The sequence below is a fragment of the Zophobas morio genome, unplaced genomic scaffold (genome assembly GCF_036711695.1).
Source record: "Zophobas morio isolate AGI-343-1 ecotype UQ-CSIRO unplaced genomic scaffold, CSIRO_AGI_Zmor_V1 ptg000011l, whole genome shotgun sequence".
NCBI lineage: Eukaryota > Metazoa > Arthropoda > Insecta > Coleoptera > Tenebrionidae > Zophobas > Zophobas morio.
In genome coordinates, this window is record NW_026972116.1 from 16,312,061 (window position 1) to 16,799,181 (window position 487,121).

At 35.0% G+C, this 487,121-nt stretch overlaps 10 protein-coding genes and 1 long non-coding RNA gene across 23 annotated transcripts; 6 read left to right on the forward strand and 5 right to left on the reverse strand.

Moving 5' to 3' along the window:
* Positions 1–478: 478 nt before the first annotated feature.
* LOC135126534 (uncharacterized) lies at positions 479–1,600 on the reverse strand. 2 transcript variants are annotated; one of them, XR_010280058.1, is made up of 4 exons: positions 1,495–1,600; positions 1,149–1,416; positions 803–1,083; positions 479–749 (listed from the first exon to the last, which is right to left on the reverse strand). It is a non-coding gene; the product is annotated as an uncharacterized LOC135126534 (long non-coding RNA). The 2 variants fall into 2 exon arrangements; XR_010280057.1 differs by having other exon boundaries at positions 803–1,416.
* Positions 1,601–1,844: 244 nt separating this feature from the next.
* Positions 1,845–17,400, forward strand: LOC135127046 (XK-related protein 6-like). 2 transcript variants are annotated; one of them, XM_064053344.1, is made up of 2 exons: positions 1,845–2,600; positions 16,346–17,400. In XM_064053344.1, the coding sequence occupies exons 1-2, from the start codon at positions 1,970–1,972 to the stop codon at positions 17,005–17,007; spliced, it is 1,293 nt and encodes a 430-aa protein (XP_063909414.1). In that variant the 5' UTR covers positions 1,845–1,969; the 3' UTR covers positions 17,008–17,400. The 2 variants fall into 2 exon arrangements, with proteins under 2 accessions (XP_063909414.1, XP_063909413.1); XM_064053343.1 differs by lacking the exon at positions 16,346–17,400 and adding an exon at positions 2,983–4,181 and having other exon boundaries at positions 1,848–2,600.
* LOC135127045 (uncharacterized) lies at positions 8,333–12,851 on the forward strand. 2 transcript variants are annotated; one of them, XM_064053342.1, is made up of 6 exons: positions 8,333–8,777; positions 8,840–8,911; positions 8,999–9,170; positions 9,260–9,328; positions 9,384–10,740; positions 10,864–12,851. In XM_064053342.1, the coding sequence occupies exons 1-6, from the start codon at positions 8,767–8,769 to the stop codon at positions 11,991–11,993; spliced, it is 2,811 nt and encodes a 936-aa protein (XP_063909412.1). In that variant the 5' UTR covers positions 8,333–8,766; the 3' UTR covers positions 11,994–12,851. The 2 variants fall into 2 exon arrangements, with proteins under 2 accessions (XP_063909412.1, XP_063909411.1); XM_064053341.1 differs by having other exon boundaries at positions 8,333–8,911.
* Positions 13,362–15,078, forward strand: LOC135126535 (XK-related protein 5-like). The gene is made up of 2 exons (XM_064052560.1): positions 13,362–14,347; positions 14,396–15,078. Exons 1-2 carry the CDS (start codon positions 13,468–13,470, stop codon positions 14,980–14,982), a joined length of 1,467 nt encoding a protein of 488 aa, XP_063908630.1. The 5' UTR covers positions 13,362–13,467; the 3' UTR covers positions 14,983–15,078.
* Positions 17,401–17,976: 576 nt separating the features above from the next.
* Positions 17,977–139,951, reverse strand: LOC135127047 (leucine zipper putative tumor suppressor 2 homolog). 3 transcript variants are annotated; one of them, XM_064053345.1, is made up of 6 exons: positions 139,547–139,951; positions 62,203–62,399; positions 29,345–29,480; positions 29,089–29,287; positions 23,413–23,890; positions 17,977–18,915 (listed from the first exon to the last, which is right to left on the reverse strand). In XM_064053345.1, the coding sequence occupies exons 2-6, from the start codon at positions 62,380–62,382 to the stop codon at positions 18,286–18,288; spliced, it is 1,623 nt and encodes a 540-aa protein (XP_063909415.1). In that variant the 5' UTR covers positions 62,383–62,399; positions 139,547–139,951; the 3' UTR covers positions 17,977–18,285. The 3 variants fall into 3 exon arrangements, with proteins under 3 accessions (XP_063909415.1, XP_063909417.1, XP_063909416.1); XM_064053347.1 differs by lacking the exons at positions 62,203–62,399; positions 139,547–139,951 and adding an exon at positions 61,400–61,447; XM_064053346.1 differs by lacking the exons at positions 62,203–62,399; positions 139,547–139,951 and adding an exon at positions 52,241–52,605.
* LOC135127049 (COP9 signalosome complex subunit 2-like) lies at positions 43,750–139,289 on the forward strand. Its single transcript, XM_064053348.1, has 3 exons — positions 43,750–43,776; positions 43,827–43,936; positions 137,712–139,289. Exon 3 carries the CDS (start codon positions 137,827–137,829, stop codon positions 139,135–139,137), a length of 1,311 nt encoding a protein of 436 aa, XP_063909418.1. The 5' UTR covers positions 43,750–43,776; positions 43,827–43,936; positions 137,712–137,826; the 3' UTR covers positions 139,138–139,289.
* Positions 139,952–145,033: 5,082 nt separating the features above from the next.
* LOC135127050 (uncharacterized) lies at positions 145,034–161,897 on the reverse strand. 2 transcript variants are annotated; one of them, XM_064053349.1, is made up of 6 exons: positions 161,765–161,897; positions 160,974–161,237; positions 157,762–157,947; positions 157,583–157,714; positions 152,814–154,466; positions 145,034–148,043 (listed from the first exon to the last, which is right to left on the reverse strand). In XM_064053349.1, the coding sequence occupies exons 3-6, from the start codon at positions 157,939–157,941 to the stop codon at positions 147,732–147,734; spliced, it is 2,277 nt and encodes a 758-aa protein (XP_063909419.1). In that variant the 5' UTR covers positions 157,942–157,947; positions 160,974–161,237; positions 161,765–161,897; the 3' UTR covers positions 145,034–147,731. The 2 variants fall into 2 exon arrangements, with proteins under 2 accessions (XP_063909419.1, XP_063909421.1); XM_064053351.1 differs by having other exon boundaries at positions 157,762–158,016.
* Positions 161,898–168,456: 6,559 nt separating this feature from the next.
* Positions 168,457–172,244, forward strand: LOC135127051 (mitochondrial proton/calcium exchanger protein-like). The gene is made up of 3 exons (XM_064053352.1): positions 168,457–168,721; positions 168,790–169,557; positions 170,493–172,244. The coding sequence occupies exons 1-3, from the start codon at positions 168,667–168,669 to the stop codon at positions 171,965–171,967; spliced, it is 2,298 nt and encodes a 765-aa protein (XP_063909422.1). The 5' UTR covers positions 168,457–168,666; the 3' UTR covers positions 171,968–172,244.
* Positions 172,245–174,141: 1,897 nt separating this feature from the next.
* Positions 174,142–464,210, reverse strand: LOC135127052 (lysine-specific demethylase 3A). Its single transcript, XM_064053353.1, has 15 exons — positions 463,803–464,210; positions 355,670–355,834; positions 342,957–343,070; positions 305,658–305,861; positions 278,741–278,825; positions 271,491–271,582; positions 233,239–233,371; positions 183,385–184,576; positions 183,129–183,324; positions 181,792–181,953; positions 179,129–181,735; positions 178,926–179,076; positions 177,287–177,417; positions 176,393–177,232; positions 174,142–176,165 (listed from the first exon to the last, which is right to left on the reverse strand). Exons 1-15 carry the CDS (start codon positions 463,956–463,958, stop codon positions 175,020–175,022), a joined length of 7,374 nt encoding a protein of 2,457 aa, XP_063909423.1. The 5' UTR covers positions 463,959–464,210; the 3' UTR covers positions 174,142–175,019.
* On the reverse strand, positions 423,982–475,845 carry LOC135127053 (uncharacterized). 2 transcript variants are annotated; one of them, XM_064053354.1, is made up of 3 exons: positions 475,633–475,845; positions 425,006–425,088; positions 423,982–424,853 (listed from the first exon to the last, which is right to left on the reverse strand). In XM_064053354.1, exons 2-3 carry the CDS (start codon positions 425,023–425,025, stop codon positions 424,568–424,570), a joined length of 306 nt encoding a protein of 101 aa, XP_063909424.1. In that variant the 5' UTR covers positions 425,026–425,088; positions 475,633–475,845; the 3' UTR covers positions 423,982–424,567. The 2 variants fall into 2 exon arrangements, with proteins under 2 accessions (XP_063909424.1, XP_063909425.1); XM_064053355.1 differs by lacking the exon at positions 475,633–475,845 and adding an exon at positions 460,941–460,994.
* A 575-nt stretch (positions 475,846–476,420) lies between these two features.
* Positions 476,421–481,763, forward strand: LOC135127054 (receptor expression-enhancing protein 2-like). 6 transcript variants are annotated; one of them, XM_064053356.1, is made up of 7 exons: positions 476,421–476,795; positions 478,518–478,590; positions 478,711–478,908; positions 478,966–479,067; positions 479,768–480,163; positions 480,237–481,085; positions 481,369–481,763. In XM_064053356.1, exons 1-6 carry the CDS (start codon positions 476,764–476,766, stop codon positions 481,071–481,073), a joined length of 1,638 nt encoding a protein of 545 aa, XP_063909426.1. In that variant the 5' UTR covers positions 476,421–476,763; the 3' UTR covers positions 481,074–481,085; positions 481,369–481,763. The 6 variants fall into 6 exon arrangements, with proteins under 6 accessions (XP_063909426.1, XP_063909430.1, XP_063909431.1 ...); XM_064053360.1 differs by having other exon boundaries at positions 476,423–476,795; positions 480,237–480,720; XM_064053361.1 differs by having other exon boundaries at positions 476,426–476,795; positions 480,237–480,453.
* Positions 481,764–487,121: the final 5,358 nt, after the last annotated feature.

Below are 487,121 nucleotides of genomic sequence, written 5' to 3' on the forward strand. Positions count from 1 at the left end.
ATCGAATGAATCGAAATAATCGTTTAAAATAATCGAATGATCACTCGAAAATTCGATTATTATCCAGTGCGCATGACTTAACGAAATTTGAATCGAACATTGAATTACGATTTATTTATCGATTGAAAATATTTTATTAAAATGTCAGTGGTCCGTATTCTTTTCCCTTAATTAATATTTAGAGATGTTCGTTATTTTTTTTTCTCTTTAGTATATGCTTTTATCGTATTCTTTTCTCACTAATTCTAATCAAAATTTTAGAAACCGAATGGCTTAACAAAAAGAAAATCAGACGAGCCAATTATGTTTGTAAATTACACTGCTTTTCAAAAAAATTGCAACATTTACCACGCCCTGCATATTCGTAAAATTGTCAAGCATTTCGACCGATTCTTCTTGCAGCAATTTCGCGGTACGACAAACCAGCCTCTCGCATAGCCACAATTCTGCCTGTGTCAAAGGCGCCAATTTGTTCAAATTTAACATTTCTTCACATCGGTGGCATTTTATTGCATAAAGTGATACAACTGACAGACACCCATAAAAATAAAATGTAAAATTTGTTAAAAAAAATGATAAAATTTTTAACTTCTTCACCAAGAAAAACATGAAAAATATTCCAAAGCGTGCGTTGTTTTCCACCATATTTTCATCATCTTTTCCGGAGAACATGGTGCTTTGATGGGTACATATAAGTCATGATGCTTAATGCAGGTGAATGGCTAATAGTGGAAGACTCTATACAGATCCTAAAAATTTTGGATTTAATGACAACAGCATTGTCTGGAGAAAAATTTATTACATTGTCATCAATAATTCCACTTGTGCAAGGAGTTCAGCATTCCATTAATTTAATAGATTGCAAAACAACTGTCGGCATGGAATTAAAAACTGACATGCTTTCTGTGCTTTCTCGACGTCTGGGAAATTATGAGAAAGACAAAATATCGGCAGAAGCCACTTTCTTGGATCCTCGTTATAAAAAAATTGGATTTGGAACCCAAGAAAATGCAGAAAACGCAGAGAAATGGATTTTAGAAGAACTTGAGAATCTCATTGCTGGTTCACTTTCCGCTTCCCCACCTGTGCCAGAGACCAAAAACAAGCCTGATGACTCTTCTGTTAATGTTGATATGTTATGGAATTACCTTGATGACAAAATTGCCCGATCCACAAATGTATTAGCTGTTTCACCAAAAGCAAAAGCTATTGTAATGATAAAGCAATATTTATCAATGCCAAACATAGCCCGAACATGCAATCCTTTGAGCTTTTGGATGGACAATAAAAATTTGTTTCCCGAATTATTCAAGCTCCATGAAAAATATCTTTGTGCACCAGCCACTTCCGTACCGTCAGAAAGAATATTTTCGAAAACTGGTCTCATAACCAATTTGCGAAGAAACCGACTTGCACCTAAAAATTTAGATTATATTGTTTTTTTAAACACAAATTTGCAAATGTAACAATTAAATAAATTTTTATATTCCTAACCTTTCGTTATTGACATGTTCATCTTCAAAATGACATTTCGCATTCGCAGTGACACTTGTAACACACTACCACCAACCTAACAAATGAAATTTACTAACGATTTCGATTATTTTCTACGGTTAGTTGCCTGAACCCGAATGAATTATTTCGAAATCTCGAATCGTAATCGGTTCGTGTACTCGTGCGCAATCGGAACGAAAACCGAAACGAATAATCGAATAAACGAATGATTTCTAAACGATAATCGAATGATCGATTATTCGAGTATAATCGAGATATCTCGATTATATCATTCGTAATCGCCCAACACTACTAATAAACAGAAGAACATAGCGTGGGCGAAGTTACCAGAAAAATTTAACGCTATTTCTGGAACTGTTCCACGTTATCTAGATAAGATATCATAGATTCCTATAAAAAGTCGTTTGAAGCGTAATGTTACTAAACTTACCAAACTGACTGTCTCGAGAACATCATGTTTTACTACTCCTTCGATAAGAAAATACAATCTCGAGACCCCATTGAACTACGTCAGGTATGTTACTGGAAACTGCTGCAACTATTTTTGACGGATCTTTTCCAACTGCTCAACATATTTTTTGTCCAATACAAACTGTTTCATCTGGATATTGAAAATGAAATTGCCTACAATGCAACATTTGTGATTTCTTTCTTGTCGGGGGTAATTACCTTGATTTTGAGCATACGGATTCATAACATAAACCGCAAGAACCCAGCTACAGTTATGTCAATCGTAATTCTCTCACTCTTGGCCCTAAAATACATCATCGACCCTTGGTTTGGCCCACCGAGAATTCTTTGCTGTGGACCGTATGGAAAAATCGTGACGGAGCTAGTGACATCAGTTTTTGTGTTGTTTCAAGTGCCCAACTATTTTCGACAAATTGTTGTCACGATCTATGCTGTTAGGTGTAAATTTTCAAAAACCGAAGAAGACAGAATTACATTTTATCATGAAATTGTCGATGCTGAAGCCGACGCCGGGCTGCTAGGAATACTGGACTGCTATCTAAGGGGGGCGCCCCAGCTGATTGTCCAGATTGCTGCCATTTTCGTCAAATACGATGACTTTACACAAATTTCGTGTAAGTACCTGAAGTTAGGTGATAATTTGCGCAGTTTGTCTGTTTTTCACAATTGCACAATTTGTAAGATTTTTCGTCATTGCATCATTTCAATTCGAGCTTCGTCGATCGTTTCTCATTCAACTTTTCTGTTTTTGAAAAAACATAAAAGTGTGAATTTTGTTTCTTTTCCAACATGAAAGAAATTCCTTTATGCTTCATAAAAGTCAAATCAAAACTTTTTTATTATTTTCTATTAGAACGCTTAATAAAATGAAAGTAGAACAACGTTTCCTGAAATCGAAAACTCTTGCATTGGCCCCTTTAGAAGTTTGCTGTAAAAAAACGGGCAAAACGACTGAAAACAACAGGTTGTCAATCTTTTGACAATTTTTTTTTTCAGGGCTTGAACAACTTTCTATTGCTGCTGCTTTGGGTGTGGTGCTACCATGGACTGCAACCTCCTACCATAATTTGCTAAGAATCCAGAAGAACGACAATTTCTCATTTCCAACCGCGATTGTGTTTTTTATGTGGAATGCATGCCTTCTAGCAGCAAGAATTCTTAGTATTAGTGTAGTTCTAGCATTTTGGCCTGTGTATACGGGTGTAGCAGTTCTAGTCCATTGGCTGGTGGCAACACTTTTGTTGTATTATATTTTTCCGCCAGGTGATTTTTATAAGAAGGACAAAAACTGGCATTTTATGTTCTGCTCAATTTTTGGAATTGTTTATATTTTTAATGCTATTAATATGACCAAAGAAAAAAAGTTTTGGCATTACATATGCTTCTATGGGATTGTATTTTTGCAAAATACAGTTTCACTCATCCTGTGGTGTACATATGAATATACTAAGACTGTGATATATAGAGTTAGTTTTGTTATTGTGAGTGAGATTTTGTTTGTAGGTGGCATTCTTATTATGATTTTGTATTATGTAAAATTCCATCCACGTAACGAGGATAGATCTTATGAAAATGATCAGTCTGTTGAAAATATTCCATTGGAGATATTTAATATAAATCAGTGTGAAAACAATGAATCTGTGGATATTCCACCTGTATAAGATAAGATCCAAATTAATTTGTTTATAGATAGGTTTTAAACAAGATATTATAAGACTCGCGAAGTTTAATTTTATAAGAATAAATAAGTGTTCCGTTTTCAGTAATTTTGTTTGTACTGATTAGCATAAATCTTATAAACATACTCTGGTAGTCAGGGATATTTCTGTACAGCCATGTCATATGTATTAAAATATAAGTTATTTAAAACTTAATCCTGAATATCTCTAATTCCAGAGTAAAATATGACGCTTCTAGAGTATATTTTATTGTTACTTTATATTTAGTATTTAGTATTTAATATTTATTCATAATTTATTTGTCTGTTCAGTGATATAGTGTTACGTAATAATTCCAAGTTAACGTATCCAGCGTTAAGGTAACCGCTTTGTAAAACAACACTTCAATTCAAATATTTATTAAATTAAATTCTTAATAGGTTTTAAAATTTCTTGCAAATTTTTGTTCAACCTAAGTTGTCTACGTTTGCGTATATCATGTGATTAATAAGTAATACTGTTGTTTTTTTTAATAAATACTTGCTTTTTTTTCATTTTTTATTGAAAACCCATTTAAGAATACTTTACGAAAGGCGTCATTTTAAAAAACAACATTCACTAAACATATCTTGTTGTACAAAATGTATTATTATACTTCTTGAGCCGAAGCTAGAAAACCATTGTAATAGGATTTGGTGAAGGGCTAATTTTGTGTTGTTTCGACGTTTCATAACTTTTAAAATATGATAAAGTAGGTCCTTATCTCCCTCACTCTGTTGTCTGTTAATGATTGTATTGGACAGGCACCCCAAAATGACTAATTCTTGTGAAATTTAGGCATAATAATGGTATTCCTGTAGCTTAAAAAAAAACAAATTTTAGATAGTTTTGAATAGTCAGAAATGTGATACATATTGTGGTGACCGAATTTAAATCAAACTTTTCGCGCTGAAATTAATTAACAGCGGCGCGAAATCGCATTTGAATAATTTGAATTTGAAAAAAAAAAAAAAGTTCAATCACGAAAAGGAACTCCTTAAACATAGGCAACCAAATATGCATGGATGGTCTCTTGCACGTAGCGCTTAGGGATTAGTTCGCATGATCTTTGAGTAGATGGCAGCACGTAGCGCTAGGGTAATTTCAGTTAGAGGGTTGGTAGAAAAACCGCATGGTAGAGTCATTACGATAGTGGCTGTGTGTGTGTAACCACGTGGTAAGAACTAGTTTTAAATTAATTGCTTTGGTAGTTAATAAAACGGGAGGAAGCCTTTGTTTAACGACGATCAAACGTATTTTTCATAATGATACAGTTGTCCCCAACCCGCGCGGTAAATTCTTGCGCCCTTTTAATCGAAAATTGCAGACTTCCGGTCGGACGCGAACACGTGTTGTGAATCTGTTTCTTTGTTTGTAAATTCACCAATCAAGCTAGTTTTTCTTAATAATCAGCTAGTGCAAACACAATTTAACAATCAGGATTATTTAAATTAACCATTTGCTAGAGGATTTCATGAAATTCACTTAGTCAGGAAAAACACCTTGTGTTTAATTACGAATAGGTCTCTGGATGCATATACGTAAGTGTTACACTATAACACTTCTAAATTCTTCACACAAGATTGCTAATAGTTCATTTACGGCAGTTAAACAAGTTCATTATACTGCGAACTGGCTGGAGGGGTTTAAAATGTTTTCTTCCCTTAGGCGCTTACCATGGTTATCATGATTAATCCATCGGGGCATGCCATCACAACGCCACAGATTGATTAATTTATCAAGGCATGCCTCACGACGCTACAGATTGATTACATTACCGAGACGCTTTTTCCTCGCAACGATTTTGGAATTTACATCCCCGAGACGCTTTTTCCTCGGAGCGATGATTGGATATTTTTCTGTTTGTTTATTATGTGTCTTGTTGGGGTAACCAGTTCGTAGTATTTTAAACTCTCAAAGTAAATTATTTTTGAAGTAACCAACCATTTAGATCATGATATAATTTGGCATAATGTAAACTCTTTGTTTGAACCGTTGATAAAGTGTGGCAAATATTAATCTCCTGTAAATTTTGGTAACTCTGCAATCTTCCACCTCATACAATATTTCTTTAATCTCACAATTTTAACCTCAGTAATCTTATTTGTTGTATAAATTTAATTGAACGTAAATTTCATGTTCTACAGTTTTAACTTCACATGATACTCGTATTTCTATTTGTACAAGTTTATTTCACACCAGATCTTTTGTTGCATAAATCCTTGCTAAGTTTTGTTTTGTAAATACTTTGTTGATGAATGTTTCTATGATATAAATTAATTGATGTCCAACTTTAATCTCACATAAGAATTATTTGTTGTTTAAAATTTCACAAGATTGTATGGCGAATTTAAATGTTGTGTATTGCTCTTTGTTGAAACTTTAACACTTGTTCGGTTGTCATTTAATATTAGAGTCATAGAGTTTGAAAATTTAAATAGAATTGAAGGTAAATAACACAATATCACGTAGTGTCTGCGATGGGCGCGGTTCCTAGTTGAGGTAGCGGAATGTATCGCGCTGTCTGCACAAGATGTGCAGACTTTGAATCAGATTTCAGTGGGAACGGTCTTGACGACGAGGTAGTAGTTGACCAGACTTCACCGCTAGTTTTAGGCCGAAACGGCCTGCTTGGACGGCATGTTCGTAATGGAGGGGTGCTGTCTGGCAGGCTTGGTGTAGATAGAATCACCGTCGCGGGGGAAACCAGCCCAGACCGGGAGCTCAAAACTTCGCTCACGCTACGACGCCCCCTCTGGGTATTTTGTTGTGCTCCTGTTAACTGCCGTAACTTAAAAAAAAAAAGGAAAAGGAGATCGGCCGCCACACGCCTGTAATAACTTGTGTATTTGCATCCAGTTACTTGATTCAGCTTTTGCTTTGTTTTATTAAATTTGTGATATTCAAATATTTGCATTGATTCCAAACAGATGTACAGAATTTCCGTTTGTTCGTTTTTCGTATGTGTATGTCTGTCAATTCGCGAGTGTTTTTCTTTCACATATCTTAAGGTGTTTGAAATGTAATATGTCGTCCGGGAATAAAAAACCAAAGGGGGTTTTTGCGCTGAGGAGTAAATCTTCGAAGCGTCTTTCCCCCTGTGAGGGGTGCCGTACTCCCCCTCCAAACCAATTTTTGTCTATTATTTCTTGCGCTCTCGACAGTGTATGCACTTGTATGAAAGAACGTCTTCCCGCCATTTTTCAAAAACAAAAAAAAAACACACAACGTAGGTTCTCATTTGTTAGACGATCACAGCCAAGGCCAAACTTTGAATTTTTAAATTTTTCGCGGGCCTTTCAAACTGTTTCAAGGTCAAATTTTGAGGCGGGAAGATTGGGTTATTACAATATGTACAAAATCTTTACACTTGTTTCTAAGTAAAAATTTACACAATTTTACTTTTTCATTTTTTTATTTCTTGAAATATTGTGTTTTCTTTTTAAAAATTTCGTTACTATTTCCATCGTTCTTCATTCTCTTTGTACATATTTTTTGTATATAATCTTTATGTATATTCTTTTTTCAGCAGACTAATTCTTGATAATTTAGCAAAAAATGAAAATCAAACATCGTTTTAAAGTAACGGTTAATTGTTTATATATTAAAGTCAATGTTAAATATTAGAATCTATGGTCAATTATGTAAAAGGAAAACGGTGGAATTAATACTTATTTACGATGGTTAGGTAATAATAATAAATAATGAAAAAAATCACATGTAACCTGTTTTGTTATCTCTAAATGAATCGAGATCAACGAAATTAAGAATCTCTAGAATTACACAAAGTACTTTTAACTCATACTGTAAACTACTACGTCGGTCTACGCGAGAAAAAATACTGCACAAATCAATATAATTCAATAGTTTGTGTTAAATCAGATGCCGGTAATTGGTAATTGTTTTTTGACGCCAGTTTTGTCAAGCTCTAACTCGATGGTCAGACTCTTCATTTCCACCTGTTTTCCTATTATTATTCATCTGTAGGTACGTAATTCGCCTGCAGGTGCCTCTAGGGCCAGAACACTTTCTTTTTGGGTCCAAGTTACCCTCTAGTTCTAAAAATCCTTTGTTTTCACTTCTATCTCTTCTCAGGTCTCTGAGTTTTTCTAGTTCTGGACAAAAACTTTCTGTACCATTCGGCCTTATATATATTTGGGTATAGTGACATAAATTACATATTTTATTTTTTATTACCTAAATCATTATAAAAAAACTAAGACATTAGAAACAGCGTTACCTATTAGTAATAAAATGATCGCAACTGATAGTGCTTACTGCTGATAATGAAGCTAATAGTGTCAAATACTAATGCGTTTTCTGTAACCACAATCATATGCAGGGAAATAAAGAAACGGTTACTTTAGGTTGGCAGAACTGGGGCCTTGGTATTAAATATTTTATAATGGCCAAATTCAAACCGTTTCAGCGAAAACTTACAAACATAATATACTTAAAAATAGTCTTTTTTAAGCCACAAACACGACCGTCACAAACGAACGAAAAGTGTAAAGAGGTTGGCAACCATGACAAAAACTTCGGCTTGACCGCTTCTCTCCGGTTTCAACCGGTAAAAACGAAACGCCGCACTATCTTTCACAAAAGCGCGGGAAAACTTTACGTCATCGTTCACAAGGAGGGGCAGGGCCTGCCAAGTTGAGTGGGAAAATTTGAGCCGGTTTATCTATACCACTTCAATGCACTACAGACCCATAAGTCTCTCTTCGTTTCTATATCTCTCTCGTGTTATCATATTGGGCGTACATAAACCTATCCTTATGCTACAACTAAATCTCAAGGCAGATGGCTCTGCAGTCGCAAAATTTCTGTCAACTTGTAACACATTTGAAAATTGAAAGAATACAACTGCCGGACGCCATCCGCCATTACAGATACCCCTACTTCTAACGGTGTTCTGACGTATATGTGTGACGCACGCACAGGTGTGACGCGCTGCAGCACATGAGCAATAACGGTTATAAATTTGCGCGAATTTGAATTTGAATAATTTAAGTGTGTGAGTGCGAATACGTGGCGAATACCAAAAAGTAAATATCTACCGAAAATTATTTGAAGGAACGCCATGACGAGAAGGTAAAAAATTTTAGCTTTTTATTGCAAATTTAAATAAAACAAATAATGTATTATTGTTGTAGATATTGTATTATTTGTGGTAACAACACAGAAAATGCGAAGGCACTGCATTGTTTTCCTCGATCGCTTGCTAGGTGAGTTTACAAACATCGAAGTATATTTAATTTTTAAGTAAGAAAAAAAAGAAGAAAAATTTAATGCAAAATCATTTTATTTTTTAGATTACGTGAATGGGGAGAAGCACTGAAAATTGAGAATGTAGAAAAAAAAGTGAAAGCACACTGGAGAATTTGCAGTGAACACTTTTCCGCAAATTCTTACGCTAACAATTGGTCAGCAACTTTAAATCGCAATGCAGTACCTTCGCAATACATCCAAACTTCCAAGACTGAGGTAATAATTATTAAAGAAAAGGAAATAACTATTGTGTGAAATTTGCTTCGTTTTGTTTTTTGTAGGTATTAAATATTCATGTTTTTTAGATCATTGAAGAGAATGCGCTGCAGCCACCAACTGTGACACCCCCAGGTCTTCCGGTCGAACCGTTAATGGTACAAACTTATAGTGTCTTTGTATGCAATAATTATTAATTGATCTTTGTTTCAGGTTACAAATGAAGACATACATTTTTCAACACCAATTAAAGTTCCCTCCACTCATCCTGTTCCATCGACATCAAAAGGAAGTGCTTCTCTGATGTATGATACTTCTATGCTCTCTTCTTTGCATGAAACGCCTACTTCTTCTTGTGCTTCTATTAATTTTCGTCAAAATGCGACTATTTTTTCTACTAACGAGTCCAAAGCACCATCGATTAGTAGATCTTTGTTTAAGAAATGTGATCTCAATTTCTCGTGTACTCCACGCGAAAAGAAATTGAGATCTATACTTAAACAAAGAGAAAAGCAGCTTCAGGCAGTTAAAAAATTATGCAAACAACGTGGAAAAGAATTGCGACAAGTACATCAAATTAAAAATTTGGATAAAAATCCATTAGTAAATAATCTGTTTGAAGGTTTATCTCCCGTTGTTGCTAATTTTTTAGTTGCCCAAGTTCGCTGGTCTAAACAACCAACTCGTGCTCGTCGATGGTCTTTGGAGGACAAACTCTTCGCTCTTCTTTTGTTCAAACGTAGCCCTAGTTGTTATGCTCTTATGCGCCGCTTTCTTGCTTTACCTAGTCGCAGTACCCTAACTGCCCTTCTTTCACATTTTCCATTAAAGCCGGGGATTAATCTTAATTTATTCCAACACCTGCAATCAGTTCTCGCAGGCCGTCCCCCAAAAGATTCGTTCTGTACTCTAATGTTCGACGAAATGAGTATTCTCGAACATTTAGAGTACAATCGAACTGGCGACTGTTTTGTGGGACTGGAGAACTTAGGACACCATGGCAGCTCTGCAAAAATTGCAAATCATGCCCTGGTGTTCATGGTTCAAGGTGTTGGAGGTAAATGGAAACAACCTCTGGCTTTTTATTTTTCACATGGTCCTGTTTCTTCGGATAAATTGCAACTCATACTGTTAGACGTTCTTGACACTTGCAGTAACCATGGTTTGAATGTGGTAACCTGCATTTCATACATGGGTACTAATAACGTCAAGACGTTTAAAAGTATGGGTGCAACGGAATCCCAACCTTTTTTCGTGCATAAAGGGAAACGCATCTTTTGCATGTTCGATCCTCCCCACCTTATTAAGTGCCTCCGCAACAATTTCCTCAAACACCCCATCCAAGTCCCAGTTTTAATTGGTGAGGAAAATGTATCCTTCACGGCACGGTGGGATCACTTGTTGGAGGCTAAGGCCATTGATGATAGGAGCCCTGTGGACTACCGCACTTTGAAGAAGCTGACAGATGCCCATTTTCACCCCTCTGTGCAACAAACCATGAAGGTGAAGTTGGCAGCTCAGATTTTTAGCCATTCTTTTGCTGCCTATATTCACAGCTTAATTTCAACGAGTAAGTATATAGTTAGTTATATTTTATGTTAATATACATATTTCACAATATTATGTAATTTTTCTAAAAACCAAATATTTTGAATGAAAGATGAGATATAATGTTTTTTATCTTTTTTTACAGACAGTGTGTCCAATGATAGACTTGGCACAGCGCAGCTGTTGAAAGATGGCAACAAGTTGTTTGACAGCCTAAATGGGTTTGCACAGGGGGCAGAAAATGGTAAGGAGGTACACTGTGTTGTCACTTGGGAATCAAAGCACTGGTCTTTCTGGGAGGAGATGCTGGAAATGATTCCCAAGTGGCAATTCCTTCGTGACAACAATACTGTTTGTTCGCCACCCAGTCAAACAGGGTGGCAACTGACAGTAAAGTCATTCACGATGATTTGTACCGAGCTTCTTCAAAGTGGGGAGTTCACAAGTGTGCGCCCTCGGTCGTTTAATCAGGATCCACTCGAGAATTTGTTTGGGGCCATTCGTTCTTCGTGCGGAGCCAATGATACTCCTACAGCAGCACAATTCATAAGCGCTCTAAAGACGCAAGTTGTCTGTGGCCTCTCTAAGGGTCACCTGAAGGGAGGCAACTGCGAGGCAGACAACGCGAAACTTTTGAGCGACTTCCGTCATTTGTTTGAGGGATTGAATCAGCAACTTGACCAACCGAGAATGGCTGAAAGATGCAGTGTAATCGTTAACATTAGTAGTGTGATAGATGTACCAACACTTGCAGATGAAATAGAATTAGCTGTTTTGTCTGGAAGTCCTGGCATTTTTTCCACAGCTTATGTTAGCGGCTACATTGCTAAGAAGCTCTTAGAAAAGTCAAGTTGCGATATTTGCAAGAGCGTGTTAATTACTGAGCCTTCAGCACAAGACAACTTCAATATTTATATTTCAAACAAAGAATTTAGTACCGATAAACACAGGCTAATTTATCCATCCGAGAAATTAGTCAAAAACGTGGGCATTATAACGAACGTAATGGAAGCAATCGTTCCCCAGTTAATGAATGATGCACGGGATGTTCAGCATAGAATTGCAACTTCAATTTTCTCTAGTTCAAATACAGAAAATCTTTTTGAATGGATTTCCTGTGATCCTCATAGGATATCAATCGCACAATGTATTGTTGCTGCTGTGGGCCGAGTATATCTTCGATGGTATGCCACTGGCTTTAATCGTAAGCGAAAGTCCCAAAGAAAAGCTCGAACTGTTCGCAAAAAATTGAAAAAATTGGGACATCCGTCATAACGGTTTGTAGATATTCCATGTGAGGGATGTCCTTTTTTTTTAATTTTTTATAGTTACAAAAATTAGATTATTCGTTCTTTGTAATAATTAAGTATTATGTAAGACAAAAGCCCAGCTTATAAAAACACAATGAACAAATGTTTAATTAGCTATTAAAATAATTTCATTTTAATTATATTGTTAAACTATTTTCAAATTACATTATTTTATAAACTGGTCCTTTGAACAGGTGAAATTTTGTAATTTCATTTATTAAAATGAGTATGCATTGGATGCCATAAATAACGTTTTAATAATTAATTGTTTTCAGTTGTATCAACAATATTTGTTCAATTTTTGGCCAACAGTTTCAGATTTTTTTTGGGACTGTTGCTTACGATTGAACCTAGTCGCATACCATCGAAGATATACTCTGCCAGTCTATCAACAGCAGCAACATTGCATTCTACTATTGATATCTTATGGGGATCACAGGAAATCCATTCAAAAAGATTTTCTGTATTTGAGCTGGAGAAAATTGAAGTTGCAATTCTATGCTGAACATCTCCTGCATCATTCATTAACTTGGAAACGACTGCTTCCATTACGTTCGTTATAATGCTCACGTTTTTGACCCATTTCTCTGACAAATAAATAAGCCTGGCTCAGTAGTTAACACGCTCTTGCAAGATAAGATATCAATTGAAGAATGTATTGTCGTGGCTGTAGGCAGAATATATCTTCGGTGGTAGCCACTGGATTGAATCGTAAGCGAAAATCCCAAAGAAAGGCTCCAACTATTTTCAAAAAATTGAACAAAGTTATCTTCTTGTTGATTTCTAGTTTCTGTTTTATTATTAAATAAAAATTATTGTGATATCCTCGCAGTTTCAATAATTCTTATTTAATATAAAGCAAGAGAATTAGAAGATTCCTTATTTATAATAATTTGTATGTCATCTCATTTTAATCATATTGTTAAGCTATTGTACATATAATAATTATATCAACAATACCACTGCTGTTAGATACCATTATATGTTTGCTATTAAATTTACTAATGACAAAAATTACGTGTGTTTTTATTACTTTTTTTTAAGTAGTAAAAACATATTTTGTATCATCATAACTTCTTAATTAAATTATTTTATTAACTTATAATAATTATGCATTATACGTTAGTAAAATAATTTAATTACGAAGTTATGATATACAAAATATGTTTGTACAAAATTTTTAGAATGACTTTGAATCTCCCGCCAAATGCGCCTACTCAACAAAATTTCAAATTTCCCACAGTTTCCCCTACTATCTTTCGTCTGGCCCTCTATATTTGTTACCTTCTACTAGTTTAAATTTTTACACGGGACTTGGCAGTCTGGAGGGGGTAGTCTGTGTTCACAAGTGTCAGCCACCATCAGTCTTCAGTCACCTGTTGCCGAGTGCGAAGGCAGGAGATCAAAGCTCCTTTACATGAACCAAAAAGGGTAAAAAAATGGAACCTTCACCTGACTGTAGCACAAACTGTGTGAGCAACGGAACTACAGACAATTTGTACGTCGGCGATTCTGCCGAAAGTGATGAAACTGTCGAGGAGTACGATCCCTCCATTTGTAATGGAGTGACGCAACCAAGTGAATCTCTGGGCATCACCTACAAAATTAGTGAAAGAGGGGATTTAGACCCGAACAACTCCGCCAGTACGAATAGGACGATTAATCCGATGGCTGGACAGGACGAAGATCCGTTGTGTCACGAAAATAATTGTGAGGAAGCCACGGAAAAACATACCACGAAACTTGAGGTTTTCCTGAAGTTGGGTGCCACATTTCTTTATGTTTTTAATGTGACAAAGTTTTATGACACTATTATTTACCAAAGCTACGACAATTTTTCGGTTTATAGTTTGACGAGCATAATTTATTTAATATCAGCATTTGTGACAACATGTTTTAGTTGGAATATAAATCAATTTAAGCCAGAACAAAAGGAATATAATTTTTATACACGTGGAATTTTAATCGCTGCATTTGCATCTTTCGAAATCTACCATATTTACTTTAGAATTATTTCTGGGCCACAAAGCTATGGCCAGATTTCTTTAACTATTCTTTGGCATCTGTTTACGACGATAACACTTTTTATTATCTTCCAGCTATTTACTTTGGAAATATATGTACTGATGTCCGTTTATGCTATTAAATCTCTAAGCAAAAGTCGGGAAGGACAGCAGGATTATTATTACCTGCTGACGAAAACTCAGGCCGACGTTGGACTTCTTGGTCTATTGGATGGAGCTTTCAGAACAATACCACACCAGATTTTGCAGATATACAATTTTTTCAAATTTGGGTTCAACTTGGGAACTTTTTGGTGTGAGTAATCTGAATAATGAACTTCTTTTAGTACCTATTTATTTTCAGATTTTGACCAGATTGCAGTACTTTTCTCATTTTTCGCCATAGCTTGGTGTTCAACATCTTACCAGTCCTCACTCAGGGTGCATCTCCCAAACAAATATGACATGAACCTAAAGACTAAGTGCTGGTATTATACTTGGAGTTTTTTTATCTGTATTTCAAGAATATTGTGTATTGGCGCTATAGCAGCCCTTTGGCCCGTTGCTGTTGTAATTTTGTCATTTGGGCATTGTGCAGGATGGGCTTTTTGGTTGTGGTGGAACCATCCATCACTTGATTTTACCCGTAATAGTAAATATTGGCACATACTCTTTTGCTGTGTGATTGGTGTCGTCTATTTTACGTTTCCAATTAACTTAGACGATAAACCGACAAAAAAGAAATATTGTGTATTTTATGGTTTAATGTTGTTGAAGAATTGTGTAGGGATACTAATTTGGTACTTTAATGAAGACGCATCATGGGGTTACTTTGTACTAATTCTAGCAATAGGTAGTACTGGTCTTGGAATGATATTTCAGATATTATACTACGCTTACTATCATCCCACTAAAGTGTATGACAAAAATATAGCAGTACCAGTTCAATAGCATCCATATGGTATAATTATTTATTATATTTATTATTTTTATTATTACTTTTTTGTATGATGTTTTTTTAATTAGTAAATAACTATATTATTTGCATTTTTTTTATTTTTTTACACACAGTTAGTACGTTCAGTGCGTTGGTATGCCATCTATTTCTTCTTTATTAAAAGTTACCATAGATTCCTGTATCGGTAGTTTGAAGCATAATGCGCATGTGTTACTGAACTTACGAGCCATATTGGCTCAGTTAATCCTTAAACGCCGTGGAAGGTAGACAGTTGTTTTCATTCTCTCCGGCCGGTAAAAAGAAAATCATGGTTTACTACTCCTTCGACAAGAAAATACAATCTCGAGACCCCATTGAACTCAAGGGTAGAATACGTCAGGTATCTTACTGGAAACTGCTGCGACTATTTTTGACGGATTTTCTCCAACTATTCAACATATTTTTTGTCCAATACAAACTGTTTCATCTGGATATTGAAAATGAAATCGGCTACATTGCAACACTTGTGATTTCCTTGTTGTCGGGGGTAGTTACCTTGATTTTTAGTATACGGATTGATAAAATAAACCGCAAGAACCCAGCTACAGTTATGTCAATCGTAATTCTCTCACTCTTGGCCCTAAAATACATCATCGACTCGTGGTTTGCCCCACCGAGAATTCTTTGCTGTGGATGGTATGGAAAAATCGTGACGGAGCTAATAACTTCAATTTTTGTGCTGTTCCAAGTACCAAACTGTTTTCGACAAATTGTTGTCACGATTTGTGCTACTAGGTGTAAATTTTCGAAAACCGAAGAAAACAGAATTAAATTTTATCATGAAATGGTCGATGCTGAAGCCGACGCCGGGCTGCTAGGAATACTAGAGTGCCATCTAAGGGGGGCGCCTCAGCTGATCGTCCAGATTGCTCTCGTTTTCTTCAGGCACGATGACTTTACACAAATTTCCTGTAAGTACCTGAAGTTAAGTGATAATTTGAGCACTTTGTCAAAATGGCGGCGGGCTGTAACAGGTTTCAACACGAAAAAAGACTTTTCGTCATTACATCATCTCACTTCGAGATTCATGGATCGTTTCTCACTCAACTTTTCTGCTTTTGCAAAAACACAAAAGTGCGAATTTTGTTTATTTTCCAACATAAGAGAAATTACTTTGTGTTTCATAAAAGTCAAATTAAAAATTAGTAGACGATTTTTTATTATTTTTTATTAGAACGCTTAATAAAATGAAAGTAGAATAATGTTTCCTGAAATCGAAAACTCTTGCATTGGCCCCTTTAGAAGTTTGCTGTAAAAAAACGGGCAAAACGACTGAAAACAACAGGTTGTCAATCTTTTGACAATTTTTTTTTTCAGGGCTTGAACAAGTTTCTATTGCTGCTGCTTTGGGTGTGGTGCTACCATGGACTGCAACCTCCTACCATAATTCGCTAAGAACCCAGAAGAATGACCATTTTCCATTTTCAACAGTGGTGGTGTTTTTTATATGGAATGCATTCCTCCTAGCAGCAAGAATTCTTGCTATTAGTGTAGTTCTAGCGTTTTGGCCTGTGCATACGGGTGTAACAGTTCTAGTCCATTGGCTGGTGGCAACACTTTTGTTGTATTATAATTTTCCACCAGTTGATTTTTATAAGAAGGACAAGATCTGGCATTTTATGTTCTGCTCAATTTTTGGAATTGTTTATATTTTTAATGCAATTAATATGACCAAAGAAAAAAAGTTTTGGCATTACATATGCTTCTATGGGATTGTATTTTTGGAAAATACAGTTTCACTTATCCTGTGGTGTACAAATGAATATACTGTGATATATAGAATTAGTTTTGTTATTGTGAGTGAGATTTTGTTTATAGGTGGCATTCTTATTATGATTTTGTATTATGTAAAATTCCATCCACATAACGAGAAGGATAGATCTTGTGAAAATGATCAGTCCGGTGAAAACATTCCATTGAAGATATTTAATATAAATCATTGTGAAAACAATGAATCTGTGGATATTCCATCTGTATAAACTCATTCTGGTAGTTAGGGATATTTCTTCACAAACATGTCATATGTATATGAAATATAAGTTATTTAAGACTTAAGCCTGAATATCTCTAGTTACAGAGTAAAACATGACGCTTTTAGAGTATATTTTATTGTTATTTTATATAAAGTATTTATTCGTAATTTATTGGCGGTTCAATGACATAATGTGACTTAATAATTTACGTATCCAGTGTTAAGGTAAACGCTTTCGTAAAACAACACGTAGATCTATATAAACATATAAATTTAATTAAATACTTAATATTTTTTCAAATTCCTTGGAAATTGTTGTTCAATATAAGTTGTTTACGTTTGCGTATATCATGTGAGTTTGATTTCCTCAGTAAGTAGTTGTAATTAGTTTTTTTTTTTAATAAATGCATGTTCTTTTTCTATTTTTTAATGAAAATCCTTTTAAGAAGACTGCACGAAAGTCCTCATTTTAAAAAGCAACATTCGCTAAGCACAATTTGTAATACAAAATTAATTCTAGAAAAAAAAAGCTAGAAAACCATTGCAATAAGGTTTAATGATTGGCTAGCTTTGTGTTGTCTCGACGTTTCATAACTTTTAAAATATTGTTGTATGTTAACGCTTGTAAATAGACAGGCAGTCCAAAATGATTGGACTAATTGTTGTGAAATTTAGGAATAATAATTGTATTTTTGTAGGTTTAAAAAAATCAAAATTAGATGGTTTTAAATAGTAACAAATGTGATAACATATGTACAAAATATTTACACACATTTTTTTTTAAGTAAAAGTTTGTTTTTTTTATATAATTTTATAACTACCTACTCGGAATATTAAAATACGTTGGTTTTGTTTTTTAAATTTTTTCAAGTCGATTGTCACAGAATCAAATTAAATTATTGCAAATCTACAAAAATTAATAGTAGTTTCAACCGACTAATCCTTTGTAATTTAGCAAACAACTAAATATCAACCATCGTTTTAAAGTAACGTTTATTTGTTTATATACAAAAATAACAATGTTAAATACTAGAATCTATAGGAATAATGGTAAATTATGTAAAAGGAAAACGGTGGTGAATAATACTTATTTACAATGGATAGGTAATAAATAATGAAAAAAATCACATGTGACCTCTACAGTATCAAATATGGTTTTGTTATCTCTAAACGAATCGAGATCAACGAAATCCAGAGTCTCTAGAATTGAACAAAGCACTTTTAACTCATACTGTAAACTACGTCGGTCTACACGAGAAAAAATACCCCACAAATTCGTCGATCATTATAATTCAATAGTTTGTGTCAAATCAGATGCCGGTAATTGTTTTTTGACGCCAGTTTTGTCAAGCTCCAACTCGATGGTCAGACTCTCCACTTCTGCCTCCAACGCCCGTGTTCTCCTATACATCTGCACGTAATTCATCTGCAGTTGCCTCTGGTACCGCAACACTTTCTCCTTCTCTTGGGCCCAGACCACCCTCTCGTTCTCAAAATCCTTCGTCTTCATTTCGATCTCCTCTCTGAGTTTTTCTAGTTCTGGACAGGAACATTCGGTACCATTCAGCCTTTGGATTTCGATGTCTTCTTCCGAGAGTGGCGTTCTTTGGGATCGGCCCGGCTCCGTTCCTTCGTATTCGGTTAAGGACATGTCGGACAGTTCTTCCCTCAGTTCTCTTATTTCTGCTTTCAGTCTCTCTGTTTCTGAAAGACTGTCGGAACACGATACGTCAGACTGAGATTTAGAATGCAACCTGGCTAGTTCTTGTTTTAAGTTTTGTATTTCGTTGTCTTTTTCTTCAGACTGTTTTCTTATTTCGGTGATTTCCGTGTCTCGGAGGTCTAATTGTTCGCGAAATTCGCGTTGTTCGTTACGTAGTTGGAGGAGTTCTTGGCATTTTGAGGTTTGCTCGTTCTGAAATCAAAGGAAATATGAAATGACGTATAATAACATGAGAAATATAAATTGACGTGGAATGGAACTAGGAAAATTTCATAAATGGTAATGGTTTAAAAGCTTTTACAACGGTTTTCAGTTGAATTATTCTACCAGCAAAATTGGTGAAAGTAAAACATCACAACTATAATTCACTTTTTACCTTTCTTTTTGATATGATGAGTGATGAATTTAAATCACGAACATTACAGGAATTTACCGGTTGTAGGATGTTTCAGGGCCACTAGAATGTATAAGTAATTTTCTGATTTTGGAAAAATAAAGTAACTGTAATTCTCTGGCTACCTAGATATTAAATTTATAATATTCTCAACTAAATCTCTTATTGTTGTTCTGTTCTTATTAAAATAATAATAACAATAATGAGGATTGCAAGGAATTTAAAAATTTTTAAGTTTTCGTTGAAGGTTTAACGAAGTTTTAAATATTAAACCACATTCGGTCATCCAAAACAAGAAATCTACATACATTACTCAAATTTCGCTACCAAGTTATTGTAATCTCTTTGAATATTTTTAGCAACGTAAGAATTTACAAAAAAATCACAGCGGGATTACTTTTATAATCTGTGTTACAATATTTTATGGAAATCTAAATAGGGATATGTACTTTGCGTTGGTATCAATTAAATTAAATTTGGTTATACAGAGTGTTTATAAAAAATTCCAACCTTTATTCTGTTTTTTCAAATAGATAACACGTATTTTATTACTGCATCTTACTCTATTTTTTGTTCTCCTACCTTCGATGTGCCGGTGTTTCTCCTAAAAAAGTGAAAAATTGCAGAAACTATTAATTTTAGATGGAAAAGATACTTAACAAAAAAGAAAGAGAATAATAATAAAGTGAAATATCGTAAATGTTTGAAAATTGTAATAATTTAAGATTTTTTATAAACACTCTGTATATTAACACTCAATTTAATTTACACCATAACAGACTGGGTATCTTTGTTTATTTTTCCCCAACATATTGTAACCCAAATTTTAAAAATAACCCTACTGCAATTTTTCCTACCTTGATAAAAGTTTCAAGAAGAAGTTAATGAGAATATGTTAAAATATATAGGGTGTTCTTCTTAAAAAAGCCAAGTTGTGTCTTATATCTCTAAAAAAACGCTACTCAAAGAACGGGATAACTTTAATCTTTAACTTCTACTTTTATTTTCCTTTAATTAATGAGAAATCAGGGAACTAGTAAATAATACAGTTAATTCAGCATGAGATCGTGAAGTTTGGGTAAGAGTGAGTGTAAAACTGACTTTTCACTTTTCAGCACTATGGATGTTACTATTCGGTCGCCATCTTGAAAATCAGGGTACAATAAGTTTTTTGGTTTATCTCCGTAATCTTCTGTCTGACAAAAAAAATTAAGGATCATTTTTGTAGAAGATATACTTATCTACAACTTTTATTAATAACTTTTTGGTGTAATATTAATAATAAAATGGGTCGAAGGCTATTTCGACAGAAATACAGCTCTTTCAAAAAAAAAATAAAATTTGGTTTTACGATTTTAGTTTTGAAATAACTGCTATAAAGTAAAAGCCAGAGGCATAAATAACGCCCCCGCAGCCCCTGCGTCGTAAAAATATATTTAAAGCAATTAACTAACGGGATAAAATGTCCTTCAGCACTAGGTAATAATAACAATCTGAAGCTCAAGTGTTTATTTATGTTTATACATCGAAAGAATGTCACGTAGAAATTCGTTTGATTTGGATGAGTTTGTCTTCTCAAAACAGAGGACTAAAATTATTAATTAAACCACAATCGAACAAAATAAGAATATTATAATTCTTATTTTATCATTATTATATAAAGACGTTCATATTCTTAAATTTTCGGGAAAATGGGGTGATTCGTTGTTAATTTGACCAAGAAAAACTTTGTAATGACGTCATAAACATATATAATACAAAATTCGAGAAAAAAAGCGAAAAAAAAAGAAAAACACAAAGACTCAAGCTTGGAACCACTAGACCACGACCGGGATGCCTTACGTTAATGGTAGTAATGATACTATTATATCGGGCTTTATATTTTTGCAAAAATTTGGACAGTTAGGGAAAAACTCAAAGAGGATTCGTACACCACACTTAAAGGAGAATATAGTGTTGCATAACAGTTAAATCAAATAAACATATAATTCTTTAAAATGACGTCATCAAATTGTTGGACCGGAATGATTAGCAAAATTTTGGTTAACCATCTACATGATTTTTCTAATATACAGGGTGTTATTGAAAGGTACGTACAAAATAAAATCGTCAATTCGTCTCGAAGTATGAGTGCTAAAAGTAAAAAAAGTTCAGGTAAAAGTGTTCTCCTTTTAGAGATAAAAATTATCAAAATTTATGTCCAAATTTGTTGTACGCCTCTGATAAAAAGATCATCTCTCGTTTCTATAGCAACATTTATTTTAGGATTTACTAAAATAAATTAATTTTACCTATTTATCTTTCAGTAGCGTCTAAAAAAGTTGGATAAGGGTTAATTTTCCCCTTATAATTTTGATAACACAAAATAAGTTTTTCAGACTTCTTAGACTTCGCGAAGAACTGTCAATTTTGTTGTACGTACCTTTCAATAACACCCTGTATATCTAGAGATTACGTGTCTAATAAAAATGGATACAGACACCAGACAGACAGGTAGACAGACAGACAGACGGAAACGGGAGACTACCTTATTCGTGTTGTAGGGGTCATGAAATTTCGAGAAAACATAAAAGTGGCCATTCGTTCGATGGACTCGATTACTACACTTCCTTAGCTTACGCTCGGGAAGAAAAAAAGTTATAAACCGAAAAATTGAAAAACTAGAGGTCGGAAAACTTCAAGGTGAGATGACTTTGGCATTTTCAATCTTACAAAAAGAAAACGGATTCATTGGATTTCACACTTATGTTATAAACCACATGAAAAACAAAATACAAGAAATCTTTCTTTATTTTCTAGTCAAGTCAGGGTTTTTAATAATTTTTCATAAGATTAACACACACATTTTTGAAATTTTTGTCTTGGCAATCCTGTATTATCGGCAGCTACATAGCATGAGTGTCGATAATACAGGATTGCCAACACAAAAATGTCAGTTCACAATTGTCAATTTTGACATGAGCCCGCCTAACAAACCTGTTATTGGTTGAGACGACGACTTGATGTCATAAAATGACAATCAGGTATGCCATCATAACGTTTAAGTATGTTGCCAACCCGATAAAATACATCACAAATATTAATAGTCGTTCGGTACTAGATTTGTTTTACCCCGAAAGTTTGTTATAGAAATTTTAAACATTCCCATCACATTGTTTTCATCCACATTTTCCAAATACAATGTTCTAAAGCACATGATTCATGAGTTATTTGGTATAATTTTTTTTCTAATTTTTCATTTTTAATTTTAAAATTAATTTGCGACTGTAAAAATGTGTCAAATGAATACCAACAGGTTATTAAATTTGAAAAACGCTATAATGAAACAAAACTGACCTAATTAAACACAAATTTACAAAAAATCCTAACAAATGCTCAACGTGACCTTCTCCGTAAGCAGTGTGTAAATAGTGCAGGGCCAAATAATTCGTAAGACTCCGGTATCCGATTCTGTTCAAGCATATTATTAAATAAATTACAAAAACTTCTATACTTTTGATTTTTTTTTTAATTTGGACGTTTCGGGTAAAAACTCAATACGGAGTCATAAACTACATGTGTAGGACTATGTTATTTCATACAACTTAAAACTCATTTACATTTACTATGTATAATTTTGAAGTGACGTCATCACATTATTGGTGGGGATGACTAGACAAATTTTGGTTAGCGTTTTACCATCTACATGATATTGTTAATATAAATACAAAATTTGGCAACAATCGGCTCAGCACTTGCGGAGTTATCTGTCTAATAAAAATCCGGGACCACCGACAAACGGACAGACAGACTGAAACTAGAGACCTATTTCTTCGTACTCTAGGGGTCATGAAAGGTCTAGGAAACGTAACAGTAGAGTGTCGGCCAATGGACTTTATTGAAATCCAGAAATTACTGTAACCAGTATTTTGGGTTGCCGCTCTAAAACGCTCAGATGGGTCATCTTATTTCGCTGAAGAACCCTGTATATACAAAAATTCTTTTCAGAAAGTTTTCTTCAGACTCACGGTTAAGCCGTTTAATAAAAAACAATTACAACCTTATCTTTAAGATGGCGAAAGAATGACAACACTCCCAGTCTCGAAAACTCAGTTTTACACTCAGGATAAATAGAGTTACCAACATCTTCATGTTGTAACAATGTTCAGCCTTGTCAAGGCTCTGAACCATGACTGGTAAAGAAAACATTAAAATCTGAATAATTGTGTTCTTGTGTTCCATTGATGGAATACTTAAAGTAGTCAGTCAAAAGACTATATGAAAACGCTAAACATTACCTTTTTTCTGCTACTTACTTGATAGTCCTTCAGTTGTGACTTCAGCAACGAAATCTCCCCCGTTTTCTGGCACAGTCCCCATTCCGTCTCCTCCAGCCGCCCCCTCAGCGCGCTCACTTCCTGCCGGAGCCGTTCGCTCTGACAATTGGCCCTCTGCGTCTCTGCACAAAGCCTCTTCTTGTCCTGCTGCAGCTGGTAAGTTTGCATCATCAGCATCTGCTCCAGTTTGAGGGCTTTCTGCGCGCTGGCCCTCAGTCGGTTCTCGTGGACGCTCTTCAGCCTCCTCAGCTCGCGCTCCCAGACCTTCTCCTTCTCCTGGTAGACCCGGAATATGACCTGTTCGTTGTGCTCCATCGTCTGTCGGAGGTAGGCGAGCTCGGAGTCGCGGTCGCGCAACGCCGCCTCCAGCTCAGACACTCCCGAATCGGACGGTGACGGCGTCAGATCTAGCAGACTTCCGCCGCCCGCGCCCGACAGCCGATACGACGTTTTGTTCCTACACACGCCAACAAACAACTATTGTATCACTTGCATAACGACACAAAAAGCAAGCGAAAGTCGGCAGATATACGAGATTTCTGTGCGAGTACATCCGTTATGAATTCATTGCGTGTTGGTTCTTGCGGGATCTTTCCTCACCGGAACGGTTCCGATTGCACAATTGCGCAGATTTCGTACGACGGGCGAAAATCGTGGGTTTTTACTGTGCAATGCACTGTGGGCGACTGCGGCGTACTTTTTTCGAGTAGGGGTTTAGGTTTCAAGAGTTTGTGGAAAGATTCAAGGTTCGATTACTATGTGTGTCTCGGGTAACGATAATCCGAGTAACGCGGAGTTCCCTTCCGCATTTACTTTGGCGGTCGAAGAGTGCTTTGTTTGTTTGACAATGACCTCTTGAGGAATGAAGCTTGGTAATGAGGAATGAGGGCCCATAACCCACTAAGTGATGAATAAATTGGCCGTTGTAACTAAATGCTTGACTTGTTTATCAACAAAAGCAGCTATATGTAATTTTGTAACGGATCATAAACCCGAATATTTACATACAAGGGAAAAGTTATCGATGTTGAAAAACTTAATAGTCTATTAACTTGGAATATGACCGGCAAAAATCGAAAGCGTTAAAAGAATTCTAGACCATCTTCACCTTTCGTCGATATTCATATTCATTATTCACAATCCATATGTTAAAATTACTTGCGATCGCTCCGGCGTAACAAATAAAAGACATTTTGAAAGCTTGAATAAATTCAAAGATGACTCATTTTCCAAAGACGTTAAAAGATGAACAGTAACGAACCCCGTTTTTGTGTACCTCATCTGAACCATACTTGGTACTTAGTGGTAATTCAAGTATGTAATTCAAAAAAGAGTGAAGGTTCGCTTTCACATGTATAGCAAAAAATGAAAGGCAGTAAATACCGGTTTTTGTGTGGAATCCTAGGCTGTAAAATTTTGGTTTAATGTACATATATATTTTGCAGTTATGCAACCAATTATACAATGTAGCCATTTCTACCGGTTATACGCTAGCCATAAAAGTGGATGAATAATGTTATCTTGTGTGACACCTTTAGTTAATAGATTCATGCATCATGTAGGAAGTGGTACTTCATAAAATAATAAAGCACTGTTTCATTACAGTCCACAAATCACAGATGTCTGTGAATTTTCACACTTTAATAATCTGACAATTTTATAGTTTCAACCTTTACCCTTTTATCGCAACTATGTGTTTACTTTATTTATTTGTCAATATAATTACCACGCACTCCAAAATACTCACAAAATTAATTTCAAATACTACGAAAGGAAATTTAAAATGTGATAATTCGCAGTGATAATAACTTAATCAAAAACACTTTTAATTTTAGTACGTCACTTTTTTATGCTTATATCGCAAACGAACTGTAACAGATGTTCAATTGAAAAAGTCATCAAGCTGGCGTTGTTTTTTGATAGAAGAAACCCCAGCGAAAAACGCATGTGCTTTATTAATCCATACAATTGTGTAATTATAAATGACATTTAATAGAATTCTTGAAAAGTGTGAATTTTATTATTCCAAAAAATGAGGTTATTGCAGACATACTTCATATTATTTAAAAAAATAGCGCCAATTTGATGAATTTCACAATATAACTTTCGTTTTTTTTTTCTCAGCGTTTTGCTGGTTTGGTACATAAAAATACCATATTGTTATAAACGTTTCTCCATCTCAAAGCGCTGTTTAATTTTGCGCTTGATGCTGACGATGGACAAGTTTGTCAAATTTTTTGTCGTCTCAAATTCTACATTTCAAAAAGATGTTAAAGTGTCACAGGCAACTTGATAAACAAACATTTATTATCGTTTTATAATTAATTTTACTCAAAATGATTAATAGTTTTAATCTTTTATTCATTATACAAACGCAAGACAAAATCGATTTAAAAGACATCGTTTTAGTTTGACTGCTAACTCTGTACCTAATTAATAGCATTCTGGTCGAAAAAAGTTGTCAAGTGTGCTTTAGAATTTATTAAAAAAAAATATGTTGCCAGTATTTTCACTAACGTTATATAAATCTGTCAATTTGACATGTTTTGTCATTCTGTATACAGAATGAGTTAGAAAATGACAGAAATCCCGGGATCCCTAATTCTGGCAATACAATTAGAAAAAAACCCAAAGCACACTTGAATTTTTTTTCGATCATATATTTTTTATTTAAAAAAATAAAGGTCAAATAACAATATGGCGTCTGCAAGATGGACCAAAATGCGACATTTTGTGTTACCGAAATCTAGTGATTTAAGTGGAACATTTATGTGTTCTTCAAGTTCATCACGCCATGTAACACAGGAGCACCGAAAAAAAGTAACGAGTGTTGACTGTAATTTTAAAACGACATTATTAACATGTCTCAAGGTCAGCGTTATTTGTCTAAATACATGTGTCTGTGAAAATTACATCCATTATTTCTCCATCAATAAAATGAAACGAAAAGTGTAGCAAATAACTCTTGATTTTTCCAGCAGAAATCTGTCTGGTATAATTAGGTAAGTATGTATATGCGGCCTGACTATTAATGTTTGTGATGTTTTTTTTTCAGATTGGCAACGTATTTAAAATTGTGCCACCTTCTTATTGGTTTTTAGATGCATTCATGTCAAAATTGACAATTTCAACTGAAATGAAAAAATTCAAACAACACTAGAAAAGCGAAAATTTCTGTTGTCATTGTTTGTAATTTGGTATACTGACAGATTGTCAAGTTCAATTTGAAATTTGACGTTTGATGTCAAAGTCGGGTGTTGCTATTCTGTAGATATATGTTGTTTTTCACATAAAGTTGTGTACAAATGTTTCACTTTTCTATTTGACATATGACGCATTAAAATTTTAGGTTAAATAGTGGGCAATGATGTACCAACTGATTTTAAAAATTTATAGTCTACTAGATATCAAACATTAATGAAAACCCTATAGAAAATAAATATCTATGAGCGTTTTAACTCCGTATTACTTGTAAATTTACGAAAAGTGACAAAAATGCATTTTTTTGTTCAACAACTTAATTTCACCTAATTAAAAAAGAACAAACACTGATTTTACTTTTACATATGGTATTGTTTGATTTAAGTAGTTAAATGAAAGACATTTCTTGTGTAACAGAGAATAAAAGTGGGCGCTTTTTATTGTCACTTTCGAGAACTAGTGAAATTGGTTCTTGTAATAATACATAGGCTTAGATAAGGTTCTTAAGTATTTTTGCACGTTTATGCGGCCTTTGCGATTTCATTTTTGTTTTCGCGTCTGTCGGTTCCTTGCTTCTATTTCTCAAAAAGCGTAAAACATCTAAATAAAAGGTTTTTACCAACAGATTCTACCGCTCAATCTAGGGTACCATGGTCTATTTTAATTTTTTTCTACAAAGTACGTCACCAAGTCATAGACACAAAACTTAGTTTATTTTAAGTGAAACATCCTATATATTTTTACATATTTTGATTGACCTCTTCTTAGGCTTTACAACCACAATTTACTTTTGAAATTCCGATTCGACTTTGCTACGTTATTCCCATTTTCTTGATTTTTTGGCGATGGAAGGTTCAGAAAAAACTCACAATAGAGTTATTTTTAAAATCTGTCATAATATTTTGTGGAAGAATAAATAAAAATACGCGTTTTCTTGCGTTATCAACTAAATTAAATTTTAACATCCAAAGTCTTTATAAACAATCTAAAACTTTACAATTTTCAAATATCAATATTTCAGTTTTTCAAACGGAACACCTGTATTTTATTATTGTATGTTACTCTATTTTTTACCTTTATTCTTCTAATATGTAGATGGGTCTCTTAAAAAAGTAAAAAATCGTAGTAACTATTAACTTTAAATGTAGAACATACTTAACCAAAAAGAAAGAGAACAAAAAATAGGAGAATAACATGAAGTATTGGGGCGTTCTATTTGAAAAAACTGAAATATTGATATTCAAAAATTATAATAATTAAAAGATTGTGATAAACACGCTGTATATGAAAATTTAACGTCATTTATACCAACAAAGCTCACATCTCTCTTTATGTCTCCAGAAAATATTGTAAGACAAACCTACTGTCATTTTTTTATGAACGCTTTCATTGTTGAGTTTCAAGAAAATTAGAATAACTTGGCAACGTCGCATCACAATTTTAAAAGTAAACTGTGTCTGTAAAGCCTAAGAGGAGGTTAATCAAAATATGTATAGGTGTTGCATTTAAATGGACTATGTTGCTTGTAACGCCTTAAAAACAAAATACTCTGTATAGTTGAAAATAATTTTAGAGTATAGTCCTCAAATTTTTAATTTAAAACTTCCTTCAAAATATTCTTTCTTGATGTAGAAATATGTAAACATAAAATTTTAAGCAGTACATAATTTTCAGTAATACAAAACTTGTATGGTAAAAGCAAAGTTTAATGACAAATTAAGTAGTTTATCCAATAAACTCAAAAATGTTACCGCGGTTTCTAGTCCACTTGTCAAAAGTAAAAAAGTAAAAGGTGGCACAGTATTCTATATAAAATTACAACTGTTTATTACAGCTTTCAAAAAAAAGGAAGTATGTATTGTATTTAAAACATGAACGTGGTGACGTCAGCCCGGGGACGATAACTGCTATGACAGTATTACTCTCGACTTGTCATTAGCTCTACCGCATACCTTCATATCAACCATGATAATTTAGAAGAGTTTTTGTGTGAGTTATCCTAAAATGTATACTTTTAATGTGGAGGGATTGAACCTCAGACTGTTACAACAAATGATGATGATAGCGTCATATTATCATAATGGAGTTGTCCGCAATTTTCATACCCACAAGAACCCTTTAGTATCAATATTACCATACGGAACACATTCGGATAATGGTTAGCACTGTATTGCCACATCACATTTTATCCGGTCGACCGATAGGTCCGATATGTGTTGTCGAACAAATTAACCACAAACGGGAAACCATCAATCTAAGACTTTGAAACCGTACCATCAGGATATACATTTTTGGAATATTTCACAAAAGTATATCCTGTTCTAGCTCTTCATCTCTCGTAACTGCCGACCTTCGCATTGTAGGCGCCGTAGCGATTATTGTTAAACAAACATTAAGCCCACCATATAAAAACCAAACAAAAATCGCTATCCTTCGAATTAAATATATACTTACATCATAGACCCATCAACCGTAGACACCGGCGACTTCCTCACGCTCTCCAAACTATCGTAGTTGACGAGTTTGTGCGGAAGCGACGTTAACGAGCTCATCGCCAAAGGTGGTGAAGAGGACGCGGAAGGACACGAAGAGCGCAGTTTTCGGTCCAGAGAATAGTTGGAACTGCTGCTGGGCTGTCGCAGATCATTGGTGCCTACAACCAAAAAGAAGCAAGCCGAGCATTTAGCGACGGCAAAGACCATATACTCACTTCCATACAACGTCAGGCGTGAACCTGGTCTCGTGAGGATAGGCGTTGATCCGTATCGTTCTCCTGCTAAACCGAATCTTGCCGCAGGTGTCATGGCTGCAGGTTTAAAAGCGATCGGCCGAATCACTACCTTACCCTGAAATAAAATAAAACCGTAAAACGATATGGTGATGCGTTTTGTTGGTCGCTTTGCGACGGTGTGGTGGCGATCCGCTCCTCTTCGATCTCCTCGGGCACGAGTACGATAAAAACAGGCGTTCGAGGCCACTTAAAATTCGCCTGTTTAGCAGTAATTATCGCCTACTTACTCGAAATTGCGGAGAATCAGTGCAAAGTTGTCGTGGGTAACGAATTTATCGAGCGTGAACAGTTTTTGCATGAGCTTTCGCTCTCGACATTGAAATCAAGCGTTTTGTGGAGGGCGAGAATTATTCGCGCGACGAAGTAATTATTGTTCTCGCGCCAAATTGGGTCACAAGAACGAGAAAATTGTACAAAGCACGGCTAAAGTTTTTTCGTCCAATAAAAATAGCCAAAGATTTTTTTTTAATGCCTTGGTAAGGTCCTCAGTAAATCTCCAAAATTATTATTCACATCAAGCAGGATTAACCGAAACAAAGTGAAAGAAAACCTAGAATTTCAAAATTTCTGGAACTTCTGCAAACATTAAGTGCAGCTGGACACTTCATTCGCGAAAAACAATGGCACCCAATATATATTTACTTATTCCAGATGATTCGTTTCATCCATCTTAGGATTTCTGTAAAACCCTTGCCGTAAGTTGTCCAAGATTTCAAACATTTCGAATGAAAAGTTTGTGGTGTCCCAATTTGAATTTAAATTTCGCGCTGAAAAATCAAAAAACAACTCCGCGAAACCGCATTTGAATGATTTGAATTTGAAAAACAAATTAAGAGAATCGTTAAACATAGACAAACATGTACTGCGTCAATAATTAAGATAGTAATGCTTGGGAAAGCAGACTCCTTTTGGTTTTGACGCATCACTTCTGGTCAACCTGGGTTAAGTTTAGTTTGTAGTTTAATTAACTACCCATTGTTTAAACGAAAATTAATCGTACCGACGGCAACGGCACAGTTTCTCCACAAGCGTAATTTATTAATAGTTTTCTAGTGTGACATGTTGTGAAGTTTCGCCGATGTCAACACATGGTGTCAATTTTTGTATACTATTTGTAAATTCGCAGTTCATGTTAATATTTTTAACTGTTCCTGATTCTAAGAGGAAATTCACTTATTCAGGCTTCACTCTTTTGTTTATCAAGTTATAACTAAAGTTTCTACATGTTTTTACTTAAATATTACGTTATAACACACTTCCTAATGTTTCACTCAAGATTGCCAATAGTTAGTTCACTCTAAACGTTTACCCATTTTGAAAGAAAGCACTTGGCTCCGAAAAACAGGAGGGGTTTAATATTTTCTTACAGGTTTAATAGTCTGAATTAGGTCTTTTTATTATTCTCTTGGAGGTCTAATGAAATTTTGGCGGCTTGAATCTAACATTTATTCCCTATGGCGCCGCTCTACGCGTAGTGTTTCCGAGACCAGCCGATTTTAATTTTGATCGTATTGAGCAATGTGTTTTTTTTTTTTTGTTTGTATGTGATGTGGTGGTTTGAATACAATTTAATATAATTAACAAATTGAAAGAACGCACAATTTAACATCATCTAAATTCTTTGTTGGTTGAAATTCTTTAGTGTGGTGTCATTAATTTAAGTAATAGTTTTTAAAGTTAAAAGTTTGTGGTTTTGTCATTGCTCAAATAAACGTTGAAGTCGAAACTTCATGGGGAGACTTGTATCCATATTCAAAATAACTTGTATACCTATTTGCAGTTATTTTAATTCAATTTTTCTCTTTTCCTTGTGTTTTTAAACTTATGATGTTAAAATGTTTATATTCATTCGTGTTTATATTAAATTTCATTGCTAAAGGCGAGAGAGGATTTTGCAATTATTGAATAGTGAATCCATCTACTTCAAGTTGGGTTTATTTCACAATTATTTTTACTTGTCCAAAATGCAGGAATAAAAGAGTTTTGTGTCCTCCAAATTTTGTGTTTGATTTAGGGGCGTTTTTCCAACTATGGGGTTCACCACCTTGCATTTTAACTCGTTCAACCATAAAAAATTGGTCCAAGGTTACTTTAACAGAACTTCTTATTATAAGTGTACATGCTTAACTTCAACTGCTTATGTTTATACATCGAAAGAATGTCACGTAGAAATTTGTTTAATTTAAATCAATTATCTCCTCAAAACAGAAGACTAAACTTATGAATTAAGCCACAATAGAACAAAATGTTTTGAATATGATATTAATATTATTATTATTATTTTATAATTATTAGATAAAGACGTGGGAATTCTCACATTTTCTAAAAAATGAGGTTCTTAATTTGATCAATAAAAAATTAGTTGAAGGCTGTAAGTATAATCCGACAAATCGAGCTCTTTAAAGAAAATTATAAAATTTGATTTTACAATTATCGTTCTGTGATAACCTCTGCAGCCCTTGCGTCGTACGGACAATGTAAATAGTATATTATAGTAGCGATTTTCATAAGACAAATTTTAATATTGAGGCACAAATCCAAGTTCATAGAACGAGCGGCGAAGCCGCGAGTTATATAAAGGATGAGTGCCACAATGGCCTTAGGAACGAGTAATTTATACTATTTTTTCTACCGCGCACGTTTTTTCGCAAAATTTAATTGAAATTTGCCTTTTCTTAAATCTGGGGAATTTTGTCGTGGTTGGTGATAGGTTGGTCTGACACTAACCACGAAATATTTGAGGTTTGAATTTTCACAACAACAACTGTAATTCGAATCAATTCGAGTTTTTGTAAGTTAAAATTGGTTAAAATGTCTTGTGAAGTAGTTAGTGAAGTCTTTACGCCTCCGGAAATACGGGAAATTTTAATTTGACATTTGTCACTGACAGTCACCTGACATTTCTCGTCATGGCTACCAATCTTACCGATCTAAATTACACCAGATCTATTAAAGAACTCCTTTCGGCTATTAAGGAACTGATGTGACATCATTAGCTCTATTAGAAAACCAAAAAACGTGCGCGGTAGAAAAAGTTTATGTATGTTTATAGGTACATCGAAAGAATGTCATGTAGAAATTAGTTTCATTTGAATGAATATTCCATCAACTTCTTAACATAAATTGGACATTTTTGAAATTAATATAAATCTAGTTGTTTAGAAAAAACAATATAAATAATACTAGTTGCAGTGCAAGAAACTTGTAGAGCTTATTTTTCTGTATTCTTTAATATAATTTATTAATCACCCATACTCCGCCATTGCCTGTAATTCGAATGCATTGGTTTACGAAAACACACTCTGTTGAGTTTATATTTGGTCTGGCGCGGAGTGTCAGTTTGTACTTCTCCACCGAGGATAACAATTGCTCCAAAAATATGAACGTGTTTCTAGGAAGTTTTCCCATTCGAAAATGTTCCGAGCAATATTTCAGCAAAGATTTGTATGTCAATTCCGACACGTGTAGTGTAATATTAGGTGACTTTTTTTTAATTTCTGATCTAGTTACCCAGGAGTTGGGTGATAAAACAAATTCGGCCAAAAATTAGGTCGTTAACTTGACGCGCGAAAATGAGAACAAAGCACAACTTAGGGTACTACATTAAGACGCGAGATTGTATCTCACAAGTTGTATATTCTAAGAGACCACTTACGTAATTTGGTGACGTAATAGGCAACGGAAATTAGATTAGAAATTAAAAAAAAATGACTCGATAGTAATTGAAGAACTTAAATGTTCCATCTTGCCTTATCAACATACTTTTATTAAAAAAAAATCGAGTCTAAACAATTTGGCATGATTCAGTCAATATGTAACTGAAGCTTAATAATAATACAAGTCATGTAATGTTACATATGTGTATCGATTTCTGAAGTCTTTAACCAGATTAATCATTTTATATTTTAAAATAATTTCTCTTTCAACACCTATTAATAATCTGTTCAGATCTTATTTGCTCGATAAAGAATGGTGTTTCAGATATATAAATTACGTTTCTCGCCCACATAGTCCTTATCCGGCGCACCACAAGGCTGCAATCTTGTACCACTGTTGTTTTCACTATTTATAAATGACATAATGGATGCTAAAACATGTCAAAACTTTATTTGTTGATGATTAGAAAATGTCACTTTAAAAGTCTTGATGATATTTTAAAACGGTGCCACGTTAATTAATGATTTTTAAATAAACTTAAATGGTGTATTGTATCATATAATCGAAAAGTAAGCATTATTTCTTTTCCTTATATAGATAGCAGTGTATTAAATAGGCAGCTGAATTTTTCGCTAATAAGGCCACTTCTGGAATATGCAGCAGTTGTTTGAAACTCCACATGCATATAACTTTATTTTTTTATTTATATCTTATGTGGTAGATGATGTTTACAGTGCTAGAAATCATGAAGAACTATTATTTAGGTTTAATTATAATTCACTGGAAATACATTGGCCTTTTATAATAGTAAAATTCTGCTTTAATTTTTAAATACAAAATATAATATAGTTATCGTTCCCTAATAAGTCTAATTAATTTAATTAAGTAATTGAATATAAAAGTTGCTAAAAAAAACAAGACTACCTCACCCCTTTCCACTCGAGGGACATAAAATTAAATTAACGTCTAACGTAGTTGGTTTAGTCACGTATACCATAAACAGCAAAAATTTTAACGAATACCAGGAAAACGTTTGTTCTGGTACAGTAACAGCTCGTATGGTCTAGTACCGTATAACTGCTTGAAAATACATACATGACGAGTCCGGGTAACCCATCTTATCCCAGTATTTTATCTCGCCCCACCTTTCCTTAGAGGTCATTTATTACGAACTGCACTTGTTTACCCGTTCGAAGTTTATCGCCCGTTTGATTACTGTGGTATGATTCGTTCTTTCTTCAGGATGATGAAGGCAGGGACACTCCCAAAATTTTGCGACATAAATCAAAAATTGCATCGAATTTGTGTGCTCCCGCCAGTTGCTTCACAAAATCGCTGTAGTGCGCATGCTCACATGAGCATACAGCGGGAAATTTGAGCCGCTAAATTTAGTAGGGGATTAGATGCGAGTTGAACGTGTTATGTTACGGTTATTTTTAACGCGTTGGCGATAAACAGTGTGAACAATATGTTAAATAGGAAACTAAACTGCGAACTGTGGCTGTAAATTAAAAAATTAGAGCCTTCTAACCCAAACTGGACGTAACTAAATCACATATTACAGGAGTAAGACACGAGTCGCCACTGCTTTTGTCTATAACAAATTCTTCACGCTCGTGAAATCAAATAAACAACAAAAACAAAAACATACGACCACAGAAATTTTATTTCACCGGTCGTGGAAAAAATCGTGCGATGGTTCCTGGAAGTGTTTTCTTTGAATCGTGATTTTCGACACCTTAATATTCAAATGAACTCGACTTGTATAATAATATCGTTGAGGTGTACACTTTCACTTACATCAATGTATTATGGATTCTCATTTTTTTTTCTCGAGACCGTATTCGAATAAATTTTTGTACAGGTTATTAATATAGCTAAAAGTACTACTTCGTTTTAACTGAGTTCGATTTCTCAAAAAATTATCTCACGGTACAACAAGTCAGTCATCTTTTGAACCAGTGAGTTATTGTTCAGGGATCCATTAAAGAAATTTTAAATGCGTTTTAAATTAAATAAATCAACTTTAATCTGCAGTATTTTTAACAAGAAAAGACTATTAAAACGAAAATGGATTCTTGGAACACGTCTGCACGTGCAACCGTTACGTTTGAGCATTTAATTATGACCCTAAAGATGCAACTTGCTTAAGAATTTTATTCTGTTTTTAATACTACCATATAAATATTCTTCTTAATTAATTCAAGTAGCTTATATTACTTGATTGCGTAGTCACAGATCAGTTAGAAAGCGTTAAAGGATTGCATGCATGCCATTTTTTATTGAAACATCCTGTATAAGCAGTTTTTAAAAATAAAATAATATTAGCGAAGCACGAGCAATGTCGCATCTGAAAGCAAGTTTTTCACTATTTATTTAATAATTTAATATATATTCTGCACCACTTACGTCACATACTTTGCGTGTAGTAAGCCCATCAAAATTTTTCTCCATCGTCTAAAACTGCATGGTGGTCATCTTGATCTTGATTTTGCGCTTCCTTGGTCATTTATTATTATGTTTGTTTTTCTATAGTGACTAGTATTTTAGTAATTTCATGAAGACGATATTTCTTCATCACATTTGGTATAAGCCAACAACACGGTAAAATTTATCGACCAATTGACCCTAATTTGAGAGAGCTTGGACATGTTAAACTAATCGCTCCACTTCAATTTCTTAGAAGTCATATTCTTTGCTACGTTGTTGTCAGTGAAGAAATTAACATCAAAATAAACATGCAAGTATGTATTTACTGGAATAAATGTCTAACCACCGAAGTCGAAAATTACACACATACATACGTATAATTTTCTGATTTTTGCAATGATTGTGCATGAACCTAAACACTATATTTTTTACTACCTGCAAACTTACTCTACACACTACAAAAAAATGAACTGTTATTTGGAGGTTGATGTTCTCGAACAGAAATGGTTCAAATGCGTCTGCTTGCGGTACACCACAATTCATTCTCTATTAATAACACATGTTTGATTTTTAGGTTTTTTCCTTATTGAATTTATTGACGTTCTCTCACCTCCTCCTTTGTCTATTTGATCTTTTTTTTTAATGAACGGCTCTCGACAACTATCCATAATAAATAACATAATGACGGTATTGTAAATTTGTGAAGAGGACCGCCCCAAAATCTGATGAGAAGCTAACAGCGTTAAAGAACCTATTATTACATTATAGAACAACAAAACCAGATGTGCAAAACGTGAGGTGAACAAGAATGAACAAGTGGCCCACTTATCATGACACAATGGAATATGTAAAAGCAGAAGATTTTTTGCATAGTTGCTTCTTGAAAGTTTTTATTGTTAACGAAGAGGAAAGAAGTCGTGGATTCGCGTGCAGATTCACCGACACCTCATTAAAATTTATGATACATGGTCGAACGGACGCAAGAAAGGCTCCATCAGGTTGGCAGGTTTCATTGTGTTAATGGGATTGCAAATTACATGCAGATCTATAATATTTGCGCGCCATATTGCGAAGAAACGTAACGAGTGCAATTAGCCTCTTTCCATGGCTCCAAGTGTGTCAGACGGGCGGAGGCTGTGCCCCAGGCTTGACCCCTCGGCACAAGGTTAACCGTCCCGATCATCGTCGATCGAAGATGTGCGTTTTATTAAAAAAGCCGCCTTGGAGTCGACTCAGCACGCTTTAGAAGGGAGAAATGCACAGAACGATTAATTTTCCTGTTAATTGTTGGAAACAGAAAGGCAAATACTAGCATAAATCAATAAATTATTAACAAGTTTAAATACCACAATTATTCCAAGAATTACTGTTTCTAATAGAATAATTGTGTAAATAACTTGCACGACGACGTTAAATAAATCACTTCAAATATTACTACAAAAAAAAAACACATTGATGATGATGCGTTTCCGCCCGAAACGTCCGATTAGTTTAGCGGGCGTGATCCAGAGGGCGGAATTAATTATGAGAGAGTGGAGTTATGACACTTGTTCGGTTACCTGTAATGGCCACGTCGTCATGTAACGAAGAACTTCGGAATGCCGCAGGTAGTGTAATAGGACATAATAATATAGCGATACGTTTTTAATTTTCGAATAGTATACTACTATCTTATACTATCCATTATAGCCGTTCTGTTATTATAAACATTGTGGTCCGGCTTGCAGAACACACTATAATTTCCCCCCAAGCTGTGTTTTATAAACATTAGGTTCTAGATGGGCTGTATGGTTTTGTTCCCTTTTTGTCATAAATTCATTTGAGAGGTGTTTGAGCGGAGCTGCGTCTATTGTTTAAAGCCGTAGATGTAATCAAGAGGTGCCAATATCGATTAAAGGAACCACAGAGGTCGGACAAACCCAACGAGAGTTTCATTTTACATCGTTGACCTCTTCCTCCACACAAATTTTGCACAAGCAGAAACATTTTCTTATTGAAATAAGGAATGCATTTCTAGATTTAAATATTGAAAAATGCAAACGTGCAACAGATAAGACAACCTTGCTACCGGCATCACTTCTAACATTTATAGAAACCTCGCCTCTGACTGATCAGTTCAAGGTTGTTATAATGCCGAAGCTGCGTCTCGGTACGAACGACATTGACGTCAGCGGTGTCGGTTAGCATTCAGAGGCAGCGACGATTATAAATAATGTAATCGATTTCATGTAAATTTATGAGTGGAAGTACAAAAAAAAAACACATTACTCAAAACTATAATCGTTTTAATAGCCGCGATCTGGTGACAGACTCGGGTTTCCCGATTACGTGCCAAAGGGCGTTTGAGGAATTGTGGACCTTAAATTCGAATCCTAGATAAAAAAATTAACTGTATCTCTAAAAATTATGAATTTATTTAACGAACAAAATAAGCTTAGTTGGAAAAAGAGAGCTCGGGTATCAAGTACAGATCTTCTTTTGTTACATACTAAAAAAATTGGTCTAAAGAGTTTAGACAGTACTTCCCTCGCTGTCGGAAACTTGACGACTGCATGCCTATTATGTTTTTTTTTCTCATTACATTTTTGTAGTGGGAATTTAAAAAAAAATTGTGATGACGTCATCAACATTTTTGCAAGGACACGTAAATCAGTTGGGATAGATGTAGTGTAATACTAAGAATAAAATTATTGTGTTCCCAAATTTTCGGGAAAATGAATTGGGTCGTTTTGAATATTGATTTCTTATAATCAATAAAATAACGAAACAATTTACTCACGTATACGGCGCCGGTGTGTAATATCTAGAGAGCGGATTTCTGTCGGGCTAGGCAAGGCCAAACTCGGTACGGCTCGCACGGGATGCGAATTCATTGCCGTTGCGGACTGCACTTCGTTTATTTGAGATTAGAATAACGTTGTTTCGTTGCACTCTGCTGTTAATTCCCGTTCTCATTTACTTAGCCGTTTGATTAATAAATCTGAACTTCATTACTATTTAGATGAGAGGGGCTTAATCTTTGGAATTATGAATTAAGAAAAAAAGGCAAAATATAAACCCCGCCCACCCGCCCCATCTCAATTGTAATGATTTTTTTATTCTTAGAAACTTAAAAAACGTGAAAAATAGTGAATGTTTGTAAGGAAATATGGATTTTGCAATTAGGCTCCGCCCTCTTGGCTCACGATGCATACAAAAATCATCACAATTGGGATAGGGCGGGTGGGCGGGGCACATATTTTACCTTTTTTTCTTAATATACATAGCCATCTTTTTACAACAAGAAATTTAGTACGTGGTTAAAATGGTACATTTTTGCATCGATATTTCCTTATACAAATTTTCCATTTTAAACATGTTTTAAGTTTCATTTTGTGGAAAGAAGTCTACACATATACTTGTTTCTGTACAGGAAATTGAAAACATGTTTTTGAGGATTGTGTTGTTCAAAGAGTACTATGTATATTAAGAAAAAAACAAGGTAAAATATAAACCCCGCCCACCCACCCCATCTCATGTGTAATGATTTTTTTTCTTCTTAGAAACTTAAAAAACGTTCAAAAGTGTAAATTTTTCTAAGGAAATATGAATTTTGGAATTATGCTCCGCCTCTAGGTCTGGCGACGTATGAAAACTTCATTACTATTTAGATGAGAGGGGCTTAATCTTTGGAATTATGAATTAATTAAAAAAGAAAACCAAAAGAGAAGCCTCACCCATAAAATATGAGGGTTTCGGCGAACAAGTGATTAATTGGCTTAATATAGGTACGTGGAACTCATTATCTCTATCAAAATTTGATTTTCGTGGAATTAGTGCTGTCAACCAGAAAAATGTCCCCCTTACTTCAGGGGATTTTCCTTCAAGTTGGCAGCACTGCACTACCGCAATTTGATTGGTTGAAAACCCAACGTCAACGGTACGTTAGTCATCTCGAACGTCATCTCGAACGGCGTGCAAACTTTCAACGGCAACGTCAACGGATGATACAAACGACGCATACTTTCGCTGCGTATATTTTACAACGGCAACGTCAACGGCGAACAGCAACGTCAGCTGCAAGTTTATTAATCGACCTTAATAGTTGGCTAGTTTGTGAAGACCGGCGCATAATATGCGGAAGGTTTTTGGGCATAGAAATATGGAGTGTGTGTTATACCTGTCAACAGAATAAAATCATCGAAGAGGAGTGACAGACTACGACGAAGAACTTAATTTCTGCTCTCGTTACAATGTCCGCTGTAGCCCGCTTGCTGATTTCTCCACTACCATTATTTAAATTTGCTGCCACACCATCGTAATAACTTATGGACTGGGTTTCACTTTTGTCGACGATCACAGTTCAAGACCAAAATGAAATTCCCGTCAATCAAATTAATATTTCCTTGTGGACTCGAAAAACGGAATGATTTTTTTCGATATGAATTTGAACATTTATTCTCGATGGCGCCGCTTTAGAGCGCAGCGTTTCCGAGACCAGCTTGTTGTGATTTTGATCGTATTGAATATGTGTTTTTTGTATGTGATGTGGGGGCTTCGTCCACGAAGGAAATCTGGGAATGCATTTTGATTTATTCAGTAACTGAAATTGACTTTTAATTTAATCTCACGTAAACAAACTCTTTGTTGGTTAAAATTCTTGACAGAGTGTTGTGTAACTAAATGTCGCTTGCTTCATTTCTTGTAATTCTAATGCTCATTCAGTCATCATTATAAATTGGAGGGAGACAGAATTTGATATTAATTGAAATAACAGGACACAAGTTCGCGTAGCCAAAGCAAAACACACGAATTAAGACTTCATGGGAAGACCAGCTCCTGCGTGAAAAGTGCGGCTTGGTTTAATAGCTGACTGTTTCACTAAGAGTAGGTAAAGAGTATAATATGCGACAGGTTTTTCGTGATATTCAAATATCTGCATTGATAAAACATGGTGGTTAATCATATCTAACCCCCAGATTAATGTTGTTATTGTACCGTATGATCCAGAACTTTTCAGATAAAGGAAGACTGTGATGAGCGCACACATTTAATCACAGCCACCCTGTCTGTGAAAATTTTAGATTATATGGTGTTAAAATTTCCAATAATATAGTAAACTTCTAAACTTTAGAAGCAAGAATCATCTGATATAATTATGTGGTGCGATAGTTATGTGTTAATGAGTTATGAGTACTTAATAAACTAAATATGTCTACAATTATCGCGTTAAACTTCGAATTCATAAATTATCTGAAGTATTACATACGTACTTATATATTACTTTCTCTCCATTTGAATTAGTTACCATATCTACATTATGTTGCAATTCGACTAAAATAGCATTTTGTCTAGCATTTTATTGTCTGGAACAACTACAACTTACAAATTAAGGTCTGACTGTATAATAAAAGATAATGCAGCAATAATTATTTAATGTTTTAATTATAAAAAAAGTCATAAAAATTGCATAATGCTTAGCGAAGGCGTTAATGTGGGAGTCTCTATGATAAATAACCTCTAGAGTATTTCAACAAAAACATTTTTACTGCTCTCTTTTATCAATTATTATTATCATATAGTTCACACTCGCTGATCAAGTGATCACCATTATTATTGTTGTAAAGTACGTCGATTTCATTCACATTTCTTTAATAATTGGAACAGACATAAACAAACCATGAGACTAGTTAGATCGTTCATTTCTTCTGCCTAGACGGTAATTAAAGACCAGAATTATTTAAGACAAGTATAAGAAAACCTGCCTCTGTACACGCAGATATTTTAATTACTTTAACGGAATGAGCAATCAGCACGTCTAAAATTTTGTACCTGTTAGATTTTTTTTTATTTAGACGGTCAAGAAGATAAAACATTTGTTGGATTACAGCAGCAGAATTCTGCTAACCAAATATTTGCGCCTTCATAAAAGTCATCTACGTATGCCTATTATATTATTTTTTGTCAAACCAAAAACTATCGCATTTCCTGGAACAAAATTCGCACCGTGCAAACGAAGAGAAACAGTTTCTTTAACACTTCTTCAACTTTCTTATTAGCTTCTGACAAGCGACCGACAGCGCCTCAAAAAAGCAGAGCTAATCGCACTTGACGATTTCGTCGATTCCTCGTTCTTCGAATTTTGGTCAATCCAAATTATAGCTACACACATTCCGAACTAAGTGGGCTATGAATTCCACACACCTTGCATTCCAGAAGTGAACAAGTTCATCAACAATTATACAACTTCTCTGGTACATTTGACCAGAAGTAGGTAATTTATGAAGTCAATTAACCATATCGGATAGCACTCGAGAATTGACACCTTTCTTCATTTTTGCGTCGGCGGCTGCACATCCACGCGACCATTTTTTTCGCACTTATTTTAGAACGCGGATTTTCTTGAAAAATAACCAGAGTGCGCACATCATTTTATAACCCGGAATATAAATGAGCCCGCCAAATAGCCGGGCGCGAGTACCGCTAACTGTGATGGTTGTTTATAGCTTGCGGCCGACGATGAAAACCCAAATTGTAAGTAGTCTGCCTAAAAACAGCGGCGGCGATAAGAATCGCGAAGTGTTTACTTTTGCGAGGCGAAGTATAATTTGTTGCAAAAGAAGTGACCACCGCAAGGTCACAGCGGTGCATAGCCGGGTGTACATTTTTCGGCGGTTTTAATTGGGTCAAGGTTTAGTGAACAATACTTAGAACAAATCGAATTGTCGTGGGCAATATAAAAAACATATGCGATTTCTTCGTTTCTTCTTGCATTTTATTGAATTATCCAAGTACAAAAGCTTTTCAATTAGCGCCCGCGCCTACAAGAAACCTTCCAGTAGCGCCTCTGTGTCAAATTCAGCTGTGTCACGACTAAAGTAGGAAAAAATTTTTGAATCGGTAATATCCAAGGTAAAACTCAAAGAACGTGTCAGCCAGAGGCGTTCGCGACCTATTTCTACATTCTCTTTTTTCTCTCTCGCAGATAATTGTTTAAGAGAATTGTAAACAAACAGGTTGATGAACTTGTCGTTAGATGATTGTGGACTTTGTATAATTTTAAATTAAAGAAAGGTTAGCAACAAATTTGCATTATTCATTACGCGGGTTATAAAATGTCGTATATGTGGAAAATCATTAGGACTTTAACCCAATTCCTTGTCGTTATTAAATGTCATGTGGTTTTCTTTAAATAATTTCCATTTTAAGTAATAATTATTATTGACAATAATTTGCTGCATATTTTGCTGGTGTGTAAATTAACTGGTAAGTATTATTGCGGTTAACGTTGGTGTTGCAAGTTGGCTCTGATTTTTTTTTTGGAAAATATTAGAGTCAGACGGGCAATTAAAATGTGATAACGCTGGTTGATCAAATTCATTAAAAAGTCACTTATCAGTGACGCACGGATTGGGACCAAATTAAAAAAAACTAATACACCAAGTGAAACCCAATCTATCATTCGATATCAAAAAATAAAAAAAAACAGCCATTTAGATATTTAATTGAATAGAATAAATGACTATATTTGCATCAAGCTAATTCATTAGTCTTTTTTGAAGATCATTTAAAATACCTAACATACTATTGACTGAAAGAATTAATTTTATATTCTACACAGTTCTTGTTACAAATTAAAAATGGTAAATAATAAAAATAAGCAAATTGCTAAATCTGTCGTGTGTTTAAGTTTGTTCACTAATTTATAATTTTCTTAACTGTACTAGTTGCCAGATAATTTTTTTCGTACTATATACTAAATCTAGTTATTTGGATAAAAGTACGTTTGAGATTATTTTTGTGTTTACATCCCGAAGTCAAATTAAATTTTGCCACCCGGCAAGGGTTGTCAATAACTGTCATTACATTGCTGCCACTACATATTTTTTAAATCGCTATTAATTTTTCACAATTTATAGCCTTAATCATGGCCTTAATGAACAATCTTTGTGAGTCTAATTAATACTACTATTTTTTTCTCTTTTAAAAAAGCAACAAATTAAAATGCAACATTTCGTGACTTTTATTACTATGGCGTGTAATACTGGCTTCATATACTCTTCACAGGTACAATGAAATATTTTCAGCAATTTAGTCAATATGCTACTGCATTGAAGTTAGCTTCAGATTTGAATTTATATTTTTTCACTTAAATATATTCTTTACGTGGTGACGCTTTAACTGCAAACTGACTTGAATAATTTAAACCATAAAAAAACTATATTTAAATCCCATTTGCAGCTAACTTCAGCGATATTGCTGCCTTTACGTCAATTCAGAAACAGGTGAATTAATTTTACTGCGTGGTTTACCGGTTTAATGATTCTGGTTGCAGTTGGCTACGATTTGATCAGATTTGGCTAATTAGTAACTGTCACAAGAAGAACTGTCAATCTTTGTACACATCTTCGGATATTTGTGAAACGCTGCAGTTGCTGTATGGGGGTAAGTAGTTAATATTCGTTTATGAAAAAGACAACAAAAATCACACAATTTGCAAACTGGTTACCTATGTTGGTGGAAATTTATTTTGACAAACTGTGACAGTTTTTGATGTGTTTTGTGAGTGTAATGTCATATTCAAATAAATCAAGTGGTGTTCAGTTAGTCATCAAGTTGGCAGTATTTTTTTTTAAGAAAACGTAGCGAAAAACGTTGTATGTTATTAATCCATACTGTTGCGTAAAACTGACATTTGACAGAGTTGTTGAAAAATGTTAATTTTATTATTCGAAAAAGTGAGGTTAGGTTGTGCCATTTTGCAAAGAATAGAGGAGGTAGAATGATAAAACCCCAACAAAACACAGTACGAGGATTTGACCCCTAAGTAAAGAAAACTCTGAATATTTCGTATAGTTTATTCCACAATCAAAAATCCACCAGCTGTGTCAGTTAAAAAAAAAACAGTATAAATACCTAGTTTAATTTTTCTAAGACTGACACTACAAAATTCTTATCTTTCCTCGCCCCTGTCAAACAAATCCCACTTCTTTAAAAATTATAAAACGTTATTTTTTCTGATAACCTCAATAAATTAAAAAAAATGGTCTAAAGTTATTTAGACAGAACTTCCCTCGCCCCTGAAATACACAGACGAATAAATACAGATATTTCGAAAAATTGTAAAATTTCATTTTGCAAATTCAATTTTTGTATGATAACCCCTATAAGTTAAAATAAAGATATATATGGACTGTTATAGTATGTATAGGTAAAGGAGCATTCTGTGCGTATGTTACAAGTGAGTTTTCCATAAGACAATTTTGTGGTGACTCCATCAACACTTTATTAAACACTTATATCAATTTGAATAGGTGCAATGTAATACCAATAATAACAGTAAAGTGTACTCGAATTTTTGAGAAAATTGGGTTTTTTTGAATCACGCTGTAAATATAATTTTAAAATGCATTCATAAACCACAAATATAGATTCATAATATTTTATATACCACGTGACTATTAATGATTGAAGCAGATTTTTATGTTCACATGCGTTGATTGGTTGAGACGATGGCAGCTGTCATAAATATAAACTTGGCAATTTGGTCTGCCATCATAAAATTTTAAATAGTTAATACTCACCCGGTATTTTAGATAGGATTTATTCGGCAAAATTTTTAGATGACATCATCATTTTTTGGGAGGGATAAACGGATAAATTTCGATTAACGATTTACAATGCTTACAAGTTTTCATGACATTCGGTTTAAAACTTTGAAAGTTAAATTGCAAAATATCGTTATAAAATTTTGATTATTTCCCACAAATCTGGATATTTAGGGAAAAACTAGACGGATTCATAAACCACTAGTGCAAAAATATATAAAGTTTAAAAGAACATTCATTATTGTAAATTTTTGAGATGAGACATCGAAAAAACGTGAAAGTAGCCAACGTTTATGCTCAGTAAGTAAGAATATAGATCATAGTAATCATACTTTAAGCGTTACAAATCGGAGATCTTATTCGCTGTCTCATTCAGTATTTTTATAGTAAAAAATAATATAAAACTTGTATTTTTTTGCGAAAATTTGAATGGTTAAAGTAAAAACTCAAGGCGAATTCATAAGTCACAAATACAAGAATATGTTGTTTCAAAACAAATTACTACTTACTAAAAAAAATTGAGGGAACGTCATCAAATTGTTTGTGGTGATTGGACAATTGCTTTGGCAGTTTCTGAGGTTATTTGTCTAATAAAAATCACCAGACAGGCGACAGACAGACGGAAATGCGAGACCTACTGTTGGAAATTCCCATTACCAATCACCTTAAGCAGGTACCTGGGGTTGTAAGAGGTGGGGGTGTGTCCCACCCACCCCATTTTAGTCGGTACCGGTACACACAATTATGTAGCAAGAGTTCTGGAATAAATCCCAACTAAAACGGTCGCAGTGTTCACTTTGGTCCTTCGAAGTAATTCTAATAATCACAAACATTTTTGGTCAATTCGAGCCGAATATCCGAACCAGTGCCCGAATAGCGGTATAACAAATAAGTGAATAAGTGCGGCAAATCGATATTCAAAGCGGATCCAGAACTCCACGAAATCATAAATCAAGACACATGCCCAACATCCCAGAAGCGGATCATCATCAAGAGATTGCAGCAGCCAACATCCCAGAAGCGGATCATCATCGAGAGGTTGCAGCAGATCAAATCATCAAAAGGTCGGCTGATTTTATCCCAGAAGCGGATCATCATCGAAAGGTTGCAGCAGATCAAATCATCAAAAGGTCGGCTGATTTTATCCCAGAAGCGGATCATCATCGAGAGGTTGCAGCAGCCAACATCCCAGAAGCGGATCATCATCGAGAGGTTGCAGCAGATCAAATCATTAAAAGGTCGGCTGATTTTATCCCAGAAGCGGATCATCATCGAGAGGTGCAGCAGATCAAATCATCAAAAGGTCAGATCTTTCCTTTTTCTATCCTTCTAAATCATACGGTTCTAAATTCTTATACGTATCAATCGCCCTGTGCTTAAGTTTTACCTTTGTCGTTGCGCGTCCGTACTCTTCCGAAATGACCGAACTTACGAAGTTAAAAAATCAGCGTAAAATAATAAAGGCTGCAATAACGCGTATACAAAATAATGTAAAAGACGACGATAGTGTACCGGAATTAGATGCAAGGTTGTTAGATTTGACAGAAAGGTTAAAGGACTACAATAATATTCAAAATCAAATAGAGTCACTTCAGATAGTAGACGCGGAACATAATGAATCGTATTGGGAATCAGAAAATGATAAGGAACGTACCTCGGTTGAAAACCAATATTATAAAACTTTAGGTAAAATAAAAGGCATAATTATTAAGAACAGTCCGGCGACGTTGAACCCGTCGCTAACCCCTAACTCTACAACTATTAACATACGTAATGATGGTAATAAACTCGAAGCCAATGAACATAGCGTAATTTTGAAACCTTTACCACTGCCTACCTTTGATGGCAAACATAGCGAATGGTTCTCGTTTTTTGATCTATTTAAATCATTAGTACACAATGACGGGAACATATCAAATATCTGCAAATTCCACTACTTGCGTAGTTGTTTAAAAGATGAGGCGTTGCGGTCCATCGAATCATTGGCGGTCCGCAACGAAAACTACAGCAAGGCAATCGAAACTTTACAAAAAAGGTTTGAAAATAAAAGATTAATTGTTCAGGAACATATCACAAACATTTTAAACATACCCAGCTTGTTAAAATCATCGCACAAGGAATTACGGGAAATTATCGACACAGTTTCCAATAATGTCGCGGCCTTACAGGTGTTAAATTTACCGGTCGATCAGTGGGACGCAATTTTGGTCCAAATTGTATTCGAAAAATTAGATTATGCCTCTAAAAAGGAATGGCAGTCAACACTAGACAAGGCAGTACCTACTTTCCTGCAATTTTCCGAATTTCTAGAAAAAAGGTGTGAAATATTGGAAGCGATGGATAAGTTAAAAACCAATAATTTACCAGCCAATAAGTCCAAATCAATAATTTCTAGTCCTAAACAATTAAATACAAGATCGCAAAACTTTATTCAAAAAAGGTTTAATAATTCTAACGTAGTTTCCAAATTTAATTGCCTTTTGTGCAAAAATTCACACGCTCTGTATCAATGCAATGAATTTCTAAGCAAATCCGTTCTAGACAGAAACATTGTATCTCAAAATTTAAAACTTTGTGCAAACTGCCTAAGAAATAATCACAAAACTGAAGATTGTAAATCAACATTTTCATGTAAGGAATGTAATCAAAGACACCACACATTGCTACATAGCAATGAAATTGTACCATCCGCTAACACTTTGCAAAGGCAAGCCTGTAGCCAGGTTCTTTTATCAACCGCAACAGTTTTTATTTTAGATAAAAGAGGAGATTTTAAAACATGTAGAGTGCTTTTGGACGGCGGCTCCCAAGCACATGTAATCACTAAGGGTTTATGTAATAAATTAGGTCTCACACCAACAACTGGAACCAAATTTATTTCTGGTATCAGTACCTGCAATAATCGAACACAAGGAAATGTGAACGTAACTATAAAATCGCGAGTCAGCGAATTTGCAGCAAATTTCGATTGTGTTGTTCTTTCCAAAATTACTCTGCCGATTCCTAGCGTAACATTTCCTAAAGAAATAATTAATTTGCCACCAAATGTAACATTAGCAGATCCTAATTATAATGTTACTCAAAATGTCGATTTGTTAATTGGAGCCCAATTATTCTGGAAATTATTATTAGACGGACCTATTTTATTAGGTAAAAATCTACCATATTTACAAAATACAAAACTAGGTCACATTTTGTCGGGCGAATTAATTACAACCATTCCCGCTCCAAGCGTATCATGTAACTTGGTAAATTGTAAACCCATTTTTAATTATGTATTCCATCAGGACGAATATAAGACCAATCACTTAGAATGTGAAAAACATTCCGTAGAAAACGCAACAAGGATGTCGTCAGAACAATTCGTGGTAAAATTACCTGTTAAAGGCCTTCGCTTGGGTGAGTCACCCCCAAGGGCTGTAAAACAATTTTTAAATTTGGAAAACAGACCGGACAAGGACCATAAACTAAAATCCGCCAACAAAGAGTTTATGGTAGAATATCGCGGCTTAAACCAGACGGAGCTCGTTCCTTTTAATACTTTGGAGTTCCCAAATAGTTATTGCCTACCCCATCGTACTGTATTTGAACAAGCAGATTATGTAAATGTTTTAGGTTTTTATTGCAGTTGTGTTGGTGACCAACTGAAATATCAAATAAATCTTTCGCCAATTAGTTGTCCTCAAACTGTTACAAAACGCTACATGTTATCCATGGTCGCAAAAATCTTTGACCCTCTTGGTGCAATAAATCCAATTATCGATAAGGCAAAAATTCTCTTGCGAAACCTTTGGTCGCATAAATTGAGTTCGGATGAACCTATACCAGTCGAAATTCGCAACACTTTCATCAAATTTATTAAAACCCTTCAGAAATTGTCCAATTCCGAAATCCCGTGAAAAGTTCAAAATAAAATATTGCAGTACTCCGCATTCGTAGGTACGAAATTTCATTTCATACCCAGTAAGTCGGCTGATTTTGGGGGATTGTGGGGGCGTGCCGTACGAAGCGTGAAACATCACTTACACAGGGTGATCGATAATGCATCCTTAATTTACGAGGAGTTTTATACTTTATTAAACCGCATCGAATCTTGTCTATACTTCCGCCACCTGACATCTTTATCCCAAGATCCAAATGACCTCGAAGCTCTGACACCAGGAGATTTTTTGATCGGCGAGCCCTTAACAACGCCAGTGGAACAGGACCTAAAGGAGATCCCTGTAAATCGTTTATCTCGATGGCAACGCGTGCAGCAATTGCAGCAACATTTTTGGAGCAGATGGACCAAAGAGTACTTGGCCCAACTTCATTTCCGTCCCAAGGGTCACCAAATGACGCAACCCAACGTCGACGTCGGAACTTTGGTAGTTCTAGTGGAGGATGGACTGCCCCCGCTACGGTGGAGGTTAGGACGAGTCGCCGAAGTTCACCCAGGTCACTACGGAATTGTGCGGGTTGTATCCGTAAAAACTAGTACGGGAATGGTGAAACGCGCGGTGACAAAGGTGCGCATTATCCCTAGCGAATGACGATTTTTGTGTTGCCGGCTGTGCTCCGCGAATTAGATTCGTGTGATTATTATAAGTATTTTATATTTTTATGCTCTTCTGAATTTACAATAGCATGTATCATTATTCAGATGCCCCCCTCCAATTGTTTTGAAGTTAAACCTTCAACGGGGCCGGCATGTTGGAAATTCCCATTACCAATCACCTTAAGCAGGTACCTGGGGTTGTAAGAGGTGGGGGTGTGTCCCACCCACCCCATTTTAGTCGGTACCGGTACACACAATTATGTAGCAAGAGTTCTGGAATAAATCCCAACTAAAACGGTCGCAGTGTTCACTTTGGTCCTTCGAAGTAATTCTAATAATCACAAACACCTACTTTGCCGCACTGTAGGGGTCATGAAACGTCGAGAAAATCTGAAATGATCCATTTCCCGGATGGACCCTACTGCAATATGTATTCCTTAGCTTACGCTCGGGAAGTAACAATGAAATTATACATAACTTTAACTTAATTCACACTAGAATAAATCACTAAAACTCAAACTGGTAACGTTGGTTCTATTTTCGAAGAAATTGCAGTGTTGACAGATTTTTTATTTTGAACTTAATATGTAGTTGTATTGTAATCCATGTAGACTCAAGTCACATTGATAATTAAATTAGTTTTCAGTTATACTGTATATCAATTTTATTTTACAGTGTAATTCCAGTCGATGATGATTCAAGGAGAACTAGGGTGGAATATTAACATCGTTTCTAAACCCTTAGTTTACGGACAATATAAAATATAAATTAAAAACACATAACTAACGGGATAAAATGTCCTTCAGCACTAGGTAAGAGCAACCTAGTGCTTATTTTTGCTTATTCATCGGAAGAATGTCACGTAGAAATTAGTTTGATTTGAATGAGTTTGTCTTCTTAAAACACAGAACTGAAATTACTAATTAAGCCACATTCGAACAAAATGTTCTGAATATTATATAATAATATATTATATATTGTTATAATAAAGACGTGGGTATTCCAACATTTTGGGAAAAATGGGGTGACTCGTTCTTAATTTTACGAATAAAAAAATTGTGATGACGTTATCAACATGGATAATACTAGCGGTATAACACAAATGAAAAGTAGTCACAATGTAAGAAAAAAAGAGGGCCAACTTCGAAATCGAACCCACAACCCGCAGGTTGCCGCTTATCTGGAAACCCATTACGCTACGGGCTTGTGTCTGATGCAGGTAATATAACGTTGTTATACCATGCAAATGTTTTTGTGAAAATTTGAATTGAAAGGGGATTCGTGCACTGCAAATATAGGACAACATTAAAATTATTTTAAAATACAATTCATTGAGATGACGTCATCAAATTGTTAATGAGGATGATTAGCCAAAATTTGGTTAGCACTTTACTAACCATCTTCATGATATTTCCAATATACATACAAACTTTGCAACAATCAGTCCAGCAGTTTCGGAGATTACGTGTCCAACAAAAATGGGTTCAGACACCAAACTGACAGACAGACAGACGGAAACGGAAGATTATCTTGTTCGTACTGTAGGGGTCATGAAACGTCGAGAAAACATAAAAGTAGCCATTCGTCTGATAAACTCGCTCGGAAAGTAAAAGTAACTTAACTGATAAGTATAGTATATGGTTGTACGTAACATATAATTGAAAAAAAGTCTTACAGTAAGCCATGAAATTTATTTTTAACACATTATGTTGGCAACACCAACGCGTTCCTTGTTTAGTTTGACAGTTACGGTAAAATAAATGTCAAAGTGTCAAACAGGTGCAATACCAACATCATTATTTTAAAAATAAAATTCATGGCCCACTAGAAGACTTTTCTTTAGATCACATAATGGCATATAGGTCAGCACATGAGTTATCCAAAGAAACATTGCATAATATTTTTAAAAACTAAATTTTATTACAACTTCGTTATTTAATGCATTTAGGGCGACGTTCGAATAAACCACCTCCAGTCATTATCCTCATTTGAAATTTAAATCCCACTTTTGTTGAAATATGTAGTTACTTATTTGTTCTAGACGAAAATGGCGATTCTACGTTATAATAGTTCATTTTAGTTTTAATATGAACTGTACGGGGACAATGTTAACCATCGTCATCACTTGACTTTTGACCTACTTACGACGATCCAACCTACCAGCCACCAAAACAAAACTGATTTTACATATCAAGTTGCAACTTCAAGAGAATTACACATTAATACTCATTAAAATTTAATGAAGCGACCATTACTGATGCAATGCGAGATATATCTTGGAATATAAAATACAAAGTACCTTTTATAAAGCACTTAACTTTCTTTCCGAAACAAAAAAGCTACACAGATATTATAATGAGCGAAATAATCGTTCTTATCGTTACTAAAAACGTGTGTAAACAGATACTTACGAAACTTGTAACGAAGTTTCTATTCATTTCTGCCTACAACGTAGATACCTGATGATATTTTTGATAGCTTTTTCGATCTTAACCCTTAATTTCTGTGGGTCGACCAAACCACGCTAATTTACAAGCCGAGGCAGTCCCGTGTCGCGGGAAAAAGTCTCGTCTCGAAATTTTTGTCATTTACATAAAATATTACCGTTTTGCTTTGTTTATGTGCCGCCAAAGTTCTGTTTGACTCCTTTTGTTTTGATCTGTTTTATGGCGAAGATGCAAAACAGTTCGCGTTCTCACGGTCGCCGACCAATATCCTGGGGCAGTGACGGGCGGGTCTGCGCACGAGCCATCTCGCGTCTTTCATTCTGATGTCATTACTGACCAGAACCACGGTCGTAATCATTCTTGAAGCACCCCTGCCCAAGATTAATGATTCACCGAATGATGAATGCAGCTGGCAATTAGTTGCAGGAGAAAAAAGTCGAGGGATTCAGCTCCCATTACCATCTTTAGGTCAAGTGGTCAATATCAAGGTTCTTGGTCCAGCTGGAGCTGGATGAGGGACCATTCGTACCGAGTCTGTCTGTCTGGAGTCAGGTTTGACCAAGGTACCGGTAGCAAAACGCGCTCGACTGTTGACATCGTTCTTCAGCCGAAACGCTAAAAAAACAGTTTCCGTCCAAACGCCAAAGTCGATATTTGCACTGATATCAATACGCAAACACGGTGAAGATCCTGAGCAAATTCGGCTAAGCAAACGTTTGAATAACTGTCGACGGCTTGTGGTTCCCGGCGAAACCCGCGCACCGCAGGACGCACTCGGAGGCCCGATCCTTTCGCGTCGATTTTGCGCGCGCGATCCCGTTTCATCTTCCCAGGAGTACCGGCCGTGACGAATGGTGAATCCAGAGCCGGCTTGCACTTTACACCTCAATCAAGCACTTTATCAGATAAGATGAGACCCGGAACGGATCGTTTCACACACTCACAATAGTAACTCGATATCGTGCCGTCACAGCACATTATGTATGCGCAGCGGTTGCGGATACGATCATTACAAGCGAGGATTGCATCGAGCAAGAATTTCAAAAAAATTAAAACTTGGCGAGGTACCGGTCGGTACTTTAATCTGTGTGTGGACACGTGACCAATCTGCGTTGTACATGAGGCCGGCAGTGGAATAATCTTGAATTATTTAAGTTGACCATTAATAATGCGAAGTTGGGTCGTGTTCACGTCAAAATCGTTGGACCATTATACAGCTGTACAGTTCAATGAGCGAAAGGAAATGATCTTTGCTTAACGTGACATTGTCAATGGCATACTTGCCGTCGGGTCTACACGGAACATGTGTGTCGCGAATTACCGTAGTGGGCATGAAAAAAGTCGAAGTAACTGAACAAGCCGGGCTCTGAATTTTAATTTGAAATTATTTCTTAGTGGAAATGTCTTTCTTGCGAGTTCGGTGCCTTGGGGTGTTTTACGCTTTCCGTAAAAAAGTGATCAGCATAATTACGTAAGTTAGTGTGTCCATGTTCTGGCGATTTAATTACCCGGATCACATTTTTATCTTAATTTTACTGAATAGTCAAGTTCAAGAGTCGGACAAAAAACTGCTTATTTTGCAGAAGAGCTATCTATATTGTATTAATAGCGGCGGTTCTTATCAACGCGAAGATTACAACATCTTTGCGTGAGAACGCATAGAACTGAAATTTGGCCTTTTAGACTCGAGCATTTTTTTCTAAAACACATCTTCAGTTTGGCTAGCTAAAAAAACTAGTGATTTTTAACGTAGTCGCCTTCCGAATGCATATGAATCCGCGAACTTTACACGTAATGTTGACTTCATTGTGTGGTTATTTACCTTCTGTGCAACCGACCTTGAAAAATTTGACCAACGTAACATGAAATCTTTAGTTGATCACTCGATGCACGAACCCCAAGGCGTGACGCGCAGTCACGACATCGAAAAAATTGAACACAAACGACGACGCGTTTCGCCAACTATTTGGCTTCTTTTCGTTACGAAAGGGGAAAGAGAAGTAAACACCAGTCACAAATCGTGAACGAACTTTGTCATACTCGAACTTCAGTACCGTTGTCCTAAAATTATATCGTTCGCCAAAAATTGGCAAACTTGGTGCAATAAATCTACATGCACCACTTACAAGTTGTTTACCCACAATTTTAATAAGGTATCAGCTATTAATTTGAATGAAAGTTCTGTTCTTCTAAGTCTCAATTCCATAAACCTTAATCTCCCCTGGAATAGCAGATCATTTGGGAATCGCGTAACGGATGTATCTTCAAATACAATATTTTTCACTTCAACGGGCAATTTTTCCCACAGCAGTAGCGTGAAAAAATGGGTCCAAGATGATTTCGACAGAACTTCCCTCGCCCCAATAAATTCCGCTGTTTTGAAAAATTATTAAAAAAAATTGGGATTTTTGTTTGCTGATAACCTCTATAACCATCAGTGGCGTAAATAAGACTTCCGCAGCTTTTTGACCTGAATTTTTCAATTCAGTTTAACATTTTTTAAGTTTTCAATTTTTAATTTTTCAATTTTTCGATTCTTTAATTTTTCAATTCTACAGATTTTCGATTCGAAATTTTTGATTGCGGTGTTATATTTTCTTTATTTTTACAATTTTTCGGTTTTTCAATGTGCAGATTTAATAATTATTTGTTCAATTTAAATTTTTTCAATTTTTCGTTTTTTTGGTTCTGCAATTTTACGTTTTCATTTTTAAATTGTTCAATTTTTCGATGTTACAACATTTAGATGTTTCAGTTTTTAGATTTAGCATTTTTTCGTTGCAATTTCAGGAGTTTTAAATATTCAATTTTTCGACTTCTCAATTTTTCATTTCTTCAATTTTTCGTTTCGGTTTTTAATTTTCTTTGTTTTTTCAATTTTTTGGTTTACAATTTTTCGGGTTTTTACATTTGAAATTTTTTTATTTTTCGTTTGTTCAATTTTTGATTTGCAATTTTTCTAGTTTTGATTTTAAATGTATAATAATAATTATAATTTAAAAAAAAATTTCATTTCTTCAATTTTACAAGTCTCCGATCTTCCAATGTTCTTTACTCAATTTAAATTTTTTCAATTTTTCATTTTTTTGGTTCTTCAATTTTACGATGTTTTCATTTTTAAATTTTTCAGTTTTTCGATGTTACAACATTTATATGTTTCAGTTTTTAGATTTAGCATTTTCTAGCTTTCATTTTAAATGTGCAGTAATAATTAGGAGTATTATAACTTTAAAAAAATGTCATTTCTTCAATTTTACAATTTTTCGATCTTTCAGTGTGCAGATTTTATAGTTATTTGTTCAATTTAAATTTTTTCAATTTTTCATTTCTTCAATTTTTCGTTTCGGTTTTTAATTTTCTTTGTTTTTTCAATTTTTTCGTTTCCAATTTTTTGTTTATCAATTTTTCGGTTTTTTACCTTTTAAATTTTTTTTATTTTTCGTTCCTTGAATTTTTGATTTGCAATTTTTGTAGTTTTGATTTTAAATGTGTAATAATAATTATAATTTAAAAAAAATTTCATTTCTTCAATTTTACAAGTCTCGTCTCCGATCTTTCAGTGTGTAGATTTTATAGTTTTTTTTCATCTTTAAATTGTTCAGTTTTTCGATTTTACAACTTTTGGACGTTTCAGTTTTTAGATTTTGCAATTTTTCGATTTTTCAGATTTCATTTCTCCAATTTTCCGTTTCAGTTTTTAATTTTCTTTGTTTTTTCAATTTTTTAGTTTCCAATTTTTCAGTTTTTCAACTTTTAAATTTTTTAATTTTTCGTTTCTTCAATTTTTGATTTGCAATTTTTCTAATTTTCATTTTAGATGTGTAATAATAATTATGATTAAAAAAAGTACTTTTAAATGTGTAATACTAATTATAATTTTGAAAAATTTTCATTTTTTCCATTTCCATTTTAGAATTTTTACATTTTTGATTACTAGATTTTAAAACTTGTTCATTTATTCGATTTTCCAAATTGACAATTTTTACTTTTTCGAGTTTTACTTTTTAGATGTTTAATTTTTGAATTTCTCGATATTTAATTTTTTTGATTCGTTTTTTCTTCTTTCTAGTTTTTCGTTTTATTAATTTTTTCGATTTTCAAGTTTCTCGATTTTCAATGCTTCAGTGCTTCGATTCTTCAGTTCTTCGATTTGCAATTTTTCGATTTTTAATTTTTCAATTTTTCGACCAATAACATGAAAGTTACAGTTTTTCGACTTTACAGTTTTGACAATTCTATAATTTTTCGGTTTTATAATTTTTGGGTCTACCCATTTTTCGATTTTTAAATTACTGGATTTTTAGTTTTTCAATGATTCAATTTTTTGTTCCTTCTCTTCTTCTATTTGCAATTTTTCGATTTCCCATTTTTCCATTTTGCAATTTCTCGTTTGTTCAGTTTTTCGATTTTTCGATTTTTAAATTTTGCGATTGTTCAACTTTTCGAATCAAAAAAATGGAAAAAAATCTAAATGGTAAAATTGAAAAATCAAAAATTAAATTACGAAAAAATTTCTAACAAAACCTTTAAAAAATTTAAAAATTTGAAATCAGGAACTTCAAAAATGGAAAGATTAGATTGAGAAACTTCAAAATCGAAAAAACAAAATACATATTGTTAAATCGAAATATTGAAAAGTAAGGCAATAGGAGAATTGCATAATTGAAAAATGTAAAAACTGCAGAATTGAAAATTTTTTAAAATTGGGAATTAAAAATTTGAAAAATTAAATAAGCGAAAAATTATAAAATAAAAAGAAATTTAAAAAAAACAAAGTAAATAAAAACCAAAAATTGTGATATAAAATCGGTAATAAATAATAGTTTAAAAAACTAAAAAAACACGCTTTTATTGCTAATCGAACTAAAAACTAGAAAATAATTTTTAATGACAGAGTTTAATATTACAGTAGTAGAAGATCAAACAATCAATCATAATAAATCACCTCAAATTAAAATTATAATAAAATTTAAGTTATTAACAGAATAATTCAATTCAGAGTAAAAAGCGTGGGGTGCATTTTACTGCGGTTCATAACTATCCTCTCATAGATAGTTGCCAATAGAATGATTGTAATATTTAAAATATCAAGCACCCCACGCTTTTTACTCTGAATTGAATTATTCTGTTAATAACTTAAATTTTATTATAATTTTAATTTGAGGTGATTTATTATGATTGATTGTTTGATCTTCTACTACTGTAAAATTAAACTCTGTCATTAAAAATTATTTTCTAGTTTTTAGTTCGATTAGCAATAAAAGCGTGTTTTTTTAGTTTTTTAAACTATTATTTATTTTTCATTTTTTAGTCTGCGACAAATTCATAAATTGGGGAATTAATTACTTATTTAGATTTTTCTAGAAAGAACCACTCAGTGGTCTCCGTATGATCGATCAACGGGAATTAGTTCGAAATCAATCGCCCTCACGGACCAACGGGACACAATTCATCATTGTGGTTAGTTTTACCCCCCAAATAGTTAATTTTCCTCCATGTTTGTATTTCTGAATCAAAATTTGTTATCTTTATTTAAGTTGGTGAGAATTCATGATTAGATATGTTTTAATTATAATTAATTCCTTCTTTACCGACTGTAAAACCAAAGCTATGCAGAAATTGTCCTTGAAACAGAAATAATCGGTATAGATCGGTATAATCGACACGGAGAGAGATAACCGTGGTATATACTGACACAATTAAGATGCGATCAGCCATTTTATTTGCACACGTTTAGTTAATTAAAAGTCCGTTCTTGTTTTTTTCATTTAATATCCGTTATTTGTATTTTAATCAAGACTATAATTATTACAACGAAGAGTAAACCAGATACTACAGGCATGCGCAGATCGCGCGCTAGCTTTATCTCTTTTACTCCACTACACAGGATCCATAAAAGAATTTATAAATCCTGGCGGTCCTAATAAGGATAATGGGAAACTGTTATCAAATTATTGCATTGTCATCGATCCTTGAGACGTGTGCAAAGTTTCAAGATGATCAGACTTTTAGAAACCGATGAAAATTAAGCTCAAAGATTCCGTTACATACATACATACAACCCAAGCTAATAAAAGCGTGATAAAATGAACAATAAAAATCAAGAACTTGAAAATTGAGGAAACGAAAAATAGAGAAATCGAAAAAATTATATATATATATATATATATATATTTTTTCGATATAATAATATCGAGAAATTGAAAAATTGAAATATGTATTGCAAATCGGAAAATTGAAACAAAAAATGGAAAATTTAGAAGTTGAGAAATTGAAAAACCGAAAAAATCAAAGTTGAAAAACATTGACAAATGGAATGCTCTCAAAAAATTGTAAAATCTAAGAAAAAATAAAAACGAAAAATTGTGATCCCAAAAAATTGTTGAAGGTAAATAAATTCAGATTTTTCGAAAAATTATAAGATTTCATTTTCGAATTTTATTTTCTTATGATAAATCTTATAAGTTAAAATAAGGACATGTACGTGATATTAAAGTAAATGTAAAGAGGCATGCGACGCGTTTGTTTTAAATGAGCTTTGTTTCCATTACAAAATTTTGTGATGACGTCATCAACATTTTTAGCAAGGACGCGTATATCAATTTTAAAATAGATACAGTATAGTACTGATAATAACAGTTCTGTAATTTTCTGGAAAATGGAGTAAGTTGTTGATGAATGGAATAAATTGCCTCATTTATTAATTTATTTATTTGAGTCACCCTGTATAAGTAATTCTAAAATCAATGAGTGCATTTATAAGCCACAATTACAGTCGTAATAAGTATTTTGATTATTTGAAAAAGCATATTCGGTAAAATTTTGAGATGACGTCATAAATTTTTTGAAAGGGGATAAATGAACAAGTTTTGATGAACGATTTACCATGATTACGATAACCTTAAAATGTTTTCAAGATTTCACAGCATTCGGTTTTGCAGTTTCAAAATTCAATTCCAAAATCTGGTTGTCTAGGGTAAAAATTGAACACGGATTGATAAACCGCATGTGAAAGATTATTGATTTTATGGAATTGAAGTAATATTTACCAATATAAATTTTGAATATGACGTCATCTTGTTGTTGGTGGGGATATTTATCCAAATTTTGGTTAGCGTTGGACCATCTACACGATATTCCTAATACATACTCATATAAAATTCGAAAACGATCGGTCCAGTAGTTTCGGAGATTATCTGCTAATAAAAATCCGGACACGGGAGACAGTCAGACAGACAGACAGAAACGGACACCTATTTTTTTGTACTCTTACATGATTGGAAAGATTTTCCAAAATTTAGTTGCAGATATTAGAAATAATAGGTTAGAATTCAAGGTATTCTCAGAAGAGACCAATTCATAACCGACACGTTTTCGACATATCAGCTACCAAAAGTGATGAAAGAAAAAATTTTCAGAAAACTTGTAAGAAAGTCTTTTACATTTGACGATAGGACCTCTAACGTATCAAGTTACCAAACTGATATAATAAGTATAAAATATATTTAAATTTTTCCCAGGTTTTGAAAGTACTAAAATATTCCATCTTCAACTCCCGACACTCAACGCATTTGACAAAACCCACCTAGACGGCTCCATTGACGACCCACCGTCACATGCTTCGTTACATAATTATATGCAACCGTCAAAAACTCTTCACTTGAATTCCAGTTCGTAAACTAACTCAGCGCGTTTTTCGGCAGCGTATCTACGACGACGTCTTGCACGAACCTCCCATTTTCCAAGGCTATCGAGCAAAGGCTCACAAAAGCCTCGCTCGAATTCACTTTCATGCATCAAAAATTTTTTGCCACGTTTTTTGTACACACCTTCGTCAAAATTAATTATTTGGCGAAAAAGGTTTTCGGTATGGGGTCTGCGGGCCGCAGGGCAGCCAAGCCGCCCGTCCTTCTAGAATTGCTCGTGTTAACGTTCTTGGTCGTCCGGCCGCTTTTATTTACGACACCTGATACCAGAGCTCGTATTCAGTCGAAACCGAAATCGAATAAATCGAAACCAGTTTTTGCAAAAATAAAAGTAAACATTTCATTTCTGCTGCGCAACAGAAACCATTAAAATTCGTACGAGGATGTCCATAGCATAATAGAGGAGAATGATACGAGGTTTTAATGAAGGAATAAAACTTACCAAAGAGTTAAGTAAGCAAAAGATTGTTTAGTTACTGATACAGGACTTTTTCGGTTTCCGATTTTGGGGCATCGATTGTGGTTCGGTGGAGGCGATCACGTAGGTGATCAGTACCCACGTAGTACCGAATTATGAACACTAAGGGTGGCCAACGAAAGGTCAACTCCATAAAAATATCTGTTGCACCATTTGAAGAAATGTAGTACCTTGAGTACTATATAGTTCTGACATTTTCACTACGAGTTAATCTAATGCAACACAATGCGTGTTGCTTTGTTTTACAACGCCTTCCGCAATGCCAAATTTGCTTACTCAGGTTGTAAATTCAGGTTCATTATGGCAGTGCTAGTAATACTCCAAAGTGCCTACAGCGTCGATCTGCTAAATCCTGCCCTGTAGGTTTTTAGTTTTATTACAAGTGCAAGCGGCCGGCAATTAAAGTTTTTATGTGCTGGTGCGAGTACAATTAATGACACGGGTGTGGGATTAAGTTGAAAGTTTATGTACTCCTAATAAAGAAAGCAAGATTCGAAAGTTTTTAATTCCGGATGCAGTCCGGTAGAAGATTTTCGCTGCACCGAATCGATTCGTTCGGTACTAATCGACACAATTGCATTTCGTTTCTGCCATTTGCTCATTTTAATTGCCCTCATTAAAAATATTTTATTCTTGAAGACCATTATGAAGTCGTAAGTCACGATTACACGTTTCAATGGAAGAGATAATTAACGATCTTGAGTGTAGGAAAAGCATACGGAGCTATAGCTAATCAAATCTATTATTTGTTATTATCATTATTATCTGTAGACCGTGTTAATTCTCGTTCATTCATATCTTAAGTATCTAACTTGTAAGGTAATGTAATTGACATTAATTACATTGTGCTGAGTGATTAATGGATATTAAATTCTCTAATTAAATTCGTATTAATTTCTTCTCTGTACTTTTACACCTAAGAGTTATTTACGGTTGTATAAAAACTAGTAGTTTCGCAATCAACAACATACCGTTTTTTCCTTTCATATTTGCTGCAATACTGAGACGTAAGAAACTGATATCACTTCGCTATTATCACAAACGAGTTTGCTAAGAGATAAATTTCACTAATAATATTTTGAATTAATAATCACTAATTTATCAGGTAATAAATAAAAGGAAGCTTTCTTACTTTTCTGCACACTGAGACTGGTTATGGGTACTTTTTCCGATTCACGGTTTTCAACAAACTGATAAAATTACACAAGGAAGTAATGATTGCTTTGGGTTAAAAAAAACAATAAAATTTGTCTTATCGGATGTTAGCCGAGTGCGATAAAACGTGTGAATTCCAATAAGTATGACTTTTAAGACTAAATATCACAATGACCTGTACACATAGTTTATCACAACCATTCGATTTTATTTACTTATTCATAGCCATCATTGTTTGAACCCATCTGTGATTTTTAAATATAAAGATATTTGAACAAAGAAACTTCGCCAAATCGAGAATAAAAATTAAATATAACTTGAACCACCATAGAAGTCGTGCCTTGTGTATTCTTGACCGCTATAAGTAACGTTTTTTTCGAGCTTTTATAACCAAACTCTGTCACCCCAAAACGTAAAATTGGTGTTTAACAATGTACCGCGAAGAGCCGGGTTAAAGGCCGCCGTGTTCGAAGTAAATTATCGCAATTCACTTTTGAGGTTAATGTGACTTAAGCCATTTAGAGTAAATTACCATTTTTAACTTACGGCGTCCACGTTTACGACAGCGCTGCAGTGGGGCGTTTAGCCTGAATTACCCGTCAGATTAATCCTTTGTTGGTGAACGACAATAAAGTTATAAACATTGTAACAATTTACATGTGGAAAATAACGGCATTGCGTGCGCTTATATGGTAATCTCACCTTCATAATTTAAACATTCAATCGTCGGATTTACGACGTGGGAATTGGAAATTTATTAAGAAAAGCAATTTTTAATACCTTTTCCAGTACGCCGCTAAATGGCTGGATATTCGGAGGTGCGAGTCTGTTGACCTCCGAACAGTTATCCTCGAATTGTCCTTCGGCGTCGTCTCCATAGCAAACGCTCGGTGAGCCCACCAGCTCGCACGAAGAGTCGTCGGAAAAGAGCGTCTCCGTTCCGCTGTCGATAGTGCCCATGATTCACATATTTACACCTGCAACAAAGCTAGAATTAATACAAGGGTCAATTTAAACCTAGTAACAAAGTTACTACTGTGGGTGTTATTAATCATTTCGCACTAGTTGGGGTGGTAGCCGTAGGAAATGAACTCATTACAAAACAGTCTACATGGTACTTCGTCATCTTTGGTAGGCGTTTCATGACTCCGAGAGTATGAAAAAACATATTTTCAGTTTCAGAGTTAGCGAAAGAAGAAAATACAGACAACAAAGATGCTATTAAATATGAAATGCCAGGAAAATGTGGATCGGAATAAAAACGCAGGTGAAGAAAAGGGAAAAACCTACAACTATGACCCCCGAGAAGGTTTCACATTAAAAAAAGACATTTGAGGCCCCCCAGAGGGTTTGACATTTTTAAAAAAGACAATTGGGACCCCCGAGAAGGTTTCACATAAAAAAAGTCATTTGGCACCCCGGAAAGCTTTTAGATATTTAAAAAAGACAATGGGGACCCTCCAGAATGTTTCTTATTAAAAAAAACATTTGGTGCCCTCGAGAAAGTTTTACATTTTTAAAAAAAGACGATTGGGACCCCCGAGAAGGTTTTACATTAAAAAGAAAAAAACAATTAGGACCCCGGGAAGGTTTCATATCAAAAACGACATTTGACACCCCCGAGAAGGTTTTACATTTTTAACAAAGACAATTGGGACCCCCGTGAAGGTTTCACATTCTTAAAAAAATACATTTGGGGCCCCAGAGAAGGTTTTACATTTTAAAAAAAGAGAGCTGGGACATGCGAGAAAGTCTCATATAAAAAAAATATTTAGTGCCCCCGAGAAGATTTCATATAAAAAAAAAAAGATATTTGGCACCCCAGAGAAGTTTTTATATTTTTAAAAAGACAGTTGAGACCCTCGAAAAGGTTTCATATTAAAAAAAAAACATCTAGGTGCCCTCGAGAAGGTTTTACATTTTTAACAAAGACGATTGGGACTTCCGGGAAGATTTCACATTAAAAAAAAGACATTTGAGGTGCCGGAGGAGGTTTTACATTTTTGAAAAAGACATTTAGGACCCTCAAGAAGGTTTCATATTCTAAAAAAGACATTTGGTGCCCCCGAGAAGGTTTTAGATCTTTAACAAAGACGATTGGGAACCCCAGTGAAAGTTTCACATTTTTAAAAAAGACAATTAGGACCCCCGGGAAGGTTTCATATAAAAAAATGCCATTTGACGTCGCCGAGAAGGTTTTACATTTTTAACAAAGACAATTAGGACCCCCGAGAAGGTTTCATATTCTAAAAGAAACATTTGGTGCCCCCAAGAAGGTTTTACATTTTTAAAAAGGACAATTGGGACTCCCGAGAAGGTTTCACATTTTTAAAAAAGACAATTGGGACCCCCGGGAAGATTTCATATAAAAAAAGCCATTTGACGCCGCCAAGAAGGTTTTACATTTTTAACAAAGACAATTGGGACCCCCGAGAAGGTTTCATATTCTAAAAAAACATTTGGTGCCCCCGAGAAGGTTTTACATTTTTAAAAAAAGACAATTGGGACCCCCGAGAAGATTTCACATTCTTAAAAAAATACATTTGGGGCCCCAGAGAAGGTTATACATTTTTAAAAAAGACAAGTGGGACCTGCGAGAAAGTCTCATATTAAAAAAAAAATGTTTGGTGCCCTCGAGAAGGTTTCATATAAAAAAAAGATATTTGGCACCCCGGAGAATGTCTTATTATATTTTTAAAAAGACAGTTGAGACCCTCGACAAGGTTTCATATTAAAAAAAAAAAGATCTAGGTTCCTTCGAGAAGGTTTTACATTTTTAAAAAAGACGATTGGGACCTCCGAGAAGGTTTTACATTTTTAACAAAGACAATTAGGACCCCCGAGAAGATTTCATATTCTAAAAGAAACGTTTGGTGCCTCCGAGAAGGTTTCACATTTTTAAAAAAGGCAATTGGAACCCCCGGGAAGGTTTCATATAAAAAAAAGCCATTTGACGCCGCCAAGAAGATTTTACATTTTTAACAAAGACAATTGGGACCCCCGAGAAGATTTCATATTCTGAAAAAAACATTTGGTGCCCCCGAGAAGGTTTTACATTTGTAAAAAAGACAATTGGGACCCCCGAGAAGGTTTCATATTCTAAAAAAATATATTTGGGGCCCTAGAGAAGGTTTTACATTTTTAAATAAAGAAGAGCGTATTCTCACCCTTTCGAGAAGGTGGGGTAATTTCATCAATAAAAAAATTGTTATGACGTCATAAACATAGAGGGTACACAATGCGACCGAAAAAGAGAAAAATAAAGTGACCATTCGTCCGATGGACTTGATTACAAGATTACAAGAAGAAAAAAACGAAAGGCCAAGTTTGGAATCGAACGCCCACATCCGAGACAACAAAGATTCTATCAAATATGAAATGCCAGGAAAACGTGGAACGGAATAAGGATACAGGTGAAGAAAAGGAAAAATCATAGACAGTGCTACGTTGCATTTGGAATGAAGAGGAACAAGATTTACACTTATAACAAAGCTAGAATTACTACAGGAGTTCAAACATCTATTTTTTTAAACCTGGTAGCAAAGTATCCCATTATTGTGAATGTTATTAATGCACTATCATCATTTCGCATGAGTCGGGACGAGAACGATAGGAAATGAGCTCGTTACAAAACAATCTACACGATACTTAGTCATGTTTCTAAGCGTTTTATGACTCCGAGAGTACGAAGAAATAGATCTTCAGCTTCTGGGTTAGCAAAAGAAGAAAGTGTAGACAACAATGACACTATTAAATATGAAATACCAAGAAAATGTGGAACGGAATAGAAACCTAGACCTTGTGGAAGTCCTACGTTGCTGTTGGAATGAAAAGGATAAATATTTACACCTATAACAAAGCTAAGTAGAATTACTGCAAAAGTTCAAATAACTATTTTTTTCACTAGCAGCCATGACGCTTGCAAATGTCGACTCATTTAGAGGTAGCAAATTCAACTTTTGCGACCACCGGTTCAAAAAGAAAAGTTGAGGTTATGTACGCAATGTTTGATGTGATTATTTCTTAAAAAATGAACAAATGTGTGCTACAAACATTACTTGAGTATACGGATGGTAGTTGGTAGACGGTAGAAGATAAAATGATTAACTCAGCGACAAGTATAAACGGTTTTCTTTGTGTTGAAGATTTAGATATAAGTTTGATTAGAAATTAAAACAAAATCATGTTGCGTCAAAAAATTGAACGTTTATTTTTTCAGTTTATTGTCTTATGGTTTCTACTAGTGAAAAAAATAGTATATTAACCACGGTTGCAAAGCCACTTCTAGACCTCGCGCTTCAGAGCCCTCGACGCTGCGCGTCTCGGGTTCTAATTTGCGCTCGGTCTAGAATGCTTGGCTCTGCAACCTTGGCTAATAATATACTATTTTAAACCTAGTAGCAAGGTATCCCATTATTGTTGATGTTATTAACGCACTATCATCATTTCGCATGAGTTGGGACGATAACCATAGGAAATGAGCTCATTACGTAAAAGTCTACACGCTACTTTCTCATGTTTTTGGGCGTTTCATGACTCCGAGAGTACGAAAAAATAGATCTTCAGTTTCTGGGTTAGCAAAAGAAGAAAATGTAGACAACAAAGACACTATTAAATATGATATACCAAAAAAATGTGGAATGGAATAAGAATATAGGTGAAGAAAAGGAAAAAACCTAGACATTATGGAAGTCCTACGTTGCAGTTTACATCTATAACAAAGCTATAATTACTGTAAGAATCCCAACAATATTTTTTAAACCTAGTAGCAAAGTATCCCATTATTGTGAATCTTATTAATGCACTATCATCATTTCGCACTAGTTGGGACGATAACCATAGGAAATTACGAAATAATCTACACGGTACTTCGTCACATTTTCTGGAACGTTCGTGACTTCGAGAGTATTTAAAAATATGTATTTAAATAGATCTTCTGGGTTAGCAAAAGAAGAAAATATAGACAGTAAAAACACAAAATCTAAATATCAGGAAAACGTAGAACGAAATAAGAATGCAGTGAAGAAAAGGAAAAAACTTTCGCGTTGCAGTTGGAATGAAGAGGATCAAATGGGTTTAGTCAGTAGTTGCAGTTAACCCTTTTGTGTCAAATAAGCAAACTTATCGTCCCATAAAAACCCGCAAAGTTCAAAAACCAGAGTTCAACTAACCTGTGGGAAAAGCTGGGACGAGCAGCAATTACTCGTATTTTTACCGGCGCCAGTCCATATAGCGCCTGTAAAACATGCCAAAGGAGCAATCAAACTCGTACAGTTAACGCATTTAAGTTAATTTTTAAAGCGGCCACAACTCGTTACAAAACAAGCGGACCATTATGTGCAATAATAAAAAGGTAATAAAAATTGTCACACTCGCGCCTCTCACACACTTATCAATCGCACATTGTTTATCGGAGATCGAGCGGTATTTACTGGCCCAATTACTAGCCGGGCTAGGAAATAAGGCTGTAAGGCGAAATTATAATTGGCAATGTTAAGGTTAGCTTGGTGCCGAAGGCTTTTTTCGGCCTACAATTACGCGTTGCCGTAGCGGTTGTACTTGATTTATTCGTACCCGAGTTGTGTGATGAGCAACTAGGATGCAGAATCTTGCAAAATATGTTATTTTAATGCTAATAAGAAACAAGCCGCGAAAATTCTTCACACAGTGTTAACTCTAATGCGGTACGTGCGGTACTTGCAGAAAAACGCACTTCCTCTTTTTTGCTCTTGAAGCGAAACAGAGCAGAAACGTGACATATTTCATAATCTATCTAAGATATAGTATGAATGTTGCGAATTATTTTCGCAACAACCTCACCTATCCGGAAACTACGCGCAACCGGATATTCCAGACACTGGTACTTTTGGATTTATGTTGTTCGGAGTTATCCCCACGTCATTGGGTTACCTTGGCAATGAATTAAGTCATTCATTTGGATCATAAATACTACAAACGTGAGTCGTATACAAAGGCGAACCAAATTAATTGGTTATCGAAATAGCTCGATCTATTGTGGCTAATGAATGGAGCGTTATTTAAATATACAAGGTTCAAGTTTGCACAATTTCTTTTTATTTTAAGAGAAAGTATTCCTCGGATTAGTGCAAGTACCACAATAAAGTTTGGCATTAATGGAGACGTTGGGTGTCCTCGAGAGGAGATTACGCGGTAGGCGACCATTACCGCCAAAGCGGATAATGCTATAAAGTCTTTAAAAGTTTAATTATCTAACTAGATTTAAAGATTATTTTTACAACTTGTGGGTTCCGTTTTGTGGCTGAAGCGCCCGAGCGTGGCGGTACTCACGACAAACACATACTAATTGAAATTTCAATTCTGTTCTCCATCACGAAAGCTCCACTAATACCGAGTTACAAAGTAGTGGAGTTACGACATATAAATCCACAAATACGAGAACTTGTTTGTCTGCAATTGTGATTTAACGGTACCACATAAATCTCTTAAAGAGCAATCTCATATTTTATGACATTGCTATTATTACCGGTAATAGTTAAAGAGGACAATGTTAATTAACCTCTAACCTCTCATATTTATATATTATCCGAGCAAAAGAGTCGAGCTTTTCCCGGTTCCGTTATGTCACGAAAACGTACTTGAACATCTGATAAGTGGAGATACAATGCTGATTAGATGGCCGATAAGGAGTACAGATCATGTGCGGTTGTGGCCGTTATTCGCAACCGTACCCAACGGTCGCATGGGTGCCAAATTCGCCATACGTCTTTGTTGCATTTAAAAATTACGTTGTATGGAAACGCTAAACTGATAAGTCTGATTAAGGATTTAATCTGATCTACCGCTTCTATATTTGGTTTTGGTAGGTATTCAAAGGTTTTTTCGATGGTATCGAAAGTTTCGCGGCAGACAGTTCAAGGCGATGAGCTGGCTCGATACGCATCCTACGCTCCTGAAAATGCCAATCCGTTTAGTGTGGAGCGGATCTGGGAGCTTTAGCTGAACACCAAGAAAACTACACTACGGTACTGCCATATTCCTTGAGTGGATTCGACAACGTGTTAGTACTATTTATTGTACCGACACTTCCTTTATAATTTGGCGTCAGTATCATCCACGTTACATAATTAAGTTGTATTTTGTTGGTAATTTGATGAGTTCCACGGTTCCGCGTTGTGGTACTAAATCTACCAGTACTAAAGCGAGAACATTTCTCTTGCAGCGTAATCTCGTAAACTGTTTTTGCTGGAAGGCGGCATTGGCTTCGCTAGGTGTACTGCGTCCCATTAATCTATGTGCAGTAGATATGAACACGTGTATTTACCGACAATACGCACGAATTATGGGTTGAGCAGACGGCCGCGATCTTAGATGTTCTTTCAACAATAATTTCTGACAACACAAAGGAATTATTGATGGGGCGATTGCTTCGGACAATAAATGAAATTCTGCACAAAGATTGACCATTGCGATTTCGCATGATACCGGCGGTAATCATCGCTAGTTTCAGTTTTTCTGCCGAATCACTCGGGTTTAGTTCCAATATGCATATGTAGTGAAAATGGTTTGGTGAAGTTTCATGGTCAGTTAAAGGTCGTTCACATGTTTTTTGTTCGTTTTTACAGTGACAGGCTCTAATTGTTAACAGAAACCTTTGCACAGAATTTATTGTTCTACCTACACAGATAAACTTTTTCTATTTTCGTCTTGTTTATAACGCGACCTCAATTTTTGTCCATTCATAACTTATGAAAAGAAAGAAATTAACACGTTGTAGGTGGCGGAGAAATTATTATAGCTTCAAAGCATTATGGTGTAATAATTTGGAAAGAAAAAATTGGTCGAAAGTAATTTCGACAGAACTTATTTCTCTTGCTCCTGAAGTACAGCCCAACATATCTCACTTCTTTGAAAAATTATCAAATTTTTTTGCGATTTTTGTTTTCTGGTAACCTCTATAAGGTACAAACCAGTGGCGTAAATAACACTGCCGCTGCTTTTTTGATATGGCTTTTTCAATTCTCCAATATTCATATTTTTCGTGTTTTCAAGTTTAAATTTTTCAGTTTTTCAATTTTCCAACTTTTGAACTTGCCAGTTTTTAGATTTTGCAACGTTTCGATTTGTTTCTCAAGTATTCAATTTTTAATTTTTCACGTTTTCAATTTGCTATTTTTCGTATCGGTTTTTTATTTTCTTTAGTTTTTTCAATCGTTTTTCAATGTTTCGACTTTATAATTTTTTGGTTTTTCAATTTCTCATTTTCTTGTTTCTTTAATTCGTAGATTTTGCAATTTTTCGATTCAAAATTTCTCGAGTTTCCAATTTTCAATTTTTTGATTCTTTATTTTTCCATTTCTTCAAATTTTTTATTTACAATTTTTCGATCCTTTAATTTTCCATTTCTTCAAATTTTTGATTTGCCGTTTTTCATTAAAGTTTTTTATTTTCTTGATTTATACAATTTATCGACTTTTCAATATTCTGATTTTATAATTATTTCTTTTTTTAATTTCAATTTTTTTCAAACTTTCGTTTCTTCAATTTTTCGATTTGCAATTTTTCAGTTATTCATTGTTTTCGCTTCAATTTTACTTTAACTTTTTTTAACTCTTTAAATCTTCGAGTTTTCACCTTTAAATTTTTAAATTTTTCATTTTTTCGATTTTACAACTTCTGCATTTTCCAATTTTTAGATTTTACAATTTTTCAATTTGCAATTTCACGAGTTTCAATGTTTAATTATTCAATTTTTCGATTTTTCAATTTTCCATTTTTTCAATTTCGCGATTTGGTTTTTATTTTCCTTATTTTTTCAATGTGCAGTTTGAAATTCTTGAATTTTTCAATTTTTCGATTGCAATTTTTCGGTTTTCAGTTTTATAATTTTTTGGTTTTTCAATTTCTCATTTTCCTGTTTCTTTCATTTCTAGATTTTGCAATTTTTCGATTCAAAATTTCTCGAGTTTTCAATTTTCAATTTTTTGATTCTTTATTTTTTCATTTCTTCAAATTTTTGATTTGCAATTTCCAATCCTTTAATTTTCCATTTCTTCAAATTTTTGATTTGCCGTTTTTCATTAAAGTTTTTTATTTTCTTTATTTATACAATTTATCGACTTTTCAATATTCCGATTTTATAATTATTTCTTTTTTTCATTTCAATTTTTTTCAAATTTTCGTTTCTCCAATTTTTCGATTTGCAATTTTTCAGTTATTCATTGTTTTCGCTTCAATTTTACTTTTACTTTTTTTAACTCTTTAAATCTTCGAGTTATCACTTTTAAATTTTTAAATATTTCATTTTTTCGTTTTACAACTTCTGGATGTTCCAATTTTTAGATTTTACAATTTTTCGATTTGCAATTTCACGAGTTTCAATTTTTAATTTTTCAATTTTTCAATTTTCCATTTTTTCAATTTCGCGATTTGGTTTTTATTATTCTTATTTTTTCAATTTTTCGATTTTATTTTATAGTTTTTCTTTTTTCAATGTGCATTTTGAAATTCTTGAATTATTCAATTTTTCTATTTGCAATTTGTCGGTTTTCAGTTTTATAATTTTATGATTTTTCAATTTCTCATTTTCTTGTTTCTTTAATTTCTAGATTTTGCAATATTTCGATTCAAAATTTCTCGAGTTTTCAATTTTCAATTTTTTGATTCTTTATTTTTCCATTTCTTCAAATTTTTGATTTGCAATTTTTCGATCCTTTAATTTTCCATTTCTTCAAATTTTTTATTTTCTTTATTTATACAATTTTTCGACTTTTCAATGTTCCAATTTTATAATTTTTTGTTTTTTTTTTGTTTTACTTTTTTTCAAATTTTCGTTTTTTCAATTTTTCGATTTGCAATTTTTCAGTTATTTTTTCTTTTTCTCTTCAATTTTACTTTAACTTTGTTTAGCTCTTTAAATTTTCTAGTTATAATTTTTAAATTTTTTATTTTTTCGATTTTACAACTTCTGGATGTTCCAATTTTTAGATTTTACATTTTGATTTGTAATTTTTGTAGGTTTCATTTTAATGTACTAATAATTATAGTTTTTAAAATATTTCCATTTTTCAATTATTGGATTTTCAAATTTTCATTTATTCCATTTTTCAGATTTTGGATTTTTAATTTTTCAATTTCTCAATATTTAATTATGTACTCAGTTTTTCGTTCTTTCAGTATTACAGTTTTTCAATTTTAAAATTTTAACGATTCTATTTTTTTTACAATTTTTGCGTTTTCAAATTTTTCGTTCAAGTTTTTTCTTCATTCCAATTTTTCAATTGATTAATTTTTTCAATTTTAAAGTTTCTGGATTTTTAGCTATTCAATCTTTCAATTTTTCGTTCAGTGCTTCAATTTTGCGATTTTTTGGTATTTTAGATCTATCAGATTTTTTAATTTTTGACGTTTCAATTTTTAATTTTTCAATTTTTCTATTTTTCAATTTTTCGGTTTTTCAATGTTCAGATTTTATATTTTTTCTTTTTTCGATATGGTTTTTCAATTTTTCAATTTCTGAATTTTTAGTTTTCAATTTTTCTATTTTTAACTTTTTTAGATTTTTTAATTTTTCGTTTTTTCAATTTTAAATATTTTAGTTTCAATTTTACGATATATATTTAATTTTTCCATGCTTCGATCTTTCAATGTTACAGTTTTTCTAGTTTACAATTTTAACGATTCTATAATTCTTTGATTTTACAATTTTTGAGTTTTCAAATTTTTCGTTTCAGTAATTTTTTTTCGATTTTAAAGTTTCTGGATTTTTAGTTTTTTAATTTTTCAGTTCGATTTTTCAATTTTTCTTTTTTTCAATGTGTAGTTTTTCAATTTTTCGATTTCCAATTTTTGGGATTTCAATTTTTCAATTGCTATTTTTCAACTTTTTTAGTTTTTTTAAATGTTTGTTTTTCGATTTTCGTTTCAATTTTTGTTTTGCAATTTTTCTAGTTTTCATTTTAATGTAATAATAATCATAATTTTAAAAAAATTATGATTTCAATTTTACAACTTTGGAACTTTTCACTTTTAAATTTTTCAATTTCTCGATATTAAATTTTTCAGTTTTTCGATCTTTCAGTGTTACAATTTTTCAACTTTACAATTTCAACGAATCTATAATTTTTTGATTTCGCAATTTTTGGGTTTTACAATTTTTCGATTCAATTCGGTTTTTTTTCTTTCCTGTTTTTCGATTCATGAATTTTTTTCGATTTTAAAATTTCTGATTTTTTTGTTTTTTCAATTTTTTGATTTTTAGTTAATTCCGATTTCTTAGTTTTTCGATTTTTTGAATAAAAGAATGCAAAATTGAAAAATTAGCAATGAAAAAACGAAAAAGTATAAAATGAAAACTTTGAAAAATCTTAAATGAGAAAATCGAAAAAACGAAATATTGAAAATTAAAGAAACCGGAAAATTGAGAAATCCAAAAATTGCAAAACTGAAAAATTGAAAAACCAAGGCATTCAAAAATCAAAAATTAAAAATTTGAAAAACTGAATGAATGAAAAATTATAAAATAGAAAGAAACAACATCGAAAAAATAGAAATTAAAAAAATCGAGAAAATGAAAAATAAAAATCAAGAACTTGATGAATTGGGGAAACGAAAAATTGAAAAATCGAAAAATTGCCAAATTGAAAAACTGCAAATCGAAAATTGAAGAAACGAAAAACTGAAAAATTTGAAAGTCGAGAAATTGAATTGAAAAAACGAAAAATTGTGAAACTGACACATTGCAATATCTAAAAATTGAAAAATGAAAAAACAAAAAATTGTGATATCCAAAAATTGATCCAAGATAAATAAGTCCAGATTTTTCGAAAAATTATAAGTACATCAATTTGTATAGATGCAATATAATACTAATAATAGTAATAATAACAGTTCTGTATTCCTAAATTTTCGGGAAAATGGAGTGAGTCGTCATTGATTTTTTTTCTCAATCACCCTGTATTAGTAATTTCAAAATCCACGAGTGCATTGATGAACCACAATTATTGAGTCATAATGTTTTGCATATTTCAGAGAGGATTTATTCGTCAAAATTTTGAGATGACGTCATCAATTTTTTGGTAGGGGATAAACGATGTTTAACGATTTACCATGACTACGATAACCTTAAAACGTTTGAAAGATTTCGTAGTATTCGGTTCTGCAGTTTTAAAGTTAAATTGCGAAACAATAAATTATATTATTAATTATTATACAATTTTGGTTTTTTTCCAAAAATCTGGATGTTTAGGGTGAAAACTCAACATGGATTCATACACCAGAAGCCAGAAATGTCTTATTTTATAAATATAAAAATAAAAACAGTCACTCCAGTAGTTTCGAAGATTTATTGAAAACCGTATAGACAGCAGATAAAACAGACACACAAAACGAAACAGGAGACCTATTTCTTCATACACTAGGGATCATGGAAAGTCCAGAAAACATAAGAGTAGAGACTTGGCCCATGGACTCGATTACAATACTTCCTTAGCGTATATTCCGGGAGTAAAAATTAACAGTTGAAAATATTAATATAAATAATATATATTATATAAATTAATACGAATAAAATTGGACAACAATCAGTCGGAGATTATCTAAAAAAAATCGACCCAGACGACAGACACACGGAAACGGGCAACCTATTTTTTCATACTCTAGGGGTCATGAAACGTAAGGAAAACGTGAAAGCCGGACAGACGGACCCTAGTGCAATAATACTTCCTTAGCTTTCGCTCGGATTGATTGAAAACATGTATGGCGATAAAAAATTGGAAGCATAAACGAATGGAATAGGCATGACTTAAGGAAGTAGAGTGCCAGATCTAAGCACGCTAAAAAGAAAAAGCTCGAAGAGTTTAATGAACCCAGTAAGGAAGCTAAATGAAAAACCATTTATGAACAAAAAGTGTAACAGACGAAGCAATAAACTCAGAAAATTGATCGCAATGTGAAAAAACCCATTGTTATCACTCCACTATCACATCCAATGGGGCCAACGGTGATTAAAATCCGTTCTTAAAATTCAGTGGCAGCGATATACATATATTCAGTTTACATACCAAATATGGGCACACTTTCCGCCGGCGAGTTCTAGAAGACCGATTCACATGAGCTCATCATCGACCATAATCGAAATTTCCCATCTCAGGACATGAAGCGCTCTATTGTAATACTAACCCACAGAAAAAGACGTGTCTTATTCGGAGGTTAAGAACTCTGACAGTGATTCACGCATTCAATAGAAACTAGAACCATTATAACGAGTTTATTGTACAATAAATGATTTATGAGATGATATCTACAACATTAGGCGTTGGTTGCTTGAAGTATGTCGACAGTATGAAATTTGTTGCGCAATTAATTATAAATCGCTAAGTAAAAAAAATTTTCCCACCCCCATCACTCCACGAGAACCGTTTACGTCCGAGCGCTTTTTCCAGACTTTGAACGTTAATGAACGAAATAACAATGTCTCTGTCACGTATCTGTTTGGTTTGTGTCGTTAAATCGGTAAAATATCTCTGTTTAATATGATAATTAGAAATAAATAAAGGCATTTCTGAGACAATTATTGCTGGTACGAACTGGACTCGTTCCATTTTTTTAATGGCACCGTATGTGGTACTATGTTTCGAAATGATCTAATCTTAAAAAATACGAGCCTTGTACACAAAAGTGAGCGGTATAAAAATTAGACGAGGTCATAATTTGAACTCTCACAGTCGACCGTGTTACCTATACGCATACCAGTTCGAATTTACCGGAAGATCCGGATCCAGCGAGCCGCTTTGATGTTCTCGCGAAATCGCGCTGGGAACACCGCAGGGGTCGCGAATGGGACCGGCAAATAGTAACGTTGAACTAAGTGACGTATTCGCGAAACGGATCAGAACTATCGTATTATTATAAATTTGTCGATAGTAATTTATTATTATTATTTTTTGTAATCACAATGTTTTGAATTAAAAAGTCATTAGTTATAATTAGAATTAATTATTATTCAGTTCTGCCTTCGTCGTGTCGTGCAATACAATTCTAAAAAATCAAGGCGGATTCATAAGTCACAAGTACAGGAGTATGTTATTTAAAAATAAATTTTATTTTTTCACTACCAATGCCTCAACAATGTCGCATGTAAATATATTATAGGTAATGTTTTGTAATTTTTAAAACAATGATAATTTGACTAAATTGTCGCAAAAGTCAGTTATGCAATATTTAGGGTGAACAATGAAATCTTGGAGTCCAAGTTGTTTCAACAACCCATTCAAATAACAATCAAGATAGACAACAAATCACTTTGTTCTACAGTGGAATGTACTTAATAATATCTGAGATAACGTCATCGACTTTTTGCGGAGAATGAATACACAATTTTTAATTAGGGTTTTACCACTTTCACTATAATCTTAAAACACACCTATAATTTTAGAGCAATGGGCTCGGTAATTTCAGCGATTATCACCATAAGATCAAACAGGAAATCTGCATTTTCATATTCTATGAGCTGTTAAACGCGAAGGAAACATGAACTTAAACTCTAATTAAAATAATAATACTGCGCCCAAGAAGTAAAAATGACGAACAGAGGAAAATAAATGTTTCCTTTTGAAACGAGAGAACTCTTTTTCAGTATGTAAGCAGAAAGTTAAAATAGAAATTACGAAACTCGTTCCTAGAATTTAGTACGCATTTCTCGCATACAATATAATACATCATATGTTAAACACCAAAGAAATATAATTATGAAGTACATTTCTAGAATTTAGTAAAGAATTCTGATACATAATTTTCTAAAACATAGAGATGATTTTTGTGTCTAGTGACTTTTTAAATTCAAAATTGGTCAAATGTTATGTCCCTGAAGCTCAGTCAAACAAATCCAGTTTTTTTTTAGAAAACAAATTGTCGAAAGTTTAAAGCTTTTCGAAAAATCAAAATATTGAGAAATCGAACAATCCAAAAATTGAATTGTCGGAATATCAGTAAATCTAGAAATTGAGAAAAGTCGAAAAATTAAAACATCGAAAAATTGAAAAATCCAAAAGAAGAAAAGTTCCCAAAATTGGACAATTGAAAAATCCAAAAACTGAGAAATGAAAAATCAGAAAGTTAAAAATTGAAAAATTTCGAAAAAAAATAGATAAATAAAAAAATTGAAAAATTGAAAAATCCGAAAATGTAAAATGTAAAATTGTAGTATCGAGAAATCGAAACATCAAAAAACTGAAAAATCGAAAAATATCAATCGTAACACGTACTAGCCCCAAACCCTCTCTTTTTTTAAAGGGTATCTAATTTGTCAAAATCAGTCTCGTTTTAGGAGCTATTAACCCCGCCCATCCACCCTCTCTCTTGTTAGAGGGTATCTCATTTGCCAAAATCGGTCTTGTTTTAGCGGTTCTAGCCCCGCCCACCCACCCTTTCTTCTCTTAGAAGGTATGTAATTTGCCGAATCAGTTTTATCTTAGCAGGTCCAATTTTGATTTTGTTTCAAAAATCTCGGTATTTTAGATAAAAATTCAAGATGAAACTACAAGTTCAGGGCTATGTTACTTTTTAATATTTAATTAATATTTATGAACGAATAAATTTTGATTAACGATTTACCATGCTTCAAATAACTTTAAAGTATCCGATTTTGCAAATTTTAGAGTTATATTGTAAAATGTTATACAATTTTGATTTTTTTCGGAAAATCTGGATGTCTAAGGTACAAATTTAACAAGGTGTCATAAACCACAAATAGATCAGTACGTTAATTATAACATTTAAAAACATTTACTATTTTAAAATTGTACAAAATCGAACAATTGAAAAATCAAGAAATTGAAAAATTCGAAAATTGAAATGACAAAAAATTGGAAAATAGAAAAATCGAAAACTGAGGAATCGACGAAATAAGCCAAAATTGAAAAATCGGAAAGTTAAATATTGAAAAATTTTGAATTAAAAAAAAATAGATAAATCGAAAAATCCAAGGATCGTGAAAGCGAAACATCAAAAAATTCGAAAATCAAAAATTTTAAATTTCGAAAAATTGAAAATTTTAAATACATATCGAGGAATTGAGAAATCTGAAATTTAAAAAAAAGTCGAAAAACCGAGAAATCGAAAATCCAAAATTTTAAAAATCAAACAATTGAAAATCAAGAAATTGAAAATTTTAAAAATTGAAATAACAAAAAATTGGACAATTGAAAAATCCAAAAACTGAGAAATCGAAATAAGCCAAAATTGAAAAATCAGAAAGTTAAATATTGAAAAATTTGAAATTAAAAAATATATAGATAAATCGAAAAATTGAAAAATGTAAAACCGAGAAGTCGAAAAATCCAAGTATAGAGAAATCGAAACATCAAAAGACTGAAAAATCGAAAATTTAAAATTCCAAAAAATTTAAAAATAGAAGTATCGAAGAAGTGAAAAATCGAAAATTGAAAAATTATCTTAAAAATTGGAAAATTAAAATATTGAAAAATCGAGAAATCGAAATATTGAGAAATCGAACAATCCAAAAATTGAAATGTCGGAATATCAATCAGTAAATTTAGAAATTGAGAAATCAAAAAATTTTAAAATTGAAAAATCCAGAAAAAGAAAAGTTCCCAAAATTGAAATATTGAAAAATTGAGACATCGAAAACTTGAAAAATCGAGAAATCTCAAAATCGAAAAATTTTAAAAATCGAAAGACCGAGACGCCAAGAAAACGAAATATCAAAAATTTGTAAAATCGAAAAACGTAATATTTAAAACTAGAAAAATTGAAAAATAGAAATATCAAAGAACTGAAAAATCGAAGAATCGCGTAATCTAAAACTCAAAAAATTAAAAATTGAGAAATCGAAACAGCAAAAAGTCGAAAAACCGGGAAATCGAAACTCCAAAGTTTTAAAAACTGAACCATTGATAAATGAAGAAATTGAAAAATTTGAAAATAAAATGACAAAAAATTGGAAAATAGAAAAATCGAAAAATTGAGAAATCGAAATATCAAAAAATTGTAAAATCGAAAAACGTAATATTTAAAACTAGAAAAATTGAAAAATAGAAACATCAAAGAACTGAAAAATCGAAGAATCGCGAAATCTAAAATTCAAAAAATTAAAAAATTAAAAATTGAAAAAATCGAAACAACAAAAAGTCGAAAAATCGAAAAAGCGGCAAATCAAAAATCCAAAATTTTAAAAACTGAACCACTGATAAATCAAGAAATTGAAAAATTTGAAAATAAAATGAGAAAAAATTGGAAAATAGAAAAATCGAAAAATTGAGAAATCGAACAATCCAAAAATTGTAATGTCGGAATATCTGTAAATGTAGAAATTGAGAAATCAAAAATTTTTAAAATCTAAAAATTGAGAAATCTAGAAAAAGAAAAGTTCCCAAAATTGAAATGTTGAAAAATTGAGACATCTAAAACTTGAAAAATCGAGAAAATTTTTAAAATCGAAAGACCGAGACGTCAAGAAATCGAAATATCAAAAATTTGTAAAATCGAAAAACGTAATATTTAAAACTAGAAAAATTGAAAAATAGAAATATCAAAGAACTGAAAAATCGAAGAATCGCGAAATCTAAAATTCAAAAAATTGAAAAATTAAAAATTGAGCAATCGAAACAGCAAAAAGTCGAAAAATCGAAAAACCGGGAAATCGAAAATCCAAAATTTTAAAAACCGACCCATTGTTTTTTTTTTTTTTAATAAAATGACAAAAAATTGGAAAATAGAAAAATCGAAAAATTGAGAAGTCAAAATAAGCCAAAATTAAAAAAGATTTATAAATAGAAAAATTGAAAAATCGAAAAACGTAAAACCGAGAAGTCGAAAAATCAAACGATCGCGAAATCGAAACAACCCAAAAATTAAAAAAATAACTCAAAAATTTGAAGAATTTAAATATCGCGGAACTGAAAAATCGAGGAATCGAGAAATCTAAAATTCAAAAAATTGAATAATTAAAAAAACGAAATATTAAAAATCGAAAAATCGAAAAACCGAGAAATCGAAAAACGAAGACATCGAAGTAAGCCAAAATTGACAAATCAGAAAATTAAATATTGAAAAATTTTAAATTAAAAAAAATGTAGATAAATCGCAAAATTTAAAACGAGAAGTCGAAAAATCGAAAGATTGACAAATCGGAACAACAAAAAACTGAAAAATCGAAAATTTAAAATTTCGAAAAATTGAAAAATAGAAATATGGAAGACTTAAAAATCTTGAAGAATAAAAAAACTGGAAAATCCCAAAACTAAAACGTTGAAAAACCGAGAAATCGAAAGTTGAAAAATCGACAAATCTAAAAGCCGAAAAATAAAAAATTCGAAAAATTCTATCATTTTGATTTTTTTTTTTCAAAAATCTCAATGTCAGACAAAAATTCAACATGAAACTGCAAGTTCAAGACCATGTTACTTTTTAATATTTAATTAACATTTATTCGACAAAATTGTAAGATGACATTAAATCTTGGGGGAGCATGAACGGATAAATTTTGATTAACGATTTACCATGCTTCGAATAACTTTGAAACGTTTGCAAGATTTCAAATCATCCGATTTTGCAATTTTACAGTTAAATTTGTAAAATGTTATACAATTTTGATTTTTTTCGGAAAATCTGGATGCCTAAGATATAAATTTAACAAGGTGTTATAAACCACAAATAGGGGAGTACGTTATTTTATAGAATTTAAAAACATTTACTATTTTATTTAGAAATGACCACACATACAAAATTTGACAACAATGGGTCTTGTAGTGTCGGAGATTATCTGTTTAATAAAAATTCGGACAGACGACAGACAGACAGACGGAAACGGGAGATCTATTTTTTCGTACTCTAGGAGTCATGCAACGTCAGAAGAAAAACCTAAAAGTTGCCAGTCGCCCGCTGGATTCGATTATAATATTTCCTTAGCTTCCGCTCGCGAAGTAAAAATAGGCAATACCAGTCACAGTGTAAGAAAAAAAAGTGGTCCACGAAGAGAGCAAACCTGCGACCTTTACGTTATTCGCACGTTGTTCTAACTAATTTTGAAATGACGTCATCAAACTAGTAGTGGGGATGACCCAACAATTTAGCGCTTTGCAATCTATACGATATTCCTGAAATACGTATATATATATTTGACAACAATCAGTGTGGTAGTTTCGGAGCTTATCTATCTAATAAACATCGACACAGACGAGAGACAGAAACGGTGACATGTTTTTTTTTACTTTAAGGGTCATGAAACTTCGGATGAACCCTATTACAATACTTCCTTAGCTTACGCTTGGGAAATAAAAAGAAATTAAATTTCAGACAATGCAGAAAAGCATTCATTGTGGAAAACATGGCAACGGCAAAAAATATATTCATGGGCAACTTTATTTCGAAGACTTCAAAAAATTGGTTATGATTTGTTTCTAGATTTCGTATTTATGTAGGTCGAGAACCCGCTTGACCGAAAATCTAATTTAATGAACAGGACGTTGTCAGTCCAACATTTTGAAAAGGATATATTTTTGCTCCCTTTTGTTTCCACACGTAAATGATTTGCATAGATGTAAATCTAGATTGCGAAATCGCGAGCATATTTACTGCAAGTACCAAGACCGTGAAGAAAATATATCGTATTTGCCAGTCATTCAGCCATAGGAAACGGCGCCGTGAAATCATAATCCCGCAGGTCACGTGAATGTGTTTTAAGCACGGCAATCAATCTATCTTATCCGAAATTATTCGAAAAACGCATTTCAACATCAACCGTTCAAATCCAGTGCCACACATGAGGACGACCAAGTGTGGGGTCCCTCGATTTTACATGTCCCAAGTGTTATTTATATCGCCTGGTCGTGGAGCGGCCGCATGACAAGGATCACAGTCGATGGGTTCAGCAAGACTCACCCTTCCGACTACACAAACTCCTCCGGATTCTGTTATGATGATTGGCGTTAATTAATTTTGCATATTTCGCATATTTAGCAGCGGCGATGCATATTTAAACATCTTTCTTGTGGTCAAGATATTCCTTTGAACTGCCTGCAAAACACTGCGGGAGACTTTGAAATTAAACAAAATGAGATATTTCATCGTCCTGTAACCGTTACATTTCTTACTGTATCATACGTAAAAAATGCAATTAACGCTCGCCAAGAGATTCATTTTTCTTCAAAAGTGAAATCTCATCCAATCTATAATGTGTAATGAGATTCTTAAAAGGAGCTGGTATTAATCTCGATGCGTATATGGAAAAGTGTCTAATGTTTCCGTGTTTAACTGTCACTTAAAAGTGCATACGGAAGCGTGGAAAAAATACTTAGGAAAGTGCAGGTGAAAGGCTTTCTTGTACTTGTTTTGCAAAAAAATGTCAACGGCGACTAAATCAAAATCAACCTTTGTTTCAAGCAATAAAGAGGAGCACCGAATTTATATGATCACGTCATCGGTTTTTTGAAGGATATACATAAAATGGTGCTAATGCTTGAGGTAACCCCTATATATCAAAATAAAATACAAGAAGTTTAAGTGAAATTTCACAGTAATCAATCGAAATTATCTATCTACAAAATCGCCAATTGACAAACAGACGACCGACGGAAACAGGAAACCGACATTTTCGTGTTCTGAAGCTGTCCTCAAAGTGACCTAGTACAATACGTTTTTAACTTATACGCTCAGGAAATACAAATAGTTCTCCTGAAATAAAATATGATGTCATATTGTCGCTATAACAATGTGTTTGTACTCAAGGTGTGTTATCTCAACTGATTCATCAACATTACATGTTGAAGAGATTTTATGACATCATAAGTCTGACCCGTAGAGCTTCCGGTTTCACTAGAAGTGAAGACAGCTAGAATTTTCGAACAAGATTTTTCATTTTCTTCAATTTTTTCAAAAAATTGGTCCGAATGTATTTAGTTGTTCGTGTTTTTGTGCTCTATCCGATTATCTATTGAGACGCGCTGTATAAGAAATTTACAAAAATATTAATATATTGATAAATCACAGGTGTAGACTCATAAGATTTTTCACATTTTAATTTTTTGAAAAACATAAACAGATACATTTTGAATAACATTTATTATGCTTATGACAACTTTGAAATGTGTACAAAATATCAGAGCAATCAGCTTCTAAGTTAGATTATAAAATGTAGTAATTCAGTTTTTTTTTTTTCAAAAATCTGTATAACGAAAAATACGAGCAAGTTAATGAACTACAACTATAGAAACATTTTATTATTATTTTTTACTTCCCGAGCGTAAGCGAAGGAAGTATTGTAATGGAGTCCGTCGGCCTACTCTCTACTTTTACGTTTTCTCGACCTTTCATGACCCCTACAATACGAAGAAATAGGTCTCCCGTTTCCGTCTGTCTGCCGTCTCGGATTTTTACTTCCCGAGCGTAAGCTAAGGAAGTATAGTAATCGAGGCCGAATTGCCACTTTCATAATTGTTTTCTCGACATGTCATGACCTCTAGAGTACGAAAAATGTGGTCTCCCGTTTCCGTCTGTCTGTCGCGTAATCTCCGAAACTGCTCGACTGATTGTTGTCAAATTTTGCACATATGTTAGAAATATCATGTTGATGATTAAGTACTAACCAAATTAGGCTAATTATCCGCACCAACAATTTGATGACGTCATCTCCAAAATTTATAATTAAAAGTTTTTTAAAGATACTCTTGTACTTGTGGTGTGTGAATCCGTTTCGAATGTTCAATCTAGACATCCAGAATTTTTAGAAAAAATTTAAAACTGAATTTATAACAAAAACTAAATATAACTTTCTTTGCCCCCTCTCTATTTTCTCAGAGGGTATGGCAGTTGACAAAATCAGTCTTATTTTAGCAAGTACTAGACCCGCCCACCCGCCCCTACTTTCTCAGAAGATGTCATTTGCCAAAATAAGACTTATCTGAGCAAGTACTACCCTCTGAGCAAATAAAGGGCGGTGGGCGGGGCTAGAACTTGGTAAGATAAGACTGATTTTGGCAAATGACATATCCTCTAAGAAAAGAGAGGTTGGGGCTAGTACTTGGTAAGATAAGACTGATTTTGGCAAATGACATCCTCGAAGAAAAGAAAGGGTAGGTGGGTGGGGCTAGTACTTGGTAAAATAAGAGTGATTTTGGCAAATAACATATCCTCTAAGAAAAGAGATGATGGGGGGGTGGGGCTAGTACTTGGTAATATAAGACTGATTTTGGCAAATGACATATCCTCTAAGAAAAGAGAGGGTGGGTGGGTGGGGCTAGTACTTGGTAAGATAAGACTGTTTTTGGCAAATGACATACCCTCTAAGAAAGTGAAGGACGGGTGGGAGGGCTAGTAATTGCTAAGGTCAGACCTAGTGGGCGGGTGGGCGTTCCTAGTACTTGTTAAGATAAAACTGATAAAGATGACATAATGAAATATAGTAATTCAATTTTATTGTTTTTTTTTTAATCTGGATATCTAAGGTAAAAAATATCCAAGGATTAATGCATCAGAGCCATTAAAACAACAAAGAGAAACACAGACAAATTTTCATTAACTATTTGCGATCATTTTGACAACCTTAAAATAATTTCAGAGCAATCAGAGTTATAATTTATAAGCTACATTAAAATATGTAGTAATTCAGTCTTGTTTTTTTTATTCGGATGTCTGAATTAAAGAATACGAGCGGATTCATGAACCACAAGTATTGAAACATGTTATTTTATAAAATTAAAATAGTATGTACTTTGTAAAATTTTGACATGACGTCATTAGTTTTTTGGACAGGATAAACAGACGAATTTTTATTATCGACTTACTATGCATGTGACAATCCTGAAATGTGTGCAAAATTTCAAAGCAATCGAATTTGTAGTTTCTAGTTTAAATTGTAAAATTTAATTCAATTTTGTTTTTTTTTTTTTTCAAAAATCTGAATGTCGAAGATACAAAATACGAGCGGTTTAATGAACCACAACTACAGAAACATGTTATTTTATAAAATTGAAATACGATTATGGTAACCTTAAAGTGTGTACAGGATTTCAGATCAATCGAGTTTGTAAATTCTCAGTTAAATTGTAAAATATGATAATTCAATTTTACTGTTGTTTTTTTTTTTTTCAAAAATCTGGATATCTATGGGAAAAAATACCCGAGGATTAATGCATCACAGCCATTAAAACATGTTATTTTATAAAATTGTAGTTAGCAAAATTTTGAGATGACCTCATAAAGTTTTAGGAGAAGACACAGATAAATTTTGATGAACTATTTACGATCCATTTGACAAACTTAAAATAATTTCAGAGCAATCAGATTTATAATTTATAAGTTACATTATAAAATGTAGTAATCCAGTCTTGTTTTTTTAATTCGGATGTCTAAACTAAAAAATACGAGCGGATCCATGAACCACAACTATTGAAACATGTTATTTTATAAAATTAAAATAGTATGTACAGTAGCGGCATATATCTAATAGTAGAGTGCTTTTCTCTAAAAGGTACATGGGCGGAGTCAGAGATCTGCGCGTAGAAGTTGGCGGGAATAGATGATACTATAGACAGTGGCGTATCTTTTGGATATTGAATCTGGGGGCAATGTTATGTGGTACTATCACAGCCAAAAAAATGGAAACACAAATTTATTTTGTGAAAATGTCTTTCCGATGTTATAAAATCATAGGCGTAACAATTTTTTCCCAAAAAATTTTACTACCAGTGTCAGTTCGTGAAAATGAACAAAAACAAATGCAGCTGTATTTCTAAAATTAAACCAACTTATTAGCAATAATAATAATAATTAAAAAAAATGGAACCAACATAATACGGTCGAAAAATTATTATGACGTATTAGACCTACGAAAAAAAATTAATTATGGAAATTAATAGTACAAGCTTGGTACGATGTTGATGAGAACTGTGTAAGGACCACGGTCTTGTCTAAGAATAGAAGATTACATGCTGCAATAAGGAAAAATGGAGCAGCAACAAAATATTAAATTTATTAATGGTGTTCGTCATTTCGTTCATTGTTCGACTAGGTATTTTCCAGTATTTATAGTTTCTGTAAAAGTAAATAGAATTTAATTAAAGACCATTAGCTGCCTCTTGTTTCATAAAATTCAGCACATTTCCAATCACCTCCATTGCCTGACTATTGAGTGGTCTTCCGGAAACTCCAACCTTTTGTTGTGAAGGCATTTTTAGCAACTAGTAACTAAAATATGCAGTAAAGCGTAAAATGTATACATAACCTCAAAATACGAAAAAATTAACTTACTGTAAGAACTTCTAGTTATTTACTGAGAACGATTTAACACACTTATAATTAAAAAAAACACGTCCAAAAACTTAAAATATCAAACTATACACTCACAATAAACCAAGAAAATTCTCCAAAGATTTCTCTAACGCCAGACGCCACTGAAGATGAATCACCACGTGCTGGATTCTTTCACCCCACAATGCCGAACCAAATTTCGTTTCTGCGCATGTTTATTGGTGTGTACCTTTTACAGAAAAACACTCTACTATATTGCTAGCTCTTCAGAAGTAACATAGAAACGGTGTTCACGGACAGAGAGAGACAGAAGATGTTGTTTTCTCTCTATAAGAGTACCGAGGGTCTGTGCGCATGTACACAAAATAGAAGCGAAAGTACGAAATGTCAAAACGCATCCAGTTACGCTATCCACTACAAATCAACCAAGTACGAGTGCATGCGCAGTACTGTTTGGTACGACAGAGAGGTCCGATATATTGCTCTACCGTTGTGTTTTCGGAATCTTTTGAGGCCAGTTAGCAATATAGTACTATTAGATATATGAGTAGCGGTCATTTCTACGGAACCACTCGATAAAAAGTCAAGTTGGTAGCCCTGTCACCTAGTACTTTACGCCGAACGCGGTTGGTAGCGGTAGTTGACATGGCAATCGAAACTAGCACAACACGAATGTTCCGGTTGCCCTCAGCTATGCCGCACTGTATCCCGTGCAGACTGTATGTTCTGTTCATCTATTTATTAAAATAAAATATCTACATTGACAATGGGGCCATCTAACCGGTTAAATTTTTGACACATGTTTTCCCCCAGAAACCCGTCAAGGTCACTTACACCAAACAAATTTTGAAAATTTACACTAGGGAGTGGTTCTATAGAAAAGATCGCGACTTTACATTGCAAAATTTTGAGATGACGTCATTAGTTTTTTGGATAGGATGAATAGACGAATTTTTATGATCGATTTACTATGCATATGACAATCCTGAAATGTGTGCAAAATTTCAAAGCAATCGAATTTGTAGTTTCTAATTTAAATTGTAAAATGTAATTCAATTTTGTTTTTTTTTTTCAAAATCTTATTGTCTAAAGTACAAACTACGAGCGGTAACCATAACTACAGAAACATGTTATTTTATACAACTGAAATAGAATGTACTTTGCAAAATTTTGGGGTTACGTCATCAAGTTTTTGGAGAAGATCAACAGATAAATTTTGTTTAACGATTTACTATGCTTATGGTAACCTTAAAATATGTGCAAAATTTCAGAACAATTGCATTTGTGATATTTAAGTTAAATTATAAAATGTAAAATTTTTAAATATACTCAGGATCACGAAGCAATGCGTACACGTCATGGATGACGTAGATCCGTTACCAACACTAAATCAAAAATACGCGCCGCAATACGTGGCAATACGGATCAAAATCGATCAATTTGGGGAAAATTATATTGGTACGATTGATAGCGAAACATATGCTAAGTTTTATCGATTTCGCAAGTGTCATTGGTGTCAACTTTGGTTATGTTGTGTTATTGTTTGATTTTTCGCGTTTTTCTACTTTTCTGCTCGTGTAATCGTATCAGTTCTTTTTAGAACTCCAAGTTAACTGTCCTGTACCGTGGTACGTGTCGCTTGCTTGAACGTAAACATTCCACCATGCCGAAGCCCTTGCACAATGATGTAAAGCAAATGGACGATAATTTAGTGGACTATTTTGCTAAAGAACGCGATAGCGGGGGACCTCTTTTACCACTAACAGCTGTTCAAGACGTAAGTAGGTGTATTTTATTACAATTAGTAATGCAGTCACATTGTACAGAGGGTTGCTGCTGCTCTGGGTGTATGTGTGCCAACAGTGAACTCCATGGTACAACAAATAAAAACCGGAGAAGGTGTACATTCTCCCAAGAAATAGAGACCCCCGAACAAAGCAAGTGTGTGATATTAGCACTTTGGAGCAGTGTGCTATTCGAGAATGCTTATATGGAATGGTTGAAAAAAGTATGCGCACGCCTTATAGATACTAACGATTATTTTACAGAAATAGGTACATGTTACACGATCGCCATTAATTGATTGCTTGAAGGAGAAACATATATTTGAGGGTTCTGTGAGCTCGTTAGGAAAAATTGTACATTCTCTATTGGGTTTCGTTATTCGCCAACCAGTGTACGGAAGCGTCTTATGGAATTACAACATGTTCATGCAAGAACCAAATTCTTACGTGAATACATGCACAATCAGCAGAACCCAACTCCTTTGCCATGTGTATATCTTGATGAAACATGGATATTTGAAAATGGTTGAGTAGTTAGGTCATTGCAAGACGATAGTGTCAAAAGTATCAGGATGTTCAAAATAGAAGGGAAAATTTAGTAATGTGTCAGTTTCACGTTAGTTATTTATTCTTCTCACTATATTTTAGGTATATTATATTACATGCAGGTACAAGCAATGGATTTATTGATGAAGCAGCGCTAGTATTTTCTTCTAATACCAAAAATCTAGACTATCATGGCGAATTGAATCAACAGAATTTTCTCAAGTGGTTTCAATTGCTCATGAATCTTGAAAAACCATCACTGATTATTATAGACAATGCAAGCTACCACAGTACCCTTGCAAACAAATGTCCCAGTGGTTCATGGAAAAAAGCAGAAATTGCTGCATTTGGTTGCACAGTAATGCATATACTATTCTCTATCGTTTCATTTAAATCATATAAATAAAAATGAACGTTCTTAAAGCCAGTCATTCACGTTCCAACGCCGGGGTATGATTGTATTGGATACAACTGCTGTACAATTCTGCTGACAAGCAGCAGTACACACACGTTACGACCTTGCAGTTAAAAATTTGCGATCGTGGTGGCAACATGTCCGAAGAAAATGGACTTTTATACCTGCTTTCACGGTTTGTATAACGTACACTGTCCACACGATCATATTTCCATCCAATACAACACGATTGTACTGCTGCAGACAGACTTGTTCACCAACCGTCCACATCCAACCGATTTGCTTGTCGCATACACAGACGTTCAAAAACACTTCAATTTCGTCATATCCTACACAATTGTACCGCGGCGTTGGAACGTGAGTGGCAGGCTTCAGTGACTAGGAACACGTGAAAAGGGTTACAGTCATGATCTTTCCTGTGCCTGAGTTTGTAATTCATAACGTCTATGCAGCCTGCAGCATGCCCTTGTGTGCTGAAACACTGCAAGTGTAGCTTATTTCTTAACTGTTGCTTCACACTAACGGTCTTCTCATGCTATAATCATAAATAGAACAAACCAAAACAATAACAAGCCGACAAGTTTGTTGACAGTTTTCAAACCGATTCATTTGTATGATAAACGTGGTAGACGCATGACGTCATACAGAGTCCGTGACGTGTACGCATTGCTTCGTGATCCTGACTATAGTATGTATGTACTTTGCAAAATTTTAGTTGACGTCATTAGTTTTTTGAGATGACGTGTTCAACTTTTGGACAAGATAAATAAATTTTGATTAACCATTTACCATGCTTGTAACAACTTTAAAATGCATGCCAAATTTCAGAGCAATCGACTTTGTAGTCTTTATGTTAAATTTTGATTTTTGTTTTTTCATAAATTTGGATATCTAAGGTAAAAAATACGAGCTGATTAATGAATCTATTGGAAAACAACTATTGGAACATGCTATTTTATAAAATTGTAATAAGATGTACTTTGCAAAATTTTGAGACAACGTCATCAGCTTTTTGGAGACGATAACTCTAAAATGTGCCCAAAATTTCAGAGAAATAAATGTGTAGTTTCAATCTTAAATGGTAAAATATCGCAATTCAATTTTTGTTAGCTTTTTTTCAACAATCTGGATGTTTAACGTAAAAAACAGGAACGGATTAATGAACTACAACTATAGTACTTTGCAAAGTTTTGTGATGACGTCATCAACTTTTTCGAGGAGGTAAACATATACTTTGAATAACGATTTACTATCCTTATGACAACCTTAAAATATGTGCAAAATTTCAGAACAATTGCATTTGTGATATTTAAGTTAAATTATAAAATGTAATTCCATTTTGCTTTTGTTTTTTTAAAAATCTAAATGTCCAAGGTAAAAAATGCGACAACCATGGGACCATGGTATTTTCTAATAACACCAATAAATTTTTGGTAGAAATGATTGGACAAATTTTAGTTAGCGCCTTACGATTACGACATTCCTAAAAGATATCTAAAATTTCACAAGACAGTGTAATAGTTTTGGAGATTATCTGCTTAAAAAATGGCCAGCACACGACAGACAGACGGAATCGGAAGACCTACTTTTTCATATTCTAGGGGTAATGAAACGTGGAAAAAACATGAAACCCATAACAATGCTTCCGTAGCTTGCGATAAAAATGTACAAATATTTAGGGAGATCTAAAATTTAAAGAACGTTTAAACTTGAAATCTAGTTCAGTCATTTCTTAGGTTTGAAACGAATATTAATTTAACACTTCACTTAGTTCTGGCGCTTTTTCCGCCTATTTAATTATTTGTCGTTCAAAATTCCTCCGCCGCTCGTCTGCCGATATTCAGACAGCAACACAATAACGCTAAAAGGATATTTTTTCTCGCTGAAAGATTATCTCTTTCTCGAAAATAGATTTTCAGTTGGCATGTTTGCGGCATCTTTTAATGGTTTTTGACCGGAACCACCGCAGAAATTACCACGGCTCAAAGTAGTTGATGAGGTTAGCGCGGCGGCTCTTTTTGCTGCGGTTACCGGATGATATTTGGAAATCGTAATTCTCAACGACCACAAAAACGATTAAGTACCAAGTGCTATTGTACCACCCACAATGTGCACTGAAATTACGCCCGGTGAATCATAACACGCGAAAATTATGAACCATGAAAATCAAATAATTCACTTTTCAATTAACTCGGAAAATGGCGACATGTTTTACTGTTTATTGGGTACTTAAACGTTAAGTCACCTGTAATTCTATATGTTCACTCGGAGAAATACAGTTGTAAGCTTATTAGAATGTGTCTCGAACGAGAGCATCCCGGAACTCCTGCAGCGCTTCTGAAATCGTCGTGAACCATATCTGAGTGACAAAATCAAAGAGGTGACGCCTCCATTTTGACCGAAAGAGCTAGTGCTTCGGGTCAGAACCCGATCTTGTAAGCTCCGCTCGACAAGATACGATCACTCCATTATTTTCAGTCATTAATTATAAAAAAATCTGGTCGTGATCCATTATTCTGGTATCCAGCAAACTCGCCTAATAGACTTTTGCTAGTGCCTTATGGAAACTGCAACCGCGTCAACGCAAAAATGTAATAGAGCTGTCACAATTTTGTTATTAAAAGAGTTCGCGTCTTTTTATGAATCCATCACTTTCGACGCTATCTGATAATAAAATAATAGTGAATTCGCACCGTCAAGCGTATCCTCCACTGCATGCCTGCTCTTGTTCTTTTATCCAAGATCTCGGTTAGCTTATGGGCGACAGCAGAGATAGCAATGACCGTGTATAGGTACCGTGTAACAGTGTTTTATGCAGATCTACGTTATAAATCACAAGATGCATTCAGCGTTCCACAAGAAAAATATCTGCGTAGTAAGTGATTTTCCGCCCAACTTGTCAAGCCCAAGACGAGTCGACGAGAAGACTGTCAGCAGAACGTATAACTTCTTGTGCAGAGGAAGTTTTAAACGTTAATTTTTAGTAGAGCAGAAGACGTGTCGGATTGACAATTACTAGAGCAGAATTTATTCGAAACTGGTATAGAAGGTACTAGTATGATTTTTAGGTGAGACGCTATTACCCACTAGTCTTGATTAGTGATCATTCATATTATTATAAGGATTCTTAGAAAACATCAGTTTTGAAATGTGAATATTGTTTTATCATTGGCCCGTTACGAACAGGTTTACCTTCTCTGAAAATGTCAGCATTGTAGATGGATTTTTTCTTAATACAAACTCCAACATTTTCCATTAGAACGTGAATCGGTCTTTGCGATCTATGCATTCCACGTGAATTTATTGAAAGATCCATTTTATTTCAAACTGACTGTTCATAAAGTAAACTAGACTGTCATAACACTCTCGACGTTTCATGGCCCCTAGAGTACGAAAAATAGGTCTCCCCTTTCACTTCTTTTTTCTGTCTGTTGTCTGTGACGATTTTTATTGGATAGATAATCTTCAACTACTGCTAACACTGTAATGACGTCACCTTAAAATTTTGCTTAGTAAACGCCTTTCAATTTTGTACTCCTGTACTTGTGCTTTATGAATCTGGCTGCAAGGCATAACCTTGCGCTATCGATGCATTCGTATTTTTGAAGCAATTGTTTGATTGTTCACCCGATTTCCCTGAAGCTATCGTAATTGAAGAAAGTTATTGGGATTCATTGTACAACAATGCTGTTATTATTAGTAGTATGCGAACTGACACTTTACACCCGACCAAATGTAAACAAGTCAACAGAGTGTGTTTTTGCAGCATAATGCGTTCGAATCAAAGGCAGTGGCGGAGTATTTATTATTCGGTAGAGATTTAAGATGACGTCATAATTTTTTGGGGACGGTATTAACGGATAAATTTTAATTAACGATTTATGGTGCCTCCTGTAACCCTAAAATCGGGATGCCTAGAGAAAAAATTCAACATGCTGCAGTATGTTATTCTATAAAATTGAAGGAATTCGACGAAATTATAAAATGACGTCATCGGTTTTGCAGTTTCAAAATTAAATTAAAAAACGTTCTACAATTTAGATTTTTTTACAAATCTAGGGTAGAAATTCAACACGGATTCATAAACTACATGTGCAGGTATCTTATTTTATAAAATTTAAATAGTATTTACTAACGTAATCAGTCATCGTCATCCTAGTGTTGGTGGGAATAATCAACCAAATTTTGGTTAGCATTTTACCATCTGCAAGATATTCCTAGTACACATAAAATTTGACATCAATGGATCAACTAGTTTTGGAAATTATCTGTCTTTAAAAATTCGGACAGACGGCTGACAGACAGACAAACAGACAGACAAATGGAGGGGACCTATTTTTTCGTACTGTAGGAGTCATGAAACGTCTACTAACCTACTTTATTAAAATGTCCAACACAGAAGAAACCAAGATGGGCATGGAGTCACGCTTCTAGAAATTTTTTAATGTGTTCACACAAAATTTCTCATCCCTGAAATACAACGAATAATTTTTATGAGGGCTTAACTAAAGACGCTTGTAAATTTCCCGCAGTCGAGATGGCTGGGAGAGGGTTTGTCGAGATGAACCTAATGAAAATTTCACTGCCATCTGTATTGCTCAAAATTAGTGGAAGTCAACAGACGCCTGAAGTAGACAAGAGTTCTGGTTAAAGTATACATTTCAAGGGAGATTTTTGTAGCAAATCATTACTGAATAATTTTTAAGATACAGGTCAACAGAGTGTGTTTTTGTAACATAATGCGTTCGAATTGAAGGCAGTGGCGGAATATGGTTGATTAAAGTTTGATTTATTAATGAATTCAACGAAATAAGCTCCAAAAAAATTTCTAAAAAAAATACAAACGATCATATTTTTACTTCCCGAGCGCAACCTACTTTATAATATCCCAGCACAGAAATGTTGTAAGAAAAAACCATGATAGACAATGTGGAGTCAGGATTCTGAGGGTGAGGGAAGTATTGTTTAAACTCTTTAGACCAAATTTTCGTTTTTACTTCCCGAGCGTAAGCAAAGGAAGTATTGTAACGACTCTCTACTTTTACGTTTTCTCGATCTTTCATGACCCCTAGAAGACGAAGAAATAGGTCTCCCATTTCCGTCTGTCTGTCCGTCTGTCCGTCCGTCTGTCCGTCTGTCCGTCCGTCTGTCCGTCTGTCCGTCTGTTGTCCCGGATTTTTATTAGACAGATAATCTCCGAAAGTACTCGACCGATTGTTGTGAAATTTTGTACTTATATTAAGAATATCATGTAGATGGTAAAACGCTAACCAAAATTTGTCTAATCATCCCCACCACTAATGCGATGACGTCACTTCAAAATTGTACATAGTAAATGGGTTTTCAATTGTATAAAATAACATAGTCCTACACATGTAGTTTACAACTCTGAATCGACTTTTCACCCGAAACGTCCAGATTTTTGGAAAAAAAATCAAAATTATAAAACAACATTTTGAAATTTAATTTTTAATCTGCTAACCAGAATGCTTTGAAATGTTGCAGATGTTTTAAGGCTATAAAGAGCATCATAAATCTTTAGTCAAAAAATATTTGCTTATCCCCTCCAAAAACTTGATGACGTCAGCTCAAAAGTTTGTGGAATAAATCATATCTAAAATGTACAAAATATGATGAGTCTGTACTTGTGATCTATCACTCCATTCATATTTTTTGGATTTGCATATACAGGGTGACTCAAAAAAATTAATGAATGCGTAAATATATTTTATTGATTTAATCAGGAACTACAAAACCGAATGCTCTGAAATCTTGCAGATGTTTTAAGGTCATAAAGAGCATAATAAATGTTTAGTCAAAATATATTTGCTTATCCCCTCCAAAAACTTGATGACGTCAGCTCGAAAGTTTGCCGAATAAATCATATCTAAAATGTACAAAATATGATGAGCCTGTACTTGTCATTTATCACTCCATTCATATTTTTTGGATTTGCATATACAGAGTGACTCAAAAAAATTAATGAATGCGTAAATTTATTTTATTGATTTAATCAGGAACTACAAAACCGAATGCTTTGAAATCTTGCAGATGTTTTAAGGTTATAAAGAGCATAATAAATTTTTAGTCAAAATATATTTGGTTATCTTCTACAAAAAACTGATGACGTCAGCTCAAAAGTTTTCCGAATAAATCGTATCTAAAATGTACAAAATATGATGAGTCTGTACTTGTGATTTATCATTCCATTCATATTTTTGGATTTGCATATGCAGGGTGACTCAAAAAAATTAATGAAGGCGTGAATTTATTTTATCGATTTAATCAGGAATTACAAAACCGAATGCTTTGAAATCTTGGGAATATTTTAAAGTTATTATAAGCATGGTAAACTTTTGTTCAAAATGTATTTGTTCATCTCTCCTAAAAAAATTGATGACGTCACCCTTAAATTTTGCTGAATAAATCCTATCTAAAATGCAAAAAATATGATGACTTTGTACTTGTGATTTATCATTCCATTCATATTTTTTAGATTTTCTTAAGAGGTGGTTCAAAAGAATTAATGAAGTCAATTTATTTTATTGATTAAATTAAAGGCAACACTTATTATTAGTATTACACCCCAACCAACCCAATTTGGTAGACACAAAATTTGTTAAAGGAAAAACTCGGTTGAAACATAAGGGTAGCACGCTTATTTACATCGACTTTAACATTACAGACCTGCATTTGTTTTATGCGTTCACTTGATTCCGCGAATGTGAAATAGACATGTTTATAATCAACCAATTGTGAATTTCACCGTCAAGAATTAAAATAAAACCCAATGTTTTATATAATAAGCGGAAGTCGAAGCAATAAAACCGACGGTCGTTTTGTTTACAGTTTCTGTGTTTGGCTCTCACGTATGCTGTTACGCCTGTCATCTTAAATTAACAATGTTTATACATACACGATTTTCAGTTGCCTCTGATACGTAGGTATACGTGAGTAAATTATTTCGTTATTTTATTGATTATTACAAATCAATATTCAAACGACCCAATTCATTTTCCCGAAAATTTGAGAATATAATAATTTTATTCTTAGTATTACACTACATCTATCCCAACTGATATACGTGTCCTTGCAAAAATGTTGATGACGTCATCGCAATTTTTTTTTAAATTCCCACTACAAAAATGTAATGAGAAAAAAAACACAATAGGCATGCAGTCGTCAAGTTTCCGACAGCGAGGGAAGTACTGTCTAAACTCTTTAGACCAATTTTTTTTTTTATGTGTTCAGACAAAATTTTCCTTGCCCCTAAAGTACAGCGAATGGCATATACATTTCAAGAGATATTATTGAAACAAATCATTATTGAATAATTTTGACGATGACGCCGTTAAATGTAAAAAGAAGACTGCTAAATAATTCTAACAAACCCTAAAACCTGGAAAATAAAGCCAATCCTCTCCTTTTCGCAAAATAAATCGAATCTGTATATGGCAAGTGCGTCAAAATGTTTATATAACCACAGTTCTGTTCAGTGGTGAGAATTACACGAAAGAGTCAATAGCTTCCTTGTTAATTAAAAGATGAGTATATAGTAAAAGCTCGGTTTAATGACAAGTTAAGTAGTATCGAAAAATTGTCAAATTGTTATTAGTGGAAATTTACGTAACAAAATTTTGAAATGACGTCATCAAATTTTGGAAAAGAAGAATAAATAAATTTTGCTTAGTCATTTACCATGCTTCTGATAACTTGAAAGCGCGGCCAAAATTTCAGAAGAATGGGCTTTGTAGTTTCTAAATTAAATCATAAAATTGTATTGTATAATTTTGAAAGAAGACTCATAGCAGGATCCCTGAAACGTCGAAATGACGTGAAATTAATTCGTTGAATGGGCCTTGTTGTTATACCGGGTGTCTGCCAAAATCGGTCTTATTTTAGCACGTACTAGCCCCGCACACCCGCCCTTTCTTTTCTTAGCAGGGTATACCATTTGCCAAAATTGGTTTTATCTTAGAAGGTAACTCATTTGCCAAAATCAGTCTTATCATAGCAGATACTAGCCCCGCCCACCCACCCTCTCTTTTCTTAGAGGGTATCTCATTTGTCAAAATCAGTTTTATCTTAGCAGGTACTAACCCCGCCCACCCGCCCTCTCTTTTCTTGGAATATCTTATTTGCCAAAATCACTGTTATCTTAGCAGGTACTAGCCCCGCCAACCCACCCTCTCTTTTCTTATAGGGTAAATTATTTGCCTAAATCGATCTTATTTTAGCAGGTACTAACCCCGCCCACCCGCCTTCTATTTTCTTAGAGGGATCTCATTTGCCAAAATCAGTCTTCTCTTAGAAGGTACTAGCCCCGCCCACCCACCTTCTCTTTTCTCAGAGTGTATGTCATTTGCCAAAATCAGTTTTATCTTAGAGGGTATCTCATTTGCCAAAATCAGTCTTATCTTCGCAGGCACTAGTCCCGCCCACCTACCCTCTCTATTCTTAGAGGGCATCTCATGTGCCAAAATTGATCTTATTTTAGCAGGTACTAGCTCCGCCCACTCATCTTCTCTTTTCTTAGGGAGTATTTCATTTGCCAAAATCAGTTTCATCTTAGCAGGTACTAGCCCCGCCCACCCGTCCTCTCTTTTGTTGAAGGATATCTCATTTGCCAAAATCACTCTTATCTTAGCAGGTACTAGGCCCACCCACCCTTTCATTTCTTATAAGGTATATTATTTGCCAAAATCGATCTTATTTTAGCAAGTACTAACTCCGCCCAGCCGCCCTTTATTTTCTTAGAGGGATCTCATTTGCAAAAATCACTCTTCTCTTAGCAGGTACCAGCCCCGCCCACCCACCCTGTCTTTTCTTATAGGGTATATTATTTACCAAAATCCATCTTATTTTAGCAGGTACTAACCTTGTCCACCCGCCCTCTATTTTTTTTGAGGGTATGTCATTTGCCAAAATCAGTCTTATCTTAGCAGGTACTATATACTATACTTTTTCGTAATCTACATCATAAAGAAATTTTATTATGTTTTTTGGGACTCCCGAAACCCCGTATATAACGTACTTAAGAGTTAATCCGCCATTTTCAAATTATAAACATGACGTAGAATGATGAAAAAGGTAATGGATGTAGCTTTTTATATACAGGGTGATCAAGAAATGAAGGATAAGCTTGATGGTACGTTGCTAAGAAGACTCTGAAAAACTCAAAAAAATGATTTAAAAAAATCCCTGCCACAGACCTTTGTAAATATTAAACTTCAAAATTGAAGAATTACCTTCGTAATTCTGATTTGTTTTAATGAACTTCGGATTTAATAGACAGTTAAATAAACTAGTTATTAATAATTTAATAATAATTTGCTAGAATACGATCCACAACATCATTTTTTACTGTTGACAAATATAAGTTTTGACAATTTTTATCAGAATTTTAGACTCTCAATTGAATTCACATTAAAACATATCAAAATTACGAAGTTAATTCTTCAACTTTAACTATTTTGCTCAAATTCTTTAGTCTTCTAATTCAACGTACATTGAGATTATTCATTCTTGGGAGTCTTGGAACACCCTGTATAACTACGGAAATGTTCAGTGGTGAGGCAATAACTTCTTTGTTAATTAATACCTGAGTTTGTAGTAAAAACTCGGTTTAATTACAAGTTGAGTAGTATCGAAAAATGGTCAAAATGTTATTGGCGGTTACCCTCCCCGTGCTACCGGGTTTTTGCATTTTAATGTCAAATATAATAGTCACGTATTTTTTGGATATGTTAAATATAATTTGCCGCAGTGAATAAATAAATGTTTAGTGCTTTTAAAAAATTATATGTATCGCGTGTCAGAAGCATTACGGTTTATATTTTTACTTCCCGAGCGTAAGCAAAGGAAGTATTGTAATCGAGTCCGTCGGCCGACTCTCTACTTTTACGTTTTCTCGATCTTTCATGACCCCTAGAAGACGAAGAAATAGGTCTCCCATTTCCGTCTGTCCGTCCGTCTGTCCGTCCGTCTGTCCGTCTGTTGTCCCGGATTTTATTAGACAGATAATCTCCGAAAGTACTCGACCGATTGTTGTGAAATTTTGTACTTATATTAAGAATGTCATGTAGATGGTAAAACGCTAACCAAAATTTGTCTAATCATCCCCACCACTAATGCGATGACGTCACTTCAAAATTGTACATAGTAAATGGGTTTTCAATTGTATAAAATAACATAGTCCTACACATGTAGTTTACAACTCTGAATCGACTTTTCACCCGAAACGTCCAGATTTTTGGAAAAAAAATCAAAATTATAAAACAACATTTTGAAATTTAATTTTTAATCTGCTAACCAGAATGCTTTGAAATGTTGCAGATGTTTTAAGGCTATAAAGAGCATCATAAATCTTTAGTCAAAAAATATTTGCTTATCCCCTCCAAAAACTTGATGACGTCAGCTCAAAAGTTTGTGGAATAAATCATATCTAAAATGTACAAAATATGATGAGCCTGTACTTGTGATCTATCACTCCATTCATATTTTTTGGATTTGCATATACAGGGTGACTCAAAAAAATTAATGAATGCGTAAATATATTTTATTGATTTAATCAGGAACTACAAAACCGAATGCTCTGAAATCTTGCAGATGTTTTAAGGTCATAAAGAGCATAATAAATGTTTAGTCAAAATATATTTGCTTATCCCCTCCAAAAACTTGATGACGTCAGCTCGAAAGTTTGCCGAATAAATCATATCTAAAATGTACAAAATATGATGAGCCTGTACTTGTCATTTATCACTCCATTCATATTTTTTGGATTTGCATATACAGAGTGACTCAAAAAAATTAATGAATGCGTAAATATATTTTATTGATTTAATCAGGAACTACAAAACCGAATGCTTCGAAATCTTGAAGATATTTTAAAATTATCATAAGCATGGTAAATTTTTGATCAAAACGTATTTGGTCGTCCCCCCTAAAAAATTTATTATGTCACCACAAAATTTTGCTGAAAAAATCCTATCTAAAATGTACAAAATATGGTGAGTCTCTTCTTGTGATTTATCATTCCATTCAAATTTTTTCGATTTGCATATACAGGGTGACTCAAAAAAATTAATGAATGCGTAAATTTATTTTATTGATTTAATCAGGAACTACAAAACCGAATGCTTTGAAATCTTGCAGATGTTTTAAGGTTATAAAGAGCATAATAAATTTTTAGTCAAAATATATTTGGTTATCTTCTACAAAAAACTGATGACGTCAGCTCAAAAGTTTGCCGAATAAATCGTATCTAAAATGTACAAAATATGATGAGTCTGTACTTGTGATTTATCATTCCATTCATATTTTTGGATTTGCATATGCAGGGTGACTCAAAAAAATTAATGAAAGCGTGAATTTATTTTATCGATTTAATCAGGAATTACAAAACCGAATGCTTTGAAATCTTGGGAATATTTTAAAGTTATTATAAGCATGGTAAACTTTTGTTCAAAATGTATTTGTTCATCCCTCCTAAAAAAATTGATGACGTCACCCTTAAATTTTGCTGAATAAATCCTATCTAAAATGCAAAAAATATGATGAGTTTGTACTTGTGATTTATCATTCCATTCATATTTTTTAGATTTTCTTAAGAGGTGGTTCAAAAAAATTAATGAAGTCAATTTATTTTATTGATTAAATTAAAGGCAACACTTATTATTAGTATTACACCCCAACCAACCCAATTTGGTAGACACAAAATTTGTTAAAGGAAAAACTCGGTTGAAACATAAGGGTAGCACGCTTATTTACATCGACTTTAACATTACAGACCTGCATTTGTTTTATGCGGTCACTTGGTTCCGCGAATGTGAAATAGACATGTTTATAATCAACCAATTGTGAATTTCACCGTCAAGAATTAAAATAAAACCCAATGTTTTATATAATAAGCGGAAGTCGAAGCAATAAAACCTATGATCGTTTTGTTTACAGTTTCTCTGTTTGACTCTCACGTATGTTGTTACGCCTGTCATCTTAAATTAAGAATGTTTATACATACACGATTTTCAGTTGCCTCTGATACGTAGGTATACGTGAGTAAATTGTTTCGTTATTTTATTGATTATTACAAATCAATATTCAAAACGACCCAATTCATTTTCCCGAAAATTTGAGAATATAATAATTTTATTCTTAGTATTACACTACATCTATCCCAACTGATATACGTGTCCTTGCAAAAATGTTGATGACGTCATCGCAATTTTTTTTTTAAATTCCCACTACAAAAATGTAATGAGAAAAAAAACACAATAGGCATGCAGTCGTCAAGTTTCCGACAGCGAGGGAAGTACTGTCTGAACTCTTTAGACCAATTTTTTTAAATCGATTTTTAGGTTAAATAAAAATATGGACATATTATTAAACCACAAATAAAGAAGCACTCGTAATTCAGATTTTAAGCGAGGTTTAAAAATTTGGAGATGGCGTCATATATTTTTTGAAAAGGATTAGCAAATAAAATTTAGATAAGGCATTTACCATACTCCACATAGCCCGAAATTTTGAACTAACGTCATCAATTTTTTTGTGAAAGCGAACAAATTTGGTTAGAATTTTACCGTCTACACAATATTGCAATACTTCCTTTGCTTACGCTCGGGAAGTAAAAAAGCTTATTAATAAATTCGAAGTACAATACATCTTCTGCGCAGACTCAAAAAAGTCGTGGGACTGTCATTCAACTTATAGAACTTGATTGCCTGATCGTGGCATTTAATTGACACTCCTACCGAATTCAAGATCGTGTAAATGGCAAAAAGGCACATATTTAGTAAAATTTGTACGGTACCATTCTGAGATTTCTGCAAGTTTCTCTTTCGCAAACCAAAACTTACAAAAAAAGGGAAAATCGAACTGTTAAATTGGTTTACGCAAATAGGCAGTAGTTAAGTGTCAATTATCAATATTACGCTTAATCAACTTATGTTGGTTTCAATTTGCAATTACTGTTTTACTGCCCGGAAATGCACGTGCATGCCGTAGCAATTTTTTTAATGGTTTTTACTTGTCATTGATATACCGGGTGTCTTAGCTTTGGTTCCCAACCTCAAATTAAAATAAATACATAGTTGAAAACAGAAAACTGAAGCAGCCTTAATGATTTTAGTTCTATTTTATGTAGGTACTACTCATCACTAAACTTTGCTTCTACCGCAAACAGTACTAATAAGCAACCCATGTGCAAATAAAAACAGATATAATATATAATTGGTAAAACTGTCAACTGCAGCGATGCGGCAATCACGTGCCACCTGCAGGAGCTCTCCGCGGAAAAGCCGTGGAAAATTGCCATAGCGGTACGCGAGCTCGAACACCTGGTGCGTTAATCGAAACAAGTTTCACACGATCACACACTTTGATGATGTTATTTTTGTTTATCGTAACGGTGTCGGCAAGTCCGTGTCCTAATCCTCCTAATCGGTTGTAGTCGTTACCGATTGAGAAAGTCTTTGCGAACGATGGAGGTCCTCATGATTAAGCTATTGTTGACTGTAATAACATAACGGTGAAGAGGAGAGCTCTTCTGGTCACTAGATACATATCAGTACGCGTGACGTGCATTTCCCAGATTGACATCCGAGATTCGCACACCTAAGCACATTTACGTCCAACCACCTGCACCAAGAAATGTGTAATTGTACAGGTGGCGATCGAAAATCACGCTTTGCTCCTCGCTGGTCACGGAGGTACCGACATAACCCAAAAAATAAATCAAGGCCTACACGAAATTCCGTCGAGAAGTCTTAATGAATGGACTTTAAATGTAATCATCACTGATTGTGACCTAATTATGTATTCACATCAGGTGGAGATACTATCTCGATCTGCTCGGTAGGAGGCCTAAGGAAATTTACTTCGAATAAGCGAGGTTTGTGGAACCTACGCCGAAAAGTACTGCAATTAATAATTTTGAGCCGGATTACCAAAGTGGAACACGGCTTCGACGAAAAACGGTATTGTTTTGCGCAAAGATAATACCTAGCCCAATTGTGCCTATACCTGGGAGATAAACACAATATTTATTACGCAATTTGCACTTTAATATTACGACACACAAGAATGAATTAGATGTGGGTCATTGTGTGATCGCGCTAAACAATTGTTGTGGATAAATTAGTAGACGTTACGTCTAGAGTAAGGATTATTTTTTAAATCTTCAACTATAGATGTGGTAATAGTTCAAAATCTTAGAATGTTTTTTTTTAATTAGCTAAAATGACAGCACTTTTAACTATCAGTGATTTTATTCGAGAAATTATTGTTGATGGGTATCAGACTTACATCATCAATACGAGCTTTTGAAAGTTTTGGCAAACTAGACCAAGGTGTTTCGATTCAAAAAAATCAATTAAATTTCTGTCATGTATTAATTAATTCAGCAAAGTGTTATCGTATTCTTTCGAAGCTTGTTAACACTTTGAATGCCTACCCTCACCACAGTCCGAATCAGACTAGAAGTTACACAGTGTACTGTTTTGGTTCCTTTTTTGTTTAATTATAATATATAATTTCATATTTCGTGACACCCGTTTAGGTCCTACTTAGTTTTACTCTATATTAATGATCGAATAACGTATTTTACACTATGAACACTGATAGATAGTTATTAGGCAATACGAATAAGTAAACTGTTTTTCTAAGATGTGCTACTTAACGATTTCGAACTATGACGTAGCACTTTTTGCTTGAAACGATATCAGTTTTTTGACATTCTTACTTTAGCGATGACTAAAGGAAACACTGCCAGCATGTTTGAAACGGTTGACCCGAGAGCGTGATAATCAGTTTGAGAAACGGAAGCACTCTAGAAATAGTGCTGTAAATACTACTGACTCAAGACTGGCACGAATCGAAGAAGAAAAGAGTCAAAATAGTTCAAGAAGTCCCTTTCTTACTCACTTGGAGTATCAGGTATTATTTAACAAAATTCATGTAAAACGTATGAATCACAAATTTGACGTGGATTTGACGAATTCGTAAAGTTGATTATATGGGATTTAAAAAAAACCTGCACATCTAGAGCGAAAAATTAAGACGGATTATTCATAAAACACAATTGTAGGAAAATCCTCTTTTATAAAATTTAAATATCCTCTTTTATAAAATTTAAATAACCTTAAACATGAGTTGGGTGATCAGACACATTGTAGTTAGCGTTTTACTATCTACACGATTTTCTTAAAATACACATAAAATTTCCAACAATCATCACAAACGACAGACAGACAACAGGCAGACGGAAACGGGAGACACATTTTTCACGCTCTTTAGATAGATAATGAATCGTCGAAAAAACATATAAGTAGTCATTCGCCATATTGATTCTTTTACAATAGGTACTTCCTAGCTTGCTCTCGGGGAGAACTACAATTAATGAAGCTATAAATAAGTATAGCCGGAATATAATCTAGAAAAGCGCATGTTCTAGAGAAATTCTGTTTGAAAAAGGACAGAGACAGACGAGATTGAAGAGAGGAGTTTGTTAGAAGATCCCAGAAAAAATCCTTTTTGAAAAAAAAAGAGAGAAACAAATTTCGACTTGAGATGTTTCAAGAAAGTTCCAAAGAATTCAACAGAGAAAGTCATCGCCGAAGTTTCGGAAAGATTTTAGAATAAATAGCGCAATAAAAGTTCTAAAACATTTAGAAATTTGTTTAACGTTGTGGAAGAATTCCATTTGACAACGAACAGAGTTAGATGTATTTTGGACCTGCTGTAAAATCAAAGTTTATAAAAAAAGTCAATTGAGGAAATTTTTAGAAATTTCACTTCGAACAAACTACCCTGGAAATTTCTATAGGGTAAATTATTTTTATTTTTTGACTTTTTTTCTTAACATAAACACCTTTCAACAACATGTTTCCTTTAAAAACATGTTTCATATGGTAGTTTCTTGTAGAAAAATAAGCATTTTGTAATTAAGCTCCGCCCTTCGGCCAACAACGAAACAACGAATAAAAAAGTTGTCACAACTGAGACGAGGGCGGGGGGCGGGATTTGTATTTCACGTTTTTTTTTTCCTTGGTAGATGTACTTAGTTTTCTTGTCACGACAATAAAATGAAAACATGTCCAAAACGGTAAACTTGTAAAGAAGTGTGGGGGCATACTTTACAACTTCAAACATATTTTCAGTTTCTTGTTGTGAAGAGAAAACTATGTATATTAAAAAGAAAAAAAATGCAAAACATAAGCCCCGCCCGCCCACCCTATCGCAGTTGTAACGATTTTTCCTTGTTCGTCGTGAGCCAGAGGGACGGCGCTTAACTGCAAAATCCGTATTTTTCCACAAAAATTACCATGCGAAACATGTTCTTCAGTGATCGTATTTCCTGTTTTAAACATGTTTTAAGTTTCTTGTTGTGAAAAGAAGACTACGTATATTAAGAAAAAGATTAGTCCAAGACATAACTTTCCTCGTTCTTGAAGTACAGTCCAACAAATCCCGCTTCTTTGAAAAATAATCCAAAATTTTTGTTTTCTGATAACCTTTATACAGTAAAAATCAATGGGGTAAATGATATCTCGAACCCCGTGCGCCGTGGGGGTGCAAATTCCAAGGGGGTGCCGTCCGCAGACATACAGACAATAGGAAATATATTCAAAGCAAATAACCAATGGAAAAAAGTGTATTATTATCGGTGAACATGGTTAACTTCGATTGTTTATGTTTATACATCGAAAGAATGTTACGTAGAAATTAGTTTGATTTGAATGAGTTTTTCTTCTCAAAACAGGGGACTAAATTCATTAATTAAATTACAATCGAACAAAATGAATATTATAATTCTTATTTGATCATTATTAGATATATAGACATGCGTATTCTCACATTTTCACGAAAATGGGGTGACTCGTTCTTAATTTAACCAATTATAAATTTGTGATGACGTCATCAACATGGATAATACTAGTCACAGCATAAAAGGAAAGTAGTCATAACGCGTTACAAATCCAAAAAAAAGGAAACCGCCAAGTTCGCAAAACTCAGAAATCCCAAAACTGAAACATCGAAGTCGAAAATCGAAAAACTGAAAAATCAAAAACCTGAAAATGGAAAAACTGAAGAATGGAAAAACTGAAAAGCTGAAACATTAGAAAATCGAGAAATCGTGACATGAAAAATCAAAAATCAATTAATGAAAAAATCCAGAAAAAATTGAAAAACACCAACATTTTCGAAGAAATTCTGGATCATTCGAGAACCAAAAATGCCATTCGGGGAAAATTCTAACGGAAATTATGAAAACGTAAGAAAATTGGGACTTCAAAGCGTGCATTTGATTTAAAAAGAAAAACTAGTTAATGAAGCAGCTAGAATTTCTTGGAAAAACAGTATCCTGATTTTACTTAGAAGAGTTTAATTTTGAAACAAAGACAAGGACTACATGGAAAATGTTCCACAAAGTTCTAGAAAACCACTGGAAAAAAGCTATCTTATATTATTAAACAGAACTTCGCTCGCGCTTGAAGTACATAAGAAATACTAGCCCCGCCCACCCGTCCTCTGTTTTCTTAGAGGGTATCTTATCTGCCATCATCAGTCTTATCTTGGCAAATACTAGTCCCGCCCACCCACCCTCAATTTTCTTGAAAGGTATGTCATTGGCCAAAATCAGTCTTATCGTAGTAAGTTCTAGCTCCGCTCATTCTTACGATTTTATTTCTGTTCAGTATGAATTCCAAACTTTCATTCGGGCTAAACAAAATGAATCACTGAAATGAAGGCGGGGTGGGTGGGCGGGGTTAAATATATGTTCTTTTGTCGAGTGAAAATGGGAATTAATAAAATGTAGGCTGTTACAACAAGTGCTAGTCGTAATTATTTGTTATAAGATTTATTTCTTACTTCAAAAGAAAAAACTGAAAGAACGGGTGGGTGGGCGGGGCTAAGTTTAACTTTTTCTTACAGGGTCTTTTATAAGCAAATAATAGCGCCGCCCACCCACCCCCTCTTCATTCTAGTGATCACTCTTAATATTGTTCAGTCATTTAATTTAATTTAAATTTTAAAATTTTGAAAATTCAAGCTTTTGCTAAACTTTACTAAAAACCCACAACAAATTCTCGGATATAGGTTGTATTGAAGAACTGATTCGAAAAACATAACATCTTGCTGTGCCCAGATCAAGATTTTTAATTTTTTAGTCATACGATTTGTTATAAGATCAATTTCTTATTTCAGAAGAAAAAGAAAACGGGCGGGTGGGCGGGGCCAAATTTAATGTTTTCGTAGAGTCTTTTATAAGCAAGCAATAGCTTCGCCCACTCACCCCCTCTTCATTACTATTTGCTATAAGAACAATTTCTTATTTCAGAAGAAAAAAAATGGCAGAACGGGTGGGTGCGCGGGGCTAATTTTAACTTTTTCCTAGAAAGTCTTTTATAAGTAAGCAATAAATAAATAAATCCAGTTGTTTAGAAAAAATAATATAGACAGTCCCAATCGCTGTGTAATAAAAAAGGCTGGTAGAACTTATTTTTCTGAATTTATTACATATTATACTCCGCCACTGTCTTTGACTCAAACGCATTATGTTACGAAAACATACTCTGTTGACTTGTTTATATTTGGTCTATGTCTATATTTCTATGCATTTTGCTATTGAAAAATGGTCAGATCAAAATTTCAACAAGGGTACGTATGTTAATTCCTACACGTGCCGTGTAATACTAACAGTAAAAAAAAATGGGTGTACCATTCTAATTTCTCTGATTGTCTCGGAGAGTATCTATCTAATAAAAATCGAGAACAGACGGAAACGCTAGACCTATTGCTTCGTGCTCTTGATATCATGAAACGTCCAAAAAACCTGAAAGTAGCCATTCGTCGGATGGACTCTATTACAACACTTTCTTAGCTTACAAACGCCCGGGAAGTAATAAAAAAGAAACAATAGTAAAAAAAATCTAGAAGGTTTTTGTAGCCGAAAACAAAACTGTGAATTTCTGGAGTTGCTATTTAGAAAAACGTTTGTTAGGAAATTTTTCTAGAACTTTCCATAATATTGTGCGTTTTAGTAGTAGGAAAAATTGAGCACCAACAACGGTATGACTTTCATAGGAGTGTCTTTCTGTCACTGAATTGCAAACTTGACAACAAAACTCTTTCGTGTGGTACAGAATAAACCTTAAAAAAATGGTCCCATTTATCAGACCATAAGAAAAAAAAAAGTGGTCTAAGGTGGGGATCGAGCCCGTGACCTCCGCGTTATTAGCATTACCATCTCATGTTACTCAATTTTGACTTTTTTGCGAACTTCTGGATGCGAACGGAAAACAATTACTGAGTGACGCAATTCCTTTGGCGACGAGCGATTTGCACAAAGAGGCGCAATTCACCATAACCCGAGCAACGTAATAGTCATAACTATATTAATAAACTCCTTGTACAATACCTACTAAAATCTAGTTTGCAAAGTCTAATTTTGAAGAAGCCATAGTCAGAACAGAAACATGTATCCACCAGTGAAACTGAAGAATAAGAAAATTATAGCAAAACGAGTGGTGTTTTTGTATTATGTTGAGCAAAATATATTGTACCAAACGGGTTATTTCGAAAAAGTTGATCATTTTTTATAGCAAGGAATCAAATCCTGCCGTGTCAAAAATACAGTTTTTTAAAATTAATAAAAACATATATGACCAAGGTATCCAGATGGTTAACCAACCAACGAATTTAATAATTTACCCTGGATTTCTGGATGAGCATTTTTCACTTTCACAAGTCATTGTAAACTTCCATGGCTGATCTTTTAGGTTCAATTGAAAAAATTTGATAACGAAACTAAAATTTTAAGTCTTTAGTTTCCTAACGTCGAGCATAGAAACTAGACCTTTGAGACAAAAATATAGGGCAAAAGAGAAGTGAATCGCTATACATTTCACGGACCACATGGCTCATCTTAAATTCGGCATATTTGAAAAACCAGATGTTGTTTAAAATTATTTGAGACAGTTAACAGTTTGTTCTAATGTCTAAACATCCTTGGAAATCTCGCTAAATAACATATTGTTAGGAATCTATTGACTTCACTCTTATCTCTCCGCTTTTGCAGTAGCAAAAGTAAAATGAATACAAGTTGATAATAGCAGTATAATCAGTGTTTTATGCCTCACTAAAAATTACGCATCGCAGGTTCGCCCCAAGGCACTGACACAGGCCTCATTTTGTTCTCGCTTTGGTCATGTCCAAAGTATGTCACCTTTTTAGGCGGCTCCTCGCTGTCCAGTCGGTTCATGGCAACCCCGTGCACATCGTTGCAGCTACAGCAATAAACCGAAGCAAAACATAAATTGCATTAACTTTGACCTCGACCAGATCAAAGCTACTTTAACCGGTACATTAAAGAAAACAGATTATACACAGTAAATATATTACAGGCAAATAGGCTATAAATCTCCCAACCGCAGAATAATCTCATAATACCTACACCGCACTTCAAAGCCGGAGACTACACATGCACAAAGAAATCATCGTTTCTTCCTCGGAAGAATCTGCAAGTTAGACAAGTAATTGTTTTGTAATTATTCGCGATTGAAATTCTCATCGCAGAGTAAATGCACTATGAATAATTCATCTAGGATGGCTTATGTGCGGCGGGATTAAAGTAACCCTGCCATCGATGGTGTTTCGTAAGGCTCCGTCCACGTACCGATGTTATTTATCAAACTGTGTCTCGTGCTGTAATTTACACGTGTAATCTTCACGCGTCCGGTGATAATTCAAATTTAAGTTTATTCCGTACTTGATTTATTTCAATATAAATGTCAATATAAAATTTACTTTACGTCCACCAGGCTTTCCCATCATCGGAATGATATATGGTCGTGGAGATTGTTACACTTGATGTCTCTATTAGCGTGAGTGATTTCTCGACAAACAGTTAAAATTCTATTGATATATTGTCTATTGTGCTCGAGTTTGGGCGTTGACCCTACATTTCCCTTCAAGTCACACAACCTATCCTCGCAGATTAATCTCAGATTGAATCTTCTAGTCTGGCCTTTGGGAAAATCTCAACGGAGTTTTATGGTTGCCCAGCTATGCATGAGTACACAAGCTAATTTATTCCCGAGTGGTTTCGATTCTTCTTTGCTGAAGATGAAAGTAATTGCCTCATAATTACATTGTTTAACCCATCTTTTTTGTATTCTTAGAAGATAATCTAATACGATGCTCAAAGTTGGCAAAAACGGAACTCGACAAATTGGATTTTCATATATTATTCATTAGCCACTCTGGTTGTAAATTATCTAAAGTGTGCCTCTCATCATCATTAATTGCCTATGTGCCTGTTCATAAATAATCGCTTTTCCATTGTATAGTTTTACGCAGAACAAACGACTCGCAGTACAGTTACAACAAACCTGTTTAATACGCACATAAAAAGATAATAAAATAAACTTGGCCAAATACGCCGTCAGATTACATTCTCAAATTTCAAACGTTAACTTTGCTCGATACATAAATTAAATGAAACTGGTGGATTTACGAAGCACCTGTTTTCAGAATGTGGATTCTTAACATTATACAGATGAAAGACGATGTTCCAAAGAACGTGCTAAAGCGTAGCAAAAATTTTTACAATGTCTTCACGATCCTAATCTCACTAATTGTCGTAGAAACGATTCAGAGATACCTAATGTGGTTCTTCTGATCATCGTATTAATGCAAAATACATACAGTGAGAGAAAAAAGGAAAAACCCGTGGTTTTATTATGCAAATGTGGAAGACATAAAAAATCAGGTGTTTCAACTTGCTGATTTACAATAACCACTTGCCATATAAACAGTGAGTTGAGTCGGAGCCCCCCATGAGTGCATAATACATGTAAAAAGTTCGATTCTGAGAAGTCATACAATATTCATTGTTACTTTAAATACTTCTGGAGAGCTTTATCGCTGGATCCAAACTCTACATACACCCATTGTTTACGACCGTCACTACTGGAATTTATCGACATTTTGTATTCAAATGGCTGCCAGACGGCCGTTTTGATTTATACAATGTGTTAACTCACAACAATAATAAAAAGCAAACATCCAACGTTCTAACTTTACTGATAACACGAGCTAGAAAAAAGTCAACTTAGACCATCTCTGGGTAACCATTTTTTGTTGTATAGTTTTGGTTCTGAAATAGTGAAAACATTTCTTTAGCGTTCACTATTTCAGAACCGAAACTATACAGCAGATTATTGCTGTAATAATGAGTTTTAAAATTGTTGGCTTGAAGTTAGCAGAAATAGGTAAGCTGTATCCAGTTGAGAGACTCTGCTTCCATTACCGGTAAGTTATTGCTCAGTAATGAAGTGTACAGTTTCAATTGAATAAATTAATTTCATGACTAATTTTACACGCATTCTAAAACGTTATTACGTCAAGTTAATTACAATTAACAAACCATACCATAAATAAGAGCAAATTAGACATTAACTTTATTCGCGAGTTGCTTCAGGTTGGAATTAGAGCATCCGGGAAAACTGTTCGTTTTTTAACCCTAAATCGCCAGTTGCAGATAATTACTATGTTCTGCGGCCACTACTGTCAACATTGCATTTTATTTGTGCAAATAATAATGATTTGAATAAATTAATTTCCACAACTTGCCATTTATGGACAATCAGAAAACATCGTGATTATGTAGTTGCAGGAAACGAAAATCATAATTACTTAACAACTTGTTTACAGCCGACAGGAGTTTTTCAGCGGTTTCTTTCACGCGAAGACGACTTTGTTAAGAGTTCTTTGAGCAGAAAATACATAATGCAGTCGTGTTTTTGCGAGGAATCTCGTTGAAATAGACTCCGTGTTCAGCATCGGTTTTGCTTTTTTGCAAAACGTTTCTTGTCTTTTCAATAATTTGCATTTAAAATGCCGACAAATAATTAGTGCGCTTGTTAATGCCAATTATGGTGAAATACATGCTATAATTTTGCTACATAATGATAGTCATAACAGAAGTCATTGCTGCAATTTGAATTCGATCAATTAAAAAATTATTCATTAAAGCACTATATTACCACCAGAGTGCTATAGGCAAGGCAAAACAAGGTCAAACTTGCGGCATATCTAAAAAGCTATGTGGTTATGTATCATGTAATAGTGCTATTGTTTTATAAAACGCTATGTCGAATGTGAAAACATTTATCATTGTAATTTCTGCAGTAGAGATTGTTACCCTGAAGAGAACAATCAATGTAAGAAAACTCCAAAATAATAGACAAAATCTAAAGGATATTTATTGACCACCGTCAATACCGGACGATCGGTAGCAACTGACTTCTCACTCCTGCCCTGCTTCCCGAGAGCAAAACCCTGACTCATACAATTCTATATATGGTTATATGATTCCTATTCGCAATTCCAACATAATAAACACGAGACATAATAAAAGTTCAGCATTAACACTCGACTTCTCGATTTTCGTACATCAATTGTCAATGTAGTCTTCTTAAGTTGGTGTAGCAAATGTGGTTCTAATCAAAAGGTTCAGTCTAATGGACGATAGTCAAAGTGTTTCATGCGCGTATGTGGATAAAAATAAAACTGTTAAAAATAATTTTTCCCAACCCATTTCGTGACTGAAAATTATCTAATAATAATAACTTTCAAATTGCCACGGATGTTTGAGTGACGCAAGATCCGTAATTGACACTTCACTTACACCGCTAAGTAAACAAATGTTACGTTAATTTTACTGAACTAGTTTTATTTAGTATTGACGGAAATTATCACTTTCTCATAGACAATGAAAACTTATGGCTCTCTAGAGACCATTTAGTTTCACAAAACGAGTAGGAAAACAGTCAATGGGTCAGTATTTTCAGAAATTTTTAGTGAAACGATTATTTTTTGTGTACTAAAATCTAGTTGTAATTTTTACACCTTCCATACACTGAGTGTGCTAGAATTTTATGGCTTTTTATGGCCCCGAACTTTGCACTATATTTTACTACTGGCTAATCAACAAGTACTACTTCAGTGACTTTTGCTTGAAATTCGTACATCTGTCACTCCATGTAACTTCCTGTTGTCAAAACTGACATAGGTGACAGTGACATTTAATTTACGCCAAAACTTGTTATTGATTATTTTAAAATGTCATAACCAAACTTTGTTAAGCACGTCAAAGGAATTGACAATAGCAGCGCAAAACATTTTTCTCAGAATTGGTTAATTCTATTACCAACTCCCACAGTATTTGTTGATAACGCTGTCTAAGGTAGTGCTTCTTTAATTTGGCAGCAGTTGTCAACAAACTGCTCATTTCGTCTATTTAATGAATGAATCTTTCAACAAAAAAAAATATTTTACGACGAAGTAGGACATGGTAAGCCATACCCGGAAATCATCTTTGCGGTGTAATTTAATGACACTTCATTGCTGCTTTCCCCAGACTTGGAGAAAAGGCTCTGCTCTGTATTTAATAACTTTCTACTTTTAGTTTTACATTGTAAACCGTTGCCGATCAAAAAATGTATGACAAATTTAAATTTTAATTGTGAAAAAACCTGTAATAAAATGTTCACCATCATGAAAATCTCTTGGTTATCATTATCACTAAACATCGATGTAGTTCGTTAAAATCTTTGTTGACCTTCAATTCAACGGGCAGTTTTTAGAACAGTATGAAGGAACATAATAATCAATTCATTGTCTGTCACAGCTGACTTTTTCACGAACGTTTTGAAAATGATTTGTATAAAAAGTGGAACATTTTCCGAAGAAGTAGTTGAGGTGGGATGAGAACATTTTTGCTGCCTTCTACACAAGTAAGTACATATACCTAATTTCAAGAATTTGGAGATACTTTAGACAATCAGTTAATGTCGATATTCTTCATGTACGAAAAAGAAAATGGTAAGAACCTACGGCTTTTCACATGGTTGTAGTCTGTCTGGTAGGTAATGTTAGGTTAGAATTTTGTGTACTCAAAGTCTTAATTAAGATTTAATTTTTTGATATGATAAATGGACTCACATTTTCTATAAATAAGTAGTTCAGGTCATTAAAATTGCAGTCACGTATAGTAAACTTACTTGACATACACCTAGTAAAACTCAAAAGTAAAAGTCAAACTGGCTATTGCAAGCGTTATGGACCCGAACCGCAAGGATTATTACTGTCCATTGTTGCTGCCATAATGGAGCTGTAAAGTTTTACTAGGTATATGTCAAGTGAGTTTAATATATAACCATTTTAACAAGTATTCTCAATAGAATTATTAAAAAGTTAATGAAAACTAAGTGATGGTGAATGCGTCTTCTCTCTTTCAAAGAAAAAATAAAGAGAGTTAGTCTCGTTACATGGTAGCACATGATACCATAACCTGTATGTACCTAACCTGTCTTAGGTGTTAGGGTCAATCCGGCGAACTCCTTTGATGTTTTCTCGACGTTTCATGACCCCTAATTTAGGAAAAATAGGTTTTTCGTTTCCGTATCTCTATCTATCATCTGTTTCCACTTTATTAAGCACATAATCTGAGAAATTACCGACTCCATCATTGTCAAAGTTTAGATGTATCTTCGAATGGTAAAATGCTCACCAAAATTTGTCTAATCATCCCCACCAACAATTTGATGACGTGACTTCAAAATTTTGCATCGTAAATGCTATTTCAATTTTCTGTACTTGTGGTTTATGAATCCGTCTGGAATTGAAGATTTAAAATAACGATATTTTCTTCAGCTTTTCGTAAGCGATCGAGAGCTCAAGTGGTGTGGAAAGAGAAGAAAAATGTCACGATCAAAGTGGAATTCGAACCCACGTCTCCTACTTGCCGCGTTATATTGTGTCGCCACAATGGTTAGGTATGTGTTAATAGCACGAAGATTGCGAGTTCTATCCCTTCATGGGCCACTTTTTTTACTTGTGGATTTTCTAAAAAAATTATTCAGGGGCGAGGAAAATTCTGTCGATATTTTGTGTCACGTTTGGCATTCCTCCCTATGTTATAAATACCCAGGGGCGGCTTGTCCTATTAGGCAGGTGAGGCAATGTCTCAGCAATGAATTTGCGCTATATTATTATTTTTATTATTTCTCATCGATACATTTTCGCTGAATAATTTTTCCTCTAATATTTTAAAAATAAATATGAAAAAATATTGTTATTCTTATCTTGATAGGTGGATGTTGGCTGTTTCGAAGAATCTAGAAGGAACTAGAAGAATCTGCAAGAGTCTACTAGTCTGGAAAAATTTAAAAGAATCTGAGAATTTCACAAAAATTTGAGAGATTTAAAGGAATGTGAGAGAATCCTAAAGAAATTGAGGGAGTTTGTAGGAATCTGAAAGAATTTGGAAGGGTCTGCAGGGATCTGAAAGAATTTGTAAGGGTATCAAACAATCTAAACAGAACTGAAAAATTTTAAAGAATCTTGAGGATTTCTATTCAAAGGTAATTTGAGGGAATCTGGAAGAATCTGAACAAGTTTGCAGGAATCTGAAGTGATCTGGAAAAATTTGAAAGGATCTGGAAGAACCCCAAACGATTTTAAAAGTGAAAGATTCTTAAGAAGACAGATTCGTAAAGAATTTGAATAAATTTGAGAGAATCTGAGACAAATTGGAAGATTCGAAAAAAAATTGAAAAAATCTGAGATAATTTGTGAGAATCTGAGAGAATTTTGAGGAATTTCGCAGAATTTTGGAAGAATCTATAGAGATCTGAAAAGATCTATAAGGATCTGAAACATTCTGAATGGAACTGAAAAATTTGAAAGAATCTTGAAGATTCCTGACGGTTTCAAAGAATCTGAAAAAATTCGAAGCATCGAAAAGCATCCGGAATAACCAAAAAGAATAAAAAAAATCGAAACAATCTGAAAGAGAGAATCAGAAAGAAAATGAAATAATCTGAAAGCATCTAAAAGAATCTGACGGAATTTAAGGGAATATAAGAGAATTTGATAGAAATTGGAAGATTCGGAAAAATCTAAGGGATTTTGAAAGAATCTGAGGGAATCTGACAGAAATTGGGAGACTCGGAAAAAATCTGAGAGATTCTGAGGGAACTTGCGAGAATCTAGAAGAATTTAAAAAAATCTGGAAGAATCTGAAAGGGATCTGAAAGAATTTGTAAGGGTTCAAAAATTTGAAGCGATGGGGAAAAATTTGAAAGGATCTGGAAGGATCCGAAACGATTTGAAAGGTGAAGAATTATTGAGAATCTGGGAGAATCGGAAAAAATGTGAAGGAATCTGAAAGACTCTGGAAGAATATGAGAAAATCGAGAGAATCTGAGAGATTCGTAAAGAATCTGAAGGAATTTGAGAAAATCTGAAGGAATATGAGAGAATCTGGGAGAATTTGCGAGCACCTGAGAGAAATTGGAAGATTCGAAAAAAATCTGAAGGAAATCTGAAAGAATCTGAAATAATTTGTGAGAATCTGAGAGAATTTTGAAGAATTTGTAAGAAGTTAGAAAAATCTAAGCAAGTCTGAAAGAAAACTGGAAGAATTTTGAAGAATCTACAGGAATCTGAAACGATCCTTAAGCATCTGAAACAATCTGGAAGTATCGAAAAGCATCCGGAATAACCAGAAAGAATAAAAAAAATCGAAAAGAGATAATCACAAAGAAAATGAAAGAATTTGAAAGCATCTAACATTCGGAAAAATTTAAAGGAATTTGAGAGAATCTGAAAGAAATTGCGAGATTCGGAAAGAATCTCAAAGATTCTGAGGGAACTTGCGAGAATCTAGCAGAATCTAAAAAAATCTGGAAGAATCTGGCAGAATCTGAAAGAATTTGGAAGAGTCTGCAGGGATTTGAAAGAATTTGTGTGGGTCTAAACAGAATTCAAAAATTTTAAAGAATTTTGGGGATTTCTATTCAAAAGAAATTTGGGCGAATCTGAAACAATCGGAACGAGTTTGCAGGAATCTGAAGTGATGTGGAAAAATTTTAAAGGATCTGGAAGGATCCGAAACGATTTGAAAGGTGAAAAATTCTTGACAATCTGAGAGAATTGGAAAAAAATGTGAAGGAATCTGAAAGACTCTGGGAGAATGTGAGAAAATCGAGAGAATCTGAGGAAATCTAAGACAATCTACGAGATTCGTAAAGAATCTGCCGAAATTTGAGAGGATCTGAAGGAATCTGAGGGAATTTGGGAGAATCTGCCAGCATCTGAGAGAAATTGGAAGATTCGAAAAAAATCTGAAGGAAATCTGAAAGAATCTGCGATAACTTGAGAGAATTTTGAGGAATTTCGAAGAAGTTAGAAAAATCCAAGAGAATCTGAAAAGAAATGGAAGAATTTGGAAACATTTTGAAGAATCCACAGGGATCTGAAAAGATCTGTAAGGGTCTGAAACAATCTGAATGGAACTGAAAAATTTGAAACAATCTTGAGGATTCCTGAAAGTGTCTTTTAAAGAATCTGAAAAAATTCGAAGGAATCTGAAACAATCCGGAAACATCGAAAAACATCCGGAATAATCAGAAAGAATAAAAAAATCGAAAGAATCTGAAGGGATTTGGGGGAGTATGAGAGAATTTGAGAAAAATTGGGAGATTCGGAAAAATATAAAAGAATTTAAGAGAATCTGGAAGAATCTAAAGGAATCTGAGAGAAATTGGGACACTCGGAAAGAATCTGAGGGAATCTGAGAGAAATTGGGGGGCTTGGAAAGAATTTGAGGGATTTTGAGGGAACTTGTGAGAATCTAGAAGAATCTAAAAAAAAACTGGAAGAACCTGGAACAGTCTGGAGGGATTTGAAAGGATCTAACGAGATCTGGAAAAATTTGATACGATCTGAAATGATCTGAAAAATTCTGAGGGAATCTTGATAGATTTTCTGGCATAGAAAAATTACACATTTTTGACATGCTTAATGTTTCTAAAATAGCAGATAATAGCAGTCAGTGTTCGAAAAAAAGGGGGCCCATGAGCGGATCGAACTCGCGACCTTCACATTATTACCACAACCTTTAACCGAGTCCGAGCCCAACGTTCCCTTTACATTTTAGTATAAAATGTGCAATTTTATTTTTTACGAAAATATAAATGGCCAAGATAAAAAATCAAAACGGATGCCGAAAGCACATGTTATTTTATAAATTTGGGTACAATAATTATAATGCCAAATTTTGAGGCGACAGCGTCAAATTGTTGATTATTCTTCTACCATGTGCACGATATTCCTAAAATATCACTCAAATTTGACAGTAGTCTAGGAGAGTATCTGTCTAATAAATATCGACACAGACGACAGACATAGACAAAAAAGGAATTACAATACTTCAGTAGCTTACGCGCCAAAAATAAACAATAAGTAATGATAAAATCTGCCGATATTTAAGTTTAAGCCAACTTTACAGAATTTGAATAAACCATTTCCGTACTTTCGAGCAATCAAGTATATTTATATTTATTATACCTAGAAACAGTATTATCTACAAAAAAATATATTAAACATTTCAGAAAGTGCAAAGTCCCATCTACATAAATTACTTATAGCTTTTCGTCAAGTTTCCTGAGTTTTTACAAAATTTGAAGATCACTAATTTTGAGTACAAAAAGTACAAAAAAAGTAATAAGTACAAATATCTGATCGCCTTAGTCCATATTTATTAAATATGACTAATCCAAATAGCAAAAAATAATTATTGCATTTGTCTTATTTTCACACTACGTTGAGTCATACATTAGAAACAGGCATACCTGAAGACTCCGACGAAGCGATGAATAAAAAACATGAACTTACTAAACACATAAGCTGATGAGAACAGGCAGTTTATCTTAAAATATGATGCCTATGTCTCACATGCTCTTTGATCTTCAACTTTCACTTTTCCCTCTTGCACTGTTAACGCTCTAATTACATCTATCGTTTAGATACTCCATCTTTTAGAAACGTGTACCAAAAAACCGACTTTCAAGTAACAGCACTATAAACATTTTTAGTACTATTCCCATTTCTCTTTTCTTCGTCTACTTATTCCATTCTCAATCCTCACCCGTTTACCAAGTACCTTTAACAACCATAATTAGAAACAGTTAAAACCTAAAAACACGACTCCGATTTTCCACATCACCTACTTCGGAAAGTAGTGAATTAAGACCCCAATCTTCGAAAAGAACAAAAGACCCTACTCTGCTCGGAGTGTCACCGGCGAGCCGACAGCAATCCATTACTCCACCGATTACAATGTTAAAAGCGTCCCGATTTTTATGGGCACGTTCACACAAATGAACTGTTATCTGAGTATTTCTCAAGCATTAGAAAGGTAATGGCTTAAACGAAATATATCACCGCAGATGACCATCGCCCATGAAGCTCCTAGAAGCCGAGTGGGGAAAGGGGTGCCGTTCGACGACGGTGTGCGATATAGTGAGCAACAGCGTGGGAAAGGTTCCGAGCTGACGCAGAACTGGGCGGGAATGGCTCGTGGCCTGGGGCCTTTAGCTGCCTGCTGAAACCGTGCGCTACCTCGGTCACTGGTGGAGGTGCCGGTGTCCGAGAGATCTCACGCAAATCTCTACTTCGATCTTTCTTTTTCGCCCGGTATAGACGCGATTTCATAAGAAAAACAAGTCGTTGTGTAATCTATTTTGACCAAATTCGCCACACTGCGAGTACTTTATTGGAGAAACATTATTTTAGTTGCATTTGTTAGTGGAGCAAAAAGTACCACAATCTGGATCAATGACTAGATATCCTATGACGTCATACACAGTTTATTTCGCAACTTTTTTTAATACGTAACCAATTCTATAACACACCTCCAAAGTTACTGAACCTGTTCTTTAAAATTAAAAGTGGGCCTTAACATTGTGAACGGGCTAAAATGATGGCCAAAATATGTTCATTAATTCTCGCTTTAACTGACTCATTCAACAAAATTAATTTGTGCACAGATTTTAGCAGGTCACTTCCGACACTAACGAAGCAATTACTGCAAAAATTAGTTCATTATACATTAAAAGCTCATCATAATATTGTACAATAATGCTAACCAAAATTCGTCTAACCATCCTCGCCACAATGTAATGACGTCAACTCAAATGTTTTCATAATAAATACATTTAAATTTTATGAAATATACTCTTGTATTTGTGGTTTAAAGTTTTAAAAAAAATAAAATTTTACAAATCAAATTCTACAATTTTTGAAGATTTGTGAAACTCTACTTGAGGAGCTAGGAAAGTTCTCTTTGAATAACCTCCGACCAAGTTTTTCTTGTAGTAACCCCTAAATAAATGAAAATTAAAATAGGCTTAATTATAAATCTAGGTATAGTTTAGGAAATATCGTTGTACCCTATAAAATTTTATTGACGATAACGAAGCGGACAGTAGTACAATGGTAAGAAAGATTCACACCAGACAACCCGAATTTTGTTCGTGAGTAACGATGGTCCCTGTCCAGACCTGGATTATTCTGATTTGTAACATCTGCGGATTACCGCCACGCGACAACTTTAAGTTGTAAAAATCTCTTGCTATTTTACAACTGTCCGTCTCGTTATTGTCAATAAAATGTTATAGAGTACAACGATATTTCCTAAACTATACAACTGAATGCGATTTTTGTAATAAAATTTTGTCATGACGTCATCAAATTTTTAGTAACGGCAAATATCCGAATGAGTCCAATGTAATCCTGTATAAACAATTGTAAAACATAGGAGTGTATGAAACAACTAACTATTTACTCGATATTAAACAAGATTGTTTTTGCAAAATGTTGAGATGACGTCATCAAATTGTGCCAAAGAATGAACAGGTAAACTCAGATTAATCCATTTTGTAGGGGTAGATTAATAAACTAAAGGTATAGAAGCATATTATTGTTGCGTTGAACGGGTATTTAAATCGGCGTGGGTAAAACTCAACAATTTTATTTCTCACTAACTCCAATTTACTCGACTAACTATACCTATACAGAGACTATGTACAGAATAATTCCGACTCGAGTGGAACGGATTTAACTAGACTTCTCCCAATGTCTGTACTACACTAACTGCCCGACGGTGGTTTCCCATTTAAACAGATTACATGATTTCTCTGGCCGGCGTCATTGACGATGAGTCATCACCGCCCATAGGCGTCGTACTGGGGTGGCGTATGGGTTTATTTCGTAATATTATTTTACATATTTTAACCAGGACTTGTTTAGTATAATTTAAAAAAAACGAAATTTTTGGCAGAGATGAGCAGACAAATTTTAGGTAGTTTTTTATCATTTATAAAATATTCGTAAAATTAAATAAAATTTTACAATCTATCCAGTATTTTCAGAGACTATTTAATAAAATTGTCAACAGACGTTAGACGGCAGACAAACTGAACCGGGAGACCTACTGTTCCATATTCTAGAAGCTTTGAAACCTCGAGAAACATGAAAGTAAGGTGTCACACCAAGATCCACCTTGAATCGTTTGTGATTTCTGTTATATAAATTAATGATGTCGTTGATATTTTCTTTAAAAAAAAAATGTCAATTTCAGTTAATATATAAGTGGGCAGTAACTCCTCGGATATCACGAATAATAATTATTACAACTTCAATTGTACCAAGAAGATTCAGGTTGCATCATTTTTATGTCCTGAGCGTGAGCAAAGAACGTATTGTAAAAGGGTTTTCTGGACTCCCGTTTCCGTCTGTCCGTCGTCTACTGTCTGTCCAGATTTTTGTTAGACAGATAATCTCCGATAATTCCAATTATTGTCAAATTTTAGATGAATGCAATAAATATCGTGTAGATGGTAAAACGCTAACCAAAATTGGTTTCATCATCCTCACTAACAAATTGATGACGTCATCTCAAAAGTTTGTACATTAATATTATTTTAATGTTATCCAATAATATACTTCTACAGTTGTGGTTTATGCGTCTACCTTGAATTTTCTCGTAGGGATCTAAATTTTCGCAAAAAGTCACAGTACCTTTTACAAGCATTGCGAAACACGGTGATTCAGTGGCGTACTGGTTAGAATGTAGTATTATCTATATTGTTTTTAGTTTATATAGGTTATCACCAAAAAAGTACTCTACTTCAGGGGGAAGGGAAGTTCTGTCGAATGACTTTCGATCAATCTTTATTTTCTGGGTGTAAACTAATGACTACTTCCATGTTTTCTCGACGTCTTGTTACCCCTAGTGTACGAAAAAGTAGATCCCGCGTTTCCGTCTATTGTCGTCAGTCTGTTTGCCTGTATCAATTTTTATTGAAAAACTACGGGACCGATTGTTGTCAAATTTTATATATATATGTTAGGAATATCGTGTAAATGATAAAACGCTAACCAAAATTTGTCCAACGACCTCCACCAACAATGAAATGACGTCATTACCAAAATTTACAGTAGTGAATGTTATTTAAATTCTACAAAATAAGGGACTGAATCCACCTTGAGTTTTTGCTGTAGACAGTCAGATTTTTGGAAAAAAAATCAAAACAACATTTTTAACTTTGAAATTATGAAGTCGAATGCTGTCGAGGTTATAGGATGCAAGGTAAATCGTTAATCAAAATTTATTCGTATGTGGCCTCTTACAATTTTGCCAAATAAATTTTCTTTAAATTTTATAAAATAACATACTCCTGCATGTGTGATTTATGAATCCGTGTCGAGTTTTTACCCTAGGCATTCAGATTTTTGGAAAAAAAATCAAAATTGTATAACATTTTACAATTTAACTTTGAAATTGCAAACAGAATCCTGAAAAATTTTCGAAACAGTTTAAAGTTATCGGAAGTATAGTAAATTTCTAATAAAATTTTGTTCGTTGATCCCTCCCCCCATCCCCCCATAATGAATGATGGCGTCATCTTACAAGTTTACCGAAAAAAAAAAATTAGAAGAATCCTGGGGGAACTCAAGTGTGATTTTTTTTAATCTCCAAGAATCTCGACGACTCTGAGTGTTTTTTTTTTTTCAATGTCAAATAGTCTCGGGGGGGAGCTAGTGTGACATTTTCTAAATACCAAATAATCTCGGGGAACCCCAGTGTTATTTTTTTAATGCCTAAGAATCTCGGGGATCCCAAGTATGATTTTTTAAATGCTCAAGAATCTAGGAGAACTCTCGGAAGCCCCAGATGGCTAGATAAAACAAGTATGCTTAATTAATTAGCCCTCTCCTCTATATTGAGGATACAAAGGCCCGGTTGTATAAAGCCTTTGTTAACTTTAACAAATTGTTAAACCAATGTTAAATTCGTTTGCTAATGTCAAGTGTTGTATAAAGCAGTTGACAATCGATTAACAACGTGTTAACTAACAATATGTCAAACCTGTGTTAACTCTGGATTTGGGTTGTATAAAGCTATCGTCAAAGTTAACATCATGTCAAACCTTAGTTAACTTTCTGTCAGCTAATCAGTCATCCGCCATCAATTAAGTTTCGATTTCGTGTTTGTATAAAGCTTCAAGGACAAGATTTCTTAGGTTTTTGAAATAAAGGAAACGTAATTGGGTAGTAATGGTTGTATTTACTATAATTGTTCATGCAAATCTTAGAAGATATCACTATGTAGTTCGTCTTCGATGAGTGAAAACAGTAATGAAGAAACTAGATTGCAAGCAGTAAGAATGCGCCATCCAAGACGTACTTTCATTCGTAAGAATCCATTTAAGCTGTATGATGATGTGGATTTTACGAAAAGGTGGATGATAAGAAAAACACCTTGATCCAGTTGCTCAATCTAATCTGTCATCAGCATCACCTAGAACCCGCATTAAAAAGAAATCACTTTATTTATGCAAAACTGCAACTTCTTCATACATTACGATTTCTGGGAAATGCATCTTTTCAGCAAGTTTTCGGGGACAATCGGACAATCTTGACATTCGTAAATCTTTGATGGGTAGAATCATTACCACGATCTGTTCTTTTTGTCGTAACAGATGACGTACCTTTATGTTCAATAATGGGTTTATCTTGCATGTTACCCACCAAAAACTACCACACCACACAATACAAGTCACAACAAAATCAAAAATTGAAGTTACGTTAGAGAAAACGTCAACAACGCGTGAACTCGTACCAACATCAATTAATAAACGATAAAATTTCTAGTATTCGAACGTGATCCTATGTTAACTCGTTGTCAAAGGTTTGTCAGTTAACTAGCGTCCGCAAATTGTTTATACAACGGTGTCACAAATAATCCAATGTTAACAAGCTGTTAAAGTTGACAGTGTGTTAGCTGACATCCAACTTGACAGGCTTTTATACAACCGGGCCAAAATCAATCAAATTTCATTTTCTTTTAGCCCAAATGCCGCCACTGATGCTTGAACGTGCTTCCGAAGCATAATCGTAAACAATCGAAGTTAAGCATGTAAAAATTGAAAATAGATTTTTCCCGTTCGTTATCTGCTTTAAATATATTGTCTACACTTGAGCATAGCCCACGACGTAGGGGCTGCTAGGGCATTCTTATACCACTAGTTATCACAAAACAAAAATCGCGAAATCAAATTTTATGATTTTTCAAAGAAACAGGACTTGTTGGACTGTACTTCAAAGGCGAAAAAAGTTCTATTGAAATAGCTTTCGACCAATTTTTGTTACATATAATTTATATTTTTGTTTTTGACAGTTGTCTTAAAAATATTATTAATTATTTAACAAATTATTAATTCTAAAGTCATGTTTTATTCAAGGATGCAATTTTTGATCCCTCGATTTTAATTTAATAGGAGTAATAAAATAATTTAAAATAATAATAATTTCTGGACCCATAACATATTAGTAAACAAATTCCTGATTATCGTATTCTGAGAAACGTTTTCAGGATTGTTTCAGTTCTCAAATCTCAGTGTTGCTTCCGATTTATTTATTACAATAGGCTCAAACAGGGATCCAGTCTGTGACCCTTTTATTTCCACTGCTTATGAAATGATGTAAAAAAATTGCATTCACGAATGATTTCTTACTTATGATTGCGAAACTCTTCCGTGTACGTGCTATTCTTAGTTGCTTTGGAAATCGTCTTTCTGTTATAAGTTGAAAGCTTTTGTCTCGTGTTTGTAGAGACAATCGATTATTACACAAGCTTATAACTATAGTTATAAGTAAGTATATGTTTAACACAGCTGATTCTTTCAAAAACCTGTATGTGTTCATGACATACCTATTGGTAAATCTTCAGTACTTATAGTTATGTTTACAGGATATGCAATGATCAAGATAATTTGCTTGTTTTTAAATCTTGAAGAAATCGAAACTTAATGAAAATATGTTTAAATATTATGTGGGAAAACTTACCAAATACATATGTTTACTGTACGCTCCAGTTTCACTTTCCGATGGGATGAACGTAACTGAGTCACTTTGATAGACTATTATTAATAATAGTCCAACAACTAAAAACGTATGTAAAGTGGTTTATTCAACTCAATATCCATTTCTGAATAAGGCACATTCTAGGATTTTTAAGAGCAACCAATTTAGTTTAACCGCCAGGCTTTTCGTGTTAATGCGATTATTTTAACTAAAACAAAAGCATATTCATTATACCTTATTATTGAACACAGTGTGCAATTTCTTTCACATTTTGAAACCACCCGGCACAAATTGCGTAAGAAAACTCAACAACATCATTGTTTTCGTCGTTTACAAGATTTACTACCTCATTTTCACGACAAGCCCAGAATAATACATCACAGAGTCACAAAGTTGCTAAAACAATTTGTGTAAATCGTGCGGTTGCGAAAAAGTATTTCAAAAGTGCACCCATTTGGTAATGTCCGAGATCTGGTGATGTATTGTGCGACACAAAGTTCAAGAGCAGTCTAACAACCCGAAAAGTAGAACGGAGAGCAAAACAAATTTCTGACATCGCCCAGTCTACCGTGTGAAACTCGATAATGTCGAAGTTGAAAAGTCATTCATTTACCGCCACCAGCACCTATAAATATTCAACGACCAATAAAATATATTTTCTTTGCAGGCTATGTGACATCACTGGCCGGTTTTCCCATGACTAAAAATAAAACAATTCTAATGAGTAATTGTGGCCTTAATACCATAATACCGAAGTCGTATTTATATGTAACGTGCGAACAGCGATAAGGTGGACGATTTATGTGTCAGGATAGCCAAATCGGTTCGTACTTTTTTTCGCAACGACCATATTCAAATTTTTCCTGTGGGCTACGATTGGAATACAATGATGTATTTCTTTATGTCTTATAACCATTTATTTTCCTAGCAGGTCCCATTTTTGGTGTCGCCATGTAAAACAAGTAGGCACAAAAATTCTAGTTGGATAATAAAATGAAATTCGATAATACGCGGTGGAACCATTACCGGTATCCATGTTTTCCTATCTAAAGACGTTGCCTTTTTTGAACTGGGGTCCCATATACATCGCTTATTTTTTAAAAAAGAAACATTATTTTATAGTCTTTTGTACAGTTTCTTTATCTGCGTCAACAAGACTTACAACTTTTAATATCTGTTGCATTTAAACAAACTAGACGATATTATCGGAAAAAAGCGGTCGAGTAGGCCATGAAAAGTTATATTGACACCCTACAACTAAACAACTGTAAACATAATTTAAAATAAGCTTTTATTAATGTTTAAGGTCCCAAAAACCGTCAAATATTTCATTGCAGCTAAATTGTTTTTTAAATCTGTAGATGTATCAAATTCTTCAATAAAGGAATTTTATTTGTAAAATTAAAATTCTGCGAGATTTAAGTAGGTTTTTTTTTTTGTATAAGAAATACTTTTATACATAAATACGACAATGTGAATAATATTAAACATATTCAGCTAAGAAATATATAAACCAGTTTTTTTGCAGACTAGTGTCATATGACAATTAAATCTGAAGTTTGGATTTGTTATTGTAATAACAGTCAGCTGTGACAAAGGCGCCGACAGAACAAATACTTCCCGTTTACTTGGTAGTTGCCATAATTTGCATATTTTCAGCTAGGTATAACCTTTCTTTGTCCATTAACATAAATTTGATATCCCATGATAATAAATTACCAGTCTGGGACCAGAAATTTTTTCCTATGATTTGTGTCACTGCAAAAAATTGCATACTCGGTCAAAAATTATTGAGATTCCATGTTGTGCATCAATGAATTCGAGCTGAAGCGATTTTAACACAAAGGTAGCAGCAGGTTGGAAAAAAAACTAAAATCAATGTTGAGCTGTCCACTCATTTGAAAAATAGAGTATAGGTATGGAATCAAGATTCTGATTGATGATAGACGCATGTATTATCTATGGAGCATTCAAAGTCATCTTCTAACACTTAAAAAGCTATGCAGTCATATACTTCAGGAGGTTGAGGAATTGCGTCACACGCCGTAATCCCGGCAGTGAAACTAATGCAATTCGTAAGCCCCCTATCCTCTCGGCTCGGGTGGAGTGGAATTGCGGCTCTCTGTGTGATCCACTCGTCGCATGGAGTTGTGTCAGACCAGCCAAGCGAAGCACTCCCCTCAAAAGGGCACCAGCGAAACGACCCGATATTGAGCGTATTTACGCTAAAAGTTTTTTTCTTGAAAAAATTAAAACATTTTTGGGTACCATATAACAGAAGAGACGAATATTAATTAAAAAACAAAACATTTTGCCCAAATTCTTACAATAATTGAACGAATCTCAAGATTCATTTAAAACCCCAGGGGCCCCTGAAAGTCTTTTAAATCCTGTCCATACAAAATACCAGGAGCCTTCAAGATTTTTTGAAAATCGACCAGAAAAGCACTCCAAGATTGTTTTAAAGAAAACATTGTATGACCTTGAAATTTTTACAGTTATATCAGAAAAACCTTACCGATCCTAACAGTCTTTAAGGTCTTTCTCAAATGAAACTCTATTTGACAAAAAAGTACCAGACTCTAAGATTCTTTAAAAATTCCCTGACATTCTTTGAACATTTTCCAGAAAAACAAAACATCGGAGGCCCCCAAGATTCCTTGAAAATGTGTCAGAAAAAAAAATGACCAATGTTTCCTCAAAATTTTTCTAAAATAAAACAGGACCCCTCAAAATTCTCCGATATTTTATAGATAGAAAAATACCGGCACTCCAAGATTTTTTTGAAAATCTTTAAAAAATAATACTAGGAGCCCTAAGGTTCTTTATAAATACCCTAACATACTTTGAACATCTTCCAGAAAAAGAGAATACCAAGGTCCTCAGTGTTTCTTCAGGTTCTTTCTGAAATACAAGCAGAGTTGCCAAGATTTTTTGAAAAGTCCCCCAACATTCTTTGAAAATTTTCCAAAAAAAAACACTAGATGATCCCAAGATGCCTTGAAAATCTTTCAGAAGAAAACACCCTGGTTCTTAATAATTTTTCACGTTTCTTCTAAAATTAAACACCAGGGAGCCCAAGATTTTTCGAAACTCTTTCAGAACGAAAAATTCTATAGGTCCATCGGGCGACTTGCATGGGCGCCGGCAGGATTATTTGCAGGGGGGTGCACCCATACATTATAGGATATAGTATATTTGCTCCATTTTCGAATTGAATCTGGGGATGAAATTTTAAAAAATCATTTAGAGTCAGGAGCAAGAAACTCTTTGTATGTATCGCATCAAATTCAAAATGAATTGATTGAAATTTGTTCTGACGTTCTGAAGAGCAAAATAATTGAGGAGGTGAATCAGGCATCCGTTTTTTAGATGTTGGCTGATGAGACTGCTAATATTAGTGGCACAGAACAATTATCGATTGGAGTTCGATATTTGCGTTGTGATCAAGACAATAAAAATCCAATTATTTGCGAAGAATTTTTAGGATATGTGCCGCTGCAAGAACTGAATGCGGAAGTGATTTCAAAAACTATTATCCACTTCCTAGGAGATTGCAATTTGGATTTAAATTAAAGTGTGTATTTTATACTAAGCCAGGGGGGTGCAAGTGCACCCCCTTGCACCCCCCTGCCGGCGCCCATGGCGACTTGGTACTTTCATATTTACTCACCTTTAGAGAGGGCCGTGTCTAGGGGGAGGTCAGGGAATACGGAGCCTCCCGTAGAGAAATGTTTACCTCCCTTAGACCTAGACAAGTTATAATTAACCAAATGTGAATTACAACATGGAAAATCAAAATAATATGCACGTTTTATTTAATAAGTGGAAGTAGGAGCAATAAAAAACTCTGGACCATCGGCATTGTGATCCGGTTAAGGCAATTCCTAGAAAATATCTTTTAGTTTATACAGAACGTTCTAAGGTTATCGTAATCATGGTAAATTGTTATTCAAAATTTATTCGCTTATCTCCTCCTAAAAAATTGATGAAGCCATGCCAAAATTTTTCCTAATAAATCTTCTCTGAAATATGCAAAACATTATGATTCTATACTTATGGTTTATCAAAGCACTCACAGATTTACAATTACATAACAAAAAGAACTCAAAAAAAAAAAAATTAATAATTAAATCAAGAAAGACTCACTCCATTTTTCCGAAAATTTGGTACCAAAATACTGTTATTATTAAAATTACACTGCATAAATTAATAAATTCACTTTCCTCTTGTTTTAACTTTCTTGTTGTGAAAAGAAGACTAGATATATTTAGAAAAAAAAAGGCAAAGTATAAACCTCACCAGCCCACCCTGTCTTAATTTCTCTCCTTTTTCGCAAAATGATATATTTTAAACAATATGATAATATTTAAAACATGTTTTGGTGAAAAATTCATCACAACTGAGAGAGGGGTGGGTGGGTGGTTGGAGTTTCTATTTGTTTGTTTTTTTTTTTGTTCTAAATATATCCAGGTTTCTTTCGACACCATTATTAAAAACATATTTTAGACGATAAGTTTTTGTAGAGAAATAAGGATTTTGCAATTAAACGCCGCCCCCCGGCACGTAAGGAATAATATCATTACAACTGAGATGGCGGTGGATAGGCGGGGTTTAAATTTTGCCTTTTTTCTAGATATATGTAATAATCTTTTTAAAATGCCAAATTTTTGTTTTGGGAAACATCGATTTGACAATTAAGCTCCGCCCCTCAGTCTGATAACGAATGAAAAATTCAACACATTTGAGATTCGGGTGGGTGGCGGGGCTTAATTTTTGATTTGTTTTTTTCTTGGCATATATATAGTTTTCTTTCAACAACATGATATTTAAAAACACATGGTAGCTGCACCACTCGGCTCACGACGAATAAAAACAGTTATCACAATTGAGAAAGGGGTTGGTAGGCGGGATTTGTATTATGCTTTTTTTTTAATATGTCCACATAGTTTTCTTATCACGACAATAAATTGAAAACATGTTTAAAAGGGTAAATCTCTAAAGAATTATGGGGAATAAAATTTACAATTTTAAACATGTTTCAAATTTTTGAAAAATTAAGAAAAAAAATTCAAAATATAGAATCTTTCAGATTATTTCATAAACAAGACACCAGAAACTTTCAGGATTTTTTAGAATCTTTAAAAAAAATTGCCAGGAGTCCCAAGATTATTTAAAACTTCCCCAATATTCTTTGAAAATCTAAAAAAACAAAGCATAAGAGCCCCCAAGATGTTTAAGAATCTTTCAGAAAAAAAAACAAGGTCTTCAACATTTCTTCAGGTTCTTTCTAAAATAAGACACCAGGAACCCCAAGATTCTTTAAAGTTCTTTCCCTTTCAGAAAAAAAAACGTGATTCTAACACTAGATGCACTGAAATTTTTAAAAGTCTTTCTGAAATAAGAAACCATCAGCGCCCAATATTTTTAGATATCTTCCAAAAAAAAATACCCCAAGACCCTAAGGTTTTTTTTTTTTAATAAAATTCTGGAGACTCCTGAGATTCTTCATTTCAGAAAAATAAAATACCAGTGGCCTCCAAAATTTTTTGAAAACCTTCTCAGAAAAAAAAGCTGTAGATCCCAAGATTCTTTACGGAACTTTCTAATACAAAAGAACTGGGACCACTAGATTCTTCAGGTTCTTTCTAAACTACGACACCAGTGACCCCAAGTCTGTCCTTTTTACAAAGTTTTTGATATTTGGGTTTGTCAGAAACTTAGATTAAATCCAAAATTATGAAGTATTATGAAATATTTTGAACTTTATGGGTTGCCAGTTCCAACCTCCAAAACAATAATTCTTATACTTGTATGCTCTAAAACTATTTTTATCTAATTTTTTTATGGTGACTAAAATTACTGTCAAGTATAAAACCATAATTCATAACTTTTACTAATTTACTTAACAAGATAATTGTGAACACTCTTTAAAGCAATCTCGGCACTTAGAAAAACTATATCTGTAGAAGCTATGATGAAACAAAACATTGCTGAGCATACACATTATATGCTGCTATATATAGTCTAGGTATATTAAGACACTTATTAAATTAGCAACCTACATTTTTCTGTAGCAATACATGTTTCCGAATCCTTATTTATTTTTTAGCAGACTAAAGCTAAGCTTAATCAACTATACTTAATTCTATGGAAATTCGACAACAACTGCGTGATCTGAATTCTGTGGTCTGAAAACCACAGACGTTAAAGGTTACTAGCACGTATTTTTCATTCAGTCACCGCACTTGTATGCGACACTGCAACTCCTCATTTGTAACATGCAACGATTGTAAATTATATACTAATTCTTTGACAGAAGTTGTTACCCAATTGGGATCGTTTTTGCGAAAATCTGGATGCCTTAGATAAAAATCAAGACGGATTCATAAACCACAAGTACAGGAGTATGTTATTTTATAAAATTTAGATTGCATTTACCATGCAAAACTTCGAGTTGACGTCATCACAGCGTTTTACCCCCTACACGATATTCCTAAAACAGATGTAATGTGACAGTTTTGGAGACTGTTTCTCTAATAAAATTGACAACAGAGGACAGACAGTAAACAGACAGGCGACAGATGTGCGAAAACCGGAGGCCTACTTTTTTATACTAGAAGCATTGAATCGTCGAAAAAAGATGAAATTTTAACCATTCGTCAAATAGATCCTGTTGTAAAGTAGATCTAATCGAAGTCCAGATTTCTACTCATTTCAAGTAATCAACGTCTATGTAAATTATTTAAAAAACTGAAATTTGTCTGCACAAAAATACATTTTAAAGTCCAACTAATCTAAAACACTCGGCGAAATTAAGCACTAAAGTTGACTTTGCTTTTAAAGAAGCAATAATCATTATTATTATTCTAACAAGTTACGTATATCTAACACACCGCGATGGTAATTACAGTCCGACCGTTATTCCAACAGTCACAAACAATCAAGAAACTTAGCACTTGCCAAATTTGTAACATGATAATAGAGTCATTAAAATTAACTGTACATAATAATATAATCGTAACTTTCTATTTCGGAGACCTACAAGCGGCGAAGGAAAGACAGAATGATACAAATATGTCATAACATTAAACTATTACAACTATATTGCACCTCTTGCTGGAACAATCAGAATTGCATAACGTACAATCAGTCCGTTTAGAATTATAGATATAGTTAAACCTGCAGCTTGTTTAATCAACTGTTACATGCTTTATTTGACTTTATTGAACCATTCAGATGTAGGTAACATTTTTCCACCGCGTAATCAATGGTTAACACAGATACGGCAGACCCAAATTGGAAAAGCTCCAACTGTCATTACCATAACATCGGCACAAAAAATACTCCGCATAGGTATCTTCAATAACTGTACTTGACGTCTTCTCACCTCCATCAATTATCATAATGCGAGGGAATGATTTTTAAAAAATACTTTTTGCGAACGGTTACCCGTTATTTAGCAACGCACGTTTTTAAAAGGCAAAACTTGATTTCAATGTACGCCACAATAACACCAAATCAGATATTTTATTGCAAAATAAAAGCACCGAAGATATACGGCTGCCGCGGGAAGTGTATAGCGTGCGAAATAATTTCAACTGCATGGTTATAACCAGCTGTTTATTATGCTTTATCTGCATATGAAACGGTGTTATTACACCCACCGAACTCGGGATGTTTCAGGAACTTTCAAGAACAGAAGGTGCGTTGATGACGTCACAATCGTGCTCTGTTTGATTTACGCTAATACCAAAGCTATGAAATTATAGATCAGACTTTGCGGATGATTTGTTAAACAGAAAACCGCGGTAATGTTGGATTGTTTTGCAATATTGATTTGTTACAGACTGTTTTACAGACGCAATCAGTACATTAAGTTCATTTCGCAATTTCTGATGGCATGACTTGCTCGCTGGTCGTAGTCTAACAATATCAAAGACCTTGCGTGAAGTGATGGATTGTTGTATAATTTCGATTGTGTACCGGGATGCGACCTTTCGGGTTCCAAGCGAACTTATTAGGTTTCTGGTAATTAAGGTCGACTTGCTACGAGTCGCATAGTTAGAACAAACAGGATTTCCAAAAATTTTGACTCATCAATCACCAAAGTGAGCAGGAAATGGGTTTTTGGCAGAGTTCATGGGCGAAGTGTTCCCCGAAATCTCAATCGCTGATAACACCGACGTTTGACAAGCCTTTAACAGTTCATTAGAAATAATACAGGTAGAAGAAATCATCGACAACACAATGGCACGACATGTAAGTGGTGTGCGCCAGCTCTAATCTCCTTTATGACAGTAGATTGTTGGTGGTATGCTAATGGACACGTTAGTCATCTCTTTGTCAATATGGCTAATGCGTGTTGTAGCGTTGCAGCGATAGAAAGCGGCCCTAATCAACGGCAATTTCGAACGTAACAAATCTTAAGGTGGGTGGGAAGGAGATATTAACCTTATTAAACCGTATGCATATGACTAGTGTTTCTCACGCAATTCCGATAGTTTCAGTTCCAGGATTTATTGCCGTATTTCTCCGTCGTACATGCCTCCACTTCCGTCATGGGATGCCGCTTTGATTGCGTATTTAATTCAATTTACCTTGGTGTGATTACGGGTTTTTTTCATGGCGAATCAATCACTGAGACACTAATGGTAGACGAAGTTCCGCCTTCCTAGAAAACTCTGTTTGCAAATACACCTGGATTTAAAAGAAGTCCTGCTCGAAAATGATGGCTTTATTGCTTGCAAAACAAGGTGAATGTGACTGGCTTTAAAAAAAGCGAAATTATTCATGCCTGGCGTTGGATGAGTGACGTCACTAGGTTTCAAGAAGTACTTGCGCAGATGTCAATGTCAACCAAGAGTACGAAAGAATATTTTGTCGTGAAAGGTTAAAACCGTGTGCAGATTGTGCAGATTACATTCGTATTTTTTCAGATTCATCAACAATGACCCATCTTCTTCAAGTTTATGATTAAACATTAAATTTTATTGCGGAATTTATTGGCGAAGCGACTGAAAACAGCAGGATTTCGTTATTACGAATGTCTACTTATTTCCTGATTAGTTTATCTTTAATCAGTGTGTTTTTCTATGACAATTGTCGCGCAGAAGTGTTTTCTCGACGTTTAATAGCTGGTAGAATAATGACAAAGTAGGTCCAGAGATAAGCTCTGATTGTGCTTTGGTAATATATTTTTATTTTCTGTGATTCTGATTTAATCGAAAACGAAATTCTTGAATCAAAACTAGCGTTAACTGCACAAAAAAAAAATCAAAAATAGTATAGTTATCCCCACCAAATTTTATGCAGAGAATATCACTTAAAATATACAAAATAACTTGCTCATTTAGTTTGGTTTAATAATTCACCTAAATATATTTCTATTTTAATGTACAAGTCCTAAAGAAATCAAACTTGTTGAATCAAATTTTACAATAAAAAGAGTAGTAAATTTATGATAGATCATTCATTTTTACTTAATAATAGTCAAAAAAAGCTAACAAATTATTATTTATTTACTTCCTCGTACATTTGATGACGTCAGCTCAAAAAATCAACAGATAAACGTTACACATCAAAATTTCGTATTTTTCCTTCCCGATTTTTTTTTCCCTATTTCCAAAATTTAGCTAATCATTCCCACCAACAATTTGGTAACGTCCCTTAGTTTTACCTTGGGGCTCCAGATTTTGGCAAAAAAATCAAATTTAAGGTTGTCATAATCATGGTAAATCGTTAATCAAAATTTATTCGTTTATTCCCTCCCAAAAAGTTGATGACGTCATCTCAAAATTTTGCTGCATAAATCCTATTTAAAACGTGGAAAATATGAATATATATTTGTGGTTTATGACACTGTGTACGACAATTGTTTACTAAATTCTAGGAACGCATTTTATAAATTTTATTTTTACTTTCAAGTTCTACACAGTGATTTCATTGAAAAAGAGTTCTCTCGTTTCAACTGGAAACATTTTTTTTGTTTGAAATGATTTTATTTATTCTAGATTATTTCAAGGTACTGGAACTTGTCATTTTTTCTTCTCGAGCGAAAGTGTTATGATTTTAATTACAGTTTAAGTTCTTGTTTCCTCCGCGTTTAACAGCTCATAGAATATGAAAATGCAGATTTCCTGTTTGCCTTTCTTACTGATTTTATTATGCTGATAAATCGCTGAAATTACCGAGCCCACTACTGTAAAATTATAGGTGTGTTTTAAGATTATAGTGAAGGTGGTAAAATCTTAATTAAAAGTTATTTATTCGTTCTTAGATATTATTAAATTATTTCCATTTTAAATGTTCTGTTTACGAAAGTGAATTCTTGTCTGTCTTGATTGATAATTTAAATAGGTTATGGAAACAAAATTTCATTGTTCACCCTAATTATTACATAACGAATTTTTTAAACACTGTACCAAAAATATATATTACAGAAGACATTTTTTAGGTATTGTATCATATTTTTATTTTAATTTTCCGAGCGTGAGTTAAGGAAGTATTGTAACAATAATAATGTAATAGGGATAAAACGATAACCAAAATCATCTAATCAAAATTTTGCATGGTAAATGCTATTAAAATTTTATAAAATAACATACTCCTGTACTTGTGGTTTATGCATTGGCCTTGAATTTTTAGAATTTTATTGTATATTTAAAATAGCAATCAGTAGTCATTAATCGTTAAATAAACCCAAAAAAAAAATAATAAGATATTTATAAATCATAGACAAAAACAACACCAACAAAAAAAAAATCCATTAAAGCATAACCAACTAAACACTAGAGAAGATGTTCAAAATTCCTGCCTTGTGCATAAAAGTAAGGTCGTAATGTTTCAAATTTTGATAGTTTTTTGTAAAAGTTAGTCATCAATACTTGCACAGTTAAGACTGATTTCGGCAAATGACATACCCTCTAAGAAAAAAGAGGGTGGGTGTGCGGGGCTAGTACCTGCTAAGACTGATTTTGGCAAATGAGATACCCTCTAAGAAAATAGAGGGTGGGTGGGCGGGCTTAGTACCTGCTACGATAAAACTGATTTTCGCAAATGACATCCTCTAACAAAAAAGAGGGTGGGTGAGCGGGGCTAATAACTGCTGCCGTCTAAGAAATTGTAGGCTAGAGGGTATATCATTTGGCAAAATCAGTCTTATTTTGGCAAGTACTAGCCCCACCCGCCCACTCTTTATTTTCTTCAAAGATATGTCATTTGGCAATACCAGTTTTATCTTAGCAAGTACTACCCCGCCCACCCGCTCTTTTTCAGTAATATTTCATCGTCTCATCCTTTCGATGTATAAAAATAAACAATCAAAGGGGTTGCAGGCTTATTTACTTGTATTTTTATTTTATCTAATAGGGGTTGTTATAAAAAAGATAACAAAACTCGCAAAATTATTTTTTTTTATTTTTCGACGTAACTGTATTTATTCGAATCGTATGTAGTACTTCAGGGACGGGGGAAAATCTGTCTCAATAACTTTAAACCATGATTTAATATTTTAATCATTCCAAAATACTTATCTGAATAAAACAAAAATTTTGAATTTTTTTCATATTTTATAACAAAATAGTGATGACATGACGCATTCCAAGAACGCGTAATTGTCTCCCTGACCTACTAGACTTCAGTATAATAACACTAACGTAATCTGTTATTTTCTTACACACACCATCTTTATATTTAAATTTCAGTGAAAAAGACGTGTTATCTTTTTAAATTACATCTTAACAGGTGTTTAACCGAAAAAGTCATCAAGGTGGCGTTGTTTTTTGTTTTAATAGAAGAAAACGTAGCGAAAACGTGATGTGCTTTATTAATCTTTATTGATGTTTATAATTGACATTTGACAAGTTAATTTTATTACACGAAAAAGTGAGGTTAAGTTGTATCATTCCTCGTTGTAGCCACACATCACAATGTTCACAAAAAACCACAGCCAACTTGATGACTTTTATAATCGAAGTTTTACTATTGCTTTTGCCATTTCTATTGAAACACCACCTGTTGATTTTGCTTAAAATTTAGCAATTGGTAAAAGCTTTCGGTTGATTGACAACGGCCTTTAGTTAGAAAATTGTCTGAATATGAACGTTGCCAAATTTACGATCAACAAGTGGTGTTTCAATAGAAATGGCAAAGACTATATGTGTTTATATTTATAAACCAACAGATAATATGGACTCACAGATTCGGAAAAAACTGAAATTAATTTTGAATTTTGATTTTGAATTTTTGACTAAAAATAATTTCAACTTCTATTAATATTTACTAAACATATGATCTTTGTTTGACATTTAAAGGTCAAAATTTTAAACATACCACCCTGAATGTGATTAAGTTTCTAAATAAATGATACGTCATGTTTTCAAAAATCTCAAAAATAAATCTGTAAGAGAAGGAATTTAATTCAACTAAAAAAAATTTCCCATATTTAACCCATATTTGGAATTCCGAGTGTGAGAAATGAAGAGATTCATCATTCAAAAATAATTAATTATTGTGCTCAGATATTGTATTATTTTCTTGTACACCACTGACTTGTATTGTAAATGCTCCTAATCACGTCTAGACAGATGGCCATGGCTGCTTCTCGAAATAACTTTTTCCACCGTTTAAGGTTGACTTGTTTGGACACATATTGTTTAAACGATTCCACAAAAATCAAGTGGAATAATATCTGGCAGTCTAGGTGGCTGTATAATAGAAATTAGAAAAAATTATAATTCAATTAATCTTCGTGATGTAAGATTTCTGAAATAATGACTGATAAAGTCAAATTACTTTTCAAACAAACAAAGAAGAACCTCCCATGACCATAACGAAAAACAGCAATTTCATTTGGTGTAGGTATGACGAAAGTTATAACTTGTCCTGTTATTTTATTTAACTTTTTTATTATCTTGACGTAAAAATTATTTATCGATTGTGAAATTATTCATTTGACTGTTTACATTTGATAAATAATTAACGATGGTTTTACGATAAAAAATGCAATATTTTAATTTCAGATTTGGCGCGAAATCTCATAATAGTACCTAATTATCACCGACACACCACACACTCGATCAGAACAAAATGTCACGCAATTCCTAGCGACAAAAATTCTGTCAACCCGACCCCGCAATGGAAGACGAAGAAATGCCTCTCGAAGAGAGCGATTACGAACTCGAGTATTCCGAAGACAGCACGTCTGAATCAGACGTCAATCTAGAAAACCAATACTATTGTGCAAAATCCTTAAAAGAAGAGGACGCCGGGGCATCCCTGGCGGCCTTCCAACACGTGTTGGAGCTCCAAGGCGACTCGAAATGCATTTGGGGCTTCAAGGCCCTGAAGCAAATGGTGAAAATCTATTTCCAGCTGAAAAACTACAAGGAAACCATGAACAAATACAAGGAACTTCTCACTTATGTTAATACGGCCGTGACAAAAAACCACGCGGAGAAATCGATCAACTCGATTTTAGATTTCACGTCGACGTCAGACGACATGGAAATGCTAAAGAATTTCTACGAGACGACTCTGGACGCGCTAAAAAACTCGAAAAACGACAGGCTGTGGTTCAAAACTAACACGAAACTAGGAAAAGTTTTCCTTGAGAGAGGCGAGTTTAATAAACTTTCATCCATCATCAGACAACTGAAACAGGCTTGCGGTTATTGCGATTCAGAGAGTGATTTGCATAAAGGTACACAACTTCTAGAAGTATACGCTCTTGAAATACAGATGTATACCGAGTTGAAGAACCACCAACACTTGAAGGAGTTGTACGAGCGGTCTTTGAGAGTGAGGTCGGCGATACCTCACCCCATTATCATGAGCATCATTAGGGAGTGCGGGGGGAAAATGTATCTGAGGTCGGGCGATTACGAGAAGGCCTACACCGATTTTTTTGAAGCTTTTAAGAACTACGACGAGTCGGGTAACCCACGACGGTTGGCGTGTTTGAAGTATATTTTGTTGACGAGCATGCTCATGAAGTCTGCTATTGACCCTTTTGACTCTCAGGAAGCCAAACCGTATAAGAATAAGCCGGAAATTAAAACCATGACGGATTTGATCGCGGCGTACCAGAATAACAACATGAAAGAGTTTGAGAAGATTTTTCAGGAGAACAAGGAGAGTTTGATGAAGGACCAGTTCATACAGGAGCACATCATCGACTTGTTGAAGAACTTCAGGACTAAAATTTTGTTGCTGTTGATAAAACCGTACAATAAAATAAAGATTTCGTTCATAGGACAGGAGTTGGGGATAAGCGAAGAGGAGACCGAGAATTTGATAGCTTCTTGTATTTTGGATAAGATCATCGCGGGAAGAATCGATCAGCTGAATAGGGTTCTGATCATGAACTCTAAACCCGAGCCTCAGATTTATAAGGCGATGGAGCTGCTATCAGATAGGATCCGCAGTTTAAGTCTATGTTTGGAGTAGTGCTTAATTGTGTTGTTAATGCCAAAAGTCGAAGCGCAAGTTTTTGAGAGGCCATTGCACCTCTAAATCTGCAGTGAGTCATTTTTCTTCCCTCGACTTTAATAGTTTTATCATAAACACATTTTATTTAAGTAATTGTGGAAAATTTGACCTCGAATAAACGTAGCCGATTCCAGTGTTTTCAAAAAAGTGTTGTCGTTTATTTTTCGGCGTCGGAACGGTGTCTGCACGATGCCGGTTAATTAAAGCTCATTGCAGAAATAATAATACAGTTTGCGCTTTTTTCCATGCGGTTGTAAATGCAGCAATTAGAGATATCTCGCTGACCGTGAACCTCAGCGGTATACCGGAACCAGGCAAATTACCGGTTTTCATTCAAAAATCGTCTGGATCAAAGCTCCACACCTACCTGTAAGCCGTCCAGAAAAATCCAGAAAGTCCGCACGGTCAATCACAGATCACTCTTGGGGCAAATATCCGCACAGCGACGTCCAAGTGACCCACTACAAGAACTCGAAGATTGGTACAGGTGAACACACGCGATTCGCTGGCCAAGAATATCTGTGCAAGACTAACTCAAGTCGCTTTTACCACCACTGACTTACTAACTGCTCTCTCAGTCAAGTGCTTAACCGCGGCAGGTTGAACCTAACCCACACACACACGTTCACAAGACATACACGTGAAGATTTTATGCCAATTCGCGGTTAACACACATTCGAAACGAAACGTAAACAATGGGTGATTTATCTTCGGGAACATGTTCAGGCTTTCCAAGAAACGGTTTCCTTTTTAACGGTGGTCGCGCTGCTGTCCGCGATGGCATAACGGACTGGCGACGATTTGACTAGCTTTGCGACATTTATCTCTTGTGGAAGATTTTCTGCGGTGCTATTCTAGAACGTAATAACTGATCAGGAACAACGGCATTATGCAGTATTATGAAAGACTGTTCTGATCGTTTAGTAGAGCGGCACACTATTGTTGTATTGTTTGATCATTTATTTCATGACATGCATGCAAGAGCTGGGTATCTCCCCAGCCGAGGTTAAATAATCCATTAAATTTTATATTTTTCCTGTACCGTTGATTGCACACAACTTCTGAGACGCTAGTCAGATTTCTGATGGAACGAATACCCAAATCTGGGTTGATTTTCTCTTAAAATACACTCGACCCTTTGACGAATACTTTCATTTGTTTGAATTAAAAATATCACACATTATGACTTGTCAGCATGACTTCTAATTCTCATAATTATTCTAGTCACATTTTTTACAATTATCGACTATAATTTACTCTTTTAATTGAATTGCTTTACAGTAATTAATAATAGTAGTTAACTTTTTCGAAACACTTTTTTCCTTTCTTACATTTATTACCGGGCAAATACTCAGGTAGAACATACCTGTGGTGACTGTCTGCAACTTATCAGTGAAATCTTAAGCGGATTAGAATAGATGAGGGTTAGGTGCTTAGGAAAGGTTTCCCTTATTGAAAGAACCAATGTTTTTTAAATTACATTTTAATTGCTTTTGAGATTTCAAAATAGATGAACAAAAAGAATATAAACGAAAAAGTTATTCAGTTTGGAAAGAAGGATAAACATAAAATCTTAAGACACAAATGACAGACATAATGTGGACTTTAACATTCACTTGACGTATAAGTGATATTTTACCACACTGACGAATTGTGGCTAAACCCACAGCTATGTATAGCTTATAATAAATAAATCTCTTGAAAATTTAATCTCCATGTGAGATATTGTTAAAAAATAATAATAATAATGGTTTAAAATGTGCGACTTTAGATTCATCGTTTTAAACTAGAAAACATTACCGGTGGATATGAGCATGAGATTGGTTGAAATTGATCACGTGCTCGATTAATTGCATGACCAAATTAATGCCATGATTAAGTGCTTCTGTAAACCGCGTCCATTTTTGACCTTAGTTGTTGTATTTAATAGGTTATTTTAATCACAGTAGTCTCGTTTGAATAAAGAATGAGTTGACTGTGTGCAAGAAGCCTAGGAAGATCGTTTATGTCTATTAGAAAGAGTAGTGCAGCTGAAACAGCACCTTGAGGTACGCCAAGCCTTAAAGATAATTTATTCGGATTGCTGCTATTGCATGTAACCTGGTTCAAAGAAATTCTTGGATTAATAATAGCGCATCTTCTTTGACGCAATAATGTTTTAATGTTTGCAATAAGATATCAGTCATATTTTTTTATTCGAAGTTCAGACACTTCGACGCAACCTACTTTTACTATACCTCATTTCCGACAAAAATTTATAGTTTTGTAAGCTGAAAACACTGATGAAAATTGCGTTCCGAAATTTTGACAAATAATTGAGATCTTGATTTTTAAATACATTGTAAAAATGCGTAAGAGCCAACGGTAGTAAGGTGTTGAAGTTGCCCTTTGGAGAACGATAAATACACAAAAATCCCGGATTTTTATATGAATTTAAGGTAAAAAAAAAGTGAGCTTAGCCAACAAAAAATCTTCACACCCAGGACCAAAAAATATGTATCAAAGAAGAGCTGCTTGTAAATCCAGAACGCGTTTCATGGTCGCCACTTGAATTATTCAATCTGTCCAACCACTGTATAAGAAATGAAATTGATTTCCATATATTTACTCTAATTTTCATCTCTTGCAAGTAGGTTTTTTAAATTCTCAGATTGGAAAACTTAAGGTTGAACAAAAAACTGAATAAAAATAACTAATAAGGACAGCTTTTTTTAAAAGTGTAAAAGAGTTGTTTTCACGAAACGCAACGAAAACCAGCACTTTTCAAAAATCATACACAATCATAAATCTGTCAGAACTAAGAAAAAACCAGTGAAACTATAAAAATTCGTCAAACTTCGCAGTCGATTTATCAAAAAGAATGTCGAATCGAAGAGTTATAAACCCAGGAAACTTTTATGACCAATGTGCTGTTTTCTCACGTATTTAGTCTCTAGAGAAAAGGGTAAAGAAATCGCATCGTTTAATTTTTGATAACAAGATTAAATTCCATTGTTTTCGCTGTCCGCCAAAGCGTTATTCAGTTGTGTTGGTTGTCGATTTAAATACCTGGGGTGGGATTTTGTTTCCATAACGATAAAATATCGCTACCGATAAAATGGGGTCGTCTTTTTCTTTCGCATCTGAAATTTATATTTTCGTCCTTGTCATTTATCGCTTCGTATTGTATCGGTAGAAACAAAATCCCACCCCTGGATACTGTATCAAATAACGATCATTCACAACCAATTAAGAATTAGAATTCTACCTACTCTAAAACGAGCGAAGGGAGCAACACTGAAGATAAATCACTTCTTGACAATAGAAGAGATTTACTGTCAATGTCGCTCTCTTCTCTCCCAAACTTTGCGTTCTTCTTTTTTTTTATTTTCTGAAGTTGGCCAGTGAGAAAGGGGGCGAAACGTCAAGACCCTTTTTTAAAACCAACACGTTCCAAGCCAGAAAAATATCTGTCTTTGACTCTTAACCGCGAAAATTGTCGCCAATAGACAAAAATGACTGTCATTTTTGTTTTCCAAGGAAGTATTGTTACTTCCTTGGAAAACAATTCAAAATGTATTGGTATACGAACTCCGTTGGTTCTGTCCTCTAGAAATACAAACTCAAAATCAAAGGAACCATTTGGCTCTAGAGAAAAAATTAAAATTAAAATTTTCAAGTCATACCACAGTGTAATCATGTAAAGAAAGATTTCAAGTTGACAATCTCAATCTCAGATTATTGATAGATATCACGTCATTTATTATACGTCATGTTTGCAACAAAATCCTCGAAATAGGGCTTATTATTGTTAGAAGTATAAACTTATGTTTATAAACATATAAATATTTTCGTTGCTACATTAGTTTGATACACGGATGCATTTTAAAAATATAAAATGAACTGGTTTTACATTGTCGTCGAGGAATACGCCATCTATGGTTAGATTAATGTTTTACATTTTACATGTCTTCAAGCAGCAATCGCTGCAACCAGATATTCAGGCCCGAATAGTAAAACTTGAGAAAATTAAAATTGCTGTAGTAATTCGTAGTAACTATAGTAAAAATAAATGATAGTATTTGGAGTTCCTGAAACTAGTCCTCGTACGTTTTTGCTTCCTACTATAATAAGATTAATAGAACCATTTTACCAAATGTCAAGTTTCGTTTAATGTTTCAGACCTCAGAAAAAATCCAGTTTTCTATTTGTTCGTCTACCTGCTAGCGACTTTGTAAATAAATAATCTTCGAAACTACCCCATTACTTTGCTATTTAAAAAAATTAACTTCTCAACCCTTCGAAAAATTGGTAAGGTCATTGTAAACGTTGTTCAATAAATTTATAAAAATTTCAAACTCGGCTGAAATTCTGCAGACACTAACAAACACGGAGTAAAGATTACGGAACATTAATTAAAATTAATAAATATCCTCCAAAAAAATAAAAAATTTTGACACGCAAAATTAAAATAATTTCAAGAAATTCTACCTACACTCGTCCGCATGAAAAACGGACCAGCTAATATTTTTCTGAGTACAATGGTTCGACGTTTTTACTACGCTTATTTTTGATATTGTTTCTTGACCAGCATATTAATTGAGTCCACCTGCACCCCACACTTTAGATGAGGTTCAGAATATGCTTTTAAAGGAATGAGAGAATATCCAACAAGAACAAATAAACAGTAAATAGAACTAATCCCACCCACAGCCGCTTTTGTGTTTTATTGGCTTATTTTATTTACTGCGAGATGAAGATCGAATTTTAATTTGTCAAGTGGTCCAACATTCGATTAAATATAATACAAAGTGACCCCACCCACCCACCCCGTTTTTCTTTGATCGCTCATTTCATTGGACGAAAAGTAGACTTTGTACTGATAAGCAGTGAAATATAGAAAAAAGAAAAGCAGGATCCACTTCTTGTTCTGAATTTCAATGGCTTATGTTATTTACTGTCAGATGAAGATTGAATTTTATTTATTTCGGCAAGTGGTAAAAAATGAAAAACTAACCCCACCCACATCCGCTGTTGTGTTTCATTGGCTTATTTTATTTACTGTGAGTTCAAGAGTGAATTTTAATTTGTCAAGTGGTGGCATTTTCGATTTAAAAAATATTTCAAAGTGGCCCCACCCACCCCATTTTTCTTTGATCGCCCATTTCATTGGACGAAAAGTGGATTGTGTATTGATAACAAAAAAGGTAGAATTAGCCACACCCACTTCTTGTTCTGCATTTCAGTTATTTTGTTTACTACCATATGAAGTATTTTATTTTGCCACGTGGTCGAATTTTCGATAAAAAAATACTTGTAAGTGACCCCGCCCACTCATTCCGTTTTCTTTTTGATTACTCATTTCATTCGAGGAAAAATCAAGAATCTAGACAAAAAATGTAAAACTAATCCCATCCGCATCCGCTTTTGTGTTCCATCGGGTTATTTTATTTCCTGCGAGATGAAGATTAAAATTTATTTTATCAAGTGGTCGCATTTTCGTTTAAAAAAATTTCAAAATGCCCCGCCCACCCACCCAATTTTTGTTAATCACTTATTTCATTGGAGGAAAAATGGATAGTATGTATATTGAATAGCGGAATCTCGACAAAAAAGGTAAAACTAACTCCACCCACATCCGCTTTTGTGTTTCATTGGCCCGTTGTATTTACTACGAGATGAAGATTCAATTTTTTTTTTTTTATTAACTCCGTTAAGAGTAAACAAAGTATATTCAAAATTTTGGTTTGTCAATTAAACTACAAAAATAAGGTTGAAACGAGTCTCAGTTAAGTCTTCACTGGCAAAGACGCTGAATATATCTGAAACTGTTCAAAAGAAGGAACAAGGCAAGGATATGAGTAAAAAAACAAAATGTTTTGTACTTGCTTTATTTAGTTTAATGTCAAACTTATTAAGTTTCCTGATTCAGGTTAGTATGTATTGGTTTATAAAATATGAAAACTAACAAACTGCTTAGCAAGTACACCAGTTTTATTTATATTTTTTTTAATTTAATGATTTTGATGACGATGAATTATTTTATTATGTCTTGATAAGTTTGTAAGTATTGTACACTGACCTAATAGAACTGAACAAAACATTTTCACATTTCTGTTTTTTAATTTTTTCAAGTTTTTTTCATTATAATAATAATTAAACTATGAATTAATTAAGCCACAAACTGCATTATTTCGTAATAATTGAGTCAATTGAATATGTTACATTGATGAAAATTTCTATGTAAACAACATACAAAGATGGTTACATGTAACGTTTGATAAGGCAAAAGGTCAAATTATACTAGTTTTAATAGGCACTAAAATAAAAGGTTATGCTACACACTAACATCTTCAGGTGCATACAGTGATTGGCAAATTTACTTTTTTTTTTAAATGATCAATGCCCGAAACTATTACACCAATCACTAATGCAGCTAAATAAAATAAAAGCACTACAATAATTAAAGTCGCCTTTAATTATTGCATTACTCCGTTATGAAATATTTTTAATAACAAGTTCACTTTATTACGTATGCACAATATAATTAATTCAATGGAAAGAAATCAAAGGAAAAATCAAACTAATGAAGTGAACGAGTTACGACGATACGTTTATATAAAATTATTGCAGTATTAATTACAACATACAATAAAAAATGATGGAAATACAATAAATTCAACAGCACCTTTCTTGAGGTTAGTTCCTAATTTAGCAGATGGCAAGACTGAAACTAATGGTGGAAACTTTTGCTGTGCTTCATTATGACTGATTTAGGTGCGATTGAATATACACTGATGAATGGAAAAGTTTCACATTTTAGAGCACAACAGAATTTTGATCAACTGAGACATCCGCACACGCACACGTCCAACACACACAGACACACAATTAAGTTTTGAAACGACCAAAGAAGCACTTCAAAAAATATAAACTGTATCAGATATGCGATGGTTTTCTCTCAAAAAATTATCTAAAACTAGACGCCCGTCGAAGAAAAGGCGTCAATTACCAGAACACAATTCTAAAAACTAACAGATTTCTCTTTTTTTGTTTTCTCTTATTATGTATATAATTGATAAGAAGAAATATTACATTCGGTTATATCGATTAGAGAGAGGCCCGAAAACAGGGACAGAGTAATATTACGATGCTACGATACTTTGGCTCCGAATGACTAACTTGCGGTGAGAATTTACGCCGCTCTCCCTAATCGTTCTACAGAAATATTTAAACAAAAACAAAAACTAAATATAAACCAGTAATGGTAGTACCCATTTCCAATATTTATAATAGTTACATATTTCGAAAAATACAGCTAGGGGAGACCGGCGCATTTTGGCGCCAAGGCACAAGATGCGCAGTCCCGAGCAACTACAGGTGTTCAATGCTGCACTTCAAGAGCTATACTAAAATGCCCTAAACATTATACATAGATACACATCTTCAACTATATTGTTGGGTTACAATATTAGCGAAAGAAAATGATGGGAAATAAAGATTTGCTGATCTGCATCGCGATGTGATCGGCTCCCAGTACGGATGTGTGCAGATCAAAATAACTTTTTTTTTTTTTTTGTTTTTCGATCACCGACTGCTCTTCCCAATTTACTACCCTCATTCCCTTATAAAATTTAACAACGAAAACAAATCAAAAAACAAAGACCGACAATCGGCGATTTTAGTCAAACAAAAATTAAAACACGTCCCCGGATTTTGAAAACAAAAGATTTCGTGCTTATTTGAAATCAAGGTAAGCGAGGAGGTAAGCCACCTATCGGTTATCCAGGAACGGAGATTCACGTCCCGACTTCCCCCTACAATGACATTTATCGCCCTGCGTTGCGAAGACAGGAGAGCTGCCTTTGCGCAAAATCTTGCTCGAAATCGTAGGCCTATGCACGATTGAACGCAACAAGAACAATAGAAATTTAAGCAATGTGATCCGGCAAGTACAAATGTCATGAGTGCTCTTAGGAAAATAGAACCTCTGTACATATTTAAGGTTAAAATGGGTACAAACGCAACCAATTCAAAGGTGAGCTACCGATAACCCCATCTTACCTGCCGAAATTTTTCATTTTAATCATACCAACGTAAGTTTAAAATGGTTTAGTTTTTGGTATGGTACACATTCAACAATTAAAAACAAACAATTCGCTAGAGGTGTAGGTTCAGCTATAAAAAATTGAACTAAAATAAAACTTCCCCTACGTAATATACTTATATAAATAACTGTATACAAATGGCGGTCCGCGCAAGACATGTCGCCCCACAACTCAAGCATCTTTAAAAAAAAACAACCAAAATAAACAAAACAACAAAAAGCATCACTGGTCTTGCGCGACCGCCCGCTATTCACAATTGATTTAATAATTTATTAACAATCGATAACACACGAGCGTCACATATTTGCCCGTCTCAAGAAAAGGGGAAAGATTTTTTAATGGACAGGGACAACATTTAAGACTGCACTGAAATTAATATGGCAGTACCACGTTTTGCGGTGACGTATGATCCTACGCCACTGATCGGCCGTGTGTTACCGAGAGATTTCGATTGACCTACCCCGTTTACAAGGTGACCGAACGCAACGTAGGTATCGTAGACATCTGTATGAGGCAATCTTCTTCTAGACGGGATGCGAAGCTCCACGAGTCGTCCATTTGCGTCGCCATCAACGAATGGCGACGCTTGCGTTCTTTGGGCAGAAGAAATTCACTGATGTCGCAAGTGAACTCGGTCACCGGTAGACTTTCTTGCATGTACGATTTCTGAATGGTGCTCAAGTCGGACAGGAGTTGATCGCCGTCTTGACTGATGTCTTCACGGAGTTTGCTATGCTGCAAAGTCGAAGGAGGTCGGCCTAAACATGCGTGGCACACCTGCAAAATAACAAAAAACTCATTCTAGAGGTGTTACAATTTTAGGTTTTTATACGATTATGATTAATTTGTACATGAAGAAGAGAAAACACCTCGGCTACGCCTCGGTCGTAAGCTATCTTAAATACACGAGGAATGACAGGTTTCACGGGTTGCACTTTAAAAATTGAGTTGCACATATCACTTTAAAAAAATTATGCTTAGCATTAACAAACTTGAGTCCCAATTTATATTCTATTTATATCATAATTTAATAAAGTCTCATTTGGAAATTGTAAAATAGTAATTTGCGGTATTCAAGATTTAGTTTTAAACATTGATGTGTTTGTTCTACGGCTTGAATTTTGAATTTTTATTCTCGCACACTCCTCTCACAGTGAAGTGTGTAATGAGCAACTGTTTCTGACCGTATTTAACACGCGTTTTTATTAATGTAATGGAGAATTATTTAACTTAACATGATGGAGATTCTCATCATTTTATCTTAGTTACTATGGTGTCACGAAATCTTAGTTACTTTATCGTTTTTTAATTTATATACTCCGACTAATAACTTCGGGAGTACAAATTTAGAGGAACACGGTCGGATGTACAGTGTAATTTTTCAACATTCCTTACGAACTGCGGTACCCGATAATTTTTTATTTTGTTTGTATTTAAACTTGTAACACACCGAGTAAGAATTTAGGCATTACCCAAAAAATTTTTTTGATTAACAGTTTTTTAGGTATTTGTTTTCAGTTCCGCCATTTTGAAAAATGAATAATAACTTACAACAAATTAAACAATTTATTGTATAGGGTGTTTTTAAAATGGAACACCGCTATTTTCTTAGAAAATATGTTATTTAAAGATCTGCCAAAATCAATCTTTTCTTAGTAAGTACTAGCCCCGCCCACCCGCCCACTTCTCATTGTAACGACAAATTTTATTTGATCACTGAAATGGAGGCGGGGTGGGTGGGCGTGGTTACTTTGTTAGTGGAAACTAATAGAACTTAGGTTGTACAAAAATGAAAAAAAAAGCGAAAAAAGCGTCAATCGTAACTTTTTTATTGTATTATTTGCTATAAAATTTATTTCTTATTTCAGAAGAAAAAAATGCAGAATTGATGGGTGGGAATGTCTAAGTTTAACTTTTTCTGAAGTTTTAAATTTAATTTCCTTACTTCGGCTGTGTGTATTATTAATTCATTTGAAATGTGTGCACACATTTTTCTCTGTTGAATGTTTAGTTTTGAATATTTAAATCATTGACATTCGTTTTATTTGTGTACAAAATTTTCTACAGATTTTCAAAATGGAGGATTGCAATTTTGCACACAATTTTTTAGTCACCTTGCCTTAATATTTTCTTAGAGAAAGTGTCATTTAAAGATCTGCCAAAATCAGTATTTTCTTAGTAAGTATTAGCCCCGCCCACCCGCCCTCTTCTAATTGTAACGACAAATTTTAATTCTGTTCAGTATAAGTTGCACCATTCATTCAGAGCAAATAAAATTGATCACTGGAATGGAGGCCGGGTGGGTGGGCGGGGTTAATTATATGTTCTTCTGTAGAGCGGGAGTGGGAACTAATAGAACCTAGGCTGTAAAAAAGTGAGAAAAAGTGAAAAAAGCGCCAATCGTAACTTTTTTGTTGTATTATTTGCTGTAAGATTTATTTCTTATTTCAGAAGAAAAAAAATTACAGAATTGATGGGTTGGGAATGTCTAAGTTCAAATTTTCCCTAAGTTTTAAATTTAATTTTCTTATTTCATCTGGGTGTTTTATTAATTCATTTGAAATGTGTGCAGACATTTTTCTCTGTTGCATATTTAGTTTTGAATATTTAAATCGTTGACATTCGTCACATTTTTGTACAAAATTTTCTACAGATTTTCATATTCCTGATCAATAAAAATATGTATTTCTTGACATTATTATACATTTGATTTATGCCTGCATGTCCTCCGGTGGGAAGCTTGTAAACATTGTTTAAAAATATTTGTCACATGTCTAGATTACCGATAATTTGAACATCATACAAATAAAAACATTTTTTTTTATTAACAGTTTTTTAGGTATTTGTTTTCAGTTCCGCCATTTTGAAAAATGGAGGATTGCAATTTTGCACATAATTTTTTAGTCACCTTGCCTTAATATTTTCTTAGAGAATATGTTATTGATAAAGATCTGCCAAAATCAGTCTTTTCTTAGTAAGTATTAGCCCCGCCCGCCCACCCTCTTCTCATTGTAACGACAAATTTTAATTCTGTTCAGTATAAGATACACCATTCAATTATATTTTCTACTGTAGAGCGGGAGTGGGAACTAATAGAACCTACGCTGTAACAAAGTGAGAAAAAGTGAAAAAAGCACCAATCGTAACTTTTTTGTTGTATTATTTGCTGTAAGATTTATTTCTTATTTCTGAAGAAAAAAAATACAGAATTGATGGGTGGGAATGTCTAAGTTTAAGTTTTCCCCAAGTTTTAAATTTAATTTTCTTACTTCTGGGTGTTTTATTAATTCATTTGAAATGTGTGCCGACATTTTTCTCTGTTGAATGTTTGGTTTTGAATATTTAAATCGTTGGCATTCGTCTCACTTCCGTACAGATTTTCTTATTCCTGACCAATAAGAATATTTCTTGACGTAATAACGTATAATAATACATTCGATTTATGTCTGCATGCCTTCCTGTCGGAAGCATGTAAAAATTATTTAAAAATATTTGTCGCATGTCTAAATTACCGATAATTTGAAAATCATACAAATAAAAACAAATTTTTTTGATTAAGTGTTTTAGGTATTTGTTTTTAGTTCCGCCATTTTGAAAAATGGAAGATAGCAATTTTGCACAAAATTTTTTAGTCACCTTGCCTTAATATTTTCTTAGAGAATATGTCATTTAAAGATCTGCCAAAATCAGTCTTTTCTTAGAAAGTATTAGCCCCGCCCACCCGCCCTCTTCTCATTGTAACGACAAATTTTATTTCTGTTCTAAGATGCAGCTTTCATTGAGACCAAATGAAATTGATCACTGAAATGGAGGCGGGGTGGGTGGGCGGGGTTAATTATATGTTCTTCTGTAGAATGGTAATGGAAACTAATATAACCTAGGCTGCAAAAGAATGGAAAAAAAGGTGAAAAAGCGTCAATCGTAACTTTTTTGTTGTATTATTTACTATAAAATTTCTTTCTTATTTCAGAAGAAAAAAAAATGCAGAATTAATGGGTGGGAATGTATAAGTTATATAACTTTCTATATATAAAATTAATTTCTTATTTCAGAAGAAAAAAAAAATACAGAATTGATGGGTGGGAATGTCTAAGTTTAACATTTTCCTAAGTTTTCGTCTGGGTGTTTCGTTAATTCACCTAAAATGTGTGCACAATTTTTTTCTGTTGAATGTTTAGTTTTGAATATTTAAATCGTTGACATTTGTCAGATTTGTATACTTAATTTTCTACAGATTTTCTTATTCCTGACCCATAAAAATATTTCTTGACGTTATTACACATTCGATTTATGCCCGCATGCCCTCCTGTTGGGAAATTTAAAAAAAATATCTGTCGCATGTCAACGATAATTTGAAAATCATACAAATAAAAACAATTTTATTGTACGGAAAATTTCTTTTCAACTTTCTGTGGCAATCAGATGTGATGTTTTATTGTATCTATAGTATACAATGTGCCCAAATTTACTACGAAATGTCAGATATGTAGAAAAGAACTAATGTGTAAGATATCATATTAATTAAAAGTCTACTTCCCATCTAAAATATACCCGTAAAAAATTTATTCCGGTTTTTTTTTAAGTTCATCTAGTATATGTACATTTTCTTATCAAGTTCTCGTTTCGAATTTACAGCTTTCAAACCAAGAAATTTTAGTTTTTGTCCACTTAATTCTATACACCAAAGTGTTTATGGGATTATGGAAACCCACAAAAAAAAGGCGGAGAAACCTAATACTTGTCTCAGCTGGGTTCCGTCAATACTTTCGTGTGCGATCCGATTCCGCAATTTAATTCGGGTCACTGATCATCATTTCAGTTATTGCAATAAATTATTGCTTGTTATATTTTTTATTCAATGGGTTTTAATTTTTTAAACTAAGCTTTGTGCGTAAACTTGGCATTTTTTTGGTTAAAAGATTTATCTCATTAGACAAAAATTTCATAAATATTCAGTATAACAATGAGATATCTCATCAAATGATAAAAAAAAAATCCACTTTTTGTTTCTATAGTATTTCCCCGCAATTTCTTGTTTTCTGTTCATTTTGAATGGTCACAAATTAAACCAAGTCAAACTACAATATACTGAAAAAGATTTTAAAAAAGTGCAAAATGTAGTAGAAAAATGTGAACTCCAAAATTCACTTCCCGTTACTTTATACTTAAATTACTTCGGATTTATAAATTACTGACATTTTACAGTAAAAATTTAAAAACATGCGTCCATTCCGTTCGAAGACTTAAAAATTTTGTTCCCTCCCTAGCCCCTGCTAATTAACTTTTTGCGGCGCATTTCATAGAAAACATAAGAATGAAACCGAAAACTCAGTTCCCTCCGTATTACAAACGGACAAAGACTGATATTTTGTCCCCCAATGTTTCCTACCCCTTTCTAATAAGCCCTTTACATTGCGTTTCATGGAAACTGGAAAGCAGAAACCGGAAACTGTTCCCTACCAATTAACGACCCACCCTTTGACCTCCAAGTCCCCTTCTAAGAAGCCCTTTTCATTGCCGACGGAAAATAAATGAAAGAAACCTTACCACTCCACCGCTCCAGATTTTGCTCATGGTCCCGAACTGCCAGCCCAATTCCTTTCTGTCGTTTTTCAAGCCATCCATGTTCCAAAACGACGAATTATTATTGCATTTGTCGCACGACTGTTGTTGCCACATGAATTCCGACAGACCCGCACTGTCCGGTCTATTAGGGTGTACAAGACAATCACCGAGAGAATGATCCGTGTTCGTGGCCAAGGTCCTGCAAGTACAGTTGTATGAAGCCGCTTTCTCCTCAGCGCGACGCTCATCTTTTAATTCACGATCCGAATTAATAGCCTCCACTTCGGCGTCCACATCTTCAGTCTGACAACCCTTATCGTTCTGGCACACCAGATATTTCAAAACGAACTCCATATTAGTCGGCCCGTTCTTCACCTTGTACTCGCAGTATTTCTTCCGCATACTATAGTCGTTCTCCATATACATCGCCCCACTCTCCGTCCTGCGATAGTTGATCTTATCCCAGCTGTTCGACACGACGAAAGTGGCGCCATCTGCGTACGCCCCTTGCAAGTAGCTATCGAGCTTCTCGTTTATTGGCCGAAAATGGCTGTGAACCGAAGTGAGTAAATCGTCTTTCTCTTTATCGAGATCGACGGTCTTCAACGAAGTGTCCCTGTGAATCCCCGAGCCGATCACCTTCGAGAAAGGATTGAAGTGGTGCGTGCGATTCTTCGGGATGATCTCTGCAAAAGCGCTGACTTCCTTGCTGTGGTTAAGTTTGACCAAACTTAAAGTGAAGTGGTTGAGAGCGTGGTCATCCTCGAAACAGCCGCTATCATCCGACCACCGTCCGCTGCTCGGTAAATCCCAGACGTTCCTCTTCGAGTTCTCGAAAAACGAATTGCATTCGTTGTCCCTCACGAAAGTGAAGTCGCTCGACCAGTCGGCCTTGTTATTGATCGTGATCGAGCTGAACTGCAGATCAAGCACCGAGTCGGAGCCGACGATGGCCGAGTTGTAGTTGTTGTCGAAGAGGGCGTTGTCCTCCCCCATGGCCGCCTCGTTCGTCCAAATGGAGCTAGTGATGTTGGTCCCGCACGGGATGAAACCCCTCCGTCCAGTGTCACGCATGTTCGCCAGGTTCATCATCTCCACAGTGACGTCGTGGCTGGTCGGCGAGTCGTCCAGTAGCTCCTTGATGTCCACCGGCAGGTCGTCGTACAGGTTGGCATCTTCGCTCATGTTCCAATCCGAGTTGGCGTCGTCCGGCTTCGGCACGGCTTCCGTGCGGGACTTCTTCGACATGCTCCAATCGCTGTCGCGGACTGCATCCTTCTTGTTATTGTTGCTGCGGCCGGAGAAGTACGTGCCGTAGCGTTGCTTGCCGGCGGTTCGATTCGCTTTCATCGTGTCTTCGTACGAACGATTGTTCTGTTTGCGGTTTGAGGCGGGTTTCTTTTTAGGCGACGGTATCCACTTGGGTATCAATGAAATCAATTTGGAGGGAGAGGCTGATGTGTTGCGGTTAAGCGGAGGGAAAGCGGCGTAGTAGCGTTTGGCCAACTCTTGGGGGGAAACCTGTTGAAGCTCTGGATTCGCTTTTTTTGTGGGCGGATCGACGTTGTGCACGTCACTCTTGATTTCGTTCAGCTTCTCGCATAACTCGTCGATGAGGGATTCTATACCACAAGTCTGGAACAAATAAAAAAAGACGCGTCAAGCAAAAGCTATCAAATACGTACTATAGTTGCGCCGCAGTCCTTTAACACTCGTTCTCATCGAGTGTTATTGCGCGGGGTAACAATTTAGGGTGATATTTTTGCGACACGCCCTACATCTCGGCAGCTTTGGGTCATGAAAATGTGCCATCAAAATGAAGCCAAATGGACCATCTTGAAGTGGCTCGTATAAACTTGGCACAAATGTATAACTTGCGATGGAAAATAAAACAAATTACAGTTGGCTCTGTGACCAATTGTATTGGTACGACTGCACAACTGACGTGCTGCAAAGACCCACGCTTTCATGTTGTGGCAACACTCAGCGACAAACTGATTGTTAAGCATCATGTTGGCGTAAATTTACAACAACCTGGACGCAGTAATACCACCTAAAGCTTGACAAGCCACGCCAACTTCAATTCATTTTATTTTCGATTGCACGATATACAACGATGCAAAAATAATTGTTTTTTTTAATTACGAAACCGTAATGTTCGTTTCGAATTCACAGTTAGAGAAGAATCGATAAACAAAACCTGCGCAAACCTGAGACGACAAAAAAGAGAGCCCTGCCAGATATTTTCATCAGTTGAAATGCAAACCGTAACAAATTAGCTTTAGAGGTTATGAACATTTTTTTATACCATTCTTTGGTCGTTTACACGAGGCTTTCTTAATATTTCGTACATCCAGTAACCTATGAAATTTACAAAAGTCGTAGATTTGCCACATTTCGTGATCATGGACACTTTTAATTTTGATTACTTGTAATTTTGATTAATATGTCATCTGTCAAAATAATTATGACATTTGATACGTCATTTCAGTCATCTTCGTCTAGGAATAAAATTGTTTCATCGTTGTTCAGTGGCATTAATCGATTACACAGCAGTTTTTTCCTAACTAAACTCGTTAGATTACGTTGATTAAAGAATAATTTGTGCGGTTGTAATTATGCAACCAGTTAAACACGTAGCACCAACAAATCAGGCAGTTACACGAAAGAGGCGGAACGATATGAATCATTTATTAAAGGTAACTAAAAAATCGTTTATCAAGTCGTTTTGATATTTCGTGAATTTGCCGCTTCGTTGTGATGCTTGACAATTGCTTGTCACAAATGTCAATCAGAACATAATCTTCAAGTTTTTTCAATGTATTTATCGCTTGGTGCGACCAATAATAATGTACATTAGCTACCTAACCCAATAAAGCGGCAAATTCTTATTAAAAAGCAGCGACATATTTTCCAAAACCAACTTGATGTATGGACTGATTTAAAAAATATAGGAAGAAATAATCAATCCAACGCTGAAGTATATAAAAGAAAAGGGCGACAACCGTTTGGTTGTAGCACTGAGTGCATTACCGTAAATTAACTACCTGCTGATATAGTAAACAAAAACATGGTGTGTAAAAACAAGAGTGACGCAGTGACCCATTCAAACTTGGTCGCGGCAGCTATGACAAAAACAAGTGGACAGTATTTGAACTATTGTCCCTCTCTCTCGCACACTATTATTGGTGGCATAGTTTTCTTATCTTAGACAAGCTTAAATATACAGTTAGCTTAAACGACAATAGGAAATTTTTAAATACTTAATTTTAACTTGGAATATTTGTTTAGGTTTAGAAGATACGTTACCATAACATTAACATGACTATGCACAATTAATTTATGTCATACATAACTTTTTTTACACTAAAAAAGATCAGGCTATTCAAGTTAATCCATCAGAATTTAATTTTATGCACTGTTTCATTTCCAAAAGCTGCCGATATAAAAATATCACCCGAAATTTATGATTTTATGTGCCATCCAGCACATAAAACAATAGCACAACAATAATCAACAAGAATAAGGCTTTAGCCGAAAACTCTCCCTGTTTACCGAAAGACTCTTCTGCCACTAGAATTTCTAACGGGTAGTGTTTAGTAGCTTTCGTAATTAACTTTGGCCCATCACAAATAATCACGACAAAAGAGCAGTTTTATGGTTTCAACAGAGTGATTAATGTTTCTTGGCGACTAAAGGGACCATGGCAGAACTACGTTAGTCGACAATATAATCTAAGAAAATATTTATTAAGGACTCACTAGATTTTTCCTCAGCAAAAATGAATAAATAAACGCAGAGTCTAATTATCCAAATTATTTTTTTCTCCATTTCTGTAAACGTAGATCAGAAAAATATGAATGTAAGACTATAAATTGTATGTCGTTGTTACTAAATGGAAATTATCTTTTAAAATCTCCACTCAACTCGTTCCAGTATCAAGTCATTTCTCGTCGGGTCTGCGAATAAACAATAATACACTGATTTCAAACACTACACATATACATAATTCAAGTGAGTCTTTAGAATAATCGTGAGTAATTACTGCACTATTGTACAGTTTAACACCGTAAGGCCAGTTTGTAACACAGTGATATCACGAAAATTCCACTTAAGGGTAAGAAACAACACGAACACAAATACAAATAGACAATTTCAAAAATTAGACTTTTTTTGTAGTTATATCGTTAAAATTATGAACATTGCTCAAACATTTTAAAAACAATTACAAAAAAAAATGAACTATAAAGAAGAAAATCCTTGAAAAGACACATTATTGTTGAGAAAAACAATAAAACGAACGTATTTTTTGTCTGATAGTAAGTTCACACGGCGCTACTTGCGAGCACCAATAAAGAGTAAGTAATATTGACATCATCATTATGTAACATGACAGACATTTCATTCACATTTCGTTCCCCATGACACTGGAAGTCACTATCAATTTCATGGTGTTGATAATTTTTTTTTTTTTTCATTTTCTATATATTTATTTACTTCATATTGTTCACTGAAAATGTGTTTAATCAAAGCTTAAATTCATACATGTTTTGTGATAATGAGCTTACTTTATCTAATCACTCTTATACTTCGCAAAAATGATTTAAATAACTATTTAAAATTTTATGTGTATTTAACACTCATGTATTTCATGTATGACATCACTCCTTTGCACAATAGACAAGTCCTAATTAAATTGAATTCAAGCAAGTCTTTGCTCAAAATTGATCAAAATAATAATAAAAACATACCTGTTCAGAAGCGGACATCAAACATTCTACAGCAGCAGATCGTTTGAGCTTTTCAGCATCAGCTTGTGCATACTTCCACCAGTCAGAGGAGCGACGAAAGCGCTTACGACTTCCACCCGATCGTCTCACTTCCTGCTCATACAAATCAGTATCTAATAATAAATCGTACGAATCCTTACCTTTTTCAAGTGAGAAAAATGTAGATCTTCATCAGAATAAATGACATCTACAGTATCGCTGTGTAAAAGACTTAGTATGTAACGAGTATATACTACAGCATCTATTCCACGAGCTTCCAACTGTTCCTCTAGCCAATCAGAAACTGCCGAGGGCATGGACACTAGTTGCGGATACTTCATAATATGCTGCACACAAACACATCATGGTGAAAATATGAACCAGACGTTCCCCCGGAGATGTCAACGCGGTACTGGCTAAGGAACGGATTAACTTTACTTCCAAAACAATATCGACGGCAAGAAATTATCGCTTTCGGTAAACACAAAAACACATTAGCGTTTGCAAAAACAAGACGGCACAAAACAGGCATAACAAATGAACCACGATTAGTGTGTAATGTTTAGAATAATAATAATTGCTTTAACATTTTTTCGGTTTTATTTTTCTCGGCGACGAACGTTCGGGGAAGTTTATATGAATTCGGTCTCGATGCTTACTGCCGTAATTTAATCAAATTTATTAGTCGTAAGTTATAGTAACACCAGTGGAATCACGTTACAATCTTTACGGTAATAAAAATGATATATCTATAATCGCCATCTATTCTGGTTATTGTTACGAGGATATCGACATGCTTTAAAATGTATTATCGATTGCGTAATTTTCCCGGAAAAATTTTCGCCTGATAAAGTTCAACAATTGTTTCTGCGTTTTTCCCCGAAAATAATCGTAGACGACATGTAGGCACAAGTCGCCATCACTGGTCGCGGAGATAATAACAGCTATCTATCGTAAACAATGGTTGTTTACGCTCATGCATAGCTTTTCAGTTATGCATCACTCTAATATCTACGTTATCAACATGTTGATGTACCAAACAAATTCTTTTCACCAAATTGCGGACTTTACAAAAGACGCCATTTTGTTCACTAATTGCAACGATTAGCGTGATGACCATGCATTTAAATTCTTCCTTCTAATCGTTTCCTTGAAAGAATTAAGTTCTTCAATCATTAGCATAGTTTAACTAAACCAAAATTATATAACAATTAGGAACAGAAATGTATATCACCGATTTATTACTTTCTTTATGTCCAGTGAAACTCATTTCACTTTTGATCTTTTGCCGCAAACTGTGTGTCTCGAACTTTGTCCAAGTTAATGGATCAACATTCTGTAATTTTTTACAATAATTTATAGTCAAATAGACGACACATTGGTGTCACGACACGATAGAAAATAAAGTCAAATTCAATATGATTATTGTACAAAAATTTGATTTCATTTCGAATTGAATTCATTGTTTAGGGAACTGCATTTCAAAGTTGGTAACCAACTGACACCTAACCTAAAAATCCATAAAAATTATTAATAACAAGTTTGGTTAAAAATAGGTGCTCACGCATTATTTACAATTACGTACGTTCAAACAGGTGTTTCATACAAGAATTTTACACTAAAAACAACCTCCTGATTGATTCACAGCTGGGAATAATAATCATTTTGACACTTCAATGTCACTTTGGCATTTGAAATCACGGCTACCACCTAATGTCACTTTCACGGCCTAGGCGTGAACCAGTTTGTTTCATTAACAATGTGACCCAACTGAAAACTTTTGAAAGTGGATGATGACACAAAAATGCATTATCATGTACTCAGGTCAGTAGTGGGACAATTTCAGCCATCTTTCAATTATGAAAATTCTTGAAAGATATTTGCATTTTTACGACCCTTCTTAGCGTTTTAATTGGAGTAAGCGATAGCAAATATCCTAGAAAGAGGCTCTGAAGTTTATTACTTGCGAACAACTATAAACTATAAAATTTGCGTACAGTGAATTATCATGTTTTGGAATAATAGAAACAAATTTACTTTGAAGTATTATCGAAATCATACCGACGCAGTCAGAATGTGATAAGTTTTCAAATATTAACCTAACCCAAACTTCTTTAAATCAACACGCACTCTGTACACAGATTTATGGAGATGGGAAGTCTAAACAAAGTGGAGTCATTAGGAAAACCCAATATCTTATCACGAAGTTACTGAATACCTAAAGGAAAAAACCATTAACTAAGGTATGTCTTCAAATAGAAATTTAATTTCCACCCATAACGAGCAACTGTGATCCTGAAGATCATCTGAAACGCCAAAAATATCGCAGTGCGTGTTTTAATACACTTAATAGAAATAGATTATAGAATAAGTTACATAACTTTCGCAATGGCGTCTTAAAACTTTTCTTCCGTTTGTAAACACATAAACTTGCGTTTTTTACCTTGAGTGCACTGTGGGTTGTCTACTAATTTAACCTTATTCAAAATAACTGATTTGTATTTCAGAATGGCAACAAACAACAAAGTTTTTCAATGATGATCATTTATACACACTTACTTTTTAATCCAATCATGAAGACATGATTGCAACATCCAAAATGAAAATTCATAAAAAATCGAGCCGCTATTCAACACTATTCAAACGCGAAACTTCTACTGGTTTATTTTAAAATTACCAGTCTGAAGCACTATCGTAAAAATTTAACGTTTTTTGTTTTTTTCATTTTTAAGAGAAAATCAATGTAGTGTTACCAAAAAGAATAGCTTTCATTATATTCAAATGGTTTAATCTAACAACCCATTATTTTCAGTTCATGACAATACACAATCACAACTTGAGTACAGAGCAAAAATCGGATATTGACGGTCATTATCAGCAAAATATGAAGGCTGACGGCTGACATCTACAAATCACTTATTCTTTAAAAATGACAGAAGGTTGAATTATTTAAAGGCAGAAATACCATACAGAGCACTAAAAATGAAATCAAAAACGTGCATTATTTGAACAATGCAGGAAATATTCACATTTATCGATTCAAGGTTACTCAAACGTGATAATCTGGCGAGATCCACGCGCAATGGAATGCAGGAAGGCCATCAAGTGTTCAAAATCCACCGCCTTTACAGTTTCCCATTCACGTGATGGATTAGATATTAATAACGCAGTAGGTGGCGCTACGATCAATGTCATGAACACGTTTTGACATTACCATGGTACATCACAAATTATTAAAATATTCCCCCTTTCCGACCGAATAAAAATAGAGTATCTACAAAAACGTAGGTCCTGTTTGTTACACCTGTAACTGATCAAAGCGCTTCCGTTCCTTCACACTCAAAATTTTTACCAAAACCGAAAAACTACTCACTTTATAAAAAATAATGATGATGAGCCATGCAGCAGTTGAGTGGTTCACGTGAGGTATGCGTCTCAACTTCTTTGGGGCGTACTAGAGTGCAACGCTCCTCCTTGGGACGCATCGTAAAATTATAAAGTGAAAACGGCAACAGAATCCATAACGAAATCAAAATCGAGAAAATGCGAAATAAGTCAACATCAAAAACAATCGTTAGTAACAGATTCTTCGTTGATTCACTGCAGAACTTGAGTTCTTGTGCCCCCCATTGTGAACCTGCAAAAGCCAAACATCAATTTCCCTCCAAACAATGTCACTTCGGCGGTTCAAAGACTCGGGTTAAAAATAGCCCGGACAAGGACAGCCCAAGTCTCGCCCAGATGATGGTGCATTTTCGCGTACCGAAATACGCTGGAGCTGTCAAAACACGTCAAAGGACACGTGCCCATCTCGCGAACGCGCCCGCGGGCAATTGCGATCAAGCCCAGCGGATCAAACCAGGGGCAATGATCACTTAATCAAACGCGAGATATTGACGCCTATCACGTTGGCTGGGCTTTAACCCGGCCATGACGGGGGCGAATTTGGCGCTGGGGGCCATCGCGTGGGATTGGTCCGGGCAGGGGCGAAGGCGGCGGGCCCCCCTGGAGGCGGCACGGGGCCTCTGAGCGCGAATTCGTGGAAATGCGCCATTGAATTGCACAACAAACGCTGCGATTTCGATGCGTGGAATTGGGACAAATGACTCGCGGAAATTTCTTTTGTGGCGGCGGCAGCGGGCGAGGAAATGCGCTTGGGCTTACCTTAGAGTACGGGGTTGATGTTTAAACGTGGAATTTCTTCAACACACCCCACAGTTTAACAAAACATGGCAGCCAGGCACAATGGCCAGTGCCAATCAGGACGAATCCCGCTCGAACTGCGCACGGGCAAATGTGGTGTAGAGGTGTGCGCGTGTGCGTTGAGAGTTAATTTTATTGACTTTCCTCCGGAACGTTTCAATATTTGATTTTAAAATTGTGCATTTCGATAAGAATGCATAGTTGGCGGTGTCATTATCTACATTGTTTGAATATTTTATGGACTTGAACACAACATGATCGCTGCAAGTACGATCGAATGTTCGTTATCGTGGCCACAGGCCAAAGTGTGTCACTTGTTTGAGGAAGCAGTTTACGTCTATAATTCTCACTTTTTCTTGCTAATTAGATACGGATCGGACACACATTGACTGATTTTATGCGAATTTTTAATATCTTTGACCTAAAAGCGACAAACTGCGTAAAACGACCTGGCCGGAGCGGGGAAACAAATGTTCGCGAATCGCTAATCAACAAATATTTTTCAAGGGAAGGTGACGCCCTGATGACTACAGATACGACTCCAAATTGTTTTGCTGATTAAGAATGAAAGCATTGCAATTACGCGTTTTCTGTTGAATGACATTGTGGCAATGTTTTGTATTATTGAGAACATCCGTATCTATATTTAACTCTGTTACACTATCATCCTTATCTACCATGAATACAACGTAAAAGATACAGTATTTTGATTTATGTGTGTGGGTAATTTCAACCAGCTCAAGATTATTCGCCCCGTTAGTACAAAAAATGCCTGGTTTCCAGACGAGTAGAGGGTTGCTGGACGACGCGAGCCGGGTTCAGCAACCCTCTACGCGTCCCGAAATTTTACGAGAAAAATTGTTCCTCTCTGTTAACTACCCTTACTAAACTCCGGGACTGCAGATTCGTACGAAAAAAACTACAATAACATTTAACCCTTTTACTTATATATGTATATACTAAAACCAACAGAAAAATGGAAAAAACTTTATCAAGGGTCTGAAACTTCTTTTTTTTTTTATTTAGTGTCGCCTAAATAATTAAATAACAAAAAGTAACAATCAGTCGAATTATTTTATCCCTTGTTCTGGAGTTCCGCGGAGCTCAAATCTAGGCCTCTGCTTTTTTTGTTATTTACAAATGATATATCAAACATCATTGACGCAACATATTGCGTTAAATGTAAAATTTTGAGTTTTACAAAAATAATGATCCGTTATTATTTTACTACAGTTTCATTTCAGGACTTCGGAGTTGATTTGATCAAAAAATATCATTAGCAAACATCACGGCTTCCTGTTTAAAAAGGACTGAATTTTTAATCAAAAATTTTTATATGCTCAAAATTCGAGTCTAATTTGGTACCCACATATATGTTTCCTTATTTCAAAACTTTTCACGTTTACCCTGAACGAAGGTATGATCACTGTTTTCTACTACAACATTTTGTCTGGAAGTACCCTGATAACAAAAAACGTTCAATGTTGTGGCCACCCTTATTTATCGCTTTTTAAAATACCAAGGATCAGTGTTGGGGACAGATACTTTTAAAATTATCTAGATAGATTGTATTCATTTTTTTCGAAATGTATCTAGATAATAGATACAAAAAACAGATACTTTTTGAAACTTTGGCCAAAATAAAACTACTGATAACAAGTTTTAACTTATTTTTAAGTAAATTTTTTTCGGTGTAAGAAATTGTCTTCCGCTGCTGCAGAAAAAGGAACTATTTTGTTAAGTTTAAAAAATTAGCATTTTACAGCAGTATTGATTCACATTCTATTACCAAATTAATTTGTACTAATTAAAAAAATTAATCATTATGTAATAAGCAATATTTTTTTTTTAGAAAATATATATTACACTGACCGGCAAAAAGAACCGGCCATCCTGAAAAATTTCACAAAACCTAACTTTAAAAATTATTAATTAGTGATCGTTATTTTATTAAAGAACCATTCACTATTGACACATGGTGTATATATAAATTAGCAAAAAAAGAAGACAAATAAAGGCAGAAATAAATTTAATTTAACAAAATAACAGAAACAGAACGACAATTTGAGAAACGTCTGTAAGAGTTAATGCATTGTTTTCGCGTGAAAACGTTTATTAACTGCCAAACTTACAATAAAACACTTTTTAGAACAACAGCCTCCTGTATTGTTTTAATTAAGAAAATATCGTACTTGATCTGTTTCTGTTATTTTGTTAAATTAAATTTAATTCTGCGTCTTCTTTTTTTGCTCATTTGTACAGCATGTGTCAACAGTGAATGGTTCTTTAATAAAATAACTATCACTAGTTAAATTAATAACTTTTAAAAGTAGTTTTGCGAAATTTTTTCAGGGTGGCCGATTTTTTGCCGGTCAGTGTACCTTTAAAGAAATTTTGATGAAAAATAATAGGATAACGTCCCTTCGACCCATAAAACATAACAATAATACACTTAAGTAACGAACAAAAATACTGGGAATGAACGGTATTTCCAAAAGTAATTAGGACCCGAATTTACCTGGAAGGATGGCTTAACACCCTGTGGTTTCTCCAAACGACCATAAAACCCAAACCTTTCCTAGTTATTTGAAGCTTAGAGGTAATCATAAAATTTCGTTTTTCTAGATAAATGCAGATAGAATGACAATCATGTTTTTTTCAAATTAGCACAAAAATATAAGAAGACAAATATATGCAAATATGCAATTTTTTTTATAGCTGTATTCATTTTTAATTAGCATGATTCGTTCATATACAAAATATCAAAACTTATATGCAAAAAATAACGGATATGCAAATTTCATAAAATCCGCTCTCTACTTATCTTATAACATATAACAGGGGTTTTTACCAAGTGGATGTTATAATAACAGACATGCCGTTTGTGTTAAATGAAATTCCAACGCTTTCTCTAAGTGATTTTTCAACTGAACACCCGTTTTCGTTACAACCAACTTCTTGCCTAAGCAGGTAAAATGAGTCCCGACAAGGGTTTATTGCAAAATTCAGTGAATAGTGAATTATGATTTATGGCATTTAAAATGCCATCTTAGAATTACGGGACCTCACATTTATTACCCTTCAGGATTATATTTCAAGATGGATAGGGCTACGGTATAGAAAATGGCTAAAATGATTAAATGAAGTATGAGTCATAGAACCACTGATGGAACTACCATCACCAACATGAAATTTCAAAATTAGTACTACAGTAACTAAACTACCAACTAATAAAAAAAAGTACAATAAAAAAGATGTATCTGTATCTTGGGCATTCATTTTGTATCTAGATACAGATATTTTGTGCTTAAATTTGATTTTATCTATATACAGATCATAGATACCCAAAAATGTATAGATAATGACCAACACTGCCAAGGATCTAGATGTAACTTCGTAACGTTTCGACTGTTGAAATACTACTTTTACAGAATTACTTGTGTATATAATGAGTTAAGCACGTTCAATTTTAACAATAACACAAAGCTATACAACAAAAATCTATTGAGCAAATAAGTTGTTATTACTGTTATTATATTTAAAAAAAATGGTTAGCGGTAAAAGTTACAATTCTCACAGTGTTGAATTGAGTGGAGAGCTAATTATTTTTTTACACCATGTATATACAGTCGGAACCAGAAAATTTTCCACTGTCACAAAATCTAAAACACCTGTAACACCATCTTTTTTTTAGTTTTGTCATTTTTGATGTTGAGGGCAAGCTGATACGTCGAAGTGGCAATAAGGCATAGACTACTTACATCCAAATTTTCGAAATTATCAAGATTTTCTGGTCACGACTGTATATAAATATTTAAAAATTGGTTAGAGGTTTCTATAGATATCATCATCAGAGTTAAGTAACAGGTGAATGTGAATTAGAATAAAAAAAATATATATTGATAAACTTACCAGAGGGAAAGAAACAAAAAACGTTAAAAAATTACATAATTTTGTAAATTTTGACTAACGAGTTGCTGCTAGCAGCAAACACAATTCACAAACGAGTAATGAGAAAAATAAAGAAAATGGACAAGTGGAGGGAACTAGACGTAGACACGTGACCAAAGCCAATGTAAAATAGCACCATCTGTTGGGTATGTGTAAAGAGTTAAATGGAATTTTGGCGGCCACTTCTCCGGCAGCAGGTGATAATTTATAGATGAACCAAACTAGTTTAGTCCTAATGCAGAAAGTGCGTCACTTTTTCCGTGTAAAAGGTGAAATGAAATTAGGAAAAAAACCAGAATCAGAAAATAAGTGGAAAATATACTGGTAGAATGAGCGGGAAATATATATAAATACTACAGCGTGATCAACAGGTGCTGTTTGAGTTGGCAATAGGATTAACCAATTTTGAAAGAATTCAAATGCTTGGCGCGAAGTCACTTTTAAGCATTAAAAAAACTTTGGTTATGGTTTTTGGCATTTTAATAACAATTGATGACAAATTTTGACGTAAATTGAATGTCACTGTCAATCATGTCAGTTTTGGCAACAGGAAATAAGTAAAGTGAAATCTGAAATAAGTGTTTTGTGCCTGAAACAGTACTTGTTGATCACGTTGTGTATTGTTGGTTGCCTATACAAGATAATTTTCTTTTGTAAAATTTAAATTCATAAAAATATTGCGAATAACAACTAATAATGAATGAATTATCACACTGGAGACAGATATGTATTTATTTATACACTATTGTCCACTATACAAACTTTTCCTGTTCTACAAAATATACGGTCCGTACTTTTTGCACAGTTCCTTATGATCCAATAATTTATAAACGTCCGTCTTTTTTTCAAAATAAATATTACTTTGCCTGAAATTTTTTTGAAACGACAATATAATGTCTTATTTCTGCATTTTTGCAGCTGAATAAAACAATTTTATTTTTATCAATAGGATTTTATTTTCATTAAAACTTACTAGTTCAAGTACTGCTTTAATGTTACCGTCAAAGCATAAAATAAATGTGAGAACGAACACACCTGACACGGTCTTTTATCACTATCAGTAGGTATTTACTATTAAGATAATAAAAATATAGGTCACTGGGTTACCATAGAATTTGCACCATTGTATAAACAGTAAAATACATATATTATTAACGTATAATATACGTTAGTTACATATTTCTACTGGTGTCTGCGGTCTCCAACTTGACAAGCATCTTTCTGAGCATCTAGTATTCTGCAATTTTCTTTCATTTTTCGTGTCTTGGAAAATACCGTGTTACTATTAATGTTTGTAATTTTTTTGTCACGTTGGCAATCTATTTAAAACTTTACTTTACTAACATGGATGCAAATAATTCAGAATTGCTAACACAAAAATTTGCCTCAATCATTAATAATCACTCGATATGTATTTATGTTTTATTTACCATAAATCCTAACAGTACGAAACTCACTGAAATACCCAAATCATGGTATTTAACTTTAACTTTTTTTCACATAAAAAAATAAATATTATCTATTAATATGTGTCCAATATTAAATTATAGCATGCTCGACGTATATATGTTTCAACTCTACATATATCGACTGGGGTAGGTATGCAAATACTAATAACGTATTCCTAAAATTTCGAGAAAATGGAGTGAGCTGTTCTTGATTTGATCAATAAAATGGATTGCTTCATTCATTCCTCTAAATATGAGCAGCTCTAAAAAAATATGAAGGCATCGATAAACCAAAAGTACAGACTCATAGTACTTATTTTGCACATTTAAAATAGAATTTATACACCAAAATTTATAATGTTATCATCAAGATTTTGAGAGGGGATTTACCATACTTACGGTAACCTTAAAACGTTTGCAAGATTTCAGAGTATTCGGTTTTGCAATTTCTAAGTTACATTTTAAAATGTTGTTATTTAGATTTTTTTCCAAATTTGAATGTCCAAGGTAGAAAATCAAAGCGGATTTATAAACGACAAGTATAGAAGTATGTTCTGTACGCGTCATCAAATTGTTGGTGGTGTAGTGTCCCAATTTGAAAATTAAATTTTGCGCTGAGAAAAAAAAAACAAGCCGCAAAACCGCATTTAAAAAAATTATAATTCCATTAACGCAGGCAATCAGCCATGCATGAGTAGGACGTTAGAGAATTAGAGGAGGTAGTTAGTGCTTGGCATGGAACAGCAGTTACAAAATTTGAGGCCACTTCACCTTTAAACATTTATTAACTTTAGCATTTAGTATTTCTTCTCGCTTTACTTTGGGATATTAAGCGCTTTATTCCAAACATGTTCGAATTTACATCATTCGAAAGTACTTTTTCAAACAGTTCCATGTGGCTGGAACTGACATTGACTTGTAGTAGCATATTATATGATCCTAAATTATTTGTTTAAACATTTTCATCGCTATTTGCACTGTAATTTAGCATTGTTTTGGTTTATTGATATTCAGAATAAATCTATTTATAAAAAATTGTATATTTTTTTTTGGAGAAAAAAAAGCGTTTTGGGATAGACCTTCCAACAGCATGACTTTTGAAGTGTCAAACAATGTAAACAAAAAAATATCCAAGAAATAAAGGCCGGCTCCCCTGTTTCTAGATACGCCACTGGTTATTAATCACCGCTTGCGCAAACTCGTGCAAATCTTTGAAAATCTAGGGACATCATTTTTGTTCGATTGGTAATCAAACGTCATTCGATGATGTCATTTTTTTTCTATTCGATACTTTACGTCTTGGAAAATTTTTATGTGACGATATCTGTTCATAGGTAAAGAACTGAAAAACACAAGCAACAGTAAATGATAACCATACAAACTGCAATTCATGGCTTTTAAGAATAAATAGGAACGGAATTAAAGCAAACCAAAAGTTAAAACCCACAAAGTAAAAAATACACAATGCACGTTTTCCTCCGGCCGCACACTGCAAAGGGATCCTACAGTCTTGTCAGAGGCAAGTAGTCATTGGAATATCATTAAATCCATCCCATTATGTAACATTGTCAATCAATTTGATTTTAGGGGTTTATGATGCAAACACCACTGCAAAGTGTGTGTGTGTCGGGAGTGATCGAATACGCAAACATAATTTTAAAGAACCAAGACGACACATTTCTACAAGTAATGCAAATTTGATCAAGAGATTTGAACAAGAACCATGGAGTATACCACTACTCCGTGCCCCTAGTAGATTCAATTTTCAAACACACCCTAGGAATTTTTCAATATCTGCTATTTATTTCGAGAAGGAGCCGCTAAAACCGTCATCTAAAGTTGAAGTGACAGTACAAGAACTAAAAAAGCAAAAGGAAACTTCTCCCACTGAACTAGCACCAAAACCTGTCGTTAAAAAAAGTATAAAACAAAAAATTATTGATGAGCTGATCCATTATTATCATGGATTTCGGTTACTTTTCATTGACGTGAAAATCTCCACAGTCTTGGTATGGCGAGTTCTGAATGGAAAAACGTTGTCAAGGAGAGAGTACCGTCTATTAAGAAGAACAGTGGGTGACATGTTTCGGCTTGTACCATTTTCAGTTTTTATTATCGTACCATTCATGGAATTGTTACTACCAGTGTTCATAAAACTCTTCCCTGGGATGTTACCATCAACTTTCCAGACTATAAAGGAGCGGGAAGATAAAATTAAACAAAATCTGAAGGTCAAATTGGAAATGGCAAAGTTCCTCCAAGAAACCCTGGATGATATGGCCCCCCAACATAAGGACCATAACTCAGCTCGCGCCAAAGAATTTTCAGAATGGTTCCACAAAATTCGAACATCAGGTATTTCCTTGCGTATCCTAACCTCAAAGTTGATCATGCCTAATCATCGCTTATAATTTTGCTTCCTATTGCGTAATAATCAGATTTTGTCAGTCAAGGCCTTTTACGTAAAAGGAGTGTTTTTTAGTTTTATTAAAAATAAAATAAGATTATTTCCTCATGTGATAGCAATACATGCCATGTGATTAAGTGTTATCACTTATCACGATTGTGCATGACTATGAGTGTAAAATTTTGCTAATATCTAAGTTTATCTAAATATCTTGTGACATGAACTTTGCCCTTCAGACAGGACATCTAGACTGTTGCCTTCTCAACAGATAATAATTTTAATGAGTCGGGAAGCGTATTTATTGATTAAAATTAAAATTTTAGGATAAGAAAATTGTATTTAAAAAATTTCTTTAAATTGACATTGCGTTAAGCTGCCTTTAGAGTTGTAGTAAACGTATGTGCATGCGTCAAGGTCAAGTTCAAAGTAATATCTAACCTTTGCATATCCGTACATTCCCGAATGTGTACGAACACGACACGTATACAGCCGAGAGTGGAATAAGGACGAGTTTCGCTTGTTTTTCCTTTGTTTATGTATGTAACAAACAAACAAGCATCGTGTGTCATCTAATAATAAAAGGTCTTTAATAATATTGATATACTTTAACATATTATATAACTGCAGTCCAACATAATTAATTTATAATGGCAAACATAGTTCGTTGTAAGTTTGTCATGGTAAGTAAACATAACAGCAATATAACTGTGTGAAATGTACCGACCTTACACTTTTGTTATATAGTTGTTATAATTTATAGAGAAGGTTATCATATATTCATATGTCATATACATATGTATTTAATGCCAAAATGCGTAAAATTGGATATATATTTTAATTTTTTTAAAGCTGTACTGTTGTGACCACAATTTCTTTATTTCAGGCGAGCAGGTATCAAACGAAGAAATAATGAAATTTTCGAAGCTCTTCGAAGACGAAATAACCCTCGACTCTCTTTCAAGAAGCCAGTTGATTGCCTTGTGCCGTGTCCTCGAAGTCCAAACACTGGGCACCAATAACTTCCTGCGCTTTCAGTTACGAATGAAATTGCGTTCGTTGGCAGCCGATGACAAAATGATACAAAAAGAAGGCGTCGATACCCTCACTCTAGGAGAAGTCCAACAAGCTTGTCGAGTGCGCGGAATGAGAGCTTACGGTGTCTCCGAAGAGCGACTTAGGTCACAATTAAACCAATGGCTCGACTTGAGCTTAAACGAAAGAGTGCCACCATCACTCTTGCTGTTGTCAAGAGCGCTGATGTTGCCTGAAACGATTCCGACCAGCGATAAGCTCAAAGCTACGATTTCGGCTCTTCCTGAAACGGTCATCACGTCAACGAAGGCCGCAATCGGAGAGAAAGAAGGCAAAATTGACAATAAAGTTCAACTGGAAGTGTTAAAGGAAGAAGAGCGCAAAGTCAAGGAAGAGAGGAAAGAACGAAGAGAAGAGAAGAAGCAGCTCGAGTTGGAGAAAGAGAAGGAGAAGGAGAAGGAATTGCTCATCGACAAAGCACCTGTGATCTCGGCTACTTCGACACCGATCCTTGAGGACACCGCCACGAGGATAAGTGTGGAGAAGCTGGAGAAGGTTGAAAAGAAGGAAGAGCCTTTGAGGTCGAAAGATTTCGAAATGCTCGAAGACGCGATCGAGTCGGTCGCCCAAAAGAAGAAGATCATGCTCGAGAAGAGCGAGATACAAGAATTGAAAGAACAGATGGCGGATTACAGGGAAGACGTGGAGGATTTCAACAAAGCGGTTGCCGAGCAGCCTAGACCTGAGATAAAAGAGAGCAAGGCGGCGCAGAGGCTGTTCAAGAGCGTGAATAGGATGATCGGCAAGTTGGATAACGTTTTGGTCGATTTAGAGAAGAAGGAGGAACAGCTCAAGAAAGATTTGGAAGTTGAAGCAACTGATAAACAGAAGACGCAAGAGGAATTGTTAAAGATCGATGATATTATAGCCGCGATCAGAAACATCAGAGGCGTTTCGGATGAATCCAGAATCGACCAGATCGTCAAAGTATTGAAGAAGATAGATGACGACCACGACGGGTCGATCAAGGTTGAAGACGTGTTACGAGTAGTTGAAATTATCGGCAAAGAAAATGTTAATTTGAGTGATAAACAGATGGATGAGTTGATGGAGTTGTTGGATAAGGAGGAAATTTTGGAGGTGGAGGATAAAATAGAAAAGGCCTTGCAAAAGGATAAAGACACTAAAATTGATGTGAAGAAAGAAGAAACGGTTAAGACCGCCGACACGCAAAAAACAAAATTTGAGGCGAAGTCGACGATAATCGCACCACCTGTTAACAGTATTGACAAACCTAAACCATCAGATAGTTCCAAAATGCTTTAGTTAATTCAAGTTTTGTAATAGGCAATTTTTGTTACCAGTTTTCTTTAAATTATTTTAATATACCTCTTTACTTATACAATAGTACTGGTGTAAACGAAATAAACTATTTAATTAACGACTCAGATTTGAATAATCGCAATCGCGTACTTTTATAACTTGCGCACCAGTGAAAGGACTCGTTCAACGTACGTACTACGAAGAATTATTTAAAAAATGTACAACGTTTGTAAATAATGTTTTGGGAAACGTTAATAATAAAGCACGTAAAACCCTGTAATTTTTTTTTTTTTTAATAATTGAACTGTTTTCTAGCTGAGATTACATTAAACAAAGTATGCGACGACTTCGTAAAAACAGGAAGTACCAACATATTTTAGTTGTCTATGGCGAAAATACGTAATTTGCTTGCTGGAAATGGCTCAAATGGCGTGATTTTTGTGATTCTAGGCAACTATATAAATATTCAAGGTCGCCGAAGTGTGAAAAAAAAAGAAAAACTACTTATGTAACGCATTGAAATTTCCCAGATGTATATATTTCAAATTCTTCGAACACTATTTTAATGTTAGGAACCACATTAGCTCCCACATTTCCAAAAATAGCGACTAAACTTTGGACCGTGCTCCTAACGTGTGCTTCACGTGTTCACTTCGAAATTAAAACGTACTTCCTTTAATTTTTGCGGTTTATATAAGACGCAAAATAAAAGCGATGAAGTTTTCGATCCATCTTCGGTGAGGGTTTCTATCATGAATTAGCTTTTTTAATAATATGAAGCTTCTACAAATTATTCGTATGTTGTGCCGCTTGTTTGTGATGAGGGCGGAACTATAAATAGCAACAAAAATTCAAATGCCACAATTATGTAATTAATGCCAACCATTAATAATTCTAGGTTTGTGACTAGGACTTTAATTTATATTATAAATTTTTGTAACTAGATCGTTCATTACTAAAGAACGGATTTATACGCACAAACACTTGTCACAATATGCGCATATATGGACAAAATTTCTTTGAAATATGTAGATTTTTTTTTTGCGGCGTTTAACCAAATACCTACCCCATCGGGCAATAACGGGTTCAGGTAGCAGTGGAGTAATTGGCCATTTTTCTCCAAGTATATTTTTGTACCCATAGAGACTTAACAATTTTTTTTTTTCCATTACTTAGGTATTAACGAATTTACTGTTGGAAATTGTTGCCTAATTTCCTTACCAACTTTGTTTAACCCGTGCGCCAAAAATGTAACGTGATTCAAATTAGGATACTTTAAGTTGTTGACTGGTCTTAACCACATTTATGCGTGTCAGAACATCAGGAAGAAAAGGGTTGCTGCCCCAGTGGGAATCCAACCACACCTCACCCGCTTGCCGGGCTAGTGCCTTGACCACTAGACTACAGAGCGGCTCATCTTTCTTCGATTAGCAATCTATTATTGTGATACCACAGTTTTTTTTTGTTTGCATGCAATTAAATAAGATTTACTAGACCCTCTATCACTTAGCAATATAACGGCCGCAAGCATTAGAAGTTTCGTCCACCACAAAATATATTAAATGTTTTTTTTACAATTTCTTTAATACTGAAAGTTGTTTTATTGTAAATATCGGCTGCATAATTTTTTCTCACATACTTTCGTCTGGTACAACATTTTTACAATAATTTTTCAAAAAACGTTTTTCAACTTTTTAATGGGGAGGATGTTGGCATCGCTTTACCTAAATCTGAATTACATACTTGCTGTTTATTTTTCTTTGAATTTGCGACAAGAGACTTTTTTATTTCAATTCAAAAACAAGTTGAAACAGTCGTATTAAAAAATACGCAATATAAATAAGAAAAAAAACACATCGTTTTCCCACATGCTTTGCACACAACATTTTCCAAGTTCAGGACAATCTTTTACCTATGAATTTATTAAATTTGTTTTCATTTTATGCATTTTCCACAAAATTTCCAATTTCAAAGAGATGTTCTTAGATTTTCGCCACACGGAAATCGTAACGAATTGATTTACACCAATAATAATTTAAAAAATGATAAATAATAAGATATGTTGTACATCACTCAGCCGTCTGTTAATTAGCACTGACGATTTCCATCACGTTTGACCTTCATCGGCTTTGATCAGCAAAGTTGGAAATTAGGGTTTAGGAGAAATGAAGTCAAGATTAATAAACATTTTCTTATTCAAACCTATGATCTTACATAATATACATAGTACAAAAAAAATCATGCCTCTGTTAGAGGCAAAGGAAACATATTCGTTACTGTACAAAAGTCTATTCTACTGTACAATCAATGACTGCAAAAGCAAAATAAATTATAATAATCTTTTACATCATATTGAAACAATTTACATATAGGACATTATAAAAATGAACATTTAAAATAAAATTTACATATTCAAAACCGTTCAGATTTTGATACCTACAGTAAGAAGTTAAGTGGGATAATTGTTATCATCGTTGTAAACACAAAATCGAGATCATTTGGTTCAGCTTTGCCTAAAATAATCGTAATTGGCACTTTGAATGAAATAGCACTTTTTTATAAAATTTTGTTTTTTTTTTCAAATCGATTTTAACACTTGAAAAGATGCGGCAATTATGAATCACTAATAAGTAACTATTCTGAACATTACAAACCCACAAAGAATACTGAATAGCGAGTTTTGAAAAAGTTTTGGTAGTTAAAAATACCTTTTTTTATCAACAGGCACAGTATACAAGTGACAAAAATAACCACTGGTACTTTGAAACAACATTGATATATAGTCCCTGGGGACGCCAAGTAGTCAACAAGTGAGTGTAATAGGCTAATTACAACCGGTGACTCTCGAGCCACTAGTCACTACTAACAGGAAGATAAACCGTGCATATTCAGCATTTCATCCAACTAAAGTCAATGTACATGTATGTACACAGAACAGCTCACGTGCATAGGGCATCGTTTATACACAGAAAAATGTGCCAACTGAAACACATTTCATATCACACAAGAAGTAATTTACAAGATTCGCGAATCATAAGCGTCTACTATCACAAGTTCAGGCGGTTTCGGACGCGTCCATCGCCGGACTCCGCTGTCCCTCGGCGCCACCGCCGTTCCGCTCCGACGTCTCCTCCTTTTTGCACAAGTGCCTGTTCAACACCGCACTGATACACGAGAGCGCGTCCTTGACCGCGTGATAGATAATGTTCTTAATCTGCAACTTGTCCTCATGGTTCGTGTGCGTGTCCGACAGGTCGCGGAACTCCTGCGTCAAATGGAAACAATGCGAAACGTTCTCCGGCGACACAAAGTCCTCGGCCACCTTGATGCAGTTGTGTAGGTTGCGCACCTGGTGCGGCGCGCCCGCCGGAATGAACACGGCGTCGCCCAGACACTGCACGATCGCGTACCCCTCGACGCCGTACTCCTTGTACAAGCGCTCGCGCAGCGGCCCGTCGAGGTAGCAACTCTGATCGTGGATGGGGTCGTGGTGCGGCTCCAGCCGCCCCCCCTTCTCCACCACCACCTTGTTCAGCAGGTCGCGGATCTTGTCGGCGTCGCGCGCGTTGTAGATGTGCCACAGCGCGCCCGGCAGCTCGCCCTTGTCCCGCACGCGCCGCCGCGTCAGGATGTCGCAGCCCGCCTCGTCGATGGCGCGGAAAGCCTCCTTGATGTGCTCGTCGGTGTCGCCGTCCTTCGGGATACCCACGTACACCATCACGTTGACGGCGTCGGAGATGTCGAGGTGCAGGTTGGTCGTGCCCTTGGACGGGTGCAGCGCCGACCCGTACGCGTTGTACATCTTCGGGCCCAGGTCGGGCCGCACGAAGCAGTCGGGCAGGCGGCTGGCGAGGTTCAGCCTCCCGGTCCGGTGGGTGTACTCGGACAGCGGCAGCACCTTCATCAGGTCGCTGAAGCGGCTAGGAAGCATCTCGGCGAAGTCCTCGCCCGGTGGCCAGTCTTTTAGTTTGAGCAGCATGGGGTTGCCCCGGTCGTCCTTCAGACGCTTGGAGAAGTGGTCGAAGCCCTCCCAGAACTTACGCATCGGTTGGTTAGGAACCAGGTTACCGGTCATACAGTTAATTAGGTCGTTCTTCTCGTCGCCGAAATCGCGAGCGAAGGAATCGGGGTTCCAGAGGTCCTTGGTCAGGTTCCGCGTCACGTCGGAGACGATCACGGGCTGGCCCCGCTTCCACTGATCCTGAAACAACAACAAACACCTCAATCTCTTCTAATCCCACGAGACTGAATCATACTGATTTTACGCTCACTTTTTTGGATTTGACAGTTAAGTTGTTATTAATTTTTTAATCAATTTTAGTATATAAATGCTAGCCATGCCCCATCAAATTGGTGTATTTGTTCTACCTTCAAATTCCCCAAATAAAATCTGTACAATGACGCGATTTTTGTTAATTAGAAACTGACCTGGAATATCTTGTAGTTTTCCTTATGCTGGGAATCGCTCAGTCTTAACAATTTTCCATCACACAGCCAACTGTGGGGGACGTCCGGGTACAGCATCTTGCTCTCCGTCAGCGTCATTATCCTGATGGGCAGCGGCGCGCGTCCCTTCGCCTGCCAATTATACCTCCTCAAGAAATGTTTAAGTTCGGGCTTGACATCCGCCGTAACTTCTGTGACTTTAGGAACGCTGTCTTCGATAACGCTCGATATAACTTCGTCCAAAGTGTCAATTTTCGCGTTTAATTTCTTGTTGTTCTTTTGAGTGGAAACGGGCGACCCCGCCCTACTCCCGTTGGGTTTATGCGACGGCCTAATCAGCAACTCCCGCAAAGTCGAGAAACTTCCCTCATCCGAGTCGCTCGTGCTGTTATCGTCGTTTTTCTTGTCCTCGTTAGATAACGCCACGTCGGCCAACCAAGACAAAGGCGAAGTTTTCTCATCCTTGACTACAACCCCGTTGGGTGCGCTTTTACCGTCGTTCTCCTCTTTGATTTCCTTCTTGATGCCGTTAACTTTGCTCTCCATCAGGATTTTCTTGACTATTTCTTTGTAATGGAGATTGTTGGGTTTCTGGACGACTTCTTTACTCGCGGGACAGGCGCAGTATTGTTCGATGTTCCACAATTCGCGCATTTCGTGGACCATTTTGCCGAGCTGAGAAAGGGAATCTCCGGCGATGATCTGAGTCAGCATCAACTTCTCTTGTTCGTGAGCCTGTCTATTCGTACACAAAAGCCACGAGTATTCGTCACGATCTTTGCCAGGTTCGCCCCAAACTTTTATAGAGCCGTTCTTGCGACTCTGTAAAGGAGACGGAGTTGGAAGAATGCACGATATCGGGTTGATGGAACTTACCTTGTAGCAATCAAGGCATACGACGAAACCGCACTTGCCGCACGCCCAATGGAAATTGAAGAGGGTGGTTTCGCAGACATCGCACATCTCACGCACTCCTTGCACGACACGTTTCCACGCTACTGTTTTATCTGCAAAGGGAAAGCAACTTATTGATTAAACTCCCTCAAATCATGACTAAAAATACTGTCTATTAAAACGATTCTGGTATCGATGGTGGCTCCGGAAATTCTTCTGTTCATTAACGATGTTAATATTGAGTAGTTGCATGCAAACTTGAGTTTATATCCAGACATTGAAGTTCAAGAAAAAGTGCTCATAACTCGTTAGTGATGTTAACAAAGGGAAGTCAAGAGGAAGGTCTTCAGCAACAAATTAAATCTCGCAGCTGTGTAATTTGTCCCACTTTTAAATAACACTCTTACTGGGGCAAGGTATATAGAAGAAATGTTGCAAACGTCGATTCAATTCGATGATGAAAAACTTCAGCTTGGTTATTTCCAACAAGATGGAGCCACAGTACATACTGAATTTTTTAGAAGAATTTTATACCAGTCGAATAATTTCCCAAAGATGTTATCCTGCATATCCTCCATGCTCTCCAAACTTAACAACATTAGTTTCTCCAGTGCCTTATTTTCAGCAGCACTAATAATTTAGAAGATCTCCAACAAGTAATGACAAGTGAAGTTATATTTAAAACAAAATGGTAGGATTTTCAGCAGCAAACTTATAAAATGGGAAACATTTTATTCAAATCTAATTTACATAATTATGTTACCGATTATAGAGTTGAATGATGGGGGATGACTAGCATATCGATTGCAAAAAGCTCGCAACCCAGTTTGTTTTTATTTCAAAGTCGCCCTTGATACCAGAATAATTTAAAGACACGTTCTATACGCCAATCACTTGCTGCCAGGCAATTGTAAAGGTACATCAAGTTGGCTTTGAAATTTCGTGATTTGTGCCGCCTCGTTGCAATGATTGATTACAAGTTGTCATCTGTCACAAATGTCAATCACTAGAAACTTTCTTAAAACTTTTCTTCAGTGTCTGTTGTTGATAAATAGGCAACCAATAATTCAGTTCAATCTCAAAGAAACAGCAAATTCGTAATAAAAACGCTACCAAAACCAACTTGATTTACGTCATTTTATTATAAATCACCTTGATAAACGTGACATTACACTTACGGTTTTTAAATATGAAAACGACTAAGGTCAGTTCATAACAAACGCCGAACAAAGGTTAGACTTAAAGAATCGTTAAATTGTTGCATAATAAAATAACCTTAACGAAGTTTAAAATATCTATTTAAAAACAAATCTGTAAAATTTAGCATTTGAATTCATCTATAAAGCGTGCTTTCGTCCGTGTTCCGTGTTACAATCCATTAAAGATGAAACTGACCTATCATATATTGACCTTGAGCCAACCACATAATTACTTAAATATTTAATACATATTGAACTTACAAGAATTTATTCAATGAAATACCAAACAGGAATTTCTAATGACTTTTTTTCTTCAATGAAGTGACTTTTATCAACAACCATTAAATAATCAGTAATCACACAAACAAAAGAGTCAAACCAAAGTTAAACTCTTTTAAAACATTGATCAAATTAGAACTCACCATCTGAAACGTATTCCGCGTGTGCCTCTTTCTCTTGCACAAATAGATCACAGAAATGGTCCCCGACTTGTTTCAAGATAAACCTGGACGTTTCCAGATCCAGGTCGGACGGTGGCGTTTCGGGGTTGGGCAGCCACAATTTCAAATCATCCTAGAAACCACCAATTACCCTCAAAACTCAACTCGCTCTCCCACCTACTTACTTCTAAGGCGTCTTTATGAGGGTCCGAGAAGCCAGCAATGGCCAGTTGTCCGTTCTTCGTGTACCTCAACCTCCTGAACGCGTAGAACCGGCAGAAGATGTTGGGCATATTTTTCGACCTCTGGTTCGGCGTCCATCTGCACTCTCTGCACTTGGCCAGCTTGGGCGCCACTTCGAAACACGGTCCATCTTGCAAGAAACTCTCGCCAGTCTTTTTCAGTTGCCCCACTGGAGGCTTGCGAAAGGGGTCGCGCTGGGGCACCGTCTCATCCTTGGACTTTTTGATGCGCGGCTCCTCGCCTTTATCGTTTTTTGACGACTTGGGTCTTCGTCCTCGCTTTCGCGGCTCTTTGCTCACCGAGTTGGATTTTTTCCCGGGAGCTAGGGTGGTGCTCGCCCCCGAGTCCGAGTCCTTCTCACTACCACTTTCCTTCTCACTGTCTGAACCACTCTCACTCACCACCACCGACTGGCTTCCGGGCTTGCGTTTCTTCTCTTCGGAGGTTTTCTTCGAAGAGCTGCCGCCTTTTTTCCGTTTCACTTTCGGCGGCTTGCGCTTGGGCGGCGACTTGCGGCCGCGGTCCTGGTCGGAGCTCGAGGAATCGTCGCCTTTGGCAGAGTCGTTCGGGTGTCCATTCAGAGTTTCTTTGTTGGGCGTCTTGCGATTGTTTGGCTTGTTGGAAAAATGCTTCGTTTTGCTGATGCTGTTGACGGCCATCGACCCGATGGAGTGGATCGAGTGGATGGGGTTCTCTTTGTTGTTCGACGCCATGCTGATTATGGGCAGAGTGACGCAACTGCCGGATCCAGTGACGCCGGTGTTGTCCTCGACGTCTTCGCCCGTGTGCCGCTGCAACCACGCTTTTTTCAGGTGTCTCACTGGGTAAGTGCTCGACTTCGTGGGCCCTGGACTGTTGGATTTCTCGGAGTCGACACAGCTAGGCGGGATCGTTAATTTGACAGGTGTGTTCGGCGCTTCTGTTTCCGACTGAGTCGAGGGAGGGTTCGGCGCCGGGCTACTGCTCAACTGCACACTGGTTTGCGTCGATTCGACGCTAGATGGCCGCACCGGATTCTCCGCACTCACAGCTGTCACACAAACGTCAGCTAAGCTGTCGGTGTTGGGGCTGCTTGAAGTTAACGAAGGGGTCCGATACGCGGCCGTGTTCACTACAGTCGTTATCGTGGCGGCGGCACTCACAATCAGGGGGCTCGGTTCACTGACACGTGCCAACTGGGGCTGCGCAGCCCCCACATAAATCGGCAAGGGCTGCTGCGGGGCCTCAATCCTCCGCTTCTTCGTCTCCAAGCACACGGGGCTCCCCGACGACACCGGCGTGGCCTTGCGCTTCGGCGAAACCGCGGGCTCGTACTTATTCGAAGACACCCCCAAATCCAGAGGCTGCGTCTGCACCGAAGGAGCCCCAGGCAAGCTTTGCACCGAGACGGTAACACCGGGCATGTACTGAGGATGAGATCTGGTGACGGCGAGCGGCGCGGACGCCGCCGTCGGCGGTGAGGTACCATGGTGCTGCACGGACGCTTTAACCGACAACCCCCCGGGGACGGACCCCACGGCGTACCTGTCATAGCGAGGGTCGGACGGCGTGATCCGGCTGTGAGCGGGGGGCGGCGGACAAGTCATCGTCGGCGTGGTCTGTGGATGCGGCGGATGGTACTGCGACACCTGCTGGTAAGGACTGGGCGAGACGGACGACGACAGCGGCGGCTTCGCAGTCAACTGAATGGGAGCGGCGGACTCGTGGCGAGTCACCGGAACTCCTGCCACGATTCCGGCTGACGGCTTCCCGTAGATGTGATGGGGGGCCGGGCTGCTCACTTTCGGCTTCGAGTTCGAAGTGTTGGTTGAAGACAGCGAGTACGCGGAAGTCGTGCTGGACAAAAACGCGTAGTTGCTCTTGCCCGTCGTCGGGTAAACCATGGCTTGTGAGTCGGAGGTGGTTCTGTAGCGCAGTTCGGGAGATGGGTGTTGTTGGGCGTGGGGATGGTGAGGGGACTGTCTCTGGTGGTGCGGACTGGGCAACTGGTTGCTTTGGCGGTGGTGTGCCGACTTGCCCAGATTCTGTGGTTCTAAATTGTGGTGCGGACTGGGAGCGTGGGAAAGGTGATGGGGAGATTGCGTGGGACTCCTGTATTCGTATAGATTGCTCTTTGGCTGACCAGTGGGCAAGTGGTACGTACTCAACATGTCTGATCTCATTTTCGGGCTAGGCGAGTGCGCCATCGACACTCTTGGTTCCAAGTGGTGCGTATTTTTCCCCGTGTCGTGTTTAACGATAACCGAACTCTTCATTTCGCTCATGAGCGGCGGGGGGTTTGGTAATACGTCTCGACTATCGATGGGTGTGCCACTCTTCGTTACGACTAAAGACGGCTGGGAAGATTTATGATGTTCGGGTTTACTCTTTGGTTCGTGTGTGAAATACGGCTGATACATGGGATAACCGAATACGTTGATGTCGCCCTTTGGTAACGCCGATGAATGCATGGTCGGCACTTTCTCCGAAGATTTACTCGTCGGTACGCGACTGTGTGCCGGAGGTGGGGGATATTCCGTTTTTGAAGGTACACTTGGAGGACGTTGACTCTGCAACAAGTCGGGAAATAAATCGATACGAAATTTACGTGCTTTTGTTGACTTACTGTTGTCGTGTAGTACGTTCTGTGATCTCGGTCTGATCTCACAGTCAGATGTCGGGCATCACCTCGCTGGTGAATTTCTTGTTCTACGCGTTTTCTTTCTTCGTCGGAGCTGGTCGGTCGCTGGGAAGGTCTACCGCTACTGATCGGGTTCCACTGCTCCCTCTGCAAGTGTTATGTAAATAGTATTTAATTAAGCAGTTAGTTAATTACTAATTAAATACTAGAATTTTCCAACATAAATGTGATTATCATTACTTATAATAATTTTGACATTTAGAACAATCTCTTTTAAATCTCTGTTAGATGTATATACAATCTATTTTCCGAAATATTGACAATATGGTCTTGTTTCTTAATAAAATATAACTTTTACCGAAAATTGGACCATCTTAACTTTGGGTCAACTTATTAGAGTAAGGAGATTGCGAAGTGTCAAAAATAGGGTCGGGACTTCGGTTCGAAAGCCATCATCGGTTTTCGTGTTTCTAAGTTGATAATTTCAACTTATATTTCTATGGTCACTAATAAGTCTAACCTGAACTCCGGGATCAGCAAAGATCTAGCTGACTCTGATTATTTAGTGCGGGAACACATTCAATTCATTTTGGTTTAGAAAGCAAAGTACCTTAAAAATTATTTTAATAATTGTTTCTTCGAAACATTAGCATTCATGGAGTTACAAAATTTGTTAAATGAGACACCTACAAAAAGTTTCAGTTTCTATTTGCATGGATTTTAAATTTGAAATTTAAAAAGGGACAGCGAAAATTTATGCAAAGTTTACAATAGGTGCTCTTATCAATTTGGCCCGGAGTTTAAGTGAGGGATTAAGGCACTCCAGGTACTGGTGTAAGGAAATATGACCTTTGACCGGAGTTGATCACCCAATATATCATCTTTGGTTAATACCAAATGCTTAAAATAGAGATATGTACCATAAAAATTCAATAAAGAAAACTGAAAGATCGCGACCCGTCTTTTTATTTATTCTTTCATCCTTCTCAAGTGTTTTGGTTTATCATTTCTTTAGATAGTTGGTTATATCAGAAACCAACACAATATAATATACACAAATTAGTTCAAATAATTAGAACGCAAACGTCTCTTTCGAAGACAGTTCATTAGAAAAGCACAGATTCTGTCATTTCCTCGTCCATATGTTGTTGCATGAATCGATCGATATACAGTGCTTTTACGACGAGCGCATATGTTAGACGCGATTACAGTGACATTCAAGTATGATGAAGACTTGAAACCCGAGGTGCGTTGACATCAATAAAAGTTACTATGGTATTTCTTGGTTTAACAAGAACGTCGCTATTAAATCGACCAAGTACCTTTTGCTGCGCTGCCCGCAACGATTTTTCAAAGTGATTATGGAGAGCTTGATCCTGCCTTTCCTTTTCAAGCTCGCGCTCCCGTTCTTGTTTTTCTCGGTCTCTCTCCATCTTTTCCCGTTCTTGTCTCTCTCGTTCCAAACGTTCCTTCTCTTTGTGTTTCTCTAACTCGCGGACTTCTTGATTCTGTCTCTCCCTGCAACAAAAAAATCCGTTATAGCGGGGCCGATCTGGCGCGAATGCGTAGAGTTCCCACCTGAGAAGCCGCTCCCTGTCCTGCATCCTGTCCTGCATCCTCTCCAGCATCTCCTCCGTGGGGTGCGCCCCCGGCTGCGTCAGCAAGTGCGCCGGCCCGACCGACAGCGGCTGGTACCTCTGCTGCTGCTTCCATATGATGTCGGTCAAATGGTGTGCGTGAGGGTAGAGCGCCGCCGGCGCCAGGTGGGGGTGGTGGGGCAGCGCATGGGGACTCATGAGCGTCGGCGGAGGCGCAACGGGCGGAAAAAGGGAGGCCGGGTGGGTGGCTGCTGCTGCGGAGGTGGGTGGTGGGCCCGATGCGGCCGGCGTGGATGGGTGCGACATGAGCAGCGACTGGTGCTGCACGCTGTGTATGTGGCGGACGTGCGGTTCCGACTCCAACAGCAAGTTGGGGTCCCTCCACACGCGCACCGGCTCGGTGGCGGCGACGGTCGCGTGGCCGCTGGCCGGGATGAAGAGCGGCGACCGGTTCGTCGGCTGGTTGTGGGAGTTATTCTGCGGCTCGTCGGACGAACTCAACGCACTCGAACGCGATCCGGAGCGTTCATCGCCGCTGCTAGAGCGCAGAGAGCTCACGCCCGAGTCGGACCGGTCATCTGGGAAGCGCAACGACGCGTTCGCGGCATCAGAGAGTTCCATCCTGCTGAAGGGCGAGGACGAGGACAGGGGTCCGTCATCGTCACCGCGACTAGAGCACTCGCGCCCCTCGGCTTTGGTTGTCCTCTGGGCCACTATCACACAGTCGTCCTCCTCACTGACTACGTCAGTTACCGCTCCAGACACCGGCATAGAATCGCGCACTTGCTCATCGTCGCGGACTTCCTCGACCGGCACTAGTTGCACGCTGCTGCCGTTGCTGGTGTCATCGAGAGTGCTGTCGTCGCACTCTGCGGACTTGGACTCGCCGACCTCTTCTTCGGACGACGATCGCCTGCAGATGGCGGAGAGTACGGCGGGTCGGGGCGAGACGGTCTGCAGGCAGTCCTCTACTCGGATCTCTACCTCCCGGAGCTTGCTGTTGGTCTTCTCCTCCAACACTTTCTTCTTGCTGCTGCCACGATTACACAGGTTCTTTTTCCGGTTTTGCTTATTCTCTAAATCTTCTTTTGTAGCACCAAAATTGTGACGGCCTTTCGCGGACGAACTTTCCGACTCGCTTGGTTTCCGTTTCCTTGTTTTACTTGCCGGGCCTGAAACAAAACAGACGAGTTACGATCGAACGGTCGGAGCCAAATATTCAACGTTTCACACTCATCACACAAATCGTGAGGCACTATAATTACTGGACTGACCCGCACCCTGACCTATCAGTTCTCTTTTCGCCTGCGTTTATACTTTATACACACTTTTAGGTGGAATTTAGTTCGGTTCAAATTTAAAAGAGAGCAACAACAAAAACGTTGATAGTAAAACTTCAAGCTATTGCATGGATACGTCGGTAAAATAGATACCATCCGCTTGGGTCGGGCCATTTGCGTTTACACCGTTATTTCCTCAGCTTAGTCCCTACAAGCTTTAGGTCAGTTCGCGCTTCCGAACTGGATTGTCTATCCTTGGTCCACTATTTCTGCGTTTACAACATGGGTACTAAACTTATTTAGGTGGAATTTGGTGTTTAAGTCGCGGACTAAACGCTCGCAGTAAACGTGGTCATTGACGCATAGTTTTAACATAAAATGGCTCAAACTGAACATAACTTCTTCATTACCAACAGAAATTAACGCAATTATGATAAATCTATTGTTACCCATTGAGTGTGCGGACAAAAATGTACACAGGCGACAAGTAACGTATCTTTCTCGCTCGCCAACAGTTTCCTAGCGATACTTTAAAGATCGACGGGTTATGAATATTTCAGGAAGAAAGCCATCTATAAATTAAGGTTCCCGAAAACGAAAATCGTGTTCGAGGGAACAATCACGCACGGCGATATCGTTTATAGTTGGTTTATTTTCAAAATGACATCGACCAGGAGGTAGCCCAGTATTATCCTTTCCATCGTAACCTGAGCGTGGAATTACGCGTCTGCACACAGCCGGAACCGATTAAAACATATTTAGCGGAACAGTCATGGTTTCACGTAAAACCGGAAGAAGATATTTTATAGCGATTAATTACATTTTTGGCACAACAAATTGTTGATCTACGTTAATGTTTACTTTTTTTAAATGGCACACGAACCACAAACACATTTACTCACGGCTAATAATAATAAGGTATTTACCTTGGTATTTATAAATCTGTATTTTGGACCAATTCGAACAGAGACTGAATAGAACTAACGAGGCACTTGCCCAACGTCGTGAATTCGAATTGAAAATGCTATTTTCAATTCGACCTAATGGAGGTCGGTTCCATTTTCGTCATGTGATGTATTATTTACGCATGGATAATTTCGTCCTGATATGAAAGTGACTAATGGAACATTATATATTCTGGATTATCATGCAAATTATTAAGAATGGACCTTGTCGATTGATTTGAGGTAATTAAGGCGACAAAATCCATGTACGGAACAATATTGAGGAACAATATAAAAAATGTATGCACCTTAAAATAAACAACGTAGGTTGGTTATATGGGTCGGTGTCACGTGTGGGCGCCGTTCACCAATCAAGTCACATTATGTCGAAAAAACGTCCAGGCCATTGTTAGCCGGCCGCGTGGGAAGCGGATCGTTACGGAGAAAAGTTTACATGGCTAGTGGGAATCTTTGATCATTATTACATAAACAACATTTCGCCAACTCCCACCACGAATATAGCCATCCGAAAATAATAAAAACAAAATCATGAACTTGTTAACCTTGACACGGAACTCGGCATAACGGAAGAAAGCTTTGTAATTTCGACGCGGAAGTGGGGCTAATTATTATTATCAACAAATGCGCTTGCCAAAACATTAGAACGGAGAAAGCCGGCACCACTTTCACTTTCATTGGAAATATCGACGTCCGCACCCGAAGCTTCGAGATGCGCCATAAACATTCCGAAAATGCACCGATATCCGGACGAAAGGAAGCAGAGCTTAGAAATCGATTTAACCGTAACGGTCCGATCAAACTACTTTCAAAACATTACACGGATCGTAAAAATTAGATTGGTTATTATAATAACGCCATGCCACCACTGCCTTTCATTACTACCGTTACACATTCGTGATTTGTGCCGCTGCGCAGACCGACAGATGTTGAGCGCCATGTAAATTAGCCCAATTATCCACACATCAATTGCAGCCATTAATCATCCATTCCGCACGAAAAAACTACATAAACTGGGGAAATTATCAGCGCAGTTATTGTGGTGACGGCACATAAAACGTTCGAGTTAGGGCATTTCAGACATAAAACTTTTCCATAAAACGATAGCGTCGATCCGCCATCCGCATGTCCCGTCAGAAATGATTTAGGAAGGCGCTTCGAAAGTCGCTGCTCGTAAAATCGAATTGGCAACTTGTAATCATTTTTATTACTTAATTATAACACTTCTTGCGGGAAATGTGCTCGACGTGCATATAAATCGGCTATTTAGGAAAAGCAACGGCACTTTTTTCTACAGATTACACACATGAAGAAATTTTATTAATCAGCTGCGGCCAGAGCGATATTCACGTCACAATTAAATTCTTTGGGTGACATGAACAAAGAAAACACGACGCTTTGACCAGTACCTGACAACTATTTACGTTTGAAAAAATTATTGATGTATTGTAATCGATAATCTCGAGCAATTAAAAAATAGTACTTTATCGTGAAACAAAGTATAAATAAACTGCTTGAATTTATGAATTTACGAACGTACAGATTCCGGTATGATTCCGCTTCATGACCACTGGAAACCGATCTAAAAATAACCATTACCGACCATTATTGTTACAATTAGTGCATGTAAATACGAGCGTTAACGTTTTCACTTTTCGCGACAGACATTACCAATTGGTTCAATTATGATTATTTATGACCTGTCTTGGCACAATTGACCCTTTTAATTGTAGATCTTTTCTCCGTAATCCGCCTATAACGGGTTCGTGGACACGAATTGCCAAATTGTATCATTGCGTTGACAAGCAAAGAAAACTTGAGGTCGTTTCCTCAAACCTCGGCTTTCGTGTCGGAAATAAATCGTGCCGATTACCGAGAACCGATAAGCGTCTACACAAAAAAGTAATTTATTCCATGTTATTAAAATTAAACAATAACAAACTACAATGAACCTGATACGCGGTATTTAGTAAACAAAGTGTCCATTACTGTAAACGTTATCTCGAACACTCCGAGACGCCGCCATTAAGCGTTAAAAAACGACTCGCCAATTTGGACGTAACGGAAGGGTGTGTCAGTTTTTTCAAATGCAAGAAATCGTCCGAACGTGACGCACCGAAACGTGACTCGAACGTAGGTCACGTCACGATTTGCAAGATCATCTCGCCGATATGACTCACGACATGAATAATCATTGATCGCCACGACGAACACATGCCACCAATTATGCCGATCAGAAACAAGTCGAAATTGCAGAACCTCGGCGTTAATTGTAGCGAGGCAGCGGTGGTGAATAATGGATGAGTCGAAAAGGCGAGTCCGACCGGTTCTTCACCCATATAACCGGTACTACTTGATCGGCTCGTTTAATTGCACCTTCCACCGATCCCGTCCGAGGGGTATTCCATTTTCACAGCGGCGGCCATTCAAAAAAATCGTTATTGAAGATGAGCAGGTAGTACCGTGAATGAATGGATGGAAGATTTCGTCGTTTCCTGCTTCGGCAGTCGTTGCGTAATCGTAATACATTCACTGAACTTTATCCTGAAAGTGGGTTCCGCTTCGAGCGATAATGGAAGACAAACAAAGAGTGAATAGCGCTGGCGAACGCACCTTTTTGCTTGCGAAGATGGCTCTAATGTCTTCCTGATTACTTATCGGATGCGCATTAGCGCGAAGAAACCATTTCGTATCGATAACACTCTCGAGCTCGGACTGGACTTTCTCCATTATGCCGCAATCAAAAGCGTTCTTTTCCGACGGATAACAATCCGGCGTCATGCGAACTTTGGCTTCGCGGAAAGGTCACGTTATTCGATCGTTTTTTTAATAGCGTATGCACACCACGCAATTAAATCGGCACGAACGGCGAAAATACGGAATTTTCCCATAGCGCAGCCGTCGAAATTACGTTTTGTGTGTAAACATTATGTAAATTATCGCTCGTTATCGTCGTCCGAACTGTGGCAATTAGACGAATACTTTCGCAGCGATGACGAAGCCAGAACAACTCTAATTAGAAATGATTGACGTAATTATGGTTGTTTGCGGTCGAACTGGAGTAAGACGGCGATTTCCGCCATACTTATCGATTTAAACAAAACAACGAAAGAATCTACAAGAGCATCGGCCGATGACACGCAGAACAATGGAGTGACCGTAACGAGATCCACAGATATGTAAGTAACCAGGTCACACATTAAACTTGCACAGAATAAGGAAAAAGGAGCTATTATGATGTGGTTATCTTGTCGGATTCGTTCCGCCACGACGACATACCAAGCGTAGAAAAGCACCACATTCTTCCCATCCCACACCATTGTTCTCGGATTCGTAATTCTTTACCGGAAAGAGGCAGAGTTACCAATTTTCCCACAGTTCAAGGTCGGCAGCGGTATTCGGTCTGCGTATGCTGTGCGTTCCAAGAACACTACATTGATTAATGCAAACCACGAAACAGATATACCATAACAATCGTAAGCGAGGAATGCGATCGACTGAAGGTGTTAAGGCCAGTTTCTTTACGCAACAACTCCGAGAAACACTCGGGTTATTGCTCATGCATTCTAGCTCCATCAGATTTCGGACAAAAAACCAGTCGAGAATTTCTAGGATTGCGAAACGCGGTCTTGTGGCTGCTGCAACTATGATTTCCTTGGGGAAGTCTGTCTACCGTACTACCGGGGAAGTACATGTGTTACAGAGTAGTACAACAATTACTCCATACACTACAACTTCGCCAAAATGTGTCGAAAGCTCATAAAACTGGCGCTTGGCTGCAGATTTGTTACGTCTAACTGTTCGTTTTAAGACCGAACTTCAAAACAGCAACTTTTCAAGACAGTCCCACCGGAACTAATCACATTTAATGCTGCTTTGCTACACCAGAGAGCTTTCTAAACTTTTAGAAAAAAGCTCGCGTTTCTTCAACAGGTTTAAAAAGTCTGGTTGTTTTTGTGTCCCTTGTTATTAGTAATTAGCTCTCGAGGTGCAGCTTTGACGAGAACAAGCAAGACGAGAGACTAGACATAGAGCACGCCAAGACTATACGTATTTACTACAATCACTAAGCAACTACGGAAATTAGGTCAGCTCGATTCCATTGTTTATAACGTCGTTCGTGAAGTCCTAAATCGAACGACCGTTTAGTTCAGGAATCTGAAATTACTTTTGTTTTTTACTCAAATTGGTTCACGCAGCAGGTGAGCCGTTGAACGTCGTTTAGTGGCCCGTATATAACTAGGGAACAGCGTTCACGCGTCTCGTGAATACGTAACAAGAAATCAATTCCTTTACCAAAGCGCCAATTACCACCATTTGGGTTTAATTAGTTGCTGCTACCGATTTTTCTCGGGGCGACTAAATTATGCCGTAAAAACGAATCCAGAACCGACTTTCTCCGTTACTAAATGCTAATTTACGCATAAATAATCAATGTTAAAACTCAACGAGTCAATTTACATTTATAATTAAGCAACGACACAGAGCGATCGTTCCGTTAATTAAAACTTCTTCCACATATTAATTCAAAACTCACGTTGATTTATATGTTAGAAGCGCAGCTTCTTCGCTCCATCCGCTTTTTTCCTTGTTTGTGCGTCTCAAAGTACTCAAACGACTCGATCGAGTGTCAAGGCTGGCGTCGTGTCGGGCCACGCAGAAAACGGCTGGATAATTGCGTTGTAAAAACCAATAAATTACTATTCCAATTTCCAATGTTTCCGCACGGAACACGTAGAGATTCACCGAGCGAGAGCAAATATAGCGACAGGAATACAATGAGGGTCGTATAGAATTTCAATTAACGACGGTGGAAGAATTTGCATAACGGGGGAATTCGCACAACGGCTCGAGTGAAACCGGTGGAATTTTTTATCGAAATCGTGTTTTGACGTGTTGTCAACATCGCGAACAAATCGAGGCATGAGACGAACAACTGCAGTCTGATTCAGCAACACACGGCGTCGCGGATGGCTGAGCGCGCTGGGGAGCGGGGGGAGGACCGATGCTGCAGTCACTGACCTCCATTGGCTGAGCCACATTGCGTGATACCGATGCGATTGTTAAATTCGACCAACCATCGAAAGAAGCCGGACGAAAACGTTTCGGAGCGGAGCTCATCAGTACCGATCGGGCTTTCCTGGCGTTTTTCGCTGCGCTACTTGATTGCGCTACATTACATTATTCACGCGATGTACTTTGTGCGACCTTCGTCTTGTTTGTTCGAGATAATGCCTGTGCGGTGCGTGGAAGAGCCGAAAGTCTTGTGAACGAACGTCCGACCTACAAATGACATTGGGCGAAACGTATATGCGCTAGGTAGGCGAGGAACAAAGCGAGAACGGCCAACCCTCACATTCTTGATGCGGGCACCCTGCCAGGTCAGAAATCTTCCAAGAATAAGCGCGTTCGATTGAGCCGCGGCTAAGAGTCGGTTCACACGCCACGCGACACTTTCCGATCGCCGCCAACAATGCAACGCACACCTCTGCATCAATCAAAGGAGAAATCGACGTACATAGGTGCAAGCTTGGCCTGGATCCGCACAACTGGGAAGCACTTTCACACGATCACATAGGAAATCGACACAACGATTGCGAAAATCTAACGGCACTCAACTGCTACTGTCGCGAGCCGGACACGTATCCACCACTTATCCAGAAAAGTAGTATACCTCACCACGACCAATGCTCACTTTCAAACCACTTACCAATTAAAAACACTTAAGGTACACTAGCGTACGCCCGAAACGCATTATCACAGGAAAAATTGTGTTTCGCGTTCGTGGACTCCGTCTGGTTCCAGCGGTGGCCTTGAAGTACAACGTAGACGCACGTCCTATCTCCACGCGCACTGATGGAGAACTGAAGCCGAAACGAAACCGAACTCCAACTCGTCGCCGACTTCGGCCGAACTCAATAGTCGCGACCACTAAAACCAGCAACAAGTGATATCCGTGGGGCTCCGGAGCGGCCAGGCGACTCGCCGCGAACCAGTTTTACTGCTTTTTAAAACGGCAATTTCGCAAACGCGGTCTGTGCGAACCCCCTTCGTTCCCACCCAAACAAACCCAGCCCGACCGACCCTTAATCGCCGAAAAACCGCCTCGGATTCCGCCGATCAGGAGATGAGGTAATTCCGCGTCCGTCTGCGTTGCTCCCTCCGAAAAGAAAGGGTACGCGCTCACTACAATCGATAATTAAGGAGGGGAAGGCCCCCCCGGTGGAGATAATAAATAGGTCGCAGTCTCCCCTGTCCGCGGCGAACAATAACGTGCAAAGGTCAACGTCCAGAATTGCCGGGAATCTGTTTTGAAACAATGGAACGGCACGTCGGTGTATATGGGGAAGAAGCGAGTCGGTTGACAGGTCTGGTTTGGGTTGGTTGTAGGGGGGCCGGGTGGTGCGTGTCTGTGCCACATTCCGACCCCGCGATTAATGAGGCGGCCGACTGGGTTCCAAGAAACATTTTGGAACTGGTCCAGTGAAAATACTTTCGTGCAGTTCTATTTGCAAGCGTGCGTATTTTTTCCGCTCATTAATCACGTGAAGGCGATTTTTCACGGTGCAACCGGACCACTTCGACTTTCCATTGTTTACGACGTAATCAATTAACATCAGTTATCTGGTCGTGAATTGATTGAGCAAAGTCGTCAGCACTTGACGGTGTACGTTGCCAAAGTAAATATTAGATCGTGACAGATATTTTATCTCGCGGAGATGGTGTTTCGACAACAAAGGGTTTATTGCATCGAGCACTGGCGTGAATAATCCAGAATTTATTGAGTCGTAAAATCCTCCAAGGTAATAAAAAACCATTAACAAAAAGTTTCATTACTTGGCAGACTCGTGTTGTTTCTCCTATTCTTTCCGTCGTCGTCTTTTATTTGGAATGGCAGGTGCAGTTCGACCGTAAAAGTCCGACAATGTAAACACCTACATTTTGACATACACAAAGCGTTACATAACCGCAACCTCATATTTGCATAGTGAATAACGAAATGGTTATCTCTAACAAAGAATTTTTTACGCGAGATCTTCGAGGGACGCATGGCCTTGACTCAATAACAAGATGCGGATGACGTCAAAGTAATGGTAGCGAACGATCAACAGTCATTTAGCGCCGATCCCAAGCAAAGAAAGAAACAGAAGAACACGTCCCAGAACCGTCTCGACCCGTCCGTGGAAGCGGCAAAAGATGTTTACATCACCGGTTTTTCGAAGCCACTTCCATATTTGTCTACGACCAAACGAGTTTCGTGTGACGAGGATGACAATTAGCGAGTTCCAACGAACTCGAAGCCTGGAGGCTCTCTCATTGAATATGTATATAAACGTATATATGATTAATTAGCGCGAATTTCCTTTCGACGTTGAGCAACTCGCATGTTGTATGTGCTTATGTGTAACTAACTGGGCAAACATCTGCGGGCGAATTGGCAAATGTATGCTCCTGCTGGCTCTTACTAGCTGCATCTGCGGCAATCAATATAATGACTGCGACCTCGGGGCCATACATGCGCCGCTTTCTGCTTGTTGCCGTGCATTATTTAACGCATAAAATGTCTCCCAGCAATCGCAAACATGCACGATTTCATAATCTCGAGATCTGCGACGACAGCTTGCACAACGAGCAAGGTCACCGACGACGAGAGAAAAATATGCACGACGTTGTCATCCGCACACTCTCATTCGAGGCTCGTAGGACGCATCGCTCTTTTCGGATCGACGCGCTCCAGAGCGCCTAATCCGCCGAAATGTTTACGTTCCAAATTTTCCACGAAAGAGCAAAAGCTCCCCGATTAGATAAGGAAACATGAGACACTTGTTTATTAACATCCATATTTAAAATTAATTACAAAAACATTGCAAAAGCCAAACAGATAAAAAACCGATAGCGCTCCGGCAATTTGGGCCAGCTCGCTCGGGGTGACCTTGGGAATCGATTATATCCTCGATTGTATCTCCTTTCGTCGTAATCGAATCGCTCGACCCCTATGTACACGCACGGAGATCACCAGGCGCCCTTTCATTCCCGTTTATCTGTTTGCGTTCGTAAAAAGGGACGGCGATAACGAACATCTGTACTCTGTTCTGTGTGTGTGTGCTGTGTATAAACGAACGAGTATATACTTGATATTTATTGGCGTGCAGCTGTCGCCGGTGCCACCCACCTTACGGCAAAAACTAGTCGTTTTTTATTTTTAACGAACGAGCCGAGTCGTTACAATGGCTGTTTGATTTCTTACGCGCGACCTTCGCGGAGAAATATTGTGCGCCCGAATTTATCAGACGTTTATTATTAAACGGAATGAGTTTGTTAACTGCAATTGCGACATTCGGGTCAGCTTACGAGAAAATTCATTGATTGGCAGATAACGAGCGGGTTTATCTCCGCAAGGTCAAACGGATTTGTGTTAAAAAATCACATCTATCAACACAACGACACAAAACGCACTGATAATAATAGAAACCGCTTACTTACCAAATGAGAGTAAATCAACCGAAAAAGAACGGTGGTCGGGTGCAACACTTCGAATACCGCTGCAATATCTAACCTCGACCGGTTACCACTTCCGTCGTTGAAAATTTGCCCGCCGGATTTATGATTCCGTGCGAGTTGCACGCTGACTAAAATATAAAGTGGCACCTTTGTTTTCATGCATCGTCTAACTAGATTTCGTAGAAGCAATTAGTGGCGCTTGGTGCTCGATGTCATAATCTCGTCGCTACCTGACCATCATCGACACAAATAATGCCAAATTCTTTGGCGCGAGCTTCAGCCACACTGTCTCGAACCGATTTAGCATACGTGCACGTTTCCAAAAATACCAAAGTTATAAAAAGAGCCACAGAACACATGATGAAACTCCTACTTTGTTTTGTTATTTTGTTTCACATTCAGACGGTAATTTAGTTCAACTTTCTCAAAACGCCCCCCGCGCAATTATCTAGAATTCCTCCATCTACTAACCAACCAGAATACTAAGCATACCGTAGATCCACTACTACGCGCCGAAGAGATAATAGGTCAGACAGTCAGAGTGGGCTCATGATGAGTCACTACCACACGTGTGGGACAGGTATAAAGCGACATAATGCCATAACTCAACCGTGAACATAATCTAATAAATCGCAAGACGACCTGGAGTGAACACACAAATGGAATTCGAGGGCGTGTTGCAATTCCGCCTGCAGTGGTAGCGAGAAGGACCCTTTGTATGCAAATCGCATTCGAAATGGCGCTTATCTGAACTTCCCTGTGCCGAATTCGGGGGAAATTGCCGGAACGCTGCCCCCCTTGCACAACGTACATAAATAAACCGAGCAAGTATGTGCAGTCGGGCACATTGCGTTATGGGCACGCGTTCGGGCATGAGCTGAATAAAGATGGGCAATTAATTTGGCGGAATACCAAATCTATGGGGGGAAAGCCGCTGGGAGGAATAAACTACCACTTATCGAGAGCTTTAATAGAAACACACTGGGAATAACTCAATCCTCCATTAAAACAGAGTCCAATTTTGGCTCAAAGCTGCACCATTATTAAATACAATTATTGCTGTAAGAGATCGATAGGAATGGAAGCAAACCTGGACTTCCGGTACCATTCACGCACACAATTGGCGAATCGCACTTCATTCGGCGTAAAATGCCAAGTTTACACTTTGTTATTTAAATAACAAAAACGTGTAGCGAATGTTTGTGGTTATTTTAGTGCACGACGTCTACTGTCTAAGGCGTAAAAATATATAGATATTGTTGTAATGTCTGTAGCGTTAGCATATCTCCGAAGGTCGCAATGTGAGTGAATAAAAGGCGAAACTTCGCATTAGGTCAAGTGAATTGCAGAATAAACAAAATCGGAATAATAATCCCGAGAGATATTATAATCATACCAATTAGGCATGTATATGCCAGAGTTTTCATAAAACCAGTTAATTAACAATTTTGTTGAAAAGTTATTCGGCGCTCCCCTACCCCATCTTCACCGCAATGTTTTTGTAATAAACTGCTATCTCTTCATATCATAAACCAACACAAACTGAAGTGGGTCTGAACAAATCCGCCTTTGTATTTACACAATTATTACGTATTGCACAAGCAAACAAACATTGTGGCAGATAACTTTCGTGAAAATTTAACTTTGTTGTCGTCATTTAATAGTCCCCAAGATTACCGCCGTGACGTGGATGGAAGCACAGTAATCCATTATTAATCCGCGCCATCGATCGCTTGTATATTTATAAACGAGGCGCTGATTTATTGAGCAGCACTTTTAGGGCTTTTCCACTGCTTTTTCATATTTCATGCCATCGTTAATTGGATTCCTTCCACCCACGTTCTTCCAGCAGAGACAACCATAAATTTCCACCCGGCGAAGAATGCCGGGCCTTTTATTAACCGAAATCTTATCCGATCTGCATCCGGCAACAATCCAACTTCCTCATGTAAATTCTAACGGAATTTCAACGTGTGGAATTGGGTGTTGTAAACAGTGCACGCTTGAGAGCTCGTCTGCTCATACAATGTCCTCTTGCATGTATCTAATATAATAGAAGACGTTGTTTCTGTGCGATGACAAAGGCGCGGCGGCGATTCGCCCGCCCCCGCTGCTGGATGCGTGTCCCACGATAGAGCTCGTGACTGCAATGCAAATGACAGTATTCGCACACACAATGAAAACTAATCCTTTCCTGCGCATCCTTTATATGAATCAATGCAAGTCGTGGAGTTGACGAGGCGTGGAACTGTATCTATTTAGGCTTGAACTTGGCGGCGTGTTAACTGCCTGCCGAACTTCAAATTAGTTTAGTGGAGTAATTTTACGCTAGTTGGTATTCTTCTAAGTCTGACCAAACGAGGAACGACGTCTCCCTACACCCTCAGTCCTTTATCAGTCAACTTCTGCCGACTCTTTCTCGGTATTTCGACATTTAAAATTGACGGTGTTTCAGACCGTGATAATTTGGTAATTGAGGATAATCTACTTCGGATGGAAGTCGGTGGGAGACGTCGGTTCTCGTTCGGTCAAAATCGATTTTAAAGACCGATTCCAAGAGAGTGTTTTCCGACGATTATTTTACTTCCTTTTTATTGCTTCCTCTTAATTTACGGAATCCTGGGGTAAATAAAGATAGTACAGTTGCATCTGTGTTCAGAAGTTAACCGTTTCTACTATATAGATACTGTAATCAAAACACTTGAGCAACGAACCCCGCTTCTGTTGGTTAGAGAGTACGTCTAGTGCTGTGGAGTTTGCACCTGATCGTAAGAGCTAAAAATAAAACCCAGGGCGGATGCAAAACGTCAATACGGGCACTCTCTATCAATGACAGATGCTGCTTACGACCTTGAACAAAGTACTATGGCGAGCTTCCAATTCTCAAATAAATTTATAGCAAACAAAGACAGTGAAAAAGTTATTGGTTTAATTAATCAGTTTGACTTGATTCGGAACTATACAAAAAAAACATCACACTTTGGAAACAAAAAGTGAAAATCGGAATTAGAACTTACATTGCGTTTCGACGGAGTCCAAAAATCTACGAAATCCTAAATAACTGTTGCCCAAAAGATAAACAAGGACGGGCCAACGTCAACACAGAAAATTATTTGACGACATTTTCATGAATGTAGATGACGTAAGTTCTGGCACAGTCACAAGATTTTCCAGACACACCAAAATGCCTTTCAGAAAGTAAAACGCGCATGGACTGATGGAAATTAAGATGATCCAACCAACTAGTGAAAGTGAGTTAAATAAAAATAAAAGTACAGGTTAGACGAAAGTAATTAATTTAAAAATCCACTGGTGCTCACTTTATAGAATGCACATTACCTGGTGGTAAAAAATGAGCACATTTGATAACTAAATTATTTAAGATTTGCTTCATGGCAAATCCATTACATCCAACATGCTCTTATCTGGTACATCCGTATTTTAAAGAAAAGCTAACAAGGTTGAAAAATAGCTACGATTCGTTGACTACCGACTTCATTACGGAGACACTAAGAACGGTGTTCCGCTAACTCAAGCTCTTACGTGGTTGCTCTGGACGCAAAAGTGACGCGTTACGCAACTGAAAGTTAATGCATTAGTTCCACTGAACTTTAGCAGTAAATCTCAATCTTTTCTAAACACTTGGACTTTCGCAGCTCGAATCAATCATTTTAATGTTAGAAGCAGCCTTCATTCGTGCTATATCAATACCCTTGTTTACAAGAATGGACCAATTTTGGGATAAACTACCCCGGATTCAAGGTTTTTTGAAAAGGCTTGAAAAATGAATCAAAGTCTAATATTTGAGTTGCCGAGTTCCTTATTTTCCGGAAACACTAACTAGCATTGGATAATTCTGGTATGGCACCCTGCCGTTTAGAAAAGGAGTCTTATAAACAAACTAGTGCTTATGACACAGTCCAGAACTTTCGCTTGGCAAATAATACCCTCGAATAATAGCCCCCCAATTGTGGCCAATTTACGACGGAATGTGGAACGGGAAGCGTCAATTTGTTCCATCTGAACCGGTCTTAAGATGGTATTTAATGTCGATATAAATTAGCGGATCTAAAAGAGCCATTTTGCAGGTTTAGGCCGGCGTTTGGTTGTTTCTACCGTCGGCAAAACCCCATGGAATGAATGACCGAGATTCGTCCATAAAAAAAGTATAAATACGCCGTATACCGGGAAAAGTACACAAACCGTCTCATTTGGCTATTTATTTACCAGCCGTGGCCATTAGCTCTGTGAATGAACCCTCCGGTTATTTTTGGCAAACTTTTGTTTATCAGCGTGTATCAGTGCAACACAAATATTTACGCTCGTTAAAAAATGAAGAGCCAATTTAATTTCCCTCCTCCCGTCCGACCTAGTTCAATTTAGTCCACAACAAATGCAACTTTTTCCGCTCGGTTCCACTTGTCCTGGTGCCAAATACCATTCCGATCCGCTCTTCCAGTTGGCCGCTGATGAAAATTCGCCTTCGCCAGTCTGCGCCGTTAAATAATAAAATAATTGAACTCTGGTTTTATTTCCCGTGAGGAACGAAGTTTGCGTGGTATGCGGCAGATGTTGGAGGCCTTTCATCGCTCACCGTCCACATGCATGCAAGCAGTAAATAGCCGTCCTGCGCGCTAAAAAAGCGATGCATACCGGTGAAAGGTGAACAGAACTGCAGGTAAATCGAGACCAACGATTCCCGAGCCGTTGAACGCAGTCGGATAAGTGGTGCACCGTTATCTGCTCCGACTGCAGGCGTACCATAATTGATGCTCCTGCGGACGGCGCGCAACAGCAGGAACTTTCACATCGGGGATTGATTTTGTGTGATGGCTAACGACGTGATTTTGATCTATGACCTCGAAGTAGCCAGGTATTCGCGATGCAGCGGACACGCCCAGGAGTGTTGGCGGCAGAGGCGAGGCGGTCGCCCGGGTTACTGACACAGCTTTGTTTGTGACTGCTCGTAAGTGTAGTTCGCCTTTAATGTGCGCCATATTCCTGCTGATCCTGCGTCATCGAAAACGTTCGCAGGCTCTGGAACGACGCCAAACGCCGCCTCGTATAAATAGATTAAATAAATAGCCGTTGACAGCGACGCACCGGGTAACATGAGCGTCTCAACAAACAGCTTTCACGCAAATACGCCGGCTGGGGCTTTATTAAACCTGCTATTTTTCACCGCGATCCGTTTTTGTCAAACTCGATTCGACGATGCAACGATTCCACATTCATACGTCAAGGACGATAAATCACATTCACGGGACCTACGTTCGGTGATTTCTCCAAGAACCGCGATTCCAAAAATTTCAATTGGAGAAATTGCACATTTCAAGGTTTTACTAGCTTAGTTCATCGTCACGATAATCCAACCATAACAACTTTGAAAATTAAGTTTATTCAAAAAGAAATAAACATCGTCGGCTGGTTGTGGAGTGAGTCAAGAAGCGGTGAAATAACTCCACAAAACAATGCGCAATTGGTGTTGTTAATACCTACATCAGATCCAATACAACACTGCGGTGTTATACATTAAACTTTAATCAAATATCAAGCTATAAAAAACACAATCCAACTTTGTAGAAGTTACTAGTGAAGGGGACATCTTGCAATTCAAAGTTACGTTAAAACTTACTTAATTTATTCTATTATAACTATGTACTTTATGCAATAACCATCCCTCGAGCTTCTACATTTTATTTAAAATCACAATTTAGAAGTAATTTTATCCGAAAGTTACAAGATTAAATTCAAAGTTTTACATGGATAATTTTGCAGTGTAACGAGATTAATTCATTGTTTTTTATTTTTCATTCGTTTGACAAGAGTAATTTAAAGCAAAATTAAGGTCGAGTGTAATTTGTATCACGAGAATAGAGGACAAGGCGATCAATAAGTTGAGGTTTTTTTATTTTAAGTTATAAATTTAATGTTGTGATGTCACTTGTTACTAATTTTATATATAATACCGGGTGACTATTTAAAATCTTATGATGGCCTACCTGATTGTCAAAGTGACATTTATGACCATCGTCTCAACCAATCAACACGTTTGTTAGGCGTACTCATGTCAAAATTGACACCTGTGAACTGAGGTACAAGCATTAATAACCACTAATGTATCACTAAAACCTACTAGTTACCACAATTGCTGAAACGACACGTGATATTTGGAGGAGGAGAGCGCCATTTTGCAGCCGAAACGAAATCGTATTTCATGAGGAAGGATATTTTATTACACAGATGGTGCTATAAAATTTAGAGCGGATTAATTCCTAGGGCGTACTTTCACCATACATTCTATTTGAATTACATAGCACATACATAAGGAACACAGGGTGTTTCATCTTTCATTTAACAAACGAACGATATATGATAAAAGCGTCGTCAATAAATTGTACTATTTAGTAATATTTACCAACCCTACTCTGCCGTTGTCTAACTTCCCTACGTACTACACGTCTACTTCCTGACTCATTTAGTTTGACGTTTGTTTTTATTTGCATGGATTTTAAAATTGGAATTTAAAAAAGGTCAGATAAAATTTATGCAAAGTTCACAATAGGTGCTCTGATTAGTTTGAACCAGAGTTAAGGCGAGGGATTAAGGCACTCCAGGTATCGGTGTACCGTGATATAACCTTGGAACGGAGTCAACCAAATGTTCCCCCACAACAGACAATTTTTTATCAACATATACTAATCATGTTGTGTGGGCTCTGTTCTGATTTTTAGTGTTTGTAAACAGAAAACAGAATATTACACGATTACACATTACAGCATTACTGATTAGGTTAGGTTTCGAGTAACACTATCTTGTGAGAACACATATTTGAAATTAAATAAAGCTTTGTGGGAAATGCTGAAAACATTTAAAGGCAACAATTTTGACTTTTACGTTTCATTATTTACCAAGTAATCCATACATGTTGAATAGATAACTGTCACTAAGCGCGAAGTTGATTAGGCTGTGTATATACCGACGACTCACCTTTGTTGTTGGTTGTTACAAAAAAATAAACTGTATTGTTCTGTGTCTTGGTACCTCCCAAACCAACGGCTTGATGATGTATATTTTAATATTTATTTAATTGGAGTGTATCTCTAATGAAACTTCCAACATTGCATTTTAAATTGTTACTACTTTGGTTTCTTTGCTTTGTGGAGAAAGTCACAATTATTATTAATTACAGAAGACGCAGGAAATTGGTCTAAAATTACTGCTTTGATTCTGTGTTGTGAAGATACTTATTTAAGAAAAATATAATCCACTTCCACACTTGTGTATGAGATGGATGACTATGACAGATCAATTCTAAATTAAAGAAAAGATTTCATATAGCACCAAAGTTCCAAAACGACTTCTTGTTGCTTTATCCTGTGTATTGACACGCAAATGTCCTTGTACATAATCCTTGTGTTTAACTTCGACTTCAGCACGCTCGATTTATTGATCAATTTACACTAAGCTTGAAAGAAAGTTGTTCTTGACTAATGGGCTAAATGGTAATCTGTGGGAAAGTGCTATTGTTAAACTCTAACTTACCCCCAGGGATGTCTATACCTGGCCTATTCTGTACAAAGGGTTTTTTCTTACAAACGAAGAAAGACACCCTGCAGATTAAGCCGTAACTTAACAATACGATTTTCACACCTCTTACTACTTGGTCAGAAAATTCCAAAGTGCCTATTGCAAGCTCCGAATAAACCGGGCGTGGTTCACCATTACAACCTAAAATGTTTTGAAACACACCTGATCCATAGAACCTTTGTTCTTTTCAAGTTCACTATTGGGCAGACCCTACTTTACATACACATTAGCCACTTATCACTTGGTAAACACGACACCTTTGTATTTTTGTTAAAGTAACCACAGCTTAAAAATGGATTTTTCAGTTGTTCCAGAATTTCAAAGGTGTTTGTTCGTTTTGAAAAAAATACTACAATTTGTAAGGCAACCAACGCCTTTTTTTCGTACTTACACCATATCAACGTAATATCTGTACACAACTCGACTCACGATTGCCCAAAACCGCCGCGTTAATTAACCCCCACTAAACACAGTTAATACACATTCCTTTCCGGCAATCACATTTCCGCCACCTCATTCACCACAACTCCACTCCTTCAACTTACTCGAACGCGCCACCCCCGACAGCCCTAAAGCAAAAATCGGCTCGGTCCAGTCTCGCCGCAAACACAAAACGCCCTTTCCCAATTTTGCCACGTCAGCACCTGATTTACGGAACCGTCCCTCACCGTACAGTCTAATTCGTGCGTCGCGCCCGGGGACGGCGGAATTCCCAGCTTCGCCCGGCGCGCAATTATGCAATTACTGGCGTTTGGGCAACATAAACATCCGACCGAATTGGCGGCGATCCGGGCGAACGCGGAGCGCCGTTGCCTGGCAACGCGAGGGGGCGGCGTTGTTCGGGGTGGAAGGAGCGCGTGGATGTGTGGGCCGCCGTTATATATATACGTATGACATTGACAGTTCCCATGGCAACCACCCCGCCGAAGCAGGACGCCGCGTAGATTGTTTGTGCGGCACAGACGTTGCAGCCCCCGCCGCCGTCGCCGCCGCCACCTCCGCCGCCCTTTGATGTCGTCGTCGCCGTTAATGTCGGAAATTTCAAAGCGGCATTCCGTGTGTGGAGGGCGAAGAAGAGGTCAGCGGCTAGTTTCTTAATGGCGGGCGATGCAAGGTCAACGATTTTTCGGGCGAAAATGCCTTCACTGGAGACGGGCGTACAATTATTTTCTAGTGGTGTCTGTTTTTTCTGCGAAAAGTTAAATTGCTATTTTTTGTGTGTTGACACAGAAATTGGCGTTTTCCAAATGTCACTGAAAAGGTAAAGTTCGTGGGTTTTAGAGCACGTGATGTAAAACTGATATTGAAAAAATCGTTATTAATGGGAATATATTATAAAAGGCTGCGCTTAAATCAATCTAAACGTCCGGGGTGTGACACACCCTTGCAAAGCCTGTTAAGGAATGTAAAAATTATGCATTAGGGGGCGCAAAGCTACTTGTTCAGTCTGGCGCTCGTACCAATCACATAGTTTTAAATATCGATTGGTTCGCGCTGTACGTTGTTAAACTGCTTCTCGTCACATTACTTCGCATTACGACGTTATGAGGTAAGAAATGAGGTTTATAAACAATTTATGACAAGACGGAAACGGAAGACCTATTGCTTCATACTCTAGAGGTCTTCAAAAAATTGTAACGGACTAAATTCATTTTTCACAACTACAGAGGAAATAGACAATTCAGGCTCAGATTATTTAGCGATTTAGCGATAGCTTTGGGGTTACCGCAGGCATTCGTACTGTCCCCGCTATTATTTCTTATTTTCATAAATGATCTTTCGTCTTACGTAAGCACTGACGTTGTGTTATTCGCGAATTATTCAACTGATTGACTATACTGTTTTTACTATTGTGAACACATTCCACCATTTTGTTTCGCAAGGAATTTGCATGAAATCGTGGTTCAACTGCTTAACGCCGGAAGGAATGAATAGCAAAATAAGAGGAAAGTGAAGAACTTGATATAATTCAATATGCAAAGCTGGGTTTTACGAGACAATTAATTTGCATTACTCAGCAAGTACTCGGTACACTACTGTGACTTGACATAAAATCCCAAAAACACTGCGATGTAGTAAGCACAAAATACGGACTTTTTGATTAATTGTTTTGCTGGTTCGATGTTTAAAATTTCAGTGATTAGTTCTAAACAAAGACGGACTGCGTTGTACTCTGTCGAAATCACCATGATGCATCGAGGCAACCTCGCTCTAGGTTGTGTGCATTTTGTGACATGTCCCAAATTAATGGCCAAGTTCCCCGGTATTATTAATGTTGGAGCCCCCCGTACAAGGCCACCTGGAAACACCGCTGGTTTAAGGCTAAATAGAATAACAAATTAGACTAGTTTGCACACATAAATAAATGATTACGAATCCGCCCGAGTCGACAGATGCTGTGTATAATCAAACTGGTTTCTGTCGGAGTTATTTTAATGTACGTGTGGAAATTTTGTTTTAATAGGCCGGTATTTCATCACGGTTGCGTTTCAAGGTTATCTAAGCAAGTGGACTCCTTCCCTCGTCGAGTCCGCTGTTTTTATCGCCGGAGCCACTTCCTGGCTAGTTGATTACCGTCGATGACGATAATAGCGTGCAATTTGTCGTCCGACATAAGCGTCTGTTTAATGTCGGCACGGAATGTGTCATCAGATATGTACGTTTCGAGTTTCTGCTCGCACAAGGGCGTCCCAGCATGTGGGTTTTCTAGTCGTCCGCGTTCTGGCCCGGTGCCAAGCCGCATCACCAGGAAATTACGAGCACCTCCTCAATCTCCTAAATTTAACAATAACGCAAGTCGCCAAAACTTTCTTCTATTGTGCTCGTCTGGCAGCAGGATCGCTTTAGGAATTTGCCATTGACATTAAATTGTGGCCGGACCTAACGTAACTGTAATGGATGGAAGCGGCGGTGCGGTTAATGTTATCTGGTCGTTGGTTATGCAAATCGATGGACTTGTGACATTTAAAAACTGGTTCTAATATGTTACTTTGTCGAGCTGATGGAGCAAAAAAACGCGTTAACATAAATTTCCATTAAAATATTTCTACGATATGCATTTTCAGCGCTATCGCAGAGGTCATACCCTGCGACGATTAAAAATACAGGCATGCGTAACGACCATCACATGTCTGTCGATTGAATCCAATCGCTGATGGCGCAATCGTCGCGGATGTCTATAAATAAAACCCGTGTCGAATGGACTTTCTTTTGTCTAGAAATGTCAATTACCTCAGACGGTTATGCAAAAACCGTGACTGAAACGGTGAAACCGACCCGACCCAGCGCCCTTCTTCGTCTTCGTCTTCGTCTTCCAGGGAAGTCCGCAATTAGCGCACTTCACATCGACGGGTGAAAAGCAATTTGAGCAATTACCGCCTATCCGGATGCTTGTTATTCAAGACTTTAACCTTCAATTTAAGAAAGCGCACAGTCAGCCTCTAACGATATGCCCACGAAAACTCCTCAACACGCCTGGCCAGTATGGTAATGCGGGTCTGATTTTTGCGGCTCTTCACCAATTCATGTTTCTCTTAATTTTATTCCACTCGCTTGATGGAGTTTGCTGAAGTTGCAAAACCGAACTCCCTCGACTTTACGATTCCTGCGACCTCATAAACTTGGGTATTCACTGAGTCTGCGTGGGAGACGAGATAGCGGCATCCAATGCATCGCAGACGGCGTTATTTATAGGCCAGTTACATGGGTGTCTGCGTCCATAAGCAAAATTTACGAGCCCTCTGCGACATTATAATAGAAGAGCCACGCCACTGTGTCATCGGAATTAGTCAACTTGAACCCTGCTCTATGAATCGCCAAATTCGTTTTTACAATGTCAATACCGTCTAAAATTCGTCACTCGTCTTGCTCTTGGTAGCAAGACAACACCCAGAAGCAGCTAATTGTTCACAAACGGATCACCCATCAAAAATACACAATTTCTCATGTTCAGCAACAAAATTGATCCACAATGAGAACTTTGCGGCACACCTTATTTAAGTATGAATGGATCAGAAAAAGGTGTAGATACCTGTGTTCGAGTATTTTTATTGGTGCAATTTTCGCTGGATTTTGGGCGTCCTATTTTCTCATGCGCGGCTCATTAATAAGGAAGCTAAATATGGAGGAAGGCTGTGCGGATCCTTGAGCGTCTCCGCGCCGCGTACGTTAACAATTGATGCTTTCATCTGCGATGCTCCGATCCGAGCGATGCGGCCGTTTTCCCGCTAAATAATTCAGTTTATGATCGGGCCGGAGTCAAGGTTATAAACGATTTGTTTTGCCGCCCCTAGCGCTCACAAAGAGCGTAGAAAAAAGTTCGTTGACTCGTCGAAATGGTAGGGTTCCAGTGAATTTTTCAACGTGTCTAGCTGAGAAGTCCCTGAATAATTCAGTCACCTGTCTGGTCGGTGGTTGCCCCTTGGATGTGCGCGGGCTGAAAGTCGCATTCCATCGCCACATGTTGCCCTTATGCCCCCTAAACCGGATTGAGAGCCATCACCTGCCGCACCTCAAGCTGCACGAACTTTTGCGTATGGATTAAACCGACAGCTGTTTCCGTGCACCCTCCTCCATGCCGATAGTGAATAGCGGAGGAGACAAACAACATCCTGGTGTGTCGGCCGAGACGTTGTCAGGCATTCAGAGTGTGCCTCGTCGGAGGTGAATATTATGGCACTTTAATATTGATGAGAGCTGATTCATTCAAATTCACGTATTCGACGGCGACTCCATTTGCATACGGGAACTGTGTTATTTTCGTGACGATCGAAAACACCGCAAGGTCACCCCAAGGGCACGGGCTCGGGGCGCTCCGTATTAATCCAGGAAAATGGAGAAATTGTTGCGACGTGACGCAACTTAATGCGGAATTTATAGGTGTCATTGCCGCCGAGAGGCAAACCTAATTAGCAACCATCAAAGTTGAAAACTGGGAGAAAAAGTTTCGCGCGACTTGCAGGCGAAGAAACTTTTATATCAGTTGAACACGACTTGGAAACTTTAATAGTAAAAGTTGGCGTGTTTATTTTTAATCCTCGGGCAAGAGGAAAAGCGACAATGGCACCGAAATAACCGGGGCTTTTTCTCCACGATTATGACGAGTGGATTAATTATTTATGAGGAATCACAGGCGGCGCGGCACACGCAAGCTGCGACTACAGACCGTTCGGCTTGACAAATAATACGCACGTGCAACTTGAGCTTTACAATAAATCAACTTCAACTCCAATCAAGTAGGTCGACCCTTTTTTCGGGCATCCCGCAAGGCTCGGTCCTGCGCCCTGTCTTATTTTCGTATAATGTACATTCCGATTTAATCCATATCGTTCACCTTGTATGCAGACGATTTCGTTAAAATGTTCAACGTTTCATGTGCAACTGCTCGAGGCTACGAATTTATGTTAAAATTGAAAGTGGTGTACGAACATATGTCTAAAATGACGTTTCAATCACCGCCGTCCATTTTTGGCGCGGTTAAAATTGACACATTTCGGGCGCTCTGGTTATGCTTTCACTTTAAAACTTTTTTTGTTTGATAACAACGCAGCAGCAGCTAGCTTTGTGTACGATTTGCGTGGAACCCTTTTATCCGAACGATTCGTTTGGCTAACGGTGTCCTTTGTGCGCCTGCCATGAAATTACCATCGATTCAGCTTCATTATTATCATTATTGCTATTGGGTCAGCCGTAATGACGAAGCTTTTTCTTTATGCGGGGCAATGTTCACCATAAATCTTCGTTGGAAGACGAAGGGACAACCGAGAATAATGACGGTTCCTTTCTTACCTGAATCCAGGCAATTTATTTTTTGTGAACCGAAACCATTTAAGTTAAGTGTTAAAATTTACAAGTTGGTGTCCGCACACAATGCGCCAAGAAACCGCAGGGGTTTCACCAAGATTAGAGCCAAGGTCGTGCACGCCAAATAAAAACCTAACCCAAATCAAACAACAATCAGAAAAGCGTCCAAGTGATTCAATTTATCCCAAGGCTGCTTTCCACGAAAATAATTTCGCCAAAGTTAATAAATTAACATGAACTTGACCTGATCTATGAACGGAAAAAGCCGGCCTTGTCAATAAAGTCTATTTTTAGTACGTAATTTATCTAAATGGAAACTTTGATAAGCGATTAGCGTTGGAACTGTTGCGTAACGGCGAGCAAAACAACAGAATTCACGTTAAATTAGCGCGCTGGAAACAATTTCGCAATCTCATTTCAGGAGAATAATTGGTACCTGTCGTTTCAAGGACGTAAAAAGTAATACCGAAATAAACTCTCTTGGCGATTCCCGCTGCGGGGGCTTGCGGACTTATTTAATTAAGTGGAGCCGCCCCCACCTCTTCGTTTTACGGATCAATTAACAGAACAATGGACTTCGCGGAAATAGCGCTGTACAACGTCCCGCCAAAATCGACCAATACGAAGGCGCGCTTTTTGCAATGTTCGAACTCGTTGCGAATGTTCGTGTTCTCACAGGTTTCAACCATCACGAAACCGAAAGTAGAATACAAGAGCGAGCACCGCCATAAATAATGCACAAGCGCGATTATCAAATGCATCCAGGGCAGCATAATTTAATAATTCATCAATTAATTAACAGGCGTAACGTCCACACTTTATGTGAAACTAAGAATTTTCATTATTCCAACGAAAAATGCTAATTGCGAAAATTTGCATTGTTAGTCAATTCTAATTAATTCTGAATACATGATTATCTAACACATTCCTGCCTGTGTATATGGATGCGGATTGTATAGCGATGAGAAACTCGTTTGAATAAAAGTCAAGGTGAAAAACTAAAATGTACATTACACATTATCATCCATCAACCTCAAACATCACTCATCTTTATCTGGAAATTATTCGGGGGGAAAACTCCGCCGCCGCGCTGGGAAACGTCTACACAGATTTTAATTATCCGATCGAAATTAATTAGAAATCTGCGTCATGAAAAGTACGTACTATTGCAGCTGCTCGACCAAGCTGCGATTTTATTGAGTAATTATAAAGTTTTTTATTTCTGTTCATAATTATCCTCGTGAAAGGAGTGTAATTGACGAGAGTTTGCTGAAGCGGATTTCCGTCGCAAAGAGAAGAACAAAATTCCCGATTTCATATACTCCCACTCGCGTTCATTAGACACAACAAGCTTGGTAGCTACAGAGTACAAATTTGACAAACAGATTTGTGCGTCCATTTGACAGTTCGACTTGATTTATAACCCTTATTTTGACGAGGCGGCAAAAATCAGCTGCCACTTCGAGGAGAGAGTGGTCATTATTACAGTGCATCAATTCAATTAAAATGAAGAATTACAACGGAAGAATTTATTATTGAAATGAAGAACTGTCTTCACAAGATGGAGGCATCATTATCGCCGGTGATTTTCACTTTATGTTGTTCGTAGGCAGCACCATAAATAATTAATAATAATAATTTTACTATTGCAGAAGCTACTGATAACGATGTACCATCAATAATTCTAGTTCAGACAGAGCATGTATGAATGTCATTTGAAGGTCACACGATATTTCATGGTAAAATCCGTCAAATTGCCACTCGAATGTTCTTCAATTTGGCATAGTTTTGCAGCTTGAGCTAGTAAGTTTCGATTTCCCCAACGTTCAAGCTAGTTAGAACTAATAAAATCACCAGCCATTACACACCATAAAATCATTGACGTGCACCTGCCTTATCTTAATTGCAATTATGGATCAAAAGATCACCAATCACCGATAAAACGACTTGACTCATAAAAACGCCAACGAGTTGCATCCACACATTCTGATCCAACTTTCTACAGTTCATTCATACCGCACTTTCGTCAGTCGGTAGTATGAAATAATAGCACCCATAACATAAATTTAACGTTCTAAAACCGGAACATTAAGGATAAAGAGGCTGTTTATTTGGATTTCAGCGCTCATAAATTTTTCATAATGAAACAAAGCACATTTCATTCAATCCAACTTAAAATTAGAACTTTGTTGTCGGTATTTCAAACTTTCTTGTTTATCCACTCTCAGTTTTATCCTGGTGTTAACTATTAAACATCGAGCTGTCACTGTAGCGCGTCATTAATCTTGCACATTGTTCTGGGGAAAATTTCGCAAATCATTTAACTTTAGTGCGGGAGGGACCGGCTCCTGCGTGTGTATGTTTATTGTGAATGTTCCGGAGAATTACAAAAAACCGGAACCGAAAACCTGGCCGGGAATATTTCCTTCATCCTTTTTATCTCAGTCATTAACTTTGTGTTTAATTTAATCCGTTCTGAAATACCGCACAGGCAAAATTTACGCCCGCAGGATACACCGAACAAAAGCTGTTTGGCAACTCGGGCCATTTAACGAAAGGGATACTGTTGTTACACCTACTTACATTATTTTTCGCAGTACTAAGTGACTAATCTCTGAAATGAGTTTGAAGTTCAAGCATGCTTGAAAAATTAATCAATTCTCGAAAGAAATCGGCACAATTACTGTAATACTGGTAAATCTCCGAGAACGAGGCTTCCAAACTTAATCCTCTCGAATTTATTTAGGTATAACCCCGAATGAAAAGGTTAACGAATTTTCGACGAGGTCGTGATGGTTTTTGTGCCTTTTCTGTGTCGGATTCTCTCTCCACCCCAGTCCCTCAACCCCCGCATTCCAGGTCCAATTATTGCAGAGTCGTGTGAGTCAGCGTGTGCACGGGTTGGTCGTCATGGCAACCCCCATCCCTCCCTGTTATCCGTAACTTTATAGATGTTCCCATTTATATATACGAGGGACTAACTGAACAATTCCAATCGGAATTCGATTAATTCGTGCTCAGGAGAGAGCATTTCAATTTATTTTTCACATGCTTTGCTTGATATCGCAAACAAGGTCGCATTGTTTTCCGCGTAATCGCATAATCGCTGTTTGCTCATGTTTATCATCTCGTTTGTATTTTTTCATTGTTTGCGCTGCTGGAGTATGACGCAATGGATAAATTGTTGTTATTGGTGGACTATCTAGGTCGGAAAGTTAGGGTCATTCGACTACGTTTCGTGCCACCTTAAGTCATTATCGTTAGCTAAACCTTAAGTTCAATGAAACACAGCGTCTCTAATTAACTATCTATATAGTTTTATTCCAAGTTGCGTAAGTGTAAACTAAGTCATAATAGCTATACTCCATCAAATTTATGACATGTCAATAACGGAATGTCGTAGAGTACGTTCTCTTTTCACTTAGAAATTAATATATGGGATTTTGCTTTTATTCGTGTGCACGCACGCAAGTCCAGGTCATGTTGTCAATGCGCGTAAATTCAGACGTGCTTTGAAAGAGTGCAAACTTGAGGACTAACCCGTTACAAATGCATATAATTATCGTGCGCAATCCGCATCGCTCACTTTCGATACACCACATGGAAACTGAGTATCAATTAAAATAAATTACCATGCTTGTGGCTCGCGGGTTTCCATTAACAACATGCAATGACAAATGCACGCCCGCACTGTTGCTATCTCAATCAAGACCGGCCAACGTGAATTGTATGTATGAAAATGAACGATTCACAAAGGAATTAATGTCATCACCGCTAGAGTGCGCCTCGACAAAACGGTATCGCGGATAAAACGGCAAAAGAGATCGCAACCCAGAATTTCTCTCAGCAAAGTTTAATACGTCGGTTGCATGCTCCACTGAAAGTTTCCAACCAACAACTGATACAGCGCACAATAACGAAACAAAACAATAAAGCGGCCGAATTTCAGAGCTACAGAGAAAATTATCATTCCGCTGTTAAAACACGTAAATTTAAGCGAATCAAGTTTCGCAAAGTGTTCGAATTTTGTTTGTTTGCTAAAACGTTCCGTTTGTTTTAAGTTAAACAAAGCTCGTCGGTAAGTCAACACAAATAGTGGGAAAAACGCATGCCTGCAGGCGGGTTCTATTAATACTCGCCTGATAATTGGAGCTCTTTATCCAAATATTCTCGCGCTGATTACGACGCCGATAACGGGCTAACCGTGGCGGTACTCACCTGAAACAGACAAAAAACAAACGGGTGAAATCCCACTCTTACATTTCGACTGGGTTTCGTCGGAAACGACTGGGCTAAATCGCGTTTTAATGGCACTTCGCCGACTCGCGAACCGTTAAAATTTATGCTTTCTACTGTCTGGGTTTTGAAACGTTTGTTTTTGCGTTAATTTATACAGCGGCTTAAAACAATAACCTTATTTAACGAACACAACAATGGGGAATATTTTCTCTGTTATTCATGGCATAACGTTGCTAACGTCACAGCTAATTAGATGGATCCACGTTTGATCGGAAATAAAAGCATCTCCTCTACCACAAGTACCGTTTCTGAAACGAAATTGAAGACGAAACAACAAGATGCAACTTTTCACTTGAACCTAGTTGTTCAGAAGATGTGGAAAAAACCGTTGGGAACTCATTTGGCCAAAATCTCAAGAACAACTTCTTTTCAAGATCTAGGACCGATTAGTGTGTTACCATGTATGTCTAAATTATTGGAAAAAATAATTGCCAGGAGATTACGTGCTGATCTCGATTGCAACAGCATCTTGTCCGAGATTCAATCTGGCTTCAAGACTAACCACAGTACCGCTAGAGCTTTACTTAATTTATGGGATAATGTGTCACACTCCATTGGTAATAGAAAAATAACCAATCTAGTTTCGTTAGACTACAAATTAAAGTAAGGATAAAAATACATATTATGCAGATCGACCTGTACATCACGGCGTTCCGCAAGGATGTATTGTCGGTCCTATTCTGTTTACCATTTTCACTATACAACTCCATGTCGATGATAGTCTGTTATAATATGAATATGAACTATTATGAATATTAATTTAAAGAATCTGTTTAGGTGGTCTGAAAATAATGGACTCACCATCAATGAGCAAAAGTCGGCGGCCTTGTGTGTAAGATATTTGACGGTGCCCAAAATTAATGAGGCTACAATTTCTGTAATAATAAATCACTGCGTTCTTCCTTTTCAAAACAACATGACCGAATAAATTTTGATTAGCGATTTAATATCCTTAGGATAACTTTAAATTTTATTTCAAAAATCTGGAAATCTAAGTGCAGTCCACAAGTGCAGGAGGATTTTATAAAATTCAAATAACATTTTCTAGTGTAAATTTTGGAGATAACATCATCCGATTGTTTGTGGGAATGATTAGCTAAATTTTGGTCAGCGTTTTACCATGTACACGATAATCCTAATACACATAAAATTTGACAACGATCGTTCCAGTATTTTCGGAGATTATCTGTTGAAAAATCCGGACAGAAGGAAGGCAAACAGACAGGCAGGCAGATAGGCGGAAACGAAAGACCCATTTTTTCGTACTCTAGAGGTCATGAAACCTCAAGAAAACATAAAAGTACGCTCGGGAAGTAAAAATCTTGACCTTACAATAGATAAACACCATGAACTTTGAGAAACCTGTTAGTGTTATAGCAGATGTGGTGTGTCCGATAGAAGTTAAAATATCTATATAAATTCAAATACATTTTGCCTAGTGAAGTAAAATAGAGATTAGTCACCTGCGTTATTTTTAGTAATATTGATTGTTTACTAACCTCATTTAACGAAAGCAAACTAAAAGAACATCCAAGTTCTGCGAAATACCTGATTTATATCAGCAGAAGTGACCTCCACTCCTGTTTAATTCGATGTTTACATTAAATGAATTTTCAATAGTGATTATTATTATCATGGCATGTGCCGCCTTCTCCAAGCGGTATACCGCATTAAATTTGCGAAAACGGAAAAAAATGCAAGCCCATTCCAAAAATAAACATTCCTCGGCGTTGACCTGGCCTACGTGAGGATTGTAAAACCAATTCAGAACAAAACCGCTGCGGTGGGGACTAATTAAAATTCGTTGTAAAATCGTTTCCCATTCGTAGCCACACATTGAGCTCGAGCCATTAATAATAACAATTACGCTCACACAATCAGAGACTTATGCGAAGTCGTAACAGCATTATTATACCAGCAGAAAGGTCCCCGGAGCGGCCATCTGCATTCCAGACACATATACGTGCCATCTCCGGCCCTGTATTATTATTATACATTCACAATCGACTGCGCGGTTCCACTGCTCCAACTCCTGCATATAAATTAAATTGTTGTGTTATGTTCTCTCTCCGGTTATTTGCTTTCGCTGGCCGACCTTTGCGAGCAACCTCAGGCTGTATTTACCATTATTCAGGTTACCACCGGGGAGGAGCGAGCAGCAGGTAAACGAAACCGGCCCTTGGGTCTCTAATCATCATCCAAGGTCGACAACCCCTCGACGCCAATAACTCAACTTCGGTGGAGTTTTGTTACGATTGATAGTGGAGGAGTGGGGATGAAGAGGCTTAACCTTCGAACGACCTCTACGAATCCGATTTTCGATCAGAAATGAGATCCGAACGAATCGATTGAGGTTGGGCAACGAGATGTCACAACTTGTTTGAAAGTGTCAAACGAGACGAAATTAAGTGGGATTTATGTAGTGTTCCTAGATTATAGAGAAATACGGGTGGAGCGGACGAAGGAATACATTCTTATTGGTGGATCGTTTTCCGAGGCCCATTTAATTTCAAAAATTTAATCCAATGCAGCCGTAATTCGTGCAATTTTTTTAAACTTTAAACTTCATTTGTTTTCAAAATGCAAGGCTAACTTGATTTTTTTTAATAATAGCACTACTCAAATCGTCATTTTTTTCCCTAAATCTTATCCACTTGTGACGCTACTGTTTTTTTTTTTTTGACATTTATTTGACGGATTTTGGATCATAAATTTCCGTCATGTGTCATCGTTCACCCTACCCTTGTTTTTATATTATCTAGGCACACTTGATTTATCTAAATCGCCAATTGATTTCCTGTGTGGGTAACTCCTCGAGCGATAAAACTAAATATAAAACAATTTGGGTTATCGCTAGCACAATATTCGTTATCGCTGAAAATCCTCGATATTTGCGGGAGACTTAGCACTTGCCGATTAAAACCCTCGACCGATAACTCTAATTCGGTGCGGAATTTCCCACGCGCAGTGACGCCCCGACTACACTGGTCATTATTTTCCACGTTATGCAAAACGAACCTTGAGCCGACGAACAAAAGTGGACATTTCTTGCGCTCGATACCGCTTTCTCAGCGACTATAATAAAATCACGAGATTGCTTCACTCGTAGTCCAGCAAGCGCACTCACTTTTTACGATTCTACGACAACTGGTCGCAAACAATTGATCGCGCGACAATTGATCGCAAGCAACTCGTCGCAGCACAATTGGTCGCACGCGACAATTGATCGCGGCGACAATTGATCGCAGCGACAATTGATTGCACGTAAATTGATCGCAGCGACAATAGATCGTACGTAAATTTATCGCAGCGTCAATTGATCGCAAGGTAAAATTCATCGGGAAGTATTTTCTTTTATTAAAACTAAATATTTTGTATTCTGAATTTTAAGTTGCAATAAATTTAGCAACCAGGTAAGGTGTAAATATCGAATTAAAAACAATTTGAATATAGATAAGTGACGAAGTTTGTAGTTGCACTTTAAAAATTAAAAAATACGAGCGTAAACACCTTGTTACATAAGATTTTTTATTAATAAATTGTCATTTTGGTTATTTTTTTTTAAGAGATTGTTTCTATTTATCTCGTTTCTTATTTTACCTATTATATTATAGAAACTAGCTTCATTATAATAAGTACTCAACATAAAAACAAGTGTTTATTGTTCTTAACTAGATTACAGTTATTTAAAAAATCATATTTTTAACAACCTTTAAATTTTAACACATTTTGATACAGAATAATAATAGTACATCTAGAGTATCCATATGCAGCGAATATAAATTCCACTGGACGGATATATAATACTTATTTGAATACCTTGTAAATTGCAACGGATCTTTTACAGGGTTTGAGAAAGGTTTACGTGTATTGTAAATATATATTGCAAAAACTTTTGTTAGAGCGTCAAGAATAATTTTGTGTTACCGGGAAATCTAAGAAATGTAGGTACTTATGCAACTAAAAACTTATTTTTTAATTATTATTATGTGACTAGTATTGTACTGAAGAAAAATTCAGTTGTACCATATGTGGGTGTAAAAAATACATATACAGGGTTAGTCACGAGAAAATTATTTCTGAAAATTATTTTTACGCAACCCAAAATACGAATACCATGTACCACTTGATACTAACAGAATTTAAAATAAAATGCTTAATTCATGATTGCTTTGAGTTTGGCAATGTCATTTTGACAATTCTGGAAAAGGAGGTTACGCGAGTGTCCATGGTGGTACCGCAGCCAATTGGAGATCTCCGCTGGCGCCGCTAATAAGTTTGTCAGGGCTTGCTTCGAGTGCCTCTTGATCTTTTGCAACCGATTAATGACGAGAAAATTATTTCTAAAAATTCCTTTTACGCAGCAAATTTATTAAAAAATATAGGTATATATTTAATTTTTTAAACTAACAAACGTAATGAAAATAATACTTTTTCACTTAAAACTGTAACGAGAGTTTTTTCACGATTTATCTATAACTTTTTAATTTGACAGTTGTAATAATTTTAAAACCATTTTTTATTAAAGAAAAATGACGTCCAACACGTTTTGAAAGCTATTTTTTTCACTCGTTTAATTGACAAACTTTAAACTTGTGAGAAGAAAAGCTTGAATCACTTACTTGAGCGTCTAATCAATAAGACGAATAATCCAAATGAACATTACAGTAGCATACCGACGAGATGTGTCAGCATTAAAAAAAATATTTTACAATATTTTCACTTTTTTGCACTTTGGTTTAGTCGGAAATGAGCCTAATAGTTACCGTTTTTATGGAACTCGTATGTATTTATTTTGACACTTTTTTTAGAAATAATGAAATTTTTGAGAATATAGCACATTAATTTATTTTCCTCATTCATAACAATTACTTATTTCTCTATAAACGCTATCATTTTTCGCCTGCGATCAATTGTCGCATGCGACCAGTTGTACTTGCGACGAATTGTGTTGCGATCAATTGTGACTGCGACCAGTTGTCGTTGCGACCAGTTGTCGCTGCGACCAATTGACGCTGCGATCAGTTGTTTGCGATCAATTGTCGCGCGACGAATTGTGCACGACGAATTGACGCGGTACCACTTTTTACCAGGAGAAACCCATTAACTCCGACGAAAAAAAAGCAACACGAAGCAGACTCGCCTAGAGTGATTTGCCACTGTTGATTCTAATAGCAGATTTGCATGCAATTTATTTCAATAATTCCCTGTTGACCGCGTCGCGCTGTGCTATTTATAAAGCAATCAAAAAATATCCACGCTGTACAAAAATGAAGCGGAAAATTGCCGTTCCATTAATCCTTCAACATCCTGCAATGGCTCCGTAGGAGTAATCCACAACCACAATGAAATGTACACGCTGCGGAGGAGGACTCATTGTTTCCAGCATTTTTGAAATTACCGTGTCACATAATGTAACCTAAAATGGAGATGGCGATGTTGGTATCACGCTAGCGTGAAATTAATTTGCCCGCTGTGGCGGCGCGCTTACGATCGACGTAAAACGGGTTACGTTTCCACTCGACGTTGCTTTACCTTTGCAGGATTATTGCCAGAATTAATCATGCTATAACAAGACCAAGGCAAACGTGGCATCGGATTCGTGCCCACTTCGGCCAAGTGCCATCAAAGCGTGACCTTGTACACAACCATCAATAAAATTAATCTCATTGTCTGATCAGATCGCTGCATTTTTAGTTCGGCGCTTATCGGGTGGACGATGAACCCGACTTTACTCAAAGATTATCGAGTCACTTTTTTCTAATTAGGAATTTAAATGTGTGTTACGAAAAAAGCATACACGTGATAACATGTTCGTTCTGGTGTAAACAAGTCAATGATAATTGCTTTACTCTTGCTTCTAGCTCCATTTTTGTGTACTACTCAACTTTACATTAAACTCAGCTTTGGGTCTCGGGAATAAAATCTAGGCCGTTTGTTTCATATTTCAAGTGACCCAGATTGTAACACAGGAAATTTGGTGCTCCTGGCCTATAAATTGGCGTTTTCTAATCCATTTGCCGTCTTTTATCGGTTGCGATGACCCTGATCTATATGAAATATCCATAACGGGTGAGTTCTGCGCGTGAATCATGGATGTCTATAATAGCGCATTGTGTAACACTAATGCACTAATTACCCAAAAAGCTTTGATCTTCACTGCACCATATCGTCTCGGTCTGTTAATCAGCTTAATGACAGCTCCAAGTTTTATTGTAACATTCAACAAATTAGCTTTTACTTTCCACCAAATCGTCCGCCATGCGTAAAATAAATCACTTTCGATTAGATTTTTCATCAATCTCGTAAAATTATCCGACTTCTCGTTTCTCAACATAATCGTTTGATAAATGGAAAATCAACGATGCATTTCGCCGACCGGAATTCCTCGAAATTACACTCGGAGCGGAATAATGCAACCGAAATTATACGGCGATAAGACAGGCCGATAATTACGTCGGGCCAACGATCCCGTCGAGCGAAATTACCATTTTTCCCCAATAAAAAATAGCGTTTTCGCGATATGTGCGACGCCTCTGAACCTGCAGCCTTCCATACCGGGCACGAAGAAGCACTAAATCAATAGCGCAATCTCGGTTCTGGGCGGACGGCACGGAGAATAGCTTAGCGGTACATAATGGCCCCCACGATGGGCGGTTTCCTCCGCTACGGCTCGACTCGGCTTTAATTAGGACTGCAATGCTGTTTGCACTCATCGGATTAGCGGCTAAAGCGTACATTTCCGTTAGTTCTGCGGCTCGCAAAAGACCTGATTTTAATCCCTCAACGCAATTATGGGAAATTCTGACGGAGAATTTTCTACAAGTTTTGTGTAAAGACCATTTTTTATCTGAGCTTACGTGGCTAAATAAGCTAAAGGATTATTTCCACGGGCACATGCGGCGTCCTATATTTAATGGCAGACTCCATTAGATACAGTTTTATGTTTGCTATATAATACAAAGTGGCTCTTGTATAGTGAGCGGCGGTCATAAATGGCGCATTTTTCCAGGCGCGAAACGAAGTCTAAGCCTTGTCTGTTCACGACATACTTCACTGAAGACTGCAAGGCTCAAATTTAATCCTACTTCTATTCTTCCTTTCACAAACGATGTTACTTTCTTGGCATTTTCAACTATTGTTAATTTGAACATCCACACAAGGCAAATTAAAAGAACAATATTAAGCTCTACTCCTAAAGCCATACGACTACCTGCGTTCCTTGACAGTCGCCATAAACTGAACAGTGTCGTATCTGATCCACTGTGTAATGAATTATAGTTTTGGAAATTTCATTCTACCCTATAAAATTTTATTGGCAAAAACGAGACGGACAGTAGTACAATAGCAAGAGATATTTACAACTTAAAGTTGTCGCGTGCCGGTAATCCCGAGATATTAGAAAGATACTTCTTACCATTGTATGTTCCACTGTCCATCTCGTTATTTTCAATAAAATTTTATAGGGTAGAATGAAATTTTGCAAAACTTATAATTAAGTTTTCTAGAGACAAAATATTATTTATTGTCTGTGTCAGTGATTTGTACGATCGATTTTGTAGGATCGTATATTATGAGGAACACATTCCAGTTACATAATATCCTGTATAACAATCCTTTATTGTCTTCTTCTTTCACACAATTCACTAAAATTATGACATTTTTAAAACATTCTTTTGTAATTGTTCGCTTGTTAATTATAAATCAGATCGAGTACCCACTGTTATTTACATAATAGGTGCAAATTAGCGTGTTTCAGAGAATAGGCTTTTGGAGAATGACTTCAAGAGGTCTAGGGTATCGTTAGAGTTTAGATTGTATTCGTGTCTCAATTTTTTACTCCCGAACGTAAACTAAGCTGCCGTTTCATAACTCCTAGAGAACGAAAAAATAGGTCTTCCTGACGTGTTTTTAGTTACAATTTCAACGATTAAATTTTCTTTAAATTATATAGAATTACATACACGTGCATACGTGATTTATGAATCCGTGTTGAGTTTTTACCCAGAGCATCCAGATTTTTAGGGAAAAAATCAAAAATTATATAACAATATTTTACAATTTAACTCTGTAATTGCAAAAACGGAATGTTGTGAAATATTTTAAGGTTATATGCAGCATGGTAAATCGTTAATCAAAATTTGTCCGTCATACAATTTTGCCGAATTTTTGTAACTTCATACGTGTTTTTGGAAAAAAAAAAACTGAGTGTGGTTAATTAATAATCGCTCCTCTCTTCTGCCTTGAGGGGACAAAATCAAATTTCATTCCCTTTTAACCGCTGATGCTTGTAATCTAAAGGTGCTAATAGTCGAATGTTTTCGAAGTATAAACATAAACAGTCGAACTTAAGCATGTGCTGAGAAATTAAGAATATCTAGATTTGTTCCCGTTAGTTAACTGCTAATTATGCCACTAGTTTTTACTTTATAGAAGTTATCACAAAACGAAAATCGTAAACTTAAATTTTATAATATTTTAAAGGGATTTGTATTTCTGTCGAAATAATATTCGATTTTTTTTTTCAGAATGTGACACCTTCTCGGGGGCCCGAGATATCTTTTTTTTAAAAGGGTGAAACTTTCTCGAGGGTCCCAACTGTCTTTTTTTTTTAAAGAAGATTGAACCTTCTGGGAAGTACCAACTGTCTTTTTTTTTAGAGGGTAGAGGCTTCTCGGGAACACCAACCGTCTTTTTTAAAAACTTTGAAACCTTCTCAGGGGTCCCAAATGTCTTTTTTTTTAATAGGTGAAACCTTCTCGGGGATCCTAACCGTTTTTTTTTTACAGATGGTAAAACCTTGTTGGTGGCCCCAACTGTTTTTTTTTTTTTTAAGGAGGTGAAACCTTCTCGGGGACACCAACTGTCTTTTAAAAAATCTGAAACCTTCTCAGGGATTCCAAATCTATTTTTTTTAATAGGTGAAACCTTCTCGGGGATCCCAACTGTCTTCTTTTTTATAGAAGGTGAAATCTTCTCGGGGATCCCAACTGTCTTCTTTTTTATAGAAGGTGAAATCTTCTCGGGGACATCAACTGTCTTTTTTTTTAAATCTGAAACCTTCTCGGGGATCCAACCGTCTTTTTTTTACAGTTGGTAAAACCTTCTCGGTGGCCCCAACTATATTTTTTTAAGAAGGTGAAACCTTCTCGGGGACACCAACTGTCTTTTTTAAAAAATCTGAAACCTTCTCAGGGATCCCAAATCTATTTTTTTTAATAGGTGAAACCTTCTCGGGGACACTTAACTGTCTTTTTTTTGTAAACTGAAACCTTCTCAGGAGTCCCAAATGTCTTTTTTTTAATAGGTGAAACCTTCTCGGGGATCCAACCGTCTTTTTTTTACAGATGGTAAAACCTTCTCGGGGACACCAACTGTCTTTTAAAAAATCTGAAACCTTCTCAGGGATCCCAAATCTATTTTTTTTAATAGGTGAAGCCTTCTCGGGGATCCCAACTGTCTTCTTTTTTATAGAAGGTGAAATCTTCTCGGGGACACCAACGGTCTCTTTTTACAGATGGTAAAACCTTCCCGCTGGCCTCAACTGTCTTTTTTTTTAGAAGGTGAAACCTTCTCGGGGATCCCAACTGTCTTCTTTTTTATAGAAGGTGAAATCTTCTCGGGGACACCAACGGTCTTTTTTTACAGATGGTAAAACCTTCTCGCTGGCCCCAACTATCTTTTTTTTAAGAAGGTGAAACCTTCTCGGGGATCCCAACTGTCTTCTTTTTTATAGAAGGTGAAATTTTCTCGGGGACACCAACTGCCTTTTGTTTTTAAGAAGGTGAAACCTTCTCGGGGATACCAACTGTCTTTTTTAAAAAATCTGAAACCTTCTCAGGGATCCCAAATCTACTTTTTTAAATAGGTGAAACCTTCTCGGGGATCCCAACTGTCTTCTTTTTTATAGAAGGTGAAATCTTCTCGAGGACACCAACTGCCTTTTTTTTTAAATCTGAAACCTTCTCAGGAGTCCCAAATGTCTTTTTTTTAATAGGTGAAACCTTCTCGGGTATCCAAACCGTCTTTTCTCACAGAAGGTGAAACCTTCTCGGGTGCCCCAACTGTCTTTTTTTTAAGAAGATGAAACCTTCTCGGGGACACCAACTGTCTTTTTAAAAAAAACTGAAACCTTCTCAGGGGTCCCAAATGGCTTTTTTTTTTAATAGGTGAAACCTTCTCAGGGGCCCCGAATGTCTTTTTTTTTTAAGAAGGTGAAATCTTTTCGGGGACAACAACTGCTTTTTTTTTAAATCTGAAACCTTCTCAGGGGTCCCAATTTTTTTTTTAATAGAAGGTGAAACCTTCTCAGGGACCCCAACTGCCGTTTTTTTTAAGTGGGTGAAATCATAAAGGTCATTACAAAAAAGTAAAATTTCGCAAAATCAAATTTTATAATTTTGCAAAAAACCAGGATTTGTTGGGCGAGCCAAGTTCTGTCGAAGTAACTTTTGACCTTTTTTTTTTTAATTACGCCTCATTCAAAGCTGCTTGTTTATAATCTAATTAAAAGAACCTAAAATTTGTACAATTTCCAACTCCAATGTTTATTTGCACAGCCGACAAAATAAACAGCCCAGATCCCCTTAAGCCAATATTTTGAGGCGACTTTAATCCTCGCGAAAAAAATTCGGCGTAACTTTCCTTCGCCAAGGAAAACTTTTTGTGATACCCACACCGTTTTTTGTAGGTATCCAGTGCAGAAAGCTGGCAACGATCGATGCCGTGACGCTCGTTACAGGAAAATATTTCGCCTACGACCACGCAAATTCGCTGGCAAGGGGCTTGATAGATTTTTAATTAGTCTTCAATATTGGATGAATCGACTGAAACCCAGCTGGAAATTATAAGCGTTCCACCTTTTTTATTCAGTTAGCTGCAGGTCTAAACCTTATTAATATACATCAAAGACAAAGAAGCTAGAATTCATTAGGGAGTTATTAAATAATCGTCCGAGCTCTGTTATGACGGCGCTTTATGCAAAATAGATGACATTCCAGCAGAGAGATCAAACAAATTTTTGTCTGCTATAAAGTTTGTGACGAAACCGAAGTTCACGATTTCGAACAAAAGAGCAGAATGATACAGAAAGTAAGTGGGTCAAGTCAATATCTAAACACCGCTCTGAATTGAATTATTCATTCTTATGCAATAACTCGGCTGTTCGGTAAAATAAATAAATGTAAAGCGGGTCTTATTGTTTGTTATTCAGGTACACGCCGGGTAAGACATTACGGGCATAAATTCATAATATAACCAGTTACGAGATAATAAAACTGACACTAACCTAATTTAAAACTATTCAGAACTGCTGGCGAGTAAACAGAGTTGTCACGCTTAAGGCCGAATCTCGGTGACCGGGGACTGGCGTTCGCTTGATCTCCTAGTTCTCGTTCCTAATTAGTTGGGTATATAATTTTCGTCAAGTCTGAAAAAATTGCGTTCTGCTTTTCGTTTTTCTCGCCTTTAGAAAAACGTAAATCCGCCATCAAACGCTTCAAAAGAGACAATCCCCACCTCCGGCGAGTCATTTTAGCAACAAAAACCGCTTTTTGTACAGCGACCGTAGCGAAGCTATTAATTCCATTAGTGCGGAACAAAGCCGCTTTCTGTGGATTCATCTCATAAATAACACGGAAACTACTTTGCAACACTTCCCCCTCGTTTCGAGCCAGCCCCCACAATACAAATTTTTCAAGCAAACTTGTTCTTTCTTTCCGTACAACACATGTCGGTCGAAAGACCGATCATATTACAGGATATAGGCGGGAAACCCGTTAGCTGTAAATCCCGTTAACTGCTAATGGGCAAAAACTATCAGTCGTCAAAAATCCTTTTTTTCGGATCGTCCACCCACAATAATCCGCGCCGCTGCAAATTTAATGAGATGTCTAATTGACTGACGGCAAAATTCGACGATTCCGTTGAAAAATACATGCAAAACCCAGAATACTGGAACCTCTCATTCAGCAGTATCGACCGATTTTTTTCGCCGGATAAAAACAGTCCGATCGACGTCATAACGGTTTTTTCCCTGGCGAAACCACCCTCACACAAACAACCCCAGGAACGTGACGTCGAGGGCGTTTTTGCCGAGTCCATCTCTTAAGACACATTCAAACGAGAGTAACGACGTATAACCATTTCGGTCACGTTCGAAGCTTGCTGTAACAGGATTCAAATATGTAGCACTTCAATTATGGTTAATTGAAATTTACAACTGATTCTGACGTGCAAGCGTTGTGCATGCCTGAGTTGAGCAATCTGGAGGCATTTCCAGACACGCCAGCGTCAGGTGGAGATGAAATGAGGGAAAAATTTCACAAGCGAACTATATTAAATTTAAATGCGGTGTGGGCTTTCAAAATAAGAGGGAGCGTTAGCGGTATTAAAAAGAACAAAGAGGGTACAACGCTTTATGCTTTTATACTTGCATTGATGAATTTTTTACTTTATATTTAATTTGGATTTGCTGGAGGTTCGCCTCTAATTAACGTTTCCCGAGGGGGCTTTATTAAGCGCTGTTTAATTATTATTGCTGTCTAACACTATCGGGATACTAATTACATCAACCAATCTATGTACATCACAAAAATTGCTCGAATATCAAACTATACAAACAACTATCGTCTATTGCATATTGATAAGGAAACAATGAACAAAAAATATAACAACAAAATGTAATAATGTGGTTTGTGCAACATTCCAAGCGCAATTACTCATTCCACAATACATAAACTTTTAAGGTAATAAAACAATTACGATTAAGATAAATACCACTCATCTATATCAGGAATTTGCGTCAGTTGGAAAACATCTATTTATATTCCTACAAATGACTTCGGGCAAATTTACTACTATTATTCTTATCAATGATAAATATACTACGCACGAATGTCAAACCTTATCAGTCAGTGCTTATTTTTATTGACAAATAAAAATTTATCGAAAACCGCTAATCCGAGGAGTGCATTTGGATTTTCCCATTCTATCGAATTTCAACGGCGATTAAAAACAAAACGATATGATATGATGCACGAATGAAACACACATTTTGTTGTTCAAGTGATCTGATACTGCGATATAGTGGCGTTCATACACAAGCTTTCAAATATTAAAAAGCCTGTCGAATGACTACGTCGTTTTGTACATAAAAAGTGCTCCCTGATTTTCTTTCAACAATGACACTTGTACCGTCCAAGCGACTGCGCGTCGTTTGTAGTACAATAATGAGTAAAAACTCGCCACTCATTCTACTGTTCCGGCGTTTTTAATTGCTCTGTTAAGTTTATTCACTTGCGCGTGAACAAACCCAACGCACCGAATGAACAGACGACGCCCCATAATTAGGACAATCAAAGGCGCCCGCCATTTAAGGCCGTAATTTCACCACGCAAAGAATTTTAGTCGTCTTTCAGGCGCGTTGTCAGGCTGGTAAACACGAATTCTCTCTTCTTTGGGTATTGATCCAAAAAAGGAAACAGACCGTGGTGCACAAACAAACACGGATGATGTATTTGGTTTAGTGCATGTTTGGCAGGTTCTGTTCGTTCGGTGTATTCAGTCCGCATTTATTATAGTTTTTAGGTTTTAGAATTTGCTGGTATGTAAAATAGGCTTAATAGACATTCAAGTGAATAGTGAAATATTTAATACAGTACGGTGTAGGCTCCGGAACTGTGGGGGCAGTGAGAAAATTTACTCGGATTCAACTCCCACACTTTGAATTCAAGTTTCATGAATAATTCTAGCTAAACATGTACGTATCGATTAGAATAAAAGTGATTTCCTGTTTTTTATTGTGGCAATTACGCTTAGTTTTAGTTGTCATGATGACGATTAATTTTTTTAGGAAACTGGTGTTTATCGAGTGTTTTTTCATTGTTGTGATAATTTACAAACCGATGTAAACTTTCTCGTGTTCCTTGAATTCTCGGCGATAATAAATTTGGAATGGAAAACTTCTTGGCAGTGTGTATTATTGAACAGGGAAGTAAATACGCTCAACTTCCCCCAGAGATAAAAGATCAATACCCATTGAACAATTTTTTCCTGAAAGTTCGAAGGTTACTAACGCCTGCTATTTATACTTATTATTTTTAGATGTACAAGTCCATGTTACTTATGGACGACTATTTGGGGGAAAATAAAATTTCCATATTACTGCTAACGGTGGTATACAAACCTACCGTAATTAAAATTAGAATGGAATCATGATCCACTATAGAGCACATGTACACATGAAGGAAATGTTAACAATCAGGCAAATTTTGGTCGCCCACAAGACATCATATGTGTACCAAGGGCAGGGATTATTTTTCGCCCCAGCTGCGCCGCACCAAACCAAAACCTGAAGAAAAGGTGTCCAGATCAGTCGTCGCAGTATCCCAGTAATCGCTAACAAAGGGACCCCGAAGTCACCAAAATCGCCAAAGCAACATTTAAAACGCCCCTAGATTGTAGAAATCTAATGAAAGTACCGGATGACAATAAATGATTGAAGAAAATTTTTGTCTTAGCAATTCCGACTTATTGGCACCCATACTAGTATGTCAGTTCACAGATGTCACTTTTAACGTGAACATACCTAACAAACGTGTTGATTGGTTGAGGCGAGATCAGCTGATATTGACTTCCTGTCATAAATGTTAATTTGACAATCAAGTAGGCCGTCATAAAATTTTAAATGTTGCCAATTTGACAACAAAATCACAAACGAAAATCAGTCGGTACTTTTTTCTATTTTGAATATTTATTTTACTAAAACAAAATAATGGATAATTTAAACATGTTTAAATTTTGAAGTTTGTTAAAACCTAGTAGACCACTTTTGTATGGCCGCGACCATATACCAAGAACAGCAAAGTCTCTAAATGTAGTTTCATCATGGATTTACCTAATAACTTCAGCTGTCACTGTCACACAAGTACTTTTTGGCTGTCAAAAGCAGAAAAATCTAATAAAGATATTATTGACATTACATGAAAACCTGGCGCCGACTTAGGAAAAAATAACGTCCATCATGGGTACCAACTAGCCAAAATAGCAGCCCCGTCCAACAAGGAGCGGCCGCCAGGGAGACCAAAAGACGCCCCTGACCGAATTATATATATATATATATTTTTTTTTTTTTCTTTGGTGGCTGTGTTAATCAATAATTTCTTGTCATAGTCGTTATAGGCTAGTAGAAATCTTAGCGCCCGAGCAACCGCCCCCGTAAAAGGCGCCATCCCGTAGTGTAAAAACGACCTCATCTGGTCATTTTGGTCAATCTATAATGTTAAATTCTAGGAACTCATTGAAAACTCTTTGGAACGTTGAATAGAAATGGTTTTGAATTTCCCTTTACGTTTGCGAAATCTAAAGAACTCACAATATGAAAAACAGAAGAAAGTAGAAGAACAGGCCGATTGGTTGTTTCTGTGGCAAAATTGTTTAGAAATCAGATACCAAGACGATTGACGAGTTCAATGGATCTATCGCAGTGTATTGTAGCTTGGAAATAAGTCAAAATAGAATCTAAGGAATCTTGACTTGACTCGACAAAATCGCATAATTTGGCACTTTTCCGGTTTGATTTAAAGCGAGGAGTGAATTTTTTGGAACAAAATAATGTATTGGTCACCCATATCCTTACAATGAAGATGTGTCTCCCTTGTACTTTCACCTTCAGTGTTGATACTTCAGAGAACAATTGTGAACGAGCGCTTCGGGAATCTGCTCGCGGCAAACTTCCTTACTGTGCAATTAAGTCATAAAACCCACTGTAATTTGTCGGATAGTTCGCGGTTCCTTACATCAACTCAAATATAGATAAAAACCAGCGTCTTCAATCAAACCGTAATCGATACTCCTATGCACTCCCAAACCAACTGCTAAATCACTGCCAGCATTAACGACCTCTCTTGGAACAATGCCCCTATTCCAAAACGAGGCAATTTCGTTTTAATGACCGTCAAGCCCGACGATTTGCGACGTCTCTCTTCCATCTCCTCGTCGTGGCACTAACGGCCTGGCGCACTTTTTCTCTTCCTTCCTTTTTTTGTCTTCGTAACGCACGCTGAATGGTAATTAGATCGATCGAGGGCGCGGGCAATGAGGGGCGACTCGTCGTCGTTGCAACAATAATAATGGTCTCGGAGCGGCATACAATGGCAAGTGCCATTAACGTAACCGTGACTATGCGATCCTCAACAAAGGAGCAACAACGCGGACCTGATCGTCCCGCGGCTATCGGGATGGGCACCATCATGTTCGACTACATCACGATCTTACCATTCCGGCAGTCAAGGTTGGACGCCGCAAGAGATCCATATCTTCTGATTCCCGGGCTCGCAGCCGACCCGAATTAAACGAGGATACACTGATTTTCCGACTGAAAGAGATCTAAACAGTTTTTTTGTCGGCCGCGTTACCTGAGGAAGTTGAACGTAAAAGCTTTCATCCGTCTCGATTTCGGGATGGGTTTTTTACGTTGGCGTTCTATTCATCAAGTGAGATAAGATCGAGGCATGAAGATTGCGTATCTGGAATATTTTCAGATGGTGTATTTAATGTATTTCGGTCACGTTCGCGCGCGATTGATTGGGGGTGGCGTAATGGCAGGTAGTGTTTCAGGGGCGGGGACTGGAGCCGAAAATCGACGATGCTCTTAGCGGAGAGTTAGGAACGGGAGACTTAATGTTGCCGCTCAATTTGTGAACATAATAAGAGCAGTAATTGGTTTATTAATTCTATATGTCGTGTTTACTGCGGGCTTTTAAATGCGATACGTAATATTTTATATTTATGCAAAATTTATCTCTCCAGGGTTGATTAAATTATTTTCCCATGGTTCATATCATCAGAATTACAGATATACCAGTTGTTTTGTCAAAGACTAAAAGAGATACAGAGACCTTTTACTTTACCATATAAGGATACGACGAGTGTGTAGTTAATAAACGGAAGCTCTATCAAAACAGTGGCTTTGGTATGCTGCAAATGTGAGAGGTTTTACTCAATGAAGGTAGGAAATCTGCAGGTACAATTTATAACCTAGTCTAACTTCGTAGTCGAACCTTCAAACGCTTCTTAACCTGCTAAAGCAACAGGGAAAGGCAACTGAAGAACTTGTAATTTATGAGCTTCAAAATATAGGTTGCCAATGATAGTGTGGTAAGGACTAGACACGATTATGATTTTATTAACTCAGTTGAAACGTGTTTGCTGCTAATAAAATTTGGTGAACGCATATTCGACGCATCTCTTTCTGCGTTTTCGAGGCTTGCTTGGCAAACAAATGTATGTGTAAGCGACACTTAAATCTAATACGCCATCCGTGGTACTTTACATTTACTCGACAGCGGGTGTCCTATTCAATTCGACCACCCCATAATAAATCAACTGAGAAATTCAATACAATTTGCGGTTCAAAAATGGTGATGGGGGTTTTCCAGTGACCAAAACCAGCGTGAACTAAATAGATGTATGACGAATGCAACAGCAATAAAATGCAAGAAAAACATATTTGAAAAAACAAGGGTGTCAATGTTTCCCGAAAGTGCTATAGATTCTTAGAACTTCAAATTTTTTGTCAATTGTAAAAAAAATGGCAACAAGAACGTCAATCTCGATCAGATTATTTTTACAGACTGCAGGAAGTTTAAAAATATTTGAAAGTAAAGTAGAATCCACCATAAATAACGCTTGTAGATAGTGTTTTCAAACAAGGTCAAAATTTTCATTTCTAAGAAATTTAGCGGTTGGTGGTCAAAGGTGGATACATGAATTTGAATAATTAGTATGTTAATTTTTGGCAACGACGTGTATTTCTAGCACCACGTTGATAAATTCCATTTACACAAAGGCAAATTAGGCATTCTAATCAATTTCTGTCCATCAGCTTGGTTGTCAATTACTCCAACCAATCGAATATTTGGAAGTCGGCGTCCGTAATAATGGTTACTCAGAATTTAACGTAATACCACAAAAACAAAACTTAATTATTGCGTCGTCAAGGGAGCGTTGAAAATTTCGATCCGGACATGCCTTAAATAATGAATCACCTCGTCCTTCCGACTAAATTAACCATAGAAAGAAAGAAATTTCCCCGCCAACGAACAAACACGTTGTTCGGGGCGCGAAAAATCCATCTGGCATCCGGTTGCACCACGGAAACCTATTTATTATTTATAGCGTTTTAATTATCGTGGCTTGTGGGCGTCGAGTTATTTTTTCATTCTTTCTCTCTCCTTAGCCCTATTGCATTATAAATAAACACAGAGTTGGCAGCCTCCACCTCTTGTAGAGTCAAAGGAAATTCCGGTAGTTAACGCATAAATCGTACAGTTTGATGTTTGAGCATCGCGTCGGCTTGGCCGGAAGCCAAACAAACGACGATCGGCAGACAAGTGCGCGTCACGCACGCCGCCTTGTTCCGAGCGACGAGCAAGAAATCGTCCCCGTGGTGGGCACGGCGTTGCCAACATCACGGCACAAAAACATGCGAACTTTCGAACAATATTGGAGCAGGAGACCCTAAATAATAAACGAAACAATCAAATATGGTAAATTTTTAACCGTTGTATTTTTAATCTGTATAATCCGGACTAAAGTATCTACAGACGTCAACGAAATGTTTAGCACATACTCGTGACCCTATTGTCTTGTTAAAACAAAAATGTTTTGACAACGGTGAAAGTTCTATCTTTCGAATATGTTTTCGGCCCGATGTTTGCTAAAACTTCAGAAGTTAAATTTTTAAGACATCTATCAATGACACGAACAGTTGACGGGTCGAAAATAAAACCACGACCGTCAACTGCATGAATATTGCAAAACATGATGTCATTATTAGCCAAGCAAATACAAAATTGGTTCCGTATGTCGAAAGTGGACATGTCAGTCTAGTATCATTGAAAGGTTGGCAGCGCTGGTAAGCACATGGCGTGCTCGGAGCGTTCCCAAGTGTCTTGACCTTGGATGTCATTGGAGCCGTAAAACCGATGCCACACAATTACCACATCCATCACGGAGATTATGGATCGCCACGTCCGCATCCATCACGGCAAATGCGCCGTTTTATTAGCGGTTCACTTTTTTACCGGCGTTCGATACGCAAGGGCTTTGTGTGCAAAACACGTACGACGTGTCGACGATACTATACCTGCCAGGAGGCAATTTACCGGGATATGTGATTTTTCAATTTTACGAGAGGCATAATCTTGAAAAAGACTAGAGGAAGCTGAAGGTTTGTACTTTCCACGGAATTTTAGTCCCCAATTAACGTCACTTAACGAGAAAAATTGATTCAGAGGACAACCAATGGCGATTAAGTCGTCGTAATGAGTTTACTGAAGGATTAAACCCTTTGGTCCGTGACAAAATCGTTTATTTCTTCTTTATTTTAACATCGGTGCGGATATCGAGTGGATCCTCTCAAGGTTTGCCAACTGTGTTAGTTGCTATCTACGATCAGCAATTATAAAAGGGCTAATGCCTAGTTATGAGGGTCACATCATCAAATCGACATAATTCTGGTTAAAGTACATCACAGAGCGAGAAGAGGGACTCAGCGCTCGACCTAATTACAAAACGCCGGGCGGCGGTTAATGAGATTGGGCCTTAAATTCCAAGATATGAACAAAGTGGATCGTATACATTACTACTAATCACAGCACGAGTGCGTCATCTTTATCGATCAGATTATCTGACATTTTGTTTTAGAACTCTCCTGTGCATTGCAATCGATAAATTTTTCCTTGTTGAACCCATCGGATTACATTTTGAAACACAGATCCATAGTCTGATGAAACATCTGATCTGGGAGATTAACTGATAGTGACATTTAGTTCAAGTGTTATTTCTTCAAACGTGAGCTTTCTAAAGCATTCAACACATTATCTCTTTTAATCTGCCAGATAATTTAATTAAATCTGGCCTGCGAAATGACAACGACCCGAAGTAGAATGTGATCTAACGTCTGATTCAGGACCGACATTGCCACCTCAACAATTAGTTTCTTGGAAAGGCAGATAACGGTGGTAAGTGGTAAGTAATCCCATTATACTGACTATTATGCCTACACAAAGGGATTAGGATAGGCACCAAGGAACCCACCAACAAAGAAAGCCAGCTCAAAATAAAACACACGTCTCCCTATGGAGATGGGACGATTTGCAAACAGACCACCTGTATATAAATTACAATACATTCGAGGGTATCTTAAAAAAGTTGTATACCAACAACAACACAAGGTCAATTTCTTTCTTTGTACTTTTAGTGTGTGATGTCTACATGAAAAACGACAGGTTTCACCTGGTTGCCAAAATTTATTTAAATACTTGCGTTAAAATCTCGTTTATGTTTGTTTATATATGAAATCATTTTATAGGTGCAAGATTTATAACGCCATAAACACGTATCGTAATGAGACAGAAATACGATGTCTCTTTGGTGGGCCTTTGGAATTGGTTGACCTTGATAGTTTTGTTGAGAGTCATAAAAACCTGATTGGTCATTAGCGACTTCGGTCATAAAATCAGATTATTCCCAACCGGGTGATAACATAAAATTCTGCCCTGGTAACATACAATTATGACAAGACAAAATACTCCGTTCCATTTCAAGAAACTCGTTAATAAACCCGGGCAAAAAAGATCAGGATGTTTTAATATGCGTGTTTACAGCACTCTTAATTACCTGCTTGAATTCTCCCTACCTTGAATCGCGCGGACGCCAGGTTAATGACTCGGCACACAATTATTTGCAAGATAAGCTGTCTAAATAGTGTCAGCCAGTTTTTGTTCACCTTGTTACATAAAAACAAACCAAGTAACTTTGTTGTCTGCAACTAAGTAGAAACCGTTTTTGTTCCACCGAACATGTTGATTCAACCTGCCTTGGGTCAACTTCCCCGAAATAACTTTTCAATGCCTCCACATTAAACAAGTGCTTCCCCTCCTAGGGGCAAAAACAGCCTCTTTTTGCGGATGATCGTGAGGCGCCGAGACGAGGACAGACAACCGTTCTAAAATGTAATAAAAGAGGCCATATATTTTCAACAAGCACTTCGATCCCTAGTTACCTCCCGCTGCGCGAGCATCTGGCCCTAGATCCTCCACCCCGATTCTTTATTTTTCGAAAGGGGATCAGTAAAAATACTCGTAAACGTCCATTAAAAGCGTGAATAGGAAGAGTTGTGGGAACAACAGCACACGCTTCACTGAACACGATCGGCGGCGGCCATTTTGTCTTTAATTGCGATCGAAGTGACTGAGTTAGCATCTCGCCTGACCCCAGACTCAGGGTCAGAAGAAACTCTCCAGACAATAACTGTGACGCGGGTCAGGAAGTCATCCATCACGATGGTAGCAGTCGAGCACGATCACGAAATTTTAATACAAACTGTTAACTCACCTTTATCGAGCGGTTCCGGCGATGTTCCTCCGTTGGCGGCGACTTCCAAAGGGGGCCTTCCAGATCGCTGCTTCCTGCCGTTGACACTTGTCGCTGAACCGGAGGGCACTGATAATCCTCGGACCACGCGGCTCTAGATTGCAATAATCCACTAATTAGTCTCGCCGCAGAAAGTGTGCTTTTGTTAAACTTAATTAGATACTCAGTGATCGAAATAGAAACGACGCTATAAAATAGTAAAAGGAAATGCTCTTCACTTTAGATAAACAACGTGGTCGATTTAAAGCTTGTCATCCCTCGAACACAAAGACATTCTTGAAAGAGAAAGTATTAGTCGCGTTGGACCTTTTGTTATTTAATAGTCTCACTAGTACAAAGTCAACACTATTATTATTAGGGAGCTCAAAACATATATCAAAGGATTGGAAAACCCGACTCAACTGTTGGTTTTTCTACCATTAACAAATCAGTATTCAAACGTGTTTTATCAGCGGCACACCGATGGTTTATGGGACTTATTACGGTAGGGAAAGTCACAATTCCAGATTTATTACAATACACCGAAAAAATGGGGCAAGCTGAACCAAGTCGTAAATAAAATACCAACTTACGACTGCGGATTTGGCAGGGGCTGCTCGCAAAAACCAACAGTTGTGTAAAATCCTCATGCCCCTAATAGTATTTTTGTTGACTTAGACGTCCACTAATTCAACAGATGTGTGAATCCTCGCAAGTTTGAATGGTCCTAAACTACGTTTTTAGACTAATTTGGGCGACCTTTTATTTCTGACGACTCGAGATGTGTGCACGATTTCCGCATGACTCCTTCAACCGAGTCTGAGGCAAAAACCTGCCACGAGGTTGGCAGCACTTGCAACATCTCAAACATCTGCACGTATGCATCTGCGATCATTAAGGCGCTTAGACGAAGGCTGTTGGCCATAAAAATTACGTGATTCTTTTACATAACAGAATTTCACCTTGCCGACTTCTCTCCTTTTTTGCATAAATCTGCGAAACCAGTTTATAAGTCTTTGTTTGTTAAACGAATTCTAATTATCTCTCCTTTCGAAAATTTGGGTTGGGTAGAATAGTCCGAAGTTTTGTTATGAAATTTCAGCGTTAACCGACAGCGGAAATTCGTCGCAAAGGGTCTATACCCTCGTTCCCTTGATGTTATCGCTTTAGGGCGAGTCGTTAATTACAAGCGAAATCATCAAAATTGAATGAACTCGTATGACCTCGTGCGTAAATAAATTGGAGGCAGAAAGCGGTGACGGTAATTAGACGAGTCAGAGTGAGTGTCCTTGATATGTACGATTGAAACAAATCGCCGTGGATGGGATTCTCTACCTTAATATTCACGTCGTGATTAATTAAAAAGCTGTCAAGGTTGTTGTGGGCGGCAGTTGAACCATGTGCTCGTTTATATTTAATGTCAACTTATTAAAAAAACAGAAAGTACGCTTGGAATTCCTTTGACGCCACCTCGTCAATGATAGTCGGTGTTTTTTCTCAAATGCGGCAAAATTCGCAACAAGGTTCCACAGTGAGACCGGTACTGTTTACCGTTTTTGGCAACGATGTTACTGAACAATTACACACGGAATAGCATAATTATATACTGACCGAAGTGCTAATTAAACACAATGGTAAAGAATAATTTACCGCACGATGATTTATCGCATACCAGAAATGAGCTTCGTACTGACCTTACTCTCTCATTAATCCACCGCGCGTTGCACAACCTATCAACAACCAACAGCACATATCATTTCTATGACGCTTTCGCTACCAGTTTTATGTCTATACTGGTCTCACTACTTCAATTTCGCAAATTGATTTTGGCCTGGATTCGTCGGCATCCGAATCCTAGTTAATTATTCACAAGTCTGAATACTTCATGACCTTCGCTGTAGACCAATTCGTTGGATGCCTGTATAATTGATCGAATGTTAGGTAACTTGAATAAAATACCACAAAACGTAAAAAATAAACCACTTTAATCTGTCCGCAGTTTGGGTCAGAGGAAGGTCACAGCTCGAAAAACCGGTCGGTGATAAATGATCCCGAATTTGCATAATCCATAATGCTCCAAAATGCGTGAACTGGAAAAAACGAGGTCGCTTTAGCCGCACTTAATCCGTATCTACAATTGCTTTTTTAATTAATTCCTTGAGGCGGGAGGGTCGTTGACAATGTCGCCATCAAACAAAAACAGCGATTTAGTCGGAACCAAAATGGGCTCCGGGAGGCTCAATTAACAAAACCAAAATAATGGCGCCTTTGGAAAGCAACGGTCTATTGTCAAACCGGTACTTTGTTTCAAGGGACAACTTGTTTTCGGGTAAAAAAAAAATTGATGACTGAATTTTGTTCGATGCGTCTTTTTTAGTAAGGTCAATCTCAGTTAATTCCCCAGCAGAAGTGTTCCGGTTCTTTTGCGTTGATTCTCTTATGAAACGTTTCCAATAGCTTTTGAGTCACGCACATACAAGCAACCGATTTGTCGTTGTCTGATAAATACATACACCTCAGCGAACTTCGACCTCGTGTGAAACAGATAGCAAATCGTGTTTTCGTCATGTGAAGCGCATTATTATTAAAAGTGTAAGGTTATTTGGCTTCTGTATACAATTGAGTGCTACTTGCGTTATCTATCACCGAGAATTCCAAAGTAGGTACCACGTAATAGACACCGAATATCGTGGAATGAAGGCCTTCCGGTGGTGCGGCTTATCTTTAAAAAACTACAACAAAAGAAAGAATTCCAAGCGAATGATGACTAATGTTGTAAATTATCCTCCAAAACTACCGACCACAGACTACCCACGTGCCAAGAATGATGTTTATTATTGTTTCGAAATGGGTCTTCTTTTCCGGGAATTTATCGAAAAACGGAGAACTCCGGAAATAACATGCGATCGACCAAAAACCACGTCACGTAGGTATTCTATGATCAAAATATTTTTCTTGTAAATGTTATAACCGTGAGTGCGTGCATACCGGGGTAGTTACAACCTACGATTAGCATTCCGACATCGAGCGATTACTTGACGTCGTTTGTTGATCGCATGTTACAAGCCGTATCCAAAGTCCTTTTTCGGTACTGATATGCCAATAGGTTAAAATTTCTCTCTTTGGTGTGTTCATTTTTAAAATAATTTTGTCTCTTGATGGAACGACATTTTCGTCAGTGAAAGCATAGTGGGATTACGCAAACCAGTTCGTCCAAAATTTTGTGAAAGGAAAATATCTGCCATTCTTCACGCGGGAATCTTGCGTGATGAGACCACCTACAAACGACGGTCATTACCGATCACGAATACATACAAACCTTTTCAAAATGTGGATAAACGATCAGCTAATTCAAGCTGGATCTAAGTTGGTAATGATTATGGATAACGTTCCAAGTCATAAAATTAGTGAGTTAAAAGCCTCCATTTTTTTCATGTGACACACTCCGATTCATTCATTTTAACAATCCGCTGATGCTCCGTTCGGTATACACCTGTCACTGATATGTTTAGGCACGTCTGTGTTAGGAACCCGACTACTGACTTTTTTTTTAAATAGCGACCTCGTTTCCGCAACAGTCTGTCAATAATCTAGGATTAGTCGCACATAAAAGCCCCATTTAAAACAAATCTATGCCAAGTTTTGGCATTTGGCGACCCGTTCCAGAATATATGGAAGCTTAAGTGTTCATCGATTGGTCTTCTGCGATCCGGACAGGTGCTCGTTGGCAATCCCGCAATCAAACAAAGCCATAATTTAGTCGAGGGGAGCGAGTGCACGTAGCCGATCCCAATTTGCAATTCGAAGCCGCCGTCTGCGCTTAATTTATTCGATTCTCCGCGGAAGCAGCTCGTCGCGCTCCATTAATCTCGCTGAGCAAAATGGAGATTTACGTGTGTCCGGAAAAATCCGGGCACGGGTCACGTGCATGGGGGCGCGCGTCTAATTAATCCGCGGTCCGGGGGCGGCACGGGCGCCGCCGACCACCTGCCCGCTATCGATCGCGCCGCCAACGGCAGTCCCACACCTCCGGGCACTACTTACACGGTCGCCTCCTCGGGGCGATTGCACTGAACATCACAGCACTGCCCGCCGGGGTCACAAAGCACCAGCACTGGCAAAGGTGGAACACTGTGGCTGAACGGTACGCGGAACAAAGAACAACGTGTTCGCTGAGCTCCGCTGAGCGTCTGGGGCGGAGTGCAGTCGGCTGGGCAGGGCGGCAACTCGGGCGCAGTCGCCCGGTACTCCGCCATCGACTGCAGTTAGACGGAAAAAAGTGGAAAGCGGCGATTCCGAGCTTCTCTGCCGGTTTAGGTATGTATAAGCCATTACCCGAAATGGGGGAATGCGACTTCGAATCAAGGACGAGATAAGTGTACGCACAAAAAGAGTTTTTACAGTGATGACAAATTCGCTGTTTACATTTTGACTTGTACGAAGGGCCGAAGCGACTAAGTAAATTTAAGCCTTAAATGCTAATTACACGGTTGCACGTTCTCCAAGCGGAGCTGGCTAATGCTAAATAACGTAAACCGAATTTATATTTCCAGTTTTGGAACCGGGGACATTAACCAAATGACTTTTGATGGGTTTATTTGGCGACCCCAATAAACCGCTTAGGATTTTGACATTAATAATTTACAGTCCTGACTTGCTCTTGGGTCGGTTGCCTGGGGGGATCACGGTATCTATGAATTGTGTTCCAAAGATGCAACTCGAGACTCGCAAAATACGATTGTTATAATAAGCACTGGAACTAAATAAATCCTTCATAGTGGTGCCTATTACAAAATTAGAGGCACTTATGTAACTTCTTATAATGTAACCTCAACCACTTTTCTCTATGAGCAGTTATAATTATTATAGCCCCAGCCAACCATGTTATGAGATCTATTTGATTTATTAGTTGTCAAGCTCGTCTTGTAAGACAGTCTAGACGTGGAATCGTATCTTTTCAATGACAGACGTTATGGTGCCACCTAACCTCAAATCAGTTTGAACCTGTACTCTAGCACCCACCAGCCAGTTCAACTTATAAACTAACATATAATTCACTACTAATTCTTTTATTTTATATGTCACTTGAAAATTTTGGTCCTAGGAAGGTCAGCATCGACCACCACCATTATTTAATGACTCAATTTTAAATGTCCCGATGATGTTAACCATATCAGCAACAAGCATCGTCATTTTGTGTCAAGGTTTCTGCATATTATTCAATTACTATGTCAAGCAGTACTGCAGAGACGTCTCGGTTCCAAAGACTACTAATTAAGCTATTAGTATTCTGACTTTAAACTATCAAAAACAATCTGAACGTGAATATAATATTAACAATTTTTGGTATTTTATTTTCAAAATTTTCTTACAGCAATGCGATCAACGATTTAATTAAATAAAAACAGTCACTGGCTCTGAAGTTCTCCTCTGAAGTTGAGAAAGAGGACATATATTGATCTAGCACCCATGTTCTTGGGGTCGATCATTCTCAAGCTACTCCCATTACCCCATTTTTTTTTTTTAATAAGGGCATCCACCTTGTGATATCTCATTAAAAAACTCTCAACACAAATAACCTAGTACTGTCATTAGTTTTTAACCTTTATTAAATGGGAAAGTTTTTCCAGACTGCGACATGAAACATTGTAATTAATTTTTTAAATACTCCCTCCTTATCGTAACATATAGATAAAGTCGCGTTGAAATACACAACAAGCCCTCGTTTTTCAAACCGACAAACCTTCTTTGTTATTTAAATTTTGGTGTTTTAAATTGTTAAAGTTGATAATACTGTTTTTTTCGGGTTTGTGAGTTTCCAGTTTATTAACTTGGTAATTTATCGTCTGTCATCCTCTCTGAAGTACAGCTAAACAAATCCCGCTTCTTTGAAACTGACAGACAGACGGAAACGGGATACCTATTTCTTCGTACTTTAGGGGTCACGAAAGGTCGACCAATTTTTTTCCCTCTCATGATTTAGACTCACTATTGACCCGGAAATACGGATGACATTGCTGCCAAAATAAAACGACTTTCGGGATCCTAGATTAGTTCAGCGTGATTCTCGATTACCAAAAAAGTAGTCTACACTACTCCGATCTCCTTGTGCTAACCTACTCAAACTCTGCCATCTTCTCGCTGCTGCTATCCATAATTGCCGAATTTCTCACCTTTCCAGTAACATATGCGCATTATTTTCGGGTGAAGGCACAGCTTATGCTCGTCCTGCGTCCTTTCTTCCTTTTTCTCCCATAACAACGCGTCAAAACCTTTCAAACAGTCGCAAAACAAACTCGCTTGTCTGGAAAGCGCAGAACCAGTTATCTCTGTGCGAGGCTTCCATTGAATTCATTTCGCACGGTGATTTATCAATAAATCTGGTTTTTGGGTCACGTCTCTCCGAATCCTCCTGATCGTCCACTTGGCAATGAATTCCACACACATCACCTTTCTTCGACCGTCGTCGCACCCTTTCTTCCAGACAAAGCCCCCGAACCGTTGAAATCAATAGGTGAGTCCTTCGTCCGGCTGTTTCCGCATCCTGTTTCCGGCGTTCTCAATCCCAACACGATGTCACCGATTTTCCTCGCGTCGATAAAAATAATCCGGGCACGGTAACGCCGGAATGTGGCTTTTAAGTCGATCGCTGCGACTGCCGAATAATGAGCGCTATGCAAATAGGTGTTATGATCGTCGGGGGTGAATTCGACCAACAGCTGGAGGCTGCTGGACAGTAAACAATTCGTGCGGGAAATTATTACCGAAATTAGTGTCAAATGATTTCAATTAAGCCGCTAATTTGAGTGCGTTACCGCACCCGTTTCATTTATCGCACTCAAGTGAGTGGGATAATAGATCACCGCATTCGTTTTTTAAAATAAATGAAAATATTTCTTATTTATTTATAGATTTTAAGTATTTCAGTTACTCCGCTCGTTTGAGTTAGGTAATTTTTAATAACACTATTATAATGGAGTCCATCGGACAACTGTCTCCCGTTTCCGTCCGTCTGTCTGTCTGTCTGTTGCCTTTACGAATGACGTGTATTTCTTTTTTTGTAAATTTTTGTAATAATAAAAAATTTTTACAATTCGTGCGTCAAAAATTCCTATAAAGTACATTAACTCTGTGTAACGGGTGATTTTAAATATAGTTATAAAGTCGTTGCTTTTTATTTGGTTATTGAGGTTAATTTATGCATGAACTTACTCTTGCCGTAAATGTAACCAAAAAAGTCACGTAAACTATGTATGTATACAGACTTTTGTTTGCATGTATTCCATTAACCGCAGCGTTGTTGACAAATTTGCACAGAACGTTATTTTTAGATGTTTTCGAACAAATTTGTTACCGTAATAATATGCACGTTACATCTCTCCCGTCGAAAATCCCCCTTTAATACAAAGTCTTCTAATATCATTACAACACAAAGAGATTTTCGTCTGCAAATCCATTTGTCTTCACGCTAAACAAATTAACAAAAGGTTTAGCCCCTTTTGGGGTCTTGGACCTCAAACAGCTTCCTCCGCCTACATGCAAAAACCATAAAAGAGAAATAAACCCGTTAGAGCATTCTCCCTGCAAATCGATTCCTACCGTCTCGTTATCAATTCGATTACTTCGTTTTAAATATTTAATAGCGTGCTTCCCCTTTAAAAGCTAGCAAGTTTATTTTGAAGCTCATTTTCAATTTAAATATCAAATTCTTTTGTGTCTACTGTATAATCGATAACTCGGACACGCCAACTAAATAATTGATCGCCACTTTTAGATTTAACTTTTCAATAAAAAACGGCCTTTCAATTTTTCATACAGTGCTCCCGGTGAAGTAACGGTCTGCATGCTGACAAGGCAAACAAATGACGGTCGCGGCGATTTCCATAATCGCAGTTGCCTTGGTCATCACTTATCGCAAGTGACGAGTGTCATTTTCGGTGGGGATGCGCACAATACTCCCACGTGTGACAAAGGGATTTGAGAACCCTATAGATCACGGAGGTGACACGTAGTTTTTGGAACAGAGGGGACATAATTGGTGAAGTACCGTCAGGACACACGGTCATAAATTTTAATAGTGTTTTTATTGTCTTTGCAGCTGTTGAATGGAATTGAGTATGCAATCAAGGCATTATGTAAAATTTGAAAAGTTGACACCTATTTTTGGTTACTAATCCGCAAAACTATGACGGTCGACGCTTGGCGGTCGGCTACCTGTGGACATGGCCGTATCTTTTCTATTCTTTAATGTAATTGACCCTTTTCCTGTAAGCAAAGTGAGTAGACATTATATAAATTCCAATGACACAGAGTGAGACAACATCGCGCAGGCGAAGTCAGATTTTTGGAGCGCCAAGTTTAAATTAACCAATGAGCGACAGATTACGCATGTGTAGCCGGTTGCATTCTGTTAAAGCGGTTTGTTGTCACAGGCCTTTGCTCTACTGCCGGAGTGCCGGATACAATTTCCAACGTGGTTTTGAAGATGCGTACGCACGAAAAGTCACTATGGAAGTTTTACGATCTTACAGGAAAAGGGTCAATAAATTCAACTTTTGAAACTAAGTTGCAAAGGCAAAGTAATTTCGTATTATCGTGCTCCGTTCTCGCTTATAACCGGCACGAATAAGTCAATCTGTTCTAACAATAAGATGTTTACTAGACTTTATAATTTCAGTAGTTATTGATTAATAAAGCATTGTGTCCAATATTCACGTGGAACGTTAAAACTTGTTTGTGTGATATGTAAGTAGGTACTTGATTGTAACATTATATGAATGTGGCTTGGAATCACATTAATGACAACAAAATGTAGGAATAACTTCAGAAAGTCTATTATTAGCTATATTGGTGATGGTATTTAACTCAAAATCACACAATGAATGAAAATTTATTTCTGTCTGTTGGATTTCTACACCGATTGTGTAAATTAACTCCCAAGCAGTACGATGTTCCTGAAGGTATTGGAAATGGATTAAGCATTTTTATGTGAATCCGGAGAACTCCTAGATCGAGGTTTATGCGATAAGTTTGTTTGTGGTCTTGCAAATCGAAGAAGGTTGTTAGAAAAGGATTTGTCGTGTCGTTTTCTAGGAGTTGCTGAGATAACTTTTTCGCTCAAAGTTGTTGAAGGTTGAAAATCAAACTTTGAAATGTGACGATTCATTGTAAGCAATTCTTTACGACAAAAGTGTAATGGAGAATATATTTGTTGCAGTAATAGACGGTGTAAAACGAAGTAGAAAAAGATAAATTTACAACTGTAAAGAGACTGCTTGTTTTAAATGGGGAAAAGGGAACACATAAGGCAAGAAGTCAGTCCATTACCATCTATGACCAAGCAAGCCATTAGTGTAGCATCACTCCCAGAACACTTATAGGTTGCATCATCGACATTCAAGAAATAAAAAAAAATTACGTGCAAATCCAAAAATAAGTCCGTGCTTTCGTTTTTAAGTGAAAATATCCATAAACCTACTTATAAAAATTCATTTACATTGCAAACTAATCTTAAACTGCTATTACGATTAACAGCGATTCAGAAACTAGAATATAATGTTAGGTCAGTCAAACCAGATCCCCGAGATAAGTAAACGATTATTATCTGCGTAGCCTACGTGGAGGTGGAGCCGTATATATCTTGACTAAAATTTCTACCACTAAAACCTATCATTTTCAGCAATCTCCCTCAAACGTGATTGTTATTTTTCCTTTACAAACTACCATTTTATGGCATTCCTTTTATAAGACACCGGTAAAATGCGACTTTGATTCTAAAACCATACTTCCACGGTGCGTGGTTTAGCATACAACACCACTGTTATAGCGCCCGAAGGCTTTGTGTGAAGTGTGGACAGACAACATCAAGGAAATGTGTTACGAATCTCACGAGTACTGCAGAACACATAACTGTCCTACAAAGCAGTAGAAATAGTTGTAGAATTTCAAAACCTTGAGGGATTTAATTTTTTTCTGAATTACTTAACAACTAATCAAATAATTAAAAAGAATTATGAAATCTGACAGATATCTTGTAAAAACTTCGAGAAAAGAAATTTGCGCTGTTTGGTTTTCCAAAAGTCAGTTACTGCAGATATAGTAAAATTTTTACTCCTGCCAGTCCATATTTCGAAAGTTTTGAAATTCTTTGGGAGCGTGGTTAACTAATTAAGCAATCAAATTTTCTTGTCTTTTATTTTAACCAGGGACGTTTATAATCTGAATGTGCTACTAGTCGAATTCTTTCGAAGTATAAATCTAACAGTCGAAGTTAAGCGTGTACTGAGAAATTGAGAATATCCACATTTTTCCAGTTGTTTATCTGCTTTAAACTTATATCATATTGTCCACACTTTTCCGCTAGGGGGATGTTAAGTACGCCACTGGTTTTTACTTTATAGAAGTCATCACAAAACGAAAATCGCAATATCAAATTTTATATTTTTTTAAAGAAGCGGGATTTGTCGGACTATACTTCAGAGGCGAGGGAAGTTCTGTCGAAATAATCTGTTGAAATATGAATATTTGATAAAGTTGTCATTCAGAGTGGTATTTGGAAAATTCATACGTGGATTTTAATATTTTAAAGATCTATAGTGTATGTACAAGAAAAAAAAAATTGAAGGACTTTCTGTTTTTAAAAGTCTTACAATAAACTGTTTAGTATTATAATGATAGTTTACAACGCTTGTCGGATTTTGGGTTGCTGGTCCGATTCACAGAACCTTTGTTCCTTTCAGACAAGCAGATAGGAGAAGACGTCTGTAAATTATCATTGCAGACTCTATATAATTAGTAAAGAAGATTGAATTGGAACTAAATATAATTCCGAAAACTGCTGACATAATTTTTGTAAAACGCTTATAAGGCACGATTTTCCGATGAAATAAAAGCAAATTTTGTGTGTAAATAAGGCAATAATACCCCAAAATAATTGCTGTTTTGATCCACAATTTCAGCACCATTTTACAATGAAAAGGATTAGCGAACCCGTTTGAATTCGACCACAAACATTTTTATGTGACCAGTGTGGGCCCAAGTCATAACGTGGAGGAAAGGAAGTTCATTCACACTGCCTTTCGGAAATTCCACGGGGGTTTTTTTCTTTTACATAAAAACACATCAAAAAGATTTTACGAGTTTGGAAAATAAAACAACTGGTTTCGTTCTCCAAATTTTTCAGGTCATCAAAAAAAAGGAAAAAACAAGACCCCCAATTACAGCCAATGATGGCCAAATGGAATGAAAAAGACGAGTACATGAGCCATCAATTATACCGAAAATGACAGGTATGAGAGAAGAAAGTGGTTATTTATAGCTGAAATGATTTTTTTCCAAGACAGCAAAGTTTAGAACACGAAATGTTTAACCAAGTTTGTTCATACATTTTTTTTTGGTAACTATTAACATTCTTTAACTAAAATTTTAAACATTGTCATCATCAATACGAGTGCAGGGGAGTATATTATTTTATAAAATTGAAATAATTTTTACTAATGTAAATTTTGGCCAAATTTTGGTTAGCGTTTCACCATCTACACGATATCCCTAATACGCATAAAATTTGAAAACAATCGTTAGTAGTTTCGGGGAATATCTGTCTAATAAACACTCGGACAGACGATAGACAGACAGACAGACGGAAACAGGAGATCTATTTTTTCGTACTTTAGGGGTCATGAAACGTCGCTTAGCTTCCTTAGTTTACGCTCAGGAAGTAAAAAGAGAACTGGAGGAAAGTAAGTTCATTCACACTGCCTTTCGGAAATTCCACGAAGAATTTTTCTTTTTATATAAAAACACAACAGGAATAGTTAAAAGTTTGGAAAATAAAACAACTAATTTCGGACTTTACATCCTTCCGGAAAAAAAGAAAAAACCCCAACTGCAATCAATGTGTTCCAAATCGACTGAAGACCCAGCACAGGAACGATCAGTTATAACAAAATTAACAAGTATAAGAAAAGAAAGTAGTTGTATATACCATGAGTCATTTTTTCCAAGACTGCAAAATTTAGAACGCGAAGTGCTTAACCAAGTGAGTAATCTGTGAAAGAAAATAAAATATCTATATAAGCCACACAATTTTTTTCGCTAACTACTTATTAACACCATTTAGCAAAAAGTTTAAAAATTCATTATCATGTATTTAACATTTGTTCGCGGTTGTTGGTAAATTAATCATTACAATGATTTTCTTGTAATTCGTTTGGAAATATTATGGTTAGACCATAAAACTAATTTCTGTGGCAACGTTGTTGTATCGCAATATATTTTAGCTAACACTACAAAAATTCATTCATCTTAATGTGAGAGAGACTCCAGTAGTACTTAATCCTGGTTTTTTATGACATTCACATTTTTTTACCAAGAACGCACTTTCATCTTCTGGTTTGCATTCAAATCGCTTCCAGGTTTCCACAAACTGGGTTATTTTTCCAAGGTGTTTTGCACGGTACAGCGACCACAGATGTAGGAAAACATTAGCTTATTAATAGAGATGCCATATTCACACACACACCATTGTGCAACACCTGCTACCATTTATAGACATTCTAATACACCGGTTTTGGCGTGTTCTGCAAGCTTCAACGTGCTCACTATGAACGGTTATGCAAAACAAACAAATCTGTACACTGACACATTTTCAGATCATGAAGTCCAGACCTGTTTGTAACAGCAACAACGTGACATTTTTTATTTATTTATATTTTCATCTAGGCGTAATTGTGGACCGTTTTCAGTGAGAACAGTTACCAAATTTGCATCCACCTGGAGTTTGGGTTCCTTCTGCAGCCGAGCCGCCCCTGTTTTCCGAGCAGCCTCTTGCACGGTGCAGATGTAAGTCAGTGCGGCCTCTTTATTTTGGCAAACAAAATCCACACAAGTCCGACTATTTTAAGAATCGTGCGCAGTGCGGTACCGTGAACCCGCCTGATGAACCATAAATAGGACAGCGAGGTCAGCCATTTTGCATCATTTAACAACTCACAAATGTCTATCAAAATGACACAGGCATACCACGCACTCGGCCGACACTCCTCACCTCAAGATTATGGATTATGTAACGCCTGGAAAAAATAGACAGTGATGTTGTTATAGAAATCCCACGATGGCATGTGGAACCATCATGGGTCGTAATTAGCATTGTAACGAATTCGACTAATGTTCCCATTGTTCTTGATGTTATTGAATGCTGAACTGTAACGCAAAAAGGTGAGGCTTCAAGTAAAACTCACCGAATGAGAAACAATTAAGTCGGGTATGTTGAGAGTAATTTGTTGTTGTTTAATTAAAAGATTGTTCACCGATTAATTATTGCCTGTAATGTTCAAGGTCACGTACTATATAGTTAATTAATAATACACTTCGCACGTTTGGGAAATTTATTCGCAGTCATTGACTTTACTAGTCGAGTTAAATTCAGCATGTTTTTGTAATACGGTGTTTAACATTTACAGCACCTTGACTGGAAAACAAACAAAAAAAGAACTTTGCAGGTTTCACATTATTAGATTTCTGAAGGTGACACTACTGCTTCGAGCAAAATTATAATAAACCTAGTTCCTTGATGCATTTTTCTTTGCACATCGATAAGGACATCGCGAGTTTTATTCAACACAAAAAAGGTCGTACAAGGACTTACCCACTTGTTAATATTAGTGTAAATAAAACATATTTATTTTATGTATAATACACTCCATTTGCTTTGCTGAGTACACATCAACGATGTAAATAAACGTTGAGTAATTACGCAGATATCGTTAATGTGGATACGACCACGTAATAATAAACATAAACATTGTGATCTTTTACAATTCAAATTACATCTTCATTAAATGCTTGTGATGTATTACAGACATTTACAATAAAACTAATTTAAATAATGTTAGAATTCTTGGAAATAATTAATGAGCTGATCGGCTACGTTTTCTGCAAGGTCAATTCCATTTTTGAATTAATTAATAACCGCAAATGAAGAAAAGTCATGCAGTTATAAACCTTTCATTGATAAAAAATAAAAAGTTAAAAACAACTTTAAAAAGCACTATTGTCCACACTATCCACATCCACTGAACCAAGATGTTATGACCTCATTATGACTATTAAACTATTTTCAACAACTTTTCACGCTTTAAGGTCTCTTGTACTATTTACGTGATTTTGTGTTTGTATAGTCGTAGGACTTTCGCTTTCTCCAATGATACCTTAAAAACACTTTCTCCAGTGCCACAAAACCTTCTGAGCGCAAAATATATGACACGGTTTCCATTTCGTTAGGTTTTAGCGACACAGCTATGACGAAAAATTCTCAAATATAAAAATAGATCCTTATGATAAATTAAAGAAGAGACAAGAAACTCCTAAAGAAAATAAAGAAACTGATGACAACCTCGAAAATATTAAAGCAGATGGATATCAAATCACAGAAAAACAATTAAACTTGTGGTAAAATATATGAGGAAATCAATGTACCTTTTACCCAACACATAAAAATAAAATAAAAATTCGAAGGATAATTGTGGTATGCACATTGATGTTATAAAAAAGTTTATTACAATACACCAACTGCCGACAAACAATGGTCTATTATTGGTATCAGTATCACTACTCATGTTTTTGTTCTTCCTTTGTTTGTTTATGGACTGCCATGTTCTGCTGCATCTCTTCCGAGATCTTTTCTTAACTTTGTTCATACCGTTTTCTGTACTTATTTTTTGCTTGACCGTATTCTTCTTTTGGCCCCTTCCCCGTTTTCCACCTTCGCAAACATTTTCTTCTTTCTGTTTTTAAATCTCTGCTTCTCTTTTCTAAGTTTTTTGTTACAATTTCTTCTCTTGTAGCCGCTGTTTCTAATTCTTCCATTTTCTTTTCCATTACTTTTTCTTTAAATTCAAATTCCAAAATTTGTTTCACAATATTCAATTCATTTTTCACTTCATACCCAAATTTTCTTCTTTTTGTCCACTTCATTACTTGTAACTCCGCCCCTTCTATTTGTTCTTCTCAATTTTACTTCTAATGGCGTGTAGTCGGAGTCCTTGCTCCTATTTTAAATGTTCCTATCTCTCCCTCTGATAGTCTGTTTCGATTACGCAGTAAGTACCTGACACGAAAGACTGATTTGGGCACATGAGATAGCTCTAAGAAAATAGAGGGCGAGTGGGCGGGGTTAGTACTTGCTAAGATAAAACGGATTTTCGCAAATGATATACTCTCTAAGAAAATGAAGGGTAGAGGGAGATACCTCTAAAAAAATAGAGGGCGGGTGTGCGGGATTAGTACCTGCTGAGATAAAACTGCTATTTGGCAATATCAATTTTATCTTGGCAAGTACTAGCCCCACTCGCCGACCCGCTCTTTATTTTCGTAGATAGTATGTCATTTGGTTATATGTGTCTTATCGTGGCAAGTACTAGCTCCGCTCACCCGCCGCAAGACTGATTTTGGCTGATGAGATTCCTGTAAGAAAATAGAGGGCGGGTGGGCGGGGTTAGTACCTGCCAAGATAAAACAGATTTTCGCAAATGACATACTCTCTAAGAAAATGAAGGGTAGAGGGTATATCTTTTGGCAAAATCAGTCTTATCTTGGCAAATATTGGCCCCGCCCACCCACCCTTGATTTTCTTCGAAGGTATAGTGAACCAAGACCTATAAGGTTATATGGCCATCATAAAAGTAGTTGACCGCAAATAAATACCCCCTTTGTGTGGTTCGCACTAAGCTTACCGGTTGGCAATAAATCATCTTCTAAACATTTCTTGCTCATATTTAACAGGGCCGGCTTTTAAAGCGAGTGGTTATTTCGGAACCCTCAGCGGCTCCAGGTAGTAAAGAAATAGTGGAGAGGTGGATTTTCATATTTAGTGAAAGCCGCCCCTGAACGAAACCACAAGAGCCGGTCGAGCTGCAGTGGACACGTTATTTACGACCCTAAAACCTTTTTTATTGTAAACAACTTAACTTCGACACAATGGGATGATTTTATGATGGCCATATAACCTTATAACTCTTGGTTCACTATATGTTATTTGGCAATATTAGTTTTATCTTGGCAAGTACTAGCCTCACCCACCCGCCCTGTATTTTCTTAGAGAATAGGTTATTTGCCTAAATCAGTCTTATTTTGGCAAATACTAGCCCCACCCGCCCGCCTTTGATTTTCGTAGAGAGTATGTCATTTGGTAATATAAGCCTTATCTTGGCAAGTACTAGCTCCGCCCACCCGTCCTTTATTTTATTAGAGGGCTAGTACCTGCTAAAATAAGACTGATTTTGGCAAATCAGATACATCTAAGAAAATAGAGGGCGGGTGGGCGGGCTTAGTACCTGCTAAGATAAAACTGATTTTCACAAATAACATATCCACTAAGAATAGAGAGGGTAGGTGGGCGGGGCTAGTACCTGCTAAGATAAGACTGATTTTCACAAATAACATATCCACTAAGAATAGAGAGGGTGGGTGGGCGGGGCTAGTACCTGCTAAGATAAGACTGAGTTAGGCTAATGAGTTACCCTCTAAGAAATTTAATTAAGTTATTAAAGAAAAGACACTAGAGCCCTATTTCATCTATCATAGCAATTTTGGGTCTTTATTTACTACTTTATCTTTCGATTTTCGTGTCTTCTCCGTCATATTCTCTACTTTTTGTATTTTATCTTCTTCCTTGATAATTTCACCTTCGTTCAGCAAATATTGCTTTTCAAAAGCAAACGGTGAAGTCTTGAGTGCTTTTCTTAAAGTTTTCGACTTGTTCAAAACTGTACGTTCTGACTTTTTTCTTTCAGCGTCCTCTTCATCTATTCCATGTATCTCTACTCTTCCGGTGTCTGTCTTACTTCGTCTACACCTTCTTTTGAATAATTGTCGCAGTCAAATTTATCTTGCATTGCTGTTTCAGCATATTCTGTCTTCATTGGATTCATTCTCGTTTTAAATTCATTCAATCCTTAATTTAACCGTCTGCCTTTTTATTTCATTTCTATCATTATTTCTATTCTTGGTCTTCTATTGTCTTCGTCATGCCGTTAAATACTTGATTTGCTCTTCCATCGTTGCAGTTTTCAACATTCGACTGTTGTATCGAAAAAAAATTCAAAAAATTTTATCATTCCTTCTTCATTTTGGATAATGGTGTAATTCTTGTTTTCACCCTTGCTTAACCTGCTTTGTATTATCAAAATTTGGAAGAGAATGAACCTTCCATTCTAAAACTTGCTCCACATGTTTGAATCAATTATCTTGTTGATTCAAATTGTACGTTAACCTAGCGTGTTTTAGAATTTCGTGAACCTTTTCTTGGTGGCAGACTTTTTTGCACTACTTGAAATCAGAAAGTACCTTTTTTGCTAAACAGTCATCTTATTTCTGGTTCTAGATCTTCTAAAAGTCATGGTACGAAGTATTTGCTGCTGAAGGCTGCTTTCGAAATAGGGTTCATCTAGATTCTAGAATCTTGTCAAACGCACGTAACTATGTCTCTTTTCAAATCAGTCCCAAGTTTTTTCCATTCTTCGAGTAAATTTCTCCCAGAATGAATCTCCTTTTTCAGATAATTCATCAAGTGTTATAATCGACGAGATTTTAGTATGGATCTTGTAATGATGTCCAAAATTCAAACAACTAACTTCTAACCTTGTTAATTTAAATTTTACGTCAAGTTCCAACATTTCGTGAACTTTTTCCTGGTAGCAGATTTTTTTGCACTACTTGAATTCACAAAGTACCTCTCCTGCTTAACAATTATCTTCTTTCTGGTTCTAGAATCTCCTTAAATTGATGTCGGTAACAAAGTTTTTTGCTGCATTGAAGTCTTCTTTCAATGCAGGGTTCATCTAGATTCTAGAATCTCGTCAAACGCACATAACTATTTATTTCTCTTTTCAAATCAGTCCTAAATTTTTATGTTCTTCAAGTAAATTTCTCCTAGAATGAATCTCCGTTTTTAGATAATTCATCAAGTGTTATAATCGACGAGGTTTTGTTGTGGATCTTGTAATGATGTCCAAATTTCAAACAACTAACTTCCTTGGACACCTTTTAATCAGTCACATTGTTGATTCAAATTTGATGTCAAAGTTCCAACATATCGTGTTTTGGGATTTCGTGAACCTTTTCTTGGTAGCAGACTTTTTGCACTGCTTGAAATCACAAAGTACCTTTCCTACTTTTCTTTCTGGTTCTAGGATCTTCTTAAAATCATGTCGATGAGGAAGCATTTTGTTGCATTAAAGTCTTCTTTCAACGTATGATTCATCTAGATTCTAGAATCTCGTCAAACGCACGTAACTATGTATTTATTTCGCTTTTCAAATTAGTCCCAAATGTTTCCGTTCTTTGAGTAAATTTCTCCCAGAATAAATCTTCTTTTTCAGATAATTCATAATCTATCCTAATCCGTTTTCTCACGTTTTCAAAAGCCATCAAGTGTAATAATAATCGATGAGGTTTTGGTGTGGATCTTTTAATGATGACGAAAATTCAAACAACTAACTTCCTTGAACTCTCACTTCTTGTCTTTCTCTACTCCAGTCCACTTCCAGACTTCCTTGGATTCCTACCTCTTTCCGGTACGCGAGCGTTTCCGTCACCAAAACATTCTGATCTTCGGCGACGCATTTATTTATTTAAAAGGTCGCATCATATAACACGTTCCTGGGTCAAGGATACTAGTAATGATCAGATAAATGTTTTGGAGGGTTGAAATGGGTACCGAAAGGCTGCCATAAATATTACAACTGTTCTTACCCTAAAATCTCATTTATTCTTTTAAACTTGTGATTAAAGTTGGTGCGGTAGTTGTGTTCAAAACTGACTAAAACTCACTCTGCGAAAGCCGCCTCAGAAGGTCAACGTGTGTGTTTTTCTCGTTGATAGCATCAAAAACCTCGGTACGAGCAGTCCCAAATCATAGGTATCGAAAGCAAAAAAATGAAAACACGAAAAAACTGAAACCAGAATGCAAAACGTAGGTCCCACCTTTTACACCGGTAATTATGTTAATTTTGACATAAACACTGGCCTCCGTCACGAATCAATTACCCGAAGAGCGAAGTATTCACAACACGCCATCCCGGCCATTCCATCTCTTCATTTCATCCGTTGCATTAAACAGGGGAGCGCCGAATGACTAACAAGACTCATGTCTTCAACGAAACAACTTTCTCGGCATCGCTATGCTAATGTAACACAGGAAACGCAAACGAATGCGTTTAATATTAAAGGATACTTTCCATAATTTACCGTAATTTCACACTGCGGGCTAGATTACACGCTGTTTCGTAATGCAAGGTTAACGAGAGGTGGCAAGTAAAAAATACGTCGTGTTCACCAATGATTTCTTGGTTTAACCTCGATGGGTGTCGTGACGTGAAATGTCGCTTGTTATACGTTTTTCAGACGTTCGCGGTTTGAAATTTAATCAGGCCAATATCGTGGCACCATTGGGATTCTCGTAAACTCCACGGTTGGCGGACGTTTATTCCCGGAGAAAATTATTACACAGGCTCGACATAGGCTCCAAGCGCCGGTTACGTTAAATGGGTGTTTATAACGTCCCGCAAGAAATTAATTAAAGGGACCGACGTGGGCGGGTGCGTCGGCAATGGCAATTTTTCCTAGATGTTACCGTTTGAGGGAATTTCGGATTATTTCCACCACAGCAATATAAACGTACTTCGCCAATCAAAGACGTCTGCCGCGAACATCATTTCTTACTGCGACCCCATCACAAGGCCATTTGTATCACACGAATGAGTGAAACTCGACAACGATATAGGAGTATGAAACACCGCACTGCAATATCGAACAATACACACAATAAAGCACAATATGTGGTTCAAAATTTAAGGCTTCAACATGTTTCAAATATTTAGACAGCGCTTACGACGATATTCCGGATGTGGAACTAGTACTAAGTAAAGTCTAGAACAGTTCTTAAAGCAACTCCCTGAATAATAACGATCGTTTTTATCCCTAACTGAAAATCTCGTCTAAGTTTTGTGATAAATTTTGCAAGAAAACAAATTGTCAAAAACTCGAGTTTCCTAGACAGCCAATATCACTCCACTATTTTATTTTTCATTATTAACGTGCCCAATTGTCATCCAGACCTTGTTCCAGACAGAATCGATACACTGTGGGCATTTATAAATATTTTAAGATTAGCGATCCCGCTCGTGAATTAACACTGAACTCGTCGGACTGTCAAATGGAAAATTTTCTCCAAAACTGCAACATTCATTCAATAAAAAACGAGGTCTTGTTTTATTCTGCGATTAATTTTTAATTGAAGTAAGCCAAGTGTGAATACTGTATTAATTATGTGGGAATTATTCTTACTAGTTGCAATTATAAATTATTTATAAGTTCACTGAAAAACATTACTATTATTACGTCACACACCAGGTGTAGTGTTTTGTGCAGAAATTATTCTAATTTTTTCTGTTAAATGTTAAAAAATGCGAGTGTGAGATGTAACACTGTAACGTGCCATAAATGTCGCTCGTAGGTTATGTGACTGAATTTCGCGATAAATGTTAACGTTCATTGCGACATGAATTATCCGCGAATATAACCTTTTAACACGGGTATTTATCTGTCACTTGAGCTCATAAGTGTTTACGGCCGCTTCAAGTTCACATTTAATTGATCGTATAGTTAATATATGTATGAAATCTTACAATCCCTCGACGGTTTTGACACAATTATACACTTCGTTTGGTTTCACAACGTGAAGTACCAGAAATCAAAATTTAATAAGCGATTGTACGCGAACTGTCCAAATATGATTCACTGGAGTTATAACACTGTTCTTAATCAGAGTATGATAATATGTATTTCTTACGAAAATTCATAGTTTTATATCAGAAATTTACAACTGTTAAATGTTATCGTATCAAAATAAAACAACTCTACAATACGTTGCCCCTCAAGGGCAATCAATTTAATAAAGTTTGATTCTAGGTTTTTTCCTTGATAAAATTTACTGACGACGTAGTCAACTTTTTAAAGTGGATAAATACTCCTGAGACACAGTGTAATCTATTCATTCAATCATAAATGAAGCACCATATCACACTATACATTTCAAAATTATTTTTTTATTTACAAACTTTTGAGACGAGGTTATCAAATGTTTTGAACGGACGAACAAATAAATTGGGCGTGGGTCAGTTGCGCGCCACGGTCAGAAAAATCTACAGCTCGTTCTAGTCCCACCAGACAGTTGCGCGCAAACTTGAGAAGTATGGGACAGTTTGCATATAGGTAATTTTAAGCAGTTTAACAGTTGTTGCGTGTCGTAGTAGCTTACGTGTTAGTCACATTAAAATAAATAAGTTATCAGAGAAATTATTTAACTTTCACACAATTATACATGTATTTATTAATCATCAAATATGTATATAGAGCTGAAAATATTTTTATTGCTCTTAAATTTTCTAGTAATAGGTTCGTTCATCTTATAAAAAATAAAACAGCTAGTTGAGAAATCACTCATATAATGGGGTTAACTAACCGCGGCGCGCCAGTGAGCAACACCCGAACTTTAAAGCATATATACAGTAATCGGTTTTCTAGGTCCCGAGTTAAAATTTTGTTGTACAATTTTGATTTTTTTTTGTAAAAACGTACAAGCTTAAGATTAAAAATAGGAGTGGATTAATCAGTCACAGACATGGATGGATATTATTTTGCACATTTGAAATAAGATTTATTTATCAAAATGTTGACATGACGTCATTAAATTTTTGTTAAACGTTTTATCATCTGAAGGTTATATTTAAAATGGATCGAACATTTCAGAACTGTCAGGAAATTATTTCTCTAGTAAAATTGCTAAAACACGACAAAAAGATCGAAATGGAGTACCTACTTTTTCATATTTTAGAAGTTATGACTACAAAATTAGCTATTTCTCAACGTGCCTTAACTTACCATAGAGAAATAATAAAAAAAATAAATTCTATTATTGCATCTATTCAAAAAAGAAAAAACAATGAAATAGTAATCGACATCTTCTATTGCAACTTCCGCCATTAAAAGTCAATATGAATTTTAATAAACCCCATCGGGCGACTTGCCACTTTCATATTTTCTGTACGTTTCATGACCGTCTTTCTGTTGTCTGAATGTCTGTTTGTCTATCTGTCTGTCTGTCGTCTGTGTCGATTTTTATTATAAGCCCCTAAATTACTAGATCGACTATTGTCAAATTTTGTATTTATATTATATATCATGAAGATGGTAAAACACTAACCAAAAATTTTAATTGGTTAATCACCCCTACCTCCAATGGAATAACGTCATCTCCAAAATTGATAATAGTAAATCTCATTAAATTTTATAAAATTAGATACCTCTGCACTTTTTATTTATATACCTTTTTTTCTTAATATACGAAGTCTTGTTTTCATAACAAGAAACTTGAAAAATGTTTGAAATGGTAAATTTTTGTACGTAAATATGGATTTCGCCCCTCGGTGTGACAACCAATAAAAAATTCATCACAATTGAGATAGGGTGGGTGGGCGGGGTTTACATTTACCTTTTAATATACGTAGTATTGTTTTCATAACAAGAAACTACCTGGGACTATTAAAGTGAATGACAGATAAAAGGCTAGGACAGTCAATTCTGTTGTGTACCAGTTTAGTCAAAAGATTTGTAGATCTCTGTGGTCTCCAACTCAAAATTTAAAACCCTCCTAGATTATAGAAAACTAAAGAAAATACCAGGTGACCACATTTGTGTGTTGGGAATTCTGAATTATTGAAAGCCCTAGGGGCTGGTATGGTCACTTAACAGTTGTCAATTTTGACATGAGGATGCATAACAAACGTGTTGATTGGTTGAAATGATGGCATCTACTGACTTGCTGCTATAAATGTCAATTTGACAATGAAGTATGGCGTCATAAAATTTTAAATATGTTGCCAATCTGACAAAAAAATCACAAACATAAATAGTCATTACTATAGTATCTATTAGTACTTATTTCTTTTTTGGATATTTATTTTAATAAAACAAAGTATGAATTGAAGCATAAAGATCAATAACAAACTATAAATCAAATGAATAATTTAAAAAATGAAACCACAAATGGAGAATGAGACAATAAGTAAACACAATTAACCTAAATTAAAAAAATAATAATAACAATTTGAACGTACGATCCTGAGTTGAAAAAAATGGCAGTGATTTTGTCAAATTCTTTAATGTCAAACAAAACCTTAATTACATCTTAAAAATTTTAAGTGTGTGTCAAAACCTAGCGGTCCAGTTGTCTGTGGCCACGTCAAAAGCAGGAAGTCTCTAGATGTGGGTTCATCTAGTAACTTCAGCTGTCACTGTCAAACACAATAAAGATTTATTGACTTTCGATTAAAAACTTGATCACACTTGATGCAGAATCGCCAACTGGCGTCAACTCAGAAAAAATAAAGCCAATCTTTGGTGCCAAATAGCCAAAATGGCGATAAATCGCCAAATCTAGACACAATACACCCATTCTTCTCTTCCCTAACCCCACAAGTGCGTAGAATCTATCGTTCATTTTTGGAAAAAAATCAAAATTTTATAACATTTTGCAATTTAACTTTGAAATAATGCTGAGAGCTCCTGGTGTTTTTTACTAAGAATTTGAATGAATCTTGGTTTATGTTTGGAACAATTACAAAAAAATTTTGGGTGACGCCGATATTTTGTTTTTAAAAGGATTTAGGGGAAACGTTGGGAGCTCTGATGTTTTTATTTATCGTTTTGGAAATCTCCCTATAAAATTATATTGGCAATAACGAGACGGACAGTACTACAATGGTAAGAAATAAATATTTTTGGTTCACACCAGTTGACCCGAATTTGTCAGAGAACATCTATTCTGCTTTCTAACATCTGGGGTTACGGGCACGCGACAACTTTAAGTTGTAAATATCTTTTGCTATTGTATAAAAAAATACTACTGTCCGTCTCGTTATTGCCAATAAAATTTTATAGGGTAGAATGAAATTTCCAAAACTATACAAAAATTTGAGATAATTTTCAGATGTCCCGTTATTTTGTTTTGGTAAAATTTTAAAAAATCCAGCAAAGAATTTCAAAAAATGCCTGGAGGGCTCTAATATTTTATTTTCAGAAGAACTGAAAGATCTTTTAAAGGATCCTGGTGTTTTATATTTGGAAAATTAAAAACAAATTGTTGGCACCCGGTAAAAATTTGTAAGAATCCGCAAGATTCCTGAGAGCTTCTAAAATAAGGAAAAAAATTTGGGAGACGGCGATATTTTGTCTTTGAAAGAAATTGGAAGAATCTTAGAGCCTCTGACGTTTGATTTTTAGAAAAACTTGAAAAAAGCTTTAGAGGTCCCGGTGTTTAGTTTTGTAAAACATCTTGTAGGCCCTCGGTGTTTTATTTTTAGAAAAAGTTTAAAGAATCGTGGAGGTCTTTTGTCTTTGGAATAATTTTAAGATCTTGGGGGCATCTGGTGTTTTATTTTTGAAACAATTCAAAAGAATCTATATAGACCCCGGTATTTTGTTTTTCAAAAATTCGTTTATCCTCTCGCAAAAAATTAATATTTAATAAATCCTCTCCAAAATATTGATGACGTCATCACAAAATTTTGTAAAGCAAAAACTTACTTGAAACTAACGCATAGCAAGGTTCTTTATTTTTACTTTAACATTACATAAATAACAAAATAGACAATTTTAGAAAACCCTGTTAAAGCTTATATAGACAATTAATGTAATGCTCTGATTTCAGCAATTTAAAAATATTTCAGAACTTCGAGCGATTGACCCCGTTACAGCACAAACAGCCGTAGTCGCTTCGACCATAAAACCCATTATCACCTCTGAACCGCAAATTGTATTGATTTGTCAAACTGGATTTATGGCTACATTGCCAAATTGAGTAAGACATTGCGGTTGTTTGCAAGGTCAACTAAATACAAAATTCCGCAAGTTTCTTTGTTTACAAGCTTGGAAAACACAAAATAGATTCGACATATTTTACAGTTTTGTCAATCACCGTTGTAGAAGTTTGTAAGTCAAAGACCCCAAGAAATTTTTATTTTACGTCAATGGTTGATTATAACATAATTAAAATATATATCATAAGCTCGACTTGGCAAACCCATGGCTGTGTAAGTGCGCCTTTAACGGTCGTAAATCTAGTACGAGAGGTTTATAATGGCCACAGAAAATTTATGAACATTGTGTGCAGTGAATATTATCTTACTTCGTTATGAAAACTGCAATTATAAAACTTGATTTTGCGAAATTTACTTGTAATAAACCTCTGTATGTTAAACTGACTTCGATTCAAACTCTGTGTGTTTTTGTTTACATTTGGTCTGGCGCGGAGGGCGAGGAAATTGGGTGAACGGTCAAATAAAGCGTAGCTTGTAGAAACGTTGTTCGAATGGTGCTATTATATCGAAATCAGACGACCTTAGGCACCATGTATGTCACCTGAAGTTCTTGAAATGACAAAGGTTGCCAGTGACAGTGTTACGTGATATTGTGCAGTCACAAGAACACTATTAAACATAAAGTGCAATGTCAATATTAGCTAATATTAAAGATTCCAAGCTTACTTGACAAGAAGGTGAAGGTTGTACCCAAAAATTCAAGAGAATTAGCAAACGATAATTGCCTAAATAAGGCTCCAAAGAACAAATATTTGGCAATAAAGGTAAGTCTGTAGCCATAGAAATAAACAAATTTTCAATCATTTGCCAGAGGATATTTTTAAACTTCACATTTTGTTAGTAATGATTAAATATAGACCAAAAAAGCACCCTTTGCTTTGCAGAGCCAAAAAGCAATTACACCAAGTGCAATGACACGTATTGCGTGTACAAAATTTGCACCATATAATTGAGGTTGAGTGTCGAAACCACATACACGGATACCACCCTCCACGGAAATTAAGAACCACTGTACTTCTTATTATTAGTCACCCGAAATTTCTTTTTGGTCCGGTCGGCGACCTGTCTTTGTCCGGTCTCGAACCGTTACACCTGTCCGAGGAGACTGCTCGGAGGGTGGTTCTCTACCTGTTAACTCATGCCTTTTGGGGTGTTGTGTGTTTACCTGTGAGCGGCCTTGGCCCACAATGTCGGCTTTCCTGCCATTATTAAAATTAACGCACGTTAATATTCAGAGCGAAATTGTCAGCTCGATTGCTCGACGTCCCATCATAAATTATTTATGGCTTTTTGCCAAAATAAATGCTTTCCACTTGGCTTTCATTAATATTCATTTGCATTTTGTGGTTGTTTCGAATACAGTTACTACGATAAATTTCCAGCGCTCGACAAACATATTTGGGAAATGAGTAGGAGTTTGCATAATTAATACATCGTTTGACCTTAAAAGGGTGGCTAAAAAAAACAAGAGATTTGTGAAAAATATGAGGCTCGTAATCGCAATTGACGTCACGGCGGAGGTGCCAAATGGATATTTCGCATTGTGTTTTTAGGTAAACTGGTCCCAGGTCGAGTGGGTGGTCCACTGGCGTAGATTAATCGCTACATTATACTCGAAAACGGTCGTTATTAGCGAAAGTCAAAATAAATAAAAATAAAAAATATAATGATGTAATGAAGTACCGTTACGGCAGTCACTGCTGACGTTAATGAAAATAAACATTCCTGCTGCGGAACATCTGAAGTGGGTAATTATTTAAAAGTAAAACTACACATCATCTCCTTACTCGTCTCGGTAATTATCACAACGTTTCAGTCGCTAAGGAAAGACATTCAAATAGAAAACTCTCTTATCATTAAATAATTATCAAGGTACTTTAGAACCAGTAATTAAGCAGAAACACGACTCAGTCTTTCTCGAAAAACCAGTAATTATTAAACTCACCAACAAACTCTTTTTATGCAGCTCCTCGTATATTGCACGGAAATCTACTATTAAAAACGTCCATATTAAATGAACTGGGATTCTGAATTATTAAGCAGCACTTGTGTTTACATTCATTGATCGTCAAGTCAGGTGGGTCCATTCATTGAATAGGTAGATCGTCGTTAAAATCCAAGTGGCTTCCTAACGACCTCATGTGATCAATAAATGGATTTCTTGGCACCAGAAGCAATCGCTTAGTCATAAATATTTTAGACGCGCTATTTTCCTCAAAGTACCCGTTTGAAATAACACTAGCGCGTAAATTTTGAACTCACTTAACTAAATCATCGTTAAACGTTGCGTGAACGTTTAAAGTTTATTCATAGCAGACGATGCCACTATTTTCGTTTCTCGCACGGAAGACAAAGAATAGATAAACTGATGATCATTTATTTAATTTATATTGCAGTTAATTGCTAGTGCCAAATTTAAGTATTGTTTTGATTTAAATCATAGCTTCTAAGTTGGATAGACTATTGTATAGCGAAAAGTCAGATTTTGGCAGTGCCATTTTCATGATCACCGTACTTGCTTGCGGTGGATCATTGAACCGTAAAGTACACACGTGAGCATTTGTTGTGATGAAATAAACACTTAAGGACATTTGACATATTGGTTATTAGGTTATTTATTTAGTACATGCATAAAATTTAGTCAGATTAGTAGTTTTTGCTGGATAGTCGACGTTATATTTTGATGGTTAACATGTTTTAATTTTATATGCTTATATTTTATGTATATGTACGTACGCAACAAATGAATAAATCATATTTTCATTTGAATACATTTTTAATAATGTCATTGCGTGGTAAAATATATGGTGAATAATATATTTTAATTTCTCTCATTTCACATAAAAAAATAAAAAATTGTAGCACAGAGGCAATACCTGTATATGGATGGCTGTATACTTCTAGATCTGAAATAGTGAACATTGAAATAATGATTTTCATTGATTTAGCTAGAAAATATTACACACAGTTGAGGCATTTAGTAAAAATTTACACGCTAATCTGCCTTTTAGTAACTGGTAACAGGGTCAAGAAAAAGATCAAAATATCGTGATCATTTTCGTACTCTCAAGTATACAGTGAAACACGAAAAACTTCATAGTTTTTAATTGAATTATAAATCAAACTAAATTAAAAAATAGTAAATTAAATTATTCTTGTCATTCAGAATATGGTAGACGGTTTTTGTGTTAAGCAATACAATGAATTTCTTCTTTCACAATTTTTTGAGACATTCTGTATAAATAGTTCTAAAAAATCTGGAGACACTTTTAAATCACAAATAAAGCAAGGCCTTCCGTCAAAAAATCTTATCACAAGGTTATCCTTCGGTACAAATTTGGTCGAAAGTTATTTCGACAGAACTTCCCTCGCCCTTGAATGCGGCCCAACAAATCTCGCTGCTTTGATTTTTTTTTTGTGATTTTTGTTTTCTAATAATCTCTATAAAGTATTTCATCGAAAAATCGAAATATCCAGAAATTGTACAATCGAAAAATTTTAACATCGGGATCCCGATAAATGTAGAAATAAAATTTTAAAAACGGCAAAATTAAGAAATTGAAAATTAGAAAAACTGCAAAATTGAAAAACTGAAAATTTAAAGATTGAGCAATAGAAACGTCAAAAAAAATTGAAAAATGGAGCACATGAAAAATTAAAAACCGATAAATCGAAAAGTTCAAAAATCAAAAAATTCAAAAATCGAAAATTCAAAAATCGAAAAATGAAGAAATCGAGAAATTGAAACATGAAAAGAGCGAGAAATAGAATTAGTCAACTCTGATAAATCGAAACATGGAAAAATTGATCAATCGAAATATGGAAAAATTGAAAAAATTAAAAATCAAACATTTTTGAAATCAAAAAATTGAAAAACCGAAAAATCTAAAACTGAGAAATCGAAAAATAGAGATATTGAAAAATTCCAAAACTGAAATATCGAAAAATTGATGAGTCGGTAAATCGAAAAATCGAAAAAAATTTTAAAACTCCAAATCTGCAAAATTGAAAAGTCGAAGAGTTGAAAAATTCAGTAAACAAAACGTCGAAAAATCAAAAAAATTAGAAAAATGTAAAAAATGGAAGATTTAAAATTTCAAAAATTGAGAAACAAAAACCTGAAAAATTGAAGGACCAAAAAAATTAAAAATCCAGGAATCGAGAAATGGAAAATTCAAAAAACTGAAAAAGTTGAAGAATTGAGAAATCAAAAAATCTAAAACCGTGAAATCGAAAATTCAAAGCTCGAGAAATAGAAACATGAAAAAACTGAAAAATATACAATTTAAAAAATTCAAAAATTAAAATATCGAAAAATACAAGAATCGAAAAATTGAAAAATGGAGAAATCGAAACATCCTAAAAACTGAGTGTCGAAAAATCGGAAAAGCGAAACGTCGAAAACTGGAAAAACGAAAAATCGAAAAGCCAAAAAGTCGAAAAATCAAAAAACGGAGAAATCGAGAAATTGAAACATGGAAAAATTGATAAATAAAAATTAAAAAATTGAAAAAACGAAAAATCAAACATGCTTAAAATCAAAAAACTGAAAACTGAAAAATCTAAAACCGAGAAATCGAAAGTTTGAGAAATCGAAAAATCGAAAAATTGAAAAATAGAAATTTTAAAACTGTAAATCGAAAAATTGGTAAGTCGGTAAATCGAAAAATCGAAAAAAAAATTGAGAAACTCCCAAACCTGCAAAACTGAGAAGTCGAAGAGTTGAAAAATCGAGAAATCAAAAAGTCGAAAAGTCAAAAAAATTAGAAAAATTGAAAAAATGGAAGATTTAAAAATTTGAAAAATTGAGAAAGCAAAAACCCGAAAAATTAAAAAATGGAAAAATGGAAGAACCAAAAAAATTAAATATCCAGGAATCGTGAAATGGACAATTCAAAAAATTGAAAAACTCGAAGAATTGAGAAATCGAAAAATCGAAATTCCATTAATCGAGAAATCGAAAAATCGAAAATTTAGGAACAAATTGAAAAACTACGGGAAATCGAGACAGTAAAATTCCAGAAATCGTAAAATAGGAAATTCACAAAAATGGAAAATCGGTAAGTCGAAGAATCGAGTAACGGAAAAATCAAAAATTTGGAAAGGTCAAAAATTGAAAAATTGAGGAATCGAATAATTTAAAGATTGAAAAATTGAAGAATCGAAAAATCGTTAAACTGAGAAAACGAAAAATTGAAAAACCGATAAATCTAAAACCGAGAAGTCGAAAATTCGAAAGCTCGAAAAATAGAAATATGAAAAAACTGAAAAATTCAAAATTGAAAAATTAAAATATCGAAAAATGGAAGAACCGAAAAATTTAAAAATGTAGAAATCGAGACATAAAAAAAGAGTAAAAAAAATCTAAAATAAAAACAAATCGAAAAGAGAAATCGAAAAATTGAAAAATTGAACAAAAATTGAAAAATCGAGAAATCAAAAAATTTAGAAAAAATCGAATAAGTATTTAAAAATTTGAAAAACTGAGAAAACCAAAAGCTGAAGAATTAAAAAACTGAAAAAATCGAAAACTTAAGAACTCGAAAAATCGAAAATCCATTGATCGAGAAATCGAAAAATCGAAAATTTAGAAATGTCAAATATTGAAAAATTCCAGAAATCGTGAAATGGGACATCCAAAAAAAAATGGAAAATCGAAAAGTCGAAGAGTCGAAGAATCGAGTCATGGAAAAATCAAAAATTTAGAAAGGCCAAAAATTGAATAATTTAAAGATCGAAAAATTGAAAAATCGAAAAATTGTTAAACGGAAATATCGGGAAATTGGAACCCAAAAAAAATGAAAAACCGAAAAATCTAAAACCGAGTCGAAAATTCGAAAGTTCGAGAAATCGAAATATCAAAAAAATTAAAAATATAAAATTTATAAAATTGAAAAATGGAGAAATCGAAATAAAGTCAAAACATCTAAAATAAAAACAAATCAAAAAGAGAAATTGAAAAATTGAAAAATAGAAATATGTATCAAAGAATTTCAAAACTGAAATAGTGAATAATCGAAAATAATTGAAAAACTGCAAATTGGAAAAATTGAGAAATCGAAAAGTTGAAAAATCGAGAAACAAAAAGTCGAAAATTAAAAAAATTTAGAAAAATCGAATATTTAAAAATTTGAAAAAGTGAGAAAACAAAAACCTAAAAAATTATAAAATCGGAAAACTCAAAAATCCTAAAACCGAAATATCGAAAAATTAATAAATCGAAAGTTGAAGAATCGAGAAATTGAAAAATTTAAAAGCCGAAAAATCGAAAATTTGAAAAATTAAGAAAACCAAAAATTGTTCTACAATTCAGATTTTTCCCCAAAAATCTCAATGTCTAGGATAATAATTCAAATAAGCTTCATAAACCACAAGTTCAAGATTATGTTAGTGTTTAACATTTAAATAACATTTATTCGACACAAATTGTAAGATGACTTCATCAATTCCTCGAGGGGGGCATAAACGGATAAATTTTGATTAACGATTTACCATGTTCCGTTAACTTTAAAAAGTTTCCAAGATTTCAAAGCATTCGATTTTACAATTTCAAAGTTAAATTGTAGAATGTTATAAATTTTTTATTTTTTTCATAAACCACAAGTGGAGGAATACGTTATTTTATAAAATTTAAATAATATTTGCTATTGTAAATTTGCAGATGACGCAATTTCATTGTTGATGGGGATGATCAGTCAAATTCTGGTTAGTGTTTTACCATCTCCAGATACAGATAAAATGTTCCAACAATCGATCCGATAGTTTTGGATACTATCTGTATAATTAAAATCGACACCGACGACAGACAGACAGACAGACAGACGGGCGGAACAGGAGACCTATTTTTTTCGTATTATGGGTGGTCATGAGACGTCGAGAAAATACTCAATGCAATACTTTCTTATATGCTCGGGAGGTAAAAAGACAAAATTAAAAAAATATTTGTATCCATATATAATGATGTTGTAAACGTTTTTAATGAAATGGAATACTAATAAAACTTTACAACCTGAAAGTTAAAGAGCTTAAGACCATAGTCCGTAAAACAATTGGTTGAAGCTTGATAAACGGTGAACAGGGGCGGATTTGGGCTATTCTACAACGAATTTAATTGAGGTGTCTGTAGGGGTCGCGTACAGTAATAGAATATTAGCTTGTTTGTGTTTGCAGACCGCTGTGAAGCCCGATTTCAACATCATGAAATTAATTTGTCTCGGTATTTAGCCGAGTGAATCTCTGACGACCGGCTATCTTTCTAAATACAACCCTGAAATTTCCGCAGATTTCTATTTCTATTGTGCCATAAAATTTTATTAGTGCACAAAAATGTTAATTACTTACAGAGCACCTAAGTAAAAGATGGAAATGAAGAATCTAGAGTGAATTGAGTCGACTAATCTAGACGACAGAAAAACTTGTCACAGTCTATTAAAATAAAAAACTTATAAACTTGGCTCTTCTGTATCATAATTAATTAGTTTCTATTATAACAAAAAAGAAGCAAAAATGTTGCATCTTTTTGCTCCACCGCCTCCGTCCTTTCGCAACGCCTTATTGTTTTTCAGCAATTAAAATAATTCGGCGAAAGTCGCTCTCAAAACCGTGTAATTTCAAGGAAAATCAACTAAAACAATTTATCATAAACAAACTTTTCATTAATAAAAAGAATAACATAGAGTGCAACCTTGAACGTTTTAATCCGTGGAATTCGCTCAAGTATTTATGAGCCGCCAAAAACACCGCAATCATCATTCATAACCAGTGGCGTAACCAGCAGCAGGAAGCTTTGAACCCAATCTATTGCACAAAAATAATTTAAATGGCTTTTTAATGACTGAAAAGTCGCAGCATTTACGACTCATTACACAGAGAAATCTTACGTAAAGAAAATCAATAAAATTTAATCGGACGCCACAAACACAATAGCTTTTCCGAGCGATTCCATTTATTTCTGTGTTGTTCTCGCTTCCAACAACTTGTAAAAATGTATTTGTTGCATAAACGCAAAAAGCTCTCAAGAATGGTGTCACAGTATTACTAATTGAAATATGAAACCCCTATTGCGAAGCCACATTGTTATTTTCCAGTGTATCGTAATTCGGTCGCATGGATTTGATCCGACTGTAACAATGCTTAATGGAGGTTTTATTGTCGGCCAGTGGAGCCAGCAGGGAACGGAGGCTTTGTTTACAGTTATGGTAAGAGAACAAATTTAAGTAAAAACACCAGATGAAAGGAACCAATACCATTAGTTATCCAGGGTCCTGAAGTTAACAATTTTGAGAAACTTCTAATAACAAAAATAAGATAGCAGACGATTAAGTATATTGTAGACGCAAAACAAAATAGAAAACATAAAGACAAAAGAAATAAGAGAAGCTATTAAAGAAGTAAATCGCCTATTAGAGAATGAAATACAGAAATAGACTGAACAAATCAAGAAGGCACAACTCAGTGCTGGCGTCATCAAAATAGATGTCGCTAAATTACTGTTTCTAAACGATGACGTAATCAAGTTGGCTTGTTGTAAACAGAACTTTACTATTAGATTAGATATCTGTGCTTACCACGAAAAGCTACTTTGACCCAAAAAGTTCTAAACAACACATATAGAAGACACAATTCAGTGCTGTCGTCATCAAAATAGATGTCGCTAAATTAGTGTTTCCAAACGATGACGTAACCAAGTTGGCTTGTTATAAACAGAACTTTACTACTACGAAAAGCTACTTTGACCCAAAAAGTTCTAAACGATGGTTCAGGAGTGTAAAAATGCAAAAATATTTGGAGTTTATTTATGTTGTGGTCTTTCCATACAAAAAAAATTGTTTGTTTCGACAGAACTTTTGTAATTTTTGTTTTCTGATAACCATCGATAGATTATTTGGCTTGAATTTTTCAATTCTGCAATTTTTCATTTTTTTGTTTCTTCAGTTTTACGATTTGCAATTTTTCGAGTTTTCAAGTTCAAATTTTTCAATTTTCCAATCTTCCAATGTTAAATTTTTAAAATTTGCGATTTTTGCTTTAAAATTTCTCCAGTTTTCAATTTTTAATTTTTCATATTTTCGATTCTTTAATTTTTCGTTTCTTTAAATTTTCGATATCCAGTTTTTCGTTTCGGTTTTTCATTTTCTTTATTTCTACAACTTTTCGATTTTCTTAATTTGTCATTTCTTCGATTTGCAATTTTTCAATTTTTTTTTGTTTCTTCAGTTTTACGATGTGTATCTAACCCTTCGAGTTTCATTTTTAAATTTTTCAGTTTTCAGTTGATTTTCCAACTTTTGGATGTTTCAATTTTTAGATTTTGCAATTTTTCGATTTACAATTTCCCGATTAGGTTTCTTATTTTCTTTATTTTTTGTTTTCCGGTTTTTCAATGTGCAGATTTAATTTTTTTTTTAGTGTCAAATTTTTTAATTTTTGAATTTTTCCTTGCTTCAATTTTTGATTTGCAATTTTTCTAGTTTTCATTTTAAATATTTAATAATATATACCTAATTATAATTTTTTAAATTTCAGCTTTTCAATTTAACGACTTTGGAATTTTTCCGTTTTTCAATTATTGGATTTTAATTTTTTCATTTATTCGATTTTTCAATTTCTCCGTTTATTATTTTTCAGTTTCTCGATAAATATGTATTTAATTTTCAATTTTCAAATTATCATTCTTTTTCAATATTACAGTTTTCAAACAATTTTCAGGAATCCATAATTTGTTAATTCTTCAATTTTTTTTTGTTTCTTCAGTTTTTCGATTTGCAATTTTTCGTGTTTTCAAGTTCAAATTTTTTAGTTTCTGAATCTTCCAACTTTTGAATTTTTAAATTTCCCAATTTTTTGCTTAAAATTTTTCCAGTTTTCAATTTTTAATTTTTCAAATTTTCAATTCTTTAATTTTTCATTTCTTTAAATTTTCTATTTACAATTTTTCGTTTCGGTTTCTCATTTTGTTTATTATTACAATTTTTTGAGTTTTCAATGTTCCGATTTTATAATTTTTTGTTTTTTCAGTTTCGATTTTTTCAATTTTTCGTTTATTCGATTTGCAAGTTTTCAGTTTTTCACTTTTGTTTGTTTCTTCAATTTCACGATGTGTAACTCTTCGAGTTTTGTTTTTACATTTTGCAATTTTTCGATTTGCACTTTCAGGAGTTTCCAAGTGTTAATTTTTCAGTTTTTCCATTTACAATTTTCCGATTAGGATCCTTATTTTCTTTATTTTTTGTTTTTCGGTTTTTCAATGTTTAGATTTTATAATATTTCGTGTTTCATTGTGAAATTTTTTAATTTTTCAGTTTTTTTTTTCTGTTTTTCAATTGAGTATTCGGTTATAAGACTTTTTCATTTATTGGATTTTTCAGTTTCTCGATATTATCTAATTTTTCAATTTTCCAGTCTTTCAATATTACATTTTTTCAAATTTACAATCTTAACAATTTTATAATTTTTCGATTCTACAATTTTTGGATTTTCCTATTTTTCAATTCGATTCGATTCGTTTTTCTTTCCAATTTTTCGATTACATAATTAATTTTTCGATTTTTAAGTTTCTCGATTTTTTATTTTTCAATATTTCAATTTTTCGTTCTTTCAGTTGTTCGATTTGAAATTTTTCGATTTAGCAATTTGTCGTCTTTTCAGTTTTTGGGTTTTTTTATTGTTTTCTGAATTTTTAGTGTTTCCATTTTCCTTTTTGAACCAAAAAATGGGAAAATTGCAAAAATTACAAAAATTACAAAACTGAAAAATCAAAAATTAAAAAACAAAAGTGTGTAAAATGAAAACTTTGAAAAACCTAATTACTGGAAATCAAGAACTTGAAAAATTGAAGAAACGAAAAATGAAAAAACGAAAAATTAAAAATCGAGAAACTAAAAATCGAAAAATGAAAAATTGCACTACCCAAAAATTACAGAATTGAAAAATTTTTAATCGAAAAATTGAAAAAATGAAAAACTGAAAGATCATAAAAAGAAAATAAAATCGGAAAATCGGATAATTGGGAAATCCAGAAATTGCAAAATTGAAAAATCGAGGAATTGAAAATTTCAAAAATTATGATATAAAAAAAGAAAATGAATGAACCTTAAAACACAACATAAAATTGAGAAACTGACAAATCTAAAAATAAAAAATTGTAATACCGATAAATTACAAAATTGAAAAATTTCAAATCGAAAAATTCAAGAAACGAAAAATTCAAAAATTTGGAATTCAGGAAATTGAAATATTGAAAAAATTCAAGTTGAAAAAACGAAAAATTATATATAAAGTCGAGAAAATGAATTTTAAAACATCGAGAAAAAGAAAAATAAAAATTAAGAACGTGAAAAATTGAAGAAACGAAAAATTAAAAATCGAGATAGTGAAAAATCGAAGAATTACAGAATTGAAAAATTGAAGAAACGAAAAATTGAAAAAATGAAAGATTGTAAAATGGAATCAGATAATTGCGAAATCCAGAAATTGCAAAATCGAAAAAAATTAAAAATTAAAAAATCGAGGAACTGAAAATTTGAAAAATTGTGATATAAAATCGAAAAAATGAGTTTTAAAACATCAGGAAAATGAAAAATAAAAGCCAAGAGCGTGAAAAATTGATGAAACGAAAAAATTAAAAATCAAAAAAATTGTAAAATCCAAGAAAAAAGAAAAACGAAACATTGTGAAGTAAAAAAAATTTATTTTGCGAATTTTAATTTACTATAAGCCTTATAACATAAAGATATGTAATGTCAAAGTAAATGTATAGAAGCATGCTACGCGTTTGTTTCCAGTGAGTTTTTCCGTAACAAAATTTTGTTTTTTAATTTTTGCAAGGACACGTATATCAATTTGGATGGAGACAGTAAAATACTAGGTAATAATAACAGTACTTTATTCCAAAATTTTCGGGAAAATGGAGTGAGTCGTTCTTGATTTTACTCCATACAATATATTACCTCATTTATTAATTTTTTTGAGTCACCCTGTATAAATAATCTCAATATCTATGAGTCTTTTGATAAACCACAATTATAGAAAAAATAGAAGAGATGACGTCATTTTGATTACCATAACCTTAAAACGTTTGCAAGATTTCATATTTTTATACAATTTTGATTTTTTTTCCAAAAATCCATGTCTAGGGTGAAAACTCAACACAGATTCATGCACCACAAGTGCAGGAGAATCTTATTTTATCAAAATAAAAAAAATACGATTGTAAATTTTGGAGAAATTCGGACAGATGAGACGGTATACAGATAGACGCAAACGGGAGACCTATTTTTTTGTTCTCTAGGGGTCATGAAACTTCGAGAAAACAGAAAAGTATCAGTCGTCTAATGGATTCGATTACAATTCTTTCTTAACTTACCCCCAGGAAGTAAAAAGTGTTCTTTACACAAAAAGACAAAGATTGTAAGAAAGGTGTTCGTCGTTACTAATTGAAATTTGAAACCCTTATTGAAGCGACAGTCTTATTTTCCATCGTAATTCCGTCGAATGAACTTGATTCGACAGTAACAATGCTTAATGGAGGTTTTATTGTTTAGCGCCAAAACAAGGCGAAGGTTTTGTTGACAATTATGGTACGAGAACAAATTAAAGTAAAAAAGACCAGATGAGATGGGTTTTACTCTCGACAAAAAAAGGTAATCAGGTCACAACAACATCATGAAAAGACTTGCGTGTAAAAGATGACGATAGTGTAACAAATATCAAAAGTTATTCCAGGATCTTGGAGATCATAAAGTTGACCCAAAGACATAACATAGTGCTTTGAGAAACTTCAAATAACGAAAATAATATAAGTAGTAAGTTTTTGCACTGTGTGTCAAGATCCACAGAAATGTAAGACATTTTAAAAGAATCGTAAACACAAAAAATATCGTACGGTAAAATGTCAATAATTATATATGTACACACAACACATTTACAGGTTGCAAAATCCACACGCAACATATTTTTTCCGAGTCATTCCATTAATTCTGCGCTCTTTTAGCAGGCCACTAATTTGCGAAAAAAGTATTCGTTGCACAAAAACAAAAAGCTTGTAAGAAAGGTGTTACGCCGTTACTAATTGAAACATGAAACCCCGCTGGGAAGCCACATTGTTACTTTCCAGTGCATCATAATTCTGTTGTGCGGATCCGATCCGACAATAACAATGGTTAATGGAGGTTTTATTGTCGGCGGGCAGCGCCAAAACAAAAAGTCTCTTTCATCATTACTCCCTGCCAGGGGTTTGTTTACGTTTATGCCGGGGTGCTCGGGTGGGGTGGTTTGGGGTGCGTGTTTTCATATACTCACCGGCTGCTGCTGATGCTGTGTCTGTAGCACGGCTGATCGCGACCTCCGGGGGGTGATGCCCACGTTCTCCCCGCGCATGATCGACTCCACCACTGCAAACAAACACACAAAATAACCAATTAGATCGTGAAAGGCCCGGACTCCCGGACTTTCCTTCCACAATAGACCCGGTGGCGGCGATACAATAAATCCCCAACAACGAGATCGAATCAAAGGCAAAAATTGCGCTCCGCGTACACAACAAACACCGATTAAAATAACAACGTCGAAAGAAAGGACTTGAGTCGGATTTCCGACGAAAATCAATAGAAAGGAGGGACAAGGCACATACTTTATCGTTACCGAAGTTAATAAAAAGTTCCGGGGGAAAAGTTTACACTTGGCAAACTCATTTTAATGGTGTCAAACTTTGCGATCGAACACTGCTTCAAAGAGAATTACCGAAAAAATAATATTGGAGAAGTTCGCAAAGGTTGGCGGCCAGTAAATTTGTTATTAATTACTTTGTGAGTCGCAAAGCGGAGTTTTCCGACCCTCGAGCCACAGACATGACAAGGGCCAGGAGTCAAGGCTCTAATGGAATTCCGCACGATGTACAAAGTTATTCATATCGTAATTATTGCCGCTACGGTAAGTTTCTATTCAAAACAGTACAAACTTACGGATCGAAAACTCGTTACCTATTTAGCCCGATGTGGAACAACAAACGCACGTTTCGACTACGTGGCTCAAAAACACAACACTATAAATTTCAAACGAGAAATTGATATCTAGATGAATACCTAAACTTGTTTACTACGTGGAAACTAATTCCGAAAATTACATCACAGAACACTATATCTATACACAGTGGGTGGGTAATTATTGTAAAGCGTCTTGTCGTACGACCATTACGTAATGCGTTCATTGTATATCCACTTCGGCACTTGCAATAACATTTTATAGTCGTGGGAAATGATTCTATCTATATCCGTCGCGCAATGTACATGTACTTATCATCTAAATATAACGCATTAATTTCTCACACTTTCAATACTTTCCTCCACAAAACTGAGTTTTTAATGCGATCATCATTGCGTTTTATATCTAATTTGGACAGTTAGCTGAAAGTGAATCGCTCCGACGCGAGCATCAGGTGTCTTATCCGCAAAAATTCACTCTCTGATCATTACACAAGTTTCCCCTTGAAAACGGAGTATTTATTTCAGCAGAACATCATTTTTTAAGTTTCCCATTTACGGATTGCGTAAATCGCTGGACTCCAAGACTCTTTCAAATTATTTCCAAAACTAGACACATGGAGTCCTCGAGAGTCTTTCTAGTTACTTCAAAAACAAAACAAGGGATCTTTGAAATACTTTCAAACTACTTCAAAACCAAAACAATAGGGGTCCCCAAAATTTTCTCAAACTTTTTCAAGAATCAAAATCAAACAGGACTCTCTGAAATTCTTACCAACTACTTCAAAAACCAGACACAACAGGTTCCCGAGATTCTTTCAAACTACTTCAAAAGAGGTCCCGGAAATTCTTTCAAATTACTTAAAAAACGGGACTAGAGATCCTCAAGATTCCCGAAATTCTTTCAAACTACTTTATATTAGCTATAGTGTAAACGGTACCTATAGAAGCAGAATACGTGTATCTATCCGAAGAGATAGATAAAATTCGAGTGGCATTCTACTTGAAGTAGTCATTCAAGCGGTATCCTTTTACTTTCTAGATATATGTAAAGATCACCTTATGAAAAATAAGCTCAGTATATTTTGCTACCAAGACAATATAAGACCCCAAGATCCTTTTAAATTACGCCATAAACCAGATGCATGGAATTCTAGAGATTCTTTCTAATTACTTCAAAAACAAGACAAGTGATCTCCGAAATTCTTTTAAACTAATTCAAAAACAAAACGGAAGTGGTCCCCCAAAATTCTTACAAACTACTTCAAATACCAGACACACAGGGTCCCCAAGATTCTCTTAAACTACTTCAAAACCAACATAAAAGGGCTCTTCGAAATTCTTTCAAACTATTTCAAAAACCAAACGCCATAGGTCCCCGACATTCTTTCAAACTACTTCAAAAACGAGACAAAATAGGTCTCTAAATTCTTTTATACTCCTTCTAAATGCACACACAAGGGGTCCCCGAGATTCTTTCAAACTACTTCAAAACCAAGACAAAAGGGAGTCCCCGAGATTCTTTCAAATTACTCCAAAACCAGACAAAAGGTGTTTCCATATTCATTAAAACTACTTCAAAACCAAAGCAAAGGTTTTCCTCGAGGTTCTTTCAAATTACTTGAAAAACAAGACAAGGGAGGCTCAGGATTTTTTTCAACTACTTCAAAACAAAAAGGCTTCCCGAGATTCCTTCAAACTAGTTCAAAACCAAAACAAAAGGAGTTCCAAAGATTCATCCAAACTACTTCAAAAACCAAACATAAGAGGTCCCTAACATTCTTTCAAACTATTTAAAAAACCAGACACATGGAGTCTCCGAGATTCTTTGGAACTACATACTTCAAAATAAATCAAAAAGGATTCCCGAGATTCTTTCAATATACTTCAAAATCAAAACAAAAGATGACCCCGAGATTCTTTCAAATTACTTCAAAAACAAGATAAAGGCTCCTCAAGATTATTTTCAACTACTTCAAAACAAAAAGGCTTCCCGTGATTCCTTCAAACTAGTTCAAAATCAAAACAAAAGGGGTTCCAGAGATTCATCCAAACTACTTCGAAAACCAAACATAAGAGGTCCCCGAGAGTCTTTCAAACTTCTTCAAAAACCAGACACATGGAGTCTCCGCGATTGTTTGAAGCTTGGTATTTCAAAACCAAAACAAAAGGGGTCTGCGAGATTCTTTCAGACTACTTCAAAAATCAGACACATGGAGTTCCCGAGATTCTTTCAAACTACTTCAAAATCAAATGAAAAGGGGTCTCCGAGATGTTTTTAAAACTACTTCAAAAACTAGACACGAGGGGTTCCCGAGATTCTTTCAAACTACTTCAAAACCAAAACAAAAGATGACCCCGAGATTCTTTCAAGTTACTTCAAAAACAAGACAAAGGCTCCTCAAGATTCTTGACAACTACTTCAAAACAAAAAGGCTTCCCGTGATTCCTTCAAACTAGTTCAAAACCAAAACAAAAGGGGTTCCAGAGATTCATCCAAACTACTTCGAAAACCAAACATAAGAGGTCCCCGAGATTCTTTCAAAGTACTTCAAAAACCAAACACATGAAGTCTCCGAGATTCTTTGAAGCTAGGTATTTCAAAAACAAATCAAAAGGGGTCCTCGAGATTCTTTCAAATTACTTCCAAAACCAGACACATGGATTCCCCGAGATTCTTTTATACTACTTCAAAAACCAGATAGAGTCTTCGAGATTCTTTGAAGCTAGGTATTTCAAAACCAAATCAAACGGGGTCTGTGAAAAATCAGACACTTGAAGTTCCCAAGATTCTTTCAAACTACTTCAAAACCAAAACAAAAGGGGACCCGGAGATTCTTTCAAATTACTTCAAAAACTACACAAGGACTCCTCAAGATTTTTTTAAACTAGTTCAAAACAAAACAAAAGGGTTTCCCGAGATTTGTTCAAACTACTAAAAAACAAACATCAGAGGTCCCCGAGATTCTTTCAAATTACTTCAACAACCAGACACATGGAATCCCCGAGATTCTTTCAAACTACTTCAAAACCAAATCAGAAGGGGTCTCTGAGATGCTTTCAAAATACTTCAAAAACCAGACACAAAAAATCCCCGAGATTCTTTCAAATTACTTCAAGAAATTTATCTACATTAAATAAATGAAACAACACAGCACAGTTCCCAAAGAACAGATTTATTTTTTTAAGTCATTATCAGTCACCGAAAAATAGTACGTAACAAAAAGCATCAGTAGTTTTCAAATTATAATGTGAACGTTGCGACTTAAAACTTTAATGATTTTTAAAAAATATTAAGATTGCTAGGGAAACTAATATTAATTAAGACTTCCATGAACTGAATTTTAAGAAACCAAAAAAATATTTTGCAGCTGCCAAGACGAGTGATTCAAAAAATTACTAAAAACATCTTAAAATAGCGTCAAATGTAACAACATCCAAATTATAACTGTCAAGATCACGACGACTTTACCCATTTCTCACGAGTGTTAGGAGCTTTTCGTTCGACTGCTCCTAAAATTTTGCCGTTTGTTATTTCGCAAAAGATCCACTAAGACTTTGAATAATGTGAAATACGAAACAAAACCCAAATTACAGAAAGCAATTCGTGTACAATATGAAATATCTTAAGTTGGGGGTTTCTTGCCAAGAACTGGTAAGACACAATTCGTCTGAGCTCGTAAAAAAGACGAATTTCTATCTTTGTCGGACTAGAGCTTTATTAGAGTACAGTTAAGAGTATATGTGTTCTGAAGCCAAATGTCAACACAGACAATCGTTCTACGAATTATCTACGCCCATTCTGAATACACTAACATAAATTAAACACCAGGAATTAGTCGAATTAATGACTTTCTGTGTCCAAAAATGTTTGTTGAAAGTGTTGACCTTCTGTCTGAATGCTTGCATAAAAGAAACAAAGGTTCTATGAATCAGACATTTTAGTTCATCGCTTCAGCAGTCCGTTTATCCATATTTAATCCAGTATGTTTCCCCTGAACAACTAAAACTAAGTACAACGATTGTTACAAAGACTAGTGGTTGTAGTTTTTTGCGTAAGCCACTTATACGAATTTGAAACTTTTAATTCGTGTTCAGCAACGAGTTTGTTATTTTGTATCTGGAAACTAGTTTGATAGAATTATCGTGGTTCGAACTCCTCGAACTTTCATGAGGCTTTACAAATTCTAGAGAGTTAGTAACACAGTTGGGTTGCTTGCTCAAAGGCGAAATTAAAGTTTTATTTTAATTATAATTTCCACTATACACTTGTAAGATAATCAATGGAAGTTCGACAAGTACTTAAAACAGTTAACTAGTTATAAAATTAACAACGCTGTTTAGTATAGTGGTATTTATTTATATACAAATCGCACCTTCATTTGATTTCTCGGCAAAATAATAAAAATTTAAAAGTACCCGGATTACTCAAAAGTAAACAATATAACTGCAAATGTGCTAACAAATAAAACGGCAACTAAAATTCCATGAAATTACTCAAGTGCTTACACATTTTACTCAATTTTAGTACTATGATTAACACTGTTTACATGTATTATATGTACGTGGAATAACTATTTGCCATGTATTTCAGAATTGATAAGATAAATAAAAAATTGATAGAGTTCCTGTGGGTGTATGGAACATTTTTAAACTTTAAACTGCATCATCGCAACAAATAAACTCTACCTACTACTGTCCAGTTGCAGCGGAACAATCGTTGGCTTGACGCAACATAATTGACCATGACCTCGTGTCTGTTTTAGTATAAAAATGGAACGAGCTCACTTAATTAAAATTTACTTAAATAAAGTGCTCACAGCCAAACGGATATAACGTTATTTTCGTGACGTTTTAATGAAGGGAAGAAATATATTAGAACCACCCATGTAAATAAATCTGGGTAAACGACTGTCTGTTAGCTAACCTTCAACTTTAAAACAGTGCGAGGCATGCATCATAATAAAATGAATATTTTGATAAAACGCGATGTAAACATTCCACCCACTCTTAATCTAAATAATTACTTTGCTAGAAAAGTGTAAAAAAGTATAATTCCGAGAAGTAGTTCGGTGCCACAAAGCCGTTGCCAAGAATTTCGACAAGCGTAAATATTGATACTTGCTCCGAGTCCGAACACAAATAATGAATAATTAAACAAACACTACGCTTATCACCTCCTATAATTACGGTTAGATTTACACATAACATGTTTGCGAAGTTCCGGGAGATAAGACACCTGCTAGAAATACCTTGGTGCAACGACACTGTAATATATTCGTCGAAAAATAGCCTTCAGCCGTTTTCTTTCTTCGCCACTGTTTGTACATCAACGGTTTCTTTTTATTTACAGAACGTATCCACGTATATGCTTGCACATGCGGAACAGCAGTTTTTGCTTTTTCTTGCATGTAAATAACATGTCTGCATATTTGAGTCATCACGCGAAAGCGCATTGTTCCTATTCGTTAAATTCCCGAAAAAGAAAGCAAACGTAAACATTCAACTAACACGAGAACACGGGAATTTTGTGGTGTTGCGGTTTAAGAGTAATTTTAAATCGCGATAACCCGAAAGCGTTTTACACTCATGCTTATGTCATCGGTGAAGTGAGAAATAGCAATGCACTCAGATAGGAACCTCGTGGTTCCCCGCGTACATCCTTGCATACAAAACTATTTATCACATTGCATTGTAGTAATACAATGACAAGCTAAAATGTCGAATAGATAGACTAAATGGTTATTTTTCGCGTTTTATGGGTGGTAATATTCCCAGAAGTGCCACCTTGACGCACATGTCAATAGAATTCTTGATCTAAAAATGTTGCAACGCTGCCAACATTGAGAGAAGTTCCCTGACACGTAACCGTTTATTTTTGACTTTGGCTAGATTAACGCCACTATAAATACTGATGTTATCTACCGAAGTTAATGTGCAATTTAAAAATAGACCGTTTAGATCTCAATTTTTATTGTGTGAACCGACTAAATTTGCATACTTCCAGCAGCGGCTAACACTGTTTTTAAAACTTCATCAAAAAGTGATTATTAATGTACGTCAGTTTGCAGCCCATCGCTGTCCCAAACACGTGTCGTTTTGAAATATTCACGTCGTTTAAAAAAAAAAAATCGTGCCTACTGGTCCCAATTAAAATCGTTAAAAGTATGTGTCCACGTCCAATTATCAGTAGCCCGTTATGAATGTGGGTGTTGATGGTATTTTCGTTATCTGTAGATAATCTTACGGTATGTTGCTCACTACCGGCTTCAGCGAAGACGCATAAATAAGCTCCGACCTGATTGCCTGAAGCAGGACGTCGCACTCCATATGAATAAATACCTACATTTTATGTCTGTCATGAATAATTCATATCGTAATTCAGTCGGTCGAAACAATGCGGCGTCATCCGACACGAGAAAGACAAAGATAACTTCTTATACATTTACATCGAAGGAAGACGTTTTTATTATTCAACGTTGCGTGATGGTGGTTCGCCACGCTCGAAACTGGGGCATTGCACTGTGAATTCGCGCTACGATTAAAAATGGCTACAAATAAACGACTTACCACCGTCGCCTATAAGACGCATCTGCACCAATGCGGGATCCTCGTTATGAGCCTCCAGCACAGTGTCGTCCGTTACAGTCAGGTCCTGAAAAACGAAGCAATTATGGTAATTTTGGATCATTTTGTTAATTGACCTAACGCTCGCGATACCGGTTAACGTTTGCCTCGCAAAAAACGCAAATACGAAACGATTCAACAAAGATCAGGCGCACTATTTTTGCATACTGATAAATTTTTTCAACCCAAAAGCGGCGAGTAAGGCCAGGGCCGTACAGGTAATTAGATCAACTGAGGTGTCTGCAAATGTGCGTGCTTATCTATATAGGTAACTGACTTTCAGCACGTGAAATTATTTTATCTCAACCTTCAGCTCTAACAATTATTTTCCTGAATACCACCCTGAAATTTACGCAAACATGAAAGCGTCACGCGTCATCTTTTTTTTCATCATTTCGATTGTTAAAAGTTAATTGTTTGAATTTAATAATTACTTAAATGACTTTAAAAACTCTCAACATACGTCAAACCCTGTGGACAGTTGCTTGTATAGCATTTAACAACACTGTGGTAGGTTGCTAAGGTTTTCTGTTTCCCCATTTTTTTAGGTTATAATGGGTTTCATTTAAAATTGCTGCCATCCAAGAAACCGCAACGATTACCACTCCTCATAAATTACTAACATCTACTTGCTGTATAACCCACAACCCACATATGTATTTCAAATGTACCTAGTTCCACTACTGGAACAAACAGAATCAAATCTAAATATAAATGTTTGAAAAGTTTTCAAAAATTCTTTTGCAATTACTTGCATAAATGATTATGATACTGACACTAACCAAAATTTGTCTAATCATCCTCACCAAAAATTTGAAGATGTTTTTTAGTAAACGCTATTTAAATTTCATAAAATAACATGCTCCTGTACTTATATTATATACTAATGTATTATTTATATGTTGACATAATGTGTCCTCTTTGAAATATTGATCGGAACATTCTCCAATTAGAAAACTTACTTATGCTGGATCAACGCATTCATATTTTTAAAGTAATTGTTTGACCGTTCACCCGATTACCCGGCACTCCGTGCCGGACCAAATATGAGAACGAATTAACTAAATGTGTTTCCGTAAGATAATGCTTTGAATCAAAGGCAGTCGTGGAGTGTAGGTGATTAAAGTATGACACATTAATGAATTCAAAAAAACAAGGTCCAATAATATTCAACCTAAAAAGATCTGAAGACTTTGGCTAATCTAGATCCTCTAAATTCCCGAAATAATGCAGGTGCACCAAATCCTCTACATCCTTTAAATCTTTTATAGATTTTAGATCCTTCATATCCTTAAGATCTTTCATATTCGTGAGATTCCTCTAATTTTTAATATCCTTGAAATTTTGTAGAGCCTTTTGATGCCCGGTTCTTTTTTAATATTCCTAGATACTTTATGTCCACTAAAGACCTTGGTTAATCAAGATACTTTAAGTCCTTTAGATCCTTTAATTCTTCTAGAATTTTGTATGATTTAAATACTTCATATCATTTAAATCTTGGAGATTCTCCACATCGTCTAAATATGTGACAGCCGTAATATCTTTCAAAAAGGACCCTTCACATTTTTTAGATCCCTGAGATCTTATTAGGCTCCCGTATAGCCTTTAAATCGTTTGATTTTTTACTTTCTTCGAATCCTTCTGGATCTTGTATGTCCTCTGAAAAGTTTAGCTAACCAAGATTCCTAGAATTGTTAGGTCCTTAAATTCTACAGATTTTTAGGTTTGTGAGGTTGTTAGGTTCACATCTTTCAAATCCCTGAGATACTGTATAACATGTAGTAGAAAACATGTCAACTTAGATTATTTAAAATGCGTTAGATTCTTTGGATCCTTCTAGATCCTATGTTATCTAGAGACTGGCTAATCTAGATCCTCTAAATTTCCGGGATAATACAGATATACCAAATCCTCTAGACCCTTTAAATCTTCTATAGATTTTAGATCCTTAATATCCTTAAAATCTTTTAAATCTGTGAGGTCTTTGACATCTTTTATATTCTTCAAATTCCTCACACTTTTTGGATCCTTGGGATTTTGTAGAGACTTTAGATCCCTGCCTTTTTTTATATAGTTCTAGATATTCTAGGTTCGCTAAAGACGTTGGTTAATCAAGGTCGTTTAAATACTCTAGAACTTTTAATCCTTATAGACTTTGATATTATTTAAATCCTTCATATCATTTAAATCTTGCAAATTCCTCACATCGTCTAAATATATGACCGCCGTAATATCTTTCAGAACCTCGTCACCCTTCATATCTTTTAGATCCCTGAGATCTTATTAGTTTTCTGTATAGCCTTTAGACCTTTGGATCCTTTACTTTCTTCAAATCCTTCTGAAAAGTTTAGTGAACCAAGATCTCTAGAATTGTTAGGTCCTTAAAATCTACAGATTTTTAGGTTTGTGAGGTTGTTAAATTCACATCTTTCAAATCCATGAGATACTGTATAACATGCAATATGCATAAGTATATTACAGATGTCAACCTAGATTTAAAATTATTTAAAACAGAAATGCGTTCGATTCTTTGGATCCTTCTAGATCCTCTGTTATCTGAAGACTAACTAATCTAGCTCCTCTAAATTTCCGGAATAATGCAGAATTCCTCCAGACCCTTTAAATCTGCTATAGATTTTGATCCTTCACATCCTTAAAATATTTTAAATTTGTGAGGTCTTTAACATGTTTTATATCCTTGAGATCCTCACATTTGTTGGATCCTTGAGATTTTGTAGAGCCTTTAGATCCCTGTTTATTTGTTCTGGATTTTCTAGATATTCTATGTTCGCTAAAGACTTTGGTTAATCAAAATCCTTTAAATACGCTAGATCCTTTAATTCTTCAAGAGTTTTGTATTATTTGTATCCTTCATATCATTTAAATCTTGGCGATTCTTTACACCGTCTAAATATATGACGGCCGTAATATCTTCCAGAACCTCGTCACTCTTCACATTGTCTAGATCCCTAAAATCTTATTAGTTTCCTGTATAACCTTTAGATCCTTTGGGTCCTTTACTTTCTTCGAATCCTTCTGGATCTCGTACGTCCTCTAAAAAGTTGAGTCAACCAAGATCCCTAGAATTGTTAGGTCCTTAAATTCTACAGATTCTGAGATTTGTGATTCGTTTCACATCTTTCAAATCCCTGAGATACTAAAGAACATGCAGTATGACATCTAAATCCTCTAAATTTTCAAAATAATACAGAGGCACTAAATCTTCTAGACTCTTTAAATCTTCTAGAGATTTTAGATCCTTGATATCATTGAAATCTTTTAAATCCCTGAGGTCTTTTTCATCTTTTATATTCTTGAGATTCCTCAGATTTCTGTGGACCCTTGACATTTTGTAGAGCCTTTATATCCCTGTTTTTTGGATATCTCTAGATATTCTATGTTTAAAGGCTTTGGTTAATTAAAATCCTCTAGATCTTCTAATTCTTCTAGACTTTGGTATTATTTAAATCCTTCATACCAAATCTTGGAGATTCTTCACATCGTGTAAATATGTGAAAATATCTTTCAGGATCTCGTATTTTAGATCGTTGAGATCTTATTAGGTTCCTGTATAGCCTTTAGACCCTTTAGATCCTTTACTTTCTTCACTCTGAATCTTGTATGTCCTCTGAAGAGTTTAGCTAGCCTAGATCCCTACAATTGTTAGGTCCCTGAAATTCTACAGATCCTTAGATTCGTGAGGTTTTCACTTTAGACATAATTAATGAATTACTAAAAAAAGGTCGCCGGTTCGACTAATCCACATGTCACATTTTTTTTACACTGTGACTGGTATTATTTATAATTTTTATCATCAGTACTGCACGTGTCAGTACTGACATACGTGTCCTTGCTAAAATGTTGATCGGCACATTTTCAATTGACAAAACTCACTAGAAACAGCCACAGTCTTGCGCTTTAGTAAGACATTTTTGGAACATTCATTTGACTGTTCATCCGATTTCTCGGCACTCCATGCCAGATCAAATATAAACAAGTTATTACGTAAGAGCTTTATGGGGGGAGTTGGATAATGTCTTATTTTTTCTTATTTAGAAGGGAGGAGGTCTAAAAACGTATTATGTAAGATTTTATCTTAATAAAATGGTCTTAAATATAAAAGAGAATCGACATGATCATTTATTTTTTTATTTAATTAATGTTATAAAAGCTTATGTTATTGTTGATATTTAAGCTATATTATTTGAATAAAAGTTCTTGTTCGCAATATAAAATCGACATATTTTCATTAACGTCACTTAGGATTAGTAGGTACCGAAAATACCTTATTTTTATCTTTCGCGAGATTTGGAACGTGGAGAGGGGTTATACATTTTCTTATTTTTTCTTGTTCTGGGGTAGGAGCGGGTCACAAAGTAAGAAAATTCGTCTTACGTAATAAGTAAACATTGTAATACATATGTTGGCAGTTTTATTAATGTGGCAAATATTTCTTGAAATTTCTTGTTTCGACTGGCAAGATGATGAAAATTTGTGTCATAATAGGCACATACTATTTGAATCTCTTATGTCTTATTACAATAAAGACGTAATTCGTTATCAGATAACACCACATAATCAGCTGAGAATAAAAGACAGCTAAAAATGTGTACAGGAAAACCGATATGTTCACAGATATTGAGACCTTCATAAAGCTGTTTTTAAAAACGGGGATTAATTACTGTGTCACAATGGATCCGGTCGTTCGTTAGGATTGACAAGATTTTACATAACAAAAATTTTAAAGAAGCACCTGCCGGTCTTTTTCACCTCAGTTCGGAGTTTAATGAAAATGTATTTTTAATGGTTTTATAAATTTCTCTTTATATATTCGTTTCGTTTAAAACCATGTAGAGTACGTAATTGTTACGCATAGCACGTCGCTAGGGAAACATTACGTCACGCCGACAACACCCAATCAAAAGATAAATAGAATAAAAATTAGCCTACGCACACCTGATGCATGTGTTTCTGTTGATTAATGAAACGGTTACGACCATTTTCAGTGAAAGAACGTAAAGTTAAATTTGTAGGTAAACAGTAATAAATTTTCGAAGAAGTATGTAAGTCAGATTTGTTTCTCTAGGATTGTTTGGATTTCCCAAAAAAAACGGACTTTGCTCTTTGCTTTTGAGATCCGCACATTCTTAAAATTCAAATGCAATCACTTTCATTAATTTGAATAAAAAAATCGACCAATTATCTAAATGTTCTAAATGTTTTATTAATGGTTCTTGGTTCACTTTACAATCTAATTAAATCACTTTTACTGCATAAATTACGATAACGGCTAAATGTGGGCAAAATATGTACGTCAGGCTGATAAACCGGTTATCACATTTGGTGGACAAGGTTACGAGCCCGAAGAAGTTTTCCAGGCACACACCTGCCATAAAACAAGAATTTACAGGTCTCGTATACCATATCAATAAGGGCGTCGAGTGCAGTGCACTTTCACTAACCCCGAACCACCAGAAACGCTCGAACTTGGTACGGCATACGACATAACTAAACTAGAACAAATTAGAAATCTGATATTATAATAATTTATGCAAATGAAAACACTATAAAAACATCATCATGGCGATTACGCCAGTCGGCGAAAAAAACCCACTCGTTCATAGGAACAGGCCACGGAAAATTTAATGTTTACAAAAACATTGGTCTATAAATAAAACATTATTTATACCCGACCCAATCCACAAATATAACTCCTCCTGATTTATATAAAATTCTATGCAAATCTAAATATTAGCGGTGGAACAGTGCCAACATAGTTCGCGAGGAGAATCTCGAAAAGCCTAGACACAAGTTGGAGCGCATAAATAATTCCGAGGAATTTGGCACTCCGTAATAATAATGCTCTGCGGTTTTTAACACCTCGATCGATCTCCAACTTTCCGATCAAGTTTCATCCCAGCTGAAGCATCTCGTGAAAGTTGCAGCAGATGCCGGTAAAGTTGCACGAAGTGGAACTTCGCCGAATCGAACAACTGCTCTTTGCGCAAAGTTTACACAGGAAAATGGAGTCTGTCGTCTTGCACACGCACGTGTCTGTCTGCCTCAACTATCTCCATTAAACCAAGTTGGATAACTTTCCGTTGGATTTCCTTCAAAACAAACTTTTCTCCAACTCCAACTTCAAACTTTCCTAATGAATACGCGGAGTTTTCAACTCGCGATTCGGGATATAATTTAATTTATTTTGTTTTCCAACTCGGTGCGACTGAGTACATGCGATTTCATCTTCGCTCAATTCCGACGATCGAAAATTAATCACGTTTTTGTAAGTACGTTTGCCTTAATTAAGTTCAAACTTGCAAAAGGAGAAATTTAATGACGTAACTACAACTCGGGGTTATTTTGTTGGGGAAAATGCTTTTTTAACGCTAGATTTTCTAATTTGAGAAACAGTCCTTCGATGGATTCAGTCCAATTATCGACGGTTTTTACAAAGGTCCAGTTGCAGTTCAGTGGAGACAGTCTCGAAGACACTGTTAACTCCAGTTCCCACGACCTGATAATTGACGATCTACAATTCGCCTCAAATTAAAATACTCTTGACTCTGATTTACTTCTTCGGCTGAATTATTAACTGGACAGAAATGGAAAAGGACTGATTGGACGTGAATGGATGGTTACCGGATAATCAAGTGTTACTGTATTCGCTCGATATGGCGTAACAATACACAATTTGCTCTGGTTTGAACGTATGGTTAAATTATTTTATTTCATAGTAACTTCGACTCGATTTATAACATCAAGCAAATATAATAATTATGGCACCGTTATTGCAAACTTAAGACTAGTATGGAAAAATTGGGGTCATCAATAAAAAGTGAAAGCAGATAAAAGAAAGCCACAAGAATACGAATTGGATTATATCCACGTTTATCCAGGATTATAGGCACTAAGACAGGTATCGAAGTATATTGGATTAGAGAGGTTAAAGTGTAAAAAATCGGACTTCACATAGTTCCAGTTCTGAAACAACGGTCAAATGACTTTGAATATAAACGTAAAAAAACCTCATAACTTGTTTGAGCAAGTTGCCTGTAAAATTACAGATTCTGTGAACACAGATGGAAAATATCATAATTCTAAAAAATTCATAGGAAACTCCAAATTATTAGAAATCATTTACTATGATTTTTTTTTTTCAGTTTTATGGCAACACTGGAAAAATTAACTTTAAGGTACATGAAAAATTGTTTACAAACACGAGAGTTTATGCTTTCAGTAGGGTTCATAATAGATGCGATAATCGATATTGCAGTGGCATAAAACATGAAATTCCACTTGGAAAGCACTTGAGAATAAGTCAGGTGTATAGCCCTTTAAATCGAGGATGAAATTTCATAAAACTATAAAACTGCCCTGTTTTTGTGGTAATAGCATGTCAGTTACAGCTGTGTACTTTTATGTTTCTCTTATTTTTATACATTGGTCTTATAATTTCAAAAGTCCTATGCATCTCAAAAACTGACATAATTTCTTTGGCAATTTTGAAGAAACGGTACGAATTTTCGAACCAATTAAGCAGAAAAACAGTTCCGGCGGTCTAAATGAACAAAGGAAATTCTTTAGGCGATTTCCATGTGTTCGACAAAAGTCCAAAATTTTTTATTTGAAAAGTAAGCTGTTATTAAACTTTTCTAAAAATCCACAATCCGTACCAAGATTTTAGAAATATTCTGATTCAAAATGTGATTTTTAAAATATTCCAAAAATTAACATATTATTTCTTCTTGGCGATTTTGAAGAAATGGAAGGAATTTTTGAAGAAATTAAGCGGAAAAACACTTCCGGAAGTCGAACTGAACAAGGTAATTTTCGCATGTGTTTGGAAAGGGGCCACTTTTTTAATCTGAAAATTTAGCTGAATTGAATCCGCATCAAAATTTTCAAAATATTCAGTTTTAAAATTTGATTTTAATAATATATCCCAAAAATTGCCATATTTCAATTAGCGATTATGGGAAAACTCTCCGAAAATCACTTTCGGAAGTTAAAATCAACCCAAGAAATGATTTAGTTAATTTTCAAAAGTGTTTGAGAACAAGTCAAAAATTTCATACATACTGGAAAATTAAAATTTTGAAAAACTTGTCTAAAAATCCACAAAAAATTCTGAGAAACAGATCTCGATGAGCTGAATCGAAAAACAAAGCGTGATAATGGTTCCGGACCAAGATTTTCCAAGTGTTCAGGTTTAAAATCAGGTTTTAAAACATCACAAAAATTGCCATATTTCAATTTGGCGATTCTGGAAAAATGATAAGAATTTTAGAAGAAATGAGACTGAAAAACCCTTCCGGAGGTTGAAATCAACCCACAAATTATTTAGTTAATTTTCAAAGGCGTTCGAGAATAAGTCAAAAATTTCATACACACTGAAAAATTAAAATTTTGAAAAAGGGCTCAAAAATTCATAAACAATTGTGGGATACAGACAGATCTCGATGAGCAAACATTTTCGAACTATTCGGTTTTAAAACAGTATTTTTAAAATATACCAAAAATTTCCGTATTTCAATTTAGCGATTTTGGAAAAATGGTAAGAATTTTCGAAGAAATGAAGCCCAAAAACCCTTCCGAAGGTTGAATTCAACCCAACACACTGTTTAGTTAATTTTTAAAGATGTTTGAGAACAAGTCAAAAATTTCATACATACCTACTGAAAAATTAAAATTTTGAAAAAGTTGCTCAAAAATTCACAAACAATTGTGGGATACAGATCTCGTTCAACTGAATCCAAAAACATAGTGCTTCACAGTTCCAGACCAAGATTTTCGAAATATTCGGGTTTAAAATCAGGTTTTTCAAATAGAACCAAAAACTGCCATATTTCAATTTGCCGATTCTGAAAAAATGATAAGAATTTTCGAAGAAACGAAGCCCAAAAACACTTTCGAAGGTTGAAATCAACCCAAAAACTATTTCGTTAATTTTCAAAGGTGTTCGAGAACAAGTAAAAAATTTTATACATACTGAAAATTGGTTAAACATTCACAAAAAATTCTGGTATATTTCGATAAGCTGAATCGAAAAACTTACCGCGTTCACAGTTCCAGACCAAGATTTTCGAAATATTCGTTTTCAAAAAGTATTTTTAAAAGATCTCAAAAATTGCCATATTTCAATTTGGCGATTCTGGAAAAATGCTAAGAATTTTCGAAAAAATGAACCCGAAAAACACTTCCTGAGATTTTAGCAAAGTTGCCGACGAACCCACAAAAAATTCTGAGAAACAAATCTCGATGAGCTGAGTCAAAAAACATAGCGTTTTAATGGTTCCGGATCAAGATTTTCGAAATATTCAGTTTTAAAATCGCATTTTCAAAATATTTCAAAAATTGCCATATTTCAATTCTGGGAAAATGATAAGAATTTTAGAAGAAATGGGGCTGAAAAACCCTTCCGGAGGTTGAAATCAACGCAAAAACTATTTGGTTAACTTTCAAAGATGTTCGAGAAAAAGTCAAAAATTTTATATATACTGAAAAACTAAAATTTTGAGAAAGTTGCTCAAAAATTCACAATCGTGGGATATAGATCCCGATGACCTGAAGCGAAAAACATAGCGCGTTCACATTTCCAGATCAAGATTTTCGAAATATTCGGATTTATAACAGTACTTTTAAAATATCCAAAAATTGCCACTTTTCAGTTCGGTGATTCTGGAAAAATGCTAAGAATTTTCGAAGAAATGAAGCCGAAAAACACTTCCTAATGTTGAAATCAACCCAGCACATTGTTTGGTTAATTTTCAAAGGAGTTCGAGAATAAGTCAAAAATTTCATACATACTGAAAAATTAAAATTTTGAAAAAGTGCTCAAAAATTTAGAAACAATTGTGGGATACAGATCTCGATGAGCAAAAATTTTCGAACTATTCGGTTTTAAAACAGTATTTTTAAAATGTACCAAAAATGTCCGTATTTGAATTTAGCGATTTTGGAAGAATGGTACGAATTTTTGAAGAAATGAGGCCGAAAAACCCTTCTGGAGGTTGAAATCAACCCAATAAATTGTTTAGTTAATTTTTAAACATGTTTGAGAACAAGTCAAAAATTTCATACATACCTACTGAAAAATTAAAATTTTAAAAAAGTTGCTCAAAAATTCACAAACAATTGTGGGATACAGATCTCGTTCAACTGAATCCAAAAACATAGCGCTTCACAGTTCCAGACCAAAATTTTCGAAATATTCAGTTTTAAAACAGTGTTTTTAAAATATCCCAAAAGTTGCCATATTTCAATTTAACGATTCTGGAAAAATGCAAAGAATTTTCGAAGAAATGAAACCAAAAATACTTCCGGATGTTGAAATTAATCGAAGAAATCATTTGGTTAATTTTCAAAAGTGTTCGAGAACAAGTCAGAAATCTCATATTGAAAACCTCAAAGTTGCCTCAAAATCCATAAAAAATTCTGATAAACAGATATCGATGAGCTGAGTCGAAAAACGTAGCGTTTTAATGGTTCCGGACCAAGATTTTGGAAATATTCGGTTTTAAAATCGGATTTTTAAGATATTTCAAAAATTGCCATATTTCAATTTGGCGATTCTAGAAAAGCGGTAACAATTTTCGAAGAAATGAAGCCAAAAAACACTTTCGGAGGTTAAAATCATCCCAAGAAATTGTTAATTAACTTAATTTTCAAAGGTGTGCTTTCTAACACTTTCGTTATGTCTTCTCTACGTATCCTATCGAATGCTTTCTCCAGGTCTATAAAACACATGTGAAATTCACTTTTTTTTGCCAAGTTTTTGCTAGATTATCTGAGAGTAAATATTAAACCTTGTGTACTTCTCGCATCTATGGCCACATCGGGTTTCTTATATTGTATTTTCGATTCTATTCCGTATTTATTTTTAAATTATTCTTACAAGATTTTTCAATACAAATGGGGAGTTTGATTTTACGTTTCATTCATTTGGTGTCTTTTCGGTCTTTTACAACTTATGTAAGTTGTGTTATTTTTTCATTTCACATATATTTTATCATTTTAATATTTGTGTCAATTCCGAGTGCTTTTGAATGGCCACTTTTTTGTTTTCCTAACGTTTCATGACCACTAGAGTCCGAAACAATAGGTCCTCCGTTTCCATTTGTCTGTAGTCTAGCTAATCGTTCTCACCAACAATTAGATAACGTCTCCTCAAGATTTTTTTAGTAGACGCCATAACATATCCTACAGCTGTGGTTTATGAATCAAATTGCATGATCACATTTTATACCAGCATAAGAGCAATAACGTATGGCTGGTCTGTAAATAGGTTGAATCCCATAAACATAAACAATCGAAGTTACGCATGTACTGATAATATATTTTCTCATCGGTTTTATATTATGTATGTCCACACATATCTTTATTTTAACTATCAGGCTGATAATAACCTCTCAACATGTGTTAAATTTCGAAGCAATTGGTTCAGTAGTTTGTGAGAAAAATAGTAAAATTTTGTGTATAATTACGCTTTTTTTTCAAAAATTTGCAGGGTTAAAACTACGATCACTTGGAAGGGCTAACTAGATACAATTTAAATAACCATTTATACATCCTTAGGATAACCTTATAAAGCGTTTACAAAATGTCAAAGCAGTCGGTTTTGTATTTTCTAAGACACGTTTTCAAATTTTCCTGTACAATTTTTTAATTTTCTTCCGAAAATCTATCTATCAATGCTAGAAATAACAACAGGTGTAAAAGCTATAATTTAAATGTGGTTTACCTAGCAAAATTTTAAGGTGACGTCCTCACATTATTAGTGGGAATGGTGTACAGTCAGTGAAACAATAAAGTTGCTTTTTTTAAAACTAGAATTTAAAGTAAAAAAATCCACCACGGCCATAAAGACTTTTATTTACTAACCTCGAAGGCCACATTTCCAGCTCTGACAATTGTGCTTGTGGTTAGCGGCAATATTGGCTTCGGTTTCGACCGAAATTATAAGGAGTCGTAATTAAAAAAAACACACAAAATTGCAGGTTAACACAATAATTACGGGCACGGGAAAGCAAAACACTTGTGGCTATAGTGATGGGACACCACCTGCCAATACAGGAAAGAAAGTAATCAAGACTAAAAAATTTTTTGAAAATTAAAAGAAAATACATTTTTGTCAAGTGATGGATTGGCTGCACAATTTGAAACAATTTGATTTAGCTTCCAGCTGAATTTTTATGAACTGTAATTATTATTAACCAAAAAAATGCAAGTGGCTTATTATTCCCTAACGTAACAATGGCGTGTAGAGTTCTTAATAGTACAGTTTTATATTGATTTTTTTTTTCAGCAGCTTTTTATTAAATCCGACTATAATAACTCGAAAGGAAAATGATAGCAAACAACACATGCGGCACTTATTTATTTATGGCGTAGTGTAACAGTTAAGCGTAAATCAATTTTGTTATAGCAGTTAAACTGACAGAGTGGGAGACGATTGGCGTCAAAATATTGTCTCAGCATCCATATCCTAGAAACTATGAGTCGATCGACACAAAAGTTCTTCGACCTACTTCTAATCTCCAACGCAGGTTCAATTACTCCAAGAATTCCAACTTTCTTGTTCACGATTTTACCCGCATCAGTCAGTTTTATCGCCTATCAATTCCCTTTTCAATTATTGATATATTAATTACTTTGTTTATTTTTATCACTTATTTACATAACAAAAGTTCAAAGTTGTCTACCCGTATAAAAAGCAATTCGGAACGTGTAATTAGTAGTCTTAAGAAAATAAATAATGATTAAGACACAACGTATAATCTGATAAAAACAAACAAGGTCAGCTGTAAATATTATGGTTATTTCTGCGACCGGACGCGCCTCTAACACAGAAAAATAAGAGCATTATTGCAAAACCAACTCTATAACAACAATCAAAAACGCCATTTACGCCAGACGAAAACAGATAAACAAATCAATCGAAAGTCAAGAAACTGACGCTTTAACGGCGTAAAACGACATCTCTTGACCCCGACCGACAAGATATTGTTGTTTTAATTGCGCCGAGATACACGGCAATAAAACATATAAGGACGATTATAGCCTATGCAATGCAGGGCCGTAACAGCGGCAATAAACTACCAAGTGTGCCCATAAACACGCCCTATGAAACCTAGACGAGAGATTCCCGAAAGCCCGCACTAAAATAATGAATTAAGTAGCGATCGCCGGACGACAGCCGCGGAAAAAGTTTTAATTAAAGCCAGACACGTCCCGAGCATGAATCAGTTTTATAGTTCGCGATCGTGTTGATCTGTTTTGCTGAATCACTGTGGTCGAAAAGTTGGCAGAAGTGAAAGAATTCGGGGAATTTGCAACGAATCTGTTGGATCGGCTGAAAGGAGATGGATAAGAATTTAATTCTTCCGTCTGTTTGAGTTTCCTTTCGCACAAATATTTCATTTTAATTTATGTGAGACAACGGCGCCGACGGTTCCATCGACCGGAATTTCGACCCGTTGTATTAATTAATCATAGGATGAATTACGTTCGAGGTGCGGGGATTTCAAGCGGTAAGCTAACCAAGAAGCAATGGTTAACAGGATGGCGGAATTTCCATTCTTGCGGTTTTTGCGGTTGTGCAAACTCATTGATGACCCACATATTATTTTGGGAAAGACGGTTTGACTTTTGCCATTTTGGGTATGTTATCTTGTGTTATCGGTAAGTGACACACTTCATAAGACGAAAGAATGATGAAGTGATTATTTATTTGTTCGACAAGTTGAGATAAGTAAGTCAAAGTTCTTATGCAGATTAAGAGTTTATTGCTTTGCTTGTAGATTAGACAGCACATTTTTACGAGGAATTTTAGGAGAATCACGAGGGGGAATAAGATATGATAAGATAATATTTCTGAGTGAATCATTATCTGGAGATCCATGTACCTAAATAGGTCATTATCAGGGTGACAAATATTTGATGAAAATATTTTTATAGTTTATTTGTTTACAACAGAAATAATAATATAATCTGTATTTTTTTCAGCCTATGCAACTAGATATGGTGATCTGTGTTGCGAAAATGACAAAAATACGTTCAATATTGAGAAAGATTTATTACTTAAAGTTCAAATAATAGTGTAATTATTATTCACGTCAAACTGGGCACAAACTTCGAATTAATCACGGTTGGAAGCCATGTTGATCAGTCGCCTACAACTTCAATATCGGTATTGACACATTTGTTTTCCTATCTCGACAATTCAAATTGCATCCGCAATAAGATCACCAGACACATGCAGCTTCGACTTTGACAGATATCACGTCTGATTGTAGGTTATATAGATTGGGAAAAAATGTGATATATATTCTAGGCATTTTGACGAAGTACCAGTTAACGTGGTATTAAATTATGGTTTACCAAGTATTGTTGAAAAAATATTTTCAAGGTTTATAAATTATAACCTAAATTTTATTGTAAATAATAAAATGAAACATGGCTGATTCGCCAGATTTTTTCTTTCAGCAACAATAAATCAACCAGTGTATTGAATAATATAATGTATAGAATCAAACGTGTTAGGATTGTAAACGCCTCCAGTTAGGATTGTAAACGCCTCCAGTCTGCGGCCCCAAAGTCTTTACTTTTAAATAGAACGATATTTTGTTCTCCAAATTTACAAGCTTTTTCATTTTGTTATGATGGGATTTGTTATTTTATGATTTTAACTGTATATGACATATTGTTTTAATTTAGCACTGTTTGTGTTATTTTAAACAGTGTTACAAAACTGTTTACGAGTACATCACGTGTCGTCATTTACGTTTTATTATTTCTAGTTGTTTTTGTTATAGTGGAAAATATATAGTATATGATGTAAGTACCAAAGAAATTATTTCGTGGACGTAAGCTACGGAGTACATTTATTTTCTTTCTCGGAGTTTAATGGTTTCCAGAATATAAAAAGTAGGTCCTCGTTTTTGTCGTTTGCTAGTAATTTTATTGGCCAATCTCCGAAATTCCTGGACTGCTGAAATTTAAGCGTCATGTTTTTTTGTGGTTTAATAATGTACCATTTTTTTTAAATTACTGATTTAAATCAGAAAAGGTTTACTTCATTTTCAATTTTTCGAAAATCTTGATCAAACCATCAACATTTATGTTTTTTGAACCAGCTCGTCAACATTTATTTCCCCGAATTTTCAGGCAACTTTTCAAAAATCTCAATTTCTCAAACGAACCCTTTTTGAATTTGTTGACCATTTTTCGAGCTTTTGATTAACAATGAATGTTTTTCGAATCAACTCATTGAAATCCATATTCGAGAATTTTTTGGCAACTTTTCAAAAAACTGAATTTTTGCTTTTAAGTTTTTTTGGAACTTTCAAGACTAAAAAAATATTTTCAAACGAAATTTTTCGAAAATCTTTGTCAAAGACCATTAACAATTTATGTTTTTCGAATCAGCAGTTCGTCGAGATTGAATTCCCAGAATTCTTTGGGGATTTTTAGGCAACTTTTCAAAAACACAATTTTTCACTGAATTTTTTTACTGTTTCTGAGATTGCGAGATACATATTTAAAAAGTGAAAGGTGATGATGTTCTAAAAGTTAAACGATGTAGAAGATCTCCAAGAATTAAACAATGTGAAGAATTTAAATAATCTAAAAAGTCTAGAAGAATTAAAGGGTCTCCAGTATTTATCTAGATCATCTAAAGCCTTTAGCGGGCATAGAATAACTAGATTGATAAAAAAAAGAGAGGGATCTAAAGGCTATACAGAATCTCAAAGACCTTGAGGAATCCCAAGAATATGTCAAAAGATGTCAAAAATCTTAACCGGATCTAGAAGATCTTAAAGATCTTAAAGATATGAAGGACTCTAGAACATTTAAAGAATCTAGAGGTGCATCTGCATTGTTTCGGCAATTTAGAGGATTTAAATTAGCCAGTTTTCATATAACATGAGAATCGAGAAGGATCCAAAGAACATAAAGCATCTTATGACCCCTAGAAAGTAAAAAATCCAAAACATCTAAAGACTGTACAGGAATCTAATAAGATCTCAGTTATCTAAAAAATGTGAAGGGTGACGAGGTGAGGGATCTCTAAGATTTGAATGATGTGAAAGATTTAAATAACTTAAAAAGTCTAGAAGCATTTTGAGGATCCAAAAAACCAAGGATCTAAAGATTCTACAGGGTTTCAAGAGTCCAAAAATGTAATAAGGAATCTCAAGAACTTCACGTATCTAAAATTTCTAGAAGGATGTAAAGGCTCTAAAATTTCTAGAAGATTTAAAATATCTAGAGGATTTGGGTCATCTGGATTATTTCGGGAATTTAGAGGATCTAGAAGAATTCAAAAAACCTAAAGCATTTCTGTTTTAAATAATTTTAAATCTGTTTACTCGATTGACGTCTTTAAAATACTTATGTATACTGCATATTTAGTATCTAAGGGGCAGTGGCGGCTCGTGACTGGCTGATGTGGTGAGGCGATGATAGAATAAGTATGACAATAATAATATCAATAATAAATTTAACTAAATTAATATGATTAATGCATATTACTTGGTCTTAGTAGTTAGTAATGATAGAAGTCTTGCCCGAATACCGGTCATTTCCAAGTTAGTAATGGGTCCTAATAATAATAATAACACCCATAACACATTTAATCAACAATGTTTTTACAAGTCAAAATTTTGTTTAAACTAGCACTTTTAATGTGTACTTTGGAACTTTCAAGTAACTTTGCACTTCGGATGAAATTCTTTAAATCGTTACATCCCGAAGACGTCGTCCATGTGTTTTTTACATTGCCTAAGAGTAGACACGGCCAACAATATAGACTTTCAGCATAAATATTACGGCTACGGCAGAGCCGTTTATATGTTTCGTACCAGGCTGATTTAAAAAACCTGGAGTACTGACGATTTTATTGCTTATCAATGGGAGTTAAATGAATTAACGGTTTTGACTGCTCGATATTTAGCAAAATTTACGTTCTAACTCGGTTCGCCGTGAAAACGGCGTTTCAAGAAGCAACATGACAATATCGCAATATCGTACTCGGGATTCATTTTTCACTCACCTGTACCCTGTACCTATGAAAGAGACAAAAACACGAAAAATCAACACGTGGGCTTTTATTCACGTTTATGCTAATTACCCACGCACCCTGCACCCCTACCATTCTGTAAAATAAATGGGAAAATGGTTTAATTAGTACGCCGAAATTGGCCGAGAAGCATCGAAGATATCGCCTCAGTTCCGAGCGAATTCATGTATAGGAGCATAGCAGCTGAGTCATGGAAATCCGTGTCTATGATTGGCCTTCGTTGGTTCAAGTGAACCGCTGCTCTGGCCGGTTCAGTTAAAGAACTCGGGGCATAAATCGTACAGTATTCAACGGAAAATGTCCGCAGAAAGCGTAAAAAATAAAAAATCATCTACAGATTTCCCATTTCAACATATTTTTGTAACTAAAAATGCATTGAAAGCTCTTTTTTAATTTTAAATTAAGTCAATCTGTTCTTAAGATATATGCTGTGAGGCGCCGCCTCACTTGCCTCATATGACGAGCCGCCACTGCTAAGGGGTCTAGAAGATATGAAAATCTCACGAATCCAAGGATATGTAGAATTTAAAGGACCTAAAAATTCTAGAAATCTAGGTTAGCTAAACTCTCCACAGGACATACAAGTTCTAAAAGGACCCATAGAAAGTAAAAAATCCAAAACATCTAAAAACTGTACAGGAACCTAATAAGATCTCAGTTATCTAAAAAAATGTGAAGGGCGACTTGGTTCTCAAAGATGTGACGGATTTTTCGAAAATCTTAGTAAATGATGAACAATGTATGTTTTTTGAATCAACTCGTCGAGATCCATATCCGAGAATTTTTTGGCAACTTTTCAAAAATCTTAACGTTTGTTTTAAATCTTTTTTCGAGCTTTGAAGAATAAAAAAAATTATTCTCAAACGAAATTTTTCGGAAATCTATGTCAAGGACTATTAACAATTTATATTTTTCGGATCAGCAGTTCGTCGAGATTGAATTCCCAGAATTTTTTAGGGATTTTTAGGCATCTTTTCAAAAACTCAATTTTTCACTGAGTTTTTTTCCTGTTTCCGAGACTGCGAGATACATATTTAAAAAGTTACATTTTAAAATCGAATTTTTCGAAAATCCCAGTTCAGGATCGTTAACATATTGTTTTCGAATTAGCTCGTCGAGGTATATGTATAGCCCAGAAATTTTAAAGGATTTTTAGGCATCTACTTTTCAGTATGAATTTTTAGCAATTTTTCGAGATTTCGGGACATTTTAAGAAATTTCGTTTTCAGATCGAATTTTCCAAAAATTTTGGTCGAGGACCACTAACAATTTGTTTTTCGAATTAAGTCATCGAGATTTAAGCAACTTTTCAAAAATCTCAATTTTGTGATAGCGCCAGGTTTGAATTTGTTTACCATTTTCCAAGCTTTTGAGATATTTAAAAAAATATATCTTCAAAACGAATTTTTCGAAAATCTTGGTTCGAAACAATAGGCTAAATATAAGCCCCGCCCACCCACCCTATCGCAATTGATATGCTTTAAGTATCTTGTTATGAAAATATAAAAATAAACACAAGGCTAAATATAGACAGAACATTAATTATTATAGATATATTTTCAACTTCTAAGCGATATTGGTAAAATGCAAATTTTATATCATATTTTGCAACATGTCATATGTTTATTAGAAATAATGTTTTTGAAGAAGAATGATTCATTAGGTACACGTGAGACCGTGAAAGTTCTCACTGGAAACTTAACAGATATTTGCGCAAAATAAGTATAACATTTTTCAATTTAGTGGACAATTTTTCTATTTATTACTTTGAAACGGACCTACAGACTTTACGTACTTTCTTATTTTATGCACTGTGAAGCGTCAAGAAAAATAAAAATAAAATAATAATAAAAATGTGATTAGAACAGACGAGACATTGACTTTAGTCTGAAAAGTTGTATAATATTTAACAATTAAATGACTATAAATTATCTAATTTTTATAAGATAGAGTGGGCATAGAAAAAATTAAATGTCAAGTTTGATTCAAAACACCGAAAAATAATCAAATATTGCAGGACCGTTCGCATGTTGGAGTTGTTTCCCTGTGTAGTGGCCTCAAATAATCAGCAATTTCCGTAAAATAATGCGTTGTTTTAGGTTTGAAAATAAAAAAAGTATATTACGAAACAGCCAGTCTAACAACCCGACCTAAGCTGTATTGAGTTCATTTAGGGTGAGCGAAGAGGCGAACTGGAAAAACTATCACGTAGACATCAAAATCCTGACAAAAATTATTTGTCTTATAGTAGTAATACACGAAATAAATGAAATACATTAGTTCTGTGGAAGAGGTCCACGTGTAGGTACTATTTTTAGCACTTCGATAATTATAGTCAATTTTGAAATAGCTACAAAAACTTGCACCCATTATGTAAATTTATAAATAATAATTAAGGTAACCTCGTAAGCACGGTTAACTATTTAAAAAAAAATTGTATATATTCTAATGCAGCATTTTCAATCAATTTCTAAAGTCCACTTTTTATATTTCTGCATACGGTAAAAGTTGAAACTTCTTCTAATGCACTGTTGACGTAACTAACTGCATTCCCATAAATGTGAATGTCAGATTTACGCTACATTTGGCAAGATTATGAAAATGTCAACACTCTTATCAGTAACAAAAATGTGATGTTTTTATAATCTCATTAGACATAATTGACGTTTTTACGACAATAATAACAATCGCGACAGAGTAAATTGATCAATTATTATCATTTAATCCTCCAGATGACAAGGATGAGAAATTCTTGATAAAGATCGTTTTATTTATAATATAGACCTTACAAACTGATTTCTTTCGTTTTGCAGCGCCATCTATGCCAATAGGGACGAAAAACACATCTGAACGTCATCATCACATACAGAGTGGCTAAAAATTATGGAAGCAGGGACAGCCCAAATTTGAAAAAGATTCAACAAATCGTTCTTGGGATATTCAACTAACTGCTTCCATACTTCTTAGCGACCCTGTATAATTTACTTTAAGAAATGACGATCTGAATTACTATCCTCTGCTAAGTGCAATGGTCGCAACAAGCGGGTACACGAAAAATCTGTCGGTACATCTAAGACATAATCTAAAGAGTGTTTCAAAACAATGGGTAAAGTGTGCCTTGACTATTAAAATGTAAACATTGAGTTAAAATATTCCACCGAAGAGATTCTTCCTTTCCTAGCAAAAAAGTTGATATTATTTTGACCGTTTCTGTGGGAAAAAACGAGGATAAAATATTTCGGAAGCACCTTGCATTAACAAATATCACGTGACAAGTTCGACATCAACTTCTGTTCTTTTATTTTTGTGAACCGCTACAGCCAGCGAATACCAGACCTGTTCGAATCAATCGTTCTAATTTTCGTGGTGGCCCGTTATACAGCTTATGGTTCTACCAATAACAATGAAACATCTTCGACATGAATCTCCGCCATCTGCATCAAAAATCTAGAGAATGAGATCTCGAATCCGTGCACTCTGCCACAGCACGAACTAATTCCCCTCATATAATTAAAAAAAAACACATTCCTAAGCCCGCAATGTTGGCAAGTCAGTTACTCTGATGAAATTTTCGGTTTAATTTAATTCCAGGCGCTTTTAGCTGTTTTTGATCTGTCTAATTAAAGTGAAAATCTAAATTTTCGTCCCGCCGCCGCATTGTTGGGTTAAACAAGCTCGCTCGAATTAACCTCAGTTGCGATTATGCAAATGGCTGGCGTGTCTACGGGGCCAACGTATGCGGAATCCGCCTCCCAACACTGTACGCGAAAGCAGATAAATTGCAAGGGTCAAAGTTGCGCCGTCGGTAATGATGCACATTCGTCGGCGGTGAGAGAGAGCAAAAAAGAGAATGTGCATAACTGTTATTGGAGTTATTTGATGACGGCGCCGAGCGAATCCCCGACCGCATTCTTACGGAAAAAAGGCAAAACGTTCCAACTTCCCAGGAAATTTTTCCTGGATTTAATATCAGTTACCGTGATTTGATCCGAATGGAGGTTATCTGTCTTATCGCGTCGCGTGTTTTCGGCTTATTTACTTTAGAAACGTCTACGAGGAAGATTCCGCTCACCTTTGTTAGGGCTCGTGAAAATTATCTCGGACGATAACTCCGCGTTATCTGCACTTTATTCGGAATCATTCCGAATTCCTCGATTATTTTTGGACGATGCATGGCGACAGAGGACGACCGGAATTCTGGTGAAGCAAAATATGGGTAGTGCATTCCAAAAACTGACAAATGGTACAGGTGCAAAACTTGTTTTTTATTGGACCATAATCTAGTTAGTCTGTTGTGAAAGGTTATGTTTGATTGTCTAATCAAAGTTTTTATTTAGATGTCCGAAGCTTTATTGCGACATAAACACTTAACCCACTTCAATGTGACAGGCCACCAATACAGGATATTAAAAATTTGGAATGTGTTACAACTTAATGATATTTTAACAATTCCGAGATTTATGGTGTCTACAATGTTTCTGTATATTATTTTTTGCCAGTTTGACCAAAATAAAGTTTATTTACGATGTGGTTCATTCAGATAGAAAAACAAACATTTAAATAATGGGAGTGCGTTCAAAAATCGGTGGCGGCATGTTTCGTTTTATTACCTATTTATTATACAGAAAATGGGTTCATTTAAAGATCTAAAGTTTAATTTTTCAGTTCTAAGTACGATAGATGCGTGGAAATTATTTGTCTTAAGAATGAAAATACTACCAAAAGAATATGTCGCTTCAGCTGAAATAAAATATGAGAAACGTTCAACCAATACAGTTTCATCCCCTTAAATTCGTAAATAGACCTGTCCAGACGCCTTTACGTCTACTGCGATATTTATTGATATGTTCTTCCTAAAATATTTCCACCCTACTTTACTGCTAATGTGTCACATTATCAAGGTTGTCAAATGTCTTTTGAACAAAGTAGTAAACCCAAAATCGCACTGAACGAAAAGTTTGTTGAAAATATTAAATCAAAATATAAACTTTGCAGAAACCAATACAGAGCACAAATTGAAATAAAAACATGACACCACAATTTCTAAATTCCATAATCTACATGATCTAAGGTCATTCAAGATATATTAACTTTTCCAGATACTTTTTTTTTGGAAAATTTTATTTGTGATAACTTCTATACATTTAAAAAAAAAGCTTACGCTTAGGAATTAAAATAAGTTTTTTTTTTATTTAAAGAATCTAGAGTATTTAGATAACTCAAATTATCTAAATTCTTTAGCGGAAATATAGTACCTAGAAGAAAGATCCAACAATACCCACGGATCTAAAGGCTCTACAGAATCTCAAGGATCCAAAAAGATGTGAGGAATCTCAAAAATACAAAAGATGTCAAAAAACTCAAGGATCTAAAAGATCTTATGGGTATGAAACATCTAAAATCTCTAGAAGATTTAAAGGATCTAGAGGATTTGGTGCATCTTTATTATTTTGGAAATTTAAAGGATCTAGAATAGACAGGTGGAATCGAGAAGAATTCAAAAAACCTGAAGCATCTCTGTTTTAAATAATTTTAAATATATGTATTTAGATTGACCTGTGTAAAAAATTCTAAAAATTCTAGGGATCTAGGCTAGCTAAACTCTTACCGAATATACAAAATCCAGAGGGATCTAAAGAAAGTACAGGATCCAAAGGATCTAAAGGCTATACAGGAACTTAATAAGATATCAGTGATATAACGTGGTTCTGAAAAATATTACGGACGTCACAGATTTAGACGATGTGAAGGACTTAAAGGATCTAGAGTATTTATTTACAGGATGATCTCGATTAATCAAAGTCTTTAACGGATATAATTTCAAAACATCAATGCTCTACAGAATCTCAATGATCTAAAATTGTGACGAATCCCAAAAATATAAATAATGTCAAAGGATATGAAGAATCTAAGATCTCTAAAAAATTTAGAGGATCTAAAGGATTTGGTACATGTGCATTATTTCGCAAAATTAGGGGATCTAGATTAGCTAGTCTTTTGAAAACAGAAGATCTAGAATAAAAGAACGTACAAAATTTATTTCGGTTAACGTGTGTAAAATATTTATGTATACTGAATGTTCTACAGTATTTAAGAGATCTAAAAGATTTTAAAACCTCATGGATCTAAGGAGCTGTAGAATTTAAAGGACCTAACAATTCTAAGAATCTAGGTTAGCTAAACCCTACAGAGGATATACAAGATCCAGAAGGATACAAAGAAAGTAAAGAATCCAAAGGAGCTCAAGGTTATACAGGAACTTAGTAAGATCTCAGAGATCTAAAAAATGTCAAAGGTGATGAGCTTCTAAAAGATGTTACACGCTTCACAAATTTAGACAATGTAGAAGATCTCCAAGAATTAAATGAAGTGAAGAATGTAAATAATCTAAAAAGTCTAGAAGAATTAAAGGGTCTAGGATATTTAGAGAATCTAGATCATCTAGAGCCTTTAGCGGGCAAAGAGTACCTAGAAAGATACAAAAAAAAACGAGGGATCTAAAGGCTATACAGGGTGTCAAAGATACAAAAAAAGTGAGGAATCTCAAGAATATGTCAAAAGATATCAAAAATCTTACCGGATCTAAAAGATCTTAAGCATATGAAGGACTCTACAAGATTGAAAGGATCTAGAAGTGCATCTGCATTATTTCGGAAATTTAGAGGATTTAAATTACCCAGTCTTCATATAACACAGAGGATCGAGAAGGATCCAAAAAACCTAAAGCAACTATGGATCCATAGAAAGTAAAAATCTAAAACATCTAAAGACTATACAGGAACCCAAAAAGATCTCAGTTATCTAAAAAAAAATGTGAGGAGTGACGAGCTTGTCAAGGATGTGACGGACATCACAGATTTAGACGATGTAAAGGATCTCTAAAATTTAAATAATGTGAAAGATTTAAATAATCTAAAAAGTCTAGAAGAATTAAAGGGCCTAGAATATTTAGACAATCTAGATTACCTAAAGCCTTTAGCGGGCATAAAGTATCTAGAAAAATCAAAAAAAAAAACGAGGCGTCTAAAGGCTACACATAATTTCAAAGATCCAGAAAATGTGAGGAATCTCAAGAATATGTCAAAAGATGTCAAAAATCTTATCGGATATAGACGATCTTCAGGATATGAAGGACCTAAAATCTCTAGAAGATTTAAAGGGTCTAGAGGTGCATTTGTATTATTTCGGAAATGTAGAGGATTTAAATTAGTCAGTCTTCATATAACATAGACAATCGAGAAGGATCCAAAGAACCTAAAGCACCTCTGGACCCTTAGACGAGATGAAGGATCTCCAAGGTTTAAATGAACGTGAAATATTTAAATAATCTAAAAAATCTAGAAGATTTAAAGGGTCTAGAATATTTAGAGAATCTAGATCATCTAAAGCTTTTAGTGGGCATAAATAATCTAGAAAAAAAAAAACGAGGGATCTAAAGGCTATACAGAATTTCAAAGATCCAAAAAATGTGAGGAATCTCAAGAATATGTCAAAAGATGTCAAAAATCTTACGGATATGAAGAATTTAGGAAATTTATTTTATTTTTTTATCTAAAACATCTATAGACTGTAAAGGAATCTAATAAGATCTCAGTCATCTAAAAAATGTGAAGGGTGACGACGTTGTCAAAGATGTGTCGGACGTCACAGATTTAGACAAGGTGAAGGATATCCAAGCTTTAAATGATGTGAAAGATTTAAATAACCTAAAAAGTCTAGAAGAATTTAGAAGATCTAGATTATTAAGTCTTTAGCAGACATAGCGTATCTAGAAAGATCAAAAAAACCCAAGGATCTAAAGGTTCTAAGGATTTAAGGATCCAAAAATGTAATAGGGAATCTCAAAAATTTAAAAGATGTTAAAGGCCTCACATATTTAAAATTTCTACAAGGATGTAAAGGATCTAAAATCTATAGAAGATTTAAAGTATCTAGAGAAGAGGATCTAGAAGAATTAAAAGAACCTAAAGCATTTCTGTTTTAAATAATTTTAAATCTATTTAGGTTGACCTGTTTAAAATGCTTATACTACATGTTCAGTATCTAAGGGATCTACAAGATGTGAAAGTCGCACGAATCTAAGGATATGTAGAATTTAAACGACCTAGAGATCTAGGTTAGCTAAACTCTTCGCAGGACATACAAGTTCTAAAAGGACCCATAGAATCAAAACATCTAAAAACTATATAGGAACCTAATAAGATCTCAGTTATCTAAAAAATTTTGAAGGGTGACTTGGTTTTCAAAGATGTGGCGGACGTCACAGATTTAGACGATATGAAGGAACTCTAAGATTTAAATGATATAAAAGATTTAAATAACCTAAAAAATCTAGATGAATTAAAGGATCTAGATTATTAAAAGTCTTTAGACATAGAGTATCTAGAAAGATCTAAAAAAACCCAAGGATGTAAAGGCTCTACAGGATTTCAAGGATCCAAAAAACGTAATAAGGAATCTCAAGATGTCAAAGACCTCACGTATCTAAAATTTCTAGAAAGATGTAAAGGATCTAAAATCTCTAGAAAATTTAAAGTATCTCTAGGAGTTTGTTCCTCTGAATTGTTTGGGGAGTTTAAAGGATCTAGGATTCAAAAAACCTAAAGGATCTGTTTTCTTCTCATTCAAATAAATGTTCCGACGAATTTTATTGCTGATCATTTTTGTGGTTGCACAATTTTTCAACTCATGAAATACAAGGTTTTACCATGTTTAGCATAAATTTTTGTAAATTTTCAGTCAACTGGACGCTGATTTCACTGTGATTTTTGTTCTTTCGACGTTCATCCGTATTTTTTATGAAAACACGATTAACTGTTACAAAAAAAAAATCGAAAGTGGTACAACTAGTAAATGTTGCATGCTTTTTATACATACATATCCTGCCGGATTTCCATCACGGGTTACTGCCTAGTTTATTGTAAAACCATAAAATTTTCCCTGTATCCGTGACATCTACAGCCTGTTCCCGACCAGTCTAAGTAGGTTTACAAACATTTAAGGCAAACGTGCTCTGCATAAGAAAATAATAAAACGCAATGAAAAAATATATTACTATCACGACAAATGTTGTCGTACGTTTTGCTTATACCAAGTTTGGGTGTAACTTAATTTTTACATTAGCATTAGCGAACGGATTGAATCGGAATCGCGACAGGAGGTCGTGAAAGGTATACTGATATAGACGGTTTCAAGCATAAATTAAGCAACTTTAAATATTAAGAATAAATTCCAGTAGATTTTCTGAACAAACATTAAAAAAGTTGTTAGACGCTTAAAAACAACTAATTCTGCATTTTATAACGTGAATGTATAATTTTCTATAAACAACATATTTGAAGATAAAAACTAGTGAAAATTCCGCACCAAAGCAACATATTTTTAAGATGATAAAAGCTAAAAGTGAAAAATTCTTGTTGAAGCTTTTTAATCGATTATTTTCACTAAAATAAAATTTATTTAAATCAAATCGACTACTTTTTTTAGCTGATGATTGTTGTCTGACTTTTACAAATAAAAATACTTGAAAATTGTGTACCGTCTTTGTATACTTTTATCTATTTACGAGTAGACACTTCATCTCGGCCCCTTTGGACCGCTTTAATCATTTTTAGCCTGATCCACACCGCTCCTGTTTGCGACTCTTATCCTACGCTATTACCGGGGGCTTCTCTTATTTTGCTTTGGCTCGACGTTCTAACTGTATAATAGAGATTTCTCGTGCAACTTCCTACGTAATTATGTCTCTTTATTATTAAATTAACAGGCTGAACTTACCCTTGTAGCTTCGTTGTATCCTACTATCACCGCCGTGTACCATTGTGTCGTGCCCTCGGCCCTGTACACCTCCACCCTATAACCCGCCAAGACGCTGGGTGTGGTCAAAAGAATACGCTGACCATCTTGCTGTTCGGCCCAGCGTCTTACGGCTGCCTTCAATTCTGGATAGTCTGGCACACCTGGCAAACTCGAATCCCACTCCTGAAACGAAAGACTCAAGTAATAAAATTTTCGGAGCTGACAGATGGAACAATAGTGGCACGTAAGAGGTGGCACGTGAGATATGTGAGGTTTTTGCCCTCCTTTGTGAGGTGTAATGTTTAATAAAAATTTCAAAGGAGATTCAGAGGGTGTTCAAAAAATGGAAGCTGGAATAAAATGCGAGATTTTGTAAAATGTGATGATGTGGCTTGCTCAGCCGTATTATTATTTTTCACGTTATTTACATTGTTTTTTATTCAAAACGATACATGAATAAAGGTAACAGATGCTCGTCTTCTGAAAAATACATATGTGTATGTAACTTAAAAATGTTCATGGGCGGAAAACGAGAAAATGGTCTTGGCAATAGATTTTAGTTTGGATTTTTTCAGATTTCGTGTTAAAGCCTGTAAATAACTGTCACATCAAACTACCAATTAGATTAAAATTGATCTAAATTTACTACTGACATTTACTGTAACATGCACGGACCATCAAAATTGAGTGATAACTCGTATGGATGCACACTATTGGAATTAAATGATTGAATATGAATGAATTTGACGAGTTCACAGTCCCTGTGAAATGTAAAGTCAATCAAATCATAACAATTTGTTGCTAAATAAGTTATCACTTTTCTATAATTTTCGTCCACTAGTTTATCTGTCTACAAATATTTCTAAGTCACGAATCATCAATGGCACATAACAACAAATTAAATTGGGGCTAGAAAATAATTTTCCTGTCAATTACGTTCAAATGAAAATTCTGTGTCCCCTAGATACATTTAACTGTGCCTAAATCGTTCTAGATTCACAAGAAAAAAATATCAATATGGTTGAATGCCCAGGGACCAACAATTTAGACCGGTGCCGAGTGCTCGGGCTCTCATAAAATATTAGTGTTAGCATTTTTTCTAATTTTTTTTATAGCTTCACGTGGGCAAACACATCAAATTTGAGCTAGAAATCAGTTACCTCGCCAAGTTGAGTTTGTTGAAGTATGTAGCAGCGGGTTTGAGAACTCTGAATTTCTTACACACGCTTAGATTTGCCTAAATTTTCTCAGATTTATAAAAGGAGACGTTTGCCGTCAGTTTTTCTGGGTCATATTTAAGTTACAATTAGTTTTCTCGTTAAACTTTGAGACCTAAACCTTAGAGGTTTAAAGAATTCTAATTTTTCAACAGTACTTGCACACATGCATCGAAAAAATGTTATACTAATAACAATTTACTTGTCTCTATTAATAAAATTTTACACTGGTTCTTACAACTGAAGGTACGCGAAGAAAAATGTTGCTGCCCCGGTGGGAATCGAACCCAACGTCTCCCACTTGCCGGGCGGGTGCCTTGACCACTAGACACGAGGTCGCTTATCTTTCTCCGCTTACCAACGTGTTATTGTGGCGCCACACAACCATAAGTTACTTTATTTAAACATAAATTGACTCATTCATTAACTTTTTTGAGTCACCATATACGCATTTCTTAAAAGTATGAATAAATTACAAACATAACAAATATATTTTGATGAAAAATTTACAGTGCTTACGATAACTTTTAAAGGTCTGCAAGATTTCAAAGTGTTCGGTTTTGGAGTTTCAAAATTACATTGCACAATATTGTAATACAATTTTGAATTTTTTTCCAAAAATCTGGATGTCTCGGGTAAAAACACGGATTTATAATGTACACGCGTGGGGCTATGTTATTTATACAATTTAAAGGCCGATTTTGGTATTCTTCTCAAAAAAAAATAAATGTTATAGCAAAAAGTATAACAGAACAGCTTTTTTTCTTTTATTAACATTCTATTAATTCCCATTCGCACTCTACCAAAGAACAGATAATTAACCCCGCCCACCCGCCCCGCCTCCATTTCATAGATTCATTTTTTCTAGCCCTAATGAAAAGTGGATCTCATGCTGAACAGAAATAAAATCGTTAGAATGAGAACAGCGAGAGTGGGTGGGGCTAGTACTTGCTAAGATAGAACTAATTTTGGTAAATGACTTACCTTCTAAGAAAACAAAGGGTGGGTGGGCGGGGCTAGTATTTGCTAATATAAGAGTGATTGTGGCTAATGACATACCTTCTAAGAAAAGAAAAGGCTGGTGGGAGGGCCTAGTACTTGGTAAGATAAGACTAGTTGTGGCAAATGTCGTACCCTTTAAGAAAAAAATGGGTGTATGGGCGGGACTAAAAGTTGCTAAGATAAAACTGAACAATATTAAGAGTAGTGTCTGAAATGAAGAGAGGGTGGGTGGGTGGGGCTATTGCTTGTCTATAAAAGACTCTGTAGGAAAAAGTTAAACTTATTGTGTATAATTTTAAGATGTTGTTAGCCAAATTTTAGGTACTATTGCATTTGACATCTAAATATATGATATTCCTAATATACATACAAAGTTTGACAACAAACGGTCCAGTAGTTTTGTATATTATCTGTCTAATAAAAATCACCACAGACAGGCAGACAGACAGACAGACAGACGATAGACGGAAAGGTCCAGAAATTATGAAATTGGCATTCGATTGAATCACCCTTGGTTTTGTCGTAAAAAATCATACTTTTGCGACTTTTTTTGCGTTGCTTACATTGTTAAAAAAATGGTAGAAGATTATTAAATATAGATAAAACCAGTAATAGAGTAACAAGCCAAATGATATCTATAAATACATCCAATATTTTTTTGTGGTTGTCTACGTCATCCAACTTTTTTAGAGATTCTTGTAGAGCTCGTTTTTGTGAATTCATTAATGTATCACATTTTAAACACTCCTCCTCCTCCTCCTCCTGGTCTCGAGTGTAGTTCTCCTCCACTCACGGTAGGAAACGGATTAACAATTGTTCAAAATACAAAAGCATTGATAAAGAGTAAGGCCATGCTCGTATTTCTAGTGAGTTCTCCCATTTGAAAATGTTCCGATCGACATTATTTCAGTAAGAACACGTATTTCAGTTACAACACGTGCAGTGTAATACTAGTAATAAAACACTCGAGTGCACCGTTCTTGAGATTTGATCATTAAATTAAAATCTATATTAAATTTGGATGCCTCGGGAAAAATGTTAAAGCAGATTCATAAACAACACGAGTATGTTATTTTATAAAATTTAAATCCTACTTGACTTTCAAAATTTTTGAGAAGTCTTCACATTGTTGGTAGTGACGATTAGGTAAATTTTGGTTAACGTTTTACAATGAACATGGTATTCTTAACATATTTATGTATAAAATTTGACGACAATCTGTCTCATAAAAATCTGAACAGACGACGGACAGACAGACAGACGGAAACTAAAAACCAAACTATGTACATACAATACAGGAAGTTATAAAATTAATAAATTCTAATAAATATCGACTCAGGCAGACGACAGACGACTATCATTTATTATTATATTATTTGTTCTAAGTTACCACAGTAACCGTATTTTTTAATAAATAAAATAAGAAAATTCAGGTTGAGTAATACAGTGTTTTCCGTTTTTGCAAAAGATGCAATGTTGCTTATACACTTCAAGGCTGCAATATCGCCGCATACAATTGAAGCTTTCTTCTACACAAAAATAAAAAAGATGATTACCGAGCTTCAACAACAATGTTCAACAAAAGCTTCCTTTTCAAAACAATTCTTGTATTCTGTTCCGTTTCACCCCCTTGGGTGTTTTTTTATTTTCCTTACGAGGCAAGAAAATGCTCACTTTCTCCTCCAACATAACAACTGCAAATATGAATTTTATTTTCGTATAAGGTCAAAGGCAGGTTTTTGTAATAATTATGCTGTTAGTCTTACCTCTTCATTTCAAGCAAAATAAAGCATACAAACTGAAGAAACACATAAATTAAAATAAATTAAGTCTACAAAAAATTTGTGGGTAACCGCTAGCGACACGTCTTTAGCACTCTCGAATGATAGTATAACTCGGTCAACGTCTCGTCAAGTAAAGTTCATTCATGTGTGTTAAAACATAACTTTGTGCTCTAGTTCGACAAATAATTATTAATGACATGTAAAGCGAACACTAAAGTATAGTGATCGCTTAAAGTTAGTGCTAATTTTGCAGCCAATCTACTCGCAGTTCATTTAAAATTATTATTATTAATTTATAGCATAAAGTGACTTTCTCCAACTGTATTTGTGAAATATTGTTATGAAAATTGAATAAAATAAACGAGGAGTAGATATACTGGACTCTTCTCTAGACGAACTTCGGCAAGTATTTTGTATATATGGGAACCTAGAGTGATACATTTCTTTCATCACTTGGCAAATGAAAATGTTACATATTGTTTATTTTATTAATGCTATCTACTGAACCACGAAAATTCTAGCATAATGAAGTGAGGAAAGTGAAGCATTTGAGTTCAAAAATAAACAAATTATTCGCCAATCAAGTCGATGCAGCTTAGTTCAGAGTCAATCAATAAATCGTGAGCAACATTCTCTTCTCCGCTTTCTTAGAATCGGCAAGAACTACAGCCGAGTTTTTCTTTACTATTTTCACTCCTAGCGCCTCTTAATTGAGCATGCACTAAAATCCCCTTCCGAAAACACGACCGACCACAAAGACTACCAACTTTAAAACTACTTGGTAACAACAGCACGTGAACCGGTAATTTGGATCGTAGCGTTCTTGTTCGCTCGTTTTCGATCAAGGCGGAGATTGTGCGGCAATTTTAATCCGTCGCATAAATAAATCAATTTGGATAGAATTGCGGCGGCGACTAGTGGCTTCCATTAAAATAAAAAACTTGCGTGCGGAATAAAAACCAGTTGTACAACTTGACCAAGAAAGCTCGAATTCAGCAAGAAACCGTAGCCTGGCAACCAAGACACGGCCGCATCAGGATTTAAAAAATCACTATTGACGAGAACAGGTTCGCCAAGTTGCAGGACACGACCTATAGGCGGCCATAACGACTTCCAACGACCAGCGCGTTATCTTGTTCTAACTGAGTCACCATTATCGCTCTAAAAAGATTAATAATGTGAGAAAATATGCATTCAAGGTGCAGTTACAGTTTATCGACGTTTTACTGTTAATCGCAGTCGCCGATCCGCCTGTTTCCTGCAAATCAACACAGCCACAGGAGCCTGTGAATTCCGCGGAGCGACAGAATTTTGCTTTTGTTCATGCTCCCGCTGGGAAAATGAGCATTTTGTTAATAAAAGAGAGCTCGACGGAGCGATTAATTCATACATTTAAATAAACATTCCGAATTTTGGCGAAATTTTTGTACATTCGGGACGTATGCTAAACTTCACAACAATTTTGTCTAATTTGTAGCCACTGGGACGTTATAATTTTAATAACATTTTTGTCACAACCACCAAATGTTCAAGTAACAAGTTTGGTGTTAAGATAAAGCAGTTTTGTTATTGCCCCACCAGTTGCTCGGCGTCCATTCATATTTCCACATGTCATATGCGTCGGAAATTAGAAACACAAAATGTATGCGGAACTCTAGAGGGAGATCTCCGGTTTGTATCGATTTTGACCTAATTTATCTATTTTCTTTTTATTTATGAGATGCGTATGTAACTTACACTGCAATTTTTCAGAACTATGTCAAAATTATAACTTTTGGTTTTTCAGGAAATGACGACTTCCCTTTTTTGAATAATACGTTTTTCCAGGTTTCTTCAAAATTTATACACAATTTTTTAAAAAATTACTGACTTGTCTTTTCCACAAGTCTAACAACTAAATGGCCACACAATCAAGTTGCTATTGGGAGAAACCTAACGAAGTTAGAGCTAATCTGATACAATTTTGTGTTTTCATTTCTCGAGCGTAAGGACTGTAATAAAGTTATTTTAGCTACGGTCTTATTTGGTGGTTTCATTAGATAGATAATCTCAAGACCTACGAAACTTATGTCTCTGAAGTTTCGGATATTTTTAACGATTTTTACCATGTAGATAGTAAAACGTCAACGACAATTTGTTTAACCATCCCCCAAAGAACTGATGACGTCAGCTATATTTTCAGTAAACCTATCCAAGTGTCTTAAATGTATACTGCCTTTTAATATTTTATATATTTGGGGGTTCCGAATGTTTTATATTTTTAACCATACACGTACAGGTTGTCATATAACAAGTAAATTTTGGAGAGTCTATAATCAATCTAGTAATAAAATTTTATTTATTTATCCCTTTCAAAAAAATGACGACGTCCTTTGAAAAAGAAATAAATAAATAGCAGTCCTCTCAATATTTTCCGTAGCGAAGGTTTTCTAAATTGTTTCTGTATTACTGGTTTATGAATCCGCCTTGAGTGTTAGTGAGTGAAAAATTAGTTAATCGGATTGTCAGACTTATGGTCTACCGCCTATTCTTATTTTTTTACAATGATTGGTATTGGCGATATTTTGTTTTACTTATAGGGGTTATCAAAAATAAAAAAAAATTTGCTAAATCAACTTTTTACATATTTAAGGAGCGAGGGAAGTTCTGTCTGTCGTCTTAATTCCCAACTAAATTAAAACTAATACCTAAGGATTTTAAGTAGTTCGTAAGCAGCTTTTTTTAATTATTGCCTTTTTTTTCGAAAGTAGTTATGTGAGAAAATCATCGTCCAATTAAACTGAAACATGTGCATTTTCATTTACAATTATTTATATTTATTAACAATTTTTTTCTAATGTATAAACAACTGTTTTTTTTTAATTTAATGAATGTTGAATTCTGGAAAAGTTCCATTACGAAATATTACTGTTGCAGTTTAATAAAATTAAAAGCAAATCTAATTTCAGCAGTAAATGTATTTACTTTGTTTTCGTTTTGAGTGAATTTCTAAAAAAATCCGATAATTTGTTTGTAAATGGACTAGTAATATTTGTTTAGGCGACCAACACAATAATTTTTTTATAAGTCGTAATATAACAAAGCCACCTGTGAACAAAATAAAAAAAAGGGCAAATGTCATACTCTACTTTTTGAAATGTCAAAATTTAAAACAAAAATAGTATATTTAAGATAAACTTTTTTTTTTATAACAGAGTATATAAATTAATATCACAAAGGCACTAAGAAACCACAAGATTATATCAAACTGTTTCAAAAACTAAGAGGAGTCCTCAAGATTTTTTCAAATTCTTTCAAAAATAAATCACAAAAACCGATGAGATTCTTTCACGTACTTAAAACTTTCCAAATTGTTTCAAAAACGAAGCCGACAGGGCCTCTAAAATTCTTTACATTCTTTAAAAAAAAAAGCACCAAAGACGCCCATGACTCTTTAACACAAAAGACACACAAGGGCCCGAAGATTCTTTCAAAATCTTTCAAAACCAAAAAAACAGGCATCTCCACGATCTTTTTAAATTGTGTCAAAAACAAAAAAGAAGCGGCCCCCAAGAGTCTTTCACATTCTTAAAAAAAAAAGGCACCAACTGTTGTTGGCCTCAAGGTTGTTTCGAACCCTTTTAAAACCGAAATATCAGAGGTCTTCAGAATGTATTCAAAATATTTCAAAAACAAAACAAAAGGAGCTCACATTTAAAAAAAGACACCAAAAGGCCCCAAGATTCTTTGGAACCTTTTTAAAAACAACAAAAAAGAAACTTCAGGAACCTTCAAGATTTTTTCAAGTTGTTTCAAAAACGACGTTCTTTCATATTCTTAAAAAAAAGAACCAGGGGCTCCCACGATTTTTTCACAAAAAAAAAGACATTAGAACGCCCCCAAGATTCCTTTGGACCCTTTTAAGAACGAAACGTCAGAGACGCTCAATATCTTTTCAAATTATATATTTTAAAAACAAAACAACAAGGGCCTCCAACATCTTTTCACGTTCTTAAAAAGGGCACCTGATTACTACACTACGATTCTTTCATTAAAAAAAAGATCAGAAAGCCCAAAGATTCTTTAGAGCTCTTACAAAACAAATAAAAAAAAACAACAGCGACCTTCAAGCTTGTTTAATTTTTTCAAAAATAAAATTCTTTCACATTCTTAAAAAAAGAGCACCAGAGACTCCCACGATTCATTCACATTTAGAAAAGGGACGCCAGGGGGTCCCAAAATTCTTTGGGACCTTGAGGCTTTTAAGATCTTTTCAAATTATTATTTTAAAAACAAAACGAGAAGGGCCTCCAATATTTTCTCATATTCTTAAAGAAGGTACCAGAGGCCTTCCTTAATAAAAAAGACACAAGAAGGTCCCAAGATTCTTTCGAACCGTTTCAAAAACAAACAAAAAACAACATCAGGAACCTTCAAGATCTTTTCAAATTATTTCAAAAAAGGGTTTTTTCACATTCTTAAAAAAAGGCACCAGAAGTTTCCACGATTCTTTCACATTAAAAAAAAAGACACCAGAAGGCCCCAAAACTCTTTCGAATCTTTTTAAAAACGAAACATCAGAAGCCTTTAAGATCTTTTCAAATTATTAAAAAAAAAATCAAAAGGAGCGTCCAAGATTTTTCACATTTTAAAAAAGGCACCATTCTTTCACATTACAAAAAAGAAGGCCCCAAGATTCTTTCGGACTCTTTGAAAAACAAAATCAGGGACCTTCAAGATCTTTTCAAATTGTTTCAAAAACAAGGTTCTTTCCTATTTTCATATTGGTAAGAAAATAACACCAGAGGTTCCAACGATTCTTTCGCTTAAAAAAAAAGACGCCATAGGCCCCAAGGTTCATTCGAACTTTTTCAAAAACAAAAAAAAACATCGGGGACGTTCAAGACCTTTTCAAATTGTTTCAAAAGTAAGATTCTTTCACATTCTAAAAAAAAAAAGTACCAGAGGTTCTCACTATTTTTTCACATTTAAAAAAAAGACACCGAAGGGCTCCAAAATTCTTTCGAATCCTTTTAAAAACGAAACATCAGAAGCCTTTAAAATCTTTTCAAATTATTTCAAAAACAAATCAAAAGGGGCCTCCAAGATTTTTCACATTTTAAAAAGGCACCATTCTTTCGCATTACAAAAAAGGACCCCAAGATTCTCTCGAACCCTTTTAAAAACAAAACACAGAAGCCCCACAATTTTTTCACATAAAAAAAAGATACCAGCAAACCCCAACAGTTTTTCAAACCCTTTCAAAACAAAGCACCATGAGCCCTCAAGATTTTTTCACCTTCTTTAAAAAAAAGTCCGAACTTCCCTAGCTCTGAAACATAATCAAACAAGTAGACGTGGATCAAACAGCAACCAATCTAGTAGTTTCAGAGATGACTTGCCTAATAACATCGCTACCAGACGGAACAGGACACCTACTTTTTCATATTCTATGGACTGTGAAACGTCGACAAAACATGAAGTTTGTCAAATAAAGAAGTCTACGCTGGGAAATTAAAAATGGATCATAATCCGTACTTTTTATTAAAACTCAAACACTGGTGTGAGAAGAAAGTGAAGAATTATTTTGAAAAGCCATCTTGACGCAATGTGAACCAAATCTCACCATAAAGGGTCAGTTTCGGGTCAATACAGTACCCACAATATTTTTGATTTACTCGTATACCTGGAGATTTGAACAGACGGTGAAAATATTTTTTTTTTTTATTAATTAATAATAACAAGATATGTTTTATGTGCACCTGCTTTTTCTTAAAAAAGCAATATTCCTATACTTAGTCGTTTGAAGTTCTTAACAAAAATCATATTTTACGCAACGTGGAACGCTTGAGTGGCCAAGAAACCACTAGAAATAAAACATCCAAATCTTTCTACGATTTTACCTAAATTCAAATGTAGGTTGCGCGAAATCCATAAACACATTGTTTTTGTGAATGTTCGTGTAGCAAGTTTTCTACAACCAGCAGTCACTGCATATGACAGGTAACTGGAAAACAATCCCATAAAAAATTTCTTTTCCGACGTCATCGTTGTAGCAGTGAGAAAACGAAAATCGACGATAACAAGATTTTATTCCCGAAGAGGTGCATAAAGTCCAGATTTTCACAATCGTTCTAAGAAATAATGCGTGTTGGGCGTGACGAAAAGCCTCCATTATTTTATACATTCCATACCCTGTCTGCTAATGTAGGAAAAAGCCACTTAATTAAATTAATTAATGAATTTTCCATTGTAGGACGTTTTAATTTGATAATTGTTGAATCAGCCAACATCGTTATGACGTTCCTCAGCTTAGCTTTGTGCGAAATTTCGACAAAACCGAAAATCGTCTCGCGGCAACATTTCCGGGAATTCGTGGAATGACCTGCCGCATTCGCTGCTGGCATTCGAAGCGGTTGTTAATTGCTCGGAAACGATATGGACTGGTATCGTTTGAAGAGGAAGCACCTAATTTCTTTTTGGTCATAATCCTATTAAGTAGCGCCTACACTTTGTAGGTGTAATTATAATGAGTGCATTGTTGCTATAGTATGCGGTGGGAAACCGGTTTTGTACAGGTCATATAAACAATGTGGGCGACGAGACTGGCAGGATTAATCAATAATAACACGCATTATGCATATGCCATTAATGTTCAGGGTTACTCGGTGATGTTTGAGGTGATGTAGCATGAACGTGTAGGTGGGGTTTCTTTGTAATCTCCACAATTAAAACCAGTTCTCGTCAAATCAAGCGGTGATTTTTGACGGCAGCCACATGGGAAGCTCATTGAGGAGTGTCGAGTGACTTACTCCTACTAGATTGTGTTCTAAAAATGTCCGCTGGTATCGTAATGGGTGGTAGGTATCAGTGAAACAAGATCAACAACGAAAACACTTGGTGAAAATAAGTGTCTGTAATTAAAGACGAAGTGTTCATGGATGGAGTCGGTTGATAAGTTCTAGAACTGTTTAAACATGACAAAGAACAAGCTAGTTTTTAGCGACAAAAATCCTCTAGTTATTGTTGACGATTTTTTACGCATATTCATTGTCTGTCGTTTGTATTTCCGTGTTTCACTCAGTTGTTTGTGCTTCCTCGTTTTTCGATTATTGTCTTTCGCAGTGTTTGAAACATCGGGATTGAACCAATGTCGTTGGATTTATGTTGTGTCTTTTTAAGTGTAAAATTGTGTTGACTTAACCTAGCTTCAATAGCAAGATCATGTCTTTTTCACAACAGCAGAAGACATTTATTAGCGAATCTTATTTTCGTAAAATTGACAGAATATGGCAGTACAATATTCCAGACCCAGACTGTTTCGAGAATTTGAAAATTAATTGCTTCTAAAACAAAACAGAAGAGATTCCGGAGATTCTTTCAAACTACTTCAAAAACAAAATCCATGGGGTGCCCGAGATTCTTACGAACTACTTCAAAAATCAGACACAAGGGGCTCCCGAGATTCTTTCAAAGTAATTTAAAAACTAGATACAAGAGGTCCCCAAGATTCTTACAAACGAGTTCAGAATAAAACACAAGAGGTCCCCGAGATTCTTTCAAACTACTTTAAAAACAAAAGACTGGGAGTCCCCGAGATTCTTTCGAACTACTTCAAAAACCAGACACAACGGGATCCCGAGATTCTTTCAAACTAGTTCAAAAACCAGACATTGAAGGTCCCTGCGAATCTTTCAAACTACTTCAAAAACTAGACACAGAATGTCCCTGAGAATCTTTCAAACTCCTTCAAAAACCAGACACAGGAAGTCCTTGAGATTGTTTCGAACTACTGCAAAAACTAGACACAGAAAGTCTCCGAGATTCTTTCGAACTATGTACTTCAAAAACCAGACAGAAGAGGCTCCTGAGATTCTTTCAAACCACTTAAGAACAAAACACAAGATGTCCCCGAGATTCTTTCGAACTACTTCAAAAACCAGACAGAAGGGGCTCCTGAGATTCTTTCAAACTACTTTAAAAACAAAACACTGGGAGTCCCCGAGATTCTTTCGAACTACTTCAAAAACCAGACACAACAGGATCCCAAGATTCTTTCAAACTAGTTCAAAAACCAGACACAAGGGGGTCCTGAGATTCTTTCAAACTACTTCAAAAACCAGAGACAAAAGGTACCTGAGATTCTTTCAAACTACTTCAAAAACCAGACACTTAAGAACAAAACACAAGATGTCCCCGAGATTCTTTCGAACTACTTCAAAAACCAGACAGAAGGGGTTCCTGAGATTCTTTCAAACTACTTCAAAAACCAGACAGAAGGGGCTCCTGAGATTCTTTCTAACTACTTTAAAAACAAAACACAAGATGTCCCCGAGATTCTTTCAAACTCCTTCAAAAATCAGACACAGGAAGTCCCTGAGATTGTTTCGAACTACTGCAGAAACTAGACACAGAAAGTGTCCGAGCTTCTTTCGAACTACTTCAAAAACCAGACAGAAGAGGATCCTGAGATTCTTTCAAACTACTTTAAAAACAAAACACTGGGAGTCCCCGAGATTCTTTCGAACCATGTACTTCAAAAACCAGACACAACGAGGTCCCGAGATTCTTTCAAACTAGTTCAAAAACCAGACACAAGGGAGTCCTGAGATTCTTTCAAACTACTTCAAAAACCAGACACAGAAGGTCCCTGAGATTCTTTCAAACTACTTCAAAAACCAGATACAAGGGGGTCTTGAGATTCTTTCAAACCACTTAAAAACAAAACACAAGATGTCCCCGAGATTCTTTCGAACTACTTCAAAAACCAGACAGAAGGGGCTCTTGAGATTCTTTCAAACCACTTAAGAACAAAACACAAGATGTCCCCGAGATTCTTTCGAACTACTTCAAAAACCAGACAGAAGGGGCTCTTGAGATTCTTTCAAACTACTTTAAAATAAAACACATGAGGTCCCCGAGATTCTTTCAAACTACTTCAAGAACCAGATATAAGAGGTCCCCGAGATTCTTTCAAACTACTTCAAAAACCAGACACAGGAGGTCACTGAGATTCTTAACGTTAAATTACTAGTTTTTTTTTTTTTAATTAAAGAAATCGGATAATTAAAAAAAACATTGCGAAATTGAAAAATCAAGGAATTGAAAAATTAAAAAAGATTGAAAATTTGAAAAATTGAAAAAATAAAGGAAATAAAAAAACGAAAAATTGTGATGTAAAATAGAGACAATGACAATAAAAATTGGAAAAACGAAAGATAAAAAAACAAGATTTACAAATACATAATTCAGGAAACGAAAAACTGAGAAATCGAAAAATTATTATGGGACAAAATACGATAAAGGGCAAAATCACTGAAAAGAAAAAAATAAAAACTAACATGTTTTAGGTGTAATTTTTTGTTAATAGATTAACACTACAGGATGTTAAAAAGCAATTTATAATAATGTCCGCGAAAATATTTTAATAGGCAGCAAATGAAGGACTAGATTTTTTTTCTAAGCGAGGAACAGTTTTAATTATAAAATAATAATAAATTTTAATACGTTAATAAAATTTATTTGGCCTTTGTTGAAAGGAAAGTGGTTACAAATACACTTAAATGAGCAGTCAAAATAACTTAATTCTCTACAAAATATGTTTTTTCGCTTCAATACTACACGTAATTTGGTGCATCGACGAAATGCCTGGAATGTTAAAAATATCTCTGTAACGCTTAGTTCTTAATTTTTCCTGCTGTCTTACTCGCATCTTTTCATTTTTGTTCATGTCATTTATTTTCTTTCGATTTTTTAGATTGTACTCCGTGTCTTTCATTCTTTTTAAATTTCCATCTTTGTCCGACATTCTTACACGTTTTTTTTTTTTTTTCTTTTCACGTTTATATTCTCGTTTTCAGCTGCAGTTTTCTTCGTTTTCTTAAACATAAAATAATATGGCCGTTAGCCACTATAGATAAGAATTTATCGGTAAAATTAAAAATAAGGGGACCGGCGTTACAGGGGACCGTCGTCACAAAATACGTTTAATATATATATTTTGTAATTCGCAATAATCTGAAATTTAGCACATAACCATTTAATCAAATTGTTTTCAATGCTTTATTGGACAAACATAATACTTACGCTATAAAATTGAAAATACCGTTTATATCAGCGGGGACCGTCGTTACTTTAGAAAACATATTTTTTCAAATTACGAATAAATGATGTAAATTAAACGTGAAAACTACGACAACAGACAACTTAACTGTTTGGCCATTTTTTTCACTCACTTTGTCAACTTGTCAGAAGCAGTCACAGCTTCTTCAGTTAAAAGCAATGATAACAATATCCATAAATGCTTACCAAATCTTAAATGATGCATTTGTAGGTACACATTTATTTATTTTTTTTGTACAACAATAAAGCAATTAAAAGACTTTTAATTATGTTTAAATAAATGTTCACGGTATTGAGTTTACAAAAATAAATTATACGTAAATAACATGAATGCAGCAGTTGCCCACAATACGAAGCTTTTTGTAAATATCGCCTGGGGACAGGGGACCGGCGTTACATTTTTTAAAAGTTTTATGGAAAACTGCAACTGTGTACCACTTAATATTAGTGAACTGTGTAATATCTAATAATTATAAAGTCATTGTTTGTGATAAATTCAATATTTAAGAAAAAATTAAAAGAAAACACAGATAAATGTGGTAGGAACACGTTTTTGCCCATTATCGTATTTTGTCCCTTATAAATTGAGAAACTGAAGAATCAAAAAATGAAAAGTTCTAATTTCGAAAAAGTGCAAAATCGAAAAATTGAAAATTAAAAAATCGGAAAATCAGATAATTGAAAAATACAAAAACTGCAAAATTGAAAAATTTTAAAATAGTAAATCGACGAATTGAAACATCAAAGACTGAAATTTAGAAAAACTTAAACGAAAAATCGAAAGAAGCATTGAAAAAATAAAGGAAATGAAAAAACGAAAAAATTGTGATTTAAAATCGGGTCAATGAAAATAAAAAAATCGGGAAGATGAAAAATAGAATTCCAGAACTTGAAAAATTGAGGAAATGAAAAACTAAAAAACCGAAAAATAAAAAATTCAGAAACCGAAAAATCGAAAAATTAAAAACTGAGAAACCAAAAAATCGAAAAATGAAAAATTGTGTATTTCGAAAAATTGCAAACCGAAAAATTGAAAAATGAAGAGCTTAAGAAAGGAGAATTTAAACATCGAAAAAGTACAAAATTGAAAAAACGAAATATGTATGTTGGATTTAGGTATTGTAAAATTGAAACAGTAAAAATTAAAGAAATCGGATAATTGAGAAATCCAAAAATTGCAAAATTGGAGATTGAAAATTGGAAATATTTAATACACAAAAAATATTAAATCGAAAGAAAAAATAAAGGGAATAAAAAACGAAAAATTGTGATGCAACATTGAAAAAATGAAAACTGAAAAATCGGGAAAACGAAATATAAAAATCAAAAACATCAAAAATTAGAAGACACGAAAAACTGAGAATTCGAGAAATTAAAAGTTGAGAAACTGAAAAATCGGAAAATGAAAAATTGTAATATCGAGAAACTGAAAAACATTAAAAAATGGAAAAATTTAAAAATAAAGGAAACGAAAAACTGAAAAATTGTGATATCAAAAAATTGGTCGAAGGTAAATAAATTCAGATTTTAAATAACAATAGCACTGTTTTTCAAAATTTTCGGGAAAATGGAGTGAGTCGTTCTTGATTTTAAGCATCACAATAAATGTCACATTTATTAATTTTTATTGTTTAACTTTGTATAAGTAATTTTAAAATCTATGAGTGCATTGATAAACCATAATTATAAAGTTATAATATTTTGCATATTTCAGGGAGGATTTATTCGGCAAAATTTTTAGATAACGTCATCAATTTTTTGAATAAATTTTGAGTAACGATTTATCATGATTACGATAACCTTAAAACGTTTCAAAGTTAAATTGCAAAATGTGGTACAATTTTGATTGTTTTTCCAAAAATCTGGTTGTCTAGAGTAAAAACTGAACACGGATTCATAAACTAAATGCGAAGGAGTATACTTGGCTACTTTCAGCAAAATGAAACAACATAACTCACACTGTACGTGAGAAAATTTGAGTATGCTTTCAGAATTTTTTAACGAACAAATTGTAAGTGAATTGGGCCAGTTTAAAAAATTCAGTATTTTGACAACGGTCAACGAATTGAAAATTTGGAAGAACTACGACGAAAAAATGTTTTTAATAATATTAATAAAATGTTTAGAAGCACATGGTGGATATTTTCATCATGTGTTGTAAATTTATTAATCAAATAAACACATTATTAACAAACGAAATAAATTTTAATTGAAGTTTGCTTCACTTTATTTCGTTATAACCTCACTTTTTTAGTTTTCGCGCCTAAGCTAAGGAAGTGTTGTAATCGGGTCCATCTGGCAAATTATTATTATTATTATTAATAGAAAAAAAAATGGAGCAGAGGTCTGGTCAGGTCAGGTCAGGTCAGGTCAGGTACTTTCCCAACAGATAATCTCTGAAACTACCAGACTGATTGTTGTCGGATTTTATACATATGTGATTTAAGAATATCATATAAAATATTAGATGGTAAAATGTTAACCAAAATTTGTCTAATCATCTCCAGTAAGTAAAATAACCTTGGACCAATTTTTGTATTAAGAAAATCTCGTTTTCTATTTAATTACAAAATTCTAAGAAATATTTTTTTGCATTCAAAAAATTATACAAGTTATCAAACAAACAAAAAGAGTTGTAAATTGTGACCGTTGGCCGTTCCCGCTTCCCGTTCTGAGTTTCTGGTTTCTTAGAATAATGCGTTTGTATCAATACAAAATCGAGTCCTCGATATCATACTAGCCGTTATCAGTTCCCTAAGATAAAATTCGCAAAATCAAATTTTCGAAAAAATTGAATAAGGTGAGCCTATAGTTCAGGGGCGAAATAACCTTTGACCAATTTTTTTGAAATATTGTTCTTCCGTTGGAAGAAAATTAATTGTCAAAAAACTATTGGGCCAAGATAGACCCAAATGAGTATCACAAGCAACCTGACTAAAAGTCATACATATTTCTTGTAATTATTAATAAAATAGGTCGTTATATATGACTATTACTTTCTAACGGGGAACTTAAGCATTTTAATACCATATGAATTCAATTGTATAAGTCGTAGTACTACGGCACATTCGAAACAATGGCAACACCCAGTGACAAAAAAAGATTAGTTGAAGGTTAAATTGACACTGATTGACGTCAAATTTAGAGCAGTAGTACCACCCAAAGCTTGACAAGCCACGCCCACTCTACATCATTTTATTTTCGATCGCATGGTAATTGTTAGTCAGAAAATCCAACTGTCTGTTCCTCGAAGATTCTATATTTATAAGTCTTTACAGAAATATTTCCAGAATATATACATCAGTAGATCGTTTAAAAACAGTTTTCAGTAAGTTACAAAAAAAAAATTATAGTGTAAAGTAACAGAAACGTTCAGAAAATCTTTCGTCGCTTAATCAAAAGGTCTTTGAACACACTCATATGAAGGCGTTTATATCGCCCAATATTTTGACCAAACCGCAATGAATGAGATAGTGGTCCGGAAAATACTTTCCAAATTAACTGACGCTAAACTGGCGCACTATTTGACTGTACATCACATTTCTGTGTATTCACTGCGTTTCTAAAATTTTATGAGCGAATAAAGACCACTATTATGCACAACATTATGACTGACGTGACTTTCCTGGAACACCAAGTATGGATTTTAATTGTATGGTTTACCAAGTTTTTTATTAATATGTGTACTTTTATTTATTATTGCTAAAATACAGGGCAGTTATTTTGAATCGATTTACGACCAGTTATTCAGAAAATCATAAAACATTTGTCAAAATGGACAAAAGTAATGAATTTTTTTATCTATCAAATATATCAAAGCTTTAGATATAAAAACTGTTAAAGCTGCCACAACATCTGCCTAGTGAATTATTGCAGAAAGTTTTAAAGCCGTGCAATACCGAGCCTGAAAGTAAAATTTATTTCCACTGCTTGGAAATTAGGTCAGATTTATTCCAGTGAAGAAGTTGGTACGTACGTGGTAATTGTGTGGAGGGAGGAACATAATCATAACACATAACCAACTTTACCAACAACGGTGTGCGGTAAACAGTTTTTAAAGTCTAGTGTGTTAAAATGAAGTGTAACACGGGTCATTAACATTGACACAAACATTTATTTATATTAAAGGAACTTCTGAATTTTGAAGTGGATGAACCTTTGCTAAATTTTCCGGCGTACTTTTCTTGTAAATAACGTTATTTGACGTTGAGAGAATTTCCCCTTGGTTTAAACAAAACCAACAGTTGTTTTCGCTTCGTTTGTATTTTATTATCTTCTTAATAAATTTACTTGGCGATGTGGAAATGAAAATTGTTCGTAACTTTTATTTACACAGCGAACCGTATTTGAACCCTCACCGATCTCATCACATGTATAACTTTTTCCAAGTAGAAATGGTAATCCGAAAATGAACTTGTTATCTTTTTTAATATCGTGTAATTTAGTATGTACATTTGTTCTGATAACAAAACACTGCTCCATCTGGAGCAGTTTAATCTGGAGTCGATCTGAGCAAACCATCACGAAAGCGGGTGATTTGCTGGTTTCGATATTGGCAAAGTTCGTGAGAGAGATGAAAGAGTAACCTTTTAATGTGGACGACGCTTCCGCGACCTGTGTGTACGCTCAACCGCTCACCAAACAAAATTTATGAGAAACTCCCCAGTAAACAAGTTTAGCAAGTTGTAACGAGAAAACTTCATTTTACCGTTTAAAACTTTTCGGAATAGCATTAGCATACCAAAGTTGACGGAGGATAAAGTGAGTAGACAGAATAATTTCGTTTATTTATTTCAGCAAATTCCGGCTGAGTGAAAGTGCAGCCGGCAAACGGATAACGAGACGACACTTCGACTTTTATTCATGGCTTTAATAAAAGCAAAACAAGTGCAGGGCTGCTAAACCCTGGATTGCAGGCCGAATCAGATGTATCGATTAGGGTGGGATCCGCGGCAAAAAAGAAACTTTATTGGTTGTTTACCTTTCCGACCTTAATACGCACGTTGCGTGTTCTCTTGTTATTTTATTGCGGCGGAACCCCGACCACGATTTCCCGGCGATTCTTGGCGAGGAACTTTCCACAAAACGAACCGCCTACGCAACAGTGTGACCTTTACATCAACCGAGAAAACAGACTTGTTATTCTGGGTTTCTGGTTTCGAGTTACCGTAATGCAGCGCTGAAAAGCTAGTGTGTCTTCATTTTTACCCTTTATTTATTGTACGGTTATCGACGTGAGATCACCAATGGAATAGGGTCATCTTGTAGGCAGGTGATGCTAAAAGCGGTATTTCACAACATCGTCTAGATGACATTACGGAATGTCGATTGTTTTTCATTAGGCGAATACGCGTCAGACGTGACATGGGTTCTGTTTTTTATTGGCAAGGTGGTTGCTGTTTGTTTCATTTATATCGTTCACCTATACTATGCAAAATCCATTTTATGGTCCACACAAAATAAGGAAACAAGATGGACCTACCCTTAGCAGGATCAAACAAGTGAAACTCAAATGATACCGTCTTATTCCCTTAAAGGTTATAAAATTAATGCATTATTTAGGTGCAGCAGAAGTTTGAAGAAAGATTATTTAGTAGAATTTAGAACGACGCCATCAAATTTTTGGGGGGATGGACAAATCTTGACAGTAATTAGGCCAATGACTTTATTGTAGAGCTTGTTTTTCTGAATTCATTAAGGTATTATGCTTTAATCACCCATACGCCGCCACCGCCTTTGATTCGAACCCATTTATTACGAAGACACTCAGTAACTTGTTTATACTTGGTTTGGCATGGAATCCAGGAAAATCAGGTGAAGGGTCAAATAATTGTTCCAAAAATATGAATAGTCTTCAAACTTTTACAGTACAACCTTACAGTTCACCACAGATTAGAGTCTTCTTATATATTGGTATAAAATAAAACAAAATAAAATGTGAAAATGCAATTTTTTGCGAAAATTTAGATGCCTAGGGTAAAAACTCAAGGCGAATTCATTAACCACAAGCACCAGAGTATGTTACTTTATGAAATTAAATGGCGTTTACTAAAAAAACATTCAGGGGAGGTCATCAAATTGTTGGTGGGAATGACTACGCAAATTTTGGTGAGCGTTTCACCATCTAGTTACACTCTATCCTACTCTCTTCGTTATTTATACAATACTTTGTGTTGAAATCTGTACCTTTCCTAAATCTTGGAAAATCGCCAGAGTGATTCCAATTTTCAAGTCTAGCACTACATCAGATTTTGCTAAAAGTGTTAAAGTATCATTCCAAATTACAAATAGGCAGCATGATTTTGTCAAACGAAAATCTACTAATATCAGTTTACGTGAATTAGTCTCCATTAATTCCACGCGGCCGAAGAAGAGGATTCTTTCTTGAAGTCTCCAGGAGAGAGGAGGTGCTTTGGCTGATTTCAAAGTTTGACGATTTTTGTGAGAGCCCTGTGAGAACCGACCACCGTAAGTACCATTTTGGGTTTTCTACCTGTTTGCATACCGCTTTGGAATTGCCGCCGTCACCGCAAAGAGCCGAAACCGTTGAGGAGGCGTCGCGTTCCGCCGCCGAGCCCCCTTCAGGGTCGCCGTAACGTCCCCGCGCGATTTCCCGTTGCAGGTCGCCACCCCCTGGTCCAGGAGGAGCCCGTCCTGAAGGAAGTCGCCGTCCAGGAGGGAACGACTGGGCCGGACGTTTTATTCTTTTTTTTGTACAGTTTGTTTTGTAGATATTTACGATTATTTTTGGCGTAAGATTATTTTAGCCGTGTAGCTGGTGACAGGGAATAAAACCCGATAATTGTTTAAAATTTTCCTCCGTTTTATTTTATTTCTTGCTTCCGCGGGTGCTCACGAGACCACCCGGCGCCCGAGCACCGCCGCTCCCGACCGAAGGCGCCACCCCCCGCATACGCCGAAGTAGGCCAGACGTGTTTCTACTTTTCAGCGGTACTAGTAGGCCCAAGGCTTGACACCGAGGTACGCCACCCACACGCGTTATCGGTGAAATTCCGGACCGTCACCGTCTATCCCCCGGAGTTTCGTCGCAGTATCTATTATGTGAAAAGCGGGGACCGAAATTTTACTTCATTTAAAAATATTTAAGATTTGGTTTCCGGCACCAGCGCTCTGCTGTAAACGGCTAACTGTTTCTTTGAAGTAATTTCGAAAGAATGTCGTAGACCTCTTGTGTCTGGTTTTTGAAGTGGTTTGAAAGAATCTCGGGGACCACTTGTGTGTTGCTTTTGAAGTAGATTGCAAGAATATCGGGGACCATTTGTCTCTTGTTTTTGAAGTGGTTTGAAACAATTTCAGGGACCCCCTTTTTCAGAGTTTTTGAAGCAATCTTAAAGTGCCGCGATCCATGATGTTGTCTTTGAAGTAATTTGAAAGAATCTCGGGGACCCCTTGCGTGTTATTTTTGAAGTAGTTTGAAAGAATGCCGGAAACTCCCTATGGGTCTTGTCGTTGAAGGAATTTGAAAGAATCTCAGGGACCCCTTATGTTTTGTTTTTGAAGTAGTTTTGTAAAAATCTTGGGAACCCATTGTGTCTTGTTTTTGAAATGGTTGGAAACAATCTCGGGGATCCCTTTTTTTCCAGAGTTTTTGAAGTAATTTGAAAGAATCTCGAGGACCTCTTGCGTTTTATTTTTGAAGTAGTTTGAAAGAATCTCAGGGACGCCTTATGTTTTGTTTTTGAAGTAGTTTAGAAAAAGTTTTTAAAGAAAATTGAAAGAATTTCGAGGACCACTTGACTCTTGTTTGTCAAGTGGTTTGAAAGAATCCCGGGGACCCTTTTTTCAGAGTTTTTAAAGTAGTTTGAAAGAATCTCGGGGACTACTTGTGTCTGGTTTTTGAAGTGGTTTGAAAGAATCTCGGGGAAACTTTTTGTTTTGTTTTTGAGATAGTTTTAAAAAATCTTGTGCCTGGTGTTTGATGTGAACTGAAAGAATTTCGGGCACCAGTTGCGTGTTGTTTTTGAAGTAATTTGAAAGAATCTCGGGAACCTATTTTGTTTCGTCTTTTAGTAATTTGAAAGAATCTCAGAAACCCGTTTTGTTTGGTTTTGAAGAAGTTTTATAGAATCTCGGGGAAACTTTTTGTTTTGTTTTTGAGATAATTTTAAAGAATCTGGGGCACCACTTGTGTGTTGTTTTTGAAGTAATTTGAAAGAATCTCGGGACCACTTGTGTCTTGTCTTTGAAATAATTTCGAAAGAATGTCGTGGACCTCTTGTGTCTGGTTTTTGAAGTGGTTTGAAAAAATCTCAGGGACCACTCGTGTGTTGCTTTTGAAGTAGATTGAAAGAATATCGGGGATCATTTGTCACTTGTTTTTGAAGCAATCTTAAAGTGCCGCGATCCATGATGTTGTCTTTGAAGTAATTTGAAAGAATCCAGGGGACCCCTTGCGTGTTATTTTTGAAGTAGTTAGAAAGAATCGCGGAAACTCCCTGTGGGTCTTGTCGTTGAAGGAATTTGAAAGAATCTCAGGAACCCGTTATGTTTTGTTTTTTAAATAGTTTTGTAAAAATCTTGGGAACCCATTGTGTCTTGTTTTTGAAGTGGTTTGAAACAATCTCGGGGATCCCTTTTTTTCAGAGTTTTTGAAGCAATTTGAAAGAATCTCGAGGACCTCTTGCGTTTTATTATTGAAGTAGTTTGAAAGAATCTCAGGGACCCCTTATGTTTTGTTTTTGAAGTAGTTTAGAAAAAGTTTTTAAAAAAAATTGAAAGAATTTCGAGGACCACTTGTTTGTCAAGTGGTTTGAAAGAATCCCGGGGACCCTTTTTTCAGAGTTTTTGAAGTAGTTTGAAAGAATCTCGGGGACTACTTGTGTCTGGTTTTTGAAGTGGTTTGAAAGAATCTCGGGAAAACTTTTTGTTGTGTTTTTGAGATAATTTTAAAGAATCTCGGGGACCCCTTGTGCCTGGTGTTTGATGTGGATTGAAAGAATCTCGGGCACCACTTGTGTGTTGTTTTTGAAGTAATTTGAAAGAATTTCGGGAAACTATTTTGTTTCGTCTTATAATTGTTTGAAAGAATCTCAGAAACCCGTTTTGTTTGGTTTTGAAGAAGTTTTATAGAATCTCGGGTACCCTTTGAGCCTGGTTTTTGAAGTAGTTTAAGAGAATCTCGGGAACCTCTTGTGTCTTGTCTTTGAAATAATTTCGAAACAATCTCGTGGACCTCTTGTGTCTGGTTTTTGAAGTGGTTTGAAAGAATCTCGGGGTCCCTTTTTGTTTTATTTTTGAAGTGAATTGAAAGAATATCGGGAACCACTTGTGTGTTGCTTTTGAAGTAATTTGAAAGAATCTCGGGGACTCCCTGCTATTTATTTTTGAAGTAGTTTGAAAAAATCTCAGGGACCACTTGTATCTTATTTTTCAAGTAATTCAAAAGAATCTCGGGGGGCCCTTGTGTCGGCTTTTGGAAATTGTTTGAAAGAATCTCGGGGACCCCTTGTGTCTTGTCTTTGAAATAATCTGAAAGAAACTCTGGGACCCCTTGCGTCCGGTTTTTGAAGTGGTTTGAAAGAATCTCGGGAAGCCCTTCTGTTTTGCGTTTGAAGTGGTTTGACAGAATCTTGAGGATCCCTGGTCTTGTTTTTGAAGTAATTCGAAAGAAACTCAGGGACCTCTTATGTTTTGTTTCAAAAGTAGTTTTGAAATCTTGGGGAGCACTTGTATCTTGTTTTTAAAGAAATCTGAAAGAATTCCGAGGACCACTTGTCTCCTGTTTCTGAAGTGGTTTGAAATAATCTCGGGGGCTCCTTTTTTCAGCGTTTTTGAAGTTTTTGAAAGAATCTCAAAAGTCTCGTGATCCATGATGTCTTGTCGTTGAAGTAATTTGAAAGAATTTCGGGGACCCCTTACGTTTTATTTTTTAAATACTTGAAATAATTTCGGGAACTCCCTGTGGGTCTTGTTGAAGTAATTTGAAAAAATCTCAGGGGCCTCTTGTGTCTTATTTTTCAAGTAATTCAAGAGAATCTCGGGGACCCCTTGTGTCGGGTTTTTGAAATTGTTTGAAAGAATCTGGAGGACCCCTTGTGTCTTGTTTTTGAAATAATTTGAAAGAAACTCCGGGACCCCTTCCTTCTGTTTTGTTTTTGAAGTAGTTTGACAGAATCTTGAGGATCCCTGGTTTTGTTTTTGAAGTAATCTGAATGAATCTCGGAGTCCCATGACCAAGAGCTGTTGGGAACTATATCAATCCGTCAAAGGATTATTTTAATGTTTTCTAGTGATTTGTTAACTCCAAGAGTATGAAAAAATTGGTCCCCCTTTTTCAGTCTGTATGCTGTCTGTCGTCTGTATCGATTTCTATTAGACAGATAATTTTCGAAACTAGTCGGCTGATCCTTATCAGATTCTAAGCCACAATTTGATGACGTCGGTTTCAAATTTTGCATGGTAAACGCTACTTAATTTTTTTAAATAGTATAATCCTGAATTTGTGATTTATGAATCCCCCTTGATTTTTGTGTTTTGTTACTGTTTAATTGGACCTCAGTGGGTTGGGTAACAATAAATATTATGAACTACTAACAGTGTAAACAAATCCTACGCAACACTCCATCAACGACAGGTCGATTTCCGTACCAGATAAATACTTTTAAAATTGTCGTGTATCGTCCAACCTTTACAACTAGTATTTTTACGAGCACATTTGTAGACGTTTTGGTACTCGGTATCCGATATCCTCATTAGCAATGAACTTGAATATTCTACTCATTCTGGGACCAATTTCATTTATAAATTCGTGATGGTACACGCCTCATCAATCGAAATGTTCTCAGTAGCGTTTCCTGGATGATCTGAGCGGTATAATCACCGACAGACAGCCGGACGGAAACCGTAGAGCGCCAAAACACACAAAAACTTAGCATTGAGCTATTGCTCGTTTACGCCGCCCCCGTCGCCCGTCCGGCAATTTGTAACCGACGTCGCGGTGTGAAAGCAGGGGCGTGGGTCCTTTTGTTTGTGACTCACAATTAATCAGTCCTTTCCATTGTTCGTCTGCCCACGTCGTCCAAGATGATCTGCATGCGCTGCGATTGGATCGATTCGCGAAATCTGCGCTTTGCGACACCTGTCCCGCCGCTGACGTACCCAGCAACTGTTGCGTAACGTGACAGATGATTTAGACCAATGGAAAATGAGTCCATGAACCTCGCCGGCCGGCCGACGCCAGACGCGCGACAGCGCCATCTCCCGGGGAAAACGACCCAAAAAAACAGCTGACGATGGCGATGGCGAATCACGAAAAATTCCGACCGGCTCCGGCCGATGGTAATTTATCGCCGGCTCGGCCGCCGATGAAAAAATCGACTGAAACGTGCTTCCTGCGATTACCTCGTTATACACTACACGCTTCTTCCGGGTGTTTGATATAATCGCAGGCCTCAAGTGTTATTTCATTCCACATATTTGACCTTGAAGGTATTTGCATTGTGTTTCACTGCCATAACACAATGAGTACTTTCTACGGTATATCGTTCACTCTGGTTGACTGCCACTACACCCACCGCACTTTTCCCATGAGATTATACCATTGTGGGCACTCGGCCGGATCGCCGCGGTGGGCCCACAAAAAGCCGGCCGTGAGCGCTTCGAATTAAGCGCACAGGAAGAGGCGATATCTTCTAATTTTTAAGATGACACTGATGTACTGTTCAATAGAAAAGATTTGTTTGTCTACACATTTTTTCAGGGATGTTTCAGTTGATAAGCTACCCATGCCTATGTAATTACTAATTGGTAATTAAATTTTCATTGTGATAGCCAATTATAGGTCTAGTTAATTTTCTCAATTTTTCAAGTACCGAGAGACTATTAATATTTCTAATTTTTTACTTCCTGAGCGTAAGCTAAGGAAGTACAGTAATCAAGTCCATCACTTCATGTTTTCCAAGTTTCATGAGCTCCAAAGTGCGAAAAACGTGGTCTTCCGTTTCCGTCTGTCTGCCTGTCTGTCTGTCGTCTGTATAAATTTTTATTAGACACAGTGTCTGAAACTACTGGACCGACTGTTGTCAAATTTTGCATGTACATTAGGACTATCATATAGATTGTAAAACGCCAACCAAAAATTGGCTGATCATCCCCACCAACAATTTAATGACGTCATCTCCAAAATTTATAATAGTAAATTTGTTTTTATTTTATACAATAAGATACTACGAATTTGTGTTGAGTTTTCACCCCAGACATCCAGATTTTTGGAAAAAAAAAATCAAAATTGTATAACAACATTTTGCGATTTAACTTTAAAACTGCAAAACCAAATGCTCTGAAGTCTTGCAAACGTTTTAAGGTTATCGTAATCGTGGTAAATCGTTAAACAGAATTTATTCTTTTTTTCCCTCCCAAAAAACTGATGACTTTATTTCAAAATTTTTCCTGATAAATCCTTTCTGAAATATGCAAAAATATCATGGCTTGGAATTTGGAATTACTGTTATTTTTAGAATTACACTGGATCTATCCAATTGATTCAATTTTTTAATAATTCTTCATTTTTTCATTTTCTTTCATATTTCAGTTTTTTTCATTTTTCAATGCTTGGGTTTCATAATTATTCGTTTTTTCAACTTTCATTTTTTCAATTTTTCTTTTCCTCAATTTCTCGATTTGTAATTTTTCAATTTTGTAATTTGTCCATATTACAATCTTTCCTTTTTCGATTTTTCAGTTTCTCATTTTTTAATTTGTCGATTTTTCAGTTGCTTCGTTATCTCAATTTTTCAAGTTCTTGATTTTTATTTTTTCATTTTCAAGTTTTGGAAATTTTAATTTTCTCGGTTTGAAGTCACAGTTTTCCGTTTTTCCATTTGTTTTATACATACATATATATATTTTGAATGTTTCATTCGATTTTATAATTTTTCGTTTATTCAATGTTTCAAATTTTTTACCTTGTTAATTTTTCGATTTTCCAATTTTTAAATGTTTCAATTTTGTAATTGTTGGATTTCCAGTTATCCGATTTTCCGATTTCTTTAATTTTCAATATTTCCATTTTACAATACATATTTCGATTTTTCGATTTTGCATTTTTTCGATCTTGAAGCTTCTCAATTTTTTTCGTCTCTTCAATCTTTCAAATTCTTGATTTCCAAAAATCGAAAAATGAAAAACTCGGAAAGAGTTGAAAAATCGAAAAATTGAAAAAACGAAAAACTGCAAAATCGTAAAAGTGGAAATCGAAAAATTGAAAATCGAAAAACTGAAAAACCAAAAAACTGAAACAACAACTAAAAATCGCGAGACTTAAAAATCGAAAAAAAAAAACGATCGCAAAATTGGAAAACCTAAAAATTGTCAAATCGAAAAAGAATAGAATTGTCAAAATTGTAAAGTCGAAAAAATAACATTAAAAGATCTAAAAATTGAAAAACTAAATATCGAGAAATTAAAAATCAAAAAAATTCGAAAATCTAGTAAATGAAAGAAAATTTCTAAAATCGTGAAATTGAAAAAGTGAGCAATTTAAAAAATCATAATTATTATTAAATACCTATGTATATTATTTAAAATGAAAACTAGAAAAATTGTAAATCGAAAAATAGACATGTGACAAATTGAAAAATCTAAAATTTAAAAATCGAATAATTGAAAACCGAATATGTAATTGAAAAATTCAAAAATTGAGAAATTTCAGCCTGAAAAAAAGTTTTTTTAAGTCAAAACAAAGAGCAATCGAAAAATCGAAGAGTTGAAAAATTGAAAAATCGAAAAATTGAGGAATTGAAGATTGAAAACTTAATGAATGGAAAAATTGGAAAGAAGAAAAGACGAATCAATCGAAAAATTGGAAAACCCAAAAATTGTAAAATCCAAAAGTTATAGAATCATCAAAATTATAAGTTCGAAAAACTGTAACACTGAGAGTTAGTTAAAAATTGAAAAATTAAAAATCAAGAAACTAAAAAATTAACTGAAAAATTAAAAACCGAAAAATTGGAAAATCGAATAAATGAAAAAGTTTTCAAATCCAATAATTGAAAAATGGAAAAATTCCAAAGTCGTAAAATTGAAAAAGTGCAAAATTTTAAAATTATAAAATCAAAACAATGAAAAACCGAAAAATCGAAAAAATAAAAAAGATAAAAACCGAAAAGAAAAATTGTAAATCGAAAAATGAAGAAATGAAATATTGCAACATCTAAAAATTGAAAATATTCAGTTGGAAGATCGAAAAACTGAAAAAATTATAAATGAAAACTCGAAGAGTTGCATATTGTGAAATTGAAGAAATAAAAAATGAAAAATTGCAAATCGAAAAATTGAAGGAAGGAAAAAAAAATGAAATTGAAAAAACAAAAAATTGTAAAAATAAAGCATTAAAAAACCGAAACGAAAAATTGCAAGTTGAAAATCTGAAGAAATGAAAAATGGAAGAATCGGAAAGTTAAAAAGTCGAATAAAAGAAAAGTTTTAAAATCCAATAACTGAAAAATAGAAAAATTCTGAAATCGTAAAATTAAGACACTGAAATATTTTAAAAATATTACTGATGAAACTGAAAAATCTAAAATTGAAAAAACGAAAAATTAATGAAATCCAAAAGTTGAAAAATCCTAAAATTCATAAATGTTGTGGATAAGAACAATTATAAAATCAGAACATTGAACACCCGAAACATGAAAAAAATAAAGAAAATGAAAAACCAAAACGAAAACTCGAGAAATTTTAAATCGAAAATCTGCAAATCTAGAAATTGAAGAAACAAAAAAAAAATTGCAAATAGCAGAATTGAAGAAAAGAAACACTGAAAAAACTTTGAAAAATCGAGTAACTGAAAAAATAAAAGCACGAAAAATTGTAAATTGCAAAACTGAAACATTAAAAATTGAAATCTCGAGAAACTCAAATCGAAAAAGTGTAAAATCTAAAAATTGAAAAATTGGAAACTTGAAAAACTAAAAAATTTAAACTTAACTCAAAAATTGCAAAAGTGAAATTCAAGTGAAAAAATTCTTTGCGCCACTGGATTTTGCTTTATGGAGGTTATCAGAAATCAAAAATCGCAAACAGTTGTTTAATTTTTCAAAGAAGCGAGCAATTTTTTGTCAATTGGCAACATCTGTCAGTAGCTGTCATCATCTCAACCAATCAACACGTTTGTTAGACGTGCTCATGTCAAAATTGACAACTGTGAACTGACATACTAACATGGCTGCCAATAATTCAGAATTACCAACACAGAAAATTGCTTCATCATTAAGACTCATCCGGTATTTACATCCTTGTTTATTTCTTCTTCTCCATAACCGCCAACCCACCACGCTCTTGCTCATTTCAGACTTCAAGCAGGCTCTGAAAGTGCATTTAAGTAATCGAGTTTGACCTCTTTCCTTCCCCGTAATTATCGGGATTAGAGTGTGTGCCTCTACCAAGGCGGCTAATTGGCAGAGCGGCATCGACTCCTTTTCCTTAACAATCAAGAAAGACGTTCCACGACGGAATAATGGCTGGTTGTTGCGGCGAAGACTCGAGGTTATTGCCTGGCCTGCAGTACTACCGGTGATCGCATCGTAAAGGTAAAACGGGGTCAGTTTTGTGGACTGGCGGCGGTGGCGGCGGCGGTAATGCCGCCATTACGTTTTACGACGCCATTCGTCTGGGTGAGTCGGGACGGTGCGAACGCGACAAAAATAAAACGACATTCCTGATCAAATTTACGTTTTTGGAAGACCCGGAAGGGCGGGGCGGCGAATTTCCGCCCAACGCGAATTCCAAGACTGCAATAAACCCAAACTATAAAAAAAGTTTGCGGATGCGACCCAAACCGTCGTTAAAAAGAACAAAATAGGGGGTGTTTCGCACTTACATTAACACACTGTGGTGGCGCCACCTCTTGCTTACACATCAAGTCAATTAATTAAAATTCCAAATCTATATACATAACAAAGTGTTATTTTTATACCTGTCTATTTAAAGCTGTTTTGGACTGATCGAGATTGTGTTTTGAATCCGGGCGGGGCGCCCTTTCCAAAAATTAATCGCCTGGATTTCCGGAAAGGTCACCGGAATCGAAGGACACTCCCGGATTAAAGTTCCAACGCAGCGATCCGTTCCGGAAATAAGCGGACGTTATTAATGGAGTTAGCGTCGTCGTCAATAATTGACAGCCGTCACGCCACCAGCGATGGGTCGTAAAAACAAACCCATTACTCGACTGACAGAAAAGGACGAAGTAAACAGTACCATCGACCATATTGCAATAATGGATAATGGCGTGTGACGTTGCGGTGAAAGTCAATGACGGTGGCGATGAGTCAGGTTTATTATTGAGCTACTTTTCGGATTATTCAACGAAAGGTTTACAAAAACTGGAGATGAGTCAGTGGAGGATTATTTTAATTATTTTAAGTAAAGTAGTCTACGTTGGGTGATTTGTCACTTCCCTTCCTTTATTTTTGTGTATATTGTCGGTTAATGGAATTGGGATGTGTTTATTAGATGTAATAAAGATAAGAGAAACAATAACAATGCGGTTGTCATTACCTAAATAGGTAACGACCTTCGTGGTGTGCATATAATAAAGATAATTCGACGATTACTTTATAAAACGGTGTAATAAAGCCCTTATAGTTTCCGTATGTACGTATACTTTTTCGGTTTTCTATGACTGCAACCAGTGTTTTCAAACTTTTTCCACACTTATTGTTTTGTCGACGATATGAAAATTTTGACACTTTTACGCGTCTTTATGGAGTCATGGTCGCATTGATAATGTCTCTGCGTACCATACAAATACAAATACATATTCGAAAGTACTGGTAAACAATGCGTCAGTACAATCATTGATATTTAAAACACTTGCAAAGTCTACACGACGATATGGTGGCAAGGTCAGTTCCGCGATAATTTCTGTAAACTAAATATTTAACTGTTCTATGTAACCGAGGAATTCCTAACACTGTCATTAAGAGGTGTCGAAACTTTGTTCCTCGGTCGAATCCGAGAATGAATTGTCAACTCGACACAAAAATACCCATTTCGGTCCAGTTCGCAGAATTTTACACTGTTCGAATATAGAGATTTTAATCTTGGAGCAAAAACGCTGGTTATAATTTAAAGTGCGCATGTTTTTTGGTCGAGGAATGCCGCTTTGGGCTTTGTTATCAACACATTCTACTTCTTAATCTAGACCACATCGTCAGATTTTCAAACGTCAGAAGTGGGTCGACAATGACACAAAAAATATTGATTTAATTTTATTTAAACGCTTGACCTAATATAATATCGAGGTAATTACGAAAAAATGAGTTGATAATTAAGATAATTCTGGGCTAATTGCTCTTAATTTATTTTTAATATCCACTACCGTTTTCGTAAAACTGGATTTTTCACTTCATTGTGGTTTTGCTTTCAAAATATAGTAGATCCTTATGACTTCTCAAAAACTTCCGGGTGTCTGTTTTTTTTATTTGGAGGGATCTCACGTAGCTTCCTTTGAGCTTCCTGCTCGCAGAATTTTTCAAGGGTATTTTCTTATTTTCATTCCAAGTTAACGCTCTGATCTTTTTATCCTTATCTCTATCTTCATCGTCTGTCTTCAGTCGTAAAGCGGGTTCACTGTCAGTATCCGCTTGATTTCCCAGTGAATCATTGTCACTGGAGTTGTTCTGCAGGTTACCTTCCAAATGTTCAGCGTTGCGGAAGAATTGTTTGCCCCTATTTTTATTTCTTGTAGTGTTTCTTGCTCTCTTTTGTATCCCTGTTTTTAATTGTCCACCTTTTTGTTGAACTCGTTGTTCTTTTCTTTTTGTTCTTTCGCTGATGCAGTTTGGACTTTGGTCGAGTGTCCTTTAGTTGCGTCTGGTTCTTCAAAGAAATTCTCCTCTACCTCCGTCTATCTGCTGACTCCTCCGACAATACCAAAAATATTCTCTCAAAGCGTTCCTATTGACGAAATATTTTTTCCCGTTTCCAACTCTGTCTGACGGTTTGTTCTACACTACTCCGGTTCATTATGACAACGTTTTTTGGACTTCCACGATATTTCGTCAATTGTTTGGCTTCCTCTATTGGAGTCAAAATTTCATTATTCTGAGCCTCGAACTTTTTCTGTTCTAGATTCACCTTCAACAGTTCTAATCCATGGTCTTGCTAATCCATTTCTTCTATGTTTCAGAGTTAGGGATGAAGATATTTCTGGTGTATCGCTTCGTTGATTGGATAAAATATAAAGCTCCCAAACTTAACTACCTTTTCTTGATCTACTTAACTGCATTGCCTCGGTTTGAAAACCTTATTTTAAGGACCCCCACTTCTTTTAGGGCTATTCTGTTTCTGGAATTAACTAACCATCTTTCTTAGACAAATTCCGATGTCTATCTTTTTCTTCTTTTGTTATTACCACTTTTCATGAGTCCTCTACTTCTTCATTTTCTTCCTCGGAAACCTCAATAATTCCTCTTAATCTTTTTTATTCCATATACTTGTTGATCTTGGTCCCTACATGTAAATTTTGAAGACTTTAGATTTGGTCTTTGATGATTTATTTACCAATAGTCTTTACACTCCAGTTTTTATTCGTTGTTTTTTTTTCATTTTTACTCTTTTGTTTGGTGGCTTTATTTCAATACTTGATTTTTTAAGCACTGATGTTTTTTTGGATAATATATTTTTTATTTTACCTGCTAGGATAAGACTGATTTTGGCAAATGAGATCCCTCTAAGAAAATAGAGGGCGGGTGGGCGGGGTTAGTTCCTGCCAAGATAAGAGTGATTTTGGCTAATGAGATACCCTCTAAGAAAAGAGAGGGGGGGTGGGCGGGGCTAGTATCTGCTAAGATAAAACTGATTTACACTTCGGTTTTTGTTCTTGTTTTTTTTTTTCATTTTTACTCTCTTGTTTGGTGGCTTTATTTCACTACTCGATTTTTTTAAGGTCTTTGATCGGACATAGCAGTGATGGTTTTCTGGATAATATATTTTTTATTTTCAGTTATATGGAAATATCATTTTTTCAATTAATCATATGGGCTGATTTTCCCACTTTTTAAATTTGGTGCCACGAAATCCACCAATCGATTGTCATGCTTAATTTAAAAGGTTCACTGTTGCCAACTTAAATTTATGTGCGGATAAATACCGCGTGATCAGAAATGACTGAGTATGTTGGCAGTACTTTTTAAACAAAAACGTGATTTTTCTTACGTTTATGTTGGCTTAACCGAAAGTAAATGTATGATAGATATGTCAATTGTCAAATGTGATAAATTTAGGTTTTGTTTTGGACACATTTTGCTAATTAAAACAACCGCAAATTATAGAAAACATCATGTGATACCAATTTCAACTAAAAATCCAGGATTGCCAACATTTCTGAGTATGCGGTATTACCATGTGTTTTACTTGGTTGGTACCATTGAATCGGCGGCCATTTTAGTTGTGCAAAAGGTCTTTATGGCATATATAACTAAAGGAGATAACCAACAGGAAAAAATTTAAATATCGAAAAATTAAAATCAAAGATCGAAAAATTTAAAAATACAGAGAAAAGGAAAAATAAAAAATGACACTTTAAGAATCGAAAAATTGAAAAATCGCAAAGTCGAAATCTAAAAAATCGAAACATTCAAAATTAAAAAATTTTAAAATGGAAAAATTGAAAATTTTCCAAAATTGAACTGATGAAAAATCGAAAAAGCGAAAAGTCCAAAAAAATATAGAAACCAAAAACCAAGATGCTGAAAAATCGAAAAATGTAAATACATATAATTTTAAAAAAAATTTTAAATCGGGAAATCCGAACATGAAAAATCGTAAAATCGAAACATGGAAAAATGTAAAATATATAAAACCAGAAAGTGGAAAATCAAAAAAACTAGCAAATGAGAAATCGAAGAATCCAATATTTAAAAAAATTAACAAATTGAAAAATTGAAAAATTGAAGAATCGAAGAAAGAGAAAAATCTCAAAACTGAAATGTTGGAAAATCCAAAAACCGAGAAATCGAAATTAATAAACTGAAACATCGCGAAATCCAAACAGCAAAGATCAAGAAATTCAGAAGTCAAAATAGCCCAAAATCGAAAAATTCAAAATTGAAAAATTTAAACTTAAAAAAATGAAAAACCGAAAAATCACAAAAATTAAAAAATAGAAAAGTTGACAAACTAAATAATCGAAAGATCGAGAAATTGAAAGAGCAAAAAGTGAAATGCGAAGAACTGAAAGTTGACAAATCAAGAAATCGATGTCTAAAATTTAAAGAACCGAAGAATTAAAATATTGAAACGCGGAAATCGTGAAATCAAAACATTAAAAATCGAAAAATTAAAGTGGTAAAAAATCAAAAAATCGAAATATTGAAAAATTCCAAAGCTGAAACATCGAAAACTACACAAATCGAAAAATTGAAAAATCAAGATATAGAAAAGAAAATATCAAAAAATCAATCCACGAAGTGAGAAACGGAAAAATCGAAAATTTACAAAACGCCAAAAATTGAAAAATTGGAGAATCGAAGACTGAAAAATCCAGAAATTGATAAATCTCAACTGAATGTCGAAAAATCGAAAAACTGAGAAATCGAAATTGATAAACTGAAACATGGCGAAATCGAAACATCAAAAGATCGAGAAATCGAGAAGTCGAGAAGTGGAAAAACCGAAAAATTGAAAAATTAAGAAATCGAAAAACTAAAAAATCAAAAAATTGAAAAACTAAAAATCAAAAGATCGGGAAATCGAAATATAAATAAGTCAAAAATCTAAAATTAAAAATTAAAATTCGAAAAACAGAAAAATCGAACACCTGAAAAATCATAACTAAAATTTAAAGGATCGAAAAATTAAAATAATATGTATCGAAAAGTGGAAAATCGTGAAATCAAAACATCAAAAAATACAAAAAACAAAAGAATTGAAAAAGCTTAAACTTCAAAAATCATAGTCTTGAAAAATGGAAAAAGTGAAAAAATCAAAATATGTATTGAAAAAATCCCAAAAACTGAAAAATCCCAAAACTGAAACAACGAAAACTTGAGAAATCGAAAAATCGAGAAATCCAAGACAAAAAATCAAAAATTAATTAAGTGAGAAATTGAGAAATGGAAAAATCGAAAATTTAGAAACGCCAAAAATTAAAAAATTGAAAAATCGAAAAACTAAAAAATCAAAAGATCGGAAAATCGAAACGTCAAAAACTCAAAAATCTAAAATTAAAAATTAAAATTCGAAAAATAGAAAAATCGAACACCTGAAAAATCATATCTAAAGTTTAAAGAATCGAAAAATTAAAATGTCGAAAAATGGAAAATCGCGAAATCAAAACATGAAAAAATAGAAAAAATAAAAAAAATTGAAAAATCGAAAATTTAATACATCGAAATTTTGAAAAATACAAAAACTAAAATCAAAAAATCAATATGTATATTGATAAAATCCCCAAAAATTGAAAAATCCCAAAACTGAAACAACGAAAACTTGAAAAATCAAAAATTTAGAAACGCCAAAAATGGAAAAATTGAAAAAATGGACAACGAGAAATCGAAAATTCGAAATTGCTTGAAGAATCAACAAATTGAAAAATCCCCAAATTGAAATACCGAAAAATATCAATCAAAAATTCAATCAAAATATGCATCGAAAATTGTGATATCAAAAAATCAATTCGAAAACCCGAAAAATTGTTATTCCATTTTGTTTTCTTTTTCTCCAAAAATATCGTTCAGAACTGTTACTTTTTAACATTTAAATAACATTTATTCAACAAAATTGCAAGATGACATCATCAATTTTTTTTATTAACGATTTATAGTTTTGGAAATTTTATTCTACCCTATAAAATTTTATTGACAATAACGAGGCGGACAGTTGTACAGTGGTAAGAAATATTTCTGGCTCACAGCAGTGCATCCGAATTTGTCGGAGAACATTTATCAGGTAGTTGTGCTCATAAAATAATGGTTAATTTGGTTCGTGAGTAACGATGGTCCGGACCTGGATTATTCTGCTTTCTAACATCTGGGGATTACTGGCACGCGACAACTTCAAGTTGTAAATATCTCTTGCTATTGTACTACTGTTCGTCTCGTTATTGCCAAAAAAATTTTATAGGGTAGAAAGAAATTTCCCAAACTATACCATACTTCCAGTAATCTTAGAACGTTTGCAAAATTTCAGTGCATTCGATTTTACAATTTCAAACTTAAATTCCAAAATGTTATACAATTGTCATTTTTTTTCCAAAAATCTGAATGCCCAGTGTACAAAGTCCACAAGGATTTATAAAGTAGGACGTTATTTTATAAAATTTAAATAACATTTACTATTGTAAAATTTGGAGACGACGTGATTGGTGGAGAAGATCAGAACACCAAAGAGGTGGACAGACAAACAGACGGAAATGGGAAATCAATTTTTTGTACTTTAGGTGTCATGAAATGTCAAGAAAACATAAATGTAGCCAATCACTCGATGAACTCGATTAAAGCACTTACTTAGCTTACGCTCAGGAAGCAAAAAGTATACTGCCACAAGAGATATAGCGATTTTACTATTTTGACTCCCAGTACTCTTGTCAAGGAATAATGCAGCTTATTAGTATATATATAGAGGCCGTCTTTTGTATTTGGCTAAACAGAATGGTTATATTTTTAGCGGTATTACTGATATTAGTAAAATACTCTTTATTCATTAACGAAGCGATTGAAAAAATCAAAGTCATAAAACCACTATATCTTTTGTGCTAGTATAATTAAAATTTATGCCAATGGTTATGTGGTTACGTAAACTAAAATACTCCATTGGCATTCATGTAGCCATATTATTAATGAAATGTGTAGCTGCAGCAAAGACTTCCACATTCTATAATAACATGTAATATAATGTAATAAATAAGAATTGGAACCACCCACGGTCGGTGTTTCATGTTTACAAATGCATGTGTGTAGTAGGTAAAAAGTTAATTTTCCCGGCTCAGTCAATCAATGTTGTTGAATAATTTATGAAGCAGTACACTAATTATTTCGTGATTATGTTCGCCTTAGCAGAAGCATATTTTCTCGAAAAAAACACGCAATAAATAATTTCTATTCAAATGCCCCTGCGGCCAATTCCGTGCAGCCTTCGTCTGCGCAGCTTCTAAATTCGCAGATTAAATTAACTAGCGGTACTTTTTTTGCTTTTGTTTTGGTCATTCTTACCTGGAAAGGTTTGAGTGGTTTGTAATCTTCGAAAGCCAGTTCTTTGTCGAGCAGAAATTCCACCGGCTGCAGTTTGAGCACCATATCTACGGGGGATACCAGAGGCGAAAACGTCTGTAACAAAACACTATATCATTATTTCTGCTTCTGCAAAACAGCAAGGACGTTTCCCATTATGCTGTCTCATCATCAGGAGGTGTAATTAATTTCCTTCCACCAGCTGGCGCAGCGAAAAGTGGAATCTCAAACGTCGGCGAAAAACTACGATCAGCAGGTTCCGCCAGACAAAAAACGATGACCTTACAGATGATTATGGCGAAAACGATCAGGGGATGTTCGAGACGCCACAAAATCGCGGGAAAATTTTTAAGACGGCCAAGGTGAGCAGGTGCGGGTTTGCTTTATTTGTTAGTAATGCAATTCGCGGAATGTTTCATTAAAAACGACAGCAATTGCTCTCGAGCACGAGGTGAGAATTTAGCGTCTGGAAGCTGACGATCGAACAACGTGACACCGCAGGACATCATATGACACGAATTGGTTGCTCAAACAATCGACATACTTGCGAACTGGTCCACCGTAAAGCATTTCTGGTCTATTTTTGGTTAGGTTCAGCAAAAACTTTAATTAACCGCTTGTTATGAAATCAGTTTACGAGGAAAAAGCGAACTTTCGCACAGCATAAAAACCAGCACTCGTTATTATGTCAGGTAATTTATGGTTAAAATAACATTGTCTTCGCTTCGGTCTGGTATTTTAATTTGGACGATAGCGCTAATTTATTTTGCAAAAAACAAACAGTGCGTGGTTCTTGCGAAATTTAAACCTTGATGACGAGCTGTTTGACCACATTTTCGCCTAATAGGTGCGGTTATGAAAAAAATTACAGAGATCCTTTTTCAGTTTGGAAAAAAGCCGTGGATCCATTTACATAAAAAGCTTTTTTAAACACCTTTTCTCTCCGTCGTTTAACAAGTTGTTGAAGGTGAATAGCAAGGATCGAGTTGCAGAATATTTATAACCCTGTCAGTTGCGGCGATTACTGGTGTGGTACACCTAGTAATACAAAAGTTCTGATAAAAATAAATCGTCAAGAAATATAGTTTGCAAAAGTTAAAATTTCACATTGCTGCGAAATAAGCGACGTGTGAAACCACTCTATTTTGTGTCCAATTTCCTGAAGTTTTTTCCCAAGATATTGAAAAGATCTCAAAAAGTTGACAACAAAAGTTCGGATATGTCGAAATCTCAAACTATAAGAAAAAATTCGTCTAAAGCATTTCGTCAGTATTTCTCGGGCTGTCCGGGATTTATTAATTCCTAAAATCTGCAGACGCAAGATAAAATAGATATAGGTGCACTGATAAACCTCAAATGTAGACATACTTTAGATAGCATTTATCTAGTAAAATTTTCAGAATGTCATCACATTTTTGGGAGGATAAACAAATAAACTTTGTTTACCGATTTCTCAGATCTATCATAAACCTAACGCCTTCACAAGATTTCAGAGCAGATTAAGATAACTTTTACTTCTCGAGTATAAGCTAAGGAAATATTGTAGTAGGAATAAGGTCTTTTTGGCGTTTTATGACCCCTAGAGTTTGAAAAAATAAGTCTCCTGTTTTCGTCTGTCTGTCATCTGTCTGTGTCGATTTTATTAGACTGATAATCTCTAAAACTACTTGAGTGATTGTTGTGAAATTTTATATGTAGTTCAGGGATATGTCTGTGTGTTGTAGTTCATGAATCCGCCTTCAGTTTTTATCCTAGACATTCAAATTGTCCCACAAAAAATCCAAATTATGTTTAATAACTTTATATGTCAGTACAGGAGCAACTCGAGCACAAATCTTTCCATGGGATCATTTTTTTAAAACTATAACTGGTATAATTTTTATTTCTATAATTTATAGAGGGTTTCACCAAAAGTAAATCAAATCTTATAATTTTCCAAAAAAGCTGGGTTTACTTTGTACTTCAGGGCCCAGGAAAATTCTGTCTAATTCATCTTAGTTTAAGTTTAAGTTTAGTCATATTACTGTGTAAGTTTAAGTTTATATGTACATATTATAATCTCCATTCTATTGTCCTATTATATATACTATTATTATTATTAGGCCGGTTTCTTGTAAAATTTTGACTTTTTTTTCAGAAATCTAGATATTTAGGGCAAAAAGCAAGTACAGAAGCGTAATATTTTATAGAATTTAAACACCATTTACCTAGCAAAATTTTGAGGTAACAGAATCTCGGGAATCCCTGCTGTTTTTTTTGGAACTTGAAAAAATTTTGAAAATCTGGAATATTTTATTTTTGTTTAAGAAGCCGGAAGAATCTCGGGAACCTCTGGTTATTTATACTTTTCATGAAGCCGAGCGAATCTCGAGGTGATTTATTTCTTTAAAGTCCATAGAATATTGGAGGTGTTTTATTTTGCAAAGATTAAAAAATTTCGGGAATCCTTGGTGTTATATATCTATTTTTTTAAGAACTCGGAAGAATCTCTGGCACTCCTGGTGATTTATTTTATAAAGAAGCCGAAAGAATCTAGGAGATCTCTGATATTTTATTTTTAATGAAACCAAAAAATCTTGGTGGTCAAATAATCCCGGAAACCCCTGGTGTTTTAATTTCTTTAAATAACTAGAGAGAATCTTGGGGGCCTCTTGTGTTTTATGTTTAAAAAAAAAACTCGGGCATCCATTGTGAGAACAGCTGGTGTTTCATTTTTTTTAAAGAAGTTTAAAAAATCTTAGGGATCCTTTGTTTTTTTTTATCCAAAAAACTCGAAAACCTCTGGTGATTAATTTTTTTAAAGATGCCGAAAGGAAGTTGGGAAGCTCTGGGGATTTACGTCTTCAAAGAAGTCCAAAGAAGTTTGGAAACACCTGGTGTTTTTTTTTCGAATAACTTTTTTTTAATAAGTCGAAAGAATCCCGGGAACCCCTGGTGTTTTCATTTCTTTAAAGCACTAGAAAGAATCTTGGCGGTCCCTGGTGTTTTTTTATTTTTTTAAAGAAGTCCAAAAAATAGTTTCGAAGATCCCTGATATTTTATTTTTTTTAAGAAGCTGAAAAAATCTTGGCAACCTTTAGTGATCTATTTTGTTAAAGAAGCCGAAAAATTCTTGGGAACCCCTGGTATAAGAACTGGAAAGAATCTTAACGGCCCCTAATGTTTTGTTGCTATAAAGAAGTTCCACAGAAACTCGGGAATCCCTGGTGTTTTATTTTTTTAAATAAGTCCTCAAAATCCTGAGAATTTTTGGCGACTTATTTTTTTAAAGAAGCAGAAAGAATCTTAATTTATTTCTTCAAAGAACTACATAGAATATTGGAGTCTCTTGGTTTTTTTTTCACATACCAAAGAATCTCTAGAAACTCTGGTGATTTATTTCAATAAAGAAGCCGAAAGAATCTGGGAGATCTCTAATATTGTATTTTTTAACGAAACCAAGAAAAATTGGGGGTTCCTCGTGTTTTATACATATTTTTAAAAAAGTCCAAACAATCTCGGGATCCTCTGGTGTTTTAATTTCTTTAAAAAACTAGAAAGAATCTTGGCGGTTCCTGGTGTTTTATTTTTTTTTTAAGAAGTCCAAATAGTCTTGGAGATCCCTGATATTTTGTACTTTTTTAAAGAAGCCCAAAGAATCTCGGGAACCTTTCGTGAACTAATTTGGTAAAGGAGCCCAAAAAATCTTGGGAACCCCTGGTGTAAAAACTGGAAAGAATCTTGACAGCCTCTAGTGTTTTGTTGTTGTAAAGAAGTTCCACAGAGATCCGGGATTCCCCGATGTTTCATTTTTTTTAAGAACTTCAAAGAATCTCGGGGAACCCTTTTATTTTTCTCCCTCTTATCTTTTTTCCCCTTTATTTTTTTAAAGACGTCTAAAAAATCTTTGGAGGTCTCTTGCGTTTTATATTAAAAAAAAACTCGGGTATCTAGATATATGTACATACACTTTTTAAAGCCGAAAGAATTGTGGGAACACCTGGTGTTTTATTTTTTTAAAGAAGTTTAAAAAATCTTAGGGGTCCTTTGAGTTTTTTTATCCAAAGAACTCGGGAACCTCTGGTGCTTAATTTTTTTTAAGAAATCGTAAGGATGTCGGATTTACGTCTTCAAAGAAGTCCAAAGAATTTTGGAAACCCCTGGTGTATTTATTTATTTTTTTTCAAATAACTTTTTTTTAAGAAGTCGAAAGAATCTCGGCAATCCCTGGTGTTTTATTTTTTTAAAGAATTCCAAATAGTCTCGGAGATCCCTAATATTTTATTTTTTTAAAGAAGCCGAAAGAATCTCGGGAACCTTTGGTGATCTATTTTTTCAAAGAAGCCGAAAAAATCTTGGGAACTCCTGGTGTAAAAACTGGAAAGAATTTTGGCGGCCCCTGGTGTCGTTTTATCATTATAAAGACGTTCCACAGAAACCCGGAAATCAGTGGTGTTTTATTTTTTTTTTAATAAAAGAAGTCCTCAAAAATCCCGGGAATCTTTGGTGATTTATTTTTCAAAGAAGTCCATAAAATATTTATTGGGGGCCCCTGGTGTTTTAATTTTTTACATACCAAAGAATCTCAGTAAACCCTCCTGTTATACTTTTTTAAGGTCTTGGAAGAATCTTGGGAACTCTTGGTGATCTATTTTAATAAAGAAACCGAAAGAATCTGAGCGAACCGTGATATTTTATTTTTTTAAAGAAACAGAAAAATTTTGGGGGTCTCTGGTGTTTTATATTTTCAAAGAAGTCCAAAGAATCTTAGGAATCCCTGGCGTTTTATTATTTTAAGAACTTGAAGGAATGCCCGAGATTCCTGATATTTTATACTTTTAAAAATTTCGGATATGCATTTTTTTAAGCTGAAAGAATTTTGGGAACACCTGGTGTTTTATTTTTTCAACGAAGTCTAAAGAATCTCGGGAACCTCTGGTGTTTTTATTTCAATCCAAAGAATCTGGGGGACCCCTGGTGTTTTAATGTCTTCAAAGAACTAAAAAGAATCTTGGCGGTCCTGGTGTGTTATTTTTTTAAAGAAGTCCAAATAGTCTAAGAGATCCCTGGTATTTTATTTTTTTAAAGAAGCCGAAAGAATATTTTATCCTTTGAGACAATCTCGGGGATCCATGACACAATTATTTTTAAAGCCGAAAGAATTTTAGGAATATTTGGTGTTTATATTTTTCAGAGAAGTCCGAAGAATCTTGGGAACCCCTGGTGATTTATTTTTTTTTTTAACCGAAAGAATCTCGGAAACCTCTGGGAATTTACTATTTTAAAGAAGTCCAAAAGATATGGGGAAATTCCGGTGCTTTAGACGGTCTTTTTAAGTTGTCCAAAATTCTACAGCAATAGTTCAACATTTTTTTACGTGTCTCATAAAATCATCAATAGGCAGACGAAAAAGGAAGAGCTACTCTTAAGGGTCACGAAACGTTCAGAAAACATGACTCCATTCGTTACGTGGGCCCTGCTACAATATATACTTCTTTGGGTTACACTTGGGAAGCCTCATGAGGTCATGGTGGACTTCGAGGTGTTGGTTTTGTCTGTGACACGTGCTGCCTGTTTTCAACAAATGCGAAATTCTTTGATAAAATGTTCAAGAATTTTCGTGCTCCTCGAAAACAGATAGTGTATTGTCGCAGCCAATCAAAAATTTCGTCATTTTCAAAATCAAATGGGCCAAACTTAATTCTTTTAGACAATACGTATAAGCTAAGTTAAAAAAGTCCAGGTAACTTATTATTAACTTGTGGCAGCAGGTAAAGAACCTTTCACACTCTCCTGGAGTTTTCATACCAAAGCTCAGGAAGTCAATTATTATTGACACGCAACTTCCCTCGCCTCTGCAGTATAATACAACCAGTACTAGGATGGAATCGGTATAAATAATTACCCACGTTTTAACTAACTGCATACACTTATACATAATGCGGGCTCATCCTGGAGTTACGTCTATTTAATGTTTGTGAACAAAATGACGTCGTCATTTTAGTGACATGTGTTTTGTTGGCGTTTTATCACTTCCATGAAAATATTAAAGCACACATACTCGTAGTTTCGGAAATTATTTGTCTAATAAATTTCATCGGACGGCATAAATTTTCGTATTCTACGACCCATAAAACGTCCTACTTATCGCTTGGGAACGAGAAATATTTGAAAGAAAAAACGAAATTAACTTAGAAATAGAAAGAATGACGACAATGAAATTTAATTTAACGCTCCATCGCTAAAATTGTTCAAAATGTATAATTAACCTAATGAAATGACACAGTTTTTCGTTGTTGTTAATGATCTAATCAAATATTGGACAATGAGCTCAAGCACGTTCAATTCACACCATAACTGTATATTTTTAAAAAACCAATCAGTATTTGTTAATCTGTTATTAGGACTGACGAGGCATGAACAACTAAGGGTAGAAAATGAGCATGGCGACATTTTTAATTGAGTTTTGCGTTTCACATCCTGTAGGATGTCGCTATGACGTAAAACTGCAAGTGCCATAAGAAAATTGCGGTTTTAACTCTTGTTGATAAGAAATGTATAAATATGTTTATTAATATCTTCACTCCTCGTTTGATGTTTGCAAAGTTGGGGTTAGAGTAGTATCATTCAGGAAATGATATATCTTTGGAGAAAATAAACAAAGTCTGACATTAATTTGAACTGTCGATAACCACGTAACAGTGCCGCGAGTTAGGCAACACGAATTTGAATGTTATTGGCTGAAAAATCGTTGACCTTGGAGTTTTGTTTTTGTTGTGAATTATTTATACGAAGAAAATTGTGCAACAATTAAAATTATGGTTTAATTTTTGACAGGAACGGTTTGACAAACCACGTGTGAAATTTCCTGCAAATTATTATCAAAAATCTAAATTTATCTGCTTATCAAGTTTTAAGTTTACGTAAATGTCGGTAGTTCCAGGAAAATTCCGGTTTGCAGGCAAATATAATCAAACAACATCCTGGAACAGTCGGTTTGAATTAAATAAATAAACATGACGGCGTGCGTAAATAGAATTGTAAATGATAAAGAAAAGGAGTTTTTGCAAGACAGCAATAAATAACTCGAGTAAATAAAGCGAAACCTTGAACCTCCTGCCGACTGAGTATGCGAATAATTCAATAGGATTATCCTCCGCGCGTCTAAATATATTACAAGAAAAAAAAGCGTTTGACCTCTATTCACGCCCAAAAATTCACTTTATATAACACGGCAATTAACATTAGCCTGAATGTTACGTCAACGCGGATAAAAAATGGTACAAAGCGGCGGCCGTTCTAAACCATCCTTTGAGCGCTTTTAGCCCGAGTTTTTCACCTTCGTTTCACCTTGTCTTGTTTTCATCATCAGCGACGCACACGCCACCTGGTATCACGCTCATGTTTTATTAAGACCGTTTGGATACGGCGTTTCTTTGAAATTTCGCCATTGTGGTTCCTAGATCTGCAACGAATCTTGAATAGGTCTGCGCTAAAAATAAAACGGATTCACATGAGTCATAGCGCGGTCGGTCACTGGGAATTATCTATAATTGAACACGCTTTACCTTGAATTGTTACAATCTAATCGCCCACTACTTTTCCTGGTCGATATAATCGTAAATCAGATCGAGCGCGGCGATTATGTGGGGAATTTCGATTTTTAATTAATACCCGGAAGCTCGGACTTTCTACGTGCACAGGTGATGTGCGCCGAGAGTATCTCCCAGTTCTGACACGCCGTGAACCCGAGCGAAGTTTGTCGTAAAAATTTCATGAGTTCGTCCGCGATCTGGGTCACACAAACATCTGTTTCTTTAACCATGTAACAAATGGCTGCGGAGCAATTTAAACTTGATTACGCCGACCTACATATAACCTCTGTTATCTCTGGTAGTCATGCATTATGATCAAACGACCCGGGAGCGAGCCGAGAACTTCGATCAGCTGCCATTAACCCGAGCTAATTACAATCGCCATTATCTTGCAGATCTCAACGCGAACAAACAATATTTTCAGCGAAACAATAAAACCTGCAAGATCGACGCTCACGTTTTGCATAAATAATTCATTAGCAGGAACGTTTATTTTATGAATGCAAATAGAAATAAAAGGACTTGTTTGTTCGGCAAATATGACGCACACGGCGTGAAATAATCGCAGGTGTAACCAGTTACGGGCGGATTTTTTTCAGCCTATTTACAGACTTTATTGATCACAAACGTTCCGAAATACCTACAGTCGCATACTTGTCCGGGGACGGATTTTGACTAATGTGCGATCTGAGGTGAAAGCTCCGAGGTGGCTGCGCTGATCTAGGCGCCGGCGTTCACACAAACATTATTTTTACGCTTCTACAATCGAATATGGCATTATTCGTTTGACGACCTTGAACTGGAACGCCAACAGATCTATAGCCGCAAGACCTAGAACACCAATGTAATGGTTCTTTATGTTATAATACGTGACGAAATGTTGGGATAGCACTACGAATAGAAACGCGGGCCAAGAATGAAGGTCGCGGCCTGCGTGCAAGTGCTATCTGATTTTAAGCACGAGTACCTGTTCATACATTTTTTTTCCTGCTTTCCATAAATGCTTCTATTTGTGAAGAAATGAGCACTAATTGATATTACAATTGATTTGCGGAATTTGTTGATTTAGATTTGTATTTTGGTTTTCCAGCCCTGGATCTTTTTTCTTTTGTTATGGTTCGATTTTGCCAAACAACAATACAGACATAAACTGACCTCACGAAATCATTCACTTTGTATCGAAAACATGTTTACGGTGTTTAGAACTTCAGAAAATGAAAAAATGCCCGTTGAGTTGAATGATCGGGGAATTTGTTTACATAATAAAACATGTTGTAAATACGGTGTAAATATTTGTTAAGTTCAGAATTTGTGTTACTATTTTCGCACTTAAAATAGGAATTTTTAGAGACCATTTTGAAAATGATGTTTTGAATGAAGGTGGACGTTATTCATTTAATTTTGAAACTCTCATCATTATGCGCAGTAATACACAGCGAGAGATTTTGTGCAATCAATAGACAACTAATGGTGCCGTTATAATATAAAAATTAATTGTTATTATTATTGAGACTCGCCATAAATTTAGCATTGACACACTATTTAATGCTATTGTTAGTAATTTTGATTAAATAAAGACGTCTCGCAGAGTCCCAAATAATGGATTCTCTAAAACTTTTTGAAGACTGACACACCAGGAAGACATTTTTAAATTATTTCAAAAACAAAATACAAAGAATCCCAAAAATTCTTTCACACATTTAAAAAAAACACACTTAGGGCTTTTAACATTTTTTCAATCACTTTCGAAAATAAGACAGTGAAGTCGTTGAGGTATTTTCTTTCAAAAATCAAACACAAGGGGTCTCAAAATTTCTTTCAATTAAAAAAAAACACTACGCGTTTCTTCGAACTTTTTCAAAAATAAAACAAAAATACATATTTCTAGTTTTTTTTGTATATCGGTGTTTAAATACTTATTTTTTTAGTATGTTCAAAAATATCTAGTAAATTTGGTTATGGAATTGAGAACTTACGCCGAAAAAACTCAAATTTTGGATTTTCGAAAATTAAAATTCCTACCTCTCTATTACTGCTTTAGTTATAAACATTACAATAAGCAAAGAAATAACGATCAGCCTATTAATTTCTAGAAAATACATAATACATCTCTTTTTAATGGTTGTTTTATTATTTTCTGACAGTTTTGAAAAATTGGAAAATATGTTTTTAAAGAATGCCACTTTGTTACCTTACTTTCTAAAAACTTGACAAAATTATCGCGTGTTTAATTGAAAAAGTTGTCAAGTTGGCGTTGATTTTTTTGTAAATATTATGAAGTATGTCTGAGATGACCCTAAAATTTAATCGACGACAGCTGACACCGCAAACTTGTACAACCTAACCTCACTCTTTCGTATAATAAAATTAACTGTTTTTGATAACCCTGTCAAGTGTCATTTATACACAATAGTTTAAATTAATAAATCACATGCGTTTTCTTGACATTTTTTAGTATTTAGCCTTTTTTTATCGCTTTATTGTTACATAATTTTGGTTTGTGGTGTTTCCTTTCCTTTATTATCATAATCATAATTTTTGTAGCCTTTTTGTCACTTTTTTTGAGGATTTTTTGTTTTTTTTTAAAGCCTTTTTGTTTTTTAAGGGTTTTTATCCACTTTTTTGTTGCGTTCTTTTAGTTGCCTTTTTTTAAAGACTTTTTGTCACCTAGCTTTCTTTGCTTTTTGTAATCTTCGATCAATTTTTTTGTCTAGTTTTTGACCCTTTTTTTGTCCCTTTTTTGTTACTTTTTTTTGTCTCATGTTGTTTGTGATTTTCGTATACTTTTTCTCTACTTTTTTGTTGACTTTTGTTGCCTCTTTTATGATATTTTTATCAACCAATTTTTTATGGTGTTTTCTGTTTTTTTTGTTGTTGTAATTTTAGACATTTTTTTATCGATTCTCCTTTTTGCATTGTTTGTTGTGTTTTTTGTCGTTTTTTTGTGCCTTTTTTGTCATTTGTCGTCTCAATGTTATCCACTTTCTTGTTGACTTTCTTGTCATATTCTTTGAGTCGCCTTTTTGATTACTTTTTACTTCCTGAGCGTAAGCTAAGGAAGTATCGTAATCGAGTCCATTGGGCGACTGGTTACTTTCATGTGTTCTCGACGTTTCATGACTCTTAGAGTGCAAAAAAATAGGTTCCATTGTTTCCGTCTGTCTGTCTGTCTATCGTCTGTTCGGAATTTTTATCACCGAATTTTTTTGTGGTGTTTTATTTTCTTTTTCTGTCGCAATTTTTGTCAGATTTTATTTAAATCCTGTTTAGTCGTATTTTTGTAGCCTTTTTTCGGCATTTTTGGACTATTTTTGTTCCTTTCTTTGTCCTTTTGTATCGCCTAGACAACTTTATCGGATGTTCAGTTGAAATTTTTTTGCACGACTAACATGGGCGTCGATTTAGTGGAACCAATCAAGTGAAAAAAATGTTAATATTTGTCCGCACCCAAATTTAGGTTGAGAACAATGAATTATTTTGGCTGATTTTCTCACATTTTAAATTTGGTGCTACGAAATCCACCAATCGAATGTGGTGCCTAATTTAAAAGATGCATTGTTGCCAACTGCAATTTGAGACTAATATTACCAAGTTTTTCATTTGATTGATACTACCAAAATCGGCGGCCAACTTAGCCGAACAAAAGGTCTATTATTATTACCGTGTGACATTTAGGATTTAAACAGAAAGCAAATGTTTGTGTTGGCAGTTTTGAATTATTGGCACAATGTTATCATGTCAGTTCATAGCTGTCAGTTTTGACATAAGAGTATGCAACAAACGTGATGAGAAGATGGTAATTGCTGACTTGGTGCCTAAGCTTTCCATTTGACAAACACGTACGCCATCATAAAATTTTAAATATGTTGTCAACCTGGCAAAAAAAATCACAAACGCCAACTTGATGTCTTTTTCACTCGATCACCCGTTTGAGATTGCTTGTGCCGCTTTTCGGAAAAATGCCGTATACTACAGCTGCAAAACAGATTTGCTCATTGTTGGCATTTTCTGTGAAATAAATAACTTTCAATGACATTGGCAAAAGTTTTAAACCCGCAAGCTACTGCCCATAACTTTGTCGTGTTTCCCACGTTTTATAGCCGCAAATATACTGAAAATACATCGTTAAATGATTACTACTCTGCGGTTTTTCCGGCCTGAAAGTTGGCCATGCACTTCACAAATACGTTTTTGCGTGGTACTCCAAAATTCAAAACAATTTGTTACTGAAACAACTGACATTTAAAATTTTAAAACGACAGGTTTTTTTCGAAATACTTCTACAACTAACAATATTTCGAAGTGTTTAGGTACTAAATCATCGACTCCAAATTCAAGGTCAGCTTTATTTACATTTAACAATAATAATAATAATAATATTTACCAAATTTGGCGAGAAAAATAAATGATTTTTCGCATAGTTTATATTTTTTCGTTGCGACGTTTAAAACTATGATGTCATAAAAATATATTGCACATCGTAGAATTTAAAAAATCAAATAACTAATAAGAAGTCGGGCTTTCCTGTTTCTACTTTGGTCGATCTCAGGCCTAAGCAAGTTTTTTACTGAATTTTCTTTGTTTTTTGCCCATTTGATTTGTGTGGGAACACTATCCCGCGCTACGTGTTTAATAAAACCGTGATAGGAACGACGTATACACGAGACGAGAATGTGGAATAAAAACGACAAATTTCGCTCCTTTGACGCTGCGCCCCGGGGCAATTTGGCCGTCTCACCGCTCGCGTCTCAAGCCGGACCTGTCATAAATCCGCGTCACGTGACACGGTAGCGCACCGCTTCACTCTCCCGAAGATGTTAAATTATTTTTGCAACTCGTATTTATACAGCGATCCAAACACATGTCCTACATATTTTTAACGAAGCCGACGTGTTTCATAAATAAACCTGCATGAATGAGTGGAACACGCCGGTTTTTTCCGTGCTTGAGCCGATGATGGATTGTTTGTATTCTCAGTTGGCAGTACAACTTTTATTAATTAATATCCCCAAATGTGTACAATTAAAGGGTTAATTAAATAAGTTTCGCGTCGCGCCGTGTGCGTCGATTAAACTCATGGTTTTGATTAAAACTTTTAATTGGTGGGATGAGAGTACTCACAAGAGCAGGCCATAGGACTGCCGTTGTGTTTGATGGAGCGAAAGGATCTCTACGCTCGACCCAGACCAGCCCCTGCTCCACCAGGAACAGGTGGAACAGTTTGTCCTTGTAGATGCAAATCCATTCCCTTCGATGCCACTCGACGTCGTCATATTCCACAAGAATCTGCAATAAAAAAATCATATTAATAATAGACGACCTTGACATGACGGTAAATACTACATACATCGTTAATAAATGATTATTTGCAAATTATGTAAACTTGGTTTTGGTAACATTTTTGACGTAATGTCAACGAAACATTCAAAAAGCAACCAACAATACAATTTTTTGACACATGTTTTGCTTTTTTAGAAAATGGTAGGAAATGTCAGAGATGGTTTTGAAATTGTATTTCTGGTCTAAGTTTCCCCACTGGGAAATTATGCAATTTAATCGAGATTAGTATGGAAAAATCTCCACCTTAAAATGTCAAGTCGTGTTTACACCGCAACAGTAGCCACATCATGCACGCACACGCTTTAATAGCTTTATTTTTGTTGTGGTCGTGTACTTCAAGTGTAATCAACTCATTAAAATGTCTTTAGAATAAAAGCCGCTCTTTGATTGCGGTTTTTGTGAAGGCGATTCAGCTGGGAATTCGATGAAAAAGTCTGTTGGGAAAACGTTTTGAAAGGATATTCCGTGTGAATAATAAAATTTACAATCATTTAATACCCTTGCTAGCACCTGTGTACAACTACGAAATAGTAATTTAGAGTGGTCAATTATTCACACTTTAATCGATATTGTAATATCAAACTCCAGGAAAAAATACTATTCTTGAGATCGGGGCTGTCAACTGGTATTTCCAGATTAAAATACCACATGTCTATACTTTTCCTCAACTGAAAATTGGTCATTATGGTTGACTATAAATGCTCAAAGTGCACGACTGGTATCGACGTTATAACAATAATAATATTCCAAACAAGCTTTATCACAACGACTATAATCAACTGGATATACACCCAACTATCAATCATCATTTAGATAATTGGGTAGAACTCACACCGATAAAAAAATAATCACTTCCATATTAAGGTAGGTAAAGGCGGTTTTCTTCAAATTTACACACATTCGTTTTTCTACTATCACGACAGTTTGTTGGACGTGGATTCACCTTGATGAAAGGTCAAACTGTACAAATTTAATTAATAATGACTCTTCATACATATAAAATTGAATTCGCTGCTCGATTCTTAAGCACTATTTAAAGCACGGTCCCTTTCTAAAATAGTTAGATTTCTCGATTTGACCAATATCTTCTTAGTTCAGTAGGCCCTTGATGATCCCAGGGTTAGTTATTGTCGTGGATTATCTATATTTTAAGTTCTTGGGTCATGAACAACTTGAAGGTATTAGATGTTGTTCGTTCATGTTCTTTTGTCTTCAAAGCTTTTTTCTTACTAATAGATTGATTTCTTTAGTTGATTGGTCATTTTCTTCTTTTCGTGAGCAATCTTCATGTTTAAGTTGATTTGAAATCTAAATGTTCTTGCTCCTTGGTCTTCGACTTAGTGTTTCGTTGATTCGTTCAATGATTCGTTTTGTTATTCTATCTACAGCCTTAGTTTGTGCAATAGTCTCAACAAGCACAAGTTTTCTGAAAAACTTGTCGCTAGTTCTAGTTCCACACATCAAGTCTGCCTATTTTCACTTGCAACTAAATGCTTCAGTCGATGGTTTTTCCTACAACCTGTATGCATTTGACAGTAATTCAAATCTGATACTATATTGCTTTTTTAGGTAGAATGTTTTAGAAATCCATCGAGAATCTTTCTTGGATCTCTATCTTTCCCTAAATAAATTTGCCCACTCAAATTACTTTCTTATGGTACTCGAACATCACACCAAAAACCAAATAATGATATCTCTGTCCGATCTCAAATTGAATGTATCTAGAATGTCACTACGAACGTCCCAAAATTTCAAGAAATGTTTCCATTTTTCCTTGATAAGCTCTACTCTTAGTAAAATTTTTTCCCACAGGATATTGAAGGATTGTTTAGAAACTTTTCACAATTCGACATTTTATCTCTTTCTATGTAGCAATAAAACTGTAATTGTTCTATCATTTCTAGATTCCAAAAACATATAAGTAATACAGAACTTCCTCACTACATTTTTAAATTCACGAGTGTAAACTAAATAGGCCCCCATTTCCGTCCGTCAATCTGTCTGTCTGTCTGTGTAGATCAATTTTCAAATGTTTTTTTGACTTTTCATATTCCTAAGAGCACGAAAAAATAGGTCTCCGTTTCCATCTATCTGTCTGTCGTCTTGTTGTTAAATTTGATATTATGTTGTCATGTAGGTGGTAAACGCTAACCAAAATTTGTCTAATCATCCCTACCAACAATGCGACAATATCCCTTCAAAATCATAGTAAGCAGGATTTAAATTTTATACAATATCATACTCCTGTATTGTTGTTTATGAATCCGCCTTGAGATTTTCCCCGACGCATCCAAATTTTCGCAAAAAAATTGAATTTGTACAGCAACCTTTTTTTGAATGTGGCATGTTTTTTTCGTTCTTACACTGTTATTGCTATTATCCATATTTTTACTTCCTGAGCGTATGTTAAGGAAGTATAGTAATCGAGTCCATTGGATAACTGCCCACTTTCATGTTTTCTCGACGTTTCATGACCTCTCGAGTACGAAAAAAGTGGTCTCTCGTTTCCGTCTGTCTGTCTTTTTTATAATAGTAAATTTGTTTTGAATTTTATAAACTAAGATACCCTTGCACTTGTACTGTATGAATCTGTGTGGAATTTTCACCCTAGACATCCATATTTTTGGAAAAAAAATCAAAATTATACAACAATATGTTGCAATTTAACTTTGAAACTGCAAAACTAATTACTCTGAAATCTTGCAAACGTTTTAAGGTCATCCGAATAATGGTAAATCGTTAATCAAAATTTATTCGTTTTTTCCCTCCTAAAAAACTGATGACGTCATCTCAAAATTTTGCCGAATAAATCCTCTCGGAAATATGCAAAATATTATGACTTGTGGTTTATCAATGCATTTTTTTTATAGTTTTTAGAATTACTTATACAGGGTGCTTCAAAAGGGTTATAAAAAAAAATAAAATGGGCACAATCAAATCTTATAATTTTTCGAAAAATCTGGATTTGTACGATTTTCAGGGGCAAGGAAAATTCTGTCGAAATAACCTTCAACCATTTTTTTTTGTAAAGTGTCTTCGAAGCTTCTTCGTGTAGATTCAACATATGATCCAAGTATTTCTGGTTTGTTTTCACCCACAGATTGATATCTTTGGTTCATGGGTGATTTTTTTCCGTTAGCAAATCTCCTTTAAACGATTTGATAAGTAATTTTTTTTGTTCTATTATATGATTGTTTCTTCATACCACTTATATATAGGTTCTCGTTCAATGATTCATTTTGTTTTTAAGCCTTCTATAGTAATAGTTTGTGTTAGAGTCTGAACATATATAATAAGTTGCCTTCGGAATTTTTAAAGAATTCTTTAGGTAACCTCAGCTAATAGTGCCACTTTGCGTGTTTCCATTAGCAAACAGAAACTTCAATAATTCAGTTAATAGTGGAACTGTTTTACACTGTCATGTTAATAAAGTTCTTCTTGTATTAGAAAATATTCCTAGTTCTTCGTCAACTCACTTATCCCATTAAGGTCAAACTGCTCTAGATTCCTTTGAAAAATTTTTGTTGATGAACCTAACCTGTACTAGTTGGTGAAATTTCCAAAATTAAATTTTGCAAATGTTTTCAACCTTTTCTTTTATGCTGTTCCAGTATTACCTACACCAAAAACTAAATATTTCTATATCTGTTTGTTCTCACATCGAGTTCATCTAGAAAGCCACTTCGAATGCCCAAGGATTTCAAGAAAGCTTCTCGTTTTTGATATTTTCTTGATAAGGGATTTTTCCCTTTAAGTCCACAAACGATCGTGGCAGCTTAGTTACCTATCGGCTTCTAATGACGCGTACAGCAGCTACATTTTTGGTCCTTTGAGCCGGATACCGATAGCTACTCTATAACCAATACACTACCGGAACGTTCGTTTTCAACAGAATATTCAGGAACTTTTCGAAACTGTTTTCTTGTCATTATGATATCTCTAATTATATACAATAAAAGGACTAAAACTGTTTCTGGCTTAAAAATGGTAAAGTTTTAAACGGGTCCAGAACCGTGAAGATTGTATGTAGAATTATTTATCAGGCACTGAATTATTTAGTTGGGCTTCGTTAATTTAAAATATGATAATTAACTGTCAAAACTTTACAGTTCTAATTTGTTATTCTAACGAAAATTTTTAGCATTAATTGGGGTATGGTGTTGGAAATAAACACATAAAAATGTATAAACGTCGCTTTAACAAAGTATACGATGAATTATAATGTTCAACATAGTTGAAAATAAATTAACATACATAACAGTAGAAATAAAGAGTATTCAACGTTAACGCTTTAATAAAATATATGACCCAAATCAGATACGATTTGTAGAAATTTAGTTTGTAAATTTTTCATATTTTCCACTTTGTACTGAAAAAATTCAAAGACAGTTGACATTTTCAGAATAACGTGTTGCTTTGCCATTGATCCTGTCAAAGAAAAATCGAAGCTATAGGAAATTCGCTTTTGCTGTTTGGATTTTTTTGTCAAAGAATTAACATCGAGAAGGAAATTCGCTTTTGCTGTTTAAATTGGTCCTGGATTTTTTTTTCAAAGAATTAAATATCGAGAACAAGCGACGACTCGCTGAATTATCCTTGCGTGATTAGTAAACAAAAACAATCCTGTACAAAGCAAAATAAACGAGATAAGTTGAAACCGATCTCGACGTCCCTCCCGGCAGTGGCTACGAATCGAAACAAAAAAAATTTTGATTGATAAAAGGACGAACGTGCTTCACATAAAAGAGGAATCATCGTGTGGGAATGCCCACGCAACCAACAAAGAGCCAAGAAAAACAAACATTGCCAACACCGCAGACTCGTTTACGTTTCCTTGGCAGCTCAAACTCCATTATTTGCTTTTATTATTATCGGAGAATTTCCTTCGTCCTCGAGCTGAGAAAACTGTTTTTCTACCCTTAAATCGATGTTTGGATGATCCTGTGACAGCCGTAAAAATTACGAACCAGCATGATGGACGACCTTTTTTTAACGTCATTTACTTGAATGGAAACGTCGGTAATCTGCGTGCTAGCAACGGCATCGATTCAAAACGTAAACAAAGAACCAACTAATCGATATTAATCAAGAATTACTCGCCGTTTAAAATTAGAAAAGCTGTATTTATTTGTGAATTATTTATGCCGGCTGTACACCTGGAGGGCTCACAACCTTGTCAATATTACATTCATTTTTTTCTGAGATAAAGAGAACGTTACGTAACGCATGAATTATTCAAGAGAGTGAGTTTCACTCATCACTTTTCCACTTATTGAATGGACTCCCTCTTTATTCCAAATATGAGTAAAATGTCAATGTTGTGAAAGTAATCGTGCTCTCTCTCTCTCGTCTTGTTTACTCAAGGTGCTTCGAAACTATCACGAACATCGTTTGATTTATTGCTTATAAATTAATTGATCGTGAAAAAATGCACTGCAAATTCTAGCGGCTATAAATTTCGTTCCGCGTTTCGGTCTGTTGCGCCGAAATTACCTAATAATCATTACAGGCTACATGAATAGCGAAATTCAATACAGTGATATTAAAACATTCCGAATTTCACCTCTGCACCGACCTTGAACTCGAATTTACACTTTTAGGTCAAGCTTTTCGTGTTTTGATTTTTTTAAGATTGAGATTACACTGGAACGGACATACATACCATGTTAATTGTTAGGGGAAGGTTGGGTAAGGGCTTACACAGCATGGAGCTAAGCTAATGCTGCTAAACTGAACCTTACACGTTTTGACATTAAGCATATTTTTTTAGTTCAAGTGAGGTCAGGTCGACTTCCCGTTTCCGTTGTTATTTTGCTGGAAATTTGCAACTGAAGATTATCGAATTATTGTATAAGTTTCAGATTTATCTATTCGCTCCTACCCAAAAAATTATTGATGACGTCATACCAGAATCTCGCCTGAAATTAATATGTACAGGGTGAGTCGGCTAAAAGGGGCACCTCGAATAACTTTTTTAATTATCAGCCAAAAGTAATGATATTAAATTAGCAAATAGAGAATAATAGTGTGCGTACATACGTAAATTCATTGCTTTAAACACATTCTTTTAAATTAGTTTTTGAGTATGTTCTAATTTTTTTTTTAAGATATGTAACGTAAAAAAAATGAAGCTAGTTGTACTAGCAAACGACTGTTTTTTTTTAAGAACAGTTGTAATAATTTACGAATATTAAATAGTGAACCTAATAAATCTATTTTTATACTTTTTTGAAGAAAAAAATGTGGTAGAAGCTTAGAACTTCCCTCGCCCTTGAAGCATAATCCCACAAGTCCCGCTTCTTTAAAAAATTATAATATTTGATTTTGCGATTTTCATTTTGTGTTGAAATAAAAACCAGTGGCATAAATATGACCCCCACAGCCCCTGTGCCGTACGGACGATGTAAAATCTATTTAAAGCAGATAACTAACGGGATAAAATGTCCTCTCAGTACCAAAAACAAGCTTACTTCAAGTGTTTATGTATTACATCGAAAGAATGTCACGTAGAAATTAGTTTGATTTGAATGATATTCCAAATATACCGGGTGTCTCAAAATGGCGCATTAACTCTTCAGTACGTTATGTACGGGGCTTTCGGGAGTCTCAAAAAAATAATAAAAAAATTCACCAACCAGTAGTTATTAATCGTGCATTATTATTAATAAACAAGCTGTTATTTTGCATTAAAAAACAAAGCAAAACATTTAAGAAGACATTTATAAATTATAAACAAAAACAAAACCATCAAAAGAAAAATCCATTAAAGCATAACCAACTAAACACTAGAGAAGATGTTCAAAATTCCTGCCTTGTGCATATAAGTAAGCTCGCAGTGTTTCCAAATTTTGATCATTTTTTTTGTAAAAGTTAGTCATGAGTACTTGCTAAGATAAAATTGATTTTGGCAAATGACATACCCTCTAAGAAAAGAGAGGGTGGGTAGGCGGGGCTAGTTCCTGCTAAGATAAGACTGATTTTGGCAAATGAGATCCCGCTAAGAAAACAGAGGGCGGGTGGGCGGTTCTAGTACACCTGCTAAAATAAGACCGATTTTTGGCAAATAACATACCTTCCAAAGAAAGAGTGTTGGTGGGCGGGGCTCGTACTTTCTAAAATGAGACCGATTTTGGTAAATGAGATACCCTCTAAGAAAAGAGAGGGCGGATGGGCGGGGCTTTGGCGTATCAAAAATTGTTTTATTTCCGGATAAATTTAAAGGAATCTGGTGTTTTGTTGCTGGATGAACCTGAAAAAATCTTTTGAGCTTTTAGTGTTCTATTTTTTATGAATTTGAAAAAGTTATAAGTGCCGCAGTGTTTTTTTTTAAATTGGGGAGACTCTTGGGTACTCATGGTGTATTATTTTGGGGGCCCATAGAGATTTTTTTCTGTAAATTATTTAAAACAATTTTAGGGGACTTTAGTGTTCTATTTTTGGAAAATTCAATTTTTTTAGCGGGTATGTCATTTTAGAAAATCGATCTTATTTAAGCAGATACTAGCCCCGCCCACCCGCTTTCTATTTTCTTACTACAGGGATCTCATTTGCCAAAATCAGTCTTTTCCTAGCAGGTATTAGCCCCGCCCACCCACCCTCTCTTTTCTTAAAGGGTATTTGATGTACCAAAATCAGCCTTATCTTAGCATGTACTATTTTCATTTCAAATATGCAGTACAAAATAATTCTCTGCCTGTGTTTACACTACCTACCTCTGCAGAATCAATATTTACGATTCTCTAACGAATTATAATATTTTTAATTCCTTATTAATTGTCAATTCTATAATTTCAAGACGATGAGTGATAATAATTACTATCACACAATAATAATACATGTACAGGGTGAGTCACTAAGTGAGTCATTAATTGTTAGAAATAGGAAAATGTCAAATACTAAAGTCGTACGGTTCTTTGATGATTATACTATATAAAATTATTTTTAACTGCCTGTTTTTAAGGCGTTACCACAAATTTGGTTTTTTATTTGAAACACCCTATATATTTGTATGTACATATTTTGATGTTTTAAAACCACAATATCGAGGCGATGTTGCCACGTCATTCCAATGTTCTTGAAATTTTGTATTACAGTTTTCAAATATCGATATTTCAGTTTTCAAATACTTGATTATTTTTTGTTCTCTTTCTTCTTTTGGTATTTTCAATATTTAAAATTGATAGTTACTGCAATTTTTTACGTTTTTAAGAGACACAGTGTGTTTCATTTGAAAAAAATGACAATTTTAAAATTTTAGATTTTTTATAAACACTCTGTATAATAAAATTTGATTAAATTGATACAATAAACCTCGTACCTTTATTTATCCTTCCACAAAGTATTGTTAGACATATTTTAGAAATAACCCCATTGCGATATTTTTGTGAACCCTTCCATTGTCAAAAAATTTGAAGAAAATTGGAATAACGTGGCAACAACGCATCGGTATTTCAGAAATAAACTGTGATTGTAAAGCCTAAAATCAGGCTAATGAATGAGAACATGTAAAAATATAGAGATGTATTAAAAAAAATACATATATGTTGCGCGCTATACCTTAAAAACTAAACACTGTATATAGTTCAAAATAACTTTCTAATAATAATTCATGAAATATCGAACCGCACTCTTAGTGATTCACCCTATACATATAAACGCATGATTTGTTAATGATTTTAATGTATCTAATTACTGTATTTTGATATATGTACTGGTGTATTGTATTTTGGCGTATTCTGTACAACTTTCAAACGAATAATATAAATATTATAATATTTATAATATATAATATACAATATAAACAGTATGTTATTATTATTACATCACAGGCTTCTTTAAAATTTTTAGCAAAACACCAAGTCAAATTTATTTTGTGATTACAAAATATTAACAAAATAAATTCCTTCATCCATTATTTTTTTGGGACATTCTTTACAAACAATCTGAATACATTATTCAACCACAAATAAAGAAGAATCACTATAAATTTTAAACATGATTTATTTCATGAAATTTTGAGATGGCGTCATCAAGTTTTTGGTAACGATGACTAGGTTAATTCTGATTAGTGATCTATCATTTTCGTGATAACGTTAAAACGAGTGTAAATGTTCAGAGTCACCGATTTCGTGGTTCCTAAGTTAAATTGTAAAACTATGCTATACAATTTTGATTTTTTTTATTCAAAAAACGGCATAAGTTTAAAAATTAATGAGCCAAGTGTTAATTGTATAATTTATTTAAGAAAATACGCAAAAATATACAGGGTGCAATAGAAATATGAAATTGATTAAATATCTGGAAAACATTTCGTTACCAGTAACTGAAATTTTGCGTAATTTAAGGTCCATAACCTGTTATTGTTGTTAACAATTTGATTGGTAAATTCACCAGAAACGAATTCTAAGTTATAACTTTAGATATGTGAAAAGTTCAACGTTAAAGTGTACGTGTTCTTACGCGACAACTCGTACTAGCCAAGGTTAAGCACATTTGGATATAAAAACCCACCCTGAGGCACTGCTGTCCAGAAATAACTTGGGTTTTTCTCGCAGTTTGTAACTTTATGATTCATAAACGTATAATGGGTGCTAACAGCTGACCATTGTCGTGCCACTCTTGGCCCCAGTGCCCCGTGTTGCCCCGCCTTCCCCTATTCGAAATACTCTAAAAATCTCTACCTGACAATCATGCAATCATTACGCCGACCTTTATCTCCATTTAATGCATTTTCGCCATAATTAATGGCTGGCGAAGTCGGCACGATAGTAAGAAAAAACTCTAGCAACATGCAATTCAGCGGCTATTCTCACGCAATTGAAAATTTACGGAGGTCCTTTTTTAAAATTATCTCCCCCGTATCCATACATGCTCACACGAGAAATAGCATGCCGACAATTTCCCCCGACAACACGACATAGCCGAGATAAATGGCCGTAGTTTACGATTTTGGATCTCGCACACCATGAACGACCATATATATTCCTGTTGTCGCTCCGTTGTTTGACCTTGGATGTGGAGCATTTTTTTTTAATTTCGTCTTGGTTTCTTTACAATCGCTGGAGATTATGTAAAAGGGTGAAAAACGTAGCGTGACAGCAAGTCATTGGAAAGGCATGCACGCCAATCGCTCGAAATATCGAAAAAAGGGTTGTTTTGTTATACACGGACTGTGAATTTTCGGTTATTCCCCTGGAAAAATTACTAGGTGATTTCACAGCTAAATCCAGTTTCACGTGACGGCTAAACAATTGTAATTATCCGTGGGATGATGCCCCCTTTTCATTCAACATTATTTGTCAACCAATAAGCTCGCGATGAGTTGGCAGTAACTTGCAAATACATTTTATATGTACAAAACAACACTCAATATATAACAGTGCACAGTTAATTGGCTTTCCCTAATGTAGCCCATACTTTCGTCAAATTTAAAGAGTCAAGAGGAAATTTAATCTCGCGACCGATTGAACGAACCCACAAAAGCAATCGATGTTTTGTACGTAAAATACGCAATTAACTGTCAAAGAAAAATCGCCGGGGCACAGTTTAAACCCAATCAATTTAAATTGCTTTTTATTTTAGGAAAATAACACAATGTACGCGTAATCGTTTTTATCGATTGACCTCGGCAGTAACGAAATGGAAACAAACAAAACAGCATTTTGTATGCGCAATACTTTCGTTGATAATTACATGAAAATCGCTTTTAAACGTGTTGCTCTGAAAGTAAAATAAATCGACCACCGACCTTTACAAAGGTCAGCACGGAATTGCGCCAAGAAATAATTAAATATGATAACAAAAACGTCACCCAGGGTATTAATAATCTTGAGAGGAGGCATTTAATATGCAGTTGATACTCCGGTCTTGCTTTTCGGAATACGTAATGAGTCGGTAATCCCGTTTCATTCCAAACGATGAATTTTCAATATAATGTTTAAAAAACTAAACGAGTTGGCAATTTAAATGCAGCTAACTGTAAAATAGTGGTCGAACTTTCAAATTTTTTGTTGCGTCAGGAGGTCACGCTGGGTATATACTTAATAATCGATTGAGAAATGGGGCTGCTGTTGAAAATTTTGATATAGTTATTTTTAGATAACGACATCGGAGGATTTCTTAAAAGTTCAAGGGTCGATCGGGTAAAATTAAAAACTTTTTATGCACGTTCTTTTAATAGAGGTTTAAGTTGTCAGGTCGTCAGTTATTTAGTGGAAGTAAAAGATCACACTGGTGCCAGAATTCCAATTAAAACGGGGTTTAAAAATAAATAGTCTTCCTACTTATTAACAGAGTGCTCAATAGTGTACGCTATGCAATGTAGTGCGTTTATACCTGCTATTTTCCTCGTAATGACAATCAATTCGAAAAAACAATACCTAATGCAAACATGTTAAATAGGTCGCTTGTTGTATAATCTTTATTTTCATTGATAAGAGTTAACCTTTGTGTCCTACAGACTAATAAATAACGCTTTATCCACAAAAACAACACTTAAATGGTATGTGTTACCTAAAGCGTAACTGCATAATTCAGTAAGGTGCTAAGTACCTACTTAAGCGTTAAGATAAAATTTCGAACTTAACTCCCCTCACAATGACAATTAAAATTTTTAACTAGTCGTTATAGCCAACTTTCCGCGTCATAGAATAAATTACTAAAAAGTTTGATGTTCTGTATAATTTAAGGTAATGAAAACATTAACATGTTGTTGCATAAAGCACACGACTGTTATCGCTGAAATTCTGTAAACATAACATAATATAAAAGTTGTTTTTGAATTTGAAAATTCAAATATTTGCTTAAAATGAGTGAAAATAGGGGATTTGTAAACCGAAACAGTGGTGAAAACCGTGTTCCGAATTTTTCGTAAATAATTGAGATATTGAATTTTAAAAATACGTGATGAAAAATTTCACCAAAACCTTAAAAAGACTGTTGGTGATAAACTGTTTTTAAAAAACTGTCACTGTGTTATGCAGAGAAAGTTGTGGACAATTTATTTTAAAATTTCATAGCAATAAGTCTATTAATAACGAAGATCTTACATTCTAAAAATGTCTAGTGAAAAAGGTCGGTTATTTTATGATAACCCCTATAAGTAAAAAAAATACAGATAATATCAGCCATCTGGAGCACCAGAAATCAAGTGTCGGCTACTTAAACCACGTTGAAAATATTGCACAAAAAAAATGTAAAGTAATTGTGATAAAAATCATGGAAGATTTATAATCTACGGGTACAGGATATTTTTGTATGAAATTTAGATAAGCTTAACTGCGCAATATAATGAGCGGACGTCATCAAATTGTTGGTGGGGGTGATTAGACAAATTTTGGGTTAGCAAAACATCAACACGATCCTCCTAAAACACACAATTGACACAGACGACAGACAGACAGACAGACAGAAACAGAAGACCGATTTTTCGTGTTCTAAGGGACATGAAAAAACCTAGCAAGTTTCTATTCTGAAATTTTTTAAGTGTCTTTCCCGACGTACGAATCATCTAAACTCTCTAAATTGCATAAAAATGTGTTTTTCAAAAAATAAATAATGAATTTCTGGAGAGTACGACCTTGTTTACAGGACTATTTAATCATTAATTTAATCACCACATGATCAAATTCAACCAATCAGAAATAAATAACACACACATATTTAATTCACCTACCTAATACGCCCTTATGGATATTTAAAAAAAATCACATGTTTGCTCAAGAACAAAACCCTCGGAGAAATAAATTCCAGGTAATTCTTGGAGCAAGGAAAATAAGTAATTTCGTTCAAACGTTGGTATTTATAGATGTAATCTTTGAACCAGGAGATTCCGGAAGATAATTTCGTTGGATAATATGAATGATGATAATAATGATAAAATAGAAACTTCAATTCCCGGAGAATTTTTTTCTGTATAAGCAAGCCGAGTGTATGTATTATTATGAGGAAACAGTCATCTCATTCGCCGATATTTTTTCAGGAAAATGACATTTCGAGTACTAATTCCTCTCTTTTTGTGTAGATGGTAGCACATACATTTAATTATAACTAATTAATGAGAATATTTGGTAATACAAAGGATGCAAAACATGAGAAATATTCCTAAATAGTTTAATGCTTCCGGCAGTGACACTTCCTCCTGGATTAGTTGGTGAAAGAGGACCTTGAAATGTCAATAAATCTTGATGTTGAGAATACATCAGTGTTAATTAATGTCTTAACCTCACTTTTCATGATTGACTAGTCTAGAAAAACAACTAAGTAAAATTATAAGATTTATTTAACTGTTTACTATACCCATCTAGTAAAATGTAAAAAAAAACAATGTCAAATATTATACATAGTTTGATAATGGAATGCAATTATAGTTGATTTACTTTGATAAAGTGACATTTCTGAGTTTTAAATTTTTTGTGCAAAAAGTTTAATGAATTTAATTTTCATACTGCTTTTTTTCTTACTAAAAAACATATACGTAAGTTCTATTTCAAATCTATATAGTTGGAGGTCAAACGTTATCGCTAAATAATCTAAAACTTATTAACATTCGGTTGCCATTTGTAGACAAGTAATTATACACTAATATTATCAAGCGAAAAACCAAAACAATGCAACAACAATTCAACTGTTCGGTGCTCAAGGTTTGGCGGGAAGTTACATTCATTCGGAATGAGATTTAATTGAGATTACAGAGGATGCGTGTTTAATAGTCAGATAAGTAATAAGCTTTATTAGATAGAACAGACACTGCGAAATCATCAACCTCATACAAGAAATTATTTATGAGTACCCATCAAATTATCTAGCGCTTTTCTAGCAACGTGCTAGACGTGACATCTGTGACTAGAACATCGAAGATCGATCGACGGAAACTGTACTAGTGATTATTCTAACTGTGGCGATGTTGCCAGATTTAGCGAAATTTCCCTGTGGTTCAGAGAGACAGAGCATGTTCTAAAAGGTCATGAGGTAACTGAAGGTTTTAATATTTATCTTCATAGACCTAGCACCTATTTTTTCGTTAATGGCACTTTTTGAATTTTCACAGCCACATGGCAACATGGTAGGTTTGTATGTAATGTTTTGGAAGGTCAGTTTTTAAATTGGTATCTATGTATGTACTTTATGTATTTAAATGTCCAGTGCATGCTGTTTTTTTTTAAATTTTTGGATTTTATATCATAGTGACGAAATTGTATGAAAATGAATTTCCCGGTTGCAACTAACCAGAAATGCACTCGTTAAAATTGATAAAACCCCTAGCCATTTCATTGGTTTTAAATTTTTTTCATCCTTGTTAATCCTTAAAGCCATTTCGGCGCCCGATTTCTAAATTTATCTTCGGCCGATTTAAAAAAAAATCCCTTTTGGAAATTACAGCACCGTTTAGCGCGTTTAAAGCCCCCGAATATTTGCAATATTTAATCGATTTCCACCGCCTCCCGCTGCCGCCAGCCCGAAAGCCACATCCATAACACCGCGAACGATTTATCAAAACAAAACCGACAGAAATCCATTACTATTGCAGACGCAAACCAAACTAGGCCAGCATGGCGCCTGCAGAGGGCGCATCGCTCCAGGGTCCTCTTACGTCACGCTTTTCATGATGGCCTCCCTTGTGCTCCGCCCCGTCGCCGCGACTCCGCCTCCGCAGTTAGCGAGCACGTGAAAGTCGAGTCCGCCTTCCTTGTTTGTTTCCAGTTGCTATAGTAATTACGCGAAGAAGCCATCTTTGTCAGACGCACGCCAATTTGGCCGGGTTTGACAGTCCGACAAGAGAGATGATTAAAAAAGTTTAAGGACGCTGTCGTCTCCGGGGCATTGTTACGGTTTAATTAAAAAAGTTAAAAAAAACACTTGTCCATAATGGTGAACGACGATTATGTCTTGGCTTTATGCGCGAATCGATAAAGGGAGAGTGGTGCTGGAAGTGTCGGGCTGTTCCCTTTAAGCCGAGGCACGTGTTACGAGCGACCTTGACAATGTTGGTTGCCTATGTGGCAGGGGATTAAGAGGGCCGGGTGATTTATTGTGTAGAGGAGTTGGGCATGTTTGGGTTTCTGGAGCAAATAAGTCAGTCAGGAGTGCAATAGAACTATAATTGAAATGGACGGGGTGATGGGGAAAGCTTCAAATTTTACTCTTTCATTGTATGTTAGGGTTAGGGCGATATAACTAATGAAAGATTTTGTTTTCGGTTACGCTAGGTTATGTACGACTTTGTACGCATGATTAAGTACTTGCTTTTACGGGTTAAATGTTTGTAAATAATGGGCTAACGACTGTACTGCTTGTGCGTATTAGTGCTTAGTTCCGTAGCACGTGAGGCGTCGCTTCATTGATACTTCTACGCATATTTTAAATGCTGGAATGTGTCCTTGTTTAAGCGAAGACCATGATCTACAGTATTACATAATGTGCGTATAACGTATTCCTGACCTACAATAACTATTTGTGTAAATATAGATACAATATACCTACTTAACACATAAATATACTTTTATCGCTACTTCCGGCGCTCAGCCAAATATTTTACTCATTCCATGATTAATAAAAGCCTGATCCCAATACTGTCTTTTTGGTTTTTGGGAGTTTTGTACAACATATTAATATATAATTTTCTATTGATCATAGAATTTTTTAAAAAGAAAATCAAGATGATCAAACTCATTATTCTTGTATCATTTATGATCATTAGTGAAAAAGAAGGTTTAGTTCTAGTTAGTTTACCTAATTTTTAGTTTTCGTAAAGCTAAGGAAGTATAGTAATAGGGTCCATTCGGCGATTGGGCCCTTTCATATGTTTTGGATGTTTCACGAAAAAATAGTTTTTCTGTATTTATATCAATTTTATATCAATATTTATTAGGCAGGTATCTCCGAAACTACCAGACCGATTGTTGTCAAATTTTTTGGAATATCGTGTGCTAAGCAATATTTGTTTGATCATCTCCACCAATTTGATGCCGTCATTTAAAAATTTTGCGTATTAAACGGTATTTAAATTTTATAAAATTACATACTTCTGTACTCGTGGTTTATGAATCCGCCTTGAGCAAAGCCGATTACATCAGAGGGTGAAGCGTTAATCTTAACAAAGCTGGATTTGTTCGACGGTATTTCAGAGATCAAGGGAGTTTCCTCCAACTGTCTTTATTTCCTGTAAATGCTGCGTCCCCTTTGTACTGTTGATATACTGGGTGACTATTCGTGACTGAAGCAAATTTTTGGGTTGACAATTCTGATATTGGCAGAAATGTTACCATGCCAGTTTATAATTGTCAATTTTGACATCACCGCACCTAAAAACCAATGAGAAAATGACAGATACTGAATTGGTGGCCAAAATTTGAATTTGACATTAGGTTGCCAACCTGACAAAAAAATCACAAACATTAATAGTCGCTCTGTATTATCTTGTATATTAATATATGCTTTATGTATTTTGAGACAATGCTAGTTGTGGGGTAATTTGTTTAACTTTTACTTCCCGAGTGTACGCTAGGAATGTACCATACAAAAATAGGACCTCCGTTTCCGTCTGTTTGAATGTCGTGTGTCTGTTGGTAAGTTTACTACCAATTTCTGTAAAATTTTGGGTCGACTTTAAGACCATCGTCTTAAATACTAACGAAAATTTATTTGTTGTTTTAAATCCTTCGTAAATTTTGTAAACTAACGCGCTTTTATATTTGTGATATATTATTATATATAATTATAAATATTTTATCTTAGGTAATTGTATAGATTTTTGTAAAAAAAGAACACTGTAGAAGCCAAATTAAAAAATATCTTAGAAAATAAAAAACTCATTGCTTTGAGAAAAAAAAAAATCAAAATTATAAGACAAAATTTGAATTTAGCTCCATTAGCTGTTTTAAAAACGACCCATTTATTTTACTTTTTAAATTCATAGAACACAGCACGGTCATGGTTTGTTTGGGTTTGTATGCGTTTTTCAATGCATTTCGGAACGCAATTTTTACCACTGGTTTCACCCTACAAAATCTAGAAATAAAGTACCAAAGAACAGTGACGACTTTTTTTGTTGGAAATTTCTGACAAAAAACGTAAATAGAAAAAGTAAAAAGACAATATTTCTTTGGTGGTTTCTAGACTTTGTAAGGTGAAAACAGTGGCGAAAACGCCGTTCCGAAATTTCCATAAATAACTGAGATATTGATTTTTGAAAATACGTGATGAAAAAAAACATCAAAATTAAAACAAAAATGATGATGGTAAAGTTAAAAAAAAACTGTCCTTGCGTAATATTATGGGTGTCTGGAAAATGGCCGATTCAGTACGTTATGTACGGGGGTTTCGTGAGTCCCACGAAAATAATAAAAACATTCTTTATGATGTAGATTACGAAAAAAACGTAAAATTGGCACCACTGCACGCACCTAATGCGTTATTTTTCTTTAATAAATAAACCAAAAAAAAAACATTTTATTAAGACATTTATAAATTATAAACAAAAACAACAAAACAAAAATCCACTAAAGCTTAACCAACTAAACACTAGAGATGTTCATAAAAGTAAGCTCGTAATGTTTCCAAATTTTGATCGTTTTTTGTAAAAGTTAATTATTAGTACTAAGAGAAAACGGATTTTGGCAAATGACATACCCTCTAAAAAAAGAGAGGGTGGGTGGGCGGGGCTAGTACCTGCTAAAATAAGACTGATTTTGGCAAATAAGATACCCTGTAAGAAAAGAGAGGGTGGGTGGGCAGGGCTAGTACTTGCTAGAATATTACAATACTTCCTTAGGTTATGTTTCGGAAGTAAAAATAACTTTTGCTCGAATACAAAATCGGGTTAATATATTTACAGATATTCCTTTACCTAACGGGTTCGAACATGGCAAGAAAATGTTCACATTCTAGCCAGTAATTAAATTTTTGTTGAAATTTATAAGTGTTTAGCCAATTTCGCCTTGTTTTGATCAATCTAAGCACCCTGACACCCCCCCCCCCCCATACGGAGAATCGAGTCTTTTTTGGGAAAAGGGGACGATTTGAACTGGTTTCGACATTCTGTTTTTCGTTTATGCAATAGTATTTCTATTAATGATGATCAGTTTAATATTTTTCATAAAAATTTTGTTGTTAAAAATTGTTAACAGTACAGTATTTTTAAATTTGATTATAAATTAGTGTTGCATGTGTTCACATCATTACCCAGTCGTACGTCGTATGTAAATGGGTGTTTAATTGTTGAAAAAGTTGTCAAATTAGCTTTGATTTTTTGAGAGACGAAAACACGTAATCCATCCAGAACGTTAATTTCAAATTAAAACCTTTCAAGCCAAGATTCAGATAAGACAATTACAACATGCACAAAACCTTGAGGGAGCAGAAAACAGGCGATCGATTCCATTATACGCCATACAATCAATTTTTCAACAATGAAATGAGAACGGGAACAATATCCATTAAAAACGGTTTTTATGAGTATGACTAACAAAGTTCTTAAATTATAATACAGTAATAGTTGCGTATTTCTTAACGGCTCCTTGACATTTTCCTTTTACTTTGGACGTCGACAAGATGATTTTGCTAAAACGCAATATGGAAGTCGATTAATGCACTTTCACTTTAGGAGTCATTGAAATGCATGCAACCGCACCAACAAAATCGACGAAAACACCGGCCGGGGTTGGGTTTGGAATAATTAAATCACGATCCAAGCAAAAAGAGTACGTTCTGGGCTATAAAACGTGCACAAAGGGAAATCCCAGCGCAGTGCAGTTTCGCAATTATTGTCTCTCTGTAATGGGACCGCCGTCAAATAAATATCCCGTATGCGTGTATGGTGTCGAGGGAACAGTGGCGGCTGTGAGGGGAGGAAAACGGGCGCTGGGTGTTTGTGATCACATTTTATCGGTCACTATGGACAATCTTCTATTTGGAGTAATTAAAAATGTAGTTATTTGTACTCGTCACGAATATAATGACGTTATTTTCTTAAATATCAAGAATTGTTACCTTAACAAATTTCTTCTCAATCGTATCGATCAAATTTTGTGTCTAGAACCTTCTGCGATCACAAATTATGTTGCTCGCCCGATATTGAATGAACAGGTTTATTTATGAATGACAAATTTTAGAAAATTCTTTATATTCACCGAAGTGTTGATTATATCATCATATCATATAAATCTGTGCTGAAATTTTCGATTTAAGATGTGATATTGCTTGTGCTTGGCATATTTTTTTTATTTTATGAATCTGCCTACACAGGCGGCTTAAAGTAAAGGCATGAACCGGTTTATTTATGGATTATTTCAGAACGGCTCAAGTAACCTTCCTGAGATTCTCGGAACCAATTATGTTGTGATAAGTGCCACTCTATACACATCAAAATTAAAATATAAAATTTCGGCCACCGTTATAATAAAAATAAATGTTACCTGATTTACAACCGCCAAAAGTTAATTTTGGAAATCGCTAGTTTTTTGTTTCGATTTCGTTTATTTTTAATCAGATTCACATTCTTAGCAAAAGATAATTATATTAAAACTTAAATAATTCAGGTAAGTTAGGCGTCTTGACCTTTTTGGTATTATCAGGTTATATACAGGCTAAAGTAAAATAAACAAAATGAAAAATTGTTTGAACTAACTGTCCATCTATTAGTTTTGCTTTTCGTAGTATATTAGCCAATTTTTGTTTTTTGTTAAATTTTGATGTTCTTCTATAAATCCCTCTGGTTCTATATCTACTAAAAATCGAAGATTCAGGAAGTGCTGGTTTGTTATCAAATGTTTTAATTGAAATTATTCTACCGTTTTGAATTTTATGGGTATAAGGTATAATAATAATATAAGATCCTCTTCATGATCGTTTTCCGGATTGGAACCGTGTTAATTGAGTTTTTGGGCTCAACGTTTCGCATACTTTCGTAAGTGGCATCTTCAGGAGCAGGCTTGAGAAATTGGAAATAAGGCAAAAGAGCACGGTAACTCAGTATGTCAACCATACGAAATTGTGCGAAACGTTGAGTCCAAACACTCAGTTAACACGGTTCTAACCCGGAAAACGATCATGTATTGATTCCGACCGTGGAAACCCCCGAAATTATATCCTCTTCCACTTTCTTTTAGTTAACTGTCAATCAAAACATTTTTGGTATTTTATTGGACATAGTGTATTAATAAACGGTATAGAAATTAGAAATTGAATATCTGTCTGTATACATACATGTTTCTATACGAAGAGTCAGTAAGTTTTAAAGTTATTTTTCTAAAAAACCGAGTGGTATTCTACTTGGAGCAGTTATTCAAGCAATATCCTTTCTAAACTGCGTTAAAAAAAGGTTTTACTTTCTAAATCTATCGAAAAATTTTTGTTTTGTTACACTACTTTATCTTTGAGATCACAAAATGAAAAAGACGCTTAATATATTTTGCAACCATGGCAATATGGGACTCCGAGATTCTTTTAAATACATCAAAAACTAGACACATGGAATCCTCTTACTTCAACAACAGGACAAAGGATCTCCAAAATTCTTTCAAACTACTTAAAAAATAAAACAATAGGGGTCCCAAGATTCTTTGAAACTACTTTAGAAATTAGAGACATATGGAGTCCTCAAAATTCTTTCTAATTGCTTCAACAACAAAACGAAACAAAAGGGGTCCTCGAGATGCTTTCAAATTACTTCAAGAACCAGGTACAAGGGATTTCCAAAATTCTTTCAAACCAAAATAAAAGGAATTGCAGAAATTCTCTCAAATACTTCAAAAACCAGACACAAGAGGTCCCCGAAATTCTTTCAAACTACTTCAAAAACCAGACACACAGGGGCCCAGAGGTTCTTTCAAATTACTTCAGAACCAAAACAAAAAGCGGTCACGAGATTCTTTCAAATTACTTCAAAAAACAGACACAAGGAGTTCCACAGATTTTTTGAAACTATACTTCAAAAACTAGACACAAGAGGTCCCCGAGATTTGTTCAGACTACTTCAAAAATAAAACGAATGGGATCCCCGAGATTCAGTCAAAATACTTTAAAAACTAGGCACAAGGGATCTCCAAGATTCTTTCATACTACTTCAAAACCAAAACAAAAGTGGTCCCCGAGATTGTTTAAACCTACTTCAACAACAGGATGCAAGAGGTTCCCGAGATTCTTTCAAATTACTTCAAAAACAAAATAAAACAGATCCCCGAGATTCTTTCAAACTACTTCAAAAACCAGGTACAAGCGATTCCCAAGATTCTTTCAAACTACTTCCAAAAACCAAGCACAATAGGTCCCTGAGATTCTTTCAAACTGTGTCAAAAGCAAAACAAAAGGGGTACTTAAGAATCTTTCAAATTACTTAAAAAACAAGATACGGCGACAACGAGATTCTTTCAAACTACTTCAAAAACAAGACACAAGGACTTCGAGAGATTCTTCGAACCTATGCTTCAAAAATTAGACACAAGAGGTCCCAGAAAAAGAAATTACTTCAAAAACCAGACACAAGAGGTCCCCAAAATTATTTCAAACTACTTCTTTCGAACTATTTCAGAATCAAAACAAAAAGGGGTCCCGAGATTCTTTCAACCTACCTCAAAAACAGGATGCAAGCCATTTCCGAGATTCTTTCAAATTAATTCAAAAACCAGGCATAAGCGATTGCTAAAGTTCTTTCAAACTACTTCCAAAAACCAAGCAAAAGAGGTCCCTGAGATTCTTTCAAACTATTTGAAAAACCAGACGCAAGGGGGTTCAGACATTCTTTCAAACTACTTCAAAAATCAAACACAAGGTCCCTGACATTTTTTCAGACTACTTCAAAAACTAGGCACAAGGGATTCTCAAGATTCATTCCAACTACTTCAAAACCAAAACAAGAGGGTGTGCAAGTGAAAAATCACTTAAAGGAGGCGTTGGAATTTCTTTTGACACAAACGGCATGTCTGTTCTTATAACATTCATTCGGCAGAAACATAACTTGTTATATGCTATATATGCTATATATTATAAGAACGCCCGTTACTTCAAAAACCGGATGCAAGAGGTTCCCGAGATTCTTTCAAATTACTTCAAAAACAGGACAACGGATCCTCAAGATTCTTTCAAACTACTTCAAAAATCAAGTATGAGAGGTCCCTGAGATTCTCGCAATTACTTCAAGCGCAAAACACAAGGGGTCCTCAAGGTTCTTTCAAATTACTTCAAAAACAAGACACTACCGGTATCAATTGTTCATCAATGAAACTTTTTAGTCTTTCTTCATTCAAGCGATATCCTTTCTGAACTCTCTTCTTAAAAAGAAGTTTTACTTTCTAAATCTATGCAAAATTTTTTGTGTTGTTGCCACTGCTTTCTCCTCGAAAATTTTTAAATGAGAAGATAATATGAGAAATGAGCTCAATAGTTCTAAAAATCTTCTGAAAGATCTTTTCCTGGGTTGTCATATTTCAGTCTAGACTCTAGAATTTCAAAGGCTTATTTCGGAACCACTTTTTAGAAGATGCTGGAACTAAACAAGCCAATGTTTCATCGTTGGGCTGAAAAATATTTCTTCGTTTCTTAGTATGTAATCAGACGTCATGGTCTTCTTTTTGATCCAGATTTATGTAGTTGAAACCAGTCAAACTACGTTAACTTACGCTTTTTTCTTCCGGCTACTTTCCCATGTTCCATAAACACATTCAACCACTTTGTTTTTGAATGCAAAAATAGTTGGATACCTCAGGGTACACTGTGTTATACTGCTAATACCTATATTGTGCTTTATAATTAAGAAGTTTCTTAGTACAGAAGTTATTAATCTTACTATAATATTTATGTTTGTTGAAATATTTAATAAACATCAAAAAGTAAGCACAACAAAATTAATGAAGTGATCGCCCACAATGAACTTGTAAAAAATTTAACAAGCTTTGGGAAACAGCTCCCGAAACGTCGACGAAATTGGAAAACATCTAATAATAAACTGTTCAACATTCCAGAAATCCTTTCTCTACTGTATGCAATTATGGATGAAGACAATATCAACATCTTAATCAAGTTTCGTGATGTTATAATTATGTGAGTATTACAGATACATTGCAAAGCGCCACCGACTCTGTAAATACTGTAAATATTTCCGTATTACTGAAAGAAAAAAGTGTCCCATGACAATCAGGATGTCTAGGTTATAAAAATCAAGGCGGATTCATAAACCACAGATACAGGAGTATGTTATTTTGTAAAATTTAAATAGCTTTTACTATGAGTGAGAATCGTGCTGGTTTGTCTCAAGCATAATTAATTATTTATAAGTATAAGAACACTATGAAACACACATGCAATAAATATGTGTATATTATGTCATGATGTATTGAAACAAAAATGTTTCTGTTTTTGTTTTCAGCTCCATAAAATGTTGTATTTGGCCTGAAACTTAACAATATAGAACCAAACTGGGCGAGTGGTAAGATTCAAAATGATAACAATAACAAAGCAACCAAATTCCCAATGTAAGTAGCGTGGAAGACTGCAAGAATTCACGCTATGTTGCGTGGGAGGAGTTGGAGATGGTAAACTCTAATGCGGTAAATTATTGCCACTCGCGATGTTTTGTCTGGCTGTTGATAAATAACAACAAAGATCTGAAATCAGCCGCCGCCGCACACCTTATCAAAGCGCCCATCTTCTTTAATCCGGCGTCGGATATAAAATAAACGATGACGGATACCCAAATAATTCACGAGCTTGAGAAATTTTTGCCATCTCCGTGAGTTATGTGTTTTCTTGGCCAAGTTCGCAACTTTTCCTTGCAAATCTCGAATGGGGTTTTCGAGGCTTCATTTTCTTTTGGAGATGTCTGTCACGTTCATTCAGCCCGGAGGATTAGTGCTGCCGCCGTCACTCGCATTGTTCAAGGCCCCATTGAAACGTGTGTAATATAATGGCACCGGTGTCAGGTGTATTATAAAAGGATGATTTGTGTATTGTATAATATTCCTTTCGCGCCATTACTCGGGAGGAGCACGAAGGGCCGCTTCCGCCCACGCTAGCGCACCGCAATAAACGAAAGCGCTCTCTCGCTTCCGTCGACGGAATAAATCATCCTCTTCCTATTGCGAGACAACCCGGAGCAGTTTTCAGGATCCGGAAACTCCGCAACATCGTTCCTGCATTTTTAGTTGAGATGGATGAGGCGCTGCCTCAGTTCCATCGACGTTTTCGGCCTGGGAAATGATACACGTATTTTTCATATTTGACGTCAGCATACTTTTGCTTCTATCAGAAAGTGAAAGTGCAACGAGCACTCAAAAGGGGTGGAAGCACACTTTTTTGGTAATGGATTGAAATGCTGAGGATGACATTTTGTTCGTTGATGGATCGAATGATGTTTTATTGGCAAATTTTTCATTCTCTTGATTCGTTCGCTTGTGTTAGATATTTTATTCATAAAAGCATAGAGACTATGACGTGAACCTATATTTTTACTACACTGAATTGTGGCTCATTATAAAATACGTTTTTTTAATGTCCAATAACGTAGTAATTTCTCCTAGTAATCTAAACTTCAACATGGCTACTGATTTTTAGTGGAAAACGGAAACAAAGTTAGGTTAAGTTACTTGTTGTTTGACATTTGGTAGTACACACATTACTAGATGTATAGGGGATTTTTTTATAACCAACACAAATAATCTGTTACTGGGACAAGTAATGAATAATGGGACTCCTGTATCAAATACAGGACAAGTAGCTGTCACTATTACAGTACTTAATTGAGTAACAAAGACAAATTATAATCAAACAAAATTTGTTTAAATCAATGCAAAAGGTAAGAAAAGAACGAAGTAATACAAGAAGGCTAAAAATTCCCATCATCTGTAATTTGTTTACCCAGCTTTATATTTTTGGGATAAAAATATACACTGGTCATCGAACGGCGAGTTATTTCGGTAAAATGTAGGCGACACTCAAACCGTGGAAATCTGACAAGTAATTAGTTAGCAGTCAATTTTTTCACACTTTTCAAATGATAAAGTAGGTTTCTTTCTATAAGGTGACTTTTCACTTATTAAAATTTACAGGTGTAGCCAATTATTCTAGTAAAGTTTTTGGCATCCTTAATCTGGACATAAAATTAGCTTTTCTTCTCTCGCCCTTGAAATTCTGTTTTTTCGAAAAATTATAAAATGTGATTTTGGAAAATTTAATTTTTTTATAAGTCAAGGCGGATTCATAAACCGAAAGTAAAGAACTAGTTACATTATTTTATAAAATTTTAATAATATTTACTACCGGAATTTAATGGCTAATAATAATCACAATATTGTTAGTTATTCTTGTATTTGTTAAATTTAATGTTTAAAAAGTGACGTCATCAAACTATTCATGGAGATAACAAATTTTGGTTAGCGTTTTACCATTTACACGATATTGCTAACATACTCATTAAAATCTGACTACAAATGGTCCAATAGTGTCGGAGTTTGTCTGTCTAATAAAAATCTACACAGACAGATGACAGACGGAAATGGGAGATCTATAATTTTATACTCTAGGGGTCATGAAACGTCAAAAAAAACATGAAAATAACTATTTGTCCGGTCAAATGAGCAGTGTCACTTATAGGTAGAGATAGTGTAAGAAGAACATGTTGAATCATCACAATCTGATGCACTTGAACCTCGCGTCGGAGTGCTTAACCTTCACATGGCCAACTCTACAAAAAAGCGCTATCGCTAGTTTTTCCTTTAAATTACTACATATCCAAAGGTGTTTATTAAATTATTTGTATGCAGAATTACCAGGCGTTTTAAATTTTCATTGGTCATACGAGTGGGTTTTGATGATGAGAATAATATGGATCGCTTAAATCTGTCGAAGTAACATTTAATCATGTTTCATCATTTTTACTTACCGAGCTTAAGCAAAGGAAGTATTGTAATCGAGTCCGTCGGCCGACTCTCTACTTTTACGTTTTCTCGATCTTTCATAACCCCTAGAGGACGAAGAAATAGGTCTCCCGTTTCCGCCTGTCTGTCCGTCTGTCTGCCATCCCGGATTTTTATTAAACAGATAATCTCCGAAAGTACTGCACCGATTGTTGCGAAATTTTGTACTTATACTTATTAGGAATATCATGTAGATGGTAAAACGCTAACCAAAATTTGTCTAATCATCCCCACCACTAATGCGATGACGTCAGTTCAAAATTGTACATAGTAAATGGGCTTAAAATTCTATAAAATAAAATAGTCCCACACATGTAGTTAATGACTCCGAATTGAGTTTTCACCCGAAACGTCCAGATTTTTGGAAAAAAAAAATCAAAATTATGAAACAACTTTTTGCAATTTAATTTTGAATTTACAAAACCGAATGCTTTGAAATCTTGCAGATGGTTTACAGTTATGACAAGCATGATAAATTTTTAATCAAAATATATTTACTTATCCCCTCCAAAAAATTGACGACGTCAGCTCAAAAGTTTGCCGAATAAATCCTATCTAAAATGTACAAAATATGATGAGCCTGTAGTTGTGATTTATTATTCCATTCATATTTTTTGGATTTGTATATACAGGGTGACTAAAAAAAATTAATGAATATGCGAATTTATTTTATAGATTTAATCAAGAACTACAAAACTGAATGCTGTGAAATCTTGGATATATTTTAAAGTTATCATAGGCATGATAAATTTTTAGTCAAAATGTATTTGCTCATCCCCCTTAAAAAATTGATGACGTCACCTCAAAATTTTGCTGAATAAATCCTATCTTAAATGTCCAAAATATGATGAGTCTGTAGTTGGGATTTATCATTCCATTCATATTTTTTGGATTTGCATATACAGGGCGACTCAAAAAAATTAATGAAGTATGAATTTATTTTATTGATTTAATCAGGAACTACAAAACCGAATGCTTTGAAATCTTGGACATGTTTTAAAATTGTCATAGGCATGGTAAATTTATAGTCAAAATGTATTTGCTCATCCTCCTCCTAAAAAATTGATGATGTCACCTCAAAATTTTGCTATATAAATCCTATGTTAAATGTGCAAAATATGATGAGTCTGTAGTTGTGATTTATCATTCCATTCATATTTTTTAGATTTGCATATACAGGGTGACTCAAAAAAATTAATGAATGTGTGAATTTAGTTAATTGATTTAATCAGGAACTACAAAACCGAATGCTTTGAAATCTTGGAGATGTTTTAAATTTATCATAAGAATGGTAAAATTTTGATCAAAATGTATTTGCTCATCCCCCCTAAAAATTTGATGACGCCACCGCAAAATTTTGCTGAAAAAATGCTTAAATGTGTAAAGAATAATTTACTTTTTATTTGAAAAGTTAAGTAATGAGTGATGAGTCTATACTTGTGATTTATCACTGCATTAATATTTTTTAGATTTGCTTATACAGGGTGTCTGAAATAAATTAATAACTGAGTCAATTAATTTTATTGATTAAATCAAGAATTACAAAAATGTAATACGAAAAAAGACAATAGGCTTGCAGTCGTAACGTTCCCGACAGCGAGGGAAGTATTGTCTAAACTCTTTAGACCAATTTTTTAACAATAAAATAGGTTATTCAAAAAGTTTGTTTCGTAATAATTAAAACGAATCACCGATGGCGGGCGAAAATTCGAATGAAATTTAAATGGTGACGTCACGGGCCTAGCCGTTCCTATTGGTTATGAACCACACCCACATTTTCCGTAATTACTTAAATATTCACCATTGATCACGTGGTGGGTCCGCCAGACGAAGATGCCTGTTCAGTCCGTGACGTCATATTGGCGGAAACTTTAAAATTATAAATATTTTATATACAGGGTGAGTCACTAAGCTCGTGATGCTCGATATCTCATTAATTATTACAGATACAACAAAAAGTCAAAGACCAAAGTTATACGGTTTGTTAAGGGCTATACTTTAAAATTATTTTTAACTATACAGAGTGTTCTGTTTTTAAGGTGTAATACACAACGTAGTTTTCTTAAATTAAATAGGTTTTATAACTGCATTTTATTTTTGAAATTCTGGTGCGGCGTTCCCACGTAACTCCATTTTTCTTGAAATTTTTCGTCAATGGAAGGTTTCACAAAGAAAGTCACATTAGGGTTATTTTTCAAATACATCTCACAATAATTTGCGGAAGGATAAATAAAGGTCGGCGCTTTGTTGTGGTATCAATTAAACCAAATTTTAATATACAGCGTGTTTATAAAAAATCCTAAAACTTTACAATCTTCAAATATCGATATTTTATTACTGCATCTTATTATATTTTTTGTTCTCATTCTTCTAATATGTCGATATGTCTCTTCAAAGTAAAAAATTGCAGTAAGTATCAGTTTTAAATATAGAAAACACTTAACAAAAAATCGAATAAAATGCAATAATATAATATAATATAGGGTGTTCTATTTGAAAAAAAAAACTATTTTGGACTTTGACTTTTTCGTCAATTTAATAATTAATGAGATATCGAGGAACGCGCTTAGTAAGTCACCTTGTATATATTTTTATGACACAACTGAAGATAGTATAAACTAATAATCACAATATTGTTAGTTATTCTTGTACTTGTTAAATATAATTTTTAAAAATAGAATACAAGCGTGAATATTTCTATACAATGTCATTCATTGTGAGCACAGTACCGGAGAGTTGTTCAAATTTAGCACGAGAGCTGTGCCATTTTTCATACTTCTGTGGTTTCTTCATTAAAACTTTGACACTTATTAAAACGAAACCAAATTGATTTCAAACAAAAATATCTCTTGTAAATTTACATAGGGTGCATAGTTGTACAGATAGTGAAGGTTAACGATCGAGTGTGTCTTGTTATAAAATAAGTCCTAGTCGAATAAATATGTAAGTATATAACTTGTGCAACTATAGCTGGAAATTCGCCTTATTTAGTTGGAGTTACTTCGGGAGTATCAATCATCATCAATCAACATTTTTTATTTATTCTCAAGTTCGCAAAGCAAATCTCTGCCGTCACACATTTACTTCTTGGAAATCAGCGGCTGCCACTTTAACTAAAATAGTTCGAGCTTTGTGCATACGAAGCTGTTTAGGATTCAAGTGCTAAGCACGAGCATAAATTAGTCGCTTTGTTTCTATTATCCGCTTCATTAGTTATTGATTTGAACTAGCTTGTAACGGTCGTTGTTACTTTGGAAGCCAAGATGCGACATTCTTTTACATTTCGCAGCGTACTGGTTGCATGTTCTAGACTTTACAAGAACTATGTTCTCTATTTATCAGATGCTAAAGTTGAATTAAAAATCAAAAGAAAACGTACCGAGTTGTGTACAGCACTACATAAGAAATTACAAAGAATGAACTGATTACGGTACATATGAAAAGAATGGGCGAGAAAACAAAGAGAACACATGTATTTACGGTTTGCTGTCGAAATGTTAATTGAATTTAGGTGTAATGTATTCGTGGTGGTCTGGTGGTCTTGGAGGAAATGGAACGTTGCATTAATTTAAAGATTACACACGCTGTACTTTTTTTGGTCATTAAAGCCTTATCTTAATACAATGTTCATACAAAACCGACTTTATCAAAAGTTATTAAAGAAAGAGGTGTTTCAGATGATATCTTATACATGCTTTCTTTAGAGTCGTATGAGAAAATCCTGGCGGAAACAAGGACCTACTGTTTCTTATTCTAGGAGCTATGGAAGAAGTGAGAAATATGTTGCCGAAGTGATACTTTTCTTACACCACCAGCAAGACCATATTGGACAATAAACTCATTACTTAACGCTCAAACGCAGCCTGGGTCTTTGCGTTTCTCGTTGCCAATAGTTATTTTTACTGGAATTGCACACATTCCGAATTCGTATTTTCAGAATGACAATTTCCACAGCGGCCGTCGCTAAAAATCTGCAATTTTCCCTATCATTAACCAAATGGCGACAGCTGCCGACAATAACAAGTTTACAAAATCAGGTCATACCACGCTTTGGGCCACCGAACACGTTTAACGGCATCAAGTTTTGGAAAATTACGTTTCGGAAAAATAAAAGTCTGCTGGCTGCGTCAATGCTGGCTCGGTTCGCATAAACGCAAGTAAATAATTATAACTGTTTATTTCTCTCATCGAATTACGTAATTGTTCGGTTTGTTGATTCCATGTTACGCAATTCAAGCTTCACCTGTAACGTGGAACAGGCTCTCGTTCAACATGCCAAGGTCTTCGAGGCTGAAGTAACGTCACTTGTTCAGGGCCAGCATTACCAATTTTTGCTGAAGGGAAAAAAGGAACGCTGCAAGGTTGCGTAGAGAAACAAGTTATGGCTGGTTCTGACCAATTTTAAACTGAAAACTTGGCAATATTCGAGGGACCGGATCGGTATTGCTTTTTTTGTGCTAAATTGCCAAAAGCTCGCGAAAACAATTTGTTCGAGCTGTCGTTGCCAAAGCGTCTTTCGATCGATCGATTGTTAAAGTTCCATCAGGAACTCCGGTTGTTTCCCTTTAAAGCTGTCTGGAAAACTCACACATAAAGTGATAGCTGCTCTTTTTGCGGTATGGCCTTTGACCCTGCTCATTTACACTGGTTAAAAATAAACAAAAGGCTTGCGGGGACTGTTTTCGGAACTTAAGGGTGCTGTGCCATTAAAGCTGGCACGAATGAAACTTTTAGACTACTAAACTGATATTGTGTTTTATTTTAAACATGTATTTGTTTAGTTTTTTAACTGAAATAATAACGTAGTAAAGTGAAATAAAAATGGCACAGAACCATTTGGTCTAAAAAAATCATGTATATGTTAACGTCATATAGGTTTAGTATGTTATTACTAACTTTTCCGGTTGTTTTATTTTTGTTTAAGAAATTTATTTCTTCGAACGATGAAGTTCAGAATAACACAGTCTGTTATTTTTATTCTATAACTGTACTAACAAAACCAAATTCTCACAATCTAGCCTGTTTTGGTCTGACAATATAACAGTCAATAATCGAGTGAATATCGACGCACAGATTTCCAAAAAACTAAGCCTTTTGTTGTTACAAATCGAGCAGCAATGTCATTGTTTATTAAAAACTTCGAACATGATTGATAGATCAAATGAAAATGGACGTGTTAATTTTGACATGCATTAAATTAAAAAGCCAGATAAAAATAAAGAATATTATGAAATTGATGGATTAATGCAATCGATCTGTTAGGTTATATCACAAATGTAAACAAATTAGCAAAATATTGGTTAACATACATTAAATGGACATGGAAATATTGCAAACAAGGGAAGTAAAAGCGAACTAAATTAGAGAACAGAGTTATATGTTGGTAAATATAAAATAACACAAAGGACTTTGTTGAAAAAATATTGAAAACGTACTAGGTTATTTTTAGCAACAAACACACAAATGATATAATTATTAAATTTTGGATTGCTGGTTGGTTTTACGACTAAAATAAATCGTCAATGAAAATTTTACCCTCAACGATACCCTATTTATATAATTTCGAAACTCATAATTATTGTCACGTTGCAAAAACAACAATGGAGTCGAAAAATCTGGTTTACAGCACTCACTTAATTAAAATTACGAGATCTAATAGGTACATATAATAATGCTTGTTGTAAAAATTAATTACGGTGGGTGAAAAGAGGTTATGTTGTTAAGAAAAGGTTAATTATTATTATGTGAACAAACAATGAAGGAATGTGCAAGTTATAAATTTTTATTTCAATTCATGAGGAACAAAGTTCAGATTTTATTTACAGTGGAATTCATGTGGATATTTGTCAGTATCTAAGCTCTTCGTTATCCGAGTGTCAACGTTAGACGGTCGAGAGCACTTGTGTCTATTCTATAACCCAAGAAGTTGAGAGTGTGTCGCAGGACAAAGTCTATATGAAGCGATTATATTACATATTAAAGTAATTTTCACTATGACGATTTTATATTGACGGCAGCATTTTTTAAAGAAGTGGAAAATCCTTTTATTATTATTATTTTTTTTGTCAATACCTGTGGAATGAAGAAAGTTCGGGGTCTTTGATGAGACCTCCACTTGACTATTTTTGCTAATTTGAAACTTTATAAATATACTATCGAATTTTATATGCAATGATGCAAAGTACGTACTCATTTTGATACACCTATTCAATGGACAATAAGTCAGTTTACAGTTATGGCAGCATTCTCTAGTGAGTGTCTTACACAACGTTCTAGTAAACATCTTGCATAAGTTTTTGCGGTTGAAAATAAGTATAAAAAATTAACTATGCGTCATATCTATTTAAACATGCGGAAATCTGGGTTAATTACAAGTGAAGAAAGGATCAGGAGCGAATGCGACCACTATGTCTAGTTTTTGAAGTAATTTTAAAAAATATTGGGGACCTCTTGTGGGTCGTGTTTTTAAAGTAATCAGAAACAATCTCGGGGACCCCTTACGTTTTATTTTTAAAGTATGTAGCTAGAAAAAATCTCGGGGACCTCTTGTTGAGTTTTTGAAGTAGCTCGAAAGACTATCGGCACCACTTGTGTCTTGTTTTGAAGTAATTTGAAAGAATCTCGGGATCACTTGTGGGCCTTGTTTTTGAAGCAATCTGAAAGAATCTCTGGCATCCCGTGCGTTTTGATCTTGAGGTATGTAGTTACAAAAAATCTCGGGAACCTCTTGTTTGGTTTTTGGAGTACATAGTTTGAAAGAATGTTGGGAACCTCCTGTGGCTCTAGTTTCTGAAGTAATCGGAAAGAATCTCGGGTACCCCTTGTCCAGTTTTTGAAGTACGTAGCTTGAAAGAATATCAGGATCACTTGTGCGTCTTGTTTTTGAAGTAATCTGAAAGAATCTCGGGTACCTTTTGTGTCTGGTTTTTGAAGCACTTTGAAAGAATCTCGGGAGTCCGTTGTGTATGGTTTTTGAAGTAGCTTGAAAGAATCTTGGGTACCATTTGTGTTGTGTTTCTGAAGTAATTTGAAAGAATCACGGGAACGCCTTGTGTTTTGTATTAGAAGTATGTAGTTTGGAAGAATATCGGGGACCGCTTGTCTCTGGTTTTTGAAGTAATTTGAAAGAATTTTTCCGTTTTTGAAGTATTTAGTAGTTTGAAAAATCTCAGGGACCCCCTTTGGGTCGTATTTTTGAAGTAATCTGAAATAATCTCTGGCACCACGTGTGTTTTGATCTTGAGGTATGTAGTTACAAAAAATCTCGGGGACCTCTTGTTTGGTTTTTGGAGTACATAGTTTGAAAGAATGTCGGGAACCTCCCGTGGCTCTTGTTTCTGAAGTAATCTGAAAGAATCTGGGGTACCCCTTTTCCAGTTTTTGAAGTACGTAGATTGAAAGAATATCGGGATCACTTGTGCGTCTTGTTTTTGAAGTAATCTGAAGAATCTCGAGGACTTCTTGGGTTTTGTTTTTTGCGGTATGGAGTTTGAAAGAATCTCGAGGATCCATTGGATTTTGTCTTTGAAGAAGTCTGAAAGAAACTCGGGGACCCTTTGTGTTTGGTTTTTGAAGCTGTTTGAAAGAATTTCGGAAATCCTTTGTGTATGGTTTTTGAAGTAGCTTGAAAGAATCTTGGGTACCATTTATGTTGTGTTTCTGAAGTAATTTGAAGAATCACGGGAACTCCTTGTGTTTTGTTTTTGAAGTATGTAGTTTGGAAGAATCTCGGGGACCGCTTGTCTCTGGTTTTTGAAGTAATTTGAAAGAATTTTTTCGTTTTTGAAGTATATAAGTAGTTTGAAAAGTCTCGGGGACCCCCTGTGGGTTGTGTTTTTGAAGTAATCTGAAACTCCGTGTGTTTTGATCTTGAGGTATGTAGTTGCAAAAAATCTCGGGGACCTCTTGTTTGGTTTTTGGAGTACATACTTAGTTTGGAAGAATGTTGGGAACTTCCTGTGGCTCTTGTTTCTGAAGTCATCTGAAAGAATCTCGGGTACCCCTTGCCCAGTTTTTGAAGTAAATAGCTTAAAGGAATATCGGAGCCACTTGTGAGTCTTGTTTTTGAAGTAATCTGAAGAATTTCGAGGACCTCTTGGGTTTTGATTTTGAAGTATGTAGTTTGAAATAATCTCGAGGACCATTTGGGTTTTGTTTTTGAAGTAGCTTTGTGTTGTGTTTCTGAAGTATGTAGTTTGAAAGAATCTCGGGGACGCCTTGTGTTTTGTTTTTGAAGTATGTAGTTTCAAAGAATCTCAGGGACCCCCTCTGGGTCTTGTTTTTGAAGTCATCTGATAGAATATCGGAGATCCCCTGTGGGTTTTGTTTTTGTTTACTAAGTAGAATCTTGAGAATCCCTTGTCTAGTTTTTGAAGTAATTTGAAATAATCACGGGAACGCCTTTTGTTTTGTTTTCGAAGTAGTTTAGAAGAATCTTGGGGATCCCTTGTCTTATTTTGAAATAATTTGCAAGAATCTCGGGCATCTCTCTTGTCTGATTTTTGAAGTAGTTTGAAAGATTCTCGGGGATCTCTTGTGTCTGGTTTTTGAAATAATTTTTAATCTTTAAATCTTGGAAACTCATTTTGTTTTGGTTTTGAAATAGTTTAAAAGAATTTCAGTATCCCTGTGTTTTGTTTATGAAGTAATTTGAAAGAATCTTCAAGTCCTGTGATTAGAGACCTGCTGAACCAACGCGAGAAAAGTTTAGACCACCGCTTGGAAGGCCGAAATTTTAGTTCAACTAAAAGTACATATATGTATAAAATTCGGATTCGGGCACCGTACCACGGCTACTGGCACCTCTGGAAAGTTCCATTTAACTAAATCCGTTGTTCATAATATTATTTTTGGTGAACACTAGAAATCTAAGTGAGCTGATTTAGAGTTAAATTAAAGTTATTGGTGTTTTGCGACCAAAAGCCGCCAACCTCATCACTCCAACCGTTGCAAACAGTAAAAAATTATTCTTATGTTATTAGACAAAACTTTCCTTGGTTCTGAAGTACACTAAAGCAAATCCCGGTTTTATAGATACTAGTCATACTATAAGAAAAAAAAAATGGCCCATGGAGGTATCGAATCTGCGACGTTCGCCTTATTGGCATGATAGTCTGACCCTCTTTTGCGTTGTTACGAGATTTTATGTTTTTTGATCAAGGCGGAATTATAAACTACAAGTACAGAAGTATGTTATTGTATAAAAATTAAATTGCATTTACCATGAAATTTTACGGTCTACACGATATTACTAACATACATAAAATGTGACAACAATCCGTCGATTTACCCCTTTCGGCAGTAGGTTTCAAATTACCTTCTGGATAGTTTATTGGATTTAGCACGCTATAATCTGTTTAAACAATGTGAAGAAAACACCCCTATCTCGAAAGCCGGTAGGGTCCTTTGGAACTAGCTTTACCAAAGGCCACACTCAACAAATCACCTGGATATTCCCAGAAGCTAAACACCGACCCTTTAAATCAATTATTAAATAATGGCTTTAAACCGGACACCCCACGTCCCAGCGTAATTCCGGGATCGATTTTGTCGACTCCGTGCGTACAAAAGTATCGTTACCAGCCCGGCAAAAGTATGGAATATCCGGGACTAATGGTAGTTTCCTTTCCGGAAATTATATATAGCTTTCCTCGTCAATTAAGTGCCCAATCTGCCGGAGCTATCCTAGTCCGGTAATCTCCCGAATCAACAATCTAATCTCCGGATTCGAATTAAAAGTGATGTAACGATGCCGATGCGGCACACATTAACGAGATTACCTTAATTAAATTACATTTTCCGGGCAGAATGCGTTTAGCCCGTTTTCTTCGAATCCTTCCGGAGCGAGTTCACGCCGAACCTCAGCACTAAGTGGCATTAACGCGTGAAATCGCGCACTTGAATGCTCTGCATAATGACTGAATTATTCAGTCGGCGCGGAGTTCTACAGGGCACGGAGTTCGGACCGCTCTTCTTTCAAAACGAACGACGGTTAATTAACGGCAGATCGCGTTGTTCTCCATCTCTTATCTCTTAATTAAAAGAATACACCGACTTTCACTTGCGGTTCGGTTATGGAGCGGAGCCTTGGCGCTATGAGATGTCAATTAGAAAATGATAACATCGTGTTAATGTACTGTAGCACTTTTCTCTAAGTAAACTTCAAACGGTTGCGCATGATATGGTTATCAGAGCATGCACATACTACTTTCGCTACGCTGAGTGATCTGTGGCAGTATTTTGGAGATTGCTAAACACAATGAGTGTTTCTTGCCCACACGAATGTTTTGTCACAATATGAAGTTTTGGAGTGATGAATTTGTTGTTTTCATAACTGTTCATTTCTTTATTTTTCATTTATTAAACGTTTTCGGTTTGTTTTCTTCATCTTTTATTTGTTAATTATTTTTCTTCATTCACTTTTTTAAATATTTGTGGTGTTAAGCTTTCAAAATGTATTCGTCATTTTATTGTGTAGTCTTTTAATTATAGCTTTCGTTGTTCTCTTTTTTATTCTTCTTTTTGTGAAAATGTTACATCGAGGTTGTTAAAGGAATTTGCTTCCATAAATCACTTTTACCATTTTTCTGGGTTAACGGTTTTTATCCCTATTTTTATTGAATTTAAAAGTTTTCTTTGCATCGATTTTTAGTGTAATTTGTTCCACTTTTTTGTGCTAGTTGTTACTGCTTAAAATTCTTCGTTTTTGCAATGAGTGTTAGTTACACAATGTAGAAATTCAGGCATTGGTGTCAAGCAAGATGGATAGAGGGGTGGTGAGGTGGCTTAAAAAAATTCCATTACGTTCGATACACACAAATACGATAAGATTATTGATATTTCGGGGTTTGCTTCACGAACTGACCAGAACTCGAGTTTTAGTTCGAAATTGAGGGTTTTCTCTTTTCTTTTGTGGAAAAAGTGTCGAAAAAAGCTGAAACTAAGATTCTCTGGCGTTCTAATTATCTATGAAAGTTAGAATAATTATAATAACATTGAAACTAATCAGAAACATGGCAATCGTTAATAAAAATCTATTTGGCTATCCCCCCCCCCCCCCCAAAACTTGATGACCTCACAATTATGCTGGGTATATCATTTCTAGCACTTTTGTCTTAAATGTTTTTGAAACTTTAAAAATGTGAGGGAAAGGTACTGGAACTAACGTTGTCTAAAATTCCCACCAAATACCAAAACTAAAGTAGTCACACATTGTATAAGAATGATATATTGTCAAAAGTGCTACCGGTATTAATAATTTTTTAATTAAACATTCTGTCAATCAGACAGAATCTTTTCTTTGTGTAGGTATCCTAGTTGTAATGTTTGCGGCGTATCTGATGAGTATTCGCTTAAGGTGATGTTATCGGTTTAGTTTTCAGTGAATTTACAGTAGATTTTGTTTCACAAATACTAGACAACTAGTTGGAATCTGAACCCAATTTTTTTTTTACAATATCTTTGATATGCTATTAGTGTCCGGAACTTATAAAATTGGAGAAAAAATGACCTGTTTTGCTCTAATAAAATCGCAAATATGCTCAAAATCACAATAATATTAGGCCCGACTGTGCCGATCATAGTTATAAAATTCACATTAAAGTAAGTCATGGACATTCTTTGAAGTGTTTACTATGATATTTCAAAAATAAAAAAAAATGTTCGATTTATAAAACTTCACAATTTTGGTTTAAAACTGATCATGTTTGAAGCTTTATTTTATCCGTGTCATTTGCTGTCTCTTACTACGGTCTCTCTCGGATTGGGGTATAACACCCACCGAACGTTCTTGGACCGATGGGATAATTTATTACTTCCGACATCTTTTGGGTGACACATTTAATCTTTGCATAAATTTACTTCAGTGTAGTTAGTGAACTCGTTGTGACCATTGAAATATATAAAGAGTAAATTTTGAAATGGGACGAAAGTCTAAGATTCCACTTTCAACGCCACGAAAAAGTCGAAAAAATTTTTATCAGAATTATTATGCCAAAAACCTACTAAAACTACAGACAAAAATGCAGTTTAATCATCATTTGATTAGTCTTACTATTATGTATTATGCTTTTATTTCCTAATTTCTGTACATATAAAAATTTTTGTTTTCTAGACCCGCCGCTGTTTACTTACATAAAGTGTAAGTCAATGTTACTAATAGAAATTTTATTATTGTTACTTTATATAAGAAGCAATCCTATTGCTTCTCGGCTTTTTGTCAAAGATCAAAGTGTATTACCTGAAAGAATTTTATTTTGTTGAATAAAAGATTACCATAAACCTTATAATTAGCCGGATAACCATTCAGTATACACAGGTAGTTTCTATACCTCTTTAGTTTGAACTTAGCCGATACTAACCAGCTGGGAGCCAGTTATAATTGAAATATGTAAACCAAATGATTGAAGTACTTTGTTTTAAGTAAAACAATTGGGTATATTTATAAATACGCATAAATAAAAACGAAACAAATTATTGGTCTCTAGTTTATTTTATAATTTGCATTACATCATGACATATATGATGCAGAAATTGGTGATTTTCTCGTTGTATTTCAGTATAGGGACACACTCAGTAGAACCATTTGGACACTTCAAATTGATTTTGTTTTACTTGCCACAAATCTTTTTAAGTGTTGCGAAAGTGATTGTTTTGTGTCCGAAAAATAACTGCATTTATAATTATTCGGCTGAGTGCTTTTTTTGTTGTAAATCAATCAGTTTCCCAATTAGATTATAATTGCTTGGACTTACTATTTGTTGTCTTAATTTTTCGAAGTTCATTTTTGTACATATTCAGATTTTTATTTCTTATTAATTTCTTGTGGTCATTTTTCGTATATGAAAATTGAAGTGTTGACAAACGAAAATCGAACAATAATACACGACAAGCGGGTGCCGAACTGTTACCAGAGATTATGGGTGTCATAAATTACACCCCAGCTTTCCTGAGTTTCAACCAGCCTACCACTACTTCTCGTCTTTATTTTTCTACACGCAAACTTCTTGTGAAGACAATAACACGGCAAAATTAAAAATCCGACAGTTTTCTTTTAGCAAACATCCCCTTAACCTAAAATATAATAACGTCAAAGGTACATACGCAAATATTTTCTCGGCGTTTTATGACTCCTAGAGTGTGAAAAAATAGGTCTTCCGTTTCTGTCTGTCTATATTTGTCTGTGCCGATTTTTTTTATGCAGATAATCTTCCAAGCTACCGGACTGATTTTTTTCAAATTTAAGAATTTCGTGCAGATGGTAAAACAACTACCAAAATTTGTCCAAGCATCCCCACTCACAATTTGACGTCACATTAAAATTTTAAATATTGAAGCTATTTAAATTTTATGAAAAACATACTCCTGCACTTGTGGTTTATGAATTCGCCTTAAGTTTTTACTTTCGGCATCCACATTTTCACAAAAAGAAAATCAAAATTGTCTTACATATGACATTTTATAGTAATATAAAAGGAACTTCGGCCTAAGTGCCGGCTGGCTTTGGTCAGCCCCCATAAATTAAGAATCCCGAATCTAGAAGGAACTTCAGCCATTGGTCGTTGTCTCAGCGGTTAGAGCATAGTGCTAATAACACGAAGGTCGCGGGTTCGATCCTCTCATGGGCCATTTTTCTTTTCTTACATTGTGACTAGAATTATCTATCTTTTTTCTAAAAAAGTTCTTTGATTGGATTTGAGGGGCGAGGGAAGTTTGGTCAAATAATATGAGATTTTATTACACATATAATCTCCGGAACTACGGGACGGATTGTGGTGGAATTTTTAATGTACTCTAAGAATATTATGTAAGTGGTTAAACGGTAACAAATTTTCCTTTGTTCTTTCTTTAACAATTTGATGACGTCATTTCAGAATTTTACATTTGGCTATATCCAGTTGGTTCATTATTGTTTGTAAATCGCTTTAACGCTTTAACGTTATCTAAAATTTTGCTAGATTATTAATCCACATATTTTTTTTATATAAAAATTTTGTCCCAGAGAAATTTGTATGAGAAACGTTTCGGAGGGTGAGGGACATACTGTCTAAACCTTTCACTCCATTTTTCTACTTTCTGAGTGTAAGGAAGTGCTGTAATAGGGTCCAGTAGGCGAATGACTACTTTAATATTTTTACGACGTTTCAAGCATTCTAGAGTATGAAAAAGTAGGTTTTTCGTTTCCGTCTGCCGTCTGTGTCGATTTTTATCAGATAGATAATTTCCAAAAGTACCCGACCAAATGTTGTCAAATTTTAAATATGTGTTAGGAATATCTTACACATAGTAAAACGCTAATTCAAATTTTTCTAATCATCCCCACCAACAATTTGATGACGTCATTTCTTGGAACCGAGTCGATCGGGTGATTGGTTTTCCGTCCGACTCTCTGCCGTCTGTTCGGACTTTTATTAGACAGATAATCTCCGAAACTACTGGACCGATTGTACAAATGTTATGTGTATGTTATATTGGATTTGCGATATCGCATGTCCCGTTGCTATGGAAGATGCGATGACAGTTGTTGCCATTCGCGATCGTGATTCGCTATCGCTACTTGTCATCGCATCTTTCATGGCAACGGGGACGTGCTATATGCCAACTCCAACTGGAATTTGGCCCGTTTACATAGTACGTGTGTTTTAAATTATATCAAATAACACTATTGCACGTGTAGTTTATGAATCAGTTCTGATTTTTCATTCTAAACGTCCAAATTATTGGAAAAAGATCAAAATTCTATAACAATATTTTGCAATTTAACTTTCTAACTCCAAAACCAAATGTTCTAAAATCTTACCAACATTTTAAAGTTATCGTAAACAAGGTAACTCGTTATTCAAAATTTATCCATTAACCCCTTCCCAAACAATTAATGATTATTTATTTATCATTTATCATTCAGAGATTTTAGAATTATTTATACAGGTGACTCAAAAAAATTAATGAATGAAAAACAGCTGGCCCTATTTTTCCGAAAATTTGAGTACAGAGTACTGTTATTAGTATCATTACTGCACCTATCAAATTGATATATGTGTTCTTACTAAAATGTCGATGACGTCATCACAAAATATTGTAACTGAAAAACTCATTTGAAACATATGCATATCATGCGTCTTTATTTGAATTCACCCATATCTATATTTTAACTAATAGAAAAATAAATAATTCCTAAAATTAAATTTTAAAATTTTTCGAAGCAGCTGTATTTGTTCGCCTGTACTTCAGGGGTGTAAATAACCTTGAATCACTTTTTTTTGCATTAGGAAAATCTCGTTTTTCTTTGATTACAAAAACCTAAGAAATATATTTTTTTGCATTCAAAAAATTAGACAAGTTTTCAAATAAACAGAAAAATAGTACATTATGACTGTCGACTCTGCTTCCTGTTCTGAGTTTATGGTTTCTTAGAATAATGCGTGTATCAATGCAAAATCGAGTCCTCAAAAGCAGAGAAGCCCAACAACCCAATGTTTTCTTTGATATTTCGATATGTGTGGGTGTTGAGACTGACAACTTATTTAATATTGGTACAACAGAATGACTCAAAATAATTGAGTAAATGAGGCAAGGTATTTTATCGATTGAATCAAGAATAGCTCAACCGATTTTCCAGAAAATTTGGGAATTAGTACTGTTATTGCTAGCATTACACAAACTGATATACGAGTTCTTGCGAGAATGTTAATGACGTCATCATAAAATTTTGTAATGAAAACATCACCTGAAACAGTGAATGGGAAGCTTCTTTGTATTTACTTTAACACTACATACACATATACATCATATATATTTTATGGAGGTTATCCTAAAAAAAATATATAGTTCGCACAATAAATTTTAAAAAGTTGTAAGAATTGTACCGTATTCAGGGGCGAGGGAAGTTTTGTCTAAATATCCCTTAAATCAGTGGCGGTTCGCGATATTTTGAGATGGGGAACACACAATTTGGTTGATGAGTTAAATATGTAGATATAAAACTTAATTAATAGACGAAATCAAACCATTTCACTCGAGCAGAATGAAAATGAACTTCCGTAGCTGAATTACTGCTACCGGTCACTGTTTCAAATGTGACCCGATTCCAGCCAAATACAGCGACTAGAGGCGCGGTTTCCATGGCAACGGTGTAAACAAAAAGTCTAAATGAGTTATGATTGGGTCTCCGTTTTTATCGAGACCTTACCAAGAATACAATATCTTTAGATGTAAGTTTTGATACATCTGATACAAATGGAACAAGATAAAAAAATTAGTTTTGATAATAATAATTATGACACCAACTTACGGATAATTTTTTAAATATTGAAAATTACTATTTTGCTATGTTTAGTGTGTTTGTAGACGTTGTAATTTAGTGGAGGGGGGGGAGGAAGGCACGTGCCCTTGTTCCCCCTCGTACCAGCCGCCCTTGCCTTAAACCAATTTTTTTTAAGATTATTATTGTTCCCACATGGTTAAATTGAAAACAGAACTCGTAATACAATTTTCCAATAAATTCGAATTTGGAATAGTTTTTCTGTTATGTGTGAAATAAATTTGGGCAAACCCGAAGTAAGTATCTAGAATGTAAAACAGTTTCGAAATAATTTTCATACTCGTAGTTCATTTGAAGTGAAACACCCTGTACACCGGAATTTATTTGAATATTTATTAGCTGGTTTTAGGCAGATCAAAAACACGGGCCCCTTAAAGTGAAAAAATAAAAAATTGGGCCACATTTCCCCAGGTCTCGCTTTCGCCAGTTTGGTTTTCTTTTTCCCAGCGCCATCTCGTTGTTAATGTTTCAGAAAATTGGAGATTCCAGTCGGGCAGTATTCTATACCATTTTTGCAAAATTTATTGCTATTGTTTGCTTTTCATTATGTAACACAGCAGCCGGCGAGCCTGGAAAAATACGGCCGCTTTAATTTGTGTGTTTACTTTGGTGGAACTTTGTTTTCTTCCGGCGTCGCTGTCCGTTTCGCATCACAATGCGGTCCTTGCCTGGAAAATTACCGACTGCTTAAAACTACGCACAAAAGCGGCACTTTTCAATTGCTTTAATGAATCGAGCAGCGTTTTAATCAAGCGAAATTTCGTCACATTCGCGGCTTCGCAGCCGCCATTCTTCCTAATGAATCCTTTTCGTGCGGTAATAAATTATTTTCCTGTCCACCTTTTCGAGTGATAATGCACTTTTAATGTTAACGGCCATTTCGAGTTTTTCTTCTCTCTCCTGTATACCGGCTAAAAGCTTTTCGTTTTATGCTTTCAGTTATACATTTACATTTTTGTCCTGAATGGAAAATCAATCATTCGGTTTTTTCCTTGTACCATTAGCGCATCCGTCACATTTTCGTCACCTGAATTAATAGCGCTCGATTCGGCACCAGTCGCATGTGCGATCAAGTGGAAGCTTTAGCGCCACATCAATTAGTGGTTGGGGGAGATGCTCTTAATTGCTTCGAAATGGGTCATTCTGCCAGCTCTTTCTCGCCCTGAAATATTACTTCCACTCCAGAAAAGCGCTGTTGGGAACTTTCCCGTTCCGGCGTTAAAGTTTGCAAGAACTAAAAAGCTATTCATATAGCGGATAGCCGAGTTACGCCTGGAGCCTTCTTTCTAACTGCTTGCTTTAGTTTATCAAGGGTTCAAAACATAGTTCAAAACTAATATTTTTAATGTTGCTATTAATTCTAGAGATGCTACCAAAATATAATGCCTTTACTGGTTCATATTTTGGTTATATATAGTTTTTTAAATGATCTACAATTAAAAATTATCGATTTGTACGTATTTGAGTAGTGGTTGAGTCTCCTAGATGACAGCGTGACTGAAACGCCTTGACACTTAAAACTGTTGTTATCGTTTACTAGAAATATTTAAACTTTTTTGCGAAAATTTTTGTAAAGTAAGTATTTGTGATCAAAACTCAATGCGGATTCATAACTACATATGTATCTTATATAATTTAAAAAATGTTTATTCCTAAAATACAATAAAATTTGACAACAATTGGTCCAATAGTTTTCGAGATTATCTGCTTAATAAAAATCGACAGAGACGACAGACACACAGAAACGCTAGACCTCATTTTTCCTACTTTAGGAACCATGAAATATGTATTGAGAAAACATGAAAGTAGCCATTCGTCGGATGGACCCTATTACAATCCTTCCCTTGCGTAAGCTAGGGAAGTATTGTAAAAAATTGGGGGTGAACAGTTAAAGGAGCACGTCGTACTCTCATATGTTAAAAAGAAATGCAGTCATCAGTTTTGTGAAGGAGATGAATGAACAAATTTTCGTAAACACGTATTTGATTTTTAAAACCATGTTATAAGATTTCAAAATGAGAAATTTACATTTTCGTATTTTTATTATATGATAGGGGTTCTAGGCCACCTTTTGGCGGGAAAACTAACATTAGTGATGTTTGAAAAAAACATATTTTATAAAAACAAAGATGTGGTCATACATTTGTTCAAATAATTCTATTACAACATTAGCTAAAGGAAGAGGATTAAAAAACACTAAACGTGTCACGGTTTAACTAGTAAACTACCACCAAAAATTCAATTTTTGTCGACGTTTCATGACCCCTACATCATGAAAAATAGATCTCCCTTTTCCGTCTGTTTGTTTATCTTTTGGCGCATTTTTCTGCCAAACGCGAAGGTCGGTGGTTCGATACCTCAATGGGCAACCTTTTTTTCTTACATTGTGATTGTTATTCGTTTTTTCGCTTACTGGATTTGTTTGATTGTACTTCAGGGGTGAAGAAAACTTATCTCTAATAACAAGAGACCAAATTTTTGGCAGATTATTCGAAATAATTCTGAAAGCGTTTAAAAGAATTGGTCTTATGTTACTAGACAGAATTTCCCACGTTACCGAAGTATAATTAAATAAATCTAGTTGTTTATAAAAAACAATATAGATAATACCAACTGCAATGTAAGAAAAATACTTGTAGAACTGATTTTTCTGAATTCATTAATGTATTATATATATTCAGCACGGACAAGAATGTCAATTCCGACACGTACATTGTAATACTAGTAAAAAAATGTATCCTTCTTGATTTGAACAATAAAAATTGGTCGAAGGTTATTTCTCCTATGAAGTTCAATAAAACATAGGTTTTTTTTGAAAAATTACAAAATTTGATTTTGCTAATTTCATTTTTTATGGGAACCTCTATAAGTTAAAATAAAGAAATGAATTTAATGTTAAAGTAAATAATAAATGAGTTTTTCCTTTACAAAATTGATGACAATAGTAATAACAGTATCTGATTTAATCAATACAGTACATTGACTCATTCTTTATTTTTTTTGAGTCATCCTGTATAAATAATTCCAAAAAATGTTAATGTAATGATAGATCACAAGTATAGACTCATCTTATTTTGTATATTTTCGATAGGACTTATTCAGCAAAATTTTGACATGATGGCATCAATTTTTTGGAAAGGATAAACAGATACATTTTGGTTACAACTTTACCATGCTTACAATAACTTTAAAAGATCTGTAAGATTTCAAACGGTTTTACAGTTGCTGATTTAATCAATAAAGTAATTGTCTTATTCATTAATTTTTTTAAGTCAGCCAGTATAAGCGCTTCTAAAAAATTTTAATGGAATGATAAATCACGAGTTTAGATTCATCACATTTTACCTACTTTAGATAGGACTTATTTGAAAAAAATTTGCCATGTCATCAGTTTTTAGGGGGTCGTTAACGGAAAAATTTTGATTTGACGATTTACAAAGTTTTCAGTAATCTTAAACTAACATTCAGTTTTGCAATTTCAAAGTTAAACTGTAAAATGTTATGCAATTTTGTTTCGTGAATTACAAGTACGTTATTTTATAAAATTTAAATAACATTTACTATTGTAAATTTTGGAGATTACGTCATCGCATTAGTGGTGGGGATGATCAAAAGATTTTGGTCAGCCTTTTATCATCTACACGATATTCCTATAATATACATATAAAATTTGACCACAATCGGTCCGGTAGTTTAGAAGGTCATTTGTTTAATAAAAATCGACACAAACGCGGACAGACGGCAGACAGACAGATGGAAACGGGAGGCTTATGTTTTCGTATTCTAGGGGTCATGAAACATCGAGAAAACTTCAAATCGATGGACTCCATTACAATACTTCCTTAACTTACGCTCAGATCGGTTGATGTTTATTTCGGTAGAACTTTCCTCAGAAGTACCAATCCCACTTCTTTGAAATATTATATAAATTTGATTTTGTAATTTTTGTTTTGTGGCATGAAGTAAAAACCATTTGCAGAAACAACACCCCACAGCCCCTGCACAGTACGAGTAATAAGTATAAAATATATTTAAAACAGATAACCAACGGGAAAAAATGTACTCTCACTAACATGTTTAACTTCGAGTGTTTATGTTTATAGTTCGGTAGAATTCGACTATTATTACGTTGATATGATAAGCATCAACAATTGCACGCATTTGTGTTAAAAAAAATGTTTTTTTTAAGAGATTTGTTAATTAAGTCACAATGGTCCGAATATTATGTTGGATGAGAAGATGATATTGCGATAATTATTATTTATTATTAATATAGGCGGGTGCGACATTATTGTATTTTTACACTTCCGAGAAAGTGGGGTGAACCTTTCTTGATCTCATTAGAAAAAAGTCGAACCGCTGTGATAGCTTGGTTAGTTAGTTGGTTTGGTAGTGAATAAGAAGGAAAAAGCCTTTGTTTAACGAAAATTAGAGGTAACGACGACGACGCCACAGTTTCACCGACACGCGCAGCTAATTCTTGCGGCTTTCGAAACGTAAAAATTCACAGTTCAGGTTAGGATTTTAATCGTTAACTGGTGCTAACACAATTTAACATATGTTATATTTATTTAGATAAATCACTTACTACGAGATTTCATGAAATTCACTTAGTGAGGATTCACTCTTTTGTTTAATAAAGTTGCAAATAACGTTTCTGGATGTTAATACTTAAGTGACATTATAACACTTCTTCATTCTTCACACAAGATTGCTAATAGTTTATTTACAGCAGTTAATTTAACCTAACGTTGCAGTTATTATCGTTATTATCATCGTATCATCATCACATCACCGAGACATACTTTCTCGCAACGCTAAAAATTACATCACCGAGGAGGGAGACATTTTTGTTGTTTATTTATCATGTGTTTTGTTTGGGATAAACAGTTCACGATATAAACCCTCAAACAAATTGTTTTAAGTAACGAATCACTTGGATCATGGCATAATGTGACATCATATAAATTCTTTGTTTGAATCATTGATAAAGTGTGGCATAATTGAACATAATGTAAACTCTTTGTTTGAATCGTTGATAAAGTGTGGCAAATATTACCTAACCTCGGGAATTTCGTTAGCTTAGCAATGTTTTACCTCACACAATTTTTCTCTATCTCACAATTTTAACTTCAGTAATTTTCTTTATTGTATAGTTTAAATTGAACGTAAACTTTAATTCTCTGCAGTTTCTGACCTCACGTAATATTTTTATCTGCACAAGTTTTATTTCACACCAGATCTTCTTGTTTTTATAAATCTTTGCTAGTTTTTATGTAAATATTTTGTTGATGCATGTTTCCATCAGATAAATTATCTGATGTCCATTCTTAATCTCAAATAAGAATTATTTGTTGTTTAAAATTTCATGGTTGTATGGTGAATTCAAATGGTGTTTATTGCTCTTTTGACACTTGTTCAGATGTAATTTAATATCACAGTCATAGAAATTGAACATTTAAACAAACCGAGGTTAAATAATGCGATAAAACATGGCGGAAGCGGGGTGAGCGGTTCCTAGTCGAGCTGACGGAATTTATCGCGCCGTCTGCACAAAAGATGCAGGTGAGAATAGAATTCAAGGGCGGTCGAGATGACATAATACTGCCGACTTGGCCCAGTAGTCGAGACCCAACTGCGAGTTTGCGACCGTAACGGCACCTTCGTAATAGAGAATTGCTGTGCGACAGTGTTTGTGGTAGCTAGAATCACCGTCGTGGGGGGAAAACAGCCGCGACCAGGAGCCCCAAACTCCGCTCGTGTTGCAACGGCCCCTATGAGTAATGCTGCTGTGTTCTAGAATGAAATTGAGATAGTTCGATTGCCACACTCTAAGCGCTCTGATACCGCTGCCGCTACATAGTTTTTTGTTAAAATTTTGTTCTTTTGTTGACTGCCATAATTTTAAATTTGCAGCCACACGTCTGTAATAACTTGTGTATTTGCATCCAGTTACCTTAATTCAAAACGTTTAATTTGATTTCATTTAAAATTCATTCACAGTTTTTTTTTGGAGTGTCCTCCATAAATTTTGTGTTTTATTTAGCGGTACCTTTTCAAAACCTTGGGGTCCACCATGCATCAGAACGCATCCCGCCATTTTTCAAAAACATAATGTAGGGTTCCATTTTGTCAGACGATCACAGCCAAAGCCAAATTTAATAATTTATGCCACAAAGTGGTATTTGGTTACTATTAAGGTGCATCAACAGGATTTGTATTTGTCGATAATCAACAGGGAAAATATAATAGTGCGCAATACTGACACCTGTTTCTTATGGTGGAAGAAACTACAAAGATTCTGAAAAGTTTCCATTGTTTATTGGTTTCCAGGCCGGTCCACCAAATAACTTAGTGGTATATCTGTATCCACAGGGCGGCAAGACAAGACCGATTTGTTTTAGAAAGAAACAGCTATACTTTGATTTTATAGTGTTACGGAATTTGAATATATACTGCGTTAGAATATTTTATCTAAACATTATGCAAATCCTAGTTGTTAAAGGTGTCTTATAATTTATTATAATTTATAGCGCGGATTTTGTTTGACGAGTTTTTAAATGACTGTGGCAGTAAAATTTTGTTTACATTTTTACAGGATAGAGGCGATCGAGTTGAACATTTTTTTTCTAATCAAGCAGAATGGATGGGGTAGTGGTAAGTAAATCATTAATAAGAAATGCAAATCCTAAAATTTTGAAAATTGATCCATACGTAAGACGTAACGAGGACTTAACATTGATGGTTCTCAGAAGAAACAGTGATCGTATGAACAACAAAAGTGAGATTAAGCAGACACAAAAATAAATTTGGAAAATTTTGCATAAAAGGAACAAAAACAAATCTCTCAGTAAAAGATTTCTGAAAGTGGCAAATGATTACTTACAAGATTCGCTACACAATTCGACAAAAAACTGAAGCACTTGGGGTTAGATTAGGAAGTTTTATCATCAATAATGTAGTTTTATTTAACTCAATAATAATAATCAAATATTATTACTTAAAGAACTTCCGTGCTGAAACTCGTTCTAAGAAAAATACATTAACAAGACAATACAGTTCATTGGAAAAAGAGAACTACTAAAACTGAGACTCGATCGTTAGTAATAACAACGTTTGTTTTTTTTCGGAAGTAAATAATGTCTGTGATAACTGATAATATTTGGAAAGTAGTAGTGTGAGTAGTATCATATAAGAACGGTTACGTTTTGAGTGCATAACCTAAACTGAGATGACCAATAAATTTTTGTAATACCACATTTTATTGTTAATAGGTTTTTTCACCGCAAACTTTTCTGTTAGCAATATATATCACATTCTAGCTATACTTGTCCTAATACAGTTAATTTCTTCGGATGAATTTTCCATTTTCTCTCTCCACGATATTAAATTATCTAGAATCCACCGTCTCCCGCCTTTTTCCGCTTTAAATGAGTCCTTAATTTGCCGATCTTCGCTGTATCTAAACGTCTATCTATGTCAAATATCATTCTCACCAGCGGAAATCAATATTCCATTATTGTGGAGCTGGCAGTTTTCCATTTGCATAATGAAATTAGGCAGACAGAAATCGCTGGAGTTATTTGTCGGTGGATAATCGCAATTATTATTCCTTCTCCCGGCGCATCCACCCTTTCAGCAATCCTTCAAAAGCAAATAGAGCGTGGGATATCGTCACGTCGTCACTGTGTTTATTTTACAACGCAGTTTCCTGCAATAACATGCTCGAATCCTGGAAACGGTCAATTCCTGCCGGTGGACAAACAATGCAACACACAGGAAACAAATATCAAAACGTAAATTATGCTGTAGTCAAATATGAAGTTCCTGCTGGACAAACTGGAGCCCCCAAAACTGCATTTCTATTATGTGCAAAATTATCACGTAATTTATTATATATTCAGCTGCAAATGTTGTGGTAATTAATAGTTAATTGCGAGGAGCATGACTAAATTTATAACTAACTTAACTACTGTCACTAATTTACAGCGATGTGTAGGCTGAGTTAAGTTGCTTTACTCGCTAAGCTGACTTAGGTAGTTCGCAACTTAATATGTAGCTAAGTTGGAGGAAGCTTACAACTTGCTGATATAACAGATTCTGGAGACACGAGACCCGAAGATTACACAATTTTCGCTATGGGGATTTCAAATAGTCTCCACGTTTTGTCTCACGTACATTAGACATGACAATGTATTCTTCCATATATCACTAACAGCAACCTATTAAATACGAGAGCCAAATTGTCACTTATCTTCTATTTTTCGAACTTTCCGCTATGTAAGTTTTCTTTTCACGCCGGGTTTGTTAGGATTTATCCTAAAAATAATTTCTCAAAAACTATTAGGATAAACCTTGGCAATTCGTTTGTTAGTTCGCCCTGGAATGGAGAAGCTTTCAACGTGATGGGAGGAATTTTTGAACTCGGGCCAAAAAGCAAGAACCCTAGAAACATGTTTTAAATTACTATTGGAGAGTCGAAAGCGGTCAACAAGGTTCAAATTACGTTCATTGTTGAAAGATATTAAACAAATTCGGGAGACGTAAATAACATTCAAAACAAAAAAAAGTGGGGAACAGAAATATACTGAAAAGGTAAAAAAATTTATAAACTAATTAAGAATTTAGTGATTTTACATTTTGTATTGTATAATTCTTTTAGCTGTATCTATAGGTTCTATAATGTTAATTTTCTAGGTGGATATATTAAGAAATATAATTCTAAGAAATTTTATTTAAATTTTCAGCGCCTCAGCTTTTTTTTTTATTGTGACAGCCCAACCGAAAATATTTTTAAGCAATAAGTGTAGGATTTTTTTGAATCTTATCCAAACGCTTAATTCCAGCGAATAAGAAATGTTTTTGCATTGCCAAGCAATGATACAATTTCAGCATGAAGAAAAATATCAAAATGTTTAGGTTGATTGTTAATTCCGAAATTCCACATTCCACAAAGACAGTACACCCAAAAAACGTACTGATAAGCATAAGTACACCCAAAAAACGTACTGATAAGCATATGGTAGTTACCACATATATACAGGGTGAGTCAATACTCGTGTTCCTTGATATCTCAATAATAATAATTAGTACAGAAATTAAAAAAGTTAAGACTACATTTTGTTTACGAAACCCCTGGTATATTTTTTCCTAATCCTAATCTCCCTTTTTCTAGGATTTACATTTATATCTCGTTGTCAAAATTCTTATGCGACTTTGTTAAATTACTCCTATTTTTTCAATGCGAGGGTTTCTAAAAAATCAAAATAGAGTTCATTTCATAACTAATTTAGTTTCCAGCAGCTAATCTGACCTCAAATTTCCGGAAAAATGTCGAGAAATGTTGGATCAATATAATAAATTGCTTCATTATTTTTTTACCCCCCCTGTATAAGAAATTATAAATTAAAAGTACCGCCTGCGTCAATTATAAAGTACGGTGTTCAGAACGTACTCGGTAATTTTTCCGGTATTGCTGTGTCAATTGTTATTAGACACTCAATCTCCGAAACTACTGGAACGATTGTTGTCAAATTTGTATATACAGGGTGTCCCAGAATTCGCGCCATTCCCGTGAATGACATGTTCCCTGTCCCGAACTGTGCCGTAATTCGCAAAAAGAATTGTCCAGGCTTTAACCGTGTGAGAACTGGAAGGCGATTAAGTTGACCAATAGAGAGGCTGCTTTTATATCCGAACGTTTCTATGTTCAAAGTTACCTATGCCAAGAACAAAAAATCGGGTAATACTAAAGTTGAATGAATTTTTTTCGAATCCCCCTCCGTCAACAAAAGGAAACAGAAGTGTGGTTATAAATTTAATCATTTTGACAATTGTTTGTCATAAACTGTCACGAAGTTCATCACTGACCTGAACAGACGCTTCTGCCCCCAAAGATGACTGATTAATGTACACAGAGACGTCAAGGTTTACTTTAAGGCAAGTAGCATGGCACAGAAGTTATTTCTGCTGCCATTCTAGTTAAATTGTGTTTAACTGGGCTGTACATGTCATAAGAGAAGCTGTTTCATTTCATCCTAGGCAAATATAGTATATTACATATCGAGGGTGGTAAGAAGCTAATTACGAACGAAGTTTACACACGAGCGAGCGTAGCGAGCGAGTGATGTAATATGAGTTCGTAATTAGCTTACCACCAGAGTTGTGTCATATACTTTTTCTACGATCTATAATGAAGAATCACTTTCAGAAGAATTTTTTTTGGGAAAGCAGATATTTAAGTTGCTATGGAAACTACCCAAACAGGCACGTAATATATATATATTACGTGCCTGTTCATTCATTACATACCAGTGGGTGTAACTATGGTTTTACTATGAGGCTAGACAGTTCGTAATTCATGGATTACTATGTGGGAGTAGAAAAATACATTTATTACTATTCTACATAGAGTAGCTACCGAAGAGCAGGTATTAGAAGTGATTTTCTTAGAGCCCCGTGAATAATGTGTTGTTCTTTTTAACGAAAATTAGTACATTTTCAGAATGCATCATATGCCTGATATTAAGTTTATCGTTATTTCTAAAAAAGAGTACCACATGTCCATTCAAAGAACGTTATTAAGTGTATTTAAACATAAATATCGCTTTTGATTAATCAGTGATTATGATTTTCAATAAACAGTATCAATTTTTACTGAACAGCTTTGTTGCTGATACCTAATCTAAGCAACGAAAAAATAGACGAGACTCCACTTCTCTGGTGTATTAAGATCATAGGTATCTGCTGTGGTGTCAATCATGTGGGGGAGATACTGAAAACTGAGACTTATTCAAGAATAATATTGATGTTGCACATGATGATTTAAGACAGTTTCTTTAAAGTTGTGAGTACATACTTTCTAGAGATTGAAAAGATACGAATAAAAATTATAACAATAGTTGCAATTTTTTTTAAGAACAATACAAACAATTTATGGAGAATGTACACGCTATGCAGCCACTGCTGTGCGCGAATATACAGGTCTTTTCCCCAATCATCGGCTCCTTGACCAGCATGTGTTTCGTCGTTTGTTGCATCCAGCAAAAGAAGATGGATCTTTTCAGCCTATGCGGAAAGCCGTGCTGGGGCTCCACGGATTATACGCATAGACGGTGAAGAACAAGTGGCACAAATGATTGGATGCTCAAGATCGATCATGCATCGTATCCTTACAGAGAAAAATCTGCATCCTTACTATTGACGAAAGTGCAGCATCTGCGACGAGCCGACTGCGCGACGAGTGCATGTTGCTATATGGTTACTGCGACAAAATGAACTAAATCCTGATTTTTCACGGCACATTCTTTTCGCCGACGAATGTTGATTTTCCCGAAAAGGAATATTTAATGCGCACAATTCACTTCTGGGCAAACGAAAATCCACATTTCGCTAACGTGAGAGCATATCAAGAGCAATACTATTAATCTATGGGCTGGAATCGTTGTACTGTAACGTTATTAAACAATGTGCTCAAAATGACCACCATTAACTTCAATGCAAGTTCTAGCTCGTTGAATTATGTTGTGTTGTGTATTATGTAACATCTCAGGAGTAACTGTAGCGTAGGCTTCGTGCAGTCTCTCTTCCAGTTCTTCTAACATATCTAGGGGTTCTCTATATACGTAATTTTTAATTTGATTCCAAAAAAAAGTCCAAAGCAGAAAGGTCTAGAGATCTAGGAGGCCAGATATTAGTACTGCCACGCCCAATCCACCTATGACGATACTCTTTTCAATGTTCGTCGTACAAGTATCGAATTATGTGGAGGAGCGCCGTCGTGCTGAAACCACATATTCCGCCGTACATTCAAAGGAACGTCTTCCAACAATGCCGGAAGCTCTAGTCGTAGAAAATTAGCATATGCATCCCCATTAAGGCGATCTGGTAATCTGATAATTTTATCAGATGCATTAAAATTTTTACCACAGTAGTACCAATGATTCCAGCCCATAGATTAATAGTAAATCGCTCCTGATATGCTCTCACCCTAGTGAGATGTGGATTTTCGTGTGCCCAGAAATGCCAATTGTGTGCATTAAACATTCCTTCTCGGGAAAATGAACATTCGTCGGTGAAAAGAATGCGCCGTGTAAAATCAGGATTTAGTTCATTTTGTCGCAGTAACCATTGAGCAAAATGTACTCGTCGCGGGTAGTCGGTTGGTCGCAGATGCTGCACTCTCGTGTAATGGTAAGGATGCAGTCTTCTCTCTTGAAGGATACGATGAGTGGTCGATCTTGAACATCCACTAATTTGCGCTACGTAGAGGACACTTCTCCTAGGATCCGCTTCCATGTTTCCTAACACTTGCTCTTCAGCACCTACACGTACATTCCGTGGAGCCCCAGCACGGCCTTTCCGACTAGGTTGAAAAGATCTTCTCTTGCTCGATGTAACAATCGGTGAAACACATGTTGGTCTGGGTGCCGAAGATTATTCACGGGGCTCTAAGAAAATGACTTCTAATACCTGCTCTTCGGTAGCTACTCTATGTAGAATAGTAATAAATGTATTATTTGCCTACGATGAAATGAAACAGCTTCTCTTATGACATGTACAGCCCAGTTAAACACAATTTAACTAGAATGGCAGCAGAAATAACTTCTGTCCCATGCTACTTGCCTTAAAGTAAACCTTGACGTCTCTGTGTACATTAATCAGTCATCTTTGGCGCAGAAGCGTCTCTTCAGGTCAGTGATAAACTTCGTGACAGTTTATGACAAACAATTGTCAAAATGATTAAATTTATAACCACACTTCTGTTTCCTTTTGTTGACGGAGGGGGATTCGGAAAAAATTCATTCAACTTTAGTATTACCCGATTTTTTGTTCTTGGCATAGGTAACTTTGAACATAGAAACGTTCGGATATAAAAGCAGCCTCTCTATTGGTCAACTTAATCGCCTTCCAGTTCTCACACGGTTAAAGCCTGGACAATTCTTTTTGCGAATTACGGCACAGTTCGGGACAGGGAACATGTCATTCACGGGAATGGCGCGAATTCTGGGACACCCTGTATACGTATTAGGAAAATGTTAACCAAAATTTGGGTAATCATCCCTACCGCCAGTGACTCTATACTTGTGGTTTATCAAAGTACACACAGTTTTTAGAATTACTTATACAGGGTGACTAAAAGGGTGACTAAAAAAAATAATGAATAAGGCAATTTATTTTATTAATTAAGTCAAGAACGATTTATTCCATTTTCTCGAAAATTTGGGAAGAGAGTATTGTTATTATTAGTATTATATTGCATCTATCCAAACTGATATACGTGTCCATGCAAAAATGTTGCAGAAGTTATCTCAAAGTATTGTAATTGGAAAACTCACTTGAAATAAATTTTCACTTACATTATCATACAAAATAAAATTCGCAAAATCAAATCTTATAATTTTTCGAAAAATTTGGATCATTTTTTGATATCACAATTTTTCGTTTTTACATTTTCTTGCATGTTTTAATATCTCGACTTTTACAATGTTTGGATTTGCAATTTTTCAGTTCCTCAGTTTTTAAATTTTAGGTTTTTCAATTTTCGCTTCCTCAGTTTCTAAGTTCTTAGTTTTCATTTTTCATTTTCCCGATTTGTTTATTTTCTTTTTCTCGATTTTATAACACAATTTTTCGTTTTATCATATTCTTTATTTTTTCGGTGTTTCTTTGGATTTTATAATTTTTCGTGTATTCAATTTTTTCCGAATTTTCAATCTTTGATTTTTCAATTTTCCGATTTTCCCATTTTAAAATTTTTCGGTTTTCAATTATTCGAATTTCCGATTTCTTTAATTTTCTATATTTCGGTTTTACAATAAATATTTCGTTTTTTCGATTTTGCACCTTTTCAATTATTAGGTTTCTTAGTTTTAATTTTGCGATTTTTCAATTTTTCAGTCTCTTCATTTCCAGTTTTTAGATTTTCCAAAGGTTTTCATTTTATACTTTTTTGTTTTTCATTTTTGATTCTCAATTTTACAATTTTGTATTTTTTTTCCATTATTTTAATATATATATAATCTAACTAATTTGTTCCATTTCCTTTCATTCATTTCTGACTGTATATTGTAAGACGATCTCAAAATGATGTATACGCATTGAACATTTCATTCGCTTGGTGCCCCAATTTGTCCCAACTCCCCCTATTTCTCTGACAAATGCTTAAAATTCCAAAAAATCCTAATTTAAATTTCCCCAAGAAATGGGTACATATAAAATGTAATTCACGAAAAAAGCGGTAAATTACATAGGGAAATTTCCAAAAGTCTAAATTACGCTAATTTTACATCTGCTACGAGGCTCGACTCCGGGTGTCGTCGAGAATTTCTCCGGTTGGATGGCGGGCGTGTCTCTTTTAAAGTTAAACTCCCGGATTCGAGAGCTTGAGCTGCGATCCGAACAGCGCTGCTTGAAAATATAGATTGTTCTAAATATGGCACGTGTTTATGACACAGCGGGCGATAGAATACAGAGGATAAAGTTTACCTAACGCAAAAACAATAAATATGACATTTAGGTAAATGGCAACGTAAATGGGGTGCATTAACTGGCCATTAGCGATTTTTGAATTAATGTTGCTGCAAATGCAGCGATGGCCGCTAATGGGATTTCTTGGTAAGTCTGAGGGGTACATCGCAAATAAAGTCTGGTATCGATCACGTTTTAATAAATAATTATGTCGTGGGTGTGGGTCTTGAATTCGTTTTGTACTTAATGTAACAATAATTAGAGCCAATGCACAATTATATTCCTTTTCGAATTTTATGGTTTTATTGTTTTCGTTTTTATTTATGGCACTAATGAACATTTTATTTAAATGAAGAGTTTGCTCCAAAGCGTGGTATTTATTTAACGTATTATTACAACGGATGGGATCAAATTTTAATAATGGATTAATAAACAAACGAATAATAATGGCGCTGTTGTTTATTTCAGATAAGAAAACACAAACAAATGTTACGCAGGGTTAATAAAACAAAAAATATGAAATTAGGCATAAAAATTGACTATATGAATCAGAACTCTGCTTTTTCAGTTTTTTATTTTGGTACAAGAATTTTTTCATCTACTTAATCACCGTATACGTTATAGCTAATTTTTTTGTGCTGAACTAAACTCATTTTTTAGAAAAAATAAAACGTGGAAAAGGGTTCCAGAAAAAATTAATTTCATTAAAATCAAAGCTTAGAAAAGACAAAAAAGATGCAGAGGATTTCATTGGAATTTGTGCGGCTTTTTCTTTTCTCTTAAAATTATAATTTCTTTTGTTATTATAATGGAAAACATAATCTAGAGTAAAGCAATTTTCCCAAAGATATTCACTTCATTTGCTTTGTATGGTAATTATGACCGCGCCACAGGGGATCGGCTAAAATCCGAAGACTAGTTCAGGTTGTACGAGTGGCCCACGGCTCCAAGTTCTAAGATAATAACACGGTACGTATATAAAATGGACCGTCTTTATTTCTGCTCCCTGGAAATCGAGTCCGAAAAGTTCTGGTGAAAGTCCCATATCCGCTTCGTTTTTTAAAACTGCCCATGGCAACACAAAATTACATTCACCAATTGGGCACTTTTTTCAAACGCACACTATGTAATCAATTATGGTTGGCGGGAAAACGGACATGTTTTAACACCTGATTTTAAAAATTTCGGGATTAATATTAAAAATACGACCCAATATAAAATCGGTCAACACTGCAGCCAATTTTGCCGCTAACCGATTTGCCTCAGTGATGGCTTATTTCATTTCAGATTTACGGCCACTTAAAAATTCCCCAGTTTTAACCTCATTAAGTCATTAAATATGCAAATATTAAATATTTAAAAACCGGAAACATAATTCGAAAGAACACGGCAGTGACTTTTATTTTCTTTTTATTACGAAAAAAATGTGCTTTGTTGGGATCAGTTTGTAAATCATTGATTATAATATTTACTCTGAAAATTTCAATTTCATGCGTTAAAATGTGTATCCATTTTGGTGATGGAATAGCATGTATAATGTAAAAACTGGTCTGTTTATTTTCCATTTGTAATTTAAATGGGCGAGTTCTATTGGTTTTGATGTTTCAAAATAGGACAAAATTTAACAGTGATTATTCTTTTATAAATTATTGTACAAAGCAAGTTTATGGAACAATTGATGTTTCATTTTAAATTTATTATTCAATAAATTAATTTCATTTTTAAACTCTATTATTTTTTTGTTATTAAAATGCAACAAAAACATGTATATTAAGAAAAAAATAAGCTAAAGATTAGGCTCCACCCTATTCGCCCCGATCTTAATTCTCAATTGTGATTAATTTTTCATTCGTTGTCAGTTCTAGAGGCGGTGCTTAATTGCAAGATCCATATTTGTTTACAAGAATTTACCATTTTAAACATGTTTTAAGTTTCTTGTTCTGAAAAGAGGACTACGTATATTAAGACAAAAGGCAAAATATAAGCCCCGCCCACCCGCCCTACTCAATTCTGATGATTTCTTTTTTTTAATCGTCGAGAGCTGAGGAACGGAATTTAATTGTAAAATCCTTATTATTTCTCTACAAGAAATTACTGTGTAAGACATGTTTTTCAGCCAAAGATTATGAAGTTTTCATTCGTTGGTAGACCTAGGGGCAGGCCTAATTGCAAAATCCGTATTTCTTTACAAAAATTTACCATTTTAAACGTGTTTTACGTTTTTAAGAATTAAAAAAATCTTACATTTCACAACATGTAACTTAAAATATATTTAAAGTAGAAAATTTGTATACGGAAATATCGATTCTGCAATTAGACTCCGCCCCATAATTGCAAAATTCATATTTCCTTGCAAAAATGTACCATTTTAAGCATGTTTTAAGTTTCTTGTTGAGAAAAGATTGCTATGTACCCGCCCTGTCCCAATTCTGATGATTTTTATTCGTTGTAAGCCGAGGGGCGGAGCTTCATTGTAAAATCTTTATTGTGTTATAAAAAAAACTAAATGTATTAATTAAAAAAGAAAACCAAAAGAGAAGCCCCACCCATCCGTATCGATCTCAATCGTGATGAATTTTTCATTCGTTGTCAGACCGAGGGGCGGAGCGCAATTGCAAAATCGATATTTCCCTATACAAATTTACCATTTTAAACATGTAATAATCACGAACAAAAAAATAAGTCTCCCATTTCCGCCTGCCTGTCGTCTGTTGTTTGTTGTTTGTCTATTGCCGTGTCGATATTTTTTAGATGCGAAAACTACTGGCTGATTTTTTTAATGCATTTTAGGAATATCCCGATGGTCAAACACTAATCAAAATTTGTCTAATTATCCTCACCAACAATTTGATGAGGTCACCTCAATATTTTGCAGGGTAAATTCTGTTTAAACTTTCTAAAAGCACGTAATCCTGTACTTGTGGTTGATGAGTTCGTCTTGATTTTTTACTTTAGGTATTCAAATTTTTACAAAAAAAATCAAAATTATTTAACGCTTTACTTTAATACAAGAACAACGACTCATTACCTACGTCGAGGGTTCGATTCTTTCGTGTTAACTTTTTTTCTTACACTGTGACTGGTATTGTGTATATTTTTTCTAAAAAACTGGATTTGTCTGATTTTATTTTAGGGGCGAGGGAAGTTCTGCCTAATAAAATTAGACCAATTATTTGCATTCTAATATGAATTGGCGCTGCTCTGAAATTGTAAAATTTTGTTGAACAATTTGGACTTTTTTTCCTAAAATTCTGCACATGCATTGTGCATTTATCTAGCAAAATTTTGAGATGACGTCATCGAGTTTTGGGGGGGGGGCTGGAGATACATTTTGATTAGTGATTTATGATTTTTACGATAACATTAATGCGTCTACAAAATTTTCGAGCAGTAGGTTTTGTATTTTCTATATCGTCAAATTTTCTTGTAAAATTTTGATTTTTACTTCCAAAAAAAATTATCATACGTGTTATGTCTACTAAAATATTGTTACGAAATAAAACCATACGCCACCCCGGTAGGACGCCTATGCACCGTCGAGAGATTTCTAGTAAGCACGGCAATGATGCGTGACTCATCGTCGGTGACGGCGGACGAGCGACGTTCACTAAAGAAAAGCCTGGAAGCGGAAATCGCGGTGGCTATTCTAGAAAGACCTCGATCACGAAACCTCTAGAAGGAGAGTATGGGTTTAAATCGAGGCCACCTTCAGGAACAATTATTATTATTCAGTCAGCGAGTCGAGTACAGTGAATGAATTCAGTCAAGTTGGGTCGAAATTATTCTGTAAATAATCGCTGTGTGGACTAGTCGTGTAAATTTGAGTTACTAAGAAATAAATTGTTGAGTTTTACCCACGCCGATTTTTAAACACAGATCATCGTAACAATATCAATGAATATCTCTCGTTTTGCCATGAACACTTTTTTATTAATAAATCGGGGGTCGCTCCCCCTAAATTTTTCGCCACAATTTTATCGTTGTAAAGCAGAGGACGATTTTTGATTAAATATTCAACCGAATTCATTGTTTTTATTTGAAATTAACCAATAAAAAGTCTAAATGTTTTGATACATCTGATACAAATGGAGCGAGATAAAAAAATAGTTTTGATAATTACGATACAAACTTCCTGCTAATAGGGTTCGTTGGAGAAATGGCTACTTTAATGTTTTTTCGACGTTTCATGATCCCTAGAGTATGAAAAAGTAAATTTCGTGTCTCCGTCTGTCTGCCATTTGTGTCGAAACTACCCGACCCATGGTTGTCAGATTTTACATGTATGTTAAAAATATTATGTAGATCTAAAATGCTAACCATATTTGACTAATTATCCACAGCAACAATCTGATAACGTGCCCTCATCATTTTGGGTAGTGAGGGTTATATAAATTTTATGAAATAATATACTTCTGTACTCGTAGTTTATGAATCCGTCTTGATTTTTAACACAAAGTACAAAAACAATTTTTGTACAATCTTTCCTTGTGGTTCATGTAGTCGGTATTTCGCTAATGCATCAAATGTTTCGCAGTCGAGTGGAATTTACGTCTATACCGAGTGTTTTCACTATGACTTGTATTTTTGTCATCAAAAAATAAATAAAATTTTGCAAAATTAAATTTAATAATTTTTCTAAAAACTATGTTTGTGTTTCCAGTTTTTTCCTAAAATCTAGACGTATGAGGTTAAAAAATGAGGGGGCATTAATAACTTACAAGTATAGAATACGTATATTAAATTTTATAAAATCTGATTAGAATTTACCTGGCAAAATTTAGGAGATGGCGTCATAAAATTGTTATTGGGAATGAATAAAGAAATTTTAGTTGGCGTTTTATCATCTTCACAACAATCGTAAAGTCCACCTAAAATTCCATAGTAATCGGTCCAGTAGTTTCGCCTAATAAATTCGCCAACTTCAGACAGACGACAGAGAGACGGAAACATAGGCCGACAGTGTGAAAATTACTTTTTAATAATTTAAACTTCTTTGAAAAATTAAACAATTTAATTCGGCGAAATTTTACTTATCTTATGGTACCCTTATCAGTTAAAAAAATATAGATAATATCAGCGATAGTGTAAGAAGAAAAAAGTTGCCCATGAGGGGATCCAACCAGCGAGCTCCGCGTGAATAATAATAATTAATAAATTATTATCTGTGACATGTCATAAATTTAGGTTATGTTTTGGATACATTTTGCAAATTAAAAGTGTCAACAATCTGTCAATCTTGACAGCTGACAACCGGAAATTATCGAAAACATCATACCAATTTCAACTAAAAATCCAAAATTGCCAACAAAATGCCATCTAAAACATACGGATTTATACTTGCTTCAAAGATCTTCTAACTATAATTTATTTACATCGGTGACATTTTAAAAGCGTTGCACTTGTCAATAACAGTGTGCAAAGCGAAAGTGGTACGAAATTTTTGTAACCAAATTAGCTGTCACTGACGTAGCTCTGACATTGACATTTCGGGGAATGCACTAAAAAACCAATAGAAGAAATTTTCTTTCACTTTTACGTGTTAAAAAAAAAGTGTTCACAAGAGTGGACAGTAAATAAATTATTATATCTAATAAACTGAAAATGTAGCCGTCTTGTTTCACTTTGTATAACTTTATCAAATTACATCACTCATATTCCATAACGTTATATCTATGAGGGAGGATATGCGATATTTGTTGCGTGTTTTGCGAGCACTAAGATTGTATGGATAAACTTTTTGCTAGTTTCTGTCCTTGAACTCTGTCCCGGCGAGGCGGCAGATCCTCGGGGCATATCCCTTTATCGGATTTGCATCCGGGGAAACATTGCCGCAATTGATTGGGGTGTGCTGGAACGACTCCTCGTATAATAGCCCAAGGGAACGTACGAATGGCACATTCGATAAGACCTCCAGCGAGGTCGTCGCCAGTCTTCGCTTTCCAACTGCCACAAACTCTGAGAAACGACGTTCTCTTATCGTCCTATCTAATTCTGATGGCTTCAGAGTTTCCGGTTTGGAAACCTCTTTTAAATAAAACTCCTTCGTCAAGTTGGTATAATGGGATTTTGTTGCGCAGGGAAATCGGCAACGATAAATGGGACTGGCCGGAAATACAAATGACTGGGAACTAATATGCTGCATTCCTTATTTTCAGCTGGAACTTGGGTCTTCCCGAGATACAAAATTAAGATAAGTAACTGCTGCATTCACGAGAAATTATCTTACACATTGGTTATAATACTGCTATATAGTATACATAAAATAAAATAGGCTCTAAAACTCCGTTTCACTGTATTATTATCATTGCGAGCTTGGTATTTGAGATGTTTTTCGACAGACCTGTAACATACTGGACTGACAATCTATCCGCTCCATAAAACATATTCCAATACGAACTATCCGCATTCTAAGCTCTTTTATTGCTGGCGCAGGAGATTTTTTGACCATTTCACTGTCCACTGCACAAATGAAATTGTGTCCGGACGGAGAGAACACCCTTGTAGACTTGAGACTTTAATTATTGCGAAGAAAAGTTTCGCAGTGTTTTACTGCCTCTAGTTTTTTGTTAAAAGCAGAAAATTGGAAAGGACTGCAGGAAATTAGGGTAGACGGTGTAGAAGAAACCGCTGGGATATTAAGCAAGGTGGCGAAATTAGGAAACTGGGAGGAGTAAGTATACTGAGTGGTGGTAAAATGCTGCACGTGTTACGGTCAAAAAGGTAATGTGGCCATTAACATCAACAGCCGGTTAAGATCGTAAACGTCTCTTAAAAAACCACAACATTAGTCGGACATTATCCCACTATCGTAATGATTGTTAAATGACAAGAAATTTGAATAATTTCCTCGGAGATTAAGTACAAATTTCTAAAGATGTCAATGTACACGCGGTGAATGTGTGGGGATTAATCTAATAATTCTAGAAGCTAACGGGGAAAAATTTAATCACACTGCTGCCTTAATGCCACTTTATTGTACAAGGGAGCATTGTAACAAGGTCATCGAAGCTTGTGGAATACGAAAATGCAATTGTCGGTGTCGAGGACTTTATTAGACTTTACGATTACACAGGTGATAAAACTTTAACTATTATTTTACAAAATTTAAATAAGTCGCAAATATAGGACATTGAAGCACGGTTTATGAAGTAATCATTTGACATGACGTCATCAAGGGATAAACAGATACGTTTTTCTTAGCGATTTACTTACTATGTCTACGACAACCTTAAGATTTCAGAGCAATTCATTTTGGATTTCCTATTAAAATAAATTTTCAAATTTTCTCAACAATTTTGAATTCTGGTACAAAATAGGTACTAGGTAGCATATTATTTTATGATAATTTAAATAGGATTTACTAGTAAAAATCATCTATGCAGTAGTCTCAAAGTACTTACCACAGCAATTGGGCAAGTAATTTCGGAGATTACGTCAGACCAGGTAAAGTTAAGTCAGGTCAGGCCAGATTTTCTCAATTCTGTCAAGCCAGTTCCATAAGTCAGGTTAAGCCACATCCGGCTAGGACACAAGTTAGGTGAATAAGGGCAAATCTGATCAGGTTAAGTCAGGTCGGGATCAATTCAGTTTAAGTTGTTTCAGACCAGGTTAGGTCAGGTCATATCATGTCAAGTGAGGCCAGATCAGGTGAGGTTAGTTCAGTTCAATTTAGCTAGGTCAAGTTAGGCGAGTTCAAGTCAATTCAATTCCGGTCATGCCGAGTCAAATCCTCTCCTTGATAGTGACTTGGTAATAAAATCTGGGTCATTTCGAAAAAGTGTTTATGGAGAAAATACTGTATAAGTGTTACGAACATTCTGTGACAGAAACGAAGTAGTTAAAAATAAAAAAAAATGTCGACGAGGGTAGGATTCGAATCCACGTGCAGAGCTCAACTTGCTCAGTTTAATATTACACACAAATTTTTGTAAAGAAACTGATGAAAAATCATTGCGGATTCATAAACCACAAGTACAGGAGTACGTTATTTGGTAAGATTTACATAGTAATTAATAATCAAAATGTTAACGTTACGCCATCAAGTTGTTGGTGGGGATGATTAGACAAATTTTAATTGGCGTCTACACGATATTCCTAACATACATTTAAAATTTGACAATAATGGGTATAGTAGTTTTGGAAATCATCAGTCGAATAAAAATCGACACGGATGATACACGGCAGATAGACGACACATACACGGAAATGGAAGACCTATTGTTTCATATTCTACGAGTAAACGGCGCGAAACCATGAAAAACTCCATTGGTAAAATATTGGTTATCAATAAATAATACGTGGTGTGCAAGAACATGGACAAGAAAAGTTAAGGGATTTTCTTCTTATTTTCTGCTTATGTTTTATGTCACTGGCGGGTAAATTATATTTAATACAAATGCTAACATAAACTTCTGAATCGACGGTGAACTAACTATATAAAATGTGATGGAAAACACTTTGATTCACAGTTGGCTTTCAATAGAGTATAGCGTTTGACATCGTTGAAAGTAATATAATAAATAAATAATAATAAGAGTGATATTTAATGATCCAGTATCGGATTGAGGACATGGGGGTCCACAGTGAAATTTACAAAGTGTATACAGATGTTGTTTGGGTATTATTACTATTATTATTTTCAGCTTTGCCGCCGACATTGGCGTTTTGAAAAAACTATGCTGTTTTACCAAAAAAATTGTGGAAAGTTATTTTGACATAACTTCCCTCGCCCTTGAAGCATAGTCCGACAAATTCCGCTTCTTTAAAAAATTATAAAATTTGATTTTGCGATTATCGTTTTGTGATAACTGTTAACAAAATGGTGTAATTAACATTGCTGCACTCTTGTGTCTTTAAATATGAAATACATACAAAGCAGATAAAAAAATATAGGGAAAAATATAGACATTCTCAATTTCTCAGTACTTTTAGCACGTTCAGATTACTAGCACCAGCATTTAAAAGAAACTGAAATTTGGTTAATTTTGTGTCCTCAACGCAGAGGAAAGAACACAAAACAATCTTAAAATAGCCTCATGATTTCACAGATTCGGTTTTTGCAATTTCAAAGTTAAATTGTAAAATATTGTAAGACAGTATTGATTTTTTTTTCAAAAATCTGGATGCTAAGGGTAAAAAATCAACAAGTTATTTGATAAAATTTAAAGAACATTTGTTCGGTAGAATTCTAAGATAACGATTAATCTTCTTTAGACTAGAATTTTGATTTTTTTTTGACAAAAATCTCGATATCTAGGGAAAATTCAGCACGGATTTTAAATTACACATACATAGAGTATGTAATTCTATAAAATTTAAGGAACATTTGTTCTGCAAAATATGAAATGACGTCATAATTTTTTAGAGGCCATAAACGAAAAAAATTTTACTAACAAAATACCATGTTTACAATAATCTTAAAAAGCTTGCAAATTTGCAAAGTTAAATTGTGAATTGTTGTTATACAACTCTCATTTTTTTCTCAAAAATCTAGACGTCTAGGGTCAAACTGGACACGGATTCATGAATCACACATACAGGAGTATGCAATCCTATAAAATTAAATATATATAATACCAAAAAAGGGGCAAATAAGTAGTAAGCAAAATGATACGTTTCACCATTTCATTTTATTTTTAAATTTATTATAAGGTGCTTTATTATTTTTGTTTTTAAGAAAGCAGACCAGTATTGATTTTGAAGAGGTTTGTTTTTTTTTGTAAAAATCTCAAAGTCAGCGGTTTCTATAATGATCCGCTGGAATCATGGTCAAAATGTTTTTAAGTCCACAACTTAAGAAAAATGAAATGTTAAAACAGCAATAAAAAACTTCAACGTCAAAACTGGCCTGTTTGCTTAAAAAAAAATTATACAGGACCTTAAAATAGATGAAAAAACAAGTAAAATAATAGCTTAAATAGATGAAAAAAAAATGAATGAAACGTACCATTTTACTTTTTACCGATTTCAATTTAGAAATTTCATCTAAAACATCCCATAAATAATAATCCTTAAATCCGAGTCATTCAGATGAGAATTGGATTTGAAATAACAAACAATGCTTTTGGAATCATCAAAATTTATCTTTGGTAGATATAAATTAAAGAATATTTATTCGGAAAAATTGTAAAATGATGTCCATTATTGTTCTACAGGAACATAAACGAAAAAACAATTGATTAACGATTTAGCATGCTTACGATAACCTTAAAACGTTTGCAAAATTTCAGAACATACTCGTAGGAGTATCTTACTTTATAAAATTTAAATAATATTTACTATTGTAAATTTTGGAGATGACGTCAACAAATTGTTGGTAAGGATGATTAGCCAAATTTTGATTAGCGTTTTACCATCTACAAGATATTCGTAATTCACTTATAAAATTCGACAACTGGTTTAGTAGTTTCGGAGTTTATCTCTCTAATAAAATTCCGGACAGACGGCAGACAGACAGAAAGACCGACAGATAGACAGACAAACAACCGAAAACGCGAGGTCTACTTTTTCGCATTCTTGGGGTCATGAAACGTCGAGAAAACCTGAAAGTAGTCATTTGTTGGATGGACCCTTTGTTAGCTCGGGAACTAAAAATCGAAAAACCTTTTCGAAATTCTCCAAAAAAATGTTAAATCGAGCCCTAGTCGACTGAATAGAAGTGTCAGCTCACGGAGAATTCTGAGAGTCTGCCTGAAAGCAGATATTTTAGATAATTTTTGCTACAGTTCTTCAAACACCCGAGGAAAACGAGAAAATATTTTTCACGAATTTTCAGAAAAAATCAAAACAGACTATTCCTATGGAAAATATTCTGATTTAGAGAAAATTATTTCAAATTTTAAATTTAAAGAAATGTTTGATCCAGCTCTGAAAACAGCTAAGAAAAACCGGATTATACACATTTTTTCAAGAATTATTATTGTCTTACAAAACGCATTTTATTCTAGTGGAATGAAATGCTAATTTACAAATATTCTCCGAAAAAATTTTCAAAAAAAAATTCAGGGACGAAGGCAGTTCTGTCAGTCAAGAGCATAGCAGCATTTTTTTTTATTTTAGTGTCAAATGACAGACTAATCTAAATTCACACACTACATGTGACTTTAGAACACTTATTTCTATAGTGACGCTATTTAGTTTCCAGAACACTGACTAGCAACACGTATCTAAAGATGTCCACGTTTTATTAGTGACAGTAATTATTATTGGTTCTTATCTTTTTTTGAGACCATGTGCTAGACTTCTTAAGTCATTGCAGTTAATACTGAAGTTAATTTTTAATTGACATGAGGCAATCTATTTTTTCAAGTTAACCATTTCTGTTATACTTTCATCATCAAATAAATCGATAATTAATTGCTCCCCGAAATTTCATTTTTTTCCTCAGCAAAAACACGTCTCCACACTTTAAATTTCATTCGTTGCAAATTCTCCTACTTTCGCCAAGGGTTTACTGCATCAAATCGAATTTACCAGTTTTTATTCCAAGGATAGTGACTTTGCTGACCTTCATTTCCAACAATCCAGCAAGAACAAAATCATCGAAGTCGAAAAAACTCGAATTCGGCAGACACGTCTCTTTTTTATTTGCCGTTCCTGCCAGTTTTGATCTTTATAGAAAGAACATCCATGCGGGCGTGCCGAAAATGCGGCTTGCAGGATTATACAGTGGATCGGCACTTCCAAACATCATCCTGCAACGTCGGCAGGAAAGCCGTTGTCGGACATTCGGATGGATGTTTCTCTAATTCGCACTTTGCTGTTTTGCTCGAAATTTCCGATTCCCTGGAGGAACAACCCCTGATGGATCCAGGTCACGAAAGCCTCACTAATTACTACTTGCTTTCACAAAATAGTGGCAAATGCCTGGCAGGAATCTGTCGATAATGGTCAAGTTTTCGCCATTAGCAGCTTTATTGTTTCAGACTACGTAAACTAATAATATGCTAATCTTTTTTTTTAAACAATCTGACATTGTCTTGTTTATGACTAGGAGAATCTATAACTTATAGGTACGCCGATAAAATTGGACTGCCCCAAGTAGAAGCCAACGCCTTTGTAATCATCCCACCCACCGCAGGTAAGAGTTTTTGCCCAGGGAGTTCTCAAAGGAATCTCGCCGCCGCCGCCACCACGGCTAACGACCCTTGCAAAACTCGTCCGGCAACACCTCTTTGAATCATCCCGTTGTCTGGTAAAGTCTATTGTTTCCACTGTTCGCGCTCTGTCTAGACTTGTTTGTTTCAAGATGATCGAAAGGTTCTTGGTTATGCACCTGTGGAGAAACACTGTGAAGTAGGCAGCGGTGATTGTTTTGGAGTTTGACCGGTTACTTGCAAGAACCCATTATTATGCTTGGCTATGTTTTGTATCTTGTTATTCTGATTGCACTCGGTTTGGTACTTAATAAGCATGTAGGATACGTACACGTTCACGTTGACCGACATTGGCTCTGATCCAGTTCGAGGTAATCGCGGTTCTTTGAAAGATGATGGATCATGGCGGTTTACCTGAAACAAAAAGGGAACATACAGCTGGGTTGTTAATTTGATGACTTATCATATTTTAGATCGGCGCTTTTAGAGCTTATAAGAGCCGTGTGTTCGCAGAATGAGAGGAAATATTTGAAATAATGTGGTTCTATAACGGTTTGTTCTCGGGCTAATAATTCTTTTTCTCCTAGACTTTGTTGTCTCTAATTCAGTTTTGAATTAACTTAAAGTTAAAAATATCTTATGTATGTCAAAATGTAATGTGTATGTTTACAAATAGGAGTATTTGTTTAATAATAATTTCAAGTGTCGCTTCTAAAATAATGGATAAAATAAATAGGTATAACTTATTTTTAGAACGTTCTCTATATAACACAAGGACCATCGTTAATCATGTTTTTTTTTTATTTTGGTGAAATTTTTCATGGCGTATTTTTTTATAATCAATATCTCAGTTATTTTTGGAAATTTCGGAACGCGGTTTTCGCCACTGTTTTCAGCCTAAAAACTCTAGAAGTCTAAACACTACCAATGAAAAATTATCGACTTCTTTTGTTGGAAATGAGATACAGTAAAAGCAGTTTGTGACGAAAAAAAAAAGAGTGCAACACGTCGTAAGAGGAAGTGTTGAAAAATAGGGCTACAGAAAAGTTGCCTAAAATTCCATTAAAAAATTGTCGGATATGGATCGCTACGAACTGATTCGTTTGTAACGTCCAACATTTACGAGATATTCGCTAAAAAGTCCAATTATTATTTAAAAATTCTAAAAATTGCGAAATTTCATGTTATCGATACGGAAAAATGGCCCCCATTTTATTTTTCCGTATCAATATTTTGGAAGAAATGAAGTCGAAAATAATTTTCGAAAATTGAAATCTATTACAAAAATTCTTTGGGTAATTTTCGAAGATTCTCAAAAAAAAGTCAAAAATTTCATACGGGATGGTACTTCTGTTTTGGAATTTGAAATCTATAAAAAATATTCTTTAAGTAATTTTGGAAGATACTGCAAAATTGGGCTTTTGAAATAGTTGGCTAAAAATGAAAAAAAATTCCGGCGTATAGATCTCGACAATATATGGTCCTAGACCAAGATTTACGAAATATTCGCTGTGAAAAACCGAATTTTTAAAAATTCTAAAAATTGCGGAACTTCATGTTATCGATTTATAAAAATGGTGGCAATTTTCCACGAAATGAAGCAAAAAATAATTTTTTGAAATCGAAGTCTATTAATTTTTGAAGGGGCTTAAAAAGGGTAAAAATTTTATACACGGGAGTATTGAAAAATTGAGTCTTGGTTGTCTAAAATCTATAAAAAAAAAATGTTGGATATGTATCTAGATAAGCTAATTTGAAAAGTTTGTATGGTCCTGAACCAAGATTTGCGAGATATTCTTTATGGAAATCCAGTTTTTTAAAAACCCTAAAAATTCCGAAATTTCATGTCATCGATCGATTTGGAAAAATGGTTGCAATTTTATATCTATAAAAAAAAAACTCTTCAGGTAATTTTTGAATGTGCTTAAAACAGAATAAAAAAATTCATACCGGAGGGTACTGAACAACTGAGATTTTGGAAAATTTGACTAAAAATCAATAAAAATTCTAGAGTATAGATCTCGTCGAACTGATTCGGAAAACATAACATTTGTTTGGACCAAGATTTACGAAATATTCAGCTATAGGAATCCTATTTTTTAAAAATTATAAAAGTTGCGAGATTTCATGTTATCGATTTGGAAAAATTGGAGCAATTTTCGAAAAAATTAAGACAAAAAAAAGTTTTGGAAATCGAAATCTAAAAAAAAGCTTAAAAAAGGGTAAACATTTTATATACGAGGGTATTGAAAAATTGAGTTTTTGTTGCCTAAAAGTCCCTAAAAATTTTTTGGATATGTATCTCGACAAGCTAATTTGAAAAACATACAGTTTACATGGTTCTGGACCAAGAGTTGCGAGATATTCGCTATGGAAACCCATTTTTTTTTATTCTAAAAATTGCGAAATTTCATGTTATCGATTTGGATAAATGGTGTCAATTTTCGAAGAAATGAAGTCAAAAATAACTTTTGTAAATCGACATTCATAAAAAAGCTCTTTCTGTAATTTTCGAAGGTGCTTAAAAAAGGGTAAAAATTGTGAAAATTGTGTACAGGGCAGTATTGAACAATTCAGCTTTTGGAAAAATTGACTAAAAATCCATAAAAATTTTTAAAAATTCTCAGAATTGCGAAATTTCATGTTATTGATTTAGGAAAAAAAAAATCGAAAACAACTTTTGGTGATCGGAATTTATAAAAAAAACTTTGGGAGGTGCTCGAAAAAGGGTTAAAAAATTCAAACGAAAGAGGTATTGAAAAATAAACCTTTGGAAACGTTGCCTCAAAATTCATAAAAATTCTGGGCTACAGATCTCGACGAACTGATTCGAAAAGTATAGCATCTTTGTGATCTTGGACCAAGATTTACAAAATATTCGTTACGAAAATTGAAATTTTGAAAAAAAATCTAAAAATTGCGAAATTTCATGATATCGATTTGAAAAAATTGTGCCAATTTTCGAACAAATTAAGACGAAAGTAATTTTTGGAAATCAAAATTTATATATAAAACTGTGAGTAATTTTTGAAGGTGCTTTAAAATTCTTTACGGGGGAGTATTGAATAATTCAGCTTTTGGAAAAGTTCCCTAAAAATCCACAAAACTTCTAAAATATAGATCTCAATGAGCTGACTCGAAAAGAAAAATGTGATCTCCGCTCAAGATTTGCGAAAACGTACTTTTGAAAATTTTAAAAATTGCGAAATTTCATGTTATCGATTTGAAAAAATGGTGGCAGTTTACGAAAAAATTAAGCCGAAAACAACATTTGGAAATCTAAATTTGGAAATAAAAATTCTTTGTATAATTTTCGAAGGTGCTGAGAAAATGATTAAAAATTTCAAACGGGAGGATATTGAAAAATTGAGCTTTTGGAAACGTTGTCTAAAAATCCATAAAAAATTCTAGGGTATAGATCTCGACGAATTGATTCGCAAAATATAGAGTTTGTATGGTCCTGGACCAAAATTCACGAAATATTCGCTATGAAAATGCCAATTTTTTAAAAACTCTAAAAATTGCGAAATTTCATGTTATCGATTTGGAAAAATGGTGGCAATTTTCGACGAAAAGAGGCCAAAAAAAAAAAACTTTTGGAAATCCAAATCTATAATGCGGTGATTCAAAAATGTGGTCCTGCATCAAGATTTGCGAAAAATTCGTTATACAAATCGAAATCGCGAAAATAATAAAAATTGCGAAATTTCATGTTATCGATTTGAAAAAATGGTGGCAGTTTACGAAAAAATTAAGTAGAAAACAACATTTGGAAATCTAAATTTGGAAATAAAAATTCTTTGTATAATTTTCGAAGGTGCTGAGAAAATGATTAAAAATTTCAAACGGGAGGATATTGAAAAATTGAGCTTTTGGAAACGTTACCTAAAAATCCATAAAAAATTCTGGGGTATAGATCTCGACGAATTGATTCGCAAAATATGGAGTTTGTATGGTCCTGGACCAAGATTCACGAAATATTCGCTATGAAAATGCCAATTTTTTAAAAACTCTAAAAATTGCGAAATTTCATGTTATCGATTTGGAAAAATGGTGACAATTTTCGACGAAATGAAGCCAAAAAAAAAACTTTTGGAAACCCAAATCTATAATGCGGTGATTCAAAAATGTGGTCCTGCATCAAGATTTGCGAAAAATTCGTTATACAAATCGAAATTTCGAAAATTCTAAAAATTGCGAAATTTCATGTTATCGATTTGAAAAAATGGTGGCAGTTTACGAAAAAATTAAGCCGAAAACAACATTTGGAAATCTAAATTTGTAAATAAAAATTCTTTGTATAATTTTCGAAGGTGCTGGGAAAAAGATTAAAAATTTCAAACGGGAGGATATTGAAAAATTGAGCTTTTGGAAACGTTGCCTAAAAATCCATAAAAAATTCTGGGGTATAGATCTCGACGAATTGATTCGCAAAATATGGAGTTTGTATGGTCCTGGACCAAGATTCACGAAATATTCGCTATGAAAATGCCAATTTTTTAAAAACTCTAAAAATTGCGAAATTTCATGTTATCGATTTGGAAAAATGGTGACAATTTTCGACGAAATGAAGCCAAAAAAAAACTTTTGGAAATCCAAATCTATAATGCGGTGATTCAAAAATGTGGTCCTGCATCAAGATTTGCGAAAAATTCGTTATACAAATCGAAATTTCGAAAATTCTAAAAATTGCGAAATTTCATGTTATCGATTTGAAGAAATGGTGCCGAAAACAACTTCTGGAAATCTAAATCTGTAAATAAAAATTCTTTGGGTAATTTTCGAAGATGCTAGAGAAAGGTGAAAAATTTCAAACGGGAGTATATTGAAAAATTGAGCTTTTGGAAACGTTTCCTAAAAAGCTATAAAAATTTTGGGGTATAGATCTCGACGAATTGATTCGCAAAATATTAAGTTTGTATGGTCCTGTGCCAAGATTCACAAAACATTTGCTATGAAAATGCAATTTTTTTTAATTTCAAAAATTGAAAATTTCATGTTGCCGATTTGGAAAAATGGTGGTAATTTTCGTTGAAATGAAGCCGAAAATAACTTTTGGAAGTTGAAATCTATAATGAGCTGATTCGAAAATGTGGTTCCGAATCAAGATTTGCGAAAAATTCGTTATAAAAATCCACATTTCGAAAATTTTAAAAATTGCGAAATTTCTTGTATTCGATTTGGAAAAGTGGTGGCAGTTTACGAAAAAATTACACTGAAAATTACTTCCGGAAATTTAAATCTGTAAATAAAATACTTTGGGTAATTTTCGAAGGGGCTGGAGAATAGGATAAAGGAAAAAATTAAGCTTTTCGAAACGTTGCCTAAAAATTCATAAAAATTCCGGGCTACAGATCTCGACGAACTGATTCGCAAAATATAGAGTTTTTATGGTCCTTGAGCAAGGTTTATGAAATATTCGCTATGAAAATTCAATTTTTTTACAATTGTAAAAATTGCGAAATTTCATGTTATCAATTTGAAAAAATGGTGGCAATTTTCGACGAAATAAAGCCGAAAATAACTTTTGAAAATCGAAATCTATAGTGATCTGCTTCGAAAATGTGGCCCCGGGCCAAGATTTGGAAAAATTCGTTATAAAAATCCAAATTTCAAAACTTCTAAAAATTGCGAAACTTCCATGTTGCCGATTTGGAAAAATGGTGGCAATTTTCGACGAAATGTCGCCGAAAATAAGTTTGGAAATGAAAATCTATTAAAAAAAAAACTCTTTGGGTAATTTTAGAAGGTTCTTAAAAAAGGCCAAAAATTTCATACGGGGATTGAAAAGTTGCTTAAAAATCCATAAAAATTCTGGAGTACAGTTCTCGACGAACTGATTCGAAAAATATAGTATGTATATCGTTCTGGACCAAGATTTACGAAATTTCCGCCAGGAATATTAATTTTTTTTAAAGTTATAAAAATTGTGAAATTTCATGTTGTCGAAATACCACTATATTTCTAAAAATGTGGTGGTAATTCACAACAACATGAACTTTCACAATTTTTAGAACTTTAAAAAAAAATACCACCATATTTCTAAAAATATGGTGGTAATTTTCTAAAACTATGGTGGTAATTTTCGACGAAATGAAGCCGAAAATAACTTTTGAAAATTAAAATCTATAAAAAGAAAAACTTTTCGGAGAATTTTCGAAGTCTATCAAAAACAGGTCAAAAATTTCATATGGGGAAAATGAACTACTGAGCCTTTGTAAAAGTTGTCTAAAAATCCATATAAAATTGTGGGGCAAAGATCTCGACGAACTGATTCGAAAAATATAGCGTTTGTATGGTTCCGGACTAAGATTAATGAAATATTAGCTGTGGAAATCCACTTTTTTAAATTATAAAAATTGGAAAATTTCGTGTTATCGATTTGGAAGAATGATGGTAATTTCGACGAAATTAAGCCAAAAGTAGATCGAACACTGAAAAAGAAAACTCTAGGTTAATTTTGAAACTCCCCAAAAAAGGGTCCAATACTGAAAATTTGAACTTTTGCAAAAATTACCTAAAAATAAAAAAAAAAAATTCTGGCATATAGATACATTTCGACGAACTGATTGGAAAAACATCGTTTCTATGGTCCTAGATCAAAATTTACGAAATATTCGCTACGAAAATGCAATTTTTTTTAAATCCTAAAAATTGAAAAATTTCATGTTATCGATTTGCAAAAAGTTGACAATTTTCGACGAAATGAAGCCGAAAATAACTTTGGAAATGGACATCTATTAAAAACTCTTTGGGTAATTTACAAAGGTGCTTAAAAAAGGGCCAACAATTTCATACGAGGAAGTATTAAAAAATTGAGCTCTTAGAAAATTTACTTAAAAAAACCATGAAAAGTCTGGGGTACAGATCTCGACGAACTAATTCGAAAAATATGGCGTTTATAAGGTTCTGGACCAAGATTTACGAAACATTCGCTACGAAAATTTACTTTTTCTTTTAAATTCTAGAAATTGAGAAAATTTGTGTTATCAATTTGGAAAAAAGGTGCCAATTTTCTAAGAAATTAAGACAAAAGTGAATCGAAACCTGTAGGTTATTTTCGAAAGTCCCTAAAAAGGGTCAAATATTGAAAAATTGAGCTTTTGGAAAAGTTGCCTAAAAATCCAAAAAAAAATTCTGGCATTGATTTCCACGAACTGATTCAAAAAACCGCGTTTCTTTGGTCCTGGATCAAGATATACAAAGAAAATAAAAAAAAGAATACGTAAATCTTCAAACTAAGCACTAACAGAAATTACCTGGAGTTTATCTGTGTAATAAATCGATAATAATAGACGATAGAAGACAAACAAATAACTGACGACAGCAGACAGAAGAAAGACAGACGATAATGGAAAACTGTTCATTCCGAATAATTCTGAATGAATGAAATTAGACATGTGTCAAACAAACTTTACCATATTATTTCTCTTATTTATTTCTCAGAAAACCTGTTTTTTTTGTTTTTCTCTCTGGTGTTGTAGTTTGACTTCATTGACCTATATTTATTTGACAAAAAAAATGCATTTCTTCATTAGGTACAGTGAAAGGAAATTTTGTTGCAAACGAGTAAAAAGCTAACAGTAGGAAAAATATGAAAACATAAATTTACAAAAATATACATTCACATACATTCTTCATAAATTATGTATTTCACGTGTACCTATAAAAATTTTAATTTCTAACTTAAGTTCTTTAGAAAAAAACAAAAACCTAGTGCTAGCTAAATTTCGATGTGGTCTTCAGTTAAAACTAAAACTAACAGATTAAAAAACACACAAATAGTTAAAAGTTCCCGAACAAATTTGTGTAATTTTCTCCCAGGACGCTGGATGCTCCAGAACGATCCGCATCGTGCCATGACCTCCAGTTACATAACAGTATTTTATACTAAAAATAATTTGAAAATATTTTTCAAAATTAAAATTAAAATCAACAACCACAGAATTTTTTTCTGTATTTCTCTTGCATAAATTTGCAACTAATCAAGTTCAGGGTAAGCATGAGGCGCAAAATACACAGACAGTTTGCATAAACAAACACTTATAACCACGGTCCATGATCTTGCAATAATAGTCTGTACAAAAGAATCGATTCGCACAATATCACGCAAATTTTAGCACGAAATGCCTCTGACAGTTTCACAACATGAAGATATTCATTCAGACTTTATTGGCAATAGCTCGGTTTCTTTTAATACCAATTAATTTCGGTGTTCATCACTAATTTTGGTTTCATGCCTTGAATTCATTTCAAAGTTTAACTCCATTTAATTTGACGGCAGTTAAATTCGTCGACTTTATTTAGCGCATTTTTTAATCAAGCCCCTCCATCAAAACGATATTAAGTTTAATTCATTACAAAAGTCTTAGATTCGTCGAAGAAAAAAATCGTACTCGATAAAAGTCCGTTAACAGGTCAGATAGTCCATAATTATCACAATTTAGAAAGAGAGAGTGAAAAAAGTGAAACTAAGACAGAATTAGCACAAACTCACTTACGTATAAATTCTACATAATTTTGTTGTACAATTCATTCTGATTAATTTTTCTGTGTGTTGGGAACTACAAGGTGTTCTTGATATCTAAAACCAATATCTTTGTTTTGAATAATGAAGGATGTATCAGAAGCACCTGCTTGCACTGCAAAGTCATTAACAACTCATTCGTTGTAATTAAAATTCGAACTAAATAAGACTGTCGGAAAATGCATTCATTTATTGAAACGTTTATATTCAATCAGTTTCTCGGAAAATTATGATCGATTTACCTGTTCATTATTTAACAGTCCATTGACATGACCTACAAAATTTCTAATTCAATATGAAACCCAATAATATGTTTCCATACCGAGACATCCTTTGGCGTGTCAGAAAATTGATAACAATTTAGTTTGTTCGAAGACATGTAACTATAGATCGTTATATTATAATGTGCAGTAGATGAATGTCTAACTCTATTATACCAGCTGACGCTAGTCGAATAAAAATATGTATAGATGCGGTTGTAACACTATGGGTCATTTTGTACAAATGCACATGCTGTGATGATGGTTTAATATTTCTTTTTCAGTTGCATTATAGTAATTTCCCGTACTGTCACGTAAATGGGGTACAATCGAACTACACACGCGAAATTAACATTATTAAATAAATAAGATGTTCAGCACTAGATAAGTAAATGACAAGTATCTAGATAATTATAAAAACGATAAGCAAAAAAGGAGAAAATTATGCAGAGGCATTGAACTGAAAACTGAGTCGTCGACTTCGCGATCTACGTATTTCTTTTGTGTGTGTTTGTAATTCATGTACGTATTAAATTGAGACTCCATTCGATTTGCAGCTATTTTAGTAGTCAGAGCCGTTCCGTTCGAAGTTAAACTCATCAGTGTCGAAATAGTTTCGTTCGATTCGTGTCAGGGTGGGCAGACTGTGATCTGACCAAAATAAATACGAGTCGAAAGTAGCCAGAATCCCAAATGTCACATTCATTTTGGCTGTTTCACACTAACTTTTTTGATGACAAGCAGCTGTCATTCAGTGGTGGTAAGGAGTAAGATTGCGTCGGTTTGATATGAAGTCTCGAAAAAAATGGATTTGTGATTAATACAACCGAAGCGTCGCCGTTTAAAAGCCGTCGTTTGGGTTGGCTCAGTGTGCTCATAAAATTATTTTTTACTTCCCGAGGGAGCTAAAGGAGGCATTACAGGCTCGTTCTGAAGAATGTTTAATTTCGTGTTTCCTTGGAGTTTCATAACGTGAAAATGTTTCCAGTTTCCGTCTGTTTGTTTCATTTGATGATTTTACTACACAGAGAACTTTGAAATTTTAGGTATATAGGAATATTAGGATTATGTGTGGCAGTAAAACGCCGTCTTGAAATTTTGTCAATCTCGTTTAAAATGCTTGACGAGACTTACAACTTAGCAGTCCACCACTATTTTTTATTTTGCTTATACGGATTATCTAGAAAACAGGAGGTTGTATGAGAAGTTTCAGTATGTAAAAAAATGGTCTAAGGTTATTTAGACAGACGTGCTTGAAGTACAGTATAAAAAAATAGTTCTTTTATATAAAATGCTAATGTTTTTTTGTGCGAAAATCTGAATGGCTAGGGCAAACAATCAAGGCAGTTTCATAGACCACAAGGTCAGGAATATGTTATTTTAAAACATTTAAGTAGCATTTACCATGCAAAGTTTTGAGATGATGTCCTCAAATTATTGGTGGGGATGATAAGAAAGTTTTAGTTTGCGTTCCACCAACTACACGATATGCTTAACATACCTATGTATAAAATTTAACAATTGGTTTGGTAGCTTCAAGGAGTATCTGTTTCATAAATTTAATGTCGACACAAACGACAGACCCACAAACAGAAGCGGAAGTTCTATTGTTTCATACGCTAGAGATCGTGAAACGTCGAGAAAACATCAAAGTATCCATTCGCCGGAGGGACTTTATTACAATATTTCCTTGCCTTACGTTCGGGAAGTAATAATTATAAATAAACTGAATCGACAATGTAATATTGAGACCATCAGCCGAATTGCTATTTTCATATTTTCTCGACGTGTCATGACCTCTATAGTACGAAAAAAGTGGTTTCCCGTTTCCGTCTGTCTGCCTGTCCGTCGGTCTCTGGCGTCTGTATCCGTTTTTATTAAACACATAATCTCCGAAACTAGCCGACCAATTGTTGTCAAACTTTGTAGGTATCATGTAGATGGTTAAACGCAAACTAAAATTTGGCTAATCTTCCCTACCACTAGTGAGATGATCTTATCTCCAAAATTTATAATAGTAAGTTTTTTTAAATTTTATAAAATAAGAGACTCCTGCATTTGTGGTGGGTGAATCCGTGTCGAATTTTCACCCTAGACATCCAGGTTTTACCTTCTTAATAAAAGACAGTTGGGATCCCTGAGAAGGTTTCACATTATTAAAAAAACCGGTTGGGGCCCCAGAGGTTTTCATTAAAAAAAAAAAAACACACTTGGGTCTCCCGAGAAGGTTTCACATTCTGAGGAAAAAAAGACACTTGGGACACCCGAGACGGTTTTACGCTCCTAAAAAAAAAAATTGAGACCCCCGAGAAGGTTTCACGTTATTAAAAAAAAACCTTTTGGAGCCCCCGAGACGGTTTTACATTCTTTCAAAAAACGACAGTTAGGGCCCGCGAAAAGGTTTCACATTCTTAGAAAAAACAAAAACACTTGGAGTCCCCGAGAAGGTTTTACCCTCTTAAAAAAGACAGTTGGACCCCTGAGAAAGTTTCACCTTCTTAAAAAAACAGTTTGCGCCCCCCCGGAAAGTTTCACCTTGTTTAAAAAAGACAGTTGGGGTTCCCGAGAAGGTTTCACCTTTTTAAAAAAGACAGTTGGGGCCCCTGAGAAAGTTTTACATTCTCAAAAAAAAAAAAAAAAACGCATTTGGGCTCCCCGAACAGATTTCACATTCTTTTAAAAAAAGACAGTTAGGGACCTGGAGAAGGTTTCACATTTCTAGAAAAAAGATACTTGGGGACCCCCGAGAAGGTTTTACCCTGTTAAGAAAAAGACAGTTGGGACCCCTGCGAAGGTTTCACATCATTTAAAAAAAACCGGTTGGATCCCCGGGGTTTCAACTTCTTTAAAAAAAATAGTTGGGGCCCTCGAGAACGTTACACTTTCTTAAAAAAAAAATATTGGTGCCCCTCGAGAAGGTTTCACCTTGTTTAAAAAAATACAGTTGGAGTTCCCGAGAACGTCCAACAAATTTTACTTCTCGAAAAATAATGATCAAATTTGATTTCGAGAAACTTTAGTACGGTTGAAACTATTTTTATTTTTCTTACATCTTGTAAAGAATAAACAGTTTGTTGAAAAATTACTTTTTACAAAAGCAACTTTAAAATTTTGATTTTTTTGCGAAAATCTGGTTGCCTAGGGGAAAAACTCAAGACGGATCCATAAACACAGTTGTAGGATTATATTATTTTATAAAATTTAGATAACCAGTAGATTTGGAAATTATTTGTCTAATAAAAATCGAGATAGACGCCAAAACAGACAGACGGAAGCGGAAGAAACGGAATATCTATTGTTTCATACTTTAGGACTCATGAAACGTCGAGAAAATATGAAATCTCCATTTACCTATTTGTTAAAGTCGAAACTGAAGATGAAAATAACAGTAAGACCAAATCATTTTCAGATATATGTCAAAAACAGTTATGGAATATGTAAATAGATGATAAGGTAGTTTAATAAAATCGAAAACTACTAGCCCAATTGTTATCAATTTTACATGTGTATTAAGAATAAAAGAATATTCTATTAATCATCTGCTTTAGCAATACGGTAACGTCATCTCCAAAATTTACATTAGTAAATGCTATTTAAATTTAAAAACTACGATACTCCTGTATTTGTGGTAAGTGGATCTGTGTCGAGTTTTAACCTAGACATCCAAATTTTTGGAAAAAAAAAGAAATTGAAAGTTGTTCCCAATTTAATTGAAACTGAAAAACCGAATGCGCAGAAATCTTGCAAACATTTTAAGGATTTTAATCGTAAGGATGGTTAATCGTTTATCAATTTTTTTTCATTTGTCCCTCAAAAAATTATGACGTCATTTCATAATTTTGTGCAAAGTTCCTTGAATTTTATAGAATTACTTTTACCTGCATGTGCGATTTATGAATCCAGGTTGAGTTTTTACTCTAAACATTCAGATTTTTTGGGAAAATTATGACATCTTCCAATTTTGTTCTATAACTGTTCTTCAAATTGTTAGTGTTTACGCTAGACATCCAGTTTTTGGCAAAAATTGAGTGAGCTTAATTAATGAATGAATGAATGAATGAATTAATTAATTAGTCGTCTTCTCTGCTTTCAGGAGACAAAATCAATCACATTTCATTTTCTTTTAACCGCAGATGCAAGGATCTTTGTAATCTGAACGTGTCACACTCGAAATCTTTCGAAGTATGTATAGACATATACAGTCAAAGTTAAGCATGTACTGAAAAATTGAGAATATCTACCTATCTGGTTTAAATATAGTTCATACTGTCCGCACTGATGTTTTTTAGGTTATCACGAAACGAAAATCGCAAAAACAGATTTTATCATTTTTTAAAAAAGCGGAATTTATAGGGCTATACCTCATGGACGAGGAAAGTGTTCTGTCAAAATAGCCTTCGACCGCTTTTTATGTACTGTTTTTATTGACCAATGATGGTAAAATAGAAATAAAATTTATGATTTATTATGACTTTAGAATTTGCACCCAAATTTGAAAAAAAAAACATAATTTCATTTATTATCTTAAACCATTGAAATAGGACATCTTATTTAAAAACGCTGGATTTTTTAAACACTCAACACTAAAAAACACAGCTACTTCACTTGAAGTAGTCCGACAATAATTAATTTGGCTCTTAAAAATGCTTCAACATGTAGTTAGAAAACTTGAAGAATCTGTCCTACTTCTAGCAAAGCGACCCTCTTTACATAGTAAAATTGTGCTCTACTTTCAACTTCGAGTAACTTTGTTTAGAATGTATAAGTAACAACATTCACTCAATCATTTCTACATGACTACATGGATTTATCACTGACAGATCCACACCCTGAAACTTCACCAGTTGAAACGCTAAGTTCAGTACTTGACAAGGCAGAACATATAAATGTAATATAACGGTAGTTTAGAACGCTATTTATCTCAACACACAAGACACATGGATTTTGAACATACATTATTTTTTTTCGAGACAGACATGTTTTTCCTTATGTAAGTATCTGCAACTGCGCCATTCTGACAAAAAATATAGATTTCAACTTATCATCACAAGTCTTCTCTTAATACGGTATTTTTTTCAACTTTAAGGGTTTAGTCGACCTTTTTCTAGCTATAAGTCTGCAATGCTTTTTGTTTCAACTTTACCATACACATCTCCACTGATTGTATATCCTCTTGGAATACATTCAATCAGCAGCAGCCTTTTATTATCTCAAAAATTGGTGGCCTTTTTTTTTGTCTGATTGAGTTTTTTGTTCTTCGAAGGAAGTGAACTGCATGGATTCTTGATTTATAGGCGGCTCCTAATAATATAGCAAAGTCTCGTCTGCAGTCACAAGTGTAGAAAAACGAGGGTTATCGACATCCAGAAATCATTCCCATGCGAACGTTCCTTTCTGCATGTGTTCTGTTCAGATTGGAGAACACCTAATTTTGGACTTCTTCATATTTTCTGATTGGTGGATTAAATTTTATTCATAACTTGAAAATACCTTCGACCGTATTGCAAGACTTCTTTAGTACTTTTTTTGAACACATACGGACCTTATGTTTTTAGTATTATTATTACTCATCTTGCGTCCCCAGTTGGACTCACTTAAAGAAACTTCTGACAGCTCAAAACTACATAATGACGATCCTGTTGAAACTTCCTTCTGACAAGTCAAAGTTCAAGAACTTTAAAAATCTGCAACTTTTTCCCGAAAACACTGTGACCTCTGCACGTTTCCCTAATTGAATTCGGTGCCACACGGACTTTTTCCCCACAACTAAGCCACTCGAGGTTTACTCCACATTTGCGCTCATTGTGCCTTACGAACCGCCAATCGTGTTCCACTTCCGCGTAAGTAGTACGTACGCAGTGAACGTTCCTTGTCGGTTTAATTAAGCATAACAGGCCGTTGTGCAAATGCCGCCCCCGCATTGACGCGTGCTGAGCCTCACGAGCTCACTCACCATCGACCCAGTACGAAATCAATAACCGCGGCCGGGGTGCAAAACTCTACACAACTTCCAACCTACATTCTCGTGTGAGTGCGTAAAAATTCTCGTGCACTCCCCCTCGAGTGGAATACCAACTAGCTGAAACGAACTCTCGGTAATTGGGAAGGTCAATATCGGAATAAAATTAAAGATCTTGCTGGGAGGTGTGGTGGGTTTGTTGTTGGCGTTTCTAGTGAAAGTGAAAATAGATACAAAGAGATGCGAACGGGGTGCAAGGTTTACGGTATTTTAATGGGTTTGGTTGTATGGCAGCCAATTTGTTGGGTCAATATTTACTGAAGTTTTTTTTTTGAGCGATTGTAGGACTTAAAATTCGTTTAGTCGTTTAAATTGTGTAAAAACTCATTAAAGAAGAAAACGATGTACTTAATCTAGATTTGGTCCAATCTTTCTGGATTTGGACACAAAAAAAGCAAATATTTCAACCCATGTTGACAATGTAGCAAAAAGATTGCAGTCAAATTTCTAAAAATAAAATGCAGTTGTTACTAAAGATGTATTTTTCATGGTTACGGAAACAAGGACCTGTATTTTGCTATAGTTTGTACAGTACTTAAAATTTAGGAAGAGTACTACGATTTTCATGGCGTGTTTACTAACAAGTCTCCAACCGGGGAACACTATATAAATAACAAGCCATGGAAGGAGTCTTCGAGATTCGTCCAATTTTATTGAATGTCACATGACTGACATAATTCTAGACCAATTCAATTACAGATTTGTGACTTATCGTCCAATCATACCTTGGTGAAAATGTAAACTTTCTGTTACACATCTCTACCAATTCTGTAGCATCGAATTTTAGTTACCCACGGAAAGAAACATCACAAATGTCTAATGCTATTTCATGTGTCATTTTCTCGATGTTACAAGTAGAGAAGCCGCCACTTTGCTGTCTCAAAACAGTTCAATGAACTAGTCATTTACAAGCACTATCGCACGCCAAAGGATTGTCGGTAGCCAGCACCCAGCAGAGAGCGGAGTTAGACTTCTCCGCCTCCTTTCTCTGGGTTTTCATAATGTCATAGCCGCCACTTAGCTAAAGTAAAGTGGACAAGGAACAAAATTTCCTGGAGTGATTACAGAAAATTTTGAATTCGGAACGAGAACTTTTTAACACAATATTTTAAATTGTTTTTTTTTTTGAAAAAAAGGAATCTATTTATTTAATAAATTTATCACGAGCAGATTTTCGACGGGAAGTAGTATTTTGTAATCAACCTGTTCCAATAGTCACTCAAATAGATAACGAATATTGGCGATTTAAAAATGGCACAAGACGAAACATCGGAATGAAATGATTAAAAATTAACAACGTTTGTGTCCGTTTCACTGACGAAATATCTTCTCATTACTTAATTGTTTTTTATAAACTTTTACTTCCTGATTGCAAGCTAAGAAATATTGTAATCGATTGGCTACTTTTATGTTTTTTCGATGATTCATGACCCTTAGAATATAAAAAATTGATTTTCAGTTTCCATCACTCTGTTGTCTATATCAAATTTTATTGGACAAATAATCTCAGAAACTACCGAACCGATTGTTGTCAAATTTTACATGTATCTTAGGAATATCGTGTAGATGGTAAAACAGTAATCAAAATTTGGCTAATTATCTCCACCACTTTCAGAACTGCTTATACAAGGGAACTCAAAAAAATTAATGAAAGAGACATGTTTTATTACCTATTCATTTTCTCGAAAATTTGAGAATACTGTATTGTTATGAATAGTACATATTCAAATTTATAAACGTGTTCTTGCTAAAACGTTGATGACGTCACCAAAAAAAAAATATATATGGAAAAACTTACTAGAAACATATACATATGATGCTTTTTTACTTGTATTTTCACAAAATGTGTATTGATAAAGATCATCATAAAACAAAATAAAATTCTCAAAGTTAATTTTATAATTAAATTTTCGAAACTGTATTTTTTGACAATACTTTCGGAATGAGGGAAGTTTTTATTTATTTATTTTGTTCTACACGAACTTCAACTTAATAATCTGTTGCACATCTGTTTTTTTTCCAAATATCTGAAATTTCGCAGTAGCTTTGGCAACACCCTGTATATATTATACAGAAGGTTAATACTCTTGGTTTCTGGGTACCAAAAATACTTTTGCGTGCGATAGTACGTATGAAAAAAATATAGATATAGAAATAGAGTAGCTTTTAGATTGTATTTAGATTTTCGTTTTTACTTCCCGAGAGTAAGCGAAGGAACTGTTGTAATCGAGTCCGTCTCTACTTTTACGTTTTCTCAACCTTTCAGGTTGTTCATCTACCGTCACGGATTTATATTAAACAGATAATTATAATTTTCCGATTATACAGTTGTACAATTTTCCGATTTCTCATTTATCCGATTTTTCAGTTTGTCGATTTTTGATTTTTATTTTTTTTGTATTTTTAGCAAGTACTAACCCCGTCCACGCAGCCTTTATTTTCTTAAAACAATAAGTCATCTGCCAAAATCAATCTTATCTAACAAGAACTAGCCCCGCCCACCCACCCTTATTTTCTTAGAGGACATGTCTTTTGCCAAAATCAGTCTTATCTTGACAGGTACTAGCCCCGCCCACCCACCCTTTATTTTCTTAGAGGATATGTCATTTGCAAAAATCAGACTCATACTTGCCAAGATAAGATTGATTTTGGCAGATGACCTATTCTAAGAAACTAAAAGGTGGGTGGGCGGGGCTACTACCTTTTCTTAGAAGAGTAAGTCATTTGCCAAAATGAGTCTTATTTTGGCAAATACTAGCCCGGCTCACCCGCCTTTTAGTTTCTTAGAGGGTAGGTTATTTGGCAAGTACTAGCTCCGCCCACCCAGCCTTTATTTTCTTAGAACAATAGTCATCTGCCAAAATCAATTGTATCAAGCAAGTACTAGCCCCGCCCACCCACCCTTACTTTCTTTGAGGATATGTCATTTGCCAAAATCAGTCTTATCTTGACAAGTACTAGCCCCGCCCACCCACCCTTTATTGTCTTAGAAGGGTGGGTCATCTGCCAAAATTAGTCTTATCTGCACAAGTACTAGCCCCGCCCGCCCACCCTTATTTTCTTAGAGGATATGTCATTTGCAAAAATCAGACTCATACTTGCCAAAATAAAATTGATTTTGGCAGATGACCTATTCTAAGAAAATAAAGGGGGGTGGGCGGGGCTACTACCTTTTCTTAGAAGAGTCTTATTTTGGCAAATACTAGCCCGGCCCACCCGATTTTTATTTTCTTAGAGGGTAGGTTATTTGGCAAGTATTAGCTCCGCCTACACAGCCTTTATTTTCTTAGAACAATAAGTCATCTGCCAAAATCAATTGTATCAAGCACGTACTAGCCCCGCCCACCCACCCGTATTTTCTTAGAGGATGTCAATTGCCAAAATCAGTCTCATCTTGACAAGTACTGAGATTATAATCTCCGAAAGTACTGGGCCGATTGTTTATATTGGGAATATCATGTAGATGGTAAAACGCTAACCAAAATTTGTCTAATCATCTCCATGCGATGACTTCACTTCAAAATTGTACATAGTAAATGAGTTTTAATTTGTATAAAATAACATAGTCCTACACTGTAGTTTATGACTCCGTGTTGAGTCGACCCGACACGTCCAGATTTTTGGAAAATCATAAAACAATATTTTGCAATTTAATTATGATAGGCATGATAGATTTTCAATCAAAATATATTTCAAAAAATTTATGACGTCAGCTCAAAATTTCGCCGAATAAATCCTATCTAAAACGTAGAAAATATGATGAATTGATGAGTCTGTACTTGTGATGTATCATTCCATCCATATTTTTTGGATTTGGTTATACAGGGTGACTCAAAAAAATTAATGAATGCGTGAATTTATTTTATTGATTTAATCAGGAACTACAAAATCGAATACTTTGAAATCTTGCAGACGTTTTAAAGTCATTGTAAGCATGCTAAATTGTTAATCAAAATAAATCTGTTTATTCCCCCCAAAAAATTGATCACGTTGTCTCAAAATTTTGCCGAATAAATTCTACCCAAAATATGATGAGTTTTTACTTGTGATTCATCATTGCATTCATATTTTTTATTGATCAAATTAATCCCGAAAATGTGAAAATACAAACGTCTTTATTTAATCAGAATTATAATAATGATATTGAGAACATTTTGTCCATTGCAACTTACTACTTAATAGTTTTTAACCTATGTTTTGAAGGGACGAATTCATTCAAATCAAACTAATTTCTACGTGACATTCTTCCGATGTATAAACATAAACACTTTGTGTTGTTTTTCTTATCGATGACAAGGCCGTAGCTAGGGGCAGGCTAGAGGATGCTGAGCCTCCCTAGATCTGGACAAGTTATAATTAACCAAATGTGAATTACAACATCGAAAATCAAAATAAAATGTAGTGTTTTATTCAATAACCGGGAGTCAGGGCAATAAAAAAGTCTGGACCGTCGGTATTGTTATCCGGTTATTGCAATTCGTAGAACACATCTTTTATTAGTTTCTGTAACCTCTATAAAGTAATAACCAGTAACATGGTTAACTTCGAGTGTTCATGTTTATACCTCGAAAGAATTGGATTATAAGCATGTTCAGCTTCCAAGCATCAGCGTTTGTGATAAAAGAAAATAAAGTTTGATTGATTTTGTCTGCTTAAAACAGCGTAGAGGACTGTATATAAATACTTGGACCTAAAATAAAAACGAATTCTTTAAACTTAAGCACCTCTTTGTTTTGCAAAATTGGACAATGGTTAAATACCGCAGATAATTTTTCGATATTACGTCTTTAGCACTTTGAAACACAAAACACAAAACCACTAACTTTAAAACGCACCACTCATTTCGTTTAAAATATTTTCCACATGATTTATTTCCAGACGTATCGATTGCAACTAAAAATAAATAAGGGTTTATCCAATGGCTTGTTACTGTGTAGATTAACCTAGTTTCAGCTGTACCCGTAACATAAATACCTTCTTCAAAGCAGATATACAAATCAATTTTCCTTTTCGCAGGTTGAGTGTCTTGTCGAGACTCTTGAACTTGAGACGATTTATTAGTCTGGGTATGATCTTGTTTCAAATATCAGACAAAACCTGCACTAACTGAACTTGACATTTGTTAACAACCTATATCTGTCTGAATTTATCAACTTTCGTAATGGGCTAAAGTTCAGAATATGAAAATATCTAATGTATGTGTATTTTCAAAATTCGAAAACTGCTGGGATAATATGTAGTTATATTCTTTTCGAAAAAACTTCTGCGTTTAATAAATGCAGTGTTATACGGAAAATTACACTTGGCTACATTAGAATTATAATCTGTCCTTGAGAAATACAGTTTTAAAGCCGCTAGCCAAGAATTTGAGTTTCAACACTTGCATTTTTGGGAAGGTTTTCATTTTGAGATTAAATAAATGGAAAAATTTGATTGTTATTTTCTACTTGTCGTTTGTCGTCTGTCAAGCGCAAAACTGTTTAGAAAATTTCCAAATCACAAAAATACTGCATTTGAAAGAATTTTTTATTCCATCTCCAGAAAATTAATTTTTGTACACAGCCGTAACTCAAATATTTGTACCGTTGAAAAAATATGTACTAGAACTTTTTATTACTTTCATCCGCCTGCAGGTCGTGGAAATCAGAAACAAACCACCAACAATTTTTATTTGTACGTGAGACTTAAAGTTTCACGAGCCGTAGCTGCTACGTAAAAAGGGGCAAAAAATCCGCAAACTTGCGAATTTTCATCCGTTACACATTCCTGCCATCTTAGGGGTCGAAGTTCGCCAAGCGTGAAAACTTCGCGAAAGTAAACTTTTTCTTCAGAGGAGAAGCCTGCATTGGAGGTCGACCACTATCTCTCAACTTGGCTGTAAGAACTGCACGAGCGGTGCAACTCGTTCACCCACGACATTTATCTGATGACCTATAAATAAATCCGACCTGACGACCCCACACTGAGATTTCAGGACACCAAAGTGGGGAACGGTAACGAGCACAGAAGAATTTCTAGGTAATCATACGTGCGTAAAAACGGACAATGGAGACGTAAACCGGCGCATCCACCAAAAATGCGCCGAGCATTAGTTTTATTCGATTTAATTTATCATGAAATGTTATATTTTTTCGAGCTTTTTTGGGTTATACATATAGAGAAATATGCACGGATGTGTAATATAATGTCATCATTTATGTTTTCGAAAACAGATTTAAAAATAACAGTTTCAATCAATGTTTATACAAATTTTTTGTACTAAATCGTTAACTTTGAGCTCAAATTTTCATAAATTATTATTAATATATAATAAATAACAATAAATGCTATCTGGATATTTAAAAATAAATCTCCGATTTTTATAATGTTGCACTAAAGGTGAAGGTAAAGTCTAAAATAACTTAAATTTGCGTCAGTCGATTATTATAATAACCACAGAAGATAATTACAATTTGAATATGAACTAGTGCAAATCGCATGTGATTAAAAATGTTTTTCTTTTCGTATATAAGTATTGTAATCGAGTCTGTCGGTTAGAGTACGAAGAAAAATCTCCCGTTTCCGTCGCTCTGTCTATTTGTCTGTCGTCTGTCCGGATTTTTATTCGACAGATAATCTTCGAAATTACTGGACCGATTGTTGTGAAATTTTGTATGTATATTACGAATATTACGTAGATGATAAAACGCTAATAAAAATTTGGCCAATCACCCACACCAACAATTTGATGACGCCTGCTAATTATTTTGCATAATTAATATTACTGATTTTGTATAAATCAGGCTTATTAATAATTTTAATCCTCTGTTTTGAGGCGGTAAAGTCATTCAAATCAAACAAACGTGACGTTCTTCCGATGTATAGACATAAACACTTCAAGCACTACGCATGTTGCTGAAAGGCCATTTTCCCGTTGGTTTATAGGGAGACTTGTGGTGCTGGATCTTCAGGCCCTCGAAGTTAAGCCTCTTCTGGCCTAAATGTCAAGGAAAATACAAGTTATTAGTTTTTAATTTGGTTATTATAAAAATACGATTTCGGCTTCGCGTGAGCGTTGGTTGACATATATGATTTCCAGATTGTGCAAAATGCAAAACTGGCCACTTCCAGGCGGTCCAATAATTTATGACTTGTAGCCAATCAGCCACCAACATAAAGAGCTGTCGCTGGCTGACGGTTGTGTTTTGTTTTCGGTATTGTTTCTCATAGTTATTTTGCTTTTCTGTTCGTTCAGTAATTTCAAAAGTGTGCGGTACCTATAATTTAAAAAAAAAAATATGCACTTGTACGTTGATTTCAATTATTATTGAGAATATTTACTCTATTAATTATTTAACAGCAACCTTATAAGGAAAAAAATATGTAAAAAACTAAACAAAGCTCTCGAGGTACCCTTGTTTTTCGTTGTCTTCATTTAATTGTTAAATATGAAAATAATAAAACTGTAAAAATTTGACTATCTATAGTAAAACAGCTTATTGAAATAAGGAATTCTGTTACATAACATGGTACTACAAAATTACCTGCAATCTTTCTGCGTTCTATTCCGAAAAACAAATGTCTGGCGTAAGAACAACTCGACAAATTATTATCAAAAAACTTTCTAAAATTAAAGTATCAGATATATGTCAGTTCTCATAGCAACCTCGTAACTAAACTGTGATTAGTGAATTAAAAAAAAAATCGATGAAGGTTATTTCGGCAGAATTTCCTTTGTCCTTAAAGTATTGCGATTTTTGTTTAGTATTCATCTCCATAAAGTAAAAACTATTGGCGTAAATAATACCCTTGCGCCGCGAGAGCGTAACTAAGCATTCGGCTATTAGCACCTTCCGATAACAAGTATGTATATGCGTTAAAAGAAAACGAAATTTGATTGATTTAATTGCAATGGAGCAGAAGCTTCTTAATATTAAGGCCAGTCCCCACGTTTTCTCAGCGGAATTTTCGCTCTATTTTCAAAATGTAATATCTCCGTTATTAACAGATCTATAGTTTTCAAATTTTAAATATATGTTGTCCATAACTTTCTTTATATAACGCAAGGACAATTTTGTTAAAAACAGCTTGTGATCATATTATTTTTTTAATTTTAGTGAAATTTTTGCATAACGTATTTTTAAAAATCAATATCTCAATTATTAAATAAAATTTCAGAACACGGTTTTCAACACTGTTTTCAGCTTACAAAACTCCAGAAATCATACGAGACATATCGTCGATTTTATTTTTTAGAAACGATACACAGTTAAAAAAAGCGTATATCATGGAAGTTGCTAACTTTTATTTTTACTATATCTCAGTCCCAACAAATAAAGTCAAAAATCGACCTCGTAGAATTTCTCAAGTTTTGCAAGCTGAAAACAGTGGTGACAACCCCGTTCCAAAATTTCCATAAATAACTGAAATATTGATTTTTAAAAATACGTTATGCAAAAATTTCACTAAAATTAAAAAAATAATATGATCACAAGCTGTTTTTAACAAAATTGCCCTTGCGTTATATAAAGAAAGTTATGGACAACATATATTTAAAATTTGAAAACTATAGATCTGTTAATAACGGAGATATTACATTTTGAAAATAGAGCGAAAATTCCGCTGAGAAAACGTGGGGACTGGCCTTAAGTATTTTAGGTAAGTAGCTGTTATTATGATCATTATTATTTCATTTTTAAATATACGAGGGCGCGACATTACTGTATTTTTACATTTTCGACGGCATTGAGCTGAAAATCAAATTTTATAATTGTTTGAAAAAGTTGGATATGTATTATTGTATTTAATTCAGGGGCGAGGGAAGTTATGCAGAAATAACCTTCGGCCACAGTAGGTATAAGAAAAAAAATTGGTGGAAAGCTGTTTCAACAGAACTTCCCTCGCTCCTGAAGTAGAATGAAACATAAAAAATAAACAGCCAATCAGATGCAGGAATTTAACTCATTACTAGAGCTGTGCGGTCGAAATTTATTTATCGGCCCACAGTGCCGATCGCTACAGCCTTGCCTTTCTCGCTTCTCGCTTTTCAGTTGTGGATTATTTTTGATAATTCACACAAATAGTTTGATTGTCAGCGAGACGGACACCTGAACATTATTAAAATTATTATTACTCTTATTTCGTGAATATGGATTTTAAAATTATCAACTGACATGCCGTTAACATTATTTTTGGCGTAATTTTCTTCGCGATACATAACGTCGGTTGCAAGCCTCTGGCCTGCCGAAGTGGGGGTCAATTCGCAGCGTTTAAATTTCGATCGCACAGCTCTACTCATTACTATGGAAATTTACAATTTAACACCTTTTAAATTTAACAAGTTTTTACAAGATTAATAGGGGCAAAATCAGTCTTATTTTAGTAAGTACTAGCTCCGCCCATCCGTCCCCTATTTTCTCAGAGGATGTCTTTGCAAAAATAAGTCTTATCTTAACAAGTACTAGCCCCGCCCACCCGCCCTCTATTTTCTCAAAGGATATATCATTTGCCAAAACAAATCTTATCTTAGGAAGTACTAGCCCCGCCAACTCTATTTTCTTAAAAGATATGTCACTTGCTAAAATGCTAGTATTTGCTAAGATAAGACTGATTTTGGCAAATGACATAATCCTCTCAGAAAATAGGAGTGGGTGGGCGGGGTTAGCACTGTTATTAAGATAAAACTGATTTGGGCAAATGCCATATCCTCTAAAAATTAGAGGGCGGGTGGGCGGGGCTAGTCCTTGCTAAGATAAGACTAATTTTGGCAAATGACATATCCTCTGAGAAAATAGGGGGCAAATCTAAAAATATGTATGCAATGATAAATCACAAGTAAAAACTCATCATATTTTGCACATTTTGGGTAGAATTTATTCGGCAAAATTTTGAGATTACGTCATCAATTTCTTGGGGGGAATAAACAGATATATTTTTTACATGCTTACAATGATCCTAAAACATCTGAAAGATTTCAAAGTAATCATTTTTGCAGTTCTTGATTTTTGAGTCACAAGTAAATCAAAAAAATTTGAATGCATTGATAAATTACAAGTATAGAATCATGATATTTTGCACATTTAAGGAAAAATATTGGATCAAAAATTTACTACGCTTATGATAACTTTAAAACATCTCCAAGATTTAAAAGCATTCGGTTTTATAATACCTGATTAAATTAATAAAACAAATTCACGCATTAATGTTTTTCGAGTCACCCTGTAAAGCAAATCCAAAAAATATGAATAGAATAATAAATCACAAGTACAGACTCATCATATTTTGTCCAATTTAGGGAGGATTTATTCGGCAAACTTTTGAACTGACGTCATCAATTTTTGGGGGGGGGGGGATAAGGAAATTTATTTTGATTAAAAATTTATCATGCTTATCAGAACTGTAAACCATCGGCAAGATTTCAAATAGAGATGTACCGACTAGTGTCGGCCGACTAGTCGGCTTTGTCAAAACCGGTTAAAATTGGTTTCGGTTAAAATTGGTTTAATCGACCGAAGATTGGTGTCAAAGTGTAGATAATCTTCCGCTAGTTACGATTCTGAAATAGCTGTCACGATATCTGGTCCAATAAACACGCAAAGCGAATTCAAAATTTCCAAAAATTTTCCAAAAAAGTGGTTAAAATTGGTTAAGTAATGTATAAACTGCCCTAAATTGTGTTATTCTTTATTTTTGTACTGAGTTACTACAAAAAATTAAATGTTAAAATTATTCAAACAAATTTAACACATTTTTGGGAAAACAAAGAAACTTTAGTTATTTCTTTTATTAAAATAAAACAAGTTTTTAAGGTAGTCAGAGAAATAGAAAAAAAAACACACTGTCCGTTGCATTTATAAACCGGTTTTGACAAAGCCGACTAGTCGGCCAACACTAGTCGGTACATCTCTAATTTCAAAGCATTCGGTTTTGCAGATTCAAAATTAAATTGCAAAATTTTGTGTCATAATTTTGATTTTTATTTCCAAAAAACTGGACGTTTCGGGTAAAAACTCAATTCGGAGTCATAAACTACATGTGTAGGACTATGTTATGTTATACAATTTAAAACCCATTTAGTATTTACAATTTTGAAGTGACATCATCACCTTAATGGTGGGGATGATTAGACAAATTTTAGTTAGCGTTTTACCATCTACATGATATTCCTAATATAAATACAAAATTTGACAACAATCGGCTCAGTACTTTCGGAGATTATTATTAAAAATCCGGGACGGCAGACAGACGGACAGAAGGACAGACAGACAGACAGACAGACAGACAGACAGACAGACAGACTGACTGACGGACGAATGGACGGACGGACGGACGGACGGACGGACGGACAGACAGACAGACGGACAGACAGACAGACAGACAGACAGACAGACAGACAGACGGACAGACAGACGGAAACGGGAGACCTATTTCTTCGTACTCTAGGGGTCATGAAAGGTCGAGAAAATGTAAAAGTAGCTGACGCTCAGGAAGTAAAAAGTGGTCCATGTGGGAATCAAATACGCGAGCTTGGCGTTAATAGCAATATGCTCTAAATACTGAGACAAATAGTGTTTAAATATTATTTTGAATTTTATAGCAAAAATAAAATAAAATCTCAAGGCGGATTCATAAGCCACAAGTACAGGAGTATGTTATGATATTAAATTTAAGTAACATTTACATTCAAAATTTTAAGGTGACGTATAAAGATATAAAATTCTAGATCTGACCGGTAGTTTCGGAGATTAAGTGTCAATAAAAATTAACACAGACGACAGACAGACAGAAACGGAAAACCTATTTTTTCATACTCTACCAGGTAATAAACGTCGAGAAAAGATGAAAGTGGCCGTTCGCCGGGTGGACCCTATTACAATACTTCGTTAGATTTTACGCTCGGAAAGTAAAAATTATTAGAATACCTACTTTAAAATTAAAACATTTGTCCAATTATTAAAAAATTCCAATTTTAACAGTGAAGCAGATTTTGAAAACGTGCCAAAAAAGATGTTCAATTACACAGACGTTTTAATTTTTACAAAAATAAATTCCAATAATTGTGGATCACAGATTTGAAATTTAACAAGTTTAATAACCCCAAAAACTAAAGGACTAATTTTATCACAACCAATGTTCGACTGTGTAGCCACTGCTAATTTTTTGTATATTGAATACTAGTTATAAATGTTTTATAGAAATAATTTAATCACGGATTGCTTTTTGATCAAATAAAAAGCAATAAAAGGGAAATTCATAGAATATTTTTTTATTAAATTTTTTCTAACAAAATTGTGAATTTGTAGACTTCTGAAGCTGAAACGAAAAAAATGGATTTTTCTAAGAAAGTACAAGTTCCAGTAGTGTGAACATGTGATAATAGAATACAGTAATGTTGCACCCGTCTACATTATAATATTAATAAAATAAGAATTATAATAATAATGTTCTAAACGTTTAATGACGATAGTGTGAGTCCTCTGTTTTTTGAGACAAATTTACTCAAACCAAACAAATTGATGCATGCGTAATCGTGACATTCTTTCGAAGCATTAACAAAAACAACGTATTTGCTATAACCATAATTGACATTATTTGCAAATTATATTGCAGATTTTTACAAACACCCTGTATACTAAAACTGAAAGGCATACCTGTTTATCTATCCATAAAGCATTGCAACACGGATGTTGAAAATAACTCTGTTGCGTTTTTTTGTAAATCTTTGTTACAAAATTTCACGAAATCTGGAATAAGTTGGCAATGTCCCATCGAAATTTCAAAAATAAAACCTGCTTGTAAAGGGGCCATTTTCAAGATGAAAAGATATACAGGGGATTATATTTAATAAAACTTGTAAATCTATATAATATTTTGTATTTTGTAATGGGGAGTGGTAAACTTGCATTTTCATATTCTGTAATCTTTGAAATACAAAAAAAAAAAAAATGGAATGGTTGTTCTTCAAAATAACCCCATTACCATTTTTCTTATGGCTCTCGTTCCAGAACATACACGTTAAAACAAAACGTGCACAACTGGTTTCGAGTTGATGCTTGATTTTTAACCGTCGTGTGAGTGGTAAACGATGAGAAAGACAGCTCGTCCAAGTCCAACTAGAGGAAGTTTTTTGTTGATAGAACCTTATCTTCATGTTTATGAACCAATATGAAGTAACTCCAGTGTTATGATTATCAATTACGTTTCTTAGAAAAATCGTACAATTAGGAGTAATCTAAAACGACCCATTTTTCTTATCAAAAAAGACAGGGTTCATAAGGATGACCTGATGGTCGTACTATGATGACCAAACGGATGATTAATGGCACTCTTTAAAATTTTACCAAGCTGTGAGTTTTCCCGTCTTTACTTTCACGCCTTTAGGACATAAAATTAATTGTTATTATCATGGTTACCAAACTAGTGCTGGTCAAAGTATAGCAAATCCATTAACGCTCAAAATTACCAATTCAAACAAGTAAGCAAAAAAGTGGAGTACGATTATGGAAGCAAATTTCGTATAATTATGGGGGCAAATTTCGTTTTAGTGCCTTATGTTATAGCCTTCACTGAAAATTTCCACTCTCATATTATAAAATCATTTTTCCTCAGTTCAGGTTAAAGCGAACTCAATACCATACTCCCTTTTTGGCGATTCTTATTTACGTTGCTCTAGAGTACCGAGTGCTGCACCAGAAACAAGGTTAATGAATCAGCCAATTCCATTATCTTTTAAGGCTGCGTTGCGTTACATCTAACAATTTGTTGTTACGTAACCGAATCTAAGCAGTCGCCTTCGACCAACCACACCTAAATACAGTCGAATCGGATACCCCACAGGCCGATAAAAAACTACAGTTCGGCAGGTGCATGGATTTCGTTTCCTGAAATAGGATCAGTGCGACTGAAGAACCAGGCCACGTCTATTTATATCCGCATAGTTCGTGGTCTGCCAAGGAGTTTTTAAATACACGTGGTGTGGAGTTTACTTTTTTCGTGATTGTTGCGATGCTATCTGATTTAGTTGGCATGTTGCCTTTAATGGGGTTTAGGTGGAGACCGTGTAGGCTGAGAACCAGCGGGATTGATGCAATGTGCACTATTTACGCAATGCGGCTTTGTACAACGGCTCCGAGGTGATTCTTTGCTGCAATCATGGGGCCAATAACAAGGGAATTAAATAACATTCTCACTTTTACCACATCTTTACTAATCAAATCGGTTATAAAAAAATACACAATAGCTTAAAAATAATATATATCAAAATTAAGCTTGTTCTATTGTTTTTTGACGGCTATCCGAAGCTGTACTTTCATTTAAAATTTATGGCTTTATAAATTACTTGTACAGACAGATATTATGATTTTATGACTACTACTTTGGCTTACCTTTTATAAATTGTGTTTCATTATTATTTCATAAACCACAAGTATGGGAACATGTGTTTTATAAAATTTAAATAACATTTACCATGCAAAATTTTGGGTGACGTCACCAAATTGTTGGTGGGAACGATCAGGCAAATTTTAGTTGACGTTTTGCCATCTAAACGATATTTCTAACATAGGTATAAAATTTCACGAGAGTTAGTCCTGTAGTTTCGGAAGTTATCGTAGGAACATTAATATGTGCAATATCAATGTGACATAATATACAGTCTCATAATAAGCAAGTTGAAAATTTAATTATTTATTTTATTATATTGTATTTAACTATGTACATGACAATCTACGATTTTTACTTTACAAGGAAATGCTAACATTCGGGGGCCAGAGCTCGGAAGGTGTTACCACTAATACATTCGATGCCATTGTTATGTGCGGGACAATATATCATTAAATTTGACTTTTATCGCATGTTAATGCCTGCATTAATGGGTGAAACTTTACCTGTCAAATAAAATTTGAAATATGCTGTATAATTAATATTAAAATATTCATTAATTATCTTGGTTGTTGATTATGTGCACGATTTTAACTAATTGCCGTTAAAAAACGCGAGCAGATAGAGCAGGTTACAATTTTTTTACTTACTTATTTGTCTTATTTTTTCCTCTAAAATTGTCGACTTACCATCGCTGGATGAGTTTTTACGCACAACTATTAGACACATTTTCTTAACAACACACTGTTCTTGTTAAATTTACATAGTTCCAAAGAAAATGAGAATCTTGAAGTTTCGATACTTGTGATGTTAGAAGATGTTCCAATTGTTATCCTGTAGTAGTAAAAAAATCGAGGCACAAAGGAGAATTTCCATACAATGTGAAGTTTGTAACAAGGAACCAGCGATCAGATACTGTTACATAAAATTTGGTTCAGATACTCTTACATAAAATTTGGTTAAAATATCTCCAATGAACAGCGAAATAGAATCGGAAAAAGCTGGTTAAAATTCTGAGGTAAATGAAATATTTTTCGGGAGGAAAAATAAAAATGTTAGTGAACTAAGAGTTTTCACAGATAAAAATGTCCTGTTTATACATCTACACGCAAATAAATAATGTTACTTAAATTATTAAATTAGAAGTACGCAGTTCTTATTATGAAAATTAAGCTTGGGAAGTAAAAACAAAAGTCATCTTCGTTCGAATAAAACTAATGGTGTTCTTATTAAAATAAATACACAATTTGTTCCTATAATTTTATAATTTAAACTGAGAATTAGTAAACATTAACCTTCAGTTTAAGTCTTAGCGTAAACCAAGGAAATATAAAGGGTCATCCGGACGAACGGCTAATTTCATGTTTTCTCGACGTTTCATGACTTATAGACTTTGAAATAATAGGTTCCCGTTTCCGCCTGTCTGTCGTTTGAGGTTATCTATGCCGATTTTTATTAGACTGATAATCTCCGAAACTGCCAGACCAACTGTTAAATTTTTCTTCAACAATGTAACAACTTCATCTCAAAATTTTGTTGTAAACTTTTCTAACTCTGTCTATTTTTGATACTTTTTTATACCACTTTTCAATTTTGTCATTTTTTTTTCTTTCTTTTTGTGTACCTTTTTACTCCTCTCTATTCCCTTTTTTGATCTCTTTTTTTTTATCGACTTTTTATTGCCATTTTTACCCGTTTCTTGTTGCCTTCTTTTACTTATTTTGTGCCTTTTGGGGCTTTCTGTCTTTTATTCTATTTCATGTCTTTTTTATCCCTTCTTACCATCTTTTTACCTTTTCATGTGCATTTTCTATCTTGTCTCTCTTTTTGTATCTTTTATTAGACACTTTTAATACCATTTTATACCTTCCTTTTCGGTTTTTTTGTGTATTTTGTGTTTTGTATGCGTTTTTACCCTTTCTGTGCTTTTTGTCTGTATTTATCGTCTCTTATTGTCAAATTTGAGATGTATACTAGAATTATTATTTGATAACGCTTACCAAAATTTTTCCAATCATCCCCACAATTTAATGACGTCACCTCAAAATTTTGTAGTTGTAAATAATGCTACTTAAATTTTGTAAAACAATGTAGTTCTATACTTGTGGTTTATAAATCCACCTTGATTTTTTGAGCCTAGGCATTCGAATTTTCAAAAAAATCCGAATCCAGCTTTTTCCCGTGATAAACCCTAAAAGTTAAAAAACATATATAAAGCCAGTCACACGCACCACTTATATTATTGTTACTAAAGGTTATTATGTAATTTGTTGGACTGTATTTCAGAGACGGGGGAAATTCTGTCAAAATATTTTGCCAAAATCGATCTTATTTTAGCAGGTACTAGCCCCGCCCACCCGCCCTTTATTTTCTTAGAAGAATCTTATTTGCCAAAATCAGTCATATCTTAGCAGGTTCTAGCCCCGCCCACCCACCCTCTATTTTTCTTAGGGGGTATGTCATTTGCCAAAATCAGTGTTATCCTAGCAAGTATAGTTTGGGAAATTTCTTTCTACCCTATAAAATTTTATTGGCAATAACGAGACGAACAGTAGTACAATAACAAGAGATATTTACAATTTGAAGTTGTCGCGTGCCAGTAATCCCCAGACGTTAGAAAGCAGAATAATGCAGGGACCATCGTTACTCACGAACGAAAATTACCATTATTTTATAACTACCTGCTGAATGTTCTCCGACAAATTGGGATGCACTGGTGTGAACCATAAATATTTCTTATTGTACAACTGTCCGCCTCGTTATTGTCAATAAAATTTTATAGCGTAGAATGAAATTTCCAAAACTATACTACTTTACAAAAAATGATCAAAATTTGGAAATATTACGAGTTTACTTGTATCCACAACGCAGGAATTTTGAACATCTTCTCTAGTGTTTAGTTAATGGATTTTTCTTTTGTTGTTTTTGTTTAAAATTTATAAATGTATTATTAAATATTTTTATTTTGATTTATTTATTAATGAAAAATAACAGCTTGTTTTATTAATAATAACGCACAACGATTAATGACTACTGGTTGTTATGGTTATTGTCCTAAAAAAGATAAAAGGTGGATTTCAGTCATCATCGTTACTAATAAATCAGAAAGTAAACCGGAAGTATTCACGCATTAAATACGTGCAGTGTTGCCAATTTTACTTTTACAAAATTACGTTTTTTTCGTAATCTACATCATAAAGAATTTTTTAATTATTTTTTTGGGACTCGCGAAACCCCCGTACATAACGTACAGAAGAGTTAATCTGCCATTTTCCAGACACCCGGTATAACAAAATTTTGAATAAAATTTACGTGATGATTTTATTGCGTAATTATTAAGTCGGTTTCGCAACTACAGCAATGGATGAACTAACAAATTTCATTTGTATTTAGAATATTTTATGCTCAATAAAAATCTGAAAATTAAATTATTGATAGTTCTCAAATCCATTCATTGAAAGGAAACAGTACATTTAGAAAAACCTTCTTGCGTTAAGTACCCTTAGTCCTGAGGCGCTTTGCTAGCACCCTCTCGAGAGCGCTGCGGTACGAGACCAGGCGACACCAACGGACCACCGTAAAACGCTCTCATTGGTTGTCTCATGGTCCAGGGACGAGCGGATCGCACAGACAGCCGCAATTCCATACCACCCGAGACGAGAGGATGAAGGCCCAGTATTTCAGTTGTCGGTTAAGCCAAGAAATTATGGTTAACCAAAAACAGTTTTTTGCAAGCGTAACGAGGTAGGTTAATGATTATTTTCTTATTAGCACATGCGCTTTAAGACATGACCAGTTTGACGCACGCATTCGATGGTAAACTCTTGTTACATATTCTGTGGATGTCACACGTGATTAATTGGGTTTTTAAATACATATTATCAAAGTTGTTCACAATGAATATGATTAACCGTATTTTAAAAAAGAAATTCCCAGCTATAAATTTGAAAGAAAAAATTATCTTTGCGTATCTGTATTCTAGGAATTTTACGAAATCGTCAAGCGTAAAATTAATAATTCTCTCCTCCTCTGATGAGTCTCTATCACTAGAAGAGTAAATATTTGCCATTTTCTTACTTTTCAAAATACGATTCCCTTAAAACATAATAATATTTTTTCATGGGCACAAGAAACTCACATGAAACTCACAAGAGTGAGGTTAAACATCGTCTCTTTTGAACCGGTAAGAGTGACGCAATTCCTACTACAACGAGCGGATCACGCAGAAAGCCGAAATTCCACTCCACCCGTGACGAGAAGACTCCCCCGAGCGACGTACCCTAGGAAGCTAAAGTGGCACAATCCCATCCGGACCCTGACGTTCATCAATCCCTAAATTTAACTTGTACATAAATGTAACAATAAATTACTTGTACCGCCTATACAAGCTTATAAATAACCAGTAGAAACACACATTTTTGTTAACTGTCTAGTTAAACAGCCAACTTTTTGTAATCACCTGATTGTCGTACTTACTCAGGACATTGTTTTCGAAAGTCCTCTGCATGCGAATTTGACTCTACGCAAAATGGAATATCCAATTGTAGAAATTTCGGATATTGCGGGGATAAGAAGGTGCTCGAGTTAATGTCAGCGAGTGACAATTTTAACCAAAATTCAATTTCACTGAATTGAAGTTTCAATAATTGAAAATGCGACGACACCACTTTTATCTTTCAGCTCCACAGAAGAAAGCGTGTCCGACGATTCCAAGATCTCTCGGAACTCCGACAAGTTCAACGCTCGGCCTCCTGCATACACTTTCTCTAATAGTAAACTACAGACTTGGCTGCTGTTGTGAGGTGAATTTTATTCCATAATTAGAAAATACTTGTGCAAATAAGAAGAGCAACAATTTCTCATTTTCCCATAATTAATTAATTCCGACCCATATGAATCACTTCTGAGCACCGTTGTACAAGTTACAAAATGTTTTCGTGTTTCGTAATTACGTGACGTAAAGATTAATATTACACTGACATTGGGTGAAAATCATCTGACTTTGGTGCGAACAAACAAACACAAATATTAGTACACAAATTAAAAACCAAAGCACACATATTTGTTATCGGAATGGGAAGAACAATCAATATTAAAGTGGGTTTAACTTTAGCTGGCCAAAGTTTTTCCATTAAACCAATTAATTCTGGGAGGGTTACTACTTCTTAGGTTGTCTTACAAACTACCACATGCGTACCACTTAACGCATTCTCAGTAATTGTGTTTCATTATAGGTAATTGCTACAGCGTGAAGAACAGAGTGCAAAAATTAACTAGCCATTATCTTAGTAAACAAGTGAATAACTTTATGTCTATATCAACATGAAGGTCATTCTTTATAACTGTCTTGATATTATCAACAACTGCATATTAAAGGGGAGCTTCTGCTGTTAGTTTATTTTGTACAGTCACTGATAATACAATGATGTATTCCAAAATTATATTTGTTCCTTGAACTTCAATCAATTAGATGCATAGTTTCGGAGATAATTGATAAAAATAAGTAAAATTACAACGATAACAGCAACTCGTGCATTTAGAAAGGAGAATCCTCTAAGTAAATTGAAAAATTGTAGCAGTTGTAGCTTCCATTTGATTTGGAACTGCGTCTATAAAAAGTACTATTAAATCAGCTCTACTATACACCAATCATTACACGATCTTGACCTTGTGATGCATTTATACCGTAATGCGTACAGTTCAGTAGCACTACGTCCTTAACAATACAATTATTCCTAGCATACTAATCTGGAAAACATTGTCATTAACAAATGGTCTAGCAAAACACGTGCTCTTTCAACAACAAAAAAGATGCTTTTATTTGCTTTCCTATGCACTCTTTTTTTATTTACTGCTAAAGATAACATAAGGCAAGTGTCCCCCTCTTATCACCATCATTATTAAAACCAATTGAAGTTGTTCTGGTAGCCTAGAAGAATGTCGATGACCCATACTGCAGCCTGCTTGCAGCCATGACACGAATTTACATTTGGTAATTCAAAAAATTTCATGCCTCAGTAATTGTTAGCTTTTGTTTAAAATATCGAGAAATCAATGTACTGTAAAGTAAACAAATCTGTGAAGAAAAATATTGTGGAGGTCACTGATATTAAGGCAAACACTGAGAACAATAAAGCTGTCGAGACGAGTGTGGATTCATGATATTATAAACGAGCGTTGTGTGCTTGTTTCTTGCAAATTTGGTCAGTTCTGTAAGCAAAAATGCATAAACAACTTTATTACCCTGCCAATGACTCTTTATCTGAGGTTATTTAAAGAAGCTAAATTCTTGGTTCCTTCTATAAAACCGCATTCTTGGACCAGAGGTTTTTGCGAATGTTTAATTTCACCGGGTTTTATTGTTTCGCAGATTACAAAATAGAAAATCCAGGTTTCCTGGTTTCGTTTGTCTGTGTACTAACATGTTAGACAAATAATTTCCTAAACGAATGTACTAATTACAATTTGTTCAGTCAAAACTAGTACTACCATTTTCAAAAAACGCCAAAAATAGTATCATCCAGTCAAGGCTTGACAATAAATTTGTACAGAATTCCGTCAAATTGTATTTCTAGAGTACACAATACCATGGAAAATTGATTGATTTTATTATCATAAAATACAAAGGAAAAGTTTACAGCTTTGTAATAAAATATGAATTTAAGTAGTAGAATGACAGATACCAATAAAAATGGTTTGTATCGCCTTTTATTACACTATTTTGACCGGCTTTTAATGGTAGGTGGCAATGACGTCATTACACAATGTTATTAATACATACAAGAATTTATTTGCATAATATTTTGACGCCATTCTTAAGTCAGCTTAAGCATACATAATATTTAATTACATATTCTATATATATAAATTGAAAGGCGTGCTATTTGTTTGAATAAATTTTATGTAATCATTATATACAGCGTGTCCGCATCATGAGCTACATACAATCCAAGAAAGAAAAATTTCGACTATCAGTGTCAAAAGTTTTATGTACTCTGATAAAGCACCAAAGAAGCATGAAAATATAGTTAAGAATAATGAGAACATAAGTGCACCAGTTGCCACAAACAATGAAGTACCACTGACATTAAAAATTGTTTACCTTTTTGGTATTGCACACTAAATTTCATTTTCTGCTAGACTGCATATCGCTATTAATAAATTTTGCTCAATTTCGCTTTCATTGCCTTCAGTACTAATTCCAAAATTTGCAATTGTTCGCACTCGTGCTTGGAAGAAGTTATTATTCTATTTCAATCAAAACTCGCCGCAAAAAAATAAGTTCACGAAATTTTGTAATTGCCATTATGTAATCTGCTGATAACCCTTGCTTACGTTGCGCAAATATTAGATATCAAATCAAACATTAACGATTAATTTTATTAATTGAAAGCATTCGAGTGTGGAAGTTTAATCTTATATATCTCTCATCAAGCGCAAGTGTAATTTGCTAAATCTGTGCGTTTGGCCTTCTGGAGGTATTTAACAGATAAGCAGCATTTATTATTTGAGGCAACCAGAACGACTTATTTGTTTCATACTTTTTAATTTATGCTTTGTAACAGATTTTAAGTGTTCAGACACTTTCACAAAAATTCTTTGGGTTATCTTTTTTAAGATGATTTAATTTAACCTTCACGACTTACACAATTTGCACAATTAACATTTTTTGCATTAGATGCTAATTCTCCTCTCTTCTCCAAATTTCCTTTTAGATTTTATATTTTTTTAATTCTTACAATCTACACTCAAATTTACTCAAAATACACTGAAAACTGCTACAAATACCTTGAAATTTCAGATTTTTTCTCTAAAACCAGTAAAATATAAAAAAGATTTTTGGGTAGACGAAGTTTACAGATGTCAAGTCCGAAATTACTGGCAATAAAATATTCCAATAACCATCATCATTTGGAAAAGCGTTTTAGGTTCAAGCTATTTCATTAAACGTTCATAAAATAACACTTAAAAACATATTCAATACGAACAAAATTAAACCGACATCTGTTAGAAGCTGTGACGACTTAAGTATTCAAAACTTAAATATAATTTTAGCTAATTGTTGAAAGTGGTATTTCTGAACTCTTTTTACTACCTGAGCGAGTATTCTAATTGAGTTCATTGAACGACTGGCTACTTTTATGTTTTCTCGACGTTTCATGACCCCTGACTACGAAAATGTCTCCCGTTTCCGTGTGTCCGCCCGTCCGTCAGGCTGTCTGACTGCCGTCTAACGAAAATTTGGCTAATCGTCTCCGCCAACAAGATAGCGTCATCTATAAAATCTACATTAGTAAATAGTATATATATAAATTTTTTTAAATAAGATACAATTTTGTCGAATAAATACGTTCTTCAAATTTATGTTTTTTGGAAAAAAAAATGGACGTGGTTAATATTAATCAGTCAGTTCTCTCCTCCGCGTTGAGGAAACAAAATCAATCAAATTTCATTTTTTTTAAATCGCTGATGTTTTTAATCTGAATAGTCCAAATCTTTCGAAATATAAACATAAACAGTCGAAGTTGAAAATGTACTGAGAAACTGAGAATATCTACATTTTTCCAATCAATTGTGTGCTTTAAATATATTTCATATTGTCCACACTTGTGTGGACTGCGCCCCCACGGCGCAGAGGCTGCGGGGGTGTTGATTACACGAAACAAACTTTATAGAAGTTCGACCATTTCTTTAATATTTTAAAGGTGATACTAATAGACAGAAATGACAAATTCTTGGAAATTTTTAACGAATATTTTCGTATTTCTCACACTGTGAAACAAATTGCCACCTTCCTCGAGAGAAAAACGTTTTTTTTCGCTTCAGAAAACTCATCAAGTCAACTCAAAAAATTGAACTTGTACTGTTTCAATTCGCATCGGCCAATTGTGCTTGAAGTTGGTAGAATTGTCGCCACACCTTACTTCCTGTTGTCAAAATTGACATGGTTGACAATTCAAATCAATAATTTATTATCGATTATTATTAAAATGTCATAACATAACTTTGTATATATGTATATGTTAATACTAATTATTTATGCGTATCAACTGAACTGATATACATAGGTATACTTAAAACTATATTTAAAAACAAAAAAAAATGTCTTTTGAAAATTTTTCTCGAATATTTTTTTTTTTTTAAATATGGTTATATTTTGTCAATATGGGGAACAACAATTTTAAAAATTGGAACTTGAGTAACGAAAACTTCATTTTAAAAACGAATGTATGTAAATAAGTAAGGTCATTTATAATGTCATATTATTTAATCATAAAAAAACAATTAACTAGGTTTTGTAGAAGAAGAATTTGGAAAGGAGCTTCTGGCCTTTAAAAGATGTATTACACTGTATTCGACTAAAGATTGGTTAAACGTTGAAATGGATATAAGCCCATCTATATTGTATGACGATCAGCCCCCATAATTGCAACTCCACTATCCATATCGATGATCAATATTTTTACGAGTGTGGAAATTAAAATTTCCAGCTACGTCTTTCATGGATTTCCAGACATTGACACTTCTAGGTGTACGAATATTTTGATTCCATAGTCGGTCAAGATAGCTTAAAAACTTACAACTTTTCTCAAATAATTAGCATCCAACGTGAATAAATTGCGTTTGAAAATATCGTACCTGTAATCGAATTTCCTCGTATCCGTTCTCACTTTAATCTTTAAAGCCGATGTAATTTTTGGGCGAAAGTGAATTTAAATAGAGGCAATTTCCAGAAGCGAACCCTCACATTTTAAAAACCACCCTTGTAATAATACATGATTTATTCCGACTTGACACACCGAACCCCTCGTGTCAGTTCGCCAAAAATAGGTCAGAAAACGACCCTCGCATTCTCCCCATCGGAATGCACCTGCAGGGCTTTTCACATGTAAACAGATTGGAAAGCCATCAGTAGCAGGTGTTCGCAGTACACACCCCCTTTTTGCACTCGTCGACTTCTTACCTGTAATTCCGGATGAGCGTTGTCCTTATGTGTAGCAGCACGTATGACACCAGCCCTCCACCCCCACTCACTGATTTTACCCGCTTTTAACTTGCAAATGCCACTCACTGATAAAAAGCGCTTCCCTACGATCTCCTCCCGACATTTGTATGCCATCGTACATCACAATAACACTCAACAGCAATTAGTTGTTCTTGCACATTTACATTTTTCGGTGCTGCGGTCAGGTCAGCAGCATCGTGGCGGCGGCGGCGGCGGAATTCCGTCTGTTTGAATCAAGTCGGTATAGCGCGCAGTCCAACGCATGTAAAGATTTTCAATCTCGCTGTGGTGTCGGACCGGCCGACCTCAAAGAAACCTCTCGCTTGGGATCGTCGCGGCGTCGGCTTAGGTCGACACATCCACCACGAGGACGGACCAAACGAACTCCTCCAAGTAGAGCTCCATCGCGGGTAATAGCGAAGGCGCATTGGCGAAAGCGCCGCCAGAGAGCACCGCCTGTTGGCTGCACCTGCAGAGACATCTTCGACGGCTGCCCCGAACTACGTGCAAAAACAACTACAACTCCGTGCTGGGCTTGGTTTACGTTTATTTTTGAGCTGGGTGGAGCAAGGTGGTACGTCGGTAGCGCGGTACTGTGGGATTCGCGCAGACGGGACTGGATTGGGAGAATGCGAAACGGGACCATACGCGACGGTGTTCGTATTCCGTCAGTCCTAAAAGCATGCCTTAATATTAACATTTTGAAAATGCATATTTTTGCATATTCTGCATATTTAACTATTTTTTGGCACGCTGCTGGGGTGACGTTCGAGATGACCAACTTTTAATTTTCGCCGTTGCCATTGACGTTGGGTTTTCAACCATTCAAAAAAGCCATTTCATGACCTGTTCACCGAAACCCTCATATTTTAAATAGCTTTTCTCATTTTCTACACTGTAACTTTCTGTCAGTACTTACGACGTTTAAATCGACAAGATTTATTACTATCCGTCTCAAAAACTGATTAGGTATTATAACTACAAGGGCTTATATGTTGCCCTTTTTTCTTAATATGTGTAGTCCACTTTTCACAACAAGAAAGGCAAAACAAGTTTAAAATGGTAAATAATTGTAGGAAAGTATCGATTTTGCAATTAGGCTCCGCCCCTCGGTCTGATAACGAATAAAAAATTCATCACAATTGAGCTTGGGACGGATATGGGTGAGGCTTAATTTTTGGCTTGTTGTTTTCATAGTATTCTTTGAACAATACGATGCCCAAAAACATGTTTTTTATTTCTTGTAGAGAAATAAGGATTTTGCAATTAAGCTCCGCCCGTTTGGCTCACAACGAATAAAAAAATCATCACACTTGAGATAGGGCGGGTGGGCGGGTTTCATATTTTGCCTGTTTTTTCTTAATATACTTAGCCGTGTTTTCACAACAAGAAACTTAGAATATGGTTAATGGTACATTTTTGCAAGGAAATATGGATTTTGCAATTATGTGGCGGAGCCTAATTGCAAAATCGATATTTCCTTATATAAATTTTTCATTTGAAACATGTTTTAAGTTTCACGTTGTGACAAGAGATAATATTGTAAAATCAATATTACTGTTTTGGACTATTATCTACTGCAAGTCTTAAAATTACTTGGGCGTTTTAAAGCCAAGACTTTATTACATGCAAACTTTAAATTTCAAATTTCTGTACTTCGACTTTTAGATTTAAAATGTTTCACTTCTGAGACATACACCTCAAAGTTCCAAACTTTCAATTTTCGTAACTAAAACTCAGAACTCGAATTTTGATTTTGGAATATTAATTTTGGAGGAAAATGACTGGGACTTTTTATATTCCAAGGCTCTAGTTTTATAACGTGAAAGCTTTAAAATTAATTTCACCATATTTAAATTTCCAAAGCTTGTATTTCTTGATTTTTGAATAATTAAGAATCTCGATAACTCTTTTTTTTTGATTTCGCAGTTTCGAAATATCGATGTTCCAATAACAGAATTAAAGACTCGACATTTCAGTTCTCAAATCTTGAAATATTAAAATTTCGCTATTTTAACAAATCTCGGAGTCTTTTTTAACATTTTTATATATTAAATCTTAACACTGTCACTTTGACCCAAAATCGTTAAATTTTAAATTTCAGGATTTCAGTTTTGTAAGTCTGAAAGGACATCGTGTTTTAGATTCCGCCTTATGTTTTGAAGCGCTGAAATTCGATCTTCACTCTATGCAGTTGGTTCACTTTTGCTTGGATTTTAAGAACTATACCTGAAACATTCGGCCTAAAAAATCTGCGGTGATCCTAAGCAATCTCTCTCAAGTTCCAAACAAACTTTAAAATTTTGATTTTTTTTATTATTCTATCCGAGTTGATTCCAAACCGCATTTTTTAAATTACAAAAGCTCTTCTAATTTTAAATTTCAAAATTTCGAGCTTGAAAATTTCTTAAATATATTAGCTTAAAGTATCAACTTTTTAAGGTTCCAGTGTTCATTCCGCAAATGTTATATCTTGAAAAACAATCTCCGATTTTTCGAAATTTAAAAAAAAATTAATTATCCCTTTTTAGCCAACGAAAACTATGTTTTGATTTCAAAATTTTAAATATCTACTTTCCAAGACCCAATATTTCAGTATTAATATAAACCCTTCACTTTTTAATTTCAAAATCTGAAAGCTCGGTTATTTTTATTAATCTAAAAAGCTCGAAATATAAATTAACTTATATATAAAAAAATCACCACAATTGAGATGGGGTGGGTGGGCGGGGTCATATTTTGCCTTTTTTTGTCTTAATATCCATAGCCATCTTTTCACAACAAGAAACTTAGAACATGGTTAAAATGGTACATTTTTGCAAGGAAATAGGGATTTTACAATTATAGGGCGGAGCCTAATTGCAAAATCGATATTTCCTTATACAAATTTTCCATTTGAAACATGTTTTAAGTTGCATGTTGTGAAAAAAGTCTACACATATTAAAACAAAAAGGCAAAATGTAAGCCCGCCCACCCGCCCTATCTCAATTGTGATGATTTTTTTATTCGCCGTGAACTAAGGGGGCAGAGCTTAACTGTAAAATACTTATTTATTTACACAAAATTAAAAACATGGTTTTGAGTATCGTGTTGTTCAAAGAATAGTAATGTATATTAAGAAAAAAGGCAAAATATAAACCCCGCCCACCCACCCCATCTCAATTGTGATGAATTTTTTATTCTTAGAAACTCAAAAATCGTTTAAAATGGTAAATTTTGTAAGGAAATATGGATTTTGCAATTAGGCTCCGCCCCTAGGTCTGCCAACGAATGAAAACTTCGTTACTACTTAGATCAGGGTAGAACTTAATCTTTCGCTTTAATTTTTTCTTAATATACATAGTATTCTTTGAATGACACGATACTCAAAAACATGTCTTACATGGTAATTTTTTGTAGAGAAATAATAAGGATTTTGCAGTTAAATTCCGATCCTTTAGCTTTCGACGATTAAAAAAAAATCATCACAATTGAGATAGGGCGTGTGTGCGGGATTTTATATGTTGCCTTTTTTCTTAATATACGTAGTCGTCTTTTCAGACCAAGAAACTTAAAACACATTTAAAATGGTAAATTCTTGTAGACAAATATGGATCTTGCAATTAAGCCCCGCCCCTCTATCTGACAACGAATGAAAAATTCATCACAACTGAGAATTGAAATCGGGTTGGGTATGGGTGCTGTCTAATATTTGACTTTATTTTTTTCTTAATATATGCATAGTATTCGTTGAACAACACGATACTCAAAAATATGTTTCTAATTTTTCGTAGAGAAATAAGAATTTTGCAGTTAAGCTCCGCCTTCTTGGATCACGACGAATAAAAAAAATCATCACAATTGAGATAGGGCGGGTGGGCGGGGCTACATTTTGTCTTTTTTTCTTAATATGTGTAGACTTATTTCGACAAGAAGAAACAGAAAACCTCTTTAAATAGAGCAAAAGTTGAACATCAAAGTTACTGTCAACGCCAACTTGGCAATGGAGTTTGTGAATTTTCAGCTCTAAAAGCAACATTGGCGGGAACAGCAACTGTAACGGGAACTTCAACATCAACAGCAAGTTTATAAATCCTACTTAAGATATAGCAATGGTAACTGTGTTGCAAGTTTGCTGTGACGGCGTGTGGTAACACTACTTTACACAACGTGTAACATACGTAATTTTATCTGCAACTTCAGAAATTGTTAAATTGGTCCAAATAATTTAACTGGTACTAGAGTATCTACGGTTAAAGATCTTGAGAACCAGTTGTAGAAATCACCAAAAATTAGGTATAGAGGTACAAGTTGTGCTCTAATTACTCGTCAGAAAAAAATTTTTTTTGCTTTATTTGTTTTCGAAATGCAAGGCCCACTTGATTTTTTTTAAATGGTACTACTATATTATTTATTAATGCATTTTTTATAGAGATTTGTTTTTCTGAATTCACTGATGTAGCACAATCATACTTTCTTTCTGATTGAAATGGCAAAATCAATTATTTTAAATAAAAATAAATAAATAAATAAAAAAAGAAAGATGACATATGTAGTTACCTTTGAAAATAATTTTAATTTGACATGTAGAGTCTTTCTTGCAAAAATGGTGCATCCAAGTAAAACTGAGCGCATAGAATTAATTATTAACGATTTATCGGTTAAAAGACGAAGTTTTGCTCAAGTTGGTCCTTGTTTTATTAATGGAAATTTAAATTGATATTTAAGGTTGTTGCGGGAATGTATAGTGCCTAGACTTAGAGAATTGTTTTCCAATTGCCGAAATGCGGAGTAACTAACCAGCAGAAACTATTTGGTTTCCACAAGATGGTGCTCCATCCCATTTTGAAAGTCAAGTGCGACAGTACTTAAATGAAACTTTTCCTGGCAGATGGATAGACCGAAGAGGTACTATTGAGTGGCCTGCCAGATCACCAGATTTGACACCGCTTGACTTTTTTTGTGCGGCTATTTGAAAAGTCGCGTTTATGTTAATACACCGTTCACATTAAAGACGTACAGGAACGCATACGTAACGAAATCGCTAGAATTCGTCCAGAAATTCTCATTAACTCACTACAAAATTTTATTTAGCGTTTTTTTTTTACTGACATGAAGTAAATGGACAGCATTTTGAGCATCTTTTGTAGAAAACAGAAGTTTGATTTTGGTTTCAGTTGTTATTGATTAATTTATTTATTTTTTTAATATGAATTATATGGTAGTGCCGTCTCAAAAATCAAGTTGGCCTTGCATCTCCAAATTAAATAAAGTAAAAAAAAAAAATGTTTTCACGAATAATTAGACCACAACTTCTTGTACTCCCATATCTAATTTCAGTTGATTTGTACAATTGGTTCTCAACCGTTTCCATACATTCTAGTGACCCTGTATGTGTGATGAATGATGATAGACAAAATCGCTTAACCAACTAACCTCCAAACTGAAATAAACAAATTTATTTTAGGACAATTTCATACCACGGTTGCACCCTGGTTTCTAGAGGAATGATACAATATTTCAGTGTTCCAACAACAATTTCGTATGTTTGTAAATGATTAAAATAAAATTGAAAGATAGCCTATCTTCTGTGTGAAAAGAGACATATGTTCCAACGTATTTGTTCACCTGTAGCGTTTGTTTTCTTTTATGAATAATTACGCCCGGTCAATGTTTAATCAAAATTTTAATTAGTACGATTGATTTTCCTTGACCGATGCAACCCGTCCAGTCGCAAGTAGATAAATTAGTTTGTTTTTTAGAACTGTGCTATTTTTGTAAGTCAGTCGGGTGAAAAAATAGGACTGCAGTTTGCTGTGACACTTGAAAATACACAAGATGTTTTATTTCACATATATTCGATTGAATTTTCTTCAAAACTGCTCTTACTATTTGTTGAATACCATGAACGGAAATTTATATATATTTTTTATCGAACAATAGATATTTTACAAGTCATGATAGACTCTCTAGCGTTATGGAAATGTATTTTCAAATACTCATACACAAACTGAAAGAAGAAATTGTGACGTAATTGTGATAAAAATCAAGGCAGACACATAAACTACAAATATAATAGGAGTATGTTGTATATTAGCTAAAAAAAAGAATTATCATTTGTTATTATATTTTATTTATATTATTTATGAAATGACAATTTTAATTAACGACAGAAAAATGTGGTAAAATTTGGACCCCAGAGCAGGTATTAATGTGGAAACAAAAATGCGATAAATCAAGAATCGAAAATTTCTGGAAAATTTAATTCCAAAGCGAATTTGTCCTGACACAGTATAGCAGGTCGGCGTTTAAATAAAGAAAAGAACAACGTGTGCTAAAGAAGCACTAGATGAAGTAAAATAAGAAGAATTCGATCATTTTTAATGAGAAATAAATTCTTATTCAGTATTCAGTTATCAATTTTTATATACATAAAAAGAAATCGATCACTTAGAGAGTGCATAAGAAATAAAATGAAATATGTACTTATGTAACAAAAAGACGTCAAAAAATTTTTGGTGAAACAAAAAATTACCGGTCAAAATAGTCTTCATAAAAGTCTAAAAAATGTTAACAAAAACAACACCCAGTTTAAAATTAATTAATGTAAAATTCTAACCTTTAGGCTTCTTTTTCTGCTACAATTTAGCGAATCCCATCAGCTTCATTTACGAACCCACTACAACAAAAAACACATACAACTTTATACATACTTACTAATTTTTAATAGCGGTGCAGTTCAACATTACACAAGTTAAATAAGTAAGATTTAAAAAATACTAATCGGAAAAAGTTTTGAAATCACAGTATAAATTCTAAACAAAATAAATTTTACATTTAGATCACGCGATTCTTGGTGAAAATGAACAGAAAATAATAATCCACATAACGGATTCAAAATACAAAAAAAAAAGTTTGATAATATTATTAATTTCAGTGATGCGTATATAAAACGCAAAGACGATCCGTAATAAGATAAAAATCAAAATTAGATCTAATTCAGCCGAAAAGGCTAGTATCTGACGAGGTATTAACGTTTGAGTTTTTGTTGAAACAAACATTTATTAAGTCATTGAGTAATGATTTTTCTATACAACTATTTCTCCCTTAACATTCGTATTTTTATATCAATTTAGAATAAAAGAACCGAAGAAATAAGATACAATACATTGAATAATAGACTGATACATAAAGCCTAATACCAACACTTACCCTTTAAATCCTGATTTCTTTTCCTTCCGCGCCGATTCTTGCAGACTCCTTCCTCATGGACACATCACAACACGCACTTTTCACTTTAAACCCGAAATCAAATTATTTTTAACAGAAAGAAACCACTTATTAAACAAACTAAATTACCCACCGCACACGCCATCAACACAGTTAAAACCGATAGAACTATGTATTTCGAGTACCACGAACAATGAACAAAAAATTCTCGCTGAAACCTTATCAGTTCAGGCATTTTTTGCAGAGTTTTTATTCATCGATGCATCGCACAATAAATGAATCGTATTAAGTAAAATACTGCAACATTATTCATTAGCAGTACATAATTTTTGCAGTGTGTGGATGAATAAGAAATTACGAATTTTACATACAATTCGCCAAAAACAAATTAGAAAACACGCTTTAAATACGTCTTTCGAAAATATTTTATTTTTTAACAGTTAATGATACAGCACAGAATTAACATTTTTCACCATTTCTGCTAAAATACTCATGTAAAGTAGCTTCATATGGGGTGTTCCAATTGTCAAAGGGCGCAAAATTAAACATTCGCTGTAGACTGCAGAAAAAATCTAATAGAGCTATAATTTAAAAGTATTTTCAAACATATAGAGTGTTCCGTTTAGCGTATACAACAAAAGCTGTAGGCTTACTTACTTTCTTTTTTTTTATTCTAAATATGTACAAGTTTCTTTCAACACCATGTTTAAAAACATATTTTTTCCAATTTCTATAAGCACGGTAAATTTTTCATCAAAATACAGGGTGTAAAAAAATGGTGCACCAACTTTATGACACGCTTAGCAGCAGCAGAGGAAAAATAATTTAAAAAGTCTTTTTGCCCTTCAGAGTTTATTTTTTCTCGAACCACCAGATCCTAATACTTTCTGTTGCCTTTTTGGAGGCATCTTTCTTATTTGTATTAAGTCATTTTATATCATTACAAAAAACTTATTTAAGATGAAGTGGCTAAATTTTCACATTTTCTCAGTTTTGAGGCGAATATTGATTTAGTTCGTGAACCATTGCAATACTAAAAAAAATAAAAAAATTGCAACGACATGGGCAACATCGCAGAGGAATTAAAAAACTATGCTGATCAAACCTAGAAAGAGGTTAAGGAGAACATGTAAAAATATATAGAGTGTTCCATAAGAAAAACTAAGTTGTATGCTATGCCGGGCTATTCCTGTTTTCTCTAAATTTTTTGGAAATGGAATGGTCCACAAAAAATCACTCTTAGGGTTATTTTTAAAGTCTGTCTTACAATATTTTCTGAAAGAATGCAGAAGGGTACGCGCTTTGTTGTGGTAGTAACCAAATCAAATTTCATATACGAAGTGTTTATAAAAAAATCTAAAACTTAACAATTTTCAAATGGAACACCACGCCCGCTATTTTTTTGAGAGAGTATATCATTTGCTAAAATCAGTCTTATCTTAACAAGTACTAGCCCCGCCCACCCGCCCTTTATTTTCTTGGAGTGTATGTAATTTGCAAAAATCAGTCCTATCTTAGCGAAGTATTAGCCCCGCCCACCCACCCTCTGTTTCCTAGAGGGTACATCATCCGCCAAAACCAGTCTTATCTTATTAAATACTAGCCCCGCCCACACGCCCTTTATTTTCTTAGAGGATATTTCATTTGCCATAATCAGTCTTATGTTGGTTCTCAAATTTCTAATATGTCGATGTGTCTCTTAAAAGAGTAAAAATTCGCAGCAACTATCAACTTCAAATATAGAAAATACTAAATAAAAAGAAAGAGCGAAAAATGAAAATTGTAATAATTAAAACATTTTTTATAAACACTCTGTATATGGAAATTCAATCTCATTAATTTATACCACAAGAAAATTGGAATAACGTGGCAACGTCGCATTGTAATTTCAATAATAAACTGTGATTGTAAAGCTTAGGAAGAGGTCAATCAAAACACGTAAAGATATATAGAGTTTTTCATTTAAAACAACTAAATTGTGTGTTAACGCTTAGAAACAAAACACTCCGTATAGTTGGAAATTATTTTAGAATATAGTTCTTGAAGAACCACACAACTTTGGTATTTGACTTTTTTTCCATTTCTAATAATAATTATGAGATATCGAGGAACGCGCATTTAATGTCTCACCTTGTATATGTCACGTGGTACACAAATTTCCACTTACAGCATGCAAGCAAATACTAGCCCCGCCCACCCGCCTTTTATTTTCTTAGAGGGTATTTAATTTGCCAAAATCAGTCCTATCTTAGCAAGTACTAGCCCTGTCCACCCACCCTCTATTCTCTTAGGGGATATGTCATTCGCCAAAACCAGTCTTATCTTAGCGAATTATTGGCTAAGTTCTTGTAAAGAAATAAGGATTTTGCAATTGAACTGCGCCCCCGGGCTCATAAGGAATTAATATCATTACAACTGAGATGGCAGTGGGTAGGCGGGGCTTAAATTTTGCCTTTTTTGTAGATACATATATGTAATGATCTTTTGTTTCTGTTTTAGGATACATCGATTTTACAATCAAGCTCCGCCCCTCCGTCTCACAACGAATAAAAAATTCGTCACATTTGAGATTCGGGTAGGTGGGCGGGGCTTAATTTTTACCTTCTTTTTTTCTTGACATTTATAGTTTTCTTTCAAGAACATGAAGCCTTAAAAACATGTTTTATATGGTAGTTTCTTGTAGAGAAATAAGGATTTTGCAATTAAACTCCGCCTCTCGGCTCACGACGAATAAAAACAGTTATCACAACTGAGAAAGGGCCGGAGCGGCGGCGTTTGTATTATGCTTTCTTTTTTTAAATGTGTACAAAGTTTTCTTTTCACGACAATAAATTGAAAATATGTTTAAAAGGGTAAATTTCTAAAAAAGAAGTGTGGGCGATAAAATTTACCATTTTAAACATGTTTCAGTGTTTTGTTGTGGAGGGAAGACTATGTATATTAAGAAAAAAAAATGCAAAATATAAAGCCCGCCCACCCACCCTATCTCATTTGTAACGATTTTTTTTATTCATCGTGAGCCAAGAGGGCGGAGCGTTGCAAAATCTATATTTCTCTACAAAAAATTACCATGTGAAACATCTTTTGTTGCTGTTGACACAGTAGGGGAGAAAAGGTTACACAGTCTCCTTTTTCTCAAAATGATATATGTATGTATTTTGAACAATATGATTATTGTACTTAAAATATGTTTTAATTAAAAATTCACCATAACTGAGATAAGAGTGAGTGGGTGGGGCTTTCTTTTTGCTTTCTTTTTTTTATTCTAAATATATACAGATTTCTTTCAACACCATACTTAAAACATGTTTTAGATGATAAGTTCTTGTAAAGAATTAAAGATTTTGTAATTAAACTCCGCCCCCAGGCACATAAGGAATAACATCATTACAACTGAAATAGAGGTGGATAGGCGGGGCTTAAATTTTTTTAGTTATATGCAATGATCTTTTCACCACAATATATGTATTTAAAACGTTTAATATGGTAAATTTTCGTTTTGGGAAATATCGATTTTACAATACTCTGTCTGACAACGAATGAAAAATTCATCAGATTTGAGATTTGGGTGGGTGGGCGGGGCGACTTTTTTTTCCTTTACATATGTATAGTTTTCTTTCAACAACATGATGCTTAAAAAGATGTTTCACATGGTAGTTTCTTGTAGAGAAATAAGGATTTTGCAATTAAGCTCCGCCTCTCCGCTCACAACGAATAAAAACAGTTATCACAACTGAGAAATGCCGGGAGGGCGGGGTTTGTATTATGCTTTCTTTTTTTTAATATGTGTACATAGTTTTCTTTCCACGACAATAAATTGAAAACATGTTTAAAAGGGTAAATTTCTAGAGCAGTGTGGGGGATAAAATTTACCATTTTAAACATTCAGTTTTTTTATTGTGAGGGGACGATTACGTATATTAAGAAAAAAATATGCAAAATATAAACCCCGCAAGTTAGAAAAGTATTGTAATAGAATCCATTTCTAATATACATAGCTACAAAATTTAACAACAATCGGTCTGATAGTTTTGGAGATTACGTGTCTAATAAAAATGGATAGGTACAGTCAGATAGACAGACAGATAGACAGACGAAAAGGGAAGACTTTTGTACTCTAGTTTAGTTGTATTTACTCGATCAATCGTACAAGAAATGTTGGAAGTGGTCCTCGCTCTTTACAAACACACTCTCACATTTGAGTTATCATTGACATTTGTGACAGCCGACGAGTAGTCATCAATCATTTGCAACAAGGCGGCAAAGGGTAAAATTTCGGTCAATCTTTCATAATTACGCTGTACATACTGTAACCACAAATGTTCAAAATTTACAAAATAGACACGGTGTTATAAATGACTGATTTACACTTAATAAATAAAAACATAACCTCAATTTAAATAACAAGTTTAAGTAAAATCTCTGTTATTGCTGCATTGATAATGACAAACAATACGTTCGTGTACACTACTCCCAAAGCCTATAATTAAAAAAGAATAAGAATTTTATCATTTACTTTGACAATATCTCAGTAATAGTTGAGTTTTCAAAAAGACTACGAATTCGAAAATTACTTACGCCGTGTGTGTACTCGTTGAGTTTTCTTTTTATAACCAACAATGACACTTTACTTTTACACTAGTGTTGGTTTTTCTAATAAGTATTATTAAATATCGTACGTCACATTTTAGAATTGACCCTGCTCTCCCCTACACAGTTATCAGCAAGATTATGCAACCAGCATTACACAGCCATCACAAGATTACCTTAGCAGCATCTCGTATTGCGAATGCCCGTTTAAGTATTAAAATGACACAATTTATCCAATTGAGGATTATAACAAATTAATTACAGCAAAAATTCACCAATTAAAACACACAGTCTTCGTAAACTGTATCCAAAAAACAATGGTGTCGAAAAAGATGTATTATTTTCACCATTTTCCGCTAATAAATACTCTTTGATTCTCAGTGGAATTTTTTGTTACTATGTACTTTGTTCGTATTTATGAAAAATTTAATATATTTTTTCTTTTGAAAATAATTTTACTGAACAACGACTGAATGGCTCTTTTTCTTCTAAATTTCAGAATTCGTGAAACTGAAACACGAAATTAATTTTCCAACCTGGGTGCTCGTCTCTTTTATAATAAATAAAAGCTAATTCAAATAACGAATTATTGTGGTGCACGTCGTGTTATCAGACGAGGCATTAGCCGATGTCGTCAACAATGTCTTAATGATGATTGCTTTTGATCTTTACAACATAAATAACGATCATTATTGAACAATTTCACCAGCATGTGTTTATCTTATCTGTCTAAATTTATTTCTGGCAAGCCTTTCACTTATTGCTTGTTAAATCATTCGATTATTTCAAGCTTTTCGGGGCACTCAGCACACATTACCTTGATATTTCCCCATTACATCACGATTTATTATTAAATAAACGTATAGTATTTTGGCGCGAAAATGTATCGGTCTGAGAACTCGGTTCGATATTTCAATATCGCATTGGTGGGGCTTGACAACTAGAGGTGGAGAGGATAGCAACAAGAGAAGCGCGCAGCGCAGATGTCCAAGATCAAGATGGCTGTGATGGCCGGCGCGCAGTACATCAGTGAACCTTTAATTTATAATTTACCTTGACAGACATTTCTTTAGTGTAGTATATTCATTGTTTTTAACACAAAAAAATACACAGGATAGAATGATATCATCAATAATATCCAGATTAGTCATGTAAGTATTTATTTTCTCGAATTAATCCTCCCCTGAAGTTCGACCTACGTTTAAAATTTGATCATCTGACAGCCCAAACAAAAGAGAGTGTTGACATTTAATAACGGATTTTGCAATATTCCCTTATCGGCGAATGTTTTTTTATCAGACGGTTTATTTGATTGTTTTTCGGGTGTTTTATTGTGTGTGTTATCGACGTACGTGGTAATTCAGGGGGCACTTCGATTAAGTGCTCATAACCTCACTTTTTGTTGTCACCTTTTGTTCAGACGTGATCCTGTCATTCCTTTGTTGACGGTGTCGACGACTGATCTCGTATAACAGAAAATTATGTAAATGATTAATGTAATTCACCTTCGTCGTTTGAATTCATTTTCCAAACATGTTCTCACTTCTGTCCATATTGGGTAGATCAAGAATTACCTTGAATTAACGACCCAGTTGTGTTGATTAAGAGAGGTTTGAAAATTCTTGAAAATTAATTTGTATATGGTGTGTAATAATATAACGGTTTGTGCACAAAACTGCCTATTGCTCATGCATAATAAAATGTGTATCGCAATATTGTGTATTAATAAAGCAGGTTTCACTAACAACGGGAGCCAGACAATTCGATTCGGTTGAACGCTTTGTGTAGGAGGAAGTTTTGGTAATGCGTTAGTCACATTTTGAATTATTTTGTCAATAATTGCATCTGAACTGGTTAGAACTGGTTGCAGAAATTATTGGAATTAACTATCAACCAACAATTGGCAATTGTGCGCATTTTCAGTACCTACATACATAATTTTAATCATTGGACTATTATTATTAATCGAACAAAAGACAAATGCCCATGTAAAAGTAGCACGTTTAATTGCCTATTATATTAAATTCGCATTGTCCAGAAAAGTAGGATATAACGCACTATATTTTCAAACCATCGAGCATAACGATATCATTTTAATTTTTACGTGTGTCGATGTGGACTACTTCGCTCAAATACATGTTAACCACCTACTAATGGAAACGAATTTCGCGAGTCTAACGACCTTCAACGTGTGTAATGATTAAAATAAACATGCAAATATTCTGACGAGCGAATGATTTTATTAGCTCGAGTTTCTTAAAACCGAATATTTCCAAACGCCGTGCCGTTAGTTATAAATAAATCTACATCGTCGGCTTGGATGGGTCGCAGATTTGGCATTACCCACGTCGGGTCTTAAAATATTCCTCTTCATTGTCGTCTCAAAATAGGCCTTGATTAGTCGAGTTCACGTTAACAACGCATCTTTACCATGTCCCAGAGGGAAAAGCCGGAAATTCGGTTCACAATATATTGGAATGGCCAAGTGATAGTGTTGTATTTATAATACAGGTATGAGATACGCAATTTTTTCGGCCGCCAAAACCACGCTCCGAACAACAAAGTTGCTGTCATATCCTTCGTAACTGTTTATTTTATGCGTTGGCTCTCTTTGGTGGTCGGTCATTTCCTGTGCGACGCGTGCATCGAAACCCCTCAGTACGAGTTAGTACCAGTCGGAGTCCTGCTGCCTGGCAGGAAACTGCTGGAAGACGCATCATGTTCAACATACAACATCACAACACGAATGCTCTGATTAGTAGTTTGCTGTCCGGTGTTAGACCTTCGTTAACACACGTCGGGTTGTTAACGTTAACCCTCGTCGCCTTCTGTCATAAAGCCCTGACTTATCTCCTCGTCTATCCTCTTTACAGATTGCTCTTCGGAACGCTGTACCCCGCTTATGCTTCTTACAAGGCTGTGAAAACGAAAAATGTTAAAGAATATGTAAGTAGACCGTTCGTTGCATGCTTGTGAGCCCCAGCACCCAACAGTCTGGAATTAACCCGGCTATTATTAGCCGCGACTGGAATTTACTTTGAGTTTGTTCTTTGTCCCGTTTTCCAGGTCAAATGGATGATGTATTGGATCGTATTTGCGCTTTTCACCTGCGCCGAAACATTCACCGATGTTTTTTTCAGTTGGTTACCTTTTTATTACGAAATTAAGATTATTTTAGTCATATGGTTGCTATCGCCTGCCACCAAAGGCTCCAGCATTTTGTATCGCAAGTTCGTTCATCCTGCTTTAAGCAGCAGGGAACAGGTGAGATCGCACTTGCTACCTACGTACTAACAACCAAAACCGATGAATTTTTCACAGGAAATTGACGAATACATCAGCAAAGCCAAAGAACAGAGCTACAAACAGTTCCTCGACTTGGGATCCAAGGGTGTGACGGCATTGATGCAAACAGCCATCAAGGTTTGTTTTTTTAACGTCGCTAGTTTAACAATCACCTAACACCCATCGCACTTTGTTCTTCCAATAAACAGAATTTTAACCCGATGCTTTCCTTGTCTGATACTACCATCACACAGAAAGATCAGGTTGATGTTGCTGTTAAATCACAATCCGCACAAGAATTTACAAACGAATTCTATTCCGCTGATGATGATGATGAGCTCGAGCTGGACTACGAAAGGCCGCAAACTAGAAGCGGAAGAGCCGCAAAGAATAAAGGAAAGGCTGCTAAAAAATCTAGGAAAAATAAAAAGAACGAGGAGATGAGCGACTGATTTTTCGTTTCCTTGAGTTTGTAGTAGTTTAATTTTTTATATTTTTAATCTGTTACTTATTATTTTTTATCGATTTTTTAGTGTGTATTGAACTGGTGCCTTAAACATTTACCTACTTTTAAATAAATATTGGTTAGATTCAAATTCATCAACGCCATGTGATTTTTGCCAATAAATATTTTCTAGTTTTATTCATTTTTTTCTTTTCGTTTTATCTTTATCTTTCAGCTGGTATAGTGGATTTTTAAAACGACTAAAAGTTACATCATCCATGCACTAACGAACACTTACTCAAGCACTTTGTCCCCTACGTAATGCATGCGCTTTAGTGTCTGCTAGGTGTCGAGACTTACTTAGGTCGTTGGTGAATTCTCGACGCGTTTCAGGGTGGCGGAGGACTGGTAAACCAATTGCGCAAGAGCTACAGTTTGAGCGACTTGAGCGACCCTACTCTCGACGCGAGCGACGGTCGTGACACCTCAGAAGTGGTAATCACTGACCCCCGTTTGCTCCGTCGTCGACGTAGCCCTAATCGACCAACATCCTCCACTGCTTCCTTATATTTCCCAGAAGTTGACGTTATTAGATCCGACAGGATCCAACATGTCCAGTCAGCTGAAGACATTAGCTCAGGTTACTCAAGTGGCGAAGGCTTATACCCAGGACAGCCACCCAAGCTGCAAGCCCGCGAAGGCTTAGTTCGAACGGGCTCTCTAAGCAGAGCTAGACCAACAAGAGTCACGAGGTCCACATCCGGGCTCAAGAAGTCGTCACTAAGCGAAGTAAGTATTCGATTGTTGTGACCGTTTTTGTAATGTGGAAATTTCTTTCTTTGATCGAACGTTGTACTTGAAGGACAGCGATGAAAGTGAAGTGTTTGACACAAACATCATTTTCGTGAATGACAAAGCTAGATCCATCGATGAGCTCGATCAGTCAAGTGAGGACGAGTTTCTGGATTCGGTTGAATCTTTGCATGATCGGTCGGTAGAAGAGAAAAGTAACAAAAGCACGAGTAGCGAACAATTAACAGCATGCCCCGACCCCACTGAGAAGGAAACAGTGGCCGAAGGTAAAAACATTACAGAAATTGAGTCTTTAGCACGCACCGATCCAACAGAACAAGCAGAAACCGAACCTTTAAAACAAACTAGTCGAGAAACCGAACCCGAAACGATATCGTTAAAAGAAAAAGAGACAGAACAGACCCGTGGTGGTAAATATCACAAAAAAGCGGCTCCGAAGCCCCCAAGCCCCGTCGAAAACGTTGCCGCGATAAAAGCGACCTTAGTTCTAAAACCAGGAGTCGTGAAACCGCTGGAGAACCCAGACTGCGAACGTAAGGAAATTTTTATACAGTCGCCTAAGTCGAAGCGTCGCACTCTAATTAACAAATCCCTGTCGTTCTCGAAGGGGAAACTTGACTCCTCTCTTTCCAAACTAATAAAATTCCCGAAAAAGATTAGAGATTCTCTAGAAAAGCGAGCTTCGTGGCACGAAATTGACTCAAAGCATTATCTGCAATTAGCAGAGAGTAAAGTACAGTCGAAAAGTGACAACGATCTGGTCGCAAGTGTAGGTAAAGTTGAGAAAAGTGCCAGCAGAATGTCGATTCAGTCACTGACGGAGTCGCCGCTGGCTCATCGAAGACTGAAAATAATACGCAGATATGTCGATGAAGATATTGATTAAAAAGCACCCCAGGCATGAATTGTGTGATGTGTTCGACAAGCCACTAACTAATTAGTTTGAGAATGGATTGATTAACTACGCGCTTGTTTGAATACTTATAGGTTTTTCGCCAAAACTGTACTGCTGTTCTGATTTAAAGTTTGGTTTCTTTTGGCGGGAAATTTCGCAAGATGGTAGTTTAGATTTGTTTGGATAGTAGAGTAGTGTATCGTGGCTGTTTATAAATGTATTTATAAACGGCTGCGAACGAAACGAAAGATTGTAACGAGTGCCTTGTTAAATTTCAATGTTTTAGGACATCCCAAGCGCGACCTTGCCTCGGACAAAGAGGGCCACTAAGAAGAAAACTGTTTAAAGACATTGAAAGCCACTCAAAACGCAATTGTGATTTGGTTTGTTATTTATTCTAGCCAGTTACACTTTTAAGTATATTTTATGTATGTTTTCTATAGCAAATCTTTTCTATTGTAAGACTTGCTTTATAGATAAATGATTTATTTATTTTTTAAATAAGTCGTAATAGGACTGAGAAGATGCTACTAATGCGTGCTGGTGATATACATCTACGACTAGGTTAGCTTATTTAAGTTATTTATTAAATTGTGCATGACTTTCTTAGCTCATTTTATATTAAGTTTACAATGAATACGTATATACATAAATGTTTGAAATAAAAAAAAAGTTACCGTTCTATGGTTTTTATTTGCAATATGTTAAGTCCAGAAGGGTCAATTATTTTGCCGCTGTGCGTATGTATGTTAATTTAATGGTTTTAATTGAAACTTTCACGCAATAGAGTCAGATCTGTTATACGTACCGAACACGACTGTAGAATAGAAAAAAAAATTATAGAACAAATCGATCAAATAAGGTCAACTTTGTTTCAGCAATATATTATATCTGTTATTGTGGAAAAAATAGTCGTTTGTACCACGTTCTTTGTTGTTATTGATTAACAATTTTAAATTAAAATTTATCCGAAACACGTTTGTTTTGTGAACTACTGTAAATTTTAAGTAGTTTTGACAAATCAACCGAACTGAAACACCCTGTATATGATTATCTGATTGATTGCTACGAAACGTTAGTCAAGGATTAAATTTTACAGGAAAGAAAACGTGTTTTATTTAATATGAATCATAAATTCAAGGAAGGGCTCGTTAAGAATATCGTCGACTTTGGAGACAAATATACTGTGTGACTGTCATTTCTGCTCAAATGGCAACATATTTCAAATTTTATGATGTCATACCTGATATCTAAGTCAAATTTTGACAACTGTGAACTGACATTAGTGCCAATAATTCAGAATTGCCAAACTATAAGTCATTAATAGTCACGCGGTATATCTCCAAATTTAGCCTTTTTGTCAAGATTTTAGAAATGCTTTTTGCATACTCCATGATATTTTTTCTAACAATTTCCCTGGGAGTTGGTAAATTCAAAACTTTCACAACTCTTGTTTTATGTTAAACCAAGCACTTTATTATGAAAAAGTGTTAACTTATTTCACTAATCAAATCATACTGTACCTTTGTGGTATAAATAAATAAGTTTTAATTAACTGTGGTAACCCAAATATACCCCGCTATAATTAGACATATGAAGAAAAATTTAAAACCCACGAAGGATTCAAAATTTGGCCTTGAACTGTGGTCATCAATAAAGTGGAACCCTACGTTGTGTTTTTTTTATGGCGTAATGCGTTCAAGTGTAAACCATAACGTTGGGAAAGTGCCCTTAATTCAAATAAAATATGGAGAGGAAATTGTTGATCCCTCCATTCTGAGGACAGAAAATCTGTTAAACTAGTTGCAAAAACCCTCTACATCTTCTAGAATTGAAATCAAACGTTAATATCATAAATTTATACAAAAAAAAGAGAAATCTCATTTTTAAACACTTGCATTCTTGAGGCCTATTTTCACTCCAGCAAAGAACGCAGCCAACTAAACTGCCTGATTTATTATGGTTGAAAATCGGATATTGCAGATAAACATTCACGTGAGAACAACAAAGAAAGAAAATCTCTACACTTGAATGTATATGGTATCACCATTCCCTCTCCGCCGGGCTTTAGGTACTGCATATTCTGCGCATTTAAGATAGGATTTTCAGCAAAATTTTGAAGTGACGTCATCAATTTTTTAGGGGGGGGATGAAGAAATACATTTTGACTAAAAATTTATCATGCCTATAATAACTTTAAAACATCTCTAATATTTCAAAGCATTCGGTTTTATAGTTCCTGATTAAATCAATAAAATAAATTCACGCATTCATTGATCTTTTAGAGTCACCCTGTATATGCAAATCTAAAAAATATGAACGAAATGATAAATCACAACTATAGATTCATCATATTTTGCACATTTAAGATAGCAGCAAAATTTTGAGGTGACGTCATCAATTTTTTGGAGGGGATAAGTAAATATACTTTGATTAAAAATTTATAATGCTTATCATAACTATAAACCATCTGCAAGATTTCAAAACATTCGGTTTTCAGATTCAAAAGTAAATTGAAAAATGTTTCATAATTTTGATTTTTTTTTCCAAAAATCTGGAAGTTTCGGGTAAAAACTCAATTCGGAGTCATAAACTATACAGGGTGTCTCAGAAATAAGTACATTAATTTTAACCAGTAACAGAACTCGTGAAACGGAACAACTTTTTTATCTAGCATTTTTTCGAAAACTCAAGTCGAATTTCGAATTTTCCCACCCATATATTCACGAGCCGTCTATGTTCACCTTAAATAATAACTTAAATAATAGCAACACTACAACAATGAAGAAGGTACCGTAGCAACCCTTTTGACGCTGACAATCATTTTTATGTCAATGTTTTTATTAAACGTCTCTTTAAAGTTTGTGTGGCACAGATTTCTAATTTATAGACGAAATGTGTTGAAATGGCTTTGTTTTCAAATTTGGAATGCACCGATATCGTTTTAACGTACGGTGAAGCTCGGGGATCGGCACTCGCGCCCAACGAATTTTTTCAGAAAACCTACCAAATCGTCGTCTGCCAAATGTGCGCACTTTTAAGAACGTTGCAGCATTTTCGAGATTACGGATCTTTTAAACCTGCACCTCAGGATCGGGGTAAGTTACGTAGTAATAGAATTGCTAATATTGAAGAGGCTGTTTTGAAGAGTGTTGAAGCTCGACCGAGCACTAGCACATATCACTGTCTAGTGTGATGTATCGGAGAGTAGTATTTGGAGGATACTCAGAGAACAAATGTACCCCTTTTAGGACCAGAAAGTTCAGTTATTGAAACTAACAGACTTACCACGTAGGCAAAACTTTTGTGAGAGAAAAGTAAACGAACAAGCAAATTTTGTATCTCTTATACCATCAACTGATGAGGTCGGTTACACGAGGGAAAGTGTTCAACATCCACATTTGGGCCGATGAAATTCCGTACGCCATTAGGGAGCAGGATTTTCAATTTCTCTCTAAATGTTTGTCACATTGACAAGATTAGGAAAATACGTATCCTAGTAACTGTTTTTGACCATAAATTATTAATTATAATAATTATTAGTGTCCATGGGTGACTGAGAATCCATGGGCGGGTAACCTTAATTGGGGTATAACTTTAACAATTTTTAACTTGATAATTAAAAAGTTCTTGACAAAACTCTACTAAAAAAAGTTGTTGAGTTCAATGAGCTCTATAACTGATTAAAATTAATGTACTTATTTCTGAGACACCCTGTATGTGTAGGACTATGTTATTTTATACAATTTGAAAGCCATTTACTATGCACAATTTTGAAGTGACGTCATCACATTAGTGGTGGGGATGATTAGACAAATTTTGGTTAGCGTTTTGCCATCTACATGATATTTCTAATGTAAGTGTAAAATTTCACAACAATCGTCTAATGTCTAATAAAAATCTGGGACGGCAGACAGACGGACAGACAGACGGAAACGAGAGACGTATTTTTTCGTCCTCTAGGGGTCATGAAAGATCGAGAAAGTAGAGAAAACGTAAAAGTAGAGAGTCGGCCGACGGACTCGATTACAATACTTCCTTTGCTTACGCTCGGGAAGTAAAAAGGAAAGAAGCAAAATTAAATTACGATAATCTGTATCAACAATTATGCGTTAATTCAAGTTAATGATTAAATTAAAATTAGTTAATCATCATGGACTCAACAAATTCACATAGCACATAAAACACATTTTGAGTCCAGGATAGTATTAATTCAACTCTTGATAATTTTCAAGGTCCGTTCTTTCAAAATGGATCAACGTTTATGATCAGTGTACTGTAAATGTCATAAATGAACTATGATTATAGTATAGGTCTCGAGTGAGAAGTTATGAAATGTGGATGATGTAACAGCTTACATGAAAATATCCAGATTTTGTATAAACATTTACATTATTGCAGTTAAATTATATTAGCACCAGGAACAGTTAAAAATCCTAACATGCACTGTGAATTTATGAACAATAAAAAAAAATTACGTGTTGATGGAATATTAAAAATTTGACACATTTCTGGTTAAAAAATGATTAATTAACTGGTCTTATACTAATTACATTCTTTGAGCGGGACTGTGGCGTCAAATGCGATTAATTTTTATTTAAACAGTTACACTATTATCACTATATAATCGAGGGTTCCTCTATCTATGGTTGCCTACGTTATTGAATGATTTTTCTTCAGTAAATTAACCCTGATGTCAGTGTCAGTGTCTAACCGAAGTTTCAAGCAATCCGTTACGTATACGTAGGTATGAGTCACTAAATGGGTTCTTCTCGATATTTCATTAATTTTTCAGACAGAAAAACAACTTATAAAGATTAAAGTTATACGATTCCTCTTATTTTTTTATTTTTAACTGTTCAGAGGGTTCTAATATTTTTGAAATGTAACATACAAATTATTGTTTTATGAAACATCCTACATATTTCTGCATATTCTAAAAAATGGCTTCAACTAGGCTTTATAAACATAATTTATTTTTAAAATTCCGATGCGACATTGCCATGTTATTCCAATTTTTACCAGCTCAAGAGAGTAAAAAAATCGTAATAATAGGGTAATTTATTGTAGTTTTTTGTAGTATCAAAAAAATGTAGTGCTATAAATTTAAAAAAAATGAAATATGTAAGTGAGAAACAGTAACATTTTAGATTTTTTATGAACACTCTGTATAGTTATAAAATTAAATTTAATTGCTACCATAACAAAGTGTTTACTACCTCTACGCTGGTTCTCTCCATAAGAGATTGCAGCGCCCAATGTTAAAAATAACATGTTTAAATTTTTTGTGAATAGTTGCATTACTAAAAAACTTCAAGAAAATTGGAATGATGTGGCAACATAGCAGCCAAATTTCAAAAATGAACTTTGGTTGTAAAGAGGGCAATTAGAGTATGTAAAAATATATAGGGTTCTATTAAAAAAAAAAAAAATAGTCGTATGTTATGCCTTAAAAATGGAGTTACATACTGCTGAAAATATTTCAGTGCATACTACTCAAAGAACCATACAACTTTGGTTTTTAGTTATTTTTTCTATCTCTAGACAATTAAAGAGATATTGAGGACTCAGTGACTCAACCTGTATATGTTGCAATATTTTTTCTGAGGTCGTCATTTTTTGGAGACAATGAATAAGATAAGCTATGTTTATTATTTTGTCATCTTTATACCGCGTGATCACTGATCAGAAATGAATGAGTCTGTGGGCAATCCTTTGGATTCTTAGTTGAAATTAGTACCACGATGTTTTCTTTAACTTCTGGTTGTCAGCTGTTAAGATTGACAGATTGTTGACATTTTTAAATTTATAAAATGTATCCAAAACAATTTAAATTTATCGCATATCACGATTGACATATCTGTCCGAATTATTTCCGTTATACCAACATAAACGCAAGAAAAATTCACATTTGTATTTTAAAAGTACTGCCAACAGACTCAGTCATTTCTGAGCACGCGGTATAAACGGAAGACACTCTTAAAATTTTTAAAGCGATTGATTCGTACATTGTCTATAAAGTTGCTAACAGATAGATGA

Coding starts and splice junctions, on each gene's coding strand:
- LOC135127046 (XM_064053343.1), top strand. CDS start 1,970: ATGTTTTACTACTCCTTCGATAAGAAAATACAATCTCGAGACCCCATT. Junction 2,601..2,982: donor TGACTTTACACAAATTTCGT/GTAAGTACCTGA, acceptor TTTTTTTTTCAG/GGCTTGAACAACTTTCTATT.
- LOC135127045 (XM_064053341.1), top strand. CDS start 8,823: ATGTATTATTGTTGTAGATATTGTATTATTTGTGGTAACAACACAGAA. Junction 8,912..8,998: donor TTTCCTCGATCGCTTGCTAG/GTGAGTTTACAA, acceptor TTTATTTTTTAG/ATTACGTGAATGGGGAGAAG. Junction 9,329..9,383: donor TTCCGGTCGAACCGTTAATG/GTACAAACTTAT, acceptor TCTTTGTTTCAG/GTTACAAATGAAGACATACA.
- LOC135126535 (XM_064052560.1), top strand. CDS start 13,468: ATGGAACCTTCACCTGACTGTAGCACAAACTGTGTGAGCAACGGAACT. Junction 14,348..14,395: donor CAACTTGGGAACTTTTTGGT/GTGAGTAATCTG, acceptor ATTTATTTTCAG/ATTTTGACCAGATTGCAGTA.
- LOC135127047 (XM_064053345.1), bottom strand. CDS start 62,382: ATGGGCACTATCGACAGCGGAACGGAGACGCTCTTTTCCGACGACTCT. Junction 29,481..62,202: donor TTAGCGGCGTACTGGAAAAG/GTATTAAAAATT, acceptor ATTTTATTTCAG/GGTAAGGTAGTGATTCGGCC. Junction 29,288..29,344: donor ACGCCTGACGTTGTATGGAA/GTGAGTATATGG, acceptor TTTTGGTTGTAG/GCACCAATGATCTGCGACAG.
- LOC135127049 (XM_064053348.1), top strand. CDS start 137,827: ATGGAAGACGAAGAAATGCCTCTCGAAGAGAGCGATTACGAACTCGAG.
- LOC135127050 (XM_064053349.1), bottom strand. CDS start 157,941: ATGAAGTATCCGCAACTAGTGTCCATGCCCTCGGCAGTTTCTGATTGG. Junction 157,715..157,761: donor ATTTTTCTCACTTGAAAAAG/GTAAGGATTCGT, acceptor TTGTATGAGCAG/GAAGTGAGACGATCGGGTGG. Junction 148,044..152,813: donor AAATCTGGAGCGGTGGAGTG/GTAAGGTTTCTT, acceptor GTTATTTTGCAG/GTGTGCCACGCATGTTTAGG.
- LOC135127051 (XM_064053352.1), top strand. CDS start 168,667: ATGCACGTTTTCCTCCGGCCGCACACTGCAAAGGGATCCTACAGTCTT. Junction 168,722..168,789: donor ATCCTACAGTCTTGTCAGAG/GCAAGTAGTCAT, acceptor ATTTGATTTTAG/GGGTTTATGATGCAAACACC. Junction 169,558..170,492: donor CCACAAAATTCGAACATCAG/GTATTTCCTTGC, acceptor TCTTTATTTCAG/GCGAGCAGGTATCAAACGAA.
- LOC135127053 (XM_064053354.1), bottom strand. CDS start 425,025: ATGTCGGTCAACGTGAACGT. Junction 424,854..425,005: donor ATGTCGGTCAACGTGAACGT/GTACGTATCCTA, acceptor GTTTCTCCACAG/GTGCATAACCAAGAACCTTT.
- LOC135127052 (XM_064053353.1), bottom strand. CDS start 463,958: ATGGCATACAAATGTCGGGAGGAGATCGTAGGGAAGCGCTTTTTATCA. Junction 271,583..278,740: donor GCGTCTTATAGGCGACGGTG/GTAAGTCGTTTA, acceptor GTTTGTTTGCAG/TGGTGGAGTCGATCATGCGC. Junction 181,954..183,128: donor TGCGGGCAGCGCAGCAAAAG/GTACTTGGTCGA, acceptor TAACACTTGCAG/AGGGAGCAGTGGAACCCGAT.
- LOC135127054 (XM_064053356.1), top strand. CDS start 476,764: ATGATATCATCAATAATATCCAGATTAGTCAT. Junction 476,796..478,517: donor ATAATATCCAGATTAGTCAT/GTAAGTATTTAT, acceptor TCCTCTTTACAG/ATTGCTCTTCGGAACGCTGT. Junction 478,591..478,710: donor CGAAAAATGTTAAAGAATAT/GTAAGTAGACCG, acceptor CCCGTTTTCCAG/GTCAAATGGATGATGTATTG.